The sequence below is a fragment of the Aedes aegypti genome, chromosome 3 (assembly GCF_002204515.2).
Source record: "Aedes aegypti strain LVP_AGWG chromosome 3, AaegL5.0 Primary Assembly, whole genome shotgun sequence".
In the NCBI taxonomy this organism is placed as follows: Eukaryota; Metazoa; Arthropoda; class Insecta; order Diptera; family Culicidae; genus Aedes; species Aedes aegypti.
In genome coordinates this window covers 14244047-14820762 of record NC_035109.1, presented here as the reverse complement: position 1 = coordinate 14820762, position 576716 = coordinate 14244047, and the positions used below count along the sequence as shown (strand labels likewise).

Sequence of the window (576716 nt, the reverse complement as noted above, 5' to 3'; positions counted from 1 at the left end):
AATTGTTTACATTTTGAAGGAGAGCTTCACAAAGTTTTGAAAAAGAGGCTGACAAAATCTGGGCATCTAATGTAAACAACATTTTAACTACGTGAAATGAAACCAGAATAAACATTAGTTATATTGGAAACTAATGTTGACACTGTGAGGCCGCAGATTTTGTTTACTCAGCTTCTTATCATTTTGATCATTTTTACAGTTAAAATATCAAAACTGAAAGCAGAAACCTGTTCCTAAGAAATCAAATTAAAAACGATTTTTGCCATAAGTGACAGTGATGTTAAATGTCATGAACATCACGTGACTCTGACAATTGAATAATGCGAATATCTTCCATCCCCGCGGAAAAAGTCATTGGAAAATGTTTTTCTCTGGTGATCATATCTGAACTACTTGCAGTTGGCCATATATTGGCTTAGAAAAACGCTATAAGCACTTCAATGTTTCCGAAATTTCAACATTTAACAGCTCTCAGTGGAAGTAATTTAAAAATTTGTAAAACTTTTTCCGCATTAAGGACATTGAGAACTCATTGAGGTTACACATATTTTTGACTGGCATTGAAATGAAGTCATCAAAATAAAGACTTTATTTTTTATTAGTATGTAGCACTTTTGAGTTATAGTTATGTAAAATTGTTACAATAATAAAAAAATGGTAGAAGAACAAAAAATGATATCGAACTTAAGATAATAATAAATTGATACCAAACAAAGATATCATCTTACTGCTGAAAACAAGATATGTTTTCAATATGCTTTCTTCATGATGTTGAACTTTGCTCGAGTAATCTAAACAGCACGCAAGAAACTATGATAGAAATTTGTACATTTTTTCTGTTCCGAGAAAATAAAATACCGACAATATCCAAAGCTGTGATTATTTATTGTGGAATATTATGAACGATTCTATAGATATGGATATCAGATAAGTTAATCTAATCTAATCTAATCTAATCTAAGCACTTACACAGCCAATATTGAAAAGCATCCTGGAAATACCTAATATTATTCAGGTATTTTCTTATCAGCATTAATATTTGCAGAATATCAGCAAAAAGTCCAGTAAACTTCTACAAAAATACAAACAAAATTTTGCACAAAATTAAATTACTTTTCTTCAATTTTCTTTAATAAAAAGTTCGAATAATCAGGTCAGATAATATATCTTAGTAGCAACAACGGGGATAATATATTATTATATGATAGTTTTACTAGTGTTGAAACTACGATTTTTTATATAAACTTCCAAACTTTGAATTCTCACCAAAATGACTGAAAGTATTCCTGCACTCTATTTCAATCATAAGATTGTAAGACAAATATAGGAAATGGAATTTCAAGTTCGGTTTCGATTGCATTTGTACGCATACGGTTTCATAAGTTATATGTTCGATTTTTTTTAATGCTCAATTTTTGTCCACGCCGATGTACGCCGCCGCCGCCGCCGCCGAAAATAGTTAACGGCGTGACGCCGATGACGCCGCCGCCGCCGGTACAAAAATGCTCTGACGCCGCCGCCGACGAAAAATATTTCGGCGCACAGGTCTAACTGACTAGATGGCCCACTCTTAAAGAGGCTATGAAGTGTATATTTATGTCACAGGAATAAATCAAAATAGCATTTATGAATGTTGCTTTATCTTGAAAATGATTTTATCATAACGTTGATCTCGTCGGATTTATTCCAACGTAAACAAAACAAAATAAGCTTGAAAATAAGTCTGTGATAATTTATTTTGTAGTGCTTTTTATTTGAAGTGATTTGTTTGGATATAGTGCTCAAATCTTTAGTGCCAAGTGAGATTTATTGTGAAATAGGATGAGAAAAAAGTGAACTTGCCTGTGCCCCCTCTGAAAGTAGCATATATTAGTTACTTAGCAATTGCTAAAACAAATCCCCAGGAGAAGAATTCAACATTTCTTCGTTTGATTGGGCAGTAATTGTGCTTTAAATTATAGTCAGTCAGTATAATGATCACACCATAGCATCTTATGAGCAAATTCATGGAGATAATTTGATTGGAAAAAATGAAATTGTGGCAACCGGAGTGAAATTAATATGGCGGAACCATAATTGATAGATTGCCATCGACAAATGCTGTTTTGTCATCATAAATACACAAATAAGGGCACATTGTTATGCTTCGGCATTTGTGGATGTAAATTGCTTTAATAAATGCTGATTGAAGATGATTGAGCTTTTTTTTCGCTTTTTATGGTAACTAAGCAGCTTTCAACAAAGTTTGCAGTTTGGGTATGCTATTATGAAGAATATACGCAGAAACAATGAAAACAGACATAAGTTTGTCGTTTTTCCATCAGGAACAAGTGTTTGCAATGCATCGCAATGCATCTGTAGAGCCCAAATACTGATTTCAGAGGTATAAATAAGGTAAGTTATCAAGATTCAAGTGCAAGTCAATCAGTTTAAAAGCAGCTTTAATGACAACAAGGTGTATTGTATCAATATTTTATCAAAGCCGTCACAAATAAGTGTCATTCAGCCACCACTAGCAGTTCAAATGAGGTATTGTGTGCTACAATAAAACTGGTTTTGTAGCCACAAATGTTTATCTTCATAGTTTGTCTCTAAAAAGTTTTGAAAATAACTAAGAGCTGACTTACAAAATATCAACTTCTAGCAACGTTAGATGTCGCCTCTAGCAATCATAGCATTTACGTAACTGTCATAAAACATTAATAAATTTACCCGTAACGCGGGTAGATCACCTTTTCGAGGTGCGTTACGGGGTAAGATCTACCAAATTGTGCTCTTGTTGTATCTGTTCTTGTGAATACTTATAAGTTACGGTCGGAAGAGTATAAGAGAGTAACAAGCCACTAAGACCCACCTATTTGTCCTAGATGATGAGGAGGTCGAAGTGGAAAAATGGTTCAATCAGCATCTGAGGTTGGTTTCAACGCATGAGACAATTTCTTTCCGAGTTCAAGAGTTTATCTTTCGATATCTAGGAGGGAAACGATTCCAGTGGAGTAGCAGACCTCTTAACTTCTAAAATAAGCTTTTTGTTTCAAGGAATCTAAATGTCTCATGCGATGAAACTTGTTCACAGTTTCAAAAAACGACTTTGAACCTTATAAGTAGAAGCAATAATTTGATACGCTAGAGTACCGATGCATGGTCAAAATCAGTATCATTCAACCAGCTTAGTGGCCGAGCCTGATTAAGGGGCGCGCTTTTGAGAGTTTAATGGTGACAAACTGTTTTCTCCAAAAGGTATAAATAGCGGTATCTTTTTCTAAAGAGGCTCTATGCAAAATGGTAAAGAATGATATTTGTATAAAAAACGACTACTTCATTATTTCTCAATAGTAATGGAGTAGAACGACATGCACTATATAAAGGACACGGGTATACCACAAAAGATCCAAGAAAAATGGTCGCAGTGGTTCATCCCGAACAGAAACAGAAATAAATCTACACGAATGCCAAATTGCTGTGGAATTGTTACTTGGGTCTCCGTTTGCCATAGATTTTTGTTTACGGTTCCCCACTACCACACATGGTAAATTCGATCGCGGAAAACTTTACTTATGGTTGTATTGGCCGGTACCAGTAATTCACGAAAAAAAAACCCTCTAAATTTGTCGTTCCTTCAGCACTGGTTTAGATTCTATGATGATGATTGGTTTCATCACATCTGATTGGGTCAGTAGCGCAACCAGGATTTGGCTCTAGGGGGGGTTTTGTGAACATGGAGATAATGTGTTTTTGGGAAAATGAAACGAGTGTAAAAAAAATCGAAGAGAAAAATTGCAAAATATTGCTAGATTAACATTAAACAAAAAACTTAACACCATTTGCAAAATTAGGCTATTCTCTTGTAGGTACCTCGAACATACATTTTTAAATAGAGTTACAACGCTACTCAAAGGGAATCTGTTTTATCTAGTGAAAGTTTTCCGAAATACTTTTGTTAGTCAAGGAAAAATCTTCGCGTTCCAAAGAACATTTCGTTATTTACAAATATTATCTTAGATTCTACTTTTTAAATAGGGATGAAAAAACTGGATTAAAATATTCTTATATCATTCAGATATTCATTTTTCGTAGCTTGTTCTAAAGTTTTTCCAGGCTACATTTGGAGGCACGCACATACATTGGCTTTGAAAATCACCCTTCGTCTGTTCTGTTCCTTACATACGTTTTCAAGTTTTTCAACGAACAGAATGATCTTTCAGTGCAAGTCGCAGTAAAAGCATTGCGACTATCATTAGCAGTTTGCCGAAGGTAAAATAGCATTGCAGATATTGAAGCATTTCCAGATTGCATTGCATCATTGCATTACACTTGCTATCTGGATTGCAATGATAGATTTTCATGAAGATTTCTTTAAATTTGAACGAAAAAACTGCTTTTTTGTTTTTGATGATTGCTGATGATTGAATGATGGATTCTTGAGCCTTTCCTAGGATTTTTATTTGTAATCATTAAAAACTAATGAATTGTTTATCCGTAAATTCAAGTGCTCTCTGGAAGTCATAAAATTCGGCTAAATGCTGAGCCAACTGATTTTTTTTTTCAAGATCGAATTTTGATGGAAAATGCATATTTTAAATCGGTTTCGATATGTTTGTTTGACAAACTTCTCTTCAAAAACCTGTAGCTTATTTATCAGAAAAAACGAGAAAATTTAGTTCTCCTCGAAGGTCTTCAAATAAGAAAGCCACAACTTAGAACAATATAATTGTTAACCCAACATACTGCTCCAGTTTTGTGGATTTTAGTATTAAATTTCAAAAATATATTTGATAATTCTTATGAAAAAAAAAATCTGCTCTGGGGGGGGTTTTGACCCCCAAAACCCCCCCTTGGTTGCGCCACTGGATTAGGTGCAAATTTTTCCACTTTAACCAGAACACATTTTTTGCTCTATGAGGGTTTTTATCCTCAGGAATTCTTCGTGCGATGCGTGCATTTTGATGGGCAGTGCTGAGTTACGGGTCACCATATTGTTCATTATTAGAGGATTGACGGATTGCAGTGGATTTTCGAAAAAGGAATTTGGTGAGTTTGTTCTGATTAGCAGCGTATGATCACAATGCGTAAATATTAACCATTTGTCGGCCAGAATGTCTACCGAACGTATCCTATGGCACTATTCTTTCCATCAAAATTCCACAATATCTCGCAACACCTATTAGATTTTTTTTTTTTTTTTATATCTTTATTTGAGTGTATTTTAACGCACGAGGGCTAGTTCTACACTAACACCTATTAGAGGTCGTAGAGTTCTCTGCATCTTTCTTAAGTAGGTGTTCAATCAATCATCCTTTACCATTCCTCAGCTTTCGCAAGGACGTGGCTAGGACGGCTCTCGATTATTGGAGGATGTGTCAATCTTGTCTAAGAGTTCGAGGTTGGTCCCAAATTTCTGACTTTAGTAACGGACGGGAAGGAGGTAACACTCATACAATGGTCTAGGACTGTACCACCTACGAATTTTTGCGAAATGCTTAATGCTAATCCTAATTCTAATGCTATGAGGGTTTTTAACCACCGTTTTTATTTCGCCTGATTTTACTACACTAAGCCTTGTTTCATCAGGAATAGTTTCAAAGCACAAGCCAAATTGCAAAAAAAAAAAAAATGCGAGAATGTGGAATCACACATATTACAAACGAAATAAAACAAAAAATATCCGGGAGGCGTAGTACCAGCCGAACCACCAGTGGAATCACGTAAAAAACTAGCAAGCAGAACGACATAAGCTATCTTTAAATTAAACTTCCGTGAAACAAAATACTTATTGCTTTCAAAAACATTTTCCATAGAACATCGACAAGTGGCATAGCACCATCAGTTTTTCACCATCCGAATTAACAATATTGAGTGATTCCAATCAACAGCACCAAAATTTGGTAAATTTTTTAATTCTTTTTTTTTCTATTGAGCTGAAACTTTGCACAGTTTTCCAGTTCCATCTAAATCGTCATTTTCCGATATCAAATCTTCAAGTTGAGTCACGACTAACTTTTCAAAAGGGTGTATGTGAAAATGGTTCAAAAATATTCAAAAAGCTGCACAGCAAAAACGGTTCGTTCGATTGTTAGACAACTAAAGAAACAAAGTTAGACAACTAAATAAAGATTCAAAAAAAAAAACACACAGTAAAAAAAAAATTTTTTTGCATTAAAAACATAATTTTTGACACAAAAACTCAAATATCTCAAAACCCTATCGGAATACCAACGTAATTTTTTGAGGGAAAACGGTCCATTATATTAGCTATCTACCATAAAAATTTGGTGATGGTAAACCAATAAACAAAAAAGTTATGACATTTCAAACATGTCACAATTTTCACATTTAGTAGAAAAAAAATTTTTTTTTTCGGTGTAAATTATTACGGGAACCGCAGTTTGTTGCTGATTTTATTGTTAACGGCCTTGCGTGAATTAAACAAGTCGTTTTCATGTATTCATTAGTATTATATATATTATATGTATAAATATTATATGTATATGTATATATGTATTAATTAAAATGAATTAACAGATTACACGAAAATAATTTTTTTTTACCAGGATATTTTTTTTAGAGTATGATCGATGAGTTTCTAAATGTTATATATAAACTTTAAAAGTTTTGGATTTGGGTATGCGTTATGAGATCATGAAAACAATTAATTAAAACTTATTTATTTATTTATTGCTATTCAATTTTTTTACAATATCGAACACTTTTGCATCATTATCAGTACAGTTCGAGTATAGTTTTGCTTTAATTTTATTTTCTGACAATGGAATGAAACATTGAAATTTTTGGGTTCCTTGGATCGTTTTCGCGTTATTATATTGCTCGCTGAGCTCTGATGCCGTTAATTCGTACTCTTCAGTAGTAGTAAACCAAAATGATAATTTTGTTAAATCTTCTTCTTTTCTGCGATTCGCCCAATCAAATAGTTCTTTTGCAGTTTTAATTGGATGCTCACGTTCTTTGGCTAAACTTGCTCTTGTGGCCATGCGCTTTATGGTTCCTCCAATAGCATCACAAGGACCTTTGCCATGTGACGTAGCAAAGAAATGCCATTCTGCATCAATTCCGTACTTTGATTTAAATTGACATAGGCTCGAAAAATTCTTACGGTTTTTGTACTGCGATGCTGCTCCATCAGACATGAAATATATCTTTCTGATTTCTTTATCCTTATCAACGCGTAAAAAGTTAATCATTTTAGCAATGAACAAGTTTACAGATACTGAGTCGTGTCTTAAATCTTCGGAAATTACAATAAAACTAAAATGTTCAATTTGCGTACTTCCATTGAAATAAATAACGAATGGATGAATTGTAGCTTGTTGTACGTTCCAGTGATGGGACTGCACTTCATCTTGCAATACAAAGCTATAGTTTTCAGAAAAATCACAAATGACTAAAAATTCACCATCTTGTAATGTATTTTTCGTATTTTTTAAAAAGCGGGATTGCTCTGTTTTAATAAAGTAGTGAGGAATTAAACTTTCTAATTTCAAGCAAAAAAATGACACAAACTCATCTACAGGTTTTACAATAGTTTCTAGGTCACACCTATCCGTGGTCACCCATTGCTCAAATGATAACTGATCAATATAATTTTCTTCAAACTCAGCGAATAAAGTATTTTTCAATGATGAAGAATCTGGACAATCCGAACAAGATCGTAGATAGCAATTTGATGTTGTATTTTCACACAAAAGACTACCAGTTAACATTTTAATATCCTTTGATAAATTGATTCTTTTCAAACTATGTAAGATTAGGTTAATATTTTCGTGTGTTGTGCACACACAAACATTATGTGTTCCTGAATTCGATAGAAGCTTGCATTGCCTTGGACGAAGGCTTGCAAATGAGGAAAAACCTACCTTAATATTTTCGTTAATTTCCTTGAAGCGTGTATACGCTTCTTTCAAAGTAGTCATCATTAATCGTTTTTGGATTGCTTGACGCTTTCCATCTTTTTTTACAGATACATAATCTTTTTGGCCAGGCATAGCTCTACTTACTTCATCGTCTTCAAAATATTGAATTATTTTTTCTTTTGTCTCATCTGTTAATGAAGTACTCGACCTAGCATTTTTGGTTGCAAGACAGTTATTTTTGAATTGTTTTGCCTCTTTTGCTGTATTTCTATTGGTTTTGAACTCATCAATGGCGTCTTGAATAGACCACGAGCTTGGCAGCATCGACAAAATCAATAATTTTTCTTTCTTTGTCGTGGCTAGATTCGAGAACCTTTCCTTCATATTCATAATTACCTCATCGTAGTCTATATTTTCCACATCCTCAGGTCCTAATTTGAAGAGGTTTCTTCGTACAGCTTCGTTGATTTCACGGTATTTTTTCTCGGTATAGTTGACGTAACCCATCTTCGTCCATTTAATCGGAGTCACTTTTATTCCAGCTATCCCTTCGTTGAAGCGTTCGATGTTGACCTTTGTGAGGTGTACCCAGAGCTAAACACGTTTAATGTCCTTCCCCTCACATGCAACACTAGCAGAACCATACATTGCAAATGTATGCGTGTGCTGCGTTCGGAGTGTGGCTGTGTTTGCCATGACGGTGAGTGCATGGACCAACGCTTGGTGTTGACTCGTCAGTACTGCATTAGTTTCTTGGTGAGGCAAGTCGTGTCACTTTGGGAGCGTCCGGCCAGCGTTCCAAGTGATTCTTCCGCAGGGAATACATATGGCTGCGAATCGATGGACGAGAAATATAGAATATTTACATTGGCGATCCTGCCAGGAGCTCATCGTTGTTGTTGTTATTTCCCTGAGCAAAAAAGCGGAAAGAATCACTTGGAATTGCTTTTAAAACAGAACCGCAGTTCCCAAAAAAATCAGTTTAAAGGTGCAAAGAAGAGCAATCAACCGAAGTGGCGTATCGAAAAACTTGTGGTGTGTAATGGTGAGTAATGAAAACCTAACAGAAAAATAGGGTGCGTAATGAAAACCACCCGAGAAATGGAAGTGTAATGAAAACCTTCCGAGAAAATGACGAGTAATGAAAACCGTCAATAGGGTGCGTAATGAAAACCACCCAGAGTATGGAAGTGTAACGAAAACCTTCCGAGATAATGACGAGTAATGAAAACCGTCAAATAGGGTGCGTAATGAAAACCACCCAGAGTATGGAAGTGTAATAAAAACCTTCCAAGAAAATGGCGACTAATGAAAACCGTCAAATAGGGTGTGTTATGAAAACCACCCAGAGCATGGAAGTGTAATGAAAACCTTCCGAGCAAATGACGAGTAATGAAAACCGTCAAATAGGGTGCGTAATGAAAACCACCCAAGATATGGAAGTGTAATGAAAACTTTCCAGTAAAATGGCGAGTAAAGAAAACCGTCAAATAGGGTGTGTAATGAAAACCGCCAAAAGTGTGTAAGTGTAATGGGAAGCTTCTAAGAAAATGGCGAGTAAAGAAAAACCGTTAATAAAAACCGTCAAATGGGGTACGTAATGAAAATCACCCGAGATATGTAAGGGTAATGAAAAACTTCCAATGAAATGGCGTGTAATGAAAAAACGCCGAAGACGTGTAATGAAACCCGTCAAAATAAGATGCGTAATGAAAATCACCCAACATATGGAAGTGTAATGATAACCTTCCAAGAAATTGACGTGTCGAGACATCCATCAAAAACCATCTGAGAAAAATAGCGTTTCAGAACAACTGTCTGAAGCCAGTGCATAATGAATGCTAATAAGAAAACGTGTCGTTATAACAGCCAATAGTGGATTCTGTGGTGTGTAAAGACAACCACCCAGTAGTTAAATGTACTAAAATTTAACTTCTAGCGCATTGTTTCCCAACCTTGATAACTACTGAAAAACGTCTTGCTGTAAGGTGCTCGTTTCAGCGAACATTTCACATGGACGGTGGTCTGCAGACCCCCTGTTGAAAACGTAGTTCTAGAATGTGTGAAGAACAATGGAAAGCATATCTGTTATCTGAAAAACAGGTTTGCGGGAGAATGATCATATGTGGTGGATTCAGTAAGGACAATAAATGCCTAAGGCCAAAGTCAACCAACGATGATTCATTTGGCATCAAAACAGATACTTGCACTTTTTTTTTTTCATTCCTGTGTCGCATACGGCCTTCAATGAGACATGATCGATATCTGGTGGCGGGTATGATAATTGATCAGAGAATCCAACATAGGCTCATTTGATTGAAACTTGAACATATGATGGCAAGTATGAGAACCAAGAAAAAAGAGTTCAGAACTACGAAAAAGTTTCACTCGCAGAAATACATCAATGATATCTCGCTGATGCGTAAAACAAGAAACAAAATGATGAACAAATGAAAAGCTTCATCGAATACGACGAATTAATGCAATACCTTTAATTGCCAGAATTTAGCACTAGCAGCGTATGAGCCGTATACTCGAAAATCAGGAGCAAGTTTAGGACAAACTGACCAGAAAGTGGGTACCAAAACGCGAAGTACAAAAACGATGTGAGGAAGCGCCGAAATGTATGTAGATTGACAGCCTGCTTTAAGCAGCGATCTTCCATATTGAATGTTAATTGTTCAGGCTGATATCTGTCGGCATAAATAGCAAGAATGATGATCATGTAATCGAAACTGCCCAAAGTCGGTAGTGTTTTATAAGCTTGTTCTCAAACATTGAGTTCTCCTGCGAGAGCAAACTCATTTGAGATCTGCTAAGGAAAACTCACGCATGAGATTTTGATGCAAAATCAATTGCTCATGCGGATACCGCCAAATTATTTAATTATAAAACTCCGGAAATCTGTCAAAACCCAATGTTATTGTTTATATTAGATGAAGAAAAAGCACTTTAATACATTTTATTGATACCGCCCAATGAGTCAACTCGTTGATGATGTTTTGGCTGTTAAGTTACGTGAGCTACAACTCAAGCGTGGAAAATCTTTAGCAAAAGGGGAGACGGTGTGTAACACAAAGAATCATTAGAATCATTATGGATGTAATAGTAGTAGTGTCGCCTTTTTTTATGTACATTTTCAAATCGAATAAACATTTGTGTTAAGCAAATGTAAACACATGGAAAATTTAGTAGATTGACGAGTAATGGAAATCAAAATCTACTCTTCAATCGCACATATCAAAAGAAAACATTATGATCTAACGAAAGGCAACGGAATTTCTCTGTTTTTATTGGATTTATCGCATATTTTTATTATATACCAGCACGGTTTATGTTTGCAAGAGATGACGGTGTTGCCAGGTGGCTGGTGACAGATTTTTCTACCAATTGTTATATGCTTGTTTTCGCAACATTTACTGCATATAAAAACTTATCATTTTGCAAATAGTTTTTCATCACAAGGTCACTGATTTAATAAAATTTCAATGATTTTTGTGATCAATTCACATTAAATGCTACGACTTTACAGTTAGCAACTTTGCGCTCAACGATCGCGATAATTGTGCACACACAATAGACGCGTCCCGACGCATCGCACTGTGGAGCTTGTCATGATTTAGCTTGTCATGGTCCAAATTGATAAACTCTTAGTATGGTTTTATGCCTCGTAGAGATGGTTTCTGTAATTTGAGACAATCGCAGACAATAGTGTTGAGTGTTGCGGTTCATAAAACATTATAAATATTTGATTCCCGTTTAAAATGTGTTTCTTTAACAAATGTTACAAAGGAAAAGGTAAGCACTTTCTATTTACAAGTGTAGCTGGGTGAGGCAATGAAATGCGGCATAATATCGGAGATTTTTTTTTTTTTTGAGAATATAAATCTCATGTCTTTTGTCGCTAAACTGATAATCCTGCATCTGAAAGTGTTGAATAAATATTGAAATATCATCGGAAGCATTTTTCTTCGTATAAATTATCCATAAAATCAGGTGATTGTATTTCATTGATGCATCAAATACCAATACTATCATAACAATATGTAAATGATTTTAGAAGAAGCCATTTTGTGATGACGCGCCAAAAGGCCATAACATATGTGAATTTGATATTCTCGCAACGCTGTTTAGAAACGATGTTTTCTTCAAAAAAGCTGAATTCAATAACAAGTTATGGACAGGATGGTGGCGTGTCAATTGTCGTAACTTTTTCATAAAACAGTCAATATATCGTTGAATCTTACTGTTAATAGAATTGAGGTGCATGCTTGCAAAAAAATATCTCGCTCGCTGTCGGTATTGACTCTGATAGTGACTATAAGCCATTTTACGAAATAACAGCTTTACTGACATTGTTCGAAATAAAAAAAAACCAAGTAGCCTAAAAAGCGAGTCGTTTTGAAATGTCAATTGTTTTTATCGGGTTTACCAAAATTTGAGGAAATACAGTACATACCTCATAGGGTGAAAACTAGTTAACAGTGTAAAAATTGTTGACGAAAAGTATTCATGCATTATGTGGTTTGACATATTTTTGGGTTGTTCCACGGGAGTGCCATAATGAGACAATGGATCATTAAAATAACCAAAATGGCCGCTTTGGAAAGCATAGATAGCGCCACCAAAGCCTTGTGTGTTTGACAGAACAGCAATGCTGTCATAATGTTAAATCACATATACAGTGGCGCCTTTGTTTTGATGCGGTGAGCACTTGCAAAAACTACCTTCAATGATCCATTAAACTCAAATTTGGGAAAATTGATGACTTTATGTACGTTTGATTTTTTTTTCTTCGGAGAAGAGGGTGGATGTGAGGTGTACCCAGAGCTAAACACGTTTAATGTCCTTCCCCTCACATGCAACACTAGCAGAACCATACATTGCAAATGTATGCGTGTGCTGCGTTCGGAGTGTGGCTGTGTTTGCCATGACGGTGAGTGCATGGACCAACGCTTGGTGTTGACTCGTCAGTACTGCATTAGTTTCTTGGTGAGGCAAGTCGTGTCACTTTGGGAGCGTCCGGCCAGCGTTCCAAGTGATTCTTCCGCAGGGAATACATATGGCTGCGAATCGATGGACGAGAAATATAGAATATTTACAACCTTCTGGATGCACTCATCTTCTGATTGATTTGTTGAAACAGGTGTCGCTGATGGTACCGTGGCAAGACTATCTGCACTTGGTACTTCTGGTAACTACTCAGTTGTTGTCGGTGCATCTAGTAATTCCTCAGTTGTTGTTGTTTTCGAACTTCCTGCAACCTGATCCACCGATGATGTACAGATTGCCCGTTTGTCAACGTTTAAACGGCAGGACGTACAAATGCGTAAATTTGTATTCAATGTAGACATTGGAGCATAACCAGCCGCTTTCAGTTTATCTATGGTGCTTTCGGTGAGATTTCGTAGCTCTTTTGAACACTTTTTTTCTGCAAACGGCCTGCAACAGTTGAGAAAGCGACTACTCATGTTGCTCGTTAGATTTTAATAAACAAAAAGGGGATTCACCTAAAAGCGTAAATTGGTGCGTATGTTCAGTATCTCAAATATTTCATGCAATTGCTTAAACTGCAAATGAAACATTTCAGGTTGTCAAAAGTTGACCGTTTCTCCATCCAAGAACCCTTCGGTGATCTTGGCAACCGTCAAGATTACAAATAAACAAATGGATCCAAACGAAAAATCATCGAGGATTATGGATAAACTAGTACATATTTTCATTATTGCATCTTAACGGAATGGGACAATTTCTTGAATTTTAAACAAAAAAAAAACCAACGCATCTTTAAATCACATATGGTTTGTTAACAAGATGAACCCGTTTTTATTTTAAACCTTATAAGCGACGACTGGGAGTGAGAGGTTGACATTTTTATATTTTATCACAGATTAAAAATGATAGTAATGATCTGGAACCAGCTTCGTTTATCCCGTTGGAGGAAATCATATCGAACATCAAACCAGGCCTCATTTAACATCGTTAATTGCTGCTCCTGAAACTTAATATACGGATTAGCCTTAATATGAATTGAAAATTCAAAATTGAAATAGAACAAACCCAATAAAACAATCCTTTTTAGCTGGAACAGCAAAATTTTGTAGTTTGCGCTTACAGCGGACAACTAGATTATAATTTGCTCATATGACATGACATTACAATCCGAAGAGAAACTTTTCATTTGAAATATTTCTTTACAAATGTTACGCATATACGCATTATAGGCAGCTTTAAGTGAATACCCCTAAAATCACTTTTAAGTTGTTACTGACTAGTTTGGTGTCGTTTGCTTGACTGAAGAAAAATTTTACAATTAAATCTTTTATAACCATAGTGGTAGTATATTTTTAGCTTTTTCGTGAGTATGTTCATGGTATGTACCTATCATGTTTTTGATGTTGTTGAAGTTACTCGCTTTCTCCCAAATATGATTAACAAAGTCTATTTTCTACCAAGGCGGGTCTATACCCAGGTGTAATCAGATTTAAACTTTGTGGAGAAAACCAGCGCCGAGAAAACCGACCTGCTTTACGTATACTAGATCACCTGGGTATAGACCCGCCTTGTTCTCTACGAGGTAAACTTTTTGCAGGTAAACTAGTCGTATACCTGTATAGAAAACTTTTTTTGTAGCTTTTGTCTTCAATATTAGATTTCTTATAGGTTTCTTTTATCAAAAGGTTTCAACACTATTGAGAGAATTTTTCTTCAGTTACGTATAATAAAAAATATGACACTATCAAGACTTTAGGTCACAACACTGGATCGCGTCTAACTTTCTAATAGATGCTATAATAGTTATGAATAATTAAATAAAATATCATGAAAACAACTTGTTAACCTCATGTGGTACCCTTAACAAAAAAATCAGCAACAAACTGCGGTCCTAAAAAAAATAAACAATGAAAAAAAAAAAAAAATCACTAAGTGTCAAATTTGTGTGTCAAACTTTTTTGTTGAAACCTTGGGGAGAACTTCAAAAGCAATGTTGAAAAAAAAAACTGTTTTCAAACTCTCTGAAGGATTTGTGGAATGGTGAGATTCCTAGAATTTTTGTACTATTTTTTGGAGAAATCCTCATTATTTCCTGAAAATCCTAAACAAATGAATAATGAACAACAGGAGAATACTTTAAACTTACAATTGGAATTTATATGTAATGGGTAGGTACGCAGAGGATCTTCCAGGAAAATTGATTAGGGATGGTACACAAATTATGTCACGCTGAATTTCAACATTTTGGACCCCTCCCCCCCTTTGTCACGTTTCTTGTATGAGTCATCCGAATTTTTTGTAAGGCTTGTCACGCTTGGCTTGACCCCCTCCCTCCCCTTGGAGCGTGACGTAATTTGTGCATGACCCCTTAAAAGAATCTCTAATGCATTCTCTGGCGGAATTCTTCAAGAGATTTTTTAAGCAATTCCATAGAGAACTCCTAAGGTGCCAGAAAATGACCCTACAATTCTGACGATCAGAGTGATATGCTCAATAGCATGAGCCAAACATCATAGTCTCAATGGTCTCTATGACGTGTTTCTAGGCGCATGAGAAAAAGAAAAACGTTACTGGAAAATACACAACATATCGTTAAAAACTATCATGCTTTCATTTTCACATTGGTTTTACCCCATCAGCTTTGAATTTCCGATGTATGTTTAAACATTTATTGCAATTACCTATCCTGTATTTCCATCGCATTCTATTTGTATACAAAATGCACTGATAACGATCCCAGAGCAAATCACACTGAAGCGAAAGATAATCTATGGAATGTATTGTGTTTCCTAGATTGAGTATATAACGCACACAGAACCAAAAGCAAGCATCAAATCCAATCAAACCATCACTCAATCAGCATCTTTATAGTGATTTAAAGAACAAATCGTTAAACTGTCGAATTCAACAATGAAGTCTTACGCTACCATCGTTCTTGTATCGTGCCTAATCGCTGCCGCAAGCTGTGCCCCACAGTTCGGGTTCGGATCGTCCGGAGCAGGAGCCAATGCCGCATCGCAAGGAATGGGAATGGGAGGAGGATTCCCTGGTATGGGCGGCGGAATGAGTTCCTCGAACGCGAACGCTGGTGCTCAAGGTGTCGGAATGGGCGGCGGATTTCCCGGAATGGGTGGCGGCATGGGAGCTTCGTCTGCCAATGCTGGTGCTGCTTCTCAAGGTGTCGGAATGGGTGGATTCCCCGGCATGGGAGGTGGCATGAGTGCATCGAACGCAAACGCTGGAGCACAAGGCATGGGAATGGGAGGATTCGGTGGATTCGGCGCATAAACTAGGTGTGAAGATCGTAACAGAGATCTATGTAAATCTAGTCAGAAATGTTGTTCATACCGTTAAGGGACAGATAAACACTATACACAAATTAAATACGCAGCGTAATTTTATTTTCTTCGAACTAAGGGGCTGTCCATTAATTACGTAAGGGTTTATGGGGGGACGGGGGGGGGGTCTGAGATTTCTTACGCGCCATACAATTTGTTTTTAAATTTCATACAAAAAATCTTACCATGGGGGGAGGGGGGGTTGAAAAACCTCAAATTGTCTTACGAAATTAATGGACCGCCCCTAAGGACTGTTCATTTTACAAAGTGGACACCTTGCTCATGCAATATCTTTTTAATTTATCAATGAAATCGGAATCGGTTTTCTGTACATCGATCAACTAATATTGTACAATGTTGTGATAATATAAAAGCCACAAAAATAATTAATTTTCACATTAATAAGGCAAAACGTTTAGAACACTCGATTTTTGGAGGTTATCAAAAACAATGATTATTAGAAATTGACTGGTAAATTCGTAGTATTTATATGGAAAATAACCTACGCCTTCATAGAGTTGCTAATCTGGTCGCCACGTCACATTAAAAGCACAATAGAAAAACAGAAGACTATCGAAAGCACAATGATAATCATAAAAGCTAGGAACACTGCTGTAATGAAATAGAATTTATTTTCCATGTATTGTTTTCATAATATGTTATTCTGAGATTACTCATCAAAATATTTGGAGAAAAACGATTTGCATTGCATCGATAAATATGCGTACAAGATTTTAAAAGTATGAGAGCTTTTAATGAAACGACCATAAAGAGAAAATTTTATACCTAAGGCTGTGGTTAACACTCGCGATATAGCTCTCTTTTATACAAATATACATGGTTTCTTTAGTAATCTGAATCAATTTTTAACAAGATTTTTACTTTTCTTTTTGCTGTGCGTAAAAGGATGGTGCTTAAGCAAATTTGGCCATAAAGGATCAATCACTAGAATGACCTAGTGTCAAAAAACGGTGGAATATTATTGATATTTTTTTAAGCGCTTTCTTTGGTAGAATGATAAAGGATACCAACTTATTTTTTGTTTCATAAAAATAAGGATTTTTGTTATGCGAAAAAAATATTTAACTTTGACGAACAGTTTTTCATAGGAGTTTTAGAAAAAAAAAACTATTTAGTTCTTCAACCAAAAGCATTTTGTTAGATTTTATTTTTTCATAACATTGTAGAATAATAGTTGAACGATGCACAGAAAATCGATTGCGATTTTATCAATAAATAAAAAAGATATAGCAAAATCAAGGTGTCCACTTTATAAAATGAACAGTCCTTATTTAACTTGTAGGCTGTACATAAAAGCAAGACTGTTCGATATTTGTTTTAATTTAAAATTTACCATGTAATCAAAAAAACTTACACCTTTTTGAGCAGGTTGCAAAAAGCTATAGCCTGTTTTAAATCAGAATGGCATAGGGCAAAACACTACTTCGACATCTCCGAGATTCATTTTACGGGGGCTTTACAGTAAATGCACTAGTTTGCCTGACCTTACAATAGTAATATTAGACTTAGAGCGCTAGAGGCGCTGTTCCTTCTATACAAGGGATGTGATGAAGATAAATTAACCACAGTGAACTTGATTTTGCCATTGAAGCAATGGGGCTCTGCACAAAAATCTTTCTCTCTCTTCCACCCCTTCACAAAATTTGTAAACAACATGGCCAGAAAACATCAAAATCCCATGCAAAATCAAAATAGGGCAGAGCCCCATAGGCCTCTGCACTGTTTTGATTTTGTATGGGATTATGACTTTTACTGGCCTTGTTGTTTACAAATTTCATGAAAGAGTGAAAGGGAGAGGTACATTTTTGTGCAGAGCCCCATTAATTGGTACTCAAAGTGTCAATTCGATTGTTTTGTTTTGTATCGTTCGTGTGAAGGGAGAGTTATATCGAACAAAATGAGAAATACAAGTGAAATCAAATCTCAGGAACAAATTAATGGATGGAAATATCACATAATAAGAACAATTTCTAGTGGATCTCCATTACGTTCCATAAGTCCATTGAGAAACAACTGTAAACGATACTTACTCCATGTGGTTATGGTACTTTAGTACACTGCGAAGTTTGTTTTAACAAATTTAAATTTCTTGCGGTGGTACAAATAAGAAATGAACAAAAAAATCATATCAAGTTCGAAATTCCTTGGAAAAACGTATGCGTAGTCGAGTGTATTGAATTTTCTCATCCAAAGAAAACAGTTTATTTGATTCACATTTTTTCCTTCCTAGTATAGTACATTATTGAATACAACTGTTTGAATGGAGAACATTTGACCAGAAGCGGATCAATATAAAAAGTTTAAACTACTCAAACAGATTTGAAATTCGCCAGTTTTCATGTACTTGTCTCCAAATTTTCCTCGTCAGCGGTCGGCAATTTAAGAATTTTTTTCTAAGTAGCAGGTTAAAAAGCTCCGGGAGCAAACAGCTGAATGCGATCAGTTTTGCTATCCGTTGACCCACCTAATCAATGTAAACCTGGAATAAAAAGCAGTTCTATCATGGATTTGTTTAATCTTTAATAATAGTTATTTACCTGTGGACTCAGGTTTTTTTTTTTTTTACTTAATCATTTATTTACTAGGCTCATGCGCCATTAGGCATTACGGAGCCGACTTCTTTTGATTGTTTTAACAATTTCATGATGTTTTCTTAATATACTATGTTAGCTTTGGGGAACCGTAAAACTCGCGGTTTGGTCGAGGTTCTGTGGACTCCGGTTGACGAGACTTTGGTATGCATTTTGAGTTATACATTTTCGATGCACATGAAAACAGAATCGTTTCAAGAAAATACAACACGCGTGTGCGATAGTGAGAACTGTGACAGGATGATGTTCTGATTTTGAAAACAAATTACTGTGATTGAATTGAAGCAATTTTGACACTTTGAGTACCACGTCTAAAATATGCATGCTAGATGTTGGTCACAAGATTAGCAGCGACATTAGCGGTCTAATTTCTTATACGTATATTGGATCCTGAGATAACCGCAAAACAAATGTTTTGCGCCACCTGGTGGCAAAATTTTGAATCTCATAGCTTCCATAATGATAGCGCTTGATCTACTGAACAACTTTGCCGAAGGCGCCATCTAAGTGGTCAGGATCTTGAGATATCCGCGAAACAAATGTTTCATGCTCACTAGCGCCACGTGGTAGCAAAATCTCGAATCTCTTGGCTAGAATAATAATAGTCCTTGAGCTACTGAACAACTTTGCCGAAGACGCCATATTTCTAAGTGGCCAGGATCCTGAGATATCTGCAAAGCAAATGTTCTATGCTCACTAGCGCCGTCTGGTGGCAAAATTTCGAATCTCATAGCTTATATAATGATAGCGCTTGAGAATAAAAATATTAGTAGTAGAACGCTAATGGCGCTGTTTTCACAAAACATAATTAGTTTATTATCACCTTTAACTGTATCATTTCATTGTTTGCTCGATGCCACGTTGTAGTGGATGATTTTAAAATTTATTTGACGCTTTGAGGACCGGTACTCAAGCTGTCAGTGCGTGGCAAACTAGATGTTGGTAACACGAACAGTAGCGACATTAGCATTCTTAGGTTAATGCTTCTACTCAGGATCCTGACAACTTAGAAAGATGGCGTCTTCGGCAAAGTTGTTCAGTAGCTCAAGCCCTATCATTATAAAAGCTATGAGATTCAAAATTCTGCCATCAGGCCGCGCTAGTGAGCATGGAACTTTTGTTTTGCGGATAGCTCAGGACCCTGACCACATAGAGGGATGGCGTCTTCGGCAAAGTTGTTCAGTAGCTCAAGCGCTATCATTATAATGATAGTCCTTGAGCTGATGAACAACTTTGCCGAAGACGCCACCTTTCTGAATAGTCATAATCCAGAGCTATCCACAAAGCAAAAATTCTATGCTCACTAGCTCCGCCTGGTGGTGGAAATTTGAATCTCATAGCTTTTATAATGATAGCGCTTGAGCTACTGAACAACTTTGCCGAAGACGCCATCTTTCTGAGTAGTCATAGTCCAGAGCTATTCGCAAAACAAAAATTATTTGCTCACTAGCGCTGACTGGTGGCAAAATTTTGAATCTCATAGCTTATTTATAATGATAGTCCTTGAGCTACTGAACAACTCTGTCGAAGATGCTATCTTTCTAAGTGGTTAGGATCCTGAGCTATCCGCAAAACAAAAGTTCTATGCTCACTAGCTCCGCCTGGTGGCAAAATCTCGAATCTCTTTGCTAGAATAATGATAGTCCTTGAGCTACTGAACAACTTTGCCGAAGACGCCATCTTTCTAAGTGGTCAGGATCCTGAGATATCCGCAAAATAATAATTGCATGCACACTTTTACTGCCTGGTGTTGCCAGCTACGACAAAATTTTGAACCCTTCATGAAAATCTGGATTACTGTTGAAGAGTATTGCTATGTTGCTAAGCATCATATTATTCTGTTCCGCTCAAGTTCTGTGGTTTTGATCTTTTCTTTATTCTTCTTAAACAGTGTTGCCAACCACATGAATATTTGTGATTCGGTCGACTGTAGGGCACGCAACACTTCCTTCAACTTTGGTGAACATTCAGTATCGTTATCTTTAACATTTTTTGGTATTTGCATATCACACCCCCATAAAATTGGCTCTTTTGATAACAATCGAGCAGTGTTGCTATCTATTACCAAAATATGAAAACTTGAACGGTCATTTTGGAAAGTTCTCAACTCATGCTTCAACTTTGCCGAATCTCTCGAATCAGTATTTCCGCATCTAGACGTTGCATTTTTCAAAAACATAATTATAACCCTGATTTTTTTTTACGACCCCCCGATAACAGTCGTAAAAAGAGGTTGGGGTGTAACAAGTTTGAGAACCTTTGTGCTAAAGAGAGGGTTATTGTATTCGAAAAATGTAATCTAATGTTTTAAAATGTGAGGTTGTCCAAGCTTTTGTAGTATATATCGTTTAATGCAATAGGGGAGCATCGATCCAACTACTTTGCAATATACACTGAACCCAAGCGAAGTTATTAGTTTGGTAACACATTTCATCATCACGGCTCTTGATCTTTACAGATATCACTATTCTAAGAAGTTAGATGTTCCCAAATAGAATTTTATTACACTTTAACCTTCCGTCAGTCGCTCAAAAAAAAGTTACACCAGCGGTCGCATCGTGTACTGAGTACACGCGGAGCAATTTTGCTTGTCAATCTGAAGCTAGGCAAGATAGAGTATTGATGTCTTCGGCAAATTTCTTCAGTTCAACGGTTCCAATTGGTCAGTGGACAAATGCAACTTTGGAAACATCCTCAACTTCCAGTGGCCATCGGATTGTTCCCCGGGGGAACCGATGAAGGGGACATTTTGCAATGCAACTTCTAGAACACAAATATCTCAGGATCTAGATTGTTTAGCACGATGGTGTCTTCGGCAAAGTTGTTCAGTAGGTCAAAGACTAACATGTGATAGGCCGCTTGTTTCGGAATTCTGCCACCAGTTGGCGCTAGTGAGCATGTAATTTTTCAAACACAGATATCTCAGGATCCCGACTACCTAGAAAGATGCGGTCTTCGACAAAGTTGTTTAGTAGGTCATCCACTAATATATTATAGGCCATCTAACTTGAAATTTTGCTATCAGATGGCGCTAGTGAGTACACAATATTTCAATCACGAATATCTCAGGATCCTGATTTTTTAAGAAAGATGGTGTTTTCGGCAAAGTTGTTCAGTAGTTCAAGGACTAATACGTGATGATTTATTCAATTCGGAATTCTTTCACCCGATGGTGCTAGTGAGCATGACATTTTTCGAACACATATATCTCAGGATCCCGATTACCTAGAAAATTGACGTCTTCGACAAAAGTGTTGAGTAGGTCAAGGTCTAGCATGTGATAGGCCACCCAACTAGAAATTCTACCACCAGATGGCGCTAGTGAGCATGCTGTATATTGATCGCGGCTATCGCTATTGAGATATTATAGCAAGATGGTGTCTTCGGCAAAGCTGTTTAGTAGATCAAGGACTAAACATATGATGTGCCGTTTGATTAGAAATTCTTCCACAAAACGGTGCTAGTGATCATGGAATTTTTAAAACGCAGATATCTTTGGATCCTGATACCTAAATAAATGTCCTGAGATATCCTCATTACTAAGAAATATAACATCTGCAGCAAAGTTGTTCATTAGATGAAAGCTTAAAATTTAAGCCCTAAATGCGAAGGACCTCAAGTTTTAAAACTCATCCAATAGGTGGCGCTAGTGAGCATGCAGATTTATGATTGCTAACATCTGAGGAACCCGATTACATCGAAAGATGAAGTTTTCAGCTAAATGGATCAGTAAATCTAGTATAAACTTGTGATGGGCCACATACGCTATACGACATCGACAATTGTCACCTCACGCCAGTCGTAGAATTAATGCAAATATACCAGTGCAGCAAAACTCGCCGAAGCATGCCGAAATTAAACGATCTTTTTGTGACTCAGTTTTATAGTCAAATTATTTAAATATTGAAATAGTAAATCGTCCTATAACATTGATTTTGTTATAAACATTGTTCATAATTAATGCTATATCATAACATATTTAGGAAACCCATTGCTTCGGGGTCGAAAACAAATGTTACCAAAACCGAACAGTAATTATGTTGTGAAAAATTCGGTTTGCCGATATCTCGGTAGAATATATTCCGAGATTCGATTTTAAAAACTACCGAATTCTCAGCTCTTGGGTTCTTGGCGAAATGTTTTGCTGATGTCGGAGACATAATGTAAGTGTGTACGGATCTCCATATATTCGGTTCACCGTATCATAAGAATTTCCGAGATGATTCTACCTGTAAACCGCGTAGATATAGTGCGTTTTATGTGAGAACTTCTGTGCGTTTTACGAAGTCTTTTCACGCAAGCATAATCAATGTATTCATCAGAAGTTCGTTCAATGGGCTAAATGTAAAAAAGAAGTTCAATTTTAATCTAGAATTCTATTGATTCATTGATAGCGAAATATTTAAACATTTGACAAAACGTGCACTGATAGCTCAAATATCAGCATAATAAGAGGTTTAAAAAATTAAATGCTCACTGGCGCCGAATTACATAATTCCAAATATAATTGCTCATAACATGTCAGCACTTTGCTTACTTAATAACTTTGACGAAGACGTCAAGTTTTAAAATAATCGGGAACTCGAGATACTGTATTAAAAAACTTTGAATCAGGACCTCTAGTGTAGCCTGATGTGAGTATTTAAAATCTAGCCGCCACCTGCATTTTAAATTGAATGTGGAAGAATTTCAAGTATATTTTACCCCACACAAGTTGGCCCGTGATCAACAACTTCATCAAAGACATCATCTTTCTAATCTTTTATTTTCCTAATCAGGATCCTGAAATATATGCTTTCGAAAAACTACATAAACCGTGTTCTATAAGAATTTCTAATCAAACGCCACAGCACATGTTTAGTCCTTAATCTACTAAACAGCTTTGCTGAAGACACCGAGTGTCAGTTTTGTGTTCAGTCGAGAATGGATTACCAACTGGTGAGTTAGTTTCATGCTTATGATAACACATATTTTCTTGAAAGCGTAACTTTTATGTAATATTAAAACAAACTTTGTATGGTTCGTCACTATATGTGTCGGCATTATGCTTTTTTCTTATACAATTTGAATATACATATATTTTTCTCTTTTTGACATTATTAAAAATTATTTATTAAAAAAATCTTTTGAATTGTTCGACATTGTGAATGTTGACGTATTTTCTAAAACTTCTACCATATCGAGACAAAATGCACAGTAATACTCATATGTAATTTTCAAACAAACTATGTATGGTTCGTCACTACAAGTGTCGGCATTATTCCTGTTTCATATAAGTTAAAATATAAACATGTAATTTTCAGTTTTCGTCATTAATAAAAACGTCTTTTGAATTGTTCGACATTATAGATGTTGACGTATTTTTCCAAAAACTTCTCGAGACAAAAATACAAAACTAGCTTTAAATACAAGTCGTATTCTTCCCCCTTGTCCATGGATCGCATCACCGACCAGAGGTGACTCCCAGATCTTTTCCTCCCTCACTAATAAACACCCTTCCCGTGGTGATTGTGGAGATGCAGAGGTATTCTCGGTCTCTAGAAGCAACAATCATTACACCCTAACATTCCTTCCCCATCCCAACTGACTGTAAGGACTTGGCCGGCGCCGTTATTGATCAATAATATTAGATCTGCTAAAATTGCACTTCGAGAGTAAGCGGAAACTCCCATCCCTTATTCATTTGGATCGTAGTGCAATTCTTACCAGTTCCGATCAATCACGGAGTAGCAACCATTGACATGTACAGTCAGTCTATGCTATGCTATGCTATGCTATGCTAAACAGCTTTGCTGAAGACACCATCATGCTAAAATATCGCTATCCTGAGATTGCCGCGATCAAAATACAGCATGCTCACAAGCGCCATCTGGTAGTAGAATTTCAAGTTAGGTGGCCTATCACATGACCTATCACCCACTCAACACTGCCAAGAGATCGTGTAATCAGGACGACCAGAAACCCGATTCTTAATAGAAGGTGCACTATACACGATCGAAAAAAGATGTACTTAATTTGTAAGACGCTGTTGATATGTAAAATGAACAAATACAATTTCCGACACGAATGCATTCTTTGAGTGTAAAGTGTCTTTAATAAACAAAAAAAAAATACTTTTGTTGAAGACGTCAACTTTCTAGATAATCGGGATCCTGAGATATATGTGTTCGAAAAATGTAATGCTCACTAGCACCATCTGGTGAAAGAATTCCGAATTGAACAAATCATCACATATTAGTCCTTGAACTACTGAACAACTTTGCCGAAAACACCATCTTTCTAAAATATCAGGATCCTGAGATATTCGTGATTGAAATATTGTGTACTCACTAGCGCCATCTGATAGCAGAATTTCAAGTTAGATGGCCTATAATATGTTAGTGCATGACCTACTAAACAACTTTGTCGAAGACCGCATCTTTTTAGGTAGTCGGGATTCTGAGATATCTGTGTTTGAAAAATTACATGCTCACTAGCGCCAACTGGTGGCAGAATTCCGAAACAAGCGGCCTATCACATGTTAGTCCTTGACCTACTGAACAACTTTGCCGAAGACACCATCGTGCTAAACAATCTAGATCCTGAGATATTTGGGTTCGAGAAGTTGCATTGCAAAATGTCCCCTTCATCGGTTTCCCCGGGGAACAATCCGATGGCCACTGGAAGTTGAGGATGTTTCCAAAGTTTCATTTGTCCACTGACCAATTGGAACCGTTGAACTGAAGAAATTTGCCGAATACATCAATACTCTATCTTGCCTAGTTTTAGATTTATAATCAAAATGCTCCGCGTGTACTCAGTACACGATGCGACCACTCGTGTGACGGGCCCGGTAAAAAAAAAGTTACACGAGCGGTCGCACTGGTGTACTGAGTACACGCGTAAAAACTTAGTTTAAAAACACGATGTTTTCGAATACTTTTCGTTGATTTTTTCGGAAAATTTCTTCTGTACAAGCAAAAAGAAGAGTAGATCTTGGAATAGGACCAACACCCGGATCAATTTGAAGAGATTTTCAACGTGTTTTTCGGTATTTCGCAAAGTGCGTGTACTCAGTACACTAGGGCGACCGACGGTGGGTTAAATATATTATTATTTAAGGAATCAAGTGTTTTCAACCTACATCTTTTACATTAAATCATGAGCACATGAATAAAAAAGAGAATTCAAATCGCTTAAATAATTTTAATTATTTAAATCTCATACTTGGGTTGACACTAGCTTAGCTTTTCTTAAGACAGTTGAGGTCGAAATACGAAATCTATCGAAGGATACAAACTCTAGCGGAATTAAATGGTATATTACTAAACTCTGTTTTTTTTTTTGAAAATAGAATTTTTTTTTTATGTTTTACAATTAAACTACTTCTAAACTACTAAATAACTCCAGGGCACGAAGAATTTTGAAAATTCTGATTCTGGTCAAATTTTTTACGTAGACTTATAATAAAAGGCTAGATACCCCTGAACAGCCATATTTGAATATAGATTTTCGCTATTTTTACAATATGAGTGATGTTCAGTGAAAGCGAGATGATATTCCTTTTTGTTTTGGTCTTTGTAGGGAGACGTATCTTATTCTCGGCGTTTTAGATTGCCTTTGGTAAGTTTTTTTTTTAACTGACGGGGACATAGTTTTCACCAAAACCTTTTCCGTTTATAAATTGCATCTTACTGTAGAGTTCAAATCAATTTGACTTAGGAAACCCCCCACATGCCCCCCATACCTAAATTATTCATAGAGATCTCGAAATATTTCTTTAAATTTTTGATTACATGGTATGTTTTGTATCAGAACAATAGTTTTGCGTTAATAAATATCGGACATTAAGAAGATAAAATCACGTTGCGTATTTAATTCGTTTATAGTGTTTATTTGTCCCATAACGGTATGAACAACATTTCTGACTAGATTCATATTGATCTCTGTTACGATCTTCACACCTAGTTTATCCGCCGAATCCACCGAATCCTCCCATTCCCATGCCTTGTGCTCCAGCGTTTGCGTTCGATGCACTCATGCCACCTCCCATACCGGGGAATCCACCCATTCCGACACCTTGAGAAGCAGCACCAGCATTGGCAGACGAAGCTCCCATGCCGCCACCCATTCCGGGAAATCCTCCGCCCATTCCGACACCTTGAGCACCAGCGTTCGCGTTCGAGGAACTCATTCCGCCGCCCATACCAGGGAATCCTCCTCCCATTCCCATTCCTTGCGATGCGGCATTCGCTCCTGCTCCGGACGATCCGAATCCAAATTGTGGGGCACAGCTTCCGGCAGCGATGAGGCACGATACAAGAACGATGGTAGCGTAAGACTTCATTGTTGAATTCGACAGTTGAACGATTTGCTCTTTGAATCACTGTAATGGTTCTGATTGAGTGATGGTTTGATTGGATTTGATGCTTGATTTTGGTTTTGCTAGCATTATATACTCAGTCTTGGAAGCAGCAATAGCTTACCAATCAGTTCAGTGTAATTTGCACTGGGATCGTTATCAGTGCATTTTGTATACAAATAGAAGACGATGGAAATACAGGGTAGGTAATTGCAACAAATGTTTAAAAAGGTTTCGGAAATTCAAAACTGATTGGGTAAAACCAAAAAGAAAACGAAATCATGACAACATGTAGCGATAGGTATGTAGTGTATTTTCCAATTATCCAATCCATTTTATTTTAAATTGGAATGCTCGTTCTCTGAATGGTAAAGAGGACGAGCTGTTTTATTTTCTTACAGCTAATAACGTGCATATAGCAGTTATTACTGAAACGTATTTGAAACCTGGATCTAAACTCAAAAGAGATCCAATTTTTTTGTTTATCGTAATGATCGACTTGATGCGGCATGTGGGGGAGTTGTCATCATGCATATGCGTATAATCAACTGTTTCGTCATTTGAAACTAAAGTTTTTGAAACTTTAGGTGTTTCAGTTGAAACACAGCTTGGTAAATATACTTTCATAGCTGCCTATTTGCCTTTTCAATGCTCTGGACAGCAAGTTAATTTGCTCCGAACTGACTTGCGAAAATTGACTCGTAATAAGTCAAAAAAAAAATGTCACTGGTCATGGAATAATTCACAAAGTAATTCCAACGGCAGAATTTTATTTGATGAGTGCTCTTCAGGATATTTCTCAATTCAATACTCTGATATCCGTACATGTTTTTCCTCTGCTAGAAATCCATCTACGATTGACTTGGTCTTAACCGACTCTAGTCATCTTTGTAGCCAATTAGTTACTCATGCTGATTTTGATTCTCCATTTCAATTATTTTCGAGTCGATTGGAATATATATGAAACATATATTGACTCTAATCTTGATGTTAACATTTCTTTACAAACAAAACTTAATATTGACAATGCTCTTGAAACTCTAACAAATTCCATTGTTAAAGCCAGGAGCATTGCAATTCCAAAATGTGAAGTAAATTTTGAATCCGTGATTATAGGCGATCACTCTTGATCCGTCTTAAAAACGTGAGGAGAAGGCAATTTCAACGCACTCGCGATCCTGCTATGAAAATAATAAAGCAGGACTTGCAGAAAGAAATCAAGAAACGTTTTTCTCAATTAAGAAACAAAAATTTTGAAAATTAATTTTCTCAAATGGACCTTAGCTCTAAGCCCTTTTGAAAATTATCAAAAATAAAAAAAAAAAAAAACTCAGAAACCAATACCGGCATTGAAAGAGGAAAACAAACTATTACTAACTAATTGCGAAAAAGCTCAAAAACTTGCCATGCATTTTGAAAGCGCGCACAATTTTAATTTAGGACTTACTAGTCCAATAGAAAATCAAGTTACTCAGGACTTCGGAAGCATTCTTAATCAAGAGAACGTTTTCGAAAATTCCTGGGTGACTGATTTGGAAGAAGTGAGAACTATTATTACAAAAATCAAAAACATGAAAGCTTCTGGCGATGATGGAATTTTGCTACATCCTCATCTAGAAACTTTCAGAAAGTAGCTTATCATTCTTAGTTGATATATTTAACAAATGTTTTAAATTAGCATATTTTCTTAACAAATGGAAAAATGCTAAGGTTGTACCAATTTTAAAACCAGACCAAAATCCTGCAGAAGCTTCCAATCAGTTTGCTTTCCTCCATCAGTAAACTTTTTGAAAAGGATATTTTGATCAGAATGATGGTCTACTCAACGATAATAAAATTTTTGACAATGAACAGCTCGGATTCCACCGTGGATATTCGACCACTCATCAACTTTTACGTATAACAAATTTGATCCGTTCTTACAAATCTGAAGGCTATTCTACTGGTCTTGCACTAATTTTTACTATTATTATTTAATTCTATATCTCGATACAGAATACAGAATACAAATACAGAAAATCAAGATGTGGAGAGTTTATTGTAACATGTTCTGCAAATGTGTTGATTGAATTTGTTAGTCAAATATATGTTCCTTCAAGCACTGATTACTTTGAAAATGTCTTCTTTAAAAAAATGTTTCTGAGAATATGAAATTTATCATCGTTCCATTTCATTTTACACAAATGCATTAACATTATCATTATTTCCTTTAACATGTGAACGTTGTTTGTCTTAACTATTATCGATTTGCGGTTTCTGAAGTGTTTTGTATTAAAACAAGTTTATTTCTACGGAAAAATATGAAACGTCTGAACCATGTTCGAACATTCATATACTTTCAATCCTGAACGAGGATTTACACATTGTAAAATACTGAAATTTGGCGTGGATGCCTGCAGTACATCTCCGAAATAGATTCTATTCTTAAATTCGCTGCTAATCCGATCAGATCGTAGAAACAAATGAATTAATTGAGGAATTAAGAATTTCCTTAACGAATTAACAAATTTTAAGCGTTGTACATGGATTTCTTGAAATTACATTCTTAATTATTTCCGATTCGAATAATATTTTCACATATTTTTGAACAAATTTTCCAGTTACGAGCTTGAAAGTAATAACGCTTTAACTACAGTTTTCGACGTAAAAATAAAAACTATTTAACTTAAAGTCTGATAAAACACAAAACAATAACTGTCTTCAGCAACATGTTTGCAACATCTCGGCTAAATCTATAATTTTGCTGCAGATACCATGAAGCTATTCATTCAATATTTTTAGTTATGTCAATTATAAAAAATCGCCAACAAAATCTCTTTAGTCAAATCTTTACTGCTTTTGAACTCATGATTCAAAAAATCACTCAAAAATGTATATTAAAATTCAAGTTATTTCTAAAGAACTGTAAAAATTCAATTCAAATCGGTTAATAAAAGACTCAAAATAATCCTATAAAGTTGGTCATCTTGTATGGAAAATTGAAAAAGTTTCAATACTGTAAGTTTGATTAAGTAAGTATATTCGAATTGTTTATTAAAAAGATAAAAACAATTTACACCGTCTTCAGCCATAGGCTGCACAAACTGAATATAACTAATATTAGACAACGGACCCACACTCCTTAGCACAATACGCCAAAACGACTAACGCCGTCTACCGCACGGCTACGAAGCCCACCATTATTTTTAGATGTATGTATGTTAAATGTGGTCTTCAGTAAAGTTGTAGCTGTGAAGATTGCACTTCAATTTTTGTATAGAATATTATGACGATCAATTAGTCAGTTGAACGCAAAAAAAAACGGCGTTTTCCTTAGTAAACTCCATATGATCTTAAAGTGGCGTGTGCACGTCCAAATATTATCCAAATCATTTCAAACTTTGGGAAATGGTATTTACCATATTCGACAACGTTGAAGCAAAGGGGAGTCGAAACTTCAAAATTTGTATCAGTCTAATGCACATGCCTCAGCTTGTGAGGTACGTAACTTATGGAATTTGATAAGGTACCGCGGGGTAAGTGGGTAAATGGGGTATGTATGTATGTATATTTATTAGAGACCGTTTAACCATTTGGTCATTCCGGTCGTTGATTTCATGTTAAATACAATTTGGTCTTATTATGTTGTTCACTTCTTAATTCTAACACGTTTTAAAAGGTTCTATGTTCCATTTGTTTCCGTGGTTGGAGATTTCTGCCTAGACATCGAGGGCTGCTACAGATTTTGCAGCTTTCATTGCGGTTTTCTTCCACTGTTTTCTTAGAATAGTGAGGATGCCGATGAGCAGTTGTATTGTTGAGATTATCAGGATCAGGTTAATCTTCCAATCGTGGTCTTCTAGAAGTCCGGTGTGGACTTCCTGATTCTCGATAATGGTGACGTCCTGGTCACCGTTTTGGGTGGGTTTCTTGGAGTTGTCGTTGCCCATGATGTTGATGAGGTTTGGTTTTCCACTGGTGGTCGATAATATTACTGATGCTTGTTTGTCATTCGTCGACGGTATAAGTAGGAGAATTATGCTGACATGTTAGCTTGATGGTGGATGGCTTTTTCAGCTTAATGTTGGATCAGCATTGGTGTGTGTTTTTGGTGTTTTTTGTAGGTTTATATCAGCTTGTCGAGTTTGCAGTCTTTCAGAAATTGTTTTGTTTTTTCGAGGGTGCTCGTGTCGTTCCCCAACAGTTCATGCAGGGAATTGCCGAGTTTGTAATTTCTGCGCTCTGTTTCGTAGAGACGACATTCGATTAGTATGTGGCTTACGGTGATTGGTTCACTGCATGTTCTACAAATTGCTGGATCTTCTTTTTTTGCATAGTGCCCATGGGTCAGATATGTATGCCCAATTCTTAGCCTAGTTAATATTCGACTGAAGTGTCTGTCTTCATTGTATGACGTGTTCCATTCTTCTATAGTATTTTTGATTTGCCTGAGCTTGTTTCTGCTTGCATACCATTTGTTTTGCCACACTTGTTTAATTTGTGTGTTTATGAGGTGTTTGAAGTCTGCGAAGGGCGTTTTAATATCTAACGGAGTTTGAAGCATGGCACCATTTTTTGCAAGCTCGTCTGCTTTCTCGTTTCCATGGATGTTTACATGTGCTGGGACCCAACATAGTTCGATGCTACCTTTTTTGTCCTGTAGAATGTTTCTGATGCGTGTTATCCATGGATGGCTTGAATTTTTGTTAGCGACGGCTTCCAGAACACTTTTAGAATCGCTAAATATGACATTAAGCCCACTGGGACAGCTGTCTATCGCTCTCAGTATAGCGAATGCTTCTGCGCTGAATATGGTTAGATGTTTTGGTAGGCAAATCGATGTGTTGAGGTTGAGGTCGTGTGAATATATCCCGCATCCAACTCCATCATCCATTTTTGAGCCATCGGTGTATGTGTGAGTATGGTTATGATACTCGGTATTGCAAAGCTCCTTGAAGTGATTTTGTTTTGCTGCCGGTGGGAGTCGTTCTGGTATTTCTAAGTTGATTCTGTAGGTGGTTTCTTTCCAATCCAGTAGTGCTGTAGAGTCTTCTTCTGTGACGGTCATTGGTGGTATCTGTAGATCATCCAGAATACTGCTTACTTTATTTATTAGGTGGAGATCAGGATTGTGGATTCCGCGCGCAAATTGTTTCAATGAGTAGTTGATAGTCATTTTTGTGAAGATAAGTTCCAGGGGAAGAAGTCCGCTTTCCGATAAAATACTGTCTATTGGGCTAGAATGAAATGCACCAGTGGCATATCGGATTCCCTGGTGATATATTGGGTTTAGTTTGGTGATTACTTGTTGCTCCGAACAGGTTAGTGCTGGTGCACCATATGTGAGTTTTGGGAGGATGATCATGTTCAGTATATGCAGTAAAGATTTTCTGTCCGCTCCAAATTTGGTTTTGCTAAGGCATTTCATGATGTCCAATCGTCGCTTTACTTCATCTCTGGTTATTTTTATGTGGTAGTTATAGTTTAGTCGGTGATCGATCCACACTCCCAATAATTTGTGTTGTTTCACTAAGTTGATTGCTTCTGAATTAAGCATAGGTGTTGCTTGTTTTTGTAGTTTTCTTCGTTTTCCAACGTGCATTATTGCTGATTTTGTGGCTGATACGCTGAAACCGGTTTCGGTACACCATTTCTGAATGCCGTTGAGAATTTTCTGTACTCTTGATCGGGTCCATTTAGCGGATTTTGTTTCGACTGCAATGGTGATGTCGTCTGCATACATTCTGATAAAAGTGTCCTGTGGAATGAAGGTTTTGATGCTTTCCACTGCTAATAGGAAGAACGTCACTGCCAAGACTGATCCTTGTGGGACCCCATTTTCTTGGATTTTTGGGTTTGAGAGCTGCCCGTTATAACGGACATGGAACTCTCTGCGTTCTAGAAATGAACTACAAAATTTTGCCATGTTTCCTGTAACATTGGCTTTTGCGAGTCTTTTTAGAATAAGTCTGCGCCATGTTCGGTCGTATGCCTTCTGCAGGTCGAGGAATATGATTTCTGCGTGTTTCTTGTCGTTGATTGCTTTTCTTGCATAATTATCTATGTGAGAGATTACGTCGTTAGTCTGATGGCCTCTCCTGAATCCGAATTGTACTCTTCCTAGTGTGTTGTTCTTTTCCAAATAGCGCATAAGTCGCCTATTTACCATTCGTTCGAATAGCTTTAAAACACAGCTTGATAAACAAATGGGCCTGAGGTTGTTTGGGGTGTTGGGACATTTTCCTGGTTTCGGAATAGGTACCAAGATGGATGTTCTCCATAGTTCCGGAAAGTTCCCGTTTTTCCATATTGTGTTGTATGCTTCAAGTAGTTTTCTTTTAACGTAAAATGGTAGTTGTTTCAGCATTGAGTTGTGAATACCGTCTGGACCAGGTGAAGATCCAGTAAGCTTGTCTATTTGGAAGATCATTTCATTCATAGAGAAGTCCATATCCATTTCGGGATTTCCTTGCCTTTTAAATTTGATTGTAGTTTTTTCGTCTTTTTGCTTTTTTTGTTGGAATTCTGGAGAGTAAGCATCGTTGGATGATTCTTTGTAAAAATGTTCTGCTAGATGGTTGGCTATGTCTGCTGGGTCATAAAGAATTCTTTCACCCGTGTCAATAGCCCATGTCCTTTGTGAAGATGATCCTTTTTTGGATATTGCCCGTATTTTCTTCCATATTTCGTTTGTGGGAGTGTCTTTGTTGATTGAAGATGCGTATTGTTCCCAAGACTTTTGTTTTTCTTCTTCAATAATTTTCCTGGCGTTGTTTCTGGCTTTTTGGAATTCATCCAGAATTATTGGAAACATAGGGTCACCTGGGTGGGTATTTTGCTTTTTCCTTAGTTTTTTCCTTCTCACTTTTATGGCGTCCGCCACTTTCTGGTTCCACCATGGGACAGTTCTTGGATGTACCTCCGTGGATGTCTTTGGGATTGATAGGGAGGCTGCAGTTTGGATTGCAACTGTTAGCTCTTCGATTGTGTAGTGTTGACTTTGGTGAATGAGTTCTTCGAGCTTATCTTCAAAGAGGTTCCAATTTGCTTCGTGGATTTTCCATCTGGGTGTTCGTGAATGTTTTGCAGCCGTGGAAAGGCCAATCGTAATTGGGAAATGGTCACTGCCATGTTGATCATCTAGAGTTATCCAATTCAGTTTGTCTGCTAATTCAGCTGAGCAAAATGTTAGGTCAATGCACGTTGAGCTGTTTTGTGCTCCCGTGTGAATGAAAGTGGGGCTGCCGTCGTTAAGAGTAATTAATTCGTTTTCCTTAACTATGTTTTCAATGGTTTTGCCACGGCTGTCGTCTTTGGATGATCCCCAGAGGCTATGGTGTGCGTTGAAGTCTCCTGAGATAATACATGGTTTTGGTAGTAGCTCAATGATGTTGTCAATTTCTGTCTTGTTTATGGGTTGGTTAGGTGATAAGTATATACTGCATACAGACATTTTCCTTGGAATATTGGTTTCAATGGCAATTGCTTCGATATTTGTGTTTAGGTCAACTTTTGAGAACTTTATTCCGTGTTTGATAGCGATGGCAGCTCCACCTTGACCTGATGGTCGATGGCAGAATAGAGTATCGTAACCAGGAATTGAGTAGTTGGTCGAGCTGTTTGTTCTTGTTTCTTGCAAGGTTATCAAAAATGGGTTATACTTGGTGATCAAAACTTGTAGTTCGGCGGTTTGGCTTCTGAGGCCATTACAGTTCCATTGGATTAATTCTGCTGTAGTTTGATGTATAATAGAGGGGTCCATATTCAGTTCCTTTGTTTGTTGAGCTAGTCTTCTTCAATGATTGAATCGTCAGATTCAATCACTAATGACTGTGTGTCCACTTTTTTGCAGGATTTTTTTCTTAATGGTGACGTTTGATAGTCTGAGCTTTGCCTTCCATGTTTCGTTCCGGATCCAATGTTTTGAGCTTGTGTTTCCTTCCTTTCGGTGGATTGAATCCACTTCGAAAGGTCGTCGTATTCTTTCTCTGCGCGTTTCCGAGCTGTTCTTTCTTCCGTCATCCTGTTTAGTGCCTTTTGGTAATTTTCGTTAATTTTTTGAACTTCCATTTCCAGTGACTTGATTTTGTTTTCGTATGCTTTGATCATTTCTTTGAACTCGTTTTCTCTTTGCAATGCAGCTTTCTCGTAAACTTCTGCTGTCGCTTGTTTAACTTGTTCCGCATAGCTTTTCTTCTGTTCTGCTTCAATTAACTTTTTGGCTTCCCAGTAGCTTATTCTCTTATCTACTTTCAGCTTCGTGATTTTAACTTGTTCTTGGTATTTTTCGCACTCGTTGCTGAGAGCATTGTGTTTGCCCTTGCAGTTTATGCATTTTTCTTCTTCTTCGCAGGATTCACTGTGATACACTTGGCTGCACTTTCTACATGTTTTTTCTCTTTTGCACTCTCTTCCTAGATGTCCGAACTGTAGACAGTTGAAGCATCTTAGTGGCCTTGGATAATACGGCCTTGCTACCACAGATAGATATCCAATTTTAAAGTTTGATGGGGGGACACTGGCTTTCACGTGTACAATGAAGGATGAGGTTTTTTGGAGTTCCGCATCCCTTTTCCTCATAATTCGTTCCACTTTTATCACGCCTTGTGGTTTCAGTACTTTTTCGATTTCCGAGTCTTCTTCGTACATCAGTTCTCTATCTGAGATCACTACGCGACAGGTGTTGAGCGACCTGTGCTCAACAACCGACACTTCGTAATTTCCCATTTTTTCCAGCTTCATCATCACTTTTGCTTGTTTTTCCGATTTGGTCAACACCAAGATTTTGCCATCGCTAGTTTTTTTCATAGATTGCACTTCACCGCATGTAGCTTTGACGGTTTTTTCCACCAGAATTGGAGAAGCTTTGGCAAGGTTTTCGTCTTCGGATTTGCACTGAATTACAAGATAAGTCCCGTTTGATTTGTTCGGGTTTTCTCCCAAGACGGGAAAGGCCCCAGTTCCGCCGCTGGGAGGCGGCATTGTGGAATTTGATCCCCCCCTGAGGGGTGCTTGGTTCTTGATTTATTATTTATGCACTGATTTGTTCGCTATGTCACCTCGCGGTCACCTGCTTGCACTGCGTAATTTGATCCCTCCCGATGGTTGGTGTCGGCGAAGTTAAATTTAATTGCTTTATCGCACCGATTTGTATGCACGTCCGAATGCACCGGATAGTTAAACTCGAATGGTAAATGGGGTAAGTGAAAACAATTGATATATTTTACTGAATATGTGAATTAACGTTTTAAACTCATGCGTAAACCTTTGAAGCCATTCAGAACATTACGATAGGTAAGAGATTTCTGAGATTTTTCAGCCATTTTTGCATAATAGAGCGAAAAATTGTTAACCTGTCAACTGTTACTCCGTAACAAGTTGGCGGCGTACAATTTTATTTTAATATTTTCAGTGGAAAAAAGTTACGGAAAACAATTTCCTGTACCATTTCTTAGTTGTCCTCTGTGACAGTTTCAAACCGCAATAAAAAAAGTTTTAGAATTAACTCGACGTAGACCTAAAAATAACTAAATTTAAACACCGTCAATTTTCTTATCAGGTGGGGCAAGTGAAAAGTTTATCATTAAAGATTAAATTTGAGTTTTCGTACTTAAGTAGCCATAAGTAAACATGGTTCGCAATTATCATAGAAAAACATAACGTGCTGATAATTCAAGAAACACTATACTCAAGCGTTAAAAGCTATTAGAAATCATGGAACTTCTCTACAAGATATTGCCAAACATTACAATATTAATATGTCTACTTCGGGCAGCCAATTAAAAGGAAGACGTTGACTGAAAAGTTGCAATATTAGAGAACACACGGAAATCTCGTGGAATGTCTATGTAAGCTAGTTCAAAACATAAAAATGGGGTATAAGTCTATCCACATAAAAAAGATTCTAAATACGTTATTGAAGGATTCCGTTTGATTTCTCCCGAAGAGTTATCCGACGTCCTATTCGACTTTCTCAAAAACAAATAATGAGCGGTGGAAATTCTACAGAGCAGAAATGCAATTGCTGTCCTATAATGTGAGAACTAACATTGGAAATGTTGCAGTTATAATGTTGTCGAATCATTTCAACTAACATAACTGAACAGAAGAAAATTCAAGTGAAAAAAATAACATTTTCTTTGTTTACATGTTACTTGTGTTATTGTTCATTGGGAAGCCTTAACAAATGTTAAAGCTAATAGAAATCGTGAATATAACTGTTTGTTTTTTGAAATTATTGTTCAAAACGGTAAACTTTTCACTTGCCCCACTTTTGGGGCAAGTGAAAAGTAAGGAGACATTTTTCAAAAACTTTTTCTATATTTTTTTCTTCAATTTTTCATAAAAATGAATTTCAGCATGCTGCTTATATTTGGTGGGAGTCAAGATAAAAAATATACACGACCTCATTTGTTTCAATTTTAAGTCTCTAGAATTTTAAGAATCTCAACTATGCGAATTCGATTACCCACTTGCCCCACGGTACCTTAAACAAAATAACGTTTATAGTGGTCGATAGGAAATTTGTTATGACCCGAGAAGAATGATAAGTTTAAAACTACCTCTAATTCCCACAGGATTGGGAAACAGCCCGAATGGACTTCCAATATTTGTAAAACAGTTTCACTGATAACACCATTAATACGGGATGGAAATTCCAAACTGCCTCCGTGCAATCGAGAGTTATGGTATAAAACACTTGCTTTTGAGATGGTTGAAATCAAAATCAATCGTAGCACTGTTCATTGAACATTAATTGAGTAAAAGTCTAAGAAATCAAATCAATAGAAAAATGAAATCGTTCGTTGTGTTCGCTGTCATCGCTACTGCTATTGCTGCCGTAAGCTGTGCCCCACAGTTTGGATTCGGATCGTCCGGAGCAGGAGCCAATGCCGCATCGCAGGGAATGGGAATGGGAGGAGGATTCCCCGGTATGGGCGGCGGAATGAGTTCCTCGAACGCGAACGCTGGTGCTCAAGGTGTCGGAATGGGCGGCGGATTTCCCGGAATGGGTGGCGGCATGGGAGCTTCATCTGCCAATGCTGGTGCTGTTTCTCAAGGTTTCGGAATGGGTGGATTCCCCGGTATGGGAGGTGGCATGAGTGCATCGAACGCGAACGCCGGAGCACAAGGAATGGGCATGGGAGGACCTTTCGGAGGTATGGGCATGGGAGGATCGGCGGCCAATGCAGGTTCCCAAGGCATGGGCCAGGGATTCGGAAGATAAACCGTGGCCTGTTAGTGTAGGTATCCACTGAGTGTTCAAAATATTATATTTTTATTTATTCAATAGGAAAATAAAAAAAGGTACAATTAATTTATATACAAGAAATTTATTATTCAAAAATTGAATTGTAGTTTGTTCAAAGTGTAATTGATGACAACTTCCATTTAAATGCAATGGTACCATTTTAGTTTAATCTTATGAAGTACCTACTTGATATTATTGACAATAAAAAAATGAAGGTTTTACAGTACTCTAGTGATCCTTTATATGAGAGATAAGCGGAAATAAAATGGAATGATTTGTGCAACAGTCCAGCAGTGCTAAGTTTGCTCGGCGTCGAGAATAATATTGTAACACGGACATGACTTCCTCATTGCTTAAGAGTGTATTTTGTTTCATTATAGATCTTTGAGCTACATTTCTAAACTAATAAACAGCATAAAACATTAACAACTAAATATCGCATTGAGAAAAATTCTACAAAAGGAAAATATTTCATATATTTTACTCTATGAAAAACAACTTTCACTGAAATAATTTCAAGTGGATTACATTACTCTTCAAGAAAAATTCAAAACAAACATAACGCCTGTTAATTTGGCTCACACTTTGACAGCTCTCGCTGCTCGATTGACTTACACTTTGACAGAAATGTCAGCTTCCGCGTATAATATAAGAATCACTACAGTACTCTTAAAAATATGAATATTTCGTTTTTTTTCTGATTTTCCGTGTGACTTACGGAAAAACTGTTTTAAGTTGTCATCCATAAATGACGTAGGGTTTTAGAGGGGAGAGTCATATTTACGAGTTTGTGACGGTGTGGGACGAGGGGAGGGAGTGGTCCTTAACTAATGAACGTAGCATATTGAATTGATACCTATTTATGAGAATAGTAGCGTTCAAAACTTCAATTTTGATCATTTTTTTTGTGAATCAACCAGGTTTTGTGAGATAAAAAAAATCGAGTGAATTATATAATTATATAAATTATATTAATTATATTATATTAATTCTATTAATTATAGAAATCAGATCATAGTCTGAGAAGTCTCCCTTCAATACAATACAGAAATCGCGTAACTAGAAACAAGTAAAAGGTGTCATAATGTAGAATGAAGAAAACCGCTTGAAATAGGTAGGACATATGACATATGAATTAAATTGCTTAGGCGGGCGGTCTTACCCCGTCTTCCCCTAAACCTAAAATACATGTAAAAATGTGTATTTTCAAGTGACAAAATTTCGAATGCAACGGAATCCCCTAATGTTATGTACTATAGCTTTTTGCTGTCAGCCCAATGGTGTCTAGCCTTTTGGCCGAATGTCGTTTGGCCGAACGCCATTTGACCGAATGTCATCCGGCCGAACGGGTCGTTTGGCCGAATGCCGTTTCGTCGCATTACAAGTCAAATTGCTACAACGCTGATGTGTATGATTCATAAGTGCGGCCCAATAACTGATCAGCTAATTATTTTGTTGATTTTTATGATAGGATGGGACGTCATGTTTGTTACTATATAAAAGCCATAAAAACATGATAAAATCGACCCGGTAATTTAGAATGAAGTTATGAACTCCCCACATCGCGTTAAGACTCAAAGCCAGTGTTCATCAACCTAACTGACTAGGCGGGCCACTCCAATGCATTCAAATCATGATACGGGCCTCAAGTTATGTGAGGATATATTTTAACGACTTTTTTTTTTAAAGAATGATGATGATTTTTCAAAGAATGAGGATGATTAATGAATTTAAATGATTCTTAGAAGTTGAGAGATGTTTTAAATTTATCAACCAAGTCATAACTTAAAAACTGATACACTTTTGAGAAATGTTTGAGGTTTCCTTCATCACAATGACATATTTTAAGGCCATAAAAGAAATTACGAAGCTTGTAGCCTGCTTCCTTTTTGGAAAATTTGCAAGATTTGATGTACCTTGAAATGTTAGAAAGAGTTCGAACTATTTCTGAGCTGATGAATATAGTTGATACCTCATTAATTCCTGATAAATTGAATGTGATTGTTGGACATGTAAAAAAGCAAACTAATTGGACAAGATTTTAATAAGAGAACGGAATCTCTTAACAAAAAAGAAAATACACAAGATCGGGCTTTTCTGGACCATTACATTTGTGAGTAAGTTTCGATTTTGTGCTTTTTTATGCTTCATTTTCAAATTATTCATGTCACATTGAGATGCCTCATATTGCGAATCATCTTCCTGTGTATTAATGTCGGAAAAGCAAAATAAATGAACAAAGGAGAAGTTTTATTTTCAGAATTTGTTGAATTACACATGATGTGTAGTTGAGAAGAGCTCAGCTCCTGCGGGCTGCAGTTTGGTGACCACTGCTCTAAGCTGATGACACATTCCACGCACATCTACGCCAAGATATCAAAAAATCAAACTCTGAAATATTTTCAAAGCTATGCAGAACATGAAAGACAATATGTTTAATTGTATAAAAAACATAAATTTGATTGAAAATACAGTGAAAAACATACCTGAAAAGTTATATGAAGTTTATATAATTTATTGGTGAGAAATTGAGACATTAAACAACTTTTTTATAAAAGCCCTGCATCATAGTTTATCAAGTGTAATATGATTGTCTTATCCGTTAACTAGAAGGGTATTAAATGACATTGGTATGTGCAGGTTCAATTTTTTCAAACGAATTATTGGTTCTTTGAAAACGTTTTTTTTCAAATAGTCACATTATTATGGTGTCGCGTTACGAAAATTGCCTTATTTTTGACATTGTAAAATAAATACTTCCTATAGAACTCTTATATTTTGGATTCTCTTCCTACTCGTCAAGATACGTGTTTCCACAAAAAAAGATCTAAAATCGGACTATTTTTCAAAAAGTTACACTAGGTGCAAAGTTTTGGTGTCGCGTTACGTTAATTTTACCGGTAAATTTTCAGGATGAAACTACAAATTTCAAAATGCTCGTTCTCAGCAATGCTACAACCGATTTTCGAAATTTTTGATTTTTAGTAGATGGAAATAGTTATACTAGCTTTCAGCGTTGGTGCCACCCCACTAAAACCCTCCCCGTTTTTGTAAAATGTGGGTATGTCTGTTTTCTCTTGTTTTTCACTCAAATCTGATCAAGTAGCTCTGGTTTTTAATGAACTCGTTGACTAGTGACCCAAATCTTATCAAACAGATGCCGTTTAGTGCAGGAATAGTCTTTTACATGGTGTGGAATACTTGGCTTCGATGGTAAACAACGTGGTTTTTCAACGGATAATCCGGAATATCCGTAAGAAAGGTCAATTCATAAAAATAATCCTAGACAGTTTTTTTTTTGCAAACTCATCAGAACTCCTTATTATAAAACGCAATAGATTATTTGAACTTAGGTGGTCACAATAATGGCCTCTGGAAGATCCGGAACATCCGTAAAAATGATCATTTCGTAAAAATCATCCTAGATCACTGCGCTTTTTTTCAAAACATATCAGAAATCAATTACTAAACATAACGGATGATTGGGATTGTTCTTGGATATAGGTGGCCACTATAAAGCTCTTAAGAGGATCTGGAGCAACCGTAAAAAAATGGTCATCCCGTAAAAATCATCTTAGTTTAGTTTAGTCAACACGTAGTTTCACATATCTATGTTGACATACATCCTTTACGTTGTATAATAATGAATTTGATTAATTTTGCAATAAACTTCGGTGATCAAGGTGGTCTTTAATTTCAATACAAATTATACTTCTTATTCTTCTTCCTGACGTTACGTCCTCACTGGGACAGAGCCTGCTTCTTAGTTAAGTGTTCTTATGAATACTTCCACAGTTATTAACTGAGAGCGTTCTTTGCCAAAGGTGCCATTTTCACATTCGTATATCGTGTGGCAGGTACGATTATACTCTATGCTCAGGGAAGTCAAGGAAATTTCCTTTACGAAAAGATCCTGGACCGACCGGAAATCGAACACAGACACCTTCAGCATGGCTTTGCTTTGTAGCCGTGGACTCAAACCACTCGGCTAAGAAAGGCCCCTAATTATACGTGTATTACAAATTTTATATGTTATTTTTATATTTTTTACGTGTTAAAAAACGCACAGTGGTCTTGGATGTTTTAACGACTTGTTTTGCGGATCTTCCAAAGGGAGTTGTAGTGGTCCATGGGCAGTCCTGATTGGATGATTCTATAAATTGATAATTTTCATTGACCGACACCTTTCTGATAAGATTTGGGTCGCTTCTTAAAACATGATCCTCAAAATACTACATGGCTACGTTGAAATTTTATTGGCCCAATATCTGGTTCAATTACAACCTTGTGCCACAAAATTCTGTACCCTTCAGACCACCATTAGTAAATCGTAAACACCTGCACACGCTATGTCTGAACCTGCAGATTATAAAAATCGAATGTACATCGGATATTTTCATCATCTTCAAAAAAGATTATAGGAACGGTTAAAAAATTTAACCAAAAAAAGTGCGATTACCCCACTGTACAGCAGCTCTACATATTTTTCGTCCCATCATTAGGAAGCTTTTATGGTTGTCTACAAATTTCTCAAACAATATTCTTAAAATTATTTATTGAATCTTTTTAATAATTTTACCCATTTATCAGATCCATTAACTCCACTGTGTTATTGAATTTCGGGTAGTTCAGACAACCTTACCGCCTGGTTGTCGACTTTGTCGAAAGCATACTTTAAAAAGTACATAGTTGAAAGGTTTACATAATTTTACTTAACAATCAAATGCAATCATTCTAACATGTATCAATGCTCAATATTATTAGCGCGGCCATCCGAAAGCACTGTACCGGAAACATTCTTAAAAAATCACCGAAATATCTAAATATTATTGCAAAGAATTTAGTCAAATTTATGTGGTGACCACAAGCGCCATCTTCGCTTTTACAAAGCACGACATTCTCAAAAGGTTTCACAGAAACATTAAATTAATTTTAACCAGTTTCGGATCAAATTACCCCACTGTGAGGCAGAATGTCGAATGTATTATACAAATGACAATACGAGATATACATTTTTTCTGAAACCTGAAAGCAACATTACCGATTTGATCAATAAAAATATAAAAATGCTTTTTGCGTAACGCGACACCATTTGCAGAACCCTGTTGGAAGATAAACGTAACGCGGCGCTCATAAAATGAAATCAATGATTTCTGCAATTATTCAATATCTCCTTCCAGTTTGAAGTCACACTCTGATTCTTATCAATACATAGAAGGATTGCCTAGAACAAACCCGGATTGTAAAAATTATAACAGAGCAGATATAGGCGATTATAGAGTGATGTTTAAAAAAGTGCATTTCAGCGATGATGTCGCGTTACGAAATGCAACTGCTTTTAGTTACTATAAATACAGTGTTATGTTTCAAAATAATTGTCACAACATCAAGTACATTTAATATGCAAGATATAAAACCTGTTTAATCACATGGTCACAGGGCATATTTCCGAGAACAGGCCTAATTTGATAATGAAAGTCGGTTCCTCGTGGTGACGCGTTACGCTGGAATGTGTCTGATGGTTGATTCGATTATGGGGTTTTAACGGTATGATAGTGTTTAAAGTTTGCTTAATGATTTAATAAAAATTGTTTTCCTTCTTTTAGGCTTTTCTATCGAGTTATACTGGTTACATTATTATTGGCAATAATTTAGCTTATTATTTAATTGGGAATTTTGCATTCTTCAAATCAGTTCTTTCTGGTTGTGCTGGAAAAACGATTATATGCATTACGTTTGCTTGAATTTTCATAAGAGATTTTTTCTTCTTTTGATCATAGGCTGTTCTTTCAAAAGAAAAGTATCGTAATCCGGGAGCAAATTGATCATTATTTCAAAACTTTTTGTCATGGCATCCTTTGGAAGTCGAATTTATTTTGGTAAAAGTTTAATGTGAAAAATTGAAAATGACACATTGGGGCGAAATTGAAAGCATATTACAGAATATAAAATTTCCCTATCTACTAAATTCGGGTCTCCTAAATCTGAAAATCATGTAAACATTTTACAACTCATGTATATCATCACTTTATTGCAATATTAAACTTAAATCTTTTAGTTACTGTCAAATGCTGACTACAAACGCAATGCGGAAACCTCTGCTGGTGACTATTACCGCTAGTAGACATGTGAATAATTGCTTACATTTAGGATGTTCTACTTTCAGCACTGACTGTTTCTCTAACGAACACTGAAGAGCTAATTCCTTGTTTATGAATAAGTTTATTGAAATTCAGCTTTGAAATTTATAACAAATGTATGCTAGCTGTAGTTCACTTATGTTTTCAATATCGGCCAAACGGCATTGGGCCGAATGACCCTTTCGGGCAAATGACGTTCGGCCAAACGACATTCGGCCAAATGACCCGAAACCCTCTTGCCCCACAGTGCTCTAATAAGTTAAGGCTGTTTATAATTGTTCCCAGACATTTAAATGTTGTTGAGCTTTTTGATCAGATTTGAAAAAGTTGTTAAATGACACTTCATCTGTGGAAAGTTGTTTTTAATGATTTATCACATTGCCAACCATGAAGTAGATATGGTGGCTCGGCAGCCATCCCAACTTTCCCCCGATCTCACTTTATTTCGACCATGGTCCAGATAAATATTAAAATGATCAGCTTCTGTTCAAGTCACGGTCTACTCATAGTTAGTTAAAATACATTTAAGGGTGTTTTCCGAACTATTTGTCATCCTGTATTCACGTAAGATTTAAACTACACTGTTATATTCAGTTTCAATAAATATCCTTTATAAAATCATCGCACCTTCAAACATAACTAAGTTCTATCATATTACACAGCTTAAATACCAGTAAATTCAGCTAATCGCCAGTTAATTTATTTATCCGCCGAATCCTTGTCCCATGCTTTGGGCTCCAGCGTTGGCCATAGATCCACTGAGGCCACCGAACGGTCCTCCCTGGCCAAAACTTTGCGCACCAGCGTTGGCAGCCGAGGCACTCATGCCCATGCCTCCCGGGAACGGTCCGTGACCCATCGAGTGGGATTGTGCTCCGGCGTGAGCAGCTGATCCAGACATTCCCATTCCATGGCCATGGGGCATAAATCCAGTGCCCATTCCCATACCTTGAGACGCAGCTTGGGCACCTGCTCCGGAAGCTCCGAACTGTGGAGCACAGCTAACCATGGCAATAGCACTTGCTAGCAGGACGAATACGGACAACGAGTTCATGATCTCGGATGGATGCTGAGGGTTTAGTGTAACAGAAAATTCGACGCGGGATGCGCTTTAGTAATGTAAAACTGAATGAGATGCAATTGACTGACTCTTGTTGCAATCCCGACAATCTTTTATACTTGATCAGCTGCAGCTGACTCAGAGTATTGGTGCAATAGTATATGTTGGGGAATCCATTTCTTCGACGTTTGCAATTCATGTAAGAGGTTTTCCAAAAGAGCATATGTTGATAGTTAGGTGATAACGACTGAATGATTAGAGAACGTGAATAATTTGCACTATAGATTGTAATACATGCTGGTTTCTGGTAATTAATTTGCTTGTCAAAAATTCCTATAGGGGCTATAAACCAATCAGCGCCACAAGCACTGACAAACTGACTAAACTCATATAAAAAATAAAGACAAAGATAATCGTCAGTTAAACATGATTACACTATACATGATGAAAGTATATGTCTATTCTGTATAATTTTGGTGCATGTCGATCTACTCTAGTACCAGTGCACACTGGCCCAGGAACATAATTTAGCCAACCTCTAGCTCATGCCTGCCCAACCTTTTTTAAACCGCGGGCCAAATCGCAAGAATAAGTTTGTGTCGCGGGCCACATTTTTAAACGCACAAATATTCCTATGTGATCTGACGAAAGTTAGTAAATGAAGTTCATAAACCCCGAGTCCCAGAAGTGTGCTAAAATTCCGACCAAGCTTTTACGAAATTTTTGAACAAAATGTCCAAGATTTTACAACTTTCGTGCCTTGGTTTCCTTCAGAATCTTACTCAATAATCATTTTGAAATGCTATCTATAAATATTTGAAAATGCCTAAAATTATTTCAAAATTAACCTGCTCATAATTTTATTATAAATTCGTTTAGTTTTCTGGCAAAACATGTTACATAACGTTATGTTGCAATCTTGCCCAGGATTTTACAAACCTATGTATTAAATTCTTTGAAAATTCTGGTTATGGAATCCTGGTAAACATTCTGTGAGAATCCTGTCAATTTTATCCGTGAAAGTCGTGTCCAGAATTCTTAAAAAATCCTGTTCAAGATTTTGAAAAAAATCCTGCCTTTCTTATAATCCCGTCAAGGATCAAATGTTTAAGGACAAATGAATGAATGTCGAAAGAAGCCATGGTAGAAACATTGTTTAACACTCATAATTTTAGATTTAGAATTTGAATAAATTTAGTATCTAAGAAGGTTTATAAACAAAACAATATAAATAATTACTATACCAAAATATTAGGATGAAACTAAATTGAAAATTAATTAGGTTTAGTATGTTCTAATTTCGGGTTGGTAGAATATTCAACGGGCCAACGGGAAGAATCTTCGAACCTTCCGCGGGCCGCACAAAATGAGGTCGCGGGCCGAATGCGGCCCGCGGGCCGAATGCGGCCCGCGGGCCGTACGTTGGGCAGCCCTGCTCTAGCTAGTACTTTAGGGATGCATTTTATCGGGTTGGTATCTGAGGAGACTTACTTTGGATTTATTTGTTCTTTATTTTGATGATAGAAGTTAGTGGAAATTTCACCGTATAGGTGGCGCTGCGATGTAAACTCTTTTATTTTGCGTTCAAGAGCTTTCATGGGGCCCATATAGCCGTAGCGGTTATCGCGAAGCTATTCAGCATGACCAAGCTGAGGGTCGTGGGTTCGATTCCCACCGGTCGAGTATCTTTTCGGGTTGGAAATTTTGTCGACTTCCCAGGGCATAGAGTATCTTCGTACCTGCCGTACGAAATACACATGCAAAAATGGTCATTCGGCAAAGAAAACTCTCAGTCAATAACTGTGGAAGTGCTCATAAGAACACTAAGCTTAGTAGCAGGCTCTGTCCCAGTTGGGACGTAACGTCAGAAAGAAGAAGAAGCTTCCGTGTTTTCGGCAAAGTTTTAGAACGTTTAAAATTACGACAAGAGTTCTAGGACTTTAAATAAATCGTCGTTCTAGGACTTTAAATAATCGTCGTGGTGATACTACACCTTGGGCCAAGATTTTTACAGCAAACTTAAACCAGAATAATGAAAACAATGTGGTAAGCTTCAGGAAATCGGATTGTGCGATATCTGCCAGAAAACCATTCGCCAGAAAACTATTCGCCAGAATGACATCTGCCAGAAAACCATTCGCCAGAATGTACCATTTACCAGAAAACCATTTGCCAGAATGTACCATTCGCCAGACAGTACCATTCCCCAGAATTATTTTTATTGTCGATTTTGATCAATTAATGCATGGTGAAATATCTCGGAATCCAAAGATGGCCGTCACAATATTCGAATTGTGCCTTTTTCACATCTTCAAGAGCACTAAATTGTACTAATAGTATTTTAATAATCTCGTTCTTCTCATTTTCAGCTTTCTACTAGTGCACAGAGCAGAGACAATATAACAATGTTATTCTACATCTCTTGCGAGATTTTTGCCTATAAGGTTTTAATACAATATTCTAAGCTGTTTTACCTAGTTTTAACTTCGAGAAAATGCATTTCCTTTCACCGCGATCTGTTCTTCATCAGAATATTGTATTGTACATAATTTCTCGATAATTTTTGCTTTTCAATTGACAGTTTATTGGGATTGTGCTACTTTCTACCAAATATCGATATCCCGAATGTCGTTTCGCCAAACACCAGTTCCGCAAATGCCCTGAATATCCCGTTTGCTTAAGTGGCCTATTTTCTCGAAAATGTTATGGCACTCATAATTATCATAACTTATTGTATATTTCAGGGTGCTAAACGGTTCATATGATATGCATCCTTCTTTTTTGATCAGCGGTTCTTTAAAGTTTCTCCAAACTCAGCATTCTTTCTAGTTCACCACTCTGTCTCTGAAGATTGTTTCTTCATATTGAACTGGATCTATTTTGGGGCCGCCCATAAACCACGTGGTCGTTCAAGGGGGTAGAAGGGGGTGGTTCTATCCTAATACCACATTCCATACAAATTTCGGGTCATTCGGGAGAATGGATTGCGGGGAAAAGTGTCATTCGTGTAACTGGCGTTCGTGGAAATGATATTCGAGGGAACAACATTCGGGTAATAATAGACCAAAAGGTTTTTAGTGATAATGGTCACCTAAATTTCGGTACACGAAAAAGTATTCAAAAAAGAATCATTGCCTATCGCTACTTGGTATGGTTTGGTGAAAATAAGAATTTTTCATTCTTCATATATAGGATGTTCTTATTAATTTTAAAATTGTTTTCAATTGTCTGAAAGCTCCTGAAAATTGTTATAGGAAATGTAACTTTGGTTTGCGAGTGGAGGCATTATTTACTTCATCGAACAGACGGCACAAGTAGTTTCAACGTATATCGAAAGCTTTTAAATTTCCAATGAACTAGCCCTTAAGAGGCAACACAACTTTGAAGAACAGCTTATGATGAAAAGAAGAGAAAACTACTTGTCAAATATTCCAAACCATAATTTCCTATAAAACTTAATAGTATAAAAAAAAACATTTAATTGAAACTGAAAAATTCAGAAAGAAAATCGTATGGAATTTACTAATTATAAAATAACATTATTTCATGCTATAACATTTGTATAACAAAAGTTGCAGCGTATATTGAAATCTCGTAATTATTCAATGAATTAGTCGATAAAAAGAATCAAAACTTTTAAGAACAGCCTATGCTGAAAAGAAGGGCGAATCTCTTGTGAAGTCTTCCAAACCATAATCTGATTTTACAGGGACAATATATTAAAAAACAACTTAGGGGAAGGGGTGGTAAAATGAACACGGTGCCTTTTATCGAGAAAAAAAAACAAATTTATATGAATTTTTATCACGCACGGACGATTTGAAGCATAAATCGGAGTGTTCGGGTTGATACGGAGGTCAATTGAAGTGAAAATATCAACGCAAACTAAGATTTTAGAAAACCACGTTTGAAAATTAGGACCGACGTAACTTTTAGCTTGGGTGTCTTGAGGTTTTTCAGTGAGGTAAATATCGTTGTGATATGATGTCAAATCTGATACCTTTAGAATTCTTTTTGAATGGGTTACAATCATTAATGGATATATTTTCGGTAACGAGATGAAAATTTTCAGAAATATATGTTTTGCTCACGTTTTTTGCACGATGTTCATTTTACCACCAACAGCTGTTCATTTTACCCACATAGTGCAGGTAAAATGAACATTTGCACCGTTTTTTGCTAGCGATAAAAATATGTAAAAATTTTGCTATTTTAGTCTGAATTCATGTTTCTGCTATAGATGACATCCCTAATTTTAATGATGTTCGATAGAATTTCACAAATTCCACGTTTTTCTATCAGAAACAAGATGATATCCTTAATGTGTTCATTTTACCGCCCCTCCCCCTACTTTATTATCCGTTATGCTGAATATAAAATCGTTACACAGTAAGCATACATTGTGGAGCAGCTTTTAATGAATGCAACTGTTATTCTATTGTATGTTTTCTGCTTTCTGTTTCATGGTCCCTCAGGATTAAGTGCAGTCTTTTCAATTCATATATATAAAGCTTCAAATGATGATGTTGGTCATTGAATGCTCGAAAAATCGATATTTTTTAACCATGAGGAAGCCATGTGTACCTAGTCCAACAATTAGAATACTAGAACCACAATCCCCAAAACGTATATTCGAAACTGGCTCACTAAGTCAACTAGTGTCCAAGAGACCCTGTATTTTTTTTTTTTTTTTTTTGAGTAAAAGTAAAAATAATCCCACAAAACGTTTTAACGCTCTGGCTCGATTATTTCTCCTAAAATTGCAAACTTGATCCATCTGAAGAAAAAAAAAATTAAAAAAGAAATCTAGGGGTTGGTCCATTTTGGGGAATGGTACATTCTGGCGAACGGTTTTCTGGCGAATGGTACTTTCTGGCAAATGGTTTTCTGGCATATGGTACTTTCTGGCGGATGTCATTCTGGCGAATAGTTTTCTGGCGAATGATTTTCTGGCAAATATCGCACAATCGGAAATCGTTATAAATAGTCACTGGATGGTCATGGATTAGTTTTTAGACTCTCATACTAGCCATGAGATGCATCGAAAAGGGCGGTCAAAGTCACCCCCTAGGCCTAATGTTACTCCGGTAACTTTTATCATCAATTTAAAGACCAAATATCGTAACAATACAAATATAGATATTTTCACAAACATACATTTTGAAAATACAATACGATATATTGTTCATATATTGTCTCGATTAGCAATTTGTGTATTGATGTACAATACAAAAACAATTCAACTAACTGTATTTCAATAAGAGGTGAAAAGTATAGAATTTGTATTTTGTATGGATTGTCCCTCAACTTACCGGATATTCGTGCCAACAGTAGCAAAATAATTTTAACTCCTATAGAAGTTAAGAAATTTATCATGGTTACATTCGTCGTCACAACTAATGTCAAGTGGCTTCTACAATGCTACTTATTTTTGCTTTTTGAATATTTTTCACCCAACATTTCTTGCTTTCTGAACTTGTTTTGTTCACTTCTTTTAGTCAAGCTACGCAAAAAAAAGCAACAGTTGTTTTACGCGAAAATGGGAATTTGGCCAAAATTGTAAGGAATAGAACCAATAAAAAACAATACAGTTTTCTGTTACAATACGTTATATTGTTTTTGAATTGTATATTCAAACAAGAATAATGTTGCTTCGACATTCAAATACAATACGCTGTATGGTATCCAATACGTTATATTGTACATTAATGGTTTATTCCATTCACTGAATGGTACGTTTTTATCCGGGTAACCCGATAAAATGCACTCCTGAAGCGCCAGAGGTTTTGTCTGGCTAAATTATGTTCCTGGCTCAGTGTGCATTGATCAATATTATGCGTGGCGCGAAAAATTCTCGCGCCGGCGATCTTAAAAAACGCAATCGTCGCAGTTACTTCAAATCATTTTGGTGTCTTTTGCGGGATTATGCCTAGGACAATCACGAATAATCGCGCAGAAGACAACAAAACGATTTTAAGTAGCTGCGATGATCTACAAGCATTTTAAGAAGTTTTAAAGATTGCCGTGGCGATAAATAATCTTGCAATGCACAGTAATAATTAAGAAAGCCTTTATTCCATTACCAATGATAATGGACTGTGGCTTGTAACCTTCACTGCTGCCAAAGGGATTGCAATCAGCAGAACCTACTTTGTACACAACTAAATGGCGATGCCTGCTCCCAAATATACCACGTTCTGAGTGATACCTAGACGACCTTTCTTAGATGTCATAGATCCGATGGCCTTTCGGGGCCCTAATATTATCTCTTTGTTGCAGAAATTCGGGCGTGGTTATCCACAAATCACAGCTCAATGCTTTTCAATATTCAACGCTTGTCGACGGATGTGTTACCGCCAGCAGCTAGATAAGCATTTGGAAAGAATCAACGTTTCTGGAGATGTCAACAGCCTACGGGACCCTAACCATGAAGCCACAACGGCGCGGGATGCGGTTGGCACTGGTCAACGACGAGGGTAAAGCGGTAGGTTCGATGAAGAATGCCAGAGAGTTGCTGAAGAGCTGAAGAAAAGCAAATCTACCGCATAAAGAAAATGCAGAACGAAGAAAGTGTAGTAGCTGAAGCTCAAGATAGCATGAATCTTAATGAATCCACCGACCATATTAAAGGGCCAACCGGCTGTTAGCGAGCTGAATAACAGTCAGGCTGCTGGGAAGGACGAGATCCCGGTCGAGCTTCACAAGCACGGAAGTGAGCAACTTTACCAATCGATCCACCGAGTACTTCTGAAGGTATGGGAGGACGAAGAAATGCCTACCGGTGGATGGCCCCATACATCCAATCTACATGAAGAGAGTGTGCTAATTACAGAGAAATTACCCTTGCTGAAATACTGCCGCGTATTCTGTTTAACAGACTAAGATCACTCTAGGAGTCCTTCGTCAGCGAATATCAAGCTGGCCTGTTCATGAGAGCTGCTCGACAACGGACCAAATGATCCTAGATAAATTCCGGGAGTATAACTTGCAGACTCACCATATGTTTATTGATTTCGAAGCGGCGTACAATTCAGTGAAAAAAATGAGCTTTGACAAATAATGTCTGAACATGGTTTTCCGGCGAAACTAATAAGATTGGTACGCTGGATGGTTTGAAATCAAATGTTCAGATTGCAGACGAGGTGTCAACCTCGTCTGTGACGTTAGACGGATTGAAGCAGATAGATACATTTTCGAATTTACTGTTCAATATTGCAATCGAGGGTGCTATTAAGAGATTTGGCCTGCAGAGAAACGGCACTATAATCGCACGGTCGCTCATGTTCCTTGGCTTTGCCGACGATATCGACCTTATTGGAATTGATCGCAGATTAGTGCAAGAGGCCTTCGTAATAATTTGTAAATGTAATAAATTGTAAATTGTAATCAGTGGGAGAGGCCTTCGTGCTTCTGAAAAGGAAGACAGCAAGAATAGGCCTAACCATCAATTCTACTAAAACGAAGTACATGGTAGAGATAGTGGTAGGCCTAGTGAAGTTGGTGCTGAGGTAGTGTTTGATGAGGATGTATTTGAAGTTGTTGAAGAGTTTGTTCACCTGGGAAAACTTGTGACATGTGACTTAAGTTCGGTGTTTTAGAGTGTAAAGCGCTGCTGACAATACTCGGTGGGAAACTAGACATTGTGTGCGCAGACACATGAATCACGAGTTGTATCGAGTGTATAGAAATGCGAATATTACTAAGCATGTAAAATACGGCAGACTTTGATGGGAACATGTTCCGACTTCAGACGGAGGAAAGAATTGCGAAAATAATATTTAGCAGGGAACCATGTAGAGGTCGGCGACTTCGTGGAAGACCACGAATACGATGACTGTATGCAATGGAAAAAGGCCCTGGCGACGGTTAATATTCTTAGAATCAGGCAACAGTAGTGCTAACGCATTATTTCAAAGATATCCTAAGGAGAGCTCCAGGTGGGCTATACATCTTTGCCCTAGAATAGAGATCTAGTCCAAAATTAGTAAATTTCAATACGAATGCATTTAAATTACTAAACTGCAAGATAATCTTTCAAACAAGATATTTCTGTACTATTCTAAGGGACTTGACGTAAGAGATAACAGTCTTCAATGTTCGAGCTGATGAAACTCAATAAATTCAAATAAAACATAATCGTATTGTTTGGTTTGAGTATTTTCGTTTTAATTTATTGTCTATGTCCATAAATATGCCGAGAATTACTGCGTCATCCACAACAAACAAACGGCTATCTTTCATTCATTCGATTGCTAAATTTGCATAATTCCCAGCAGCGGTCGATTTTGTTTGTTTGCCCGTAACGGTTCAATCCAGACTTGGATTATGTTTGAACTGTTTAGTATTCTCGCATCGTCAATCCATCTCAAGTTCCGATATTCGTTGACCTTGAACAGCTGTTATTAAGTACCATTTCCTCTGTTTGTACTGTGGGATTATCCGCTTAGTGCACGCCAATTTGGTGACCAGTGAACTGAGTACCCTGGGTGAAGGACTGGGCAGCAGCATTAGCAGCACTTCCGGCAAGTCCGCCTCCGTGTCCACCTTGAGTGAAGCTCTGGGTTCCGGCATTGGCAGCCGATCCACTCAAACCACCTCCTAATCCACCTTGGGTGAAGGACTGAGATCCGGCGTTAGCGGCAGATCCACTGAATCCACCAAATCCTGGGAAGCCTCCACCTTGTGTGAAAGATTGAGTACCAGCATTGGCAGCACTACCAGCTAGACCACCAAGTCCTCCTTGGGTGAAAGATTGAGTTCCGGCGTTAGCGGCGCTTCCGGACAGACCAGCTCCATGTCCTCCTCCCTGGGTAAAGGATTGGGTAGCGGCGTTTGCAGCAGAACCGCTCAGACCTCCAAATCCTCCGAAACCACCTCCCTGGGTAAATGATTGGGCACCGGCGTTGGCAGCTGATGCTCCAAACTGTCCAAATCCTGGGAAACCACCACCTTGGTTGAAGGACTGAGCTCCAGCGTTAGCAGCACTGCCCGAAGCATCAAAGCCAACATTGGCCGAACGGACTACTCGAACCGGGGCTTCCTCCAGGAAGATCACTATAATTTTACAAAACATTCATCAGTCAAATTGATCACAGATTAAAAATCTACACTCCATTACCATAGGGGGCACAACTGGCCACGGCCAGCATGGAGGCCAAAGCGGCAGCACACACGAAAGATTTCATTTTGACTACGGCACCAAACGGGACACTCCCTTCAGCGATATGAACCTTGAGAACTTTGGCTTGACAATGATACCGGACTAGAACTGGATACCAGTATTTATATACCTACCTGTTAAATTTCGTTTTACTACTCATGGCAGCGATCGTTTTGCGGCTCCGCGAGATCTGCCCGCTATTCCACCGCGCCACTCTCAGTTCATCACACGCGTCGTATCTCTCCGGGCAGAGCGGGCTAGGATGGACGCATCTTAAGTTTCGATACTTATCTTCACCGGCGTGTGCACGGTGGGGAATATGGGGAGACAACAATGCACAATGGTCCAGATAGCAAGTTTAAGCGGACATGAACTTTTCGACGTCATTTTGTGGTTTTAGAGTATAGGTTGCTTCCCAGAAGTGTCTCAAAATTAGTTGTACTACAATTCGTACGAAAGGGATTTTTTCTCTGCACTAATCGCAATAGTGTCCTATACGCCAACTTTTTTATGTTAATAGATAGCAAGTTGGTTAGTTCAGCAAAGTTGTAGCATATTTTAATACAAAAAACTTTGTAGAACAAACTTTTTCTCTATCTCTTATACTTTCTGAGATAATTGACTTTATATATGAAAAAAAATGAAGAAAATCATTTTTTCACTCATAAGTCATTTATTTACAAATTTTAGCAGCCTACTATGTTCTACAAAGTTTTTGGTACTGCTATATTCTACAACTTTGGTGAATATACCACAGTTGTATTTCTTCTCGTTTTCTTATTGTCTTCTTCTTCTTCTTCTTGACGTAACGTCCCAAAGAAGATTTTAATTTAAAATCATGCCGTATTAAAAGTCATAAATGGTAATATGTTGCAAGAGTTGAGAGGCATTCAATTTATTTATCTTGAGTCTTTGATTTATGTATAGCAGTAATTATTACAGTAGTTAAAGTCGTATTGAAATCAGTCATAGTAACCATGTCAAAAAAATACAATTGCGATTGCTACTCACATCAGATCCATCAGTGATTTCACTGACATATCGTCGAATCGCACAGAAGCATTCGGAATTGCACGAAAAAGCGCAAGAATTATTGAAAAAGTTTTGAAAATTATGCTTTTTAACAAATATAGTACACTCTACAAAATCAAACAGGTGTTGATTATTTCATGCTGAATCGCGGCGGCCATGACTTTTGTGTGTTTTATAAAAAAGATGACTATAGTTATAATTAATGTGTTTTAATTGCAAATCACCCGTCATTGAAAATAGTCTTAAAAATATATATAAACATAATATATTCACCAAATTTCACTCAAATACTCTTTAAGGGGTGTAGAGCCACGGTGTGACAGGTAGGTTCATTTTCAAGTGCATCTTTGCGAGTTATTTGGCCTGTAATACGGTATGATTTTAAATTAATATCTCCTACAATAAGAAAACCAGAAGAAACACAACTGTGGTATATTCACCAAAGTTGTAGAATATAATAGTACCAAAAACTTTGAAGAACATAGTAGGCTGCTTAAATTTGGAAATAAATGACTTATGAGTGGAAAAATGATTTTCTTCATTTTTTTATATAAAAAGTCAATTATCTCAGAAAGTATAAGATATAGAGAAAAAGTTTGTTCTACAAAGTTTTTTGTATTGAAATATGCTACAACTTTGCTGAATATACCAACTTGCTATCTATTAACATAAAAAAGTTGGCGTATAGGACACTATTGCGATTTGCGATTAGTGCAGAAAAAAATCCCTTTCGTACGAATTGTAGTACAAATAATTTCGAGACACTTCTGGGAAGCAACCTATACTCTAAAACCACAAAATGACGTCAAAAAGTTCATGTCCGCGTAAACTTGCTATCTGGACCACTGTGCAATGGTTTTTCCTGAGAAGTCGAAATTTCTGTACGATTAACAGAGTATGTGGACCTTAAAATATGCAAATTGTGCAATATAATTTTCAAATACCTACAAATATTTTTCAAACCTAACGCTATTATTTTACGGCAGCATATTTGCTGATGTTTGCATGCATGAGAAATTGTTATTCCGAAATGTTGAAAATTTTAGTATCCGCAGTCTGGAAAATAGGCTATAGGTCACAGAACTCCACTCTGCGGGGCAAGTGGGACCCATTCAATTCAAATTGATAATCCACCTCACATAGTTGATGTTATTAAGGTATCAATCTTAAAATACTTAACGCTTTCCAGAGAAAATGTTCATTCAATTTAATGTCGTATCATTCTTAAGATAAGCTGAACATTATTTATGAAAAGCATTGAGAAGACTAAGACATGGTCAAAGTTTCATTTCTATGAGTTGCTAAATAAGAATTACATTTGAACTCTTTTGGTTCTTACAGCAACTGTGAAAATGCCCTGGTATTGCTGTTATGTGTAACAGAAAATAGTTTATAGTTTAGTGGATAAGACCATAGTGAAAGCTGATGGCAAAATCTGTCGAATGTCAACGAAAACGTGTTGACTACCGATGGCTTACAGACATACCCCCAAGTCAATTTTGTTTTCATATGTTTGTATGTGAACAAACAAACCTTTGTTCCAAGAAAATGTTGAAAAGTCTTCTAGGAAATATAAAGGTTCTGCTTAACAACTCCATCAGAAAACACTATTTTGCCAAGAGTCTTCCAATAAAAGGAAGCAAATTCGCAATTTGGATAAATCCTTTAGATAAAATTTAATAAAAAATGAAAACTAAACTTTTTTCTTTATTTGTTGTTGAATCAGACTGAATTGCTGTTATCACTTATTTAGAAGATGTTTTCTTATATTGTAACATGGAAAAATAGGAAATTGTTTATTTAATTAGTGAAAAGCATTTAGAAACAAGCGCGGGATTCGCTACAAACTTATATGCACTGCTTACTTAGGGAGCCTTTTATTTTATGTTGCAGCTGCTACTGTTTCAGATGATATTTCAAAAATGATGCTGTTATTTCAGGAATGATATTGTAAGGTTGATTAGTCCTAAATTACTTCACTAAATCAAACACTTTCAAAAATAAAAACAAACTATTGTCAGTCAGTATATAATATAGTCATACTAGGGAAAACACAATTTAACTGGTCCTACTGAAATCCCTGTGAAAGATTATGTGAATTTATTCCTGGATTTTGTGAGAATTCAACTTGTGATTCACGCTCAATAGAACTTTTGTTTCCTGTTGTGTTTTCAAAAAAGTCTAATCCTCGTCAAGTTTATTCAAATATTGTCGTATTCTTCTCAATATGAACCTCCAATTAAACACCACAAATTTGATTCAGGCATGACCAACTTGAACGGCATACAAGGAAGAACACTTTGAGATTTAGCAAGTAACCATACAAACAATGTTAAATTTGAATTTCATCCAAAATATCAAATAATCTTCGAAAGCGATTCAAAAATTGTTTAAATTTTCGATTATTATGATAAGGAATTTCTTTTGAAATTGTGAAAACGATTACCTTGTTATGTTCATAAGAATGTTCAATTTAGATAAAAAATGTGATTAATGTTACCCAAAATCATCTAAAACAAAAACTCACCTCATATAGCTATATGCAACAAATTGCCAAATGATGATTTTTCAGCACAAGTTGATAAGTACGATGAATGCTACAAAAAAAAAAGTTTTGCAACGCGTTGCGTACAACATTTTTTTTTTCAATTACGAGAAATGTCGCTCTAGTTGGATTACTCCTAGAAACATGAACAAACATCCATGTAGGATAACGATTTTCAGTCACGTAGACCTAGTTTAGTCTGTTTCTCAACCTTGGTAACCACAGAAAAACGGCTCGCTGTAAGATCCAATTAGAGGACTGAGTTATTACACATCATCTGAGTGATCACTTGCTTCTGATTATACCTCGGTGTTTCTGATCCGAAGTACAGTTGACGACTCAAAAACAATGCTTAAACGTGCTTTTTTTCAACATCGTTAACAGTGCTGAAAAGAAGCACTTTTTTGCACTATTTTTTTTAGTAGGAAAAGTTGACCATTGTGTTGTTCATATTGTTGATGAAAACTAGACTTGTTTACAACGGATTGCAAAAACCTTTTTCTCTTATATGCTGAAACCTTTGTTAACAAAAAATGCAGTATATAGTCACGAACAATGGGTTTCAAAAATATAAAAACAAAAAAGTAGCAAAAATAACATAAATTCCGTTGCAAATACAGTCGACTCTCCACATCTCGATGTTCTACATCTCGATATCTCTCCCTATGTCGATATATTTTTCGGTCCCTTCAATCTGCATACATTTTCACTCTCCATATCTCGATATCCTCCTTATCTCGATACCTCCCTATCTCGATGTGATTTTCGTTCCCAATTTTCTCTCCGTATGTCGATATGCCCATTATCAAAGGCTACTAGACTAGATTTTAGAGATTCAAAACAATTTGCGAAGATGAAATGACATCTGTTTGTTTTTGTTTTTCCTGGCAACGAAGTGACTTTCAATCTAGTATTCGGTAAAAATTTGTTCTATGTCTCGATCTCTCCCTATCTCGATAGTCCCTTCGATATCGAGATGTGGAAAGGTGACTGTAATCAAGTTTTCATTGGGACTATGTACAGCATAACGGCCTGCTTTTCCTACGAAACAAAAACAATGCTGAAAAGTACTACTGTTCAGCACTATTTTTGGTGCTGAAAAGTAGCAGTTTTAGTACTGTTTTGGGAGGCGTCAACCAAGTCTCTTCTTCCATAGCATTCTATGCCCGATGTGCGATCCGAGTCCAATAAAGACGAGTGATTCTAGTTGGGGACCGGATTGTCCAGCATTGGTAGAGGAGGCAGCAGAGTCCGCTACTGTAAGCGTCGTCTCACCTGAAGATAAACTATTGTATAAAGAAGTTTATAGATGCATTAACTTACTTGTCATTGTCTTCGGGAAAACGGTGAAGGGAAACCACTGTATGAGATGCTGAATTTGTCCCGAGTTTTGCAGCTGTTGATGCAACAAACTTTCCCAATGGCGAATCAACAAATGTTTATTTATTATCACATGGCAACGCGGATTTAAATTTCGCGGGTAGCGAGATGAATTAGATTTCAGATTTGCAAGGCAGATACAAATGTAGGTGTTGTGTTTGCTATTCTAGTACTTCATGATCCCAAAAAAAGTCATTTTATATGGAAGTCCTACGTCTTTATTTCGTCTTTGATGTGACCGAACAAATTTTTGACATTCTTATCTACTACTGTATCATAGCCTACGCGATTGATACATAGTGAAACAATACTGCACATAGATGTATGCCCACGTGAGTTGTCTTGAAATGTTTGTTTGTGCTTTTGGGAATAATCCATTATTCATCATATCAAAGAATGGTGTTTGAACTCCATTGTAAAACTCGATTTTTCAGCACTCGTTGTAGTTATCCAAAAAGGCACGCCGAGTACAACTTGTACTGAAAGAATCATCATTTTGCAACTTGTTGCATAAATTACTATTTTATTGTAATTTCTCATCGTAATAGGCTGTTTTCATCACGCCAATCTGTCTTTCAACTGAACTATGCAGTGCGGTAATAGCCATTACGTAATGCCATTTCATTACGCAACTATTTTGAGTTTCGTAATGAATTATTATACATCATTTTTCAGAAATTGTAGAGCAATGGTGAATGCTTCCCGATATGATTTTTAATACCCTCAACCAGTCTTGGGAACTGTGACCACAATTCACCACAGTTCATCGATTCTGCCATTCCACCAAAACACAAAGCAGCAGCAGCATCAATACCATCAGGCGTTGCGCTGCCAACGGTTCACACACTGCTTGACTGTTTTTGTCTCTCCACTATGACCATTTTCGGGCAGCCATTCCAAGCTGAATGATTGAAAAAAGTGTTAAATCATTCAATCGCTAATATTTCGCTTGTGTTTTCAACTAATTGAAATCTATTAGCTCTAACAGAAAGACCACAATCATTCCGTTACGATACATATAAACAAGTTCAATTTCATACTGCCTTTATCGAGCAAAAATGCAAAACCCCAAAAACCGCAAAAATCGTGTCACCACTGTGCTCGAGTCATTTCGCATTCGGGGTTGAAAAACGTTAGGAAGAAGAAGATTACATTTTTTGAAAAGCCGTGACATTTTTTGTTTTGAACCGTCATGGTTTGCTTTGGATTTTGATGGTCGTGTAGAAAGATGTAAATGTAGAGGCGGTAAATGTTTGCTCCAGTACTTTTCTCATCCCTGCCCTCAACTGATCTTCTACAAAATTGCGAAAAATGTTGTACACAACTCGTTGCAGAACTCGATTTATACAGCACTCGTCGTGATTATACAACTCGGCAAGCCTCGTTGAATAAATGTACGACTCGTACTGTGAAAACCATCACTCTGCAACTTGTTGCATAAACTACTATTTTCTGCAATTGCTCATCGTAATAGGCTGTTTTTCATATCGCAAATGTATCATGAAACGGCTCACTTTCCTGCACTAAATTATGAAGTCAGTAGCGTAATGACTATTACGCAACGCTTTTTCATTACTTAATTGTTTTGAGTTGTGCAATGAATAATTGCACAACTATTTTCGGAAATTTTAAAATAATGTCAACTTTATCCAACTGCAAAAAATGCAATTTCTCATCGTAATAGGCTGTTTTTCGTTACGCCAATCTTTCATGCAACAGCCTACTTTCCTGCACTGAAGTATACAGTGAGCGAATAGTCATTACGCAACTGAAACCAGCACTGTAAAGATTCATTACGCAACGCTTTATCATTACGCAACTGTTTTGAGTTGCGTAATGAATAATAACATAACAATTTTTCAGAAATTGTAAAATAATGGTGAATGCATTCCGATATAATTTCTCATACCCTCAAGTGGACTTCTACGAAATTGCAAAAAATGTTGTACGTAACTCGTTGCAGAACTTACGACTCATTCTGTAAAAATCATCATTCTGCAACTTGTTCCGTAAACTACTGTTTTGCAATTTCTCATCGTAATAGGCTGTTTTTCATCACGCCAGTCTGTCATGTAACGGACTACTTTCCTGCAATGAATTTTGCAGTGTGGTAGTAGTCATAGCGCAACTGAAACCAGTGCTGTAATGATCCATTACGAAATGTTTTCCCACTACGCAACTGATTAGAGTGACGTAATAAATCATTACACAACATTTTTTTCAGAAATTGTAAAATAATGGTGAATGCATTCCGATATAATTTCTGATACCATCAAGTGGTTTTCTACGAAATTGCAAAAAATGTTGTACGTAACTCGTTAAAAGAATTTGGTTACAAAGTGACTTAAAGAGGCTGGAACTAGAAAAAATGCGATTCTCATATATCATTTATCTATTCTGATCAATGCCTACACATGCCTATGCCTTTCCGGCCGAGAAGCTGCGTGTACACTGTTTGTATGACGCGTACAGGAAAAAAAGATATAAGAAAATGAATCAACGCTGGTCAAAATCCAGTTTTGAATAGAGCTCATCCAAGCGAGCGTTGGTGGAATCCCCAACGGATTTGATGCTGCTGTTAGTCGTAATAAACGCTAATTACCAATCTTGTTCGGATTTCCGTGCACATAATAGTCCTCCTCGTTTGATGACAAATTTGTATATTCCGTATTTATTGCTTCCTCCAGCCGCCAATAAGTTCAAAATATCGAAATATCATTCCGAAGGACAACTCTATTCTGCGATGGCGGTTCTGTTATTCTTTGGAGAGAGCATATTCGCCGTAGGTGCTGATTGTAAACGATACCAAAAGCATAACGAAAAGAAATCCCCTTTTTGCTGAATTCAGCACCATGAATGTCCAACCAGATGATTAACGAGCTCATTTCTACACTGTATAGCGGTGATTTTGAAAATCCGGTTTTGGTTGGATTTATTTGTTTATCGTATCCTAAAGCAAAAGAGAAACAAACACGATCGAAAGATTGACGGTTGGGAAAAGTTTGATGGCACACTTTTTGAACGGATGGTTTGATATGATTTCTTTATGACAGATATTTTGTTTGTTTAATATAATATTACACTGTTACACAGTACTGTCGTATGTTACGTGACATTTGGAATGCAAATGAGACAATGCGACTTTAAGGAATAGAAAAATAGTTTTAATTTATGCCAAAAATATTTCCATTCGTTTATGATATTTGTTATGCCAACACTACAACTCGTATAGTGGTAAACATCGTAAGCTATTCAAACAAAACGTAGCAACGCTAAATAATTGTCGTAAGGTTTGTATGTGATTTATGCAATGTTTAATTGTTTTGACGCGGTGTTCATGGTAGTGAAAACATGTTGTTGTTGGCTTTTTAAAAGATTCATATATTGGCATCTTATCACTACCTTTCAAGAAAAAGACGAATCAATTCCTGAGGCACCATTTTATGAACATGGAATTTTATTGTCTTCATTTCGTCCAAAAAGATTGAAAATCGGTCGAACGGTTCAAAAGTTATAATATTTTTAAAAATAAAATTTTTGCAAAATCGTGATTTTTCTGGTCACCCTATTTCGGAAATGGTCACCCTAATCAAAAAATCCAAAAATACTTGTATCCTTATTTTGGATAAGGAACAAAATAGCAAATTTTCATGGAAATCGGAGACCCACTAGATCGGTTTTTCATGGAATGGCTGATTCTTATGCCGACACTTACAGTAACGAACCATCCAAAGTTTGTTGAATAAAGCGAAGCTTTCGCAAGTCTACACTAATAGTGTCGAACCATTATTTTTTTTTATTACAAAAATAAAGATAAAAAGAAAAATGTAGAACATAAATAATTTTTTTGCAATTTCTCATCGTAATAGGCTTACTTTCCTGCACTGAAGTATGCAATGCGGGAATAGTCTTTACCTAACTGAAACCAGTGCTGTAATGATTCATTACGCAACGCTTTCTCATTACGCAACTGTTTTGAGTCGGCAAGCCTCGTAGGATAAATTTACGTGCTTCTTTCTGCAACTTGTTCCGTAAACTACTAATGAATCAGTGTTTATGCCGACACTCACAGTGACGAACCATTCATAGCATGTTGAAAAATCATATTCGCGTCTCACCGTTGTAAACGATTAAATGTGCAGTCATACATACTTTATAGATTAGAAATAAAAGCATAAAACGAGCTCACCATGGCTAGAGATGCTAGTATTAGAAAGTCAGCAGAAATTAATAACGCCAAACAATTTTTCGACTGGGCTGTGTCGCAAAAGGTGAAAGACCAATTTAAAAAAAAGATTGGAAGTTTATCTATGCAACTGAAAATGACTATTCAGAGGCTGAAAAATTTCTTCAGGAAAGATTTTCTAACCTTGTTACAATTCCTGGTACAAAAAAAATATCATTCATTTATACCAAAAGACGAACGAAGCATTTTTGCTAGTGAATTCTCAGATGCACATAAAAACCAAGAATATACAGCATGCTTTGTTCTTAATAATACAAAGAAACGAAAATCTTCCGGTGTTAGCAACCAAAGACAATCTTCCCGGTTGAAAAAATAGATAGTGTTAAGATGAAAATGTAAGTTATATACTGAATAATTAAATAAATTTAATTTAAAAGAAAATAATCTTATTTGTTCAATAGAAAAGAAAGAATCCCTTTTCAGTGTAATGAAAAATTGAGGCAGAAACAGTTTTTTTCAGTTTTTCTTAGCGACTTATAGTTCATTTAAACCAATCCCATATTTTTTTTTCAGATGTTTTAGAAAATTTGCAACTGCTTTTATAAAAAATCTTTGTTTTTCCGATGCTTCGATTGAAATATGGGTTTTCAAAGAAAAGGCTTATATGGTCATTTTCCACTAAATTGGCCATAACTCAAAAACGAAAAAAAAGAACATTTCAAAAATCTCAGCGATTAAAGCTTATGAAATTACCTTCTCAAAAATATTTTTGAAAGTTTTCCACTAATTGGAACATAGTTTTTCCGGCTTTTCTTTACAAATTTTCTCAACGGTGGAAAATTTTGTGGAAAACTGTTTCCAGTTAATATTTTTTTTTATTCTTGAGAAAACTTGCTTTCATTTTCATAAAAAAACTTTGTTTCTACGATGCTTCTTTCTTGAGTTATGATTTTTCAAAGAAAATGCTCAAAATGGCACATTTGCACATTTTTTACAAAATTGGCCATAACTCAAAAATGAAAAGTACATTTCAAAAATTTCAGCGATTAAAGCTAATGAAATTATCTTTTCGAAAATATTTTTTTGAAAATTTTCCACGAGTTGCTTCGTTTTTGAGTTATGATTTTTCAAAGTAGTGTTAGAGGAAAATAAAAAAAAATTCCAACTGAGTTTTCTCAATTTTTTTTATTCATATATTGATGAGCCCTGCCTGTGGAAAAAGTTTCATGAAAATCTGAGACCCTTCGGCCCACTTTGTACGGAAATAAAAAAATCCCCTTAATGGATGAAGCCAGGGTACTCGTGGCAACTCGAGGCTAGTGGTCACCATTTTGGAAACGAAGGACATGGTAAGGATTATGCTTAGGGTTCTCTGTAGCTCATCCGAGAGGAGAGTTTTCCATAATCATCCCCATATAAACTCAACTTTCTTCCGACTTATTTCAAACTTCGAGAAGATGATATATCCCATAAAAAAAAAAACGTGGGCTTCCATATACCAATATTTTGAAATTTTCATCACTCTTCTATACACACACAATGAATTATTTAATTTAATTAACATCGGACGAGTCTACCGAACCACAGACAAGCAGACGTGGTGCCTCTTCTTCTTTACTGCTCATAATGATGATGGTTGATTGTGTGAAAGACCTTCACTTCACATATTTCAAAGAAATAACTCAAAGTTCACGTGTGTTTATCTGTGGTATTACGAGTTGATCTGCGACTTGAACAAAAATTCAATTCTCGTACTTTGTTTAACCCATTTTCAACTCGAATTAGATAATGAATCAAGTGGTCGGTGTTCAGACAGACTGAACCATATGATATTTTGGCGTTCTAAAGATACGTTAAGGACTTCATCAAATTTGATTTTTTCGATACTGTTTCAATACAGAAGTATCGTCAAATACATAAGATCCATTATTTCAGCAAATAATGCAAATATTTTGATGTTTCGAATGCCTGGGGTGCTTTTTTTCTGAAATTATTGAAAATAACACTTGGTCCAGTTTGGTTGAACACCGACCAACTTGACTATTAAAAATCACAGTTGGTATATCAACGCTTTGTGCTTTGTACCAGAACAGGCGTCATTCCGGCACTAATTAGTGTCGCACGAAGTGACTGGATGATACAAAACAGCTAATTTATGCTAATTTATTCGCGAGATCAAAATTTAATTTTGCAGTTTCTATTACTGGAGTATTTAATATCAATTTTTTACATTCAATTTATAGTATGAAAATCGTTAAAAATCATTTATAAACATGCTTGAGTAACGGCATCAATTGTCGACCCATTCATACTTTTTTTTTGTCAAAAATTTGTGCTTTTCCCCTACTGTTACAAAAATGCATTATGCGTGGCACGAATAATTCTCACGCCGACGATCTTAAAAAAAAGCTTGTGTATCAGTTACTTCAAATCTTTTTTTTTTGCACAATCATTCGTTGGACAATGAGGAATAATCACGCAGAAGATACTACAAATATTTGAAGTTACTGCGATGATTGACAAGCATTTCTAAAGGTTTTCATGATCGTTGTCACGATAGATAATCCCACAATGGGTTATCCAGCCATTCAAAAATCTTTTGTTTTCTGGTACATTTCAAGAGCAAATTAGAACACCAATTATATGTTTGTAAATATACTTTGAATGCCAAAATGTATAAGACAGGATAACTTCTCAATAGCTCAAACAGCAACTACGTAATCAAAGCATGGTCACTTAAGGCAGGTTAGGGATTGTGATATTCTCTATCTTAGATCAAATCTGTCAAACATCATATGTTTCCTGTGAACACATTTTATCACATTCGATCACTTTTATTTTATTTCATTTTTTTTGTTCGCATAGTCCTCTTATCGATGTCATGATATGTGTACTTTCATAATTTACGTGTGTGTAATTGATTCGTGAAATAAAAATGACTCGTATCTATGTTAAACATAGTTCTAAAAGTATGTAATCTTAAGCGCATTCCATAACAAATTCCATAACGCATTCTTAAGTTAATTACACGCATAGGTCACATATAAATGAATGTTTTCCAGTCTATGTTTAATCGACTTATCCGCTGAAGGATTGAGCACCAGCGTTGGCAGCCGATCCGCTGAAACCACCGAATCCTGGGAATCCACCTGCACCGCCGGAGAAGCTCTGAGCTCCAGCATTGGCAGCACTGCCGCTGAATCCTGATTCAGATAAATTACACAATTATTGTCGGTAATGCGCCATACAACTTTTAAAATATTCTACCTGGGAATCCACCGAAACCACCACCCTGGGAGAAGGATTGGGCAGCAGCATTGGCAGAGCTTCCGGACAGTCCACCGAAACCTCCGAATCCGCTATTGAAGCTCTGGGCGCCGGCGTTAGCTGCACTACCGCTGAATTGTGCGGCACGTGCCACTCGGTTCAACGGAACATCCACTGGAACCAAGTAGGCGACTGCAATTTAGAAAAAAAATAAACACCGTACGATTTGATAAAACTCCCAACATTTTGGCAACACTGATTACTGTCACTTTCTTCACTCACTTTGATACGGAGCACAGTTGGCCAGGACTAGAACTGTGGCCAGAACAGCAAAGGCAAAGATGGTCTTCATTTTTTGGTTATGTCGTTACGTTACGAGTCCACGAAGGAAATGAAAGTTTGCTCTACACGCAATCACTTGCTAGTTGACAATGATATCAGCGCATCCCGAACTGGTCGGCTTTATATATCGAAAGGTGTTAAAACGTTTTCCAACCGCCTCGTCTGACAATACCAGTTTCCAGCGTCTGCTGATTTTTCCCCAGACTGATAATAAAACTGTCCCCACTTGTGCACTGGATTTCGGCCGGTAAACTGGAAGATGACTCTCGTCTTGAACAACAGACGAACATGCGGATAAAAGACGAGGTGAATGGGTTCAAGGGGTGTTGCATATGGATTCCCAAAAACTTTGTTTTGGATGGATGAGCAAATCTGCCTCAGCGTCGTGTAAACCTAAAATATTTGCAGTGCTGAGTGCTTTTTATTTTGGCCGAAATTTGGGTATTTAAATTGGCAAACTGGCGTGACTTAATATGGGGATTTTATTTTTGCAAGCTTTATTTGCTCTCGATGAATGTAAATCAATCAGATATTGACCGTTGACGTAATCCTATGGTAAATCAATTAGATTATTATAGGATAAAGTAAAAAATTAACCTTTTACACAAAAATTAGAAGTATATCCCAAAGTATTTGCAGATCAAAATGTGTCAATTTAAATATAGCTAAAATCAAATTAAACATACCATTGGCTTAATCACAACAAAAATGAAATCCAACACCGTCGCACAGTGCGTTGCTCCATAGACAAAAATCAAATTCCAAGTTATTTTATCTGGCGATAATAAGTAAACAGTGATTAAAGATAGCATCCATTATTTAAAGAAGTATTGATAAGCTACAAAGCACTAAAACTATTACAACAAGCGTCAAAAGTGACAGTTGTCGGAGTAGCAGAAAACCTAAATTTTGTCGCATGTTTTCAGCACTCCTTTCAACTAGTACCGTAATCCGTGGGCAAATTGATCACTGCACAATGGTCGGGCTCCATATAAAGGGGCGGCCAAAACTACCAAAAATTTTTTTTGAGATTTTTATGTTTTTATCATTTTAAAATATACCTCATGTATTATATTATTATGATCTTTAATTAAAATTGACCTAAAATTTAAATTTCTATGGCTTTTATGACGGCAAACTGGCTGAAGTCAAAAAATTTAAAAATGTTATAATAAAATAAAGTACAAAATTTATAATTTAGGAATGAAATATTTCCCCAAAGTTACGCACTATCTGAAAGCTTATGGTTCAACACTTTTATCGAGCATGAGGATGGAAAAACATTTGGTTGAAGTTTTAATACTATTCAATATTACATTTTAGTAATTTTGATGATTTTTAACATGAGAAACAACTCTTGTCGCGTCATGTCGCCGCCATTTCGAATATTGCACATAAAAAAAAAAACATCCTTAGATCTTACAAAAAACGTTTAAATTTTTTGCATAAATTTGCTGATTTGCAAGTTAGAGCTATTTGAATAATTCAATATTTTCATATATTTTGAAGATATTTTTCATACAAAGTTTATTGAAAATATATTTAAGCACTGTTCATACACATTTTGATCAAACTAGGTCAAATACAAACAAAAAATGTGCTTCAACCCAGTTTGATAACATTTTGAATGAATTTTTTTTTTCTAAGAAGTTACGTAATATGTAAATAACCCCTTCTGAAACAATAAAAACGCCAAATGGGATATTAGGTTTACATATTTCATCGATTAACCTAGTTTTGGCCAAACTTTACTTTTTTTCGACCATTGTGCACTGGGGTGAATTTGATTAGGTCGGTACCAAAAACATTTTCTTCCAAGAATGCTGAAGGTTTCGTTGGCACAATAGACATTCCATATTTTCTAGTTCATAGATGTCTTATGATGATTTTGAATTATTTCATTTTTATTCGGATCAGTTTTGCAAAGAAATATACACAGTTTTTGAAGTGTAAGCAATACAGATGGAAATGTCTGTGCCAAACAATCCACTGGTGCAATGCCTACATGTTAACTTTGAGTATTTAAAATGATGCGTAATCTTAAGTATGAACTACTGAACTTATTATTGATTAACCGTTTAACCTCGAAAAATGTGCTAATTTTAAGGAAAAATGCCTACATTTAGGCGTATTAGGCAGATATTCAAAGTTTAATTTTGCAATAAACTGATCATATACTTGAGTTATAAGAATTTTGACATCATTTTCAGATTCAGGAGATCCAAATTTAGTAAACAGGGAAATCTAATTTGTGATATGGTGGTCAATATCGCCCCAATGTATCATTTTAATTTTTGATATTAAAACTTTTTTTATTATATGTTAAATATTATTTTATGAAAAATCAGTTTCATAAACTGATAAAGATCAATGGAGTACTGGTTTTATTGAATTTTTTTTGACAATATTTGAATTCTGAGGGATAACACAACAAAAAGTTGTAAAATAGTGATCAATTTGCCCCCGGATTACGGTACGGAGAGTGTTGAAACCGATCCATTCAATCAAAATTTAAAAGAGAACATGGCTGAAGGTTGGTGAAGTATATTTGATGAGCACCAAAAGAAATATTCCTAAATTATGGAAGCAGTGGTTAAAAGGCTCAACAGATGAGGAAAAAAATTGAACGTTGAATGGGCTATGAAATCAAATTTATGAAATACTAACATGTAACTTCGATTATCGATTCAAAAAAAATCCACATAGTTCTATTCACGCACAGACATGTTTCTTAGAATGTCCTCTAGGAGGTCTGAAAGAAACAGCTGCAACTCCTTGCAACTCTTCGAGACTTTTGACTATTTCTAGCTATACTCCTTAACCAGCACAAGTATAAAAATGAGTTGTTTGTGATAACAAATCCGCAACGCTATGCGCTCTCGGCTCAATCAGACATTACACCAAATCAAGTTTATGCTTAAAATCTAGGGGGTGCGGACTCGAAAATTTAGGTCGTTCAAATTTAATACAATCTTTTCCACGAGTGCTAACCGTTGCTTGTTTGTTTGTCTCGCAGGAAATCACATTCAAAGTGCACACTTAAATTACTTCACACAAAGTTCAATGCAGGCAATTAACCTAATAAATTGCCTTAATCAGAAAGTTTCAGGCTGTATGTTAGTAAGAAACATATGGTAAAACAGTAGTAAAAGACTAATGCATAATTTGGAACATACGTTTTTTTTTTTAAACTTGGAGTCCTTATGTCACATAAATTATTTAACATTTCTTAGCGTGACGAAATCATGACCGTTCATTTCTAGGCATACCCAGATCATTTTTACGGAAAATGTAGTTTGACAGCAGCCTAGTTGCTTGTTGATTTTCAATTCGCAACCCGCAGCTTAAAATAATAAATTTTAAATTCAGTTTCCAAGATTTCATTCAAATATTATAATAGAAACTAAAAATTGAAAAAATGCGATTTCTTTTGCACAAAGGCGTGTAAGTCACGAATGAGCAGAGACATATTTGCAAATAACTTCTTACATCATTATGAGCAATAAAAGTACATATTACAAGGATTTTCTTGGAAAATAATGAAATTGGCGCTTGGAACAGATTTACGATTATGCGTATATTATAAGTCATTAATGCAAATGTTAGCTCTTTTGACCAGAAACAACTTTCCCTTGTATACCAACCTGCTCAAATGGCTTGATATTCCAGTTTTGATTTTTGTCCCGCATGTATATATATTCAACGCACTGTGCGTCGGTGCTAAGCAATCCGGTGCCTACATGTCAACTTTGAGTGTTTAAAATGTTGTGAAGGCACTACTATGAACTACTGAACTACTAGTATCATACAGCATATCAAGTATGGACCAATGCACGAGTTCATTAATTTGACGTTTGAGCGGTGCCAAATTCATTGGTTTCTATGGTCCCATAAATAACACGGCACCAATAAAACGTCAAATAGTGAGCCCGTGCATAGATCCATAGTTTTTTTCTCAAAAAACCGTTTATTTTCAAATAATATGCTTATTTCAAGGTAAAATGCCTACATTTAGGCATATTAGGCAGATTTTCAAAGTTTAATTTTGCAATAAAATTATCAAACTCGAGTTGTAAAAATGTTGACATAGGTTTCAGATCCAGGAGACCCAAATTTAGTAAATTTAGTGCAAGCCAGCCGTAAAAAAATCAAGCAACGAATGATCAACAATAGAATACGAACCGGAACAATCGGTGAAGACCACAGCGACGTAAAGGGAGTAGCGATTGGAAGCTCTGGGTACGTGGAACTGTAAATCTCTTAACTTTATCGATAGCACACGCATACTCACCGACGTGCTGAAGGACCGCGGCATCGTAGTGTTGCAAGAAGTGTGTTGGAAGGGATCAATGGTGCGAACGTTTAGAGGTAACCATACCATCTACCAGAGCTGCGGCAACACACACGAGCTGGGAACAGCTTTTATAGTGATTCAGATGCCGATCACGCGAAGGTGGTCGATCAATGAGAGAATGTGCAAGTTGAGGCTCAAAGGCCGGTTCTTCAACTTCAGCATTACGTGCAGCTCGAACACGAGTACAACAGCTGCCCAAGCCACGACGGCAAAATCGTCATAGGAGATCTAAACGCTCAGGTTGGCCAGGAGGAGGAAATCAGACCGACTATTGGAAAGTTAAGCGTCCACCGGCTGACGAACGAAAACGGCCTACGACTAATTGATTTCACCGCCTCCAAGAATATGGCCATTCGTAGCACCTACTTCCAACACAGCCTTCCATACACCTGGAGATTACCACAGCAGACGGAATCACAAATCGACCACGTTCTGATTCATGGACGGCACTTCTCCGACATTATCGACGTCAGGACCTACGGCCGTACGGTACGGACGGCCGCCCCAGTATGCACTAGAGCGGCTAAAGCAACCGGATGTCGCAGCGGCATACGCGCAGCACCTCGAGGCTGCATTACCGGAAGAGGGTGAGCTGGATGAAGCACCTCTTGAGGACTGCTGGAGGACAGTGAAAGCAGCCATCAACAATGCAGTTGAGATCAATGTCAGGTACGTAGGACGGAGTCAACGGAACGATTGGTTCGACGAGGAATGTAGGCAGATTCTGGAGGAGTAGAATGCAGTGCGGGCGGTCATGCTGCAGGAAGGAACCCAACAAAACGTGGAACGTTATTGACCGAATCAGCAACCGCAGACCCGCCTCTTTCGGGAGAAAAAAAACGCCACCTGGAGCAGACGGAGTGCGAGGAGACGGAACAGCTGTGCTGGTCTTAAGAAATACGAAAGTTCTATCAGAAGCTCAACGGCTTCGTGTCGCGAGCCGAGATGTGCAGGGATAAGGATAGGAGCATTTTGACGGAGGTCCAAAGCCCTGATACAGGTAGATGGTTGTGATGGATATGACCGTGATCATCATGTAAAGAACAAGCGGACAATGCTGTATCGTGTCAGCACCGAGGAGACAGCCCCTCTAGCTGATGTAGGTGGCCTATCGAAGACTCTTCACCAACCAAGAAAGGCAAAAGTAGAGCAAACGGATTGATTTTACGACAACAGACCCGGCAACGAATAAAGGACAACGATTGGAAAGTTGGATCTTGGAACATGAGAACTTTGAATGAACCCGCGCGTGTTGGGCTCCTAGCTCGTGAACTGCGGAATGTCGGCGTGAACGTGACAGCTATCCAGGAAATACGCTGGCCGGGAACTGGAGAACGCGAATTCCGAGCGGTGGACCCCATCGCCAACACTCCATTCAAGTACCACATCTACTACAGCGGTGGCGACAGAGCAGAACGTGGAGTTGGCTTCATAGTGATTGGGAAGCAGATGAAGCGAATTATTCGGTGGGAACCTGTAAGCGACCGAATCTGTGTGTTGAGAATGAATGGCAAGTTCTTCAACTACAGCCTGATCAGCATATATGCGCCAACGAACGATAAGCCCGATGACATGAAGGATGAGTTCTATGAGAGCCTGGATTAGGCCTACGGAGAGTGCCCAAAATAAGACGTCAAGATAGTCATCGGCGACGCAAATGCGCAGATCGGGAAAGAAGATTTCTTCCGATTCGTCATTTGAACGGAAAGCCTTCATTTCGTTACCAATGATAATGGCCTGCGACTAGTAACCTTCGCTGCTGCTAGAGGGATGGCAATTAGCAGCACCTACTTCGCACGAAAGAATATCCGCAAACACACCTGGCGGCACCCGAGTGGCGATGCCTGCTCCCAAATAGACCACGTGCTGATTGATGGGCGACATTTCTCAGATGTCATTGATGTCAGGACCTTCCGAGGCCCTAATATCGGCTCGGATCATTATCTCGTTGTGGCTAAAATTCGGGCGCGGTTATCCAGCGTCACGAGTTCCGCAACACACAGAACGCTACGCTTCAATATACAACGCTTGTCGACTGATGGGGTAGCTGCGCAGTACCGTCAGCAACTAGACGAGAAGTTGGGAAGAGTCAACGTTGCTGGAGACGTCGACAGCCTGTGGGACCCTATCTACGAAGCTGTGACTAGACCGAAATATTTTTGGTCGGCGGCGGCGTCAGAGCATTTTTGTACCGGCGGCGGCGGCGTCATCGGCGTCACGCCGTTGACTATTTTCGACGGCGGCGGCGGCGGCGTACATCGGCGTGGACAAAAATTGAACATCAAAAAATCGAACATATAACTTATGAAACCGTATGCGTACAAATGCAACCGAAACCGAACTTGAAGTTCCATTTCTCATATCTGTCTTACAATCTTATGATTGAAATAGAGTGCAGGAATACTTTCAGTCATTTAGGTAAGAATTCTAAGTTTGGAAGTTTATATAAAAAAATCTAGTTTCAACACTAGTAAAACTATCATATAATATATTATATCTCCGTTGTTGCTACTAAGATATAGTATCTGACCTGATTATTCGAACTTTTTATTTAAGAAAATTGAAGAAAAGTAATTCAATTTTGTGCATTTTGTTTTTTGCATTTTTGTAGAAGTTTACTGGACTTTTCGCGTTACTTTTTGAATTAACTTATCTGATATCCATATCTATAGAATAGTTCATAATATTCCACAATAATAATAAGTATTTTATTTTTTCGGAACAGAAAAAATGTACAAATTTCTATCATAGTTTCTTGCGTGCTGTTTAGATTACTCGAGCAAAGTTCAACATCATGAAGAAAGCATGTTGAAAACATATCTTGTTTTCAGCAGTAAGATGATATCTTTGTTTGGTATCAATTTATTATTATCTTAAGTTCGATATCATATTTTGTTCTTCTACCATTTTTTTATTATTGTAACAATTTTACATAACTATAACTCAAAAGTGCTACATACTAATAAAAAATAAAGTCTTTATTTTGATGACTTCATTTCAATGCCTGTCAAAATATGTGTAACCTCAATGATTTCTAAATGTCCTTAATGTGGAAAAAGTTTCAAATTTTTAAATTGCTTTCACTGAGAGCTGTTAAATGTCGAAATTTCGGAAACATTGAAGTGCTTATAGCGTTTTTCTTAGCCAATATATGGCCAACTGCAAGTAGTTCAGATATGATCACCAGAGAAAAACATTTTCCAATGACTTTTTCCGCGGGGATGGAAGATATTCGCATTATTCAATTGTCAGAGTCACGTGATGTTCATGACATTTAACATCACTGTCACTTATGGCAAAAAACGTTTTTAATTTGATTTCTTAGTATCAGGTTTCTGTTTTTGTTTTGATATTTTAACTGTTAAAATGATCAAAATGATAAAAAGCTGAGTAATTAAAATTTTCGGCATCACAGTATCAACATTAGTTTCCAATATAACTAATGTTTACTCTGGTTTCATTTCACGTAGTTAAAATGTTGTTTACATTAGATGCCCAGATTTTGTCAGCCTCTTTTTCAAAACTTTGTGAAGCTCTCCTTAAAAATGTAAACAATTGATCAATATTCTATATTTGCCTTGTTATGAATATTAATAGTAGCTTTAACATGACTAAAAAATACTTGGTTGAAATTCATTAATCAAACAGTGAGAACAACAAGATTTCTGAAAAAGGGACTAACAAAATCGGGTTGGTACTGTATTCCCAAATTATATGATGAATAATTCTGTACTTCATCAAGCATTGATCCAAAGCGGCGGGACGACCGTACTCAAGCGTCTGAAATTGTAATCCCGTATTTGTTCCTGTCATACTAACGGAAGATACCAAAGACATTTATTCGAAAAAAAAAATCCATGTCCATTAGGCCGTCCTTTATTTTTCGAAAATGCGAAATGTTATAAGTTCGTCATTGTAAAGTGCTCGTTTTGGTAAAAAAAAAATCAGCTAAAAATTTGAAGTCCGTACGTGGACGCCAAGTGGTCCCCCAACGGCCCTGAATTCATTAGGTGTAGATAACCCCTTGAGCGTAATCGTGCTCGCTGCTCTAGTGCATGCAGCATGAGAACGAAATATCACCATAGTAACAAATTGATAATCAGCATGGACTTTTAAGTAAAATAATATTTTATATTGTGGATATCTTCATAACACTGCACGGCCTAATGTCCATCCATTTTTTCAAGGTTTCCAATGAGAATGACAGAATAAATTACCGTCAAGCTACAATTCACCGTGCATTAAAAAAAAATATGCATTTCAATAAATTATATTTTTTTACAAATAATTATAAGTGAACTAGAATACCACTACGAAGCGTGCAATTATACCATAATTCAGGGAAAAATAAAAAATCAGTGATGCATAACAAAAAAATACTCAAAAGTTATGTTTACAAATATCATGTTAAGGTCGCCTCGCACTATTCTATATCACCATTCATCGTGCGTATAGCAGGGTGGCCACCAATAATCCATTTTGAAATTCCCGCTTTTTCCCGGTTTTCTCGGTATGATTTTCAAAATTTTCCCGGTTTTCAATTGAGAGGCCCATACGCAAAAGGATGACCTTCAACTGAGTATACTAAAAAATTCTACTTTTCAACTTGAAACTTAAAACTATGTTTCTGTCACTTACAGCCATTTGTTTCTAATCCCCTCAATTGTGTCTATAGGATGGTTTCTACTCTTGCCACTTTTGAGTCACTTCAACAACTAGCAGTCCCGGTAAACGTTATATTGTTCAGTAGGCCGTAGAGGCGTTGCAAATAATACCGAAGATTATGTCAAATTTACATTTCCCGTTTTCACAACTTTTTGGACGATTTTCAAAAATTCTATACCACTTAAACACGTTGAAGCTCTTGAGAACAACAAAAGTGAAAAAAAAATCAAATCGGTCGTCCCAACTCGTGGCATACGAACACCATTCGATTTTCATTTATATATATATGCCCCTCTTGTGCATCCTATCACATTATTTCAAATGTTTCAATCTATAACCTTTCATTTTTTTTTCTCCATTAATAAGAAAAGTTCCCTAAAGCAAATAAAGTTTGAGGTGAGGATGAAACAAAGCCCCATAAAACTAAAGTAACTAAAGAAAGTTATGAATCCAATATGTTCAAGCTTGAATTCTGCCAGAAGTTTTGAAACTCTGATTCAAAACTTTGAGTCATAAGTTAGTAAAAAAATCAAGCCTTGGTTGTTAAAAAAAAAGAATACAAACGATATTGAAACCAATTTGAAACATTTATAAGAACTTTAGGGTAGCAGAGTAGACTATTTCTACGAGAAATTAAATCATTAATGTTTAAATGTTATTTTTTCAACTGTACAGATGCTTAATGGAAATATCATAAACCATATCAACTTTCTATAACTTATATTTGGTGGTTTGTAAATTTAGAGTTTGAAGATGTTCGTTCAAAATGGTTTTCTCGGTGACCATCTCAAATTCCCGTTTTTTTCCATCTTTTTCCCGATGGATTCAAATTCCCGTCTTTTTCCCGCTTTTCCGTTTTTCCCGGTTCGGTGGCCACCCTGGTATAGTTTTCGACATGACTTAATTTTGTACCTTGAAGAAACGTTGTAGGTGGAGAAAATATGTTACTAGTAGTATGCGCACTCACTTTTAAGGGTATTCAAATCTTATATTATAATAAAAATCATAGAAAGTTGAAAAATAACTAAATCACTAATTTTTCATCAAAATCGTTATAGGAGGTTTGACTGTTTTGTTCAAACCATTTCATATTTGCTCAAAAACTAAATATAAAGTAGTTAAATCGCGATATAACAATAAATTCAATATTAGCCAATAATTTCAAGCCTTTTATACTAAGGCACGGTATAAGGAACCATAAATATTGAGGGTCCATTCACCGTGCATTTGTGTTTCGACTGAATCGCAAGAAAAAAATCTGATTTGCATAAAACCTCATGGCTTACCTCATACGATGAAATACATCTTACTTGAAGTAGGGCAAGTGTACCATTAGTGGTGCACCTAAGGGAAAACTACTAAAACACGGTGTTAAGATCATGAAATATATGATTTTAACGTATCATTCGATAGATCTCAAATCCTTCTATCATTCAAATGTATAAAAATCACGATTCATTTGAAATTTCCCTGCAAAAAGCCTTGCACCAATAATAGGAACACTGTTCCTATAGTGGAGGTATATTTTAAGGATGGTTCCTTTAGTGGCGCAAACCATTGATTTCTTATGGGACCCTCCACTATGGGTACTGATGCACCACTATAGGTGCAAAGGAGCAAAAAAATTAAGCAAAATAATTGTTTTAAATAGTTTTACGGTTAAATTTCATGAATATTATTCGATTACTTATATCATTTTCGCATCGTACAGAATACAAAAATATCACATAATCATTTATTAGCGCGAAACATGCCAAAACACACTACCTCCACTATTGGAGCTACCTCCACTAAGGGAGCGTTTGCCCTATCTGCAGCGAAAACATGAAATAATGAAAAATGTGATACTCTAACGTTGAAATGAAAAATCTTAATTTTTGGCGTTTCTACTAAGAGTATTGAAAAATCGCATTATTAAACGGAATTCACATGATTTTGACTGCATACACTAGGTTTTTCAAAATGTTTTGTGACAAGAACTACCTCATTTCATCAGTTTTATCTTATTTTGCTGCCAAAAGAATAATTTGCGAGTATTGTATAAATATTCTGTAAGAATTTGCATATGTGCACGATGAATGGAGGCCGCACGGTGACTGGTGACTTAACGGTACTATAGCAAACCCTGAAAAATATTTTTGAGAATTAATAGTAAAATATTTTTTAGAGGAGTTTTCATGAATATTGATGGCATGACACCTTTTTGAAGAGAGAAGAGCAACTCACTGACTTATGGAAATATTCTTCAAAGATCAAAGAAACACTGAATTTCTTACGAGATCCCCTGGTGGAATATCTACAAATTTTATTAGAGGAATTCTTGCAAACTTTCTTTATAAACCTCTGAACATACTCAAGAAATAGTTCCTTAAAAGACTCTGGAGAAATAATTCAAGGATTATATAGGAAAATCTTTTCAAGCATTCGTGGAGCATTTTGTGAAAAAAATTATATGGATATATTAAAAGAATTTTCAGAATGAAATTTTGGAAAATAAGTGCTTTAAGCTCTGCAGGAATTCGTGTAAGAATATTCAACAAAATTCTGACTGAACCACTGAAGTAATTCAAGCATACTCTAGAAAAATTCTTGCACGAAACTTATGAAGAAAACATCTCAAGATTACCGTGTAAGAACTTATGAAGAATAGAATCCTAAAGCGCTGTCCCAATTTTGGTGCCAAACGCTTAAGTTTAGTCTAAAAACAAATGTTTGCTCAATTTTTAAATGTTTTTCGTTTGTTTAAGTCCAAAAAACATTTGTTTTTGGTTGTTTAGATTTTGTCACACCTCTTGGCTTAAACTCAAATTTTGAGTGTATTTTGTTTTCCGTGTTCATTCCGAAATGTCAGATAGGAACAACCCCAGTATTAAAACTACAGCCTCTGTGATGTTTTTATCGACTAAGCGAACGTCAAACATGATCAAAAATATCAAGGTTCATTTATGGACCTAATTTTAAATTAAAATTTAAATATGATATAGCCGTTTTTTGAGCTCGAAAAATTGCTGAAGAAGTTGCAGTAACATGCTATTCCGTGTTATTGAATAAAAACAAGATTTCATTAAACATTTAAGGACCCTATTCATCGGTGAAATCCAAGAAGAAACTCCAGGAATAATGAAGAAACATATTGAATAATTCCTGAGAAATTGCGGAATTACTGTTGGAATTCTTGAAGTGACTATTGTACGATTTATTAGAAAAACTCAATAAATAATCAATGGTAGGATTCCTTAAAAAAACAACTTGGAGGAATAGTTGAACAAATTTTGAAGAAATTTCTAGAGGAAATCTCACAGGACTTTTTGACAGAATAAATGTGCCGTAAGTTATTTATTCTCCTAGTTCATTGTAGTTTTTTAAGGCGACATTTTTCTCACACACTGGTTAGGTGATTGAGATTTTTGAATAAATTGATGCCGCATCGTTAGAACAGTTTTGAAGAAGTTCTAGAAACAACTCCTACAATAATTAAATTTGCAATTCTTAGAAAAACTCCAGAAGAAATTTCGTTAAGAAAAAATCCCAAAGAAATTACTATGAGAATTCCAAGAACTAGGTGTCTCAGCGACTCTTTTCGAAAAAAATAATAGAGAAATCCATTCAAAAATTCTGGACAATCCTTGAACGATTTTTCATGAATAAGGGTAAATTCATTATAAAAATTGAGGTGGAAATCTATCGATGTATACATGAGCTCTTGGAAAGTAAGGAATTTTTAGAGAACAACTTTTTGAAGGAAACGCCGAAGAAAATCTTGGTAAAATCACAAGAATAATTTAAATAAAATTTCATGAAAGACTTAATCTTAAAAAAATAAAATCCTGGTGGAATCTCAAAGCAATTAAAAAAAATTCACGGAAATGGTCTATTATTCGCTTCCAGAAGGTATTCTTAAAAGAAACTTTGAAAAGATTCTCCATGGGATCCGTAGAAAAAAATCTGAAGGATCCACTGGGCGATTTACGGGATTTTTTGAAAAAAATCCCTTGAAACATTGATGTACGATTTTTTTTATCCTTAAACGATACCTAAATAACCTGGGTTATTTTTTTATTGCTATAAATTATTTGAGTTAATGTATTTATCGGCGTGAAAACGCAAAATCGGCGGCGAGACGTTGATCGGCGTATGGCGCGCCGCCGATGTATCAATCGGCGTCGGCGTGACGTGAAATGGATCGGCGGCGGCGGCGTGGCGCGGCGGCGCACAGGTCTAGCTGTGACAACAACGGCGCGGGAAGTGATCGGCACTGGCCAACGACGAAGACGAAACGACTGGTTCGATGAAGAGTATCAGAGGGTGACAGACATGAAGAATGTCGCCAGAAGCCGTATGCTTGTGGCCGGTACCCGACAGAATAAAGAGCAATACAGGGCAGCGAGAGCCGAAGAAAAGCGAATCCATCGCATAAAGAAAAGGCAGCACGAAGAAAGTGTGGTAGCTGATGCTCAAGAAAGCATGAACCGGTATGATATGCGGAGATTCTATGCAACGGTCAATGGTGCGCGGCACAATACCGTTCCAGTGCCGGCTATGTGCTATGATCGAGAAGGGAATTTCCTGACCGATAAAACGGCGGTGGTTGCCAGGTGGAAGAAGCACTTTCAGCAATTGTTGAACGGTGAGAATTGAAATGTAGCGAGGAACAGGATGAACATAGATGATGACGATCAAGCTGTCGACCCACATATGCTCCTTGCCTTTGCGGACTATATAGATCTAATTGGAATAGATCGCAGGTCAGTGGAAAAGGCCTTCTTGCCTCTGAAGAGGGAGACAGCGAGTATAGGTCTGACCATTAATTCTACTAAAACGTTCGCATATACTAAGCATTAAATAAAGAAATATCTAGTGTAATAATCAACTATTTTGAATCGTTAAATTAGATCCACATTCAAAAATGAAAATGTTCGATATAGAAAGTAAGTAATTATAAAACAAACAGCAAAAGTTGGAGCACATCTTCATACTCGATACCTGGTTTCACAGGAAGTTCAAACGAAAAGCAGCCCACACAGAAAAGTAGAAATTCAAAAACCAGTTCCAGTCATTTATTTGCAAATCTCTGGACAAATGAAAATCAAATCGTTGAAAACCCTTACCCAGCCCAAACACTCCACATCCACGCTCATCAATTATTGTTTCATCGTGTCTTTTCTCATATGTTTATGTTTTTTTTTCGCAGTTTGTTCATCTTTCACGCTGGGGCTGGACGGGATGGCCGCGGCGATGCACAGTGGCGGGCCTTCTTACAAAAGTCGAACAAAACCTCAAAAAATGTAGAAACTAGACTATTTGCTGGTTTTAGTAAGCTGATTTTATTTTTGGTGTTAACTTCCACTTATAAGGCCACAATAAATGTAAAATTTTACTATTATCAACCCCCCTTCAAATTTGTCAAAAGTGGGAAAGAGAAAATAAATAAAATTATTTATATCCCTCACGTATTGTATGAGACAATAGGTATTATTGGAGGGGTGGGACACTTCGCATAAGAACGTTTTGCATACGGATGTTTGACATAATGGACATTTGGCACAATGCGAAATATATGCCTTCTTTAAAATTATACCTCATCTTGTATGAAACTGCTTTATGCGAATCGTTCATTATGCTAATCGTTCGTATGCGAAACGTATTTATGTGAAATGAGTCACCCCCCTTATTTGACACACAAGAAAAATGTTTGAAATACTAAATTATCAATTTTTAAAGTTTTGTCTGGCTTTCCACCACTGTGCGATGAGTCGCATATGTTCACCAACCTATACAAGATATGCAAACCGGTTCCTCGGGAACCGAAAAAAAACCTGTCTTCCACAGAGGATGTCGACCGTCGTTATCGTCTTCGCCAGTGCTAATAAGATCAACGTACACATCTCTTCACTTCCTCTGAAGCTGGTGGTGGACCAGTGTACGGAGGGAGATCAGCGGGGGGATTAGGGGGCGTTATGCTGATGGGGCTTTCCCAGTTCTTCGCCCGTTCAGTCCATCGGAGACCGCGGATAAATAATCGAATACGGGACGCCATGCAAGCCAACATGAATTTAATGAGTTCCCGAAGCGAACTGGGAAAACCCTACTCACAGGGATCTCCGCAGTTGCATCAGTCGTAAAACATGGCAGGTAACACGTAATAATAAGTAAATAAAAAACATAAGGAGATAACAAGGAACTGTATTAGTAAACAGGTTTCTCCGTGAGCTAATCGCTTGGGATTGACATGCGAATACAATAACATTATACCGACCTTCTTTTCGGGGATTTACACTTTGATAACAAAAGATCGTTTTCAACTCTCGCATGAATATTAACCCCCGATTAAGTAGAGCAGCGGCTTTCCAAAATATTCCAAAAGCAAAATGGGAATAGCGAGTTTTGCGAGAAATGACACATCTTTGAAATATTCACGTCTTTTTGAAAATATATTTTAATACGGATTCAAAATTGACACGCCTATCGCATTAAATTTCCACAAGTTTCGGATTTCTTCTCGGTCTTCCGCAATGTTCTGCATCGTAAAATAATAACCTATGAAGGTCTGTGATTAGGTTTTTTAAAGGGGTGAATGAGTGACCTCTGCACTCTTAAATTCGTTTACACGGAGCACACAGTTTTGTGTTAAAGTTACATACCTGTCTATTTCCTTCAACTTTTTGGTCACAGTTTTACAAAACTAAACGAAAAAATATAAAGATGTGAAACTCCAACACAAAACTTTGACGTTAAAACAAACTCCGTGTAAACTATTTTAAGAGTGTGGTAGTTTTACTTTGTAAAAGTAAGTTTAAATTTGTAGTGAGTACTATCCCAGCTTATGGCTGTCAGAATTGACTGAAATTTCAACGAAGAACTACAAACAATCTAAATGTTTGTGTAAAGCAAATTCATAACATTACATTAATTTTTGGAAGAGTTTTAGATAAGATGTTCATAGACAAAAGTAAGTAATCAAGCGATTTTCTTAATTTAATGAATAAACGGTAAGTTATGAATGGCTGGTGTGTTCTGCAAATTTGCGTTACTTCTGAAAGTGAATAACTTCGTCGAACAAACCCACCCCCAACAACTTACCGTTTATGAATTAAATTACATTGAAACCTTCATAAGTCGATGTTCCATGACACGATATCGGCTTATAGACAGTGTTTTAAGCAACTACGGTAGTCGACATGCTTTCGCTGATATTCGGCGGCGCTTTACCTAAACATTCACAACATGAGCGATCAAATGAATATCGATAAGAAAAATGTCAATCAAACCACAATAGCTCCGCTTGGAAAAAAAATCGGTTTTGTTTGTTTCTGTCTTTTTTTTTTGTAATAGGCGCTGCTTTTACTGCATCTATGTCACATCCGACATAATAAGCAAGATCAAACTATTCATGTTGTTTATGATCCGATATACTATGTAAACTTAATGTCATCGTGTCAGACTTTAAAACAATTGGGGTACTAAGTGATGTTCTGAGTCATCCAAGGACTTCTTGGAGTATAGGTCTTAGAATCTGCACACGTAATAAAGTGCATAGTTGAAAATCATTGATGCAGTACGCACTAATTAGTAATTAAATGAAGCTTGTTTCATTAAATCTCATCTGTGAACTTCCGAAAAAACAGTCCATAAGATCTACCAGCGTAATAACTGATTTTTTGATATGCGGTATACGCTTAGTGTATGATAAATCATATTGTTTTTCTCTCACATGTCATCACATTTTCTCTCGGGACTAGACAAAACAATAAAGGAATAATATTTGTGATAACGTCTTGTACCGTAAAATGGGGTGAAGTTGATCACTTTTGAGCGATTCTGTACTGTAATTTCTAGTAGGATGCATGTATCAATTACTGAGACATGTGTCCTAAAACAAAGATATATGCTATTTACTGAATTCGGGGTCACTGATTCTGAATCAAGTCTTGAAAATCTTACAACTTGTTGATAAATCGGTCAATTTTAGAATTGAATGTTGTTAGTTACATAATACACCACATTAAACGCCTAAAGGTATGCAATTTTCCTCGAAATGGGCAACACGTTTACAAAAAGTACATATTTTTCCTTAAAAATTTATTTTTATCATCAAAGCAAATTTGAAACTGGGTTCACAGAACATATGTGGAATGTACAAAACAGTTCATTTGAATGGTGTCTTCATATAGCCTTGGCAATAGTCGAATGTTTGTAGTAGAACCCTTCAACAGTTTTTCGAACATTTCCTAAAAAACTGTTTTTTCCATGTTATTATTATCTTGAATGGCGAACCGATTTTAGAAACATCTAGCGCAATTATCAGGAAATGCGATATCACAGAAATTGTGACAATTGAAAACGTATCATAGCTTTCTTGGCACTTTATACATGTGGGTACGGGAATGATCAACTTCACCCCGCTGATCAACTACACCCCGAATTACAGTATCGATTTTTTTGTATTCTAAGAGAGTGCTGACAACTACGAGTATAATGCGGCGAGAAACGCATAATGAACCCTTTTTATGGGGAATTCTCTATAATTTAAAGTATACTGATTAGACAAAATAGACTCCCCAGACAAGACAACCAAAATGTACGCATAACGGAATCACCTGTTGCAGTATACGATGCATGGGCAAATTTTCACGCAAAAAGGCCTTATTCGTACAAAATTAGAGGCGATATAAGCGCATATCTTATAAGATGAAAAATGGCATACAATGCGAGTATAAATTTTCTTGCGAACTAATCTACTACCTTATGCAATTTCATTTGTTGATTTGACAGCTGCTGCGGATTGATTCGACTTAGGGTTTCAATGCTAATAATGGACCCCTTAGTAGCTGAAATTCTTTCTAGACGCTTTTCCGCAATAATATCTCAGACGCATATACGTTTTGTGGAGTCTAACAACAAATTCAATGTCTTTACTTCATAGTACGTCTATGAAACATACAAAATCATTCGATTTTTCCAGCGAAATATGCATTTGAAAAACTGTTGTCCGAATGCCTATTATGGATCCTCCCGGGGTCCATAATAGGATTGTTTACAAATTTGACGTTGCGTATTATGGGCCCACCATTTGATTCCCATGTAATCCGGCTCGCTGCCGACGAGCCTATTATGGACCCACCTGGAAATGCGTATTATGGACCCTCTTGTGTGGTTTCATTTACAAAACTGTTCAAATATCTGTTCAAATACTTTAGATTGAAAGCGTTTTTCTCTCTTATAAGCAGGTGAAATCAATTCACCTTTAAAAAAATCTGAACTGCTACGGCAAATTAAATGTAACATATTGTTAACAAAATGTTAAAAGAGTTTAATTTCGTTTTACCAAATTAGGGTGATAGTGTTGTCTAATGCAGAACACCTAGATATAAGGACTGTTCATTTTATAAAGTGGACACCTTGTTTATGCTATATCTTTTTTATTTATTTATGAAATCGTAAACGGTTTTCTGTGAAAATACAGAAATTTACAAAATGCTTTCGGTTGAAGAACTAAATAGTTTTTGCAAAAACTCCTAAGAAAAACTGTTCGTCAAGTTTAAGCATTATTTTTCGCATGAAAAAAATCCTAAATTTAATGAACAAATTGTATGTTGGTATCCTTTACTATTCAACTTAAGGTAGAGCTTTTAAAAACATCAATAATATTCCATCAGTTCCTGACGCTGAGTCACTTTAGTGATCTATTCCTTATGGTCAAATTTGCTGATACACCATCTTTTTACTACCAGCAAAAAAGTAAAGTAATAAGCGTGTTCAAAACTGGTTTAGATTACTATATATATAACAATATATGTATAAAAAAAGCAAAATCTTGAGTTTTAACCGCATTCTTGGGTACCAAATTTACTCTTTATGGTCGTTTTATTGAAAAATCCCATACTTTTAAAATTATATACGCATGTTTATCGATCTAGAGCAAACTGTAAGCGTTTTTCTCAAAATATTTTGATAGGTAGTCTCAGAATAACACATTCTGAAAATAATACATGCAAAATAAATTTGATTTAATTCAAGCAGTGTTCCCAATCTTGATGATTGTCATTGTGCTTTGAGTGGTCTTCTGAAAATAAATTATTTGTTTTTCTACTGTGCCTAAAATATGACGTGGGGACTAAATCAGCGACTCTATGAAAGCGTAAGTTATTTTTATTATAAATACTATATTATTACTTCCGTCTGGACGTACTTTAAACCTAAAAATTCTACTCATATCAGTTCCATTTAAATTTAAGATATTTTTCTTTAAAAAAAATTTATAAAAAATGATTTTATGATATCTGCAAAATTGCTTCTCCGAAAATAACTTGATATTTTTTAGCAAGCTTCTAATTGATGATGCTTTCTAAGTACAACCATTTTTTGAAAATAAAAAATATAAATTGTTGAATTTTCCTGCCGATTTTTAATAATCCTTGATTTTGATAACCTCCAAAAATCGACCGTTCTAAACGTTGTGCCTTATTAGTGTAAAATCACATTATTTTGGTAACTTTTTTATTACCACAGCATTGTACAATATTAGTCGAACGATGTACAGAAAACCGATTTCGATTTCATTGATAAATTAAAAATATATTTCATGTCCAAAGTGCCCACTTTATAAAATGAACAGTCCTTAAAAAATGAATATAATGTTTGACATAATATTAATGTCGAAATAAAAAATATGGTGCGCATTTCGTTTTGGTGATAGCTTATTTGGCATGAACTCGTTTGACATAAAGCCGTTTGGCATAATGGTCGTTAGGCATAAAATCATTTGGCATAATGATCGTTTGGCATAATGAGTCTGAAACCAAAAATTACTAAAAATGACATTCGTTTTTACGTTTGTTCTGAATCTCACTGACGACATCAGGGTTATTTTGGAGTCAATTGATATAAAAATTACACTTCATTGAACAAGCATATGCTCTTGAATAAATAAAAGCATACTAGGAAAGTTATTGCCAATAGCATTTTATCTTATCCAGAAATTACCCTTCTTTCAAATATAAGATAATCTTCTGAGTTGCGCTATTAGAATAATTTTTTTAAACTGAATGTTTTTATATATTTAGCACGGATTAACCCATCTTTCAAAGTTTGGATGTTCTTTCGAAATATGATGTTACCATAATTAGATTCATAAAAACTGATTTAAAATTTAAAAAATTTCACCTTCTTTTATACATAGGCTGTTTTTTAGAGCTATATTTTTTATATTTTTATATCTGCTCCATTTATCAGCAAAAAGAGATATCCATTACTGCAGTTACTCTGATGATTCTGAACGCAATTTTGATGATCTTTCGTTTTATTATGTTGCTATAATTTGAGCGTCCAATGTTTTAGCCATAAATTTGGCCTTCTATTAAACATAGGCTTTTTTATATTAATACTGTTATAAATAATACGTAGTAAAGCAAAATGTTTTATATTTTTATATTTTGCTGTTTTATCAATTCTTGCATGCCGTGTTGTTAGAATGATCATTACTTATAACCTGCTAATATTTCAACATAAATTATTTTTACAAACACATGTTTTCATTTCAAGATGTGCTGAAAAAATATAATTTCAATCACAAATTATCCCTCCTTTCGTGATGTAAGGTTCGTTTGATTAACACTTCCAAAATTAAAAATAAAATTGAACATTTAAAAATTTTGCCACAAATATATATTTTTTAAATTGTGTTGTTAGTTTTAGTTATGCTGTGAGAAGATATTTCTGCGTTAAAACCTTAAACATTCTAAACGAAAAATAATGTGCTCTCGTATATAGGGTTTGTTGCATTATAATATAATAGATCTTAGGGTTAGAGCTTTCAATATTTTGCATATAAATTTTCCCTTCATTTAGCAAGTAGTTTTTATCAAGTGTTACGCTCCAACTGGGACAGAGCTTGATTCGTAGCGAAATGCTCTATGAGTGTTCCCTTGAATATCAACTGTGAACTTTCTTTGCTAATTTAATATTTTAAAATATGTATATCAAAACAAGCTCAAAGATATTCTTTGTTCTGAGATGTAGAAAAAAATATTATTTCGAAATGATCTTCCACCAGAGCCGTCACGAGTTTTAATAAGTTATGCTCTCTAATGTAACAACTATTTTTGACATCCATGGCTTGGCAAATCTCTGAACAATCACCACAACCAATTTTGTTTTTGCAATGGGCTCGTTGGAGTTGATCTCGGTAAAAAGATTCAAAATATACCGATATTCAATGAAAAAGTTTGTATATTTTCATAGGTGTAATATATTGTTTTTAAATCTTCTCATTTAAAAGTCCCTTGCCGTAAAACCTCGTTTTTCGAACTGATTCAATTTACGAACCAATTCAATTTATGAACCCCCGATCTAGCTCGTAAATTGAGGTTATAGTGTAACAATATAAAAATTCATTTAAATCTCAATCAATCTATGAAATTTTGGACAAACTTATTTCCAACGAAAAGAATTTCATGTAGGTACGTAGAACGAATTCAATTAACCTTAACATTGCATTTAAGTAAATTCAATCATCATCCCGTACCATTGTATGGAGAGAGGTTTTAATGTACAATTGTGCCCCCTTAAAGTATGCTTTGTTTTATTATCCATGTGTAAACATTTCTACTTTGCACTGTTCTCGCCCCGTTAATACAACATTGGCCTACATTTTTTTTTGCCTTTACCCTAATGACCTACATTTCTCGGAAATTTCTACTTATTATCACGTATTTTATGTTAGCATAATCACATTCACAGTAGTGCTGACACTTAAAAACAGACTGCAAATCTTTTAGAAATCTGCTATAATTATTCAGCATAGCCTCGTTTCCAAAGGTGCATTGCTTGTGACAATTAAACTCAAACAAATTGAACAAATAGTGAATATGCAACACATAAATTTTCAAGCATTTGAATCAGTGATAGTTATACCAAAGAAGCGACTTGAACAATACCAACCGAAAAAAGAGGAAATAAAATGCAGATTTAGATTCAACCGACCCCATTACCCCGAATGCCCATTAACCTAGAAATCTGCTAACCCGAATGACATGGCCGAAAGTTCCATTATCATGGGGCAACGCCATTCAAGGAAATTGTGCATTTGGGGTTATGGATTTCGAGGCAATGATCCATTCGGGGTGGTGGCATACGGGGGCATGGAGGTCATTGGGTTAGAAGCGTAGATTTAATACATTGACCACTCAGAAACGGAATAAGTTCAATATTTGAAATTGCTATGGTAATAAATATGAATATTATTTTTTATGACTTAGATAAGCAATACCCACTTCATTGAAATAGGGAAATAATGAAAAACAAGATAAATTTCCAGGTAACTAAAACAACATATTTATTTGCTTAACCGTTTTCTTCGCAGTTAAACGATATAAGTTCTACGTGTCCATCTAGTATTGCTGCTTGTGCACCTGAGTGTGTACATTTCCGTGCCCATCGTTAACGCTGGAAACACTGATTCCTGCGCCATGTTGTCCATGAGTGCTATAGGTCTGCCCTCCATCTGAACCACCGAAACGACTAGCCGTGGCAAAACTTCCTCCGTTTCCACCATATGAACTTGCACCTACTCCAGAATAACCACTACCTCCATTACCTCCAAATCGATTTGCAGTGGCGTATCCTCCATTTCCTGAAGTTGACGAAGCCCCAAACGAACTGACTCCTACTCCCGAACCACCACTGCTTCCACCGAACCGATTGGCCGTCGCGTAACCACCATTGCCCGGGCTACTACTGAAGGAACTAAAACTGGCACCTGCATGATTACCGCCATCATTTCCGCCTCCAAATCTATTGTCCGTGGAAAAACCGCCTCCGCTTCCCTGTCCATAATGTGTGGTGCTAGCGCCTCCTGGACCAAAGTGTGTCACCGATGTTCCCGATTGTCCGTTGGGAAGTGACCCGGAGCTTACGCTAACACCATGGACACCACCACCGCCGCCGCCGGAACCTCCGAAACGGTTGCCCAGTCCTCCATCAACACCACCGGAGAAAGAACTAGCCCCAGCACTGGCACCACTTTGGGCAAAGCCACCCCCTCCGAACTGGCCACAGATGTCCATAAACGGAAGTGGCGGTAGGCCAATTTGCGGGAATGTCTGCGCAAAGAACTGATTCTGCGCAATCTGGGTGTGTAGTTGCTGTTGCTGGAAATTACGGCATGCCTGCTGCCAGGCATTCACCTGGTTCTGGGGGTAGTTGTTCGGTTGGAATCCATTAGGGTGAGCTGAAAAGTTTAGGAGGGAAAATGGGTTATCATTTCTTAATAGGTCAAGACCTATCCTAATCTATACGGAGAAAAAATAAGCAGAATGTTAACCGTTTGAACTTGTTTGTCAGCATTACAAAGTGATAATGCAATCTGGCTCAATGTAGTATCAAAATTTGGCGATAATTGGACAAAAAAACAGAACAGATTACTTACCGCTGGCGAAACCAATCACCGCTATTAATCCGATTAGTTTAGAGAAACCCATCATCACCATCCGTCGCTTGCAATACTTACTGCACGAGTAAGAAGCAATGTATTGAGCAGTGCTTAGCCAAGCCATTCCCTTATAAACATTTTCTTCAAACCTATATGATTGTAATTACTCTAGTCATAAAAACCCGTCCATTTTTTGATCGACCGGCTCTCTCAGTCAAGCGTGAGTCTCGTGTAAATATCAACACACAGATCCCGAGAGGAAAGTGGATTATCAAGGGGGGATGCTGTGTGGCGACGAGTACAGCAAAAAAGTAAACTCCAGATCGCATTAAAGTATAGGGAGAGCTTTTTCAAACCATTGAATTGAAAGTCATTCTCAGTTATTATCAACGGGAATATTTTGTGTTTATTTCGTCATTCGTTTCTCAGCTTTGCCAGACCCAAGCTTCACTTTCGGCCTTCTTCTTGGTTCCGTCAGCTGATTCATCAGTACTAACTCGAACCCCAAACCCATCACCCTGTTTGCTAACTTCTGTGTGTCTTCCACCGGGTCCGAAAGATGACTGTCCCTGATTGAAGGATTGGGATCCAGCTTGGGAGCCACTACCGGTGCCTCCATGATGACCTGCGTCCCCACTGATTGATTGTGATCCAGCTTGAGCACCACTTCCAGAAGATCCGTGACCTCCGTGATCCTGTCCGTGTGATGTAGACTGTGCTCCAGCTTGGGAACCACTTCCAATTCCTCCGTGATGACCACCATGATCTTGTCCGGCGGAAGTTGATTGTGCTCCAGCTTGGGATCCGGTGCCTATGACTCCATGCGCACCCTGATCATGTCCATTGCTAATGGATTGCGATCCAGCAGACGATGCAGAGCCACTTTGGTCACCATGACCTGATCCACCAGCAGAGAACGATTGCGAACCAGACTGTGACCCGGATCCACCATGACCACCGCTGCTGGAAGAAAATGATTGCGAGCCTGATTGAGACCCTGAGTGCGATCCGTGACCTCCTTGACTGAACGAGCTAGATGAAGCACCGCTCGAAGATCCGGTAAATCCTGGGAACTGTCCAAATTGTGGGAACTGAGGAAACTGTCCAAATCCAGCTTGATTGGCACCGAACATAGGTTGGTGGAATTGCGCGCCAAACTGCGGGAATTGTCCAAAGGATTGCGAAGAAGCCGAGCTTCCACTTTGAGATCCCAATCCACCAGCACCACTGGCCGATTGCGATCCAGCTGATGATGCACTACCACTTACATCTCTCACGTTTCTCCGTAATGGCACTGTAGGACAAATAGCTCTGCATTATTATTGATACCGAACATTAACATTCAATAGATTCCACCTACCGATACTGGCCGAGGCACAAGCCAACGTGACCAGCAGAACAGTTACTAAAAAAAACCTCATTCTGAAAACTTCCTATCTGTAGCACTACTTATTTGCTACTAACTTTGGTTTCCTGGAGAATACCCAACCTAAACAACAGAAATACCCTACCAGTGTGACTAGTACAGAGAGGAAACCGTATCACTCAACTTGCTGACTCTGGTCGACTGCAATTGGTATTTATATGACTGAAAGCGTAACCTGCTCTCTTTTGTAGGTACTAGTCAGCGCACATAGAGCACCTTCCGAGAGAGCAAGCCGCACTTCCAGTTCAAATCAAAACATATTGAGCCAATGATAAGGAAGAGCTCAACGTGCGGGGAAATCCAACCGCACTTCCACCATAACCGTAAGATCGATCGACGATCATTCATGTGTTCACACATCCAGCTCTCGATCGTGTCTGTTAGTACACTTTCGGCCGCGCTTGGTAGTGATTCCTGGAATGTGATTTGGAAAAACCAAAATCACAACTGTCGAGGTCTTCTCCGTCCAGTTTGATCGGTCATCAATTAGCATCACTCGTATTTTACGACTTATTGTACCCAAGTCCAGTGTCGTAGCGGGCGATTCGTTATGTTGGCCTCTGCCAAAGGCGCCAGCTAAATATACTCAGGGAGGTATCAAAAACAAGACCAAGAGGTATATTTTCGAAGTTAAATGAGGGCGCCTTAAAGTATCAAAAATACTTATGAAGATATTGATGCAATTTTTGTTTTCAACAAAGATTTTTAAAATCATCTCTGAAGCTATAAAAAGCTTAATTATTGAAGGATTATTGAGAAGAAATCTTATAGGTAGCTAAAATAATTGTAAATCTGAAGACAATGTTTCATGTATGAAATGAGTGAGAAATGGTTCGGTTTTTGGGTTGTTTTGCTCTTCGCTCTCTGAAAACAATAGAAGAAGCGAATGAAATAGGGAGCGAGAAATAACTCAAAAATATATTTAAAAAACTCAAATATGGGTTTTCCGTTTTCTCCGTGTTGGTACTGCAAAAGGTAATGTCACAATTGGGAAAGAGCCTGCTTCTCAGATTAGTGTTCTAATGATCACTTCTGCTTCTACAGTTATTAGGACCCATTCACAAATTTCATAACGCTGAAGGGGGTGGGTAGGTGTATTCATGCTGTTACAGCAAACTTTGGCGTTATGAAATATTTGAATGAACTCTCGACTGAGTGCATCATTTGCAGATTGACAATTTTTGCATGTGTGACAGGTACGAAGATACTCTATGCCCTGGTAAATCGAGAAAATTTCCTTTACAAAAAGATTCTCGACCGGTGGTATTTGAACACACTATAGTTTGGTCTTGCTGAATTGCTGCGCGTTTATCGTTTCGTTGGCATCACAGACTGAACTGTTTCATTTTTATTATGATCAGTTTTGCATAGAAATATTCGCAGGTTTTGAAGGAGTAAGCAATACTTTTGGAAATGTCGATACTAAACAATCCTGCTGTCAAGTCTAGATGCAAATTGAAATACACAGGTTTTGACATCATTTCCAAATTTAGATGATAGCTTCAGTGTCTCATTTTAAATGTTTGATATTAAAACGGATTTTAATTTATAATAGAGTTGATGTAAATGTTTGATTGAGATCAAAGAAGTACTGGTTTTGACGAAATCAATTTGACAATATTTGAAATTCATCGCAAAAAGCTTTAAAATAGTGATGAATAGTACCGGAAACCTGAGTCATGAAATTCTAAACCAGTGGTTCCCAACCTTTGAAGTTTTGCAAACATTTCGCAGAACTCAAAAAATTGATGAACACGAAAGTTAATGTAAACTTTTCAAAGATCCATTAGAGATCCAGATCCTATTCACTTTTGATTCACTTCGACAGTGAGGCTTTTGAATGCTACTGAGCACATGTTTGGCAATAATATGCGTCGTATTGAAGTGCTTCTTATTGCATAGCTGCAGACAAAAGACCAAAGTGAATCATGGAAGTGCCCAAGTAGCTCTGCACTCTGCACTGTGGAACATTTGTTTGGTCTAAAGTACCAAACCAGCGTTGTTTAGTTGATTTAGGAATGGTTTGAATGTTTTATCGTTTGTTCAGAAAAAAGTGCAATGCACTTGGTTGCAAATGGCTTTTTCCCTTTTATTTATTTTGTAGGCACACCGTGCACTTGACCGCTACTGTGCCGAGTATCATAGTACACTTCCAATAACTGCATATTTGTAACATTCGACAAAAGTAGGCATTGAGTAAATGGAATACCAAATGTGCATCTTATGGCAGTATGAGAGGAAACAAAAATTTCTAAAAATTACCAGGAACTTAAAAGTACTTATTTGAGGCTGATATTTTGTACAACTCATATCGCATACTAGGTGAATTGCCAGAAAATAATTCTGATAGAAATTTCATTGCTATAACATTACAAGGCTCATTTATAATCAGCGGTTATAATTACCAATGTGACAAAACAACTTGGATTTTTTCGAATTTTCTAGAACAATCTCACAGATTTAAGTAAGTTGATCGAAAGTATTTATCATTTGATGACTCTCCATGGTATTAAGTCCAATTTGTCAAAATTGTCGAATGTGACTGCTTTGCAGTTATGGGCAGTACAGGTCGAACTCGATTACCCGGAGTATCGATTTTTGTTCACTCTGGATAATCGAATCACTAAAACAAAATTAAAATCTGTGATAAAAGAACCTAAATATCAGCTGTTTTAATTGTTTTGTTTATATGATGCAGGCAGTGGCGTAGCCAGAAATTATTTCTAGAAACAAAGGGATCTTAGAATGAAAAACAAAAAAATTCTTGACCGTTATGCACAAAAAAACTCTTTTGCTAAACCCCCTTCTTTACCTACGTCCAAAACTGCTAAACCATTCATACTGTATATTGCAATATTAAAATCAATGCAATATCAATCTGAAATGTATGCATAAAAGCTGAAAAACAAGAATAAAGCCTGTCCACGATAAATTTCGGACACCCAAATAATGGCAGCAAAAAAAGTTACTCATAATTCAACAAAAACAATTGTTTATTTCAGAATAAAAGAGTTATATCTACAAAATAAACATTTGACAAGGATGTTAATCCTTCTTTCTGTAAAATTCTCGAACTTTTTTTTGCTGCCATTATTTGGGTGTCCGAAATTTAACGTGGACAGGCTTTATCAAAAAACATACTCCGGATAATCGAGTCTAAAATTCTGGATAATCGAATCCCGGTCGTCCGGTAACTGGACGAAGTTTTTGTGCAGGGGCTTAGAATTGAACCCATGACCGTCCGTTTATAAAGCGAATGTGCATCCTGGAGGCTACGGGACCCGCTTACTAATGGCTTATAAATTATTATAAGTTATACGGGAATTCATCAGGCTTTGGAAAATTCAACGATCATTAACTCACGTTACGAAGCATAATTTAACCCTTTGTATGCGCCCGCATTCACACAACACTCATGACTTTTATCGTTCGTGGAAGCAGGCTTGATAGAAACTCCTCTGAAATGCAAAGATTAGGCGATTTGGACGTTTTTCTGAGGAGTAAAAACTGAACTCAAAATTTTTAATCAAACAAATCCTCAAGCAATTCGAGTGAGAGGGCAAAAAATGCGATGATTTTTCTGGTACTCTCTCTCAGTGCTGGGAATGGTAATAGTAGTAGGCTTGAATTTCGCGAAAATCACGTGGCTTTTCAAGTACAGTAGTTCAAAAACGTGAATCTCATCAAGTAGCCTATGTTGGGTGCATGAGTTTTCTAAATCGTTAGTGTCATTGAAGGCTCTAAATGCGGGAAATGTAACGGGAAATAGAACATTTTTCTACAGTAATTTTGGGTTGCCCTTAGCAACGGGTGTTTTGCAATTTTCAAGGCTCTTTGCCTACAGCAGCGATAGGCGTGAGTTTCACTGGCTTTGCTGACTGTGATTGGCTTTGTTTGGCTACTGTAGAATGAATTTCATATTTTTTCCCAACCCTGCTCTCTCTCCCTTGTTGCTATACTCACCTTTACTCACGCTTCAAAAGAACTCTTGAGTGTCCCACCCGAATAGGACTGGCCTTGAGGAGTTGTGATGGCACTCTTTTTTGATAGAATTTTACTCTGTTGTGTGCATCTTCCTCGCTCATTTTTCATTGCCTCGCTGCTTAGCAATTTTTCGCTCCCTCGCAAAGAAACAAAGGCAGCACGCTGGTTCAGAGTTTGTCACCAAACTCTGATGATGTTGAGGAGTATTATCAAGCCTTGTGGAAGATAAAGAGTCAAGCGAAGTATGCACTTCAACAGAAAAGTAATCGCCTATCTCGATGCGTGAGAAATTTCTTGCGAGAAATGCGCAAGAAAAGTATTTTTCTTTGATCGCAGTACGCAGTTGAAAAGAAATGTCATTTCAAATGGAGCTTGTAGGGTCTTGGTTTACCTTTACTATCAAACACACTCAACAGGCGCACCTATAATCGATGACTTTGGGTGGGTGATGACAGCGGAGGAGAAAAAGGAGGATTGCGCGTGAACAGGGAGGGTGAAGAGGACCACGTAAGCAAGCGGATGGATTTTGGATCCGGAATTCTTGGTTGCCGCTGTGACCCTGCCGTGATCGAGATTCAGCAAGTTTGGTTCGGGAACCGATACTACATCTGGCGACGAGGTGAAAGCAAGACGCGTTGTGATTGTGTCGTTTTTTTTTTTTGTGGTGTTTGGAGGTGTTTCCGGAACCTGGAAACCGTAAACATTGTGATAAAGTGAAGTGATTTCGTTTTGTTTTGGGAAGGTAGGTAAGTGTTGTGAAGGAAAACCAACAGTTGTGTTTTGGTATTTGTGTGGAAGATGGGGAGTAACGATGTAGAAGCTGAAGAAGTACGATTAAAGGATTTCTTCGCATTCAATCTTCACGTTGGTGGTAAGAGTACGGACCTAGTGCAATGTGGGGTATTATAAGGTGTGGCTGAAGTATCAAGATGGTATTTATGATTACTTCAGTTATGAGCTGATAGGGTGTAGAATCACTTGGGAACTTCCATGATTCAAAGCAGAAGCACTTCAACAGAACGCATATTGTGGCCAAATATGAGCTATATTAGAAAAAAAAACCAAGTGAATAAAAAGTGCCAAGAATAGGATCCGGCTCTATAGTTGTGTGATGCAAACTTTGGCCAGCCAAAAGTAAATGAATTTGCCGAAGTTTGTTTTTAACAAACGTGATTCTCTGAGTCATCTGATTTGTTTCAGACTATCGACATAGATGAAGACATCATCTTCTACGGTGACAGAGGGCCCGATTGGCTAGTCAGGTGGATCGGGCACGAGACATCCTGTTTACTGGGCATGTCTAAGGTGTGATTTGTTTATTTCATTTTATGACTTACACAGGCAAACACAATAATAACCTGACCTTCATTGGGCTTGGTGTAGTGGTTAGATCACATTCCTCTCACGCAGATTTGGGATCAAATCTTATTCCCGAGATAGTCACTTATGATCTAAAGGTCATAGTGACGATTTAATAAACCCGCTGGTCTAAAGAAGAACTAGCTTAGGATTAAAAACCTCATTAATCTATCTATCAATCTATATAAATAAAATGGTTTGGTTGAGTATATTTATAGCGGAAGAAATAATGTCGATGTACATGGCCGATTAATACGATTTGTAAATCGATGTTTTTCAGGTATAAGTATCGATTTGATAAAGCGGTATAGATTTGAGAATTGATGGATTAATAACGATTTGAGAATCGATGGAATGATAATGATTGAGAATTATCAATTTGAGTATTGATGAAGTGATATCGATTTGAGAATCAACGGAGTACTATCGATTTGAAGATCGATGAAGTATTATCGATTTGAGGATCGTTGGAATGCTATCGATTTGAGAATCGATTGAGAAATATCGATTTGAGGATCGATTGAGCAATATCAATTGATTGATGGAGTGATATCGATTTGAGAATCAATGAAGTAATATCGATTTGAGGATCGATGAAGTGATATCGATTAGAGGATCGATGAAATGGTAACGATTTGAGAATCGATTGAGAAATATCGATTTGAGGATCGATGGAGTAATATCAATTTGAGGATTGATGGAGTGATATCGATTTGAGGATCGATGGAGTAATATCGAATTGAGGATCGATAGAATAATATCGATTTGAGAATCGAAAGCTTGATGTCGGTAGATGGAGTCTATCAATGAGAAACTCAATGGAGTGATGTCGATTTTAGAGTCGATAGAGTGATTCCGATTTGTGAACGAATGGAGTGATGTCGATTTGAGAATCGATGGATTATCTCGATATGAGAATCGATGGAGTATTATCGATTTGAGAATCGATAAGTTTTATAGATTTGAGAATCGTTGGAGGAATATTGATTTGAGAATCGACAGAGTGATGTCTATTTGGGAATAGATGCTGTCATATCAGTTTGAATACCAATGAAGTTTTAAGATTCAAATGTATCGATTTGGGAATTGATATACAGATCGATTTGAGAGTTAACACAAAGATAACAATTCGAAAATCTAAATAGTGGTGTCGATTTGAGGATCGACACAGCCATATCGGTTTGAAAATCGATATTGTGCTATTGATTTGAAAATCAATGGAGTGTTTTAGTTTCGGGAATCAACGCAGCGTTATCAATCAATCGATGGTATACCGACTTGCTATATAATACAGTTGGATTGTCGTATCTAGTGTCGACTTGAGTATCGAAAGAGTAATTTTGAAAAGAGAATCGAAGAATGATCTCAATTTGAAAATCGAAAAGCTTCGTTATTATAAAAACGAAGGAGTTTGGTAAAGTTCTAAACCATTGGATCAATTTAAACGAGTTATAATCGAATTTAAGAAGAGAATTGATTCTTGAAATTGATCGAGTGTTGGACTCGAGGTCATAGTAGTTATTTCTATAAAAAAGAGTTTTTACTTGCCATTTTTCACTTAATACACATGACAGCTTAGAAATTGAGTTTTCTGTGTTTGATGACGGGTTTGGTAAGCGTTCGAATTTATTCGGCACATTCAAAATATTTTGAATTGATTCGGATATTTACAAAAGATAGTTGTATTAATAACATATGAATAAAAAAAAGAAACCAAGCAACCAATTTCTACAACTATTAATGTTTGGGATTATTGTATTTGTTCTTTCTGCAAAGTGTTTTATCATAATGCAGTTCACCCAGTATTTATTCATGTTTGGATTATGCGGTATGATTCGATCAAATGATACTTGGAAATGGTTTGATCATCGATTTTTAGCTTTGTTATGCTCTGTTGAAACTCGGGTCATGATGGCAGTTATTTAATTTTCAACAGCATCCAAATTGGCTAATGACAATTGATATACACAATTTAATTTGAGTTGTAGTGTATGTATGTTTACTGAGAAATTTTGAAGCTTTTTGCTGGAACTCTAGAATGCGTTAGCTTTTGTGTATAGTTGTACTACAATTGTTTTAAGTTTGCAGCTATTGACACGATATTTTCCTAAATTGTTTCAACCGATAATTTCATAGATTTCTTTACTTTCCTTATTCTTAAATAAAAAATGTATCCTTTCGCGTGCTGATTCATGCCATGTTTCATGACAAAGTTCAGAAGTCTATGTTAAGCCACTGCGTCCAATGGGTTGAACTTTTGTGGTCAACGTTGTTAAACAGAGTTTCCAAAAAAAAAACAGATTTCTTTAAATTATATTTTCCTCGTATGAATTAGCTCCTTTGTGTTAGTTGGTCTACCAGATCGGTAGACGATTTGAAAGTTCTTTAGGTAGATTTGATTTCAGTATTTGTGCTATTTTACATTCATGAACGAACCACACAGATTAGACCCACATTATTGAAGTTTAATGGATTTACATATTTTAACATACTGTGCATATTATGTCAAGATACCCTTAAAAAAAATCACGTATGTCTGAAACTGCCAACAAACACCAAATGTTGCAGATTTAGCAAATATAGAATATTTCCTTAAAGAAGAAAAAAAAGTCCAAGCCTACTTAAATTTCGACCCTGCGTTTGAATTGCGCGTATATAGTCTGCGCGCTACCGCAACTGCGGGATGCGGATTTAAAATTAGCGCCACAATATACTTAGCTTGCCTTTACACATATCAAACGGTGTTTACCCCGAGATTGTTAAAAAAACTGTTGGTAGCTGGATGTTTAATATCCAATGTCAAATATAGATTCCGTCAGGTGTCTATCCATTACAGTGTAAGTTTTGACTCACCATTTTTGCTTGTATAGCGATTTATATTATGTTTTGCTAGTCTTTCCTTCAATGTACACTGTACATACACTAAATATGTCACTTAATAAAAAAAAAAGAAAAAATACGAAGGGCTGGACGTGTATTGAAATTGTGCTGTTATTTATAGTTAAACTAAATTGTATATTACGAATGAATATGAGGACAATATTGTATCGTTCTATGACTGATTTAGAATTAGCATTCAGAGAAGCATGAAATACGGATTGATTCGATATCATTTACGAGATCATATGTTTACATATAATATGTAAATGTTGTGAATACGTGTCACATGAACTTATTTACTACATTCAGCTTCTTCTTTTAAAGTAAAGGAGGGATGTAGGGTCTTGGTTTACCTTTACTATCAAACACACTCAACAGGCGCACCTATAATCGATGACTTTGGGTGGGTGATGACAGCGGAGGAGAAAAAGGAGGATTGCGCGTGAACAGGGAGGGTGAAGAGGACCACGTAAGCAAGCGGATGGATTTTGGATCCGGAATTCTTGGTTGCCGCTGTGACCCTGCCGTGATCGAGATTCAGCAAGTTTGGTTCGGGAACCGATACTACAGAGCTCACTGTAGGAAATTTCTTGACCATTTCTTGAGCAGAAATTTTTACTTTTCTTGAGCGGAACAGCATACCTTCAGGATTGAAAGCATAGCTTCAGGATTGAAAAAAATAACACCATCTTTATCCAAAGTACTTTAATACACAAGTTCCCGGAAATTGGCTCACTAATACATCCGCGTTTGTTATTATTTTTTTTTAATTTCATTCTGTAATCCGATATTTGCAGCAAAATTTGCTGAAATCAACTGTTTTTCACATAAAAATTGACAATCTTGCGTTGAAGCGAATTCCTGCTCACGTGAATTTTATTTCATCCAGTGCCCAGCTAGGGCACAAGGTGGAAATACCTGTAACTCATCCCTGGAAGACGAACACGCATGGAGTGACTTTAACTTTCTTAGCAACGTCACTCCCAACGATGATGAAAACATTTCATTCACACTTACACTCAATTACAAAAAGTATACTAAACTACACATACACTTAATTTCAATCCGGTCGCATCACTCGCTTATTGTGAATCCTACACCATTTCTCTTCCCATCATTCAACTCCTTAACTATTTGATCCAAAATATTTTTCCATTAGCAATTGGAATAAGTGTTGTAAAGTTTCTAACATGACAGTTTTCAGTATGCAATCTACGAAATACTCCATTACCATGCAACGCAACGCAACGTTATACATTACCATTAGTGGGAATCCGTTACCTGTGAATTAAGGTACTTTGATCTTCACCATCTGTTTGGTGCTGATCACTGAGTGTCTCCACGTGTTATATTCGCTGACACTCGGTGTAACATATCATAAATCATTCGGATCAAAATCAAACTCTGGAATTCTTCCAATATCTTCTGAAGTTCACTAAGAATCTTTCCAAAAGTCTATCGAACATTTTTTCAAAAGTGCGATAAGAAATTCTTTAAAAAATATGTTACTTAAATACAATAAAACAATTACATAGTTGAAAAGATTTCAACAAACACTACCGCCAGAAATTTGTCAAAAATGTTTACGAAGGTTTTCACGAGATTTGCAAGATTCCTCCAAGTATGTTCGTAGAGATATGGTAGGAATCCACTTCTGCAAGAATCGCGAATGTTATTTTTTCTTATAACCAATTTTATACCCTCGATCATCAAAAACAAAAAATCTAATGTTTTATAAGAAACCAGTGCATAAAAAACAATGATTTCCAGCAGAAAAAAAAAAACAAATTGTACGAAACTGAGAGACAGGTGATCTTCTATGGAAGGAGGGGGAAGTTCTGAAAATCAAATAAAAATGACCACGTGGTTTATGTACAGCCCCTAATTAAGCTCAAATAGAAGACGACTCGTCGTTTATTTATTGGATTCCAAACATTTGTAATTCCTGAAAATGTGTTATTCGCGGCAAACATTACTGTGATAGCTTCCTACTCTTCGTATTCACCACAATAACAAATAATATATTTTATAATTTAATCAATAGAATTCTGAACACTAATAATATGCCATGATTAGTACAAACACATAAGCATAAATACTAGCTCACCTGTATCAGTATTCGCCATGTGTTTTTATATCTATTCCTGAAAAATATTGTTTTATTATTATTTTTTCAACCAATTTTGAGGTTTTTCAGTACACTGCCTCACCATTTCAAAGTGATTTCGTAGTTTTTATATGTGAAATTGAAACAAAACCAATGTATGTATAATGGTATACCGGGTACCCACTTGGTTTGACCACATTTAATCTGAACACTTTTTAATCTGTACCCCGCTAATTTGCACATCGTTCAGATTAAAAATGGTTCAAACGTCATTTAGCTCATTGAACGGAGTGAAGTGAGATGGAACGCTGTAGAACGGAACGCAGAATCAAAACAAAACAGTGAAAGAGGTAACCAGAAACACGTTTCTAGGGTGACTAGATGTTCAAATTAAAAATGAACCCCGATGGTTTGCATGAGGTACCGTTTAAATTAGCGGGGTGCACGGTACGTCATTTGTATTGTTTCATCTATTCAGACTTTATTTTTCGACATGATTTTTATCTGTTAATTTCTTGTTACTAAAGAGGAATTGAAAACATACCTTAAAATTTTATCATACAGTCATTGAACTCAGTATCTTCGCGATGAAAGCTCTCGAAACGTCAACGATGATGTGAAATTCTTCACAAGCTTTGTCTCGAACATTCGCCCATGTCAAATGATAAAAAGGGATTTATACTTGGTGCGCTTAAGACTTAAACATATTTCAGAATAAACGGAATAAACTCATTCTGAAGAGCCATATTTGAACCTTCATATAAGTGTGATAAGCGGCTCTGTTTTGCTATAAACCTATGAGCTATTCACAACAAATGCTCCAAAACCATGACCCAAGCAAAATATTTTATTGTGACCATGAAAAACACGTTGTTTTAAAACTTCTCCATCCTCTGAATCCAAACAAACTAATATTTTCTATTATTGTGTCATTTTTTAACCTTCGAGCTGTCACGCTGTTGTACTTTGTACAACAGTTATGATTTATATGCTATCATTTTGCAACAAAGATATCTATCGGCACCAAACCAAAATGTATTCCTCAAGAATCTTGTTAAGAACAATACTCGACAGTTTTAATTTACAGTATGGCCCTTTATAATACGGTAAAATCAACAAAGGTACATGGAAGTCGCATAATAATGAACGCACTATATACGATTCAAGGAAACCACAGTTTCAAATCGTTATATTTCAAAATCCAGATAATATAGAAACTTGGGGTCTTTAGTAAAGTTGTTCTGAAGTTGAAGCGCTATCTGATGGTACCTCATTTAATTAGAAATTTGACCGCTAGGTGGCACTAGTGGGCATGGAAGTTTTACTTTTGTTTTGCAGATATCTTAGGAGCCTGTCCATTTAGAAAGATGGTGTCTTCGGCAAAGTTGTTTAATAAGTTAAGGACTATCATTTTTCAAGCTAGTTGATTCAAAAATTTTCCACTAGGCGGCGCTAGTGAGCATGAAACTTTTGTTTGCAGATATCTCAGGAGCCTGACCATTTCGAAAGAAAGAATCTTCGGCAAAGTAGTTCAGTGGCTCAAGGGCATCATTATTTGAACCAAAAAATAGGATATTTTGCCACCAGGCGGCGCTAGTGAGCATGAAATTTTTGTTTTGCGGATACTGCAGGATCTTGACTTTTTAGACAGGCACCTTCGGCTAAGTTGTTCAGAAGCTCAGGGACTATCATTATTTTACAAAATCTCGAACTTTAAGGATTAAACAAAGAAAGAATTTGAGCTACTGAACAACTCTGCCGAAGACGCCACCTTGATAAGTGATCAGGATCCTGAGATATTTGCGAAACAAATATTTTATGCTCACTAGCGCTGCCTGGTGGCAAAATTTTGAATCAATTAGCTCAAACAACGATAGTCCTTGAGTTACCGAACAACTTTGCCGAAGACGCCATCTTTCTAAGTGGTCAGGATCCTGAGATCTGCGAAACAAAAGTTTCATGCTCACTAGCGCCGCCTAGCGGCAAAATTCAGAATTTCTTGGCTTCAATAATGATAGTCCTTGAGCTACTGAACAATTTTGCCGAAGACGTCATCTTTCTAAGTGTTCATATTCCTGGGATATTCGCAAAACCAAGGGTGTTGTACAAAGTACAACGCGCGACTACTCGCGTTACAAAAATTCGCGCGACGACCGAAAGGTTAATGTAGAAAGTTTATCACGGATAAATGCTTTTTCTAATTTTTAGAGAACAAAACTTCAAAATGTTTTGCTCTTTTAGCTGGGTAAGTAAAAAAAATTGTCCTATATAGCGAAGTTATCTCAGAATAGATAACAGTAATCAGAAATTACATTTACTTACGAAAACAATGAAAATAACGCTTGTTTGTGAAATTCATCTTCAAACAAAATTCACATTTTTCATGAGCCAACTTGATTGAATCATGATTTTTCCATTTTCCAACGATTTTCGAAATTGAGCGCTGTCCACCACTGGAGGATCTCTCCTATATTTATAAACTTTTCTTCAAAATTACTGTGTACCTTTAACGAAAAATCCATTTGTAACTGGATTATGTTGCAAATATTTATAGAAGTCATCATAGATTTTCAAAGCAGAACCACAATCCTCGAGGATTAAACCAGTTAAAAAACGTTTGTAAAATAACTACAAAACTTTGACTAAGGGGCGCACGAATGAAAGTTCGCCAAGGGGGGCATGCTGCGACTCTGCCTATGGTTATTTAATGAACCAAACAGGTTTCGAACTCGCGAGCGAGGGTGGTGTTGATAGCGGCATACTACCGACCATACCCCAGGATAGTCTGGTTTCAAGAAATGCCGCTTCCAGCGAAATTCTTTCTATATGTTTCAGGAAATTATCTTCTGCTGTTAAAAATAGCTAACCGGAATATGAACCGTTTGCATTTATTACGATTAATGACTTATGATATTTGAATTTAAAATAAGTTCTTTATCTATGTATTTTAGAGCGCATTTGAAATCCTTGAGGATGGATCCTTCAAAATGGTGTTGTTGAGGAGATTGCTGTATTTCTGCAGACTGCAGTAAGCGGCGGTTGAACTGGTTCGTAAGAAAAGACGATCATCTGCGTTGTCACTACTTGCATATCAACGTGGGGTCATTCAATGGTCAGTGCCTTATGTTTCTGTCTTTTTTTAAATATGGCTTCCTGCATATGTAAGTTAAACTTATGCAAAAAATTAACATTATGCTTTCAACAGAGAAAGCCTATCAAATGAAATTTAAAATTTTATGATGATTGTCTTCACTTCCATAAGCCCCTTGTCTATCATTCATTAGTTCGATCAAGGTGAAGATCATGGCAAGCAAACCTGTTTGAGATTCCAACGTTACCGCCTACACATTAAATTTCGACGGCCTAAGAAAGGTTCAACGGTCAGTAACGCAAATTATCTGCAGAAGTAGGGATTCCGTGACTTCTCTATATGAAATAAAATTGTCTTCTTTGTGACTGGTACACGACTTGCTTCGTTGGTTTCGTGAAGTGAAACGAGTATCATAAAAAGCATAGCTAAATCAATAATTTAAAATAAATTAGAATTTAAAAACATTAAGCTCAATCTAATCGATAATAGATAATGAAGCTAAACGGGCCATGTCTCAGACGAGGGTATTTTGCCAGAAATACAGTAATTATGTGTGAGTAAGCATGATAGTAGGGTGGATTGCCCGTTTTACATAAAACGCAAATTCGAATGTGTCACTTTCAAAAATCAAAGTGCGATCGGTTACGTCTACGACTACGATATACACATGTTCATTATAACTCCGAGATTTGAACAAATTTACAAACGCTCTCAGACCTTCTAAAGCTATCAGTACACAATTTTCCAAATTTGCAAATATTAGGGTAGACATAAATTAACAGACAAACATCGATTTTAACCCTGACAAAATCTTTGCGATGTCAAACGATTGTTTAGATCCGTACCAATATAAGCCACATATTTGTCATAGTGAACGGATAGGTTCAGTAAAAAAATATCATCTTGAAGAAACTTTGGGAATTCTTCAAGCAGAGTTTTTATCTCACAGATCTGTAAGAAATATTTTAAGTTCCAAGAACAAATTCCCAAGCTGTATGAAGGATAGTATAATTTTTAGAAAAAGCTTGCTTGAAAGAAAGTCGATGTTAAAGCTCAGAAGTTTTCTGATAGATTTCAACGATATGATAGATTTTTTTTACATATAAGAGAAGCTTTTGAAGCTTTCGAGGGAAGCAATTCCAATTTTCGAGACGAGCTTTATCAGCTGAGAATAATTCTGAGCTTTGAAAGAAGCTTACCAGTTAAACTTTGCAGGCATCTAGAAGAAGCTTTTTCGTCTACAGAGGAAGCTTTTGAATAAAGCTCATTCTGCTAAAGGAGGCTTCGTAGCTGCGAAAAAAAATTTCTGGAGTTTTTGACCACCTGTAAGGAGCTTCTCCGTTTATGGAAGAAGTTTTTGGGGGAAAAGCTGTTTTTGAATTGGGCTTCATATAGCTATATTAAAATGTGGAAAGAGAGAAGAAAACACTTCACAAAATATTGTGCATTTCTTTCACCATTGTACTATCGCAGAAATTTTAACACGCATCACTCTGAATTGAAACGGTTGGTACGGTTGTCCCCATTTCTTCTTTCTTAAAATTGTTTTTTTTTTGTCTAACAGTTTATTCATGCGTGAATAACTTAATCGTCTTCAACGCCAAAGTCATGTATCATATCGTTGATATTCTGCAAATATTAATACTGACAAAAAAATACCTGAATAAATTCAGGTACTTCCAGGATGCTTTTCAATATTGGCTGTGGAAGCGCTTAGATTAGATTAGATAAGATTATCGACCTTTCGATAGATTTGGAAGGGCATTGATCTCCATCTAATTAGATGATCGGCAGCGCATCAAATAATAAAGGGCTTTACCCCATTTGGCATGAAGAAAGTGATAAAATGTGTCGGCGTAAGTTTTCACCCCCTTGGTAGAAAAAATGTTAACAAGTCCAAAGCTAAATCATTGTGCCAGATGGGATAGAGCCCCCATAAAGTATGAGCACAACTTCACTATACCATTTCACGACGATAAAAATCTGGTTTTAAAACTTTTGATTCTTCAATATTTCTAACAAACTTTGTTGTGCGAAATTGGTACTAGGTCAGAAGATACCTTCTATGGAAACTATGAAAAAATAAATGTATCATAAATGTTACTTACCTGAATTAAAACTATAAAATTAAGTGCAACAACATTTGTATACTAAAAAAAATCCTGTTTTAGCTGTGGTTGCTTTGAAAATGATCAGCAACGAGTCCTTATACTTACGTTAGACAATAATGTATGAAATAAAAATGAGGTATCCTGACCAAAAGTATATAGGCATTTGACTGAGGTGAATTTAAAATATGTTAATTTCATTCCTATTAAAACTACCTGAAAAGTGATAACTTAGGTAGTTTTCATATTAGGGGAAAAACAAGTATTTTTTTATTTTGTCGGAACTAGGTCTGTACTAGCCGGATAAGAATTGTTTTGCAATAATTAAAGTTTTCAATGTTCAAGTTAGTTTAATTAAAAAAATTCTCAGGGATCAATTTGAAGACCCAAAAAAAAGCAGAAATAATATGATTCTTATCATCAAAGTCATGCCCATACTTCCAACGACACCCTATAAGCAGGGTAGGGCTAATCAAAGGCGCGACCACGTCCGATACTGTGGGTAGGACAAAAGGTGACAATATATTCAAAATTGAAAAAAGTACGGAAGATTGAATCTTTATTAAATGTTTAGAAATTATCTTGAACACTAATATGCATCTCTTTCAATTCATGCATTCAAAGTGTATTCCAAAAATTCACTTTTTCATCCTAGAGTTTTACTGATGCAACGTGAGTTTTTAACCGTGAGAATCGAGAAAAAGACGGGAATTTGAATCTATTTTAAAAAAGACGGAAACACCCAGGAATTTTATGTATTCATCAAGAAAATTGTATAGAAAGAATATTTTCAACTTTTAAATCTGCAGATCACATAAAATAAGCTGTAGAAAGTCGTTATTAATAAAGCATCTTTGATTTTGCACAAATAACTTTCAACATTAATTATATCATTTTCTCATCGTTACACCATGCTTCTTTAAAATGTTTCAATTCTGTCAATAGTTATCAAAATTTCAACTTTTTTTTTTCAGGTTTTGCTGTTACCGTCAGGGTTTTTTTTTAATTTTCTTGAACTTATTTGGCTCGCAGGTTCGAATCAAAGATGTATAATTTCTTGCAGAAGTTTCACTCAGAAATACAGTCAGAGATTTTTTAGTTGCTGTCGAAAAATGTTGGCGTTATGTAATAAATGGAATTGGAATTTCAACAAAGATTTTTTTACGGAATTTGGCGAGGGATTGTCCCTGAGTTCAAGGAAAATATTAACGAAATGCTTCAAAGAACTTATAGAGCAGTCAATTAGAGATTTTAGTATACCTCTATATTTTTTCTTGGAATGTATACCTCAGATATTTTACAAAAACGAAATTTTACTAACCAGTTTGGTAACTTCATACGTATAATAGGGAAGATAAACGTCAAAAATTCAAGACAAGTTTGTAGAAAATGATTTTAGAGTCATTCCTAGAACATGCACTAACCTAACAGACTGATTTCTTACAATTAAGAGAAACTTGAAAAAAGAATAAAAAACCGAAAGAAGAAGAAGAAGAATTCAAGAATTCAAGAATAGAATTCAAATACCACAGTGATCTTACATAAACCTACAAGTTTGTTAATGTATCAGATCTGACAGTCTTATTTGGTGCGCAATCCGTGATACAAGAAAAAGAATCTAGAAAGCTAACGATACTTACTAAGTTTATTATGTTCGGATCCACTAGAAATGTTCACTTTCTAAGCCAAATTCTCGAGTATTAGTCAAAAATATTATGTTCCAAATGAGCCAGTATGATGAAATAATGAATAGGTGGATATGTTCTAACAAACTATTAGTATTGACGATCAAATTTCGTAATGAGTGGGGTATGGGGAATCTGTGAAAGAATTCCAAATGATCTAGTATACATATATTGAAATATTCTATTTAACAAATATTTTTCAATAAATTTTGTTAGAAACCATATGGAATTATGGATAGTACAATGCTAAGCAGGTATTTTTATACATAGGACATGTCCTACCTGTCCTACCCACTTCCCGCACCACTGGTGCTAATAATTAAAATTGAACATAATGCAAAGCATCCTGCAATTCTACCTACCTTTGCAACTGCAGTATGCACTTCAATCAGCGTTTAGGTTGCTCACTTTTCTCAATATCTTGCACGAAGAGTCATGCACGGCTAATTTATCACGTACATTTAAAAGTGATTCATGGTAAGCTGAATGCAACTGGTAAACAAAAATAAACTATCACGTGATTATTCGTGTTAATTGTTCTGATTGTTCATTAAGACTTTAATTTAACGACGTTTAGAGAAACGTGTAGAAATTCGGCGTTTTTCTCTGATCTGTAGGCTTAAGAACATATTTTGAAAAGCACAACAATGGTCGCCAATACGGTATTTCACTTTCCGTTTCTCCACTATCATTACCCACAAATGTTAGAGAGCAATTACAAAAAATGTTTAATCAAAGTATTTAACTTACCATATCTTAGAAGGATGGCATTCCATCCATAACTTATTTTATTTTTAATGTGTATCAGTTTTTGAATCCAAGCGTGTAGTTGTTGCTGTGAATTTTGCGAAAAAGCACTTACTATCATACTATTTTTCTTCACGCATCGTCTTTTTCTTCTTCATGACGTTATGTCATAACTGGGATAGAGTTAGCTTCTCAGTTAAGAGTTCTTATGAACACTTCCACAGTTATCAACTGAGAGCTTTCTTTACTAGTTGATCATCTTTGCATCTGTATATTACGTAGCGACGACGAAGATACTCTTTGCCAAGGAAAATAAAGATCTGGACAAAAGGGATTCAAACATGGTCTTGCTGAATATGCAGCTGTGCATTTTCAACTACAGCTATTCAAGTATCGTGTTGTTTTTTATATGACGAAACTGTCAGCACTTTTTATTATACACATCGCAATATAAAAATCATTACCGATACATAAAACACTTTGAATTTCCTTCTACCGATTGTTGTGAGAGCTTTAACTTACTTATTGCTATATGTTATTTCCATGTACTCAAGAGTTCTGTTTGATCTTCCGACCTTGACGCTTGCTCCTGCGGGAGCGGGTGACGAGGGCAGGATCAAACATGTCGCGCGTCGGTCGAGTAAAGTGAAAAAGTGGCGTGATCGTTTAGTTCTGTTTGATCTTTCGACCTTGACGCTTGCTCTTGCGAGAGCGGGTGACGAGGGCTGGATCAAACATGTCGCGCGTCGGTCGAGTAAAGTGAAAAAGTGGCGTGATCGTTTAGTTCTGTTTGATCTTTCGACCTTGACGCTTGCTCTTGCGAGAGCGGGTGACGAGGGCAGGATCAAACATGTCGCGCGTCGGTCGAGTAAAGTGAAAAAGTGGCGTGATCGTTTAGTTCTGTTTGATCTTTCGACCTTGACGCTTGCTCTTGCGAGAGCGGGTGACGAGGGCAGGATCAAACATGTCGCGCGTCGGTCGAGTAAAGTGAAAAAGTGGCGTGATCGTTTAGTTCCGTTTGATCTTTCGACCTTGACGCTTGCTTCTGCGGGAGCGGGTGACGAGGGCAGGATCAAACATGTCGCGCGTCGGTCGAGTGAAAGTGAAAAAGTGGCGTGATCGTTTGATCTTCCGACCTTGACGCTTGCTTCTGCGGGAGCGGGTGACGAGGGCAGGATCAAACATGTCGCGCGTCGGTCGAGTAAAGTGAAAAAGTGGCGTGATCGTTTAGTTCCGTTTGATCTTTCGACCTTGACGCTTGCTTCTGCGGGAGCGGGTGACGAGGGCAGGATCAAACATATCGCGCGTCGGTCGAGTAAAGTGAAAAAGTGCCGCGTCCGATTAGTTCCTTTTTGATCTTTCGACGTTGACGCTTGCTCCTGGGCAGTGCGTCAAGAAAGCCCGAGCAGTCGTCAGTTGTTTTCCCTCTCGGGTCGCGCACCTATTTTCTCTGAGTGCTTTTATATAGCCGAGCAAACGAGTGAAGCTGAAAGTGGATTATTGCTGCTCAAGGATGACGGATCAATTGGTGAGCTCGTTTCATGCTACTATTTCTAATCTTTAAAATATGTATGACTGCACCTTTAATCGTTACAACGGTGAGACGTAAATATGATTTTTCAACAAACTATGAAAGGTTCGTCACTGTGAGTTTCGACATAAACTCTGATTCATAAATTATTTATGTCTTAATTTTATTTTTTTTTTTTTCAAAAAACCTTCTTTCTTTTACCTTTATTTTTGTAATTAAAAAAATAACTTTGAATGGTTCGACACTTCGAGTGTAGACTTGCGAAAGGTTCACTTTATTCAACATACTTTGAAAGGTTCGTCACGTCAAGTGTCGGCATGATTTTTCTCTACATAGATATTGTTTATATCAAATGAAAATATTATATTCACATATTAGCATGTTTATATCTCACCAATAATTATTTATCATGGTCTAATCGCTTATCAAAGTGAATCCTGTGACCCAACGATCCTCCCCATTAACAAACATCCCTCCCAGTAACCTTTGTGGAGATGCAGAGGCAAACACGGTCTCCAAATAGCAAAGGTTACACACTAACATTCCTTCCCCCAATCCCACCTGACTGCAAGGACGTGGCCGGCGCCGTTATTGACCATGTAAATAGAGGCACTGAATTATGCACACTGAAGAAGATTATGGCCAATCCCAGCCGATCTTCTAGTTGATTCTTTGTGCATTTTCACTGACTTCGGTCAATCACGGAATAGCAACCATTGATATGTGTAGTCAGTCTAAGCTAAGCTAAGCTAAGCTATGTTATTTCCATGTACTCAAGTAACCTTCACTTTAATAGACTGGTGCAAATTGTGACTAAATACATCATTTTCGAAGACATAAAAACTCGATTCGTAACAAAAATAAAGTGTAATATAACGTCGTCAACTTACAACTTTCATTGATTTTTTTTTCAAAACACACAAACATATATTTGTAAAAACCAAAAGTAATAAATATGTTAAAATCTTGTCTTACATTAAGGGAACAGGATCCATCATCAATATTAGAATGTTTAGGAGCAGGTATTTCGTTCAAAATCAACAAATCTTACATGAACATGTGTTCACTGTATTCTATTGTCCAACCGAAACACAGTAAACATATTTTCAGCGAATAAATTTCAGTTTTAAGCAGAAAAACTTCGATTATGACAATGAATGCGATGACGGATCCTTGAACGTTATGTGGAAAGTTTCCATCAGTGAGGCACAGGGAACAGCTAAAATAGAGTTATGAAATCACGACATATGTGATTTTAACAATTCAGACTATATGATTAAAATTCTTGTATCATTCAAATGTACGAAAATTACGAGTCATTCAAAATTTCCCTGAAAAAAAAACTTGCACCAATAATGGGAACACTGATCCTTTAGTGGATGTATGTTATTGGAATGATTCATTTAGTGGCTCATACCTGGGAGGGAGAAACGGATACAAAATTTATGTACGTCATAGTGAACCGAGATTCTGCTGTCACGAACTGTCACTGTGAGCCCAGATCTTAAAGAATGGACAAACATGAAAAAGCGCGTAATTGATCGAAACATATTTTTGCATTTCAACAAAGTTGACAACAATCGGTTGAAAATGAATTCCTGCATACCCAAAAGCAATGCCACGATAGCACCTTTTAATTTGATCGAATATAAAGTACTGAAACACGTATCTTTTTACTCTTTTCCAATCAAAATTAAAATTAAATGCATATAAAACTATGGCCCTTTTTCCAAGTTTGTCCTGAAAGATCGCAGGTACACATCAAAAGAAAACTAGCGATTTTTCCTATGCCTGCCTTGATTGTCGTTGGTGAGCGGAAGTTATCTTGCAATTTGGAAAAGTGTTGTTCAATATTTCGTGTGTAGTATGTGTGCCTCCCTCCCAGGCTCATAATATTGATTTCTTATGGAACCCTCTACAGGGTGCCCGTAAATTATCCAAACAACAAACCATGGGGAAGATTAGATCTCATTGAACCTTTTGAGATACATCTATATTTTCACAAAATTTAATTTCAAAATGATTGCTTCATACTGAGGAAATTATATTTAAAGTTTTCGGAGATGTTTTTCCTGAGGACCGCTAGTCATTTTGGAGAATTTTCCTCCCTAAATTCTAAAAGAGATGAATTCAAAAGTCCAATTATTGTTCGATGTTATCAATAGGATCTTGGCGTTAAGATAGGCTGGAAGTATAAAATTATTCGGTTCAAATCATGTGTTCGAAAAACGGCGTTCGATAAGGCATTAGGCTTGGTTGTACAAATAGTTGACATCAGAAATGTGTCAAACTTATTCCTTATGAATATAATAGGTCAAGATTTTGAACCATCTAGGAATGATCAAATTCATTATCTCGGTTGCATAGAGACACGCCTTCAAAGTTTGTACTGATAATAGCGGACACCCTGTACTATGGGTGCAAAGGATGAACAATTTTAAGCAGAATTATCACTTTAAACAGCTTGTATCATTTTCGCATAGCACATCATTTAAAAATATCACATAAACATTTATCATCACTACCTCCACTGAAGGTGCATTTACTCTAGTCGTTTCATGTATGATAAACATAATTGAATCATTAAACATTAATATTCAAAACCAACCCGTTGAAATGTCGAAACGGGTTTCTAATCCTTTCCAGAAACACTTGTTTGATCTCACCGCGCATCCTGTATCTCGTCCAAGCACCTTCGCTGCTTCTTCATTTTCAAGCTGTTACTAGCCAACAAAAAAGTCAATTGACTAACTCAAACTGGTTGTCGCAAACAAAATCGAGCAAGATTACACGAACTACCATTTTGTTCGATTAGTTCTGCTTAGGATATCTCACCAAACGGTTCACATTGCAACAGAATAAGCAACATGTCTAAAGTTTTCCTATCCATCTTGGCTTGTTTGCTGATGCTAGTTGCAGCGGTTTTCAGTACTAGTCAACAGAATTATGATCACGGTTAATCACCCTCACTTATAAGAAATTATTATTGATGTTTTAAAGGCAATTAAATTGTGTATTTTATTTTTAGTTCCAACGACCTACACGTTCGCCAAGCCCGAGGTATATTTTGTAACTTACGGTGGAAGAAGCCAGCATCAACGAGGAACACAATCCAAGGAAGCGGACTTTGCATCATTCCCAAAACCGATTGTATTCTGAACACATGCATCAGCAAAATGATATATTATTTTCGTGAGTGCTGTTTGGAGATCTTTGTACAAATCCAATGTTAAATTTGAATAAACAGTAATCAGACACCTAATCCATTGATTAAGACACCTTACAGTCCAACGTTCAACGATGGATCCAAAACGGTAAATAGGAGAATCAGGCTTAGTAACATCGATCCAGTAACCCGGAGGCAAATTATCACTATTTTACAACTTTATGTTGTAATTGACTTTTTTTTATAAAGTAACATTTAATATTTCATAAAATTAGTATGAATATTGAAAATTGAAAGTGACACACTGGGTCGAAATTGATCACCGTGTAACAAAACAGGCATGGAAATAGAAAATTTTCCCTAAATTGACGTCAAAATGCTTACATCTAGTGTATTTGACCATTTTATTGCAAAGTTAAACTTTGGAAATCAGCATAATACGTTTGAATATAGATATTTTCCCATGAATTAAGCATGTTTTTTTGACAATAATCAGGTTTATGATTGAAAAACTATGCTTGTACATAATACTGTAAGATTTCAACAATAACTTCAGTAATCCACATTTAGGCTTACACGATTACACTATTCGGTACCAACCTGATCAAATTCGCCCCACTGATCAATTTTACCCCGGACTATGGTAGTCGTAACTTGTAAATTCTCGCAGCTCAAAAAAACTGTCTGGATATGGTGGAAGATATTTTTTACTTACATTATATCTTTATATCTGGCATGATAAAGTTCATTTTTTACAGTTTGCCTATCTCTGTCATGTACTATCGTCATCACTTTCCAGGAAAAATGTTTGGTTTTAGTTAACTCTCAGGTTTCCAAACTAAAAAAAAAACAATTTTTTAAGTAAATGATCACCTGGATGGAGCATATGGTGGAGTAGCTATTATCAGTCATATTCGTAATAAACATTATCTTTTTTCGTTATTTAAAACCAAAGTTGTCGAAGTTTTGGGGGTGTCTGTTGAACACAGGATTATTTGATGAGTGCTCTCCAGGATATTTCTCAATTCAATACCCTGATAACTGTACTTGTTTATCTTCTTCCAGGAATCCTCCAACGGTTGATTTGATTCTTACCAATTCTGGTCAGTTGTGTGGTAAACTGGTTACTCATGCTGAGATTGATGTGTCCCTGCTTCATTTCATGTTTCCGGCGTATCTGTCAAAGGATACACACTCTAGTGGAATTATATGGTATAGTACCTATTTAATTCGGTTTTTCATTTACTTATTGGTACTCCACTAAACAGCTCGAAGATTTATTATCATAATCAAGATAACGTATTCGACTATTTTCGGGCGACAAACAAATCTGTAGAGTATTCAACTGTTCTTGTTCTTTTTCCGGGTACAGTTAAATTATAAAGTAATGACAAATTATGTTCTTGATAACTAAATTCGACATTATCTGATTTAAAATAAGAGTTTGATTAACTAAAAATAATAACTAAATCTTGCTCTTGGATTAACATACAAGTGGCAAAACAAGTTACTTGAATGACCAATCAGTAACTGGCAAACTAATACCATTCAAAGAACTGAATTTGCCGATATGGGTCATGCTCAAATTATGTCACCAAAGGGGGTGAGGGGGTTCAGCCAAGCGTAAAAAACTTTAAAAAAATTAAGAGATCGCATAAAAAAAGTGCGACAAGCTTAAATGTATCATGACATAATTTATGTACCATCCCTCATCATGTTAGTCTAGGAGCGAATTGTAGTTATTATTTTCAGTTATTTTAACTCATATTTCAAACAAAATAGTAACAAGTTTAGTTCATAGGTAACTCGCATCTACCCGAGTAGACATGAAAGAAACATTCGACAGTTTGATTGCAAAATTAAAATACCTTAAAAAACTCTAATTATTCAAAATAATCTGTCAAATCGTATCTTTCAGACTAATTATAAGAACTCTAAGTTCAAAAGACTTCCAATAAGAGCTGGTTTTCCTCAAGGAAGCATTACAGGTAACTCGACTCGACCTAAGTAGACATAAACGTAGCATTCGAAAGTTTGATTATAAATTAAAATACCTTAAAATACTTTAATTATTCAAAATAATCTGTCAAATCGTATCTTTCAGACCAATTATAAGAACTCTAAGTCTAAAAGACTTCCAATAAGAGCTGGGTTCCTCAAGGAAACATTACAGCAGTGCTTCCCAAACTTTTTTTATCTGTCGCCCCCTTGAGGCCAATATTTATCTGGAATCGCCCCCCTGATATATACTTCACAAATTTTATTTAAGCGCTGTACGACAAAAAAACGTCATCGGCTCGCATTTCCATGGAATCATAACACAATAACTATTATGTACATTTAAACATATTTTCTTGAATATCGATAACCCACAATTATTAGGAATGATCTACTCGACTGTAATTTATAATAGCAATTTTAACAATGTCTTGTGTGCATTACAGGCTACTAAATCTACTTTCAATATAATTTCGGCCCAGTTTAAACTATTTAAATGTAATGTATGCATACACGCTAACTACTGACAAAGTTGGGGGCAAAACTCTCCAAAATTTAACCAAATGCAATGTTTTCCAAGCAAACGCATTTCTGTTCACACGAATATGTTATATTTGGATGAACTGCATTGATATTCTTTCCAACTGTGCGTTTTTGTAAAGTCTCGCCCTCCCAAATACGTCACCAGTTGGCGCGTATATGCAATATGATTCGTTAATTGTGATTTCATATATTTTTCTAATACGAAGAAAAACACAGATTTTGCAAAATTTGTTTCTAATATGATTTGTACCATAAGAAATTATAAGAATGAGTGCAACGGAAATTCAAAATGGGTACTGTAGATTTTCTTTCCGTAAAAATCTGGATGCCAATAAAAAATTAGCATCAAAACCTCAAAGTTTCCATGCAAAAAAAATCCATACAAAATATTGGGTATTTGCAAAAATTTCTAAAAACTCTCAGATACATGTTTTGTACATTCAAAATATGCTGTGAGTTTTAATTGTAATTAATGTTACTGTGACTAATCAGTCCGACCTTGTGAAAATCTCAAATATCGACTATTCTTAAAACTCACATTATATTAAAAAACCTGAATACATAACACTAACATTTTGTGTTTGACAATCATCAAGTGTTTTCTATCATAACTTTAAAATGACCATAATTGGATATATAACGATCTAAGGTAAAATTGTCATAGAGTTAGATAAGTGTGGAATTGCTCAACCTTCAGATGTGTGTCCACCAAAGGTTATGAGTAACTATTTTCGAATGCTCCTGTGTTTGCTTTTTCATCCCTTTCTGGATTTTTCGTCCACCAAATTCTGTTTTACAAATTTTCGCCCCCTTGAGCCTGAATTCGCCCACTTTGGGAATCACTGTATTACAGGATCAATATTGTACAATATGTTCACTTCTGACTTACTTGAGTTACCTCGAAGTAAATAAAATTGTAAAAACTGTGTCAAAAAACGTAAAATTTGTTTGCGGATAACACAGACCTGTCCACAAGGAGTAGATTGAAAAGAAAATGTATATATTTTCATCATACTCATAAAAAATGGAAGATTTCTCCTATTGATACAAAAAATCAACTTAAAATATTCCCACCGAAACCGTAAGCTCCTCATTTGAAACCTTCAAGTAGACATTAGTGTGGATCAGTAGCGCGACCAGGATTTGGTTCTGGGAGAGTTTTGAAATTTTGAAGGTAATGTTTTTGAGAACGTATTTTAATTGAAGAAAAATGAGTTCAAACATTTAAGTATATTTCACCTTTCAAACAAGCACAGTTAAATGAAATTTACAAGATTGTACTGTGTTTGCACGATACCATGAATGTATTGCTCCTTAGATATGTTTTCTAACTTTTCAACAATTAGATTAAAGATCATTCAGCAATGTGCAATAGAAATCATTGCCACTATTATTGCAGTGGGTCGGAAGTAAATCAGCATAGCAAAACCTAACTGGTGGAAGCACGATTGTTCTATGTTACAGAATTATCAGTCCGGATAACCGAGTCCAAATTGTGTTGATTTTATGACCAAATATGAGTAAACACCTCAAAATTGTCTATACGACCATTCAACATTATTTTTGGATTATTTTGGAATATGATTGGTTCAAACACTACTGTAGTTGGAAGCTTATACGTCCATTCGTCTATTGGGACAAATCGGAGTCACATTTTATCAATAAGTTTTAGAAAAATCAGCCTATTTTCATTCATTGTCCTAAAACTAAAATGTTATTAATGATCAACACCAACAAAATCTCCAAATGGGGCAAATATGCATCCACCAGCAGTTAAATGCTGTTAGGGGGAGATCCCCCAGTACCGGACAGCACCCAATACCGGACAAAGTCGAAACATTGAGAAATCATGGTCCAATCAAGATGGTGTATTAGTAGAAAAGGAAGCTATTATAGAGACTAATATTTGTGTAGAATAACTTATCCTTGAAATATGCATGCCTTTTTAAAAAAGTAGAAATGTTTGAATATCTTAAAAAAATTGACGTATCGCTTTAATTTTGAGCCTATTTAGTAATTATTTTGAATATGAAAAAATACTTTGGATCACGCAAGCATGTTCGAACATAATCCTAATTTGGTAGTATGAATGTATTTTGTACCATAATTGAACAAAATATGGACAAATTACAATTTTGGTTAAGCACCTCCTTTCCCCCAGTTTCGGACAGCTTGATTTGCTATATGATATCTTTGTAAATATTGCACCAGTGTCTCAAAATACATTCATTTTTCATGCATTCCGTCGATCGTGGTATCAAACATACAATAAAATTAAAAAAAATGAACATTCAGAACAACATCGTAAAATGTGCTATTTTTCACCATATATGAAAGAGGTTTTTGATGGACATTTTGCAAACTAAGAAAAACTCGAATTTTTCTTGTAAATGTTGCAAATGCATTGAATTGGCAATTATATACTATTCCTATAGGAAACACATTCAATGATGCTCAAATTTACAGAATTCGAAGCATTTCCAGATCGTGTCCGGTAATGGGTGCCACCTTTCAAGATCGATCAATTTGGTACTGAAATACATCATCAAAATGTAATGTCAAAATTTATATTTATATTTTCAAATTTATTTTTGTACGCTCTTAAAATGATAATATTTATCATAAATGGGTAACATGAGCACATAAAACCAATATTTTTCGAATTAGGAATTTAGTGGCTTAAGTGTCCGGTACTGGGGGATCTCCCCCTATAGCTTTATAAGGTTCTCCTCCGTAATCCTAAAAATTCAGAGATTAGGGATTCAAGGATTTCGTATGACTTGAAAATCGCAAAATTTAGCTAAATTCTAAATCAACTGAAAATTTTTATACTTCGTACTTTGATATCTGAACGTTTGACAAACGTCTCACAAAAAAGCTTCAGTTTTTTTTTTTCAAGAAGTTTAGTTTTATATTATATAGTAGAAATTCAAATTTTGTTCTATTTAACCTTTCACAAGTCTAATAATAGAAAACAGTGCTATGAAAAATTTGAATGTGAGAACCATGTATATTTTTCCGGCTCTTTTAACAATCAATAATTACACAAAAATTATGTTCAAGTTATGCCTGAAATGCTGTTAAAATTTCATTCAATCCGTCGATGAATGACTGGGACCGAGCCTAGTTGATCATTTTGAAAAATCGAAAAAGGTGCAAATGTTTTATCCAATACTGTATAGTTTAGTTAAGTTGGATTAAGTTCATTGAAAAGCACGTTTTTTTCTTATGATCAGGTGCCTGAGCTGATACGGCAAATGAAATGTAATATATTGTTAACAAAATGTTAACAATAACTTAATTCAGTTTTACTAAATGAGGATGATAATGCTGCCTAACACAGAACACCAAGATATCATAAACTAATAAAAAAATTGAAAAAAAAAAAAATCTATAGCCCATAGTCCTCCAACAAATCGGACTCTGTCATGACAGTCTCCAACGAAGCTCACTTTTGCCGATTAGGGTTGTTGAAATTCGTTTTATCAGCTGTCTAAAAGCCGGCTTCAACTGACATTTCCACATCGTTGTCCGTAAACAGCCCCAGTCAAGTCCCCGTATACGGGTAAACTCCACACACAACACAGAGTGCAAATTCACTCTCCTCACAGTGAGAGGGCCGACCATGTGCTTGCCTTGTAGTGTGGTGATATAGAGCGTTTGTGTCATTTGTGTGAATATTAGCTCTCTCTCTCGGCGCTCGCGGGACAGACACCGCGAACCGCGATACAATACTGAACTTGTTCGCATGGTCGACGTAACCACCATAACTATCATTCCCAAAAAACAAAAAACGATATTCAGACAGCCAGAAGTCAGAAAAAAAACAAACTTATATTATCGATCCAACGTGTTTCGCAGACGAAATTCTACACTTTCCATTCTGAGCTTACTCGATTTTGAACTTGTGCTACTTGCATGTAATGTTTTGAGGACACATATGAAGAAAAAATGTCAAAAAGTAGATTTATTTTAAAATAGAATTATAAATAAGTTTTTCATGTTTTTATCCAAACCGTGTAGAAGATATTACGTCGTTTTGAAAAAGTAATCGAGCAATGTTGAGGAAATGTGTGTATGTATTTTTGACTGCATTCTTCCATCTGTTAACAATTTAAGGAGGAGATTTTTCAATTACCGCTTATATGAAGTTATCGTAATATGGAGTAACAATATAAAGGTTTTTGTGAAAATTTAATTTTGTTTATGTGTTGTTTTTTAACTACTCCTGAATCAGTCCATCAATTCATATCCTAGATTAGATTAGATACAACTGTTCTTTATCACAATAGTCATGAATCTAAGCAGTATTCTACAAATTGAATTGTATTTATTCAAGGGCTGGATTTGATGATGTCTTTTGCTGGACTTCATCAAAAATATTAACCCGTATAGGCCTGAGTGAAATAAAAAATACTAAAACTCTCACTGCTCAGCGAATACTTAACGGATTCAAATTATTTTTTGTCAATATACTCGTACACATTTCTAGTTTATAAAAGTGGTCAAAGAATCTCGGGAATGCTCATGTGGCCGGAGTTATTGCGGTGGATTCCTGGGTCAGGTCGGGTGACAAAGGATTTGTGCTTCTGTGCCCCTGGAGGTAGGCAAATTTCAAGTCACAGATAATTTCCAGAATCGGCTATAATGTGGCCACTATATCAAGGAGTTTTAAGAAAAACGCATCAGCGTAAGCCTTCTGATAATCGATTAAATTGAATAATTACATTAACTGCATTTGATCAATCATACAAATGACCATTTTCAGGTCCCCGGAATGCCTCAAATTTATGATAAAGTGCACCATTTGTATCTAATCATCTGTGTCAAGCTTATGGGAACGCATTTTAGTGAACTATTATGTTTGATTTATACCTTTAGAGATTTGAAATGGTTCAATACCTAACAAATCTAGAACCGGTTCTTCAGGACATTAAGCCCTGCAAGTGGCTGCATCTGGTACACCCTAAACGGTTCGAAACTTTAAATTTATAACGTTGAACATCAGATCTTAATGATTTATGCAAAATAAAATTAATGCCATTGGAAAGAAATAAAGATAACTTAGCATGTCCCAAAAAAGCGCATTTTTCTACCCGACTTGACCCAGTGACCCACCACAATAACTCCGGCGACAGGAATATTCCCGAGTTCCTTCGGCCATTTCTAGAAACTAGATATGGGCCAGTATACTGACAAAAAATTTTTTGAATCCGTTAAGTATTCGCTGAGTGGTAAGGGATTTAATATTTTTGCTTTCACTCAGGCCTATACGGGTTAATAACAAATGGCATGTTTATGAGTATTGTTTCGTTGAGTTATAAGACATATTGAAATGAATATAGATTCCAAAATCTGTTTGATTGTGATTAAATGTATTAGATGTTTACATTGTGAGTGAAGCACATTTTATGTTTTGAAAATTGCATGGCAAATAAGGACGATTTAGTGAGAATGGCAACTAAAATTCGAGTATGGGAATAGAATTTTATAGCTTTATTGCTTGCAATGTGCGTATAGATATGTATTAATAGATTTGTCTTGTTTTCCTGTAAATATGTTTATCCTCCATCTCTGGATCCAAATGGAATACATTGTTAAGGTTTTGACCTGGGAGGGAGGCACAGATACTACACACGAAATATAGAACAACGTTTGTTTGAACTGCAAGATAGCTCCAGCTTGCCAACAACAATCAAGGCAGGCTTGGGGAAAATCGCAAGTTTTCTTTTGTTGTGTACCTTCGATCTTTCCTGACAAACATGGAAAAAAGACCACCGTTTTCTATGCACTAAATATTCATTTTCATTGGAAAAAGTAAAACGATGCGTTTTTCAATGCTTCATATTCAATCAGATTGAAAGGTGCTCACGTGACATTACATGCATTATGTGCATGAATTGATTTATATACGATTTTTGAGATGAAATGCGAAAATATGTTTTAATCAGTTACGCGCTTTTTCCATGTTAGTCCAATGTTTGAGACACAGTGACAGTTCGTGACAGCGGAATCCCGGCTCACTATGACGTACAGAAATTTTGTATTGGTTTCTCCCTCCCAGGTTTTGACTTATTGTAAACTAGTTGTCTAGAAAAGCGTTGCATTGCCACACAGTAGGCTGTGTGTAAAGTGCTCTACAAAAGACAGTTTCACTCTCTCTTGTTTTTTTCAGTTTTTCCGGTAAGTTTTCTCAATTTCATGTACCGTAATCCGGGGTAATATTGATCAGTTTTTTGGATATTTCTTAGATATTTCATCTGAAAATGCAAATGTTGCAAGTTTTATAGTTTTAAAACAAGTACTGCCACCAATAGCTCGTGGTTATATACTGTATTTTGTTTTTTGAAAGCTTTAAGCATGTTTAAAAAAAATATTTTAGGCGATTTGTTTTATTTAGCCGATATGGGGTAACATTGATCACCTGTGTAAACAACGTTCGTTAATTTTTAAAATGTCGTTAGAAGCCATGATCTGAAGCCGAATCTGAACATGCCATTTACTTTTTGAGTTATTTATATTAAAATTGAAAACACCTCGAACCGCGGAATACGGTAGGTAATTTTCTAAGGAAATTCTACATTCTCAACAGTAATTCGTTAATGTTGCCTAATTGAACAATCTTATGAAAGTTTTGTCAACGGAATCGTTTTTGGCGATGCCATTTTTAGTGAGAACCACATTTACCTTGCTCATATCGCTTGCAGAACTTATGTGAGACATGAATCTTCGGTAGTGTCATCCTTAACCGTTGAAATTGTTTCGAAAAGTTTATGCATAAAGTAAATGCAATTTTCGCAAAAATCATGCTCATGTTTATAAGAAGAAGAAGCGCAATTCATGCTTTGGAAGTGAACCATCAAGAAATGATGACACGAACGTTTTACAATAATAGTCATTCCGATCTATGTTACCCCGCTTATCAATGATACCCGGGATTACGGTACCCACGAACATTTTGCAACACTATACAAATATCACAGTAAAAAGATTTTCTGAATTGGTTTCTGAATTTCAAGTCATTTCATGACATACAAGCACCATTTTTATGGAGACTGATTTTAAGCACTTGTAAAATAGCCTATTAGGGCCTGTTCACAAATTCCATAACGCTGAAGGGGGTGGGTGGGTGTCTTCGAAATGTTACAGCTCATACAGAATTTTTGAATAATCATACAAAAAGCGTACAAGGTGTCCAAAATGGCCATTTTCAGCGTTATGAAAATTGTGAATGAACCTTTATAAGATCGATACGATTAAAGGAGAATTATAAAACTATGATATCTTATCATAGTTTTATAATTCTCCTTGAAACTAAAATTAGCTTATATTGAGAAAAACATCAAAATTCAAGAGAATTTTCGCAAGTAGCCTTGAAAACCTACAGTAGCGTGGGCCAGAGTAGCGTTTCTATGATTTCTTTATCCTGGTTTTGCAAGATAAAATGATTTATTCCAAAGTTTTATGATCTGATGTTAGAAAAATCTTGAAAAGAACCATGAAATTAATGTTGTTATTTGGGTGGTGTAGGGTAAAGGCACTTCCACGATTTACTTTGACATTGAAGATTTTTCTCGGCCGAATCGTATGAAACTTTGCAAGTGCCAAGAATAGGATCCGGCTCCCTGTGTAACCATGTTTATCCGTTTCCCTCTTTTAATTCAAATGTTTTCGAACAAAAAAGTGCTGTTCGCATGTCCAACGAGTGCATTATTAGGTAAAGAATTCAAAGCGATGGTCATATTGGCGCTTACGCCGGCTAGGCGAACATGGGCAGAACATCCAATCATCTTCTCTCGACTTATTTCACATCGTCGGTGGCTGCCGCAAAGAGCGCGTGTGCTTATCATCATTCGGAGCTCGCTCGTTGCATGGAAGACCTCCAGAGCGGAGGGGTTGTAAGTATAGCATACCAGACAGCAGAGGAGATCCACTCAGCAAGGTGCAACTTGATGTTTGACACCGTTTAGCAGTCGAGGATACCGTCGAGAGGACAACGCAACGAATTGTACAAGAAGGTGAATGAAGGCACAACGGGGTGGGGTTCAGAGATAGCATTGAGCTAAGAGCTTCTTACAGAAAAGGCTGCGATTCGCAACCATATCAGCGCGGTGACATCAGCTAAGTCGTGACGATGCAATTTTTGTTCTAATTTGTTCCAGATTGTGAAGGTGAGCAATAGCACCGAAGTATCTAGGAAATTAGTGACGTAAGCTAGCATTCAGCAGGTCAGACAACAGTTTAAGGAAGCCGGAATCAGCGGTCATCGTCATCTAGAAAATTAATTCGGCAGCATTATTTTGAAAGTGGTGAGTAGCATGAATTTGTACAACCAGATAGTCTTATCTGGGCTCACCACATCGCTATCAGCAGCAGTGCCAGTGTCGTCTATATAAAAGTGCTCTGCCAGGATAGACAAATCAACCATTGTGGATCAAGGCTCCGGAGGTAAAACGTCACCACGGAGCATCGTTTACTATCGTCGAGAGCTTTAGAATTTTCGCAACTTAACCTTGACTTGCGGAACGCGTGTGAGTGCTATTACGTAGTGCAGAACAAGACACGGCGAACAGGGGGCTCTGGAATTTATCGAACAGTTCGAGAGCGTTGTCAATTAACGTCTAGTAGCTAGACATCGTGTGCTGCGGTAAAGGGGTCGGGGAACCAGGCTATTTATCCACAAACATAGGAAAACGCATACAAGCAAGCCTCTAGTGAACCGTGCTATTCACGGTAAGTGTTCGTTGTGTGGGATGTTGTATAGTAAACAAAGCCTTCGCGGCGTGTCCTTGATTCACATCTGATTTCTATGGTGTCTATAGTGGCCTAAACAAACCCCTTCGACTGCGAGGGTGTTTTAAGTGTCGGAAAAGTAAAAGTCATCGTTAGTGGGTAACAATCGCTAGGGAGAGCAGTCATTTAGCAGATAAATGAGTGTAATTGAGGTGGACTGTGTCTACATATTACGCAACATGTAAGTGCGCTATCGGAGATTAGAATCGTAATCTAAAAAAAGTGTTTGACCAAACAACGAAGCGTGCATTACACTGATGTATCAAACAAATTGACTTCCGTGGGTAGAACTCATCAATCAACGAGTGAGCTACAATAGCACTTACCGAGAAGTGGAAAACGTGATTGGGCTAAAGTGAACATTTTCGTGAAAACGGCATCTCACGGAATGATTCATGCCTGATTTCACAACATAGTTTACAGACATGATCAACCATGATCGCGAAATATGTACGGATGGAATATTTCACGTTGGGTGCTAGATTTGATTGCAGTTGAACAATAAAATCAAGTGATAACACGATCATGCAAATTCAAATGTAGCGTATCTAAATGATGACGGTTATTAAAAGTCGAAAAAATGATCATGGTTGGACCATTTTCTTTGAGAGCTGATAAAGTTTTCCAAAATTTTCTTCTTCAAGTTTTCTATTCACTATTCAAAACTAATATCGTTTAATTCAAATCAACAAAAACTTGTAGTTCAATTAACTGTAGTTAATAAATATAACTAACGCGTTCAATTTGAAAACTGTCAGCGACAAAACTGATAGTTGTATCGAACAGTATTAGCATAGTTCAAACTCTCAAGGACACATGAGCAATCGTTCTAACCGATTGAATGAATTACTTTGTTTTCCCACAGTAATTTCCATACAATGAAGAGCTTGTGAAATCTGATTTTTCTTTGAAAGTTGAAAACAAATTTTGGGAGGATTCTTAGAATCTTTACTCGAATGAGCGGTGGTATCGATATTTTGAACCACCCCACCCTATATAGTGTGTCAGATATACAATTCGTTTGAAAGTTAAAGAAAAATCACAGACGTGATATGTTTTGCAACTTCAGTAGTGTTTGAAACGCTGTACCAAAATCCATAGCTCCCAGGACAAGAACACTCAACACTTATGGGGAGAAAATTATATGGAATCAACTGAATTTTGCACGCAAATCAGCGAAAATTGTGTTTAAAAACGTGAAATTTTTTTGTTAAAATATGTGTACTTTACATTTAAGATAAGGTACTATGAAAAAAACAGAGAACTTGCTCATGCTCAACCCGATTTGAGTAAAGTCTCTGAACATTTACTCAAATCCGTATGAATAAAACAATACTTTGCTCAGAGTAATAAATGGTTTTTGTTTTGGCTAGCGAGGAAGCATAATTCCATCGGTGCACAAAGGTCCAGTTTTCTAATATGCTGGCAAAAACTCAATTTTTAAACATATTGCTGTGTGCATTTGGAACGCAAATATCAAATGCGGGAACACCAAATGCGGTAAGATTTTCTACAGGCAATCCGATGTCAAAGTAAGCTTTTCTATGCTAGGTTGGCGGTGATGTATGCAATCGTTGCTAGGTGTCCTTTGATTGTTTTGTCTTACCGCATTTGAAGGACATTAAGTGAAGATTTGCACCTCAAATGCAAACAGCAATATTTGTAGTCAATCATTCATCTACAATATCAAATAGTTAAGAACACATACCGTAATTCAGGGTGCAGTTGATCAGAGGGCAGAAGTTGATCATTCCCGTAGCCACATGTCATTCACCATTCATTTATTTAGTTAACATCTAAACAGATAACACTGAATCAACAATTTCACGCCACAATACTCGGTTCGTGGCCGCACCTCTCCATCCTTGGTTTCTGCCCCACGCTCGCCAAATCGATACGCACTTGATCCGCCCACCTAGCTCGCTGCGCTCCACACCTTCTTGTACCAACCGGATCCGATTGCTGTCCGGCATTCTTGGAACATGCCCTGCCCATCGTATCCTTCCAGCTTTGCCACATGTAGCCACATTTATAATCTGTCAAGAGAGCTACAATCCGAATTAAATTATACAATTTTTTTAGAAGTCGCATTGTCTGATAGCTACTCTTGATTTACCTAGATTTGGTTTGATTTTGAAGATAAATATTATTTCAAGTTTTTAGTGAATGTTTGATGAATGGTTCGACAATCGACTATTGCCAAGGTCATATAAGGATACCATTTAAACAAACTGTTTCATACATTCCAGATTTATTCTGCGTTTTGAATTGCATTGGGGGATTTTTGGGGAAAATTTGAAATTTTAATTTTAGGTGAAGATGCATCGAAGCCAAACCTCAAATGTTCAAGAGCACAAATCTAGAGAACTAAACAGCTGTTCAAGATGAAAACTTAATCGATTGGTCACCACCAGCGTGTAACCAATCGATTAAGTTTTCAGCTCGAACCGCTGTCTGGTTCTTCAGATTTGTGCTCTGGCTTTTGTGGTTTGGCTCGATGCATCTTCACCTTAAAGCAGTAATATTGGGAAAATTAGTGAATAAAGCATGTCAAATCAGTCATGTTGTGTAAAATAACACAGCGTAACAAAAATGACATTTTTGCGTGTCTCAAGGATCAAATAATGTGTCTCTAGTAGATTTGGGGTTGCTGTGTATGATGCCGTTCTCAGAAATGTTCCAGCCATCACAATTTTTAGCTACAGCTCACCAAAGTTGTACAAAACACTGTTTTCTATGACGTTTACATGAAATTTAAAGTATGATTTATCAAACTTGTTGTAATCTTTTTGTGAAACTTACACAATATGACTTAAACTCTCATTTCAGACATAAATTGGTTGAAATTGAACGATTAAATTTAGATATAATCGATTTTTTCAACGTGCTTGCAGCCTCCATACAAAATTCTTTGTTTCTCTCATATGGCAAAAAACAATATTTTTCAAACCATCAGAAATAAACTTTTGAAAATCAAAAGTACTATGAACTTTGTTCATAAGTATTCTGTAGCAAATTAAGTAAATAAATGTCCATACAAGCTGAGAAACTTGCATGCAAGTTGGATAAAATAGTCAAATATTGCATTTTCAACAGCCAATATCGCAAAAGTAGACGTACTATGATATTTTTGAAAACGGCAATGGATTCAGCAACCCTTATTTAAGTAAACAGTGCTATTATGGTGCTTGAGACAAAAACGTGTTCTGCAGTGTAATCAAAACACGACCAATATTACTGTTTTTTTGAGTGGTGGCCATGGGTTTGGAATGACTTGGACTGAGCAATTCTCGCTGAAACCAGGCCGCCATCGGCACCCATCGTTAGAATTCCAATTTTATGTCACTGATCGCTAGTTCTGAATAAAACTTAAGAATGATCCTCTCGGTTTTCTCAAATTGGTGGACCCCTCGTACGCTAGCTAGCTAAACAGTTTGCGAAAAAGCCCATTTTTTGATAAATATTGATATGTCTCATATTTCCCTTGGAACACAACAAACTAAGTTGCATCGTATAGAGAAAGGATAAAGCTTTCATTTGAAGTTAAAACAGTTTTGGCGGCCATTTTAAATTTGGCCGCCATCTTGAATTTCGTTAGAAAAATCATTTTTTCACCATTAGCGCACCGCTAGTTTTGAATTCTGAGATCACCATCAGAAAGCTGAGGAAAAATTACGTAAGATAGGCTACAAAACTAGGTGAGCAAAGGTAATTACCCTATGATATGAACGATTTTTTGAATCATGTTCTACGAGTTTGACGTATATGGCGAGTGCAGATTTATAAAAATGGGCTTTTTCGCAACCAGTCCACCAGTTTGAGAAAACCGAAAGGACCACCCTTAAGTTTTATCGAAAACTAGCGATCAGTGACATAAAATTGGAATTCTAACAATGGGTGCCGATGACGGCCTGGTTTCAGCGAGAATTGCTCACTAACACATATCTGTGTTTTATATATTTTTCGTTAAATAAGACCTTACAAAACCCTTGAACACGTATAATGGATGTAGATTTTTCTGCATAGATCACTTTTTTGAGGTTTTTGCCATCAAAATCACACAAAGAATTACTAATATACAGGGTGATTTCTTTTTTCTATCAATAAAAGAAGTAATGATAGAAAAAAGATGGTTGTACGAATTTAAATTACCAGTGCATATCCAGTTTTGACCATCTATAACATTTGTCTTCACTGTACATAGATAACATATTTATTTTTTACCTTAATTTCCCGCCACATGCGTTGTTTCAGAAGCATTACAGTTAACATGCACGTTATTCAGAAGCACATATTTTAACCAAAAAAAGGCATAGGGAGACTTACGGCTTCGGCACCATTCGACTATTATCGGCAACCAAATTTCAAACGCCAAATACACAGTATTTTTTCTATCAAAACACTTAGACGGCTTAGACTGCCGAGAATACGTAAGTTCTCCTATATTTTTCGCTAAAATTTTCCATAACCAGTCTTATGCTATTCCCTAGTAAGTCTAAAAGATTGTGGTAACATGCTGGTTCAATCAGGCAAAGTTTTCAGTGAAGTTTAGTCAAAAATATAGGGTAGAAGCACCGGTTTTGACCATACGCCAGTTGTAGCCATAGTGAGTTATACACTGTTTTACATAGCCAATCAGCATAAAACCTTTTGTGTTCAGAAGATAACATTCATATGATAGAGCTACATTCAATTACTCGTCCAAATTGATTCAAAACATAAGAAAAACAATTTGTTTTCCTTATAATTTTAACCCCTATACACCTAATTTGGCCAGGGCACTCATCATTTGGCCACTCTCATTAGAAATCAATGCAATTGGCCAATTAAGGAATCGAAGTTAAATCTCTGGCCGAAACTGGTTCCGTTGGCCTATATTGACCAACGGGATTTTCAAAGCGAAAAAATGGTTTAAGCTCAGTTTTGATATTTACACGCATAATATGGATTGAAAGCTTGCATTTGACATATCTGTAGTATAAATACGACTTCTCATTCAATTTTTATTGACATTTTCTCTTAGGTATGATGTCTTTAAAGCAACACATATAACTAAAACTAAGGTAAATGAAAAAAAATATTTAATCTTTACTTTGTCAAAACAAACGTTAAAGATGTACTGAACAGGATGTACACTGGAAATTAAAATTCATACATAGATCTATTATCTACGATCATTTACTTTACTGACAGGAAATAGTAATCACCCAGTACACCCCATTGTCAGAGGTTCATATGGTAGATAACACATGTGTGGTGCTTTTATGTCTTTTATACATTATGCTTGAAACATTTCAAGATGTATCAACTAACTTTAAACTATACTCAGAGTTTGAAACCATTTACTTCTTTCATAGTACATCCGTTTTATGATATATTTGATTTGCACCATATGTACTAGAGTGTCCTTCCCGGGACAAAAAATCCCGGGATTTAACAAATTTCTGGGTTTCCCGTTTCCCGGGATTTTATTGCTGACACCCCGGGAATCCCAGAATTCCCGAAAATTTCAATGAAAAACATTGAAAAAATGACATTATTCCTCACTATCAACCTCATTTGATAAAGTAGAATGCCTAATGGAAAAAAGAATAAACGAGTAATTATTTTCATGGAAAGAATTTGTCTAGTTGCAAAATATTAATGCTTTTGTTTTCAACATTAGCCGTTTTTATAAGCTTATGCTAAGATAACAAATTTGATAGTACCTCTAAACTGCCGCAAATCTCAAGTCAGTACCATCTGTAAAAAGTAGGCATTGAGAAAATTGACTGAAAAGTTTTCAATCTCGTTTTCCATACAAATATTCAAAAAATTCAAGGAGATTGAAACATGTTTCGATCTCAATGAAACTTTCATAATTTGCTTTTCACTCTGTTACCTTTCCAAGAAAAATATAAAAAGGGCCAAATAACGATTCATTTTTGAGTTACACGATGCGAAAATCTGCAGTGGGACTGACATACGTTTACTTTTCATTATGAACCAATTCGACTTGGTGTTTTTCCTAATTCTACTGCACAAAAAGTGATTTCTCGTTAGTGCAGCTGAAAGATCATTAGAAGATATAGTCTAATCTGAAATGATATTTGCTTTAATTAAATGAATGAATGAATTGTCTTTATTATCGAGACTTTATATGCTATAATTAACATATTCTTTTGTTTATTTCATTTAAAAAAATGTATTATTAAATTTGTACTCAACCCAAATGCTAGTTTAATTAAAAATTTGATAAATCCCGAGATCCCGGGATTTCTCGGGACAAGCATAGATTTTTGTCCCGAATCCCGGGACAAGCAAAATGACCGGGAAATGGACACTCTAATATGTACCTTAGGGCGATTCTAAGTTTAAAAATGTTTGAAAATCCAATCTCCCATATGCTCCTTACCATCCTTACCATAAAAATAGTGTACTGTGAAATTTTCAGCATTTTAGGTGGTGATTTAAAGGTGGCCCAAAGACAATGTAGGTTTATATGGAATATACTATGGAGAAATGTTCCAAACACGCTAGTACTGTATTGTAAGTAGAAACTTATCATCCCGTATTGAAAACTCATTCTTCAAACCTTTATGAAGGATTTTGCTGAAGAAACTAATCCCTTTTAAGCTAATTTTGTTAGGGATTTTTGTACATGTTTGCAGGGCTATAATCCCATATTAAGCTAAATAATAGCAAACAAACTCATGAATATCACTTCTACTATCCGTCGGATTGAATTTATCTCCTGGGCAAGTTTCTTTATTATGGTTTGAAGAATGAGTTTTTACTATGGGATAATAAGTTTGTACTTACATTACAGAACTAGCGTGTTTGGAACAATTCTCAAAATTTCTCCATAGTAATTTCCATATAAACCTACATTGTCTTTGGGCCACCTTTAAATCACCACCTAGAATGCTGAAAATTTCACAGAAAACTATTTTTGTGGTAAGGATGGTAATAAACATATGGGAGATTGGATTTTCAAACATTTTCAAATATTGAATCGCCCTAATGTACCTACTGCTCAGGATCGAAATTAATTATGTTTGTGAGTGATTTTGAAAACGAACACTTGAATAAATGGATTCATGCAATGAAATCTATATTCGGTCGGTGTCTTTTTTATACGTTTCGGGGTTTCGGAAGATCTAATACAGTGCTTCCCAAACTTTTTTAACTTTCGCCCCCTTGAGGCCAATATTTATCTGGAATCGCCCCCCTGATATGTGATTCAAATATTTTATCTAAGCGATGCACACCAAAAAATGTATAGGTACTACTCGCATATCCATAGAACCATAATACAATAACTATTATACACGCTTAAAAATATTTTCTTGAATATCGATAACCCACAAATATAAGCAATGATTAACGAAACTGTAATTTATAAAAGCAATTTTAACAATATATTGCGTGCATTACAGGCTGCTGAATCAGTTTCCGATACAAGTTAGGCCCAGTTTCAACTATTTAAATGTAATTCATGCATAGGCACCATGGGGGTGAAGCTCTCAAAAATTGAATCAAATGAAATATATTCCGAGCAAACGCACTTTTGAATTTGTCATATTTGGGTGAACTGCATTGATTGCAATTGTGCGTTTTTGGAAGGTCTTGTTGGAACCCGATTTTTGGCTGCTAAATTTTTCAAAATTTGTAACTATTATGATTTGTATCGTAAGAAATTATCTCATTCTCATAATTTCTGACGATACAAATCATATTAAATAGCAAAAAAAATGAAAAATTTGCAACCGAAGCTTAAAAATGGGTACTATATATATATATATATATATATATATATATATATATATATATATATATATATATATATATATATATATATATATATATATATATATATATATATATATATATATATATATATATATATATATATATATATATATATATATATATATATATATATTTTTTTTTTTTTTTTTTTTTTTTTCATGAAAAGTTAATGTATTTTGTACAAAAACCTCGCTTTTCGTTCACAACGGCAGAGTGGTGGCTCTGATGATGGCAAACCGCGCGACGACTGGAAGGTTAAAGAAATATTAGCTTCCTAACCTAAAAGTCCCCATACAAAACAAAAGTTCCATATAGAAAATATTTACCATTTGAAAAATTATCTCAGATACATGTTGTGTACATCCAAAATATGTTGTGTGTTTTAATTGTTATCTGTGACTAAAAATTCCGACCTTGTGAAAATCTCAAATACCAACCATTCTTAAAACTCACATGATATTAAAAAACCTGAATGTATAAAACTAACATTTTATGTCTGACAATCATCAAGTGTTGTCTACCACAACTTTAAAATGACCATAATTAGAGATATACCGATTCAAGGTAAAATAGTCCTGGAATTTGGTTTGTTTTGTATTGATTAACCTTCAGATGTGTTTCCTCCAAAGGTTATAGGTAATTATTTTCAAATTCTCCCGTGTTAGCTTTTTTGCCCCCTTTCTGGATTTTTCGCCCCCCAAATTCTGTTTTACAAATTTTCGCCCCCTTGAGCATGAAAATCGCCCCCAGGGGGGCGAATTCGCCCACTTTGGGAATCACTGATCTAACATAATTGAAAAATCAAGTATACAAAGATATTCATTCACATAAGTTATTCAAAATTCTCTAAAAGCACTTTTATCAATCGTGTATAAATTATTTTATACAACAAGACTGATTTCACTGACTTACAGAAAAATATTCCGCTCAATTATTCCACAAGTAAAAGTGACATTTTGTTCTTAGGAGATCAGCTGTCAAAATAACTTTGGTAAAAATCAGATTTTTTCTTGAGCACTTAAATGCTTAAACAATCACAAATCATCTCAATACGTCCATGTTGTGAAAAATGTGTCAATGATAAAATTCACTGAAATCTGTCAAAAACCAATTCTATTGTTTACATTAGAAAAGTTTGTTATATTTCTAACAAAAAAAAAACAAGGAATAAGTACTTTGTGTAAAAAAAACTGGAAATACATTTTGTGGCTGTTGAGTTGCGTGAGCTACAACTCAAATGTGGAAAATCTCAAGTATGAGAAATGAGAATTTGAGATTTTTTCAACGCTGGAAACAGTTTGTATGTGATGAAAAACTGTGGACAAGTAAGAGTAAAATATTGCTACGTTGAGGAAACGCCAAGTGGGCTCTTAATTTCGACCCATAATTTTATACAACAAATTTTACTCAAAAATGAGAACTAATTTGGTGTGTATCACTGTACCAAATTTCTTAGTAAAGGAATGGGGAAGATAATTTAAAATTTCCTATAAATTCGGAAAGTGTAACTAATTTGGTACATGTTACATCATTCATATAAGTAATCTTTGCATTGGGTCTGTTTCTTGCGTTCTTGGAAAATAATGAGCATATATCGTGATTCATAAGATGGGAGCATTAAATATGATCAGCCAAACTCTAAAACTGAGAAAAAAAAAAACTGTTTTTTAACAGATTGAACATGGTTTTATGTATAGTCTGATATAAGATCTTGCTTATGTCACAAATACGATTGTGTTACTTTTTCTCGAATGCCGTTTCCCCGAACGCTAGTTCCCCGAATTCCAATTTCGCGTATTACTCGTTTCCAGAAAAAAAAAATGTAGGTAGTTCATGTAGGAACAAGAATAGATTACATCAACAGGTGGCATCCCAACTAGATTTCGTCCCTAAAATAGCAGTAAAGCTGCATGAAGGATTGTTTACAATGTTTGATGAACGTTTCATTCTTCAGTTTTGTCATCATAATATCAAATCAGTAATCCACTCGAGTTAACCAGAATTGATAAAGCTGCTTTTGGGTGACTTTATTTGTATATTCGCAAAAATCCAATACATTGATTACTAACAATTATCTATTCTTTCTGAATTCACGAAAATAATCCTTTTGAATAGGCAACCCACAATGGGTAACAACTCTCATATGCAACAAAGCAAGAAAGCATGTTCAAATCCTATTTGGTAATGCCAGCGCTTTCAAAAGGAAGACACATTCTGTGCCATCAATCAAAGTATAAAAGATGTGTCCAGTGTGATCAGAATTGTACTCATCATCTAACCGTCGTTGTCGTTTGTTTGGGTTGGAAAACACGCTCGCCGCGTGATTCTTATCATCAGGCGGGGCTATATCTGGTCACAAACCGCATACCTAAGCTTCGTTAAATTTGTTTGGTGCTTTATTTTGTGTCTACTTATTACGATGTTTTGTTTTGCGTTTTTTTTAAATCGATGAGCAGATCCTGGAACAGTCAGGTTGTGCTCGCTAGCAGTTTATATTTATACTTATTCCAGATGCTGAGCACTTCAATGAATTTTTGTTCTGTGAACTTCCCCCGATGCAATTACCTTATCATACAGGGTAATCATATGATTATGTAAAATTTCATTCACCTTTCAACGTTGAGTAAATAATTAAATAAACTGTGTCCAACATTGCAAGAATGTGATTGATCCGTCGAACAGCTCTGGGAAATTGTAGCGCTATTATGACACACGGCATTCGATAACTTTAGCACTGACGATTCAGCGAAAAATCGGCCAATTCCTACTGACATGTATACATTCTGTTGGTCATCAATTCTTCCACAGTAATAAACGAAATTCAACAAACAATAACGCAGCACGATGGGACTGCTGAGCGAGGGAAGTCCACTGAGTTGGGAGGAAACGAAAGCTCTGGCGCAACACGTGCGTGAACACGGTATCGAACAGTTCATCAACTTGTACGCCCGGCTCAAAGATCGGCAGGGCGATGTGCTCAAGTGGGGCGATGAGGTGGAGTACATTATCGTGCGGTTCGATGACGAAAAGAAGGAAACGCAGGTGTCTCTGCGAGCTCGTGAATTGCTGGCCACCCTCAACGAGAAGGAACACGCCGATCCGACAGGTGAGTGAACGATAAGGGCTTGATTGTTGAATGGTGTTTTTAAGGCGAAGTAGGCCGTCATTGAAATTTGTACGCGTTGTTGATGATTGTTGCTAATTTATCTCACGATTTCGAATCAAAGAAAATCAGTTCTCGCGAAACATTACTAAAGGACCTATCTAACATTGAGAGGCTTTCTTTGTTTACTTTCTCTTTCATTAATAACTGAGTCACATTAATCTCTTCTGTTGCGTTTTTTGTATGAAACGCTAGTCAAGGAAATTGACTTTCGGTCTATAGTGAAAAACTTCCCAAAATCTTTAGTGTTCCACTGTTATAATCGAAAGAGAACGAGAGAGGAGAGAATCTCTCATTTGTACATAGGTCCTTTAGTAATGTTCCGCGAGAGTTGGTTTTGCACTGACATACCTAAAAAAGTATCAGCATACTTTATCCATGTTAGCACGTACAGTGATACTTTTTCAAGTCAATATAAATTATCAAGATTGAGTTTTATCACTTTGAAATGCAAGCCTAAAAGTCATCATTGATGCCAAAACGAATGACGGGCTAGGGTAAAAGCACCGGTTTTGGCCAGCCTAAGAGAAAATGTCAATAAAAACTGAATGGGAAGCCGTATTTATACAACAAATATGTCAAATGCAAGCTTTCAATCCAAATTATATGTGTAAAATATCAAAACTGAGCCAAACCCATTTTTTTGCTTTGAAAATCCCGTAGGTCAATATAGGCCAACGGAACCAGTTTCGGCCAGAGATTTAACTTCGGTTCCTAAATTGGTCAATTACATTGATTTCTCATGAGAGTGGCCAAATTAGGAGTGCCCTGGCCAAATTAGATGTATGGGAGTTAAAATTATAAGGAAAATTAATTGTTTTTCTTATGTTTTGAATCAATTTGGACAAGTAAATGAATGTAGCTCTATCATATGAATGTGATCTACTGCACACAAACGGTTTCATGGTGATTGGCTATGTAAAACGGTGTATAATCCACTATGGCTACAACTGGCGTATGGCCAAAACCGGTGCTTCTACCCTACTTAACCTTAAACATGCACAGCCCCAAAGCTTAAATTGCTGTCATATTTGGGTGAAATCATCTGGATAGGGGAAGATTCAAATATTACGTCCATAATTTGTTCGGGATTTCTAGACCCCCCACCCCGTTCCCTCTCTATCTCGCTTTTTTTTTAATACATAATACATGCACTGTCCATTATACATGCACTGTACATATAGGGGGCCCAGATAGCCGTAGCGGTAAACGCGCAGCTATTCAGCAAGACCAAGCTGAGGGTCGTGGGTTCGAATCCCACCGGTCGAGGATCTTTTCGGGTTGGAAATTTTCTCGACTTCCCAGGGCATAGAGTATCTTCGTACCTGCCACACGAAATACGCATGCAAAAATGGTCATTGGCATAGTAAGCTCTCAGTTAATAACTGTGGAAGTGCTCATAAGAACACTAAGCTGAGAAGCAGGCTCTGTCCCAGTGGGGACGTAACGCCAGAAAGAAGAAGAACATGCACTGTCACACTTCCATAGAAACCAATGGATCTCTTCCAAAATTTTTCAAAACATTCCTCCTCCTTCGAGATTTTTCCAGGGATTCCTTAATCCAGGAATTATTTCAGAATTCACTCAGCCCCAAAATATTTGCATAATTTCTGCCAACAAACATATTTTTCGAAGACTTCTCAAGAAATCAATCGATGAATTTCTCAAGAAATATCTTCATAAGCACTAAGAATCACTTAATGAATTGTCCAAGGCGTTTGCAAGCTTTCTTCAAATCATACTACGAATGTTTTAAGGATTTCTTCGAGTATTCTTCTAAGAAATCGTCACCTTCATGTATTTCTCTATGTATTCTTCAAGAAATTTCCTCAGGAATCCATTCTCGAAATCGTTTAGCAAAAGGATTCTGAATGCCCCTAGGATTATTTTAAGATTCTTATGAATCATTTTGAGAGACCTTGAAAAATTCATCCGATTTTATTTTATTATTGTTATTTTTATTTTATTTATCTTTTTCTTCATAGCATAATAAATGGCTTTTCCCTGTACATCATTTTTTATATACTTAGGGTATTCTTCTAAATTTTTTCCTAGGTATTCTTTTTAAGAGTCCTTAGAGTACACCTCTAAGGATTGCTGATTACTCCTGAATTGTTTACCAGAAATCAGTTTTCGTATTCTTCCAACGATTACTTCTAAGAATTCAAGTTACAATAACTATAGGGATATTCTTCAGAACCTCTCAAAAAAATCTGCAAGTGACACATATTTTGTTAAGAATCATCATCCTAAGATTTCTTCAAACACTCTTCTAAAACTATTTTGACATTTTTCAAAGAATTCCATTTTGAATTCCTCAAACTCATCTAAGCATTCCTAGCTACATAAAGTTTCCCAAAAAAAATCTACTCGTTTTCTTTTAGGAATTGCATTTAGAACTCCTACCAAGAAATTCACCACAGATTCATTCGTCAATTCATCTAATCATATTGCTACGAAATTCCTCAGATATTCATAAAGATTATCATTGAATGCTTAGATTCTTCAAAGTATTCCTTTCTGAATGATTTATTTCCACAATCAATTAAGGTGTCTAATAGAGTTTCAAATATATCCTCTATTGATTACGTAGAATTCGTAGAATTCGAAAAATCCTGTAGGTATGCTTTTTTGGGAATCCCTGGAAGAATGATTTAGGAAATCAATCAATTACACAGCGAAACACGTTTTTGTCTCAAGAACCAAAATACCGCCATTTACTTAATTAAGGGTTGTCATCCATTGCCATCCAGGGTTGGAAATCTATTTCCGTTTCAAAAATATCATACCACGTCTATTTTTTTTTTTTTAGGTTGGCTGTTGAAAATGCAAAATGTCTCTATTTCAACCAACTTGCATGCATGTTTGCCTGCTTGTAAGCCAATTTATTTGCTCAATTTGCCGCAGAATTCAAACTCTTGTATTGACAAGAGTCCTGGGTTTGAATCCCAGCTGAGCACGTGGATTTTTTCATAATTTATTCTAATTTACCATGCGTAATGGGTTAATTAATTTAAAGTCCATAGTACTTTCGATGCTCAAAATTTATTTTTTGATGGTTTAGAAAAGTGTTGTATTTTGCCAATACAATGCCATATAAACAAAAAAAATTGTATGGGGACTGCACTGCCGTGAATCGCAAGTCAGTCCCATCTGTAAAAAGTAGGCATTGAGAAAATGGGTTATGAAGTTTCCAAACTCGTTTTCCATACGAATGTTCAAAAAATTCCAGAGGATTGGAACAAGTTCCAATGTTAATGAAACTTTCACAATTTGCTTTTCACTACGATATCTCTCCGAGAAAATATAAAGATGAACAAAACACGGTTAAGTTTTATGTGACACGGTGCGGAAATCTGTAGTGAGACTGATATGCGGTTACTTTTTGTTATGAAACAATTGGACTTGCTGATTTTATCTATTTTTTCGAACAGATCTTATTATCTCTATAGTGCAGCTGGAAGAGCATAAGAAAATATATTGAAAACTGAATCCAGCTCAATTTTGACGAAAATGCAGATGGGACTGTCTAGCGATTCACGGCAGTGCAGCATGTTAAAAAAATCGTTTAAATTTTATCATATTATTTCAACCAAATTAATAATTGCTGAAACATTTCAGAGAACGGCATCTGATTCGGTGATCTCAAATCTACTAAAGACATAGGTTCAAATCCTCGACACACGCTAAAAAAGTCATTTTTGTTACACTATATTATGAAAAATTTCTGATATGAAGATATATGCAAACAATACATCTCGATTACTTTTTCAAATCGACGTAAGTAACTTTCATATAGTTTTGAGAAAATTAATTAAGAAGAATCACAACCTGTCTTCGAAAACTGTATTAAAATGAATCACTTTTTTACATTTTTTTTTCGCCGTGTACATAGCTTAAATTTCGCATACAATCAGATCGCGTTCAAAAACTAGGAAGTTTCTATTATTTCCCACAAAAAAAATATTCCAAATGATAAGTCGTTTAATTCAGTTACTTACGACGTTTTTGTACCAGTGTAAAATCGACTCAAGTGGTGTTTTGTTTTGATTCGTGGTTAAGCCACTTTATTTCTCCATACAACGGAGCGGTGAAAGTAGCGGTTAGGTTGCGAATGCTGAAATTAAACGTACTAAAAGTGAAAAATCGAGTTGATTTAGAGCGGAACCTGTAGAATTTCGTTTGCGAAACACGTAGGATCGATACAGTAAATTTGTCTACTTTTCTGACTTGAGACTGTTTGAAAAAGTTTTCGAGATATTCAGTTTAAAAGATCACAAATACAAAATGTTATTCTTGAAACATCTAACCCTAAACTAATGTGGGCTTCATGTCCGTGCGGTTAGTATTACCAAGCAATTAGCCGCATCGATCCAAGGAGTGTGGGTTCGATTCCCGCTTCAGCTCGGAAAACTTTTCGTCGGAAACGGTTTTCGACTGTGCCACTGGGGATTGCATGCTAGTCCGTTGTCTAGTGTGGTACTTCCTTTAAAGGACGTAATTGTCCACTGGAAGCATTAACGTGTCCGCGTCTTAAAACATGTTTTTAAATTTGATGTTTTCAGATCAATTAAATGGCTAACACATCCTATTATTAATTTTTAAAATTATTTCTATATCTACCATAATTTTAGACTTTTGAGTACACTTTCAGCTATTGATCATCACACGACCCGGATAAATTGATTCTAACAAACCAAGAGGTTTTCGGAGATCCCTAAAAAATGTTTGGAGCTATACTGAGAAGCATTGTAAAGATTTTTTAGACAAAACCGTCGATGCAATTCTTGCTTGGTGTGGTTAAAGAATCAAAGTATCCCAGAAAATATACTCCCAAGAAGTATTTGTTGAGGAATCAACGAGAATCTCAAAAATATATTGTATGTTAGAGGAATTCCTGGTCAAATAATCGAAGAAGCTTCTGTAAGAATTTCGTGACGATCTTCGGGAGAAACATCTTTTAGTATTTTCTAATGGTATCTGGAGAATAAGGAATATCTGTGATTTTTAAGAAATATTTGAAAGGCCCAAACGCAAAGTGACATTTTGGTCCGTTTTGAGTTGAGTATACTAAAACTGTTTTAGGCTTTCAAAAGAATAACTTAATTCGTAGAAGATTGACTTGTTTTAGGCTTCCATACATTTTGTATGCAATGAAAAATTGCAGAATAAACTTCAAAGCCGATTTTCTCAAAACTAGTTTTTGTCACTTACATCCCTCTGCTTCTTATTTGAATATCTAGTGTAGGCCGCTAGAATTAATTCAGAAAAAATCCCAGGAGATATAGCTAGACGACTTTTTTGGAAAACCTATTAACAAATTCTTAGAGGAATACTCAGAAATACGTTTCACTATGAGATAGAATCTCACATACTTTGATTGGAGGTTTGATGTGTTTGGAAAATTAATTTGAGTGAATTAGAGGTTTATTTTGACTTCTCTTCTTCTTCTTCTTGACAACTCTCCCTATCTCGATATTTGGTATCTCGATATCGCGTTAGAGAACCATAGTAGAATTTGGTTTTCATGTCCTAATGAAAGTTTCATTAAGATTTGAACATGTTCCAATCTTCTGGAATTGATCAAATATTCGTATGGAAAACAAATTTGGAAACTTCACAGCCCATTTTCTAGATGGGACTGACTTGTGATTCTCGGCAGTAATCTGGATCGAATAAGATGAATCGAGTTCTTACTTACCCAAGTTAATTTCCCAAAGTCATCAAACCTGTAGGGTGCATCTCTAAGGCGCGTGTTGGTTAACCATAGTAGGTTTCTGCCCAAGTCATTTTTTAAAGAAATTCTTTTGATTGAATTTCAATTAAAAAATGTCCAGAGAAATTCCAATGGAAAAATTTCCAAAAGAAAATCACTGGTGCAATTCAGAAAATAATTCATTATTGAATTCCAGAATAATTCATTGGGATAATATCCGAAGACATATTTTGGAAATATCTCAAATATATCATTACGGTTTTGATTCACATTACGGACACTTAAGGCATCAGAGATGTATAACTCTTAAAAAAGCATATAAAACAAATCACTCTGTATGATTCCTCCGCGATTTCAAGCCTTCAAATTTATTTTAAATAAATAGTAATGTGTAGATTTTTTATGTTTCTTATTCCAGACGCTTCCCTGATTTTTTCTCATATTCTGGATACTTTGATTCGAATTCCGGACAGCTCATGAAACCCATAAATAGAAAAGTCGAACCATCAATTGAATTCATCAAACGATTAAAGAGACGTCTAAAACAGTAGGGAATTAGAAAAATACATAGATATTCAAGAAAAATTAGCCTCGGAAGCGAGAACTGAACGGCCGAAATTGAAAATGTTCGTGTGAAATGTTTCCCATATAAACTAGAGTGTACGGAATTTGAAATTGTACGGTCAGAACGGTAGATAACTTAGAGAAGTACCTTATTCATGAAAACATTTTTGAAGTGATTCCCACAAAAATGTTCGGAAATATCCTTGAAATATTCCCTCGTAAAGTAGTTCCTGTATGTTGAAGTGATGCATTTGATGACATATTTTGAAAAATCATCGAATTAGGGCAGGCCTGCCCAGCCTATTTTAACCGCGTTCCAAATCGTTCCAAAATTTTAAATATTGCACAAATATTAGCATGAAGTCTGACAAAAGTTAGTGAATGGAATAAATTTTATTTGAAGAAATCGAAAAAAAATTGCTGCTCAGCATTCTCCTGGATATTGCGAGAGTCCCTTTCAAAATTATATAAAAATCTAGTCCAGAAAATGTTGAACAATCTAACCCAGAAATTTTGGATCCTGTGAGAATAAAACCAAGGATTTTTTTTAAATATTACTCCAAATTTTGTTAGAATCCAACCTAATATTATTAGCAAGAGTCGGAATGTGCTAAAACCCTGATCAAGCTTTTACAAAAATCTTGGTAGAAACATTTGAGATTTAGAATTTTTATCATTCATAAAATTAAATATCTAAAATGATTAAAAAAAACAATTTAAATAATTATCCAGCTGAATCATTAGGTTGAAACTAAATTAAATAGGCTTAAGTATGTTCTAACTTCGGGCTGGTAGAATAGTTAACGGGCCAAATATGAGAAGAATCATCGAACCCTTCGCGGGCCGCACAAAATGAGATCAATAGGACTGAATAATTAAACTATTAATCAATACCTCCATCTCATACAATTCCAGGTGTAAAATCCCTCTGGCGTCCGGAATACGGAGCGTACATGATTGAAGGTACGCCCGGTAAACCCTACGGTGGTCTGCTGGCCCATTTCAACGTCGTAGAAGCTAATATGCGCTATCGCCGTATCGAGGTGGCCGAACTGCTACCGCCAGGTGAGCACGTCATGTCGATCACAAACTTTCCCCGATTGGGAGCCGAAAACTTCACTTATCCACCCGCGAAGCCCACGCCTGAGGACGAAAGCTGCGCTGCTCGATCGCTCTACTTCCCAGATGAGGCTATCTATCCAGGACATCCCCGCTTCAAAACACTAACTCGCAACATTCGGCAGCGCCGCGGCGAGAAGGTTTCAATCGATTTGCCCGTATTTCGTGATAAGAATACGGTTATTCCGGTCGAAGGAAGCCTGCCGACCAAACCCGATCACGTGCATATGGATGCTATGGGCTTCGGCATGGGTTGTTGCTGTCTGCAGTTGACGTTCCAAGCTTGCAACATAACCGAAGCACGTACGTTGTATGATCAACTGACTCCAATGTGTCCGATCATGCTGGCCTTAACTGCGGCCAGTCCAGCCTATCGAGGATATTTGACCGATGTCGACTGCCGTTGGAATGTTATTTCTGCCTCGGTGGATTGTCGAACGAAGGAGGAACGAGGAGAGGTTCCACTGAAGAACGATCGTTTCCGCATCTACAAATCTCGCTACGATTCCATTGATTCCTACCTTTCGCCAGCTGGTGAAAAGTAAGTAACACTGTAGATACATGTTCTTGAACCATAAATTATTAATATATGTTTTAATGATCATTTTAGGTATAACGATGTGCCTTTAGTGTTGGATGAAAAACTGTACAATCGGCTGCGCGAAGGGAACATTGATCACCTATTGGCTCAGCACATTGCTCATCTATTCATTCGCGATTCGGTTTCGTTGTTCAGCGAGAAGGTTCACCAAAATGACGAACAGGATACCGATCATTTCGAAAACATTCAATCGACCAACTGGCAAACGATGCGTTTCAAACCTCCGCCGCCGAACTCTCCGATAGGATGGCGAGTCGAATTCCGACCTTGCGAAGCTCAGTTGACCGATTTTGAGAATGCAGCGATTGTGTGCTTTGTGGTATTACTCACTAGAGTGATTCTATCTTACCACCTGGATTTCCTGATTCCGATCAGCAAGGTGGACGAGAACATGCAGACTTCGCAGAAGCGGGGTGCGGTGTTGACGGAGAAGTTCTGGTTCAGGAAGAATATCACAGGAATTCCCGTTGCGCAGACAAACAATATCAATGCTAATCAAGCCAACTCAGAGAATGGCACTCACGACAACGAAAGCGATATGACTGACAATAATGGCATAGACGACGAATACGAACTAATGACTATTGATCAGATTATCAACGGCAAAGGACATTTCCCAGGGCTTGTACCTCTAATCAACAGCTATCTGGGCTCGATGGATGTAGACGCTGATACGCATTGCACGATCCAGCAGTATCTCAGACTGATTCAAAAACGTGCATCCGGAGAACTTATGACAACTGCGTCCTGGATACGAAAGGAAGTAGTTGGTCATGAAGAGTACAAGTAAGTATTAATTTTCTCTTGCAGCCGTGTCTTCAACGATGAAATTAATACAATCCATAATCCTTACAGACAAGATTCAGTGGTCAGCGAGAAAATCTGCTACGATCTACTGAAGAAAGCTAAAGACATCCAGGAAGGGATTCGACCCTGCCCAGAGCTGCTCGGAACAAACATCAATTCGAAAACCGCCGACAACATTCCTCCAGCAATCGAGAAACATCTAACCAAAAAGTGCTAGAGTGCGAGAGTACCTCTATATTTACTTTGCCTGGAAATTCTACTGTCGTGAACCCCAAACGAGCACATACAAATATAAACCATGTCTGTGCATTTAATACCCTAAAGGAGCGTTGGTTCGAAGTTTAAAACGGAATTCGTACAAAACTATGATGATTTGGAAGAGTTCTGAGCATGCGGGTAAGACTGTCATTGTTATCGATTGGTTTGCGCAAATAACATAAAAATTGCACCAGTTTGGAAAACATAAAAAATCATAGGATTTACATGCCCTAGGACTGCGTCTATAAAATTACGTATTGTTTACTCGTCAACATCGTCTAAATGTAACGTGTACTAGACAACGGTATATCTGAAATTTTCGAACAATTTTTGTGCTTTTACTATTACGTATATAAGTATCATTATTAAGTTTTGAGTTCTGAGATCGAATTATATTATTATATACATGTTATACAGCTTTAGTTCTTAGCGGAGGGTGTTTCAGTATGAGTAGTTGGCATTTAGGTTTTAATTACCACTTAGCTGGCAGGCAATTTCCCCGCGGTATTATTCCTTTTTCTCATGGGGCACAGAGATCAATAGATTATACTTACATACTTAACACATACCAACTGGATGCATAGGAAATAAGTGTTTTTCGTGTATTTACAATCATGCAATAGATCATACACATTCTGATATCACGCCCCACAAAAGTTTGCAAATGATTGTGATGACTAGTCCCATATATTCTATTTGTGAAGCGGTCGAAACTCTTTCTCTTATTGATGCAGATCATCTTGCTTTGGACATCGAAATAGCTCTATCAAAACCCGAGGTCATTATTACTTCCAAAGAGCCAAGCCTGGATTTCAACAGAGCAAATGACGAAAGATTAAGGTGAAGATGAATCGAAGCCAAACCCCAAATTTTCAAGAGCACAAATCTGGGGAACCGAACACCTGCTTGAGCTGAAAACTTAATCGATTGGTCACCACCAGCGAGTGACCAATCGATTGAGTTTTCAGCTTAAACGGATGTTTGGTTGTCCAGATCCGTGCTCTTGAAAATTTGGGGTTTGGCTTCGATTCATCTTCACCTTAAACGATACACTGCAACAAATTGACTGGTCATTCCTAAATTCACTTGGCATTGATGACGCCGTGTCACGCTCCACAAGCCTTATGACAACCATTCTTGTAGAATTTGTTCCACCGCGACGCCCAAATCCTAAGCCCCCATGGGGTAGTGCTCGCCTCCGACAACTGAAACGATTACGCTCTAAATCACTTCGGAAATACCGTAGATCTCGTTGTCCACTTAGCAAACAGCAGTACAACCTTACAAGTAATAACTACCGGACCTATGGCCATTTCTTGTACAAACAGTACACTCTTCTGATGCAAGAAAACGTTCGAAAAAATCGGATTGCCAGTCGAGTCGAGATGTTTCTGGGAGATATTGCGGTTCCTTTGAAAATTTTCCATTCTGCGGTAGCCGCCAAGTTCTACCGCAGCTGTCAAAGTTCTACCGCAGGCTAGAAAATCTTTGTATCATTGAACGAAACCAACTAATCAAAGTATGCTTGTAGAGTCCAGAGCTTTGGAAAACAGTAGTAAACAACAGTCATTAGCGTGATTTCCAAGGTATTCCATCGTAGCTGATCGATGATGCTTTGTAAAAATCAGTAATGTGACAGCTGCGGTAGCTTTCTGTTCAACCGTAGAACGGAAAGTTATCTCTAAAATTGCAATAATACCGGTAATACTGCTGCGGAGAAGTGCAATCTTTTTGCAACTCACTTTAAGAGTAGGGGGAAGTCCTCTATGCCCGGACACTTTTTGTTTTCTGGTCATATTTCAAAATGTACATTAGTTTTACCGTTAATTTTTGTACAGTATAAAAAAATCACATTATTTTAACCTTCGGGCTGTCGCGCTGTTGTACTTTGTACAACAGTTGTGATCTATATGCTATAATTTTACAACAAAGATATCTATCGACACCACACCAAAATGTATTCTTCAAGAATCTTCATAAGAACAATACTCGACAGTTTTTATTTACAGTGTGGCCCTTTATAATACGGTATGGAAGTCGCATAATAATGAACGCACTATATACGGTTCAAGGAAACCACAGTTTGAAATCGTTATATCTCAAAATCCAGATAATATAGAAACTTGGGGTCTTTAGTAAAGTTGTTCTGGAGGTGAAGCGCTATCTGATGGTACCTCGTTTAATTCGGCATTTGGCCGCTAGCTGGCAATAGTGGGCATGAAAGTTTTACTTTTGTTTTGCAGATATCTCAGGAGGCTGTCCATTTAGAAAGATGGTGTTTTCGGGAAAGATTTTTGCGAATCAAATGTATTATGCTCAGCGCTGCCTGGTGGCAAAATTTTGAATCAACTAGCTCAAACAATGATAGTCCTTGAGTTACCGAACAACTTTGCCGAAGACGCCATCTTTCTAAGTGGTCTGGATCCTGCAATCTGCGAAACAAAAGTTTCATGTTCACTAGCGCCGCCTAGTGGCGAAAATCCGAATTTCATGGCTCAAATAATGATAGCCCTTCAGCTACTGAACAATTTTGCCGAAAACGTCATCTTTCTAAGTGTTCGTACTCCTGGGATATTCGCAAAACCAAGGGTGTTGTACAAAGTACAACGCGCGACTACTCGCGTTACAAAAATTCGCGCGACGACCGAAAGGTTAAGTAAAAACTCACATGAGAACAAAAATAATCCTATACAATTCATTTTCATGGTGCATTACATTATGTACCAAAAATGGTGTGCACTGAAATATGTCCTCTATGCTCGGACACTATGATTTTCACCGTCAAAGTTTACACCAAACCCACAGAAAGGCCAAGGGGTGCTTCGTATGTCAGCACATGCCTTGTGGGTTCAATCTTTACATGATGTACAGCGTATGGAGCACATTAGCGAAATCATAGGTCAGTTCCATAAACTCCTTCTTGATCAGCGCCATAGATCGATTCGCCATATGCCGTCGTCTATGTTGCATGAGCGGTTTCTCGTATTCGGATGAAAATTTCTTCGAGAATTCAACGCGTTTATTAATCTTCACAGTTTTTATTTTCGTAATATCTAGTTAGAGAACCATAGTAAAATTTGGGGTTCATGGCTACCTCTAAGGTCCCTTGAATCGCATATTTGCACTGTTTTAGTATTCTGTAACACGATATCTCCCTAACTCGATGGTCCCTTCATTATCGAATTATGGAGAGATGACTGCAGATCATATCTTGTGGCTGGTTCACGTGCGCTCATTTGCCTTAACAGCATCATGTTTACAGCACTTTATAAGGCCTCCAAGGACCGAAAGTTTTGTTGTTTATGCTTTATTTTTATGCTGTTTTATTTTTTGTACCCTACAATTATGAAAAAGCGAATAATAAATTAAATCCCAGTTAATAGGTCAACATTTTCACTGTCCGGTCATAGAGGACAAGAGGTGTCCGGCCATAGAGGACTTGCAATGGTTTATAAAAAAAAGTTAGTTTTCTTTGAAATTCTACATTTTCTAATAAATTTTGCATTTTTATTTATGCAAAACTTACTGAAGTCAACGTACGGAGACAATTCAGCTTAAATTTTATGAAAGATTTGTGGCTACACTTGTATGAAATTTTATCGTTTCACATTTTTTTTTTTGGTAGATTGTATCAGAGTGAAACTTTTAACAGCTACTATTTGTTTACGTTTGGACATGAAAACGTCATAGTTTGTATACACTGCAAAAATGTGTTTTGGTATAATCCTGGAATACTAAAATCTTGATATCATTATTCGTTTTTGGAAAATTCAAACTGTCCGGGCATAGAGGCTGTCCGGTCATAGAGGACTTCCCCCTACATTTAATGAATATCGACCATCAATGGCTCAAATCGAGTAGGCTTGTCATAACACTCCAAGTAATCTGGTTACCTTAGGAAGATCCCAAATCACTCCTCATCAAGTAAGTGTTGCAATTACAGTAAGGACCCGATTTTGTCAGCCCCTTGATGAATTTTAGGCTGACAAAATGGGGTACCTGACAAAATCGGGTCATTTTATTTTGTTCCTGATTTCAAATTTTAACATGTTACATGGTTACATGGAGTTTTAAGAGGGCGATGAACATGAGCGTAGCCAGTTTTTTTATTATCAGGGGCTCCCCCCTCCCTTATATTGGTAATATCGATTTTTAACACTTAATAAAAGGCATTGCCATTGCCCCCTCCGGCTACGCCCATGCGTGCATGACATCAAACATCGTCATCAATTTTAATGTAAACGTGATAAAACATGACGATAACAATTTTTTGACAAATTTAGGCTGACAAAATTGGGTCAAAAAGCTGACAAAATCGGGTCAAAAAGCTGACAGAATCGGGGGTAGACAAAATCGGGGGCAGACAAAATCGGGGGCTGACAAAATCGGGTCAGTACTGTAATAAGCTAAAATCATCTTCCTCAAGTCCCGATGGTATCCCGCCGTGCTTTTTGAAAAAGTGCAGTATTGCTCTGATTGAATCACTAACAGCCATTTTCAACAACTCTCTTAGACAGTGCAAATTTCCTACGGCATGGAAATACTCGGAAATGTTTCCTGTATACAAGAAAATTAACAAACGTGATGTCGCCAACTATCGTGGTATCACTTCAGTACAATGTTTGAAACCTGCAAATCGTATATTTCTCCGAATCAATTTTATCCTAAGAGTTCCACATGTAGGCATTTAACACAGACTTTAAATCCGCCTTCGATCGAGTTGATCATGGAATTTTGCTTGACCGGCTAAGTAAGCTCGGAATCTTCGCTGATATCGTAAATTGGTTTTGGGCATACCTAAAGGATCGGAAGCTCGTAGTAAAAATTGGTGCTGACAAATCGAGGACTTTCGCCAATGTTTCCGGTGTGCCACAAGGAAGTAACCTGAGACCACTTCTATTCACGATATTCATAAACGATCTCTACATTGTCCTTCCTCCTGATTGTCGCCTATTTTATGCGGACGATTTAAAGCTGTATATGGCTATCATGAAAACTCATGACTGCTCGAATCTACAAAGTCAGATTGACTGTCTCGTTGAATGGTGGTCGGAAAACTTTCTGACCCTGAGTATCCAAAAATGCAGCATCCGATTACCTTCCAATACAACATCGCCAGCCAGACCTTTGCACGAGCTTCTCAAGTTCGTGATTTAGGTTTTTTTCTGGCGTTACGTCCCAACTGGGACAAAGCCTGCTTCTCAGATTAGTGTTCTTTTATGAGCACTTCCACAGTTATTAACTGAGAGCTTTCTTTGCCGATTGACCATTTTTGCATGTGTATATCGTGTGGCAGGTACGAAGATACTCTATACCCTGGGAATCGAGAAAATTTCCTTTACGAAAAGATCCTCGACCAGTGGGTTTCGAACCCACGACCCTCAGCATGGTCATGCTGAATTGCTGCGCGTTTAGCGCTACGACTATCTGGGCCCCCCAATTATTTAGGTGTAACTCTTGATACAGCATTCACTTTCCGTGCTCACTACGATGACATGATCTGCGGAGATTCTACCCCATTACCCCGAATCCCATTACCCCGAATGCCATTGACCCGAACGTCATTACCCCGAATTCCAAAACCCCGAATGACCCATCACCCCGAATGACATTACCCCGAATTCCATTATCATGGAGAAACGTCATCAATATCATCATGTCAAGATAATTGTGAATTCGGGGAAATAGCATTCGGGGTGATGGAATTCGGGGTAATGGTACACTCGGGGTAATGGAATTCGGGGTGATGTCGTTCGGGGAAATGACCTTCGGGGTAATGGGGTAGAATCTCTGCGGAGCCGTCAACTCGGATTTATGTATGTTTAAAATCACATGCGAATTCAAGGATCCACATTGCATGCGATCACTATACTGTGCGTTAGTATGACCGATACTGGAGTCAGACGTCGTTGTGTGGTGCCCATATCAGACTACCGTTTTGATTCATATTACGGACAGCTTTAAATTCCGGACACTTTGTATGGGACACTTTGTATGGGAAACATTTCACGCGAAGTGTTTCAATTTTTGCTGTTCAAAAGTTCTCAATTTCAAGGCTCGTTTTAGTAAACTTTTTCCAAAAATATCTCTGAAAATTTATAATGCCCAACTACCTTAGATGTCTCTTTGGTGGTTTAACGATTTCGATTGATGATTTGACTGTTCCATTAATGATTATCATGAGCTTTCCGGAATTCGATTCAAAGTGTCCGGAATATGAGGCAAAAGTGAGGAAGCGTCCGGAATAAGAATCATGAAAAGGCCACACATTTTGATTTATTTAAAATTATTGAAGTTGCGGAAGCGTATTCTTCACCCACCGTTCGAAAGTACAGGGCTTCCGACGCTCGATAGTGCTAAGGAACCATACAGAATGATTTATTTTGTATGCTCTATGCTGGGTTACACTTCCCTGAGTCCTTAAGTGTCCGTACAGGGTGTCTACTCGTTTACCGAAACGAAATTCCCTGATATTTCCAGGTTTTTTCCAGGTTTTATAAATTAGTTCCAGGTTCAAGAAATACTCTAATTTGATATGACCACAACAAATTGATGACAATTTTAAAAAGTGTTTTAAAGTGTATTCACTCTTCTAGACATTTTAAAGCGATGTGCTTACAATATTACAGCCTAATTCAAATATTCATATGAATTGTATTTAATAATTATGGTGTTTTTTATTTTGTTTGTATAAGTTCTGTCGATCATCTTGCTTAGAACACGGATAATAAAGTTCCCGTTTAATCTAATCCGACCTGTCTAACATTTACAAATGTGGTAATTTAGGTAAATGATTAATTGTTTGCATTTCATTCGAAAACTTTCAAGAGCTCTGAATGAATCATGATTGTAAAAAAATAATTCAAAGTTGTTCAAATTCCAGATTACTTATCCGGAATCGGTTTTTCAGAAACTGAATATTTTACAAAAAAAAATAGAAATTGTTTATGAAGCATGGCTGGTAGGGACTGAGTGGTTTGAAAATAGCAAATTCAGAAACCTCTTAGAAAAGAGACCAAACAGTATTCGAAAACAAATCGAAACCTAACAGGAACCAGGAGAAAAGAGTTTGATTCTTTATGGAATCAGACTTGACATTTCTCTGAGAATATTTTTTTTTTGTTTGAACTTGCCCGAGACGTTACGAAAAATAATAGTGTTTGTATTACTGCATTTTCAATGATTTTCTCAAGGAATTTCATCAGAAATAATCTCAGATATTTTCCCAAAGATCCAGATATAACTCTGAAGATTTCTTCAAATTAGATAAATGGATAGATATTTTAATTTAAGAGATTTGAACTTTTCTCCAGGATTTCATTTAGTGATTGTTTCCCATAAAACCACTTCAAGAATTTTCCTAAGGAATTTCTCAAAGGATTTTATTTTGGATATCTTAAATAACAACCTAATTTTTCCAAAAATAACCACAGAAATTACCTCGAAGTTTCCATCAGAAATTACTTCATATATAATTTCAGATATTTTTCAAGAAAATTCCTAATCCTCAAGGTTTTTTTTTCGGTAATTTTCCCATCGGTTTCCTAGAACATCGTCAAAGGCTCCCATTTTAAACATGTTGCAATATTCAACCTGATATGCCTTCAGGGATTTCTCAGGATTTTCTACATAATTGTTCTTCACAATTTATTCAAGATTTTGACTAGGAATTACTCTAAGAATATCTTGAGAAATTACTCCAGAGATAGTTTCCAAGATTTCTTTGGAAATTCCAGTAACAGTAACTCCTTCAGTAAATTTAAGAGATTTCTCAATAAAGTTTTCACAGAATTTTTCACAGAAGCATTCTTCCAAGAGTTTTTCGTGTCGAATTTCCAAAGCAAAAATTAGAGTAACCTCTAAAAAAACTTGTGTAAGTTCTAAAGTCCTTCTTGATAAATGAGGATTTTTAGGGAAACTCTTGACAAAACTTAAAAGTAATTGCTAAGATTATTGAAAAAAAGAAAAACAAATCAATATCTCTGTGAAGCAACTCCGAAATCGTGTAGGAATTATCGGAATTTCTTGGAAAAATAGCTGTAGTAGTAACTAACGTGGAATCTTAGATGAACTTTTGAGAATTCTATGGTTATTTTTTATTAGATTCATTGACGAATGTTTGGAACAATTGTAATCCTTGGATGAAATGCAGAGGAAATTCCAAAAATAAATAATAGAGAAACTGAACCACGAAACACTGGTCGAATATGAAATGTTCCTAATAGATTTACAGATTAATTACTCGAGGAATTTTTGTAACAATTCTTTGGAGTGAACGTGAACATAATGACGGAGAAATTCTTTAAAAAAAATCCCTGAAAGCTTATGAATTAACCTTTGCGGGCTTCTTTGAAGATATTCTGTGGGAATCTTTGGATGATCTGATAGAATTACAGCTGGAAAATTCGGTTAAAGAATTAGTGAAAAAAAACCTCGAGGAAGTCCTAGAATAGTCATTGGACAAAAAAAATTAAAGTAATGTAAAAAATTTCTGAAAGAATTAGTTGGATAGCCTTGTAACAGGCTCGGAAAGTTTCTCGAGGCCTCATAGAATTTTGCATCAGAATTTACTACAAGTAAGATAGGGAAAAGAGATCCTTCAGAGACCATATTGGTTAAAATAGAGATCTTTCATCATAAATAGAGACTTATTAGAGATTTGAAAGAAAATAGAGACCAAGTCTCTAAAAAGAAACCTGCCCCAGCCCTAGATATGTGAATCCTATACTGCGCAGCCGAATTTTTTTTTAATTGAGTATTCTGGAAAGTAATGGTAATCTCTGGATTTTGGCGCAAAAACCCTTTGCAGTGAACATATTCTACCATGAATTACTGCCTCAAAATATTTTCCCTGATTGTAATTCAAATTCCCTGAGAATTCCAGGTTTTTTCCAGGTTGAATAAAATTCCCTGATAATTCCAGGTTTTCCAGGTTTTTTCAGGTAGTAGACACCCTGCCGTAATATGAATCAAAACGGTACATGGATTGCGAGAATTGAAGCGATTCAAAAAAAATTTGTACGATATGTCTTACGTGATCTTTCATGGCGCGACCCACTAAACCTGCCACGATATGAGGATCGTTGTTTCTTTTTGAATGTGTAAATGTAATATTGTAATCTAGTTCCTCGTGCACTTTTTGATTTGATTTCATTCATTGTAATACCAAGAAGAAGAAGAAGAAGTTTAGTTTGTTTGTTTAGTTTTTACGCCTTTTTTGATCTCAATAAAATGCGCATTAGCTCATTCAAGGAGGCTTTCCATCATCACACTTCATTAAGACTTTGAAGTTCGATGAAGGCAATAAATAAATGTTGTGGTGAAATAAACAGTTAAAAATAGTACGACATAAAATACTGTATAGGTACCTAGGATTTACACATAATGATTGGAAAGCCATTTGTTTAGTACTAAAATACATTTTATTAATTGATCATCAGTGTAATAGTATTGAGTATAAATAGTATAAAAATTAGTACCATTTTCTCTTGTGCTATAGCCTGACATCAGATTTGCCTTTTTACAAGGGTGCCTTTATTCACTGTCTTCAAGCGTATGCTACACTCGTCTTTCGTTCGTTAAACTTCTATTGAACAAGCTTGTATACTCGCTTGCTTTCTACTTAAAAAAAATCATTTAATAAACCGAAAGTTTTGTCACATACTGGGCCCTTCCCCTGTTCTAACCGGGTTCTGCTCCTGAATTTGCTCACAACTCACATAATACTTAACCTAACAGCCACGCAGGAGTATACATTGAGAGAAAATCAAATCGATCAAAAGTACCTAGATTCCCTGCTACTTCGTTCATTTTAAATTTAATTGATTTAGCCGATCACAGATAAAGTAACTAAAATCTCGCCGCGATCTCCCACCGGATCCGCGGTTTTTTAGTTTCCTGTCTCCCTTGTGTTGTCTTATTTTGGCTACAAATCTTTGGGCATGGGCGAATGACCATCAATCACATCATCGAACTTGCTAACTAATCTCAGAAGTGGGAGGGACCGGGGACAGGCAGAATGACGCGCAGCATCCGGCGGGGATCGCAAATCGCGAGGGTTGGCTTGCTATGCTTCGCGTTACACTGGAAAGCTGTATAAATGTGGATAAATGAAACTATTTTCTAAAATATAATAGAATAAAATCATCACAGGAAAGAAAATCGTCTTCATTGCAATGTGGGTAGGATTCGATTTGGGGGTTTGTCCTAATCTATCGCATTATCTTGTATAACGTAGGAATAGTTCGATACATATATCTTCACTTGGATGGGCAGCCTTGCGTTCTAAACGTAATAATCAAAGATCCTAAATTGACGCCTATAGTAATAGTTACCGCTACGAGAGGAACCCGCTCCTCTGTTCTGTAAGAAGAAATGAAACGAGAGAATAACATAAGGACGAACACATGAGCAGAAAAGCAAGATGGTTACGGTTCTTCGCTGTGTCTAGAGGAGATTCGTGAATACCCGAAGCATCACGGATCTCGATTCGAGAGTTGTCTACATCTCAAGGCATATTGAGCTATATCTTACACTTAAACACTGTATGCAGCAGCATTCGATTAGAGCGCTTTGTTCAGTAAAACGAGTTTCATTCTATAATAGTGTTAGATTGTAGTTCTTGTGCATGCTATTACGGACAGAAGAGGTGATTGTGCGGTTTCCATTTGTTTTCTATAGGACAATGTGTGCCTGCTTGTATATGACGGGGTTATAGCTACTTTATGAAAAATATATCGTTTCGTTTGATTTCATATTCGCAGGTGTAAACGTTTCAGATGACTTGCTTAATGGATGGTATCCTTTCAGTTGCGCCCTTTGCAACTTCGTTCTTTGATTAGACTCTAACAATACTTAGCAGTAAAATGGATAGTAGTAAACACACGAACACGCGAGATGCTGTATTATTTGAAACGTCCGTTGAATGAGGGACGCCCTTAGGAATGGAGAAGCATCACTAGCAATCAGTGCCGTAGTGGAACTCTTGTACTAAACCGCAGTGTTCGTCGAGGATGAAGATGACACCAACGCTCCAGCTATCGAAGCCACCGATGGGCCACTAGTTGCGACTACAGTGGTTCCCGCGGTGGATGTAAAATTGTTGGGGATTGCCACCACGCAGGCACCAGCACGGCTATAATTGACAGGGGCGATCTGTTGCCATTCGTTACTTTCCGTGTCGTACTGCTCGACCGTTTTCAAATACTGATTACCATCGTAGCCTCCAACGGCGATAAGCCAATCACCCAGTACACTCACACCGATGGCATCGCGTCCTACACTGAGCGAAGCGATCTACAACGAATAGAAATTATCAGTCGTGGAACTGAAGAATCGTAACAGAATTCAAGAATTTACCAGAGTCCAAGTATCAGTCGTAGGATCATATCGTTCCACTGTTTCGGTTCTGCAAACTGCTGGATTACTTGCCGGACAATCATGTCCTCCCAAGGCATACAGATATCCATTTAGGACGCCAACCTACAAGAGTATTTAGTAATGGGGCGAATTGCATGATATATATGCGTGATGTAGTGGCAGTTATCGTATAAATAATAGGTAATATTGTTGCAATTGTTGTTAGAGGGTCATTAGATTAAGGGCTGGTCATGAGCAACTTTGCCGAATACGCCATCTTTGTAAGTGGTCAGGACCCTGAGATATCCGCAAACCAGAAGGTTCATGCATACTAACAGTGTCTGGTGGCGAAATTCGGTAGCTCAATTCCTTTAGCTATTTAACAACTTTTCCCAAGACACCATCCTTTCAAGTCATAAGGATCTAGAGATATCATATCCATATGTTCTAAAGGTTACTTAAGATACCCTGAAAATTACTACAAGGCTCAAGAATCCATCATTCAATCATCAAAAATTAAAAAATAAACAGTTTTTTCGTTCAAATTTAAAGAAATTCTCATAAAAATCTATCATTGCGATCCATTTAGCAAGTGTAATGCAATGATAGATTTTCTTAAACATTGCAGCAAAAAAACTGGTTTTGAGTAAAACGATGATGGTTATTTTCCTCTTAACCAGAAAATTCTCCAAAGATTGAGCCATAAATTCCTCTCTGAAGATATTTTTTTTTTCAAAAATATCTCAATTAATCTTTTAGTTCTCCAGGATTTCATCCAATGATTCTTCCATTTCATTGAGGCAGTTATCTAGAATTCAACCAGTAATTTCTCCAAAGAAGCTTCCAGAGATTTCTGAGGATGTCCTTGAAACTTATCGTACAGGATTTCTTCGAGATTACAACCAAGAATCACTCAGAAATTACTCCTAAGACTCCTTCAGGAGTTCCTCAAAACCCGGGAGACTTTTCTAAAGGAAATCTAAAAGTAATCTCTGGTGTAACTTCTGTAGAAATTTCTGAAAAGTCCTGTAAGGATCTTTAAAAGAACTCCTGGGCTCACGAGGGAGTCTGGGAGTATTTTCTAGATACATAGCTTGGATAATTATTTAAAAAAAATCAAATCCTTGTGGTAATAAACATCTTGCAGCATTTTCTGGAGAATTTCTTGAATAACATGGGATGGAATCCCTAAAGCAATTTGAGGAGGAATGATCGGAGAAGTAACTGAAAAAAAAAAAAACTTTTTGAGATTCGAAAGTTTTTTTTTCGAGAAATTACTCGATAAATGTCTAAAAAAAACTACACGATTCCAGAATGAAATACTGGAGTAGTACTTCAGAACTTTCTGCTTAAAATTTCAGGAATACTTGGAAGTCTTTTTAATAAATTGTCTGGAATAATCATTGGAGAAATTGCTGTGGTAATCTTGAAGGTCTCTATATAAAAATGGCCGAAAAATCAGCGTTAGTACTCCTAAAGAAATTCTCTGAGGACACTTCTAAGCATTCTATGGGGATTTACGGGGATTTCGTGTGTACAAAAGGTGTTTAGAGTAATGTTTTTCATGAATTTGTTTAGCAACATCATCAGACATTATTTCAGGCACTTGCCAAAGATTCATTCGGGAATGGTTCGAACATATCTACAGGAATCCATCTAGAGATTTATGCAAGGATTTCCCTAGAAATGCATCCGACATGTTCGTCAGAGGTTTTCTGAGCATACCTCCAGAAATTACTCCAGTGATTCTTCCAAGGATTTTTTCAGGAATTCTTCCAGTAATCCTTTGAGAAATTTTCCTAGAAAGTCTACAAATAATTTATCTGGGAATTCGTTCATAGTTGTCTCCTGGAATTTTTTTTCGGAAATCATTGAAGAATTTCCTAAAAAAATCAGGAAATTTTTCTAGAGGAAATCTAAAAGTAGTTTCTGTAGAAATTGCTGATATAGTAATTTAAGTATTTTAAAAGAACTCCTGGACTTACGAGGAAGTATTAGAGGATTTTCTAGATAAAAAGCTTAGATAACACAGCGACATTTTTGCGTGTCTCAAGAACCAAATTATGTGTCTCTAGTAGATTTGGGGTTGCTGAATCTGATGCCGTTCTCAGAAATGATCCAGCAGGTCACAATTTTTAGCTACAGGTCGCCAAAGTTGTAGAAAACACAGTTTTTTTTATGTTTACATAAAATTTAAAGCATGATTTATCAAATTGTTTTGTAATCTTGTCCACTAAGCCTGCATAAAAAGACTTGAACTTTCATTTTAGATATAATTTGGCTGAAATTGAATGTTTAAATTTAGATTAAACCTATTTTTTCAACATGCTTTCAGTATCAATACAAAATTCTTCGTTTGTCTTATATGGCAAAATACAATACATTTCTAAACCATCAAAAAATAACTTTTTGCAATTCCGTTGCAAATCAATCAACTTTTCATTGAGAAGTTGATCAACATAACGGCCTACTTTTCCTACAAAAAAAACAGTGCTGAAAAGTGCTACTTTTCAGCACTCTTTTCGGTGCTGAAAAGTAGCACTTTTCAGTACTGTTTTGGTAGGCGTCAACCGAATAACCCAGTCTCTTCATGCCATTTGTGCTTTTTCTGTGAGTCTAGACGAGTCGTTATCACCTCGGGTGACGGTAGGCGACTAGTGTTCAAATGGGAGCGAATCGTACCTCACCGCACAGAATCAGAGCCGTAGCGTTGCATCATGGCGCCCTTGGCGAACCCCCATTTGAGCGCCCCCTTGTCAAAGATTAAATCAAAACTTATATTTGTTCTATTCATAAAACAAGCCAAACATTCCATAAAAATTCCAGAAGGCTTCTATTTGAAATTCTATAGCGACTTAAGGCAAGGTATCATATTGAATTTTTATAATGTTGCGAAATTTGACTGCAAAGATGGAACAAGCTTTTGGGGAAGAAAAATCTGATAAAATATATTTGCATCATATTCAAAACTTCGCATTTCATCTTGCCCCACCCACTTTCCCCGGTGTACCTTACATTCTTTACCTAATAATACACTGGTTGCGCATGTCCGCAAAACGCATAATTGTTCTGCAATATTTGAACTATAGGAGAAAAATGGATTGATATTAGCACATATAACAACTAATCCGAAGAAACATCCGGCTTGTAGAGTGTTTATTCAAATAGTTTAGCGTGTAAACCAGATTACTATGACAGTGACCTGGTATATACGTGAATTCATCCATATAATCGTTCATCAAACTGACGGATAAAACGACGTATGCGTCTGCAGAGGACAAAAGTAAGAAATTATTCAAACAGTTTCCCCTAGTCAATTTTTGAATTTCAATCTTAAGCATATGCACAGATTCTTTGATCGAACGAAATTGTTGAAATGTTCAAAATTGCAGCAAAGATAGTGCTGGTGGTTACGTCATCCATGCAAATATGGGTAGCATGGTGAGCATCACAACAAGAGAGAGAGAGAACCACAAAAAAAAAATCCTCGCATTTTGTTTTGCACTCGAATCGCTTGAGAATCCGTGTTGAAAATTTTGAGTTCATCTTTTTCTCCTCAGAAAAACGGTAAAATCTCCTCCTCTTTGCAACGCAGAGGAGTTTCTATCAAGCCTGCTTAAATATGAACTCGTCACAGAAATCCTGCAGAGTATCAATCCAAAGCTTAAATATTGACGTAAAAATATACTGAACTGTTGCAGCAAATGTTCCAGATATTAAAACGAGATTCTTCTGGATATAGTTTTTTGTTCGAAAGTTTTTGTCCAACTAAACAAAAAAATATCTTAGCAAAATGAGGGGTGTCAACTATTTCTAGCATATATTTAACACTTCAGTCGTCGCGCTGTTGTATTTTGTACAACAGTAGTGAAAAAACCTCGCTTATGGTCCACTGCATCAGCGTGGTGGTTCTGATGGTGGCAAACCGCGCGACGACTGAAGGGTTAAAACAAATTTACCAACTTCTTTTTTTATTTTATAAATAGTTATGGCTTAATGAATGAAAATTCAAAACAAACAAAAAACGAAAGTTTGGTCAAGTAAGTCCAATGATTTTTAGTTAGTGCAAAACATTCTGTTCCAGTTTCTTAAGGTAAATCTACCAAGTACCAAGTACAAAGGTCAATATGCGAATGACAACAGGAATTTCTACATTGTTTTGCTCAGAAATCAGGAGTACCTACTCAAATTAGTATTCTGGTACTCAAATTAGTATTCTGATGTTCTGTCAGAATGACACCAAGTGTTAAATTTCATAGATTGTCCAGGATTTCCTGTGATAACTAGGATGATTAGAGGGGTTGTATGTTCAATAGCTTTGTTTGTTTCTTCATGGACGCTCCTTTAAAACCGACTGCGCTTAAAGTTCAAATACAAGTCTACCTCTCAATAGTATACCAGGAAATTTACATGCAAAAACCTTTCATTACAAAGAGAAGGAGCTGCCAAAAATCACAGATTGTGTTGAGCATTGTGCAACAATTCTTATCTATATTTAGTGTGAATCTTGCTAAAGATAATGTAAAAACTCTGCACAAAACTTAAAAAAACCTCAGAACTCAGAATATATTTTTAAAAGCATTTTTTTTTCCGTTCAAAATCATCGAAGTTTACATGAAAATACTTATGTTCACTGTATTCTATTCTGCATTCGAAACACAGTGAACATATTTGTCGAACAAATGTCAGTTTGGGCTTGTAAAATAAACGCAATGTATAAAACATCTTGTGCGTTCTTATTTTGAAACTTTAATCAAATAAAAAATAAATTTATGTGTAAACAACGTATGCGAAATTTTGAAAATAAACAATTTTAAAGTAAACTTCATAAAATGTTCACCAAATCTAATTTTTCAATTCTCCGCTGTTATGTGATCGATTTATTTTTTTGAAATTGACGTCTTGTTGAAAATGTCCCTTCCAAAATCTTGTCAAGTGCATTGCGGATTTTGGCGCCCTCTGAATGCTGGCGCCCTTGGCGGGTGCCAACCTGGCCAACCGCACGCTACGGCACTGCACAGAATAAGCACAATTGCATCTTGGGTTGAGGTGAGAATTGTCGGTGTCGTATAGCAAGGTGACAATTCTCGAATAGAGTGAAGTGACTTTCCATTTGGTTTACACGGCGAATCACTTCACTCGACTACATCCGTGACATCACGCTCCCATCTGTATCATGTAGATTTTCATTCCCTATTGGAGGAAATAACAGGTAAGACAGCACAAACAGTAGCTGACTACAATCGCTGGACGATCCGAACATCATCAGAATCGCTAGCCTGTGTCGGTACCAGATTGCAACCAACACAGGCTGGCGGTTCTGATGACCATAGCAACGAGTGAATTCGGCACCGCTCAAACGTCAAAATAGTGAACTCGTGCATTGGTCCATAGGGAATGAAGATCTGCATGACACCGATTTGCGCGTGAAAATTTGTGACATTCATGGGTACTTATCACAGCCTACGTGATTGAAAAATACTGAATTGAAACTACGCATGGCTGTATGCCCATGTGAGTTCTGTTGAAATGTTTGTTTGTGCTTTTAGAGTTCATCCAGCTGAAACGGCATTTTTCAAAATACCTAGCAAAAAATGTTGTATGCAACTCGTTGCAAAACTCGATTTTTTCAGCACTCGTTGTATTTATCCAACTCGGCGAGCCTCGTTAGATAAATGTACAACTCGTGCTGAAAAAATCATCATTTTGCAACTTGTTGCATAAATAACTATTTAAGCACCGACAATATTACGAACTCTTATGATAAGTGTTGTTTAACGTATAAAGTTTGAATTATGTGGCAAATTTAGCAAATAAATTGCCATACAAGCTGACAAACTTGCATGCAAATTGACTGATATAGTCAAATTGTGCATTTTCAACAGGCAATATCTCAAAAACAAGACGTGCTATGATATTTTTGAAAACGGCAATGGATTTAGCCCTTCTTAATTGAGTAAATAGCGGTATTTTCATGCTTGAGACAAAAACGTGTTCCGCAGTGTAATTATTAAAAAAATAATAAATCAAATCTCTTGGTAATATCCTGCAGTATTTTCTGGAGGATTTTTTCAATAACATGAGCCTAATTCCCTAAAGATATTTGAGAATTAACCGAAAAAAACCTTTTTTATGATCTATGAAGATTATACGATAAACATCTGATAAAAAAAAACTACAGGATTTCAGAATGAAATACTGTAGTAGTACTGGAATGGAATGTAATTTCTGGAATCCTTGGAAGAGTTCTTGATAAATTGTTGGGAATAATCATTGAAGCAATTCTTGTGAAAATTTTAAAGGAATCCATATAAAAATGGTTGGAGGACTAACTGGAAAATCGGCGTAGGCACTCCTGAAGAAATTCTCTGAGATTTCGTATGTACAAGTATGTTACTCTAAGTATTTTGCATGAATTTGTCTAGCACATCATCAGAAATTATGCCAGGCACTTGTCAAAGCTTCATTCGGGAATTGTTCGAACATGTCTACAGGAATTCATCCAGAGATTCATTCACGTATTTCCATACAAATTCATCCAAAATATTCTTCTGATGATACCTCCATAAATTACTCCAGTGATTCATCTAAAAATTCTCCAAAAATGTGCCAAGAAAGTCATTAGTCTTCCGACAAAATATCCAAAGGGTTTTCTTCCAAGATTTTTGTTCAGGACTCCTTTAAAAATACAATCAAGAATCCCTCAACAAATTGCTCTACCAAAAATACTTTTCTAGGTATTTCGTCACAAATTTACTCTAAAAATACTCTATCGTTGTTTAGTTATTCATCCAACTATTTTCCCTGAATTTTCTAATATTTTCTAATTTATATCTTCCATTTCTGATCTATGTGCTCAACTAATCATTTATATAAGAAAATCTCTACAGGAATTTCTCATTCAGAAATGTCCCTTTCTTCCAGCATTTTCTAGATTGTTTTTCTAGGCATTCTGAATTCATAAAGCAAATCTTTTTATGATTTCCTCCAAAATATTTGTTCGTGATTTCGGGAGAAATCATAAGAAATATGTTGATTATTTTCACTAGTAATTTGCTAACAATACTGCAGAAATAATTCTAGAGATTTATAAAAGACATGGAACAAGTTAATGGGCAGTATTACTGAAGGAAACCCTAAAATCATTTTCAACAGGCAATATCTCAAAAACAAGACGTGCTATGATATTTTTGAAGACGGCAATGGATTCAGCACTTCTTAATTGAGTAAATAGCGATATTTTCATGCTTGAGACAAAAACGTGTTCCGCAGTGTAATTATTAAAAAAAATAATAAATCAAATCTCTTGGTAATATCCTGCAGTAGTTTCTGAAGGAATTTTTTCAATAACATGGGAATGGAATGTAATTTCTGGAATCCTTGGAAGAGTTCTTGATAAATTGTCGGGAATAATAATTGAAGCAATTCTTGTGAAATTTTCAAGGAATCCATATAAAAATGGCTGGAGGACTAACTGGAAAATCGGCGTAGGCACTCCTGAAGAAATTCTCTGAGATTTCGTATGTATGTTACTCTAAGTATTTTGCATGAATTTGTCTAGCATCATCATCAGAAATAATGCCAGACACTTGCCAAAGCTTCATTCGGGAATTGTTCGAACATGTCTACAGGAATTCATCCAGAGATTCATTCACGTAATTCCCTACAAATTCATCCAAAATGTTCTTCTGTGGATACCTTCATAGATTACTCCAGTGATTCATCTAAAGATTCTCCAAAAATGTGTCAAGAAAGTCATTAGCCTACCGACAAAATATCCAAAGGGTTTTCTTCCAAGATTTTTGTTCAGGACTCCTTTAAAAATACAAACAAGAATCCCTCAACAAATTGCTCTACCTAAAATACTTCTCTGGGTATTTCTTCACAAATTGCTCCAGAAATACTCTATCGTTGTTTAGTTATTCGTCCAAATATTTTCCTTGAATTTTCTAATATTTTCTAATTTATATCTTTCATTTCAGATCTATGTGCTCAACTAATCATTTATATAAGGAAATCTCTACAGGAATTTCTCATTCAGAAATGTCCCTTTCTTCCAGCATTTTCTAGATTTTTTTCTAGGCATCCTGAATTCATAAAGCAAATCTTTTTATGATTTCCTCCAAAATAAGTGTTCATGATTTCGGGAGAAATCATAAGAAATATGTTGATTATTTTCACTAGTAATTTTCTAACAATACTGCAGAAATAATTCTAGAGATTTATAAAAGACATGGAACAAGTTAATGGGCAGTATTACTGAAGGAAACCCTAAAATCATCTTACAAAATTTGTTGAGGAAAACCTAATGAACTGCTGTAAGGAGTTAAAAATGAACTTCTGGATGTGCACACTTGAGGAAGAATTTTCCATGAATATTTATAAAATGATTATTGAAGATATTGCCAAACGGAGCCATGAAAAATGCATTGCAAGATTTAATGCGGGGAATTACTGGAAAGAAAATCTGGAAAAATCTCAGCAGAGCTTAATAAAGATATAATAGGAGGAATTACTATAATTATTGCTGTAGTCTTTTTTTTCTGGTAGATATTATAATTTAAATTTATGAAAAAATCATATCATATATAACTTGACAAATACTTAAGAAATCGGTTAAAAAATATGCTGGAGCCGTCCCTAGATGAAATACAGAGAAATCTTCTGAGAATTTCTTGGAGGAACTTCATGAGGAGCCCATGCACGAATACGGTGAAAAATCCTGGATGAAATTTTATAAGAATTTCTGGAAAATTCACTGGAGTAATCCCTAGAAGATCTCTTAGAGGAATGCCATGGGTATGTTTTCATTGTTTCTTGATGTCCGAAATAATTCGTAGTAGATGAAAAACCCGAATTTAGTACTATACCATTTAATTCCATCCTTTGACAGATACGCGTATTTCGACCTCAACTGTAAGGCCATCTTCAGTGTCGTGTACTAGACTCGACTCAAGTTAAGCTGTCAGGCAGCTCCAACTCAATACCATACAAAAAAAAAATCTTCGAGCTGTTTAGTAGAATACCTATACTAAACAGCTCGAAGATTTTTTTTTTTTGTATGGTATTCAGTTGGAGCTGCCTGACAGCTTAACTTGTCAAGGCTGAACCCTCGGTCTGGCTTTTGCCAAGTTTCCCCTCTACCAGGACCAATACTCAGACGGACTAGGCAATGGCGCCCACATGAACACTGTTTTTTTATTAGTATTGTGGCGTGGTAGTTTTTGAAAAGTACCCATATTCCCTTGCTTCTGAGAAAAGGAAGCATTATGAAAATCAGCAGCTCCATTAGAATTTGTTTGAAATAGTAGTGTAGAATTTGTTTGAAATAGTAGTGCATTACTAATACTGTCTAGTCGAAATGGTTTTGAATAATTTTTCATTCAAGTGATATTCTGATTACTATTGTCTTTTACGTAAGATTAGAGTCTTAAATGTCAAGTGTCGTCAAGTCTTAACAAAATTAGGCTGTTTAGTAGTAGTTCTAGTTAATTTCATTTTTTGTTGTTAAAAATATTTATTGGTCATTACGTTCATATATCCTTAAAGAAAAAAGTCGCTTTCCTTGTCTGTTCAACAATTTTTCGAAACTAGCAAGTGTACCCTAATGATCGATCTCAGCGTCTTACTTTCCATAGTCATTTTTATAGTGAATATTGAAGAGTAAAGTTACCTTAGGCTTCAATTACAGTCTCCTACAAGATTCACTTTTCGGTGGCAAATGCAATGCTTCACAACGCCTACTTTCTACTTGTAAATTTTGCGAAAATGAAGCTGGAATTAGATTATTTATACCGCTGTTACAAAAGAGGTATTTCTTATTATGGCAATGTAAAAACCATATTAAAAAAAGATTGTCGCCACTCATTTCTACTCAGTGAATCTACTAGTCATTTTCCTAAGAATTCCTAAGTATTCCCTACGTCGTATATGATAACGATGTATCTAGCTAGCTAATAGTAAGAGTGGCTACGGATCATTCTGGTTAGCAAAAGGCAAACTGAACGTCACCAATAGTATTAATGTCCACTTCGAATAGATTAATTATTTGAAATGGGCATCAATTATATCAATGACGCAGAATGTCCGTTGGATCACATCCGAGATATTATTGCGTCTATGCCATATGAATTATGACGCGGCTTTAAGCAAAAAATGCCAAAATGTGATACCACCACTACAGGTTACGCCTTTGGTTTCCATCATATGGGCTAATGGATTATGCCCTCCCATCGCGGCAAGGTCGCATAACCAAGGGGAGGGTACTAAACAGCTCGAAGATTTATTATCATAATTCGTAGGAAAATTTCTGAAGCACTTTTTGGGAGAATTCGTAGAAGACTTTGCGAAGGAATCCCTGTAGAAGTCTTGTTGATACAAGATTTACTGAAAAAAAATCAAAGTAGAAACTCTTGGATGAGTTTCTCAGATTTTTTTGATACCTCCTAAGAATAACAATAAAAAAAAGATTGCCGGAAAAATATTTAGAAATTTTTTGAAGGAAATCCTGAGACAATCTCAATCAAAAAGAATTCTGAGTAATCCCTATAGAAAGTACTGAAGAAATCAGTGTTCTACTATTACACGTTGGATTTCATGGAGCGAATTCTTTTCTGTGTATTCCACAAAAAATCGCTGGAAGAATTTGTAGGAGAAATTCCAAAAAACCTATGGGGTATTGTCAACAAAGATCATTACAAAAATGAAAAAAAATGGATAAATTACAATTTCTCTTATATATTTTGAAAAATTTATCAGAAAATTTCTGTAGGATTTATTTTAAATACTCTTACTACTAGAAAAAAAAATCATTTCATTTATCCATTGATTTCTTGCCAATTTTCTATTGAATAATAATAGACACTTTTTCACTTCATCTTGGAGTGTCGTTGATAAGACCAGATGACCGTCCAAGATTTTGTTTCTAGGAATCAGGGATCAAACCAGAAAAGTTTTCAAAAACTCTTTCAATGCCATTTTAGGAGTTTTTCTGAACCATTAAAAAAAATCTGTAGAAATCTCTACAGGAATTCTTAGATGTTACCTAAATGCAAAACCAGGAGGAATCTATCGAAGAACGTCTTCAGAAAAAATGGAGATTTCTGGAGAACAACAAAGCCTCCCAGAGCAGTGACTCTGTTCAAATTGACAATCACCAATTGGTTCAGTCGCCTTTTCACAATCGAGAGATCCAAACCGATACTGTTTTTACCTCATTTTGTTTATTGTGTAAGAAAGCAAGAAAGGAGAAAACGATCTGCATAGTGTTATGTTTTACGACGTTGATGGGCTAGATAGGTCTCAAAAATGGTCGTTTTGCGTGAATTATATTGTTCAAGGTTTTTTTTTTGTTTCAAATACTTACCCCTACACCTCCTCGTCGCTTATTCATTGGTGCACGCAAGGTCCACTTGTTCGTATGAGGATCGTAACACTCAACCGTTCGATGGCACACGCTTCCATCTCTGCCTCCTGCAAATAAACTCTGCATTATAAATTGCCCCGACTAGAAAACTAGAAAACCAACCAATCACAAACAATCTGGCATTCAGAACTGCAACTCCGGCAGTGGATCTCATAGAAGACATTGGTGCTACGTAGCTCCACGTACGGGCAGCAGGATCCCATCGTTCAACGGTTGCTAGATAACTCCACCCATCGTGTCCACCAACCGCGTACAGTGGCCCTTCTAGGAATGCAACTCCTAGACCGTGTCTTGAAAAAAAGTGTACAAAATATCAAATTGCAGCCCTAATCACAATTGTAATCATCAAACTCACCTAGGCGTGCCCATCGGTGGCACGATCGAGCTCCAGGTCATCGTTGTCAAGTCAAAACACTCAACGGTATTCAGCGTCTTCAGACCATCTCTACCGCCAACAATAATAAGCTTATCATCCATTACGGCAACGCCGAACTGGAGTCGTCTGGCTGGCATATTCTTCAACAGAGTCCACTTGTCCAAACGTGGCTCGTAGCTTTCTATGCTGTAATAGTGCATTGAAATCAAAATCAAAACTCATCTGTTCATCATGCTCTGCGTATATCATCCATACCTAATAGCGCCTTTATGACCGTCCATTCCTCCAACAGCCAGCAGTTTACCAATCGTAGACTTTCGCGGTCTTGTTCGTTGCGTTGATATTTGCGATCGTCTTCCGGGAATAAGATGCCATTTGAACGCCTCCATCACCAACTGTTGGCACTCGTTAGCACCGCAGAGAGCTTCCACGTGATCGACTATGAACTGAAATGAAAAATTTCCTATGAGATTCACAGTTCCCCACAAATACAAATGCCGAACAATACCGATGGTTGCAGAAGTGGCAATCGTATCAGCGCCAACAGTTCTGGTATGTACTGTTTTCGATTTTCCGAATCGAACTGAATCCAGGCCATCAGTGCGTGAAATACCTCCTGCTCGTTAGGAACATTTAAGTCGTCGCTTTTCAGTAGCGTTGAAAGTTGCACTGAATCCAGCTGGAAGAATTCCTGATTCTTCCAGACCTGCATAAAGTGCTGGCAAGTGTAGGCCGATGCGATTTTTAGCAGTGCGGTACATCCCTGCTGCTCGGCGAATAGCGAGAATCCCAAGCAATTGGACGGGTGCAGCTGGCGGGCAAGGAACGTACAGCACGCGTTGACGATCGTGCTGAGCTGAAGTAGACAAGCGGTTGCGAGCAGGGTTTCGACCGTATCTTCCCGCAGCTCTATGGTTCCCGTGTAGCAATACTGGATGAGAAGCTGCAACGCTTCACCGGACACTTCCTGGAGGGTGATTTCTTCCTGTTGACTCTCCCGCAGATGGCCGGTGAACATTGCACTGAAGTAGGCTGAGGATGCCGACAGTACCAAACGGTGGGCTGGAATGCTGGAGAAAGCAGCATTGGGTATGATTAGTATAAGGTTTGAGAAATAAGTTTGGGCATTGCATTAGTGAGAAAGCACAATAGACAAATGAATTCAAAAGTAGCGGCACAAAATGCACACAGTATATTTGCCATGTCAACGATATGTCGGTCTAAAGATAAAAAAATGATAAAAAGATAAAAATGAATGATACTTCACAAATGAATGTATGAAACAGAAGCCAGAAACAGGATGAAAATATAAATAAATGAAAACTGAATTTAGTACTATACCATTTATATTCCACTAGAGTTTGACAGATTCGCGTATTTCGACCTCAACCGTAAGGCCGTCTTCAGTGTTGAGTACTAGACTCGACCTACAGTGTCTAGTACACGACACTGAAGAAAGAAATACACGTATCCGCAAAAGGAAACAAACTCTACTGGAATTAAATGATATAGTACTGAATTTTGTGTTCATTTATTTATAGCACGAATTAGTCGATTTACAGCTCGAAGATTTATTATCAGGATAAAACGAGCTCACCTAATAATTCTAAAGCTTATCATTCTTACATCCATTGACATCCCATTCCACACAGTAAATGCACAAGTTAATGAAACGAATAACTGACAAAACATACAGTTCTTTCTTTATGGCTTATAAAAATTGGTGGGTTGTATACCCGGGTTGTATACGAATACCCCGAGAAATCCCAGACATAATGCTCAGATAAATTTTACCATTAATTGCTGGATGATATTGTGAGTTCGGTCAATCATTACAAAAAGGTAAACTCTCGAAAATTAGGCAAGTAACTCTATGTGAATTTCAAATCAAAAATACAATTTTGCTAGGTTTTACCCTTGGTGATTTTGTAAAACTTGAATTCAAAATTAGTTTATATTGGTATTAAGACTCGAAATTGTTTCTCCCGCGTAGACTGTCCATTTCCTAGTTATTATGCAAGTCCCGGAAAACCTCGGGATCCCGGTATTTCTCAGATTTTCAATAAAACTAGTATTTTTGTTGAAATAGAAGAGATAACCACCTTTTAGTTTCAGCATATACTAGCGATCAGTGACATCAAATTGAAATTTTAACGATGTGAGCCGTGTTTCAGCGAGAATTCCTCATATGTTTTCACTTATTTGCTAAATTGGCCGTTTTATGAACATAATAACCTATTTATTATCTTTCCTTTATGATGTTTCCCTATTTTATCAAATCTTTTTTTTTCGCGATTTTTTTTTAAATTGTGGGATTTTTTTTTGTCCCAAGATGGACCCTGTACGCTTCACGCACCCTTGTCGTACTACTACGTTTAAACATAATGATAATAATTGCAATACTTTCGAAACAATAATTGACGTTGAAAACAAACCGAACAACAATTCCGAAGGATTGAAACATCCAACGAAAGTTTTATCACTTGGTAAACCTAAAGCAGGCTCTTTTTCAACATAAATGGTTGGTGCGTTCGCATGAACATGAACACCTGAATGGCACGGAGAACACAGACCTGTGCAGAGTAGGGTGCGGCTTATTTTCAAAAGTTCTCAAATTCTAAAATTCTTGTGCTCAAATGAATTGAAATCACATTAAAAGAGAAACTTCAAAGTTTGAACTAAAAATATTAACATTAAGAGGTGGCGCAAGCGCCTTGAAGCTGAATTTTCAAGTTATAAAAATGGCCTTCAGTGGAATAACCATAACTTTGTTATTTGTTAACAAATTTTGAAGCTTTTAGCACCATTGTCTTTAAAATTGAATATATGGAAACTTTGTAGAACATCAAATTTGTCTTAAATTGAAACTTGAAGATAGTTTTCTCGAAATTTTTCCTCATTTTACTTGAAAAAATCATTTTTGGTTGGCCATAACCTCATAAATACTCAATCAATTCTAAATATTTTTACATGTTTTTGTTGGATAACTTGGTCAAAACAATTTTTCAGTGAAATGTGTTGTATGAACAACTAAATTTGCTTCAAAAACATGTAAAAAGATTTGGAATCGATCAGGTATTTATGAAGTTATGGTCAAACAAAGATGAAAATTTTAGTGAGAAGAGGAAAAATTTGGAGTAACTACTTTTAACTTAAATTTGTTTTGATTTTATATAAATTTGGTGTTCTACAAAGTTAATAAAAAAATAATTTTGAAGGGAATGATGCTAAAAGTTCCAAAATTGGTTGAAAAATAACAAAGTTATGTCTACTTCACTGAAGGTTATTTTTTATAACTTGAAAATTCACCTTCAAGTAGGCTTACCAGATGGTATCCTGTGGGAGGACATGTCCTCTTTTTTGATTATATGTCCTCCCGTCCTCTTTTGGGCAGAAAATGTCCTCCTTTTCCAAAGTTATCGAATATTGAATTCAGATCCAATTTTTCTTTAGAATCTCTTGGATAAATATGTAGGAATTTTCACTTCAAACCCTCTTACTTACCCAGATACTTGCTATGTTTTCTAAAACTTTCAAATCAAATATGAAACAGTACAGGGCCATCCCACTTGGGTTCAAATTGGGTACCACTTCTAGTACTGCATTTGGTCCCTTGGTACTTCAAAAGATACCCAAGTTTGACAGATCACAGTACACTTTTCACGTCATTCTAGATTTTGCTCTATTACCTTATGTGCCATAAAATTTTAGGCAACTGCAATGGACATGGAGGTCTTCATTTCGTTTCTGGTATTATTGGTTTCCTTTTTATATAATATTTGATGCGCCTTCGAAATGATACCTACTTTATTTCGGTTTCGTAATCTTATTGAGCATGTTCAGTTGACAGCGCCCTTTGCAAGCTGTCTGGCAAGAATTAGAGGGTTGAAATGCTTTTGAGTTTTTCTAAAAAAAATGCCTAAATCAGAACAAATTTATCAACCAAACTAACACCTTTCTTTTATCTAAAAATAATAGATATTAGAAAATGTTCAAGCATTCCCATTTTTTTCTCTGAACTATTTATTAACACTTTTCAACATTAAAAGTCTTAAAATGACCTTAATTGCCCGAAGAATCAGAGTTCACAATTCTTTGCTAAGATGTGCAACGCCTTTTGTTAAATACAAAAGCATCTAAGATTGAACTAAACATCAGTTATGTATCAAATAAGGAGAAAATCCTTCTGGTAAGCCTACCTTCAAGTCGCTTGCGCCACCTCTAAATGTTAATATTTTTCGCTCAAATTTTGAAGTTTCTCTTTTTATGTAATTTGAATTCAAAAGAGCACACGAATTTTAGGTTTTGAGAACTTTTGAAAAATAAGCAATAGGGTGCAGAGGATAGGAGAAGGTTTCGACCGTGATTGTTTTGTATTAATTTTGTTTTATAGCTGTATCGGTCATGCAACTCAAAGGTAAAGGGAGTCTATAGAAGCAAATGATGGAAACGAATAGGTGCATAGGCGTCGCAAGGGAGCGACAAGATTAAAAAAAAAGTTTATGCGCTACATCTTCTTTTTTATAGATATTTGAGATGTGTAATCATATTTTCATATAAAATAAAGATCGATTCATTGAAATTAAATTATGGCGTTGGCATATTACCCCCAATTATCCTACTATCTACAGTGCTGTTCTGAATAATAGCAGCGCATGTCGATTTTCATACAAAATGCTCAACTTTGACATGCTGTAGTTTTGTTCCCTTTCAAGCAATCGAGTTGAAATTTTCTCCACAGAACTACAAATATGCCCAATTTTGTAAACACAAAATTTCAAAATATTCTAAGCCCCTGCCGGAAAGTGAGATACTAGGTGAAATTGTTCGAAAAAATAGCAGTTTTAAAAAATTGAATTTCGGCTTGACATTATAGTTTTAAATTGTATATCACTTACCATTGGAACAATCTCCTCCTACTTATCAAACCTACACCTAAACCGAAAATGTTTAAAATATTTGTAGAAGAAAAATTTTAAAATGAAAAACTGCTATTTTTTCGAAAAATTTCACCTAGTGTCTCACTTTTCGGCAGGGACTCAGAAAAAACTGAAATTTTGTAGTTACAAAATTGATCATATTTGTAGTTCTGTGGAGAAAATTTCAGCTCGATTGCTTGAAAGGGAACAAAACTACAGCATGTCAAAGTTGAGCATTTTGTATGAAAATCGACATGCGCTGCTATTATTCAGAACAGCACTGTACATTAAACGTTTACCGACTGGAGTCTCAGCATGCAAATAATATTATGAATATAGTATTTTGTGGAATTTTGATCCAAACTTGATCTAAGATTTTAATTTTCTTGGAAAATGTCCTCAAAAAGTATACAGTTGTATATGATTATGAGTTTTATAGAAATACAGGGTCAAAAAGTGATGAACATTCCTGCAGGGACTCCTGCATGATTTTTTTTTGGTGAATCAATTGTTTATTTTTTTTTGAAAAAAAAAAATACTTAAAACTCTCGGAGTAATTAATGGACAAATAACTCAAAACTATGATGAATTCATGAGTAATCACACCATCAAGGACTTAGGAGAACTTTCTGAAACAACTTCTGTGAGAATCCCGGAAGTTATTTTTAGGAGAATTTATGGAAGAATTTCAGAAATATTTGCCTACGAGAAACTCTAGAAGAGTTCCTGCTGGAATTTGTACAATCATCCCTGGAGAGAACTCTTTCAAGGATTTCTGCAAGTATATTTTTTGTTCTCATGAGCAGTTATGTTGGCAAATTTTGCTGCATAAACCTTGGATGTTTAAAAACGGTTCTTTGCAAAAAATATTCTATGAAGATGAATGATGGAAACAAATTGTGAAAACTATAAATATAAGATTACTAATAGAATATTGGAAAGTATTTACTATGGAAAAAATCTACGTAACATAGGTACTATTGCTAGAACATATATTCGGTGTTACGTGATTACGTGAAATGCAACCTAACTATACATTTCGTGTTCACAAACGAACGATGTTGCCATCTGGAGAAAAAAAAAACTCGGTGAATGATGCATCGAAAATGTAGCATGAGAAGGTACAGGAAGTGCACTTTCACACTTTCCAATGGTTATATAAAATTTAATAAAATTAATAATCCAGTTAGAATGCTGAACTTGTCAATGGTGTCGAATTTGCGAACATGGGCAGTAAAGCACTGTTTCCCAACCTTTTCGGAGCTACACAAACGTCTTGCGGACCTCTAAAGACGGATGTTCTTGAGATAAATATTTATTGAAACATGCCGAAGCTTTCAAATTACTAGGCAGGCGCTCCTACAAATCACGTCTGTAGTATAACATAGATCTTGATGGCGAACTCGTCAATGCAAGAATTCTTCCTCGATCCTTTGGGAAAATCCGCTAGAATTGAGCCAGAAATCATCCATCAATCCTGACAAAATCCAACAGAAAATCATGCAAGGCAAGTAGTATTAATCGCTTGGGCACCTCCATCACTCACCTTAACAATGGGGTCTTTTCTCCATCTAATTGTATAAAGCTTAGCAACTAACCTCACTTATATATGAAAGTTTGCTGTTAGAAAGCACTTCAGAACGACACATATAGGGTCAAATATGAACTCAGTAGGTATATAACAAACTCTGTGGAAGTGAAGTTAAAGTGCCAAGAATAAGATACATCTTCATACATGATGGGAAAATTTCAAATCTCGCTAGCAATTTGTCAAAAATATTCCGGAGTTAAGATGAAGATGAATCGAAGCCAAACTTTAAATTTTCAAGAGCACGGATCTGGGAAACCAAACACCCGTTTAAGTTGAAAACTTAATCGATTGGTCACTAGCTGGTGGTGGTGATTCGGTTTCAGCTCAAACGGGTGTTTGGTTCTCCAGATCCGTGCTCTTGAAAATTTGAAGTTTGGTTTCGATTCATCTTCACCTTAATGGTTTTGTTTTCGCCTTGTTTAATACTTACAATGACCAGAGTATCTCACCATGGATCTTGCAAAACTTGCCAAGGATTGAGCCGCAAATATTTCAGCAATTTTCTATGAAATACTATTTCAAATTTTCAAGGTCAGATAAGACAAGCTCAGGTGTATAGAATTAGAATGGATGCGCATTGAGTGATTATATCTGACTCGCAATCTGACATAATGACATTTTTATTATTTTCCAGTATATCCACAGTTGAAAGAAACAAAATAGGTTACAAATACTTAGGATTTTTTTTTCACTTCATTTCGTCCGAACAAATTGTTCATCTATAAAAACTGAACATTCATTAAAAATCCGAAATTTTCCTGTAAGCATTGTTTTTGCAGTACTGAGTTCAATAAAATTCTTTTTTCTATCATCGAACTGTAGTTTTTACAAATCCTTCTTCTCATAGAAATCATATGTGATTATTCTTACGCTTGGAAGCATCAAAGCACGGATAATCATAATTATCTCCGCGTTGCTCTTACTCCGGCTCCATTGTAATATTGATGTAACAAGATGAATCGGCCAAAATGCGTTTCTGAGTTTGATAACATCCCATCGATTGCGATCGAAGTCGAATCCAATCAGTACGGTGTGCGAAATGCAAAATAAAGCCAAAAAAAGAAATGTGCGCTATATCTGCTGCATCATACGCAATGCATCATTGACACGGTGTATCCATCGGTCCACATTTGAGAGCTGATACAATTATCATTATCAGCCACAAGTGCATCATGCTCCCCCGTGGCCGGCCAATTAACCGACACGCGTTAATGAAAAAACACAAGGGGGTTTCAGTTGTCGGTTTTACGGATTGATGGCAATTTGGGTCATGTCTGGTAAGGTTTTGTTGATCGATTTCTTTCTTTCGATTTAAACCCCCAAACGTTTCTCCATGCCCCGTATACACCGGCTTCATTTCCATGTCAAGTGTCGGGAGCTGTTTGCAACTTATTTATAACATGGTAGTATAATGAACATACATTCCATGGGCACGCGCTCTAATCATACACCGGGAATCAAACCGTCAGATTTATAAGGGTTATCATCGTACGAGGTGCTGTGAATTATAGAGTGCTTCGTAATGTAGCGAAATTGTGTTCTACCCGGCTGGTGGTGATTTGCTTCCTGGTTTGCCTTTTATAGACAGGAGGAATATAGTTTTGCGTCAGCTCGTCCGTTTTCTTAGGTACCTACTACTGCTGATGGATGACCGAAACGAGTCGTTTGAATTATTTCGTGAACTGGAGAAGAATCTTTCCATTTATTTGGAAGAGCTCAGGGACTAAGGCACATTATTTGGTTTTCGTGGGTGCTGACCAACAGGGCGGTAGGGTGAACCAAAAATTTAAATTGCTGTTTCACGAGGATTAAAAAAGATTGAGTAAATATCACATTTGTCCGAGTTGTGCACCTAAATAGTTAGGTATATAGACTATTTTAGTCGACTGTTTAATGTGGAGCAGCCTAATTTTATACTTAGCAGTCTAAACTTTCATTCCAAAGCTCTAAATTCCTCTTTCCATATGAATCTGCGCTTTGGAATGCTGTATACACGAATTAGTATATCAATAATATCAAGTATTCTCCGATTATTATCAACTTCCCCAACTTCACCTAAACAGGAAAACTAACGACCCCACTCTTTTGAGAGAATCACCGCGCCAGTTTACATGTAGCAGACAGAAAGCCGTTACAAGCGTTTTCCTGTTGTTATGGGTTTCTTCGCCGCGTTGACGAATCCTCGCATCACGTCTCTGACCAGACCGCTTAGCTATCATGCGCCAACGGAGCGAGAGTAAAGATTCTTTGTTTGCAAACTTGCCATGATGACCAAGACCCTGCCCTGACTATGTATACAGGTTCACGCGGTTTGTAAAAGTAGCGTAATCGACGCGACGCGGTAACTATTCAACCGCGAACATGTGGACCCAATACATGGAACGTGCTAAATTCGAACGCAGTTCGTAACGATCACGTACCTACCTATGACTCTGGATCAATAAAAAGATAAAGTAGAATTAACATGAAACAATCCAACATATTATAAATCAATAAAACAATTTCACTTAAGTAAATGAAAAAAATAGTACTATACCATTTAATTCCACTAGAGTTTGTATCGTTTGACAGATACGCGTATTCCGACCTCAACTCTAAGGCCGGCTTTTCATTTACTTATACATAGATATTTCAATAATCAACTCAAAGATTTATTATAATTTTGCTTAGTTCACCTATTTTTTCTCATTATTTTTAAAGTAGTGGAACTTAGTAGAAATATGGTAGTGTTGTTATCTTAGCAGTTTTTGTCGGTGATAAAGAGTTGCCGAAAATACAACCGTACTGTACAGAAAAATATTCGACGATGGATGTAGAAATGAACAAATAATTCGAAAAAGAATAAGGAGCTGAAACAATTGCTGTGTAACAAAAATAACAATTAAACATTTGCAGTAGATACAATTATTCTATAACAATGGTCTATCGAACTTAGCGCCCTGTTGAAGAGATATTTCCGTGTACATTGTTTTCAGAATGTCTATGATTAGTGAGAATTCCCCATGGAAGATTTGCTACTTCTTTGTGTGACCGAAGTCTTAGGTATTAAATCATTTGAGAGCTCTCAACAGTCTTGTGTGACGATGATTTGACTAAAAAGAAACAGCTCTACTTTCATGAGTAGACATTAGAGTTTGACATGAATAATTCAATCTAAAACAGTGGTTATGACCGTGCAGGAGATCCATAAATGCGTTCCATGGAAATCCACTAGGGTCTCGCTCAGAATTTTGAAAATTTTCATGATCTCGCTACGAATCTACAAATGAAAATGTTCCTAATTAGGTCAAATAATTACAGACGTTAGCATGATTGGTGTGAATAAAAAGAAAAAAAGATTATCCCTTGTACATTAACCGTGGATCTTCTGATCCTGAGGCCCAAACCTGACCATCATCTCTATTTTAAGCCGATGGTGATGGACTGTAGGGTTCACAGAGTGCATTCGTGTTGGCAACCCTATGAGAATTAAGAGTATAGAGTGATACATATTCAGTTATTTCACAATGATAATCGATTCCTACATAAAAACGATGTATGAACGGATTGTCCGACATTTCCCCGATAACCATTTCCCCGAATGCAATTTCCTCGAATAACGTTTTCCCGAATGAACTATTTCTCTGAAAATTATTTTTCCGAATGTACCATTTCCCCGAAAAAATCTTAATGTAATTAACATACTAAAAGCTATCCATGGTCCTGCTTCCAGAAAGTATTTAAGGTGTTGGCTGATGTAAGATTAGAAGAAAATTGATTAATTTGTTATAAAAATCCATGTGTTTAAAGTTACAGATGTTCCAAATAATGTGCCACGAGCATTTCGCTCAAAACAACTTAGATTTATTTTTGTGATAGCCTGATGACAAATGCGAGCACATGATAGGCAGTTTCATTGGAAGCGGTACCCAAGTAACCAATAAGCATTTCAAATAGCACTCATACAGCATACTCATACTCATACAGCTTTGAAACTATAGCTGCCTTAAGTGCTTCACCAAAGCAGGTTTTGGCGAAATAACGGGCTGCTTTAATGCTACTCCTTCAGAAACGTTGTAAATTACTGTCAAAAAAGAGTAACGCCACCCATGAAGAGCAAAACAAAATAAAAATACTGTCCATCTCCATTCTCTTTCTTCCTTTCTCTTTCTGTCGCCGTTGCTATTTTTGATGTTTTTGTTGATCTGGTGCAGTTTTTTGTTGGCTTTATTCTAGATTGAGATTCGAATTCATGAACTGGTGGATAGTAAAGTATTAACGATGGTGCTCCATGCTGCAGAATATGCCACAGAAGGTTCAGTGCCGAGCGATAATTTAATACCGTACTTAAGCTACACCCGATGATTTGTTTCTGAGCAATTGGATGCAGAATATGTCAGAGCGAGCTTGGTATCGTTCTAATAAAATTGAAGATGATTGAAATTGTGCAAATGGTTTTATTTCCCCGTAGAGCTTCAGCTCTTAATTCGGCTGATATTTTTTTGCATGCAACTAAAGAGTTTATAGAAAGAAAAGAAATCACGTTTTGGTTTCCGCAGTGGCCATCATTTTTTTTATTTCATCAGATGGCAAAGCCATTCCACACATGAGGCATTGGTATGAATGAGACGGAACGCTTTTATAATTAGTAACATGCAACCTGTACTCTTCATTCCTGACACTTGTACAGCAACAAACAAGCATTTCGGCTGCTCAGAACTGAAAACAACCCTTGCAATGAAAATGCTTATTAACGACAAAATGATTTAAGATAGCAGTGCTTCTGCTGATTTAAGACAGCTAAGCAATCAAACTGCTCAAATAAAACATAAAGCAGATCAAGTGCTATAAGCATTCTGCTGGGCGGCTTATTCAAATGCTTGTCGGTTACCTGGGTATCTTTGAAGTATAGTTATTTGGCCTATGAACTTTGGACGAATGAACATTCAGCTTAGTTTTGCCTTCTTAGAATAATAGGCTGTTCATTATATTTATACTGTTCCAATATGCAGTGACACTTAGCTGATAACCTTAAATTTTTGCTTCTTTTAATAATAGGCTGTTCTTTCACATTGTTTCGCATTATTACACGAAGATGCCTTATTTAGCCAAACGTCTTCATGCCATATGTCCACTAGGTTAAACGTAATTTCACTATACTTAATGACAGTAGCTACAGTGAAACCATTTAAGGATCAATGGAATCTATTATATCTTGCACTACACTTGTACCCGAGTAGCACACATGTTGTAATTGAGCATTATCAACTAATATATGACTAAATCTGGTCATATATAGTTTAAAAATACACTTTTATAGCATCTGTTTTGCTTGGGTAGATACTTCTAAAAGACAACATGCTTCTTTATTGATTTTCTGACAATCAATATTTGTTTTCCAGATAAAAATCTTTTTATGTCTTGGATAGAAACAATTTTTCCGAAACGTTCCTTATTGGGACATCTAGTCAAGCAGCAAAGCTTCAAAGAACTGCTTACGATGATAAGAAGGTAAGAGTTTTAAAATTATCAACTATTTTGATGCCAATGATTATTAGACAAGTAATATAAAGAATAACAACCTGTTCTAAAGAAGGGATGTTTATAAAATTGAAAGCAAACCTTTTACGTTCTCAGTTGTAGTTAAAAAAAACACATCTGCTTATGTTTTAAAAAACACAGACTTCTAACGCGAAACGGAGTGCTGAACTGTCAGATGCGTCCAAAATCAACTAATGTCGAATTCGTTTATGAGTCTAGGCACTTCTTCATATTATTATTGGCATTAACATCCTCACTGGGACAGATCCTGCTTCTCAGCTTAGTATTCTTATGAGCACTTCCACAGTTATTAACTAAGAGCTTTGTTTGCCAAACTTGCCATTTTCGCATTTGTATATCGTGAGGCAGGCATGATAATACTCTATGCCCAAGGAAGCCAAGGAAATTTCCATTACGAACAGATCCGGGACCAACCGGGAATTGAACCCAGACACCTTCAGCATGGCTTTGCTTTTGAGTCTAGGTTGGAACTGGCGAAACTTGGAACTGGTCGCTCTGAAACACAGTTTCAACTCCAACCCGAACCTGAGACAGAGCTACAATTTGCTTGACGTTGGTTTGTTTATGTGTTGACCCTGACACTGGCCCAGTTCCTAAAGCGAAAACGACATTTGTGACTCATTTATTCTTTCTAAGTTTTCATGCAGTGAAGATCTCATTTGAATCCTGCAAACTGTTTTCAACCAGTCAAACTTTATTTCACTATTCTGCCTTTGCTCGTTCCGCCAGTTGTCATTAAGATGAACTATGTTTGAACAAACGATTTTAAGCATAATAACATTTGAATATCGAACTTAACTTTTTTTTTAACATATTTTTAAAAGCAGACCTGTCAGTAAAAACTGTCATCGTTTTTCACTCCAAATATCTCATCTTTCGTTTTTCGATTCAAATCATTCATAAGAGAATCATTCGTTTGAAACGATTATCAAACTTGCTGGATATAGTCTTAGGCAGCGTTCATTTATTACGTAACGCCTAAAGCCTGATTTGCTACTGAAAAGGAATCGATAAAGAAATTTCTCGCCGATTTTCTACAGCGACTCCCATTTGAACTGACATTTCTTTTCAAATGCGTACTGCGATCAGAAAAAAGCGCATTCTTGATCGATTCCTTGCAGAAATCATCCATGGATCAAGATAGGCCGAGAAATTACTTGTCAGCAGCGAATCAGGCTTAAATTGGAAATTTGTGCTTTTTGTATGAAAAATTTCATATTTTTGTGTGAACGTTTGAGCCTACGTCCCCTTTCAGAAAATTATTAAAAATAAATAAAAAATGTCTTTGGAAAAAACATTCGGGGAAACGGTACATTCGGGGAAACAGTTTATTCAGGAAAATGTTTTTCGGGATAAAATCCATTGGAAGAAATCATTCGGGGAAATGGTTTTCGGGGAAATGTCGGACAATCGTATGAACGATATCTTCATAATATATAGAAGAAATATTTACGACAATTGGATACAAAATAAAACAAGATTTTTTTTTCCGGAATTCATGATTACGTTAAAAGCGGCTAAAACACCCTAGTATCTTCGGCAAAGTGATAGACTAATGTGTTAGCAAAAGGCTAGTGGTATTTTCGAATCATTTTGAACGTAATTTTGGGGTTTCGTGGAGGCATTACCGTAGAGCGCTCCAACAAACCACTAAATTGATTTGATACACCTTTAAAACTTTATCGAATTGGCTCATTTTTGGACAGATAATTTATTTTTATAGATAAGTTCAGAATCTGATGTGGCATGAAGAGTCCTAGAACTTTTTTCAAAAAGCGGACAGGTCTAATGTACAGGGTGTTCAATAAGTTCGAATACACTTGAAAAAAAAATATGAAAGTGCAAAAAAATTTCTAATTGTTTTTTTATTTTTCTTTAACTTACAATAACTTTGTCAATTTTCAACTGATTTTGAATATTCTATTACGGTTAGAGCAATATAAATAATATTCAAAACTACTGTTTTTTTTCATAATAGGGTTGTGAGGTGTATCTAAGGTAACCATAAAGGTAAATACATGGAATTACTCTAAACATTTGAGATAATTATTACATGGGGGATATTTAGGTATGAAGATCCAAAATGAAATGAATATTCTACGAATTCAAAGTATTGAAACAGATTTAAGTAGTATCAAGCCTTGGCAAACGTCACCCAGCAGGAAGAAAACTACTAAAAAAATAAACACTACGTTCAGACGCCCCCCACCCGGAATGACAACGATCGCAAAAGGAAATCATAAACCGGTAGGTCATCGCACAAAAGAAACTAAGAAAATCTAAAATGGAAAGGAGAAAAGTTCGAAGGAAGAAGTCTTACAAGCGCACTATTCTTAGTATGGTGCGTTCAAGAACCTCTTCTGGACAAAGCGCAACGCGCCAAACCGAGCCAGATGTGCGACGACTGAGGGCAGCGCCCCCAAACAAACTTGAATCCAAGCAGGGAACCCACAAACCAGTCACTCTCAATCTCGGCAGTGCATAATGATGACGACATGGGGACAGCACAGAACAGAGAGAGCACTGCACGACATTGACATTGCACATTTTGGTATGACGCTTTCTCACTATATTGTAAGGGAAGAAGGAACTTACCGCTTGCCATCTAATCCTGCGATCAAGACTACATCGCACAGCTTCTCGTTCTGTAGGTATTCTAGAATGGAAAACACAAAGAAAGAAACAGAGTGAGAAATGACTAAACGTGATTATTTCTTCGACAGTAATTAAAATTTCCTGCAATTAGAACGCGACGACGAGGTCGACCGGGTCGAAGAGCTGTGCTCCAATCGGGCAATGCATTCTCACGGGAAAGGCCTGTCTTCAAGAACAAGACTACGAAAAGGCTTAGGAAACTATAATAATGATTTTTTTGTGCAACCCCTAAATACTCAGGAAGATCTTACTTTACCGAAAATGCTATGACCAGGTGATTTTCCAATATATTAGGTACAGTTTTCTAAAATGCTCATGAACACATAATTTATTTATTAACAATCACCAAAAGTTAAAAACCTTTTTTTCGTTCAGATGTTGGAAAATTTATATGAAAATCATTTTACAGATTTCCTGATAGCAAATGTAGTTCAGAGAAAGATTTTCATGAACATTGCTTGAACGAATTGGTTTAAAAAATTTGTAAAAAGATCACGGTTATTTTTTGGTAGCTGGTAGCGACAGATTAGAAAATAGGAACTTTGAAGACTTCATGTTAGAAAAAAGAAACCATATAGGAATAAACTAATTCTAACAGGAACAAGAACATAAAAACATTTTTTTAAGGAATTACGACAAGTATTGCTCGTGACTGGCGCAAATACATTTATCTGAGCTAGTTTTACTGGTCTCAACCTAGAGAATCTTCACTACTTCGGAGGTATAAAATAGATTGGAAGACGTTTAAATTTAATTGCAATTTACTGTCATTTCCTTGTAATTTGATGATTTATTTCAGCGAAACATTTAAACCAAATCGCCATACAAAAACCAAGTGTTCGAAATATGAGTCTGTTTGGAATTTGAGACAAAACGGTACAAGGAAAACAGAAGAAAATTAGTAAAATTTATAATTATAAATATATGTTTTTTCGAAACTATTTATTCTTATGACCCTTTCTTATCCACATTATTGATTTCTGCTGATCCCAATTAGGAAATCGAATCAATAATCATATTTGCGAAAGATATCCAATAATTTCTATTAATAAAAAATGAGCGCTTTTTTTCAAGGTGTACAGCCAAACATTTGGGGCGGTGCATATCTGCTTACAGTACCAAAATGTATGAAACCTTGACATGAAAGTAGCACCGGATGTATGTATGAGATGTGCTGTATCTATTAATATCAACATGATGTTGCCATGTTTTACACTGTACGTACTACATACTCTACGACATGATGTTTCCACATTTATGTGCACCGAAGAGGCACCAAGTACCTACCAACTGCAATCATGCTAGGGAAGGTGTACCGGTATTCGCCATGTACCAGTTATTTGCCACCCCAGATTTTATACCGTTTTACTTCATATATGGTTGCCAATTGTTTAGTGTTTGCTAAATTGCTTTGAGATGATACGGAAACATTCTTGGAAACCGCAAAATTTTCTCAGAAAATAATAGAAAAAAATCATTTTCCTTAATTTTTTTTGCTCCTTTGGACCTATTTTTCGCCACCTGTTCCTGAATTCGCCACCCTCCATAAGAAATCAACGTAAGTGGCGAATTCAGGAACCGAAATTAAAATCGTGGCGAATACTGGTGCAAGTGGTCCAGTATTCGCCACCACCATTTTTAATACAAAAACAAAGTTTCTGATTAGTTTTTATATTTTCCCTGCTGAGCATGGATTGAAAGCTTTCGTTTAATGTCCAGACAGTAACCAAAGGTCTTTTGATTTATAAATAAACAATATTTTTCCTTAGGGTGGCCAAAACTGGTACACTTACCCTATTTGCGCGCGGAGCGACACTGGAAAACAAAGGGCAAGAACATTATTGCACAAGATCATTACCACCATCAGTGAAAGTTCCATGCATCTGTGGGTGATGACCTCTCTTCTTTCATCATTTTCCTGCTTGCATGGACTGCTTGCTGCTATTGATAGGAGCAGCATATCTCAGAGGTTCGCAAACTGAGAAACTTTTGATAATAATTGTAGCACAGCGTTATGCATTCAGGGTTGGTAGCAAATAAATGTCTAAAACAGTGGCATCTCGTCCTAAGGTGCACTTGGTTCACTGCTCAGTCGAATATTTCAAACTAATAAAAAAATATTCATTATAAGGACTGTTCATTTAAGAAAGTGGACACCTAAATATTAGCATTTTGGTGTACAAATTCCATAAAAACAAATAAAATTTTGTTTCAGTGTGATCTCAAGTGTTTCTGCTGTCAAACAGACAAAAGTTGACATAAAAAAATTATAAATTCTAAACGATGGGTCGAATTGACATGGCGACTCTCAATTTTTTTCTGCACAAATGGTGTACAGAAAAACTGCCGTTCCGAGATTTGGCTTAAATCGCGAAGTGTCCAAATTGAATGTTTTCAACGCTGTGGCCAAAACAAATATTCCTGACGACGTACGATACATCCCAACATAAAAATTTGGGAAAAATGATTTGGTATGACAAGCAATTTGCTCCTGCATTATGAAAGTACTACATATTTCACGAAGGGTTCAATCAACGGCGAAAATTACAGAACTGAATGCATTAAAAAATGGCTTCTGCCCATCTACTGAAAGCATACCATGCCTCCATTGTTTTTGCCAGACCTAGCATCGGCTCACTATGCTTCAGCTACTTTGGAGATGCTCAAGAAGGAATAAGTCGAATTTGTAGAAAAATGATCGAATCCATCAAATTGCTCAGAACTACGCCTCATTGAAACATATTGGACAATAATCAAACGGCATCTTAAGAAGGATGGAAGAGAAGCAAGCTCCATCGATTTTTTCAAGAAAATGTGGTCAGCAGTTCAAAAAGCAGTTCGAAAAGTTCCGAAAAAAGTTGTGCAGAATTTTATGGGAGGTATCAAAAGAAAAGTAAGAGCATTCTCCAGCAATGCTCAATAAATGTTCAAATTTATGTGAATTTGATCGAAATTACGTTGATTTCCATGTATTTTAGGTAAACTCATGAATTTGTTCGAAAATAAACAGTTTACTGTAAAAAACACGTGTCCACTTTCTTAAATGAACAGTCCTTAAATCCCAATATCCACAGCGTTCCATTTCATTTCTCTCCGTTCCATGAGCTAAATGACGTTTGAACTATTTCTAATCTGAACGATGTGCAAATTAGCGGGATACAGATTAAAAAGTGTTCAGATTAAATGTGGTCAAACCAACGGGGGTACCCGGTAACTTCAATACACTTGAAGATTGCATCCACTATTGGAAATGATATTTAAAAGTGGATCATTTTTTTTACTGAAATACATTACGGCCTTCCTTAGCCGAGTGGTTAGAGTCCGCGGCTACAAAGCAAAGCCATGCTGTAGGTGTCTGGGTTCGATTCCCGGTCGATCCAGGATCATTTCGTAATGGAAGTTTCCTTGACTTCCCTGGGCATTGAGTATGAGCTCTCAATTAATAACTGTGGAAGTGCTCATAAGAACACTAAGCTGAGAAGCAGGCTTTGTTCCAGTGCGGAAGTAATGCCAAGTAGAAAAAAAAGAAGAACGTTTTAAAACTCAATTGCAAAATGCTTATTTATAGTTAAATTTAACGGTTTGTGTAAATCAGTGCACAGCTAATCGAATTCCTCTGGTCTAAAAGTTAGGAAATTTGAACACCATGTGTCTGAAAACAGAAGTCCAACCGAAAGAAATTTTCCGATATTTTTTTTTTTTGCAGATATTTCTGCAAAGATTATTCCTTGTTCTCCATAAGTTGATTGATTATATCTCCCACGGTTTTGCTAAGGACTTCCTCCAAAATGTTTGTTCCGAATAACTTTAAAATTTGGGAGTTTCGCTAAGGATACTCCCAGGAACTATTCCTCAAGGGCACCTTAAGGGATTTTTTGATACATTTCGAGAGTCGTCCAGAATTTTCCCATAGTAGGCGTACTTAATTTTTTCAGAAATGCCCCTAGGACACAAGGAAAAGTTTTGAAACATTGCCTAGATAAATTCCCGAGGAGGAAAGAATAACTTGCCAATAACTTATGCATACCATATTTTGGTATCATACCACAATTAGGTATTGTTCAGTTATCAATACCTCATTTTGGTATTATAATGGTATTTGAAATTTTTTTTTAAAACAATTAAAAATACTTCATTTTGGTATTCGACAGCTATTGAGGACTGCTGGAGGTATTGAACTAGTATTGAAAAATTTCACTTTTATATGAAAATTCATCAAGTATTATTTAAGTATTACAGTACCTGATCTAGTTATCAGCTTGGTATTTGTAGAATATGCAGAAGGTATTATTTGAGGTATTTTACCTCTTATGCAGGGCTCATTCATACCTCATTCAGGTTGTAAGTATTGGAAATTATCTGGTATGGAATACCTCAATTTGGTATTCAGTAGTTATTTTCTTCTGCTCGGGTTGATCGGTGCTCCGACAAACCGACCTGCATGATATTTTGTGCATCTAACATTTATCCAAGAACACAAACAATACGAATCTTTCCCGGGCAATTTTGACACAAATGTTTCCTCAAAAGAAATGTTTAATAATAAGAAAGTTTTAATATGACGGCAAATAATGCAAATATTTTGTTATTCCGAATGCAAACGTAATCGGAGCATACTGAAATTATTAATAAAAACACTTGGTCCAGTCTGGCTAAACACCGACTAATTGTTGCAATAACTGTTGGGAAATGTTTCAGAAGATACGCTGTATAATAATCTGCAGGGTTTTATGAAAAAATCCATGAACAGAATAAAGTACGCTTCAATCTCGGCTGTTAGTGCTTCGTTTAACCTGAAATTATCAACTCAGCTTGAATATAACTAAAAATTTGCGAGAATTACTCATCTTAACAAACTTTACAGTTATCGCCGATCTCCAATTTTGACAAAAATGATAAAATTTGAAATGATAATATTGAGAGCAAAATAGTTTTTTTTTTTTTGCAAAGTTGTTTAACTTGTCAATAACGACTCCTGGAACTTCCATCGATTTCCCTAGGACTTCTTTCAAGATACGCGTATAGAAAATTTTAAAGAATACAGTCAGTAATCTGTCCAGAAATGCCTCTGCTCTGAGGTTTTTTTATAGTTCCATTAAAAAATGTCATTAAAGATTAAGGCTCAAGAATCCATCATTCAATCATCAGCAATCATCAAAAATGAAAAACCAGTATTTTCGTTCAAATTTAAAGAAATCCTCATAAAAATCTATCATTGCCATCCAGATGGCACGTGTAATGCAATGATAGATTTTCTTGAACATTGCTTAATTTTTGAGCAAAAAAACTGGTTTTGAAAATTTGTAAAACGATGATGGTTATTTTCCTCTTAAGATTTCAACCAGCAATTCCGCTAAGGATACTTTCAGGAATTACTTCAAAGATTCGACGTTTTTAGGGAAATGTCAAAGAAATTATCGGAGAAGTTGAACGAAAAAATCCGGGAGGCTGAGTAAAGAACTACTTGGGATCTGGCTCTTTATTTCTAAGTAAATCACTAAAGCAACCTCAGTTGAAATTTGTGTAAGTTCTGATGTAACCATTGATGAACTTCTACAAGGATCTCTTGAAGAACTTCTGAGAGGTCTTGAAAGAAATAGTCAATCGAATCTTTGGATAATATGCTGCAGGATTTTCGAGTGGAATCTATAAAGAAAATTGTTTAGGAATGATTAGGTATTGAAAATACTGAAATAATAAACTTTTGATAAATTAATAGAGCATTAACTTAAGACATTTCTCGAGAAATGTTTGTAATAATTGTAGAATGAAATGCAGAGAAAATTCATAGAGAAATTTCAGATAGAAACTTCATGAGATATTCCTAATTGAATTTATTGAACAGATCCTGGAAGAGTTCTTAATAGATTTCCTAGAATAATTCCTGGATGATTTTTTGGAACAATGCCTCAAAGTAACGGTGGATGAATTCTTGAAGGATTGCTTATGAAAATGCCTGGAAGAATAACTGGACAAATCAGCGTAGGCATTATTCTAGTGTATCTAATAAAAGTTTTTAAAATAATTTCTTCAAAATTTGGATTAAACTGGTGGTAGCGACTGAGCGTCTTAAAAATAAGAACTTTAAAAGAAATCAAGCATAGTACAGACAAGAACCAAAAAAACCGAAAGGACCAAACAGAGACAAAGAAAACAAAAAGAAACTAAACAGAAACCAAAAGATAGAAGTTTTTAAGAGTTTTGATTTCCAAATAAGGGCTCATTAACAAATTTCATAACCTGAAAATATTACAACTCATACAAATTTTGAAAAATATTCATACAAAATGCGTTTTTGTCTCAAGCACCAAAATACCGCTATTCCGCTAAATTCAGGGTTACTAAATTCATTTCCGTTTTCAAAAATTTCATAGCACGTCTAGTTTTTTGGGTATTGACTGTTGAAAATCCAAAATTTGACTATATCATCCAACTTCCACACAAGTTTGCCAGCTTTATGGTAATGTTGCCACAGAATTCAAACTTCATTCAATTATTATGAACATAGTTCATATCCGATGCTCAAAGGTTATTTTTTGATGGTTTCGAAGAATATTGAATTTTGCCATAGAGAAACCTTTTGACGGATGTTGTAACATGTCACGATTAACATGAATCAGAACGCGTTCACTGCATAATTTTTCGCCCAAACCATGCTCGATTGACTTTCGGATCAAATATGGCATACTAGAAGGCAGATCGTGAAATTAAAGCGTAAAAATCCACCAAAAGTTATGCTTTGGTTTGCGAACAATTGATCGCTAGCACACACGCCGAGCGATTCATTTTTCATGGAACGGAGTTTGTTATTGGGACTTGACGACTAATGGTTTATCGTTGTTGCTATGTTCGCATGATAAAAAACAACCGCGATGCATCATTGATTTTGTCATGATCACTAGATACCTTTCAAAATATTTGACAAAAAAATCATGTGCGAATCAAACAACTCGTGGATATGCACCAATGAGTAACTGTAACACTCATGATATGCAGCATATCTTGTGAGGCTTTTTATTGTATACTACTACAACTCTGCAGTAGGAGTAGCAGTGCATGATAAAACCCGCCTAAACAAGCTCCAAATCTGAGGGACACTATTGCTATCAGATGTTTGGAGATTGTCTATCGTGCCAATAAAACAAAACATCTACCTCCAATAGTAAACAAGCGAGAAAAATAGATTTTATCATCGCTCTCTCTCTTTGGGACTCTCGTTTGCTGCTCTCATTCATCAAACTTGTTACATCTTGCGAGTCATTTCCGATCGTGGATTGCCATAGATGGGATGTTTTTCTTCACTTGCTTCGGTCCTGCTTTAAATCATTTAAGAACGAATCACTGCAATCTCTGTAAAATTCGGGAAATATTTTTAATAAAAAAAATTTAAGTAATCTCCAATGGAACTTCTTTAAAAAATACAGATACAACTCTAATGAATGGGTTTATCTCCAAAAACATCTAGAAAAATTGCTAAGTTAATTATTAAAAATAGAGTCAATCAAATTTCTGGATTCTTTTCTGCAGGATTTTATGAAGGAATTCCTTTTTGGAACATCGTAAATCCCTAAATAAATTTGTGTACGAATGATCGGATAACCTCTTGCAATTTATTTAGAAATGTTTGTTTAAAAATTTCTGCATGAAATCCTGAGAAAATTCTTAGGCAAATGTATATAGTAACTTCATATTCTGAAAGATTTCCTTGAATAACCTGGCCGATTTTTTTAAGCTATTCCTATAAGAAACTGTGAATGAATTTGTAAAGAAACCTCTATAGAATAAGCTAGAAGAAACTGAAAAAACGGCATAGAAATTCCTGCAGGAATTTTTGTTGGATTTCCTGATGAAAAAATCTTTTTTTGTTTCCTGGAAATTTTTTTCTTCAAAACATCTGGAATGCACCTTAGATTTTCTACAACCTTAGTTCTGTACAAACTGAAGAAATCGGTAAAATAATAATTGAAAAACACTGGAAGAAATTGTTTTTGACTATTTCTTGGTGGGATTACTAGAGGAAGTCGCGTAGAATTGCTGGAGAATTTCTTGTAAGATATTCTGGAAAAAGTATCACTTTTGGCCCAAGTGAAAATCGAGAAAATGTCAGAACTGAAACAGCAGTTTTCTCTATTAAAATCAACAAACCGAAAAAAAACTGCTGTTTAATTTGCAATTTAAACAGATGTGTGTTATCAATTTTGAAGAAGAAAACTGCTTTTTCAGTTTTGAGATTTGCTTGATTTTTTCTTGAGCCTTAAGGAGTGAGTTCTCCTGGAAGTAATTTCCAGAATCTCTGGAGTAATTTCTGGAAGAACTCTTAGAAGAGTTTCTGAAGAAAACCAAAGAAATGCTCCTGAAGGAAAGTATTCTGAAAGAAACCTCTGGAGAAGAGTTCTTGAGACATTTCCTCGAAGAAATTCCTGAAAAATTTGTGAAACAGTCGCGTAAAATATTTTTTTTAATGTATCTCTGGAGCTTCTATAATATTGCACCAGGTTTTATTCATAATGAAAATAGTGACTTTGTTTGTTGACAAAAGAGACTTTAGATACCTTACATGCATGAAAAATAGAGACTTGCATTAAATTAAACAAGTATTTCAAAAGATACCAGCTACTAACCATGCTACGTGGATTTTATTGACAGAATCGCTGTAGGAATCTTTGGAAGATCTTTTAGAGTAACAACTGGAGAAGTCTGAAATAGTCTCCTGGGGATTTGTTTAGAGCAAACCCTGTCAGAGTTACTCGAGATTATAGCGTTGAAGTGCTCAAGGATTTCCCTGAACAAACTCTTGAAAAACCTTTCTGAACATCCCTTGAAAAAATGCTGAAAGAATGTTTGGGATAATTGGTGGAGGAATCTAGAATAAGAATAGTACAGTCATCTCTCCCTAACTCGATATTGAAGGAACCATCGATACCTCCGAACACAAATTTAAATTTTGATTATTTCGACAAAGTACATTCAAAATAGTAAATTAAATGTTAAAAATAGTAAATATTTAGAACATTGAGCAACGTGAGCAAAGAGACCTACTATAAGCCTTGGGGGGGGAGGTCAACGGTTTTTCTCTGATCCCTTTCTGGCTACGCCCACAATAATTTGCAATAAAGGTTTTCTTTTTTGATTGCTGGTTGGTAATGTAATACCAAAAGGATAAAACAGACCAATATATCAATCAAATGAATGAACAGGGAAAAATGTAAAAGATGTGTGTACCACAATATGTTTGAGATACCCTGCAAACCTTAATTCCTCTCCCTTTGGCTGGGAACGGATGATGAGGAAAACACAACGAGAAACAATATTGACCGTGTCCAAGTGACAAAGAAAACCCAAACCAAACACACATACCTTGCATCCTTTTCAGCACCAGATCCGAATGTTCCCTGCAGCGGAAGAACTCATCCTGGCTGACGGAGGAGTTCAGGCTGGCCAGGCTGAAATGGCTCTCGTCGGTGACCAGGCTTATCCGGGCACTGGCGCTCGAAGTCGGACTACCCTTGCAAGACATTTCACTCATGCTTTTGTTTAGTTTCCCTTATCACAACACTTTTGATGTTTTGGGCTTTGCACTTCCGAGATTAAAGAGCTGAACTTGATTACTGCTACACTAAATTTCTCCCTCGAGAAAGAAAACACAGCACTAAACTGGAACACTCTTATTTTGCACTTCCACTCTGTATACGATCTGCCCTTGGCTTCGTGGCCGATTCGCGGAACACTACCGTATTTATTTTGCTTTGGTTTCTGCTGCTGCGTGGAGGAAATTCACTTGTCCGCTCGCGACGGTCTCTTCCCGATGTCTGACGGCCACAGGCTCATCGTAGTCGCTCTGATCCCGCAACCTGATTTCTTGTTTTCTCGGATCGACACGACGCGAGACGGTTTTTTGCACAAGGAAATCTGAACAAAACCTACCGAACACTGACTGGTGTTTCGCACTGCGGTCTGTTGTATGTCGACGGTTCATTCACAAATTATGAAACGATGAGAGACATGAGCCCGTTACGAAATGATAACATTGCTGATGTTGATGTTGCTTCCTAACGTTCCATCCCACTTCCTTTAACGCCTTTAACAATTTCATTTATATTTAAACTGATCTAAAATGTCTTTTGCAGAAGTTCTTCCTGTAAACTTACGTTTTTGCAAGGGAGTGATACATATATAAACGATTTTCATTCTGTTACGTAGTTTATGATGGACACACTATTCAGAGATTTTGGAAAGCTCTTACACCACCACATTGATAATGAAATACGCGTCCCCTCATAGTTGTGTGAGTGTTTTATTTACTCTTTGTTGTGGAAAAGTGACAGCTAGTGCACACAAAAACGAATTTACCTAAAAATTAAGTTTTAATATGCCAGTTGGAAGGTTCAAAAGCAAAGAGGTGTAAGCGACCTTCTATGACCCGGATAAAAACGTATCATTCAGTGAATGGAATAAACCATTAATGTACAATATAACGTATTGGATGCAATACAGCGTATTGTAATTGAATGTCGAAGCAATATTATTCTTGTTTGGATATACAATTCAAAAACAATATAATATATTGTAACAGAACATTGTATTGTTTTTAATTGGTTTTATACCTTACAATTTTGGTCAAATTCCTATTTTCGCGTAAAACAACTGTTGCTTTTTTCTATGTAACTTTGCTGAAAGAAATAAACAAAACAAGTTCAGAAAGCAAGAAATGGTGGGTGAAAAATATTCAAAAACTTAAAATAAGTAGGTTTTTAGAAGTCACTTGACATTAGCTGTAACGACGAATGCAACCATGATACAGTTCGTTGAATTGTTTTTGTATTGTACAACAATACACGAATTGTTAATCAAGACAATACATGAACATTATATCGTATTGTATTTTCAAAATGTTTGTATGAGAAAATATCTATATTTGTATTGTTACGATACTTAACCACCCATACATTATATTGCAAAAATCTCATATACCATACAGTGAACTGTTCAAAACAATATATTGTACTGTAATTGTATTGTCATTTTACATATACTGTATTGTATTTCCAATATATTGAATGGTACTGTTACAATACGTTATATTGTTTTTGTATTGTATTTTTTATTCGGGGAGCCTCTGTACGTGTCAAAAATTATTTTGTTCTTTTCCCAAGAAACATTTGCCTATTTTATAATCATTTATTAAGCAATTTTTCACAACTACATACTAAATAGTTGTTTTATTATACTACTTTGCAGCTGCTACGCACACATTGTTCAAGCAAATCTGGCGAAATTATTAGGCTACTTATCATTTAGTGATTGTAATCATATATTGTTATGATGTTTATTCAGGTTTGGTGGGCTTGGTGGCCGTGCGGTTAGTGTCGTCAGGCATTTAACCGCATCGTGTCAAGGGGTGCGGGTTCGATTCCCGCTTCAGCCATTGAAACTTTTCGTCAGGAAAGTTTCACGGCTGTACCACTGGAGCATGCTTGTCCGTTGTCTAGTGTTAAGTTTACAGTCTGTGCAGCTAAATGGCTGAAGACGGTGTCCGTGTCTTTTTTTTCATTAAGCCTAATAAGGACTGTTGATTTAACAACGCTAATTTAACAAACAACATTATTGCAGTTTAATTCAGCATCATGTTTAACAATATTTTAATTATTTTCATGTGAAGCCTTTTTTCAAGCGTTGTTCACACAAATTTGGAGAAGTTATAAAGCGTGTTGTTGTATATTGGCTTTATTCTACAACTTCAAAATCGCTTTCTAAGCATTTGTCGCAGCTTTTATTCAACTGCCACAAAATTAATTGAAAACAAATAAATGACCAAAAATCGATTAACACTTTACTTCAAATGCAGTGTAAACTTTTACCATGAATTAATAATCACTTTCAATAATCACCTGGATACTGGATTCAAACTCGAGACCTTCTTTTCGTCGGCGGTATACCTTGCCATCTGCGCCATCCTTGAATTCATATATCAGCCTTCCAGTGCCCTATATAAACCTCTTGTAGCTGAATATTAATCAGGCTTGAGCTTCTATTAAACAATGTCTAATCAACACGTGCTACACTCAAAATAATCCACACGTCAAGGCTACGTGAAAACATACGTAGTTTTTTTCCATCGCACTTTTCACGTAGCAGCTACGTGAATCATAGGTGGCACTGAATGAACTCATGAGCAAATGAACTTTTTTCGATCCACCGGAGTTTCACGTAGCATTTATCAGGGTTGTGCGTACCTTTTACAGAGCGTTTCATTGGATTGTAAACATTTTATCCAGTATGTTTTACGGGAACTTTAGATAGGAAAGACATTTATTTCAGGTTTTCTTTTTCACTTTCCTAATATATATTTTTTAATTGTTGGAAAGAAATTAAAATGAAACTAATAAGCAATTACATTTAAACATTTATTCAACTTAAAAAACACTTTAGCACACATTGAAGAAAAAAAAACTGACGGATTCCGTCTGCCATCGTGGTATCAGTCCGGTTGCAATCCGTTTGTAGACCACCAGATCCGCTTCCAACGTTGAGTCCTTTGCGTGTCGACGATACTGCCTTTCGTTCGAAACGGGATGCATTGCAGGTGTTTCATCAGCACTCTCTGCTCAGCTTTATTAGAAGAAATGAAATAAAAAAAAATATCAATAAAGAATTAAAATTATTTTATTATTTTAAACAAAATTTACTTACCATCCTTTTTTAAATATTGTACGCGGTTCCGAAGGTGTTGGAGTCAAACTTGCAATTTTTTTTTCAACGACCGGCCATTTTTCAACTCACCACAACACAGAATGAACTAGAAGTTGAACTGTCAAAATTTCGGTTCATTCACTCGTACGTTCTATTCACGTAAGAGTAATGTTCTCCAACAGTAAATGTTATTAAGGGTTCATTTCATATATATCTACGACTAGGTGATTGTTACCGTCGTCAGGTAAACTAAAGAAAAATTCATTTGTTTGGAATCTACGTGATTTTCCACGTAGCCTAGACGTGTGGATTTTTTTGAGTGTATGCTGATCAACAACTGAACAAGCGCATTACTTCTGCTGCTATTCAGTGCTGATGCAAGCTGAATTCAGCCGGCTATTTATAGCGCACAGTGAGAAAATTTATTTCAATGCTGATCAAAAATAAAGTTTATTCACCAAGTTAAAACAGTCTGAAATGATTAATCGAATTTTATAATAAGTTTTAACTTGTAATAACTTTAATTTAATTGATCATCTAACTGTATTAAAATTCATTTATTTCACATACTATATTTTTATTAGGTCAATATTATTATTATATGTCGTAGTCATTCTATCTATTAAGCATTATAAATATATAAAACCTATTTCAATCATTTTGATTTTCAAAATAATCCTACATCAGAAGAGTGATTCAATTTTTTTTAAACATAATTGAATAATTGTATTGAGAAAGCATCAGTTATGATTGTATCCAATATGTTTTTATACAAATTAGTAAGTTTGTGACGAATTCGCCAAGGGCAAAAAACCACTCAAATACAGATGAATAATAATAATATTAATAAGTTGAACATTGCAATACTTTGGGGAAACAACGCAATTTTAAGATATTTTGTCCATTTATAAAAAATTTGGCTATGGTGTGACCTCTTTTGTAAGGCTTATTTGTTGCTGAACAATGTGTCCATTAATCGTTATTTTGGCCTTCTTTGGATTAACTGCTCGGATGATACATCGATGTTGAATTAGGATTTTATAAAATACGTATTCAGCTTTAAATCATGTTCATGTTAAGCATGGAAACAGCTGAAGTGCGAAGCAACCAAAACGTTAGTTCGTCTCTTGTACATCTGTTTACACAAATCGATTTGTTTGGTTGAATATTGGCTCTAGAGTGTCCATCCCGGGACATCCCGGGACAAAAAATCCCGGGATTTGACAAATTTCGGGATTTCCCGTTTCCCGGGATTTTATTTCTGATATCCCGGGATTCCCGAAATGTACGTAGAATTTGATGAAAATCACTAAATTTCAATGAAAAACAATGACATTTTTCCTAACTATCAACCTTATTTGATAAAGTAGAAAAGCATAATGAGAAAAGAATAAACGTGTAATAATTTTCATGAAAAGATCAATTTACTAAGTAAGAAACACATATTTTTATTTGTCTAGTCAAAGTTTTAATGCTTTTGTTTTCAACATTAGCCATTTTTATAAGCCTATACTGAGATAACAAATTTGAAACTACACCTAAACTGCCGCAAATCGCAAGTCGGTACCATCTGTAAAAAGTAGGCATTGAGAAAATTGACTGAGAAGTTTCCAATCTCGTTTTCCATACAAATATTCAAAAAAATCCAGGAGATTGGAACATGTTGTGATTCCAATGAAGCTTTCATAATTTGCTTTTCACTTTGTTACCTTTACAAGAAAAATATAAAGATGACCAAATAACGATTCATTTTTGTGTTACACGATGCGAGAATCTGAAGTGGGACTGACATGCGTTTACTTTTCATTATGGGAAATTCGACTTAATGTTCTTTCCTAATTTTGAGAGCTTGAGCTTGAGCTTGATTGGCCGCCCGTGGATGCTACTCCAGTATCGCCAGATCAGCTGCACTTACACAAGGAACCAACCGAATGACTGCTTGGGACTAACAGGCATCCTCAGTGTATAAGTGCTGGTGATCTTCTATTTTTAGGCAACAATGGCACCTGCCGCGTCAGAATGCAGACCAATGAGGGGAAGGGGGAGGAATTGATGATGCATTGAACTGACTCCCACGTAGACCGTATATTCCACTGCATCCACGTCAGTTCATGCGGGAGTGTATGGATTGGGGGAAAGGCATGGCAGAGAGGTTTGCTTTTGTGGTTAGCAGACTGCCTATGTATCAGGCGTAAGAAAGGCGTGCGCGTGGAAGTAGGAAGCGTTAGGGAAACGGTTTCTTGTCCGTCTCTGGTTCTAGCGTTTGCTATGAACGAATTGTTTGAGTGTGATAGATTTAGAATGGAAGATAGAAGCAAGTGAGAGATATACAACTACAAAGTACGAGGAAAGGGACGGGCCTGGGATTGAACCCATGACCTTCTGCATATGAAGCAGAAGCGGTAGCCATCAGACCACCAACCCCGTCTCTTAATGTTCTTTCCTAATTAATGTTCTTTCCTAATTTTACTGAACAAAAAGTGATTTCTCATTAGTGCATCTGAAAGATCATTAGAAGATATAATAAACACTATCAATTCAATTTTGAACAAAATGCAGATGGCACTGACTTGCGATTTACGGCAGTGAACTTCAGTCAATTTTCAGTAATTAACTTTTAGCATGATGACTTAAGTTTTTATCATACTTCCATTCATAAGTGTTATAGAGAATTTGAAAAAATCCATAGCAAACCCGTAATTAGTCAAGCTAAGTTTTGACTTTTGTAAGGTTTCTTTATCAGAATGTCTGAAATGTTATACATATTATTTTGAAAAGCTACATTATCTGTTAATTTCATTGAAAAAAACATTGTTAAATTTGAACTTCCATTTCAACCGAAATGCTAGTTTTATTGAAAAATTGATAAATCCCGGGATTTCCCGGGACAAGCATAGATTTTTGTCCCGAATCCCGGGACGAGCAAAATGGCCGGGAAATGGACACTCTAATTGGCTCTTTAATAGACGAAAAAATTAGTTGTTGAACTCATTAGTAAAACAATCTTGACAAGTCGAAAGAGATTCTTTGGAAAAGTTTAATAAGTGTTGATTCTACTATTATTCATTCCAATGAAAAATGTTGAACATTGACTTAAATTTGGATCTAAATAGCATCATCTCAGCTCTTTGTAGGGCATTTTTTCAGCTGTCACCATTATTCAACAATAATTAAATATGTGTGTTTATTTGTGACTCTGGACTCTTAGTTGGGTAAGAACTTTCATGTAATTATTGTTAAATTATTATTTTTGCTTCGATTATCATAAAAATGCTATGGTTAGTAACTATTTCCGATATCAATAACGAAGATGATGATCGCTACACTGTGAAAATTTAAATTATGATCTTTTCAATAAAATGTGATTCGAACTTTACTCTCATTGATCCATAGTTGCCTACATGTCTAATCAAATTTGATTTGAAAATAACATAAAAAAGACATAACATGTTTGCTTGAATAAAAGCATACTCATATATTGTTATTCACATTGTTTATAAGTTTTACTAATCATGCTGGTCAACATTTAAAGTATTAGACACTGAAACATTTGTACGATTTGTTGTTAATCAAATGTTCAATATTCTACTAAAATGATGGCTACAACCTATAGAAGCTTTTAATCAGTCAATTGTTAAACTTCTTATGCGTTGTAGAACAAAAGCTACAATAATTGCATTTTCGGAGGTTTATTCAGCTCTTACTCAAAACACAAACTTCAAGTGGAATAACAGCTTTTTTATAAGCGGAAATTAATTTTATTCAATTAATGATTCAACTGAAAATTTGTTCAGCAATGGTAGCTGCTATGCAGCTTGTATTAAACATGTAAGTAACTTAAAAGCTACCAATTGTTCCTTGGGTTACTGTGCGCCGTGTGTTGGTGCTATCTCGATCTCTCTCACGGACAACTTGAAAACAGGGCGCACATTAAAAGTTAAACGTTTTATAGCTCGCATAGTCTCATGATCGATTTTAAATGAAAGCTTTTCTTCTAGATTTCTTCACCCCCGCTTCGCTTACTGTTGAAAATATAAATAATCGCCCTTCTCGCCATATTGAAGTTAATAGCTTTGTGTTTGTTCACAAATTTCATAACGCCGAAAATAACCATTTTTGACACCCACGCACCCCTTCGTAACGCTTTTTGTGTTTCTATACAAATTTTGTTTGAACTGTAACGTCATAAGGACACCCACCCAAGGAACAATTGGTACAAAGACAAATTAAAGACCCCCATGTCCCTTGCAGTTGCTCAAAATTTTATGGCTCATAAGGTAATCTAGAATGCCGTTCAAAGTGTACTGCGATCTGTCAAACTTGGGTACCTTTTGCACTACCGAGGGACCAAATGCAGTACTAGAAGTGGTACCCAATCTGAGCCCGAGTGTAACGGACCTGATTGGTAGCTTTTAAGATACTTACGTGTTTAATACAAGCTGCATAGCAGCAACCATTGCTGAACAAATTTTTAGTTGAATCATTTATTGAATAAAATTAATTTCCGCTTATAAAAAGCTGTTATTCCACTTGCAGTTTGTGTTTAGAAAAAGAGCTGAATAAACCTCCGAAAATGCAAATATAGTAGCTTTTGTTCTACAACACATAAGAAGTTTAACAATTAACTGATTAAAAGCTTCTATAGTGTGGAATTCCGCCGAACATCGCCAACTGAACGATCGGCTGTTCGGCGGAAGCCGATGGGCTCCATGCGGAGCAACTCACCTACGCGTGTAGTCTCGACGATGGTCTGCAAGGGGAAAGAGCCCGAGTATCGTACAGTCACGCTGTCGGCCGTGATGCTTCGGGTGCCGAAGGGCAATCGTGCTGTGGCTGTGATCGCTTGTGTCAGTTGACGTCTCTCATAGGGTGACCAGTATCTCACATCCCCCTTTCCCTCCCCTCTAAGGAAAGACATAAGGAATATATTATCCCTGGTCTCCCAAGAATACCGTTGTCAGTTATTTGGGTAATTGGGTCCTAAAGCCCTGTCCCAATTTTAGTACCAAACGCTTAAGTTTAGGTCAGAAACACATGTTTACTCAATTTTTAAATGAGTCTCTTTAGTTTGAGCCAAAAACTTTTTTTTATGGTTTTGGAGATTTTGTCTCACCCCTTGGTTTAAACTCAAATTTTGGGTTTGTTTTGTTTTCCGTGTCCCTTCCGAAATTTCAGATAGGAACAATCCCAGTGTTAGAACTGTGTTAAACCTGTGGCATTTTTGCCGACAATGCGAACGTCAAACATGATCAAAGGTGTCAAGGTTCTTATTTGGAAGTATTTTTAAAATTCAACTTTAACTATTTACAGCCGCTATTTGAGCTGAAAAAATTGCTAAAGCAGTTACAAGAACATGCTCTTTCATTAATAATACGACAAGAAAAAACAAGAATTCATTACAAATTTTAGGACCCAATTTTATTATACAGTCTACTTCTATGAAAGCAATGCGCTCACATAACCGATCAATGATAAATGGAATACCAACCCACCAGTTACTGCCCTCATTTTCCTTGTCGCTGAGTCTAACGCCGAATGCTTGCGAAGGAACGAAAAGAAAAACGGTAGTAGCATCGTCATACGGGAATATTTTGCCTCTTAAGTTTGAATTAGGATGAAATCGTTTGTTATGCTTGAATAGTTTGCGATTCCGTGTAGTTCTGAAAATTCCATTTCTTTTGCAGTGGGCCATTCACTTGTGCACTTTACTCAACACTGGGTTGTGCGATGACGTTTGCTCATTTCGTCACCGTCATCAAAAAGTAAACAATCATTCTCTTAGCCATCCTAGTGTTGCGAAATTTAATTTATTTATGATAATTCGTAAAAATTATCACGGGAAAGGCTTAGTGGAAGGATAGGTGGGTTTTGTCGTGCTAATAGTAGTAACTCTCGTTACTGCAGCCGAACCAAACCACCTTTTCTTTCATTCACGAAACTGGACGATTCAGAATATTTCCTGAGGTAAGTTAAAGTTGTTTATGTTTATTAGTTTTCAATCATATGATATTCAGATCTTCCGTGAGGTGAGAATAATCGGTTTCTCTGTTTATTTCAGGTTTAGTCTTCTACAGATTGCACATAGTTTTTCAGATATGCTGGTGCTTTCTTTTCTCGAGATGGTCGTTTTTGGTTGTCATCAGTAGGGGGATCGTTGGCAAGGCTTTCATATCGCCACTCGCATACCTTCTTCGTCTGGCTGACGTGCCTCTTTAGGATCTGCCCGTCATTGTTTAGTACGAGGTTTCCGTTATGTTCTTCCATAACAGTGTATCGCTGCGGCCCAAATCGTGTATCGCCTTTACCACGGTTCGAACGCTCAACTATAACGGTATCGCCTGGTTTGACGCAGCACTCTCGAGCACCTCTCCGCGCATCTTCACGCTGCTTGCTGCGTTCTTTTGCTTCCTGATCCTTCATGTTGAGAACATTATCATCATAGTCAGCTTTCTTATGTACCAGGAGCGGTAATCCACGCTTAATTTTCCTACCCAAGAAAACTTCCTCGGGAGGAACCCCGGTCACTGTGTGAGCAGCAGCATTGTGTGCGTGAACGGTCGCGCGTAATTCATCCATGAAGCCTTTGTTATTAGTGATAGCAGTAGACATCGCTCGATTTATCAGCTTCATGTAATTCTCGACCAACCCGTTTTGTTGGGGGAATAACGGTGTCGAAAAGGTTGTCTGAATTCCTCTTTGTGAGCAGTAAGTTGAGTATTCCTCTCCATTGAACGGAGGTCCATTATCGGACCGTATACATTTTGGGAAGCCCTCTCGCTCAAAGATTTCCTCTAGGACTTTCTTCGTTTGCTCGAAACTTGTCGTCTTAACGGGACGAGCCATGATGTACCTGTAACAACAATGGAATGTTTCATATCGAATTCTTCTATACAACTCATATACAGTACCTAGACCTATAGTCTACGATTACCAACACGGATATCCCACCGTATTTTGAATACGGCCCATTGAAATCTAAGGCGATCGTTTCCCAGACCGCCTGTGGTGCAAGAACTCTTCTCATTGGCGTTGGCTTCTCAGGGCGACCGTTTGTGGCACACGTTTGACAGGATTTTACCCAGTCTTCAGCTGCTGAAGCCATGCCGGGCCACCATACACGCTCTCTCAGTATACTTTTCTGTTTAGCCACCATCGGGTGACCTTCATGTGCTACTTCAAGGGTCTTTTTGCGAAGAGATGTTGGGATTACAGCGCAACCGTTCTTCACTAGAATACCGTCGCTCACAGAGAGGTCACTCGCAATACTTTTATACCTTTTATGTGCTGTTGGCCATTCATTGCTTTCCAGCGCGTTCATAACCTCCTGTAGCTCTTGGTCTCGTGAAGTTGCTTTCTTGATTTCATGTTCGGTTAGGAATCCTGTACAGTTAACTTCCAGGGTGGCTATTTCCCACGGACTCTGGTTGTCATCAAACGGAGCATCTTCACCAACGTACAATCTGGAAGAAGGGTCTGCGATATTGTCCCGACCCCGAACAAATTCGACGTCATAATCGTAAGGACTTAATCGAAGAGCCCAACCATCTGCTCTCGTAAGCACACGCTTAGAGCTTTCACGAGTCCGGTTTAGGATGAACGTTATTCCTTCTGCATCTGTCCGTAGTGTGAAGTGTCTCCCGAGAAGGAAAAACGCGAAGTGCTCTACTGCCCAAACTGCGCTTAGAGCTTCGCGCTGATTCTGGGCATATTTCCGTTCAGTCGTAGTTAGTGCTTTCGAAGCAAAGCTAATGATTCGTGGTGGTTCATTGCCATCTTGCTGTACGAGAACTGCACCGAGTGCGTTTGGGGAAGCATCGGTGTATAGTATAGTTTTATCGTTTTCAGAGAAGAATCCCAGCGTTGAAGTGCAGTTTGTAATTTTCTCTTTTACTTCTTCAAAGGCGTTCTTTTGGTCAGAACCCCAAAACCAAGATTTAGCCGAGCATACCGCCCAAAGAGGACTCGTAATGTCGGCAAAGTTCTTGATGTATGAGCTAAGGAACGAGGCAAGCCCGAGGAAGCTGCGGAGCTCTGAGACAGAAGTGGGTTCTCGAAACTTGCGGATATCCTTAACTTTCGCTTCGTCAACGTGGAATCCTTCGTTGTCTAATTCGTGGCCAAGGAATTTCATGTGCGTTCTCTCGTACTCACACTTCGCTACGTTTAGAGTGAGATTGTTTTCTCGTAGTATTCTCAATACCTTTGCTGTAGTGTTTCGGAGTTCTTCCAAAGTGTCGGCGAAAATGAGAATATCATCAATATAAACGATTACATGCTCCACTCCTTCTAATAACCGACACATTTCCCGCTGGAAAATTTCCGGCGCACAGTTCACGCCGAACATCAGCCGGGTGAACCGGTACATGCCGTTTTCCGTGAGGAACGTGGTGAGGTCCCGCGATTCCTTAGCAAGTTCTAAATGGTAGAAGGCGTTGCTCAAATCTAGTTTAGTGAAGAAACGGGATCCGTGTAACTTGATCTTCATCTCTTCCAGGAGAGGCAGGCGGAAGTATTCCCGTTTAATTGCCTTATTCGGCGAACGCATATTTACGACCAAGCGGAAGTCGTTCTTACCCTTCGGCACCGCCGACATTCCGCTGATCCATTCGGGTGCTGCCTTAACGCGTTCTATTATGCCACGGGCTTCCATTTCTTCCAGACGATGCCTAGCTCCTTCACGATAGGCCGCTGGAACGTTATAATAAGCGTTCTTCTCGGGGGGGATCGTCTTGTCCACACTAAACTTAACTTTAATTCCCGGCATTTTTGGGAAGACCCCCGTGCCGCTGGAATTCTCGCAATTATTTACTGCAACACCTACTTCTAAGAGCCTCATCTCACTAGCAGTTGATCTACCAAGCAAGGATCGACGGCCCTTAGCTACTACTAAGAACTCTGCTAGAACCGTTGGTTTCGTCATACCCACTACTTCAATGTGCGCTTTGAAGGCATGTCGAACCTGCATAGGCTTATTGACTGCATATGCGCGCAGTTCCTGGTTTTGTGGAAGATTAATTAGATTCAAATCAACCAGCTTATTCTGCAACTGATGCTCGAGTATTTCCCAATCAGAACCACCAATGATGTTCACATCAGACCCGGAGTCAATCATAAAGGTTATTGGGCTCGATGATCCGATGCGGCAATTTACCAGAACATCCTCGACCGAAATCGCGTTTATTCCCTGCAATGTGATGATTTCCAATAAGCTAATTGTTTATTTTTGTAGGGTGAAGTAATCTTTATTGAACTCTCAACTTTGTTAACAACACATCATACCTGTTGCGAATTCTCGTCTGCAGTGGAATCCGACGATTCTGCTCGCAATCGTTTTCCGCTGGTGATCTCCTGCACATGGTTGGCACGCCGTTTTCGGCAAGCAGCAGAAAAGTGCCCAATTTTGCCGCAATTGTTGCATGCCTTGTTCATCGCGGGGCATACATTCCCAGCGTGGGATAAACGGTTGCACTTGGAACATCTTGAACGCCTACCTTGACCATATCTTTCTGATCCGTGAAGCGGCTTCATCGGTGCCTGTCCTACTGGTCTTGTGCGCTTCTTCATGGTTCGCCCATTGTTGCGCCGCTGAGCAACTGAGTTGACAGCTTGAGTAAGGTGGTCAGCTGGCTTATTTTCTGCCTGATAAGCCTCGTCTCTGGTGGCAGATTGAACAATGAAGTTTGTGTCATGGTCAAGAACGCGAGCGGTTTTGGCGAACTCTTTGTTCAGCATGCCCTTCAGAAGCTGTGTACGAATGAATCGCTCCTGATCGTCAGGGCTATAGCCGCACAATGTCACCTTCTGCGTCAGCCTAGAGTGAAAGGAGACAATAGATTCGCCTTTTACTTGCTGCATTCTGATAAACGCTTCGTGCTCTGATGATGTATCGGTCATTGACTTCAAGTATACATCTATGTTTGCCACAAATGTTGAGTAGCAACTAGGTCCCTCCAAGTTCGGCCGCAGCTTGGCCGCCCGGACTATTCCTTGTAATTCGGGGCCCATTGATAGGAAAAGAACCTTGGCACGGTAGGCTGGATCAGACACGCTAGATAGCGACACTGCGATCTCAAAATTCTCCAGGAAACGCTTCCACGTTTCCCAGAGCTTGTTGGCCGGTATGTCCTTCGGGAATGGAGGAATATGCTCCCAACGGATGTTCGCGTTAACGTGATTCGTGATATTATTCTCCCCGGCGCTTGACCACCCTTGTGGCTCGTCAGCTGTAGAGCGCGCGGGGGGCACACTGTGCTCGCTGATCGGGTTATTGTTTTTCGTAGGTTGCGATGATTTGGTGAGCTGCTCGATCACCTTTTCGAGTTGAGCTATTCTTTCGTGCAAGCTTGCATCACTTGGCGGCGTGGACGCTGCTATCTCTTCCTGAATGGTGGACTGACTTCCTTCATCGATCATCACATAACCTGGCGTAGTTCCGTTAGATTCGTCGTAAGACTCCATCTCATCAGTCTCGATCACTTCTACAGCTCCGAGCTCGGTTGAAAGCAGCTCATCGGAGTAGAATGAGTCATCATGACCTTCTTCCATGTGATTGCCGTTAACTGCGGCCCGGACGTATTTTCCTTGAGTAGACATTTCAAAATGACAGATCTACGGGTGTGTAAAGACGGACAGTTGTATTAGCTTTATGTATTTAATAGGAAATACGTATTATCAGTGGACGTCCCATCGCACTAAGCTGCACTAGCATTAAAGTCGGAAGAAAGTCAGTAACGAATGCTTCGTTATAGGAAACATAACCTCTCATTTCAACGCAAACCGCATTCTATGTTAGTAGATGTCCCGTTCCACTTCAAAATCTTTTAAACCAAGCTTTACAAAGATCGAGGATGGCTTTCAGTCGATAAGTCAGGTTTGTTCCCTACATAGTCATTACCAGTGTCGAGTAAATGTCCCTATTCACTCCGACTCGAACGTTTGAGTTTCTATAGAATCGCATAGTATGATGTTGCGGTCGTCTCGATTTATGAAGCGTCTCTATTATTAGGTATTTTGTTCCTCGTTTTCATTTTTTTTTACTTTATGTGTAGTGAATGTCCCTTTTCACTCTCAAAAGCAACATACATTCTCCGGAAATGCGGTCGTACCGATCCGCGGAAAATGTTCTTTCATGTTTTTAGATTTCCTTTTCCAGGTTTGCAATTTATTTGCCATTTAATGGCAAACCTGGGAGGATCGCCAATGTGGAATTCCGCCGAACATCGCCAACTGAACGATCGGCTGTTCGGCGGAAGCCGATGGGCTCCATGCGGAGCAACTCACCTACGCGTGTAGTCTCGACGATGGTCTGCAAGGGGAAAGAGCCCGAGTATCGTACAGTCACGCTGTCGGCCGTGATGCTTCGGGTGCCGAAGGGCAATCGTGCTGTGGCTGTGATCGCTTGTGTCAGTTGACGTCTCTCATAGGGTGACCAGTATCTCACATATAGGTTGTAGCCATCATTTTAGTAGAATATTGAACATTTGATTAACAACAAATCGTACAAAAGTTTCAGTGTCTAATACTTAAAAGGTTGACCAGCATGATTAGTAAAACTTATAAACAATGTGAATAACAGTATATGAGTATGCTCTTATTCAAGCAAAACATATTATGTCTTTTTTATGTTATTTTCAAATGTTTCAAATGTTTTTCAAATCAAATCCAAGACGTGTATGCGATGGATGGATTAACGTAATGGACGTAATGGCGACGTAATGGATCAACGAGGGTAAAGTTCGAATCACATTGGATTAAAAATATCAAAATTTATTTAAGTTTTCCAAATGTAGTGATAATCATCTGCGACGTTATTGATATCGTAAAAAGTTACTAATCATTATATTTTTAATGATAATCGAAGTATAAATAATAATTTAACAATAGTTACATGAAAGTGATTACCCAACTTACAATCAAGTGTCACAAATAAACATACATAGTTAATTATTGTTGAATAATGGTGACAGCTGAAAAAATGCCCTACAAAGAGCTGAGAAGATGGTATTTAGATCCTAATTGAAGTCAATGTTCAACATTTTTCATTGGAATGAATAATAGTAGAATCAACACTTATTAAACTTCTCCAAAGAATCTCTGTCGACTTGTCAAGATTGTTTTACTAATGAGTTGAACAAGTCATTTTTCCTTCTGTTAAAGAGCCAATATTCCACCAAACAAATATAATTGTGTAAACAAATGTACAGGAGACGAACTAACGTTTTGGTTGCTTCGCACTTCAGCTGTTTCCATGTTTAACATGAACATGATTAAAAGCTGAATAGGTATTTAATAAAATCCTAATACAACATAGATATATCATCCGGGCAGGTCATCCAAAGAAGTCCAAAATAACGATTACTAAACACATTGTTCAGCAACAAAGAAGCCTTACAAAAGAGGTCACACTATAGCCAAATTTTTGAAAAATGGACAAAATCTATATAAATAAAAATGGAGTGGTGTTTGTATGTCACGAAATAACTTGAGAACGGTTCAACGGATTGACATAAGTTTTTCACTTTTGCATTTGACAAGGGATGCGACGTGATCGTGCGAGAAAAATCTTCGGGAAAATCACTGGAATAATAGAAAAAAACGGGAAAAGACTAATGTGCCATTTTGTATGTGGGATAACATGACGTTTGACAACAGCCTACTTGATGGCAAGACAAAGTTTGCCGGGACCACTAGTATCTAATAATTTCGTTGTATTCCTAATGTATTGCAATATTAAACTTACTAATATTATTATTATTTATCTTTATTTGAGTGGCTTATCGCCCTTGGCGAATTCGCCACTAACTTACTAATATATAAAAACATGTTGGATATAATAATAACTGATGCTTTCTCAATACAATATTGAATTATGTTTAGGAAATATTTTGAATCAGTCTTCTGACATTGATTGATTGTTTGATTATTGATTGAAATATATTTTATATTTGTATAATGTTTAATAGATGGAAAAAGTACGACAAATAATTAAAATATTAACCTAGTAGAAATATTATACATTTAATAAATGAATTTTAGTATAGTTAGATGATCGATTCAATTAAAGTTTTAACAAGTTAAAACTTATTATGAAATTCGATTAATCATTTCAGACTGTTTTTACTTTGTGAATAAACTTTATTATTGATCAGCATTGAAATAAATTTTCTCACTGTGCGCTATAAATAGCCGACTGAGTTCAGCTCGCATCAGTACTGAACAGCAGCAGAAGTAATGCGCTTATTCAGTGGTTGATCAGCATAGCACGTGTTGATTAGTTATTGATCAAGCATGATCAATAATCAGCTACAAGAGGTTTATATTGGGCACTGGAAGGTTGATATATGAATTCAAGGATGGCGCAGATGGCAAGGTATACTGCTGACGATGGGAAGGTCTCGAGTTTGATTCCAGTATTCAGGTAATTATTAAAAGTGTGGTTATTAATTCATGGTAAAGGTATACACTGCATTTGATGTATACAGTGTTAGCTATTTTTAGTCATTTATTTGTTTTCAATCAATTTTGTGGCAGTTGAATATAAGCTGAGATGAATGCTTATAAAGCGATTTTGAAGTTGTAGAATAAAGTCAATATACAACGACACGCTTTTTATCTTCTCCAAATTTGTGTGAACAACGCCTGAACAAAGGCTTCACTTGGAAATAATTAAAATGTTGTTAAACATGATGCTGAATTGAACTGGAATAATGTAGTTTGTTAAACTAGCGTTGTTAAATCATCAATCCTTATTAAGCTAAGTGAAACCTGAATAAACATCATTACAATATATGATTACAGTCACTAATTGATAAGAAGCTTAATAATTTCGCCAGATTTGCTTGAACAATGTGTGCGTAGCAGCTGCAAAGTAATATAATAAAGCAACTATTCAGTATGTAGTTGAGAAAAATTGCTTAAAATAGGCAAATGTTTCTTGTGCACCTACCCACTTCTTCGATTTGAAATTTGTGAATGGACTCTTTTAACATTATTGCTACGTTCAGACTATTATAGAGCTGATATTACGTGACATAAGCTAACTTAAGTATTGATATCAAACGTCATACTTTTTATTTCCAGTGAAAACTAGAAACACAGACAAACAAACGTAACACTTAGAACAAATCTCGATCACAATCATAGTCACGTACGCCCAATGCTAATAACGGTGTGTTTGGCCGACGGGCCAGGTAGTGTATAAGCGTCAAACACGAACAAAAACGATGCGAGCGCTGCGAGTGACGGATTGGCCACCTACCATATTTTTGAAGTGACCGTTAAAAAGGTGGTCGATGAACAATGATGAGAGTGTGACGTCTGTTTGTCTGTGCTAGAAGCATTTTTTACAAGGGGACCAGCCTCGGCAGGGCTAATCATCTGCAGCCGATTCTTAATCGGCACGCCATAAGCGCTACAATTCCAGCATAACACACTTAAATTATTTTACGGATTCCCGTGAAATTTCAACAGTTGAACGGTACGGTAAAATAAATTAACGGACTACGGTAAATTTTCACAGTATTCCGTAAAAATTTAGCGGAATCCGTAATATTCCGACGAAATTACGGTGTTTTATTTCACCGAACTATTCAGCTGTTGAGATTACGGTGAAATTCACCGTAAGAGCTTAGTGTGAAGGGTTTGGAATTGGAATTTAAATATTTTCGGCAGTCTAAACTTATACTTAAGCTATCAGTACACTTTGGTAAATATTTGGCTTGGATTGCTACAGAGCCATACAAATGTTTGCCACGCAAATTTTTTGTCAGTGTTGATACCGATGTTTGACTGTTAGTTTATGCCTATCCAAATATTTGCACATTCTGCAAAGCGTGCACTGATAGCTTTATACTGCGCTTCTTTAGAAATTCGTTTAGACATATGCAACCCGGGAGCATCATGACAGCTGCAGTACAACGTCAGTGTACCGAAAAATTTTGGTCCGTGGTACTGTCAAACTCAATGAAATCATGGAGTGTGCTCAAAATAGGGCGCAAACTAGAATTATGCTTGATGGACATAAAAAAGTTTTACAATTTTTTTTTGGCATTTGTAATATCATTATAACCGAGTGATCACCAAATAGCGATTCTCTGAAAGGATTTGTACCAGGTCCGCCACACTCGGGCTCAGATTGGGTACCACTTCTAGTACTGCATTTCGTCCCTCGGTAGTACAAAAGGTACCCAAGTTTGACAGATCGCAGTACACTTTTCACGGCATTCTAGATTACCTTATGAGCCATAAAATTTTGGGCAACTGCAAGGGACATGGAGGTCTTTAATTTGTCTTTGTTTGTACGGTCATCGGGAAGATTTTGTATGGCCCACGAGCGAGTTTTGAATTGTGGTGTGACGTAGTCCGCATGCTGTATTAAGGCCGCACGGGACGTCATCATAATCACCCTATCCATTTCAAGAAGCAAATCCCAAGAACCACTCCATATATCGATGCGAAAATGTATCACTATGATTCTATATATGTAGTGCACAACCCGATAAATTATTAGCTTCATCGGTTCACTAAAACTCGAGATTTGCTTCCACAAAGTTTTGATGATTATTGTAAGAGTGAGACGAAAGATAGGGAAAATAACACGGTCTCCCGTGTCCCCTTAAGTTGCTTATAGTAGCCGATTGTTTCTGAAATTATTTTTTGACCACTTGGCAATTCAATGCAACGAATTTGCTAGAGATCGTTCAAATATTACGTAACACAACAGGGGGAGGAAAGGGGTATTTTGTAGTGTTACGGTCCATACAATAAATTGAAATTTTCCTTGCAAAATCTGCAACTTCAGGGAGGGAGGTGGTTTGAATTGACAAATTTCGTCGTTACGTAATATTTGAATCATATCCCTTAGATATTTACGATGATCATTAATTTATGGGAAGTTGACTGTAATTATAAGCTTGAAATCAATCTGAGATCATATCCAGCTTTTAACTCGCAGTACTTTTGCGGATTTGAACACTTTTTTCTCATACTCATCACCAGATGTCTAAGTTTCAATCAGATAAGCTTATTGGGTGGGCTAGTTTTACAAAAAAGGGATCTAGTGATCTGGCGTTTGACTTGGATCGCTTGATATGGACTTACCCACCGGTGCACTAAATTAACTCAGTCCAAGAATTTTGATACTTGACCGAAACACGTGGGGAGCATTTAAAAGCGTGACCCGCTAAAGTGTCAAAATTCTTGAACCGAGTAAATTTATCACACCGGTGGACAAGTCAATTAACCGGACCCAAGCCAAACGTCAATTTCGTTGGATCCCTACCAGAAAGTAAACTAACTTTTGGTGGCCATAACCGATTTAAAAAGCTGGATAGTTCATCCAATCCACGGTCTTCTTTTCTTGTCGATTTTTTGCAATCTAAATGTGTTTACATAAAATGACATCCGCACCAACATGGATGTTCACCGGATGGACAATGCGTGGATGAATGTGCAACGAAATCGTTTATTTTTCTGTATACATCGCCCGCAGAAAAGGTTTTCTTCTCGCTGGAAGTTGCAGCGTGACGTCATCGTATATTAGTTCATATGCAAATTTAATGCGCCACCATCATAGAGGTTGCTAGTGAAGAAGGAGAGAAATGTCATTGAAAATGTTTGTTTACATCCAAAATTCAGTTTTTCGACCCAAATCTTAGCTCATAATCAATTGATCATTAAACTATTTTCCATTGGAATAATCAGTTTGACCCTTCATTCTTGCGATACGCGTGATTTCAAGTGGTTAAATTTGTACCACTTACAAAGAATCCAGAAGCTTATAACCTATGTAGCCAAACACCAATTTTCCAATTTTATACCACTAATCGTACATGAGCATTGACCGGATCTGTACATTTTCGAAGGAAAAAAAGTTTATCATGTTTTTCAATGCTCTCTGATTGTCAACAAAATAACTATTCCGAGAAAAAGTGTAATACTTGTGCTCCTTCCTATGCTGCACACGGTGTGTTCTCAACCCAATCTCTTTGGGCTCATTCATTTATTTCATAACGCTGAAATTGGCCTTTTTGGACACCCACCCACCGCCTTATAACGCTTTTTGTATGAATATTATTGAATTTTTGTATGGGCCGTAACATCGTTGGGACACCCACCCACCCCCTCTAGCGTTATGAAATTTGTGAATGGGCCCTTTTATGACGGTTCTCCTACTAGCCACCAGATGTCGAAGTGATCGTTTAGCTTTGAAAATATGAGCCTATAAGCTTATTTGATTGGAACTTAGACCTCTGGTGGTGAGTATGAGAAAAAGTGTTCTAATCCGCATAGACAAAAACAAATAAAAAAATATCGCTTTTCGACTTGATTAGATCTCAAATAAAAAGACAAGGATACCGTCTTCAGGCATATAGCTGCACGGACTGCAACTTAACACTAGACAATGGACAAGAATGCTCCAGTGGCACAGCCGAGAAACGTTCCTGACAAAAAGTTTCAATGGCTGAATTGGGAATCGAACCCACACTCCATGACACGATGCGCTCAAATGCCTGACGACACTAACCGCACGGCCACGAGGCCCACAATATTTTATTTTATGTTACAGCCAGCGCTTCCTTTTGAGGGCATAAAAGCGATCCACAAAATCAGTTAGGCTGTATTGTAAGTAATTTATTATAAATTACTTTTCCGCAAAACGAAGCACTAACAGGTCATTTAATCTGTTCACCGAACGAATTGGTGCGCTCTTAAGTTCATTTGGTGGTTAAACTTGGTGATTTTATTAAATTTATTTCCATTGGCAGACGAAAATATCAGGCTCGCCCTTATTTCATTTCATTCCATTCGTTGTTTTGCACCCGTCAACTACGAAACAAAATTCCGATCTGCCATAGTGAAAAATTGTGCCGGCAGCGGTGGATGGCCCCATTGTTTACGTTGCAAGTAGGTACGTGAAAATTGCGTTATCTGTCACTTCGCGGGGGGGTTGGACATATGCAACCAATTGGGGAATATTGCACAGGCTAAAAACGTGCCATTTATTGCACATTCATAAGGAATGCAATAATTGGCGCGTTTTTAGCCTGTGTAATAATTGGCAATCTACCCGAGGTACGTGTTTTCCTGTTTAGAGTTTTGAGCTGGCAATGTTTTAATTCTGCCATGAAGTTGTTCTGAGGATGAGTTAACCTAAAACTTGGCGTAGCCCCAAGAAAAAATAGTGAATATTTACGTAACATTGCCACCGCTGTAATGATACAACTGTGAAGTCATAAATATTTAACTGATTTGAAATATAAGCATGAAACGAGCTCACCGTTTGATCCTCCATCCTTGACTGAGCAGCCACAACCCACTTTCAGCTTCACATACATACAAACACACGGAGAAAGAAATCATTCTAAAAACGCGGGAAAATACGAAGAATAACACACTTTTGCTTTCCTCGCAAACAAAAAAAAAATCGCTCAGATGACGAAAAAATAAACGATTGCTTGGGCGAAACGAAGAAAAAATTTTTACTACGACGCTGTTAAAAACGAACCGGCTTGCTGGGGCTTCACGAAGCTCTCTGCCTTGTAACACAATTGTAATATAAAATCCAAAAAAGACAACGTCCATTTATTACACAATGCTAAAATTGACAACTTTCGACCTCCTGCCAACCCCCACCTCCTTCTTCAAGCTTTTTGCATGAAAGATAAAAAATTTTGTATGAGTCGTAATGCTTGAGCCTACTACCCCCTCCCCCTAGAGCGTTACGTAATTTGTGGGTAGCGCAGAACTGAATAAATGAAAAAGTGATATTCAATTGAACTGAAATGGTAAAGTATTGGAAATAAAGTGAAGTGATATACAATAAATCTTGTCTACAGACTATACTGATTTCTTCCCATTCGAACTGATTGTTTTCGTATACCTAAGCCCAAATTTTAAACAACGTTAGTTGGAATACATAATGCTAAACTTTAATGTTCCATTGTTCCTGATTCTACAATGCTTGCTTGACCGGAAATGCAACACTTGTTTTATTCTTTCAACTTGCTTATCTATTCGTCCTCCTCCTTGTCCTTCCGGTGTGACTTCTTTTTCTCCGAACGACTACTGTGCCGTTCGCCGCGTTCCGCACGTTCACGTTCCCGGCTGCGGGAACGTCTCCTGGCTTTGGACTTTTCTCGACTGCGGGACCTTTCGCGATACCTGTGGGAAGAAAGAACAAAGTCAGTCTCTAATGGCGTAGGTTTGGAGTCACATATTCGTCTCACCTATCCTTGTGGCGCTCGGACTTGGACGATCGCTTATCCTTTTCCGCTTCGCCACGCTCTCGATCGGGCTTCTCGCTCCGAGACCGTTCCATTTCCACCGGTTCGGGCTTGCTGATGGACGCTTCCCGTTCTCGATCCCTCTCGCGTTCCCGTCGATGTTCACGTTCGCGGTCACGATCCCGTTGCCTTCCACCCCGTTCCCGATCACGGTCTCGTTCGCCACGATCCCGATCTCGGTCACGTTCACGATCATGGCCTCGCATTCCTGGCGGTCCCATCCCTGGAGGACCCATCATGCCCGGTTGCATTGGCGGTGGCATCATGTCCATGTGGGGAGGTGGCATTCCCATTCCCATCATCGGCGGCGGTCCCGGGGTAAGTGTTTTAATACCATGTGGCTGCCAGTTGGGTTCCTGGTTCCATTGCGATTCCTGCGTCGGTTCGTATCCATAGTCACCGTAGTCCGGTTCGTTGTGATAGAAATCTGGAGGGGCACCAAACGGTGGAGGTCCCATTGGGGAATCGAATTTAGAAGCCGATCGACTGTATTCCCGACGATCCGCCGTCATGACCTGGATGATGTTCTCCTTCGGATGACGAGGCATCATATCCGGTCCATGTTCCGGTCTTGGGTGCATGCTCATACCGCCAATGACGTCTATTCCGTTGTTCATCTTCCTAGGCGGAGGAGGACCTTGTCTCCAGTTATTTTGAGCCTGAGCCGCCTGGGGATTGTTAATGGTCAAACCTTGCAATCCAACGCCACTTTCGTGCATGCGCATCCGTTTCTGTCGCTCACAATAAGCTCTCCAAGTTTCTTCATTGAATCCATAGTTAAAGTAGTCCGTAATATCTGCTCCGGGCTTACGCCATGGCTTCTCTTCCAAGGAATCAATGCTGAATTCGTGTGCTGGAACCCCATTGATGGTACCGACACTTTCAAACTCTTCTATGCTGAACTTCCCGGCAGGTTGCTTGGCCTTATCCTGGCCAGGGGCTGCCTGTGCCACCTGAGGAGGAACTATGGGTCCCCGTTGCTTGATGATGTTGTAACTCGGACCCGATTTTATATCTCCAATAACAACGTTTATATCGTCGTCGTCATCGCTATCGTCTGTGTCCATTTCGCCATCGCTCCTGTCCGGTTTTTCCGTGCGTTCCTGGTCATGGCTTTCGTCCTCCTGCAGATGCGAATCCTCCTCGCCATGCTGTAAAACAAATTGATCAATGTAAGTATAACTACAAATTCTCCAGGAGATCCAGGAGATAATACTGATTTCTCATAGAATCTGATGAGACATTTCTCTAAGTCAATTTTTGGGAATTCCTTACTGTGGTTTTCTCTAGGAATTTTATCAGAAATTATTTCAATGTGTTGTGATGGTGAACATTGTGGTTTGTCTTGCCGTGCGGTGTTAATTAAATTTTAATTTACGTGTGAAATCAGTAAAGTGCCGCGAAGAAATTACAATCTGCGTGTGCCTAAAAGTGTTTGTGATCAGGATAAGTAGAAGACAGTAGTCTCTCCGTTGCCTGTTGTGTTTAAATTGAATTTAATTTCCCTCGCCACGGCTGCTAGTGACGGTGCCATAAGGCAATTTCGTCAGCAAGCTGTGGTTGAGTTTGTTTGTGCGGTATTGTTTCACTGTTTGTCTCTCTGTGTATCGTTGTGCGCTTTCACTCCTCGGTAGTCATTGCGGAGGGGATGGAGTGCGGGGCATGCAGGGGGGGGATTGCGATCAACGGGCTGCCATTGTTTTGTTTCCGATGCGAGAAATACTTCCATGCGCAGTGTTCCTCCGTTGAAAACAAGGCAGCAGCTAGGTTGATCACAGATAATGCAAATGTTTTTTTCAAGTGTGATGATTGCCTATCTGGTCCGAGTTGTGGTGAGCAGAACAGTAGCGTGTTCAATATCGGATCAATGGAAGAAGATATGAAGAAAATTTCTTCACTTTCGGATTCTATCGATGATATTCGAAACCAACTGGCTGCTCAGATAGGCAACGCGTTAAAGTCCGGTATGGAAGAATTGGTACAGAATGTTAACGGCACTCTTAATGAGGCTGTAAATAATATTGAGAAATTAATTAATGGCAAAATGGAAAATATGACAAGTTCATTTTTTCAATTTAATGCGGATAAAATGAAATTAGCTACAATGAAAAGTACGCGTGATGCATCTAGGTCGGTTCATTTGGAATCGACCTCTAGTGCACGGAAAAAACGGAAAATAAGTAATGCAGATGAAATTGATGATTTTGATAATGACGATGTTTTTGTAGACGCGAATCCTTTTATTACAGTAGTTAATAAAAAAGCTCGGAAAAGTAAAAGTAAAGGTCCTAAACCAAATTCACCAAAAAAGAGTGAGACTCGTCCGGTTATTGTGATTAAACCAACGTCCAATCAGAGCAGCGAGGACACTCGCAAATTTTTGTATGAAAAACTTGATCCAAAAATACACAAGATAAGTAGCTTTAGAAACGGGAAAGATGGCTCCGTAATTGTGAAGTGTGCAACAGGATATAATGTTGATCTTGTGAAAAATGGCATGCAAAACGATCTGGGTGAAAACTACAGCGCTGTTGTCCCAACATCGGTGCCAAGATTGAAAGTGTTGGGTATGAGCTATAAATATTCCTCCGATGTCATCATTGACTATTTAAAAAGTCATAATGAAGATATCGCGATTAATGATGTGAAAGTATTAAATGTTTATGAAAATCCACGCTTCCGATACAAGCAATACAATGCCGTAATCGAAGTAGATGTTGATACGTATAGCTGTCTTTTAACTGCCAAAAGGGTTAATGTAAAATTTGATCGGTGCCTTGTAGTTCCCGCGGTTAGTGTATTAAGATGCTTCGAATGTGGAGAATTCGGGCACATGAGTACGAAGTGCAACAACAGCACTGCGTGCTCTAAGTGCAGCGGAAGTCACAAAACATCGGAGTGTACGTCAACCGTATTGAAATGTGTGAATTGTATAAAAATGAATAATGAACGTAACATGAACTTGAATATTAATCATCCAGCTTTCAGTAAGAATGAATGTATGGCATATAAGAAGCTATTTGATCAGAAAAAAAGCAGCTTGCATTTCAATAAATAGCAAACAAGTTCCAGTAGTAATGTGAATCAATTAGACATTTTGTATTTTAATATTGCTGGATTATCTACAAACTACGTTGCATTACGTCAGATTGTAGAGGAAAAACGTCCATTTTTGGTACTTCTTGCGGAAACACATATTGTAGACATTGACGCATTTAATCAATATAATATTCCGGGTTACAATATTGCTGCTTGTTTGTCGCATTCAAGACACACTGGCGGAGTTGCTATTTATGTCAAAGAATCAGTTCAATTCAAGCTTCAATCGAACGAGGCGCATGATGGTAATTGGTTCTTAGGCATTACGGTTGTACGTGGCATGAAGATGGGTAATTATGGTATTTTGTATCATTCTCCCAGTTCAAGCGACCAGCGTTTTATTGAAATTTTAGAAAACTGGTTTGAGACCTTTATAGATCCTAGTAAACTTAACGTACTTGCTGGCGATTTTAATATCAATTGGAGTGATGCGAATTCGAATCATTTGAGGCGTTTGGCTGAGTATTTCAATTTGAAACAAAAAGTTACCGATTACACACGAATTTCCCGGCACAATAGAACAATTATTGATCATGTCTATTCTAATTTCGATACAGTAAACTCAGTCACATGTTCAGATTTGAAAATAACCGATCATGAAACTTTAGTTATAAATATTGAAGATAACAGTAGTATTCGAGATAATCTTGTAAGAAAAAAGTGCTGGAGGAAATATTCAAAACAGGCGGTATCAAATCTTGTTGAAAGAAGTATGGGTTTGCATAATAGTGCGGGCAGTTTGGATCATAAAGCAGCTGTTTTAACGGATATATTAAAAACCAGTACCAATAAGTTAGTTGAACAAAAGTTTGTATCTCTAGAAAACTCAAACAGCTGGTACAGTTTAGAGCTACTTCGTCTTAAACGCAAGAGGGATAAACTGTACAAAAAGTTTTTAAGGAGAAATAATGATAATAACTGGAGAAGGTACAAGTTAGCGCGAAATATATATTCACAAACGTTGAAAAAGACCCGCTGTGAATATATTCAGAGGAAAATCGATCAGCATCAGAACAACAGCAAGGAATTATGGAAAATTTTAAAGTCTTTATTGAAGCCTAATAATTGTAATCCGCGATCCATAACTTTCGATGGCACATTAGAACAGTCAGAACAAGAAATTGCATGTAATTTTAACAAATATTTTGTCGATAGCGTTTCATCGATCAACCAATCTATTGAGTTGGTTGCTGAACCTGACGAAATCAAACAGCCGGTTAATAGTAGATGTAAACTTGAATGTTTTCACCCGATTACATTTGATGAATTAAGAAGTATATGTTTTTCTTTAGATAAAACGGCTGGAGTAGATAATGTTAATGCTAGAGTTGTGCAAGATTGCTTTCATGTCATTGGACACAATCTGTTGGACCTTATAAATGAATCTTTGAGAACCGGGCACGTGCCACAGGTTTGGAAGGAATCTTTAGTGATTCCTATACAAAAGGTTGCTGGAACGATTAAAGCCGAAGAGTTTCGTCCCATCAACATGTTGCACACATTAGAGAAAATTTTAGAACTTGTTGTTAAAGGCCAACTGATAAAATATTTGAATAATAATAACTTGCTGATACCAGAGCAATCGGGATATCGAGAAGGACATTCTTGTGAAACCGCATTGAACTTGATTTTAGCCAAATGGAAAGAAAAAATGGAGTGTAAAGAAACTATCATTGCTGTATTTCTGGATCTGAAACGCGCCTTCGAGACAATTTCTAGGCCCTTATTGTTGAAAAAAATCGAGCGCTTTGGAATTTCGGGTTCTGCATACAAATGGTTCGAAAGCTATTTGTGTGGAAGAACTCAACGGACTGTTTTTAATAATTCGGTTTCCAGTCCCGTGGAAAGTAATCTTGGTGTTCCACAGGGAAGTGTATTAGGGCCCATTTTATTTATTATGTACATTAATGACATGAGACGAGTTTTACGATTTTGTGATATTAACTTGTTTGCGGATGACACCGTATTATTCATTGCAGCTAAAAATTTAGAACAAGCCGTTTCAAACTTGAATGAAGATTTGCGTTATTTAAGTAGATGGTTGAAGTTTAAACAACTGAAATTGAACATAAGTAAAACAAAATTCATGATCATTTCGCGGAATCGTAGTAATGAACAAGTCTCTGTTGAAATTGACAATGAGGCAATTGATCGCGTTCGTGAAATTAAATATCTTGGCGTGATTATTGATGATAAACTTAAATTTGCCACTCATATTAACAATGTCATCAAGAAAATAGCCAAGAAGTACGGTATTCTTTGTCGATTAAAAAACGAATTAACCATTGCTAGTAAGATATTGTTGTACAAATCAATCATCTCTCCTCACTTGGATTTTTGCCCTTCCATTTTGTTTTTGGCTAATGAAACACAAATATCGAGATTGCAGCGCTTGCAAAATAAAATTATGCGCTTGATTTTAAGATGTGATAGACTCACTTCCTCACTTTTTTTGTTAGACGCTCTACAATGGCTGTCAGTGAAGCAAAGAATTGTTTATTTGACAATGGTGTTCGTTTATAAAGTAGTCAACGGTTTGCTGCCTCGATATTTGTGTGACAGAATTGAAAGAGGAAGTGACATTCATAGATATAACACAAGAAACGCGGACGAAATCAGAACACCCAATTTTCTGCATGGTGCTTCACAAAACTCATTATACTACAAAGGAATAAATGTTTTCAATTCTATGCCAATACAAATAAAGCGTGCAACGACTCTGTCACAGTTCAAGAGACTATGCATTTCACACGTAAAAGCTGTATTTTGAGCAGCCAAATGGTAATTTTTTATTAATGACTAATTTTGTATCTTGACGATGTTTTTACAAACAGATTATTTGATTGCATAATTTATTTGGTTTATTTCATTAGGGTATAGACAAACTATTATGTTCACCCTGATGATGATGATGGATTTTTATATTGTTGACGTAGCTTTAGCTTAAAACCTATTTTTTTGTGAAGTCTACAAAAGTTTGAGTCTCGCGCGCGGTACACAGGTATAAATGACTATTTTATGATTTGTAAACAAAATTGGACAATTGCACTGTTGAAGGATTCATTGGATTATTAGTAGGCTCACTGGTTGAATGTCGGAAACTTCTTGAAAATGCGAATGTTGTCGATAGTTTTGAAATCGTCTTGCGGAGTTTTCAATCCTGACAAGGTTTTGGATTTTGTTGGAATTTCATGATCACTGGTTATGCTTATGAACATCTGTGGTTAAGATCAATGGTGTTTACAAAATTTCTTTGTTGCTGTATAGTATGAAAATTTCTATGTTATTTATATCTGTCAAAAATAATCAGACCGTTTCGTTTTGCAATATCTGATTAAATTGATCATAATAATTATCTTAAAGATATATCGTCTAGCTCAAACCTTTGTAGGGGTATGTGGCGGGACCATCATCATCATCATCATCATTTCAGATATTTGCTAAAATGTTTTCTTAATATTACTTCAGCAGTTCACTTAGTTACTTTTTCATGGACTTCCCAAAAAATTTGTCAGGGAATTACGTTTTGGATAGCTGCCAAATTCAACCTGGATTTTTTCTAAGTATAATCACAGAAATTTCCTCAGACGTGCCATCAGCTATTCCATTCCTAAATTTTTCAGACTTTTTTCGAGATAGACCTAAGCACTCCAGACACCTTCTAGACCTAATTTATCCAGTGACTCTTCCACCTTTAGGAATTACTACTAAGATTCCTCATGAAATTCCTCTAGAAATTCTTTGAGAACTTTCCCAATTAAGCCTTCGAAGAAAAAAAAATTCCATTTTTTGAGGATGTGCCAAAAAGAAATTTTTAAGAAATTACATGAAAAAATTCTAAAAAAAAAACTTAAGTCACCTCTGATCAAACTTGTATAAGTTTTAAAGTAACCCTGATGTACTTGTACAACGACGTAGTGCAACTCTGAAAAAAAACACTCCTGGAATCTTGAGGAAGTCTCAGAGGATTTCATAGATAAATTTCCAGGATATTCGAAAAAAGTTGTCAATCAAATCACTGAATAATATAGCCTGCAAAATGTTCTGAAGGAATTGCTTGAAAAACATCGGACCGAATCGCAGAAGGCATCATATCAGATCAAATTTATTGAGGAACTTCTGGAAGAGTTATTGATAGATTTTCTCGTATAATCCCTTGAGGACTTTTTGGAGCAATTTCTGAGAGCGAGAAAAAGAAGAATATTGGAATTCTTGTAGTTTGTACTTTCTTGGAAAAATCCTCAACGAAATTAACTATTGAACACTGTTATACACTTTCGTAAGTTTTATTAGAGTGGTTATTGAGGACTTCGGTGGTAGAATTAGTTTGAAAAAAAACTGGGATAGCCTCTGGGGAAATTTTTAAAGCAATCCCTGTGAAAATTACTGAACGAAGTAGTTTTCCAAGATTTCTTCAGGAATCCCTTCATTTGCCGATAGTCCCAGAAATATTTCCAGCGATTTTTAAAGGGAAGCATAGACCAATTTCTCTTGAATTTGCTCCTGGAAATCGTTAAGCAAATTCAGGAGAAATTCTTCTAAGCATCGGTTGAATCGATGGAAGTAGTTAGGGGCCTTCCTTAGCCGAGTGGTTAGAGTCCGCGGCTACAAAGCAAAGCCATGCAGAAGGTGTCTGGGTTCGATTCCTGATCGGTCCAGGATCTTTTCCTAATGAAAATTTCCTTGACTTCCCTGGGCATAGAGTATCATCGTACCTGCCACACGATATACGAATGCGGAAATGGCAACTTTGGCAAAGAAAGCTCTCAGTTAATAACTGTGGAAGTACTCATAAGAACACTAAGCTGAGAAGCAGGATTTGTCCCAGTGTGGACGTTAATGCCAAGAAGAAAAAGAAGTTCTAGGAGCATTGGTGAAGGGAGAAATCTTTGACAGTATTCTAGAAAACATCTGTTCACTAGAATTCAAACCAAGAGTTTGAAGCTGTTCCTCGAGAAATCTGAGAAGAAATTCTATAAGAAACTGTGGAATAGTCGCGTAATAGTCTTTAAAGATACTTTCGATTGCAGGGCTGGTAGCAAAAAGTGGTGCCAAAAATAGTTTTTTAGTGGCTCGATGTGAAAAAATAGTGACCAAAGTGACATACGGTTCTAAAAATGTGACTTGAAAATCAAAACTTAGTTTATTTTCAAATCATTGACACTGCTTACGACAAAGAAAAACCATCTCAAAACAGCTGGAAAAATATAATTTATATATATATACAGTATTGGACAAAACATTTGCAACTTTTTCGATTTTCCATACAAAATGACCAACTTTGGTAAACTATATCGCAGTTATTTATGGACCGATTTGAATGAAATTTTCACAGAATATCAGACATTACTTGAATTTTAACACATATTTTTGAGTGATTTTTCCAATCACAAGTTGAAAAGCAGTAACGGTTTGACTAAAGTGAATTTTTTGATGATTTTTTATAATTGACATAACTAAACATATTGAAGGAATAGCTTCATGGTATCTTCAGCAAAGTTGGAGATTTTGACGAGATGAATAAGTTTGCTGAAGACAGTTTTTGTGTAGGGCTATCAGATTTTGAGATAAAAAGTTTTGAATTTTTCGTCGAAAATTACACTTTAGTCAAACCGTTATTACTTATAAACTCGTGATTGGAAAAATTATTCAAAAATATATGTTAAAATTCAAGTTATATCTGATGTTCTGTGAAAGTTTCATTCGAATCGGTCCATAAATAACTGAGATCTAGCTTACCAAAGTTGGACATTTTGTATGGAAAATCAAAAAAGTTGCAAATGTTGTGTCCATAACTGTATATATAAAAATATATGTTTATAACAACAAAGTTTTCCATTTGAAAAATTGGTTTTTGAAACAACGCAATGCTTGTTTTTTGAATCACAATATCGTAAAATGGGGTGTTAAGAAATGAAAAAAAGTTCAACGCAAATTGGGAGCAACTTCTAGTAGGGTAATTTGCGGCACCATTCGACAATTATCGACAATATTAAAACAACAAATACACAGTATTTTTCTATCAAAACACTCCAATGAAAACATGGCGCGGAAAATGGGTAGGACATGTACTCCGCACAAAAACAGTCAAAGTATTGTCCTACCCACGATTCAACAAAAAAAAAATCAAGATCAGCAGATACCTAGCATGGGAAACAAATTAAATTAGACACGATAAGATTTATCTTTCACTTTCTGAAAAATGTTTTGATTAAATTCCTACTGATATTTTGTTACATCATTCATGAAAATATTAAGAGCAGATCATGACGATTTTTTGAGAATTGTTGAAATTCCATCGAAATATTAGACGGAATTTCTGCTCGATGAAACATTTTTCAAACATCTTCAGTATCTCCTGAAAACTTTTGCGATTAGTCGGGTCACTTCGGTGGTTTCATAGAATATTTGCTGTGTATTAATTTATTATCTAGAAATTGATGAGAAAATGAGAACAGGACTGGTTATAGGTTTTTTTTTTGAGACTTGGTCTCTATTTTAATGGCACAAATCTCCCAACTGGTGGGGAACGTGCCTTTGGAGCCGGCCTACTAATACCTATTTTAATACAAGTCTCTATTTTTAATGGAAAGTCTCTAAATTATCTATTTGAACCAATATGAAAGTCTCTTATTTACTTATCCTGCTTGCATTGAATCCTGATGCAAAATTGTTCAGGCTCCGAAGAAACCTTCAAGGACTATAACGATTTCAACAGGCTCTTGAAGAATTTCGTCTCAGATTCCCCGAGGAAAACCATCATTAATTATCACAGTGATTTTATGTAGAATTATTTCAGGCTCTGCTACAGGGATCTCTGCAGAAATTTTTTGAGAGATTTCTCGACCAATTCTACCAGACATTCTTCCAGCGATTTTTCAAAAGATGAATTTGTCCAGAATTCCTCCATGAAATCCATGAGAACTCCAACGCTACTACTTCCAATAATTTCCTCAGGTATTGCTTTGATTTTTTTTCTAAAACTATCCTAGAACTTCCTCCAGATTATTTTCGCTTATCCTTCTACCGAATTCTTCTATTGTTACTCTAGAACACAGCTTCCCAAACTTGCATTTCGCGGCCCCCAACGTCTCGTCAGCTCGTTTTCCATTGGTAAAATGAGCGAGGCGATGAGAGGTCGGGGGGTCACGAAAGCCAAGTTTGGGAAACGATGCTCTAGAAGATCATCCAAAGATTTCTACAGTATTTCTTCCGATGAATAGGGTTGTAGTATTTTTGTTCTAGAAACCCTCTTCTTTCCGTTCATGTGGATTCCTTAAAAAATGCATCCACGTTTCCTCGTAGATCTTCATAATTCCTTGAGGGGTTCTATAAACAAATCTATATTTTTTCTAGGAATTTTTCCAACTTGAATGAAATAGTTTTACCAAACATTTCTTTGAAGGTTACACAAAATCCCATGCAATCTTCAAAAATGTATTTATGTTTTCACACCAGTTCATACTACAGCAATTTTTCCAATTAATTCTCCAATAAAATTTATTTAGAAAATCCTGAAATACTATCCCGAGATTCAATTTATTTTATTATCTTAGCAATTTATCTAGAAAATTTTCTAAAACTATCTCAAGAGTCCAGGAGTTATTTAAAACATCCTTGTTTATTAAGGGTCACTTTGAAACTTACAAAAGTTTAATCAGAGGTTATTCTAGAAATGTCTGCAGAAATCTTAGAAGGAATTTCTGGATCAATTGCTAGAGGTACAGTCAACTTTCGTTCATTGCACTAAACCGGTAGCCCACCTAGTGAAAGACTTTCACTAATCGGGCTGAGTTTTCAGCTGTCAAAATATCGAATACAATAGAAATTCAGGGCTACCAACATTGATAGATCGAGATTTATGTTTAAAAGTGACTTTTGTTTTCGTTTTAAATGGGCTATAGCCCACCTAACGGTAGCCCAATTAAAACGAAGCCCACCTAAAGAGAGTGCAATGAACGAAATTCGACTGTATCTTTAGAGAAATGTCTAATTGCAATCTTATATACATCCTGAAAGACAATTTTAAAGGAAATTCGTAGAAATTTCTGGAGAAGATATTGGTTGAAGTTCAGAAGAGTTTTGACTGGGAATCTTGGAGGATGTCCCAGAGAAATCGACGGATCACTGGATAAAGTTTTGGAGCAGTGGGGACTTTCTCGAAAAATTTCTCAACTATTTTTGAAGGAATGATTTCGGAAGCCTTTAAACTACACTCTTTGGATGATTTCTGAAAACGAATCTTTATTTCTGTGGTTCTCCTTGGAAAAATCTAGGTTGAATTCTAAAATTTTTGGAGAAATTTTCTAGGAAAATTCGTGGAGAAATTTCTTGGGAAATAATCACTAAATGATCACCTTTAGAAATTTCTAGAGTAACATCAAATTATTTGGCCAAATACCTCAATAAATTTCTGATTAAATTTCTAGATAAAATAATGAAGAACAAATACAGTAATACTTGTCGTAATGTCATGTTTTTCCATTGAACGAAAAAATCGCCTGAAAATATCTCTAGGACGATTGTAAACAGTAGAGTTTCCTCAACTCAACTTAAAACAGACCAAAATGTCACTTACACCCCTTTGCGTTTGAGCTCATCAAATATAGTTACAATCCAATCCAATGATAATTCTCTATAATTTTTTTCGAGGATCTCACTCAGCTAGCGAAATCGATCAAAGATTAGGCTTAAAATATGCCAAGAATGTTTTACATATACCACTGTTTGTGCAAATGAGTGAATGTATGTCCCTGCCCCTCGATGTATGTGTATGTAATATAGGAAAATAAATAGTTATCGTTTGACCATTGCAATGGCAAGAAGCCACCGTACGCCGTCTAATTAATCATTCCGATATCCCGAAAAAGCACAACGGATAATGGGTCCTACCCGTGCGCGATCATAATTTGGTGCCGTGACTAGCCGTGTTTGAAGAACCTGGTGAAAAGATGATCAATTAGAACGGGAAACGAAAATTGAAATAAGCCATAGAGTAACGATCAGCAGCAGCACAATAGGAGACGCCGTTCTGTATAACTTCCAGCTGCGATAGTGTGGCCCCGATGGTAGCTATTCAGCAGAGCATATCTCGTGTTTAGCTTATCCAGTACTGCAGCAGGGAGCTCAGTATTTAACTAGACAGGAATGCTCTACCCCAATGGACAGGTGTATACACGCAACGGGTTCCTACCTTGTGTTAACTGTAAGGATTCCGCGACACTTCCAGCTACGATGGTGAGGGCAACGAAGCAGCCATCTAGCATCTATCGTTCTCGATGCAGCAGACTACGACAGTCATAGATCGAAATGGTATCAATGGCAAGTGCGATCGCCGGACACTCGAGCAGTTGTTGTCGTTTCTCCAGCAACAATGATTTGGCAGTATCGTTAGATTTTAATTTGGTTTTATTTAAATTTTTCGTTAAATCCTGACGATGATAATTTATTGTGTTGTATTTGAAAACGGTTCGTTTTGGGGGGGAGTATGTTTGTGCAAATGAGTGAATGTATGTCCCTGCCCCTCGATGTATGTGTATGTAATATAGGAAAATAAATAGTTATCGTTTGACCATTGCAATGGCAAGAAGCCACCGTACGCCGTCTAATTAATCATTCCGATATCCCGAAAAAGCACAACGGATAATGGGTCCTACCCGTGCGCGATCAACCACTATTTCGTTTTCTAGTCAACACAGAGAACAAAAATGCAAATCCGCACTGCGATTAAAAAATAAAGATTTCTTTGAAGTAATTTTCAGCATATCGAGATAGGCGATTATTCTTCTTTTCAACAGCAAATCACCTTCTTTTTCTTGGTATTACGTCCTCACAAGGAGAAAGCCTACTTCTCAGCTTAGTGTTCAATGAGCACATCACTGTACGTCACTGTACGAAAGTTGGTTGGTTTATGTATCGCTCCGGAAATTATAGTGTTATTCCGTTATTTAATCGTATTTAATCGAATCCTTTCTGTGTCAACCGTTGAATTGCCCGTCTGTGAACATTAATTCCGTGGAAGATCCGGTTTAGTTGGTGATAAGATTGAGAAATCACTTTTAAGATTCTGTGAAACAGTGGTACACTTCTCTCGCGCGATCTTGTTGTTTGTGCGCTTACTACACTTTTCAAGCAACCGTACTTTTGTTTTGCTGTTTACGTACCTGTACGCTCAGTGCACTTTCTCGACCACCGTACTTTCAAATTAGAGCATCTCCACCTTACCATGTCATCGTCCGCTGCTTGCGATCATTGCGCAAAGCCTATCAAATGCGAAGAGGATTGCGTAACTTGTATGGCTTTTTGCGAGAGGATGGTTCATCTGAAATGTACGGTCGCAAAACTCAACAAGGCGTTTGTGAGAATCGTTCATGAAAATCCGAACCTAATGTGGATGTGCGATGAGTGCGCCAAATTAATGAAAATTGCGAGGTTCAAATCGACGGTTTCTTCATTTGGTGAAGCTATTAACGCTATTACCGAAAAACAAGAATCTGTGCACGCTGAGATCAAGAAAGAACTAGCCAAACAAGGACAGCAAATCGCGCAGCTATCCATGCGCATCACCCCGTTAACTCCAATTCTTTCCCAAGAACCTGGTACTTCCTCACGACAACCGCCCTTGAAAAGACGCCGTGATGACGGTTCGGTTTCCAACAAACCTCTCGTCGGGGGCACTAAAATAGTGGCTGATGCAAACGTGCTTACCGTGCCTGAGCCCATCGAGCTTTTCTGGGTGTATCTCTCTCGTATTCACCCTAGTGTTAAACCGGATGCGGTTGAGCAACTGGTTAAGGATTGCTTGCACTGTGAAGGAATCATCAAAGCGATTCCGCTTGTTAAGCGGGGAATCGATACCAATCGCCTGAACTTCATCTCATTCAAAGTCGGCATTGACCCTAGCCTTCGCGAAGCTGCGCTCAACGCGGACACATGGCCGAAAGGAATACTGTTTCGCGAGTTTGAAGACAGCACATCAAAAAACTTGTGGCTGCCACGCCAAAACACGCCTGCTATCCTGATTTCCCCAGATCCAGCCAGCTCGCCATTTTCAACTCCGGTATCCGGCATTGTACCGAGATGTTAACACCTGAATGCTGTAAACCAGAACGCACTGCCTGTCGCATTATGGGAGCCCTCGAACCTCTCGACACAGTCGCGCAAGCTGCTTCCCGCCATCTCAGCCGTTCTGGTCCTGTTGTCGAGTATGGTAACAGGGTCTCCCAACCCTCTCACACAGGCAAGTATTCATCGTTTAGTAGCTCTTCTCCGCTTGATCAGTTCTCACGTTCTAGCGCTGTGGATCCCTCTGCCACCACGAGTAATCGCTTGTATAGTCAAATCGCTGCGACCATGGCCTCCTCATATCTGGAGTCCGCCGACAATTATCTCATTTCCATCGACGGCCCTTCAATAGAAGCTCACTGCGCAACCCAGCTATCTTCACAACCAGGACGCACTGTATACAGCTTTTTGGAAGCCCCTGATTCCTCTAGCGAAGTCGTGCCATCTCCCGCCATCGCTCAGCACAGTCGTCCTGGTCCTTTAGCTAGATGCGGATCAGGGGTCTTCCATCGCGCACTCACAGGCAAGTACATTCAAGCCTCTGTTCCTTCGTCGCCTGATGCGCCCTCAATTTTTAGTATCAACGACGATATTTCAACTTCATCTGCTGCTGGAAAACCAGAACGCATCGTAGAAAGCTTCATGGAAGCCCTCGATCCCTCCGCTACAGTCCTGCCTCTTGCTGCCCACGTTCATCACAGTCGTTCTGGTCCTGTAGTCGGTAACGGAGAGAGGGTCTTCCAACAACCCGACTCTGGCGAGTATTCACCTGTTTCAACATGCACTCATTCGACACCTGACGCACTATTGCATTCCAGAATAAGCGAACCTTCGGCAGCGACTTCGAAACTAGACATCGTTCTGTACTACCAAAATGTCGGCGGCATGAATACAAGTATCGACGATTATCGCTTAGCCGTCTCGGATGCCTGCTACGATATTATCGTCTTAACCGAGACTTGGCTTGACTCTAAAACGCTTTCTAATCAGGTATTCGGATCCGGTTACGAGGTATTTCGTTGCGATCGGAATCCAAACAATAGCTGCAAACGCACCGGAGGCGGTGTTCTTGTGGCGGTTCGCTCTGGACTGAGAGTGAAAGCTCTTGACAACGGCCTGTGGAGGTGCTTGGAACAAGTCTGGGTATCTATCCAGTTCGACGGTCGTACATTGTTTTTGTGCGCCTTGTACATTGCACCCGATCGGGTGCGCGACGTCGAACTTATTAATGCTCACTGTCAATCTGTGTTCTCTATGATGGAGTCAGCATCTCCGACGGACGAAATAATCATTGTCGGTGACTTCAATCTTGCTGGTGTTTCGTGGAAACCGTCTCACAGCGGTTTCCTCTACCCGGACCCCGAGTGCTCGTCGTTCCATGCCTGTGCGATTAATCTGTTGGATAGCTACAGTGCCGCCACATTGACTCAAATCAATCACGTTGTCAATGAAAATAACCGTAGTCTGGATCTATGTTTCGTGAGTTTCCAAGAAAAAGCACCAATAATTTCCGAGGCTCCGTGCGCCTTAGTAAAAGATGTCGCTCATCATCCTGCGTTGATGATATCTATTGAAGGCTACCAGATATCCGAATTCGACGATCGCCCCGCCTCTGTTTCGTACAACTTTGTGAAAGCCGATCATCGTAGCATTGCAGATGTCCTGTCAAGTATCGATTGGGCAACTATTCTTGACCCCCACGATGTTGAAGTCGCTGCAACTACTTTTTCAAATGTTCTCTCATATGTCATCGACAGGCATGTACCAAAGCGCATACATCTTCAAGACGCACATCCTCCCTGGCAAACAAAAGAGCTTCGCCAACTTAAGTCGCAGAAGAGAGCCGCTTTAAGGAAACTAACAAAGCATCGAACGCTTCCTCTAAGGGACGATTATGTGAGGATCAATAACGAATATAAAAGATTAAGTTGCTTATGTTACTCTCAGCACCAGCGAGATATAGAGCTTAAACTTAAAAATAAGCCCAAATCCTTCTGGAAATTTGTAAATGAACAACGTAAGGAATCTGGCCTTCCGTCGTCTATGGAGCTGAACGGAGAAATCGCATCTACCACGCAAGAAATCTGTCAGCTGTTCGCTGAAAAATTTGCCAACGTTTTCAACGGTGAGGGCATCACCGAGGACCAAGTAAGCCGCGCAGCCAGTTATGTTCCTCTGAATGGTGAATCGTTGAGTGCTATCGACGTACAATTCGACACGATCACCAAGGCCACTTCAAAGCTCAAATCCTCAAATAATCCGGGGCCAGACGGTGTCCCCTCCGCACTCCTGAAAAAACACATCGACAACTTGCTAGTTCCTCTCCGTCATCTTTTTCAAATGTCGCTTTCCAGTGGCACTTTTCCGTCCTGCTGGAAAACCGCGTACATGTTCCCAGTACATAAAAAAGGAAGTAAACACGACGTGAATAACTACCGAGGAATTGCGGCGCTGTGTTCCGTCTCGAAACTTTTCGAGCTTGTCGTTATGGAACCTTTGCTCTCACACTGTCAGCAGTATCTCAGCCCCGACCAGCATGGTTTCACTGCGGGCCGGTCAACTACCACTAATTTACTGTGCCTCACATCCTACATCACTAATAGCATGACGGAACGTACGCAGACGGATGTCATATACACCGATCTCTCTGCTGCATTCGACAAGCTGGACCACGCTATCGCGATCGCAAAACTCGACAGACTTGGTGTCAGCGGCAATTTGTTATGTTGGTTCCGGACGTACCTCACCGGTCGTCAATTATTGGTTTCAATTGGCGATTTCAAATCCAGTAGCTTTTCTGCTTCTTCTGGCATCCCACAAGGTAGCCATTTGGGTCCGTTGATCTTTCTGTTGTATTTCAACGATGTTCATCTGCTAATCAAAGGTCCTCGTTTGTCTTACGCCGACGACCTAAAAATGTTCCTACAGATCCGCTCTACAACCGACTGCCACTTTTTGCAACAACAGATTGACGCTTTCGCTAACTGGTGCTCTCTTAATAGGATGGTAGTTAACCCAGTCAAATGTTCAATTATAACGTTCTCACGACTGAAGCAGCCGACCCTATTCGCCTACAGTCTATATGGGACGATTATCGAACGCGTTAACCACGTGAAAGATCTGGGTGTCATCATGGACTCACAATTGTCTTTCAGGCAGCATGTGTCGTACACCGTAGACAAGGCGTCCAGAACCCTTGGATTTATCTTCAGGATCGCCAAAAACTTCACGGACATCTACTGCCTAAAGTCGCTTTATTGCTCCCTCGTTCGTTCCACTCTGGAATATTGTTCTGCAGTCTGGTGTCCTGCATACAACAACGGCGCCGAGCGAATCGAGTCGGTTCAACGCCGCTTTCTACGTTTTGCGCTTCGCAAACTACCGTGGACGAATCCGTTCCGCCTACCTAGTTACGAAGGCAGATGCCAACTAATAGATCTCGAGCTACTCCGCACGCGAAGAGACACAATCAGAGCTTTGACGATCGCCGATACGCTTCAGGGACGAATAGACTGCGCATCAATCCTCGAACAAATCGACTTGAATGCTCGACCACGACTGCTCCGCAATAGTTCGCTCCTAAGGCTTCCTCTCCGACGAACGAACTACAGTACTAACGGTGGGATCAACGGATTACTGAAACTTTTCAACCGAGTCGCATCAATCTTCGACTTTCATCTCACTCGTGAGTTCTTACGTCGAAGATTTTCGTCCTTTTTTGCTGGACGAAACAACTGACAACGGCTTTGAATGTGCTTTAGATTAAGTTTTAGCTCTTGACATCCATATGTGTTATTTGTAGATTTGACCTTTCTTGTCTCGATTTGTATGTTTTTAACTACCAACATCATTGGGGCCTCACTTTGCCTGTTGATGTAACAAATAAATAGCACTTCCACAGTTATCAACTGAGAGCTTTTTTGCCAAAGTTTCCATTTTCGCATTTTCGTACATCGCGTGGCAAGGGGTCGTCCATAAATGACGTAGCTTTTTAGGGGGGAGGGGGCTTCACGAATTTGAGACGAAGTGTGACAAGGGGGAGGGAGGGGTCCTAGCTAGTGGACGTAGCATTTTAAATCATGCCCGTAAAAAGAAAGGCGCTAAAAAAATTGCATACAATTATTTTTTATGAAACTTCTTTTAAACTTGGGCTATAATATTATGATTAAGCTTCAAAACATTCATATGACAAGATTGAAAAAATATCTATATAACTTTAGATTTTCTTGATAAATGCAATCAAACAGATGTTTTCAAGTTTTAATAATTTTGTGAATATTATAGTATATTCGTGTCCAAATTAATAAATTTATGAATAAACAAAATAAGTTTAATGAATTGATAAAAAAATAAATGCTCTAAGTACTTGGAGTACTTTTTTTTTGCCATTTGTTAACATGACATAAAGTCAGCCGATATAGTTTTATTCATATTTTTTTAAGGCTTTATTTCTTCAAGAAAATAAAATATGCTCTTCTTCACAAATATTACATTTAAAGCAAGATACTTATTCCGTGAATTATGCCTTCAATGTTGCAGGAGATCCCAACCCAATCAACTCATCATTTGTTTTGATATATCAATGCTCTTGATGGAATAGCCTGAATATTAATGAGGGTAATAGATTCGAGTGTTAACAAAATTGCACTATCATTAAATTTTGGTAATATCTCGGTAATTTGAAGATTTTTTTATTATTTAACGGTTTCATTATAGGTTGTGTAAGATTATTTCAGTATGGAAACGATAATGAAAATCAACTGAAATATTAATAGAGATTTGTAATTGTATAATAATCGCTAAAATTTTCTAAACATTCCAAATATTTCAAGTGTAATCTTTTATGTATCTGACCACTGTTTGCTAAAATGATTTGAAATTGGATAATATTAACGATGATTCATTTCAAATTAATATATTTTCTTGATCATCTTCATTGAAATCTATTTCATAACAACGAATAATTAAAAAAAAACAATCCTCTAATATAATGAAATTTTTGTTCAATATATTATAAAATATATTGGACCCTAACTCGACAGTAACGAGCTTCATCAATCCAATCAATTTTTTTTTTCACTTTTTTTATAGTAAACTTGTTTTTTATGGTAAGAACAACAATAGTAATATAATTTAGTCTATAAGAAACTGGAAACCAAAACCAAGGAAAATGTTTATTCAAAACTTTTCCAAATTACTTTTGAGCGCTACTGTCAAAGTGTTAGAATAAATTTTCCTTTCATTTCAGTCAGTAATTAATATCTAACTTTGTATTGAACTTCTCATTTCAATTTTTTTTGTTTCAACCCAGTCACTAAGGAAAACAAATAAAAAAATATAAGGGGGGGGGGGGGTGCTCGATATGCTACGTATTTTACAGGGGGGAGTACCACAATTTGTGACGAACTTCAAAAAGTGACCCGTACCAAAAAAAATTGTAATTCGCTGTTAGCCCTGTGATTGCCCGCTTATACTTACAAAATCATCTTCCCTCCGGGTGGAATCTCCTCGCGACTGGCCAAGATCGCTCGAATCCATGGCATTGTCATCGTGTTGATGGTGTTCATCATCGGAGAAGCTGCTTCGAGGACGTTTCGTAGCCCGACTAGGTTCCTCCGTTTCCCACTGCGACTGACCGCCGGTTTCATCCCTCGAAGTGCCATCTTTTCCAGCAACGTCGCCATCGGCAGCTTCATCGTCAGCCTTCTCGCCATTTTTCCCCTCGGCATTGGTGTTGCCGTACAACCAACTGTCCTCGTTACCTTCGTCGGCCATTGTTCGCCGCACTTACACAATAATTTTTATGATTTTAAAGAGTTTTCACCATTAAAATAAAATAATTTTCTTTGCAAACAATGTTTTCTGCTGCGTTTTTTACGCGTCCTTGCTTTGCGTAAATTTTCTGACATCTGAACGTGAACGATCCGTCAAAAATGCAAAGCAAACGGACAGCTCTATCTAGTCTAAAACTCGCTCAAAGTCGTCTAAATTGTGGTTGTCAAGTAAAAACAAAATTTGTAAACCGGCCGTGAAAAATATTAAAATAACAAAGTATGTTAAATATTGCGAATCTTTACTTTGATCCGCAGACTGCCCAACAAGTTGCGTGCCGGTGGCCCATGCGCTGAGTTGGGCGCCAGCCAAAAAGGGCCCATTCACAAATTTCATAACGCTAAGGGGGTGGGTGGGTGTCCTAGCGATGTTACGGCCCATACAAAAGTTAAATAACATGCATACAAAAAGCGTTACAATTTTGCCCAAAATGGCCAATTTCAACGTTATGAAATAAATGAACAGTCAGGCAAAAATTCTATCGATAATCATTGTGTTGACTTATGTTTATTTGCCACAAGAAATCGGTAAGCAATTCATTATTTCGCCTTATGAATTTATCTAAATTATGCACTCAAGAAAACAGCCCCCTTAAATAAAGGTGCATTTGCACATACATTGGCCTAATTTTCATTCTCATTAATTGTATGTGTACCTTATATTCATTATGCTCGTAAGTAATACCATGTATTTGAGTAACATCTATATCATTTGAAGAACATTCAAAGTATGTGCAAAGTTCATACCCTTCTGGAACACATGGAGTAAACAAACATGGCATCCGAAAAATGTTTCCTCGATTGTGATCTTCTCGGTGTACTCTAATAGCAGTATTTCGGTGATATCTTGATTGAATATACAGGTATTTATAAAAGAAAAAAAAACTATTCTAGTGGTTTTATAACATTTATTTACATTTGTGCAGATGCGGGAATCATGAAACAGAGAGTTCCTGAATAGCATCGGGACCAAATGCTGCAAGCCATAAATGAAATCGATGATAAGTTCCACCAAGAATGTCATTATGCGAATGTAATTTCTGCGTGATAAATATTTTTTTAATAATAAGTTTAGTTTAATAAATTTTTATTTCGTATGCTCATTATAACTGTTCATTATTTATTGTTTCTTGGATCTTATTTCATTGGAATCATGTGTGTGTGATTCCGATGAAATATTTCTGATCCGAGGAACGAAGAGTGGAAATTCTCGATTTTAATGCTAAGAAAAAAGTCGATATAGGTGACCAATATATTCCATTTAAGCCAGCTATGAAAAGTATGTGTTTCGATTATGGATTAAATATGAAGTAATCATGATTTCAATGAAGATGAAGATTGGTGATGAATTATTGGTTTCGCACATACTATGTATGTGCATACCCCCATTGCAAAAATCCATGTGGGTTGGCACATGAATCAAATGAGAAGTATATCTTGAGTGTGGCCATTTTCAGCGTTATGAAATTTGTGAACAAACCCTATGAAGTACATTATTATTTAAGACGGAAATCATTATTCACAGTTCGTTTTTCATGTATATTGAACTATATATTGCATTCATGATATTATTAACCTTTTTAATGTATTCATCAGCTACAGGGCGAGAAATTAATTAGCCAACTAACGAAGATAGAATTTTTACGAACTTCACCAAGTCTCAGCTTAGCAAAGCGGGTGAAAATTCTATTTTCATCTAGATTTTCACTTTTTGGACGTTTCATATTCTACTACAAAACAGACGTTGAAGAAACTGATAAAATTTATTTGGTAATGTGTAAACTCAACCATGCTTAAACATATTTTCATTTTAACAACAAATTGAAAATTTCCGTTTATCAATATTGCCTTCCCATAAATAAACCTCTGAAATGTTTACGGTTTGAACGAGGGCAATTATTTCATGGTGCTCTCTGGTTGAATATTCTTTCCGTTCCGCTTTTCTCGGGGTTTGTTACGACATCTCAGAGACACTTTGGCGAGGCCCTAGCCTAGCAAGTAATAACGAATACGAAAGTACATCAGTGTGTGCTACAACAACTATCCTTTTCTAAATAAATAATTAAACTTACCTCAGCAATATCAGTTGGAACACATCGTTAAACAATCAAAAATCACTAATAAAAATTGTCGATGTGACGATGCAACTGTTAATGAAAACATAATCAGCGTAAGCTCTTTCAACACAATGCTCGTTATGTTTTCATAATAACAACCTTATAGCTTTTTCACAGTAATGACAGCAATGGGAATCATAAGGCGCGCAATGAAATTTGTATACTCCCATTAAATTAAGCTTATTTCCTAATTATGGTTGTCATTACAATGTTATGAATTCAATAATAGCCTTATGAAATCAGGTTTTATGTTTTTTATTGCTGAAAATCGTAAGGCGCGCAATGAAACTTGCATACATCCATTAAGCTTAGTTTCATTATTGATTATGATTGTCATTTCAATAATATGAAATCAATAAAAGACTTATGAAATCAAGTTTTAAATATTTTTTAATGCTTCATAAGGGGGATTTGATGAATTTTGATAATTAATTTGCCTGAGTGAATGAACCCAAACTAAATACAGAAATTTCAAAATGCCTTGCCGAGGAAGTGAATCACTTTTAGGGCTTCAATCCTAAACTGGACAGCGATTATAATAGTTGAATCGATAAAAAACATATGGAATAAAAATGTTCGTACCTTCTTGTTTTCAAGTAGCAAGCGTTTTAAATCGTTTTGACCTGGGAGGGAGAAACCAATACGAAATTTGTGTGCTTCAAGGTGAGCCGAGATTCTGCTGTCACGAACTGTCAGTGTGACCCGCCTACTAAAACAATGGACTAACATGATAAAAGCGCTTTATTAATTAAAGCATATTTTTGCATTTGGTTGAAGGTGACAAAAAAGCAGATAAGATTTAGTTTGCACACATCCAAAAGCTATGTCACAATAGTTTTTTTGATTTAAAATAAAAAACAGTAGTGAAACATGCATATTTTTACTCTTTTTCTATAATAAGTAAAATTAAATGCATAGAGAAATGTGGCCCATTTTCAATATTGGTCCGGATAGACCGAAGGCACACATCAAAACGAAACTGGTGATTTTAACCAAGCCAGCCTTGATTGTTGTTGGCGAGCTAGAATTATCTTGAAGTTTATTGCATATTTAAGGCTGGTTTGCTACTGACAAGAAAAGGAATCGCCTATCTCGATGCGTGGAAAATTTCTCCCAAGAAATGGTCAAGAAAATCACTTTTTTCTGATCGCAGTATGCAGTTGAGAAGAAATGTCACTTCAAAGGGGGCTCTCTGTAGGAAATTTCTTGACCCTTTCAGTCAAGGAATTTCTTTACTTTTCTTGAGCGAAACAGCATACTTAGCTTTAGTGTGTAGTATCAGTGTCTCCCTCCCAGGTTTTGACTAATCACAATAGTCCATTTTACGAAACGACAACACTGATGATATTGCTGGCACTTCCACACGTTACGGCACCGCCTCCTGTCAAAATTTCATTCATAAAATGAGCGATCAGCTGTTCAAAAACGTCTCGTAAAATGGACTATTCGGCGCATGAGCGATCGGCGCGCAACTTTTCCGAGGGTCTGCGGTTTTTAGAAAAGATTCGCAAAGTGCCCAACTACCACCAGACCCTGGCGCGTAACACAAGAAGTAAAGAGAAAGTGATCGAAATGCTAAAAATTCTCGAGAAGCATAATAAATCGAGGAAAAAAGAAAAATATGTAAATTACTTCAAATTGTGTTCCAAAACTTTTGTTGACAAATTCTTTTGCTCGGGATTGTTTTTCGATGGCGTTTTTAGACGAGTTTCGCGAAGCGTTTTATTTTTTACGGTTGGCAATACCGCTCGTCAGCTGTCAGATTTCCAGAGCAGCCAACTTCGCTCTTCCGGTCGCTAGCCCTCTTTCTTTCTCGATCAACACATCAAGATGGGTAAGTCGTTGGTTGATCGCGTTCCATTGGAAATGTTCGAAAAAGCAGTGAAAATATGTCGGAAATGGCGGTGAAAAAGCAGACATCTTTTAGCGTGAAGTAAGCGGTGTGGTTTGCAGTAGGTGAAGTGTAAATCCGAGTTGATTTAGTGGGAGAAAAAGTGATAGTTTTTGTGCACGCGTTTCCGATATATTTTGACACTTGAATGTTTGGAATTTGCCGCCTGGTGATTGGATTGTGATTGACCGGATGATTTCGCCTTTGCAGGTATAAGCCGTGATAGCTATCACAAGAGGCGGGCCACTGGTGGCAAGAAGGCCGCCATCCGCAAGAAGAGGAAGTACGAGTTGGGACGCCCGGCTGCCAACACTAAGGTAAGATGCCCATTTTTCGTCCGGACTTTGTAGGTTACTGATTTTGAATGCCGCCTCTCTCTTCCAGATTGGAGCTACCCGTGTCCACTTTGTGCGCACTCGCGGTGGAAACCGTAAGTTCCGTGCCCTCCGTCTGGATGCCGGAAACTTTGCCTGGGCTTCGGAAGGAACCGCCCGCAAGGCTCGTATCATCGACGTCGTGTACAATGCTTCGAACAACGAGTTGGTCCGAACCAAGACCCTGGTGAAGAATGCCATCATCGTGATTGATGCCACTCCGTTCCGCCAATGGTACGAAAGCCACTACCTGCTGCCCCTGGGCAAGAAGCGTGAAGTTAAGGCCGGCGAAGAGGACGTTCTGGCCAAGAAGCGCAGCAAGCGCGTCATGAAGAAGTACGTCAAGCGACAGAAGACCGCCAAGTTGGACCCCGCCCTGGAGGAACAGTTCAACGCTGGACGTCTGCTGGGTGAGTTTTAGTTTTTGCTTCAAATCACTATTTGCAGGGCTGGTAGCGAATCATTTTTTTTTAAAGTTGGTCACTTCAAAGTCTTCTTGTTGCCTTTCAACAAAAGTTTCCCGACAACAAGTCTCTTTCTTCTTTCTGGCGTTAGTCCCAACTGGGACAGAGCCTGCTTCCCAGCTTAGAGTTTTTATGAACATCTACATGGTTATTAACTGAGAGTTTTCTTTGCCGATTGACCATTGTTGCATGTATAAATATATCGCGTTGCAGGCTATATGCTATATGCCCTGGGAAGTTGAGAAAATTCGAAAATATCCTCAACCAGCGGGTATCGAAACAACGACCTGTTGGAAGAGTAGTCAAATATAATCATAAATAAATCAATGTTGATGAATTCTGAGGAAATTTGTGTGAAGTGTAGATTTAGGTTGAGCAGAGAGTAGGATGCTGCAAAAGACAATCCGACGCGTTGACACGCGGCTGTCAAATGGGAGTAAAATTGAAAAGCCGCCAACGTAAGTCCAAAACCAGTTTTACAGTCACCCCACAGTTCTGGAACAGGAAGAGACGAACCAGCCAAGAGCTGAAAGTCTCGATAATAAAGACAATTCATTCATTCATTCAGTTATGGAACAACAAAGGGTCATTTTTTAGAACAAAATATGATTGAAGAACATGGTGACGTTGTACAAAACAAAATTACCTCCCTGGCACTGCAGAATCTAGTTGTTTTTGAGAATACATCTCAAAATTCCCGGTTATTTACGAAAAAGTGTCGATTTCGATAGAAATTTCAAACGATGTCCACCCCACAGATGTGGATCAGTAGGAGAGAATGATCCCTATTATGGATCAAATCGACTCATATTATGGATCAAAACACTAACAGCAATTTACCTGCGAGGTAAACGAATGGTGCAGGGCTGTTACAACAGTCGAGAATTTCGCGATTCTCGCGGATTTGTTGCGGATTTGTTTCGCCAGTCGCGAAAATCGCGAGTGCATAAAATTTTGTCGCGAAAATCGCGGATTTATCAAATCATAACGCGAAAGTCGCGAATTTCTGTTACGAAAAAAGAGCCACACTTTAATTATATTGGATGTGCAGAAAATTTTGAACATCTCTCTTCAAGTATAGCTATGTGGCCATAATTTTCTTTAGGATTTTCTTTTTGTACCGTAAGGACGCCATTCACCGCTCATTGAATTATTTTGAAAAATCTGAACCAATTTTCGCAATAAAAGTCATCAGCATATATTAGTATACCAGAATGGAATATATCAGAATGAAATTCATATGATTTAATATTATATACTATTTATAAAAAAATAATTTTAGGCTGTTTAAGGCGGTAAACATGAGTTGAGCAATGATTTTATTATGGCAGATCGAAAAATGCTTCTAAGCTGCCACGCTTCAATATGTTGTTGTACCGGGTCTACCCCGTTTGGCATAGTACAAAGGTAACAACCAGCTAATGAAAGTAAATTAGTTCCAACTAGTTGTGTATATAGAGCCTCATACTTGGGATGAGCGGTGAATGGCGCCCTACACATGTATCATTCGCATACATTTTACACGGTAGCATGTAGCATTATACGTTGTTCACATTTCAACTTCTTTCCTACAAAAACAAATGTTTTAGCTTGCGTCTAGCTCAAAAAGTTGCGAAAAATTTCGAAAAACCGATTTTTGACAGAATTTAATGTGTTGAAATGCTGTTAAATGAGCGGTGAATGGCGTCCTTACGGTATAAATACATCTTAAGATTTGATGGACATAACTTTGGAGTTCCAGTTCGTTTGGCTTCCTAGAAATATTTAAATATCGTTGATGTTGCAGCTGTCTTGATTTTTTGGAAGTTATAACTCTAATTAACCTTCCGGTAGTCGCGTTTGGCTACCACCACAAGCGTTTAGCTGATGCTGAGTACGAATAGCAAGCTTTTCACTATTTTGTTAAAAATACCACAGCACGACTTTTGAGGTGTTGAAGCAAGAAGACATTCTGATGGATTATTTATATTATTTTGTCAATTTTTATAATACTAGTATGTCTGGTTTGCAAAATATATGAATTAAGTACATTTCCAAGCCAAGATTACCGTATGATAAATCTAATTTTATTTCTGTCAATTGAAGTTTTCTCTGACCATTCAAGAAGAATTTTTGCTAATGACTATGAATATGTCGAATGACTTTGAGTGTCCATCAATCCGGAAAAACGAAAAAAAAGGAAATACAAAAGGCTGGGAAAAATTCGGCAATTTGAACGAACAACAATTTCAAGCATATGGACGAAACAAAAAAACTCGAAACTTGTTATTTATTTTATCAAAATCCAAAAAAAAAAAAAAAGGTAGTTTCCTAGGGAATTGTTCGATTGTAGATTATTCTAACACTTATTACCGATTTCTTGTGAAATGCTTCGTAGATTTATTGCGGAAAGATATTGAAAAAAATCAAAGGAGATTTTATAAAACATCAACATTCTTAGAGGGATATCTAAGGAATCGTGGCAATGTTCTTGGAGAGATGCTTGATAGATTTCCATTTCGATTCATGGCAAATTTTTGATAAGATTTTTGCAGGGATCTCCACAGGAATCGAGCCAGTAATTAGCCAGTTTGTTAAAAGTTCTTTGAGAGACCACTAAAAAGGTAATTGGTAGATTGCTCATAAGGTTTTTAGTGGATTCTAGAAATTATCCTTTCGGGCAAATTTATTAAGAATTCCATTGATGCCAATTGATTCAGGATGAAGTCTTGTCTGTATTTATAGTTTGAATAGTCCTTAATCTATGACAGAGCTGTTAAATGTCAAAATTTTGGAAAAATTAAAATGCTTATTGCACCCTTGCATGCGAAATATCGCATTAGCAAATATTGGCAACCGATAGTAATTCGGAAAAGGTCATCGGGAAAAACATTTTCCCATGACTTTTTCCACTAGGAGCGATGATATTAGCAATATTCAAATGTCAAAGTCACATGAAATTCATGACATTTCACAGCCCTGGTTATGAAGCCCCTAATTTAGTGTGAATTTCTGCAGATTTACAGTGAATTCTTTTAATCATTCTCGACAAATTAGGAAGATCTTTAATGGATAAAAAAAATAGCGAGGTCCTTTAGGTATTCTTGGGCAGATTTTTTTTAGTTCTTGGCGATATTCTTGGCCAAATAAATTCATCGGGGAATTGTGAAATGCATTTTTGACGAGTTGGAATATATATATATATTCCAAGATCTTTTTTAGATATTTGACAAACAATTTGTATTTGATTTGATCGATGGGTCACGCGCTGGAGAAAAGTTGAAGGTTTGGCTTCGATTTATTTTCATCTTAACACATGTTTAATTAATCCTCTATGAAGCTCCTCAAATTTAGACCTGTCGCATGGCTAATGAAGGTCACCTTTTATGCCCCCGCAGTGTTTGGCAAAATACGCGCAGTAAAATTAGCACTTGCTTTGCGTAAAGTCAAGATTGAGAGAATTACTTCAGGTATCGAAAATGATTGTTTTTCTCATGAGCAAACATGTAATCGACATAAAAAAAATTGAGTGATTTTTTATTTGTCGCGGACTGGTACTTCCCGGCGCGGATCGAATTTTAGAAGTCGCGATTTTCGCGGATAATAGTTTGAAGTTTTTGTAACAGCCCTGATGGTATGTTCGGTGTGTTAGTAAAAGCACAGACAAACAGACGTAACAGTTGGAACAAATTTCTTCAAATTCCATCGCCCAGTTTACACCATAATCATCTGGTGAGCATGTTACACGAAAGGGTGTTTCGTGCAACAAGACCGGCAGATGGCGGTAGTGTGAAACATCAAACGCGAAGAAAAACGATGCGCGCGCCTCTGGGTGTGAGATTTGTAACATAGCGAATTTGAAATGATTATTACATGAGTGGTCGATGGAAATTTCGTCAGTGTTACGTCTGTTTGTCTGTGGTAAAAGTATACGTTTTGGCGTTTGTTTCGGAATCGCCTCATCTTTGATTCATACCTGTGGTATGGTTTTCAAAGCCCCACAGTTATGAATCAACGCTTCAGGGAATACGGTTGACAATTTATTTCTTATGGACGGAAAAAATATGCTTACGCATATTATAATTGATTGCGATGCTGTACAGATGTATAGATCACGTAGGTAAAATGTGTTCTGCGTAATTGCAACTTTATTAGATGAGATGTTCCCGTTTGAATCCAACTCTGTTCCATATGTGTGCTATCCATAACTGTGGGGTGACTGTAAGGCTTAACGCGGAAAAGTAAAAATTATTCACAAAATTACTAAAATCATGGTCCCTGGGGGCCAAATTCTTACAGGTCATTTACTTTTTGAGTTATTTTAAAACTAAAAACACATCGATCCGAGAAATACGCCTAAATGTAGGCAATTTCCTAAGTAAGTTCTGCATTATTTAAACCAATTTGTTAATTTTGCTTATTTGAACGTCCAATATTGAAAATTTTGACAATGGAATCGTTTTCGGCAATGCCGTTGTGGGAACCGGACACGAGAACGATTGATAATAAAGGCAGACGATTAAAACTATAACCTTTTTTTTAGCCGTTCGATTTCACGCGTTACAATTCTTTCGATTATTTTTCAACTGACGTTTTCTCTACACTCCAACCAGGTGATAGGGTGACCAACGAAATGGGTCTCCACACCGTTTTCAATACCAAGAGCATTTTTCTTTCTCATATCGTTAGAAGAGCTCATGTGAGACATGAATCTTTGATAGTATCATCCGTAATCGTATAAACCACAATTTCAAAATGTTGAACAAAACTTAATTTTCTTAAAATCCTCAAATTTTATAAGTAAGAATGAGAAACGCACGATTTATGCATTGAAAATTTTTCATCGAAAAATCTGGATTCAAATTTATACGAGGAGGGTAATTTCGATCAATGTTACCCATATTACGGCATTAAAATTATATGAAACAGGAATAAGATTTTTTCATGTCGACACTTGTAGTGACGAATCATTCAAAGTTTGTTTGAAAATAGTAAAAACGTAACGTTGCAACGATAAAATGTGTCATCATAACCATGAAACAAGCTCACCAGTTGATAATACATTTTCGACTGAGCACGAATATATTTCGCACAACGCGAACCGGACACGATTGTTCTTGATTTCGTCGCTCGCCCAACAGGAAAATGCAACGGAATCTAAAGACCACCCCTCAACACTTCGAACATTAAATCATAAAATGAAAAGAATCACAATTGGATGTTTTACCAAGGCCTCACAGTTATGGATCACTTTGCTGTTTGAAAATATGTGATCTCGCTGGAAACATACACGTTAAGGTAAAACACAGTTTGTCTAACAACCGACAAATGGTTGCCTAACGTCCTTGTCTTGAACGGATAGATGCTGTAGTGTTGGTCACTACTAACACTAGGCAGGCAAAAATTTATAGCCTCGACCCATGTTCGTTCTTTCATCACTTTCCTTACTTCCTTTCTCTTTGAGTAGTTCACCGTTCACCGAAAAAGCCAATAATATGCCCATTATGATAAAGTCGAGCGGTGTTTAAACTTTGGAAATAAATCGGTTTATGTTGAATTCGTCGAAAAGTGATGGTACTCTACAGACAACATGAGCGTAAAAGAGAAAAAGATTATGCTATATATTTTGTCAAAAATCCTCTTAGCATCTTCCCAGGAATCCATCATAAATTCATCAAAAGTCTTGTCAGGGATAAGTCAATGGTGAATGTTTTAAATGAATATTTAAAGGGACTTCTCCATCATGCTTAGAAGCCACCAAGAAACTTACAAAACCAGAAATCTTCCTTAGCCGAGTAGTTAGAGTCCGCGGCTACAAAGCAAAGCCAAGCGGAAGGTGTCTGGGTTCGATTCCCGGTCGGTCCAGTATCTTTTCGTAATGGAAATTTTCTTGACTTCCCTGGGCCTAGAGTATCATCGTACCTGCCACACGATATACGAATGCGAAAATGGCAACTTTGGCAAAAAAGCTCTCAGTTAATAACTGTGATAGTGCTCATAAGCACACTATACTGCAGGCTCTGTTCCAGTGAGGACGTAATACCGAGAAGAAAATCATCAGAGATCTTACAAAGACTCGAAGACCGAAGCTTCTCTGCGATGCAAAAATGAGGCGATTTCGAGGTTTTTTTTTTCTCAGGAGTAAATTTTTTTCTTGTACTCTGCATAGAAGCAATGCTCACATTAATTCATACTTAGAAAAAAAAAACTCTTGGGTGGCCCGTCCGAACAAAACAGGCCTCGCGGTTTTGTGATGGTACTCTTTTTATGGAATTTTCCTCCGTTGTGTTTTGTGTCGCATCTTCCTCGCTCATTTTTCGTTGCCTTTATGCTTAGTGTTTTTTTTTTTTGCTCACTCACAAATAGGCAAAGACAGCATGCTAACGAACTCTAGTGATGTTGCCAACTTCGGAGAGCCGAAAGTACACGAAGTTGCCGAAAATGACTTCATGTTTGGCGAACCGCGAACATTTTTTTTGGCAGGCTTGTCACCATCAGCTGATCGTTTTGTTTACATCTTTTTCGTGACTAATACAAGCAAACACATACCAAGAACTGGACCTGTTCTATACGACATTGGGATAGAACTATCGGAGCCAATCGAACATGACAGTTTGAGAATGCTTGAATCGGTGTGCAAATATTGTGACTGTGATGATATTCAAATAATAAAAAATCAAAAAGATTAAAAACTCATTCTTCAAACTATTATAAAGAAATTTGCTGAAGAGGGCAATTCAATCCGACGGATAGGAAAAGAGATAGGTATTCATGAGTTTGTTTGCTATTATTTAGCTTCATTTGAGATTTTAGCCCTGCAAACATCTACAAAAATCCCAAACAAAATTTGCTCGAAAGAGATTTATTTCTTCAACAACATCCTTCATTAAGGTTTAAAGATAGAGTTTCCACTATGGGATGATCAGTTTTTACTTACATTACACTACTAATGTGTTCAGAACATTTTTCAAAATTTCTTTAGTAATTTCCATATAATTCCTACATTGTCTTTGGGCCACCTTTAAATCACCACCTAAAAAGCTGAAAATTTCGCGGAACACTATTATTATGGTTAGGATGGTATGAAAGGTATGGGAGATAGGATTTGCAAACATTTTCAAATCTTGAACTGCCCTAGTGTACCTGTCTCTAGTTATTCTTTCTTTTTAATTGAAATTTTTATAGAACAAACAAATCACGTGTCTGCCTGTTCACATTTAGGCGTCTATAGATTCATACCGAAAATGCATGTAGAAAAAGAGTTATAATCTGCAGTAAATCACCACGTTTCGCTACCAGCCCTGTAATCGGTTCAAGTTCTATTCTTAATGATGATAACAATTAAAGCGACTCACACCCTCGACAGAGGGCTTCATGCGGTTACTAATCTCGTTTTGAGAGCGGTAACCGTTTCCGTGAGAAATGATCCCAGCTTTGTCATAGTTACACTGATCAATTAATTCAAAGATTTAGATAAAAAAAAACCTCGTTAAACATAATAATTCTAATCGATCCTTTGTTTCTGTTTTGCAACACAGCCTCTATTGCTTCCCGCCCTGGACAGAGTGGTCGTGCCGATGGCTACATCCTCGAAGGTAAGGAACTGGAATTCTACCTGAAGAAGATTAAGAACAAGAAGTCGAAGTAAGCTATACCACCCCGGCTGAAGGAAGGAAGTGGAATGGCGCCAAGTGTTGTTGGCCGTGCGTAAACGCGAAGATCATGTTTACGCACTACCCCAAAAAAGTGAGCGTTTCTCAGATGATGATAGCAACTAACAGCAAACAACGTTCCAGAAGTTAAGGAAAACATACAAATAAAAATCCATAAAAATTGAATCGTGCTCCACTTGCTGTTGATTAATGCTGACGGTGAAGTATCACATACTTTTGGGAAAGAAGTGGTTCTATTGTTAACCAGGTAAGTGTTACTAGCATTTCCTGAATACATTGGAAAAGGGCTCAAGTATTAAGTATTTTTTTCGGAAACGTTGTGGTTCAGCCCATTTCAACCTGCCGGCACAAATGAAAGCCTCTAGTAGGAAGATGGGTTGAGCTCAATGACGATCATACAGTATTACCTTCGTATTGGTTGGTGAACGCTAAGGAAGGTGTGATTTATGATAGAAGAATTTCACACGATTATTTTTTTCATTTAGTGTATTGAACAATTGAAAAAGCGATTGGCTAAATGACCAACTGGGACGTTGGTTACATTCCATAATCCCTAGAGTTATCTTGCGAGCGTGGTGAATGTAAGTCGGGATTTCATTCGTGTGATGTCAACCAGTACTCGCTAGACACAAATTTGCCCAGAATAACCTCGCGGTTAGAAATATTTGCTATAGGCGTGGTCCAGTTATGATGACATCGATCACGTAGTCTCCCAATACCCGGATATGAACGCCTCCACAGCGCAAATTTTGAACACCCTTGAGGCCCGAGGTAGACAACCCCCAGCTGGAGATGTGTTGTGCACCCACGATCTCATTTACAGTATTGGACAAAACATTTAAAACTTTTTCAATTTTCCATACAAAATGACCAACTTTGGTAAGCTAGATCTCCGTTATTTATGAACCGATTTGAATAAAATTTTCAGAGAACATCAGATATAACTTGAATTTCAACATATATTTTTGAATAATTTTTCCAATCACGAGTTTATAAGTTATATCGGTTTTACTAAATTGTAATTTTCGACGAAAAATTCAAAACTATTTATCTCAAAATCTGATAGCCCTACACAAAAACTGTCTTCAGCAAACTTGTTTATTTCGTTAACATCTACAACTTTGCTGAAGATACCATGATACTATTCCTTCAAAATGTTTAGTTAGATCACTCATAAAAAATCACTTTAGTCAAACCGTTACTGATTTTGACCTTATGATTGAAAAAATCACTCAAAAATATATGTTAAAATTCAAGTTATGTCTGATTTTCTGCCAAAATTTCATTCAAATCGGTCCATAAATAACTGAGATATAGCCTACCAAAGTTGGTCATTTTGTATGAAAAATCGAAAAAGTTGCAAATGTTTTTTTCCAATACTGTATATGGTGGCAATGTACGATTTCCTTCACTTGTCTTTTATAAAAAAATATATCTCTTGTGTTCTTTTCTCCAGTTTTTGTATGTGCTGTTGCCTCTGTGTTGGATTGAGGACCCAGCCATCTGACAGACAAATACCGGCAAGACATTGATACCAACGCCAAGACGGAATAATTGATCTACCACCATGTACCTCCCGGATGAGCTGCAGAGAACCCTAAATTCAATCCTTAACATTGGCTTTCCTTTAAAAACAATCCTCGTGGAACCTGTGCCAGGATCTGGAGTGGCCACACCTGGTCTTTCTGGATTTTTTCTCCTTGCATTGACATGTTCTCTCGAATTCACGAGGATTGATACGTCGCACGGTATGTTTCCGACAAAAAACAGAAATGTCCTCAAAGAGGTCCTGGCGGAACCTGTGTCAGGTGCTGTGGAGTGGCCACATCTATTGAAATTTAGTTTATTCTTGCTTTAATGACATGTTCTCCCGAATTCATGAAGATTGAGACGTCGCACGGTATGTTTTGGACATGAAACGAAAATGTCCCCAAACTGGCCCTGGCGGAACCGGCTACGATGTTCCGGAACGGTCCATTTATTCAAATTATGTTGAAATTAGGACAAATAACCATTATCTTTCGTTTTACATAGAAACTTTAGTGTTGTAGCTGAAAAAAAAAATCACATTTCCCGAATTTGGCACCCTTGTGACCCCAGTACAACCCGGAATATCTCCGACATGGTTCCGAATACAGAATTGTCCATTTATGACAAATGACTGAAACTTTTTATAAGTAAACTGAGGGTAGTTTCAAAAAAATCGAATGGAAATTGATGAAATGGCAGCTGTTGGAAAATGCCTTGTCGGAGGCCGGTAACGTAAAGGTTAAGGCTAAGTAGCCCGTCATTCGTTTTGGCAACATGGATGACTTTTCAGCTTGCATTTCAAAGTGATAAAACTCAGTCTTGATAGTTTATATTGACTTGAAAAAGTATCACTGTACGCGCTAACATGCATAAAGTATGCTGATACTTTTTCAGCTGTGTCAGTGCAAAACCAACTGATTTCTTTGATTGGAAATCGTGAGATGAATTAGCAACAATTATCAACGACGCGTACAAATTTCAACTGAGAGCTTTCTTTGCCAAAATTTCCATTTTCGCATTCGTATATCGTGTGGCAAGTACGACGATACTCTATGCGCAGGGAAGTCAAGGAAATTTCCATTACGAAAAGATCCTGAACCGACCGGGAATCGAACCCAAACACCTTCAGCATGTCTGCTTTGTAGCCGCGGATTCTAACCACTAGGCTAAGGAAGACCGCACGGCTCCTTATTTTTTCTAATTTGGCCGGTGAGAATGTCAGTTTTTTTCATTCCTGTTTAACACGTGTTTGGATCGCTTTTAACGATCAACGCTCCGTCATCGTAATCATCGTCATCATCGAAATTTCAAAAGCAGTTTTTCTGTTCAAAACTAAAAATTATTCGATGAAAATGTGTTCACTGCGTTTCGGCTGGAGAATAGAATACAGTGAACACATTTTCCTGTAAATTTTCTTGATTTTGAACGAAAAAACTGCTTTTAAAAATTCCGAAATCAATGACGGATCCTGCCCCCTTAAATCAAATATTGTGGAAAAAAATGACCTACCTACATCGACTTCGATCAGGTGGACGGACGACTGCGAAAGCGTTTTGATTAGCTGCGTCATCTCAACGATTCGGCGGAACGGCTCCGCATTCTGAAGCGCTGTCTGTCCCACTTTTTGTTAAAAATGCGCTATAATGTCCTGAAACCAATGGTCATGTATGATGCAATTCCAAAAGAGTTTTATTGGATATTGGTTTCCTTGAAAAATGAAGATCAGAAGTTTGCTTAATGGATGGAATTTGATCAAATCTGATGTTTTTCACAATTACAGGGCTGGTAGTGAGTCACTTTTTAGTGACTTGGTCACTTTTTAGTGACTTGGTCACTTTTTTCGACCTAGTCACTTTTTCGACCCATTTGCAACAAAGAGTCACTAAAGTCACTTTTTTTTGAGAAAAATGATCACTAAAGTCACAATTTTCGTGATCTGACGATAAAGAAACTAAAAGCTGGGTCAACTTTTCAAAGTCAAACAGCAAGAAACACGTATTAGTGCAGTGTGATTTGGAAATCAAAGTGTCAAGAAAGATTCCAACGGAAAATGTAAAATATTCCTAGGTGAATTTTGAAGAAGAGTTCGATAAAACTTAGGAAACGATTTTGGGCCAAAATCTGACCAGATTTTCGAATAAATTTTGACTGATACACTTGAGCAATGAAATGCTTGTGAACTTTCTGTAGTAATCTTCGGCGTACAGGCATCAACTATGATGTAGGTTATGTTTCTATGGGTTTTCGACTTTCAGGGTCTATAAAGATCATAATGGTGTAAAACGAAAATCCGTTTATGATCTGTATAGACTGAATGCCGAAAACCCATCGAAATGTAATTTTCGACTAAAGTAGGAATCATAAACCTATCTTCTGAAAAAACCTCAACATAACTCATTCGGAATGTAAGCCGGAAGTTCAGAATTACTAAATTTTAGGTTCGAAGAACAGGTAGCCAGGTAACAAGGCGTCACTGAGTGCTATAATTGTTATTAACAATCGCGATTTATTGAAACGTTCAGTTGAAATGTAAACATTTTAAGTGTACAAGGCATCATTTTCTATTAACTAATGCACAATACTCAACTAATTCAGTTTATCTCGAGTTTGTCAAAAAACAATGGCGTTCTAGATTTAATTTTGAAGGGAAAGGAAAGGTTTATTTCCTCATAAATTGTGTCAAAGATTAATCTTGGGATTTTTTTTTTAATTTTGGATTCTATCACAAATAATCTTCTGAATTTTTTTCATTTTTTTTAAGATTTTTCTAATATTTTTCTTCGAAATTTTGTCCAAATATGCTTCAAGTGATTTGTTTTGTACCTCCAAGACATTTGAAAAATCTTCAACGAATTTCAGATAGTATGTTCTTCATGAACTGTGGATGAAGCTTAATTGTGGTTTTGATAAACTACGAGTTGTCTACCGACTAAAATCAGAGATTCGAAATATAAGTCGCTGTCAAGCCTATTCGTCTCGTAAAAAATAAGTGTGAAATCTTCAATGCACCACGTTTTTGACCATTCACAATCAAGCCTTATCCCGGACGAAAAGCTGTTAAGGTGAAGATAAATCGAAGCCAACCTTCAAATTTTCAAGAGCACGGATCTGAAGAACCAAACATCCGTTTAAGCTGAAAACTTAATCGATTGATCAATAGCTGGTGGTGACCAATCGATTAGGTTTTCAGCTCAAACGGAGGTTTGGTTTTCCAGATCCGTGCTCTTGAAAATTTGAACTTTGGCTTCAATTCATCTTCACCTAAAAAGATGCCAAATATCTGCAGTGCACTACATTCTAAATTTCATACAATATGTAAATTGGTTAATGTACATTCAGAACGTATTTTCGTTAGGCATTCATTTTTGACAAATGCTTATAGTTTTGAAGTCACCTTTCAGTCACTATTTGGTCACTTTTTTAATCAGTAGACCCTCTGCATCTTTCTTAAGTAGATGTTCAATGAGTTGCATGCTCGGCCCGATTCGCTACTCACCACATAGTAACGCACTTGCGCTAGTTTCTATGCACGAAAAATCGCTAAAAAAAAGTAACGCGAAAAATATGTGTAAGGTACCGTGGGGCAAGTGGGTAATGGAATTCGCATAGTTGAAATTCTTCAAATTCTAGAGACTTTAAATTGAAACAAATGAGGTCGTGTATATTTTTTAGCTTGACTCCCACCAAATATAAGCAGCATGCTGAAATTGATTTTTGTGAAAAATTGAAGAAAAAAATACAGAAAAAGTTTTTGAAAAATGTCTCCTTACTTTTCACTTCCCCACAACAATATTTTCAAAAACAAACAGTTATATTCACGATTTCTATTAGCTTTAACATTTGTTAAGGCTTCCCAATGAACAATAACATAAGTAAAATGTAAACAAAGAAAATGTTATTCTTTTCACTTGAATTTTCTTCTGTTCAGTTATGTTAGTTGAAATGATTCGACAAGATTATAACTGCAACATTTCCAATGTTAGTTCTTACATTATAGGACAGCAAATGCATTTCTGCTCGGTAGAATTTCCACCGCTCGTTATTTGTTTTTGAGAAAGTCGTATATGACGTCGGATAACTCTTCGGGAGAAATCAAACGGAATCCTTCAATAACGTAGCTAGAATCTTTTTTTATGTGGATAGACCTATACCCCATTTTTATGTTTTGAACTAGCTTACATAGACATTTCACGAGATTTCCGTGTGTTCTCTAATATTGCAACTTTTCAGTCAACGTCTTCCTTTTAATTGGCTGTCCGAAGTAGACATATTAATATTGTAATGTTTAGCAACATATTTTAGAGAAGTTTCATGATTTCTAATAGCTTTTAACGCTTGAGTATAGTGTTTCTTGAATTATCAGCACGTTATGTTTTTCAATGATAATTGCGAACCATGTTTACTAATGGCTACTTAAAGAGAAAACTCAAATTCAATCTCTAATGATAAACTTTTCACTTGCCCCACCTGATAAGTAAATTGACGGTGTTTAAATTTAGTTGTTTTTAGGTCTACGTCGAATTAATTCTAAAACTTTTTTTATTGCAGTTTGAAACTGTCACAGAGGACAACTAAGAAGTGGTACAGGAAATTATTTTCCGCAACTTTTTTCCACTGAAAATATTAAAATAAGATTGTACGCCGCCAACTTGTTTCGGAGTAACAGTTGACAGGTTAACAATTTTTTGCTCTATTATGCAAAAATGGCTGAAAAATCTCAGAAATCTGTTACCTATCGTAATGTTCTCAATGGCCTCAAAGATTTACGCATGAGTTTAAAACGTCAATTCACATATTCAGTAAAATATATCAATTGTTTTCACTTACCCCATTTACCCACTTACCCCGCGGTACCTTATGGCAAAATGCATCTAACGAATTATTTCTCAAAATTGGGAACTATTTTCGAAAAAATACTTGGTACCGGTTGTACGTAATGATAATGACTATCACGCCAACCAAATATTTTTTTCCATTACACTGCGGAACACGTTTTTGTCTAAAGCACCAAAAAACCGCTATTTACTAAATTAAGGGTTGCTGAATCCATCACTGTATCCAGAAATATCATAGCACGTCTAGTTTTTGAGATATTGACTGTTAGACACCATTTCAGCCAACTTGCATGCAAATTTGCTAGCTTGTATGGCAATTTAATCGCTTACTTCACCACATAAGTCAAACTTTAAGTGTATAACAATTATTATCAATAAAGTTCATCATATTTTCGATGCTCAAAAGTTATTTTTTGATGGTTCCGAAAAGTATTGAATTTTTCGATATAAGAGAAACGAAGAAATTTGTATGAAGATTGCAAGCATGTTGGAAAAGAGAACGATCGTAGCAGGCTTTGCGCGCGTGTGGCTGCTTTTCAAATTCGCTGTCACGTTTCATCTAGGGTCGTGGAAATTTCGATTCAGCTGACAAACGTTTCAAATGGCTGATGGTGCTATGCCACCTGGCAAAAATATGGAAGCAAAGTGTTGATTGTGTGATGTGACGATAAGAGCATAACAAATTGGCCATAGTGCATGTGAATGTGAGATGCGAGATTGTGTGAATTGCAGTGCATATTGCGCGAATTTTCAGTTGATTTTTTATTTTGCCTGTGAGGAATTCAATCAGATGATGGATTTTTGAGTGGCAAATGATTGGAAGAAAAGAGTGACTTTCGTGTGTCCGGGAATGTGAAAGTGAGACGTCGAACGCCCCGGAAATTGAACGTTACAATTAGTGCTCTTTTTTTTTCTTTACTAAGGTGATTTTTAGCGCATACGGCTAGTTCATCACCATACACTCAAAATAATCCAAACGTCAAGGCTACGTGAAAACATACGTAGTTTTTTTCCATCGCACTTTCCACGTAGCACTTACGTGAATCATAGGTAGCATAGAATGAACACTCGAGCTGATGAACTTTTCTCGATTCACGGGAATTCCACGTAGCCGCTAAGTGTTTTGTGAGTACCTTTTACGGAGCGTTTTATTGGATTCTAAGCAATTATACTATCAATTTTACGGAAGCTATGAATAAAAGAAATGTTTTAATTAGATTCCTTTCATTGTACCAAAAAGTTTTATTATTATTATTTCGAAATATATCTGAATGAAAGATTACACTAAATACAGGGGTAATGATTAACGTAGGCAAAATGTTGCCGAAATTCAAATGCTTATAACTTAATGAAAAATAGATGAAATTGGATGCGACCGGAAGCAATCGACGGCAAATTTGGTCTAGTTTCAAGAACTTGCTTAGTCATGCGTATTAGTCACCGGACACCGGCAATATTTCTGCAATCAGATGTGCATTACCGGAGTCAGTTCGAGGAATCTTACATCGCTGATAAATGGAGATAAGCCAGCTGCGATTGGCGGTGAAAGTACGTTGCTCAGCCCTATACGAAAGAAAACACAAATCAAAAAAGGTAAAACTTTATCTTAAACAATATTTACTCACCAAAATCTTGTGAACATTTTTTGTAATGTCGAGACTTGGCGTTTCCTTCAACGATGTTACTCGTTTTGCACTGGTGACAGTTCAAAACAGAAACTGAACTGTCAACATTTGAGTTCATTTACGCCTACGTTTTTTTTCCCTGGCCACGATCACAGGGTTTGACGGTGCCAAAGTAGAAGGTGCACCATAATAATACCCGTCTGTGAAACATATCACCTTCCCAATACTTTGGCACACCTCCAACGGTTCATGATTTATCATGAAACGGCTGCATTCAGGCGGAGGATCTGTTAATATGTTTCGGCATATTATCAGGTCCTCTTCGAACGGAGGGACCGCCAGGGCTCATTAGTTACTTATAAACCAGTGCTGGTTGTTTGATGTTTCAATTCGTTTACACGAGCTGTAGCATCCTTTGTACTAATCAGCAATGGTGGTTAAGTTTCGAAGCCAACGTGTGATCAATCGTTTTATAATGCAACATAAGAATGGGTGTTTGGTGGAACTGTGCGTTACACTCGTCGTTATTAAATTTAGTGATTGTGAAGGTGCTAATAGTGATTTTATAATTAAATCTATAGTGATGAAAATTTGAAAATTAAGGTGAAGTGATTCTGATAGTTTTGTTAAAAATATAATAATGATGATGTGAAATCTACTAATTTAATAATGGCCATAATACATTGTGCAATCATTTTTCTGAATGTAAACTTAATTGCCTAGTTCTTCAAACGTGCATGATAAAAGTATTAATACATAATGACAGCGAGTGCAGAAGAATGGATCGAATTGATTTTTTTTAATGTAACTTTCTTGATCATAGTGCTAAATCGTAGTTTGAATAGTAATGACTCTACAGCAACAAAAATTATGCTACATTTAAATTTAATATTTTTAAATTACTTAGTAATGCTAACAAATGGTAATGTTAACAGATTTATATGAAAATGGTGTGATGTGAAAAGTGATATAATATAAAGTATATCTGAAGTGTATTACGAAAGTTGATGAGTGATAATCGGTGATATACGTGATAGTGTCGAAAATAAAAGTGACGATAGTGAGTGATGAAATGAAATGGGCAATGAGGACCTTTTAATAAAACTATTTCGTTCTTCACTTTAACCACTCTAGTAGCATTTCAGGCCTTATCATAGTTTGATAGTATTTTGAACTACTAGACTGCAAAACTACGGCAAGGGCTGATTGCTGCTAGCGTACACAGTGACCATTTGAGCAACATTGCTTAGGAACGTCTGTGTGATGAACGCAATAGAGGCTTATAAAAGCAAATGCTGGGAAGGAGCTTAGGGCAGATTAAGAGTGCCAGTACTACTACTATCGCTACCGACAAAAAAAAAAAAAAAAATTTACGCCTACGTTTTTTTTTCACGTAAGAGTGATGGACACCAACAGTAAATGTTATTGGAAGAACATTCAATGTATATCTACGTCTGGGTGATTGTTACCGTTGTCCGGTAAATTAGAGAAAAGTTCATTTTCAAACGATCTACGTGATTTTTCACGTAGCCTTGACGTGTGGATTTTTTTGAGTGTAAGAATTAGTGCTCTGTGCAATGCACAATGGTCGGAAAAACATGAAGTTTGGCCAAAACTAGTTTTATTGCCTTAATCGATGAAATATGTAAACCTAATATGTTATTTGGCGTTTTTATTGTTTCAGAAAGGGCTATTCAAATATTACGTAACTTTTTTTTAAGTTTTTTTTTTTTCAATAAAAATGTTATCAAACTGGGCTGAAAGCACATTTTTTGTTTGTATTTGACCGAATTTGATCAAAATGTGTAAGAACAGTGATAAAATATATTTTAAATAAACTTTGTATGAAAAATATCTTAAAAATATATGAAAATATTGAATTATTCAAATAGCTCTAACTTGCAAATCAGCAAATTTCTGCAAAAAATGTAAACGTTTTTTGTAAGATCTAAGGATGCATTTCGATGTGCAATATTCGAAATGGCGGCGACATGACGCGACAAGAGTTGTTTTTCCTGTTAAAAAACATCAAAATTACAAAGTGTAATATGTTTTAAAACTTCAACCAAATATTTTTTTCCATCCTTATGCTCGATAAAAGTGTTGAACCATAAGCTTTCGGATAGTGCGTAACATTGGGGAAATATTGCATTCCTAAATTATCAATTTTGTACTTTATTTTATTGTAACATTTTTCAATGTTTTGACTTCAGCCAGTTTGCCGTCATAAAAGTCATAGAAGTTTAAATTTTAGTTCAATTTCAATTAAGGATCATAATAATCCCTCCCCTTGGTTATGCGACCTTGCCGCGATGGGAGGGCATAATCCATTAGCCCATATGATGGAAACCAAAGGCGTAACCTGTAGTGGTGGTATCACATTTTGGCATTTTTTGCTTAAAGCCGCGTCATAATTCATATGGCATAGACGCAATAATATCTCGGATGTGATCCAACGGACATTCTGCGTCATTGATAGAATTGATGCCCATTTCAAATAATTAATCTATTCGAAGTGGACATTAATACTATTGGTGACGTTCAGTTTGCCTTTTGCTAACCAGAATGATCCGTAGCCACTCTTACTATTAGCTAGCTAGACACATCGTTATCATATACGACATAGGGAATACTAAGGAGCTCTTAGGAAAATGACTAGTAGATTCACTGAGTAGAAATAAGTGGCGACAATCTTATTTTGATATGGTTTTTACATTGCCATAATAAGAAATACCTCTTTTGTAACAGCGGTATAAATAATCTAATTCCAGCTTCATTTTCGCAAAATTTACAAGTAGAAAGTAGGCGTTGTGAAGCATTGCATTTGCCACCGAAAAGTGAATCTCGTAGGAGACTGTAATAGAAGCCTAAGGTAACTTTACTCTTCAATATTCACTATAAAAATGACTATGGAAAGTAAGACGCTGAGATCGATCTTTAGGGTACACTTGCTAGTTTCGAAAAATTGTTGAACAGATAAGGAAAGCGACTTTTTTCTTTAAGGATATATGAACGTAACGACCAATTAATAGTTTTAACAACTAAAAATGAAATTAACTAGAACTCTTACTAAACAGCCTAATTTTGTTAAGACTTGACGACAATTGACATTTAAGACTCTAATCTTACGTAGAAGACAGGAGTAATCAAAATAGCACTTGAATGATAGAACTTGAATGACAAATTATTCAAAACCATTTCGACTAGACAGTATTAGTAATGACACTACAACACTACTATTTCAAACAAATTATGATGGAGCTGCTGATTTTCACAATGCTTCCTTTTCTCAGAAGCAAGGGAATATGGGTACTTTTCAAAAACTACCACGTCACAATACTAATAAAAAAGCAGTGTTCATGTGGGCGCCATTGCCTAGTCCGTCTGAGTATTGGTCCTGATAGAGGGGAAACTTGGCAAAAGCCAGACCGAGGGTTCAGCCTTGACAAGTTAAGCTGTCAGGCAGCTCCAACTGAATACCATACAAAAAAAAAAAAAAATTTCAATTAAGGATCATAATAATATAATACATGAGGTATATTTTAAAATGATAAAAAACATAAAAATCTCAAAAAAGTTTTTGGTAGTTTTGGCCGCCCCTTTATATGGAGCCCGACCATTGTGCAATGGTACCAATAAACCCCCCCAGAGTGACTGTACACAAAAATCGAGTGCCTACTGTAAAATTGAATACATGCAGATATCCATAAACTTGTATGCAACAACGCAATGGGAGGGAAATTTACAACTGGATTTTCCGACTTCCGAAGAAGCTGTTCCCCTCGCGAGTCGAGTGGGTGGTGTCAGCATAGAAATGACAGTCAATATCATTTTTGTTTAGAAGCGATATGCTGTTGGTTTATGCTTGCCAAACATTTCCCCTTTAGTTTAGTTTACTGTGTGCGACAAGCACAAGCCTAATGTTCCAATCGTTCTAAAGTCATTGCAGTAAAGGTACAGGATGTAGTCGAGTGATATCTTCACTAATGTATATCTATGTACCTACATATAGAAAAAGGCAACTCCAACGCGTAGTGCGTGCAAAATATAGTAAGGACTAACAGCGCAGGGAAAATTTCATCGGAAATGTTAGGAAACAAGGCCCGAAATATGTGTTTGCGGCAGGATACAGTGTGAAAAATTTACATGTGACCTAATTAAGGCATGTCGTATGTGTAGTTTCCGTGGCCATCGAAGTAGAGTAGAAGCTAGTGTGCCATCACAGCAGTGTGTCCTGCACATAGTGAACGATGATTCCGTGGATGCGAGAGAAAATTGCCGAGCGGAAGGCCCGCTGGCAGCAATCCAGGAAACAGCAACGTGACACTTCCGGAGCAGCTGCAGCCGAAACCGATTCCATGGAAAGTGCTAGCAGCTCATCCATGGCAACAAATGCGTCATCCTCTTCACCTGCTGGATCCAGTTACCGTGGAAGTCCTTCGCGAAATTTTCGATTCTCATCCAAGCAGCCTCATCATCATCATCATCACCATCACCGTCATCAAAATCAGCAGGCTGCGACATCCGCTGATCGATCAAAGTAAGTTTTTGTTCCATTCTTGTTGTGTGTTTGTTTTCCCGTAGCGACATTATTTTATTTTCGTCCCTCATTCATAAGTGATGAAGAGAATCCGCAAATTCATCGGCACTCGGTTTGTTGCTCGACATTCTTCGGCCGTGAATCGGGATGGTAGGGTAGTGATGGTAGATCAGGACCACCCCTCGACGGGTGAAAATGGTGACAGTACACTACCGCCCAGTCGAAGGTGAGGAAGGTCGGTTGTATCTCTTAATTTTATTACCCATTCGATAGTTGACCGCAACAGATGAAAAAAAAACATCACAGACAGACCATCATAAAAATGCAGTACTTCAAAATAAGGATTTGGTTGAATTGTGTTGCAAAGATGTATGTATTTGCAGAGATACTGGCGATTCAGTTATCAAGGGCTGTCCATAAATCACGTGGTCATTTTTTTATTTCCAAATATCCCCTTTCCGGTCTTTGTTCACACACAAATTAAAAAAATTATATGGACCGTTGTTTCTTACCATAAATCAACGCTAAAAACGACCCCTACTCCATACATAAATGATCTCGTGGTTTATGAACAACCCATTAGAGGTATTTTAGATGCTGGATGTTTAAGCCGAAGGAGTCCTGATTTTTTTTTCATATTTCCAATTTTGTCCTGCTTTTTCCTGCTTGAAAACCGTGGAATGTCAAAAATATTTCGAATTAGGAAAATCTATCCTAATAGGTACCGTAATTTCGGGTGAAATTGACCATTTTCTACTGTTTTCATGGCATGCTTTCTAAAATTTAATCAATACCATACAACTAAATGCAGGAAAACAAGTACGACGATGAACCTCATTGGCTCATGCAACGTAATTTTCTAACAAATGCGATATTAGTGCCAAAAATCAGCTCTAAAGTTAAAAATCGTGGAATCCCATTTCGGGGTGAAATTGATCACTTGTCAATGTGATTATTGTTAGTTATGAAATTAACATTTCATACTTAATTTGGGCCTCCTGAATTCAAATATACTTCCCAAATTCTAAACGAAACAATATTTATGGAAATAATCAATAATTAAATTTCAAGAATACTGCAAACAACGCCTAACAGTAGGCAATTTCCAAAGGATTTCTCTACTTTGTAGCAGAAAATCAAATTTTTCAACAAAACGAGAAAATTGGTAAGAGTTTTGATAGTAAAATCTGTTTTGGAGATATATGTTTAGCATCCTCACAAACTTTCAGGTTTACACCATGTCCAACTCCTTGTTTAGAACTAGAAGTTTATGGATGGCTATCAATTTTACACCAAACTTGATTCTTGAATTTTACATTATTTTCATAAAAATGAACATTTTGTGGTACAAAAAACTTCACTATACACAAATATACATAATTTATGACAAACGCCGTTCATTTACTATAGGTTGCAATGAATTTGGTGCACTATTAGTAAGAAATAAAATCGCGTGACACGGTGATCAATTTCACCCTACTGATCAATTACACCCGAATTTACGGTACCAGAAAACAGCTAGAATGTTCAAATGGCATCTATCCTAAAATCCATGTTAAGTTGTGTGATTCAGAAATCGACGGGGGACGCCATTTGGCATAAAGCCGTTTGGCATACAATAATTTGGCATAACGGTCGTTTGGCATAATCATTGAAAACTGAGTTGCTATGTTTTTGCCATTACCAGGTACCTCCGTTGGTTTGACCACATTTAATCTGAACACTTTTTAATCTGTACCCCGCTAATTTGCACATCGTTCAGATTAAAAATGGGTCAAACGTCATTTAGCTCATGGAACGGAGTGAAGTGAGATGGAACACTGTGGAACGGAACGCAGAATCGAAACAAAACAGTGAAAGAGGTGATGATGATGATGATGATTATTTAGCCACCATCAGCGCAAGGATTACCTATGGCTGCAGAATCATACCGGGATGGAATGATCACAAAACAGTGAAAGAGGTAACCAGAAACACGTTTCTAGGGTCACTAGATGTTCAAATTAAAAATGAACCCCGATGGTTTGCATGAGGTACCGTTCAAATTAGCGGGGTTGCACGGTACCATTGCTTACATTCTCATATGTGATTTTCCCTTCTTTTGGTCATAGGCTGTTCTTTCTCATTACCGTAAAATGAGGCGAATAAAAACACTTTCCGACATGTTTGAATGTGTACAACTTAAACCGTGTGGATAACAACCAATTTTATTAGCCTTAAGGTTAATATGAACCGAGGCCAAAACTTAAATTTTCAATAGTAATAATCTGGAGAACCAATCATCCGTTTGAGCTGAAAACTTAATCGATTGGTCACCACCAGCTAGTGATCAATCAATTAAGTTTCCAGCTCAACCGGATGTCTGGTTCTCCAGATTCGTGCTCTTAAAAATTTGAGCTTTGGCTTCGATTCATCTTCACCTTAAATGTGAGTCGCGTCTTCCTGTGTTAAGACCCCAATTGCTGTTAAAAAATAAAAATTATATCGTACAAAGATTTATGAAAATGTAGTATGTTTCTATTCACCCCGCAATGGGGCGCATAAAAACACTGTTCAGTAAATATCAATACTTTTTACATTTTAATGGAAAAATAAACACATTTTAAGTGCATCTTGAACAAATATCAACATGTATTTACTTAGTGAAGAAAAAAATTGAAATTTTTAAAACTGAGTTTAATTTTCGATCATTTTTGAAATCAGCCAAAATGGCGGATGTTTCAAGCTATCAAAAATGATTGAGATTTCAATATTTTCTTCCTAATTTTTTAATGAGAAATGTAGCAAAGTTTTTAATTTGAAAATAGTCTAGCGATACTGTGTTGTTATTGAACTAATGAAAAAAAAAATATTTCAGTATTTTTTTAAAGTTTATCATAACATAATAGTAGGCTTACCAGATGGTATCCCTTGGGAGGACATGTCCTCCTTTTTCATCATATGTCCTCCCGTCCTCCTTTGGACTGAAAATGTCCTCCTTTTTCAAAGTAATCGAAAATTTGAATTGAGTTCCACATATCAGTTACAATGTTTTGAATGAGGATAAAGGAGATTAAACTTCAATCTCAATGTTGAGTTTTGCAGATTTTCACCATTTTTTTCTACAAGTTTCGTTTCTAATAAGCCCTGAGAAAGTATCCTTCGTTTCCTCGGTTTAGTCATTTTGTTAAACATGTTCAGTCAACAGCGACATTTTAAATGATGTCTGGAGTTCATAAGAGGGTTGAAATGCTTCGAATTTTTCGAAAACATTTTTTTTCAGTATTTGGAATACATTTTGTTCGTAAATTTTTCTCCGGATCAAAACAAAAATCATCAATAAAACTAACACCCTTCATTTTATCTCGAAACAATCGATATTAAAAAATGTTTAAGCATTCAACACTTCTTTTCAGCATTGTTCTTTCCTGAAAAATACGACTCTATTTATTTGTTAAAATAAAAGTTCCTTATCCAAATTTACTTTTATCAGAACAAAAAAGTCTAAAAATGACCTTATCCAATTGAGAAAAAATAAACACGCAAATCAAAATTGATGGCACCTATTGTAGCAAAACCTTTTTTCCTTAACCCCTCTACCGGCAGCTTCATTTTTTACCGCAAAATTCAAATTCAAATCGTTCTAACTTTTTTGTTTTTCATTATTTTTGCATTATTTTTTCACAAGCTCTCAAAAAACTCTTCTAGTTTTAGGATCTGTGTCGATATTGGTCATTGGTCATCTGATTTTGAAGATATTCAAAAATTCCTTGGGGGACCGACCCATAACTACAACCCCCCGTAAATTTCTCAGGCCACAGAATTCTAATCGTATTCAGATATTCACTCTTCGGAATAATACATTAATGAGAGTATGTTGTGAAAAAATGAAGCAATTTGGTGCAGTTGTTTCTAAGTAATGGCCATTTAGGTATCTGGAATCACGCTGGCCAAATAAAGATCTTAAAAACTTCAAAAAACATCTTATCGTAATTTTCAGATATCTCCAAGATTACTGAACCGATTTGTATGATTTTTTCAGAGAAGCTCCTTATTACCTGGCATTATATAGCCCACATTTTATTTTTTTGATAAATTGATCAAAAACAAAATGGCCGCCAAAGACATTTTATATGGAAAATGTCGGTCCCCCAAGGAACATCGGAATATCTTTAAAACCAGATGACCAATAATTAATATCAACACGGCTTTCTAAACTAGAAGAGTTTTTTGAGAACTTGTGAAAAAATGGTGCAAAAATATTGAAAAACAAAAAAGTTATAACGATTTGAATATTGAATTTGCGGTTAAAAATGAAGCTGCCGGTAGAGGGGTTAATGTTAAGGTGAAGATGAATCGAAGCCAAACCTCAAATTTTCAAGTGCACGGATCTGGAGAACCAAACATATGTTTAAGCTGAAAACTTAATCGATTGGTCACTCGCTGGTGGTGACCAATCGATTAAGTTTTCAGCTCAAACGGGTTTTCGGTTCTCCAGATCCGTGCTCTTGAAAATTTGAGGTTTGGCTTCGATTCTTCTTCACCTTAAATACGAAAATCATCTCAAGAGCCTAAAATTACGCTCAACTTCAATTTTGCCAAAGAAAGTAGGTATAAAAGTTTGTCAGGTATTATTATTATCTTCACTAAAGTACCATTACGTCCAAGGTGAATATTTGTTCACTTTTTGTTAAGGTTTAGTAATGAATAAATTATCAGTATTTCAGAATATTTTTTTCTTTCTATCAAAAATTCATTATTTTTTCTGTCGTCGAAAAACTTTGAAATGTCCTCCTTTTTCAAAACCAATAATGCAAAATGTCCTCCTTTCTGAAAAATTGTTCTGGTAAGCCTACATAATAGTCGCATTTTTAACTGAAGGTCGCTTTGTTTCTATTCGCTCCACTTTTTCTATTCACCCCGTTTTACGGTACGTTGTTAAACTAGTGGTTTGCATTGTGACTACTAACATTTTCATTGAAAATTTTGCCTTCTTTCCTACGTTGGCATTATAACTACTAACATATTCATCGACGATTTTCCCTTCTTTTGATCACCAGATCTTCTTTTAAGTAGCACTATTTAAATTTTTAATTTCTTGCCAAACGTCAATTATGTCAAATGACCATTATGCCAAACGGGGTAGCCCCGAAATTGACTTCAGTCACATACACTGAGGCAAAAATACATAATAATTTCTTAAGGAATAACTATGATTTGGCGCTACAACGATTATTGTTGAATTTTTTAACTTTTACTTATGTTTTTGTGAAGAGATTCGTTACTAAATTTCATAAGTCAATCAATGAAAATCGATAATAAACGCTATGATAATTGCTTAATGGGACACGGGAGACCTATTTTCCCTATCTTTCGTCTCACTCTAACAATTATCATCAAAACTTTGTGGAAGCAAATCTTGATTTTTAATGAACCGATGAAGCTGAAAATTTATCGGGTTGTGCACTACATATATAGAATTATAGTGATACATTTTCGCATCGATATATGGAGTGGTTCTTGGGATTTACTTCTTGAAATGGATAGGGTGATTATGATGACGTCCCGTGCGGCCTTAACGATCAACGCTCCGTCATCGTAATCATCGCCATCATCGAAATTTGAAAAGCAGTTTTTCTGTTCAAAACTAAAAATTATTCGATGAAAATGTGTTCACTGTGTTTCGGTAGGGGAACAGAATACAGTGAACACATTTTCCTGTAAATTTTCTGGATTTTGAACGAAAAAACTGCTTTTGAAAATTACGAAATCAATGACGGATCCTACCCCCTTAATTTTAATTATCAATTGTTAATATTGTATGCCTTTCATTTCAGGCATGTTCAAAAATTGACATGTTTTGATAACATGCAATCTAATTTCGATTAACCTGTACCCAACATCGAAAGCGGAGCAGTTCTTCTAGCATTTGCAATGAAAATTATTTCAAGTAATGGTTCCTTAATAATTCAAAGCTCTCACTTACGAAACTTATGATCCCATTTTAGAAATGGTTAAGCATTCAATGAAACCATCATTTGGCTGATTCATAAGTCATGATTTTGGGATGAGGGTACTACGCCACCCGGATTTATCGTGCCGAATTGTGATTAAAAACAAATCTGTAGGGGAAAATCAACTGATGATCATTGTCGTTTTACTACTATCACACGTCGTGTGAACAATGATTGCAAAAATTATTATTACAGTCAAACCTCCATGAGTCGATATTGAAGGGACCATCGACTCATGGAAATATCGAGTCATGGGAGAGCTATTCTTTGGAAAGGGCCTATCATAGTAACCATGATTTTATGTTTTTAGTATGGTTCCATGAGTCGATATCGAGTAATGGAACATCGACTCATGGAGGGATGACTGTAAAACAAATAAAATGCTTTTAGAGTTGGCAAAAATGGTAAATGGGTCATGTAACTTCCATGTACGTAACGTATATATGCTATATGTTAATATATTAGTTGTGATGCTAGAAAAGTGTCTGAAAATCTATTTCAGAAATCCTCCTGAAAATATTATACGTTGTTTTTTTTTTTTTTTTTTTTTTAATTTCTTTATTAGTATCATTCCAAACATTACATTCATTTCTTATATCTAGGTGTTCTGTGTTATTTGACAACACTATCATCCTAATTTGGTAAAACAAATTTAAGATTTAATTAACATTTTGTTAACAACATATTACATTTCATTTGCCGTAGCAGTTCAGTTTTTTTTTTTTTTTTTTACAGGTGAGTTGATTTCACCTGCTTATAAGAGAAAAAAAAATGTTTTTAATATACTTAACCTAACTTAACCTAAACATATAACGCATTAATCGTGGCAATAGAAGATTGTAACGATTTTTGCCTGAAATTATTAATTATTTTATTTGACATTTGTTCCAATGTTTCAACATTGGATATTCTATGTAACTCATTGGTACTATACCAGGGAGGAAGCCTCAGAATCATTTTCAAAATTTTATTTTGAATTCTCTGCAGAGCTTTCTTCCTGGTATTACAACAGCTAGTCCATATTGGTACAGCATACAACATGGCTGGCCTGAAAATTTGTTTGAATATCAAAAGCTTGTTCTTAAGACAAAGTTTTGATTTTCTATTAATAAGGGGATAGAGACATTTTACATATTTATTACATTTGGCTTGAATGCCCTCAATGTGATTTTTGAAAGTTAAATTCTTATCTAGCATGAGCCCTAGATACTTAACTTCATCTGACCAATTTATTGGAACCCCTCTCATCGTGACAACATGTCTACTTGAAGGTTTCAAATAAAGAGCTTTTGGTTTATGTGGGAATATTATTAGTTGAGTTTTGGAAGCATTATGAGAAATCTTCCATTTTTGCAAGTATGAAGAAAAAATATCCAAACTTTTTTGCAATCGACTACAGATGACACGCAGGCTTCGTCCTTTGGCGGAGAGGCCTGTGTCATCCGCAAATAAAAATTTTTGACATCCCTGAGGTAGCTCAGGTAAGTCAGATGTGAAAATATTGTATAATATTGGTCCCAAAATGCTGCCTTAAGGAACACCAGCTCTTACAGGGAGTCTTTCAGATCTGGAGTTCTGATAATTAACCTGAAGTGTACGATTTGACAGATAACTTTGAATTATTCTAACAATGTATGTTGGAAAATTAAAGTTTTTTAATTTTACAATCAAACCTTCATGCCAAACACTGTCGAATGCTTTTTCTATGTCTAGAAGAGCAAGACCAGTAGAATAGCCTTCAGATTTGTTGGAACGGATCAAATTTGTTACACGTAAAAGTTGATGAGTGGTCGAATGTCCATGGCGGAATCCGAACTGTTCATTGGCAAAAATTGAATTTTCGTTGATGTGGGCCATCATTCTGTTCAAAATAACCTTTTCAAAAAGTTTACTGATGGAGGAAAGCAAACTGATTGGACGATAGCTAGAAGCTTCTGCAGGATTTTTGTCTGGTTTTAAAATTGGAACAACCTTAGCATTTTTCCATTTGTCAGGAAAATATGCTAATTGAAAACATTTGTTAAATATATCAACTAAAAATGATAAGCCACTTTCTGGAAGTTTCTTGATGAGGATGTAGAAAATTCCATCATCGCCAGGAGCTTTCATGTTTTTGAATTTTTTAATAATAGTTCTCACTTCTTCCAAATCAGTCTCCCAGACATTTTCGAAAACGTTCTCTTGATTGAGAATATTTTCGAACTCCTGAGTAACTTCATTTTCAATTGGACTAGTAAGTCCTACATTAAAATTGTGCGCACTATCAAACTGCATAGCAAGTTTTTGAGCTTTTTCGCAATTAGTTAGTAATAATTTGTTTTCCTCTTTCAATGCCGGTATTGGCTTCTGAGGTTTTTTCAAGATTTTCGATAATTTCCAAAAGGGCTTAGAGCCAGGGTCCAATTGAGAAATTTTATTTTCAAAATTTTTGTTTCTTAATTGAGCAAAACGTTTCTTGATTTCTTTCTGCAAATCCTGCCATATAATTTTCATAGCAGGATCGCGAGTGCGTTGAAATTGCCTTCTCCTCACGTTTTTAAGACGGATCAAGAGTTTAAGATCATCGTCTATAATCACGGATTCAAATTTTACTTCACATTTTGGAATTGCAATGCTCCGGGCTTCAACAATAGAATTTGTTAAAGTTTCAAGAGCATTGTCAATATCAAGTTTGGTTTCTAAAGAAATGTTAACATCAAGATTGGAGTCAACATACGTTTTATATATATTCCAGTCGGCTCGTAAATAATTGAAAGTGGAGCTGATAGGATTGAGAATCGCTTCATGGGATATTTGAAATGTAACAGGGACATGATCAGAATCAAAATCAGCATGAGTAATCAGTTGGCTACAAAGATGACTAGAGTCGGTTAAGACCAAATCAATCGTAGATGGATTTCTAGAAGAGGAAAAACATGTGGGGCTATCAGGGTATTGAATTGAGAAATATCCTGAAGAGCACTCATCAAATAAAATTCTGCCGTTGGAATTACTTTGAGAATTATTCCATGACCGATGTTTGGCATTAAAGTCACCAATGACAAAAAATTTTGACTTATTGCGAGTCAATTTACGCAAGTCAGTTTGGAGCAAATTAACTTGCTGCCCAGAGCATTGAAAAGGCAAATAGGCAGCTATGAAAGTATATTTACCAAACTGTGTTTCAACAGAAACACCTAAAGTTTCAAAAACTTTAGTTTCAAATGATGAAAACAGTTGATGTTTTATACGCCTATGAATGATGATTGCAACTCCCCCACATGCCCCATCAAGTCGATCATTACGATAAACAAAAAAGTTAGGATCTCTTTTGAGTTTAGATCCAGGTTTTAAATACGTTTCGGTAATAACTGCTATATGCACGTTATTAACCGTAAGAAAATTAAACAGCTCGTCCTCTTTACCATTCAGAGAACGAGCATTCCAATTTAAAATATTTAAATTATTATTTGGATCCATTAGAAAAACGTAATCCAATAACAATTTGATTTGTAAATTTTACACCTACTTGGACTGCTTCAGTCATAGTGGTGGCTTTGAACATTGCATCAATCATTAGATTCAATTGTTCAGTTAGAAAATTAAAATCAGAGGCAGACATGTCATGTGATTTCCCATTGGAATTTCCGGTAGACGAAGAAGCGGAGTTACCTGTGGCGGTAGGGTTTTTTCCATTTGATTTGAAACAAGTAGAATGGGTACCCACGGATCGAACAGGGGAGGAGTTCGAATTTCCTGCTACGATATCGGCAAAGGATTTACCGTGGGTAGATACATTCGAAATAGAAAGATTCGAACGGCTACCCGACGGAATAAAATTATTTTGTGAATGAGCATGATTATGATCTTCCTGATGGGTATGATTCATGATCAAGCGATCGTTAACTGAAAAATGAGCATTGTTCGATACTCTACCAGGCAAATTCCGGAAACGACCGTTATCGTAACGGATATTATCTTTCATCTGCCTGGCACGAGCCTCAATGACCTTTTTGCGTGAAGGACAATTCCAAAAATTGGACTTATGGTTAGCCCCGCAATTACAACATATGAATTTTGTGGTATCTTCCTTCACTGGACAGACGTCTTTGGCGTGAGAAGAGCCTCCGCAAATCATGCATTTAGCATCCATGCGACAATTTTTTGTACCATGACCCCACTTTTGGCACCGACGGCACTGAGTGGGGTTCTGGTAATTTCCTCCAGGTTTCTGGAAATGTTCCCATGTCACACGGACATCAAACAAAAGTTTTGCTTTTTCTAAAGCTTTAATATTATTTAGTTCTTTTTTGTTAAAGTGAACTAAATAAAATTCTTGAGAAAGCCCTTTCCGAACAATGCCAGATTGGGTTCTCTTTTTCATAATGATTACTTGGACTGGGGAAAATCCAAGTAAATCATTTATTCCATTTTTGATCTCTTCAGGTGATTTATAGTCACTTGAGAGACCTTTCAAGACAACTTTGAACAAACGTTCAGTTTTGTCGTCATAAGTAAAAAATTTGTGCTTCTTCTCTTCAAGATGTTTGAGAAGAAGCTCACGATCTTTAAGAGTTTCCGGCAAAACGCGACAGTCTCCTTTCTTTGCGATTTGGAAGGAAACCTTGATTCCCCTAATGGAGTTCAAGATCTCCTGCCTAAATCCCCCAAATTCGGAACAACTGACCACGATAGGCGGCACTCTTTGCTTCCTCACTTGAATCAAAGAGCCTGGGCTAGAGGCTGCTTCGATTTGGTGTTCGGAAAATTTGTCTAGAGCATCGAACTGATTGCTCATTTCGATACAATTATTCATTTCACCCTTGGAAGAAAGTTCGCATTCCGGAGAAACGTCCTTTCTTCCATTCTTGCCACGTGTAGTGACAGTTTTAAAACCCACTTTTTTGGAAGGAAGTAGTGAATTCAGAGATTCACCCTTCCTTTTGTTAGTTGTTGATACCATGTTTAATTAATAAACGAAAGAAGACCTGACCTTCGAAAGGTTTTTTCCCAAGACGGTGTCCAAGTAGGATTACCACCGCTAGCTTTCGCCAACGGGTCCAACAAAAATCGAAGGCACGGGTCCAAACAAGGATCGTAAAGGGATCAATAGTAGAAAAAAAAAAAATAGTACTGAAAAGTACTGTTTTAGTAGCACTGAAAAGTACCGTTTTTAATTTTAGCACTGAAAAGTACTGTTTTTGTAGCACTGAAAAGTACTGTTTTATTGCTTTAGGTAGTTTTTAAGAAAACTTCCAAGAGCAGAGAGAATTCGTGTACGCACAGCACGAAGGTACGATGCGCACTGTTATTATACGTTGTTATTTCTCTGATCGCTCTATGATTCTTCCAAAAACCTCCTTGGGACTTCCTATTGGATTATCCTGAAACCCCTCTTGGGTTGTTACTGAAATCTTTTCAGTAATGAATGGGGCATGAGCGGTGAATGGCGTCCTTACGGTATCTGGGTTTGTTCTTGGTTCGGGGATTCTTACAAAATTCCTCTTGATTTTTTCTGGAAATTCATCCGAAATTATTATTTTAATCCTTCTGATATTTTCCACGAAATCCTTCAGTAGTTCTTCCGTGAATCTCCTTGAATCTTCTATCCTTCTGAGATTATTTCAGAAACATGTCTTAGATTATTCCGATTTATCTGGAATAGTCTCGGAAAGAGGCCTGAGACTAAAATAAAAAATCCTGTTCTCTCACCTCACTTTCTTCCGTGCAAATTCTTGGGATTTTCGGGAATTCCTCTGGGATTCCTTTGTAAATCCCAATGGAATTCTTCCAGAAATCCCTGTGAAATACTTTCGAAAATCCTGCAAGGAAACTTCCAGATGTCTCTAGGGGATATATTTTTGAAATCTTTTATTTTTAAGGAAATCCTACCGCAATTTTTCAGGAAATTTCTCTGAAATTCATCCGAGAATTCCTCTGAAATTGTTTGCAAATTCTTCGGAAATTTCTTTTGAAATTATTCCGTGAATCTTTCTGGAGTTTTTCTGTACATCGGAATTATCCTGCAAAATAATCATGAAATCTTATGGATGTCTGTGAATTTCGTTTAAATCTTTCAGGGATTCTTGCGAAATGACTTCTGGGAATCTTTTGGGTATCACTGTAAAAAAAAAATCAAAATCCATTTGGAATTCTCATGGGATTGTTTCAGGTATTTACGAAAATCCTTAAACAATTCCTTTACAAATCTGCCTGATAATATTTTAGTGAGTCTTAGTCACAACTCTTACGGCATCCCAGCCGAGCTTCTAGTTGATTATTTGTGCTTCTTTCACACTATTTTTAAATCGTATTCAACAAACTTTGATTGATTCGCCACTATAAGTGTCGGCATAAAAGTGTTCTGTGATGGTCCAGCCAATCGAGTTTTTTTTCTTTTCATATGATAAAATATGATAACACATGCTTTCGTCCTTACAACGTTTGTTTGTTTAGCTATTTGTTTGATAAACTTTGAATGGTTCGTCACTTTAAAGCTAAGTTTGATGTTTCGCTCAAGAAAAGTAAAGAAATTCTTTGACTGAATGGGTTAAGAAATTTCCCTTTGAAATGACATTTTATCTCAACTGCGCACTGCGATCAAAAAAATGTGATTTTCTGAACCATTTTTGGGAAGAAATTTCCACGCATCGAGATCGGCGATTCCTTTTCTTGTCAGTAGCTAACCTGCCTTAAGTGTCGCAATTATTTTCTTCTACATGGTGATTTTTCATATCAATTGGAAATATTATATTCAAAGGCATGTTTATATCTCACAAATAATTGTTTATCATGGTCTAATCGTTTATCAAAGTGAATCCCAACGAACCTCCCCATTAACAAACATCCCTCCCAGTGGCCTTTGTGGAGATGCGAAGGTAAACACGGTCTCCAATTAGCAAAGGTTGAACACTAACATTCCTTCCCCCAATCGCACCTGACTGCAAGGACGTGGCCGGCGCTGTTATTGACCCTATATAAATAGAGGCACTGAATTATGCACACCGAAGAAGATTATGGTAAATCCTAGCCGAACTTCTAGTTGATTCTTTGTGCATTGATATGTGTTGTCAGTCTAAGCTAAGCTAAATGAACACATCATACTCGTTCTAGCACTAAACCGAATAACGCCTTTCCTTTTTTTTACTAGCGCTTTCCTATTCGTTAAACCTAATGTCGGAAGCAGTGCGCTGTATAGACGCTATTCGGTTTAGTGCTAGAACCAGACCCGGATTTGGGGGGGTGCCGAGGGGGCAAATGCCCCGGGCCCCCCGAGGAAGAAAAATTAAAAACAAAAACATTTTGAAATACCTTTCAATATTTTCTTCTTAGACATTTGAACATAACTAAAACGTTTCAGCCAACTTTCCAATTGTTTTTCTTCGCCAAATATCTGAATCTCACAGTATGATTTTGATCAATAAATATACACACTCAATCTGTTCGGTGAAAATAACTGGGTTTTTGAACTACTGAAAAAGTCAGTAAACTAAGAAAAAATGTCAGAAATCGAAAAACAGAATTTTTTCACTAAAATTTTGCAGAAGGCCTTTTTTTTATAACATATAAAGGAACTTACGTATTGTCGGCAACCTAAGCAGCTGAACTTTTAGGAAGGCACTTTACGCAACAATAGAGCACAAAAAATAGCAGGAGACACCTGAACTACACTTGAGCACTCTTCGTTTATTGATTATTATACATAAAACACTATTTTGTTCTCTTATACTTCTATTTTTCCTCACCAAAGTCACGAGGCACTTGTTCTTTTATCGGCAATGCAATTTCTATTGTCGGCAACAAAAATGTTCACTTCGGCAATCCAAAACTGCGCAAAAAATAGTATATGTATTGGTAACATTTCGTATTTATTGACAATTTCTGAAATTAAACGTCACTCATTATGTTCTACTCGTTGAAAGGGCCAATGCAGAAAAATACAGACTACACTGAGAAAAGAATTGCAGTTATAAATAGAATAGCGGGGAGTCAAATTGAATACACAACGCCACTAAATTTATGCAGACTAAGGCGCCGTCATGCAAAGACTGTTGCGGAGGGGGAATGGTCGAAAATTGTACATTTTAACGTTATGTCATAAATGGATGCTGCCTAATTTCGTTTTCATTTATTTTATTGAATATTTTTTTTGTATTCAATCTCACTATGGCAGCATTTCGGCTGTATAAATTTCCATGTCATGGTTATAAACTTGCAGCAGGTGCGAATCCAACCTCGAAGTTGCAGCGTGACGTCATGGTTAATTGATTCATAATATTGTGCTCTGCAAGAAAAATCCCCGAAACGCGATTATCGGATCTGAAATTCAAGTTTCAGAGTTGCGTTTGAATGGGTTACATGCATGCTCCTATTCGCTACTCGCACATGCGCTACTGTCTATTAGGGTGCGGCTAATTTTTCAAAAGTTTTCAAAACCAAAGATTCGTGTACTCTTATGAATTCGAATCATATTAGTAAAGGAACCTCAAAGTTTGAGCCAAAAATATTAAGATTTAGAGGTGAATTTTCAAGTTATGAAAAATGGCCTTCAATGAAGTCGTCATAACTTCGGTAATTTCAGCACCATTACTTTAAAATTATTTTTTTGAAAACTTTGTAGTACATCAAATTTGTTTAAAATTAAAACTAGTTTCAATAAAAAGTAGTTCACTCCAAAATTTTTCTCATTTTACTAAAAAAATATCTTTGTTTGACCATAACTTTATGAATACTCAACCGATTCCAAATCTTTTTGCATGGTTTTGAAGCTTATTTAATTGTGTTTAAACTTTTCATACGCCAAATTTCACTGTTTTGATCAAGTTATTCAACAAAAACCGCACAAAAACATGATTTTTAACGAAAAACACCAGTTTTTTTTTAATTTTCGTCAGTGAAACAATATTTTTAAAGCTGAAACTGGTTTTCCTCATTTTTTAAACCTTGAAAAGGACTTGGCAACAATTTTTAAATAAATATGAAATAATAATATATTTGCACATGTTAAAAATTATATGCACTATTCAAAACCAAATGCTTTATAAACATAAGTTTTATATGAAAAATGTAATATTAGGCAAAAAACCTAAATAATCCAAAGAATTTCGATTTTTTCTTTAAAAAATCATGTTTTTGGGTAGTTTTTGTAACAAAACTAAGCCAAAGCCATTTTTTAGAAAAATATGTTGTATGAACAGTTTGTAAGCTTAAAAAACATGTACAAATATTTAAAATCGGTTGAGTATCTATGAAGTTATGGTCAAACAAGTATGATTTTTTTTCAGTAAAATGAAGAAAAATTTGTAGGAAACTACTTTTAACAAAGACTTGTTTCGATTTAGGACAAATTTGATGTTGTACAAAGTTTTCATAAATTTAATTTAATATAATTTAGCATCATAATATTCAAAATTAAATTTTCAAAATTGGTTAGAAATAACCGAAGTTATGGTTACTTCACTGAAGGCCTTTTTGTAACTTGAAAATTCACCTTCAAGACGCTTGCGCTACCCCTTAATCTCAATATTTTCGGCTCAAACTTTGAGGGTTCTCTTCTAATGTTATTTAAATTCATAACAGCACACGAATTTTTGGTTTTGAGAACTTTTGAAAAATAAGCCGCACCCTAGTGTTTATGCTAAAAATCGCTAAAAGATAACGCGAAAAATATTTGTATGGCGAAAAGCATATAACGAATTGTTTCTCAAAATTGGTAACTATTTTCGAAAAAATACTTGGTACTGGTTGTACGGGATGATAATGACTATCACACCTACCAAATATTTTTTCGATTAATGCTTTTATTTACGAAAAATTTGTAGTTAGATTCCTTTCCCCATACAAAATGCAACGAAAAAACTTCTGCTTATCAACTGTGGACAAAAGCAAAGCAGGTTATCTATTGCGCGTTAGGGTGCGGCCAGGGTAGACGCGAATTGCGAAGCTACGCGAAAATTGCACGGGAAGGAATAATAATTGTTTAATAATGAAATGTCAAACTCCAAAGGATTTTCGCGTCTACCCTGGCCGAAATCTAATATTGCGGTGTTCATTTTAAATCCACATCCAGCGGCGGCGTTAACGCGCAGAACAAACACGACGTCAAAATTCAAGTAGGCTTGGATTTTTTCGTTCTTCAAGGACGCAAATGTTTCAAATTTGGTAAATCTGAAACATTTGATGATTTTCATTATCCCTGCGACGGTATATCGATATTTTCATATAACCCAGACAACCAAAATGTACGTATAAAGAAATCACCTGGAGGCCTTGTATGTGCAAAATTTCACTTATGAGATGTCGCGAAAAGGCCTTCTACGTACAAAAGTGGAGGCGATATACGTGCATATATTATGTGATGAATACTAACATACAATGCGAGTGTAGAAATATTCTACCGAACTAACCTGTGATCTTATGCGACTCAACTTATGATAACAAATGTTGATTTGACAGCTGCTACGAATTGATTCGACTTACTTTGTACAAGTGTGCGGAACGAAACAAAATGTACAAATGAACTCAGAGAAACATCGTTTTATGTGAGGAAACTTATCAAACTGACGATTTCATCCAGGGTGTTTTGCGGGTTCGATGTAAATAGTATGAATACACGAGTTATAACGTGAACTTTTATGCGGTTTCTGGTTGTCTGGGAATCGCATTACGTGGATTTATCTTGCAGAGCACAATATTGTCTACGCGTTACTGCTGCCGCTGGATGTGGATTTAAAATGAGTGCCGCAATATTGTCGGCGTGGTGAAAAGTTAGAAATGGTTCCTCGCCGAAAATGGATTTTTCTCAGATTTTATGCGAGATACCTAACTTCGGAAGTGATGCCTTCGATACGTTCGAATGCGCCCTACTTCCAAAGTAGGGTATCTTGCATAGATTCTGAGAAAGATCCAACTTCGGCGAAATGCATTTTCTAACAACTTACAATATTATCCATTTTACCCGCTTCTGATTCACACCCTCCGTCGCCATTCAAACAACACTCATGGCTTATGTCGTTCAAGGGTGGAGGGCGCCTGTCAAATGGGAGTAAAATTGAAAAACCACCAACCTAAGTCCAGAACCAGTTTTAAGGCTTAACGCAGAAAAGGGAAAATCATTATTCGCAAAATTGCAGTAAATCCATGCGCTTGTAAAATATTGTTAGCAAGCAGTTATTTTCTACGAGCTACTACAGAGCGCTGTTGGTAATTTAATCAGCAAAATTCCTAAAATAGATGTTTTCGAGAAAATTTATTTCGCTTTTACTATTGTTTTGTCGTAATATTGTATGGATGTTTACATTTTAGAACCAGTAACACGTTGGGATAGCAATAAAGAGCCGCCATGACAGTACCTCCCTTGATGTCGCTAGTTTTTAATAAATCATCGAAAAAAGCTTGAAAAAGCCCTTTTTAAATTATCACTTTTGGGGTTTCATAGATAATCTCGCTTATTGAATAGCTCTAGAAAAATTGAGAGGAACACGATTCTCTCGATTTGTTCTTATTGCAAATCAATTCTACACGCAGCGAGCAGGACTATCGAAATTCATACATTTTTCCTTAAGAAAGATTGAACGATTATTGCAATACGAACGCTTTATGTATCGTTTTAGCATCACCCCACATCAAGACGTCGATAGACGAGGAGTGTGCGCACGAGCCTATCGATTGCAAGGTCCTTGCTTCGATTCCAGGTTGCCGCGAAAACTGTTTTTGTTTTCAAATTTCGGTTTCATAACGTAAATTTATGAATTTCAATCCGATTTCTTGTGGCGAATTTTCATAAGGGGTTCCTATGTTTATCGATAGTTCATTTTCCTGGGTGTAGTTTGTTTGACCCAATGTCACCTTCTCGAAGGGGTGAGTTTGGGCAAATTTTCAAATGATTCCTATTTAAAGGAAATTAATCAAATTTCAATGGATCATTAAAATAACCAAAACGGCCGTTATAGAAAGCATAGATAGCGCCACCGTAGCCTTGTGTGTTTGACAGAACAGCAATGCTCATATATGACCGAACATATCAAGTCAAATTGCGGAAGTTATATAAAAAAATGAAGACTTACGCATTTTTGGCCAAATTTCACCCCCAACGACGGTACTTGCACAGTTGTTTTCATTTTTTTAAATGCGAAAGGTCAAGAATTGCACCGTGAATTGAACTATTCGCTGACAAGCTGAATGGCTCCATATGGTTTTGGTCTGTGAAGGTTGCTCTTGAACGCTCTATCACCAAATTATTACCGTAATGTTAATGTGTATTATTAAAAAAAATTCCGATTGTGATGTCCCACGATTTTTTTTTTGTTTTATGAATAGCTTTCTCCGAATATGGTTCGATCAGCTAATTCGGATCAGTAATTTTTAAGGTTCATTTTATTCTCAGTGCATGAGAAAATCAGAATAGACCCTTTTCAAATCTACTCACTTTTGACTTGACACAATTACATCATCCACTGATTGCCTGTAGAACAACAGGAGTGTTGCCAAAATAGTTAACCTATCAAAAGACGTATATTATATTTGTTCTCAGTATGTTGAAGTTTATGCGCTACAATCTTCAAATAATGAAGGTATTGAAAGGCTCCATTATTACTCATGCATGCTTTGTTGCCTAATTCCCATGAATTAATTGGTTGTGTTCGATCTTTTCTGTGAATTAAAATCGTGAATAATAAATACACCGCAATTGAATATGGTTTTCTGGCAACCTGGTGCAGTAATAAAAAGTGATTGCCGAGGAAAGCAAAGTTCATTAATTTTAACTTGTGATTTGAAGCATAAAAATTAAGTATTTTGGAGTGCTATATAGACCAATCAAAAGTTTAATTGTGCATAAGTGATCGGTGCGTAGATTTTGTGAAAAAATTGGCATTGGAGCGGAGAATTGGACCTTTCGAAGTGGTGAGTTTTTCTTAAGCTGTTCTTGTGTTGTTCTATTCGGCAGCTCACGAATGATGATCATTTCATAAGACTTTATTTCATTCAATAATAAAACCCATGTTATATAATGTTTTTTGTGAAGGATGTGATTTATATGGAAGATTATAGTTCAAGGAACATGTTGAGTACATTAAAGGTAACCATTGTACCGTAGATAAATTCTAACAAAGACGATAAGTTAGTGTTGCCGAAAATACCCTCAGGGTGCCGAAGCCATCATTTACCCTATTGATAAAAAATAAAACATGGTGAAATTTGCTTTTCAATTACGCGTGGCGACAGTTTTCATTTTACTGACTTTTTCAGTAGTTCCAAAACCCAGTAAAATTTTACCGATCCCAGTAATTTAATCTAAGTGTGTATTAAAAAAAATGAATGTTGAGCCAAAATCTTCAAAATTCTTCTCTTATTAGTTTAAAAAAATATATTGGAATTTCAAACGCGTTCAACGGTTTTGCATGATCCTAAAAAAGTACGGCTAAACCTGTAAATCACTGCACAATTCAAAGATTTTTTTGAGCTCTTATCAGAACTTTAAACTTTAAACATATTTGCAATTCTATCAGAAACTTGAAGTGTAAGAGAAATTCTTTTTTAAATATATATTCTTTAATATCTATTCTATTTTGTATGCCATACTTGATAAAGTTTTCTTTGAATCCAGTATAAGCTTAGCTTTGCTTCAGTAATTCATGGAATATACATACGATGTTTATACAAAATGTTAAAGTTTAGGGAACTCTATAACAGATTTCAACGAATCGACTAACCTGAAATTTGAATTACATCTAATAAACAACTTGAAATTTGATTCATGGGAAATTGATCAAATTCTGTTCAAGATTAAAATGAATACTATTTTGAAAAAAAATGCCAGAAAATTTAAATTGGAGTGTTTTTGATTTGATATTTAGAAGTAGGCATGCTTTTGCCACATTTTTCACTTAGATGAAATGCAAAACTTGGTAGAAGATTATACTTATCGTAAATTGATTGTTTCCAAAATATCTGAGTATCAAAATATGGTTTTTTACGGCATAATGTTTAAAAACTTAGAAACTTAGACGCTTTTGTATGGAATTTGATGATTTATTCACAGTTCTAATCTGAAGTTATTTCCAACATACAGTTCAAATTTCAGGTCAATCGGTTTGCTACAAGCAGAGGTTTCCAAACTTGATCATTTTGTAAGAAAATCAGCCTAAAGTACACAATTTATTAATGCCAGTACTGTAAATACTTTTTCTCCAAAAGGAGACAAACTTTTTTTTTACTATTTCGTTTATTTGAGGCTCAATCGCTTTTAACGCTTTACGGAACCGAAATTAATTTTTAGTGTATACAATTCATTGACTTTTGCAGTATAACATTAATATGGGATGGAGCCACGGTACTCGTGGCAACTCGAGGTTAATGGTCACAATTTTTGAAGGAAGAACATGGTAGGGATTGGGATCAAGGTCCTCTGCTGCTCATCCGGGAGGTACATATATCGTGGTAGCCCGATTTTCTGATGGCGTTGGTAACGGAGACAAATTGGAAATTTGTAGTAAATGGAATCAAAAAGAGCTTTGGACTATAACGGCTTTGTAGATTTTTAGCAAAACGTGCTGAATTTTGTATAAAAGGGCCTTCTTTATGAGATCTGACCCGGGCCCCCCGAAGGCCAAATCCGGCACTGGCTAGAACGACTATAAAACTAGGCTAAGTAAGGCTCCTAATGTACATGATATTTCTTTAAACGCAAAACTGTTATGCAAGCCATTTTTTGGAACTGTCAATAAACCATAAACGTCGATCATTCCATAAACGCGATCATTTTTTTATTTTCGCTCGTTTGTTACGCAAAATTTGGCTATTTATAATGTCTCTCTAGTGAATACGAGTAACTGACACTGAAGAAGACTGCAAGTGGTAGTCGAAATACGCGTATCTGTCAAAGATAAGCATTTAGGGGCGGAATTAAAAGGTACAAGGTACTCCATCTACTTTTAAGTTTCTCTGTTTATAATGTATTCTTGAATCTTGAGACATTGTTTTCATTACTCTGACATTAGCTTTCTGTAAAAATATTGGCCAAAAGTCACCCTTATGGGCCAAGGTCACCAATGCCTAATTGAATACCTATGAATAAATGAAAACCCGAATTTGATACTATACCATTTAATAGGGTCCTAAAGGCCTGTCCCAAGTTTAGAGCCAAACGCTTACATTCAGGCCAAAAACACATGTTTACTCAATTTTTTAATGTTTTTCTTTGAGGTCTATAAATTTTTTTTTTAGATTTTGTCACACTCTTTGGCTTAAACTCCAATTTTGGGTGTATTTTGCTTTCCGTGTCCCTTCCGAAATGTCATTTAGGAACAACCCCAGTGTTAAACTAAAAGCCCTGTGGTGTTTTTGTCGATTAAGCGAACGTCAAACATGAACAAAAGTGTCAAGGTTCATTTATGGACCCAATTTTTAAATTTAAGTTTAAATATGATGAACGGCTACGGAGCGGGAAAAATTGCTAAAATAGTTGCAGTAACATGGTCTTTCGTGTCATTGAATAAAAACAAGATTTCATTAAACATTTTAGGACCCAATTCCACTAGAGTTTGTATCCTTTGACAGATGCGTATTTCAGCCTCAACTGTAAGGCCGTCTTCAGTGTCGTGTACTAGACTCGACTTCTAGAGTCCACTACACGACACTGAAGACGTCCTTACAGTTGAGAGGTCGAAATAAGCGTATCTGTCAAAGGAAACAAACTCTAGTGGAATTAAATGGTAGACCCGCATAAACAAAAACTATATCAGTACAGTTTCCCGAAAGGTCCACAACCATTTGCAACAATATCTGAATGATTTTGGTTACAATGAAAAATAACAGTATATCCACCATACCCGAAACGTTTTTAACAATTCGACGAACCGTAAATAGGAAAATCACAATGTGGGGAATAGGCGGTTAAGTTATGTAACCATTTGAAAACGTCGATTTTCTCGAACAAAATTTCTCATCAACAGTTTTCCAAAAGGTAGATATACTGTCCATTTTTCGACAAAAGCAATGTAAGCCAAACAGTGTTGATACATTTGAACCATATGTTTCCAAGGGAAATAAATAACGTATGCATAATAATTGGATTACGGTTCTTTATTGTATTTTTACTGTTATGTAATATAATGTCTGGAGCAAGCACTAGGATAATTTCTGAGGCTTTTTCTCGAGGAATTTGAGAAGAAATTTTTGAAGAATCAGATGAATAGTTATGTAATTAACCACTTAATTTTGCACTTTTTAAAGATTTGAATTAAAATAGAAAACTAGACCCGCTACCAGCCCTGCGATGATTCAATTGCAGTTAAATATCACCTAAAGGATATTCTTTCATTCTTTCTGAAACTCACGGAATATCGTCTTCCAATGCATCCATGTATTGATCGATTCCCTTAAAAGATAGCATCTAGCAACCGGAAGCAGCGCTGCAATCACTCGCAATCTTCCACTTGTCGCCCTGAGCTGTAACCGTGAATGTCTTCAGGAAATGTTTGGTAGAATTGTCCTGGAAGATGACCGTTCCCGAAACCTTGATGATGAACGTTAGCTGCGAGGGCACAGCGTCGCCAATGATCGGCTGAGCGAGCAGGGTGTTCATAATGTGTTCGAAGCGGGGCAGTTCCTGGAAGTACTTCTGGATGTTGTCCTTCCCGTTGGCACCATTTCCGTTCCACACCAGCAAACCGTTGTCCATGTAGAGCCGGGTCATCTGATGCCGCTTCTTGGCTACTTTTTCGTTGTAGTTTGATGAATTCCTCCTCCATCCGGCAAGCGGTATCGATTTTTGGTGCGCAGTTCCTACGGGGATTGGGTTTGAACCAAACATCCAACAGATTGGCGAAAGATATGTACTTACTGGGTCGATCACAGTTGTCATTTTTTTTGTGAATTGCTGATTTGTAAACTTAATTTCAACTCGACTTTTATAAATTAATTGCAAGCTTTGAACAGTTTTAATATTAGAATAAGAAGTAGGTAAACAATACAGCTTGACAGTTTTCCTTCGACGGCAATCCGACGGCGATTTTTTTCTGCACTCAACGCTAGATTAAATGTCGCCTACAAATACCAACAAAATGTAACTATTTGTCGAACTGTTAAAATGTAGTTCAATATTGTCAAATGCAAATGTGTGAGTGTGTTGCACAAATTTAAACAAAAACAATTTGTCGAATGGTGGCGGTATATTTCCACCATATCTTGCTTGAATCCATTCCCATATAATTTAACAATATCAGAGCAGTATCATATATTGTTACTGATAGGTATGGGTTAATCTTACTGTTTGAAATGGTGAACAGCTTTGAAGTCCATATGGTTATACATAAAAGCAACTATTTCTGATACATTAACAGTAACCGTTACAAGATGTTTATTGTTTTTAAAGTAAGACAAACTGTATTTTGCTATGCGGGGAGTAAGGTGGGGTAAAAGTTCGACCTTAGTGGTATACATCCCTATTCTTGTTTACGTTCGAATGCTCTTTCGATCGAAAACTGTTTTGCATTCTCGTTTTCGCCAGCAAAATCAAATGGGCCGTGGATTCAAACGAATAGGATTCGACCGAAAATTGGATCCGCCGTAAACAAGAATGAGGGTGATAATCAAAGTTTCTAGAAAAAACAATAGCAGTTGAAACAAAATAAATACCAAAGAAAGAAAAGAAAAGCGTAGTAACGGCGACCAGATCAAGGGTAAAATTAAAACTCTTTTACCAATTGATTTCAACGGAACACGTTTATTAATTAGAGTAACTAGGTATACCGTTGTGAATGTTACTATGGTTTGACATAAAATCCGACCATAGTGAAGATTACCATGGTTGTCATAATGGTCATAATGATTATGTAGAAATAGTGAATGGAAACCTGGGTTTTAGTCAAACGATCAATGCAATTTTATTGTGTTGTTTTGAACTTCATAACTGGATAATTTTACTCTCATTTTTCTTTCAAACTTCACATAAAAATAAACTACACATTTATTGAGCAATCAATGGTCAAACACTGGATGCTGAGTGATGGAGAGTGTGGGTTTCGCTGATGTAATCGACGATTCAATGCAATTTGCTGTCTACTGGAAGCATACTGAGTAGAAACCGTGAAGATTCTTCCATCTTGGCCAATTTTGATGAGTGGAAAATATGTCTAAAACCAGTCCTCGTATTCCGTATTCCTTCTTCCGTACTCCATCCTGCGGTAGGGGTCCGTAGTTTAGAAAAAGACCTAAAAAAACTTTAAGAATCCGTATCGATATTAATCATTGGTGATCTATTTTTGAAGATATTCCGATGTTCCTTGGGGGACCGACATTCTCCATTGTCTATGGCGGCCATTTTGTTTTCGACAAATATATCAAAAAAATAAATTGTGTACTATACAATCGTGCCTATTCTGCGCGGCGTGTGATGTGACACGAGTCGAATGAGGTGACAATTGTCGATTTGCTTCCATTTGATTAACATTAGTCGTCTCACGTCACACGCGGTGAGAGCGACTCGTCTCGACTCACACGCCGCGCAGAATAAGCACAAATGCCAGGTAATAAGGAGCTACTCTGAAAAAATCGTACAAATCGGTCAAGTATTCTTGGAGAAATCTGAAATTTACGATGTGAGGTTTTTTAGAGTTTTCAAGATCTTTATTTGTCCAGTGTGGTACCAGAAACAGGGGCCCAGATAACCGTAGCAGTAAACGCGCAGCTATTCAGCAAGGCCAAGCTGAGAGTCGTGGGTTCGAATCCTTCCGACCTTTTGGAGCTCGCAATCTAAGCCAGCTGTCTTATCTCTCTCAGCGTCCTAATGCAGGACAATTTGGGGATGGGAGGAAAATGTTGAGATATTACTTGCTTTATAGAAGCCGAGCAGTCCTCTGCACTTCCACAAGAAAACACTGGGAGTTCACCCACAAAGGAGCATGCAACAGATTCAATGGATCATCAAATCTCCGGTCGTGAATCTTTTTCTTGTAAGCAATATAAGAAAAAAAACTAGCTAAGAAGAAAACTAACTCACGAAACTACCTTAGAAGCAAGCTCTTGTGCTTATTCTGCGCGGCGTGTGAGTCGAGACGAGCCACTCTCACCTCGAGTGACGTGAGACGACTAATGTTAATCAAATGGGAGCGAGTCGACAATTGTCACCTCATTCGACTCGTGTCACCTCACACGCCGCGCAGAATAGGCACGGTATTCTATCCATGAAAAGAAACTGTGATATGCTTGTTTCGATGAAATTAGACTGTACGAATAAGTGTCCTATGATGGCTCATTAAATCCTCAAAATCGCATAGCATAATAAATACAACATATTACCAAATATATTTTTATTTTATAGTCAAGGTTTCATGATATCTATTCCGTTCAATTCTTCCTCCAGAAACAGCACCTCGCACTTGGATAGACCCGGTACCAGCTCTGCGTCCGATTGTACCCAATCCGCCGAGGAATGCTGCTTGGCAGAACGACGTGGCCGTAGGTCCTCCCTTCTGTTGCGCATAATCAGCCCTCGTGGCGGCATCGTTTGCGTAGAAGTTCCTCACGACTGCAGTGGCAGTCAGCTGAAAATCCACGCACTGGAGCAATTTGCGAGTTGTTCCTTTGCATTGCCTCACTTCTCTTCGGACATTGACCAGCTGGTGGGGAAGTACAAGCTGATACGTGCCAGAAATAGGACTACCTTCCAGGATGGTGATACGCTGCAAAAGTTGGGCGTTCGAAATGAGGGTGAGTAAAGGATTTATTTATGAGATTACAGATTAGGTATAAGAAACAGCTATAAAAAGGCTATGTTAATTGGATACATATTAGCATATGGGAGTAAATTGATTAAGTAGGACTCGCCATGCCTTATATCTTAATAGCTAGTCCTCTAAGCTTATGGCGGCTGTTAATTAGGAGCAAAACGATTACATAAATGGCCAATAAACTTATCGCTTATGAATAAATCTCTTTTTACAGAGGAATTTTTACTAGTGGTGAAACGTACCGATTTCATGCCCGCGGAAGATAATCTCAAAGGACCAACCGTTGCTGAAGTTCTTGCGGCTACTAAACACATTCCGTTGTCTCGTACAAATCAAGCAATGACGAACTCAAATGTGGCGATGTTACAAACTGATGTAATAAAATTGCTTCCAAATTTCCAATGTTTGTACATTTCAACACTAATTGTCCATTTCGTTTCAGCTGCAGCAAGATCTGCGTAGAATTCTTATTTCACTCGCACGTGCCTCCGCGTTTGTGATCGGGTCGGGATCCTGCTCGGAAAAGCTTATCGCCCTGTTCAACCAGAGGCTGGTCAACCGGCGGCGGCATCAAGTCCGCTCGATCGAAACGCTGCTCGAGATGGGCTTTTCGTTGGACAAAATTCACCAAGCAATGGAAATTACCAAGTATGTTCGTTTCTGACCTCTTTCCGGGTAGAGGTGTTGACGGGGGCTCTTAACGTATAGATCAAGTTAATTTTAAATTAAGTTGTTATAAATCTTATTGGAATGATGAAATATCTTATTTTTTATTTATGCTATTATATTTGTAATTTAAACTCTTTCAATAAGTCTAATAGTGCGCTTAGTAAAACCCAAGAAACCGGGTTCGTTTTTGTTTTGCGTCGCCGGAGTGGAATCTTTTTCCGTTTTAGCGTTTAGTCGGCAGTGCGCTTGATAATACCAGAGACGAATTGAGACATAGTAATCGAATTCAGAATGAGTACCATTTCTAGTACTGCATTTGATCCCTTGGTACTGCAAAAGCTACCCAAGTTTGGCAGATCGCAGTACACTTTTCACGGCATTCAAGATTCCAATATATACACTCAAAAAAATCGACACGTCGTTGCTACGTGGAAAATCACGTAGACCGTTTGGCTCTTGAATTCATTTTGACAACCGCATTTCGCATTCATTCAATGTTGTGTTCAAGCGCGAAGAAGACGTCCACTGTTTTTTTTTTCTAAGAGCTTGAGGAGCTGCCGGACTTGACAACAATTTTAAAAACAATTTCAAGGTAAAAATAGTTTGGATTTGCAAAGTTTACATATTAATTAGTGTTTTATATCTGATGTGATTAGTGTTAGTAGTGTTTGATCCTTTGGTCGTGTTGCTTGCTCTTGCGGGGGCGAGTGATGCGGGCAGGATCAATCGTGTTGCGCGTCGCTCGCGCGGCACGATAGTATATAAGAGTCGCGGATCGCGTGATAAGTGTTAGTAGTGTTTGATCCTTTGGGCGCGTTGCTGGCTCTTGGGAGGGCGAACGATGGACATTTGTTCGGTATACAATTCATTTATCGAATAATATCGCGAATCCGGTCAGGCGTGAATATATCAAGGATCGCATCATCAACTAAAGATGACTCCCAGATCCTTACCTTATCCCACTAACCCAATATCCTTTCCATGACAACTATGGAGATGCAGAAGATTCTTCGGTCTCTAAAACCAATGGTTGTCTAACTAACATTCCTTCCCTTCCCCGATGACCGTAAGGACGTGGCCGGCGCCGTTATTGACTTCTTAAGTTTGAGCTCTCGATTTGTGCACATTGATGAATGGTAAACTAATCCCAAGCCCCATTCACTAAATCCCTGTGCAACTTCGATTGTTCTGGTCAATCACGGAGTAGCAACTACGAATTGTACGGTCATTTATGCTCATGCTCATGCTCATGCTCATAATTAGTGTTTTATATCTGATGTTAGGCTGATACAAATATTAATTTTCTTTTATGTCCGAGACCACATGAAAGGTACGAGGGGGGGATAAAAATAAATAAGGAACAAAAAATTATAAATTAAAAAAAAGTTATTTTTAACGATAGTTGTTAAACTTTTTCCAATCGTCATCTGGATCATTGTTTTACCTGGTTTTTACTCTAAAAATTAAAAAAAACCTTACTGATGTCAAAAAAATGATGAATCTTTTTTTTTCTCCCCTTCAAAATTTTCAGATTTTTGAAGGGGGGGGGGTGACATAAAAGAAAATTAATATTTGTATCAGCCTTATTCCATACAGCGGCAAAGTTAACTGGAACATGGATACTTTTAAAGGCGAATTCAACATAACCCCAGAGATGAAGATCAATAATAAATGACAATTGCCGGCAAACAAATCCAAGCAGTGTTCTGATTTAACTACGACTTTAAGTTGCTTGATCTATTTACCGTCAGTGCACAAGTACCCGTGAGCGAACTACTTGAGCAGTGATTGCATGAATAAATGTTTTATTACCAAATTGAAAGATGAGAAACAGTACCAGGGCAGTTGATATCAAAATATTTTAATAACTTCCATTGAAAAATCATCTCGGGCCTACTGAACCGCTTTGTAAAAAGTACGGGAGAATCCACGTAGCTCTTACGTGTATCGTTGGTGGAACGGACGAAACTCAGTAGTTCATGCGTTCATTCTGTGGTACCTACGATTTACGTGAGTGCTACGTGAAAAGTGCGATGGAAAAAAACCACGTATGTTTTCACGTAGCAATGACGTGTGGATTATTTTGAGTGTACGTTGAAATCACTATTGCTCACCAGTGATGAATAAAGTACCGTTTTGACTCATATTCCGAACACTTAAGGTCAACCGTGACTTCAAATGCATCTGATAGGCATAAATTGGCTGATATTCGTGAACATTTTAATTTCTTCATAAAATCTAACTGTTAGCTGTTGGGTTTGCTGATAAAATTGTTTATTTAAACTTGTTTAGCATTATTTTTTTTTAGTATGGAACAACGTTTTGATTCAAATGCCGAACTCTGTGTTCATTCTGCCTCATATTACGAACACCTTTATTCAAATTTCGAACAGCACGAATAAATCATATTCAAATGAATAATCTTGCAAATAAAATCTTCTAAGCTTGCTCTACTGTTCTCGAACTAGAGAATCATCACTACTCTCGATGTATAAAATAGATTAGTAGACGTTAGAATTGAATTGCAATTGACCGCCATTTCCTGGTTATTTGATGCCATATTTCAGCAGAACATTTGAATCAAATCGCCATACAAAAATCAAGTGTTCGGAATTTGAGACAAAACGGTATCTTGAAATCGGATTGTAGTTCGGATGTTAATATTGAAAAAAACTCGATATCTTATAGTGAAAAAAAAATCCAGCGCGTTTCGTGCGATCAAAGACTTCTTTAATGTGATGTTTTATGACCGGTTCTAATTGGCTTTGCTAATGAATTTCCACGTGATTTTGTTGTTGTTGCTGTGTTTGTATTTTGACTGACAAGCCACCGGATGGTTTCGACAATGAAAAAAAACATTATTGTAATAATTGTGAAAAATACGCGAAAGAAGAAGTAAAAAATGTGGTCTAGAAATGACAAGTGGTATATGCGTCACAAGGAGAAGAAAATGCATACCAAATTAGTTGCTGATTTGATTTGATGACAACGCCGCCTTGGATGAATTTTGGTGAGATTGTTCTGATTATATAATTATCTGTACTTGAACAGTAAATACGCGCCAGTTCCAAAGTAACCATCTTTGAAACAGGAAGTGTGTATGCATTATCATTATCCATTTGATAACGGTAATGTATACATGCGGGGCTTGTTGTTAGTGAAAGTGACTTGAATGGACGTGTCTCTCCAGCCATTCTGAAATGGGTCACCGGATCTGCAATAGAGCTATCACCTTCTAACTTCCGGACTGAAGCTTTTTGCAAAAATGCAGTACCAAAGCAGTTTTGCTGAAAACTTTTTTCCATAATACCACTGCCGGACAGTGGGGGTTAGATGGATCACACACAAACGGTATCTTGAAATATTGATGAAATGTTGAATGTTATTGACCGTAAAATTCATCACACAGATTTGAAACTGGAATGAATTTCGTCTGTTTTTTTGTGAAATCGAAGACGAAATAAAGACCTACATGATCCTTGCAGTTACCCAAAATTTTATAGTACATAAGGTAATAGGTAATAGAGCAAAATCTAGAAAGCCCTGAAAAGTGTACTACGATCTGTCAAATTTGGGTAAGGTACCGCGGGGCAAGTGGGACATAAAAAAAACGATAGTTCAAACAGATTGATTTGTGTAATTTAAAAATGTCAATATTTTGCAAATCCAATAACACGGTCACATTTTGGAAACGTATTTGCTGGTGTGTGCATGAATTTGATCGAATAATTTCGAAATTGCGAAAACCTTAGAATAGAGATGGATAATGAGCCTTTAGACGCAGTTACCTCGCTAAACGGGGCAAGTGGGACACATCCGGTTTCATGCGTCAAACCACATCAGTAAGTCAACCATTGCAATAATAGGATTTATAAATCATAGATTTTCAATTTTGAGAACATATTTGATGTACATAAGGGATCAACCATAAAATACGTAACGTCTTAGGAAGAAAACGTAAATGTAAGATTATGTCACAACGCATTTAATTATAACTGAAGATTCCTCACTAAAAGCGTAAAGCATGTCCAAACTATATCATTTATAAGTTATCAATCGAAATGCAGCACGTAAACTTTCAATAATTGACAAATTTTAAAATATTTTATTATTATTTGTTATTACTGTTATGCATGGCGGAAAACCACTTAATGGGATGGAACTGTTTTCCGCAACTACTGAGTTTGGTAGAAATTTCAAGTTCAATAAAAATTGTATAGTATAATCGTTCTCATGATGTAGTTCAAATTTAATCTCTGTATTCGTTCAATTTTAAATTCATATTTCAAAAATAAAAATAGAAAAAAGTATTTAGAAAAATTAGTATTTTTTCTCCCTATTCAAAAATTGCGTAATATAAAATTGATAAAAATCGTTAGTTTGAAACTTTTAGTGCTACTCTCTAGGAAAATGTTTGTAACGTGTAGGAAAAGCTTACCCCAAATTCTCACTTGTCCCGCGGTACCTTTTGCAGTACCAAGGGAAAAAATGCAATACTAGAAGTGGTACGTATTTTGAACCCGAATACTATGTCCCTATTAGTCTCTGGTAATATCGAAGCAAGCAGGAGGAAGTTTTTATTTCTAGGTTCCACATTTTGCTGGGCAGTGCTTTGCGAAGGCCCAAACCTAATACTTCGTTTGCGCGCGTCGTCGAAGTGATTTTATATCCCAGCTTTTACCTTATTGATGCCGAGGTTGTAGCTTCAGTCGAAGATGAATTTTCAACTGGTGAGCTCGTTTCATGCTTGTGATAACACGTATTTGTATGGTGGCAATGTTATATTTATTTAATCGTTTAACAAACTATGAATGGTTCGTCACTATAAATGTCGGCATAAGCTCTTATTCCTGGTTGTGTGTGTGTGTGTGTGTATACAATCCATCTCCCACTGACCGGCAGTGCTTTTATGGAAGAAAATTGTATGCATGTATATTTGATACCCTTCGATATCTTTATATCTGCAGACAATTTTAACCCGGGAGATGAAAGGTGATAGCTCTACTGAAATTCCAACGACCCATTTCAAGAATGGCAGTAAATACACACACATTCTGAGGTCATTTTCATATACAGTAAGCCCCGCATAAAAACACCCAGATATCAAATGGATATATGAAATGTTTTTACACTTCCCGAATCGAAAATAAATTTTCGACCCTGGCACGTATTTAGTTTCAAATGGTAATAGGTGAGTAAATAATAATAATGAACGATTTTACCTGGATGTAATGCTCTTTTTTTTCCGTCGCCACACTGAGCTTACCGCCAAACACTATACACTTTTTCACTGCACTGCGCGCATAACATGATCGCTTCACCCGCCCCCGCAGGAGCAAGCGTCACGGTCAAAGGATCACACACTACTCAAGCTCTTATTCCTGGTTTATACAAAAAGGGATACATTTTTATTTTTTTAGGGTATGAATAGTTCGACATGAGAAATGGCGATGCACTGACATTCCTAACTAATACTAACATTTCTTTCCTTCCCGATGACCATAAGAACATTGAGATTTTTCTACTAGCTCTTTCACCGATTCCAAGACAAGTCACAAAAGTTTGTTCCAGAATTTTTGAAAAAAATCTTGTAGTGTTTTCTTCAGGAAACGCTTCAAAATATATTCCAGGAGTTGCTTCGACTATCTTTCTAATTATTCTTCCAGTCAATTTTAGATGAACTTTTTTAAACAATCATCCTCAGTTTATCTCAGAATTTGCTTTACAAATCCTCCCATGAATTATACCAGAAAATCTATCACGACGAACTCTGCCAAGAATTCATCAAAAAATACGACCAGAAATTTCGCATAAGTGCCTCCAGCCCAGACAACCAAAAAGGTACGCATAACGAAATCACCTGGAGGCTTTGCATATGCAAAATTTCACTGATAAGATGTCGCGAAAAGGCCTTCTACATACAAAAGTGGAGGTGATATACGTGCATATATTATGTGATGAATAATAGCATACAATGCGAGTGAATAAATTTTCTACCGAACTAACCTGTGGTCATATGCGACTTAACTTATGATAACAAATGCTGATTTGACAGCTTCTACGGATTAATTCGACTTACTTTGTACGAGTGTACGGAACGAAACAAAATGTACAAATGAACCCAGAAAAAAAAATCGTTTTTCGCGAGGAAACTCATCAATCTGGCGATTTTATGCACCGTGTTTTGCGGGTTTGATGTAATTTGTAGGAATTAACGAGTTATTACGTGAGCTTTCATGCGACTTCTGGTTGTCTGGGGGTATTTCCCTAATGGTGGTAAGCTCCATCGAAGTTAATACGCCAATCGCGTATTATCCTCGATTTTACTATAGTGAAATCGAGGATAATACGCGATTGGCGTATTAACTTCGATGGAGCTTACCACCATAAGTATTTATCTAGCATTTCATTTTCACCTAGGGATTATTTCCGCAGTGCTTCAAAAAAAAAAAAAAAAATAAATAAATAAATAAATAAAAATATTAAATACAATCTTCGTGGATTACTCAGAAGTTCACGGTGTTGAGTCGTTAAGCAGAAGTTCGTTAGGACAAAACACATCAGACCGATAAATCATTAAGATGAAAGGGTCATTCGGCCGAATGAGTTAAAGAAATGATGGTAGAGATCTGATTTTAATGTATTCATATAATTTGAAAGAACTGAATACCGTCGATGGGGGTGAGATTGGGTCAAAACGGAAAAATATGTTTTGTGAAATATTTCAGATATTACTAAAATTAATAATTCATATGTTAGGGAACATATTATTACACATAATGCATAACAATATACATTTTTAGAAATAGTAGTTTTTGTGTACTACAGCAATAAACTTGCATGTTGAAACTAAATAAAATTTTCAACATTAAATTTCTCCTGTCAAAGTATCACGCATGTACTCTAGCCTCTATCGTTGTATTAGTAGAATGTTGAAAGTCTTTTCATTACACATCACAGGTATTTTCCGGAATCTGTTTGATTTTCCCACAAAAAAATCATTTGTTTCGGCACGATGTCTAAAACATTGGAAATGGGGGTGAGATTGGATCAAGCAAGAACGATAGTAAATAAAATTCCAAGTCCACTTTTTTGACATTTTACGGTGCCGGGTGTTCTCTTTTTTCATTAAGATGTGTTTATTCTTTCTAAATACAGCATCTCTGAAACATCAAACAAGTCTACTTGAGTATTCCGTGCATTGAATAACAATACAACGCATTTTGACAACTTCTCAAACCAGCAACTGTGTTTCGTGCGCAGCAACACCGTAAATTTTTATCAAAAAGGTGTTTTTTTTTCTAAATTTGATTATTTATCAGTGTTTTTATATTATAGAAACATCTCACGGAAGTACAAATGAGTTGGATCGCTGAAATACTGGAATTATGACGTCAACTTCTGCCTGAAATTTATTGATCGTGGAATGTCGCACCGAAATTTAACTATTTGCGAAGGTTTAAAATAATCACTGTTTCAGTACACCTTTGGGGAAACTGAATGGGCTTTATAGCAATGGGAATGAGACTTTGAAGACAATTTGAGGGAAAAACCAAGAATTGACGATAAATGTTGGGTTTACATATTTTTTCTCATAGCTCTTCAATTTTCAGTATAATCTTTCTTTTAAGTGGGTTTATCATACTTGTGAAACATCTTAGATATTTTTTTCTTGTTTGCATCGTTTTTTGTCAATATTTTTCAGTTGTGAATGGTTTTGAAATCATGTTTTCAAAAACAAGTTAAGGTACCGCGGGGCAAGTGGGAACGAAAAAAAAACGATAGTTCAAACAAATTGTTCAATAAAATTTCCAAATGTCAATATTTTTCAATTCCAACAACACAATCACGTTTTGGCAACATATTTGCTGGTGTGTGCATGAAACTAATCGAATAATTTCGAAATTGTGAAAACCTTAGAAGAAAGTTTTAGAATGAGCGAATGGACGCAATTACCTCTCTAAGCGGGGCAAGTGGGACACATCCAGTTTCATGCGTCAATCCACATCAGTAAGTCAACTATTACAGTAATAGATTTTTAATTTTAAGTACATATTTGATGTACATAAGGGATCAACCATAAAATACGTTACGTTTTAGGAAGAAACCCTCAATTTAATAGTATGTCACCTCATATTTAATATTAACTGAAAATTCCTCAATAAATGCGTAAAGAGGAATTAAACATGTTCAAAATATATCATTTATAAGTTGTTAATAAAAATGTAGCTCATAAACAATCAATAATTGACGAAATTATAAATATGTTTTGTTATTATTTATATGCATGGCAGAAAACCACCTTATGGGATGGAATTGTTTTCCATCACTACTTAATTTGGTAGAAATAACAAATAAAGTTCAAACAACATAGAAAAGTAATCGTTCTCATGATACATTTCAAATTTCAGCTGAGTGTTTGTTCAATTTTGAAGTCGTATTTCAAAAATAAAAAATAATTAAATAATAAAGAATAATAACACTTTTTTTCTCCCTTTTATGCAATTACGTAATTTGAGGTTCATCTTTTTTGATAAAAATCATTTGTTTGAATGTTTTAGTGCTACTCTCTAGCTAAATGTATGAAACGTGTACGAAAGGTTTTGATTCTGGTTTTTGTTTTGATAGGTCCCACTTACCCCAGGTACAAATATATTTTGGGGTAAGATAGACCATCGAAAATTTCATATGAAATGAAAACAAAATACTGGTTTATCGTTAGCAGCTTGTAATAATACTAAAAATTATAGCTTACTGATGGAAATTTGATTTAAAACACATTTATTTTTTGCGAGTCAATTAAAGACGTGAAACGTGTCACAATTTGTCATGCAAGTTGAAAATGGCGCTGAACTGACAACTGTTACATGAACCACATGGTAATAAAAATAACAATATGTTTAGTACTAGATACATTCCTTGTCATTGTATCTTCAACTTTCTAGAAGAATACCCCCATGAAAAACTTTTCCTATTTGAGCTATGACGAAACGCCCCACTTACCCCGGATTCTCACTTGCCCCGGGGTACCTTATTTCAATTACAGTGACCCAATGTCACCCCCTCTATGGGGTGAGATTGGGTCATTTTTCATTCACTTGTGGTGCCGCTGTGAATAAATATTTGTCTTTAATTTTTTGAACAGTTGTTAATGTACCATCAAAGTACATACACACCAAATTTGAAGTTTATTGGAGTTAAATTGCGATAGTTATTCAAAAAACAAATCGCACTTATCCCTTTTTGACCCATTGTCACCCCCAACGACGGTATATTAAAAAAGGAAGAAGTTTCTAATAAAATGACAGCAACTCTTATTCAAAAAACTATGAATTGAAGCAATATTGCTCGAGAGAACAACAAGTGGTTATAAGAAGACAAGGTCTGTCATGAGATCGTAAGTTGCCATAACTCCAACAGTAACTATGAACGTATAGCTGTAGACAATAGCCCGAAATTGCTGATGAATGTAAAAGTAACTTAAATTTCTATAAAGCACTATGACAACAAAATTCGCAAGAACAAACTTATTGACATAAAAAAACGCATGAGTCGATTGATGGCATTTATAAATACAATGATTGTAACAACAGAGTAAATTGAACCCCTTCAAATTTCAACAGGAAAACGGAAAATCTCCGATAAAAACACCAACAACTATCAATCTGCTCTGACTTTGTCGGAAGAACGTTCCAGGTGGTTGCTAAACAGTATACCAGGATGAAAGGTGAAGCAGAACGGGTTGGATTGGAGGTGAATACGTTGAAGACGAAATATCTGCTGGCTGGCGATAGAGCTCACATTGCGTGATGATTCATGATGATGATCGATGGAGATGAATTCGATGTAATGGACGATTTGGATCATTGATAACGTTGGATAACAACTGCAGTAGAGACATTCGAAGGCTTATCATTGTCGGAAGTCGTGCTTACTACGGATTCCACAAGACCTTGCGGTCTGGTGAACTTCACCTCCGTACTAAAGTGTACCATGTACAAGAGGCTAAAACCGGTAGTCTACGGGCATGCGTTAGAAGTTTTTGAACGACTTGTGTGTAGAACGATCTTTGGTGGAGTATATGAGAACGGCGTATGAAGAAAATAATGAACCACCAGCTTGCGCAACTCTACGGTGAACCCAGTATTCAGAAAGTCACCAAAGCTGGAAGCGTACGATGGGCGGGGCACGTTATTAGAATGCCGGACCACAAGTCCATAAAAATGGTGTTCACCTCAAATCCGGCCGGTACAAGACGAAGAGGAGCTCAACGAGCTAGGTGGTTTGTCCAAGTGGAGCAGGATCTTGGAAGTGTGGGGCGATCGAGAAACTGGAGGCTAGCAGCCATGGACCGAGTTAGTTGGCGTAACATCAAAGACAAATTAAAGACCTTCATGTCCCTTGCAAATGCCCAAAATTTTATGGCTCATAAGGTAATCTGGAATGCCGTGAAAAGTGTACTGCGATGTGTCAAACTTGGGTACCTTTTGCACTACCGAGGGACCAAATGCAGTACTAGAAGTGGTACCCAATCTGAGCCCGAGTGCGACGGACCTGGTAACATTGTGGCGCAGGTCATGTCTTGAAGGACGTAGCGTCATCGAAAGTAAAGTAAACGAAGTGAATAAATTCTTTGATGACTTTCATGGTAAATGTAGGGGCCCAGATAGCCGTAGCGGTAAACGCGCAGCCATTCAGCAAGACCAAGCTGAGGGTCGTGGGTTCGAATCCCACCGGTCGAGGATCTTTTCGTAAAGGAAATTTTCTCGACTTCCCAGGGCATAGAGTACCTTCGTACCTGCCACACGATATACACATGCAAAAATGGTCAATTGGCACAGAAAGCTCTCAGTTAATAACTGTGGAAGTGCTCATAAGAACACTAAGCTGAGAAGCAGGCTCTGTCCCAGTTGGGACGTAACGCCAGAAAGAAGAAGAAGGTAAATCTCTCAAAGAATTCCTGTAGGAACTCTAGAACAATATTAGGGCCAATCTTCAGAATAATAATTTAATTGAGAGACATCTTAATTAAAATTCGGAGGAAAATCTTAAGAAATCGAGGCGTCTTTGGAGAAGTTATAGGTTGAATTTTTGACCGAAATGACAATTAATGAAAGAAAATTTATGAAAGAATTACTGGACAGTATCCTAGACGACTAGACTTTTTTGAGCAATTTCTAAAAAATAAACTTTCAACAGAAATACCTAGTGTAATCTCTGGAATAATTTCGTAATTCGTAGAGGAATTTCGGAATAATCACTGAAGGAATTCAATCCTTATCCTTAGAGAAATGCCTGATCGTGTTCTCTAATAAATCCCTCGAGAACTATTATTTCCTTACTCCGTTTGATTTCTTTTTGTCCTTTTGATTCTTGTTTGATCTTTTTTTTCAGACGTAAGGTCTCTAAACCTCATATTTGGAAGACACTTAGTTGCTACTAGCCCTAAAATAACTAGATATGATAGCAAAATTTGTTCTTATGTTATCATTTTGTTATTCACCCCTACCCGGGTTCCCAATTATTATCCCGAACGAAACACCTGTTCTTATTTACGTCCACTTTCAGAAATGTGTTCCCAGCCGCTCTGGATTGGCTAATACAAAACGATAGCTCGGTGAAGCTGTTGAACTGTGATACAACCACTAAAACGATCCAAACAACGACGATTATTGCTGGCAATGAGACCAACGAAGCATCGACCAGCACCGTAGAACGACCTCCGCCTCTAGCTGAAGCAGAACCGGATATCGACGGGTCGGGAAATACCTCAAAGGCGCCCTCGCAATGTGCTACTCCTAGCAGCGAACAAGGCGAAAGCCTAGAGCAAGACGACGAGGAAGATGGCGTGACACGATTTCGACGGAAAGTCGACTACGTGGAAGCGTTACTGGACATCATCCGACAGTTCTCGGACCGGGATGTCTACCCGACGCCGGAGATGGTGGCCTCCATAGTCGAGATGGGTTTCAACGAGAAGAACGTTCGAGAGGCACTGGTTGCCACCAGAAATAATCAGGCTGCAGCGGTGAGTTGTTTGGGCTGCGGTTTGTTGCAATCAACAAATTGGGTGTAACTATTTGTGTATTCTAGTGCGAGTGGTTGCTGGGAAATCGGAGTAAAAGCCTAACGGAATTGTGCGATGGCTTGCCTCAGGATTCCCCGATACTGCAGGTGCTGCTGGCTTCACCCCAAGTACAAATTAGCCTAGGAAATCCAAAAATGTTTATAGGTAAGCGCAATGGGTAAAACAGTTGCGCAATAAAAAAACGTTCCGTAATAGTCATAACGCAACTGATTTCAGTTATGCAATGACTTTTATGCAATATCTCATCGTAATAGGCTGTTTTTCATCACTCCGATCTGTCATGAAAGAGACTACATTCCTGCACTGAAGTATGTAGAGCGGGGATAGTCATTACGCAACTGAAACCAGTGCTGTAATGATTCATTACGCAACGCCCATTACGTAACTGTTTTGAGTTGCGGAATGAATCATTACACAGCATTTTTTCAGAAATTGTAAAATAATGGTGAATGCATTCTGATATGATTTCTGATACCCTCAAGTGGTCTTCTACGAAAAAATGTACGTAACTCGTTGCAGAACTCGATTTTTACAGCACTTGTCGTGCTGTACGACTCGTGCTGTAAAAATCATCATTCTGCAACTTGTTCCGTAAACTACTATTTTGCAATTTCGTAGAACATCACTTGAGGGTATCAGAAATTATATCGGAATGCATTCATCATTATTTTACAATTTCTGGTAAAAAGGTTGTGTTATGATTCATTACGCAACTCAAAACAGTTGCGTAATAAGAAAGCGTTGCGTAATGAATCATCACAGCACTGGTTTTAGTTGCGTAATGACTATTCCCACACTGCATACTTCAGTGCAGGAAAGTAGGCCATTTCATGACAGATTGACGTGATGAAAAACAGCCTATTACAGCGTGTTATATTATCGAAGTGAATCCCGAAACATTAGTAACATTTTTTTGTCATTCTCGTGTTTCCAAATCCACAGCGCTTCTCTCCATGCTGGACAATTCCTCGACCATGACGATGTGGCTTAGCGACAACGACATCTCCTCGGTGCTGGGTCACATCCTGCGGACGTATCACGAGGAGAAGCACATAGTGGCAATCAATCAATTCAACAATGCACAAAGCTTTAACTGAGTAAATTTTGCAGATTGCAGTAGAAATAACAGAAAAGGAACAATCGTAGCATTGGAATCAATCAATTACGCAGAGTAGATTTATGGAATTGTTACAACAAATCTGAAGAGCAAAATCAAAATTTGTTGATTTATCCGCAAATTTAAAAATGCAAACAAGAAGGAATATAATACAAATTACAAAAAAGCTCTCTAGAATATTACAAATCAACCAGTCAATCGATTAATCATCAAAATCAGTAGTGAGTCAAAGTAGCAGCTTTCAAATCAAGTGTAGGAATTTTCTTCTGATTCCGTAGGCTTTCGATCAACTAGTTTTCGACGCTTCCGCTTTCTTCAACAAAACAATTCCATTGCCACAATACCTACCTAAGTAGTAAATTTCTAACATCAAATTCTACATCTCAAAATATCATGATCTCTAAACCGATAGTCGCAGCAAGTATTAGGCTTTTTATTTTGAATTTAGCTGGTCACAATAGGTAGGGTACAAAATAAACCAATTGCATTGTTAATTACACCGCGTGCCAATTAGCGAGATAATCTCCAAAAAAACGAACGATCAAGACACGCTTTTGCACTGGATGGAAATAACCCCGCAGTAAACCAACGCATTTTGACGACAGCGCAGAGAATCTATTCGATACGATAGTAGGCATTATGGGAATTTATACAACAATCTTATAACAAGTAACTATTAGTTCTGTTCACAAGCGAACGCCAAAGAAGTATTTTAAGCAACGCAGAAAATATAACAACTGATATTGTGATAGGATGAAGTTCGGAGAAACAAATACATGCAAACGAACATGGTTTAATCCGTCTCATATATTCAGTCAGTGAATCCGAAATATCCATATTTAACGAACGGCTTTGGAGACGATGTCTTCATAGGTCTCGCACTTTTGTTGGGTCGCCATCAACGCGTAGGCTCCTCGCAACTTCGACAGCATTATGAGTCCTAACTCTTGCTTTGCTCTTGTATCAGTGCCCAATTTCGAGGAAAAGTATTTACTAATGTACAGGTACAACTCCTTCTGGCCCCTGTATTCAGGTGGATGTTCCAGAACGGGGATGGTTCTCAGTGCTAGGTCACGTTGTGCTGAATCCATGATTATCACTGAACTGTCTTGAAGTGTAGAACTAGCCCTCGTGCGTTAAAATACACTCAAATAAAGATTTAAAAAAAAAAAAAAAAAATGAACTGTCTTGAGTGAAGTGACTGCTTTTATATGCCCATAGAAAACCGCACATAACGGAGCGTTTTGTGGCGAGTGTGATAAACCACTAGATCTAGACATTGATAAAACATAGTTTTATATAAAAATGATTTTAATCAGGACAGCGTCAGCTTTAAAAGAAATCATTGGAATACAAATAAATAAGTGTGTATGTGTGCGCGTTGAGTGCGTCAGCAAGTAGTATTCACATAAAACGAAAAAAAGGTTCAGTCAGTTGTTTGCTACTGGAGAAAAGAAAATACGAAACTCTTAAAACAAAAGAATAAAACCTTACAAGTCTATGATACGGACCGAACAATCTCTCAGACCCTAAAATTAGACCGAATTTTTCTACAACACACTCGACTCGCGAAATATACATGCTTCTCAATCCATAGCAGTCTGTACACATACCGATGCACAATCAACCTATTTTACAATCCTCTGCTGCTTCTCCCGCAGTCCCAGTCTTGTGCTTCAGCTTTTGCGACCGGTTTCGGCTTGGGGAAGCGCCCCACCGGATGCGGATTTCTCCAGCTCGTTGGTCATATTGGTGCGGACCGTTTTGAGCACGACGTTGGTCTTTTGGATTTGCTGCTTGATGTCCCGTTCTAGCTGCTCCTTGCGCTTGTTGGACGACTTAATACTGTCGTAGGCCAGCTCCAGGTGGCGACGGGTTTGCTTGTACCGACGCTTCAGTTCGGCGAAATCGGCCTCGATTTTGACACAGTCGTGGATCGCCGATTTGCCATCGGCGGCCTGAGCGGACGAGTTGAGCTCTGTTTTGGCTGAAAAGGTAAAACATAGGTTAAGTTTTTCTTCACAATTATTAATCCTTTGGCTGTGTTCTGGGGTCAATATGACCCTAGAGCACTATCAAGGACTCTGAACTAGTTGTTTGTTAGTGAACCAATCATGAATTCTTTCATACATTGGTGCGTTTCCGCGATTTTTTTTTATTGATACATGGGATTTTTTTTAACCCTTTGTCTGGGTTTGTAGTCAATATGACCCCACAGCACTTTGACGGACGGGGCTGTAATTTTTTTTTGTTAGTGAACCGATTTGTGATTTTCCATACGTTGGTGAGTTTCCATCCGAGTTTTTTTTATTTGCGCAATAATTAAATATCTTGAAAGATAGTTTTCTAGAGTATGTTTTATGAAAATAGTACGTTGTCTGTGCCTTGGGGTTATATTGACCCCAAATTCAAATCGCTGTAACTTCGCAAAATACAAATGGATTTTTGATTTTTCTGCATTTTTAGAAAGCGAATCTAAATCAGTTTTACTAAAATATAAAAGACAAATTAAAAGGGGGATGATTCACCACGGGGAGAGGTTATTGTGGAAAAAGTTTCAAAAACAGCGATTTTTTTAATCTTTGGACGCTTATTTCTCAGAAAGAGTTCTATATAAAGTTATACTTTCTTTGGTGAAGATTTACATCAAGGAAAGCACCAACATTGTACACAATAGTTAGTTGGGAATTTCACCGCATGATGGCGCTTAGAAAAGGTTACTACTACTAGGTCATATATTTGTAACGTTCTGTGTCTCAAGATACTGAGTATGAATGATTACTTCAGCAAAGTTGCTCATTGAATCAAGGTCTATAAGCTGCATGTCTGCTTAATTAAAAAAAAAAACTGCCACTAGGAGGCGCCGGTGAGCATTAAATGTTTCAAACTTATTATTATTTATTTTTTAGTTACGTTAGAATTACCTTTGGCGTTGTTGTTCATTTGTTCACCGGCTACAAAATACTTCTACAATTGGTTCTATATGTTGCCAGTAGGAGAAGAAAAAAAAACAAAAAATGTAACGGTTGTCAACTGAGAAACAACGTACATTTTTGTCAACAATAACTACAACTAAGTTATCAGCATTTCGATACACAAGGTTTTGAAATATTCAGCTCGCTAGTGCCCCTTAGTTGCAAAAAAAAACGAAATTAACAGACATGATCGCAAAGGCTGCCTATCAAATAACTTTACCGAAAACATCAAACTTTCTACTGATCTGTGGCAGATATAAAACACTTAACCCTCTAATACCCAGCCCCGCCTTTAGACGGGGTACACTTTGGAATTTTGTGTATTTTTTCGTAGCTCGGAAATCAAAATGGTTTTATTTTTGGCTTATACCTTGACTCGTAACAGGTATATTAGAAAAGTTTTTTATGACTTTTGAAACTTTTTTGTATTTTTAGAAATTGTTTGAAAAATTACATTCTTATATAACCTGCAAATGCCTGGAGTTCATTTAACGTGTAATATAAAAATTCGTACCTTTCATATTTCTCTACGATCAACCTATCACAAAAGAAGAGCCTGGTGGTATTAATATAATTTCAAACCTGTTTTTTCGTTAATTACATGGAAAACAAAATACGCTCCGAAAAGAAATTAAAAATTTAATGTTTTTAAAAGTACCGTAAAAATTTAAATTTTTATTATTGCCAAAAATCAACAACTAGAAAAGGCTTCAAGAAAAAATTAAAAAAGCTAGGGATGTTCAAAAATAAAAAACTATAAAAATCAAAAACCAAAATTTAAAAATTTGCAAATAAAAATAAATAATTGCCCAAAACGTGTTTAGAACGATTATAGATAACGAAAAATAATACTTAAATCAAAAATAAAAATTTGGGTATTAGAGGGTTAAATTTACTAAGCTTTAGGACTAAGTGAGAGCATGTCGTAATTACAAATATTCCTGAACCTAACAAACAATTTTGCTGAAAATATTGGCTCAATAGCTGTTTTGCGTAGTGAAATATGAGTTGAAAATATTTGAAGCGGTAGAATGCTCAACAAGTTAGACATGCAGTATATAGCCGTCGATCTAACCATAACAACTTTACCGAAAACAACAGACTTCTATTGAAACTACATTAGCCAATATTTAAATTTTAAATGCTCACTAACGCCTCCTATTTATAGAATTCCGAACTAAATAAGAGTACAGCACAAAGTCCTTGACCTAACAAATAACTTTGCCGAAAACACCGACTTTCTAGCTGTTCGAGCTGTTCACATATCGCCTCCTAGTTGAAAAATGTTGAATTAAGCAAACATGTAGTAGTCTTTAGACTAATGAGCAACTTTGCCGAAGACATAAATATTTCAAATCATCCGAATTTAAAACCATCGTAAGGTCTTGTTACAGAACTTCATAGTCACGTATGGCAATCAGAAAACCATGTTTTTAGCTAGCGCCATCATGCGGTGAAATTCCCAACTAACTAATGCGTTATACCTTTCAGCTCTTTCTCTGTTGTAAATCTTCACAGAACAAAGTATAATTTTATATAGAACTCCTTCTGAGGTATAAGCGTCCAAAGTTTCGAAAAATCGCTGTTTTTAGACCTTTTTTCACAATAACCCCTTCCCTGCGATGAACCATGTCCCTTGTGAATTTCTTTATATTTTTAGTAAAACTAAATTATATTCACTTTCTAAAACTTAAAAAAATCGAAAATCCATTCAAATTTGACAAAGTTATCATAATTTTAATTTGGGGTCAATATGACCCCAAAACACAAACAACGTAGCTTTTTTTCGCACAGACAGAAAGGTTCTTCTTCTTCTTTCTGGCGTTACGTCCCCACTGGGACAGAGCCTGCTTCTCAGCTTAGTGTTCTTATGAGCACTTCCACAGTTGTTAACTGAGAGCTTACTATGCCAATGACCATTTTTGCATGCGTATATCGTGTGGCAGGTACGATGATACTTTATGCCCTGGGAAGTCGAGAAACTTTCCAGCCCGAAAAGATCCTCGACCGGTGGGATTCGAACCCACGACCCTCAGCTTGGTCTTGCTGAATAGCTGCGCGCTTACCGCTACGGCTATCTGGGCCCCATAGACAGAAAGGTTATAAATTGATAAAAAGTTTTTTAGGATAATTTTCAAAATTCAAATCGTAATAACTTTGAACAGATTAGTTTACTTTATAACTGTTTTGGAAAATAAATTTAGGTAACTTTTATTAAGGAAATATTGAAAAAATAAATTAAAGGGGGATGGTTACTCGCGGGTAGGGTATATTACGGGAAATGGTGAAAAAGTAGTGAAATTTTTGAGACTCTGGACGCTTATATCTCAGCAACAGTATCACACAAAATCATATTTGTAAAGCAAAGATTTAGAACTGTGAGATGCCTGCTCTATTGCATATTGGTTTGTTAGGAATTTTACTGCATGATGGCGATTGATTTGGAAATGTTCAATGTTCAATGAACCCTTAAACGACATCCTATATCTCAAGATTCTAAACAATAGATTATCGGTGTTCAGGCAGGCCGAACTGCATGATATTTTGCCTTGTTAAGGGGAATCAACATCTACATCAATTCTGATCGTTCCGATGCCAATTTGACACCGATGGTTCATCAAGAAGATTAGTTACATTTTACGGACAACACGAGCATACGTTCTACTTTCGTAAAACGTTTAGTATTTTCGTCACTCCAAGAACTGTATTGAATATGAATCGTAGTCACACCTCAAATTTTCAAGAGCACAAATCCGAACAACCAAACAATCTTCTTCTTCTTGGTATCCTCACTGGGACCGAACCTGCTTCTCAGTTTAGTGTTCTTATAAGCACTTCCTCAGTTATTAACTGAGAGCTTTCTGAGGCAGGTACGATTATACTTTATGCCCAGGGAAGTCAAGGAAATTTCCATTATGAAAGGATCCTGGACCGACCGGGAATCGAAAATGCTGAAGGTACCCAGCATGGCTTTGCTTTGAAGCCGCGGACTCTAACCACTCGGCTAAGGAAGGCCCCATAGTCCCTTAAACTTAACAGATTGATCAATTGCTGGTGGTGATCAATTGATCTATGTTGATGGTCCTCTAGATTTTTTGTATGATTCTCTAGATTTGTTCTCTTGATAAAAATATTCATTAGTTTAAAAGCTCCACATAGCATTTTTTTTAGTTGGTGTTGCCACTAAAAAGAACAAGTAGGCAATGAAAATTTAAAATTTGTATGCAGATTAGATAGAAGACTGTTTTTTTTTCGGCAAAGTTGTTCGTTAGGTCAAGAACTATGCTGTGCATGTCTGGTTGGTTTGACATTTTGCCGCTAGGAGGAGTTTCGATGCATAGAATATTTCTGCTGAAGAATGTTTAACTTTAAATAAAACTATTTCTAAGGATCCTATAACATTTCCCCGAAAACCATCACCCCGAATACCTTTTCAAATGGACTATATGCAACGAAAAATTCTAAATGAAGGAAATGAACACCATATACCGTAAGGACGCCATTCACCGCTCATTGATTTATTTGAAAAATCTGAACAAATTTTCGCAATAAAAGACATTAACATGCATTAGTATACCAGAATGGATTGTATCAGAATGAAATTCATATGATTTAATATTATATACTATTTATAAAAAATAATTTTAGGTTGTTTAAGGCGATAATCATGAGGTATAAGCATCCGAATGATTTTATTATGGCAGATCGAAAAATGCTTCTTAGCTGCCACCCCTTAATATGTTGTTGTACTATAGCATAAAGATAACAAACAGCTAATCAAAGTAAATTAATTCCAACTAGTTGTGTATATAGAGCCTCATACTTAGGATGAGCGGTGAATGGCGCCCTTACGGTACTATCAGTGCATCAGATTCCGCTCATTTAAGGGAAGTAGTGTGTTCAAACGTTTACCATAAAATAACTATTGCGTCGATCAAAACTATTTTAATGTCACAATGTAGCTCCAAGTATAGGTAATCAGTAGCAAAATTAAAAGAATATGAAAACTTAAAAAAAAGAATTGCATTTGTTACTGTTACTAAGTGTTCCTATTTCCGTCCTGAGCTTCAAGAAAATTATACATTTCTTGCGTTCAGTATCATAAGGGCTTTTTTTGCAGTGATCGATTTCTCTTCGTCGATTTCCTCTTCTGCAAATTACTTGGCCGGGTGACTGTTATCGACTGTGGTAGAAAGTAGTAATTGTTCTTCGTCATGCAGCATATTAAAATGTTCCGTAAATCGGTTGTTTCGTGTACTAAGCCAAAGAGAAAATCGACGAAGAGAACTGCAGATACGACTGTCCGATACTCAACGCGAGTTTCACAAAATACCAATTGGGTGCAGAGCTACTTGGGCACTTCCATGATTCACTTTGGCATGAGGGGTTTTTCTCAGCTGAATTGTCTGAATCTTTGCAATAAGAAGCGTTTCTCTACGACGCATATTGTACCCAAATATGAGCTTTGTAGCTTTCAAAACACCCCACTGCCGAAGTGAATCAAAAGTGCCAAAAATTGGTTCCGGCTCCCTACCAATAACTAAAATCGAAAGTTTATTTAAGTTTCGCGAAGCTGTCACGATTAGAATTTGGGGTTTTATACGACCCCAAGGCAAAGACAACGTAGCTTGCTATGGCACAGACAGAATGTAAAAAAAAATCAACTTACCGTCCTCTTTCGGATCCATCAGCAGGTTGCTCATTGACTTGGTCAGCTCGAGCGTCTTAAGTAGCGGTCTGGCCGGGCTCATCGCCCCCTCGCTACCGGTCGCAGCGGAAGTCCTTGGATTCGTTTCCGGATTGGACAGTCGCCCGGCGTCACTTTCGATGCCGAGATCCGGAGATGAGTTTTCCACCCGCAAGCCGTGTTCGAGTTTGGGATGTCGATTTGCCACCGACAGAAATTCTTCCGAGGCGTACCCGGAAGCCGTTGAACATTCGGCACCCGAAGAACTGTTCAGTCGTTGCGCTGGCGAGCGCTGCACTTGTTGCAACCTAGTCTGCACTTCCACCAATCGTGCATTTAGTTCATTCTTCTCAGCCTTCACCGCTTCCAAGTCTTGCTTAACATGTTGCAGTTCGTCTTCTAGCAAACGTTTTTCATTCATTGCTTTCGTGCGCTCCAACGCAGCTTTAGAAGTTTGCAGTGTCGCATCATCCAATGCTTTACGCATTTTCTGCACGGATTGTTCCGCTTCCGTGACCTGCTGTTTCATTTTGCCCTCAATCTCTGTCATGTTCATTAGATTGAGATGAGCATCCTCCAGTCTGATGTGAACTTCTTCAAGTTCCTTCACTTTCTCTAGATAGATATTCTTGGAAATGTATCTTTCCTCCAGACTAGCATCGAACGAAGCCTGCTTGGCCTTCAACTGATTGTTGAAAGACTCGGTTAGATCTTGACGAAGCTCCTCCAGCCGTTGCCTTTCTTGTGCCAGAAGCGAATCGATTTGAATCTTGTGCTTCTGCTGACAATCCTGGTATTCCGCTTTAAGGCTGTCGTGCTTCATGAGCGCCACCCGTAAATCGACGAACGCTTGATCTCGATCCTTCTTGAGCTTCTCGATGAGTTCATCCTTTTGTTGAATTTCTCGGTTTAGTTCTTCGAGGCGCTTCGTTTGTTCGTTTTTCTCCTTCTCTAGCCGCTGATTCACATGTCGCGTATTTTCCAATTCAACTTGTGTTCTAGAGGCCTTCATTCTTTCCTCCTGCAACTTATTGTCGAGGTCAACCATTCGAGTCTGGATTTCCAGGATCTTGCTGTCCTTTTCCTGGACCGCTTCCTGTAGCTGCTTTACTTCAGCACCTTGCTTCTTCAAGTGATTCACGTTGCCTTCGTTCTCGGACGTAGAGCTGAACTCTTGCAACACTGTCCCATGTGCTCGAGGAATGGGTTTCCCTTTGCCACCGGAATTCGTCAAGGAAGACCGTTCTTCCAACCCGATCCGTGCCAAGGAAACATCCCGATCAGGTTCAGACCACGCCTCCGAGTCCGATACAGGTTCTGGCATCAATGGAATCAGCTTTCTCCTGGCTTCCGAATGATTCTTCTTGGCACTTCCACGGTTCTCCAACTGTCCCCGTAGTTCACGATTCTCTGCCTTCAAAGTTGCAATCACTTTCTCGGCGCTTCCGATGTTCTCTTTATTGGCCTCCTCTTCGAGCAGGAGACTCTGTTCGGTGCCATTCAAAAACCCAGTCAAGCTACTAAGGTTGACAAAGCTGTTCTCCGGGAGCGAGAATCTGGTCACCGAGATGGACATGTTCAAACTCCTCGAGAGGTCCAAGCTGCGATCGACGGCCTTACGGATGGCCTTTCGGCGGGCTATCGAGAGCGTACCACTGAATTCGTCGTTTCTGAGCAACGAATCCAAAAAGCCAGCCAATTCTTCGAGCCGAGCTGTTGAGATGGCACACAGGTCTACGCACTCCTTGCGCCAGCGCTGAGCCTTTTCCGCTTCTTCTCGCGCCTGGATTACCTCCTCGTTGAGCTGTTTGATGATGATGTTCTCGTTGCGGTCGTTGGAACTGCTGGTGAGCTGCTGAATGAGACTGTTGTTCTTAGTTTGAAGGTCTTTCAGCCTCTGGCACAGACTATCGTATTCTTCCTGCGACACGATCTGTTGGTTGTGGTCGAAGATGGGCTGCTCGAGTTGTGCACTGCCAGGATCCGAGACGATCTGGAATGGAGATGGTGGAACGAAAATTAAGATAGAAAATTCTGATTTTAACATATTTTCACACGCATAACATATGTGATTTTTACAAGCTAAATGTGATGTTGGATGTGCATACATTTCATAGATGAAAGGCAAAATTTGCCCTTATGGATGACCGTTACCGTGGCTGGAACAGTATTGGACAAAACATTTGCAACTTTTCTGATTTTCCATCCAATTAGAGTGTTATTATTATTATCTTTATTATCGCCGTTGGCTGGTTCGTCTCCGGTAGAGAATATGAAGAGGGCTTCGTAGTGAGAGGCCCCCCTGTACATTTTGCTTTAATTAACTTTAATAGACATAAATACATTAATGTTCATTCAAAAAACGAATAGGTAATCCAAGTCAATTCAGGGTGAAAAGCAGGGTCGTCATATCTCGGTGGTTGTTGTCGGATGTAGGATGTTAAATGTTTCGGTGTAGTCCGGCATCTTTGAGGAACGATAATATTGCGGCTTCGTTGGTCGGATCATTAGCTAAAGCGTCTCTTATACTTATACATGTTGGAATTAAATATTGAACATTCCTAATTTTGAAGAATGAATTGAATAGATAATAAGATTGCTTGAACTTCAATAAAGAGTCAGTTGTTATTCCGCTTTAGAGCCGATCGGTGTCGGATCAAAGCGATCAAATAGTTGAGTTTTGATAACGTATTCCGAGTATTAAGAGGGGTTAGCGGTTATCGATCCCGGAATCTAACAAATTGGGGGCTCAACCGGGATAACCAGAGATGCCCATGGATACGTAATCAAACACTCTAAGGAATTAAATTGTTGCTAAGCATGGAGGCGTTAGTTAGTTTGCAAAGTGAAACTTGTTCCCAATGGGGAAATATCTATCAGTGTACATATTTTTATGAGAACATTGCAGATCAGATTATTAACGCAAATGTTCAAATTTTACAATTAAGTGAACTAATAATAAGGATGAACAGTGAAATATTGAATTTGTCTCGTATAAACTATGAATTGAAAAGTGAATTATCAGTACCGCATAACACTAAATGCAATTCCCGCCCAGTTTGCGATGTGGACAAAGTACAAACAGACGATGCCAGTTTCAACCACAAAGAAAAATGTGTATACGAAGATGAAGTGTATAAGCCTGGGCAACGAAATGTGATGACACGGGCTGTGTGTCTCAACAAACTAGATGTGTCCAACGATCAGCTAACAAACGCATCACATCACTGTTATCATTTTATGCGAATAAAGAAGAAAAGGCGCAATAGATTCAACAAGCATAGTAGACAACAGCATTGGAAATATTCCATCACAGTTTCACCTATATGGAATTGGAGATTAGTGACAAACATTGCAAGTAGTGTTACGTATCGAAAAGGAAGCGGAGGAAACCATGAGAATAAGGATGTTGAGTCCAACCACGACGATGAAGATGACCATAGTGGCGCAAACCAGAAGGAGGAACACACCATCGGAGGCCGATGGTGGTCAGGATGGCCGATTGTTGGAATTAAATATTGAACATTCCTAATTTTGAAGAATGAATTGAATAGATAATAAGATTGCTTGAACTTCAATAAAGAGTCAGTTGTTATTCCGCTTTAGAGCCGATCGGTGTCGGATCAAAGCGATCAAATAGTTGAGTTTTGATAACGTATTCCGAGTATTAAGAGGGGTTAGCGGTTATCGATCCCGGAATCTAACATACATGACGAAGTCGGGCAGCTTGGTAGCAGGGACAGTCGATTAAGAGGTGTTCTACCGTCATTTTCGTGTTGCATGCCGGACATACTTTGTGGAAAGGTCCTCGGTTTCCCATGTTGTGTGTTAGATGTGTGTGGCCAACTCGAAGTCGAGACAGAATTTGCTGGTTGTGTCGTTCGGCAGAATCGATCCATCTTGTAGTTTCCCCTTTAATTTTTCTTATAAATAGATGTCTCAGGCCTATCCACTCTCGGGCCCACTTCAAGCGAATAGTGGATTTACACCAAGTTTTCAAATCTGCACCCGGAATCAAATTGGTGAGCATGCGGCCAAGTCGTCCTGTGGCGGCAAGGCGGTCTGCTTCCACATTGCCCCGGACACCACAGTGCCCGGTACCCATAGGAAGACAGTTTCCGGAGAGGACTTCATCTGGATGGCTTGAATCCAAGGATGGCGTGTTGATGGAGAGTTGATGGTGGTAAGCACACTTGCAGAGTCAGAAATTACGCAGATGGGGCGTTCTGTTGGCCTTGTGATTGCAAAGAGTATTGCAGCTGCTTCAGCCGAAAAGATAGAGCATTGGTCGGGCAGCCGATAGAAGTAACTTGTGTCGTTTGTGGCAACGCCGAAACCAGTTCTATTCACAGTTTTTGATCCGTCTGTGTAGAATAGATGATAGTTGCGGTACTTGTCGGCAAGTAGTTCGACGACATGGGATTGCATAGCGGCAGAGTTGTCTCCAGCTCGGAAGTGTTTCAAGATAGACAAGTTTACTCGGAAGTCGGTGGCGTCCCACCTTCTAGCTCCAACCCAGTGGACCTGCTCAACCGGGGGGAGTTCCTGATGGACCAGGCTGCTGAGGGATCTATTCCCCTCCCTGAGAAGAAAGGCCTCATGATCTCCAGTGGTATTTTCCAGGTAGCTTGTAGTCCTGCAGCATAGAGTTTGTGTAACCTGATAGCGGAAGGGAAGAACACCAAGTTCAATACAGGCCGCATCGGCTGGGGTTGACGGAAGCAGGCCAGCAATTATGCGAATAGCTTGGTTGTATACCGGAGCAAGGCATGTGATTAGAGCATCCCCTGCTAGACCAAACAGTTCAATTGGGTTGTTTAGTAAGGAAGAATTCACAGTTTTTTGTAGCTTGATCGAAAGAGCACATTTTTCTAAATATAACACGATTTTATTGCACTTCAATATCTTAATGTTGATATTATAAACGATTAAAAAAGATTCCATTCCGTCGACTCAGTGACATTTCATTTTACATAATGACAGTTCGTCCCGAAGTAAAATTTGCCGAGGGGTGATTCAGAAGGGATTTCCATATTAATTTCAAACGTGTTTTAAAAATGGTTCCAGATCACGAAAAATTATGAAACTTTGGATTCTAGTTCATTTTTTAACGTAGATTCTGAATATGTAAGAAACTGGATACCCCTAAACAAGCCAATTCCGTAGAAGATGCGGCTATTGACAATGGCCCTTGCAATTCTGAGAAGAGTATCTCTGTTACAACTGCGGTGTGGCTTAGATAGCGTTCGAAGGAGGTTTAATCGTGTTTGGCAGTTTCTTTTGGTCTCGTTGAGGTGCTCACCAAATTGTAGTTTTCGATCCAGTCGCACACTCAGTACTACGGTTGATGTTTTATGTGGTATTGAACAACCGTTTGCTGTTACAGGAGTTGATAACACTCGGTGATGCGATCGGCAGGTATGAGAGACGATGCTTTTTTCTGCCGACAGTATGAAGCCAGCTTGAGTAGCCCACCTTGAAACTGCAGAAACGGCTGCTTGGAGTTTTCGCCTTATGAATTTCAAGGTGCGGCCGATGACTATCAAGACAATGTCATCTGCGTAGACAAATACGTAGATTTCTTTAGGTAGCGTGTCAAAGACACTATTCATAAGAACTAAGAAAATGGTGACCGATATAACGGAGCCTTGGGGGACACCTGTCTCTTCTGCTCGAACTGTGGAGTGGTTATTACCGATGACTACTTCAAATGTTCTGCCGCTTAAGAATTTTTTTATAAAGTGGAGGATATTTCCCCCCAAACCCCATTCAGCCAACTGATGAATGGCTCTGGGTGTCCAGGCACGATTATAGGCCTTGGCCAGATCCAAGGAGGCGATATCAGCGTGAAGGTTTGCGTTCATCGCATCCTGAAGCACATCTCCTAAACCAGCAAAATAAGTGCCTGTCCCATGTCCGGCACGAAAGGCATGTTGCCGATGGTCGAGTAGTTGGTTGTCTTCCAAAAAACGATTCAGCCTCCGGTTCACGATACGTTCTAGGATTTTGCTGGCACAGCATGTCAGAGATATAGGTCTGAAATCACTAGGTGATGTTGCAGCACGTTCATTTTTTGGTATTGGTACAACTAGGCTGTGGGTCCATGCTTTGGGTAGTGTGTTTCCGATCCAGATTTTGTTTAAAAGTTCAAGAAAGATGGCTTTTGCTTCGGGTGTTAGGTTTCGAAACATCGGGTAGCCAAGATCGTCTGGACCCGCTGATTTACCCTTACAACGACGTAGCGCGAAAGTCAGTTCATCGAACCGGAAGGGAGCATTAATCGGCAAACCGGCGGTATCATCTGGGATTGCCATCTTGATTATGCTGTCGGCAGATACTTGGTTCCGTCGAAGAAAATTAGCGTCGTAGAGAACAAGTGATGAAAGTGACGCAAAGTAATCTGCTAGAGCATTAGCTATAATGAGTGGATCTCGAGTAGGACCATTGGGCAACTGCAGGGTCATTCCCGTGGATCTCCGTTTGCCATTTAGAGCATTTACACGATTCCACAGATCAGCTGAGGTTTGGTTTTCGTTTATTCCTTCTAGAAAATCTTCCCAGCTCTTCTGTTTTGCTTCTCGGATTTGTTGACGACATTGATTCCTTTTTGAGCGATAAGTCTCCATGGCGTCATGTTTGGCAGGGTGGTCATTAGGAAGGCGTTTCGCAGCTCTTAGTGTTTTTCTCCTCTCTTTTATAACCTTTTTTATATTTGGGGACCACCAGGGGAGAGATCTCCGACCTGGACTTGTGGATGTTCGAGGAATTGAGAGTGAGGCCGAGTCACTGATAATGTTCAGAAATTCATCAATATTATCCGGTACAGGATCACAAAGTTTCAGAGTTATTGACTCCTGAAATTGTGACCAGTCTGCTTCATTGTACTTCCATCGGGGACGACGTGATATTGCTTGGGGTTGATCGTTGATGCTGATTGAGATCGGGTAGTGGTCACTACCCATTGGGTCTTCGCCTGGTGCCCAAAGGAGTCGATTAACTATACGATATATATACTAGGCTGATGTCAACTGTAGAGCTTCGTTCGCCCCTAATAAAGGTTGGGGCTCCGTCGTTGAGAACGACTAAATCAAACATTTGAGCAATCTCCAAGATCAATGAACCTCTGGCATTAGCAGTGGTACTTCCCCAGTCGGGGTGGTGCCCGTTGGCGTCCCACAGAACCAGTATCGGTGTATCTAGTGCCTGGAAAAAATCAACGAGTTTTTGTTTTAAATCTGGAATATTACCGTTGGGGAGATATCCCGATATAACAGTTAAAGGCCACGGATAGCCTAGTTTTACTCCCACTAAAGGGAGGTCGGTATTGAATTGAAGTGGCGAGTGAGGTACAGAAACTAGAACTCCTATCGCGGTTGAGTGATAGAAATTTTGGTTGCATTTAAGACTCCATGTATATTGCCTTCTTAAGGAGTGGTTCAGACTGTTGATGCTAATCTTATGCGGTTCTTGGATTGCTAGGACCAACGGCTCTAGGTATCTGACTAAAATTTCCAGGTCCGCTAGGTTGTTGTAGTAACCGTTCATGTTCCACTGGATAGCCAGTGCGGTTTTTGTGGAAGCGTTTTGACTGTGACGAACCGTAGTGGGTTGTGATTGCCTGACTGGTGTCGACTGGGTAGTAACTTTGACTGGAGACTTTCTTCGAAGATTTCTTTTTGAAGGAGCTGTTAGACCGGAAGTGCCTGCTGTGGGAGAGGGGATGTTCTGTTGGTTGAGCTGAAGTAAATCGTATATTGCTGCGTTGGATCTTGCTAGTTCTGGCAGGGTAGTCCTTGGGGTCCGTTCTGCCACCAGAGAGTCATATGTTATGCTGTGTGTTGACGACGGTTTATGCACTTTCGGCGCACCAAAGGTACGTTCTTGAGTCTCTTGATGGGCTTCTGTTGTTGCTATTGCTACGATTCCCGCGTTGTTCTTAGGGGTATAGGATGTTTCTCCCTTGTCCGTCCCTCTTCCGGTCACCAAGGAGTGCCCAGGGTTGTCCGCCAGTACCGGGGTGGAGTAGACGACCGCACTGACGGAGCCTGGACTACTCGGTGGTTCTACCGGGGATGTTTGATGATTCTTGAAGAGCTGTGGTTTGCGATTTGCTGAATTATTTAGTTTGGATGCGGGTTTGCTAGTCCTCTCTGCACTGGGTTGATGTTTAGGATCGATAGTGGTTGGATGCGAAGACATTTGACTGGTTAATGTTCGTTATTTGTTGGGCGGAGAAACAAGAGAGGACTGGAAAGATGGTTTTCTTTAAGAATCTGATATGTAACCGGATGCATTTAGCATCGGCTCATCTCCAGAGGAGATTTCGATATCACCGCTTTCCGGCGAATAGTTGATCGACGTATTCATAGGTTATGAAGTATCTATTGGCGAGACACAGTTTTTCGAGCGCTTGTTTAGTAGTCCATAGTCATCAGTTTTAACGACTTTCTTTTTAGTGCTGGTTTTTTTGCTCGTTGGGTTGGTTTTATTAGCACAGGGCTCAGAAACTGCCGCAGGGGTTTTTGCGGTATCGTTCGCTGTGGTATTAAGGGCTTTCTTGGGAACGTAGACGTCTCTCATTACAGCAACTTCTTTCTCTTTTCTGGCCAGCTCAGATTCCAGGGAGCGTATCTTTTGGACCATATCCTTTATTGTCCCGTGTTCCTTTACCATGGTCAGTCTTTCTTCAGGAGTTAGTTTCAGTGCTGCTTCTAGCCTTTCAATGTGAGCATCTTTGTTTCTGATTTCGGTCAGTAGAGTTTCTACTCTGTCGTCCTTACGCTTAACTTCCTGTACGAGGTTATCTACTTTGGCGGAGAGCTCAGCGAAACGCTGATCATTGCCAGCCGCCACCACGGATGCCATTGACTGTGGGTTGTGCCGTAATGGATGGTACACAAATTATGTCACGCTAAATTTTAACTTTTTTGACCACCTCCCCCCCCCTTTGTCACGTTTTTTGTATGAGTCCTCCGAAATTTTTGTAAGACTTGTCACGCTTGACTTGACCCCCTCCCCCCCTCGGAGCGTGACGTAATTTGTGCATGACCCCTTATTCGTGTTGTCTTTTTGCTGCTGGGTATGAAATTCCCATGTCGACACGTATGTGTTGAATTTCTTCTTCCTTGATGTAGGCAGGGCATTTTCGGCTAGCTATCGAGTGGTTTGCAGAATTGCATCTCTTGCAAAAAGCACCGGATGTACAAGGATGTTCCTTAACGATCACATGGTTGCCGGAGCAGTTGCCACATGTGGGGTTGGCCGTGTTCTGACAGCGGGTACGGGTGTGCCCGAACTCCCAACAACAATAGCAGATCATTGGTGAGGGGTAAAACGGTCGGGTACGACATCGGATCCATCCTATGAAGATGCTCTCCGGAACAACTGTACCGTTTATTGTTAGGATGATCGTTGGAGTATTGATTAGCTTCCCTCCATCTCGCCGAGTAATTCGTCGAACTTTTTTGACGCCTTGGGCCTGCAACTCTGCGGTTAGTTCGTCATCCGAGTACACACACGAGTCGTTGCAACTGATGACACACTTCGAGATGTTATGCACAGGGTGTTCCACTATTCTGATGGGAAAACCGTCTGCAAGCATTGACATCTTTTTTAACTTTTCGACATGTGACTTGTTTCGCAACTTTAAGACGTATGACGCATCTCGTGATTCCGGGTATGCACCATCAACTCGCGCTCCTAGATAAGCTTCCACTGACTTGCGAAGGAGAATGGGGGCGGGAGGTAGAGTACCCTCGACGTCTTCCATACGCAGCATTACGAGTTGTCCATGACTACCGGTAGGGTCTCCCCATTCGGGGAAGAGCGGCCCGGTAAATTCCCCATCACGGCGATTAGACGGACCCACATCCCCAATGGGATGTCGCGGAAGGGGTCAGTCCCCGATCCCATGTCGGGAGACTAGCACTCAGCTATTCGGTGATATCGCTCACAGCGTTATATTATTTTACCCGCACACAAAGAGGGTCGAACCCAGTTGAAAGAGATGGCACTCACGGAGCGGTTTTTTTCACTTGAGTGTGGAAACAAAGCAAATTGTTTTTATTGTTCTCTAGCACCGTATACTCGAAGATGGAGGCTTGTGGCGAATGCTATTTTTCGAGAAAAAACTCGACCGCCTGATTAATAGCGTTTACGACGATACTTTTGTATTGAGATTTCTTCTCGAATAGCTTGAGAGCTATAATAGTTCACGTAACGAAACAATTAATCTTGTACACGCCTGACAAGTATTAACTCACGGGAGCGATTGAAAAACGCGACCGTTTGCTACCATAGCAGGCTGTCAACTGAATTAGAGTGTGTCTATGTTATTTATGGACTGATTTTAATGAAATGTTCGCTATTTTTCAGAAATAACCTGAATTTTGGGCCGGCATTTTATCCCTAAACTAGTAAGGTGCATCCTTATTCATATACGATGAGAACTTTTTAGCGATCTAATGTATTATGTTCGAAAGGTGGAAGCAGTATTTCGACAAACATTTGAATGATGGTGAGAGTACAGATACTGAACAAATGTCAACCTCATTGTAATGGATGATGGATTATCAGTCAATCTAGCTTTACTCGAAGTTGAGGTTTCCATTCAATAGCTCAAGAACAATGATGCAACTGGGCGGTATCGAATCTGAGCTCATGAAAATGCACTGAACAATTATCGAAAGACTAGGATGAAGGGATCAAATCCTCCATCTGGAAGAAATGATGAATGTTAAGCATTTTGAAAATTACAGCATATTATGCAATCCTAACTGTAATATGCAAAACTATGCTAATACAAAAGAAATACGATAACTTGAATCCAACAAAGAATATTCCCAGGAAAAGCGTATGTGTAGCACATATTTAGAATGATTTTTTTTTCTGACACACGATCCTTACAATACGATTCCAATCGAATCCTAAATCGAAAAGGTTTAGTGACGGAGTGATTGTGCGATACCACCACCAGGCAAGAAGCTTTGCATTAAATCATCCGTGATTAAAGGTTAACAATCTTATCAATTTTCCAATCCAAAAAACTCACCATTATTGGAACTACAACTGTGACCTATTTTTCGGTAACATACCGTAATGCTACTGACTATGCGTAAAGTAAAGGTGAAAATGAATAATCATAACAAGTGCGAATCATGCAACAGTGGCAAATGCAATTGAAATGCAGGGCACCCTAAAACGATGCTATCGCCGAGCAAACAAACTGAGAGTAGGTTTTGATGGCTTTGGAGGAACCTAGGAGTAGTAGAAGATAACGATCAGTCAAATTGATTGATGCCTATCATAAATGATGTAAAATTATCTAAAAGTTTGGAAGAGTTTGATTACAGTGAATGAATTTTGCTTTTCAAATGTTTAGCAATGAATGTCCACGATACGCTACTGAAACAAAAAAAGATATACGCGTCGAGATAAGGTGCATACTAAGCTTGAAGCAAACAATCTACCTTCTTTACAGGATCGGGGGGTTTCAACTCGGGGCTCTAACAAACGAAAAACGATCGAGTTAGCTAAAATCCTACCGTCGCATAGCCTTTCATGGCCAACTTACCGAATTGCGCTTGAGTCGGGCGTTTTCCATCTGCAGCTCGGTGATGGTCTTCACCAGCTTCTCCACCATCTTGGCTGTCTTCGATAGCTCGGCCATTTTTTCCTTCAGCTTCACTTCGGTGTCGTCCAACTGGCACAGCTTCTCCGCCAGTTCCGACTTTGCCTGGAACAGATCTTTCTTGAGCCTCAGGACCTGGAATTTGAGTTAATGGAATTTAAAAATATTAAAATCTTTCGGGATGGATCGTTGTGCGGAAGTGCATTAATAATAAGATAACTTTCAAGCGAGCAATTGCTTTATTGAACTACGCAATGTAACATAAGTTTGATCTAGCTTCTAATCTTCGTGATATCGGCAATCAAACCCTGGAAGAAACAATTTCATAAAATACCATAGACGATTACGGGGATCAGAAGGAAACAACCTTGATTCTGTCGAAATAGGCATTTTTGGCAGGTTTACTCGACATCGGCCAATCTTTCGAACTGGATCCATAGGAAGGTTCACCGTACTTTCCAATACAGGAAATTTCCGGTTCGGAACCAGACTTTCTCCTGTTTAGGTAGGATAACTTGCTACTCTGGGGGCTTGCGGTAGGACTTGAAGTATAACTCGTTCCTAAACAGGATTGAGACCTGCTTTGCTGCAATCCCCAGTTGTAGTTGGACGTCCTCCTGCAGTCTGTCGGTGAAACCTTCGCCGACGGAAAGACCTCAAACCGCAACTTCTGTTTGCTACTGTATTCCATTCCGATAGCCGAGGCAGGCATACTTTTGGGCCGTATCTTGCTAGGCACGGACGAAACTTGCATTTTCAATTGTTCGATCTCTGCCAACAATTTGTGACGTTCTTTTTTGAATTTTGAAGCGTATTGATTGTAACCGTACTGGGAAGCACTCTTCACTGCTATAATATCCTAAACAAGCTAAAATGAGTAAAATTCTGAAACAACAACTCGAAGAAACTAGTTACACTCATCTCTTGGATCAACCGTGTCTGGTCGTTAATGATTTGAAGCTGTTTGCCGTTGTCTTCCTCTAATCGTTGATTTCGCTCATTTAAATGTTCATTCAGGGCTTTCAGAACTTTAACCTCAAGGTGCAAATGCATGATGCGTTCCTCTTTTGCATTCATGGCATTTTGGAGAAGCTTGCTCATTTGCTAGTTAAAATTTATCTTATTACACAGCGGAACGAAGCTTGTCTCATAGATCGAATTAGTACGTATCCAGTAAATTTGGGATTGCTGAATCCGATTTCAGAAATGTTCCAGTATGTCACAATTTTCTTGTTACATGCGTCAAAGTTGTATACAATATTGGTTTTATAAATGTATTTTATCAATGATTTATAAACCTTTTTGATAATTCAATTTTTGATGATCATGCAAAATAGAACATAAGCTAGTTAGATTTAAATTGCACGATTAAATAGCGATTTAGGCGATTTTTTGAGCATGCTTGCATTCTCCAGCTTTTATATGGCCAGATACAACACTTTTCCAAATCATCAAAAAGTTCTTTTCTAAAACGCAAATATTATAATCTTATTTGATTCGTATTTCCTATTTGGGAAGATTCAAATTTGACGTCCATCGTTTACCGGAATTTTTAGATCCCCCTCCCCCTTCTGTCACGCTTTTTGCAATAGCTTATACAGGTACTGTCACACTTTCATAGATCCCCTCCCTCCCCCAAATGATGGACGTCATTTTTGAATGATCCCTTTCCTGATATCCGTAACCAATCAGGCACATAAATCAATACAGTACCAGATTAAGGGCCTTACTGACAAATGTAAACAAACTGAGTTTTATTCACCTAACAGTTGATTTGATAAACTGCAATCATATAATGCACATCTGTTCCTTAAAAATAACGTCTTTCACGAAATAAGTAAGAAAAACATAAAGGCGCATTTGATATTCTCTTTCGATTCGAACTCTGACGTCAATTTCGCCCATCTTCCCCCTCTGCGGTAACCGGGCGCATTTGAGCTTGAGTGTGGTAGTAGGGCGCGTTTCAAACTGAGTGTGCAGAAGGGCGTTAGTGATGAAGGTTCGTGTGAGAGAGCGTAGCAGAACGGCGAAGCTGATGATTGTCAAACCAGAAGGACGAGGTCAAAAGGCGCAATCGCTGTTGTTAAACTGAAGACGACGAAAAACCGAGGGGCGCAACAGCTCTAAATTTTGATGAATGGCACATGATGGATTTTTATTTATTTTAACATGTTATTCATAATATTTAAATAAGTTAAATATTTTGCTACAAAAATAATATTGTAATGGATCCTACAAAAATGCATCATGCGATCAAATCGATCGGAAACATAGTATAGAATTAAAATTAAACCCGGAAACTTCAAACCGATTTTACTGAGAATGTATAAGTCTTCACATTAGCCCTAATTCTAACTCTGTATTGAAATGAGCAAACAAGACAGAAAACTTGCATGCAATTTGATAAATAATGCGTTTTCAGCCTTCAATATCTCAAAACCAAACGGGCTGTGATAATTTTGAAAACTGCAATCGACTCAGCAACCTCATATTGTAATAAAAGCGGTATTGCGGTGTTTGAGACAAAACCTTGTTCCACTGTGAATCAATACCGTAGGGAATGAAAGTAACTCACCTCAGCATCCGAGGTCGAACGGTCGTTCTCCTCCAGTTTGTCCTTCATTTCGGCGCATTCGTACCGCATCTCGCTCAGCTGTACCTCCAGCGTGTTCAGCTTGTGTTCCTTCTCCTCCAGTTGCTTGTTCAAATCGCTGATCTGCCTCCAGAGTTCTTCGTTTTGGGTCCGACACTGTCGGATGACGTTCTCCATATCCAACGCTTGCAGCTTATCGACTACGTTCAGCTCTAGGTGCTGCTTCTCCAGGATGTCGAGCAGATTGGTGTCGTTGAGCGCACTTCGCGTCGTATTGTTTCCGTGATGTTGTTCCTGCTGTTGATGCTGACGATCAGCCGCTTCCATCTGTTTGATTTCCTGCTGAAGCATTTCCAACCGGTGCTCCATGTCGTTCAGCACTTCTCGATGGTGGTGTTCCGCCTTACGTTGGCTTTCCTCCATCATCTCCATCGCTTTGGCCGCCTGGCAGAGAAGATCCTGCTTTTCTTGAAGGTCCTTCCGGAGGGACTCCACTTCCACCTGGAAAGAAGGGAAATAGTTTTGGTGATTAGTTTAGGGACACATTTTTTATGATTTTAGCAACTAGTACCCAAACTGGTTTTACACTCATATTGAGGTGTTCAAGGTTTGACAAAAATTTCCACATGAGTGACCGTCTCAAGTGTGAAAAAATAACTGATTTTCTTTTCAGATTCGTAAATCTGTGAAGGTAGGCATCACATCTGCGTTATAGGTAATTGAAACCGTTGGACGTGCAAAAATTACCTATCATTAGAACGGGTTTATGACTATGCCGAGATTTTTTGCAGGTAGGGAGACGTATCCTTTTTCTGATACTTCTGATTCACTCCATCATGAAATTTTTTGAAGGTCACTGGGAAACAATCTCTTTATATGAAAGTGTGTCTTTCAGACATTTTGACCACAAAATATCTCGTGACAAAGTGAATCATTGAATCCTCAAGGAGTGTCATCGCGTCATCGGGGACCTTCCTTAGCTGAGTGTTTAGAGTCCGTGTCTACAAAGCAAAGCCATGCTGAAAGTGTCTGGGTCGGTTCAGGATCTTTTCGTAATGGAAATTTCCTTGACTTCCCTGGACATCGTATCATCTTACTCGGCACACGATATACGAATGCGAAAATGGCAACTTTGGCAAAGAAAGCTCTCAGTTAATAACTGTGGAAGTGCTCATAAGAACACTAAGCTGAGAAGCAGGCTTTGTCCCAGTTAGGACGTAATGCTACGAATAAGAAGAAGGAGAAGTGTCATCACGTGGTTGCAATAACTTTCTCTAACCAAAAGATGAAATCTCTTTAGGTTTTCTTGAGTATAGTTTTATACTTTTACGTATTTGATAAGATCACTCAGGGTAGGTATTATTGTATGGATGCAATTAGTAGTTTTATTTTATTTTATTTTATTGATGTACAAGGGGGTCAGGGGCCAAGTCTGAAGTGTTTTGCCTAAGGATATGTGAAAGGAGGGATTTTGTGTGGTGTTTTGTAAATCGCTCTGTGGAACAAATTTGTTATTAGTTAAATAATAAGTTCATTTGATTTACCTTCCAATTAGTATTCAATGATTACATAAACTTTATACTTATCAAAGGCGTGGAGTGCAGCAAGCTAGGTGGGCGGATCAAGTGCGTATCGATTTGGCGAGCGTAGGGCAGAACCGAGGATGGAGAGATGCGACCGCAAACCGACGTTTTCTCGGCCATTACGCTGCCATGATAAGGATGCCTTTCCTCTTCGATGAATTATTCCTCGAAGCGGGTTAGATATGAAAACAAGGATAAAGAGAGAAGGACTGTTAGTGATTGTTACATGCTTTATGGCAGTATTGGCGTACACTGAAGTCATACAAAATTCGCTCTTTGGATTCCCACGATAACAATCCCTGAAACTAATGATAAACAACAAAAAATGAATCCGAAAGAGCGAGAACCTTGATGTTTCAATGTATGACAATCCAGCTTTATTGCATGTGAGAAGTTCTTGGTGATATTCTCACAACGGCCATTCAGAATGGTTCGATGGATGTGGATAAAAGATCATTATGATAAAATTAACGGGGGACGGACCTGGTGTAGTGGTTAGAACACACGCCTCTCACGCCGAGGACCTGGGATCGAATCCCATCCCCGAAATAGTCACAAAAAATTTCAGTGACGACTTCCTTCGGAAGGGAAGCAAAGCCGTTGGTCCCGAGATGAACTAGCCCAGGGCTAAAAATCTCGTTAATAAAGATAGAAAAAAAAAAAATAAAATAAAATTAACGCGACGACATGTTAGTAAGCTCAAAACGATTATTATATTTGCAACTGTTAATTTAAATAGTTAAGCTAAGGGTAGGTTATTGCATATAACTTTACAGATAAGCAGAAGTAAAGCACGAACGTGAATCCATCCCATCATCAAATGCACAACACTTCATTCTGGAACTTTAGAACGTCCATGTTGTAACTTGTTCACACAAGAAATCTGCATCGACCGAGTTGGCAGAACACGCCCATACCCCTTTCTGAACCAAAGGACAGGGAACTAACCATGATACCTTAACTACAAATACAAAAGCTACTTCTATGTTATTTCCACTACTACGCTCACTATAATTATGTTATGATCGTTAGAATAAAAACGATAGAGGTTACTACTACATAACAGAAATACTACCCAAAGAACGCTAATGTCGCCAGTGTTGGTGTGATGAATGCAAAGTAGTGCAAAAATGCGTAGAGAATTAAATAAGTTATAAATTACAGCATTTTGTTCAATAATATTATATTATATTATAAAAGATATTTAAAAATGAAACATTTCAGTAACAACAGCGTCATCAGTTTTCTAATTATTATACATATATCAGTAACACTACTAAACTATCTCTAATACCGCTACAACCTACCTTGCTAAATAACGCAATACCGTAAAATGCCGTAATTCAAAACCTTTTGGAATATTTCTCAAAAATCGTAAATTATTGTTAATGATAATTTTAATTGGAATTATGATGCATTACCAGCGGTATGGGCAAATTTCAAAATTGTTCTTAAATTTTGACTAATTTTGGACCAAATACGCGGATTTAGGCGATGCGCTGAATTACGGCACTTTACGGTATTACTAAGGTAATAATTACTACATTGTTAGTAAACCTAACATAAATGTCTATTTTCAATGACCTGTGAGACGCAGAGACCACCCGCACCCACTCTTGCGCCTCGTGGTCTACTGAAAAAGATTTATGTATATTGAACTAATACTACTATTAGAAATAGTGCTACTGAAGAAGGTGATCGTTGGTTTCCCAGTCTTGTTAGTGATTTGAGTGTTAGTAGAGACTGGTAGTAGGCCCTGCCGGTCCCTCCAGCATTACGCGTAGTTATCTGGTGTTAGATCATGCGACAGTAACTAAACTCATGCTGAAGGTGTGATAAATCAAGTGTAAAATATATTTAAGCATTGAAACACAGCTCATTATTTAACTTAAAACTATTCGACTAGCTTACATTTCATAAGTTATAATTACGATTATTTTCGCGATCAATATATTAGCATTAGAGTAATTTTTCACAATATCAACAATATGTAATCGCTTGATAAATCACCGTCAATCCCATCACCTAAGGGCAGGGTATGGATGCAATTAGTAGTTAGTTAGTAATTAATAGTATTAATAGTAGTTAGTAGCATAGATAATAATCAGATTTTAACTGCGTTTCTTAAACGTTATCATGACTTGATGATATTCGTTTTTGGCCTCAGAAACAGACGAAATAAACATTTCTAGTGTTGAAATCACCTGATGCTTAGAGTGACCATATCCTGGAGATTCAAATTCAGGAAATTTTGTAATGTTGTAAAAGAATCAATCATCTTGTAAAGAAATTTGAGCGGTTTTCTTGAGAATTTACTGTTCTTGGAACTTGAGACTAAACGGTACTTTTTATTATTATGTTTAAGACTATGTTCTGTTGTTAAACCAAATCAAAGAGACCATGTTTCACGTCATTATAAACATATAAGATAATTTAAATGCAATTCCAGCTCTTAAAATTGTTCATCGTATTTTTGGGAAGATCTCGAAAAGCTTTCAATTAGAGTAGTGTTTGATCCTTCGACCTTGACGCTTGCTCCTGCGGGGCGGGCGATGAGGGCAAGATCTCGGGTCGCGCGCCTGTTTTCTCTGAGTGCTTTCATATTGCCGAACAAACGAGTGGAGCTGAAAGTAGATTGTTGCTGCTCAGTCAAGGATGACGGATCAATTGGTGAGCTCGTTTCATGCTACTATTTCTAATATATAAGATATGTATGACTGCACATTTAATCGTAAATATGATTTTCAACAAACTATGAATGGTTCGTGATATACGACTGCGAAAATGGCAACTTTGGCAAAGAAAGCTCTCAGTTCATAACTGTGGAAGTGCTCATAATAGCAGTAAGCTGAGAAGCAGGCTCTATCCCAGTGAGCACGTAATACCAAGAAGAAGAAGAAAGATCATATAAGGAGATACCGCTAGGATCCCTCGAATCATGGGTTTCAATAATTCTGCTTGGAATCATTTCAGTCATTTCACAAAGCAGATTTCGTCAAGTTTTCACTAATATCTCTCAAGAATTCGCTAAATATCTTGCTAGAAACCAATAAAGGGTGCCATAAAAATCAATTAGATTTGTTTTTTGGGAAAGATATTCCTTGGAAACCGACTGTTTTTTACAGGATACAAAAGCATTCGTTGAGGGTTTCTTTAGAAACTCGTGGTTAGGCAGGACGTGGAGTACGAGACGTTGCACGACTGATCTCCTAGTAAAATTTTGTTGTTCCATTGAAATTGCAAATTGCGCTTTTTGAGATCATCTTCAATGATGATATCAAACGTACAATTTTTTTTTTATTTTTTACTTAACTCGTTTATTTGGCCGGCTCGGGCGCCGGAGGGCAAATCGCACAAACTTTCTCATTCAATATTGTTTTGGAATTCCAAAAAAATAGCACGATGTACAAATATTAAACAGGTGATATATTCCGAAAACTGACAACTTGATGACGTCATTCATATCCACCTCGAACAAATTTCTAAAAAAAATGATCTAGTGGTCCGGAAGGTATATCTCGATTACTTTTTCAAATCGACGTAAGTAACTTCCATACGGGTTTGAGAAAATTAATTTATTTATTTTATTTCGTCAACCGACGTAGACTAGTACATTTTACATTTTACATATTTTTGTTTCATTTCTCAATACTAAAATTATAAAATTTATAAAAAATATTGAAAAAGAAAGTGTAGTGTAAGTAATGTTAATTTCATTTTGTTTTATTTTATGCGTTGCGATTTCTTATGGATTTGAAGTATGTTTTTATATTTTGCCGAGACATGGTAAAGTCAATAGTTTCGCAATGTTGATTGTAAATGGCCATCATTTGATTTAGAGGCCCGTTTTTGGCATAATTTGTTCGATGATGATTTGTCAAGAATAAGTTACGATTTCGTAGTTGCCTAGAAGGAGCGTAGAAATTTAATTTTGATAGGATTTCTATAGAATCAATACGTTGCGAAACGATATCATTTACAAATGAAACTCTTGTGATTTCACGTCGCTCTTTCAAAGTTTGTATGTCAATAAGCATGCAGCGTGCTTTGTAGGGTGGAAGTGGAAATGATGTCCAACCTAATTTACGAAGAGCATATAGTAGAAATTGTTTTTGTACAGATTCTAATCTTTCCTCGTGTGTGATTGAGAAAGGAGACCATACAATGCTGCAGTATTCCATGATTGATCTTACATATGCAATATATAGAGTTTTAATTGTGTATGGGTCATGAAAGTTGTAGCAGAAGCGTTTTATGAACCCTAGCATGTTATTAGCCCTGTGAATTATTGTATTGTAGTGGTCTGCGAAAGAAAGCTTAGAGTCTAAGATTACTCCTAAGTCCCTTACTCTTTCACATTTTTCTACATTTTGATTTCCTAATGAAATTGAAATTCGTGGTGTTGTTCTTTTTCTGCTAAATGATATTAGGTTGCATTTTTTTTTTACATTCAGTTCTAATAGGCTTTTTTTGCACCATATGTAGAATTTTTCTATTTCATTGCGGAATACATTGATGTCTTCTTCATTTCTTATTTCCAGGTAGAGCTTCATGTCATCGGCATAAATTAACACTTTGAGTTTATTGAAAATGAAGGAAATGTCGTTTACATACATAATAAAAAGAAGAGGTCCCAAATGAGAGCCTTGAGGGACACCCGAAGTGACTTGAATTAGTTTTGATTGGTTTCCTTTGAATTTTATTATTTGTTGGCGGTCAGTTAAATACGATTCAGCCATTTCAGCAGTCTTGGCTCGATTCCATTTTTTTTTAGTTTGAAAAGTAGCATTGGTATGTCTAGGCGATCAAATGCCTTGCTAAAGTCCGTATAAAGAGCTTCTACGTGGTTTCCATTATCCATTGCATTCAATGAATAGTCAACAAATTGAAGTAAATTTGTTGAGGTCGAGCGACCTTTAAAGAAGTTTTTCGTTGACAATTGACTCGAAAAGTTTTGGAATACAAGAGATAATGGCTATACCACGATAATTACGTATGTCAGATTTTCGGCCAGATTTAAAGATAGGTACTAAAAAGGAGCTTTTCCATATTTTTGGAAAGATTCCGGATTCAAGGGATTTATTCTTCTTCTTCTTTCTGGCATTACGTCCCTACTGGGACAGAGCCTGCTTCTCAGCTTAGTGTTCTTATGAGCACTTCCACAGTTATTAACTGAGAGCTTACTGTGCCAATGACCATTTTTGCATTCGTATATCGTGTGGCAGGTACGAAGATACTCTATGCCCTGGGAGGTCGAGAAAATTTCCAACCCGAAAAGATCCTCGACCGGTGGGATTCGAACCCACGACCCTCAGCTTGGTCTTGCTGAATAGCTGCGCGTTTACCGCTACGGCTATCTGGGCCCCTCAAGGGATTTATTAAAAAGCCAAAACAATGGCGCTGTAAGTTCTTTTGCTAAATTTTTCATAAATATTGGTGGAATAGTGTCAGGGCCGGGACCTTTTGAAGCGTCCAAATTCATTAGAGCGTCTGAAATTTCCCGCACATTGATTTGATTCACACCAATATCTCTAGAAAATTCCGGGTAAAACGCAAAATAATTGCGATCGCGGTCTTCTTCCGAAAATGTAGTATAGATTTCTTGGAAAAAATTTGCATATAGATTGCAAATTTTTTCTGAGTTGTCACCCACATTTTCATCAAGGTGCATAACGGATGGAAAATTGTCAGATTTTAGTTTTGTTTTTACGTAATTGAAGAAGTTCTTTGGACAGGACTTTATTTCAAGTTCAGTTTTTGAATTATATTCTTCAAAAGCATCACTGATGGCAAGATTGAATTGATTGCAAATGTCCAAATATTTTGCTAGGTTTTCATCTTTCTGGTGTTTTTTATAAATTTTGTGTGCCTTCTGCTTCCGATTTTTCAGATTTTTTATGTGGTTGTTATACCATATTGGATGTTTTGTACTGAGGTTTCGCCGTATTTTTTGGAAGGAATTTCTTGTTTTATGATTTCAAGTACAATTTCATTGAATATGTATGCAGCAGTTTCGACACTTCCTTCATTTCTGATTATTTCTTGCCAATTTCAAAAAATTCAAAAACATCACAACCTGTCTTCTAAAACTGTTTTAAAATGAATCACCTTTTTAACATATTTTATTGTTTAAATTTTGTATACAATGAACTCGCGTTCAAAAACTATGGAGTTCCTATTATTTCACACAAGAATTTTATGACAAAATGATAAGCCGTTTTATCCAGTTACTTGCGACGTTTTTCTTCCAGTGTAAAATCGACTCAAGTAGTGTTTTGTTTTGATTCGTGGTTAAGTCACTTTGTCTCTCCATACAGCGGGGCGGCGAAACTAGTGGTTAGGTTGCGAAAGTTGAAAATCTTACTTTCGTCGTTTTGTAAATCCGAAAACTATACATTCTAAATGTGAAAAATTGAGTTGGTTCAGAGGGAAACGTGTTGAATTCTGTCTGCGAAACACGTAGGATCGATAAAGTAAGTTTGTATACTTTTTTGACTTGAGTCTATATGAATAAGTTTTCGAGATATGGTACGATAGGAGTGACGTCACATGTTTACAATCAAACTTGATATTTACATCAGTAAAGAGCCTGCCTTGTTAATTTTTATGCCGTGCAAAAAGATAACATTCAAATGAGGGAATGCCTACTTAGGATGTATCAAAATATTGCACGATGATAGGAAACAGTTTAATGTTCCCATGATGTCTCCCCTCTGAGCTAAATCCAATAATCGAAGTATCTGAGATCTCTTTCTTTGTGATATCAATAGAATGCTGTGAAAATACACCACATATATGCCTCTGTGTTAACCCAACTGAGTATAGCCGATTCTATTAGCAGTACCAGAATCGTCAAACATCAACTAAATATGAAGTTGTTGGTTTTTCACTTACTGGTAGGGGAAGAGCTACTTGGCCACTACCATGATTCACTTTGTCATGGGTATTTTTTTCTTTTCTCGGACGAATTGTCTGAAACTTTTCAGTAAGAGGCGCTTCAGTACGATGCATATTAGGGTCAAATATGAGCTCAAAAGCTTCTAAAAAACCCCACTGCAGAAGTGAATTAAAAGTGCTTGTTTTTAATTATGAATCGTGGTTTACGGCTAACCAGCCGAGTGGAAGTTTAACAACTACCGAAAAGCTAAACATTCACACTAAGCTCCTACGGTGAATTTCACCATAATCTCAACAGCTGAACAGTTCGGTGAAATAAAACACCGTAATTTCGTCGGAATTTACCGGGTTCCGGTGAATTTTTACCGAATACTGTGAATATCTACCGTACTCCGTTAATTTATTTCACCGAACCGTTCAGCTGTTGAGATTTCACAGGAATCCGTAAAATAATTTAAGTGTGTTACATATATTTTGCAATTAAATAAATAATAAAAGGACAAATTGATGTGAAGTTTTGAGAAAAAGTTACACGTTTTCTCAGTGAGAATCGAACTCACGACTTGTTAAACTCGGCTGGTTAGCCGTAAACCACGATTCATAATTAAAAATAAGTATTTATCGAGCAACTGACTCATGTTCCGTAACCGGACGTTTGATAACGTCGCGACCCAAGCGTTGTGTTTGGATGGGCATCTAATTCTTCCAAAAGAGGTGCACTTTGCGAAAAAGGACCACGAAAAAGCTGAAATCGAATTCAGGTTAACTTCTGCGTCCATGAGTCCTCTCATGGCGTAGGGGTAACGCGCCCTAACTAGAGATCAGGGAGTCGTGAGTTCGATTCTCACTGAGAAGACGTATAAATTTTTCGCAAAACTTCACATCAATTTGTCCATTTAATTAAATTGCAAAATATATGTAATGTTTAGCTTTTCGGTAGTTGTTGAACTTCCACTCGGCTGGTTAGCCGTAAACCATGATTCATAATTAATTAATAACAAGAATTCTTTAAGATTTCTCAAGGAAGTCTTTGAAGATTTGTCCAAGTATTTTTCCAGGAATTTTTCTTGGTATTTCTCCATGTAAATGTGAATGAAATTTTTCAGAAATTCGAGAGAAAATTAATAAAAAATTCGTGTGGTATTTCTAAAGCAAATTTTCAAGTAATCTCTGATTAAGGCGAAGTAGGCCGTCATTGAAATTTGAACGCATCGTTGATGATTGTTGCTAATTCATCTCACGATTTCGAATCAAAGAAAATCAGTTGGTTTTGCACTGAAAAATATCAGCATACTTTATGCATGTTAGCGTGTACAGTGATACATTTTCAAGTCAATATAAACTATCAAGACTGAGTTTTTTCACTTTGAAATGCAAGCTGAAAAGTCATCATTGTTGCCAAAACGAATGACGGGCTATTTAGCCTGTGTGTAAGTTTTTAAGTCACCCTCGATGAATAACAAATACTAGAAGAACTCATAGACCCTTAAGGATTTTTTTAAGAGAGTTTCTAGTTAAATTACTTAGATGATTGAAAAAAGACAGAGACGAATGCCCCGTCAGGGCAAAGTCTCTTAAAAAGAAAAAAAAATGAAAAAAGCAAAAAAAGTGTAGGAATTTCTGGTAAAGTGCTGCACAGTGATAAGAGTTCCTTGGATTTTTTTGAGAAATTTTTGGAAGAACTGCCGTTGTAATTATTCAATGAAATTCTAGCGAAATTTCTGGAAAAAAAATCTAGAAGAACTCTATGAAACACAAGGTCGAGTTTGAGATATTTTTTGAAAAAAAAAATCTGTCGGGTTTCTTGAAACAAAAAACGTCGGTACAATTTCTTTCGAAACCATCAGCATTAACCTTTTGCGATTTTTATTGGAAAAAAATCAGTAAAAATCTTTAGAAGATCTCCTAGAGTAACAATTGGAGAATTCGCTTGAAAGATTAATGGAAAAATATCTAGAGGAAGTCCTAAGATAGAATTTGTAAACATTTTCAATGTAATCTCTGAGCAGTCGAAGTATTTTGAGAGACTGGAACAAATTTCACTAGTCTTATTATCCCATCATTTCTGGGTATTCCTCTGACCGCAAACTAACCACTGTGTTGTTTCCCAGTTAGTCGGCCATTGAGCGTTATCAATGAACGTGAAATTCGCACTTCTAGAGCATACCCGGCTGTATGGTTCACCGCATTGAACGCACAACGATTTACAGATAATTTATGCTGCAAATCTTGAAGTATAAAACCACAGTGACGTCTGGTTGTATGCTACAGTTGTTCATGATTGAATTGTCTTTGAAGTAGGTTTCGTCGGTTTCGAAAGAATGGCTGCCAAATTGGTACTGGTAGCCTCTGCGTTGGTGTTCTGCTGTGCGGGTCAACCGGCAGATTCTGAATTCTTTATAAACGGAGTTTCAGGTTCGTGCCTTTTCGGTTTTGAGCTGTTGATGGGCAAACTGGAATTTCTCGAGGAAAAGTTGTACGAGTTGGAGCGATACCAGAGGGAAACACATTCGAACAATTTATTCACGTCGTGTTCGAAGGAACCTTCCAAAATATCGGGGAAATACCGACTGCAACCCATTGCCAACGAGAAACCTTTTGTAGGATTTTGCGAGCAGGAAAAATATGACGGCGGATGGCTCGTTATCCAACATCGTTTCGATGGATCAGTAAATTTCTACCGAAACTGGAAAGAGTATAGGGACGGTTTCGGGAGGTTGGATGGCGAGTTCTGGATCGGATTGGAAAGGTTGCACAGGTTGACCAAGGATAAAAGTGTGACCTTGATGGTAGAAATTGAAGACTACGATGGTAATTATGGCTACGCCAGTTACAAAGATTTTGAAATTGGAAGTGAGTCGGAGAGGTATGAACTGAAAAGACTTGGGGTTTACCAAGGAACTATAGGAAACGGAATGAGGAGCAACGAGGGTCGAATATTTACTACGCGGGATAGTAAGAATGATGGAGACGACGAGAATTGTGCTGAAAGTGAGCAAGGAGCTTGGTGGTACTCAGAGTGTGGTGAAGCGTAAGTATATTTCAGAAGTAATGTGAAAGTAGGGTGGGCGTAAGCTTAGTTGATGGTCTCCTATAGTCGCACTAGTGGCTTATTACGGTGGTTTACTATCAACCATTGGGAGTAAAAAAGCTGTGGCTTCGAACATACATATGGGAGGGACTGTTATGCTTTATAAGTAGATATGTGGAGCACCAAGTGTAATGTATAAACTGTGTATCTTCAATTCTTTCCACAGCAACCCAAACGGACCTCACAAGAAGCAAGGAGAGTGGAAGAAAATGTACTGGTATTTGCACAAAGAAGGAGCCGAGTTGAAATTCTTCAGAATGATGATCAAATAAATGCAATCCACCTCTGTTGCTGTCCTAGCAATATCAAGGAAAAAGATTACTACAGTCAACACTCTATAACTCGATATTCCGTATTAACAAATAATCGACTCATGGAGAGATGACTGTACGAGTCTTTAAGCAATTATGGCTTCCGAAAACCAACCTTCCCTCAGATCTGATTGCGTTCTTATAATTTATTCATATTGCAGGGCTGGTAGCGACTGAGCGTCTTGAAAATAGGACTTTCTCCGAAACCTCCGTTTTAGTTACCTTCATGAATTCAACCTGACATTTTTCTAAGGGCAAACACAGAAATCACCTCAAAGATTTCATCACTAATTGCTGCAAAAATTCTCTCAGTTTTTTTTCGATTTTTTTTTCATCAAAAGTTTATCCACTGAATTTACCATATATTTTTCTGGAATTTCGTCCAAGATTTTCATTAAGAACATCTTCAACAATTTATCCAGAGATGTTTCTGATGATTTCTTAGATTTTCTAACAAATTTTGATTCGGAATTCAGGATTGCAACTGATAATTCCTTCAAAGATATGATTCCCATGATTTCTTTAGGAACATGTCCAAAAATAAGTAAAATAAATTAATAAATTTCCGAAACCTTTATAGAATATCTGCAGGCATTTTTTCATAGATGTCTCCAGGGAAAAGCCGATATATTTCTAAAGAGAATCCTAAGTAACCTCTGATGAAACTTGTGTCAGTTCTAAAGTAATTTCTGACGAACTTCTACAAGTACTGTTTTGTTCTTTTCGTAGTACAAGGCCAACAATTCTGAAATTTGGCAGTGAGATGCGCTCATACACCAAATGTATTGATGGAAATTTGGAACCCAAATTGAACCAATGACAAAGAGAACTATTGATCCAATGACAAAGAGAACTATCCGGTCGGAACTACAACAAGTCATCCTACCTACTTTCAGTGGAGGATTTCGATCAATTACCTAGAACTTCTAGGCTAGAAGAGTGAACATGAGCCCGCAGTTGCTACTCCGTTATTGCTAGAACAGCTGTACTTACACAGGGAACCAACAGGTTCTACTCAGGAGCAGAAGCATCTTCAATGTGTAAGTACTGGTGCTCTCATTATTATAACAAACAATACCGGCACCGGATGCGTCCGAATGCTGGTCTATTTGGAGATGGGAGGGAAATGTTGACGTGTTACTTGCTTTCTGGAAGCCGAGGAGTCCTCTGCACTTCCACAAGAAAACACTGGGAGTTTGGAAATAGGATAGGATTCGTTTTGGTAAACGATAAAGATATAATTTGATATGAATACGTAAGCACGGCTGACCGATACCGATAGTGTGACTACTACGCGAACCGGACACGATCCTGATTTCGTTGACGCGCAGAAGCGATGAGAACCGGACACAATTGATCTGGATTCCGTCACTCGCCCACGAAGGAGCAAGCAACAGATTCAACAGATCTGACACTACTGACGCGTCTTGTTTTTTCTTCCGCACTTTGTTTGTTTTTCTTCCGTGCAACGAGAACCGGACACAATTGATCTGCATTCCGTCGCTCGCCCACAAAGGAGCAAGCAACAGATTCAACAGATCTGACACTACTCCCAACTTCTAGGCTAGAAGAATAACTAGAAAAACCCCAATTTCTTCAAAAATTGTGGAACTACTACTAAATGTTGTGAAAAGAACTCCTGTGTGATTTTTTGAAAAATCTTGTACAGTAATAACTAGAAAAATTGGTGGAAACATGTTTGGAGGCAAAATCTCATATAATCTATGGAAAAAAAAAATTAAAATAGTCTCTGTGAAAATGACTGGATGTAGTAGCGTTGAAATGGTCAATAAGTTTGTGGAGTACATTTTGGAGACTGGTAGCGACTAGGAACTTTAGCCCTCTAATACCCAAATTTTTATTTTCGATTTAAGTATTATTTTTTGTTATCTAAAATCGTTCTAAACACGCTTTGGGCATTTATTTATTTTTATTCGTAAATTTTAAAATTTTGGTTTTTGATTTTTATAATTTTTATTTTTGAACATCCCTAGCTTTTTTCATTTTTTCTTGAAGTCTTTTCTAGTTGTTGATTTTTGGCAATAATAAAAATTTAAATTGTTACGGTATTTTTTAAAATATTAAATTTTTTTTTTTTTTTCGGGCGTATTTTATTTTCCGTGTAACTAACGGAAAAACAGGTTTGAAATGATTTTAATACCACCAGGCTTTTCATTTGTAATAGGTTAATCGTAGAAAAATATAAAAGGTACGATTTTTTATATTACACATTAAATGAACCCAGGCATTTGTAGGTTATATGAGAATGCAATTTTTCAAACAATTTCTAAAAATACAAAAAAGTTTCAAAAGTTATAAAAAATTTTCTTATATGCGTGTTATGAGTCAAGGTATAAGCCAAAAATAAAATCATTTTGATTTGCGAGCTACGAAAAAACACACAAAATTCCAAAGTGTATCCCGTCTAAAGGGGTTGGGTATTAGAGGGTTAGAGACCTCACGCCTAAAAAGAGTGTTAAAAGAGACCAGACAGGATCCTAAAAGAGACCAAATAAGAACCAAGAAACCATGTAAAAACCAGAGGTAAGAGTTTTCAAGAGGCTTTTCGAGTAATCCGAAGACTCTAATGGTGTTTCCAACAGTTTTTGTGAATTTCTCGTAAAATTACTACAAGAGTACCTGCTCGTAATGTTTTACGTATTTTTCATGATTTTCTTCGGGAATTTCATCAGATATTAGTCCAAAGTTTCCTTCAGATATTTCTCCGATGATTTTTTCAGTTGTTTCTTATGGGATCATCACAGAAATTACTCTAGAGATTGCATCAGGAATTTCTCAGCAAATCCTCCTTAGGGGGACGGACCTGGTGTAGTGGTTAGAACACACGCCTCTCACGCCGAGGACCTGGGATCGAATCCCATCCCCGAGATAGTCACTATAAAATTCAGTGACGACTTCCTTCGGAAGGGAAGTAAAGCCGTTGGTCCCGAGATGAACTAGCCCAGGGCTAAAAATCTCGTTAATAAAGATAGAAAAAGAAAAAAAGCAAATCCTCCAAAGATTCTTTCAGGAATTCCTCGTGGAAGTCCTGAGTCCTCCAGGAAATCATCTCTTAATTCCTCCATTGGTTTTATCCAAAATATCATATCGTAATCTTTTTCATCAAGAATTTAATCAATATTTTTTCTATAAATTACTTAGGAATTACAGAAATAGCTGCCCGGAAATCTCTCGGAATTTCTATAAAATTTTTATCAATAATACTTCATCAAAAAATCTACAATAATGTCTCCATGCTCTTGGTTTTATATGTTGATATCTGCAAAACGTTTTAAAATTATGCATACAGCAGTCCAGTGGGATGCTCGACAACCAATATAAAACCAGTTTCCAGATCGAATAGGTTTCAATATGTTACGGTTTTGGTCTTATCCTAGAATTATTATGAAGATCATTTTTAAAACCAGAACTAATAAGTGCCGTTGAGCTTTACAACAAGCAATGACAAAGTAAAATTATTATTGTATGGCTCATACAAACCTAGTATGAAATTTACTAAAACAAGAAGATACAGTCGACTCTCCACATCTCGATATCGAAGGGACCATCGAGATAGGGAGAGATCGAGACAAAGAACATAGTTTTGATGAATACTAGATTGAAAACCGTTCCGTTGCCAGGAAAATTCCAAAAATAATAAAGAAACAGAAGTCATTTCGTAGTTCTAAATTATTTTTAATCACGAAAAACTGGTCTAGTCTGCTTTGATAATGGGCATATCGACATATGGAGAGAAAAACGGGAATGAAAACAACATCGAGATAGGGAGATATCGAGATAAGGAGGATATCGATATATGGAAAGGGAAATTGTATGCAGAATGAAGGGACCGAAGCAGTCATCGACATAGAGAGAGATATCGAGATAGAGAACATCGAGATTTGGAGAGTCGACTGTAGTGTGAATGTTATTCGGAAATTCCGCTAAGCAGCTTTGAATACTCGCTGGAACAATTTGTGGGAGAAGTAATGGATGAATCTTTACAGGTATTTTCGGAGGGATCTCTAGAGGAGTATTTCAATTTATTTCAGAAGAAATCTCTTGAAGAATTCATGCAACTTTTACTCGAGGAATCTATGAAGAAATTCCTGAAGAACCTGCGGAATAGAAGTGCAATATTCTCAGAAGATTTCTTTGGAGCCTATGGAAAATAGAGATCGTTACAAGTTTGTCAGAGTCTTGCATTATATGATCATGTCTTCAAAAAGAAACATGCTACCAGCTCTGATACTGTCACACCCATTCACCAGGGCGTTCAACGGAGCATGAAAAATGAATGCACGCACCAATAATTCTGCATCTCAAGAACGCACATCATCTTCCCCTTCCCAAATATAGAGACACCTACCTTCAAATCGATGTTCTGCTTGAACAGACTCTCCGGCGCAACCGTGCCATCCGTAGGCGATCCGTGACCGAGCCCGGCACCGTTACCACCCGGACCACCTCCGCTCGTGTTCCCTCCGATGCCGGCATTCTCCTCCAGGAAGTATATCCGCAGCTTGAGGTTGAAGTTCTCCTTCCGCAGGGCGGACATCTGCTCCTCGTATTCCCGCAGGGAGCGGCCCTGGCAAGGACTGGACTGTCCGGCCAGGGCGTTCATCGACGGCGACCGAAAGCCCATGGTATCTGCAAGAAGGGAGAGGTTGAAATGATTTCGCGAATTTAGCGGGATTTATAGAGTGGTGAACCGATAAAATCCATTCATGCGCCTTGGTCTAAGTATAATTCTACGCAAAGTGATGCAACGTAAGAAAACACTTTGGATACCACGGAAAGCTGTCACGAAAATCGTTACGTTTGAAGAAAATGCGTTTTCGGTGTCGTTTACTTAAAGGGCCATTGATGGGCGCGTGCGCGTGGAGTTTGAAAATGCTTTTTTAACTTTTGGCCGTTATGACAGGCTTTGATGGATTTCAAAACACAGCGCGAGATGAAAGGGAATCGTGTGAGGAGATTTATGACAATCTTAGTTTGCTTGTTGAGAAGGAACGAGCATGCTTGGATCGCAAGGGGTTCCATTGATGACCAAAGATATTTCTTGTAAATACGATTCCTTTTAAAATAATATGAAATTTGGACCAACATTTGAAACATTCTATGTATCAAAACTCATAAACAGACTTAACAAAACTTAATAAAACAGCTATCATATTAAGTTGCAGCCAATTCAATATCGCCTCAGCTGTCGTTCTACGCATGATTGTTCCGCGATCAATAGGGTTTACATAGCGCATGTTCTATGCACAGTACACAGCCCATAAAAAATGCAAAAATCGTCATATCATGTTTTATGGTAGTTTTAGAAAATAGTTATAGAAAATGTGAACGAAACATAAATGTTATTCATAATTTGTATTGTTTAATCTATTTGGACTCGGTTTTTCGCTTTGAATTGATTTTTATCTGTTACTGTCACCTTACTAGAGAGGAATTGGAAGCATACCTTCAAACTTTATCATGCGGTCGTCGAGATCGATATCTTTTTGATGAAAGCTTCTGAAACATCAACGATGGCGTGAAATTCCTCACATGCCTTGTCTTCAGCATTCGCCCATATCGAATGATAGAATTGGTTCATATCTAGGTTATTGGAGACTTAAACACGGCTCTTTCGCACCGTGTGACCCAAAAATGAACCATCTTTTGATCATCAGGGTGTCTACTCGTTTACTGAAATGAAATTCCCTGATATTTCTAGGTTTTTCCAGGTCTTAAGAAATAATTCCAGGCTCAAGAAAAACTCTTAAATACTAATGATTATCGAATTATTAATTTTGAATGAATTTGAATTCATTTCTAACAGTAGGTCTCAAAACACTTGATCAAAAAAAAAAAAAAGATTTCTTTAGTGAGTATTTCCCAAGGAATTCCCCCTACAACTTCATTTTGGAAACCTATTCTAACCTAACATGGATTTTTCGAAGGAGAACCACAGAAAACACCTCAGAGATTTCATTAGAAATTATCCAAAATATCTTCAGCAAAGTCTTAAGTCCTGCAGACTTTTATGCAATGATTTTTCCATCGCTTCCTTTTGGACACTCTCAAAAATACCCGTTTAGAACATCTAAAAAACAGTATCTTCTCCAGAAAGCACCTGTGGGCAGGCTTGAGAACTGTGATCACAATTTGCCACAGTTCATCGATTCTGTCAGTCAACCAAACCATAAAGCATCAGCAGCATCAATACCATCAAGTGTTGCGCTGCCAACGGTTCACACACTGCTTGACTGTTTTTGTCTCTCCACTATGACCGTTTTGGGCAGCCATCTCGAGGTGAATGATTGAAAAAAAAATGTTAAATAATTCAATCGCTAATATTTCGCTTGTGTTTTCAACTAATTGAAATCTATTAGCTCTAACAGCAAGAGCACAATCATTCCGTTGTGATACATATAAACAAGTTCAATTTCATGCTGCCTTTATCGAGCAAAAATGCAAAACCCCGAAAACCGGAAAAATCGCGTCACCACTGTGCTCGAGTCATTTCGCATTCGGGTTTGAAAAAACGTTGCGAAGAAGAAGATTACATTTTTGAAGAGCCGTGACATTTTTTTGTTTTGAACGGTCATAGATTGCTTTGGATTTTGATGGTCGTGTAGAAAAATGTGAATGTCGTGGTGGTAAATGTTTACTACAGTACATTTCTCATCCCTGCCTGTGGGTCTTTCTGAGAATTCCCTACAACATTGTTTTCAGGAAATCCTTAACATTTCAACTTAAAATTTCTCTATGCACACTATCTGGATGTACCCTAGAGATTCATTCTAGGATTTCTTTCGGAATTACTCCAGTATTTTTTTGAGATATTTCCCAAGTAAGCCTTCGAACATTATTTTCAGGCATGTTTAAAAGTATATCTCCAGAGAAATTTATTGATTTTTTTCGGAATATCTGGACGAGTAATATTTTAGAAGAAAACCTAAAGTAAACACTGATTTGTAAGGTTTTAAGTACATAACTCTTGATGAACAAGGATCCCTGAATGAACTTCTAGACACTTGAGGAAGTTTTAGAAGATTTGCTAGATCAACTGTTGAGATACCGTGGATGGGGGTGACAATGGGTCTAGGGGGTGAGATTGGGTCAAAACGGAAAAATATGATATATGAAATATTTCAGCCAATAACGCTGATATTATTAAAATTTGTAATTCATATGTTAGGGAACATATAATTACACGTAATTCATCACAATATACATTTTTAGAAATAGTAGTTTTTGTTTACTACACACTTAGATCAGATTACCGAATTCGGTAATCCATTTACCGAAATCTCAACAGCTGAACAGTCGGTAATCCGTTCGGTAATCCAACATACTACCGACCGTTCGGTGATTTGCATTTTGGAGCGCAGCTGTCAAACTAACCGATCCTTCGGTAATCGTTTACCGAAAAACTGTAACCACAGACCCCCGGGTTTTTTTTTTCTCGGAAACCAAATTTTTCATAGAGCGAAAAGCAAATCATAATCAATGAAACTATTTTATTCATTCAGATCATATGGAACAGATAAAACATAATATTGTTAACTTGTTGGATACAACAATAAAGTTCATACGCATATGGAACTTATTTCAGGTGCATCGATCAAAAGCGATATCGTCCGTGTGACCGGGGAAACATAATTCAAAACAGCACTTGTTGATGGCCGGCCTGCAAATAATTTAGTTTATCATTACACAGAAAACATCCAAACTGTACTTTAGTTACCTTCTTCGTACTTATTAGCCTACAAAATGATTGAAATGACTAAGCCGCTCCAAGAACTTTTTCGCAACGATGAAAAAAATCACACGTCACGGTTTGACGTCTTCAAATTACGACATTACCGATTTCGGAAATCTGTCATATCGATTACCGAAGTTTCAGCAGAATACTTTACAGTTTTCGGTAATGCTGAGAAATCACAGATGTTTCGGTAAATTTGTTGACAGATTTATCTCAGTTTACCGAACTTCAGTAATTTTTAAAAAGGCGCGCTGTCAAAACCCTTATATTTACCGAATCATCGGTGTTTTGGTGAATTACCGATTAGTTTCGATAATTTTGTTTACCGAACTCATAGCCTCTGTTTAAGTGTGTATATCGATGAACTTGTATGTTGAAACTAGATAAAATTTACAACATCCTGTGCAAAGTATCACGCATGTACTTTAACCTCTATCGTTATATTAGTAGAAGGTTGAAAGTCTTTTCATTACACTTCACATGTATTTTCCGGAATCTATCTGATTTTTCCACGTTACGGTGTCTAAAACATTGAAAATGGGGGTGAGATTGGGTCAAGCAAGAAGGATAGTAAATGAAATCACAAGTCCACTTTTTTGACATTTTACGGTGTCGGGTGTTCTCTTTTTTCATTAAGATTTGTTTATTCTTTCTAAATACAGCATCTCTGAAACATCAAACAAGTCTACTTGAGTATTCCGTGCATTGAATAACAGTTCAACGCATCCTGCCAACTTCTCAAACCAGCAACTGTGTTTCATGCGCAGCAACATCGTAAAATTTTAGTAAATGAATTTTTTCTTCAATTCAATTTCAAATTCAATATTTCATTAGTGTTTTCATATTATAGAAACATCTCACGGAAGTACAAATGAGTTGGATCGCTGAAATGCCGGGGATTATGACGTCAACATCTGCTAAAACGTATTGATCATGGAATGTCGCACCGAAATTTAACTATTTGCGAAGGTTTAAAATAATCACTGTTTTAGTACACCTGAATAGGCTTTATGGCAATGGGGATGAGACTTTGAAAAAAAAAATGATGGAAAAAACAAGAAAATTTATGTAAACTTAACGATAAATGTTGGGTTTACGTAGTTATTCTCATAGTTCTTCAATTTTTTGGTATAATCGTTCTTTTAAGTGGGTTTATCATACTTGTGAAACATCTTAGATATCTTTTCGTCTTGTTTGCATCGTATTTCATCAATATTTTTCAGCTGTGGATGGTTTCGAAATCATTTTTTTCAAAAACAAGTTATTTTAATTACAGTGCCCAATGTCACCCCCTCTATGGGGTGAGATTGGGTCATTTTTCATTCACTTTTGGTGCCGCTGTGAATAAATATTTTTATTTAATTTTTTGAACAGTTGTTAATGTACCATCAAAGTACATACACACCAAATTTGAAGTTTATTGGAGTTAAATTGCGATAGTTATTCAATAAATAAATCTTACATATCCCTTTTTGACCCATTGTCACCCCCAACGACGGTATTGAAAACAAAAATCAGTCGAATAGCTTATCTCGTAGGATTTTCTGAATTCATATTCCTTGAATAACTTCGGAAGGAATTCCCAAAGAAGTTTGTGTAAGAATGATCGCAGTAATTACTGGAAAATTTTCAGTGGTGGTAACTGGTTTGGTACCTTAAATAAACTTTAGAAAATTCCAAGTGTTTTTTATTCGAGAAATTCATTGGAAAACGTTTGGATAAAATGCTGAAGAAATTCATAGAAAAAAAAAACTTTAGGAGCATTATGATGAATCGACGATACAGTTTATTGGGAAATCCTTCCTTCCTAATAGATTCCCTCGAATAACCCCTCGAGAAACTGTTGGAGCAATTCCTGAAAGTAACCATGAACTCTAAAGGAATTCACATGTAAAAGCGTAGGAATTCTTGTGGGGTTCCTTGGTAAAATTTCTAGGCGAATTTCTTCAAAACTATGGAATAAATCTTTGTGGTTTTTCTTGAAGAAATTTCTGTGTATGAATCTTTGGAAAATTGTTTAGAGCAACAACTGGAGGAATCGATTGAAGAATTAGTGCATAGTTTGGGATAGTTTTCGAAAAAATAAACCAAAGAAATAAATGAAGAAATTACGGCAGCACAATCTGGAGAAATTCCTCAAAGCAGCCTTCGAAAAGTCGCTGGATGAATTTCTGGGATAATTGGTAGAGAGAAAAAATTCTAGATGACATCTTTGACAGTATTCCAGATCAAATCACTTGGAATTACTGGGATATTTCTTGAAGCTTTTCTTCGAGGGATCTGAGAAAAAAATCTAGATGAGCCTGTTGAGTAGTCGCATTATAGTATCTGAATGTTACTGTGTATAATTTTGCATCAGGATTAACTGCAAGCAATATAATGAATATAGTGACTTTGGAGACCCTTTTGTTCAAAACAGATACTTTAGAGCTCTTCCTTCAAAAATAAAAACTTTTTCAAGACTGGCATTGAAGGGGGAACGCCATTTGGCATAAAGTCATTTGGCATAAAGCCGTTTGGCATAACGGTCGTTTGGCATAATAGTCATTTGGCATAATAGATATTTGGCATAATCATTGAAAACTGAGTTGCTATGTTTTTGGCGTTACCATTGTTTACATTCTCATATATGATTTTTCCTTCTTTTGGTCATAGGCTGCTCTTTCTCATTACGTTGTTAAACTAGTGGTTTGCATTGTAACTACTAACATTTTCATTGACAATTTTGCCTTCTTTCCTACGTTGGCGTTATGACTACTAACATTTTCATCGACGATTTTCCCTTCTTTTGATCACCAGATCATCTTTTAAGTAGCACTATTTAAATTTATAATTTGTTTTCTTTTATGCCAAACGTCCATTATGCCAAATGACCATTATGCGAAATGACCTTTATGCCAAACGACTTTATGCCAAATGGCTTTATGCCAAATGACTTTATGCCAAATGGGGTAGCCCCGGCATTAAAATAGAAACCAAGTACCTTAAAACAGACATGCTACCAGCTCTGCAAAGGACATAAAATGTATTTTTTTATTGTATTTCATTAGAATTTCTATGGATACAGGAATGCTTAAAAAATATTCTGAGAGCGGGCTCTAAACAGCAAGTCTGGTCTGAAGAAAATGTCTTTTCAGAAGTTCCATTAAAAATTATTCATTTCACTAGAGTATGCGTTAATCTTTTACATTAATCATTTACACTGCGGCACATTTTCACCAAAAAAAAAAATCGACCCGAATGCCAAAATAATGTTGTAGTGTCGCAAATAAATAATAATAATAAAAATAATCATCATCATCATGCTACTTACTTAAATTAGAATTACTGAAACCATGGCTGTTTTCAAAAATATTTTTTAGTTTTTGAGATATTGGGTGTTAAAATGCATTGTTTAACGACTACAATCAAATCAACTTACATATGCAAGAACCAGCTTATATGAAGATTCATTAGCTTAGTTAACTAAAATATTCAAAGTTAATGTGTAAGAGAATACTTTTCAATAAATTTCATAATACTTTCAAAGCTCAAAAGTTATTTGGTGATGCATTAGAAAAGTATGGTATCTGGCCATATAATAGGAACGAATAATTTTGTGTGACGATGGCGGCATGTTGAAAAAATCAATTTATTCAACATTTATTCGTGCATTCCAACTAAATTGAATCCTATTCTGATGATTATTGGTGGGTTAGATCACTATATACCAATCATAGTTAAACTTCCAACATTAAAAAACCAGCATTTTATAAAACTTTGAGGACCCGTAGCTCAAAATTGTAATGTGCTGGAACATTTTCGAAATTAGCTTCAAATTCACCAACCCCAAATTTACTAGGCACATGATTTGATCTTTGAGACACGCAAAAATGTTACTTTGTTAAGCTGTGTAATATTACTGCTACCTTTGAAAATTTTAATCATGCAGATTCATAACCTGCAATAATCAGACATTTTCTTTCGGGACTACGGATAATCGATGATTTTAGTACTTTATGATAAATATATGGTGGATTATTTGAAAGCATTTCACGGAAAACGTTTATTAATAAAGTGAATAGTACAAGTAGCATTTTTGAGCGACGCAGCCGAATTTTTTATTCTTCTATATAAATAAAAATGGAGTGGTGTTTGTATGTCACGAAATGGCTTCCGAACGGGTAAACGGATTTGAATGATTTTTTCTCAGTTTTGTTCGTTAAGGGTTCCGACGTGTTTGTTTTTTTTTTTTTTTTTTTTTTTTTTTTTTGTATGGTATTCAGTTGGAGCTGCCTGACAGCTTAACTTGTCAAGGCTGAACCCTCGGTCTGGCTTTTGCCAAGTTTCCCCTCTACCAGGACCAATACTCAGACGGACTAGGCAATGGCGCCCACTTGAACACTGTTTTTTATTAGTATTGTGACGTGGTAGTTTTTGAAAAGTACCCATATTCCCTTGCTTCTGAGAAAAGGAAGCATTGTGAAAATCAGCAGCTCCATTAGAATTTGTTTGAAATAATAGTGTAGAATTTGTTTTAAAAAGTAGTGGTGTACTAATACTGTCTAGTCGAAATGATTTTGAATAATTTGTCATTCAAGTGCTATTCTGATTACTCCTGTCTTTTACGTAAGATTAGAGTCTTAAATGTCAAGTGCCGTCAAGTCTTGACAAAATTAGGCTGTTCAGTAGTAGTTCTAGTGAATTTCATTTTTGTTGTTAAAAGTATTTATTGGTCATTACGTTCATATATCCTTAAAGAACAAAGTCGCTTTCCTTGTCTGTTCAACAATTTTTCAAAACTAGCAAGTGTACCCTAATGATCGATCTCAGCGTCTTACTTTCCATAGTCATTTTTATAGTGAATATTGACGAGTAAAGTTACCTTAGGCTTCTATTACAGTCTCCTACAAGCTTCACTTTTCGGTGGCAAATGCAATGCTTCACAACGCCTACTTTCTACTTGTAAATTTTGCGAAAATGAAGCTGGAATTAGATTATTTATACCGCTGTTACAAAAGAGGTATTTCTTATTATGGCAATGTAAAAACCATATTAAAATAAGATTGTCGCCACTTATTTCTACTCAGTGAATCTACTAGTCATTTTTCTAAGAGTTCCTAAGTATTCCCTACGTCGTATATGATAACGATGTATCTAGCTAGCTAATAGTAAGAGTGGCTACGGATCATTCTGGTTAGCAAAAGGCAAACTGAACGTCACCAATAGTATTAATGTCCACTTCGAATAGATTAATTATTTGAAATGGGCATCAATTCTATCAATGACGCAGAATGTCCGTTGGATCACATCCGAGATATTATTGCGTCTATGCCATATGAATTATGACGCGGCTTTAAGCAAAAATGCCAAAATGTGATACCACCACTACAGGTTACGCCTTTGGTTTCCATCATATGGGCTAATGGATTATGCCCTCCCATCGCGGCAAGGTCGCATAACCAAGGGTTCCGACGTGTTTGTGTGTATAAAAACCATAGGATATTCATCGGGAAAGTCGAAAAAACGAGCGTGAACGGAACTGTCATTTTGTATGGGATCAAAAGCGTTTTTCAACAGCCTACTTGTTGGCAAGACGAAGTTTGCCGGGACCACTAAAAAAGCAAAAATAGTTTCGAAATAGTCAATCGTGGACGTATTCAACCATGAATTACTGTTTCAAAATTATTTCCCTGAGTGTAGCCAAAATTCCCTGAGAATTCCAGGTTTTTTCCAGGTTAAATAAAATTCCCTGAGAATTCCAGGTTTTCCAGGTTTTTCCAGGTAGTAGACACCCTCATCTTTTTATTTTTCTCGGAAAGATATCGTAGTGATAAGAAAATTGTGAAAGTTTCATTGAGATTTGAACATGTTCCAATTTTATAGAAATTATTGAATATTCGTATGGAAAACGAGTTCAGAAACTTCACAGCCCATTTTCTCAATGCCTACTTTTTACAGATGGGACTGACTTGCGATTCACGGCAGTATAAGTGTGATAAGCGGCTCTGCTTTGCTCAAAACCTATGAGCTAGTATTGATATAAGTTGTCTCTAAACGAAGGAACAAAATTCATCCTCTAAAAATTGTTATAGGCCTCCGTATTTATTTTTTTTATTAAACTTCAACAAAAAATAAAGGCATATCGAACTTATAAGACGCAAATGCCCTCAAAACTATGACCATGGCAAAATATTTTATAGTGATCATGACAAAAATCGACCTGGATAGCGAAGTTATGTCAGAATATACTACAGTAATCATAAATTACATTCACTCACAAAAACAATGAAAATAACGCTTGTAGATGCTATATTCACGTTCAAACAATTTTCACATTTTTTATGGGCCATACTGTAGGCATAGAACGACGGTTAGGATATATGCAATCGATACACAATGCGAGCCTAGAGGTTTTGGCAGCAGTTTTAACACTACAGAATCGATTGTGGGAGCTACCTAGGAATACTTATTGAGTATGAAGTGCGCAACACACTCGTTATCGAAAACATTGAAGAAATGTTCAAACTGAACTTTTAGTCAAAATTTATGAGAGCTAATCTCCACAACATTGCATCTGACATAAGTCTTCTCTATTATAACCCTCCACGCATGAAAGTTCCTCTGTCGAATACGATCTGCCCATGGAACAAGCTACTCACGGCATTCCAGATCAACTTCGATGTATAACTATTACCCGTATTTCTAACAAAACATACATGAATATCGATTTTTATAATTGGGAACTTATGGATCCCGTACCAATGGATTCACTAGCTTCGGTGTCTTTACCTTCCACGTCTTTACCTTTGCACGGTTACTGATATGTTGATGAGCTGGCAGCAATCAATTTCGCTTTAGGGATGATCTACATGCCCGCAGAACACTTTTTCATCTTCTCAGGTAGCTTCAGTTCTATTGATGCTTTTCGATCGATGAAATTTGCACATCATGAATTTTACTTAGGGGCCCAGATAGCCGTAGCGGTAAACGCGCAGCTATTCAGCATGACCATGCTGAGGGTCGTGGGTTCGAATCCCGCTGGTCGAGGATCTTTTCGTAAAGGAAATTTTCTCGATTCCCAGGGCATAGAGTATCTTCGTACTTGCCACACGATATACATATGCAAAAATGGTCAATCGGCAAAGAAAGCTCTCAGTTAATAACTGTGGAAGTGCTTATAAGAACACTAATCTGAGAAGCAGGCTTTGTCCCAGTGGAGACGTAACGCCAGAAAGAAGAAGAATTTTACTTTCTCACACATAATAAGCGATCCACTGTGTGCATTTGTGGAAAGATCATAAAAGATTACCTTTGTGTGGGTTCCCAATAGACAACAGATCTAACAACTGGTCGCAGTGACTTAAATACTCAACAAGGACTAAAAAATGGGTCCTCTCACATTACCTAATTTTTGGCAATGCGAAGGCGGACTCTCTCGTAAAGGTGGGTGCTGAGGTTTATGACAGATGATTTTTTTTTTCATTTAGTATCTCAAAGTTCTCTTCACGGATGGAAAAGCGATTGGCCAACTGGATCGATGGTCCATAACCCTTAGAGTTTCCTTGCTAGCGTGGCCTTTTGGATGTAATACGAGATTCGTCGTGATTATGCCTCAAATAATAAACAAATTCGTAAAAAAATCATAAACGGAGAAAATAGATATTACAGTTCGAGTTTCTATAGCAGATCACACAGAGTGAAAATTTCATGGTATATTTTCGCTAATCAAACCCAATGATGAGTGCAACGAATGGTCCTTCATTCAATTTATCATTTCATGAGAAAATCGTGCTTTTTTATTCACACTAACAAAATCTGCATGAGAAAGACATGGGGAAAGAATCAATGGGGATTGGCATTGACTACTAATGACTTCTGATTTTATCTTTTAGAACCGTACTTGACATGAATGGATGTTTTCGTGAAGATTCAGAGTTCGATAGTTTACTTACATGAATTATCCATGGTGGCATCTTGTTGCCCAGGGCTTCCACTGTAAATTTGAGAAAAAATAAAAAGAAGAAAGTTAGTATCTATAACACAGATATAGATAAAAATGAACGAAAAACGTTTGACCGTACATAATTTCAGAACAGATCATCCGATTTGTCTTGGGTCTGCTTCGTAAGCTAAGTTTACCCAGAGTTCACGTTCGAAACCATGGATGGGACAAACGTTGGCAAATATTTTGTGTACATTAAAGCTAAGAAAAAAAAAAATTAACCCTATGGATTCCCAAGCTGGAAATTGAAAGTTCTATAATTAAGAGGTTCAAATGCAAAGGTCGTTCCCACAAGACTAAGAAAGCTTGCCGTTTCTGAAGGGCTGGTGACGACTGAATACCTTAAAAATAGGATATTAAAGACCTGTTGCCTGAAAAAATAGACCAAAAAGGAATTAGAAAGAGGCCGAAAAGAGACCAAATAGGAAGCAAGAAAACAAAATCTAATAGCAGCCAGAAAATATGAGTTTGATTCTTTATACCATCAGATCAGATATTTTTCTAAGATCGAAGACTTTTTTAGAATTCCTCGAGTGATGACAACATTACTGCTCTTTACTGTATGTGTTTTTCATGATCTTCTCTAGAAATTTCATCAGAAATTATTTCAGGTATAGTAATTCTAAAGATGTACATTAAGCTATTATTTCCCAAGAAATTTCTTCACGAATATTCCTAGAGAATTTCTCCAAGAATTTTGCTTAGGATGTCTCAAGAATACAGCCTGGATTTTTACAAGTAGTAACACAAAAATGGAATTTCTCCAAAGATTATTTCGGAAATCGTAAAAATTTCTCCGAAAAATCTTTGAGAAATTTTACGAGAAAGTCCTAATTCCTCCAAGATTTTATCCAGTGATTCATCCATAGATTTCACTGGGACATTCTCCAAGACTCCTGGTCAGAACATCTAATAAAGTTCATTCGATAACTTCTACAGAAATGCCTCCAGGAATTTCTAGGGGTTTCCTATGAAATTGTCTTTCAGGATTTACAGCTACAAATCTATCCAAAGATATTTTTAGCAATAGGTAGCCCTGTCCCAATTTTAGTGCCAAAGGCTTAAGTTTAGGCCAAAATCACATGTTTACTCAATTCTTAAATGTTTTTCGTTTGTTTAAGTCCAAAAAACTTTTTTTATGGTTTTTTTAGATTTTGTCACACTCCTTGGCCCAAACTCAAATTTTGGGTATATTTTGTTTTCCGTGTCCCTTCCGAAATGTCAGATAGGATCAAAAGTGTCAAGGTTCATATTTGGTACCATTTTCAAAATCAAAGTTTAAATATGTTATAGCCGTTATTTGAGATGGAAAAAATGATAAATTAGTTGCAAGAACATGCTCTTTCGTATTATCAAACAACAACAATAATTCATTTCAAATTTTAAGACCCAATTGCTCCATTTTTGCATGCGTATATCGTGTGGCAGGTACGAAGATACTCTATGCCCTGGGAAGTCGAGACAATTTCCAACCCGAAAAGATCCTCGACCGGTGGGATTCGAACCCACGACCCTCAGCTTGATCTTGCCTTGCTGAAAAGCTGCGTGTTTACCGCTACGGCTATCTGGGCCCTACGGCTAATTCCTACACTAATTTTAGGAGATTGTCTGAAGTAAGTCTGTTTCTGAAAAATAAGTCCGTGAGGTATTTCTGAAGAATATCCTAAAGTAACCTCTGATGAAACCTGTGTAAGTTTTGAAGTCATCCCTAATTAGCATGGACCTCTGGAAAAACTCCTGGACTTGCAAGGAAGTTTAAGAAGATTTCATAGATAATTTGCGGAGATAATCGAAACAAAAATCAATCGAATCTTGTAACAGTATTTCGAAGGATTTTCTGAAGAAATTTCTCGAAATACATTGGACAGAATTTCGAAAGAAATTGTGCAGGAATGATTGGAGGAATTATTCGAAAAACTGCTATAGTATTAACTGGTGTTAAAACATGAATAGACTTTTGAAGACAGCATGGAAATATTTTTTAAAACTTTTAAAAAAATATTTGGTAAAACTGCTGGGGTAATATTTGGATTAAATACTGGAGAATATGTTGAATGAAATGCTGGAGAAATTCTTAGAAAAAAGGTTTGTTCGAAGAACTCCTCTAGGAATCCCTGGGCCCCTGTGAGCAAACATGGATGAATTCTTGAAGGAATCCAAATTCTTCAAAGATTCTTCAAGAATCTTCTAATAATTCTGTATGGATGTTCTAAAATCTTTTCATGAATTACTTCTTAGAATACTCACGTAAATTCGTCCCAGAACATATAAAGGGTTGGTCGTTGATATTTTAAAGAAACCATCCATTGATTAATTCTAGGAATTGCTCCATTAGTTTTCTCACGATTAAAGAAGTTTCTTGTAACAATTCTTACAGTTAGTTTACCAAGATTTCCCCTATAGAAATTCTCAATCGTTCTTTACAAGAGCCAGATTTTTCTTTGGGAAGTCATGCACAATCCATGTCGCGCTTCACTAGGAATAAGAAACCATGAAAAGCCTTATTGTGTAATGAAAAACACAATAGAATAAATTCGACGTTGATCGAGTTTGTATGTGTATTGAACAGATGACAAATAGTTTAATTTATTTTTCAGGCTTTTTGCTGATCTTCTTTTGATTTTGTTTATGTTGAAAATCTATCGGAATATATATCGGGAATTTCCGACTTTCAATACATTCGGTTTTTGGTAAAAAAAATAATTGCGTGCTTGGTGGATTAGATTTTCAAAAAGTTTGATAAATCATATTTTAAACAATAATAAAACGAAACGATTCTGAGGGTATCAGATTTAGCAACTCCAAGTTCACTAGAGACAAGTAATTTGATCCTTGAAAATTATATTGCTACAGGTACGAGACATGAACAATTCTGCATAAGGAATTGTTGGAGTTTAAAACAATTTTGTCGCAAGTTTTGCAGATTGCTTCGGTAATAAGTTGTCAAAGTGCTTTTGTTTTTTTCTTCTTTCTGGCATTATGCCCCAACTGGGACAGACCCTGTTCTTAAGAGCACTCCCACAGTTATTAACTGATAGCTTTCTTTGCCGATTGACCATTTTTGCATGTGTATTTCGTGTGGCAGGTACTTTATGCCCTGGAAAGAGAAATTTTTTTTATTGAAGAGCTGCGCATTTACCGCTACGGCTATCTGGGCCATGAAGGTACTTTTAGCCGAGAGGAAGATTTTTTGGATATGTAATGACACGAAGCAGAAGAAGATCCACATCAAAGGTCGAATTAGCTCAAACATTTCAGACGTAGTGCTAAAACTGTTTCATCACAATATTTCATCCGAGAAATTGGCGACTTACCAAATTGCATTCATGACATTAAATACAAATCTTGCGCTTTGTCGGCTTGGCTTCCTGCAAACTAGCAGGTACACTGACCTATTTTCTATGGTCATTGATTGAATACGTAAATATGATAAATTTTAGAAAGGTCAAAATACTAGAAAACGTTATTTCTTTTGGAAGTATTGCGACTTTGCCTACGATCTCTGGATCAACAAACATGTGTTCCCTTCGACATATTTACGATCGGTTAAGCCCGATGCAATGCGTAATGTGCACCAACTGCAGCACCCGATCCGCCTTGGTACCGGGTGGCAGTATTTTGCCCCATAAATCACAAACATATGTCCGCCGTTTGCGTACTCGATATCGAGCATCTGTGCAATGCGATGAGATCAACACCCGACCCACGCGCGTATTTTGCAACGCGCCCAATGTCCCCCAACCAGCTAATTGCCAGCAGAAAAGATGAATTGATTCGAACTGATTACTTCGGAGAAGTGAACTTTTCTCCGTCCCCAGTCACAGCTACAGTACTGCACAGAATAAAGTACGCAAAGGTCATTTTTCATACTTACACAAGGGTAAGTCAATGGTCGGCTTCTATTGCAACGATTAAATTTACAATACTTTACACACAAACTTTTAAATTATTAGAAATCTCTCATAAATCTCTCACAGTGATAGAAATCTGTTTAACCGAGCTGCTAAAATAATAAAAAAATACAATAGAACTAATATTTTGGTTTTTCTGACATTTAGTATAGAAAAAAATGGAACTCAACTAAACGAATGTCGACCACTTTAGAATTCGAGTTCCAAGCATACATGACAATTTTGCATGTAAAAACAGCCAATGTGTACTTTGTTCTGTTCAGTACTGTAGTTTGATTAGGATTTGCCGTTTCGCGATCGATATCAAAGTAGACATTGACCCATCCCATGTTGGGCGATTTATTTTTACGATTCAGCAACGGACAAAATTAATTAAGATCTCGCAGCAGGCCTGCTATGCCTCTGACTCTGGATGGTCGAGCGTTGATCGCGGAAACTGGCAGCCAAGTCATAATTCGGGTTGAAGGATCATCGGTACGTGCATGCACTCATTTGCCCGCTCTAATTAGTGAGACGGAAGAAAGTTCAGGATGATTTATGCGGCGGTTGAAAAACGTCCGGTCGTGACCGTGAGCTGCAATTGTCCGGTTTATGACATGCTCGAAAATGACTCAAACCATACATCATGCTTCGTTTTTATCTAAAACCACGAGTAAACAGGGTCATTTAAAATGCGGTGAAAGCCGTTATCAGTTGTTCAAGAGAGAACCCAAGAATGAGGTAGAAAGTCAAATTCTTATCAGGCAGACGAACCCGTTCTATAGACTGCGGATGAATCGTAATAGGGCACTGCACCGTTTTCATGTGGTATGGGGTTTTGACTTTGAATGGCACTGTTGTTTAAAAATTTCATGGCGCTGTTAAAAAGAGAGAATTATTTTTGTGCAGAGCCCTACAGGGCTTTGCACGATAATCATCCTTTCTCTTTTTGTTTCTTTAAATTTGTATTGTTGTTTGGCTAGCAAATGTCAAAATCCCATATAAAATCAAAACAGAGCAGTGCCCTATATCAAGCCGGGTAGCCTAATCCTGAGGGATGATGACACAAACAAACGGTTGTCATACTTTATTTTCAACTCAGAGCTTGAGTTACTTGAAATCTATCATGAATAAGCGAGCATTACGATGATGATAAACGTAGCACAAAGTAGGCTATGCGTGTCTGGGTGGTTGTTGGTTAGAATGATGGTTAGCAAATTCGCAACGAGCAATTGAGTCAATTGAACATCTTTGTGGTTCAGTGAAAACTGAACAATCCGATGAAATTAAATGAGGCAAAGGAAAGATGATGTCGCGGTCGGTAGGAATTATACCGGCATGTTCTAAATAGAAATGTGAAATGTTATAACCGATAAAGAGGGAATAACTGCTACAAATGCAATATGCATTGTTTCTTAATTGAGGCGAGCCAATTGAGTTCATCAGTCGCTTCGTGATGATTTTTAGATGGTTCGAAAACTTATTTGCTCCAAACGATTGTTTCAGATGCAGTATGCCATTTTAATCTTCATAATGCTTTATAGAGCAATCAATCATATAAACAAATAATTAATATGTGCACTATAAGTTGAGATTGGTACTCTTATCGGTTTGCATTGCGTATTACAAACATTCATAGTCTCGTAATAGAAACTTTCTGTACTTCGCAAAGAATATATCTACAGTCAACCCTCTATAACTCGATATTGAAGGGATACACGAGTTAAAGAGGTATCGAGTTATAGAACACAAAACCAGTGCAAATGCGATGGGACCATCGAGGTAGCCATGAAACCAACGTTTACTAAGGTTATCTAACTCGATATCGGGATACGAAATATCCAGTAAGGGAGAGTTGACTGTATCTATCTAACTTCTATATAAAAATAGGAATGGTGTTTGTATGTCACGAGATGGATTGAGAACAGATCAACGGATTGACGTATTTTTTTTACAGTTGCATTCGACAAGGGATGCGCCGTGTTCGTGTGTATGATTTTTAAATGGTTCAACACCTGGAGAAATTATGAACTCTTGGGAAAGACCATTTAGAAATCTCTGAATGAATATCTGGAGGGTTGGTGAAAGCAACTCTAAGAGGAACTTCTGTGAATTTAATAGTATTATTTGAAGAAATTTCCGTGTGAGCTTACTATTCATTAAGGTATAATTAGACTTTTTTTTTCTATTTTTATCGAAAAAAATTGTGTTATCTCGTTAGTGGAAAGATTATTGGAAGAAATGCTGAAAACTGATATCAACTCAGTTTCGATGAAAATGCAGATCCATGTGACTTTTAATGACTTATTTATCTTCAACAGTGAAAGAATGGTCCAAGATGTTTGATTGAGTAATCGTTTGGAGCATGTTAACAAAAAAAGCAGACCACGTTTCCCTTTTTTCCATCACACTGGATTGCCAAATATTTAAAACCCTTCCCACTTAGAAAACAAACACACTCATTTGGATGCACTTTGCTCTCCCTCTAATGGATCTATCAAAATTTGATGACTCTTGCGCGCGATTATAAAAAGCAGCTAGAATTTTATTGGCACTTCCGCATCCATCCACTGGCCGTCAGTCAGTCAGCGATGATCCCATCTCGTACTCGTACCAATTGGCGTACAGTCAACCCCCAATTATGGACAAGCCACAGATATGGATCAATATTGGATAAGGAACGAAATTTCCCATGCAATAAATTTTCAATCACGCATTTTTCCTGCGTTGAATAATAATTTTAACAGCCTCGTATCCAATTGTAATGGACTTCTTGCAATTTATCATCGTAATAGGCTGCTTTTCATCACGCTAGTGTGTCTAAAACCCTTACTCTCTTGTACTGAATAATGCAGTGCGGTAATAGTCATTACGCAACACTTTTTCATTACGGAACTGTTTTGAGTTACATAAAGATTTTTTTGCAATTTCTCATCGTAATAGGCTGATCTTCATCACGCCAATCTGTCATGAAACGGCCTACTTTCCTGCACTGAAGTATGCAGTGCGGGAATAGTCATTACGCAACTGAAACCAGTGTTGTAATGATTCATTACGCAACGCTTTCTCATTACGCAACTGTTTTGAGTTGCGTAATGAATTATTACACAATCATTTCTCAGAAATTGTAAAATGATGGTGAATGCATTCCGATATTATTTCTGATACCCTCAAGTGGTCTTCTACGAAATTGCAAAAAAAATGTTGTACGTAACTCGTTGCAAAGCTCGATTTTTACAGAATTTACGACTCGTGCTGTAAAAATCATCATTCTGCAACTTTTTCCGTAAACTACTAATTACACAATAACTTTCAGAATTTTCATAAAAATGGTGAATGTATCCGGATATAATTTCTGATACCTTCAAGTGGTTTTCTAAGAGATTGCAAAAAATGTTGTACGCAACTCGTTGCAGAATTCATTTTTTTTCAGCGCTCGTCCTTATTATCCAACTCGGCAAGCCCCGTTGGATAAATGTACGACTCGTGCTGTGCGATCAAAAATATGAGCAAATAACGACTAAAAATTGACTTTGAACTTCAAACATTAGTTATGAAAGTTTAAAATACTACAATAATTAAAAATATTTCTTAACAAAATCAAGATTCTAGAAATCAAGTCACTGAGTAAGTATGAAGCTTCACGACGAGAAATAGAATATATAAAAATAGCACATTGAAGACCTCACTCTTTATTTTTCTAAGAGACAAACATAAAATAGGCATAGGCTTATATAATACTTAAAGAAGATTGAGAGCTCAGATTTGGATGTAATTCTTGGAGGAGTTTCTGGCGAATTGTTGAATTGTTGAGATTTATTTAGAATACAGATCGCACTGACTTTCTGTCCAAAAATTATTTCAGATTTTTGTCAGCAGTTTGCCCTGATTTTTTTCAAATATTAACCAAAACTACGAGAAATATTCATCAAATTCGCAAATTTTCTAAGAACCCGGTCAAAAATTGCAGACATTTCGCTAGAAACTTATTACTTAATTTATTCCTTGATTCGTTGATATTGTGATCTAGAAAAATGTATGTTTTTGTCTTATACCGTGTTATCTCAAATTCCGTCCGAATATGACTCATAAAAGTCGAGTGTTTGGAGTATGAGTCATGTTCTGAATTAGAGACAAAACGGTATTAGAAAATCAGCAGAAGATAATGTTTGTCTTTCCCTTGATTTTTTAGTTTGAAGATGAATGTTATTCAGATTAACATTTTCCTATCATCAGATCCCGGAAATACCATGCACCCCCGCTAATTTGAACGGTACCTCATGCAAACCATCGGGGTTCATTTTTAATTTGAACATCTAGTCAGCCTAGAAACGTGTTTCTGGTTACCTCTTTCACTGTTTTGTTTTGATTCTGCGTTCCGTTCCACAGCGTTCCATCTCACTTCACTCCGTTCCATGAGCATAGCATAGACTGACTGTTCGTGTATATGTCAATGGTTGCTACTCCGTGATTGATCGGAACTGGTAAGATATGCACTAAGAAAGAAGTCTTTGAAAGACATCCGGATCTCTTTTCGACCCCTGATGAAGTCTCTGGGGAAGTCTTTGTACGAATACTTGAAGAAAAATTTAAATGAAACTCTAGAGGAATTTCTGAAGATAAAAATCTATGAACCTATGGAGTAGTCACGTAGTAATCTCTGGAGCATCAAGAATTTAGATCAAGAATCATTGCAATGCGAAAGAGGAAAATGAGACCGGTTCCTGGCTTCCTCAAGCTTAAGTTATAGAGGGCCCCCTGATTAACAGAAATACATTGGGTATTTTTGAATCCAAAACCACAATGTTCTGCTCAAAAGTACTGTTCTATTACTGTTCTCAAAAGCCCCCACTCATTACCAATTCAGGGCCCCTCCAAATCTGATATTGCTTGCTCCGATACATTTCAGTTTATCAAAATCTCAATTTCTAATGCTATGAGAATTTTTCACCATGATTTCGGGGCTCCTAAGGTAGTGCTTCGTGAAGCCCAAGCAGGACAGTTCGCTTTTGCGTCGTCCGATAGATTTTGCTCAAAGTTTCACGCGTGTTTTCGTCGCCGGAGATTTTTTTCCTGTTTGAGAGCGTCTTGCTGGGTAGGTACTTGTGAAGGCCCAAGCAAGACGGTTTGTTTTCGGGACGCCAAGAAGTTTTGCTGTCAGTGTCAGTTTTGTGTTCAGTCGAGAATGGATTATCAACTGGTGAGTTCGTTTCATGCTTATGATAACACATTTTTTCTTGAAAGCGTAACTTTTATGTAATATTAAAATAAACTTTGTATGGTTCGTCACTATAAGTGTCGGCATTATGCTTTTTTCTTATACAATTTCAATATACATATATTTTTCTCTTTTTGACGTTATTAAAAATTATCTTTTGAATTGTTCGACATTGTGAATGTTGGCGTATTTTCTAAAACTTCTACCATATAAAGAACAAAATGCACAGTAATACTCATATGTAATTTTCAAACAAACTATGTATGGTTCGTCACTACAAGTGTCGGCATTATTCCTGTTTCATAAAAATTTAAAATATATACATGTAATTTTCAGTTTTCGTCATTAATAAAAACGTCTTTTGAATTGTTCGACATTATAGATGTTGACGTACTTTTTAAAGCTTCTACCAAAAACTTCTCGAGACAAAAATATATAACTAGCTTTAAATATAAGTCGTATATTTTCCCCTTGTCCATGGATCGCATCACCGACCAGAGGTGACTCCCAGATCTTTTCCTCCCTCACTAATAAACACCCTTCCCGTGGTGATTGTGGAGATGCAGAGGTATTCTCGGTCTCTAGAAGCAATAATCATTACACCCTAACATTCCTTCCCCATCCCAACTGACTGTAAGGACTTGGCCGGCGCCGTTATTGATCAATAATATTAGATCTGCTAAAATTGCACTTCGAGAGTAAGCGGAAACTCCCATCCCTTATTCATTTGGATCGTAGTGCAATTCTTACCAGTTCCGATCAATCACGGAGTAGCAACCATTGACATGTACAGTCAGTCTATGCTATGCTATGCTATGCTATGATTTCGGGGCTCCTAAGAACACGGGACCCGGTGTGGACCGCACCCACATCGCACCCCTAGCTACGCTACTGATTGGTGAGGGAGGAAAAATATCTGGGAGACACATTTGGTCGGTGATGCGATCATGGATAAGGAGGAAAAATATGACATTACTTAAAACTGGTTTTGCATTGTAGTCTCGAGGTGGTAGTAATGATGAAAAATAAAATGTATGTGTGTATTGATATTATATAGGACTGGAATAAGTGTTTATAGCGACACTTGTAGTGACGAACCATTCATAGTTTATTTGAAAATTACATAAAAGTTACATTGTCACGATGAAAAAATGCTATCATAAGCATGAAACGAGCTCACCAGTAATCCATCCTCGACTGAACACGTATATCATTCCGCACTCGCACAACGAGCCGGACACGAATGAGCTTGATTGCGTCGCTCGCTCCACAGGAGCATGTAACAGAACCGAAAGATCACATATTATTCACTCTTTAGTGACTTTTGTTTTAAAGAAAAAAGTGTCTTCAGTGACTTTTTGCTGCAAATAGTGACTTTTAAGTGACCAGGTCGAAAATAGTGACCAAGCCACTAACAAGTGACTCGCTATCAGCCGTGCTTTCTTCTAAAAAATCCCGTTTTTTACGTGCTACGAACTGATCCTTAAGATGAGTAAACAATGTATTTTCAATGCATCTAGAAACGACATTGCGGGGTTACACACTAAGTTGAAATTTGACAAAAAATCACTTAAACTGATGTCATTCAGCTAATATTGCATGAGCAAGCAACATGTTACTGAATCCTATCTGACATAAAATAACAATTACTGACATCATCATATATTTTCCCTTCTTTTTAACATAGGCTGTTCTTCCGAGTTATTTTACAGCTATTTTTCATCAGAGGCTTTTGATTCTTTTAATTAAAGTCTGTTATTTTGAGACAAACTGGTCTCATGAATGTTAGCTATCTTCTATCTATATCTTAACTATCTTATATCTTTATATTATGTATGAAATGAACGAATTCTTCAACTGTTACATTAGACAAGGGAAGCGTCCTGTTGGTACAACATAATATTTGTAAAACAAGTTAATGATAACAAGAAATACAAATTTGATTTTTTGTATAGGAATTTGACATAGTCTACTGGATAATACAACGTTTGCCGTGACAACTAATTGTATCTAGAAGTTCTGTCTGCTTTATAGCATATGTTGTTCTTTAGAGCGATGAATAATAAGTGATACATTGGTTTCAGAAAAAATATATTTTTTTAAAAATAAGCTGTTCTTTGAATTCAAACTGTTTAAGTTAATGTGGGTGCTTTATCGATTAACGATTCACTTCTTTAATGGCAAATTATTTGTTCGTTCAAATTACATATTATGAAAAGAATTATGATAGTACTCTTAGACATATTCGGCTACTAATGTTGCTAACGGGTCCCAAATACTAATAGCGGTAAACTATATTGCAGCTATTCAGCAAGGCAATGTTGGGGGTCGTGCATGTGCATTAGAGTGCCTTAGCAAAAAAATCAATGTTCGAAATGTCATGGTATTCTACATTAGAAGAAAGACATTTTTTATTTATAGATTTTCTGTAGAACAAGTTAAAACTTTCTAAAAAAATCGTTCAGTGTCTACGAAAACTATGAAAAAAAAAAAAATGATGATAATAAATCTTTGAGCTGTTTATTAGATGCAATACAGGTATTGCACCTAATAAACAGCTCAAAGATTTAATATCATCAGTAAATGAAAACCGAATATAGTTCCATACCATTTAATTCTACAAGAGTCTGTATCCTTTCACAGATACACAATACCTGCTTAACAGTTGAGGTTGAAATACGCGTATCTGTCAAAGGATACAAACTCTAGTGAAATTAAATAATATAATACTAAATTCGGTCTCCAATATTACTGTTCAGTTGTTTGAATTGTCGAAACTATCCATTTTGCCAAACGTACTTTCTGGCTAATATTCTCTTTACAAATTAATTTTATGCCAATTGTACTTTACAGCAATCTTCCGTATGGCTAACGTATTTGTACCTAATGGGTAGTCATCTGTGGGATGATCTTTTGAAAATTGTCTTAATATTCAAACGTTTTCACAAATAACACTGCAGAACACGTTTTTGTCTCCAGCACCAAAATACCGCTATTCACTTAATTAAGGGTTGCTGAATCCATTGCCGGTTTCAGAAATATCATAGCACGTCTAGTTTTTGAGATATTGGCTGTTGAAAATGCAAAAAATGACTATTTCAGCCAACTTGCATGCAAGTTTGCCTGCTTGAAGGTAATATATTGGCTTAAATTGTCACAGAACTCAAACTTTATGTGTATAACAATACTTATCATCAAATAATTTCTAATAATTTCGATGCGGAAAAGTTATTTTTTGATGGTTTAGAGAATTGTTGTATTTTGCCATAGAGAAGAAACGAAGAATTTTGTATGGAGACTGCAAGCATGTTGAAAAAATCGGTTTAATCGAAATTTTATCGCGCAATTTCAATCAAATTATGTCTGAAATTAAAGTTCAAGTTCTATTTTGCATGTTTAGTGGATTAGATTACAAAAAAGTTTGATAAATTGTACTTTAAATTTCATGTAAATATTAATAAAACCAGCGTTTTATACAACTTTAGCGACCTGTAGCTAAAAATTGTGACGTGCTGGAACATTTCTGATAATGGCACCAGATTCAGCAACCCCAAATCTACTAGAGACACATAATTTGATCCTTGAGACACGCAAAAATGTCATTTTTGTTACGCTGTGTAATCGTGAACTTTTATTGTATACATGAAAGCAATTAGGAAAAATGTACCAGTTATGGCCATAGCGGTTCCCTATTTGGCATATGTGAAGTTTTGATAAATTTCACATTTAAAATCTTTTTGAATGCGTTAACAACAAGTTATATCTTAAATCTAACTATTACACAAAAATTTTCAAAATTTGAAAACATTAAAGTAATCACGTATCACGAAATAGGGAACCACTATGTCCATAACTGGTAAACTTACCCTATTCAGCTCCAGGAATTTAATTTTGCTTTGTACGATATCAAAATCATAGTTTTCTTTCAGAAAAATTACCCTGAGTTGATCCATATCTGTGGGATGACTGTAAACACATAAAACCATCAGCGACGGCACGTCTGCCTACCGAGGAAGGCCGTTGGAATTTGAGATCTGCCTCTAATCCCCAATTGCATTCCGGCTTGGCTATACAGAAACTTACCCGAATCCGAGTCCGAACGCCGACCGGCGGTTTGGCGTGCTGGCCGCCGCCCGATTGGGAGTATATTTGAAAATTCCGGACATGATCGCTACTCATTTGTTTTGCCTTCTGCTAAACGACACGAACCGAGGCTAGGGCACGTGTGTGCCCCTATAATGCAACGATGATTCACTGGTCCACTCTAATCTAAACAAATCCCGCACGGTGATGATGATGTTTTCATTCACGTTCAGAACGTTAGGGATTTGCTCATTTTTTTCGTTCTACGATGTTGCAATGCTTCGGGTTTTCACTCACGATAGATTATGTTGTAGTTTTCCGATTTTTCACGTTGATCACGTTTTTCTCACTTTCACTAATCTTTTACCGGGATTCCCGCCCGTGTTTTGTTTGGCACTGATTTTTCACCGATTTGTAAATGCGCTTTTGGCCAAATGCCTACGCTTGCTATTTAGTAAACGAAAAATGTTCTTAAAGTTTACGCTCGCTAGGCTACTTCGATGGATGATGTGCAATAATAAATTAATCCCGAAATAGAACTAAATTTCTGAAAATGACGATGTGCAGTGTACGATTTCACCAAGAAGGCGCTGGCCGGCTTCGCGTGTAACCTTCATCGAGTAAGCCGTGGAACTGTTATAAATAAACGCTCCAGCATGGTCCAGCTTTCGATGAAATGTGATTGTTTTGAATGAAAATCTTCGCACATCAAAATTGGCAGCTTCTCAGCAGTACAAAACTGCTCCAGAAACGAAAGCAAACGGTTGTGGTGGTAAGAAAGGAAACAGATGTAGATGTGAGTAATATCCTAGACCCCAGGTGGACTTTCGGAACGGACAGAGGGTAACAATGTTAACGCCTTAAATTGTTTAGGACAGGTACATAATCGACATGTTATGCTACTGTTGAGGCGCTAAAACGAACGGATTTTACGTTTATGGTTGGGTAGGAACTAATGAGCTGTTTGTTGAAGGGATAATTTCTGCTTGGTAGGAAATCCCCAGAGTATTGAATGAAATTCATAATCTGGTTTTGCCTCACACCAGTAATGAATTCTCGACTTCTTTTTCTAATAGACGTAAGTAACTTTCATACGGTTTCGATAAAATTTTTTGAGAAGAATCTGCATCTTCCTCTAAGAATGTTTTCAATAAATCTCCCTTTTAAAATTATTCCATCGTGTACATTTATTAAACTTTGTATGAAATCACACAAAACTTGATGACACCGTTCGTTTAATTATTCAAACGTATCCAGTGTCTACATCAAAATTGACACCAAACAATTATACCGATTTATACCGGGTCTATTTCGTACGGTTAGTTTTCACGCAAAGTGGTTAATGAGGTTAAAAAAATGATTGATTTTAGGTAATTGTGGTAGTTTTGAAATATTCATGTTCCCATAAATTTGTTTTTTGGACAATCGGTCAAACGCACCGATTTTAGCATTGGGCGTACATGTTCTCTCGTACGTCTGTTTGTCTGATAGTATAATCAAAATGCAATGAAATATTAATACATTAATACATACACTCATTAAAATTATACCACAGGATAACAAATGTATAAGATATTGATCACGGTGTACGACAGTTTTTGTAGCAGTGTTAGATCGATGTAGTGTTTTGTATTGATTTGTGGTTACCAGGGTGTCGACTCAATTTTGAAAATAAAATTCCCTGACTTTCCCTGACCTTCAAGTCGTGTTCCAGAAAAAATCCAGGCCACTCAATTGGTTAATTTGATCCGAAATTAGTACGGTTTGTACAAAAAGATACATATTCGTAAATTTGCATGATGTAAACTTTATGTTATAGGTCGTATGAATGAACTGAACAAAAGCTTTTACTTTACTGAAATATGTTTGTCAGATAATATTTTTAGCGTTTATTCAAGTTGATATGCAAAAACTGAGCAATTGAAAGAAGATGTGCTCGGCTAATGAACTACCACAAATATAATTTCACAAATTTCAGGCATAAACGACAATTCTGAACCCCTTCCTGATTATACCTGATTACAACTTCTCTATATAAAAAGCAACACTATTACGATCATCCACGATGCTTTTTAAGGATTGTACCCCGTTTGGCATAAAGTCGTTTGGCATAAGGTCGTTTGGCATAAAGTCGTTTGGCATAATGGTCGTTTGGCATAATAGCCGTTTGGCATAATGATTGACTTAAAATAAATATTGGCATTTTTAAGCTTTTACCGAGATCAACCCCACCGAGCCAATAGCAACAAATTTTGGTAGGTTCTAAGAATTTCAAAAATTGTTGTGACATTGGAGAGCATCATTAAATAAAACTCGTGACGGATCTCTACATCTCAGAACAAAGAGTATCTTTGAGCTTGTTGGGTTATACATATTTGAAAACAGTAAATTGGCAAAGAAAGTTAGCATGTATTTATCAAGGGAACGCTCATAGAATGTTTCGTTGCAGATCAAGCTCTGTCCCAGTTTGGACGTAACACTCGATAAAAACTACTTGATAAAAGAATGGATTATTTTTGCAAAATATCAAATGCTCTAATCCAAAGATCTATCAATGCGACTTAATGTAAAAATAGCCTATAAACGAGAGTAGATTATTTTTCATTTAAAATGTTTGAGGCTCTAACGCAAAAAAAAAATCTTTTCACAGCATAGCTCAAACGAACAACACATCTTTAAAAGAAAATATTTGTGGCAAAACTTTTCAACTGTTCAATATAAATTCTTATTTTGAAAATGTACATCGAAAATATCGTCTATTATCGAGAGAACGAAAAATTTGTGATTGAAATAATATTTTTTCCAGCATATCTCGGAAGGAGATCACACGTTTGTCCCAAAAAAGTATATGTTGAATATTGGCAGGTTCTGAAGTAATTATCATTCTAACAACAAATCTGGCAAGAATTGATAAACCAGCAAAATATAAAAATGGGTCACATTTAGCTTTACTAAATAATGAAATTTAAAATAGTACAAATATAAAGAACAGCCTATTTTTAAAAGAAGGCAAAATTAACTACTAAACCAATAGAAGAATGGACGCCAAAAATTAGTGCGTTCAGAATCATCGAAGTGATTGTGCTACTTTTCCCGGAATGCCATTTCTCCAAATGACTGTTTTCCCCGAAGAGTAGTGACGAGAAAGAACGATGAACAGTCAAAAGAAAGAAGTATTCTGTCCTTCTGGGCTATACACATTTTGGCAAAAATACTGATGACAGTAAAACTCGAAAGAACCGCCAATCAAATAAAGAAGGGTGCATATGAGATGGCCAGTTCGTTAACCCCGCTGAAATGTATAAAGCTACGACAATTATGAGTGCTAAAAACTTTTCGGGGAAGTGGGCTAGTCGGAGAAACGGGATATTCAGGGAACTGGCATTCGGGGAAAAGTAGCTCAACCCATCGAAGTAACTGCAGTAATTGATTTCTCTTTTCGCTGGTAATTTGAGCAGATAAATGTTTTCGATTGCCGCCCTTTTGCCAGTTGGAAACAAAAAAATACTTAAAAAATATAGCTCTAAAGAACAGCCTATGCATAAAAGAAGGAGAAATTTCTTGAAATTTAAATCAACAGTATTCATACCTATAATTATGGATACATCATATTTAGAAAATAAAACAATTAAAAGAATGGTAAATTTGTGCTAAATATATAAAAATCTTCAGTGCAAAACATTTGTTCCAATAGCGAAACTCAAAATAAAGAATTAATATTTGAAAGAAGGAAAATTTCGGGATAAAAAATAAAATACTATTGGCAATAACTTTCCTAATATGCTTAAATTTATTCAAGAGTGAATGATTGTTGAATAAAGTGTCATAGTAGTGTAGATTTTGTATCAATTGACTCCAAAACAAGCCAAATGTCATCAGAAAGATTCAATAGATACGTGGAAACGAAAATTGAGAAATTCTTGGTTTCAGACTCATTATGCCAAACGACTATTATGCCAAACGACCATTATGCCAAACGACCGTTATGCCAAATGACTTTATGCCAAATGACCATTATGCCAAACGACTTAATGCCAAATGGCTTTATGCCAAACGACTTTATGCCAAATGACCTACCACCCTTTTTAAGTGTAAGCAATTTATCCTAAAATTGAGCTATTACTTTTTCTAGCCATCGCCGAAGAACTTTTTTGGAGAATGGCTTCAAGAAATTCCACATAGATTTCTCAGAAATTCCTCTTGAAATTCCTAAACATATTTTTTACAGATATTCCTTCAATATTTCTCCATGACGATTTCGCCTAGAAGCTCCTTATCTCCAGGGTTTTCTAAATATTGTTAGAGTATTTCTTTCAATCTTGAATTTCTCCAAGAATAGAATTTTGATTTTTTTAGAATTATTTCAAGAATACGTCTAAAGAAATTTTTCAGTTATCACATAGAGTTTTTACCAAAATGTTTTCATTTTTTTTTTTTAGAATACTTTCAATAATGCTACACGATGGTTAGTTACAGGTAATTTATTGTAGTTAATATTTTAGGATTCCGATAAGAATAACACCTAAGTTTTCTCCTCAAGGAGTTAATCTAAATATTCTTAAGATGAAGATGCAACGAAGCCACACCTGATCGATTGATCACCACCAGCCAGTAACCATTTTTTTCCTCAAATTAGTTATTTATGCAACAAGTTGCAAAATGATGTTTTTTTCAGCACGATTTGTACATTTATCCAACGAGCCTAGCCGAATCACAAATTTTCTCGATCACATAATATAGACCCATATTCCCTATTGGAGGACAGAACAGGTGCGTGCAGTATGGATTTTTCTCGGTATCCATGCAAGATACCCTGTTTCGGAAGTAGGGCGTATAAGAGCGCATCCGGATGCGAATCGAATGCACCACTTCCGAAGTTAGGTATCTCGCATAGATTCTGAGAAAAATCTAACTTCGGAGAGAAACTTATTTCAACTTTCTATAGCGCCGACAATATCACCAGTCTTGTATCTGGATCGCACATCACATATAAAATTAGAAGCTATAGCAGAACAGACTGTGATGTTTGGCTGACGCATCCCAAACAGTACTGGAAAGTGCTACTTTTCAGCACCGAAAACAGTGCTGAACAGTACCACTTTTCAGCATAGTTTTTTTTTTTGGTAGGACAAATAGGCCATTATGTAGTATCTATTATGTAACCATTATTATCAATGAAAAGATGATTGATTTGCAACAGAATCGCAAAAAAATATTGTTTAATTCATCAGATTTATGCTTTTCAAATTTTAAGATTATAGGCTTTTATTCAACAAACTTGTAAGGATTGACATAATTTGATGGATTGGGCTCCATTTTTTCAAGATTTTGAGCAAAATGCGCCAAACTAGGCAATGATTTTATCTAGGAAACATAACAAAAGAAGTTGTTCGGAGAGTACTGTTGATGCTTTTTAATTCAGAAAATTTAAATTCTGAGGATAATTACAAGCAGTAAAGTACAGTTTACTCTATTATGCATGAGATCATTTCCTGAATGGTTAACTTCTATTTGGATAGATTGTTTACCCTTTTCATTGCATATATCGTATTGCTGACTTAGCCTGAACAATACCTTTCCAGACAATCAACTCGTTTGATGTTGCAGTATTGATATTTTTTCCCTGACCTCAAGTGAAATTCCCTGACTTTCCCTGACTTTCCAGGTCAAAAATTGAATTCCCTGACATTCCCTGACTTTCCAGGTTTTTCCAGGTAGTCGACACCCTGGGTTACGTCACTTCGAATGTTAAAAATCTACGTCGTTTTGTAAATACAGAAATTAAACGTTTTTAAAGTGAAACCCGATTCAGGCATCAAAATTATCAGATAGACGATGATACTATCATCTATCTGATGGACAACTGATACTATCAGTTCAGCCAGATGATACTACCACTTCTTGTCTATCACTGGTAGTATCAGTGAGAGAATGGTTTCTATCGTTATCAATTGTTAATACAGTCAACTCTCCCTAACTCGATATTGAAGGGACCATTGAGTTAGGGAGGTATCGAGTTACAGAACATAAAACCAGTGCAACTGCGATCCAAGGGACCATCGAGTGAGCCATGAAAACCAACTTTTACTATGGTTCTCTAACTCGATATCGAGATACGGAATATCGAGTAAGGGAGAGTTAACTGTATTATAGAATAAAAATTGTTGGACTATGCGTATATAAAATTAACTAAATTCCATATTTGATTGTTGGAAACCCATGCAATATGGGTATTTTCGGAACGGGCACGACGAGGGGATGATGAAAATATATGTCCGACGCTATTTTGAAATCTAATCTGACGGTCTACACATTTAAATTATTTTACGGATTCCTATGAACAGCTGAACTGAAAATAAATTAACGGAGTACGGTTTTTTTTTCACCGGTAAAATTCACCGATTTTCGGTAAAATGAGCTTAGTGTGAACGGTTTAGGAAAATCTTGGATTTCAAAATGGCATCGGACATCGATTTTTGTCATCCCATTGTCGTGCCCGTTCCAAAAATACCCATATTGCATGGGTTTTCAACGATTTTCTGAAACCAGAGGTCGCCATTTTGGACTTCAAAATGGCGTCGGACATCGATTTTCGTCATTCCATCGTCGTGTCCGTTCCGAAAATACCCATGTTGAATGTTCTCTTTGAGTTATTTTTATTAGCTGATAGTATATTTTTTCCCAAAGATAGATGATAAAGATATGCTTGATACGTCAGTGATAAAAAATGCTGATAGTATCTCCATCCGTCTATCAATTGATAGAGATAATATAACTAGATGAAAAACCGAATTTAGTACTATACCATTTAATTCCACTAGAGTTTGTATCCTTTGACAGATACGCGTATTTCGACCTCAACTGTAAGGCCGTCTTCAGTGTCGTGTACTAGACATGAATGGGGTTCTTGTAGAAACCGAGTGAGATTCTTGCAAAATCCGAGTAGGTTTCCTGCAGAATACGAGTGGGATTCCGGCAGAATCTGAGTGGGATTCCTGCAGAATCTGAGTGGGATTCCTGCAGAATCCGAGTGGAATTCTTGCAGAATATAAATGACTCCGAGTGGGCCTTCAGAATCCAAGTGGGAATCCTGCAGAATTCGAGTGGAATTCTTGTAGAATCCGAGTGGGATTTTACAGAATCCGTGATTCGAATCTGAATTCGAGAGGAATTATTATTTTAATCTACGAGATTCTTTTTCTAGAATCCGAAATAGTTTGATTTTCTGTAATTCGATAGAAGTTTTTTGTTCCAGAATCTGGAGGAGTTCTTTACTAGAATCCGAGAGGGATTATTGTTTAATCCAAGAGAAATTATTTTCAAGAGCCATAAGAGACTGTTTTCTAGAATCTAGATATCCTTTTCGAGTGGGATTTCTTCTTAGAATTCGAATAAGAGTCTTGTCCAGAGTTCGAGTGGAATTCTTTCCTAGAATCCGAGAGTGACTATTTTCAAGAATCCGAGAGGGGTTCTTTTTTGTATCCGAGAGATTTTTTTTCAATAGTTCGAGATAGACTGTTTTCTGGAATTCAAGATTCGTTTTTAAAATCCGAGAGGGATTCTTTTCCAGATCACAAAAAAAAATCTTTAGGATCTGAGTAGAATTCGGTTTAAGAATGAGAGAGGCTCTTTTCTAGAACTCAAAAGGGATTCCTTTCTAAAATCCAAAGGGATTCATTGCTAGTATCCGAAGGAATTATTTTCTAGAATCAGAAAGGGATTTTTCTGTAAAATTCGAGATGGATTCTTCTAAATTCGAATCAGTAAAATTGACACGCATTTCTTGCAGAAATTCGGAAGAGCAAGAATAATTTAGTTGGTAATCTATATTGATGCCTGTGATTATAAATCATACTTCGGAGCGCTTCAAATTATCACTTCTCGATTACTTTTTTAAATCGACGTAAGAAACTTTCATACGGTTTCGAGAAAGTTAATTAAGAAGAATCACAACCTGTCTTCTAAAACCATTATAAAATGAATCGTTTTTAACATTTTTTACCGTGTACATCGCTTAAATTTTGCATGCAATCAGCACGCGTTAAAACACTTGGTGGTTCCTATCGTTTCCCACAAAAAATGTATGGCAAAATGATAAGCCGTTTCATTCAGTTACTTAGGCAGCGTCCATTTATTACGTAACGCCAAAATTGGAAATTTTTGACCCCCCCACCCTTCCCTTACAGTGGCCCAAAGCTGGCAAAAAGTAAAAAAAAAAAAAAAAATTGCGAATTCTTTCTCGAATATTTTTTATTGATTTCTTCAGTATTGAATAACAATTCCCCAAAGTTTCAGATCGATCGGTGTTTATTTCGATTTTTCACAGCATGTAATCTGGAGAGATGTCAGCTGAAAATGACGCTTTGAATATTTCAAAATTCGTGAAGGTTGTTCTATAGAAATTGCAGTTTCTATATGAAATCATAACTAAATCTTTCTCAACCGGTCTTATACGAAAGAATATACCTTAGACTTTGTTTTGAATATGTTCACTAGAGATGGGTAAAATGAATCGGAGCCGTTCAAAAGGTCCAGATCACTCAGTTCAGCGAGTGATTCGTGGTTCTATTTTGAAGAGAGCCGATTCATTTGATCAGCAGTCACACAACGGATCAGATAAAAGGAAACCCGGAAATTGAACGATCTGATTCTCTTCCTCTCGTTAGTTTTTCGGTTTTGTTATACCGCTTGACATGTGCCTTGCTTTGCGCTCCACGCAAATGAATGCATGCTTCGTGCTCTCAGCAAAGACAACCAACTAATTTGCCCCATCCGCTTGACGAGAGACGAGAGATAGAGAGATGCTTCTCTCTTTTGATTCGGGTTGGGAAATCGGTCAAATATCGTGTCTCAGTTCAGCCGAATCATGAGTTTGTGGGGAAGAATGTACTAAGAATGAGGTTTCGGCTACAACACATGTCGCGCGAGGGATAATGAACTGTTTAATTCGCTTTTCGATTGCGATCCGCTGAGCCACTGAACCGTTCAAAATATCCGGTTCACTAAAGTGAGTGATTCGAATCGGATCGGTTCACTAAAATGAATCGTTTTGCCCGTCTCTAATGTTTACCATTTGAGAATGTCAAGAAGTGTATAACATAGAGCTCCTTCATAAAAAGGCATTTTATCAAACGAAATGCAAGATAACTAGAAAACGCTCTAAAATGATCATTTACCCCTCGATGTGTGGCAAATATTCCATAGTATTCGATTCAATATGGCTTCACATGCGCTTTTTTGCGCCAAGATAAGAAAAAATATTTTTTAGTTACACTGCGATTCAGACCATCAGACCACAGACAAACAGACGTAACACTTAGAACAAATGTCGATTAAAATCATAGTCACGAGGACATATACACCCAAGGCTAAAACGGGTGTGTTTGGCCGACGGGCCAACAGATGGCGGTAGTGTGTAAACGTCAAACAGGAACAAAAACGATGCGAGCGCTGCGGGTGGCGGATTGGCCACATACCGTATTTTTGGATCGACCGTTAAAAAGGTGGTCGATGGAGAATGATGAGAGTGTGACGTCTGTTTGTCTGTGATCAGACCATCATACTTGTTATAAATATCGCATTTTTACCATTGTAAGCTCCCGAATAGATTAAGAAACCAACTCGAACTTGCTCACGATGTTTAACTTCAAATTGGCATCCAAATAATAACGTTTTATTTAATTTTGATCTGGATACGGATTTCATTGATTGAATTAAAAAAATATGATAATAAATCTTCGAGCTGTTTAGTAGAATACCTATAAGTAGATGAAAAAACCGAATTTAGTACTATACCATTTAATTCCACTAGAGTTTGTATCCTTTGACAGATACGCGTATTTCGACCTCAACTGTAAGGCCGTCTTCAGTGTCGTGTACTAGACTCGACTTGGAAGTCGAGTCTAGTACACGACACTGAAGACGGCCTTACAGTTGAGGTCGAAATACGCGTATCTGTCAAAGGATACAAACTCTAGTGGAATTAAATGGTATAGTACTAAATTCGGTTTTTTCATCTACTTAAAAAAATATGCTATTTTAAACAAATTCTGTCAAATATACCGGAAATATAGATTTTCTGTTTAAGGAACTATTTCTATCAAATTACCTCTAAAAATCATGTTTTATCAAACAATTAGCATTTTTGAACGTTTTGAGTGAGAATTGTACTTTTGGCCAGCATTTGTATGGGATGCGGCCACTGTGCCCCTGCGTAACGCTTTTTGTATGAAAAATTTCATTTTTTTTTGTATGAACCGTAACGCTTGAGCCTACTCCCCCCGCCCCTAGAGCGTTACGTAATTTGTGGATGCCGCCTTACGAAGTTTTTGTACCAGTGTCAAATCGACTCAAGTAGTGTTTTGTTCTGATTCGTGGTTAAGTCACTTAGTCACAACAGAGCGGCGAAAGTAATGGTTAGGTTGCGAAAAAATCTTACTTACGCCGTTTTGTAAATCCTGAAATTAACGTGAAGATGAATCGAAGCCAAACCTCAAATTTTCAAGAGCACAAATCTAGAGAACCAGACAACCGTTTGTTCTGAAAATGCTACTCACTGGTCACTCGCTGGTGGTGACCAATCGATTAGATTTTCAGCACGAACCGTTGTCAGGTTCTCTAGATTTGTGCTCTTGAAAATTCGAGGTTTGGCTTCGATGCATCTTCACCTTAAACGTTCTAAAATTGGAAAATCGAGTTGGTTCAGAGCGGAAAGAGTAGAATTTCGTCTGCCAAACACGTAGGATTGATAAAGTAAGTTTGTTAACTTTTATGGCTTGAGTCTGTTTGAATAAGTTTTCGAGACTTTTTGCTTTGCTTTTGGATTGTGTATGAAGGCCCAAACGCAACGATAGCGGAACGGCAACGGAAACGGAACCGGTTCGACCAGAATGAATCACACACCATTTCGACTGAGCTGTCAACGAATGAAAGTGAACCAACACTGAGCCGATAAGTATGTTGTAGTTCATGTTGGCGAACCGGTTCCGTTTTCCGTTGCCGTTTCGCTATCATCGCGTTTGAGCCTTAAGTCAAGTTCTTCTAAAGTATTTTGGCCACGGTCCACAATTTATCTTCGTTTAAATGAAAACCAAATATTTTCTTAAACGTAATCCATACCTAAGCTTTGTTTTGATTTAATAATAAAAACATAGGGAAAACTCACTGAAAAATGGTTCAAATGTTAATGCTTGAATAGAAAATTAATCTCGAACAAAGAAAACGGCAACAAATTGTTTTATTAAATATTTATGAGTAAGTTTCTAATTTACAATTGAATGGCCAAACTGAAAAGGATCTATTAGTCGTTTTCGAATTAAGTGTACAGAAACATTGTACTGTTTTAAGCCAGATAAATGAGATAGCTCCATCAGTCGACGTTATTTCAACTACATTTATTATAATTTAAATAATTCATCTTACGCATTTCGTCAGAATATTGTAAATAATTTATACCATTCGCACTAATGAAAGCATACAAACAATACATGCAAGTCTCGTCCGTCTATCTTCATTCCTCGATGAGGCATCGAATCAATCAAGCAATAATTCAGCAAGGTCTGAGCGAATAAACACTGGAGGCGAGCGAATAAATATTTACTTTCGCGGTTAAATTTGCGGAACATTGCGTATGTTCTGCGAAGAATATTTGTAATGCTTTTCTCTAAAACGACAAGACAAGAATGCTAAAGCGGATGTATCACAGATCCCACTGCTGCCGCCGTAAGTGACAGACCGTGCGGAAAGATCTAGTCATCGTCGGTAAAAACAACGACATGACCGAAGCGGCGTCGTAGACGCGTAGACGCAACCGATGACAGGGAGGAAATCCCTCATATTTCACATCGTAAACAATGAAAATGGGAACACTAATGCACTCGCGGTATTGCCAAATACCTCCGGCGGTAAACATTGCCACTGATGCTGAATGACTTGAGTATAGCAATATACCGAGCGAAATTCGATCGCAAACGGTTAGGTCGGTACCAGCATTTGAAAAGGGCGTAACTGTTTTTGTAAACTAAACCTTTCTTCGAACCTGAAAAACGCATGCTTCTCACACACTCCAATTCCATTATCGAAAAGAGAACGATTGTCTGTTGTTTACAAAATCAATTACGCCCTTTTGAAATTTCGGTATCGATGTTATGAAATCCAGGTTGCAATTGATTTACGACTGCTTCCCGCGCCATTGATATTTATGCTGCTGCAGCAGTGGAAAACGGTGCGGTTTCGGAACACCATTGCATGGTGGATTACTTACAGTTTTCACGCTAATTAGCGGGCAATGGAACGACAGCAGCCCCGAAAGGAAACGGCACAATTCTGGTTCATTTCCTTCGCAACTCGCTTCGTTTTGAAAAGATGCACGCAGCAGGCGACTTCAAAGAACTCCTTCACGTGTGTCTAGTAGATTCGTCGAGATGGAAGAATTTTTACGTGGGTACGTCAAACTCGTGTGAGGATTGAGCGATGATTATTTATAGAATGTCACATTGGTCGAAGCAACAACGGTACGGAATTTGACTGACCAACCGTGGAAGTGCTATTTGTTTACGGGACATCTGCTGTCATAGCAACGAACTGAACGTGCGCGCCGTTTACTTCGATTGCAATGCTTTTGGTAAAGGGATGCTACTTCGCCGTTTGGTATTTAGGCAGTGTTGGACAATACGTTTGAAACTTTATCGATTTTTTTACAAAGTGGTAAATTTTTGTAGGCTAGATCTCAGTTATTTATAAACCATAGCATATCAGACATAACTTGAATTTCAACATATATTTTTGAGGGTTTTTTCAATCTGGATTTCAAAAGAAATAATAATTTGACTTAAGTGAAATTTAACTGAAAATTAAAAACGATGTATCTGAAAACTATGAAAACAATTCACATAAACCGTTTTTAGCAAACTTGAACATTTCGTCAAAATCTACAAATTTGCTGAAGATATCATAAAGTTGTTCCAGGGGACGGACCTGGTGTAGTGGTTAGAACACTCGCCTCTCACGCCGAGGACCTGGGATCGAATCCCATCCCCGACATAGTCACTAAAAATTTCAGTGACGACTTCCTTCGGAAGGGAAGTAAAGCCGTTGGTCCCGAGATGAACTAGCCCAGGGCTAAAAATCTCGTTAATAAAGATAGAAAAAAAAAAAAAAAAAAATAAAGTTGTTCCAGCATTTCTTTAGTTACGTCAATTATGAAAATTTATTAAATAAAACTTTAATCCATAAATAAAGTTGACCATTTTGTATAGATAATCTGAAAACTTGCAAATCTATTGTCCAACACTGTAGGTGCGACGGAATGCGCAAGATGTACGTGATTTTCACGTTTTTCCTGAGGTGAATTTCAGAATTCATTCACATTTGGTGACTGAGATACTGATGCGCAACAAGTGTATCGAATGCTGTTACATAGCAAGCCACATGCGGTCGCGACAATTGAGGGTTAGAGCTGTAAACTGCAGACGATGAGTATTATTTAACGAGCGAACGCAAAAAACGACATTGTAAACAAAATTATCTTTTATTTCACTGCGGAGAGGATGACTCTTTTACTGCACTAATATTTTCTCTATGCGGTCCTGTGTATCGCATCCGTATTCCAGGTAGCGATCAAGAGTCAAAAAAGAAATAGGAACGTTAGCGACATCATGCCAGAAAACACAGTCCATAAACACACCGAATTGTAACTCAAAAGAGACCAAACAAGCACTAGATCGTAGTTATGCTGTTAACCCAATGTTTTCTTCAGGAAGTCATTCAGTGATCTTTTCACGGACTTCTCAAGCAATTTCTCAAAAAAAAATTCCTTAATGATATCTTCAAATATTCAACAAGGGAAATTTCTAACGAGATCAGAAACTACTTACGCTGAGATACGTTCAGAAATTTCTCTAAATACTCTTCCATAAATTTCTCAAGAAACTGCTCTGCTCTTCCGGAATTCATCCTAGGCTTTCCTCAAATTTTTTCTATGGATATCATCAGAGTTACTCAAGAGATTTCTACGAATATTGCCTCAATAATTTATCAATAGATTTTTCCACAAATTTTCTGAAGAGGTCTTCAAAGAGTTAATTCAACAATTCAACAAGGAAAATGTTAAGAAATTATTGGAGGTACACGATCCGGTTTGGAAGGGTTTCATAGAGGATCACTAATGAAAATCCTTAAGAAATACGCGATAAACTCGTGCAGGATAACCAAAAACGTCTTTGGGAAACGTTTCTGCAAGGAATTCGGAGATCCTTGCAGAAATGTTTCCCAAAGACGTTTTTGGTTATCCTGCACGAACTGCAGAACTTTTGAATCTTTGAGGAAGTCTTGGCTGGGTGATTCTTCAGAAAAAAAAATCAAAAAAATATTGGAAGAAACATCGTATGACTTTTCATAAGGACCTAATATTGAGAGGCTCTTCTAGTTTACTTTTTCTAATCAGTAACAGCGTGTTTTGTATGAAACGCTAGCCAAGGACATTGCAAAGAATTTTTTCGAGAAATATTTGGAAGAGGCTACAGTGGTAGAACTTGGATGAAATGCAGAAAAAAATCCCTATAGAAATTATCGAAGGGAATTCCATATGAAACTTATTGAGCATCCCTTGTCGAACTTATGAAGGAGTTTGTGGAAGAGTTAACAACAGATTTCGTGAGGATTTTATGGAGGGAATTAATGAAGCAATTCATTCAAGAAAGAACCCTATGGAAGAATCTCTTTGAAGTGGAACCCATATGAAAACGGCAGGAAAAGTTACTTTAAAAATTTCTGTACAAATAAATCGAGGAATTTTTGCGCGATTTCCTAGAATTAGTTATCTCAACGAGAATTTTCAGCTCTAGCATAAACTTATGTTGATTTTTAAGGAAGAATTCCTATAGAAAAAATTGGAAGATATCCATACTAATAACCGAATAAATCGATAGATGAATGACTGGATAAATTTCTGAAGGAAATTCTAAGGGAATCATCCCTGGTAACTCTGAAACCACCTGAAACTTTCTGAAATCACATTAACTTAATTATTAATTGGATCCTAAAAATGCACAGTAATTAAACCACTAAGGCATACATCAGCACTATAAATCGTCTAGAAAGTCAATAAAAAATGGTTTAAAATTTGTCCAGGAATTCTTCTAGAAACGTCAGAATGGCGAAATTTCTGCTGTAAAGCAAATTCTATAAGAATCTTTGGAGAAATATGTCAAAATCTCTTGTAATATTCTATCAAAAATACTGAGAAATGCTAACAGGAACGCCTATACAGATTATGACAAAAAATTCTTAACTAACTGGAAACAAATTCCTCCATAAAACCTGTGAACAATCAAAAAACAATTCAAGCATTCCACGAGGAACTTAACTAAGAACTGCTCTTCAGGTTGGAGCGAAAATAAGCTAATAAAACAAAACATTGTTCTGGGAAAACCTGAAAACAACAGTAGCTCCAAAATAATTGATGTATATGTATATTTTGTAACAAATTTCTCGAGTTTTTTTTTTCAAACAATGCACCGAAGCACTTAAACAGATTTCGTTTGAAATTCGATAAGGTATGCATAGACCGAGAAGCCTTAACTGTAGCATAGAATTATCCTTTAAAATGTTAGTCCAAACTTAGTCGGGAGATAACATATCCTGCAAATTCATCATAAACAAGTGTAGGTATAATTCAGTCAAAACTTTATCATAAACCTGCCCATGTTTTTTCTAAAGAGTATATCTTGAAGCTCACCCAGCTTCTGAAGTTTGCTGAGCGTTTGAAACGCCAATTGTACCAACAGTCTCCAAACGTCACAAACTATGAAATTTGCTTTCTATTATCGCGTAAAAAGCCACCAATTCCTATGCGAGTAGGGGAAAAGCACTAATTTTCGACCTACAAGAATTCTGTGCCAATTTTCGGATTTCCATACAAAGTAGGCCAAAATCGTATGGATGGGTCGAAAATTAGTGCTGGGTCGAAAATTGGTGCTTTTACCCTAGATCATTTCCAAAGTGATGTAATACAGCATATATGATAACTTCAACATGAGCTTAATGTTTGAAACAACGTTTTGATAAATATCAAGCAAATCTCTTGAGAAGCATGTTAGAGGAAGGAATCAATAACATTTTCTTCCTGTAAATATTCCTGAAAAATTCTACCAATGATTTGTAGATAAATTCGTAACATACTTGAATTCTGAGAAATTTGAGAATATCTCTCACTTATCTCTCTCTCTGTAATAATCATGATCCGCAACACATCATGAGAGTCGGCTTATCATATTTTGCTACAGCTCTGATTTGATTCAGAGGATAGCAGCGCATAGTACAACCCATCCAAGCAAGCTCCAACCCTGGGGGCACTATTGCTATAGGGCTCTGCACTGTTTTGATTTTGCATGGGATTTTGACGTTTACTGGCCTTGTTGTTTACAAATTTTATGTAAGAGTGAAAGAGAGAGGAATATTTTTGTGCAGTGACCCATAGGATGATCACTGAGAGAGAGGAGCTGGCTTAGATTGCGAGCTCCCAAAAGTCACGGGAACTTGTCATCAACTGTCACTGGAAAACCGCACATTCGAAGGGCAGAGCGTGAAAAACCGTCAAAAATTGGCCAAACTAAAACTGGATATGATTGAAAATTCAGGTTGTTTTCCTGTGCTCTCGCATATGAAATCGTTGATTATTTAAATATTGTCGTTTGGACTCAAATTGCTATTGAATTTGTTAATTTAATGATCTATTTGATAACAAATGGAATGTGAAAATGGTTTTAACCCAGTTTGTGCTCTCCGAACCATTGTGCACAACCCAAAAATGAGAAGAAGAAATCAAAGAAGTCGAGAAAACAAGTCAGCTGTCAGTGAGCTGTCTCCTCTCTCTCAGGTTTATCATGCCTGTAAAGTTAAACACCTACCCCCAACGGTAAATATACGAGAGAAATGAGTTTTCTCATCGCCCCGTTCTGTTGGAGGCTCTTGTTCGCAGCTGTTATTTATCAGGCTTGTTACAAATTGTGAAACATTTCTGATCATGAACCGATAGAGATGGGATGTTTTTCTTCGCTTGCTTTGATCGTGATGCCTGCTTAATTTATTTCTCGAACAAGTACCTAACTGTAAAATTTCCAAATTTGCCAAAATATTTATGGATTGGATTCAATTCGTTTTCATATGAACAAATTAACGCATATGTAACGCCCGCGTAAACTTCTTCCTCACTGTAGGGGTATACTAAAAACGATACGCAGCACATGATAAAGCGTTAAATTCATGCGGGGCACGTTTTCGCGCTTAGCTGCGCTTCATTCTACGTCGCAGGCTCCGCGCAACGCTCGACCAAGTTCGTTTGAGATAAAATTAAATTGTCGATTTTAGTCTCGGGCGGGTAAGAGACGCGCACGCTAAAATTGACGTACAAAAAAAGGAAAAATCTCGATGTTCTGCTGATTATTGCAATTACAGTCGAAGCTTGTTATAACGACATCGCAAGGGACCGTCATAATAGAGAAAAGTCGCTATAGAAAATAGTTATAACATTGAAATGTTTTTGAAGAGATTGATAAATGTCGCTATAGAGAGCTTTTGTCACTATAAAAGTTGTCGCTATAACGAGCTTCGACTGTATTTATTGTTACAATATGCTTATTATTGAAAGTTACTATACCACATTTTAGTGATTCAAAATGAGTTCAAGTGGTTTTTAATCTAGTATTAATTAAAAAATAGTTGTTTTTTTTCTCGATTTTCCCCTATCTCGATGGTTCCTTAGATATTGAGATGCTAATTTTGCAAAAGTATTTCAATTTTGAGCAGCTCCCATACGTTCGTTGAGTGAACCAATTTTACCATGCAATGGTGTTTGCCGGCAGCGGCGTCGCCGACGACCGTGCGATTGCTGCACTTGTTTGTAATTCGAGACTGCAGCGCAGTGGCATCTTTATTAGTAGGGAGAAATTAGCGCAGCAGACACACAAATTTTAGTTTATCGAGTTACCCACCACCAGTCGTCTCCGGCCGAGTTGAGCGGAGGCCAGATAAAAGTATGAATCTTCAGCCTACTTGGATATGCATACTGGCGACTTCAGCTGGGTTAAGTGCGGGAAGAAAGAGGTGATGACAGGTCTAAGTAGGCGCAATGAGATCTTATTTAGCTGAATTTCGAATTACGATAGCGAAACTTCACAGCGATCTTCCTGCCTGCTTTGAAACTAAAGAACTGTCTGTCAAAGCCGAAGAGTCGTACCACCCAGTGTCGATCGAAATTACTCATCCGATTCAAGCAGTAGAAAATAAAACAGCCAAACTTCTGGAATTTGACACAAACGAGTGTTTTTTTGTCGAAAATAGAACCACTTAGTCCGCAAAAAAAAAAACTCTTACAAAACAACGGCGGTAGATCGCCGTTGCGATGATCGAAACTCCGCGCTCGAATGTGTTCGTATCGATTTGCTTACGCAATTTTCACTTCTGGAAATGTTAAGAGGAAGAAAGAACACTCACTACCAGAGAGTGCTCGCTGCGATAAGGGGTTCAAAGTGTACGGTGTCCAAGGAAAGCAAGAACCATTCAAAACGATCTTTTCACAACAAAAGTGTATGCTTATCGCCATAAAATTATGAAAATTGCGAAACAAGCGCAAATTTTGGGCATGTGGTTGGGCGCTCACTGACGAAACTATTTAAAAGCTTGGACGTTGATGGGCGGTGCGTGCCTGCAATAACAATTAGTAAAGTTCACCCACGCGACCGTGTTCACCATTACCCATTAATTTATTCACAATTCGACATATTAGTCGGCGGCTGAGCGCAAATAACGTCAATGTTCATATTCATTGAAGAAAACTTAGTTCTAGCAATATCCCACGGGGTTACCTCGCGCAACAATATGGTTTCATCTTACGATCGAGTTTTATGAATGAACCGTTCGTTGTAGCAAATCGCCACGTGCCAAAGGCGAACTTGCAACCCGCAGTAGGCGTCGACTTCGTTGCTTCGGCGGAGGGTTTAAAATTTGGTGAAACGAGCGCCACTTTGTAGCTTTGTAGCGGTGCATCAAAGTAGGTGAGAGAGGTTTTATTCTCTATGTTCTGGAATAGAGGAATGCTACTATGGGAGATTCGATACGGGTTTACGATGGTTAGGACACAAATCCAAAGATTTGCGTCACTTAAGATGGATGGTTGATGTTTTCATGCTAATGGTTCCGTAAAAATCGCTTTAATGGAAGCTTACGTAGAAGGAATTTTTATAACGTGGATGGAATTCATGTCATAGAAATTAGGTTTGTGTGAAATTTCTTAAATTAATATCAACTTCAAACAAGACTTGTTTGACAAAGTTTGTGTAAAGCTATGTCAGGTATATGCTGATTTGCCTTGGTGTTCTAGGACAGCCAAGAACTCCGAGCGTACCAAGCCTTCAGGTTTATGGGTTTGGAGTTCAACAACCGTTTAAGGTTATACAAGTACTCCTTTGAGTACATGCCTTCAGATTTACAAGCGTTATCCGTGATTTTTCGGCGGATTCTGAAGTAGCTAGGCGTATATCATTAAACTCTATAAAGATTGGAATTTAACGATTGTTTAAGGTTATCCAAGAACTACTTGGAGTACATGTAATCAAATCTATAAGCCTAACGAGTGGCCTTTCAGAATCATGAAAACTAGGATAATATCCATATAGCATCATATAATTAGGTTTTACCATGCTTCGAGTTCAACGACTATTGAAGGTTATCCAAAACCTCCTTTATGTGCAGGTTTTCCGAGTGTAATTAGTGATCTTTCAAAGGTTAATTAACAACATGTATAACAACTGTTTGAGGTTACACAAGAACGTCTTTGAGTAGGAAAGTTTGAGTAACCTTTACAGATCTTTCGGAGGATTATGGTACTTATACGGGCTGATATAATTATACTCTACCAAGATTTAAGGTTAACGACTGTTGAAAGTTATCCAAGAAGTACTTGGAGTATAGCTCATCAGATCTACTTGCATAACGAGTGCTCATGGAGAGCCCTGCAATTTGTGATAATACTCGCACTCCGTTATGTCGTGATTCAATTTATTGAGGACATCGTGGAAGATTTGTTAAGAGATTTTCTTGATTGACCCTAACGAAATTTATAAATCAATTCGTGAAAAAAAGTGTGCATGAATTCTTGAAGAAACTTCAAAGAAAATGGCAGAAAGAATAATGGAAAACAAAATCCTGTAGGGATTCCGATTCTTGTCGAGTGTTCTGAAAAAATCTTTTTTTTTTTTCAAAAAATCTGCAGGAAACCTATGTGGATTTTCTTGGAAGAATTCCTGTACATACTGGAATCATCGGAACAATAACTGGAACATAGCTGTAGGGAGTCCTGGCATGACACCTGGGAAATGTATTGGAGTATTTCCTGTTGAAATGAAGTAGCGTTGGAGTGGTAAAAACATCTTGTAATAAGTTCTGGAGAAATTCCTCTGAGCGTTCCTTGAAAAATCGCTGGAGAGATTTCCGGACGAATTCTTGAGAGAATTGGCAAAGAAATCCCTAGAAATATTGCTGAGGAAATTTTTGAAAGTATTATCTGGAGAAGAATTCTTGAAGCATTTCCTCGAATAATAGGTGGTGAAATTCCCGATGAACCTGAAGAATAATCGCGTAAGTATATCTGGAGCCACTTTAATTTTACGCCAGGTTCCTTTCATAAGGAGAAAAGGGAAAAAGTGCCTTTAGAGATCATTTTGATGGAACTTTACAGACCTTTCATCATAAATAGAGACTTTTTAGAGACTTGCATTTTAATGCTCAAGTATAGCTCAAGTCTCTAAAAAGAGACCTGCTACCAGTTCTGTAATAACGTACATATTGCAGTTTTCTACTGAAACCTATTTTACCTATCTATCCAGGTTTAAAACTGAAAAGATATTACATTTTCCGTATCTATATCGTAATGATAGCCTGAAGTTGCTTTAATCATTATTATTTATTTACTGCTTTAGTCAACAGATGAAGTTCCCACCCCAATGACAATTGATCTTAAGTCTAAAAGCACAAACAATCTAAACAAACATTTCACATGAATTAACATAAAAATTGTCTAAAATTACACTTATTTGTTCCACGCGATACATTAAAATTAAACACATGATAACAACTATTAAACACTTGGGGGGTCTCGTAGCCTCGAGGTTACGGTTTCGCTTCGTAAGCGGAAGGTCATGGGTTCGATTCCCAATCCCCCCACACAAAAAACTCCGTCCAGCCACCAGAAGACGCCGCATGAAGGACTGTGTATAGGGGAACACATCCATCCTTCGTCAGTATCGGATGGTGACTGAGACACACTGACCCTCTTTGTAGGCTGTTGCCTCACACGACACATATACATGGCAAAATGAACCACCGCACACCAATGGACTTCGATATGGATATGGAATGGACCAACGGCAGCACTCTCCTCTACCTGCTCGGTATGAGAGAAATAGCAATAAGAACTAGGATATAAATAGATTCTGTATATATGATCCTCGGCATAGTAGTGGCCAAGTGCACGGAGTGCCTAACAAATAAAAAAAAAATATTTAATTTATTAAAAAAAAAAAAAAAAAAACTTAAACACACGGGACATGCTACGCATTGGTTCATGAAGGCCATAGTTTGTTCTGGCGGAAGGAATGTTCAGAAATGGATGAAACCGGAGATTTCGGCGACGAGTGTTGATGTCCAATGAACTGAGCAGCAGAGGGCTGTCTATTGATCCTTGCAAAAGGTCAGAGATGAAGCACGCCTTTGCTACATTGCGTCTACGTTCAAGAAGGTCCAGGTCAATAAGTTTGCAGCGGCTTTCATAGCTTGGCAAATTCAGTGGATCTCTCCACCTAAGTCGGCGAAGGGCGAAGCGCACGAATTTGCGTTGAACGGCCTCAATTCGTTGAATCTCGTTCCTGTAGAATGGTGACCATACAACCGATGAGTACAATTGACCAGCCTTATAAAACATCAACTCTTATCGTCGTTTGAAACCAACATTTTTAAAATTTTGGGTTTCATTGAAACACAAATCAAACCTCCAAGCAATTCCTTTGATTCCAAATAGAGGATTTCATTTGATAAATGCTCTTCAATTTTTTTGTGCATTCAATATCCTGATAGTCTTATTCGGGGTTCCTCTTCTATAAAGCCTTCTACAACTGATTTCGTATTAACCGATTACAGACAGCTTAGGAACCAACTGATAACTCAGACTGGCTTTGATTCTGATATTGTCCTTGCTAAATTTAGCATTTCCATGATGAATCGATTTTCGTTTATTAAAGATCTGTTCGCAAAAAAAAAACAGGCAAAACATAAATTGATTGTAATCTTGACGTAAACATTTCTTGTAAAAGTAATCTACAATATACACACTCAATCTGTTCGGTAAAAATAACTGGGTTTTGGAACTACCGAAAAACTCGGTAAACTGAAATAAAATATCTGAAATCGAAAAACAGAGATTTTTCACTGAAATTTTGCAGAGAGCTTTCTTTTTATAGCATATATTGATAAAAAATAAAACATGGTGAAATTTGCTTTTCAATTACGCGTGGCGACAGTTTTCATTTTACTGACTTTTTCGGTAGTTCCAAAACCCAGTAAAATTTTACCGACCCCAGTAATTTAATCTAAGTGTGTAATGCTTAAACCTATTTCTTAACTATTTCTAAATGTGATACAAATTTCAGAATTATAGACGACGTTATGATCGTCGTAAAAACGTAAGCAGAAGGCAATTTCAACGTACTCGCAACATTTGATTTTCTGGACCATTTCTGGGAAGAAATATTCCACGCATCGAGATAGGCGATTCTTTTTTTGTCAGTAGCAAACAAGCCTTAAGCTAAGTATGCTGTTTCGCTCAAGAAAAGTAAAGAAATTCCTTGACTGAAAGGGTCAAGAAATTTCCTACAGAGAGCCCCCTTTGAAGTGACATTTTTTCTCAACTGCGTACTGCGATCAGAAAAAAGAGATTTTCGTGACCATTTCTTGGGAGAAATTTTCCACGCATCGAGATAGGCGATTCCTTTTCTTGTCAGTAGCAAACCGGCCTTTAAGCCTGATTTGCTACTGAAAAGGAATCGCTGAAGAAATTTCTCGCCGATTCCTTGCAGAAATTGTCTGCAGCGACTCCCATTTGAACTGACATTTCTTTTCAACTGCGTACTGCGATCAGAAAAAAAGCGCATTCTTGATCGGTTCCTTGCAGAAATTTCCCATGCATCAAAATAGGCCGAGAAATTACTTGTCACCAGCGAATCAGGCTTTAATGCAAAAATCAAGTCGAGAAAAATAAATCGATTACTGCAGTTACGCTCATATGATTAAACGCGACATTTGTTCTATTTTCAATTAGGATTAGTCACTCAGTCTAGATTCTATAGAAGCAAAACTATTTGACATTGACTGCTCTTTATAACTGGAAGCGCTAAAGTGACCTACTATGTTTGTTTACTCATGTAGATCATCCGAACCGTGATCTAAATGCATCTTCTACCATTGCATCGCCATCGGATGAACAGCCGATCGATCAATCATTATCATAAAATTGTTTATTCTAATCGGAATCGGATGCTGCTACAGATATACAGACACACACTCAGACAATCGCATTAACAAGGGCCAAACAATCGCCGATGCAATGTTTCGACGGTTCAAACAACGGTGACATCGCGAAACAACTTAGTACAAACAAATCTGCGCTGAGTTGCCATAAGGGCGTGTCGCAAAAGTGGAAGGTAATGAAAATCTGGGTGGTATTTTGTTTTCGCCCTTTATCCGAAGAGGTGTATTCAAATGCGACAGATTAGCAGTCTGATCGGACGAACGTAGGTATTGCGCATCTTTGTAGGCGCGCGAACAATTAATCGGTTGTTTTGTTTTGCGCCGCATGACCGATTCGAGCAATTGTTGTGATTGCGTAACAACTAATGACGGCGACGCGGTGTGACACTTGAATCGCATCCGAGTAAGTCAATTTAATGTTGGTGCAACATTTGTTGGATAAGTATTCAATCAGACTTATCGTTTCATCGTATTCTGCAGACAAGTTTCTTCAAACTCCACTATGCTGCATAAACTTCTTCTTTCTGGCGTTACGTCCCTACTGGGACAGAGCCTGCTTCTAAGCTTAGTGTTCTTATGAGCACTTCCACAGTTATTAACTGAGAGCTTACTATGCCAATGACCATTTTTGCATGTGTATATCGTGTGGCAGGTACGAAGATACTCTATGCCCTGGGAAGTCGAGAAAATTTCCAACCCGAAAAGATCCTCGACCGGTGGGATTCGAACCCACGACCCTCAGCTTGGTCTTGCTGAATAGCTGCGCGTTTACCGCTACGGCTATCTGGGCTGCTGCATAAACGTCTGAAGTAATTGAACAAAACGGTGTATGAGGTTGTCATCAAGTTTTTGTGTAAAATAAATAGAAAATTCGTATGTTTGAATGCGAGCTGATTGTGTGCAAAGTTTAAGCGATGATCACGATGAACATTTGAAGAGAATTTATTTTAAAACATTAAATTTTCTCAAAACCGTATACAAATTTCTTACGAGGATTTAAAAAAGTAATCGAGATATGGGATACCGTCAAGCTACCATTCACCGTGCATTTAAGAAAAATTTGCACTTCAATAAATTGTATAACTTTTCCAAATAATTTGATGCGTACTAGAATACCACTACGTAGCGTGCAATTATATAATAATTCAGGAAAAAATATAAAACTAGTGTTGGATAACAAAAAAATACTCTAAAAATATGTTTGAAAATGTCATGTTAAGGTCGCCTTGTACCGTTCTATGTCACCATTTACCGTGCACACTAGTGCACCATTCACCGTGCATATGGTTTTCGTCAGGATTTAATTTTGTATCTTGAAGAAACGTTGGTAATGGAGCAACTATGTTGCTAATAGTGTGCACAGTCATTTTTAAGAGTATTAAAATCTTCATTTATAATAAAATCCATAAAAAGTTTAAAAATTTACTAAACAAATAATTTTTCATTAAAATCGTTATAGGAGGTTTGACTGTATTGTCCAAACCATTTCATATTCACTCAAACACTCAATATGGAGTTTTTCAATCACGACATAACAATAAATCTAATATTACCGAATAATTTCAAGCTTTTTACAGTAATGCACGGTAATGGGAACCATACATATTGAAAAGGGTCCATTTACCGTGCATTTGGGTTTCAACTAAAATACAATAAAAAATTATAAATTGCATAAAATTTCATTGCTCATACGATAAAATACATCTAAATAGTAGTATCCACAGTGTAAACTTGTTGAAATTTTGAAAAATTTCATACTCTAACGTTAAAATGAAAAATGGTAATTTTTGGCGTTTCTACTAAGAGTGTTGAAAAATCTCATTATCAAACAGAATTCACATGATTTTGACTACATAAACTAGGTTTTTCAAAATGCTTTGTGACAAAAACTACTTCATTTTATCAGTTTTATCTTATTTTGCTGACAAAAGAATAATTTGGGAAAATTGTATGAATATTCTGTAGAAATTTGTATATGTGCATGGTGAATGGAGCCCGCACGGTGACTGGTGACTTAACGGTACTTTTCAATTTGCAAAATCAAACAATAATTTACAATCTTACTATTTTAACGGCAGTGACCTTAAAATTTATAGCGAGCAAGTTCGCGTGCCAAATGATCCCGTCTCGTAGATTATCGTCTCATGAGATCATCAAGGCACAGACTCGAGCAAGGTTTGTTTATTTTGCCATACTGAGCTCGAGCGGAGCGATGATGGCCAAAGACGGAAAGTGTACTGGCCTTCGGTAGACCAGAACCGCTTGTAATCCGAGAAAAAGGCCAATTGATGCGTCTTTCACAGTTGCAAATTTCGCTGCAACGCAACGGGACGGAAAAAAGGAACAGGGAAAACAAACATCGCTTCTAAAAACCGATCCTGCGATTAAGTGCGAGAAGCGAAAAATTCGAAACTATATCGTTTGCTGTGTCTCCGACGCATGCTTAGTTAGATACACAAATAAACGATTCGATTGTGCCGCGTTTTGTACTTTGAAACTTGGAAATATCAACACAGTAAGTCAGGTCGGGATTTTAGTCGGATGCTAAACCTGTGCTGCAGTTAAATGCATAATTGTCCCATGTTCTTTTTCTTTCTTCTTTCTGGTGTTACGTTCCAATTGGGACTAAGCTTTTCCAATACAAAGCACATACGAGTTAAAATCTTTGATCGCGATTTCCTCAGTTACAAATTTTAGAACATGGGCCAATTATGCGCATAAGTCGACAGTGTGGCTTTCCTCAACCTATGCCAGTGCTAGTACTAACGCCGTCGATTCCTTAGGTTGCTTAGATCGAACGAGAGCAAACAATAAGGGAGACAAACAAAGCACTCTGATTGAAATAGTTTTTGAAGTTAGTGCATCGCAGCGTTTAACCAACGGCTAAAATTAGAAGGAATCGGTTTCACTTTGAGAATGGATCCCCTCATAAACAAGTCATTGGAGATATATCCTAAGGATTTAATTTTAACTTCTCGCGTTGCTATCTATCGCCGAGGTGTGGAAATTACCAAGTAGACCTTGCCTTCAGCTGTTGTCTTCGGAAATACCATCTGACAGGTCGTAAAACTGAAACCTTACCCTAACCACCATTGTTTTCCAGCAGTTTGGGATCCCGGCGTGCATCCAAATTGTTATAATTTCAAGAAGCTTCACACCCACTGAACATTCTCGAGATTTATAGCATGTTATTACTGAAATTGATTCTTTGGGTGAGCGACTAGGTACTAAGGCGTCGCTGGCCCCATTCCTCAATCTTTGGAAAGATGAAATCATGTCTCACAAGATCCAAGTAGGCAGGGCGAGCGCGCGCCACCCACCGAAAACTCAATGGAGATTTATTTTTAAATTCGGGTGCCGTTCTACTGATTCTTCTTCATCACTTATGACGCCGTGCCGTGCGTTGCGTGGTGCACCCACCTGGTTTTTTCACGTCTAGAAAATATTGTCCGTCCATCAGGTGCCCCGGATCGAGAAAATGCTCCTCTTGCGGACGGTGCAGTCCGACTGAAACATTTTCCAATTCGAAAAATCAATTTGCTGAGAGATTATAAATAAACCTCAAGTCTCAATTCTGGAATGATCCAATGCAGTGTGAATTTCCGAAATTTCATAGCTTCATCCCATTACAGGGCTGGTAGCGGCTGAGTGACTTATTCGTAGGAACTTCAGAGGCTTCATGCTTCAAAAAGAGAAGTAGAATACCGCCAATTGCTTAATTGGACGTAACTGACATGTCATAGCATGTCAAGTTTTTGAGATATTGGCTGTTTAAAATGCATTATTTAACGATCAGAAAATAATTCAGGTAGGTATTTGCCAGAAGTGTTCTTAAGGTATTACTCCGACGACCCTGTACATCACCGGTAACGAAAATTCGTCCCCTCGGACGAGGGCGGATGTTGCATCTAGAGCCCTCTCGTCACGTCGCCGTTGCCACCCACCCATCGACCGTTGCCATAACGATTAATGGATGCGAACTGCATCCACGGCGCGTCTCGTCATAAACAATCGGGAGCATGCCGGGTCTCGAATCTCGAAGTCGAGCAGCCGGCATAGCAGGCGTGAAATTGAAATAATATACTTTTTCCTGTTTTCCATATATTTTGGTATGTTCGGGCGCGCGTGGAGGTTGCACACATTTTTTTGTTGTTCTTTCTCTACCGATATTACGCATTTTTTTTGGTGCTAGGAGCAAAATTTCAAAAAGAAACCCGCATTTTTTCGTGTATGGTTTCATCCGGCTGTCACGTCTGGAGGATGACATTTTCCCTCTTGAAAATTTCGGCAATCGTGCAAACGGCGGTTGCTAGGCGCGTTCAGACTGGAGGAAACGGTGAGATTTATGGCACCTCTTTGGGTTCTAAAAATTGGACCTCATTATATTATATTTCACGCTGTCGGTTTGATGGGACATACTCGTTATTTTCCTCGGCGAAGAATTTGTTTTTATTCATTATGAGGAGATCGACGAGCTCTGGAACACACACGGTGACGATATTTTCATTCGGATGAGCTACTGAAAGGCCATGGCACAGGTTTTCTTTGTGTTAATCTCATGAATTCAATTTTTGCGATGCGTTGCTTAGTATATCGTAGAATAGTGCAATTTTAGAGTTAACTTTCCGTTCTACGGTTAAGGCTCAAGAATCCATCATTCAATCATCAGCAATCATCAAAAATGAAAAACCAGTTTTTTATTTCAAATTTAAAGAAATCCTCATGAAAATCTATCATTGCATTATAGAATGTAAGTGTAATGCAATGATAGATTTTTATGAACATTGCTTCGAATTTGAGTAAATAAACTGGTTTTAAAAATTTGTAAAACGATGATGGTTATTTTCCTCTTAAACAGAAAGCTACCGCAGCTGTCACATTACTGATTTTTACAAAGCATCATCGATCAGCTACGATGATACCTTGGAAATCACGCTAATGACTGTTGTTTACTACTGTTTTCCAAAGCTCTGGACTCTACAAGCATACTTTGATTAGATGGTTTCGTTCAATGATACAATGATTTTCCAGCCTGCGGTAGAACCAGGTCCGTCCCACTCGGGCTCAGATTGGGTACTACTTCTAGTACTGCATTTGGTCCCTCGGTAGTGCAAAAGGTACCCAAGTTTGACAAATCGCAGTACACTTTTCATGGCATTCTAGATTACCTTATGAGTCATAAAATTTTGGGCAACTGCAAGGGACATGGAGGTCTTTGATTTGTCTTTGGTAGAACTGTTGACAGCTGCGGTAGAACTTGGCGGCTACCGCAGTATAGAAAATTTCCAAAGGAACCGCAATACATACTGGAAGCTATCATTAATTACTCTTATTTAAATTACTAAAGGAAAACTGCTTGGAAAGGAACAGATATCCAATTTGAGGTTAAATAGGAAAAGGCATTACCACTTCCATTGCCAGCCACGTCATCTTATTCGTTGTGAGGAAAGGAAAGGTTTATAATAGTATACCAGCTACATAACGAGAGGTCAGCAACTTGCTGAAGCCCTCGTAAATGACAAACATTGTGATGATAGAGAAGAGGATAGTCTAAGATTTTTTTTTTTTTTTTTTTTTTTTTTTTTTTTTTTTTTTTTTTTTTTTTTTTTTTTTTTTTTTTTTTTTTTCATTCCAAACATTACATTCATTATTTCTTATATCTAGGTGTTCTGTGTTATTAGACAACACTATCATCCTAATTTGGTAAAACAAATCTAAGATTTTATTAACATTTTGTTAACAACATATTACATTTCATTTGCCGTAGCAGTTCAGATTTTTTACAGGTGAGTTGATTTCACCTGCTTATAAGAGAAAAAAAAAAGTTTTTAATATACTTAACCTAACTTAACCTAAACATATAACGCATTAATCGTGGCAATAGAAGATTGTAACGATTTTTGCCTGAAATTATTGATTATTTTATTTGACATTTGTTCCAATGTTTCAACATTGGATATCCTATGTAACTCATTGGTACTATACCAGGGAGGAAGCCTCAGAATCATTTTCAAAATTTTATTTTGAATTCTCTGCAGAGCTTTCTTCCTGGTATTACAACAGCTAGTCCATATTGGTACAGCATACAACATGGCTGGCCTGAAAATTTGTTTGAATATCAAAAGCTTGTTCTTAAGACAAAGTTTTGATTTTCTATTAATAAGGGGATAGAGACATTTTACATATTTATTACATTTGGCTTGAATGCCCTCAATGTGATTTTTGAAAGTTAAATTCTTATCTAGCATGAGTCCTAGATACTTAACTTCATCTGACCAATTTATTGGAACCCCTCTCATCGTGACAACATGTCTACTTGAAGGTTTCAAATAAAGAGCTTTTGGTTTATGTGGGAATATTATTAGTTGAGTTTTGGAAGCATTAGGAGAAATCTTCCATTTTTGCAAGTATGAAGAAAAAATATCCAAACTTTTTTGCAATCGACTACAGATGACACGCAGGCTTCGTCCTTTGGCGGAGAGGCCTGTGTCATCCGCAAACAAAGATTTTTGACATCCCTGAGGTAACTCAGGTAAGTCAGATGTGAAAATATTGTATAATATTGGTCCCAAAATGCTGCCTTGGGGAACACCAGCTCTTACAGGAAGTCTTTCAGATCTGGAGTTCTGATAATTAACCTGAAGTGTACGATTTGACAGATAACTTTGAATTATTCTAACAATGTATGTTGGAAAATTAAAATTTTTCAATTTTACAATCAAACCTTCATGCCAAACACTGTCGAATGCTTTTTCTATGTCTAGAAGAGCAAGACCAGTAGAGTAGCCTTCAGATTTGTTGGAACGGATCAAATTTGTTACACGTAAAAGTTGATGAGTGGTCGAATGTCCATGGCGGAATCCGAACTGTTCATTGGCAAAAATTGAATTTTCGTTGATGTGGGCCATCATTCTGTTCAAAATAACCTTTTCAAAAAGTTTACTGATGGAGGAAAGCAAACTGATTGGACGATAGCTAGAAGCTTCAGCAGGATTTTTGTCTGGTTTTAAAATTGGAACAACCTTAGCATTTTTCCATTTGTCAGGAAAATATGCCAATTGAAAACATTTGTTAAATATATCAACTAAAAATGATAAGCTGCTTTCTGGAAGTTTCTTGATGAGGATGTAGAAAATTTCATCATCGCCAGGAGCTTTCATATTTTTGAATTTTTTAATAATAGTTCTCACTTCTTCCAAATCAGTCTCCCAGGCATTTTCGAAAACGTTCTCTTGATTGAGAATATTTTCGAACTCCTGAGTAACTTCATTTTCAATTGGACTAGTAAGTCCTAAATTAAAATTGTGCGCACTTTCAAACTGCATAGCAAGTTTTTGAGCTTTTTCGCAATTAGTTAGTAATAATTTGTTTTCCTCTTTCAATGCCGGTATAGGCTTCTGAGGTTTTTTCAAGATTTTAGATAATTTCCAAAAGGGCTTAGAGCCAGGGTCCAATTGAGAAATTTTATTTTCAAAACTTTTGTTTCTTAAATCTGCAAAACGTTTCTTGATTTCTTTCTGCAAATCCTGCCATATAATTTTCATAGCAGGATCACGAGTGCGTTGAAATTGCCTTCTCCTCACGTTTTTAAGACGGATCAAGAGTTTAAGATCATCGTCTATAATCACGGATTCAAATTTTACCTCACATTTTGGAATTGCAATGTTCCTGGCTTCAACAATGGAATTTGTTAAAGTTTCAAGAGCATTGTCAATATCAATTTTAGTTTCTAAAGAAATGTTAACATCAAGATTAGAGTCAACATACGTTTCATATATATTCCAGTCGGCTCGTAAATAATTGAAAGTGGAGCTGATAGGATTGAGAATCGCTTCATGCGATATTTGAAATGTAACAGGGACATGATCAGAATCAAAATCAGCATGAGTAACTAATTGGCTACAAAGATGACTAGAGTCGGTTAAGACCAAGTCAATCGTAGATGGATTTCTAGAAGAGGAAAAACATGTAGGGCTGTCAGGGTATTGAATTGAGAAATATCCTGAAGAGCACTCATCAAATAAAATTCTGCCGTTGGAATTACTTTGAGAATTATTCCATGACCGATGTTTGGCATTAAAGTCACCAATGACAAAAAATTTTGACTTATTGCGAGTCAATTTTCGCAAGTCAGTTTGAAGCCAATTAACTTGCTGTCCAGAGCATTGAAAAGGCAAATAGGCAGCTATGAAAGTATATTTACCAAACTGTGTTTCAACAGAAACACCTAAAGTTTCAAAAACTTTAGTTTCAAATGACGAAAACAGTTGATGTTTTATACGCCTATGAATGATGATTGCAACTCCCCCACATGCCCCAGCAAGTCGATCATTACGATAAACAAAAAAGTTAGGATCTTTTTTAAGTTTGGATCCAGGTTTTAAATAAGTTTCGGTAATAACTGCTATATGCACGTTATTAGCTGTAAGAAAATTAAACAGCTCGTCCTCTTTACCATTCAGAGAACGAGCATTCCAATTTAAAATATTTAAATTATTATTTGGATCCATTAGAAAAACGTAATCCAATAACAATTTTATTTGTAAATTTTACACCTACTTGGACTGCTTCAGTCATAGTGGTGGCTTTGAACATTGCATCAATCATAAGATTCAATTGTTCAGTTAGAAAATTAAAATCAGAGGCAGACATATCATCTGATGATTTCCCATTGGAATTTTCGGTAGACGAAGAAGCGGGGTAGGAGTTACCTGTGGCGGTAGGGTTTTTTCCATTTGATTTGAAACAAGTAGAATGGGTACTCATGGAACGAACAGGGGAAGAGTTCAAATTACCTGCTACGATATCGGCAAAGGATTTACCGTGGGTAGATACATTCGAAATTGAAAGATTCGAACGGCTACCCGACGGATTAAAATTTGTTTGTGAATGAGCATGATTATGATCTTCCTGGTGGGTATGATTCCTAATCAAGCGATCGTTAACTGAAAAATGAGCATTGTTCGATACTCTACCAGGCAAATTCCGGAAACGACCGTTATCGTAACGGATATTATCCTTCATCTGCCTGGCACGAGCCTCAACGACTCTTTTGCGTGAAATGCATTCCCAAAAGTTAGCTTTGTGAGGGCCCTTGCAATTGGCGCATTGGAACTTTCTGGTATCTTCTTTCACAGGACAGTCGTCCTTAGCGTGAGAAGAACCTCCGCAAATCATGCATTTAGCATCCATGCGACAATTTTTTGTACCATGACCCCACTTTTGGCACCGACGGCACTGAGTGGGGTTCTGGTAATTTCCTCCAGGTTTCTGGAAATGTTCCCACGTCACACGGACATCGAACATAAGTTTAGCTTTTTCTAAAGCTTTAATATTATTTAGTTCTTTTTTGTTAAAGTGAACTAAATAATATTCTTGAGAAAGCCCTTTCCGAACAATGCCAGATTGGTTTCTCTTTTTCATAATGATTACTTGGACTGGGGAAAATCCAAGTAAATCATTTATTCCATTTTTGATCTCTTCAGGTGACTTATAGTCACTTGAGAGACCTTTCAAGACGACTTTGAACAAACGTTCAGTTTTGTCGTCATAAGTAAAAAATTTGTGCTTCTTCTCTTCAAGATATCTGAGAAGAAGTTCGCGATCTTTAAGAGTTTCCGGCAAAACGCGACAGTCTCCTTTCTTTGCGATTTGGAAGGAAACCTTGATTCCCCTAATGGAGTTCAAGATCTCCTGCCTAAATCCCCCAAATTCGGAACAACTGACCACGATAGGCGGCACTCTTTGCTTCCTCACTTGAATCAAAGAGCCTGGGCTAGAGGCTGCTTCGATTTGGTGTTCGGAAAATTTGTCTAGAGCATCGAACTGATTGCTCATTTCAATACAATTATTCATTCCACCCTTGGAAGAAACTTCGCATTCCGGGGAAGCGTCCTTTCTTCCATTCTTGCCACGTGTAGTGACAGTTTTAAAACCCACTTTTTTGGAAGGAAGTAGTGAATTCAGAGATTCACCCTTCCTTTTGTTAGTTGTTGATACCATATTTAGTTAATAAACGAGAAAGACGTGACCTTCGAGAGGGTTTTTCCCTAGACGGTGTCCAAGAAGGATTACCACCGTTAGCTTTCGCCAACGGGTCCAACGAAAAATCGAAGGCACGGGTCCAAACAAGGATCGTAAAGGGATCAATAGTAGAAAAAATAGTACTGAAAAGTACTGTTTAAGTAGCACTGAAAAGTACCGTTTTTAATTTTAGCACTGAAAAGTACTGTTTGTGTAGCACTGAAAAGTACTGTTTTATTGCTTTAGGTAGTTTTTAAGAAAACTTCCAAGAGCAGAGAGAATTCGTGTACGCACAGCACGAAGGTACGATGCGCACTGATAGTCTAAGATTAATTACACTAGTAACTAACTAGTAATTGAGCTCAACATAACTCAAGATTATCATGTGCTCGAAACGTTTCATGAAGTCATCAATCTCTATATCAGTGTGACCTCCTTTGAAGTTCTACGAACATCCCGCGGACCCCAGAAGATTGATGTTTTCGGAATTGAAGTTTATAATTAATCAACAGATACCCTTGAAAGGCACACCCAAAAGGCACGTTTATGATCTACTACAGACAATGAAAGGGTTCGACTATGATCTTGCGTAGTTTATTAAGTCCATTAAGGAATCTAGCAATCATCTATAAAAGAGTCTGATGCAGTTTAGGTAGTTGCAAAGACTATAATAACAACTCCCTCCAGCAATTTTTTTTCTAGAATCCGTGAAGTTCTTCAAAGCTTTTTTCAAAGATAGGATAGCTATCTACTAAGTATCATCCCTGGAAACTGCATTGGGCTCCTCAAGAGCCAACTAAATGCCGCTGAAAGAATTTGTCAAAAATTTCACCAGGAACTCTTGGAAACTCAGTCAAGCAACTTTGCACAAATATTTCATGGTTTATCACTAAAATTGAATATCAGTTAACGATCTCAATCCTGGTGACAAATTTGAGAACGTAATTATTTGAGTCAAATAGTAGAATACAGAATTTCATCGATCCCTCCAAGAGTTTGTAAAGGAACTTCCGGGAAATTTTTCAGGAATCTTGCCAGGAAATTGGCAAAATATTTAGGCCAAGAGTTTTTGATGGATTTCTCCAGGAACTATGACTCATAATTAAAGTGTGCGATAAATACAATCGAGACTGGTTTAACTGTTTGTCTATTGCATAAGTACCGTAAATTCGGGTGAAATTGATCAGTAGGGTGAAATTGATCACTGTGTCACTCGATTTTATGTCTTCCTAATGGAGCACAAATATCAACGTCACCTGCAGTGAATGAACGTTGTTTGTCGTATCAGGGTGTCTACTCATTTACAGATATGAAATTCCCTGATATTTCCAGGTTTTCCAGGTTCAAAAAATAATTCCAGATTAAAAAAAAACCAAAATATACGAATGATTAATTTTGGATTTTAGTGTTCCTTAGTTTTAAATGATAGGTATCCTTGAAAATAAATTGATCTAACAATAAATCCAAAGTATTTTTTACTTCAATAAAAAAAATCTGTTTTTTCTTAATGTGAAACAAAATCAACAAAATTGGTTATTTATAATAAATTGCTACGAAAATCAAGAATGTTAATCAAAATTAAACATTCAAAATTTGATTTGATTGAATGATCTGAAAGTGCCTTGAATCATCAAAGTTAGATATGAAAAAAATAATCTATTGGATCTTAAGGAGAAAATAGATCATATATTAGGGAAATCAGGGCTGGTAGCGAATGGTTGAATTAGAAATAAGAAGTTTAGATACCTCTAGCTTGAAAAAAAAAATTATGACTACTAAAAGAAACCTAACAGGAATCACGAGATGAGAGTTTACTGCCTATGTTGAACATACCTAAGTATGTTTCTAAGGCTTTTTTTTGGAATTTCTCGTGACATCTCTTCAAGAGTTTGTTTTGGGATTTTTCACTAGCTTTCTAAGTAGTTCTTCGAAGAATTTCGCCTTAGATACCTTCAACAGTTCAGTCTAGTTTTCTATGGATAACCACATCAGGAATCATCTATCCAAAAATGATTTCATGGATTTCCCTAGTACTTCCTACAGCATTCCCATTTAGAGCATCTTTAAAAATTTGAAATTTCTTCAGGAAATTCTTCAATTTATTTTTTTGAAAATTTTCTCAATGAAATCTTCAAATATTTTTGCGGCCATTCAAAAAAATTTAAAGGAAATCTTTCAGATTGTTTTCAAGATTTTTTTTATATTTGGAATTCGGAAATAAAACCCTAGAGTAACCTCAGATGAAATTTGTGTAAGTTCCAAGTACGCCTTGATGAATTCATACGAAGATCACTGAAAGACCTCCCAATTTTTTATTAGACTTCCTAGAATATTCTTGATAAATTGCTAAGATAACTGAAAAAACATAAGAATCTCTAAACAATGCCCTACAAGACGTTTAGAAGAAATTACTTGAAATAATTCGAACAAAAACTCTGAATTTTTATTAAAGATTTGAAGAATTCATGGATATTAGGCAATTTTATTTGAAAGTTTATTAGAGATATGATCGAAACGCAACACAAATATTTTGATGGAATGCTAGATAAATTTCAGGAGGAACTTATTGAGGAATACTATAGGTCAAATTTATCGAGGAATTCTTAGAAACGTTTATAACAGATATAATCGAGTAATGCCTGAAGGGTTTTTGGAGCAATTCCTAAGAGAATAAATATTTGAAAAAAAATCTTGGAAAAATGCCTGGAATAAATGAAAAAATCGGCATAGGAATTATTGTAGGGTTTCGTGGAAAAATTACATTACGATTTTTTTTTTCAAAAACTCTGATCTAAGCAAATTCAAAAAGTGACTTTAACGATAATTTTTATTAAAACAGGTACTTTAAAAACCTTTACCAAAAATACAGACTTGTATTAAAGTAGTGATCAAGACCCTAAACAAATTTGCTAACATGAGAAATGTTCTATTTTTCGTGCCTGTTATATTTGTTGCTCTTTTTCTACGAAGTTTATTATTCTTGCATAACAGGCAAAACAAACATTTTTTATAAATAAATTTGAATATTTTCAACGAATCAACTGCTCATGCATGAACGACACCCAATTGAAACTGTACTTGCCTTTACCAATATTACAATCTAAAGTTCTAATTCCTTGTCCAAACATGTTTTATGCCGATTAACTAAGGACTGAACATGTCAACTGGAAGCTTGATAGCGGCGCAGCCGAAAAATTTTTTGGTTGAGGAGATATTGTGTCCCAAAAACGACATAGTCTACCATGTACTACTGTTTAAAAAAAATTTCCCTGAGTGTATCCGAAATTCCCTGATAATTCCAGGTTTTTTCCAGGTTAAACAAAATTCCCTGATAATTCCAGGTTTTCCAGGTTTTTCCAGGTAGTATACACCCTGCGTATGTATGTCCAAATTGTGTGTTGTGAAGTTTTTTGCGTTCAAAAATGTTTATTTATATGAAAATAATGTAAAATTTCAAAATCTTGTACGGTGCAGTGTTGACAAACATCAATAAACTTCTAGCTCTAGACAAGGATTTGGACATGGTATAATCCTGAAAGTTTGTGCGGATACTAAAGATATATCCCCAAACTAGTTTTCATAACCAAAACTCGTACCAGTTCGTTGATTTGGTTGAAATAATTGAATTTCTGTAATATATCAAGAAATTCCTTAGGAAATTGCATACATTTAGGCGTTTTCTGCGTTATTCTTGAAATTTAAACATTCATTATTTCTATAAATATAGTATTGTTAAGAATTTGGCAAGCATATTCGGATTCAGGGAGCTCAAATTTATTATGTAAAGTTGTATTGAAAACTAACAATAATGGCATTGATAATTGATCAATTTCACCCCGAAATGAGATCTCCCGATTTTTTATTTTAGACATATTTTTTAGCACTAAAATTACATTTGTTAGAAAATTTCGGTACTTGTGTCAATGAGGCTCACCTTCATACTTGTTTTCCTGCATTCAGTTGTTTGGCATTGTCAACATTATAGAAATCAGACAAGAAAAACCTTGAAAAGTGATCAATTTCACCCGAAATTACGGTATGTAAGTTGATATATATGCCTTAATTATTTAAAGCTACGTTCCCTCTTGAGTAAAGACTCAGTACGACGTTCGATTAAGTTAAGAGTCAATCCAAAATTCTATACTAGTAGTGGTCAGGCCGAATTATACTGCGTGCCATATCAAGATTTTTAATCTAGGACGCAGGCATCAAGAACGAATGAAAATGTTCCTTACGAAATCCTGGTGATCCCTAGCTGAGTCAAGGGTTTTTTAACAGTATCCTGATTCTTTACGGGATTCTATGTTGTTATAGTTTGATTCCTGAAAACCAGCCGACATGATTTCGCAAAAAATTTAAAAAAACATGACTGCTGAAGAAACATTTGAAAAAAAAGCTTGGAAATAATTTATAGAAAGAAAATTTTCTAGATGGTTGAAGAGATTATCCGTGACTATCTGACAAGCAGATAAGATTCTTGTTAAAATTTTTACATATTCTTTTCATTTTAGACTTTTGGAGGAAAAAATGTATGATAGACAAATACCATTAAATGTTCAGTTATTTTCAGTGAATCTCTGGAGTAATTCTTAAATCGCAACTGAACAGGTTTATAGCAAATATCTTGAAAAAAAAAAAACTTGGGGTGTCCTGACGAGATGACATCCGGATCACTTTGATATCATTGGGATTATTTTACAGACCTTCAATGGAATCTCAGTGCCTCAGGACCCTAAGCGGATTCCTGAACTAAGGCTGGTAGAGACTGAGGAAAAACGAAATAAAGTTCCTCATGTTTCTTGCAGTTGGAGGCCGTCCATTAATTACGTAAGGGTTTATGGGGAGAGGAGGGCTTTGAGATTTCTTACGCGCCATACAATTTATTTTTATTTTCATACAAAAATCTAACTATGGGAGGGGGGTTTGAAAAATCCTAAAAAATGTCTTACGTAATTAATGGACCCTTGCATAAAATTTTATGACATATGCAGTAGTAGGGCAAAATCTAGAATGCTGTAAAAATGTACTGCGTTCTGTCAAACTTGGGTACCTAGGCACCAAGGCACCAAATGCGAGAGCCCGACTACAATGTCTTTAGTTTGTCTTTTTACTTAGTGTCCAAAACCAACAATTTCAGAACCCAAACAGGAATCAGGGTAATTTCCAACATTTTTTGGATTATAAGGATTCATAAAAAATTTTATCAGCAATTAATTGTGGCATATATCCAATTGCAGGGCCTTGCTTAGCAGAGTGGTTAGAGTTCGCGGCTACAAAACAAAGCCATGCTGAAGATGTCTGGGTTCAATTCCCGGTCAGTCCAGGATCTTTTCGTAATGGAAATTGCCTTCCCTGGGCATAGAGTATCATCGTGCCTGCCACGCGATATACGAATGCAAAAATGGCAAATTTGGCAAAGAAAGCTCTCAGTTAACAACTATGGAAGTGCTCATAAGAACATTAAGTTGAGAAGCATGCTCTGTCCTAGTGAGGACGTAACGCCAATAGGAAGAAGAACATCCAATTGCATCTAGTATTCCATTTACGGATTTTACTTGAAAATCATTTAGGATTTTTGTTCTGGTTATCTTCAAAAACCCAATAAGCAATTTTGCTATGTACACCATGAGAAATGTTCCATGGATAGATATTTTAGAAATCTCAGTCCTCTGTCTCAAAACTCTTGCAAGAAACTTTTGCAACTTTGGAAGGATTTTTTTTAGATAAATTGCTTAAATGAAGTATTGAAAAATGTATAACCAAACGAAAACTTGGATAATATCTTGCAGTATTGCCCTGAACTTGAAACAATCTGCTGAAGTAATATTTTCATAAAATACTGGGGAATTTCTTGAATCAACGGTTAAACTTCAACAACCGTGGTAAAATTTATTGAGTAATCATGGAGCATTTGTGAAGGATTTTTTAGGAGATCGTCCGAAGGATACCACTTGAGGACAAAAAAAAACCCTGGAAGAGATTTACTCAAATAATCCCTGGAAAAAAACGTCAGGGAGGCTTGGAGAATGAGTGGAAAAATCGGCGTATAAACTGCGAGGTATCCTTGTGGCGACTGAAAACTTCGCTAACTGTTTGCTGTTAAAGGACCAAACCAGAATGCATCTTTGCTAGATAGAGAGCCGGATCCTATTATTGGCACTTTTGATTCCCTTCGGCAGTGGGGTTTTTGCGAAAACTACTGAGCTCATGTTTGGCCACAATATGCATAGTACTGGAGTGGTTCTTATTGCAAAGCTTTAGATAATTCAGCCGAGAAAAAACTCCTATGCCAAAGTGAATCATGGAAGTGCCCAAGTAGCAACCTATTGGGTATTTTCTAGCGGGATTCTTATTCCTTGAATAATTTCTTGGCGATTTGTAGCAGTGAGTTCTTGTTGCGGTATTCTTGGTGAATTCATAGTAACATGAATAATAAAAGTAGAAACTTAGCGATTGATACATAAAAATTACATTTTCATTACGTTACTACCATAGACTGTTCCCCTATCAACATGAGCATGATTGACCGCCCGCAATTGTTACTTCGTTATTGCAAGAACAACTATACTTGCACCAATAATCAATGGATTTTAATGTTTGTACTGAGTAATACCGGCGCGGGCTGCGCCTGAATGCAGGTTAATTTGGGATGGGGAGGAAACGTGGACGTGTTACTCGCTATACGGAAGCCGTTGAATCCTCTTCACTTCCACAAGAAAACACACTAAGCTCATACGGTGAATTTCACCGTAATCGCAACAGCTGAACAGTTCGGTGAAATAAAACATCGTAATTCCGTCGAAATTTTACGGATTCCGGTGATTTTTCACCGAATACTGTAAAAATTTACTGTACTCCGTTAATTTATTTCACCGAACTGTTCAGCTGTTGAGATTTTACAGGAATCCGTAAAATAATTTAAGTGTGCTGGGAACTTGAAAAATGGGAAAGGGTATAATACGAGGATCATCTTGGTAAATTACACGCTTGATTATAAGGGCTCTAGAGACCATCCGGAAATTTTCACAATGCCTCAAATGTAAAAATACCCTACACCTTCGATGACGACCCATTCAAAGATTTAACATGATGCTAATCATGCAACATCAATCCAAAAAGTCATCTATCAGTAAATAAATGAAAACCCGAATTTAGTACCTTACCATTCAATTTCGCTAGAGTTTGTATCATTTGACAGATACGCGTATTTCGAACTCAACTGTAAGGTCGCCTTCAGTGTCATGTACTAGACTAAGTCGATTCTAGTACACGACACTGGAGACGGCCTTACAGTTAAGGTCGAAATACGCGTATCTGCCGAAGGATACCAACTCTTGCGAGATTAACTGGTACAGTACTAATAGTTTTTTCATTTATTCATAGGTATTCCACTAAACAGCTCGAAGATTTATTATCATCTGTAACTTTTAAAGTAAAAGTCGACACTTGTAGTGTCGAATCTTTCGAAGATCTTTATGATTTTAAATCTACAAAAATAAGGCATATTGCATTGAAACATTATGCTAAACTTGAAATAAGGTTTATTCAGACAGTAATCTTTTTTTTTTTTTTACTGTTTGTTAACGTAATATTCTCTGTCTGGATAATAAAGCGAACCATGATATTTAACTCATATAAAACAAAAGCATGAAACGAGCTCACCAACACATATTCTATCCGCGACTGCCAAGACAAGAAGCTGTCCACTGAGACGCGAAAATGAAATAAAACTTCACTCCAGCGATGCGGAAAGCTAACCCACTTTCTTAAGCTTTACGAAATGGAATCTTTGTTCGTACCGATAGGGGGACCTATACTAAGTAATTACTTATTCTTCTTCTTGGCATTAACGTCCCCACTGGGACAGAGCCTGCTTCTCAGCTTAGTGTTCTTATGAGCACTGCCACAGTTGTTAACTGAGAGCTTTCTTTGCCAAAGTTGCCATTTTTGCATTCGTATATCGTGTGGCAGGTACGATGATACTTTATGCCCAGGAAGGTCAAGAAAATTTCCATTACGAAAAGATCCTGGACTGACCGGGATTCGAACCCAGACACCTTCAGCATGGCTTTGCATTGTAGCCGCGGACTCCAACCACTCGGCTAAGGAAGCCCCCCCCCACAAAGTAATTATTCTAGAGTTCAAAAAATATGTTAAGTTGAATTTTCTAGTATATCGACTGAAATGATATTATAAATGTTACATAATTATTGGACGGAAGCGCCAGTGTAACCCAAATACATATTATCATTGCTATAGGGAGCCGGCCCTATCCTACTGGTACTTTTGATTCATATCGGCAGGGATTTATTTGGAAAGCTACTGTAGCCATATTTGGCCACAATATACGTTGTTCCTTGGGCTGAAAATCTCCTTAATAAAGCTATAATAATAACACAATATGCGTTGTATTAAAATGCAACTTATTGCAAAGTTTCAGACAATTCGCTCAAGAAAAACCCACATGCCAAAATAAATCATGGAACTGCCCAAGTAGTTCTTTATACCTTACTTGCTTTCCAATACAAGCTCATCATATCATGAAAGCCAACCCGGGTCAGTACTCTCAACCTTCTGTTTATTGCAATTCGAAATGTCATTCGCTATCTACTGTGAGAGCACGTACATAATCGCTCCCCTGTGTAAACATCTGTCCCGAAATTCCTCCTCACCCTAGGTTCTGTACATCAGTCGCAAAAACGAATACTCAGACGCACATGTGAGTGACGACGGCATCGGTTTTCATTCAGAAAAATTTTCCCTCCCTATGACAAAAAAAAAAACGTCACCAAACCACCACCGTTCACCATGGTTACCAGCGAGATCTCCGTTATATGCTTGGAGTTTTCTACGTCTACTACGCGGATGGATGACATTGCTTCCGCTTTCGGCTTCTAGGCGTACGAATTTTATTTTTGGGATTAGAATTTTCCCTTCTTCGTCATGCTACTCTCAACGATGTTGCACATCATCCACCGAAGCGTTTCATGTTGCGATGATGAGTCATCCGATTTATGTTTACTGTGTCCTTTTGTTCCTGTTAGCTCTATATAAACTGTATAGAAATGGTAAGCATTTAATTCGTCACATAACACATCGCAGTAGGCGAATCACGAAATCACACACATCCAGTAACAAATTTATTCAATTTAAACAAATTGCCTTCTATTCGCAGTTCCTTTATCACACCACCATCACAAGTCGCCACCGCTTAGCAGCTGTTCGGAATATTCGTTCCTTTAGCGAGTAGGATAACACTTTGTGCTCTGCTTCTATCGAATCACTGAACGATATTTATCTATTTTTTCACTCGAATAGGGATTTAGGAATGCACCGCGCGATGCACTTTAAATCCTTAGCGCCTTCCCGGTTGCCGTTAAATGGCGCGCACTTTTCGGCACGATAATCCAAAATTATTTATAATCCTCACTGGTTGCATACACTTCATCTTCATAGGTAGGTATCTATCCACAAGCGAGGAGCGCTATTAGCCTTCTTAGCATTACTGAACAACGCGCGACTCTGGCTGTTGACTTTTCTGAGTCTCACAAATCTTGCTTTTCCTTCGTGCCAGCACACAGAAATGCTAGCGACCGACAGCGACGACGACCGTTTGGTGCGATATTATTCACTGGCTAGAGCGTGGCGGATGCTGCTGATTCTCGCGTACACCATCTCTTTTAGATTGCACCATGGTCCGAATCGATAATTTAGTAGGAAAAATAACTTGTTTCTTTTTCTCTTTTGAGTTTAGAGTTAAGTGGTATGATATGATATTATTCGTAATTTTGCATTTGAGGTTTGCATATACTAAGAAAAATGTTGGACAAGGTAATCCTTAATTAAGTACAAATTTTGGATCAAAGATTTTTTGTTGTATTTTTATTTTGAACAAACATTCAGAAAATGAACAACTTTGTTGAAAACATTTTTGATCTAACTCTGAGCTTAGTAAATAGATTCTGAAAGTTTAAACTTAGGGTAGCTCTAAAATTCAGTAGTTTTTTGGTTCGAGTTCTAAGTAAATGTGATCTTCAAAAGAGTTGTAGAGGAAGTAAGCAGAGGCGACTTGTAACCTCACCTTTTACCTGTTCTACAAATCCAAAAAAACAAAGCTCTACTTGTTAGATGCAAATTTGTTGCTGAAAATCAAGAATTTGTAATCGTGAGACATGTAGATTTGAGGTTAGGAAATCGCCTCTGAAAGTAAGGAAGATTCTGATAAAAATTGCAAAATTCGCAGTCCATTTAAATATGAAACCTAACAAAATAGTCCTTGCTGTAAGTGTATTGTATCATATAATGTGAGTTCAAGTCCACTTATTATTGAAACAAATACAAATATCAGAGTGCTCCAAGGAATTATATGAAACTAGTGGTCCCGACAAACTTCGTCTTGTCATCAAGTAGGCTGTTGAAAAACGCTATGTATCGTCCCACACAAAATGGTAACTCCGATCACTCTCGTTTTTCTAACTTTCCTGGTGAATATCCATGTATTTTTACACACACAAACACATCGGAACCCTTGACGTACAAAGCGGAGAAAAAAATATCCAAATCCGTTGACCCGTTCGCAAGCTATTTCGTGACATACAAACACCATTCCATTTTTATTTATACAGATTAGAAGAATTTCAGTCTACTGTCTAATAAGAAACGTAGAGAATATTTCGAATGTTCTAGTCTGTTTCTGTATCCTATTATAAGGGAAAAAGATATCCTAGTCTATTTGGGACTGAACGGTAAACAGAAATAAGGCGATCACGGATCCTACTCCATTCTCGTTAATGTCTTAGAAGACTCCAGTCCGTTGAAGACCAAAATGAAGGAGTACGAATCAGTTCGTTTGGCTTGATATCTAGTCTGTTACTAGATGCAGGGAGCAGAATAAGCCTCAGTTCAACTCGAACGATGTTAAAAAGATATGCAAAGGGAACGTAAATGTTCCGGTCTGCAATAGAAAAGACCAAATGAAGGAGATGCGTCTCAGTCCTTCTAGCATTCCAGTTTACTATGAAAGAAAGTCTTCGGTCCATCTGTGGTAGAGGGATATGCAGATAAAGGAGATCCGTCTCGATTCTTCTGAATATCCAGTCTACTATGAGATGTAGAAGGAAAGTCTTCAATCCATCTATGGTACAGGGATACCCAAAAGTAACATAATGTTTCAAACTGCAATACAAAAGACCAAGTGTAGGAGATTTGTCTCAGTCCATTTGGCAATCCAGTCTACCAGAGATGACAGTTCAACATATTCGAAGTTTTGTGCCGAAAGAACCTATTCATCTTGTGTATTCATCTGAATTTGAATGTGATCTGGATTACATAGATATAGTTAAATGGACCTACCAAAAATAAATATACAACGAATAGTTCGACTGAACGAAGAAATGTGATCGGTAATTTAATGTTAGGAAGCCAAAAGTTAGTTACTTAATCTATCTATATAAATAAAAATGGAGTGGTGTTTGTATTTCACTAAATGACTTGCGAACGGTTCAACTGATTTTTACAAATCTTTTACTGTTGTAATCACCCAGGGTTCCGACGTGTTCGTACGTAGAAAAAGTATAGGATAGTCTTCGGAATAGTCGTTAAAACGGGAGAATACTAATGTGTCATTTTGTATGGGAGATTGCATATCATTTTTCAACAGCTTACTTGATGGCACGACGAAGTTTGCCGGGACAGCTAGTTTTGAAATAAAACAAAAGAAAGTTTAATAGAATGAAGTTAACTGTACATTCAAAAGGAAATCTATTTTGATTAAGTACACAGCGCAACAAACATGAATTTTTAAGTGTCTCAAGGATCAAATTATGTGTCTATAGTAGATTTGGGGTTGCTGAATCTGATGCCGTTCTCAGAAATTTCCCAGCACGTCACAATTTTTAGCTACAGGTCGCCAAAGTTGTATAAAACATTGGTTTTATTGAAGTATATTTCATCAAACTTTTTTGTGATCTTATCCACCAAGCATGCAAAAGAGGACTTAAACTTTCGTTTTAGTATATTTTTGGGTTGAAATTTCACGATTAAATTTAGATTAAACCGATCTTTTTGAACATGCTTGCAGTCTTCATACAAAATTCTTCATTTCTCTTATATGGCAAAATACAATACTTTTCTGAACCATCAAAAAATAACTTTTCCGTATCAAAAATGTTATAAACTTCGATGATAAGTATTGTTATACACATAAAGTTTGAATTCTGTGGCAAGTTAAGTAAATAAATTGCCATACAAGCTGGCAAACTTGCATGCAAGTTGGCTGAAATAGTAATTTTTTGCATTTTTAACAATCAATATCTCAAAAACTAGACGTGCTTTGATATTTCTGTAAACAGCGATGGATTCAGCAACCCTTAATTAAGTAAATAGAGGTATTTTGATGCTGGAGACAAAAACGTGTTCCGCAGTGGTATATTTTAATAAATGGTTCCATCCATATTTAGAGATCACTCCACTTGTTTTATAGCAGGCCTGCCCAACCTTTTTGAATTTCGGGTCATATCTCAGAAACAATATTGCGCGGTGGGCCAAAAAACACATCCAATTTTGTTTACCAAATGGTCGGCGTTAAGTCAGAGTGGACCAAGTGACATTTTCCATATTTTGAGAAAAACGGGCTTGAAGTTTATTACTTTGTCATTTTTAAACCCTTTAAAATTTTAATTCAATATTTGTACAGAACATTATGGTACTTTCAAACAATATAACGTTAAGTGATAATCATGAAAAATCATAATCCAAACCCCTAATAGAACGATTTTTTGATGGACTATGTGCACTTGGTTCACTCTGACTGAACTAAAGACCACCGTTCAGTGAGTTGGTCCACTCTGACTGAACAATTTCTAGGAAAATAACAACCATATAATGCTTGTATGGTCGAACTGGGTGCATATCTCTTAGATAAGCAGATTATCAAGACTCTTTGACATCAGTATCGTTAAGTCTTATATAATCCATATCTTCAATCCCGAAATCAGTGGCATTACGATAGCTTGAAAATAAGGATTTTGCAGGGTCAGGGCATTGAAGACCAGAAATATTCAAATATGCGTTCAGTCAGAGTGGACCAAGTGAAAAACTTGAGTACCGACCAAAATATACTGGTCCAATAAGCGCGTTCTAGGACATTCTACACATACACCATAGAACGACCATAATCTTCTATTGGACTCTGAAATCGACTCAAAATATGCAATAATCAATCAGTTTATTGCTTTTTGGTATTTGGTCCGCTCTGTCTGCACAGAAATAGTTACAATTTCTGATCACCCATCCGAATATGAGAAATGGTCAAAAATCAAAATGAAATGCATCGAATTAAGTAATATCTATGAATTTCTATTGATGGACGAGTAGAAGAATCCCTCGATGTCGAAAAATTTTGACAAATCCCTCAAAAGGTCTTTCATTTTCTCGCATTCCTTAGCGCGCTGATCATTTTCGCTGTTATGGTAATAAGCACTTAGTCCACTCTGACTGCATACTTTTATCGATTTTTATTGATCATCCAAAGTAAATTTGTTACATATCTCTCGCCGTTTACAAGATTAATCAAATCTGATCAAAGTGATATGGAGGAAAGGTAAATTCGCATCTAATGAAAGAATAAACCAATTTTCCCATGTTTTGTACTTGGTCCACTCTGACTTATCACCGACCAAATAAGAAAAAAATCTCGTTTTGGAAAAACTGACAAGATAATTGTTTTTGAGCAACCTGCTAAGGATTTAGTAAGAATCCCACTCAGTATTCTATGATGTTCTTGCGAAGTTGTGTTGAAATTAGTCAGGAATCGTTGAAAATCCTGCTCCAAATTTTGAAGATGTTATAAGAATTCTGATCAGAATTTTGCTACTATTCCACCCACCACTTTTTGTGATTCCGGCATAGGATTACATGTGTATTCTAAGTGAAATTTTGAGAAAATCCAACGCAAATTATATAATAATTGTTCCTAGGGAACTCTCAGATTTTTCATTCTAATCTCCATTGCTGTTCTGGAGTTTGTGAGATATTTTTTAAGCATTTTATATGAATCCTGTTGAAAATTCTGTCAGAAATCTTCCTTGAATTATGTGGAAACTTTGTCCAGAATTGTGTGACAATTTGATTCTAAGGATTCTGAGAAATTCTGCCAATGGTTTTGTGAGAACTTGGTCCTACTTTTACGTAGAATTAATGTATGTAGTAAATTTTGTAAGAATCAAGCTTTTACGGTGATATTCCGTTCGACTTGTTGAGCATTTTTCCATCATGCTTAGATAAACTTGATTGAAGTTCAGTTATACTAATTAAATATTGAATAAAGTCATGACAGAGTGCCCTTGTAATCCTAATAAAATTATGTTTAGGCCATAACAAATTTGAAATTTTATTTTTGCAAAAATCCGGAAGGGTAAAATAAACAGAACGTCTTATTTTTAAAGTGTTTTTTACGACTTTCCGTAGTTTTATAACAGCTTTAGAAGTTTTATGACAAACACGGCCACAGAAAAACCAAGATATAAGTGTGATTTCTCCTAAGTACGTTTGTCGGTACAATTATTGTTTGCGCTATGTTTTGATTTTTTCTCAGAGTAATATTAAATACAATTTCACTGGAAAAAGTCATTGATTTTTTTGGAGTTTTTAATGAGAAATCAAGCAATCCTCACTGAAAAATTTCATCGCATCACGATTTTTCAAAACCGATCTCCAATTGAAATTGGTAAAAAAATAACATGACCATTATTCATGACAAAACGTGATTCTGTTTAAAATTGAGAATCAACATATGTTGAATGTATTTAAGGTGAAGATGAATCGAAGCCAAAGTTCAAATTTTCAAGAGCACGGATCTGGAGAACCGAACATCTGTTCAAGCTGAAAACTTAATCGATTGGTCACTAGCTGGTGGTGACCAATCGATTAGGTTTTCAGCTCAAACGGATGTTTGGTTCTCCAGATCCGTGCTCTTGAAAATTTGAACTTTGGCTTCGTTTCATCTTCACCTTAAATTTCTTTACCTAATCTAAATTTTATTATTTATCGATTATGATAGAGAATAACAACATAGAAAATCGAGATTTGTTCCGACCTTATTATTAAAAAGTATAATTTCTCATTATGAAAATTTATTCTCATATACTAAACTTATGCTTAGAATAATTTTAACGCCTGTCAACTTCAAAGAAGAGTGCTGTCAATTTTTTTAGTATTGTGAAAATTTTAAAATGCATCATTCATGAAATAATGCTAATAATGCTAGAAGAATTGAAAACTAACGTAATGAATCATCATACTGAAATATTAGTTTGTAATGCAATCGAAAGTTTAAAAAATGATCATTGGATATTTTCTAACTTTAAATAAGTAGTCCATGAACAAAAACATGGACCATGCCGCGGGCAGTTCTACTTTAAAGATAGCAGATGATTCAAACCTGTATGCAAACAATATCAATTATCGTTAAGATACAATGTGCAAAGCTTAGGAGCTTGTGTCACCAATGTTTGTGCCACCCATGTTTGATATCGATTCACTAAACTCAAATGAAGAGTTTGAACAAAAGTATCTTTACCAAAATTGTTCATAATAATATTTGATAAAAGATGGCCAACCAAATTACCTCAAACAGGAAACTCAATTACGAAAAACTTCTTTGAAGACATCATACGTTTAAAACCAACAAGAACATATAAACAAAATCCCGTTCAATTCTCGATTCGGACCATTGTGCATTGCTTCTTTCTGTGATGATGTTTCTTCTACACGGTGAGAACACATTTTGACGGAGCTAAAAACTACCATGCGCATGCTCCAACATTGCTCCATCCGATTCGGATGGTGGCCAAGTGATGGATGCTGCGAACAGAATTCAGGTCGACGTGGATCTACCTTACGGCTCCACCATTCCATCAAAGGATACGGCGAAAATTAATTGGGAAAGCCGCCCTAATCCAAGTAGGCGCGATGCGACACAATCAATCAAACCGATCACAACCGAATAAACCAAGCAAGCTGATCAACGAGCACAACGACTAAGGAAACGAAAAAGAAGATAAAAGCGCGACTACCGAAGAGCAGCCCGAAATGTGCTCCGTAGACCGATCCGTACGGCGGAAGTTTCACTGCGATACTGAACTATGGGTCGACCGTTGAGTTCGCGCGCGCGAGAAGATTGTCCACATAAGAGCACATGAGGGTTCTCTTTTACTGTTCTGATTTGAAACGCATACACTCTCAGCCGAGGAACCCGATGTGGAAAAGCATCATTATTCACACAGATGAATCGGCAGAGGAAGAGGGTTCGGGCGTTTTATGCTGGCTACTGTATCGGTGTTGCGGGGCACTGGAACACTGTGTAGAGCAGTGGTTCTTAATGTCTTTTTTTCCTCATCTGTAGAGCCTTTTCACCACTGCTTCCATTATTTAGGAATATTGTGGTATGACCCATATTTTATTTGGTGCTCATCAAATATCCTTTCACAATTGAGATGTGATAGACATTGGTTGATGTGTCACACTGTCCCAACTGGGCATAACTCGTTTTATAAAGTCTATTACCTTATTAGGACTACCTTGCCAAATTTCCAAGGGCTCTAATAACCCTTTTCCAAAAGTTAACATTCTTTGATTAAGCAATGCTCCACAGTTGCAGAGTAAATGCTCAGCAGTTTCGTTTTCAGCTTGACAAAAACGACACTCAGAGGATTGTATTTTTCCTATATTTTTAAGATGATACCTACTTGGGCAGTGACCGGTCATCAGGCCAGTTATTACCCTAAGATTTCCTTTATTAAGATTCAGTATAGCCCGGGCTTTAGCTAGACTGGGTTTTATGAATCTTTTTGCTTGCTTGGATGTATCCGTGGCGTTCCAATTGGATTCTACCATGGACATTTCCCAATTTTTCAGTTTCATCCTGAGAGTGCACTCAGGAACACCACAAAACGGTTCAGGGCCGACAAAGCTCGAAGCTGTACCCTGTCTTGCTAGATTGTCGGCGATTTCATTCCCCTCAATTCCGCAATGGCCGGGCACCCAGTACAATGTAACTTCGTTCCTACTGGCCAATTGCTTCAGAGAAAGAATGCATTCCCACACTAACTTTGATCTACATGTGAATGCCTTTAGAGCATTCAAAGCTGCTACAGATCTTTGCAAACCTATAGTTCCTTTTGAGACAAACATTTGTACAGTCAATGATGGCTTGTATTTCAGCTTGGAACATAGTGGGGCTGCGCCCCATAGCGATTACCTTGCTGATACCAGGGCCGAAAACTCCAGCTCCGGTATTGTCGCCCATCTTTGACCCGTCGGTATAAAATACAATAGAACCTGCACGTAAACTTGGCCCACCAGAATCTCAAGTATAGCGGCTTGGTTTAACCACTTTGAAGGGAACATCATAGTTGAATTCAAATTGAATTCCTTGATGATCTTCATGTGACCAATCAAATCACCATCTAGTATTTTATCATAACGAATAAACTGCAAGGCATTTTTTGCAGCTTGCAGTTTAATGAATTGATGCAAAGGCAGTATATTAAGAAGGGCATCCAAAGCAACCGATGGTGTACTTTTCATTGCCCCTGTCATTGATATACAAGCAAGTCTCTGCAACTTAGACAGCTTCTTCTGAGCGGTTACCTCATTTGTCTTGGGCCACCGTACCAGTGAAGCATAACTAATTTTTGGTCGGACTATTGCTGAATAAATCCAGTTTACCATATTAGGTCGCAGTCCCCAAGTTTTTCCTAGGGATTTATTGCAGACCCATAGGGCATTAGTACCCTTACTTATAACCTTGCTCAGATGAGAGTTCCAGTTCAATTTCTTATCCAAAGTAACCCCAAGGTGTTTAACTTCTTCCGAAAATTGAATTTGAACTCCATTCAAAGAAGGCTGTATAAGCTTTAACTTTTTCCTTCTGGTAAAAGGCACGATAATAGTTTTTGAAGGGTTTACGTTTAACCCCTCTTTCCTACACCATTTGAGAGTAATGTTTAACGCAGTTTGCAACCGATCGGAAATCGTGTTATCAAACTTTCCACGAACCAATTACCTCAAAACCTTGATCTATTAAATTTCTAAGGAGTTCGTCTACTACAAGAGACCACAGTAAGGGCGATAACACTCCTCCTTGAGGACATCCCTTCGTAGATCTTATAGATATTTGTGCACCTCCTAGATCAGCTGAAATTGTGATCCTTGAGCATAGTCATAACCCATTCGATAACACTTTTATCCAAGCCCCTTGCTTCCATGGGCTGAAAGGCTGAAAAGAACTCAATGCCCATTCGACCCTCGAAGGCGTGAAGATTTCACAAGCTTTCTGATAGGCATTTATCGACCATACATGTCTTGCCTCATCTGAGACCTGTTCTTCATCCGAATATGGGATCGATTCAGGGAAATGAGTTCTCATCATTACTTCCAGTGTTTCAGAAGAGTCAACAGTATAACTGCCGTCTTCTTTCCTTGCAGCTGCAGGAGCGTTGTTGATGCTTTCACATACCCGTCTCCAGTCCTTACGTTTGGCGTGCCTTAGTTCTCTGTTGTATTCTGTTAGGGCTTTTTTGTATTCAACCCAATCTAAAGTGATCTTTGCTCTATTGAACAACTGCCTGGATTTCTTCCTCAATCCTGCCAGCTTGTCATTCCACCAAGGCACATCCCTATTAGATGACCTTTGTTGAATAGGACAGCTAGCATGATAAGATGAGACCATTTGGTCAATGATCCCATCAGAGGCATTTTCCAGTTGTGAAACAGTCGTGAACTGTTCACCGTTATATGAATTCTTATTCGTTAAATGAAAACGATAGAGATCCCAATTGGTTTTCTTCGGGTTTCTATAGCTTTCTGTTATTTCTGATCCAGCTTTAAAATCGAACCGGATTTGTTTATGATCTGACAATGATTCTTCATCAGAAACATGCCACTTCTCCGATAACAAGTCGCTACAGATCGTGAGATCAAGAACCTCTTGTCGGATAGAGTTTACAAAAGTAGGAGAATCACCTCTATTACATATGTCTATGTTGTTAGACGACATGTAGTTTAAAAGATCTTCTCCTCTTTTATTAATATCGGTGCTGCTCCAAATTGTATGATGGGCATTTGCATCGCACCCTATTATAAATTGGGCATTAATTTTCTTACAGTAGTTGACAAAATGAACGACAGAGCATGGAGGCACATCCTCAACATCTCCAGGAAAGTAAGCAGAAGCAATACATACCTCCGTTTTCACACGGATAGTTGGCACCTCTACTTTGATCGCAACAATGTCACTACGGATAAATTCTGTAATTGGGACAAATTTTGTGTCCCTATTTAAAAGAATAGCTGTCCGTGGTTTGGACTGAGTTTCGTCGTACAAAACTCTACAACTGCTCGAAGGGCAGCCAAGTACCCTTCCATTATATACCCAGGGCTCTTGAATTAGTCCCACATTGATATTTTCCTTGGTGAACCTTCTGCTGAGCACTGCTGATGCGTCCTTTGCATGATGAAGGTTCACCTGGATAATTTTGATTCGATTCATATTACATTAACATGCTCCCACTCGTATCAAGCCTCTGATTTGAGGCTAAATATGAGTAGCCGATTATTTCGGAGAAGTGCAAGGTCAACTGCGCCATTGCTCCGGGTAGCACAGTAAGGGCATAATACTGTGGAGGGTGCCCCGGTACTCCACAGGCACCGTTCACGGTTAGGTTTCTTTTGACCCCCCTAACCATTCATTCCTAGGCACGGTATGCTTTTAGCCGCATGACACCATGAATTAGGGGCCACCTGTATGATGGACTTATACCACTGGAACAGGCAAATTTCTAGCCTTGTTGCAATCGGCTACCGACACTACACGGCTATCTAGGCTATTCGAATATAGAAGCTGATATTGAGGATCAACTTCCATTGAGGCCGAATAGCCTACGAATAGCCTTAATGTCATTGATAACGGATGAAACCGATATGGAAACGTAGAAAATGTTTGGCGATTGCACATCGTAATAGGCTTGTTTTTCATCTTGCGGATCTGATAGCGTAATGAATCATTAAACAATGCTTGTTAATTGCGTAATTTGTTTAAGGTGAAACAGTTTAGAGTCAACTTCTAAAAATGCACTAAAACTTTAAAGGCACAAATTCCGCGAAAAAAGCATCTAACAACAGTGTATTTCTTATTTTGGATTTGTGCACTAGCAGAAAGTTTAAAATAAGAGGATCAGAAACGTTTTCCAACTATTTCTCCAGTTTAGTGCCTTTGAAAACGTGAGTAGGGGCACGAGTCGGCCATTGTGCCGGCAATATTTGGATTCCGAGATGTTTCATCTTAACGCTCAACGCTCCGTCAGCGTAATCATCGTCATCATCAAAAGTTCAAAAGCAGTTTTTCTGTCCAAATCTAATAATTATTCGATGAAAATGTGTTCACTGTATTCCGTTTGGAGAATAGAATACAGTGAACACATTTTCATGAAAATTTTCTTAATTTTGAACGAAAAAACTGGTTTGAAAAATTCCAAAATCAATGACGGATCCTGCCCCCTTAAGTTACGTAATAACTCATTACGGAATGCTTACAAAAAATACAAAAAATGCTGTAGTTTCATCCAAATTGCCTAACGATTTGTTGCACACAGCTTGGCATTACCGTCCTCACTGAGACAGAGCCTGCTTCTCAGTTTAGTGTTCTTATGAGCACTTCTACAGTTATTAACAGAGAGCTTTCTTTGCCAAAGTTGCCATTTTCACATTCGTATATCGTGTGGTAGGTACGATGATACTCTATACCCAGGGTAGTCAAGGAAATTTCCATTACGTTTAGATCCTGGACCGACCGGGAATCGAACCCAGACACCTTCAGCATGGCTATGCTTTGTAGACACGGACTCTAACCACTCGGCTAAGGAAGGCCCCATGCAGTGTCATACGCAACGCTGTTCCATTATGCAACGCTTTTTACTCGGCAAGTCTCATTCCATAAATGTACGACTCGTGCTGTAGAATGATCAGTCTGCAACTTGTTGCGTACAACATTTTTTGCAATGAATTTTGGACAGAGCTCTAATTTGGCCACTCCCATTTGATTTTGCCGTAAATGGCCAGATTACATACGCATAACGGTCTGTTCAAAATACTTTGTTCACCATAGGGTGAAAGCGAAAATAGAGAAACTCTCATCGCTCAGCGAATACTTCTTCTTCTTCTTACTTCTTCACTGGGACAAAGTATGCCCCTTAACGGATTTAAATATTTTTTGTCAGTATACTCATTCACACATCTACTATATAAAAGTCGCCAGAGAAACTCCGGAATGTTAAACAACTACCGAATGTTCCTGTGGGCCTCTGACTTGAATCGAGAGAAAAATCGAATGGAATTTTCAAAACCATTTGTGCAACATCTGTTAATAAAGCTGAGAAAGGCTCAATCTTAAACATGACGCCGGGAGTCGTTTGAGAAAAATTCAGTTTCCATAGAAGATCGTTTTTATTTGTTCAAAGTACTTCTCTCGTTTAGATTGGCTCAACATTTTATGAAGACTAACTTTAGCTATCAATGATTGATTGACATTCAAGCTTACAGTATAACCTTGTCACTTGGTTTTTGTAGAACAGTTACTCTATAGAGCAATTCTCGCTGAAACCAGGCCGCCATCGGCACCCATCGTTAGAAATCCAATTTTATGTCACTGATCGCTAGCTTTCGATAAAACTTAAGGGTGGTCCTTTTTGTTTTCTCAAATTGGTGGACCCCTCGTACGCCAGCTAGCTAAACAGTTTGCAAAAAAGCCCATTTTTTGATAAATCTTGGGTATTTCTTCACGTGATATGTCTCATATTTCCCTTGGAACACATACCAAACTTAATGGCATCGTATAGAGGAAGGATATAGCTTTCATTTGAAGTTAAAAAAAATCCGGCGGCCATTTTGAATTTGGCCGCCATCTTGAATTTTGTTAGAAAAATCGTTTTTTCACCATTAGCGCACCGCTCGTTTTGAATTCTGAGATCACCATCAGAAAGCTGAGGAAAAATTGCGTAAGATAGGCTACAGAAACTAGGTGTGCAATGGTATTTACCCTATGAAATGAACGATTTTCTAAAACATGTTCCACGATTTTGACGTATATGGCGAGTGCAATCAATGCAAACATCATTTTTTGTACAACAAAGATACAAGTTTTCAATAGTTGGTGTATTTTTCGAGTCAGATGAAGAATAGGAGTATTATTTAGAGTGATAAAATCTGGCGGCCATCTTGGATTTTGACGCCATCTTGATTTTGACTAGTAGAATGAATTTTTCACCTTGATAGCACTCAGCATGTCGAATTTAGAGGTTACCAATAAAAACAAGGTTACGTATACTCTTCTTCTTATTATTCTTCATTTTCCTGACGTTACGTCCCTAGTGGAACCGAGCCTGATACTCAGCTTTATTAGTTATAAATACAGGTTATTAAATAGGAATTTTCTTTTATAATACGATTTTTAATAATAGAATATTTCTTCGACATATCATTGAATTCAGTTATTATGAATAAATAAATTTAATGAATAAAAACCGTCCAAAAACATTGATTGAAATAAACAATTTTTTTTACCATATGCTTTTTTTGTCATCGAATGAAGTTTATAAATTGTGCGTTGGGACATTAGTAAGTTTTGTGGTAATATCTGTAGTTTTAACGTAAAACATTTCCGAAAGTGCATTAATTTAGAATGGAAATCTTAAATTTTTAAGCAAAAAAAATCCTTGATTTTCTGAATCATAAAGTATTGTTTTTACTAACACCCAACATGCATGTGAAAAATAGCGAAATTGAAAGGTGAGAAGCAGGCTTTGTTTTAATGTGGACGTAATGCCGAAACTCAGGTGAATCATTTTGAGTTTGGAAAATCTGGTGGCCATCTTGGATTTCGACGCCATCTTAGTTTTTAGCAGTAGAATGATTTTTTTACCATCTCAGCGCTCTTCATGTTTAATTAATTAAAGATCTCCGTTTAAAAACAAACAGATTCTTTATTTCTTATCTTATTTTAGCTGTTCAACAGATTGTTCATTTCTATCAATGGTTTTAGACCAAATAAATGAAAAAAATTAATGCTATTTTTCAACTCGCAGATATGCAGAACAATCATTCAGGTGGCAAATAAGCGTTAAAAAATTCTACTTGTTAATTTATTTTTAAAGCTTAGGGGCTGGCTCTATTCCAGTAGGGACGTAACGTCAGAAAAAAGAAGAACAAGAAGAATAGTAAGTGTAACGGTGGCATTAAAATTCAACATGTTGAGTGTTATCAAGGTGAAAACTCATTCTACTACTTAAAACCAAGATGGCGTCAAAATCCAAGATGGCCGCCAGATTTTTTCACTCAAAATAATACTCCTATTCTTCATCTGACTCGAAAAATACACCAACTATTGAAAACTTGTATCTTTGTTGTACCAAAAATGATGTTTGCATTGATTGCACTCGCCATATACGTCAAAATCGTGGAACATGTTTTAGAAAATCGTTCATTTCATAGGGTAAATACCATTGCACACCTAGTTTCTGTAGCCTATCTTACGCAATTTTTCCTCAGCTTTCTGATGGTGATCTCAGAATTCAAAACGAGCGGTGCGCTAATGGTGAAAAAACGATTTTTCTAACAAAATTCAAGATGGCGGCCAAATTCAAAATGGCCGCCGGATTTTTTTTAACTTCAAATGAAAGCTATATCCTTTCTCTATACGATGCCATTGAGTTTGGTATGTGTTCCAAGGGAAATATGAGACATATCACGTAAAGAAATACCCAAGATTTATCAAAAAATGGGCTTTTTTGCAAACTGTTTAGCTAGCTGGCGTACGAGGGGTCCACCAATTTGAGAAAACAAAAAGGACCACCCTTAAGTTTTATCGAAAGCTAGCGATCAGTGACATAAAATTGGATTTCTAACGATGGGTGCCGATGGCGGCCTGGTTTCAGCGAGAATTGCTCATAGCAAAGCACAAATCCTTATCCAAAACAAATCAACTCTCATTTTTGTGTACTCATATAGCTTCTACATTTCTCTTCACACATGTTCCCATTACCACCAAACGCATGTTCCATCCAAAAACAGAAACAGCTGTTGTGCAAGGCGTCTTCCCTTGGGTACCACTTTCAGAGGTCCTTCATAAAATGCAGACAAACAATTATATCGCTCCTCGCCAAAGCAGACAGCTGGAAAGGGTCCTACAGCGGGTGAACGAGCAGGTAGTCGAAATGTGAGCGGGGTGCACTAGTTTTCCGGTTTAGGATTTCTGTTCGCTTCCTTTCTCCACACGTGCCGATAGTCTATTATTCCTTCTTGTGCTCTTTGTAGGATGCACTCAATCTGGATCGCTGCTGGTTGATTTTCAATATGAACCAAGACATGATAACGTATAGATGCGATGGATGTCATACAGTCATACATGGTAGCAACTAAGGAGTGTATCGAAAAGTAGTCGCAAACATTCAAAACGGTATATCTCAGATTATAGTTTATCTTTCTAAAAGCTTTTTTCACGCAAATCTTCATCATGTCATAAAGTTTTAAAGCAACTAAAAAAATATTGAATAATATGAATTATTAATATAAATATAACAAGATTTGTAAAGCATAGAAAATAAAATCTTGCACAAAATTACATTTTTGAAGTGTATTTTGAAGATTCGATGATTTGTATTGAACAAAATTTATATCAAACAAAATAGGATGAAGAGCTTATTCTATCGGAAAATATGTTTACTAGATACAGCACGTGAAACGGATTTCAAAAAAAATAAATTATTGCTCTAATAAAGCTCAATTATTGGAATAAGGTCGGTTTTTGGAAATCACTTTTGTATAATATACATGTGTATTATATGTATATTATATGTATAATATACATTATGTATAGTATACAGCGGTAATTATTATAGAGTACCATTTTTGGCTGACGTTACTTTATAAATATGCACATAAACTTTTCCAATCAAAAACATTTTTTTTATTCGTTCCAATCGTTCGATATTACCATTAACGTATAGAAGAAAAAAGATCAAAAAACGACTTTTTTCGATTTTTGTATTTGCTCTCAAATGCTTCTTAATGAATTTTTCAATATATTTATTACTCCATTTCTTGAGAGTTGTGGCACAGAATATATTAGCATAAATAAAAAACATTTTTTCTCAACATTTAACACATATTTTAACATTTTTTCAGAGGTGTGCAAGATTTTCATCGTCATCTGTTAGAAATTTAAAAAATAATCATACAAAATGCCACTTTATTGAAACAATATCACCGTATCCTAGTTTTTAAAAACATTGTAAATTATTGCTGATGAAAAAATTGTTTGTGGGTTCAACCCAATATTTTTGAGACGGTTTTGAATGTTGGCGACTACTTTTCGATACACTCCTTAAGTGTCTTAAAACTAATAAATTAAGAGGCCCGAAAAAATATTAAAAAGAGATCAGACAGGAATTAAAAAGGGACCCCAAAACATCCAAGAAAACAAAAAGAACCAGGAGATAGGAGGTTTCATAATGAGTCCACAAATAATACGACCAGACATTTCTCTAATGATATATCTAACAGTTTTTGGAAAATCCGCGTGACTGTCGACAAGAATTACTGCTCGTATCAGTGTACACATTTTTTTTCATGATTTTCATCAGAAATAATGTCAGATATTAGTCCATAGGATCATCCAGATATTACTCCGAAGATTTTTTAGGAGTTCATAAAATGCTTATCTTCAGAGGCGCGTCCACGTTCGAAACCATGGGTAGGACAAACGATGGCAGATATTTTGTGCACCGTGAAACTATGAAAAATGTTATCCCTATGGAATCATAGGCTGGAAATTGAAAGTTATTATATTTGAGGAGCTGAAACGTAGAGGGATTTAAGAGACATTTTTTATGGGATTTGAATGAAGTTGAGATGATATTTCAGACAATTTTTCCGCTCAACAGGAAAAAATAACATAATTCTTAAAAGACTGAATTGTTTCTTGACTCTTATACAATTTGTGTAGAAAGAAAAAATACTGAAAAAACTTCAACGTAGATTTTCTAAAACAATATATTTTTCACTGATGCCTCTAACTTTCTCATTTCTATGGGAGCCGTTACCACAAGATTAAGAAAGCTTTTCGTCTTTCCAGGGCTAGTACCGGTTTAGTGCTTTAAGGTGATTATAGAACGAAGCCACACCTCAAATTTTCAAGAGCATAAGACTTGAGACCCAAACAGTGCTCCGCGTTGAAAATTTATCCCATTAGTCACCACCAGCAAGCAAGTAATTTGATTGATTTTCTACGCGAACTGTTGTCAGATTCTCCAGTCTTGAGCACTTGAAAATTCAAAGTTTGGCTTCGTTTTATAATCACCTTAATAATAATAAGTTAGAGATCTCTTACCCGAAAAAGAGAGGTTCCAAAAAGGCCGAAGGACACTTAACAGGAACCAAGAAAACGAAACCTAACAGGAGCCAGGAGAAAAGAGTTTATTTTTTTTATAGAATCAGAGGGGAAATTTCTCTAAAATTTAAGCTTTTTTATCGACAAGTATTACTAAATGTATTTTTCTACGCTTTTCTCTAGGAATCTCATCAGAAATTTATTCAAGTATTTGTCCAAATGATCAGATATTCCTCCAGAATCGTTTAGTGATTATTTCCCAAGAAATTTATTCTCGAATTGTACTAGGAAACTACTCCAAGAATTTTGTTTAGGATACCTAAAGAATTCAACTTGAATTTTCCCAAACAGAACTAAAGAGAAGGGATTTCTCCAATCAGCTGCATACATCCACAAATTCTTTGAGAATTCTTCAAGATAGTCTTTACTTCTTCAAAATTTCATCCAGTGATTGATCCATCGATTTCCCTGGGACATCCTCCAAGATTCCCCGTTCAAACGTCTTTTAAAATTCAATCAGTAACTTCTCCAGAAATTGCTCCAGCAATTGCTAGAGATTTGTTCCTATAAAACCGTCTTTCAGGATTTATTTCTTCGAAAGAAATTCTGTAGAAATATTTGAAAGATCTCCTAGAGCAACTGGAGAATTCAATTGAAGGATCAGTGAAAAATATCTGGAACAAATTCTACGATAGTTTTGTAAAAAAAACAGTAATACCTGAGGAAATCACAGAATGTAGTTGCTTTGGAATTCTCAAGATTTTTCTAGAGCAAATTCTGGAGAAATTCTTCTAGACATCCTTTGAAAATCGCTGCAAAAATTACAAGGGTAAATGGTACAGAAATTTCTGGTGAAATCCCTGCAGGGAATGATAATTCTATGAAGTTTTTCCTGGAGGAATCTGAGACGCTTTTCTTGAAAATCCTGTTGAACATTTTATGGTTTCTGAAGGTTTCTTTGAAGTCGGTGCAATTTAGCATCAGGATCCAATGCAAGCAGAATAAGGAATAAAGAGACTTTAAAGACATTTTGTTTGAAATAGACACTTCATAAACCTTTCATTGAAAATAGACTTTTTAACTCAAGAGCGGTCGCGCATTCAACCATTGCCGACACCACCTCGCTCGAGCTGTGTATGAAAAGCGTACTTTTTTCAGGGTGCGTGTACTCAGTACACGCATGCGACCGATCTTGGGTTAAAGACTTGCATTAAAATAGAAACCAAGTCTCTAAAAAGAAACTTATTATTAGTACTATCATTATTCATTTGATCAACTTTTATTCATTCATTATTCATTTGATCAACTTTTGTTATTACTCATATTAAAAAATATTAATATATCTTTTAAATCAATTTTATTAAACAAATTGACAAAAATAGACCAAACTGCTTGCATTTACATTCAAGGGGTAAGGTTGTTCTAATTTTCCCATCTATTTTTAGACAACAGCAAAAAATCTGTGAAATTGTAATTGCGCCGAAGTGATCTAATCGCATAAGTTTTCAGGCGAAACTGAAGATACTTGAAAAAAAATCAGCACGCAGAAACCCCATCAAATATTTCGCTGCAGTTTCTCCAACCATTCTGGCAACAAAATTTTTCGGAAAATCGTCTTAGTATGTTATGAATATTTTCAAGGATGATGTCACAAAACATCAGTTGGAATTTGATCAAATCATTTTTCAGGCAACTACTTCCAGAAATTTCTTCGGCAATTCTAAATCAGCCATGAATTTCTAGTGAATGTACTGTGTGAGTTCTATAAGAATTGCTCTGATAATCGTCAATAGATTTAGCAATGCTTTGATAGATTGTATCAAAATTATAATCAAAAGTATATACATGTATGATACGATGCTACTGGTATTAGTTTTATCCATTACTTCATCCAAAGATGCTTCAATAATCTTCTGACAATTCTCTATGAATGTTCCATAAAATTCTCAAGAGTACCTTCCAGGAATACTCACGGCAATTTGTCCCAGAACATATACAGGGTTGGCCGTAGATATTTTAAAGAAACCATCTATCGATTCATTCAGAAATGCAATTAAGGTTAGTTTTTTAGAATTTTCACTATAGATAATCCTAATTGTTCTTCTCACGAGCCATAATTTGTGGGGGTTTTGCACAAACGCTTTACTAGGGGTGAGAATACCATGAAAAACTTGATCGTGTCTACCATCCTCCACAAGAATAAGAAGGTCGAGTTTTCATGTATATTGAACATATGATAAATAGCATTCTACTGATCTTGTTGTTGTTTTTTTTGTGGAATCGTGGGTAGGACAACCCTTTGACTGTCCTACCCAGGTGGTTTTGTGGGAAGTACATGTCCTACCTGTCCTACCCATTTCCCGCGCCACTGCTTATCTTAATACCTTAAGCAATCACTGACAAAATTGTTCAACAGGTTGTATTTCACAAGGAAATTAAAAATTTATCTCTGGTGAAACTTTTTTAGAAATTCCTGATGACCTACTGAAAAGATCTCTGGAAATACTTCTGAACCCTTGAGGAAGTTTTGATGAACGTTCGAACAAAGCAGTAGGGTTTTCCTTCAAAAACATCGGACGGAATCCTTGAAATTATTAGTGTTCAGATGATCGTAGTAATTACTGGAATAATTGCTAGTAGTATTTTATGGTGTGGAACTATAAATTTAGTTTTGATTTGGATTATAATCACGAGATTTTACTTTAGAAAATGCTCGTGAAATGTTTGCATAAATGAAAGCACTGCAGAAGTAATCCCTGGATAAAATTCCTGGAGGAGCTTCATGAATCCCACGTCGCATATATTAAAAGACTAGTGGAAGAGATCCTTATAGATTTTCCGGAATAATCCCTGAAGGAATTCCTAAAAGAAACCGTGGACGAATGCTTATAGGAAACTATAATCTACAAGAACTGAAACACTCGGCGTAGGAACTCCTGGAGGAATCACGTCGGGTTTCCTGGAAAACAAATGAACGAATATTGTCAAAAACTTTTGTGGATATTATTGTAGGAGTATTTGGAAGATTTTCAGCAGCGGTCTACATGCTTTTAGTGTTACGAGTAGCCTTGGAATGGAACTAACTTGCGATTTATGACACATTTGACAAGATTTTGGGAAATCTGAGTTGTGTTGGTTGAAGAAGTTAACATTTTTGATACAAAGATATTATAAACAAGACAAAAGAGATTTCTTTATCAAGAACAGATCAAGGCAACGTAAGTTGTCAATCGGTATATTTCCTTCTGGGGTCCTACATAGCCGTAGCGGTGAACGCTCAGCTATTCAGCAAGACATAGCTGAGGGTCGTGGGGTAATATTTCTTTAAGGAAATATTCTTGATTTCTCAGTGTATAGCGAAGTATGCACTTAAGGCTGGTTTGCTACTGACAAGAAAAGGAATCGCCTATCTCGATGCGTGGAAAATTTCTTCCCAGAAATGGTTCAGAAAATCACATTTTTCTGATCGCAGTACGCTGTTGAGAAGAAATGCCACTTCAAAGGGGACCCTCTGTAGGAAATTTCTCGACCCATTCAGTCAAGGAATTTCTTTACTTTTCTTGAGCGAAACAGCATACTTAGCTTTAAACAGAAAAGTAATCGCCTATCTCGATGCGTGGGAAATTTCTTGCAAGAAATGCTCAAGAAAAGCATTTTTCTTTGATCGCAGTACGCAGTTGAAGAAAAATGTCAATTCAAATGGAGCTCACTGTACGAAATTTTTTGACCATTTCTTGGGCAGAATTTTTTACTTTTCTTGAGCGAAACAGCCTAAGTATGCTGTGTATAGAGTATCTTTGTACTTACCACACGATATCCACATGCAAAAATGGTCAATTGGGTCCTAAAATGGTTAATGAAATCTTGTTTTTATGTAATGACACGAAAGAGCATGTTACTGCAACTACTTTAGCAATGTTTCCCAGTTTAATAACGGCTACATCATATTTAAACTTTAATTTAAAAACTGGGTCCATAAATGAACCTTGACACTTTTGAACACCACAGGGGTTTCAGTTTAAAAACTGGGGTTGTTCCTATCTGAAATTTCGGAAGGGACACGGAAAACAAAATACACCCAAAATTTGAGTTTAAGCCAAGAGGTGTGACAAAATCTAAAATATAACATATTTTTTTTAACTCAAACTAACGGAAAGCATTAGAAATTTGAGTAAATATGTGTTTTTGGCCTAAAATTAAGCGTTTGGCACCAAAATTAGGACAGGGCTTTAGGACCCTATTGACAGTGAAAGCAAAGACACATTAAGGCTGTGAACCGTTTCACCGATTCGTTTAACTTTTAGTTAAAATTTGACAGTTCGATAGTTATTTCCCCTCCGGTTGAAAATAACCCTGCTCCGGAGCATGGTTGAACTTGACAGTTCAAAAGTTATTTTCTGCTCCCGGTAATTTGCGGCCATCTTGGTTCGTGGAAAGTTTGATAACACGATTTCCGATCGGTTGCAAACTGCGTTAAACATTACTCTCAAATGGTGTAGGAAAGAGGGGTTAAACGTAAACCCTTCAAAAACTACTATCGTGCCTTTTACCAGAAGGAAAAAGGTAAAGCTTATACAGCCTTCTTTGAATGGAGTTCAAATTCAATTTTCGGAAGAAGTTAAACATCTTGGTGTTACTTTGGATAAGAAATTGAACTGGAACTCCCATCTGAGCAAGGTCATAAGTAAGGGTACTAATGCCCTATGGGTCTGCAATAAAGCCTTAGGAAAAACTTGGGGACTGCGACCTAATATGGTAAACTGGATTTATTCAGCAATAGTCCGACCAAAAATTAGTTATGCTTCACTGGTATGGTGGCCCAAGACAAATGAGGTAACCGCTCAGAAGAAGCTGGCTAAGTTGCAGAGACTTGCTTGTATATCAATGACAGGGGCAATGAAAAGTACACCATCGGTTGCCTTGGATGCCCTTCTTAATATACTGCCTTTGCATCAATTCATTAAACTGCAAGCTGCAAAAAATGCCTTGCAATTTATTCGTTATAATAAAATACTAGATGGTGATTTGATTGGTCACATGAAAATCATCAAGGAATTCAATTTGAATTCAGATAACAAAACAATAGAAGATTGGATGACAACGAAGACCAACTATGATGTTCCCTTTAAAGTGGTTAAACCAAGCCGCTATACTTGGGATTCTGGTGGGCCAAGTTTACGTGCAGGTTCTATTGTGTTTTATACCGACGGGTCAAAGATGGGCGACAATACCGGAGCTGGAGTTTTCGGCCCTGGTATCAGCAAGGTAATCGCTATGGGGCGCAGTCCCACTGTGTTCCAAGCTGAAATACAAGCCATCATTGACTGTACAAATGTTTGTCTCAAAAGAAACTATAGGTTTGCAAAGATCTGTATTTTCTCAGACAGTCAAGCAGCTTTGAATGCTCTAAAAGCATTCACATGTAGATCAAAGTTAGTGTGGGAATGCATTCTTTCTTTGAAGCAATTGGCCAGTAGGAACGAAGTTACATTGTACTGGGTGCCCGGCCATTGTGGAATTGAGGGGAATGAAATCGCCGACAATCTAGCAAGACAGGGTGCAGCTTCGAGCTTTGTCGGCCCTGAACCGTTCTGTGGTATTCCTGAGTGCACTCTCAGGATGAAACTGAAAAATTGGGAAATGTCCATGGTAGAATCCAATTGGAACGCCACGGATACATCCAAGCAAGCGAAAAGATTCATAAAACCCAGTCTAGCTAAAGCCCGGGCTATACTGAATCTTAATAAAGGAAATCTTAGGGTAATAACTGGCCTGATGACCGGTCACTGCCCAAGTAAGTATCATCTTAAAAATATAGGAAAAATACAATCCTCTGAGTGTCGTTTTTGTCAAGCTGAAGACGAAACTGCTGAGCATTTACTCTGCAACTGCGGAGCATTGCTTAATCAAAGAACGTTAACATTTGGAAAAGGGTTATTAGAGCCCTTGGAAATTTGGCAAGGTAGTCCTAATAGGGTAATAGACTTTATAAAACGAGTTGTGCCCAGTTGGGACAGTGTGACACATCAACCAATGTCTATCACATCTCAATTGTGAAAGGATATTTGATGAGCACCAAATAAAATATGGGTCATACCACAATATTCCTAAATAATGGAAGCAGTGATTAAAAGGCTCTACAGATGAGGGAAAAAAAAAAAAAAATTTGCGAATAACTTATCATCTGTCAACATTGTTCTGAAATATTATTCGTCTGTCAAAATCGAAATGGGTCGACCGCGAAGTTTATTTTAACCATTTGAGGAGAAAATAATTATTCAAATGTCAAATTTTAACTAAAAGTTAAACAAATCAAAGTGAAATGGTTCACAGCCTAAAGACCTCCATGTCCCTTGCAGTTGCCCAAAATTTTATGGCTCATAAGGTGATCTAGAATGGCGTGAAAAGTGTACTGCGATCTGTCAAACTTGGGTACCTTTTGCACTACCGAGGGACCAAATGCAGTACTAGAAGTGGTACCCAATCTGAGCCCGAGTGGGACGGACCTGAAAGCTTTCAGTTAATAACTGTGGAAATGTTCATAAGAACACTAAGCTGATAGGCAGGCTATGCCCCAGTAGGAACGTACACGTAACGTAAGAAAGAAGAAGTTCAATCTGTTGAATTCCTGAAGAATGAAGAACGTGTTTAGTGTTCTAATATGATAGTACAGTCAACTCTCCACTTCCCGATGTTCTATATCTATCCTTATCGCTATGTTACTGGTTTCTTCGGTCCCATCAATCTGCGTATAATTTTCCTTTTCATATCTCAATAAGGAGGATTATCTCGATATCTCTACATCTCGATGTGCTCTTGTTGGTTTTTCGATCCCGATTTTCTCTTTCTATATCGATCAAAATATTTTGGAAGCACGAAATGGCGTCTGCTTGTTTATTATTTTTCCTATTTTTTTGACGATTTTCAATTTAGTTTTCATAAAAAAATATGCTCTTTGTCTCGATCTTTCCCTATCTCGATGATCTCTTCAATATCGCAGGGCTGGTAGCAGTCAGAGGCCAAAATAATAGTGACTTTAGTGACCAAAATGATAAAAATAGTGACCAAATAGTGACCTGCAAGTGACTTCAAAACTAGAAGTATTAGTCAATAAAATAGACCAGAAACGAAAATAAGTTCTATATTGATATTTACGAATGCAAGTTCTTCTTCTTCTACTTGGCTTTACGTCCCCACTGGAACAAAGCCTGCTTCTCAGCTTACTGTTCTTATGAGCATTTCCACAGTAATTAACTGAGAGCTTTCTTTGCCAAAGTTGCCATTTTCGCATTCGTATATCGTGTCGTGTGGCAGGTACGTTGATACTTAATGCCCAGGGAAGTCAAGGAAATTTCCATTACGAAAAGATCCTGGACCGACCGGGAATGAAACCCAGACACCTTCAGCATGGCTTTGCTTTGTAGCCGCGGACTCTAACCACTAGACTAAGGAAGGCCCCAAGGGAATGCACATATTGGGTAAATTTAGCATCTAAAGAACAGCAGTAATTATTGGAAATGTTTCTTAGGCGGCATCCACAAATTACGTAACGCTCGAAGGGGGGAGAGGGGAGGCTCAAGCGTTATGACCCATACATAATTTTTAAAATTTTCATACGAAAAGCGTTACGGAGGGGGGGGGGGAAGGCGTAAAAAAAATTCAATTTTAGCGTTACGTAATAAATGGATGCCGCCTCAACATTTATCTGTCCACGATAAGACTTGATTGCTCAAAAAGATGATGCATTTATAATTCATCTTCTTCATAAAAAAGTTCAGAACATTTTGAAAAAAAAATCCTTGTGGTATCAAAAGTTTAAAACAAGCAGAAAAAAAAGAAACAAAGGTAAAATTTGTGGCAGAATTTCTGTAAAATTTAAAGCTTTTCTTCTAAATAAACACTTATTACACTAATATCTACATTCCAACTGAACGTTCCAATAAATGAATTTTTGAAAACAACAATAATATATTAAAACTAGGGAGGTTACGGGATTTATCTGTTCTACGACCCTGAAAATGACTAATTTTACATACCGTGAACTCCCGCTGTAAATAATTTGAACGGTATCTCATGCAAACCATTTGAACATAAAAACTTAAAACCGTGTTTCTGGTAGCCTTCTGGCTGTTTTGTTTTGATTCAACGTTTCGTTTCACAACGTTCCATTTGACTTCATTGCATTCCATGTGCTAAACGACTGTTTAATCATTGTTTTTTATCTGAATGAATCGGGGGTCAAATTAAAAAGTGATTGTACGATATTGAAAGTTGGTGTGTTTGAGATAAATTTGAATAAGTAAACATTTGTAGATCGTAGTAGACATGGAGTAAACGGTCTCTTGTTTTGGTCGCGATTCTGACGAACAGACGTCTTTCTTTACTTGCATCCGACACTACATTTTGGCGACAAGGTTCAAATAAGGAAATGTGTTTAGCATTTTTTAAGTACGAAAGATATAGTGAATTTCTGTTATAGCATGGTAATTTCAAATGTGGTGTTATCGGTAGTGGAAGGTTGGGAAGTGTAGTTGGCGTATGGCGGTTGTGTTATTTTGGTGCAGGACTAAATGACAAACGACGCATGGAAGAAGAGTAGAAGCATTAGCCGTAGAAGGCCAATGTCGCGACTGTTCGTGTGACTAACATCTAGTTTGCCACGCTCTGACAGTCTGAGTACCGGGTCTATAAGTGTCAAATCAAATTTTTCAACCATAATAAAACATTCTCTACAACATGGCACTAACAAACAATCAAAAACGTCAATAGTAAGTATTAATAAAATAATTCTATTTTCTGATAACAGCGCCACTAGCGTTCTACTACTTATATTTCTATTGGAAGAAGGTAGGGGCTAGTACAGATGACAAAACCGGCTCAATACTATAATCATCCTTAACGGAACGGTAGGTCTCCGGTTTGATAGAATTTTCTGGCTTTAGCAAAATCATTTTTGTTTCTAAGATTGCTTTCATTATACAATTATTTTGGTTTAAGTTGAGCAGCAGCGGATGAAAACTTCGAGCAAGCTTGTCATATTTTCAAACACACAAGGGTTGCTATGATGTTTGGTGTAATTGGAAATGGCAAGTTTGCGTGGGGTGTGGTTAATGGTTTTGAGGGATTTTGAGAAGGATATGCACGATGTAAGGCGAACAAAATATAATATGCATAATTTTCATACAATGTTAGAGTACCATCTTTGTCGTTAAGCTTTGCGTTCAAAAGCGAATGGGATATGGTATATTTTTCGAAAACTTTTCGTCATGATAAAAACTTTGGATAACGGCAGCGTATCGTGTTCTATATTCAGGGTGTCGACTCAATTTTGCAAATAAAATTCCCTGACTTTCCCTGACCTTCCAGTCATTTTCCAGAAAAGTTCCAGACCACTGAGTTGATTAATTTGAACCGAAATGAGTTGAATTTTTACAAGAAGATACATATTCGTTATGTTATAAGTCGTATGAATAAACTGATCAAAAGCTTTTACTTTATTGAGATATATGTACCTGCCAGATGACATTCTTGAACGTTTATTCAAGTTGATATGATAGAACTGAACAACTGAGAATCTATTTACTTTTCAAACTTGAAGATCTGTATGAACAAAGATGTTCTCGGCTAGTGAACTACCTTAGACCTAATTTAAAATTTTAGGCATGAACCAAAATTTTGGACTCCTTCCTGATTATAACTTTTTTATACAAGAGGCAACACTATTACGATCATCCACCATACTTTTTTGATGGAAGAAAGCTATCCTCAAATTTGGCTATTTCTTTTTCCAGGCTAAATTCTAGCCAATGCCATAGAACTTTCTTGGAGAATTGCTTCAACGAATTCCACATAGATTGCTCAGAAATTCTTCTTGATATTCTTAAGATATTTTTCCAGATATTCCTTCAATACTTCTCAATGAACTCTTGAAAGATTTCCTCCAGAAGCTCCTCATCTCCAAGATTCTGTTAAAATTGTTAGAGAATTTCTTTCAGTCTAAAATATTTCTAAAAATAGCATTTAGATTTCCTAGAACTATTTCAGGAATGCTTATATAAATATTTTTCAGGATAACATAATTCTTTTCCAAATTGTATTCATTTTTTTTTCTTAGAATATCTATGATAATTCTTCACAATGATTCGTTACAGATAATATTTTAGGATTTCGATATGAATTACCCCTAGATTTTCTCTCCGAAAAAATATCTAAATATTCTTAACAGAATGCATTCAGGGCATGAACAATGCACTGATTAGAAGGTTTCTAATCTTTCTCTTGTACTTGTCGTACCTTCAGCAATGCTCCGAGGAACTCTTCTAAGAATTCATCTACGAGTATCTCGCGAAATTCAAGCCTACTACTATTACCATTCCCAGCACTGGTCAATAGATTATCACGATTATTTCAAATGATATTCCTGAAATTTCTGCGTTTCAATGATTTTCTGGATTACTAAAAATAATCGAGCAACTTTGAGAATCATCCTCAGAATTTCTGAAGAATTTTCTGGGTCCTGGTTCCTTAGTCGAGTGGTTAGAGTCCATGGCTGCAAAGCAAAGCCATGCTGAAGGTGTATTGATTTAGCATGATCAATTACTTTGCAGACAATAAACTCGTTTGATGTTGTAGTATTGATATGTTTTCCCTGACCACAAGTGAAATTCCCTGATTTTCCCTGACTTTCCAGGTCAAAAATAAATTCCCTGACATTCCCTGACTTTCCAGGTTTTTTCAGGTAGTCGACACCCTGATATTGAACCATGCTCTAGAAAGCAACTAAACTTTGTTAAAATTGTGTGAAACATTTCAAAAAGGAGGGTTGCTGTTAATATCATATTGTTGTTATTATTTGATATATTTTATCGATATAATTATTTCTTAACATGTGTATGGTTTGAAATATTTAAAAAAATGAAATAAAGTAAAATTAGATTATGCGATATATGGGGATGCTGTGTTTATGAGAGATGACTTTGAAGGTGATATAGCTCAAATATACTATTCACTAGTTTTAATTGATTTATGCAATACAATTAACCAATAAATAAATCAAGTCAGTTTTAAATATGGATTGCCGATATGTTATTTGCTGTTTCAGTAATAAGAATGCAATGTCATATAAGTTTCTGCAATAAGTAAATAAAAGAAGTTGTTCAAATTATACATTACTGAAATGTTTAAGTAATCTATCGGTTTAGCTATTCTGTCATGAAGAGTTTACAAAAAAAATGAAAAAAATCTTGCAACCAACACAATAGTATAAAAATTGCTTAAGTCTACAAGTTGAACAATTTACTGAGAAAAGATATCGATTACGATAAATCCTAAGAGATGAATATGGTTGCTGTGTTATGTCAAGCAGAAGTGTGTTAGGAAATAAAACGGTAAAGAGAACTTTAAAAAAAGAGGACGAAAGATGTTGAAACTTGGCATCTATGTGCCTGTCGGAATAACTTGGGAGAGTGTGTTATTTATAAATCAATGAGAAAACCAATAATCAATTACAAAAAAATATCAGAGATTGTGGACCAGGGAGAGCAACTCTTGTATTAAAATATTTGTTTATGTACAGTTAAGTGAGCAGTTGTGTGAATATATCTGATCGACAACTATATGTCATGAAGGACAACTGTAAGCTGATTTGGATCGGTAGTTGTAGACGATGCAGATCATCTGTATGATATTTTGGAAAAGCAATTGAAAACTAGCAAGAGCAACTGCCTGTTATTTATTAAACGACAACTGTATGTCAATGAAAGCAAATGTGTGCATTTTTTTTATCAACAGGTCAAAAATGTGGAGAGCAACTGAGCGCTATATATTAATAGGCAAATGTGTACCATGACCGTGTGCTATTTTTGACTGGCAATTCTATAACGTGGAGAGCAACTGTGTGCTGTGCTATGGAGAGCAACTGTGTGCTATTTTTGATTGAAAATTCTAATACGTGGAGAGCAACTGTGTGTTATTTTTAATTTTTAATTCTAGAACGTAGAGAGCAACTGTATGCTATATGCGTAGATCGGCAACTGTGTGCCATGGAGAGAAACTGTGTAATATGTTGATAGACAACTGTATGTTATGGAGAGCAACTGTGTGCTACTTTTCGTCGGTAATCATAAGTCATAAAGAGAAACTGTGTGCTATTTATTGAGCGACAACGGTGTGCTTGGAGAGCAACTGTGTATCACTTTTGATCGGTAAATATGGAATGTGGAAAACAACTGTGTGGCGATTGGAATTTATATATTATTCTGTGTACTATTGAGAGCAACTGTGTGCTACTCTTGATTAGCTATTTTGAACCATCAATAGAAATTGTGTACTTACGGTTACGGTGGTTGGCATATGTATGCCACTGAGAGAAAACTATACGTTATTCACTGAGCGAAATATATGTACTATTTACATTTACAGAAACTGTGAGTCATTTTATTATTATCAACAACTGCATGCCATTAATAATAGACGTCTATTGTATTATAACCACTGACCATGATTTCCATGGATATCAAAACCGTGATTAATTGTCACCGTATATGAAGAAGCACAATTGAAGGGCTGAATAAAGGACTACGTTGTGATTAAGTAAAGGAATTTGTCATACTATATGCTAAGACCAACTATGTGCGACAATTTTGTGCCATGGAAATAATGTGGTCAGAAGGATCATGAACAACATATGTTTACTAACATTACATCACAAAATATTTTCTATAAGTTTAGAATTATAAATTTTGATTACAAAAGCAGTGTTGACCAGACTCATTTCCCCGAAATTCAAATTGTGAAGCCATGAACTGTTATAACTGTGCGTTGTATTCCTGAGATGGAGGGGGAGGTGGTTGGGCTTGAGTGTTGCACATGGGATCCGACAGTTTCGATCTCGATGGGCCGCAATTCAAGTTTCGATGAAATGATTCGCACTCACTCACTCACTCATTTCATTTCACCGAAACTTGAATTGTGGCTCTCTGGGATCAAAATTGATAGATTTTGTGTGCAGTACACAAGCTTAACCATCTGCTTTTCTATCTTAGGAGGATAGAGCATGGTTGTAGTAGTTCGTGGCTTCGTAGTTCGGAAAATGTTATTTTCGGGGAAATGAGTCTGAGCAACACTGTACAAAAGTATAAAAAAATGTTTCAATTACATATGTGTAAATTCAAACAACATTCTTTGGACATGAATATAAATGAGTTCTCATATGTCGTAATTCAGGAAAGAACAAGTTGAAGATCAGGTAACTTTTGTCGTTCGTCTTTTCATATTAAGGTAAGGTGTTTAGAAAAAAAATGATAAATGTTTAAAAAAGGTAATTTGCACAACAGTTTTGAATATGTTATGTCAACTTGTGTCGAAAAAACTAGTCTTGATGTTCATTCAAATCAAATTTTAATTTACGTTCGAGGATGAAAAACTGATTGAGTAAAGGCAAAGGTGAATAAGACTATAGTGTGCTCAGTTAAAGAAATATAGAAAGCAAACTAAGTATTTGCATAAATAACATTGCAAAGATTCTTAAACAGAACCCGATTAAATTTAAACGCGATCTTGATTTGGATACATTTAAGTTTCTAAATAAATAAATGGTAAACAAATTACTCAAGTTTTCGAATATCAGTTTCAGGTTTGGAAATGTTACAAACTTTCAAGTGAATACGCCTTATAAATGGTTGAGTAAACAAAATGAAGATTATCCCAGATTCGATAGATGTAAGAATGGAAAATGCACACTAAACGTGTCTGTAAGAATGTATTAAATAATAAATTAAAACAAGGTTCCTAAGCCTGAGCCAAAGTAGAATAGATATTTTCCAATTTTTGGAAATCTTTCAAGAATGCTAGTTCAAAATACACGGTTTTGTTGTGGGTTTCATTTAACTCAAATTAGTTTACAACTATGTTTTGAGAAAACAGTTCAGAAAAAAACTGATAAAGCTATTTGAAATGCGTTAGCTTAACAACAACGTGTGTGATTGTGTAGTAGAATCATTCTGGCAATGACACGCTTGGATTCCATAAAATAATGTTAACCAGGTTTGCAAGTTCAATTGATTCGAAATTGATAAAATAACGACTTGTATAGAAACATTTGTAATTCTTGTTAGATAGCGGAAAAATAAGAAGTTTCGAAGACATATCCAATTGCATCTAAATTAATCTTTTTAGGTATGTTTTGGTATTGCAAATTACATCTATGAAAGAATCCAAGTTGGTCTATATTACTGGATATAATGCATCTTAGTAATAACAATGATATAAGTTAGGAAATAGGTAAACCAACAGAGATAATATTTAACTAGGAAAAGAACAAGATTCAGTTGGAACAATAAAAAAGTCAGAAAAGTAGAAAAAGAAGTATAAGAGTTCAAAGTAGATTTTGTTGATATATGGGAACAATAAACATAATACTTTGGAAATAGTGAAAACATCATACTGAAAACAAGAACAGGCTTGAGCAAGTCAATCATGTGGAGGAACGAAAAAGTTCTCAACGACGAGACGATTTCAAATTGAAAAGGAACAAGTTCAATGAATGTTAGAAGTTGAACATTGGAAACAAAAAGGTAAGTATCGAAATGCTTGAAAAAAGTTAAATATTTCTTTTATTTCAGGTAATTGTAACACAAAATTATCATCATATAATATCTGAGACTATTGCATCCACGACTATGGAAACCATGTCCTCGCCAATCGGATTTGGCGTTGTGCCTTATCAATTCAGGATCTCTATTAAAAATTCGTTTGCATATCAAATGTTAACCTGTTGACGGATTTGATGCTGGAATGGAAAACATGGCAGCAACACGAAATGCTTACAATACTTTTGTACGTCAAGAAAATTGAAATACTTTTTGAAGCAAACATGAAAATTGTAATACTGAAATTAATTTAAAGAAAAGGAGGAATTGTACGATATTGAAAGTTGGTGTGTTTGAGATAAATTTGAATAAGTAAATATTTGTAGATCGTAGTAGACATGGAATAAACGGTCTCTTGTTTTGGTCACGATTCTGACGAACAGACGTCTTTCTTTACGTGCATCCGACACTAAAGTGATTAAAAGCGGTCAAATCAACGGGGATATCCAGTGCTTAGATTATACACAAACAGTAAACGATTGAAACCGCATATGTGTTGCTAAAATTCATGAACAAGTGTATTTGACGTTAGGGATTCGCCACTGATATCACTATTGGTGAATCGTTATTGTTGAAAAATGTTCAAGCTTTCATTAACGAAACGTTTGTAAGCTTTGAAGTTTATTTGTACACGACGAACAGTCAGGAATAGCCTAAAACTCGACAATTTAATGTGCAATATAAACGTGTTTTTGTACAAAAATAGTTGACCAAAGTCGAGTAAAAACAGCAAGGGTTAATGAATGGAAAAATGAATATTTATTTATTGGAATTTCTCAAACGATTTCTAGGAAAATTATTACTCACATTTGAAATTCTGGATGAGTTTTTTACAATTTTGTTTTGTTTTCCAAACCGTCTCTGGCTAATCTTCCAGAAGAGTATGATGAGGATCTTTTAGAAAGCAGATTTAAGATTCCTTCTACAGCTGCAGATTACTACAGAAGGTTCACTAGTAATTTATTCAGCAGGTCTGTCGGGTATTGGTCCTGGTTTTTGCTTAAGTTTAGTAAAATATTTTGGTCGCAAAATTCAGTTTAAATTCGTTTTCTTCTGGAGAAAATCTCCAGAGGAATTCCCAGACAAATCCCCAGAGAAAATTGTGGTGCAAATCCCCAGAGAAATTCCTGGTGGAAATCCTCGGATAAATTATCTGAATAAATCCCCGAAGCAGCTTGTAGAAGAATTCCTGGACGAAATCTCCGGTGGAATTACTATTGGAATGCCTCTGAGAAACTTCTGGAGAATATTCCCGAAGGATTTCTTAGAAACAAATTCTTGGAATTCCTTGCGGAAATCCTTGAGCTTGAAGGATTTTCTAAAGGAAATCCCTGGAAGAATTTCTGAACGAAATCTACGATGGAGATACCCGAAGGGATTCCAGGAGGAAATCCCCGGAGGTATTGCTGTAGCAAATCCGCGGATGAATCCTGAAAAAAGTTCCCGTAGAAAACAAAGGAAAAACTGCTGGTGGGAGTAGTTCCTGGTGAAAATTTGGTTAGACACATCGGAACAACTTCGGTAGAATTTCTGGAGGATTTCATTGAGGAATCTTTAGATGTACCCTCGTAGAAATTCTTGATGGAATTCCTGGACGAATTCCTAATGGATTCTCCGGAGAAATAGCCTGATGTTCGTTTTCCTTCTTAAATCACTCAACATTTGCACCCTCACCCTAGACTACAAATGTTTTTCAGGGAACGAATTCACAGTCCAGATATCAACGACGGCAGTTTTTGTGCGCTTTTGAATGCAATGTTTCCGATTGCGCTGGCATTGGCCTCGCGTCGAGCAAAAATAATCGGCAGCGTCCCTTTCCTTTTTTGGTGGATCCTGCATTTTATTATGTATTTCTGTTTCTACGAAGCAGGTTGAGTACAAATATATTATTTATTTGCTAAAATAAAGCTCTGTGGTTGGTAAAATTTACCAAGTTCGGTCTTTGTCTGAGTGAGAATATGAGATTGCGAGAAAAAAAAAACAGATGCAGCCACATTACCGTTTTTCGGTAAACGTTTACCGATGCGTCGGTTGTTTTGACAGCTGAGCTGGAATATCCGAATTACCGAACGTTCTGCAATTTATTCTTTTACCGAACGTTCAGCTGTTGAGATTTCGGTAAACGGATTACCGACTTTGGTGATTTGAGCTAAGTGTGTATATTTCATTTCATAAATCCAGTGATTTCCGTAGAGCAGTTTAAATATTCTACCCCAAGTGCTGCAATTCGAAAAGAATTCACAGTAAATGACAACCTATTTGAAAACGGTATTCGACCAAAATGTAGCTTATATTTGTATGTAACAGAATCAATGTAGTTCAAACTCTCAAATGCACATGGGAAAGCATTATGAACCACAGACAAACAGACGTGACAAATCGCGATCAAAATCATAGTCGTGAGAACATGTTCGTCCAATGCTGAAATCACTGTGTTTGGCCGATGGGCCAACAGGTGGCGGTAGTGTGTGAACGTCAAACGCGAACAAAAACGATGCGAGCGCTGCGGGTGGTGTATTAGCCACCTAGGTACCATATATTTGAATCAACCGTTAAAAAGCTGAGAGTATGACGTCTGTTTGACTGTGTGTAAACTTTGAATGGCTAGGGCAGTCTCAGTTGTCATCCAAATTGGGAGGGGTCTCAAAATTCGTCGGAATCAAAAAAGCGGAGAGGAACAAAAACGATAACTTGAACCACTGTTAACCGCAGTAACCCATGAAATTTCAATCGAAATGATCGCCGGACAGAAACGGAACCCAAACAAACACCGAAGATGTGCACATGTCGTCCAGTGTTCAGTGCGTCATCTGCGACACGGTGTTGGCATACGATCGGGAAAACACCTGGAATTTGATCGAGCACCTGCAGGACTTCCACCGCCATGATTGGAAGCGGCCTTCCAGCAGTAAGAGACATTCTGAGCATCGACAAACGCGTAAACAAAGTGGAGATATAGTTCTGGAGTTGGAAAATCTGCCGGTCATGGTAAAGATGACTGATCACGATCGAGTTCAAGATCATGATCACGGTCGAGATTATGATCATGATCATCGCGATTGTCCGGTTCGAGATGTGATCGATCGGGCAGTTGGATCGACGGAAGTTACCGTTGCGGATAAGGTTGTAGGCCAATCGCCAGCAAGTTCCGATCAAGAGGACAGCGAATCGATGACCAGCAGAGATGCTTTGGAGGAAAAGCTGATCAAGGAACATCGCAGAGGTTCTAAGAAGAAGAAAACCATGTACAAAAGAATGTACCAATCGAAGAAGTCCTTTCGCTCCGGACGAGTCTTGTCGTATCGAACGACGGTCGAAACCTGGAGACCCGGAGGCTTGAGAATCCAGTGTCCAGCATGTGGACGCAATCGAATTCCTGTGGTGAAGGCTCCCAGGGATCACGAAACGTCCTCCTCTGCGTGGTCGTCGTTCTTGATGTGTTGTTGGCCGTTTTGGTGTTTGCCGTGTTGCTTCCCGAAACCGAAGCGGGAATATTTGTACTGTTCGGCATGTGATGCGTTTTTGGCGATGTACGATTACGACATGGATTGCATACAGCCGAATTTTGATCTGTTTGAAGCCGGTTGATGTGTTGTTAAATGGTTCACTAGTTTTAAGAAAGATGTTTGTAAATATATTTTTCGCAGTTTTATCCTACGTGAATTTTAAGTTTTCAGAGATATAATCTGGTATTCAAATTCTGTTAATCTGATAATAGCAAAGCTGGTTTCAAGTTATTAAAATAATGACTTCAGGCGATTCTTTTTTTGAGTTAACCAAATCCTTAGACTTCAGGCAGTCAACTGTAGTCAATCATAGGTTTTCAACAGGAATCAATCTCGGATGCTGCAAAGAATCTACCAACATCTGGAATGATCTTCTTCATGTTCCTGCTAACGATCTTGTCAGTAAAACTATTAATCATTTCAAGCAAATCATCCGAATTTTTTTTGAAGATTTTTTCAGAAAAGAATACGTTTACGAGCTCTGACAGGAATACTTTGGGGTCTATTTTGTAATTCGAGCAAATTCATGTGACTCGTCTGTAGTCATTGTCGATCAAAGTAAGCATGCATATTTCAGATGTCACCCGTCGACTCTCATAGTAATTCAGTCACATAGAGTGACAACTGTCGATAAACTCGAGTGACAGAGCCAAGTCGAGCGAAATTTTTGGTCGACAGTGACTCCAGTCGAGTCGTTTTTGATCGACTCGACTTATAAAATAAGGCCCTAAAACATAGCTTACTATATAATATCAATCTCTACATAAAGGGCCTTATTTTATAAGTCGAGTCGATCAAAAACGACTCGACTGGAGTCACTGTCGACCAAAAATTTCGCTCGACTTGGCTCTGTCACTCGAGTTTATCGACAGTTGTCACTCTATGTGACTGAATTACTATGAGAGTCGACGAGTGACATCTGAAATATGCATGCTTACTTTGATCGACAATGACTACAGACGAGTCACATGAATTTGCTCGAATTACAAAATAGACCCCTTAATGTAGTACTTAGCAACGATGAATAAACAAACTAGGTGAGCATTCCTACTCTTACCGTACTGGTGAACGGTCACACAGAAATACTGTTTTTCATTCCGGAGAATTGGCCAGGATCTTGATTCCTAAGAATTACCCTTGAACCCTACAATCTGGCGACGAGGTGAAAGCGGAAGGTATTTTATTTATTTTTATTACATTAACATTACCGGTTTATTTGATAAATTCAAAATGTCGTTTTCGATGAAATAGTGAAAAACGGAGGTTCTGCCATTTGTGGTAGCGATTAAAATTTCAAGTTATAAAATGGAGTTTCTACCTTTTTGGTAGCGATCGGATTATACATTCAAAGTGGAGTTCCTACTATTTAAGTAGCGTTCGGATTTAGGATTCATAGAATGGAGTTTCTACCATTTCGGTAGCGATCGCTTTAGGGCTCGAATTAAGAACGGAGATTCCACCTTGATGGTGGCGATAAAATCTTATATACTCGGAGTATCTGCCTTTTCGGTAGCGAAAAAGACGTAAACTGTTAAAAAAAAAAAAACTATGGCGACGGTAGACGATTCAGTTGAATTTATTTAAAGGATTTGGGTTGTCTGAAACCAGTTTGGGGTAATTGTTTATCATGTGTTTTTAAAATATTACAGATGGAATCTGATATGCGAGCTATACCACCGTTTTGCTGCGAACACATCGAACGTTCTCGATTGGCTAGAGAGTGGAAATCTTGTAAAGGGACATTGGAGTGTTATTTCGAGGCTCATAATGTACAAGATCAAAAGATTATGAGAGCCAAAATGCTGTATCTTGGTGGTCCGCAACTGCAACGAGTGTTTGCCAATCTACCAGATACTGAGAAATTTCCTTTGGTATCTATTGAGAAACGATGGTATGACCTTGCGGTAGAAAAACTGGATGATTTTTTCAAACCTGTGCGACAAGATACTCTAGAGAGAAATCGTTTACGAGACATGAAACAGATGAAGGATGAACGGTTTGCGCAGTTTGTTCTCCGTTTACGCCAACAGGTGGCTGAATGCGGGTTTGAAAAATATTCCTCTGAAATCGCAAAGGTGCTAACTGAAATTACGCTAGTAGATGTTATTGCACAAGGTTGTCTTTCAAACGAATTACGAAGTCGCATTTTGAAGGAAGATCAAATGCTGACGCAGATAGAAGCTTTGGGAGCTATGATAGAAAGTGTGGAAGAACAAGTGAAAGGTCTGTCCAACTTACAATCATCCGGCGAGAATGTTTATCGTATTGAAGAACGTAAGATCGGTGGAAGGAATTTTGAAAGTTCTGTTGAAAAGATTAATCGTACCGGTAACAATCAAAATACGAGAGATCGTGCTGCATGTTTTAGTGGTGGAAGGCATGGTCACTTCTCCAATTCTTCACATTGTCCTGCGCGTAACCAGGAATGCAGAAATTGCAAAATGCGGGGTCATTTTGAGACGGTGTGCCGAAAAGGAAGGAAGCGTGCTGCATATGAGAATGAATCCAAGCCAGTGAAGAAAATACGACTAATTGAATCTACATAGACGCCATTGGAAAATCAAGCAAAAGAGACAACTGAGGCAGATAAAACTTATTATGCATTTTACTCTGGTAACAAGTCAAACATGATGACCTGTTGTATTGGCGGAGTCAACTGGGATATGTTGGTTCGGGAGCTGATTGCAATTTAATAACAGCCGAAGCATTGAATAAGTTTAAAGAAGTTGGTATCAAGGTTCATTCTTCAACGAAAGGTTGCACGCGGAAACTGAAGGCTTATGGAAGTGAGAATTTGTTGAATGTTTCCGGTACATTTGTTGCTGACATTCAAGTAACAAAAGTGTAGAAGCTGAATTTTTCGTGGTAACTGGTGGCCAACAATGTTTGTTGGGAGATGAAACCTCTAAGCAGTTGGGTATACTCAAGGTCGGATTAGATGTGAATAAAGTAACGGAAAAAGTGAAGCCATTTTCAAAAATTTCTGGAGTTCAAATCAAAATTCACACTGATCCGGAGGTCAAACCAGTTTTCCAACCACTGAGAAGGGTCCCGATACCACTAGAATCTGCTGTAAAGACAAAATTGGAACAATTGCTTGCAAGAGACATAATCGAAGTCAAGACTGGACCAACGAGCTGGGTATCTCCACTGGTAGTTGTGGGGAAAGCAAACGGCGATGTTAGGCTGTGCTTGGATCTGCGTCGAGTTAATGAAGCGGTATTGAGGGAGCGTCATTCGATGCCAATAGTAGACGAGTATTTGGCTCGTCTGGGAAAAGATATGATACGCAGCAAATTAGACATCCGTGAAGCATTTTTGCAAGTAGAACTTGAACCTGGTTCAAGAGATATTACAAACTTCATAACAAGTCAAGGGCTATTCAGATTCAAGCGATTACCGTTTGGTTTAGTTACTGCCCCTGAAGCTTTTCAACGAACCATGGATGAAATACTCACTGGCTGTGAAGGAACGTATTGGTATTTGGACGATGTTATCATTGAAGGATCCACTGAGGAAGAGCATGATCGTCGCGTGAATAAGGTAGTTTAATGTTTAGTACTATTTGAGTTTTTTTTTATTTTGTTTTTAATAATCGAAAATAATAATAAAATAAATCAATTTGTCGTATTTAGGTTCTTAACCGTTTGAAGGAACGTAATGTGGAATTGAATTGGGATAAATGCATGTTTAAGGTCAAAGAATTGGAATTTCTCGGACATAATGTCACGGCGGATGGTATACATCCTTCAAAAGTTAAGACAGACGCTATTCTTTCGTTTCGCGATCCAAAGAATGAAGCCGAGATACGGAGCTTTCTGGGTCTCGCTAATTACATGAACAAGTTTATTCCTAATCTAGCGACTATCGATGAACCTCTTCGGAAATTAACTCAGAAAGGAATCTTTTTCGAGTGGAAACCGCAACACGCAGAAGCTTTTGAAGAAATTAAGAAGATTATGGTAGAGTTGGACAGCTGGGGTATTACGACGTAAACGATCGCACTGCTGTAATGGCGGATGCTAGTCCAGTTGGTCTAGGAGCCATTCTCGCTCAATATGATAGCAAAGGGCAAGTACGTATAATTAGTTATGCTTCGAAATCATTGACTGATACGGAATCACGATACTGTCAGACAAAAAAAGAAGCACTTGCTCTTGTCTGGGCAGTTGAAAGGTTTCAAGTGTACCTATTGGGAAAACCATTTGATCTAGTGACAGATTGCAAAGCATTGCAGTTTCTGTTTACTCCTAGGTCTAAGCCATGCGCTCGGATAGAAAGATGGGTACTCCGTTTACAAGCGTTTGAGTATAATGTGGTTCATATTTCTGGCGAAAATAATGCAGCTGATGCTTTGTCCAGATTAGCTGTGTTGGACCCCAAGCCTTTCGATATTCATGAAGAGTTGTTAATTCGAGAAATAGTGACATCCGCAGCTAATACGATGGCGTTAAATTGGGAATAAATTGAAAAGGAATCTATAGAAGATGAAGAAATTCAAAACGTACAAAAATTGATCAGAACAGATCAGCAATTGGAACTTCCGTTGGCATACAGAGTCATAGCCAAAGAGTTGTGTCAAGTTGAAAAAGTACTACTTCGAACAGATCGTCTAGTTATTCCTGGAAGGCTTAGAAATCGGGTTCTGTCATTGGCGCATGAAGGGCATCCGGGTAGCAGAATGATGAAAACGCATTTACGAACACATGTATGGTGGCCGAAACTTGATCAAGATGTAGATAGATTTGTGAAAAGCTGTCGAGGTTGTTGTTTGGTATCTGCACCTGAAGCTCCGGAACCAATGGTAAGAAAAAAGATGCCTTCAGCGCCTTGGGAAGATGTTGCAGTTGATTTCCTTGGTCCATTGCCAGATGGTTTATATTTATTAGTAGTAGTTGACTATTATAGTCGCTATGTTGAAGTAAAGGAGATGATCTCTATCAATGTCCAAGCTGTGATTGAAGAATTAAAATTTATTAAATTAAGCGTCATTTTTGGACGTTATGGGCTTCCAGTATCTCTCAGAGCCGATAATGGACCCCAGTTGAGCGAGAACTGCAATGAATTGAAAACATTTTATTTGGAGAATGGAATCAAATTGGTCAATACCATACCATATTGGCCTCAGCAAAATGGAGAAGTGGAACGGCAAAATAGAACAATACTTAAAAGATTGCGGATTGCTCAGGAATTAGGAAAAAGTTGGAGGGAGGAATTGAGTCAGTATTTGCTTGTATATCATTCAACTAATCATCCCACGACTGGAAAATCACCATCCGAGTTGATGTTTGGAAGACGTATCCGAAGTAAGTTACCACAAGTTCCAGTATACCACTCAAATGATGAAGAAGTTAGAGTAATGGATCGATTACAAAAGGAAAAAGGAAGAGAATACAGTGATAAGAAACGGAAAGCAAATCACAGTAAGATTGAAGTTGGCGATGAAGTACTGATAAAAAGAATGAAGAAAAATAATAAATTGGATACAGACTATATCAACGAGGAATTTGTTGTGGTGCGGAAACAGGAAGCAGACTGCACATTGAAATCCATCAAAACCGGAAGAGAATATAGGCGTAATGTTGCTCATCTTAAGAAAATAGAAAAAACTACAAGTAATGAGGGATCTGTGTCATAGTATGGCAATGAAGAAGGCGAAAGTAATGTAAATAATAACGAAGCACTAACAGAACAGAATAGAACAAACAGAACACGCAAGGAGCCACATCATGATGAATAACTACTCGTAGAAGTATTGCATCACCCATTTTGAATAGTGCAGTAACACTCAACAAGCATAGAATCACTTCACTAATGCTACCAATGGTCTCCAGAATGAATTTAACTTTTTCTGGTGTTGCAATACTCAATGAAGCGATGTCATACCATAGGCGACAAGAGTTCTCCAGGTATTCTTTCCGGAATTCACCCAGTATTTTTAAATGATTTACAGGGCTGTTACAAAAACTTCAAAATTTAATCCGCGAAAATCGCGACCACCAAAACTCGATCCGCGTCTGGAGACAGCAATCGGCGTCAAAAAATAACATTTTCTAAAATTTTCAATTAGGACACCTGGACCAATGGTTGTGGAAGTAGCAGTACTTCAAATTACAAACAGTTGGTCACAACGAATATTTTCGATAAAAACGCCATATGCTATTTTCCGTCCAAAAGAATGCTTCTGATCCAATCGATTTGCAACAACTTACCATCTGACCAAATGTTATGGTAAAAATTATGTTTTCTCAAAGATTTAAATTCTATGCCACAGTAGTTACTGTCAAGTTGCATTAGTGGTTCAATTAATGAAAGCAATGTTTCAAATGAATGTGTTGAAGTAAAAAAAATCTTAGAGATGTTCTGCATGCACCATTTGAAAGAATTCAATTGCTGTTACGAGGGGAAAAAATAAATCTACATTTAAATCAAATATTTTGTTTAAAACACAGTACCGTGACCTGCTCTAATTTCATGTGTTGCCTAATACCGTGTATTGGGAATTATGTGAATTTCTAGCATATTGTATTATTTATTTTTCTAAACGATTGTCACAAACATTAGCACATTAAGTAGTATTTAGAAAGCCATGACAAACTTGAACTAAAGTTGTACACACAAACAAACAAAAATAATGTTAGAATGTAATCGCCTGGTGCCAACACACGGTATTAGGGCACTGTTGCTTATGTGTTCCAAATACCGTGTTTCAGTTATAATTTCAAAATGGCGAAGTGAAATATATATTTTATTTCCCGAATCAATCATGCAAACCTCAAAACGTTGTTTGATACAAAAGTTTTATTTTTGATGCGCTTCGTTCGTTCAATTGAGAGATGTTTCAAAATGTGACCCGGCAGTCGGAGTCAGATGCACGGTATTTGGAACACTAACAACATCAACTGTAACTATGGTTAAAATTATCAAAATGGTTCACATCATATTTTTTATGCAAAGTATATAAAACGGTCTACTATAGAAAACATGAAAGATTTGAAAATATTGTTACGTTATTTTTATCTGATCGATTGAATCTTGAGTTTGTTTAACCTCACGGTAATAGAGCATGTCACGGTACCTCAAAGAATTCCATGTACAACAATAATTATATTTGTTGAAATCTTTTGTTTAACATAAAAAGATCAACGAGTCCCATATTTGAGACTTATCATTATTTTGTTATATTATTTTTTTTGTTTTCAGGTTATTTATAATTGGTAGCGAAAACTTAATTGAAATTTTTGCTCATGATTGGATGGAATCAATCGTTGACCATGGTACGCCATGCAAAAAATCAAAGTTTTCAAAATTTTGATTCTTTACCACATTTTTTCACTTATCTCAGGTAACAATTAGGGGGATAATGGTGTTGTAGCAAACTGTAAGAATCTCAGAAAGGTGATCAAGTCAATTCATACATTTGGTAGAAGTTATGTGACGAATCATAATTTCATCGTGAATAAGAAACTTCAGCTGGTTAATATAAGATCGAGAAAGCCATATCAGGTAATTTAGACGAGCCAAGCATTATCTGGACGCATTATTTTAATTGTCACAATTGTTAAGAGAATCCATTGTGTTAGTTTTGTAAAATAATGTTGGTCATTTCGTAATTTAGAAGCATTTTTTTCCATTTCACTTTACCACATTTGCTCGCAAGCCAAGTACATAATTTTTAATGTCATAAGAATGAGAATATAATAAATCTTTCCATTAGAGCATGTCAGGCATTGAAACGAGAAAACAACAAAGCGAGAAGAAAACTTTTAAAATTCAATATATAACATGTTGAGAATTGTTTATGCTATCGATATCTTGACCATCGGAAAAAGATCAAGATGTCTTTCTATAAATAAACAACAACAGTTTCAAGCTTCGAAATGACTGTATAAAATTGTGTATAAACAGAATATAAATTCGATAACAACACTACAATATGCACTTCCAATATTTTGGGGTATTTGCACAAAACTTCACGCGGGCTTCCCTTGAGGGAATGACGTGCCGCAGTTTTTCCACACTGTTTACTTAATTCTTATGGAAAAATAGCATTGCGGTGTTTCCTCAAGTGCGGCGCGCCGTTCGCCTAGAGGAAGGCCTCGTGAAATTTTGCAAGTGGTCTATAGGACCGCCGCGCGGCGTTTATTATCCAAGGAATCTGACAATACACAATCACAACTAACAAAAGATACAAAGTTCATATCTTGCAAAGATACTGAAAAATAAAAACTTTGTAATTTTTTGTAATATCTGCTTAAGGTAAAAAGCAAGTGAACATAGCCGGCGGCTGTTCCGTGAAATTGTAAATAATAATAAATGCGAGTAATAGTAGTTGTGATAACGATGTACGAAAGTACATACGTAAACAAAGAATCGAACAAATGTTATTGTTATGACTGGACTATAAATAGCGAAGCAATAAACCTTGCTGGGTTGTATTTCTATCCAGTGAACTGAACAGTGATCTTGTTATTTATTGTACATATCATTTTTGTATAATTAAAAATGCGTAATTCAAAACTTGACAATAAAATGTGTCTGGCAAATCTATTGTATGTAATTTTCGTGGCATGATTTAGCAAATCCGCGATTTTCGCGACTGTTTTTCATTCACCCGCAATTTTCGCGTCTGGCGGCATAAATCCGCTACAAATCCGCGAAAATCGCTAAATCCGCGAGAATCGCGAAATTCGCGGCTGTTGTAACAGCCCTGGATTTATCCAAAATTAAAATATTTTTTTCACATTATTCCTTTCGGATTCCACCGGGCATGCCTTAGGGATTGCTTTAAGGTGAAGCTGAATCGAAGCCAAACTTCAAATTTTCAAGAGCACGGATCTGGAGAACCGAACACCCATTTGAGCTGAAAACTTAATCGATTAGTCACCACCAGCGAGTGACCAATCGATTAAGTTTTCAGCTTAAAAGGATGTTTGGGTCTCCAGATCCGTGCTCTTGAAAATTTGAGGTATGGCTTTGATTCATCTTCACCTTAAGATTTCTAAATAAAACTCTTGAAAAAGTTTTCTTAGTGATTTATCCTGGTATTTCTCAAAAGTTTTAAGGGATTTGTTTTAGAATTCCACAGAAAATGCTGCACAAAAATTGTCCTTAGGTTTTCGTCAAGAACCCGCCAATCATATTGAAAAGAATGCCATAAATACGATATAAAGCCTTTAAGTTTCTATTTTTTCTTTTTGGCGATGCGCGTACTAACATGGATAGTATTTGCTTTTTAGCTTAATTTTTTATTAGGACTTCCACAGTTATTAGCAATTTCTGGGAGAACCCGTACATGAATTCACGAAGGAATTCATATAAAACTAGTTATGTAATAACTGGAAAATTGAAATAGGAACTCTTTTGAGAATTCTTGGAAAAAACTTAGAAAGAATTTCTTTGAAAAATCTGGACTAAACCCTTGGTGATATTCTTGGAAGAACTCCCGCATGAATTGAAAGATCTGCTAGAGTAACTTTTAGTTTAAATCGATTGAAAAATCGTTGGAATAATATTTTGAATGATTTTTTCCTGTGGAAATTCCTGATTAGATATTTCAGAATTCAAGGATCGCGAGGAGAATGAAGATAGTGACCTTCCACTTAAAATAGAAAAGTTCAAGATGCTTGCATTCAAATAGAGACCAAGTCTCTAAAAAGAGACTTGGTCTCTATTTGAATGTTGGTTTCATAACAGCCTTGCAAGTAGAATTCCTGAAACTTTTCCTCGAGGAATCTCAGAAGAAATTCCTAATGGACCATTGAAAAAAAAGAGATCTGCAAACGGCCCTGGATATAAGTGGTAGGAAACCCATTTTGCTAAATCATTTTCTGACAAAGATAATACCCAAATTCTTTCCTTGACCTTATGTAAAGTAAACTAATAGGCCCACGTATGATAAATAAATTACAACCAGAAACCAATGGAAAAATTTGGACCACTGTTCTGCGGTCAGTTATACAGCTCTGAATGATTACTTACATGCTCTCGCGGAAGGTGGCCAAGCACTCGCGCACCTGACTCAGGTTGGTTTCATCCCAGGTCTGGTTACTTCCTTCCTCCACGTTGGAAGCACTCATGGTTTTTCTACTGTTTTATCCTTCTAATTAGGACAAACGTTTTCACTGTTCACTTCTGAATTTGCGACCGGCTGATTTCTGTATGGCGGTCTTCACACAATGCAATGCACTCAATCTTTCACACTCGTGTGGCGATGGGTAAACTTGGCACCGTTTTGCAAGATTAGCGCGACAACGAACCACCGGATCAGTTTTGTTACAGAATCACACCGTTGCTGCAGTTGCACAAATTAAAATAAAACTAAACAGACGAAAATACTGAACGAATAATGTGTGATTTTTGCGAGCTAACCGACAAGACGACGACGAACCGAACAAAAAGACCGCGGCGGCAAAAAAGCGTTATTTTTATGTTTATGTTTTCATTCATTCGCGATTCAAAACTGCTTAAGCGCGAGAGAGGAGAGAGCGAGTTTTGACGTTTTCGGCACACACACACCCATCATGAAGGAACATTGGGAAAGTGGAACGAAGCATGAAACACGTTAAAGCTAATTGACACAGAATTGACATTTTTACAGAAAATGTTAAGACATAGAACCAGACCTGCACTGCCCACTTACTGATTGATTGACTGATTGATTGATGATTAAGTTGATGCATTAATACAAAAAAACAAACGTAAGTAGAACATAGAGAATGGATATTCCTACCTTTTCCACCTAACTGTTTCACTGTTAACCGTCTTATACGCTTCCAATCGCAAAACGCAACCTACTGTTAGCCATCTATACTTTGGTAGCGCAACTAGTCAGATGATGAGAGATTTGATTTTTCACGCATCCATCACATGCCGCTGTGGGGAGAAATGTTTTATTTTCCTGATATAAGACGGTTCACAGTGAAACATTTAGGCGGAAAAGGTAGGAATATCCATTCTCTATGTTCTACATACGTTTGTTTTTTGTATTATTGCACTACTTTCATAAAAATTGAGATCCGGCTGGTAGGAGCACTAGTTTGAGGTTGGAAAACCAAAATATGTGAGGTTAGTTTCATTGGAACTTTCGCCTGAGCGGTTTTTGCGCTTGAATAAAACACGCTTCGGGACATTCTCCGCTGCCCCTAAAAATACCATTGGGTAGATAAATGAATTCTCTACCATTGGATCTCATAGAATTTCATACATAAAGTGAAGTAAGCGGTGAAAATAAATATTTTGTTCCGAATGTTTTGAAACCATGAATGAGTTTGACATTGCTCTCGTCAACCATCATCATGACGACAGCAGCACACCCCACCGGACGAATTGTCATATTGGGAGCGAATATCAGGAAAATAAAACATTTTTCCCCACAGCGGCATGTGATGGATGCGTGAAAAATCAAATCTCTCATCCACTGACTAGTTGCGCTACGAAAGTATAGATGGCTAACAATATGTTGCGTTTTGCGATTGGAGGCGAAACTATTTTAGTTTCAAACTACTGCCAACTTTCTACAACTCTATGTAGAAAGTTGGCAGTAGTTTGAAACTAAAATAGTTCAAGGCACGGAAAATTTTGAAATCTTGAGTTCTGGTTCAACGCAGATTATGAAAAAAGAAAACTGGATATTTACCCAAGTAACCAATAAGCCGTAAAGTTTGGCACCAAGTCGGTTCTATAGTCGAATAAAAGACATGGCTAACAGGGCTAATAGGAACTATATCGTAATTAAGGGCTGTTAAAAAGCCACTTTTGGCGAATTATATTGCTGATATACTGCCTACTCGTACCGAGTATCTGAAGCGAGAGACGTCAAAATTTTATAGCAGGTTGGTTGAAGAAAGAGAAAAAAAAAGTTTGTTTATCTCCTGTACTTTTCTCTCTTTCTTTGACCTGTTCCAAGTTAATTTTTTTGTTAAGTATCTTAGACTCGAACTGATGTTTTCTAAACTCCTATTAGATGATTCGGTCCCTTTTTCCATCTGCCCCATCTATGCTTTTATGAGTTGCCTTGCTCACCATCGTTTATAAGGCTGAACATTATTGGAGGCTGGAAATACCAGCAGTTTAATTCGGATTAATTTGTACTTCATTGCAAAGGGAGTCAAAAAGGAGTGTAAAATGAAGTATGATGAATGTTTGGGAGAATGAAAACTTCGAAAAGACCGTAAAAGTATCAAGAATAGCACAGGGCTTACAAGCACTGCGGTATGGCGTCATGCGTATACGGATAATTTCAGTGCTCGAAGGTGGCAGTGCCTAATAGCACTTGAAAATGTTATATGAAGCCTGTTGGCACTAAAAACCTGTTGAGTGGCTCATATGCTACCTATGACAGTGCTTATTGGTTACCTGGGTATTAACAAAATATTCCTCAACTCAAAACTGTGTTAGTTTATTTTACAGTGATGCTAAAACGGTCTATTTGAATGTCGTTCTATTTTCATTTGTTCCTCTCTTCGCCGAGGGGTGATTCAAATAATAATATCGCTTTTTCCACACAAAGATGTCGTTCATGTATGAAAGGCACTCTAGGGCGGTTCAAATTAGTTTGAAAAACATATTTTGCATTTTATTCCTTACAATTGGTCGGTGTTCAGAGACAGACCGGACTAGACCTGGTGAAGATAAGCCAACAACCCTATCAATTCTGATACAGCGAGGATAAGATTTTGTCAGCTCCTTAGTGAAATTTGGGCTGAAAAAATCAGGAACCTGACAAAATTGAGACATTTTGTTTTCGTATCTTTCTTTATTTTGTTTTCTTTCGTTAATAAACATTAACTTTTGACGTGAAAATGTTGATTTACGCGTTACAAATAATATAGATTTTAAGAGGAAGAGTGGTTTACTAGAAAACATTTTCGAAAGAACTTATCAAATAACACAATTTTTATGTACCTATTGGAAATTTATAAACTCAAAAACGGTACATTATAATTGATGTTTGGCAAAAAATTGACTGAGAGACATGAGCATAGTGAATCCGTAAGTTATATTTAAGGCCGAGTTTCTCAAAACTGTCGAATGCTGCATTCGTGTTGCTCTCTTCTCTTCTTATGAATGTCATTTTGACTCATACAGTGTCAAAAATGCATCTGATAGGCATGAATCAGCTTATACGTTGAAAATAGAATTTTACTGTAAACCATAGAGTCTGCTGATATAACATGTTTAACATATTCAATATTATTTTTATGCAAGAGTATTAAGCAGGATTTTGCTTCAAATACGGTTGGTAAATGGCGGGCATGGCGTACCATTGGTACCTCGCGTACCTGAAGGAATAAAATAGACCCCTTTGTGCGGTCCTTAGCCTCTTGCCCAGCAACTCCTATTCCTACCTCCTCGCGGTACTGGCCGGGGTACGAGTAACCTTGGGGAAGATCGGGTAACCAACCCCCGGTGGGAACTTTGGTCGTATGCTGACAGGGAAGGGGGGGTTTGCTTTTGCTTTTGCTTCTGCAAACCTTGAGCGTCTGTACTCCATGTTAGGAGCGGCTCACAACAGCGTCTGTTCCCCATGTCAGGGGCGGCTGATCATCGTCCGAGTGCCAGAGAAGGACTCTAAGCTAAACTGCGCACTATAGTCCTCCGAACATTTAGGGGGAATGGTCCTCCGGAAATCTAGGGGGTTGGTGTCAGGCCCTGCAAGCCAGCCGTAAAAAAATCAAGCAACGAATAATCAACGAGAGAATACGAACCGGGACAATCGGCGAAGACCACAGCGACGTAAAGGGACTAGCGATTGGAAGCTCGGTACGTGGAACTGTAAATCTCTCAACTTCATCGGGAACACACGCATACTCGCCGACGTGCTAAAGGACCGTGGATTCGGCATCGTAGCGTTGCAGGAAGTGTGTTGGAAGGGATCGATGGTGCGAACGTTTAGAGGTAACCATTCCATCTACCAGAGCTGCGGCAATACACATGAGCTGGGAACAGCTTTTATAGTGATGGGTGATATGCAGAGGCGCGTGATCGGGTGCTGGCCGATCAATGATAGAATGTGCAAGTTGAGGATCAAAGGCCGGTTCTTCAACTTCAGCATAATAAACGTGCACAGCCCTCACTCCGGAAGCACTGATGATGATAAAGACGCTTTTTACGCGCAGCTTGAACGTGAGTACGACAGTTGCCCAAGCCACGACGTCAAAATCATCATAGGAGATTTAAACGCTCAGGTTGGCCAGGAGGACGAATTCACACCGACGATTGGAAAGTTCAGCGCCCACCGGCTGACGAACGAAAACGGCCTACGACTAATTGATTTTGCCGCCTCCAAGAATATGGCCATTCGTAGCACCTACTTCCAGCACAGCCTTAAGGAATTCCGTACCGATACACCTGGAGATCACCACAGCAGACAGAATCGCAAATCGACCACGTTCTGATTGATGGTCGGCACTTCTCCGACATTATCGACGTCAGGACCTATCGTGGCGCTAACATCGACTCTGACCACTATCTGGTGATGGTCAAACTGCGCCCAAAACTCTCCGTCGTTAACAACGTACGGTACCGACGGCCGCCCCGGTATGACCTAGAGCGGCTCAAGCAACCGGATGTCGCAGCGGCATACGCGCAGCAACTCGAGGCTGCATTACCGGAAGAGGGTGAGCTGGACGAAGCCCCTCTTGAGGACTGCTGGAGGACAGTAAAAGCAGCCATCAACGATGCAGCTGAGAGCAACGTCGGGTACGTAGGACGGAGTCGACGGAACGATTGGTTCGACGAGGAGTGCCAGGAGGTTTTGAAGGAGAAGAATGCAGCGCGGGCGGTCATGCTGCAGCAAGGTACCCGGCAGAACGTGGAACCAAAGACAAATTAAAGACCCCGATGTCCCTTGCAGTTGCCCAAAATTTTATGGCTCATAAGGTAATCTAGAATGCCGTTCAAAGTGTACTGCGATCTGTCAAACTTGGGTACCTTTTGCACTACCGAGGGACCAAATGCAGTACTAGAAGTGGTACCCAATCTGAGCCCGAGTGCGACGGACCTGGTGGAACGCTATAAACGGAAACGGCAACAGCAGACCCGCCTCTTTCAGGAGAAAAAACGCCGCCTGGAGGAGACGGAGTGCGAGGAGATGGGACAGCTGTGCGGGTCTCAGGAAACGCGTAGGTTCTATCAGAAGCTCAACGCATCCCGCAACGGCTTCGTGCCGCGAGCCGAGATGTGCAGGGATAAGGATGGGAGCATTCTGACGGACAAGCGTGAGGTGATCGAAAGGTGGAAGCAGCACTTCGACGAGCACCTGAATGGTGCTGAGAGCACAGGCAATGAAGGACGGGACAACGGAGGAAATGCCTTCGTCAGTACTGCGGAAGATGGAAACCAACCAGCCCCTACTTTGAGGGAGGTTAAGGATGCCATTCACCAGCTCAAGAACAATAAAGCAGCTGGTAAGGATGGTATCGGAGCTGAACTCATAAAGATGGGTCCGGAAAGGCTGGCCATTTGTCTGCACCGGCTGATAGGCACAATCTGGGAAACAGAACAGCTACCGGAGGAGTGGAAGGAAGGGGTAATCTGCCCCATCTACAAGAAAGGCGACAAGTTAGATTGTGAGAACTTTCGAGCGATCACCATTCTAAATGCGGCCTACAAAGTATTATCCCAGATCATCTTCCGTCGTCTGTCACCCGTAGTAAACGAGTTCGTGGGAAGTTATCAAGCCGGCTTCGTTGACGGCCGGTCGACAACGGACCAGATCTTTACTATACGGCAAATCCTCGTGAATGTCGTGAATACCAGGTCCCAACGCATCACCTTTTCATCGATTTCAAGGCGGCATACGACAGTATCGACCGCGTAGAGCTATGGAAAATCATGGACGAGAACAGCTTTCCCGGGAAGCTCACGAGACTGATAAGAGCGACGATGGAAGGTGTGCAAAATTGTGTGAAGGTTTCTGGCGAACAGTTCGTTTGGATCCCACCGGGGACTACGACAAGGTGATGGACTTTCGTGCCTGCTGTTCAATATTGCGCTAGAAGGTGTTATGCGGAGAGCCGGGCTTAACAGCCGGGGTACGATTTTTACGAGATCCAGTCAATTTGTTTGCTTCGCGGATGATATGGACATCGTCGGCCGAACATTTGAAAAGGTGGCAGACCTGTACACCCGCCTGAAACGCGAGGCAGCAAAAGTTGGACTGGTGGTGAGTGCGGCCAAGACAAAGTACATGAAGCTGGTGGGGCCGAGCGCGACAGGGCTCGCCTAGGTAGGAGTGTTACGATAGACGGGGATACGTTCGAGGTGGTCGACGAGTTCGTCTACCTTGGATCCTTGCTGACGGCTGACAATAACGTTAGCCGTGAAATACGGAGGCGCATCATCAGTGGAAGTCGGGCCTACTATGGCCTCCAGAAGAAGCTGCGGTCAAAAAAGATTCACGCCCGCACCAAATGTACCATGTACAAAACGCTCATAAGGCCGGCAGTCCTCTACGGGCATGAAACGTGGACGATGCTCGAGGAGGACCTGCAAGCACTTGGAGTCTTCGAACGTCGGGTGCTTAGGACGATCTTCGGCGGTGTGCAGGAGAACGGTGTGTGGCGGCGAAGGATGAACCACGAGCTCGCCCAACTCTACGGCGAACCCAGTATCCAGAAGGCGGCCAAAGCTGGAAGGATACGATGGGCAGGGCATGTTGCAAGAATGCCGGACAGCAACCCTGCAAAGATGGTATTCGCTTCGGATCCGGTTGGTACAAGAAGGCGTGGAGCGCAGCGAGCTAGGTGGGCGGATCAAGTGCGTATCGATTTGGCGAGCGTGGGGCAGAACCGAGGATGGAGAGATGCGGCCAGGAACCGAGTATTGTGGCGTGAAATTGTTGATTCAGTGTTATCTGTGTAGATGTTAACTAAATAAATGAAATAAATGAATTGCTTCAAATACCTAACACGACCCATTTTGTTTTAGATTCCGAATATGCTGCCCATACTCGCATAACAGTCCCATTTGATTTTTTGCCACTTTTCAGTTAGCTTCATAATTAGTACTCATTTTTAGTGTACTTTCTAAAATAAAACTCCAAATTGTGTCTTTGTATGGACAAAATGTGAAAAAAATACCAAACCATGTGCGTCCCATATTGAAAGTACCCGCAAAACAGTCCCATTCGAAGATTATGAAGAAATTCAACTAAACCTATTCCTGTGATCATTTCTGAAAGCTTGCATTGCGATGAGAATCCTTATAGAAACAATTAAACAAATCAGAAAAGTACAAATCAACTATTACAGTCAAACCTCCATGAGTCGATATTGAAGGGACCATCGACTCATGGAAATATCGAGTCATGGAACAGATATTCTTTGGAAAGCTGTCTCAAGGAACCATCGTAGTAACCATGATTTCTAGCTTTTAGTATGGTTCCATGAGTCGATATTGAGTAATGGAACATCGACTCATGGAGGTTTGACTGTATCAAGAAAAACTCTTATTTTTGTTTAAAAAAGGTTTTAACGACTTCTTCTGTTCTTCGATTTATACTAACACCACATCAGGCTAGTTGCCTGTAAATTAAAATAAAGCAAAATAGTTTTCCTGAGAATATTCTACTGCTCCATTCATTCTACTGCTTCCTGCGGCCAATCATTATCAGAATCTCTGGCAGGCTGAAGTCCAACAGCGAGAAGTGAAATGCTTGTTTGGCCGCCGCAAGATTACGCACATCATCGCCAGTATCTACATGGTCAAACTAAGTGTTTGCAGCACCAAATGCCGAGAAACAGAAAAGTTCCTGACTCTCATCAGGATTATCTATATCATGGGAACCGCCATTCGCCTTCATCAAGTGGGCCAAAACATGTTCTATTCACCTTTCTTTGATAGTTTTCAAATCCTTCACCCGTCACGTGCTGCGATTTCAGCAAGCCTTCCATATGGCCGATTAATTTGAATTCAGGAAATCTTCACCATTTTTTCATTTACTATCACCACTGTACAGCTTAAGAACTTCAAGGGACATTATAACTATTGAAAGATAGTTGATAACTGAAAGCTACAAAAAGAAAAGTACATTGCAATCGATCGTAAACTTGAAAAACAATGTGTCAAGGTGCACGATGTCAAAGTAAGCGAATCCTCAGTAATGGGACTGGTATGCGGGTATTCAAGCGTTTAGTGAGAGAAATACTCGGATAACGAGTCCCATCTGCAATAACCCTAATTTGGATAGGAAAACAACCAGTTTTACTAAATTTAAATTATTTACGGTTTTCGCACATTGCAATGATAGTATATTGAGCAATGCCACCGGCATTTACTATTTACAGCAGCGGAAAAACGAAAATGGAGGGTTTTAGCACAGACAAACAGACGTAACACTTAGAACAAATTTCTTCTAAATCCATCGCCCAGTTTACACTACCATCATCTGGTGAGCATGTTGCACGAAAAGGTGTTTCGTGCAACAAGACCGGCAGATGGCGGTAGTGTGAAACGTCAAACGCGAAGAAAAACGATGCGCGCGCCTCTGGTTGTGAGATTTGTAACATAGCGAATTTGAAATGATCGTTAAATGAGTGGTCGATGAAAATTTCATCAGTGTTACGTCTGTTTGTCTGTGGTTTTAGGTTTAGAAGCGTTTTTCTCGACATCATGATTTTCCTAATGGGACTGAATTGCGAGTATGGGCAGTATGTTCATTGGGTAATGACCTAATAACTGTGGGAGTTTTCAAAAGAATACAAAGCTGAGAAACAGGCTTTGTTCCAATTGGGTTGTTTAGAGATTAAAAATTTCCGGTTTTTGTAGCTTGATCGATAGAGCACATTTTTTCTAAGTAAAACACGATTTTATTGCGCTTCAATATCTTAATTGTGATATCATAAATGATTAAAAAGATTTCAATCCGTCGACTCAATGACATTTCTATTTACATAATGACAGCTCGTCTTGGAGTAAAATTTTCCGAGGGGTGATTCAAAACTGATTTCCATACTAATTTCGAACGTGATTTAAAAATAGTTCCAGGTAACGAAAAATTCTGAAACTTTGGATTCTAGTTCAATTTTTAGCGTAGATTCAGAATATGTAAGAAAACGAATACCCCTAAACAAGCCAATTGAAACGTAACAGCAGAGAGAAGAATATGCATAATTAGCAATCAAATGTATGATTTCTCAACAAAAACATCTGAGTTATTTTTACTGGTCTCGAACTAAAAAGTCGTTTACTACTTCCAATGTCTAAAGTAGTTTCCAAGACAACAAAATTGAGTCACAACTGATTCCTATTCCCTGGAAATTCGACATTGCAGAAAATGTTACATTCGGAGATTCATACATTTATTACTTGTCACGATTACTCCCAAATTTATAAGAGATTTGAACGTGTCACCATTTTACCAACTGATGAGAAACACGTTCAATCAAATCGTCCACGTTTACGATGGATATGGATTGAGTGGCATCATGAAAGCAGCGCAAATAATTTATTTAATTCCTCCTCCAAATTTTTCGCCCTCTCTCACGATGTTTCCTTTCTTGTATGATGGAGCCATATGGAGCTTTTCGCGAAGTTTGTTCAACGTTCGATTTTCTCCTGTTGCTTTTGCCATTAGCGTTTGCGTCAGCGCTTACTGCGATGACCGGCGTCACCGCCATTGCATGGGAATGAAGGTGGCACAACATGCGCGCCTCCATGATAACTTCGGCACAGGCAAAGAGACGGAACACTTGATCATTTTTCTTCAAAATTCGCCAATTTACGCACTCATCATCTGGTGGTTATGTTGCATGAAATATGATTTTATGTGCATCAAGGCCTGCAGAAGGCGCTAGGCGCTAGTGCGAAACGTCAAATGCGAAGCAAAAACGACGCGTGTACTCTGATTGGGGTTCATTCAAATATCACGTAACGTAAAATTTGCCAATTTTAGACCACCTCCCTCCCCCCCGTAATAACTTTTTTATGGAAAATTTTAAATTGTTGTATGGACTGTAACACTACGTAAGACCCACTCCCTCCCCTGTTCTTCTTCTCCTTGGCATTAACGTCCTCACTGGGACAGAGCCTGCTTCTCAGATAAGTGTTCAGAGCACTTCCACAGTTATTTACTGAGAGTTTTCTTTGCCAAAGTTGCCATTTTCGCATTCGTATCTCGAGTGGCAGACAGGGATGCCAAGTCAATTTTTCAAAAATCTGGGAGATTTTAAATTTTTGTCTGGAAAAGTCTGGATCTCCTATATCGTACATGGAGAACCTTACAAATTATTTACAAAACCTTACAAATCCCTTACATATTTTATCTGGATCTTCCAGATTTTAGTAAAATGGGGCCTCAAAAATCTGGAATATTCCAGACAAATCTGGAAGGTTGGCAACGCTGGTGGCAGGTGAGATGATACTTTATGCCCAGGGAAGTCAAGGAAATTTCCATTACGAAAAGATCCTGGACCGACTGGGAATCGAACCCAGACACCTTCAGCATGGCTTTGCTTTATAGCCGCGGACTCAAACCACTGGAAGGCCCCATGTTGCGTTACGTAATATTTGAACGATCCCTTGTGCTATATGAAACAAATTTGAAATGATCGATGAAGCGTGTTCGATATGGAAATTTCATCAGTGTTACATCTGTTTATCTATAGTTTCGGCACCGTCGATTGTCGCTGCCTCGTCAATCGCTCTTCCCCCAGGCTACTGCGATTAATAGCGCAACGGTGTTATAAAAATGAAGAAATCAAACGGCAAAGAGATTCGTAAAAAATGGAAATAAATGCAAGTTGAAGCCTCTCTGACGGGGTTGTATGCTTTTCTCCGTTATTATCGTTCTTATTTTGCTTCGCTGTAGGGAATGGTGTGCTGAATGACTGGACGGATTTGGAAATGTGGTCGGTAAAGAGTGCGGGCATTTTCACAAAGTTTAAAGTGAAAAGTGGCGGGGTGAGAAAGTGAGAAGAATTTCATTACGGACGATAAATGCATAGGGGATAAAGCCCATTTTCGGCATTACTCGTTCATACATTTTTACCAGAAAAATTGTTGAAATGATGATAACTTATTTAATATTTGAATTCCAAAGGAATACTTAACAAAAAGTTGTAAAATAGTACCATTTCTATCGCATAAAGATCTTTAACTCATCATATTGTAATAAATTTCTTGTAAGTAACTCAACCGACATTTATGAATATTTTTGGAGAAGCTCCTTAATATTTAATGTGGTCCTAATTTTCTTTTTTGGGAATTCACTGAAAACAACACAACACAACTGCTCCTCAAGAAGTGTTAGAATACCTCCAAAATCATGTAATTAATGGTCAAAATCAATACAGATTCTGAATACAGAAGAGTTTTTTAAGAACTTGTGTAAAAAGATGCAAAAAAAAAAACAAAAAAAGTTATCGCCATTTAAAAATATGTTAAAGATAATAAATCTTTGACGACTGAATGAATAAAAAACGAATTTAGTGTTTTACCAACTGGAATTTGACAGATACGCGTCATTCAACTTTACCTGTAAGGCAGTCTAAATTTTGGATGAAATTGTGATCTTCGTCTTTACTGTCGACAACTGGTGCCGCACTCGAAGTGATTCGCGGAAAGCATGCCAAACAGGAAAAAGAAAATGTGCGATGAAAAAGTTTGATTTAAAATGGGATTCGTTTGTTTGGTAGCCGGCTTTGGAGGTGGGACGAGGGTAGGACGGTACCTTTAGAAGCCACGAACGATTTCAATTTGTGTGCCATCTATCGACGAATGGCAGGCAGGCACAAATGAAGATCGATGAGCTTTGAAATGCGAACGGTGAGGGGATAATTTGTGCCAATTTGTTCTGCCGACAGGTTGATTTCTTTTTATGCGGAATTCTAAATTAGTGTTCAATTGGCAGACATGTACTGCTGAATAGAATAGCAAATTTTCTACTGGGAAATTAGGAATTAGAATATTTTTACTTTACGTATTTGAATAGAAGATGTTCATATAGTTTCCTACCTATATTGTAGTATGTGAAAGCAGTAGCGTAGCCAAGGGGTGCGGTCCGCACCGAGCCCCGAGCTCCTAGGGGCCCCAAAATCGCAGTGCGATTTTCTCATAGCATTAAAAGATCGACAAAGCTTGTAGGAAATTGACAATTTGTGAGATCCCAAAAAGAAAATGGGTATGTCAAGCATAAGTTCTGGAGGAGTCTTGGATAAGCGATGTACAGGGGCCCCTTGATTGTTCCTAAGTTTAGGGTGAGCCGAGGGCCCCGTGTGAACCATAGCTTTGGGCTCCCACATTTCTGGGGCCTTTACAAATATTTGTTTTGTAAGTTATTGTCCTTTTTGTTGTTCAATCGATTGCACGCATGAGAGAACTCAGCCTTCTTATAGCTAAACGCAGCCCTGATGTAGATATTTAAGTTGGCTCAGATACCTATGTTGAAGATGTTGATGATTGAGAATCGTTGTTGAATTCATAAATATTGGTATTTATATAATACTTCATGAATTCTTATTTCTAATAAAATCAAACCAAGTTTGTAGGCCTCCAAAAACCTGAAGCATTAGTGAGTTTTTTACTTGTAAACATTTTCTTACTATATAAACCATTCTCATTGCCATTAGAAATGTTACAGAGACCCTCTCAATAGAATATAGATTAGTTGAAGTCCAAAGGTGTACATTTTTGTAAGATTACAATGTTTGAGATATATTCATAATCATGAATTGTGTGGAATGGGTAAGTTAAATATTTTGATTTTTTATCCACTATTCAAACTGATGCAAATAGTTTTCTTTTATGTCCGAGACCACTTGGGAGGCTCCAAGCGAGGCAAAATATTTAGGGTACAAACAAATAATGTACGAAATAGTAAATTTAATGATTTTTTTTATATTGAAATTTCTCTAAGTATTAATTTTGAATCATCCAATAATACCTACAAATAAAACATCCAATAGGATATTTCTTTATAAAATTGTCCTGGTAATTTATGTGAAATTATGCCGTGGATTTTACTCATAATAATACTCCTCAACCTTCATCAATGTTCGGTGACATACTCTAGAGTAGCGTTCTGCCTTTCCCTTTTTGCGAGGGAGCGAAAAGTTGCTGAACAGAGAGGCATCGAGAAATGAATGAGGATGATGCAGCACAAAACACAACAGAGTACAGAGGTGTCTTAAAGGGAGCTGTTTTCCGAGCTTTACGACGGAAGAGAAATATCCATAGAACTCACTGGATTTGAACCGTACAATTTTCTATTTCCAGTCTAACTTGAAGCCACTAACCTGTAGATTACTTCAAGTCATAATAGGACATTTGGATTCATCAATGATTTTGAAATTTTTTAAAGTTGCATTTTGCGTTAACATATAGATGTATTATAAAAGGTATATGGACATGGATTATTCATTGTTTTCAATGCGAGATCATCTTTCCAATATTTTGCTGTTCGGATAATTTGCGGACTCAATCAAAAAAGAGTGCCATCACAATTCCCCGAGGACTGTCTTGTTCGGGCGGGACACTCAAGAATTCCTTTGAAGCGTGAGTAAAGGTGAGCATCGCAACAAGAGAGAGTGAGAACCATAAAAAATCTTCGCATTTTTTGCACTCTCACTCGAATCACTTGAGGATCTGTGTTGAAAATTTTGAGTACAGTATTTACTCCACAGAAAAACAGCAAAATCGCCTCATCTTTGCATCGCAGAAGAGTATCTATCAAGCCTGATTTTATCAATATATTTTGTATCAAACGTATCCAGAGATTCATCTAAAATATCATTGGAAAAAATACACCATATTTCCAACAATTCGTTTTAGATTTCTTTCGAGATTTTTTGCAGGAATTCTAACTGGATTCCTTCAAAATCAACATTAGTTCTACATTTCATGTAGAAACAGTACAGAATGTTCAGAGCAAAACCACCAGGATTGTTTCGTAATTTAGTAAAAATCTATGTAGCGTTCTTATATAGATGAAGGATTTTTAGAGAAAGGATTCTTCGAGAATCCCTACAGCACTCTTTCTAGGAATTTATCGAGCTTTCAACTAAGAACTCCACTGGGGAGACCTCAGAGCATTTTCCTCTGAAAATCTTTGAATGTATTTCTTGGCGAACTCTTCATCAAGAAATCCCGTGGTTTTCTCAAGTATTCCTTCACCAATAACTCCAGAAATTCTCCCACGATTTTTTTTACTTATTTAAAGCAGGCTTCTTCCTTTCTCTTGATTTAGTATCTTTCTCCTCCTTTCAATGATCAACTACAAAAGAGAAGCGATTTTACCCACACACGAAATGAGCATCCGTGCTCTGCGGGATGAAGAGTTTACACGTTTGTGTTTGCTCATTTCCATTCCCACAGTTGTGAAGAGTTTGTTTTGACAACCTCAGTGCTCCAAAGAGAAAGAGATTGTTCTTCCCTTTCTCAGTTTGGGGAAGAGCTTTTCCAGACAGCTCCTCGTTGTCTCTTTGCAGCTCTTTGTCGCGAAGAGGAAAGTGAAATCATGTTCTTGCTTTGACGGAGCAACCAACCTCAGTTCTTCTCAAAAGCAATGATGATGTGTTTGCAGAGCTTCGCAGTAAGCAAGAGCTGTCAAATGAAAGATGTGCATTTGGCTAGAGCCAACGTTCTCATCTACTCTCTCAGCCACGGATTATCCAATGGACATCGAATGCTGACTCATAATTGTTGGGAGCGTACGAGTTTGCTCCATCTGTCCGATCAAGATGAGCAAAACAAAATCTGATTTTATTGAGATTTATCAGAGTATCCATTTTAGAATTAGAGTATTTGGTATCCATTTTAGAAGTTCAAATTCCTCAGATAATAGGAAAGATTCGTCCTTATTTTTTGTCTAGGGAGCCCTTCTCGGATTCGTCCATTATTACAAAAAGTTCCTCAAGTAATAAAAGCAGCGAATTCCCCAGAAACTCCTTAGCAATTCCACCAGTTTTTTTAATGCAAGAATTCTTCTAAGACTTCTTTCATAAGAAGTACTTAAACAATCCAAGAATTTCAGGAACGAAGATTTTTTCCTGGGAGAATCTCGGCATGTTTTTTTTATCAAGGTATATTCTAGAATTTTCTCCAAGGATACCAATGAGTTTCGCTCATTATATAATATTTATAATAAAATCAAACATTTTATTTTGATTGTCTTCTTGATATGCCTCGTAAACCACAACAAATTTTCAGGAATTTGCGCAATACATGAATTTTAAGAACGTTAAAGTAGCTCTTTATCCTACTTGAGAATTGTAGAGTTCAGAATTTATTCAGAGAATCTTCCAAGATTTCTGGAGCGACTGTTATTCACACAACAGCTATTTGATTTAACACTTATTTTTTTTATTCTTAACAATTTAGTTTTGTGAAACTATAATGAACACATGCTCACTAGGGCGGTTCAAAATTTAAAAATGATTGAGAATCCAATCTTCCATATGTTCCTTACCATCCGTACCATAAAAATAGTGTTCTGTGAACTTTTCAGCTTTTTAGATGGTGATTTAACCTTCCAGTCGTCGCGCGGTTTGCTACCGTCAGAACCACCACGCTGCAGCTGTGTACGAGAAGCGAGATTTTTTCACCAGTGTTGTACAACATACAACAGCGCGACGACTGAAGTGTTAAAGGTAGCCCAAAGACAGTGTAGGTTTATATGGAAATTACTATGGAGAAATTTTGAGATATGTTTCAAACACGCTAGTACTGTTATGTGAAAACTTATTATCCCATAGTAAAAACTCATTCTTCAAACCATAATAAAGAAATTTGCTGAAGAGAGAAATTCAATCCTTCAATCCGACGGATAGCAGAAGACATATTCATGAGTTTGTTTGCTATTATTTAGCTTAATATGGAATTATAGCCCTGCAAACATGTACAAAAATCCCAAACAAAATTAGCTCAAAGGGATTTGTTGCTTCATCAACATCCTTCATTAAGGTATGAAGAATAAGTTTCCCATATGGGATGATAAGTTTCTACTTACATAACAGTACTAGCGTTTTTGGAACATTTCTCAAAATGTTTCCATAGTAATTGCCATATAAAGCTACATTGTCCTTGGGCCACTTTTAAATCACCACCTAGAGAGCTGAAAGTTTTACAGAACACTATTTTTATGGTAAGGATGGTAAGGAGCATATGGAGATTGAAAAATAGTATTAAAGTTCCCTGCAGAATGATAAAGAGGCAGATAGAAAATTGTTATAAATTTAGCGATTTTGAAAAATCAGATCTGAAATACTTACAATTTTTTCATTATTCACAAGTCTTTAAATGCTTCTGATCTAATAAAAACTGAAAAAATATTGTTTTTTTTTTAAATGCTGTTTTGCTTGTCATGGTTTAAAAATGAACATGTCAACACCAGTTACAAAATTTTAGGGGGAAAACATTCTAAATGTGTATGCTTAGAGGTTTGGAATAAAAAAATGAAGTTACAAAACACGTATTTTATGTCTACAAGGTTATATGCTATGGTAATGTGTAAAGGTTTTGCTGGGAGAGATATTTTATCCACTTTGAATTCTTCCTAAAGGATTACAATAGTCTTCGCCATATATTTTGAATCGTTGTTTTCAATTCATATTTCATCATCATGTTCGCCCCCATTGTAGCGTTTTCGCCCCCATCCAAATTAATGTTTCTCGATTACTTTTTCAAATCGACGTAAGTAACTTTCATACGGTTTTGTGAAAGGTGATTAAGAAGAATCCAAACCTCTCTTCTAAAACTGTATTAAAATGAATCCCTTTTTAACATTTTTTTTACCGTGTATATCGCTTAAATTTTGCATGCAATCAGCTCGCGTTAAAACATTAGGTAGCTTCTATTTTTTCCTCACACAAAATTTATGACAAACGGTTAGGTTGCGAAAGTGGAGAATCTTACTTTCGTCGATTTCTAAATCCGGAAATGAAACGTTCTAAAAGTGAAAAATCGAGTTGGTTTAGAACGGAACGTGTAGAATTTCGTCTGCGAAACACGTAGGATTGATAAAGTAAGTTTGCTAACTTTTCTGACTTGAGTCTGTTTGAATAAGTCCTCGAGATTTGTACATTTTCGCTCCCTTAGGTTTAGTCGTCCACAGCGGTGCGAATTCGCCCACTTTGTCAAGCACTGTTTTAAAGTAATTCAACGTTAGTTAACATTCAACTTATTAAATCAACTCCTACAATAACCACTGCTATCTCTTAACCACATCAAATTCATTGATACACGAATTTTGTCGCATTTGTTCGTCGTTCCGGCTTTAGTTACCGCCATGGAGCACACAACGGAGTTCGCTCGATGTAAACGACTTCCGAACAACCGTTTTCACGTTCGCCAAATATTGATTTCACGGAAGGGCAGAAAGCACCGTCACAAAGAGTCGTCGTCGTCGTCGTCATCATCAGCCAGCCAGCCATAGCCAAGTCCCAAACGACAACAAAGCGGAAGCAAATAATACTACTCTTCCTTCCCGACACCGCGCCGTTTGGAATCCGGCGCAAAAATGGTCCATTTTAATGGATTCTTTGGCCGGGCGGCAAGATGCTCTTAACTTAATCGTAACCAGGAAGTGTATCTACTCTGACTGAAGTTGCTTGGATTGTTTTCCATTCCGTACGTGAGCGAACCGTAAAATCGATCGAAGAATGTGTCGCTTTCTGGTTTTTGCTCTTATGAAAATTTAATTTGTGTGATAGCTGCTATCTGCCGCCTCACAAAAAATGCGATTAATTGGTTCTCAATGGATGGAAAGTGGGGTGATGGAAACTCATAGCGTGATTTCGATACAATGATACATCGTAGCAGGCGTTGTAAGCCTTAGTAAGCGGTTTAGCTTCCAACGGTCTTTGTGGCATTTTTATAAACATCAGTGGAGACGCATGGTAGCTACATGGCATTCTAGATACCTTATGAGCCAAAAAATGTTGGGCAACTGCAAGGGACATGGAGGTCTTTAATGTGTCTTTGGTAGCTAGCTGTCTTAAGTATACTGGTGCAGAACGCATCGTACTAACTGTGTAAAATATGAAAAAAAAAAGATTAAAAAAATGTGATTTCAATTGGAATTTGTTTTAGAAAATTGTTTGAACAATTCTGTCAAAGAAATCTTTACCTTATGTGCACGGAACAGCATACCTCTCTAGTTTTAGAGCCAACTAGGATCAAGAAACACCTGCCTAATTGCTACTCTAACCTGCTGTCGTTCATTGGCATTCATAAGATCACTGTCACCACCAGACGGAGTATACTCACCTACTGTGATCATAGCTTATGCCCTCATCCTCTTGAAGTGCCACTTGAATCCATCGCTGTTCGTCACTAGCGCAGCTTAGCTCGTTGTTAAAAGGAAAAGATTCATTCAGTGTTATGACCAGCAACCACCCCGAATATTCCGTCCCTCGTCATCGTCGTCGTTTTGACGAACCGTAATTGCGGTAGGAGGTCCACTTTTGTTGGGCGCCAAATTGTAGGGGTTTGGATCTCAATCCGCAATCAATGCCCTTCCATGTTCTTCCAATCTCGGGCATCAATGCAGCATAATATAGCTCGCAGTTGCCGAACATGAGGGGGGATGGTCCTTCTGCCGAAAGTGGGTGTGAAGTGGTTTACTTTGTGTCTAGCCTCTTGTGCAAAATTGCCATCGGCACAAACAAGTTCACTGCGTGTCCCGAGCAGAAAAAATGGCAAACGAATACCATACCATTATATTACAATCAGGCCCGGATTTGGGGGGGTGCCAAGGGGGTAAATGCCCCTGGCCCCATGATGAGTCAAAGTTAAGAACAAAAAACATTTTGAAACACCTTACAATATTTTCTTTTTAGACATTTGGACATATAATTCTAACGTAAAGTCAACTTTCCAATATTTGAGTTATTTCGTTTTTTGCTTTGCAAAAAAAAAATATATATGAATATTAAGCCAAAATGTTTGAAATTTTACTCTAGTTAGTATTCAAAAAATAATTGAATTGAAAATGCGCTTAACGGTTTTACAGGATCTTAAAAAATATTGATTAACCTGTAAAGCACTGCTCATTTCACAGAGTTTATCTGGTTCCCATCAGAACATTAAAATTTAAACATATTTGCAATTCTATCAGAAACTAGAAGCGTAAGAGAAATTCATTATTTTTAAACACTTTTCTCCTTTGTATTCCGTAGTTGATGAAGTTTGCTTTGAATTAATTATAATTAAGTAATTAGAGTAAAATTTATATATAATTAATAGAATATATAGTACTGCTAAGAATAAATTACATGAAGACCGATTTTCATACAAAATTGTTCAAGTTTAGAGAACTGTATAAAAGTTTCTAATGAACCGGTTGACCTGAAAATAAAACTACATCTCATAAGTTACTTGAGATTTGATTTTTAGGAAATCAATCAATTTTGACTACCACTTGCAGCCTTCTTCAGTGTCAGTTACTCGTATCCACTCTGCTAACTGTGGATGCGAGTAATTGTCATTGAAGAAGACTGCAAGTGCTAGTAGAAATACGCGTATCTGTCAAAGATAAGCAATTAGGCCGGAATTGAAAGGTACAAGGTATTCCACTACTATTCAGGCTACTAGGAATGCTACCCAACAGTTTTTGGGAGGAGGGAAATGTAATCAACTCATTCACACAGTCTCGCACATAGTACAGAAAATGGAACGAAACGATCAGCACACTTGGGCGGACAGACGGAGCTCGTATATTTATTCGATGAGGGGGAAATTATTGTAGCTCATGCCATATTTTCCCGAACAAAGTTTCCTTCTCGCATTCCCGGCTGTTTCCGATGTCAATTGGATTTGGTCAGGACACCGGAGGAGGTGACTATTAAAGCTGTCTCAACCTCAACCCAGTCCTGTTGTCGGGATTAGCTGAAATGTAGGAAAACATAATATTTTCGGTGAACTTGGAGGATGTTAAATAATATAGTAGATTCGTTTCTTTTCCTTTAAGGTTATAGAGTTTGAGGGCAGATAGTAGGGCAACTAAGGATATGTGCAGTGAACTCTCTTCTACTTGATGTTTAGTAAATTATTGGATAAATATTTTGTCTCTTAAATATAGCGTATGCACCTTGATATCTCTTCGATTCGATGCTTCTCTTAGTTGATGTTCTATTTCGATGCGGTCTTCACTTATTCATAAAACAGACGACTTCCAGAAGAAGAATAACGAATAGCCAAAAAGACGTAATCAAATTATATACTTAAATTTTAATTATAACCAAATTCTATACATTCCATACCTTACAACTACTCACGGAAAAATCAGACTACTCAAAAAATAAGTTCTTTTTACTCAAATTTGGGTAAACTGCATTTAGTTTTTACCCACGGTTGGATTGTTTTGCCTCTCTCGCAACAGCAATGTTGTCAAAAACAGAGACAGACACACCGATCCAGCGTCAAAGTTGAATGGAATAAGCCAAATTTGGGTTCTTTCGAGTTAGAGTTAGTTGCCGAAGACATGTTCAGCAAAAATTTGTATCATTACTTCCTCTGCAACTCTTCTGAAGACCACATTCACGTAAAACTGAAAATAAAAAAGTTAGACATAAATAACTGATTTTTCGGGTCCACCCTAAGTTAAAACTTTCAAAATAAATTTACTTATCTCAAATGAAGAGTTAGATCAAATGTGTCTTCGACAAAGTTGTTTAAAATAACATTCTTTAAAAGTTTTCAGAAGAGCGCAGCCACAAATTTCATCAAACAAAAAAATTTGAGTCAAAATTTTAACTTAAATAAGGGCCACCCTATTTATTTTTTTTTCTCAAAAGATGCACAGTTCAATTACGAATAACTTCTCTGAAGACATCGAACGTCTAAAATCGACGAGAACAGAGAAAACACTTTTTTCCGGCTAAATTGTCGATTCGGACCATTGTGCAGTGGTCTTTTTCACGGTGTTTCACGGTCTAAAACCTTGTCGAATCAAAAACCTGAATTCTCGCGGAACATTACTAAAGGACCTATCTAACATTGAGAGGCTCTCTTTGTTTACTTTCTCTTTCATTAATAACTGAGTCAAATTAATCTCTTCTGTTGCGTTTTTTTGTATGAAACGCTAGTCAAGGAAATTGACTTTCGATCTATAGTGAAAAACTTCCCAAAATCTTTAGTGTTCCACTGTTATAATCGAAAGGGAACGAGAGAGGAGAGAATCTCTCATTTGTACATAGGTCCTTTAATAATGTTGTGCGACAATTAAATGAATTAGGGCCGATGTCCTGGATTCGAAGCGTTCGGGAAATTAGTTTCAACACGGTACTTGTTAATGTCGAAAGAAAAAAAAACGATATTGAGAAAATAAGCAGGTAAATGTACATAAAGGACATCATAGAATGCCACAAATATGTTATCTTTCGCTTGGAATCTACGACATTTAGTCGAATGACGTTTGGTCGAATGGCGTTTGGTCGCATAAAGTTTAGTCGAAAGTACATTTTGTCGAATGGACATTTCGTCGAATGGACATTTCGTCGAATGGACATTTGGTCGAAAAGATTTAAGTTGCTTTTGGCAGCATATGACATTGGTCGAAAGGACGTTAAGTCTAAAATCTAATCGATTTTATTCGGGATTTTTCTAATAATTTACAGAGTGATATTTTGACGTTAATACACCCCGCAAAATCGATAAGTCAACTTATGTCACCTAAATCAACTCGTCTCACTTCGCGCGACCCATTTTTTTTGTTTGATAACTCTCAATTGAATTAATAAAACCATTGCATTCCAAGTTCTTACCCATGGTCGTATGTTTTGAAACTTGATATCTAATAAAGGGTCAGAGCACTCACAACGGAATAAAAGAATAATAAATTCAACAACAGGCATTTGAATAACAGAGCAACAAAAATATTTAGGAGGTATAATGATAATATTTTGAAAGAATAATAAATTCAACAAATCATTATATTTCCAACGCTGAACAACAGTACTATATCACAGAACACTCGAAACACCTAAATATTACGGTAAACGTGGAATTCTAAATCATTTTGCATAATTACCCTTGCACTTCTAAAAATCGGGTGAAATAAAACGTCCCATGCCTTCCTTAGCCGAGTGGTTAGAGTCCACGGCTACAAAGCAAAGCCATGCTGAAGGTGTCTGGGTTCGATTCCCGGTCGGTCCAGGATCTTTTCGTAATGGAAATTTCCTTGACTTCCCTGGGCATAGAGTATCATCGTACCTGCCACACGATATACGAATGCGAAAATGGCAACATTGGCAAAGAAAACTCTCAGTTAATAACTGTGGAAGTGCTCATAAGAACACTAAGCTGAGAAGCAGGCTCTGTCCCAGTGAGGACGTTAATCTTGGCATTAGAAGAAAACGTCCCATCTTCCAATACATGAAGAATAGAAACATTGACAAGAATAATTTATCCTATAGAGACACGAGATCATACACTAACGTCGATGTAAAGCGCAGGTAATAATTATCATTTAGATAGATTAGTTATTGACTTCTGATAAAAAATCGAAATAAACTTAAGATCCAATGTTCATCCGTTGTGCGAAAATTCTGGCTCGGTTTTATGTCTGTTGAACCATACGATTTTTTAATCAAATATCACAAAATACTTTTTCGATGGAATGTTCTAAAGCCATTCGACCAAATGTCATTCGACCAAACGTCATTCGACCAAACGTCTTTTGACCAAATGTTCTAAAGCCAGTGAAAGGCGTGATGTACGCTGTAATCAACTAAGTACGAGATATAAATTTCCAAGGGGTTCAAATAGTCGTCACGGTAAACAAGCGGCTTTTCAGCAAGACCAAGCTGAGGGTTTTGGGTTCGCATCCCACCGGTCAAGGATCTTTTCGCAGAGGAAATTTTCTCGACTTCCCAGGGCTTAGAGCATCTTCGTGCTTGGCGCACGATATACCTACACATGCAAAAATGGTCAATTGGGTTGTTTAGCGATGAAAACATTACAGTTTTTTGTAGCTTGATCGAAAGAACACGTTTTTCTTAGTATAAAACAATTTTATTCAATACCGTCGGACGGGGCTACTTTTGATTTCGAGGGCTACTTTGGACACTCACCTTTGGTATTTATTTGCAGCGTAAATATTAATCTGAGCAATTTTGTGTCTTCAGCACTTGTATTAACCAATGTATGCTCTACCACTAGGCATTATTTGTTTTTGGAACAATATCAACAATAACAAGATAAACAAGAAAATATTTCAAGAAAGTCAGAATAAATATTCTCAAGGTATAAAACATTGGCTATGCAAACATTGTTGGAATTTTTCCCATGTCGTGGAAAGTTATTGGGAGCATCACAAAACTATCAAATGGCCAAGTTTCATTAAAATTTTGTGGTTTATTTCGCCTAAAATTGTTGTTTTATTAAAATAATTAATCAAATGTCTTATTTTTAAGACTTTTATTTTATTATAATGTTTTGGTTTGTATATTTTACAACATAAAAAAATTGAAATAAATATTTGGGATAGTGAATAGACATGAAACACACATGTATCAATACGTATCAATGACAAGTTCACAAAATCATCTCTAAAAAATGTTGTCCGTCATATTTTACATGAATTTGCAGTACAAAACAATTGCATCCTTCAATTCCTAAAATAAACTACTCTTAAGCCAGCTCTAAACTGCTAAGAAGCTAAAACCATATTACAAAAGCAAACTTTTACTTCTTTACGACCTTGCAAAACTTTACTTCATAGATTGCGTTGTTGGTGAAAATTACTTTTTAGTTACAAGTATTAATGTGATCCTTCTATATATCGGTCATATAACAGAAAGAATAGAAAAGACAGTTTATGTACATAGCTCATTTATCATAGCAGTACCTAGTAGTTACATCGTTCGTTTATGTCAACTTAAAAATCAAGCATTCGTAACTGATAGTTCCATTTAAGAGGAGATTGAAAGTTTAAGTTTCATACCACAAACTAAAAATAGTGAATAGCATGTTTCGCAGAAATTTGTTATATATGAGTAATTGTTTCGAGCTTTGCAATTTTTAAAATTACGTGTATCAATGAAAAACGTTCAATGACATCACAATAGACCATAATCGTATAAGAAAAAAAAGCATTTCATTATCAAATTGTGAAAATGTCCAAAGTAGCCCCTTTTTTGTCTTGAAGGACACACTTTTTTCGCTATTCAAGCATTTTTGTTATTTCTAGATGGATTTGCCTCATATTTTGCATATTTGTTACGTACATATACAACTTAAATATATGCGAGAATTATCAATATCTATCCAAAATTCTAAGAGTTACAAATCCTCAAAGTTGAAGAATGTGGAAATAATGTCAAAAGAAGCCCCGTTTGACGGTATTGTGATTTTGATTGTATAATTGATTGAAAAACATTTCAATCTGTAGACTCAATGACATTTCAATTCGCATAATAACATTTCGTCCCGTAGTAAAATTTGCCGAGGGGTGATTCGAAAGTGATTTCCATACTAATTTCAAATGCGTTTTAAAAATAGTTCCAGGGCACGGCAAATTCTGAAACTTTGGATTTTAGTTTATATTTTCACGTAGAATCTGAATTTTCAAAAAACTGGATACCGTTAAACAAGCCAATTGGTAATGACAGCTCTCAGTTAATGACTGTGGAAGTGCTCATAAGAACACTAAGCTGAGCAGTTGGGACATAACGCCAGAAAAAAAGAAGAAGGTTTTTCCAAGAACAGCAGGCTATGTAGGGGAAGGAGCGGTAAAATGAACTCCTTAAGGATATCGTTTTGTTTATGATAGAAAAACGAGGAATGTGTATAGTGCTATCGCACAACATCAAAAATAGGGATGCTATCTATAGCAGCGACACAAATTCAGACCAAAATAGCTAAATTTTCACACATTGTAAACGCTAGCAAAAAAACGATGCAATTGTTCATTTTACTTGTACTATGTGGATAAAATGAACAGCTCTTGGTGGTAAAATGAACATCATGCAAAAAACGTGTGCATAACAAATATTTTTAAAAAATTCCATTGCGTAACCGAAAATATATTCATTAATGATTGTAACCCATTCAAAAAGAAATCAAAAGGTATCAGATTTGACATCATATCATAACGATATTGACCTCACTGAAAAACCTTAAGACTTCCGAGCTAAAAGTTACGTCAGCTCTAATTTTCAAAAATCTTAGTTTTCGTTGATATTTTCACTCCATTTTACCTCCGTATCCACCCAAACACTACGATTTATGCTCTAAATCGTTCGTGCGTGATAAAAATTCAATCGAATTTGTTTTTCTTTCTCGGAAAAAGACACGGTGTTCTTTTTACCACCCCTGTTCATTTTGCCACCACTTCCCTTAATGTCGCTTAATGTTTTATGGAAGTTTCAATATATGTTCCTTTAAACAAGTTATTTTCTTTCTTTGCCAAAAAACGATCTACAGAGAACAATAATGAAGTCCATCGAACGAAAAGACAACACGTAAAAGTTTCCCGATGGCTCATCAAAAATCTCCTAATAATCCACTTTGGTGTCTCATAAAAAAACGCCACTTTGTCAGCGAAGTACAAAACGAAGCCAGTTATTCAATTTCTCCCCCTTTCCAAAATTTTTCTCGTGATTTTTCCGCGATGGAGAAATACCAAGCACCATGCTCATCTGGCCTGGGTGATATTTCGTAGGCGGGCAAAGGGCGACAACAGCTTATTAGCTGAAAATGGTCCTCCTAATTAACAATTCGCCTCCAACGACGCCGCCAACGATGATGACGATGACGACGACGACGACGACGACGATGATGATGAGATTAGCGAGAAATGGCATAAATTTGATTTGAAAACTTTTTTCCCTCTGGCCGATGTGAGGGGCTTTGGCATCGAACATTTCGCTCCTTTTCTGTCTTCCGGTTGAGATCGCATAGTGGTATGAAGGCGACCAAAATCTCGAAAATCAAAATGGTTTTCGTCGAACGAAAAACCTGAGACAGAAACACTGTAACACGTATCTCATTTTGGGATCAAATCGAACCAACCCCTGATCAAATCACAAAACAGCGTTGTCAGGTATGATTATTTTACGGTGGTATCGGCAGACCAGAAGCTCTCATTTTCAATTTTCATAGGATGCGCGCAACAGATTTCTGGCAATCATAAAAAAGTAGAAAGAAAACTTATAAGAATCCACTTGTCCAGTCTTAGTAGAAAACATATTGTATTAGCTATTCAGGGATTTATGGCACAAATCTCCCAAATTCTGATACACATTTCAAATAAAAAATCGATCGTCGTAAACGGACTCCCCAACAGCTGAGATAACGGTAATTATTAAACGTATTTCGGTTAAACTTTTACCGAATCTCGGTAACGTTCGCCGGTTGGTTTTCCGACTTCTCAGTAAAATTAATACCGTGATTCGGTATTAAAAAATATCGAACTCTCAGCTTTTGGGTTCTCGGCGAATCGTTTTGCTGAAATCGTTGAAATGAATTAGGTGCGTATATGAGACGTTTTTCAAACAATTTGTGACCATTGGAAAATTATTGGTCACAACTGAATAGGTAGTTGTGTTGTATTGACTATATCCTAGTTTAAGTTAAGCAAGGGTACAATAAAATTTGTCATTTAAATGAGTTTAAAGTTATGACCAACATGTTTTCTAAATCGAACCACTGTGGATCGGTGGTCTTAGCAATCGGGAGTTTTATTTCGCTATAATAGCGGAAAGTAGGCCGAAGCCGAGGCCGAGGTGAAGACGAGCAAAGCCTACTTGGACTGTCGATGCAGGGAAAGTATCCCGGGGTCGATGGAGATATTAAAGCGCTATTCTAGCCGTGGCCAAGCACCCACTTCACTGCACATCATTTTTTTTTTGCGTGCGGTGATGGTTAAATGTTGAAAGTCGTTCGCCAGAGTACCATTTGATGGGGCTTAAGTGATACTTGCGGCGGCGGTGGCTTTTGAGGGCGGGAAATTCCCGGGAAATGCCTTCCATTTTTATTACTTGTTAGCGTTAATCAACCGTACCTACCTACTGAATGGTAATATTGGCGAAATGGAAATTGAATTTTCCCCGCGCTCATGATTCATGGCGTTCGGTGATTGTTGTTGGATTGCGCGAACATTAAGTGAAATTGATTTTCCATGCTTTGGGCGCTAATGTGATGCTGTCAGTGGGCACGAATAGGTTGTCACTGTTCGTTTGAATTAATGCAAAGTGATTTTAAGAGTCGAACGGAATCGGCTGATTCGATTTTCGGGGCCCATCTTCCCATCGGTGGTGGCGCTGGAAATCGAGCATGATTAAGGAATCAGATAAGTGAATTGATGAAATTTGTGTATAAGCGAGGAGTTCGGGGAGATGTTGGATCTTCGTAAATTTAGTGCTAAAAGCTTTCACAATCTTTTTGATTAATCTTGCAACGCATCCGATGTTTATTTCCCATTGAATTTTGTTTAATAAATTAAAAAAAATCAATGGCGAAGCTTCTGGAAGAGTATCTGACACATTTTTTTGAAATGTGAATATTGCAACATATTAATTCATCAACTACAGACAAACTAAACATTACATATAGTTTGCAATTGGGTTAAATGGACAAATTGATGTGAAAATTTGCGAAAAGTTTCACGTCTTCTTGGTGACAGTCACGACTCCCTGTTCACTAGATAGGGCGCTTTACCCCTACACCACGAAATGACTCATAGACGCAGAAGTTAACCTGAATTCGATTTCAGCTCCAATAATCATGTAGGGTCGTTGTACCAATAGCCGCATAGCTATGAACAAAAATTCGTATAAAATCGAAAAATAACGCTATCGTCATTATTTTTACATCATCTAAAAGCTTTTTATCTTGGTTTTGTGGGAAAATATGAAAACTACGAAAACTCAAATGTTTGTATTTATTATCGCGTGTGCCACTATAGAAATACATGTGCCTATAGTAGCACCATTTCTAATTTCTGTTCCTATAGTAGCACTAGCATCACGACGTTGGCAAAATACTTATCAAAATCGTTTTTTTACATAGCTTTTATATTTTTCTAGCAAAGTGTGGATCAAAAGCTTTCGTTTGATGTAAAAAAGTTCTTAATTCATCAATTATTTCGTAAAATAAAAAATAGTTTCTCTCAGTAGTGCTACTATAGGAACAATAGGTTTACTATAGGCGCAAGTTAACTCTCCCTTACTCGATGTTCCGTATCTCGATATCGAGATAGAGAACCATAGTGAAAGTTGGTTTTCATGGCTAACTCGATGGTCCCTTGGATCGCAGTTGCATTGGCTTTGTGTTCTGTACCTTGATACCTCCCTAACTCGATGGTCCCTTCAATATCGAGTAAGGGACAGTTGACTGTATTTGTGTGTGTCGCAGTTTGATTCCGTACATCCTTAGGTTATTTCCAGGATGCTTTTCAATATTGGCTGTGCAGGCACTTAGAGTAAAATAGAATAGAATAGAGTATTCCGATTTGAAACTACAAGTTTACAGCAACGATCTTAAAGATAACACAGTTCTGATTTTAGCTAATATGAAGAATATGTTGAAGAATACTACGTCAAAAATATTTGATAGAACAATACATTTGCCACACCACCCCCTGGAGTGCATTCAATTCGACGAATGGTAAACATAGCTTTCCAACTCGAATACTCACCCAAAAACGCCAAATGACTTGCAGATTGTTTTCCCCATTCCCAAAGGGATGGTTTCTCAAGTAAGACACAGAAACAAGATGATTACCATTGTCGGTTGCTTGATGGTTGAATCCCTTTTCCCCCTTCTCTCCCCAGAGCAAGATGCCAAAACGAGAAAATTTCTCTCTCTTTAATTGTTGATGAGTTTGTGTTATTCAAATTCGGAATGTAAATCAATCTTAGCTCCCGGGGGAAGGGCGATGAGAAATTAGTTTGAATCCAGTGGTGATCTGAATTTCTTCAGACGAATGCCATTGTCGATTTTAATTAGGGCGATGTGTTATTAATCATCATGGGAATTTGGCAAAGTAATTCTTTCGAACAATGGAATAGTTGAGTTTGTAAATACATTGTATCAATTTCTGAGAATTAGAGTGTCCATTTCCCGACCATTTTGCTTGTCCCGGGATTCGGGACAAAATTTGATGCTCGTCCCGGGAAATCCCGGGATCCCGGGATTTTTAGGATTTTCATTAAAACTTGTATTTTTGTTGAAATGAAAGTAAAATTTCCATTTTACAATGGTATTACATATTAAATTGGAATTTTAATTTAAAATAAAGATTGTTTTTCGAGAAAATATATAAATTAATTACAGCGAATTTATTCTTATAAAGTTCTGCTTACTTAATATATATCAAAGCTTACCTTGAATAATTAGGTACGGGTATGTTGGGTAAGTTTACAAATTCTCTATTATAAATGAAAGAATGATAAACATTTAACATAATAATATTAATACAATTTTATCCAGAAAATTTGAAAAATCATCATCATCATCACTTTCTAAGAGAAAGAGAGATTTAAAACCATTGAAGGTACTGTAGTGGATCATAGTAATAGTTAATTATTAAGAATTAGGAATTTTGATTACTTTCAGATAAGCTTCATCAGTCTAGGGTTATGGAAACGGCCAATGCTGTAAAGATACGTAATAAGTAGACTAATGATAACATTTTTTACTTTTTCGGTAATGTAGCCTTTTTATGAAAACAATTACCCATTTATTCCCTTCCCGTCATGATTTTTTTTTTTGTTTTCTATTTTATCGAAGTTTCCGCAACTATGGTTGTCATGTCTTTTGCGGCTTAAACCAGCCGACGGAGGTTCAAAAATTACGAATTTCAGGTTTTTTTTTTCGAAAAAAGTTTGTTTCTGAGAAAGTATGTCATTGTTTTGCTTGTTAATTTAGCGGTTTACATACATTTTTTCATCCACCTCGGGAATCCCGGGATTCCCAGGATGGTATAATTTATATCCCGGGAAACGGGAAATCCCGAATTTCTTCAAATCCCGGGATTTTTTGTCCCGGGTTGTCCCGGGATGGACACTCTACTGAGAATGTTATTATCGTTGGATTTCCCTTGAGGACTGTTTGAAAGCTTGATCTTCTTGAGCATCAGAAAGAATTTGGATTACAGAAATATTCGGTGAACCAATTTCTTGAAATGTAAAGAACAACTACGTCGAAAAGTAAGAAAATCTAACATATATTCATAATTTTTATACTCTTCATAGTAGGATACCCTCAAAAACCCCGACGGGCGAATGCACTCCCGGTAGCATCGTATTCAGCTCGTTTATTGCTTTCTTCAAATCTTATTATGCGCGTAAGAAGCGAATAAATGCCTGAAGGTATTACGATTCTAGTTAACATGTTTTGTGGCTTCGGGTGCCAAAAGTACAATCCAAGTCTGGTGTTGGGTTTCCCTCTTTTCTCCTCGGTCTTCAATCCACCGACATACCGGTTCCAACATATGTAGATACATATGAACGTATGTTCTTCCTCCTTTCTTTTAGAATCCACCGTAAAACAATTGGAACTTTTCCTCGAAAGGAAATGAAGATACTGCACTTCGTAGCTACCAAGCTTCTATGGGAGAAATTTTCCTCTATAATTGAAACGAACTGTGAGATGGCAGCAGTGCCTACATACCTCAAACCAAAAACCCATTCGCTGGGTAAAGATTTACCTTGGCGTACTCTCCCGAGCAGAAAAGAATGGCAAACGAATATCATTCCATGGTATTAAAATTGGATACCAGCTTACCATAGTATCTTTCTTCATGAGGTTGTAATACAATTTAGATGTACATTTATCAATAACACCTGCACAATAACAAACATAATTATTTTAATACTGAGTGCATAAAAAAAGTTGATAAACGTTTTTAAGAGCTCAAAAAGTTGTTAGAATTGGTATTTGATAACAAATTGTTGTATGTATGTATGTATGTATGTATGTATGTAGGTAGCCACCATCCTTGCTTGAGTCTTGCTCTGTTTATGGTTCCACTCAACAGTAAGGTCAAATTTCATTACTAACCTGATTTCAACATACTGCTGTATGAAGGGCCAAAAGGGAAGTAGAGGATCTCCTTCCAACAGTGTGATCCAACAAAGTAATTAATAGCAAACCATGTTATTAACATAAAACATATTTTGAAAAAAAAAAACTTTGCAAAATTTTTAAAGGAATTTTTACCTTTGATCATAGTTTATCGCAAAAATTAAAAAAAAAAATAGCTTTTATGATAGCATAATATGGTGTTGTCTCCATATCATCACAAGTAAAAAAAATGCAGCTATCATAGCTCAGTCTGATATGTGATTGTTATAGACTTGTTATTTCCTTTAGGTCGGGAACTCCGTATCCGTAGTTAAGGTATGCAATATTCTTACTAGACTTTGGCACGAAGCAGCAAATTTCCTGCAGGGCGCGTAGGTTACCATCCTAGCAAGCATCCGGAAAGGAACGCAATGAAACACGATTCCCATGGAGCGGAATGATTTTGAACTTTCGGGATAACCCGTGTACAATTTGTTACGATCAACTCGATGGAGTTCGGTTCATCAAAATGTCTTTATAGGAGAACAGGGTGAGTGCAGATGGCGCGCAGACAAGGATCCGAACCCATTTTGAACGTGTGTGTGTTTTTTAGATGGCTCCTACAGTTATGCAATTGTGACATCCAACTATCGCAAGTGTGTCAATGTTATAGCAAAATGCCTGGCGGCGCCGATGACAGATGGCACCCCGCATGTCTTCACTTCACTTTGTTCTGTGATGTTTGAGCTTTTTTTGGCGATGCTGACAATGTATATCAATAGGAAATATATATGCGAACAAAAAAAGAGATTTTTTTGTGTTGCAGAATTCAAAGAAAAGTTTGAAACAATGTAGGATAACACTTCCATAGTCCAACCCAAGACAGGTGTTCAATAAAAATGAGATTTTCTTTTCATCCATACACACATTAAAAAAAAAATCAACGAATACGGTATTTTACATTAAAAACATTATGTTTATTCTTTAAAAACAATTGGCTTTGGAGCGAGTTGGTCGTGTTCTTTTCTTCCAGCACGTACGGTATCTTTTTCTGCTCAAGATTCTCCAGCGTCTTCTTGGCGTAATGAAATGACTGCGATTGAACGGTCGCTATCTGCCAGTCCATGTACTCGGGGACCGAGTCTTCTTCCGACAGATGATGCCCCTGAAGGTTCGGAGAATCAAGATATGGGAGTAGTGATATTTTCGACTGGCGTCACGCAAACTTGTTCTGTCCTTGTTATCGAACAGCTTTTTACAACGCTCCCTTTTTCTTCTTCGTCATTATCTTCGCTGGACGGCCGCTACCGGATCCAGTAAACTGTGTTCACGGGTATACAAAAAACTTATTTTTCGCGATGACCATTTGTTTCGTAGAACCGTATAACACGCTCGTGGAGTGCTTGCTGTTTCGATGCCATCTTCGATTGAACTGACAGCACCCGAGCGAAAAGAAACATGCCACTTATTTATAAGGGAGTCCAGAGAGCAGTTCTCTCGGAGAGACAACAGTTTACGTAATTTAAATTATTCTTACTTTTTGCTAAACACCCGTTATACTCATCCTTTTGGAATATCGGTGATTGGTAAGTCGTTTCAATCGATTCTTGTAATCATTCATATTTTCGTGTAAAATAAAAAAATAAGGGACAAAGCAAATTGCGCTCCAATGCTTAACTAGATACAAAAAAAGGGGCACCGAGTTGAAAATTTTATCGATTAGCTATCACTAAGCGAGTGACCAATTAATCAAGTTATAAGTAAGCCTGAGCAAATCGACACTGTTCTTTCATAAAGGCTTATCTAGCATCAGCAATTTCTTTTCATCGATCCTCTCTTTCACTAATAACATCGTCAAATTAAAAAAAGGGCCACTCAAACGTCTTTTTTTATCTAGGAATTGTTTTCGAGAGCCTACTTGTAGTAGAAGCTGAGATCAGTCACTAAATTATTAGGGCAATTTCACCGGTGTTCCAAATCACCCATTTATTTTATACCAGTTCATCCCGCCCCAAATTCATTTTATACCAGTTTTGTGGCCTATAGTTTTGACCAGCAATTCTCTCTGATCCACTTTTGAACATATTTGGAACAAGATTTACACTTTTCCAAATCAGTTTTGACAAGTGTTTTTATTTATCCGTTCGCATTTCAGAAGTAAGCAGGTACGTAATGTCAGTTCAAAGTGCAAAGATTCCTCTAAGTAAATCTCGGGGAATGCATCCTAAAATTCTTCTGAACTCTTCTCCGTAAATTTCTCTAGTGATTCCTTTAGCTTTCGCTCAGAACTTTCTCGTATTTTCCGGGGATAAACACGGCGGGATTTGGGATTGCCAGAGCTCAAGGGACACGTTTGTGTATGATGCCAGCACCGACAGCCGGGGATCGACCGGAATCGATTTCACGGATAATGGCCGATGTCGTACTGGGACCAAAACTGGCCATCGAGGAAGTGGACATGGCTAGGAAAGCGGTAAAGTTTGAGCAAGGAATGAGCCCAGAGCAGGAACCAGAAATTCCACCGGAGATTTTTTCCAAGAATTCCTCCGGGTATTTCGTCCAGGTTTTTCTCTGGGAATTTCATATAGAAATATTTTCGGGTATTTCAAGGGTTTCTCCGGGGATATACCCCAAGAACTTCTCCGGGGCTTTTCTCCAGGAATACCTCAGGGGTTTTCCAATAGCAGAATTTCGTTTAGAAGATCCTCCAAGGATTTCCTACATATATTGGTCCGCAGATTTCATCCAGATTTTTTTTTTCCGGGAAATTGATCCAAGAATTCCTCCGGAGATTTCCTCCACGAATTTTTCCGGGGATGTTCTCCTGACCACGTTTCGGAGATTTTGTCCAGGAATTCCTCTGGTAATTCCGTCAAGAACTTTTTCTGGGCATTTCTCCAGGAATTCCTTTGGGGAATTGCTCCGGGAATTCCCTTCAGAATTTTTTTCCGGGGAAAGAATTCCTCCGAGGATTTTCCCCCAAGAACTCCTCCAGGGTTTTCGTTCTGGAATTCCTATTCCTCCAGGATTTCCTCAAGTAATTCCTGTGGGGATTTCCTCCAGAAACTTTCCCAGTGATTTTCTTCAAGATTTTTTCTGGAGATTTGCCCCAGGAACTTCTTTGTTGTTTTCCGCTAGGATCTCCTCCGGGGATTTCCACCATGAATTTCTCCGGGGATTTTCTCTCGGAATTAATCCGGAAATTTCCTCTCGAAATTCCTCCTGGGACTTGTTCCAGAAATTCCTCCGGAGATTTGTCACGAGCATTCCGCCTGAAATTTCCTAGAGGAATTAATCCCGGCGATTTCCTCCAGGAATTAATCCGAAGATTTCTCGACTTTTTTTTATATTTCGCAGTTTCTCCAGCAAGTCCTTCGAAGTCCCTGCACTTTTGGATGTTGTCGAAGAATTCTTCTGAGTTCTCCCGAAAATTCTTTCCGGTTTCCTTCGGGAATTACTTCTGAGTTCCTTTGGGAATTCTATCGGAGCTTCACCGTTAACTCCTTCTGAGTTGCTCCCGAAACACCTCCGGATTTCTTTCAGCAATTATTCTGGATTTTATCCAATATTTCCTTCAAAGTTTCTCCAGAGCTGCACCAGGAATTCCTTTGGATTTCCTTCATAGTTCCTTCTCTTTTTTTCCCGCAGTTCTTTCAGGAATTCCTCCAAATTTCCTCCAGGATTTCTTTTTCGGTTATGATTCCTAAACAGTTCCTTCAGCAATTCTTCCAGAGTTCCTTCAGAAATTTCTCCAGGAATTCCTCCAGAGTTCCTGCAGAAACTTCTAAAGAGTTTATCCGGGCATTCATCCAAGAATTTCTTTAGAGTTCCTCCAGGATTTGCTTCGGAGTAACGCTGTGCAATGCACCAGCTACTTTGGTTTCTTGAGAGAACATAATGGACCAATGCACGAGTTCACTAATTTGACCTTTGAGCGGTGCCGAATTCGCTCGTTGCCATGGTCACGTTAATAACACGGCACCGCTCAAACGTCAAATAGGGAACTCGTGCATCGGTCCATTCAACTACCGTGGTGAACCAAAATCCGGACGGTACCGATACCCGGACACTTTGATAATATTTGTTTATTAAAGGCAAAATTATATGTTAATGTGTTTATTTTTATTCATTACTTTGACTATGAAAACAGCTGCCCATGTTACATTTAATGATAATCTAGTTACCCTTGCCAAATAATTAAGAATAATAAAAACAAAAAAGTTGCCCCTGTTGAACGTCTTTTCGCCGCGGTGCAAATATTTTTTGCGACAGCGTCGACGAACGCACCCTCAACGTTTATTAGCTATAATGTATTAAAATTATGTTATTCTTGCAGTGATTTCAACATAATTGTTAGTTCAGTTATTGGTTGATAGTTAAGTGGCACCACACAGATCTACAAACTAAACACAAGTAGTAAATAGTGAAAACAGGCTGTCCCGTATTGGGGCCAAGTATTTGTAAATCCAGACATTAAATTGAAAACGTATATTTCGAAGGGTTAATAACATGTTTCCCAAGACAAAGCGCAGGGAAGCTTTGAAAATTTTCGAAAAAGAGATCAAAACAATGCAGTGCATCGTTTTATGCAGAAAAAACTGAAGTAATTTGTGATGATTGCAGTTCAAATCGCAGAGATTTTAGTACAGGTAACGAACCACTCAATTTGAACAGATTTTGATGTTTTTATCATAACAGAACATATTCTCTCGACTAGTCTTTCAAAAGAATGTAAAATTAAGTGCATTTGAAAAGATTAACACAGGTTAATTTGATAATTCTATGTTAAAACATAGCTGTCCGGATTTTGATTCAAAAGTGTCCGGATTTATCGACATGCTTTGCCACAAATGTCCGGATTTAAAGACAAGAAACGCTTCATTGTTTTAACTGTTTTCAATGTGAAGTATCAAATTTCATCGTAAAATTTATCATTTTTAGTAAGCTTAAACATAAAACTGTTCGTTATGTAACATGGCTCTGATAAATTCCGAGGGAAACCTATTGTAAAAGGATTTTAAACATTTGTTCCGTCTTAAGTGACCGGGTATTGATGCATCACGGTATCAGAGTATCAAAAAATGGCAGTTTTATTTAATGTAGAAAAGTGAACAATCAATAACACTGGCGGTAGTATACCTGCAAAGTCTCATACTTTTTCTATGGATCTGTTCTTCATATCACATCTGCCACAAAGTCACCAGTTCAAGCTAGCACATTTCACTATGTACATGTTGTTACATAAAACATAATGCCATTTATATCAACCTCCACAAAACTTTTGTCTGTTGGGTTTAGTATCCAAATCTCGCTCTCTCGAAAAATTAAAAACTTATAAATAAAATCTGTAAACAACAAAACTAGTACAAGTTAAAATCTTGTACAAAATCAAAAAAGTGCAGTGTCCTATAGAGCTTAGTGAAAATGGAACGCACGAACACTCGCATACGCTCATCATACACAGTTTGTCTCAAATTTCCTCAACTGAACAGATTCAGCAAAATGCATATGAAAATATTACGCAATTTAAAATGTTTTTTTTTTACCCAGATTCTTGATGTTTTAAAGACAGAGTGCATATAATTTTCCTCTGAGTTTCACACGTTTGACAACAGCATCTTCACTGGGACATCCACATCATTCATTTACAATAGGCACAAGAAATGATTTCGCTGCCTTCTTCCTACTGCTGACCCAGTAACCCCTGAGCCGTTTCACCGTATTTTCCATTTGCCAGCCATGCCAGTTAAAACACCAATCAACAAATTTCAACCTTGCCTTCATTTTCTTACCAATATTAGACGCCGATCCGGGAAAAAATATCCCATCTTCGTCGCCACTGTGGTATCCCACCGTTCCGGTTCTCGAGCACACACAATTCTGTTCCGGATGCCCCGGAACTCGGCAGCTATCATCCGCCTGTCACTCAACACTCTAACCATAAAACACTCAATTATTATTACTCTTAATTTGTGTGTCAAGGTTTATACACTTACGTGACAAGGTTCATAGCATTGTCAAGCGTAACAATTGAATGTAGCCATTTATAATATTACAGTTCATCACACAAACCATCGGGGTTCATTTTTAATTTGAACGTCTAGTCACCGTAGAATCGTGTTTCTGGTTACCTCTTTCAATGTTTTGTTTTGATTCAGCGTTCCGTTCCACAGCGTTTCATTTCACTTTACTCCGTTCCATGAGCTAAATGACGTTTGAACCATTTTTAATTTGAACGATGTGCAAATTATTGGGATCCAAATTAAAAAGTGCTCATATTAAATGTGGTCAAACCAACGGGGGTACTCAGTACACAATAAAATATAAGAGTTAATCTTCTGTCTGTGCGGAAAAAAGTTATGTTGTCGTTCGATTTTTCTGCAGTTTTGGAAAGCAAATTTAATTGAACTTTACTAAAAAGATAAGGAAAATCAAAAGGGAATGGTTCATTGCGAGGAGGGGTTATTGTGAAAAAAGCCACATCTGTTAGCTTAAGGGGGCAGGATCCGTCATTAATTTCGGAATTTTCAAAAGCAGTTTTTTCGTTCAAAATCAAGAAAATTTACATAAAAATGTGTTCACTGTATTCTATCTTCCATCAGCAACACAGTGAACACATTTTCATCGAATAATTTTCAGTTTTGAAAAGAAAAACTGCTTTTGAAGTTTCGATGATGACGATGGTTACGATGACGGAGCGTTGAACGTTAATGTCACTTGGCGATATTTGGCGGCCATGTTTTTACACAAGTTGCTGAGTCTAACTTGAAAGTCTGTCGGCGGCTATACACTACATGTTTGCTTAGTGCAACATTCCACAACTAGGAGGCGCTAGTGAGATCAGCTAGGAAGTCGGCGCTTTCGGCAAAGTTTTTCGTTAGATTTTGGACTACACTGTAAACTTGTCATTACCCTTTAATGTGGAAAAAATACCCATTATTTTCTGATATATGAAGACGTCAAAATAAAGGGTGAATTATTTTTTCGAATAATGGGTGTTTAGTACCCTTTTATATATTCCGGCCATTTACTCTTTAATGGGTGAAAATTTCCTTGCAATTTAAAAATAGATTTAACTTCTCCATCAGACCCTGCACAAAATAGAATAGTTTATGTACACAAACCCGCACCAATTTAATAAAAACCAGAATAGCCAGTAATATCAAGGTATGTGCATTCAAATTATTTTCCTATTATGTTCTTACTATGAAAACAATCAAATTTCACAGGATGTTTGCCCGAGACTTCTGATGCCAAGTCTCGTATGCTTGTCCCGCTGCACATAACCTCCGGTAGCAGCAGTACTAGACCAGCAAGTCAGCCTTTAATAAATAATGCTGCCGCATCGGACTGAATTATGTGTTATTATATTATTCAATAAAATGTTTTTATGGTCATAGTTTCCTATTGATTATTTATCTTAGAAATGAAACATTAAAATCGATTTGCATTTTATATATTTCAAAAAGAGTAAATTTTACTCTGTTTCTTAGAAAAAAGTTTTTGGATAATGGGTAAAATTCACTCGTTAATCTGACGTACAAGCCGTTTACTCTTTAAAGAGTAAAGGCCCTTTACTCTTTTTATGAGTTAAACTAGTTTCTTTCAAAGAGGGTACTTTTTTACCCTTTAAAGGGTACTTTGATCTTACAGTGTATGTCCTGAATGCTTGATTAGTTTGGAATGAATTCATGTAACTAAGAGGCACTAGTGAGCATTGAAAATTTAAGAATTGGCTAATGCAGTTTCGATGGAAGACTGTTGTTTTCGGCAAAGTTGTTCGTTAGATTAACGGCTATATACTGCATGACTAACATGTTAAACATTCTACCGCTTATTTGCTTATTATTAGCTGCAGAAAGAATCACCTTATTCTTTTGTTCGTAGTCACTACCTCAGGAACGGAAATATCTTCCAAGAGGATTCCTCCAAGACGGTGTTCAAGAAGGATTACTATCGTTAATGAAGCTTTACATACCCAAGTAGCACGTGAAACATCTTCCAAAGAGATGTTTCCAAAAATTTGTTTTCTTGTTAGTATTTTGCAACAAATCAGCAATTTCGATGTAACTTAAATATGTTGCAAACCGACTTCGCCTCTTGTGCTTTTTGCGTTGCTATTCAGTGTAATTGTGAGTCATATTTTTGACAATTGACAACTCTGATTAGTTTCAAGAGATGGTTTTATTCTTGAGTTGAAACAAACTGTGCAGCTTGGGTACTTCCAATGGAAAAACTAAGGCACGTGTCCTAACAATGATCCTGAAGGGAAAAAAGCAGCACTGAAAACTACTGTTCTGTTACTTTAGGTAGTGCCTATAACGAAAGAGCAGAAAAAACTTGTGCACGCACAGCTCGAAAGTACGATGCACACTATTAGTTTTACCACTTCGAAATTACAAACTGCAATGTCGGCTTCCAAAACTAATGATGGGTTGCGTAGCCTTATGCAATGTTGCTGAACAACGATCGGAAACGCGAGGCACGATGAATTTTCGTAGGCATCAAAACAGAATCTGCGAATAAACACAAACAACCGTTCGGGCGCTTCATTCGTTCTTGTTTCATTTTCGGATCGCTGTTTCTCCAGACGCTATCATCGGGTGATTTTCCATCGCTCGATAATGTGAACAGTACACTGATAAAAATCCACACGCTCGATCTGTGTGTTTAAAATTATGGATCGATTCATGAACGTCCATATCGATTTGCTATGATTTTCTTGCAAACTTCGTGTGTGTTACACATTAAATTCCTGTATTTTGCTTCATGGGTTGATTCATCAACCGACAACAGGGATTCCATATTTTTTCCACATAAGTTCCCGAAGCTTTCTCTTCAGATTCGTATGTGTCAACCTATGGACGCATAGATCATCACACCAACACGGATTCAGTGTGTTTTGCTTATGGTTATCTTGTGTCATAATCATCATGTTCAAGTTGGTCGATTCATTGATTTGCGCAATGAGATTGTTATGATGAAATCCATGAGCTATACTATCGATTTCCATGTTCAAAGCTTCTAAATTTTTTGTGATCAACCCACGGGATGCATAGTCAACTGAATTGCGGTTGGACCTCGTGTCGAACGACAGTCATCATCATGCTTCCAAAGAGAAGAAGCAAATGTTGAAGCTGAAAGTGTTAGATGAAAATTTGTGAATTCGATTTTTCTTTTATTAGTGAAGTTGACCGGTATACGAGAATTCTACCTTTCTATAAGAAAACATTGATTTTAATGTATAGTTAAGTAGAAAAATCGGATTCCACTAACAGATTTTCCTGGCTTTCAGTTTCGAAAAAAATGGAATATGCTTATCCCTGGCTTCCCAAATTATAGATTTGCGGCGCCCCGCTTGTTGCTGGCTCACGGGTTTGAAAAAAATCAAGAGAGCTTGCGACAAGCAGAGGAGCCTCGGATCCATATTTTGGGAAGCAAAAGTTTTTCTACCAAATTTCTTCTTTCAGTCCCTTGACATTTATGTTCTATCACACATGACTATCTAAAGCTTCTACATTTCGAATTCAATAAGCAAATCAGTTGGTTTTCATGATTTTATATTTGGAAATTCATGTTTGTTTCACATGACAACCTAATGTTGATACACATGTTATTATACCGTGAAATCAATGATGAAATCCATATGGCTGTCACACTCAAATCATGTGGTTTTCCTCATTGCGCAAATCTATAAGTAAAACACACGACCTTGACGTGTAGATTTTTCTCAGTGTATGATCCACGCTGCCTGCTCTTCGCGAAGAACAGGAAAATATTCATTTCGATCATCTTCATGCGGGCTTGCAACAATCACGCTAAACTTGCTCCTCTCAAAAAAGAGTGCCGAGCGCACAAAATTGGCCCCTTTTCGTGCAGCACAGATTCTGTGCAAAGGGGCTGTACACAGTTTTGTGCAAACGGTGGTAAACAAAACTGAATGAGTGAATTGCGCACAGAGGAGGAACGCTTGGAATGCGGAATTCTTTTTAATTTTTGTATTGCTTCTGAAAATATAAAAAAAAAACAATCCAATTTTAAAGATTTTCAGAGATTTTTTCATTTGTATAGCCGAAGCGGAAGCAAATGGGGAAAAAACTTTCGCATTTGCGACCATCTTCCGGCTTTTCGCTAGAAAACATCTCAGAAAACTCCCCATCTTACCAACGGCCAACTGTTTGCTGCCACGCGGGATATCATTGACATTTCCGTTTCCATCGATCCCGGACAGCCGAAAGCCAAAACGTCGGCAACTCACAGAATGAGTGCCACCTACTCAAAGTTTTCACTCAGTCAGCCAGTTCTGCATTGGTTGCCTCATTCTGTGTAGTTTTAACACATGCGCTGCGTGGAGCTGGCTTAGCGTGGAGTGTTTGCTTGACTTTACGAGAAGAAGCAACCTTGCAATGAATCACGAGAATGAACAGCGCGTGGATAAATGAATCCTACGAGTGGAAAGGCTTCGCGAACCACTTATCGGTGTGTTCATTTTGCTTCTTCGGCGTTGCATCCGTTCGCTTTTTGCAATGCTCTTCGTGACGCAAAAATGAAAAATGAATATTGGCGAATGTTGGATCGCGAAGATGCGTCGATCATTGTTCACGAAGAAGATCCATCGCAACCCTGGCCTTATGCATGAAGTACTAAAACTAAAAACTAAAACTTTTGTATTTGCATATTGAGAAAATGCAGAATGGTGCGGTCCGATTTGTCTAATATCAGCATTAGGCATTACTTCTTTCTTTAGTCGGCTCTATAGATAATAATACATATTATTCATGGAACATTTCGCTGCAAAAATCCATACTCCTGTTGCGTGCCACGATATCCGAAGAAAGCCCTCGTTACGTACGTATTTCAAATTATAAGTCATAAACGTTAGGCCTCCCGCGGAGCCAACAAATAATAAAACCCGGAAAAATATCGCTTCTCATTGGTGATTATTTTATTATTACTTGAAATATGGCTAACAACTAAAACAACACCACAGTCGCATAAACATTCTGCCTTTCCTTTCGCTAGGTCACTAATAATGACCACGCAGTTGGTCGTTGCTTGGTCGTCTGGTCCTAGGGACGGACTTGGACCGCCAACCACGCGGAATATGATTTACTACGTTGGCAGAAAAAGTTATGCGCCCGGTTAAAAAACGGCCGCGGCGGCCCCAACAGGCGAAATCCAATCGCAGACCGGTAGGAAACAGTAAAAACATACGCCTTGTTATTATTCATTGCGAAAGGTTCATTTGTAGCAAGTTTTGCGTAAAAATAAACAACATTCCCATCGACATCGCGTCGTATTTCGCGTCCCATTCCGTCCTCATCCTTTTCCATTTACTTACATTGTTTCCTCCAATTACCGCTGGCCCAGGTTGACACGAATTCGCAAGACCGAAAACGGCTACTCTCAGTCCAAAGTAGGGGGTTTCAGACTTTACGGCTCGCGGAGCACCTTTCAGAACTGACTTGTGTCGTGGAACGCCTATTCATTATTTTCAAGAAATCGAATTATAAGAACACTAATGCACATAGCATTATCGTCGTTGGGGGTGAGAATGGGTCAAAAAAGGATATGTACGAAATATTTATTGAATAACTATTGCAATTTAACTCCAATAAACTTCAAATTTGGTGTGTATGTACTTTGATGGTTAATTAACAACTGTAGAAAAAAATAAAGAAAAATATTTATTTACTACGGCACTACAAGTGAATGAAAAATGACCCAATCCCACCCCATAGAGGGGGTGACATTGGGTCACTATAAATGAAATAACTTGTTTTTGAGAATATGATTGCAAAACCATTCACTGCTGGAAAATGTTGATGAAATACGATGCAAACAAGACGAAAAGGCATCTAAACTGTTTCACAAGTTTGATAAACCTATTTAAAAGAACGATTATACCGAAAAATTGAAAAGCTATGAGAAAAAATATGTGAACCTAGCATTTATCGTCAAGTTTACATAAATTTTCTTGTTTTTTTTCCCTTCAAATTGATTTCAAAGTCTCATCCCTATTGCCATGAAGCCTATTCAGTTTCCCCAAAAATGCACTGAAACAGTTATTATTTTAAACCTTCGCAAATATCGGTGCAACATTCCAGGATCAATACATTTCATACAGTTGTTTACGTTATAACCCTGGTGTTTCAGCGATCCAATTCATTTGTACTTCCGCGAGATGCTTCTACAACATGAAAATACTAATAAATAATAAAGTTTGAAAACAAAAAATCCATTTGATTAAATTTTACGTTGTTGCTGCGCATGAAAAACTGTTGCTGGTTTGAGAAGTTGTCAAAATGCGTTGCATTGTTATTCAATGCATGGAATCCTCGCCTTGAGACTTGTTTGATGTTTCAGGATGTTGTATTTAGAAACAATAAACACACCCTAATGATGGAAGAGTATATACGGCACTGTAAAACGACAAAAATGTAGACTTGTGATTACGGTCACAATCGTTCTTGTATGACCCAATCTACCCCCATTTTCAATGTTTCAGACACCGTACCGAAAAATATTAAATTTTTGTGGAAAAACAAAACAGATTCCGGAAAATACGATTGAAATGTATTGAAAAGACTTTCAACCTTCTACTAATACAACCATAGATGTCAAAGTACATGCGTTATACTTCGCATAGGAGAAATTTTATGTTGTAAATTTTCTCTAGTTTCAACATATAAGTTTATCGATATATCAAACAAAAACAACTATTCCTAAAAATGTGAATTGTGATTAATTTTGTGTAATAATATGTACCCTAACATATGAATTAAAAATTTTAGTAATATCACCGTTATTAGCTGAAATATTTCATATATCATATTTTTCCGTTTTGACCCAATCTCACCCCCTAGACCCATTGTCACCCCCATCGATGGTATACGAAATTCAGTGATTAATAGACAATCTTGATAATTACCGTTAAATATTCTCGACCAATGAATCACAAAAGAATTGTAACAGAAGTTGTTATTCAGTAGGCAACCATTTTTTCCACAGTGGATACGAGTAACTGACACTGAAGAAGGCTACAAGTGGTAGTCGAAATACGCATATCTGTCAAAGATAAGCAATTAGGGCTGCATTAAAAAGTACAAGGTACTCTAATTTACTTTTTTGTATCTCTATTGAGATTCTGCTCAGAGCATTCGAATACATTTAAAAGAGCAGATCACCAATGATTCATATCGGTACGGATTCTTAAACTAGAAGAGTTTTTTGAGAACTTGTAAAAAAAAGGATGCAAACATATTGAGAAACAAGAAAGTTATTGCGATTTGAACTTTTTTTTTGCGGTAAAATATGAAGCTGATGGTAGAGAGGTTAATTTTGAGCAAATTATCCAGCTCCCTTTCTGACATGTCTTGCCAACACTATAATTTTGCTAGCCAGGTCGAGGTAAGCTTTGCGATTTATGATGATTTTTATGTTGGCATTGTATTTTCATTTTGTTGTTAGCTGAGTTTGAAGAATCTTCAACTTTGGTTTCCTATTCCTTAATCTTATAATAATTGATATTTTCTTTTAGGTTAGACGAAAGCAGGTGAATGCTTACCAGCAGAAAAATTGGTTCCTATTGGGCCTATACAATGAGTACTGTTAATATGAATGTTAAGAATAATCTACCGATGGAGTTGAGACAAGGGCACCGAAATCAAATTAAATCGACTTTAAACTTATTTTTTCCCTGTTTCATTAATGAACGAAATTGTGTACAGAATCATAATGTTTATTATTAAACAAAACAGCTCAATGTGCGGAATTACACTCCGCCTTAGCTTCCTACATTCCAACATGAACAGTACCACGGTAAGCCCAATCCGATAATACTAATTTAAAGTTCAACCATACTAGTCATGCATTGCGAATTTCATAAGCCACATATATTGCTGTTTGCATTTGAAGTGCAAATCTGGTCTAATTGGGCTACAAATGCGGAAAAACAAACTAATCAAAGGATTCTAAGCAACCTTGATCCATATCACCGCTAACCTAGCAAAGAAAATCAATCTTTGACTTCGCCTTCTTTGTTAAAAATCTTACCGCATTTGGTGTTTCCGCATTTGATATTTGCATTTCAAATGCACACAGCAATACCTATGCAAAGAAACATTTTCAAACATTTCAGACCATTTCTACCCTGCATATTTTAGACATCTCGTCAAAATAATGGCCAAAATGGATCCAAAATGACTGCTGTCAGGCGTAGTATAATGCTCACTATGCGGAGAAAATCAGCATGAATGGGAGAGGAAATACTGGCCGTTACGTTTGCCTAGAAAGACAAACACATTTAAGGACATTTTTCATTGGACTATTGGCATATCATTTCCAAAGGTTCACAGTTCAAACATAGCTCGGCTGGGGCTGCCGGGACTTCGTTCCGAATAGTTGGGCCTACAATGGTGTCCACAATAATGTCAGCCGTCTTTTTTGTAAGTATTAATTCCTTTTATTTTTTATTAGTAACTCTTTTCACTTGTAAATCTACAGGTCCTTCGATGTCTGGTATCTAAAATGGTATAACAGGAATACAGTTACTGTAAAATAGATAATCTGTAATTCAATTTATACAACAAGTTGAACTCCAAAACATGTGGTGAAAATCAACAATTTAAATACATGACTTACTAAGATAATGCTATAAAATGTGAAGGCAAGAAATGTCAAAATCGAATCACCCCTTGCAGTTTTATGGCCAGCGTAAAAAGCTGGATGCAGAAATCAGCACAGAAAGAAAAAAGGAAGGTTGCGCAACTTAAACCGTTAATTTTAATGAAAAATGTGCCTGAATATCGTCTTCGATTTGAATAAAATAGATTTAGATTTTTTTATATATATGTAAGCTTATAGTTTAACATTAATCACTGTTTCAAGGATTATGCCAGCTTTGAGTTTCGACCTGCTATCGTGTTATCCATAACACATTTAAACAGCCATACCATGTTTTAAAGTATTTAATACTAGTATTAAATAATACTTAAATATTTAAATAGTATGTTTAAATTTAAATTTGCCTGTACGTTCTTAATGTGAATTGATTTATGATTATAAATATGCACTTTGTAGGTTAAAGCCGACACTGCAAATGAGATTTCAAGGATTAAGACTTCCATTTAGTTTAAAGAGAAACTATTCCCTTAAGGTGAGTAGCACATTTTTAATTAGATTAGATTTGAATGTGACTATGTTAAATTTTAATACAAAGAAATGTGAAAAAATAAGAGCTTCAATAAAATGTTCGAAAAAGGATCGCGAGATACCAAATGCTCCGTGAAGCTCGATCTGAAAACCATTTGTTTAGAGACCGACCAGTGGTTACTTTGATTACCATTCGGTGCGCTACTTCTGTAATCTTGCCTCGACACGAAAACTCACCTGCCCCAGCATGGCCCACCATGTAAAAATTCGAGGCAAAACAGGAACCAACAGTGGCTGGACGGGAGACGAAATTAAAAGCGAAGGCCAAGAACACTGCTCGCGTGGTGAATCATGGTCTTCGGGGCTCACTTGCAATAAGCATTAAAATTTCAGCCAGGAAAAACACACGACACTTGAACCACCAACCCAGAGAGGAGAAAGGGCTCGACAGGCCTTCACCGCCAACTTAGCCGGTGGCATAAATTTGGGCACGAAAAACCAAATTCGGACCTACGACGGGACAAAGCGTTGGGAAAACGGCAAAACTGTTTTTCTTAGCTCTTAGGTCACCTTATTCAACACCAGAGGAAGTTGAACGTGGTTGGTTTGGTCATGAATATCTATCCTGTTCTATATGGAAATATTAGTGTGAATAATACTTTATTGAGGTAAAATTCACACCAAAGTATATCTAATGGTGGAAATATCTAAAAATTCTTGTGAATTTTATGTTCCAAGTTTTGTGGTTTGAATTATAAACCATTCGGATTCCACTTTAGTCCACAGTGCAACGGTAAGGGCCGGACAGCATATTTTATGAGCAACACTTATTGATTTTTTCGACGACAAAGTATGCCGGAGGATAAAGATGAACGAGAGATAGGTAGGTACCAACCTACATTATGAATATGTTCAAATCCACCAGACTCGTCGCTTAGCCAGACAGACGGATGATTTGGAGCGAAAGGAATAAGCTTATGTGATGTGACCTTGTGGCTCATGTAAATTATTCAGCTTTAATGCAGCTTGTGGAAATGATATCTGGACTATGCCAAGTGTTTTTGGAAAAATGGAGTAAGTAACATGATCGATTTCTCTTCATTGATCGTCTCTTGGGGAAAAAATCTTAGAAGGTCTCTTCCGAATATTCACTGAATATGGTTGCTATCACGAACAAAAGGAAGGGTGATTGTTTAAAATTCGGGGCTGTCCAGAAACTACGTAATGGACCGATGCACGAGTTCACTAATTTGAAGTTTGAGCGGTGCCGTATTCACTAGTTGCTATGGTCACATAAATAACACGGCACCGCACAAACGTCAAAAAATGAACTAGTGCATTGGTCCATAGTCGACGCCTTTTGGAAGTCGCCATCTTGGATTCCAAAATGGCGTCGGACATTTTTCGTCATCATTTTCGTCATCTACTCATTGCAAATATTATATTTTGATATCGGAATGATCAATTCACTTCGCCTTTCTCAACACATCCCTAGAATGGACCCAAACAATAGTTTCCAAGCATAGCGACAAAACTCAAGGGGGGAACAATCTCAAGAATCATTACGCGAACAAACGGTTGGAAAAGATGCCGAAATGAATATTATCCGCTCGAGCTCATAAATACCCATGTTTATGTTTTGAGTCGGTTCTGTCGCCGGCTGAACCCCACTGGATACACACAGGGTCTCTTTATTCTGTTTGAAATCCACTGCCACCGTTGCCTCCACTGTTGTAACTAGGGGGCCTAGCGTATTGCGGTTTCACTAATATTAAGAATTTTTGGTCACCGAACGTTTTTTTTATTACCACGGATCTATAATTTTGTCTCAAATCGCTATGTATAATTATTTTTAATAAATTTCAAATTCCATCTTTTTTTGCTTTTTTTTTACAAAGGGGAAATCTGGGAACAGACCCCCTGAGAAGGTAACTCAGGGAGTGTGGGGATGTCGCACCAACGACGACCCTCAAAAACCAGCCCATGCACTGTACATGAGCAATTCTCGCTGAATTGCTCAAGTGGTGTACAGAGTGCACATACATTACCCTGGGCCTGAGACCATCATCACCCTGGAACCACCTTACGGCATTTCTTCGGGGAGGGACCAGTGTATATAGCACAACTCATATAGCAGAAGTAACGTAGGCAAACTGCTTCTCCTAGCCGACTTAGACAATGTTACAAGGGACCAGCCTCGGCAGGGTTAATCTTCTGCAGCCAACTCTTGGTTGGCACGCCATAAGCACTACAATTCTAACATAATTCGAGTGACAGCCGTAGTTACTGCATTCCAGCACTCGGCATCCGTACACATTCTCTCTATAGGAAATTTTAAACGTAAAATTATTAGTTCGCTTTACCAACTAAGCTCGGTAGCTTAGTAATAAAATAAATCGCACTCGCTCGTTCCGCGTGTGTAGGAACATGAGATGGATGGATATGGGTTATGAAAGGGGTTCGCATGGTCTGTAGGGATTTGAATTCTTAACTTGTAACCAACTCAGTTATTGGGTCACCAAGTGGCTCGGTAGCTTAGTTGGTAAAGCGCTCGTCTAGCATACAAGAGTCCTGGGTTCAAATCCCAGCCGAGCACGTGAATTTTTTTCATAATTTCACCCATAATTTGTCCATCTTTACCACGCATAATGAGTTAATTAATTTAGTTCACATAAGTTATTCTTAGGTTACACAAGTTATGCCCTTAAGGATGGTACTATGTACACTTCTAAATTATTTTTTTTAGGTTTCTGCAGATTGTAAGCCATGGATATTTCCCAGTAAACTTTCATTAATTCTATCTAAATCTTACAGTGGATATCCGAAGATATTTTTTTAAATTCTTTCGATAATTATTTAAGATTTCTTTTGATATTTCTCTATTGATATCTGCTTTTAGAAATCCTTCTGATTTTTTTCATGAAACATTAATAAAAATTTACAGACTGCACTGAGAACTCCGTTAGATATTGTTCCACTGTATTCCTACAATTATATCTAAAAGGATTGCTGTATGCTTTCTTCCAAATATACGCAAATGGGTCTAAGTGACTTCTTGGTCGGGTTTGAGTTTGTTATTCTGGAAAATTCTTGTGTCATAATTCTATCCAAAGGTAATTTTAGGTGATTTATGAGTGTACCAGAAAAATAACATAATTTGTGTTTGATTGGCTTGTCATGTTTTAGTTTCTATACAACTTTTTTAAATTCGTGTTTCATGGAAGCAGATTATTGTCACTTACATCCTTTTGCTTCTTATCCCCTATGTCCACATTTTTTTCCAGGATTTTATCTTTAGGAATTACAATTGATCCTTATGGGATTCGTCTTGGATTTTCATTACAATTTTTTAATTGCTTTAGTGTATTACTGTGCTGCATGGAATTACCGGACGCTTCGGAAGCCAGACGCTGGTCTTTTTCACTGTGTTTTTGGACCAAATTCCATTTTTTGCCTAAAAATCTATAATCATGACGTCTTTCACAATTTTTTTTTGGTGATTTAAGGACAGTGTCCGGGATTCGAAGCATCCGGACACTTCGAATCAATACGGTATGCAATTCATTCAAGAACCCTCTAATAAATTCATGTAGAAATCAATCAGGAATTTCGCCTTTACATAATTTGTTTAAGAAACCCATGAATTACACCATAAATCCCCAGCCAAGGGCTGAAAGACTCGATAATAAAGACAATTCATTCATTCATTCATTCATTCACCATAAATCCGTCAAGTATGATTTTTTTTTTCAGAAATTGAATAAAATTTATAAATTAATTATTTAAAACATAATCTAAGTTCTCTCCATAAATTTGTCTAAGGTTTTATCCAAAAATTTGCCTTCAGAAAATTCCTAAGAAACATCCTGAATTTTTGTAAAGAATTTCTCAAGGGATTTCCACAGTTCAGAAAGGGACCTCAACTAGGGTTGACATGATTATTACGGCTTAAACCAGCCGACGGTGTTTTGAAAACAGCTGAAGGTTGTAGACACAAAAGTCAATTTGGACAAATTGATATGTAAAATTGTGAAAAAATAGTAGAATCGTTCTGGTGGGCTTCGATCCCACGACTCGCAATACGATAGACTGGGCGCGTTAACCAACCACGCCTCAGAACGGGTAACGATTCTGCAGCGTAATGAGCCAACCTGAAACTAAAGTCCGTCACGACCCCATATTCTCCTTCACAACCCTACACCTCCTACGGCTCTCTGAGATGCCCAACTCGACTCTCCTAAGCGTGCCTACGAACAACAGTGAGATCTCAGAGAGCCGAAGGTTGTGAAGGAGAATATGGAGTCGTGACGGACTTTGGTTTCAGGTTGGCCGATTACGCTTCAGAATAGTTACCTGTTCTGTGGCGTAGTTGGTTAACGCGCCCAGTCTAGCGGTTTGGGAGTCGTTGGATCGAAGCCCACCAGAACGATTCCATTATTTTTCACAATTTTACATCTCAATTTGTCTAAATTGACTTTTGTGTCTATGCCCTTCAGGTATTTTCAGAAAAGGATGCCAAATGTGCAAACATGTTTCCATTTTGAATGCATTGGATTTATTGTGTTTGGAACAATTTTCAACGGAATTTATATGAAAAATTCTTCAGAAATCTTCATAGGATCCTATGGTTTGTAGTTTTTCTTGGAAAAGAACCTTGAGACAACCTTTAAAAAATTCCAAGAGTGACGTCAATGAAAATGATCACTTGGTTTATGGTCAATCAACCACTTTAAAGCGAACAATTATTTTCCGAAAGTCCCCAACACCAAAAATGCGTGTGCTCTTTTGGATTCAAATCATATAAAAAGAGAAACCTCAAAGTTTAAGGTGATTATAGAACGAAGCCACATCTCAAATTTTCAAGAGCACAAGACTTGAGAACCAAACAGCACTCCGCGTTGAAAATGTATCCCATTGGTCAACACCAGCAAACAAGTAATTTGATTGATTTTCAATGCGAACTGTTGTCAGATTCTCCAGTCTTGTGCTCTTGAAAATTCAAAGTTTGGCTTCGTTTTATAATCACCTTAAGTGAAAAATATTAAGATTTAGAGGTAGTGCAAGCGACATAAAGGTGAATTTTTAAGTTATGAAATATGACATTCAGTGAAGTTTTTATAACTTTGTTATTTTTTTATGTTGAAGCTCGTAGCAGCACTCTCTTTAAAAATATGTATTATTAAAATATATGCGTATGTAACATATTTAATTAAAATTAGTTTGTCTTTGAAAAACTATAAGGGTACATCCCTATGGGGTTGTACGAACTGGTGACGTAGGACCACGATGGTTAATTTAACTGAATTTGATGTCGTTCTTGTTGCTCGTTTTGACTTCATATTGTTTTCAGTGCTCGAAACTTTCGTGAATATTTATGCATATAACGATTTGCAGCCAAGTGTACGTTTAATCATGTCCCAAATATACATTATCTTTATCCGATGAATTCGTCAAATTTATCTATGAAAATGTGAAATTTCACTTCAGGTTGTATGATCATTTTGATATTATATTAGTAACCTCCTATGAAATATATGATAGCATTGGAAAGAAGTTATTCGAGAATTATAATGAAAGCTTCAGTCATCGCTTTGTTTGAGAGAAATATTATTCATTGCTTGGCAATGTGATAAATAAAGTCGGAAGTCTGTTAACTCTCTTACACACATTTGGTGGCACTGAAAAGAGCCAAAGGCTTTGTTAGCTCGGATGCTGTCATAGATGAATCGCACTACAGGATGTTATCAGTTGATTGCCATGGTTAAACGAAGAATCCCCAACGCAAGTGTAGAAATTTGTATAAGTTCTCTGCTTATAAGACGAACCAGTTGAATGTTTCGTGGTGTGGATGGCACACATCAGCAACAGGTATTAGATCACAAGGCTGAAGTCGAAATCAGAAAACGTAGCTTAAGTTTGAAATATTGAGCGACTTGCTAAAGGGGCTTGATTCTTGACTACACCACATATGAGTTTATCACGAGCCGAAATATCATAAACTAGATGCTGAGGAGCTCTTACCAGCTCGAAAGCGAAAATGGAATGAAACCGAATCCGGCGAAGGAAGCATGCTTTAAACGCTTAGATTAGCAGATGATGCTCCTCCCATTCGTGCTCTTCTCTTCTTGTCGACCAATCTGGAAAATGGGTATGTGCCAATAATGTGTTAGAATAACTTGAAAATTGCGAAAAATGATAATGCGTGAGAAATTGATCAAACATGAATAGTTGGAATGCTTGACATTTACTAAATATTCTATAGATAGCTATTGATAATCAATAGTTTTCCTTAGTATGAAGGTGAATTTCTGATTAATGCGTGCCAAAATGATGAAATTTGTTCTATCAGAATTTCTCTTCAAAACCATTCTAAATATGACGCAATTTTGTTACATGTGATAATTTTCATAATCGAAATGCTCCCATAAAATATGGCAAATCAAAGACACTGTTGGAAATGCCACTCTAGTTTACATTCGTTGTGAAATGTTGAGCACTCACCTCGACGGCACAACAAGGCGTCCAAGAATAGTCTCAAATTGTCGTGCCATCAATTATTCATGACAAATTAAATTTTGTACGAAACTGTGAGATTGATTGAGGAATATAAGATGTAATAAGGTCGGGAATATTATTCTTTCGACTCTTTTCCACAAATTTGATGGCCCTGACAAGGGCCGATGGCTTTCTTAGCCTCGATGCGGTCACAGATAAATAGCACTCCGGGATTGATCAGTTGATTGCCATGGTCCGTGGATGGCGCACAACAGCAACGGGTAGTGGATCACCGGGCAAAAGTTGAAAACGATTCTCACTCTTGAAATCTTGAGCGATTTCATAAGTCCGACGCTTGATTCGCTGCTCTTTTCTCTTCGGATCAGCTTCTGGAATATAGCTCCTAACGGGCTTGCTTCTTGACCACCGATCACCAGACGCTGGATCGCTAGCTTGAAGGACGACGCTGCACAGGATCGGAGGAGCTCTTGCCAGCTCGGAAGTCGAAACGGAATGAAACCGTATCCAACGAAGGAAGCATGCTATATACCTTTAGATTAGCAGATTATGCTCCTCCCATTCGTGCTCTTCTCTTTCTAATCGACCAATCTGGGAAGTGCATATGTGCCAATAATGAGTTGGACTTAGAATTACTTGATAATTGCGAAAAATGATAATGCGTGAGAAATTGGTCGAACATGGATGAAAGGATTGACAATTACTAAATATTCAATAGTTCGCTATTGATAATCAATAGTTTTCTTTAATATGAAGGTAAATTTCTGATCCATGGTGCCAAAATTATGAAAATTGTTCTATCAGAATTTCTTTTCAAAAGCATTCTAAACATGTCGCAATTTTGTTACATGTGATCATTTTCGTAATCGAAGTGTTCTCATAAAATATGGCAAATCAAAGACACTGTCGGAAATTCCACTCTAGTTTACAATCGTTGTGAAATGTTGATCACTCACCCCGACGGCACTGCAGCAGCGTCCACGAATAGTCTCAAATTGACGTGCCATCAATTATTCATAACAAATTAAATTTTGTATGAAGCTGCGAGATTGATTGAGAAATATAAGATCTAATAAGGTCGGAAATATAATTCCTTCAACTCTTTTCCACAAATTTGATGGTCCTGACAAGGTCCGATGGTAGATATATAGCACTGCGGGAAGTTATCACTTGATTGCCATGGTCAAACGGGAAATCCTCAACGCAAACAGCAACGGGTAGTGGATCCACGGGCACGTGTCGAAATCTGGAAACGATGCTCACACTTGGAATCTCAAGCGATTCCGACGCTCGATTAGCAGCAACTCCTCGGATCAGCAACTCTGGGGGCTTCTGGTAATTATCTCCTAACGGGCTTGCTTCTTGACCACCGATGCTGAATTTATCACGGGTCGAAATCTGGGAGCGCGGATAAATTTGCGGCGGCGACGACGATGGCTTGGGCGCTTCTCCGAGCAGCAGTAGTTTGCCGCTCGGAGAAGCGCCCAAGCCATCGTCATCGCCGCCGCAAATCAATCTTGCGTCTTCCTCTTCCGATGACACAAATTGGACTGTGACGCGGGTGCAAAAGCAAAGCGAGAATGACTCGCCCGACCGTGTTCACAGTCCGACCGCAAAAAGAAGACTGAGGGAAGAAGCAGGGACCCGTTTGCTTCTATAGTGGGAAGCGACACCGTCGAAAAGTGCTCGAACGTGATTGGTTGGATAAGAAAGGGGTCAACATTTATCAAATTTTCAATAGTTTAACAACAAAATTCACTCATCGGATATATTACTAACGATGCGTAGATACATTTCTGATCGAATGATACTAAAATCGTAATAATTGGTTTATCAACAACTGAGTTCAACGTTCAAAATCTCCCCTAATTTCGTTACATGTCTCATTTTCCGTACTTTTAAAGTGCACCCCAATATAGAAAACAAAGACGTAGTCCTACGTCAAAAGATTACCAGAAACACGATTTCTTAACGCAAAATACAAAATTTTTCAAATATTTTCCCGTTAAACGTTATTATTGAAGCAAAACTGGTTGTTCTCATCTGTCAAAAAGGACTTACAACAATCTATCAATATAATTAAAAATGGAATGGTGTTTGAATGTCACGAAATGGCTTGAGACCGGGCTATCAGATTTTGAAAATTCTTCCAGTGTTATGTTCCTAAAGTGTTCCGACATGTTTGTGTATATAAAAAGCCGGAATATTGAAAGGAAGAGTCGAAAAAACGGAAGTGAACGGAACTGTCATTTTCTACAGGACGTTTCATGGCGTTTTTCAACAGCCAGTTTGCCGGGACCACTAGTTTTTTATAAATTTCATAACAAAAATAGTTCGAAATTTTACAAAAAATAAATGTAATATATAATTTGTAGTTATAACAAGATACTTTATAAACTTCAGTGTAATAATAAAAATGTAATTTCTGGAGAAATTTTAACAATTCAAAGAAATTTTATTATTAATTTTAAAAATAGTCGCGTTTTGGGTAGTTTTTGTTGACTAATAAAGTCAATTTTTTTTAATGTGTTGTATACACAGTTTTAAACTACTTGAATAGCTTCAAGATTTGGAATCCGTTGAGTATTCATGAAGTTATGGCAAAATATAAGATATTTTTTAGTAAAATGTAGGAAAAATTGGAGATCTTTGGTTTTGAGATTTTTCGAAAAATAAGATATATGTATCCTATCTTTTCAAAGAATTTCTATTGAAGGTCTTTGAAGAGTTTTTAACGAATTTACTGGCACTTTAATTTTGCCAATGTATTGTTTTCTTAACTTTAATGGATTGTGAAAGTTGACTGTTCTATGAGCTGCGATCTAAGGAATCGTCGAGGTAGCCATGCAAACTACTATGGTTCGCCAACTCGATGTCGAGATACAAAATATCAAGTTAGAGAGAGTTGCTGTATTTCCTCTGTGGCTTATGTTACAATTTTGTGAGGAATTTCTCAACAGATTACTCAAAAAGTTCCTCCTGCACCTTACCTTTAATTTGAATTCTCCGTCATAATTTGACTAATAATATAAATTGAAATTTCCTGCGCGATAACATTAACGGCAACTTAAATTACTGAATTTCTGGCAGAAACTCTCTGTCGGAAGTTCAGTATGAAAATACAGTCCATGTAATGCAATGCTTAAGGAAATTCTTGCAAAATGTATTGGTGGATTTTTTATGGAGTATTTGTAAATTTTCCTGAAGACATGTCTGACGAAACTTTTTCGAAGTTTAAAAAAAAATCTGGTTTATATTCTGATATTAAACCTTTTGAATTGGTCAGATGAAAATTTTAAGAATCGTGTTGAAACTTTTTTTGAGTGCTTGAAATAATTCTTAGGAGATAATCTGATAGCATTTCTTATGGAATATCTTACAGGTTTCCTTGAAAAGTTTCTGAAGAAATTTTTGAAGATTTTTGTTTATTGTTTTTGTTATCACCAGTTGAACTGACAAACGTTGTACTGCCATGTTTGTATTTAACATTTAATCCTTACTAGTCATCTCGGCAACTTTGTCTTGCCATCAAGTAGGCTGTATAATAACGTCATGAAATGTCAAATACAAAATGACAGTTTTATTGACTCTCCTACAGTTAACTCTCTCTTACTCGATATTCCGTATCTCGATATCGAGTTGGAGAACCATAGTAAAAGTTGGTTTTCATGGCTAACTCGATGGTCCCTTGGAACGCAGTTGCACTGTTTTGTGTTCTGTAACTCGATACCTCCCTAACTCGATGGTCCCTTCAATATCGAGTAAGGGAGAGATGACTGTATATCCTAAGTTTTCTATGCAAACAATCACGTCGTAACGCATCAAGAACATAACTGTGAAAGAATCAGGTAAATCCTTTTATCAATTTTCAAGTCATTTAACAAGACATACAAACAACGTTCCATTTTTATTTAATTAAATTTCTCAAAAGTTTGTCCACACGAACACGTTGCAACCTGTACAAGAATCATGCAAAACGGATGGGCCGTAATCGAGCAAATTCGTGACATACAGTATGGCCCATAAAAAATGCGAAAACTGTTACATCATATGTTACGGTATTTTTTACATAAATGTTATTCAATCTATTTAAACTCAGTATTTCGCTTTGGACATGATTTTTATCTGTTACTTTCACTATTACAAGAGAGGAATGAAAAGCATACCTCTAAATTTTATCATACGCTCGTCGAGTTCGATATCTTTGTGATGAAAGCTTCTAAAACATCAACGATGGCGTGAGATTCTTCACATGCCTTGTCTCCAGCATAACTTTGCCCATATTAAATGATAGAACTCGTTCATATCTGAGTCATTGGTGACTTGAACATATTTTCGAAAAAAAAACGGCTCATTTTGGAGAGCCGTTGTTGAACCTTCATATAAGTGTGATAAGCGGCTCTGTTTTGCTCAAAACCTATGAGCTAGTATTGTTATAAGTTGTCTCTAACCGAAGGAATAAATTTCATTTTCAAAAAACTGTTATAGACCTCAATATTTATTTTTTATTGATTTTTTACAAAAAATAAAGGCATATCGAGCTTATAAGACGCAAATGCCCTCAAAACTATGAACCTGGCAAAATATTTTATTGTGACCATGAAAAACACGTTCTCCATCCTCTGATACCAAACAAACTAAAATTTTCAACAATAGAGTGTGTTTTTCGAAGGTGGATATTTATCACCAGAGTATACGACAATCAGACGCTATTTCTAACTTTGAGCGGAGAAAACCTATTACATTATTTAGGACAGTAAGAAAAATATGACAAAAATTGTCCTATATAGCGAAGTTATTTCAGAATATACGAAAAGAATGAAAATAACGCTTGTGGATGCTACATTCACGTTCAAACAATTTTCGCATTTTTTCATGGGCCATACTGTACAAACATCATTAACATTTTATCTATATACCAGATTTAATAACTTTTACGTTATTGTTGTTTACGTAACTAGTTGCAAAATGATGATTTTTATAGCACGAGTCGTACATTTATAATAATAATTTCTGTAATCCCGGGTAACATTGATTATTTTTGTGGATATTTCTTAAAAATTGCATTTGATAATGCATATGAGCGGTTCCACAGAAAATGACGACTTTTTCCCAAATTTCATTTTTATATTTTATGATTTGGATGAAATTTTGCACATGCTTTCTTTATGCCCAAAAATGCCTTTTGCATAATCGGTTCGCCATTTTGGCTCTAGCCTTACTTTTGAGAAGGGCTTAAGAAAAAAAAATCCTTAATAATTTTCAAAAAATTATAACTTAGAAACGGTTTGTCCGATCAGTTTGGTGTCTTCCGCAAAGTTTTAGGTTATTGTTGGGACTATCTGGAAAAAATATACACTGTAAAATATATGTTGTAATTTTTTATATTTCGAAAATAAAGCTTAAAAATCAATTTACTCAAAAATCGTATTTTTGATTTCTTATTTTTTTATGTTAAAGTAGACAAAAAATCAAGTCTTTTGCACAGTGGGTCAAGATGAAGAAATCATGGACAAAAAAGATGATTTTTTTAAAAAAGGTGAATTTTTGAAAATGGTCATAATAAACTTTTTAAATGTTTTTCAACTCGATTTTATGAAAGTACGCAAAATTTACAACAAAAAAACGTATATGGGAAAATCAGGCTAACTTTTACCGTTTTAATAATACAGCGATTTTAATACAAAATTATGATATAATTTTCAATTTTCGGTCATTTTCGAATGTTTTTCGAGGCTCATAAGCCTAGAAATTTGTTCATTGTCTGAAAGAGCAGATAATTTTTGACTAAAATGTTTGGAAAAATATAGATTTGGTAATTTTTCATGGTATGAGGCGAAATAAATAATGTGCCCTGTAAAAATGATTTATTTATTTTTTTAACGAAACACAACTTCAATATTCAACATTGTGATATTTTGATATGTAATTATCAAGAAAATATGGAACAAAATGTTAAAAGTTAAAAAATAACGATTATAAAGCAATCAATACGTGAAATGCATTTATATCGATTTAAGATAATGAAATATTTCCACTCGAAAACAAAAGCTTTATGAGTAGAGGAGTAACGTGCCCAGTTGTCTCACACAAATATACCTGATGTTTTCTTAAAGTACAGCACGTTGGTATATTTTTGTGGTCGGACAGAAACGTACCTAATAGTTGATTCAAGTACCTGTAGCTGATGCAGCAAAGACACAAGCAAGTGATAAACAAGCAAGTGATAATCAAGTGAAAAGTAAAAGATAGCTTAGAACAATGAAGTATAAAATGAACACCATCAACAAAGGTTGTGTAAATGTGTTTTCAAAAAAGTTTTCAAAAAGTTACTGAAATCTCACGGAAAGTAATATTGCCAAATTAGTTGAACTAGGATTTGCAGATGAAAATCAGCTTAATAAACAATTTAAAATTTGCGTTTCGTGTCGTTTACAATTGGCCAAAAGAACAGCATTATCAAGCAGTGATGACTTATCAAGTAGCTAAGAGGAAGATGTTTGCATGGAAGAGGAAACAATAGAAACATCAGCATCAGCAACTTCAATGCAGTCAACGGATTCCAATATGAATATTCCTAGTCAGGAGTCATTGGAAGCAACGTCAGGAACTTCAATAGAATAAACGAACTCCAACTTGAATGTTTCTAGTAAGGAGACATTAGAAGCAACGTCAGCAACATCGATTGAGACAACGGATTCCAACGTCCCTGAATACATCCAATAAGTGAATATCGTTATTTTCAATGAGTCAATATCAAGTATACTCGTAGCGCCGATCGATTAGACAAAAATTAGTTCTACTAAATATGTCACGAAAAAATATCACGAGATAGTCAACAGCATTAGACAAAACATCTTTGCGCTAAATAAGGAAGCTAAATTGGATGAAAATAGAACCGGCGAATTCTATGAAATAATTGAGCAGCTCAAAGAAAAGTTTACAAGTGAAGGGACGACAAGGGCAGAGCAATTTCAACTCTTAACTGTATTGCCTAAATCATGGACAGCCGAGACAATTAAGAACACATTTGATACAACTTTATACACGGCAACGGAAGCAAAACAATTACTGAACAAAAGCGGCGTGCATTCTACTATTGGTCAACCACTGGACTGGATGAAAATATCAAGCACGCGGTTATGCAATTTTACGAGGATGATGAAACCAGTTGAGCAATGGCAAAGGGCCCTGCGATGCATTAGGGGGAACAATAAAACGCATGGCTACAAGGGCTAGTCTAGCTAAAAAACGTGAACATTCCATCAAAAATGCCAAGGAATTATTTGATTGGGCTCAAAAGCGAAAGGAGGAGCAACTAACACAAATTTTCTTTTCTTATGCAACTACAACAGAGTATGAACAATGTATGGACATATGAGTATGAACATATCAAGGAGCTGAATGAACAATATTCGAAAGCAATAACTATTCAGTGAACACAAAAATACCATTAATTTATTCCAGTTTCCGTAGATAAAATAGAAGTTAGGCAATTTTCAAACTGTAAGGATAGTAAAAAAGTTGTAAACATTATGAAAAAGTAAGAAATCTGTATCAAAATAGGACGCTCCATCATTGTACAAGAACATGAAATAAAATGCTTTCATAAAAATAATTCTTTATTTTATCAACTCGAAAAACTGCGAAAACAACCAAAAGTTGTGAATTTTCAGTAAATTTAATTATAAAATCGCTGTATCTCGGAATCGGTAGCAATAAGCAAAATTTTCTCATACACCTTTTTTGTTGCAAATTTTGCGTACTTTCATAAAATCGGGTCGAAAAGCATTCAAAAGTTTATTTAGACCATATTGAAAAATCAACCATTTTAAAAAAAATCATAACTTTTTTGTCCATGATTTCTCCATCTTGACCCACTGTGCAAAAGACTCCATTTTTTGTCTACTTTAAAATATATAAAAAAACGATTTTTAAGAAAATGGATTTTTAAGCTTTTCGAAATAAAAAAATAATTACGGCAAGCCTCGTTGGATAAATGCACGTTTCGTGCTGTAAAAATTATCATTCTGCAACTTTTTGCGTACACTACTATTTTGCAATTTCTCATCGTAATAGGCTGTTTTTCATCACGCCAATCTGTCATGAAACGGCCTACTTTCCTGCACTGAATTATACAGTGTTGTAATAGTTATGACGCAACTGAAATCAGTTGCGTAATGACCATTTTGCTGCGTGTTTTTCATTAGACAACTGGTTTGAGTTGCGTAATGAATCATTACACAACAATTTTTAGAAGCTGCAAAATCATGGTAGATGCATTTACCATCAAGTGGTCTTCTACGAAATGGCAAAAAGTATTGCAGAACTCGATATTTACAGCACTCATCGCAATTATTCATGTTGACTCGTGCTGTAAGATTCATCGTTCTGCTACTTGTTGCGTACTACAGTACTGGATAGTAGACTACGTATTGGCAGTAGGTCGTTTCATGAAAGAATGGCGTGATGAAATACAGCCTATTACGATGAGAAATTGCAAATAAATTGTTACATTTTTTTTTGTGTGAAGTATGAGAACATTTCTGGAAAAAAAGTCCCGGAAGTATCGAAAATAGTGATGAACTGTTGACCTCCTAGAGAAACTACTGATGAAAATTTTGAAATTTTTCCGCCAAATTACTTAAGAAATATTCATTTGATATTTTAGAAAATTAACCCTTTAATTATCGTGCTTTTGCATTTTGTTCAACAAATGCGGAAAAACCTCGCTCACCGTGAACAGCATCAAAGAGGTACTTCTGGAGATTGCAAATTTTACGACGGTTGAAGAATTAGTATGTTTTTTTACTTCATTCATTTTTATGCTCTAAATTCAACACATAAGATTGTTTATCTGCATAAGCTTATTGCAATTTCAATTATTTTTGCATTTCATATGTAAATTTTTTAGGGAGAGGGGTGGGGGGTGTATCTACAGGACTCTCGAGAAGGGGTCGGCCCCTCCTACGCCTATGGTTGCCACGCAGAACTCCCCACAGCTCCGGCAAGGGACGTGGGAATTGGAACAGCAGCCTGGGCCGGGACAAGGTGGATTATGATACGCCTCATTATTTTTAATGAATATTACGCTCGGAGATTTTGTTTTTGCGGCGGCCCCCCAGCTGATGCTAGAACAACATGGGAGGGCTCCACCATCAAGGAGGATGGAAAAATTGTCTGTGATTGAATTCTCGGATCTCGGTCTGTCTGCCGGTGATGATGATGACGACGCCAAGCTATGGAAGGGATCATAATGCTTAGGGCAATCACGAACGACGAACTGGGAGGAGGAACAAGTGGTTTGGGGGGCGTCTATAACAGATGGGATGGTGTCGGAGATGAATGATGATAATCGCATATAATGATAACATGGTAGAAAGATGAACAATTCTAGAAAGATTCGCGAATCAGGCGAAACTGACAAAATGTACACAATTGAAGAAAATATAGCGTTGAAATTGTAGCTCGATTGTCTATTCACTGCACTTGAACTTTTCCCCTATTGATAATTTAACTATTCAAAAAACGCAAATTTGTAGAAGACGAAACTTCACCTCATGCCAAACCACACACTTTATTGATTACGCCTGTGTTTTTGTTTATCAAAGTGATGGGCGCATCTGAAATCTAAATCAAAACACGGCGAGAGTAAACGGCGACACTGCAAACAAAAAATAAACAAGGCGTACATGGCGGGCTTAATTGAAACCAGAATGTAAACACGGCGCAAAAGTAATAGGCGACACTGAAAATAATATCGATTACAGGCTCATAACATTGGGCGATACTGGCATCCTTGAGTGCGTTTAAGGCGAAACCTTATAATATTTTTTTTAGTACGAAATAGCTAGGGAAATTGTAGGAGATGTGTGTGGTATTGATGAGGATTTTAAAACTAGGTTTATGAAATGTGTATTAAAGTGGAAAGGTTAAAGTTTGACTATATTTTCTCCAATTGGGATTAAAAATTGCTCATGAGAATTTCATTGGTTATTTTCTCATTGTTATTGATTTGTCAGATAGGCCCTTATCGCGAATCCCTCTCGAATTGCGTCGAGGATCTGGGACAGGCACGAGAGCATGGAGGATGCCACTATGGGTTAGAAATTGAAAGTTTGCGGCGAAAATTCAAAAACTTTTTTCATCAAATGACTTACAGTTTGGGTTACATAACGTCGAAGGAACCAACGAGAATTGAAACGATACGAAACTTTCTTGGAATCTTCTTCTAATAACTATAAAAACTATACGATAAAACGAAGACCGTCCGTCAAGAATTACCGAGCAATTTGATTTTCATTTGCTGGGCGAATACGGGTTAATCCCTCCAAACACCCCTTTTTTGATATTTGAAATTGTATTACATTAAGGGTAATTTTCGTTCATAATGAAAGAGCTCGGAACTTTGTCGCCATATTTGGATTACTGGCCCATAGTGTGACGGTATGGGGGACGGGACAGCACGCCGGGATAATTCCGGATGTTGCGTGAGGACAAAAATAGGAAATCAGGATGAGGAGCAATCCGGTTCCGTCTCGTTTTGTTTGGGTTCCATGAGGGGAAAATGATGATGATGCTGATGAGGAGGAAAACGGGCTCTTAATAGAAAGAAGGAGCAAAAGTTGGTCCCCGTTTCAAACATTTGCATTTGTGTAGCAGTCGTTGTCATCTCGTTTTACCTTTGACACTGTTCGGGTCGGGTCGAGGACCTACGGTGGGTGAATCATTAGAACACTTTTCTAATTAAATTCGAGTTTTACTTTCAATTGAAATCGCAGGGTGAAGGGTAAGGTGTGGAGCAAGATAATACAGAAAGAAAACTTCTGTAAAATGAGCTTACTTTAATTAAATAGCTGACGTTAAAAAATCGGATCCGTTTCATATTCAAGATACCGTAGCAAACTTGAACTGCTTCTAATTTCTACTTACAAGTGATTGTTATTTTTTAAATTACCTAAAGCAATACGACAGTGCTTCTCAGTGCTATAAAAACAGTTCTTTTCAGTACTATTTTTCTACTATTGATCTATTTACGATACTTGTTTGGACCCGTGCCTTCGATTTTTGGTTGGACTTATTAGTGAAAGCTAGCGGATGCCGTCATGCGGGGTGACATTGGTCCATATGGGTGACTTTGGGCCAAGATTTTCACAGCAAACTAAAACCAGAATAATGAAAATAATGTGGCAAGCTTCAAGAATACGTTATAAAAAGCCACTTGATGGTCATGGACTAGTTTTTTGCCTCCCGTGCTAGTCAAGAGATGCATCGAAAAGGGCGATCAAAGTTACCCCCTAGGACCAATGTCACCCCGCACGGCGGTACCGTCTTGGAAAAAAAAAACTCTTAAAAGGTTCTTCTTCTTTCGTTTATTCACTAAACATGGTTGCAACCACGAACTAAAGGAAGGGTGAATCTCTGAATTCACAACTTCCTTCCAAAAAAGTTGACTTTAAAACTGTCACTGAACGTGGCAAAAATGGGAAAAAGGACGTTTCTCAGGAAAGTACAATTGTGGTACAATTGGTAGTTAATGAATTAAATCTAACTAGACATCCTTAATAAATTAATGAAGTTCCAATCACAGACAGATCTCATTTGCTCAATTATATAGCAGTACTTTTCGTTATCCAACATTTTTCAAAAAAAAAAAAAAACAAGAATACATTGTAGCAGCAAAGTCGCACTAGAAGGCGATTTTGCAATTATGTACCACAAAAGCACAAAGTAGCGCCAAATCGTTACATCAAAGCAGGCCACAAAGCATTGTCCAGCCACTCACTCACATCGCATCTCAGACCTCAGTGTGCTGTGCCTGGTATTCCACAGCGACGCTTGCTATGTGCTCGCGGCTGCTAGGCAAGAAGACAAATTGCCTCAGATTTTTTGTTGCTCCTCCTTCGTTTGGTTCTCTAAGATGATCAACGATTTTGGCTCGCTACATTTTACCATTCTCTTACTTGCAAGTAAGTTACATTGAAAGGGTTTATATTTGCCACCAAATAGGCATTTCACGCCTAGACTATGCCCTGTCAGGTGGATTACTCAAGCCTTTCCCCCGTTTCTCCCCTTTCAAGATGTTGAGTGCAGGGGACGGACCTGGTGTAGGGGTTAGAACACACGCCTCTCACGCCGAGGACCTGGGATCGAATCCCATTCCCGAGATAGTCACTAAAAAATTTCAGTAGTGACGACTTCCTTCGGAAGGGAAGTAAAGCCGTTGGTCCCGAGATGAACTAGCCCAGGGCTAAAAATCTCGTTAATAAAGATAGAAAAAAAAAAAAAAAAAAAAAAAAGATGTTGAGTGCAACTAATAAAAGAAAATCACACAAACCGGAAGAAGGCCCTCCGTAACGAGTCTCTCGTTTCGAACTTTCCTTGCCGAGGTTTCCGCCTCCGGTTTCATTGAACTGTGGCAGAGCTAGTTTTGAGCTCAGTTTTTTTCTGCTCGTTCACCATCCCTTGCAATGTTGTCCTTTGAGTTCTAAAGAATCGCCGCTAGCCCATGGCGTTGTTGGCTTCCACCACAAACACCTTCTACGGCAGCGTGCGCCCCCAAGAGAGCGGTGGCCAGTTTTTTTTTCTTCAATTGGGAACGTGGAGCGGAGATGTTGTTGGTCAAAGACGTGAGTCATCTGACACAGCAGAAATCGGACATCCGGACAACGGAAATCCTCGGATTGGTCCCGCACTCCACGATTCATGGTCTTTTGGGGGACGAGAAAAATTTTCGTTTTGACCATGGTTCCCCAATGGTGAAGTCGCTGGAGATATCTGGTTTGGAAGGATTCATGATGGTACATGAATGAAATTAGATTTGGATTTGGATTGGATTTGGATTGGATTTGGATTGGATTTGGATTGGATTTGGATTGGATTTGGATTGGATTTGGATTGGATTTGGATTGGATTTGGATTGGATTTGGATTGGATTTGGATTGGATTTGGATTGGATTTGGATTGGATTTGGATTGGATTTGGATTGGATTTGGATTGGATTTGGATTGGATTGGATTTGGATTGGATTTGGATTGGATTTGGATTGGATTTGGATTGGATTTGGATTGGATTTGGATTGGATTTGGATTGGATTTGGATTGGATTTGGATTGGATTTGGATTGGATTTGGATTGGATTTGGATTGGATTTGGATTGGATTTGGATTGGATTTGGATTGGATTTGGATTGGATTTGGATTGGATTTGGATTGGATTTGGATTGGATTTGGATTGGATTTGGATTGGATTTGGATTGGATTTGGATTGGATTTGGATTGGATTTGGATTGGATTTGGATTGGATTTGGATTGGATTTGGATTGGATTTGGATTGGATTTGGATTGGATTTGGATTGGATTTGGATTGGATTTGGATTGGATTTGGATTGGATTTGGATTGGATTTGGATTGGATTTGGATTGGATTTGGATTGGATTTGGATTGGATTTGGATTGGATTTGGATTGGATTTGGATTGGATTTGGATTGGATTTGGATTGGATTTGGATTGGATTGGATTTGGATTGGATTTGGATTGGATTTGGATTGGATTTGGATTGGATTTGGATTGGATTTGGATTGGATTTGGATTGGATTTGGATTGGATTTGGATTGGATTTGGATTGGATTTGGATTGGATTTGGATTGGATTTGGATTGGATTTGGATTGGATTTGGATTGGATTTGGATTGGATTTGGATTGGATTTGGATTGGATTGGATTTGGATTGGATTTGGATTGGATTTGGATTGGATTTGGATTGGATTTGGATTGGATTTGGATTGGATTTGGATTGGATTTGGATTGGATTTGGATTGGATTTGGATTGGATTTGGATTGGATTTGGATTGGATTTGGATTGGATTTGGATTGGATTTGGATTGGATTTGGATTGGATTTGGATTGGATTTGGATTGGATTTGGATTGGATTTGGATTGGATTTGGATTGGATTTGGATTGGATTTGGATTGGATTTGGATTGGATTTGGATTGGATTTGGATTGGATTTGGATTGGATTTGGATTGGATTTGGATTGGATTTGGATTGGATTTGGATTGGATTTGGATTGGATTTGGATTGGATTTGGATTGGATTTGGATTGGATTTGGATTGGATTTGGATTGGATTTGGATTGGATTTGGATTGGATTTGGATTGGATTTGGATTGGATTTGGATTGGATTTGGATTGGATTTGGATTGGATTTGGATTGGATTTGGATTGGATTTGGATTGGATTTGGATTGGATTTGGATTGGATTTGGATTGGATTTGGATTGGATTTGGATTGGATTTGGATTGGATTTGGATTGGATTTGGATTGGATTTGGATTGGATTTGGATTGGATTTGGATTGGATTTGGATTGGATTTGGATTGGATTTGGATTGGATTTGGATTGGATTTGGATTGGATTTGGATTGGATTTGGATTGGATTTGGATTGGATTTGGATTGGATTTGGATTGGATTTGGATTGGATTTGGATTGGATTTGGATTGGATTTGGATTGGATTTGGATTGGATTTGGATTGGATTTGGATTGGATTTGGATTGGATTTGGATTGGATTTGGATTGGATTTGGATTGGATTTGGATTGGATTTGGATTGGATTTGGATTGGATTTGGATTGGATTTGGATTGGATTTGGATTGGATTTGGATTGGATTTGGATTGGATTTGGATTGGATTTGGATTGGATTTGGATTGGATTTGGATTGGATTTGGATTGGATTTGGATTGGATTTGGATTGGATTTGGATTGGATTTGGATTGGATTTGGATTGGATTTGGATTGGATTTGGATTGGATTTGGATTGGATTTGGATTGGATTTGGATTGGATTTGGATTGGATTTGGATTGGATTTGGATTGGATTTGGATTGGATTTGGATTGGATTTGGATTGGATTTGGATTGGATTTGGATTGGATTTGGATTGGATTTGGATTGGATTTGGATTGGATTTGGATTGGATTTGGATTGGATTTGGATTGGATTTGGATTGGATTTGGATTGGATTTGGATTGGATTTGGATTGGATTTGGATTTGGATTTGGATTGGATTTGGATTGGATTTGGATTGGATTTGGATTGGATTTGGATTGGATTTGGATTGGATTTGGATTGGATTTGGATTGGATTTGGATTGGATTTGGATTGGATTTGGATTGGATTTGGATTGGATTTGGATTGGATTTGGATTGGATTTGGATTGGATTTGGATTGGATTTGGATTGGATTTGGATTGGATTTGGATTGGATTTGGATTGGATTTGGATTGGATTTGGATTGGATTTGGATTGGATTTGGATTGGATTTGGATTGGATTTGGATTGGATTTGGATTGGATTTGGATTGGATTTGGATTGGATTTGGATTGGATTTGGATTGGATTTGGATTGGATTTGGATTGGATTTGGATTGGATTTGGATTGGATTGGATTGGATTGGATTTGGATTGGATTTGGATTGGATTTGGATTGGATTTGGATTGGATTTGGATTGGATTTGGATTGGATTTGATTGGATTGGATTTGGATTGGATTTGGATTGGATTTGGATTGGATTTGGATTGGATTTGGATTGGATTTGGATTGGATTTGGATTGGATTTGGATTGGATTTGGATTGGATTTGGATTGGATTTGGATTGGATTTGGATTGGATTTGGATTGGATTTGGATTGGATTTGGATTGGATTTGGATTGGATTTGGATTGGATTTGGATTGGATTTGGATTGGATTTGGATTGGATTTGGATTGGATTTGGATTGGATTTCAACTTCCAACTTCCAACTTCCAACTTCCAACTTCCAACTTCCAACTTCCAACTTCCAACTTCCAACTTCCAACTTCCAACTTCCAACTTCCAACTTCCAACTTCCAACTTCCAACTTCCAACTTCCAACTTCCAACATTCCAACTTCCAACATTCCAACTTCCAACTTCCAACATTCCAACTTTCCAAGTTCCAACTCCCAACTTCCAACTTCGAACTTCCAAGTTCCAACTTCCAACTTCCAACTTCCAACTTCCAAGTTCCAACTTCCAACTTCCAACTTCCAACTTCCAACTTCCAACTTCCAACTTCCAACCTCCAACTTTCAACTTCCAACTTCCAATTTATGATTTCTGATAATATTGATTATTCATTGTCAATGATTTCGAAATCAATTTCAAATTTTTATTTCGTAATTCGCTTTTGATTAACATTTGACACATTACATACACTTTCAATGAACCATTTCCATCGGCTCCAATCGAAGGCTCCCTGTGAAAAAATATATCAACAATATAAATAACGTGACCGGAACGCTTATTATCTGTTCGTGTTTTTCACTACAGTGGATGGAGGAGAAGCCTCCGTGGAGGCCCTTGCCCAGAATTGTATTTATCTCAGTTCAAATCATGCGATGTGAAGTGGAAATAAACTTTTCCTACGTTTCTTTCTATCATTGAGCTGAACGCCTCCAGCCAAAGAAAAAAGAGCATGTGTTTGTGTACAAACACACTTGCAAACGTGGAGCCACCACTCTCGTACAAAATAATAATGTCCATTTTTTGGTGCACAGGGACTGATAAATCGGATTGGGTATTCTCGATGGTCAACTTACGAATTTTCGTGTTGTTTGCGAGTCATAATTGATTTTTTGGTTTGTATAAACTCTGCCGAAACTTGATAACGGATTTGAAGGACGCTTAAAAGTTATGAATGATGATTGTTACGAGATATTATAAGTAGGCAGTTTGGCCTTATAGTTGAGTTTGTAATTCACGACTCTTGGATGCTAGACGAGAGCTTTACCTATTCATTAGCTCAATAGCCTATTAAACTAAGTGACTCCACAGCTCGAATTCGATATTTGTAAGTTTGTGAGATATTGAGTCAGCAAGTGGCTAATTACTAATTAGTTGGTAATGCAATCGTCTAGCATACTAGAGTAATAAGTTATTCTACTATTCAATTTGCCTTTACTAATTATTAAAAGTGGAGCGGCTGGGTCATCGTTGTCCTTTTTAAGTTACTCTTTGCGTAATTCATATGTTTATCGAAGTACTGCTTCCACCTTTCGTTACTCTTTTCAAGTTTCACTGCTCTTTTACTTCCAGCTTGATTGCAAACTGTATCGGATCGGCCCATTTGGCTTAACCTCAACGGAAACACTCGTAAATGTGATCATTATCGGGAAGAAACCTGGTCTACGCAATTTAGCCAATTTAGGGAGCAGAAATAAATTTCCGCTAAAAGTGCTTTCCAACTAGCTCCACTTGGGTCGTTCGTTCTAATTAATGTACAGCCGTAAAATTATGACTCTAGCCAGGTGAATTTCTTTCTGTGAGGGAAAACACACACGTCAGCATGATGGGAATGTGCTGAGCAAAATAGAAAAAAAAACTCAGCTTTTAATCGTAACCTTAAAGTGAAGGCCACCATGTAGGTCGAGACGTGTTTTATTTCTCTCGAAATTTTTGACTGCTTGCGCTTGGGGAGCGATTCCTAGCCTATAATTGTATCGAGTATTGCATGCAAACTTTACTTTACATACTCTCACGTAAAGGTTTGGCGTTTTACCATGTGATGACGATGATTTAACATTAAATTTTATACAAATCATCTTACACGCTTCTATTTTTGGATGTAACGAAAATTATCATTCAAAATATGAATCATTCTAAGCCAAGTATGCACGCACAGCACTTCCAAACGACGGTTAGACGTTTTTTATGGATATATGTATGTGAAAAGCCCTATGTCTATGTCTTTTTTCGCTTCACATGTGAATCTGAAGACAAAATTTCCGTTCAACGAACCTTACACGTGATCGTCTATCACAGTCTCAATACACATCATAATCTAAGACAACGGAAAAATGGCGACACTTTGAGTGTGGTGCCAGATGCTTGCCGGACCGCCTTCGCTATCGATGACGTTCCGGCACTAATTGATTAGTGCTATTTCGGCCGGTCTTGCCCGGAGTGGTGTTTCTCAGCCTTATAAGAGACAATCTGCCAGTCAGCTGCGACTAAGTCACAGCCATACATCGGATCATATCACGGATGCCGTCGATACGAAGACGATGGCGTCGTCAGTGGTGTTGGAATTTTCTCGCAAGGATATGAATTATTCAGCCCTAACCGCCTACTGCCAAGGGGAGAATGGCTTAAAACGAACCTAGCAATAAAATGACGTAAAGTATAAAATCCACTATGTTTTCCAATGAATATAGATGGAACGCAGTGTCATCCTATTATGATTTTATGCGTCTACTTGTATTTATAGAAAAAAACATAGATTATATTTGTTGCCACGATTTTACATTATCATTTTTACAGCTTTCTTAGAGATATTTGCTCACTTGACATCTACTCATATGTTTTGCGGAAATTATTCTTATCAACAATGGAGCCTTAAAACTTTCAAAAAATTTTTTGGAAAGTAATTAGGTAGAAACATTTTCAATTGTCCCTGATGAACTGGAACGATCCTCCAATGGACCAATGCACGAGTTCACTTGTTGACATTTGAACGGTGCCGTGTTATTTATGTGACCATGGAAACGAGTGAATTCGGCACCGCTCAAACGTCAAATTCGTGAACTCGTGCATTGGTTCATTACGAATCATTCAAAGTTTGCTGAACTACATAAACGCAACACTCTTACCACAGACAAACACGTAACACCCGATTTATTTTTATCATTCATAACCCTCAATTCTAATTTTTAGTAGTTCGCACCCCGCTCAGTCGTGACACATGCATCGCTTGTGTTTGTGTTTGAAGTTTGCGCACTACCGCCACCTAGTCACCGGTCGGCCAAACATAATATTTTTAGCATTGAGCGTTTATATTCACGTGTTTTGCTGTGCTCGAAATCATGTGTTAACTTATTTTACTCATTCAAATTAAAATGGAAGAAAATTAATGCCGACGCTTGGAGCGGCGAACTGTTCAAAGTCTTTCGAACAACTAAAGAAACGCAACATATATTTCACTCATTTGGTAGAAAAGAAAGAAAAAATCATGAAACGAGTTCACTAATTGCTAATCCATCCTTGACTGCGCAGACACACATTAACCTCTCTTCCGGCAACTTCATTTTTTACCACTAAAACAATATTTCACAAAACTTTTCTAGTTTAAGAATTCGTGTCGATATCATTCGTTGGTGATCTAGTTTTGAAGACATTCCTTGGGGGACCGACATTCTCCATATAAAATGTATTTGGCGGCCATTTTGTTTTTTTGTGCAATTTATCAAAAAATAAAATGTGTACTATACAATGCCAGATAATAAGGAGCTATTTTGAAAAAAAATCATACAAATCAGTTCAGTATTCTTGGAGAAATCTGACAATTACGATATGAGGTTTTAAGAGTTTTCAAAATCTTAATTTGTCCAACGTGCTAACAGAAACTTAAATGCTCATAACTCAAAGACGGCTGCACCAAATTGGTTCATTTCATCACAACACACTCACATTAATGTATCATTCCGTAGAGTGAATATCCGAAGACGATAAAAAAATGGGTTATGGCTATACGTCGGTTCCCCAAGGAATTTAGGACTGTCTCCGGATCCAGATGACCAATTATCAATATCGACACATATTCTTAAACAAGAAAAGAAGTATCGCAGCAGGCTCTGCGCGTGAGCGGTTGTGTTTTTATATTCGCTGTCACGTTTTTTTTCGCTTCCGTGTTTTTTCTCAATGGGCTGAAGAATTATGGAAACGGCTGGGGGTGCTATGCCACCTAGCGAATATTGTGAACAGAATAATTTCCTTGTAAAGTGATAATAGTGGATGTGGTTAACAGATAATACTTAAAAGTTTGAAAATTGTCAGCGTGTCACGATCTTTTGTGTAATATGTTGGGCATAAGGCCATTGAAGCCCGCGATTTTTGAAATTTTTGCTGGAAAATTGGTGATTTTATGCTAGGGCTTGCCGGCATTCAAAAGATTAAATTTAAAACAATTAAACATTAAATGCTGTAGGTCTATCGTCAACTTTTCAGGCGAATCCTGACCTAATACCTTTCCCAACCCCCAACTCCGAAGCACTTATGAGGGCGTCGTTGAGTCGGTGGCTTCTCATTAAGTAAGTGCTACATCAACATTTCCTCTCCCTTGCCCAAGTTACGGTAAAGATGGGCGTGGCCGGGAATAGCAATATGCATGGTTTTGGTGTTCTTGTTAAAGATTGGATCAAGGTTCACTCCCTAGCCCTGCTCCTGAAAGCATTCTAGATGAGATCATCAAAATAAAAAACATGAATGTTACTAGTATCCAATCTACGAAGTATACCGTAACTACGCTAACGCTAATGCTATTTGTTGATTTTATGCTACCAGAAGAAAAACTTAAATTCGCCATTCGGATTCAGTGACATGTTAATAAGACTTTCCAATGGTTTTCATAGCAAAAGCAATCGAAAAAAGCAAATTAGTGTTTGATTCTTTGAGTGCGTTGCTAGCTCTTGCGGGGCGAAAAAAAAGTCAGCAGTAAGGTGCACATAATACGGCGATGGAATCAACTAGAATCCAACTGGTGAGATCGTTCTGGACTATAAAATTTTGAAACCACTAAATACGTGCCAGAGTCGAAAATCTAATTTTCGATTCGGGAAGTGTGAACTCATTTTAGATGTCCATGAGCAATTCTCGCTGAAACCAGGCCGCCATCGGCACCCATCGTTAGAATTCCAATTTTATGTCATTGATCGCTAGATTTCGATAAAACTTAAGGGTGGTCCTTTCGGTTTTCTCAAATTGGTGGACCCCTCGTACACCAGCTAGCTAAACAGTTTGCGAAAAAGCCCATTTTTCGATAAATCTTGGGTATTTCTTCACTTGATATGTCTCATATTTTCCTTGAAACACATAGCAAACTTAGTAGCATCGTTTAGAGAAAGGATATAGCTTGCATTTGAAGTGGAAAAAAATGTTGGCGGCCATTTTGAATTTGGCCGCCATCTTGTATTTTGTTAGAAAAATTGTTTTTTCACCATTAGCGCACCGCTAGTTTTGAATTCTGAGATCACCATCAGAAAGCAGAGAAAAAATTACGTAAGATAGGCCACAAAAACTAGGTGAGCAAAGGTATTTACCTTATGAAATGAACGATTTTCAAAATCATGTTCCACGGTTTTGACGCATATGACGTGCAAACATTATTTTTTGTACAACAAAGAAACAAGTTTTCAATCGTTGGTATTTTATTCGATTCAGATGAAGAATAGGAGTATTATTTTGAGTGAAAAAATCCGTCGGCCATGTTGGATTTTGACGCCATCTTGGTTTTGAGTAGTAGAATGAGTTTTCACCTTGTTGACACTCAACTAGAGTTACATATTTCTCAGGAGCACATAAATGTACTGACGAGCCTCCAACCAAACCGTCTCTCAGCTCATCGGAATCCTAGTGTGCTGCGCTAGACGCGCAAGGTGATGTGCTCTCGGGGAGACTCGTCTCATGCGCTGCTTGGCGCTACAGCTCACAATCGGTATCCAAGTTGGGAAACAACTGCTTAGTAACGAAGAGCCTCTACAACTATTTTCGTCTCATTATGCAGGTGTCTAGATGACCTACATGGTATGGTCGAAGACTCGCGATCCAAGAGTTGCAAATTCGATCCTCGTTGAAAACTTTTGTAATCACTTCAATTATTGCGCTGACTTTTAACAGCACATGTGACGGAGCGCATGAGATCGCAGTGAGACACATCTCAAGAAAAATGAGGCGCACCAAAAAAGGTCTCACAATGTACAGCGCGCCCGTGCGCTTCCAAGCAATGAGGCTCCTGCACCTAAGGCTACAGCACGTGAACAGTAACTCTACACTCAACATGTTGAATTTTAATGCTACCGTTACACTCACTCTTCTTCTTGTTCTTATGTTTCCTGACGTTACGTCCCTACTGGAACAGAGCAACCCTCAGCTTAACTAGCTTTAAAACAAATTATCAAAAAGGATTTATTAACGCTTATTTGCTACCTGAATTATTCTTCTGCATATCTTCGAGTTGAAAAATAGCATTATTTCTTTCATTTATTTGGTAAAAAACCATTGATAGAAATGAACAATCAGTTGAACAGCTGAGATAAGATAAGAAAGAAAGAATCTGATTGTTTTTTTAACAGAGGGCTCATAATTCAATATGATGAGCGCTGCGATGGTAAAAATCATTCAACTGCTAAAAACCAAGAGGGCCGCCAGATTTTCCAACCTCAAAATTGTACACCTGCGTTTCGGCATTACGTCCACATTAAAAACAAAGCCTGCTCCTCATCTTTCAATTTCGCTATTTTTCACATGTATGTTAAGCGGTAGTAAAAACAATACTTTAAGTCTCAGAAAATAGAGGTTTTTTTGCTCAAAAACATTTTTGCTCAAAGTACATTAATTAAGATGTCCATTCTTAATAAATGTACTTTTGGCAATGTTTTACGTTAAAACTACAGATATTACCAAAAGACCACAACACGCAATTTATAAACTTCATTCAATGAACAACAATGCATATGATAAAAAAAGTTTGTTTATTTCAATCAGTGTTTTTGGACGGTTTTCATTTATTGAATTTGTTTAATCATTATTCCTGAATTCGAAGATCTGTCGAAGAATTATTATGTTATCAAAAATTGCATTATAAAAGAAAATTCCGAATCAAAAACCTGTATTTATTACTAATAAAGCTGAGCATCAGGCTCGGTTCCGGCAAGGACGTAATGTCAGGAAAATAAAGAATGATAAGAAGAAGAGTATAACCTTGTTTTTCTTGGTAGCCTCTAAATTCGACATGTTGAGTGCTATCAAGGTGAAAAATTAATTCTACTACTTAAAACCAAGATGGCGCCAAAATTCAAGATGGCCGCCAGATTTTATCACTCAAAATAATACTCTTATTCTTCACTTGACTCAAATAAAACACCAACGATTGAAAACTTGTTTCTTTGTTGTACAAAAAATAATGTTTGCATTGATTGCACTCGCCATATGCGTCAAAATCGTGGAACATGATCTATAAAATCGTTCATTTCATAGGGTAAATACTATTGCTCACCTTGTTTTTGTGGCCTATCTTACGCAATTTTTTCTCTGCTTTCTGATGGTGATCTCAGAATTCAAAACTAGCGGTGCGCTAATGGTGAAAAAACATTTTTTCTAACAAAATACAAGATGGCGGCCAAATTTAAAATGGCCGCCAACATTTTTTTCAACTTCAAATGCAAGCTATATCCTTTCTCTAAACGATGCTACTAAGTTTGCTATGTGTTCCGAGAGAAATATGAGTCATATCACGTGAAGAAATACCCAAGATTTATCGAAAAATGGTCTTTTTCGCAAACTGTTTAGCTAGCTGGCGTACGAGGGGTCCACCAATTTGAGAAAACCGAAAGGACCACCCTTAAGTTTTATCAAAATCTAGCGATCTATGACATAAAATTGGAATTCTAACGATGGGTGCCGATGGCGGCCTGGTTTCAGCGAGAATTGCTCCCATCTGATATCTGGATATTTTCATGCGGGGCTTGTTGTGATGAAAAAGACCTCAGAATGTGTGTGTATGAACAGCCATTCTTGAAATGGGTCGTTGGAGTTGCAGTAGAGCTACCTTTCATCTCCAGGGCTAAAATTGTCTGCATCTATAAAGACATCATCGTGTGTCAATAAATAGCTGCAAACAAATTTCTTCCATAAAAGCACTGCCGGTCAGTGGGAGGTGGATTGTATACACATACACATACATATTCTTAAACAAGAAAAGTTTTTTGAGAGCTTGTGAGAAAATGGTGTAAATATATCGAAAATAAAAAGTTATCGTGATTTGAATACATTTTAGCGGTAAAAAATGGAGCTGCCGGTAGAAGGGTTAATTTGAACTCTGTCAGCACAAAACGCATAAGCTGATGTGCATATTAAATCACTTCGAAGATGCACGCTAAACGAACTCGATCATAAAATATTGTTACAATCCAACTAGTTGCCCCCGGCTGTTCTGACTACCTTGTATTGCCCCAGAACTTGAACCGCAATTGCTTAGTAAATGCACTGTTGACCAATCTATGGCACTCTTGACCACTATCAATACTACTGGGATAATTTGTAGCATACATTACAACATATAGATTTTTCACAAATCTATAAATTTACCAGAAGCTTTCCCGGTCTTTTTGATCTCACAAATACGTAAAAGTCCTGGAAAAACTCGAGAAGAGTAAGCCTCAATACTTGAAATACGTTTAAGAAATGTAAGAAATATTCGGTATTGTTTGGATTCATTGATTTTTAAATCATAACACTAGCAGAGCTTAATCTCACATGTCTTCCTTAAAAATCAATACTCAAATCAAACCTCTCTTGAAAAGATTCTACCCCATGACCCCGAATTCCACTTCTCCGAGTGTCATTAACCCGAGAGTTATCACCCTGAACGCACCATTATGCTGAATGCCCTTGTCTCGAATTCATAATTACCTTGAATGACATTGCCCCATGCTAATGGAATTCGAAGTAATGCCTTTCTAGGAGCTGGAACTTATAGTCTTCAGATTCATGATATTCGGGGTAATAGAATTCAGAGGGATATTTGCATTATTTTTTTCTATTTGCTATCGCTGCTTTCTACATTGTTAATTTAATTTTATTCAATACCCTGCTACTCATAACCGAAACCTCAAATCCGAAAGAATTCTTTGACGTCAACTTGCACTTCAATACACAACATGAATCATCTGAATCATGAGTTCAATGCTTCACCAAACTATCCAGAATATTTTTGTATACAAAGCTAATTTGGTTACATTATGAAATTGGCTCCGTAATGCCTTATGTCGCTTGAGCCTATGAAATATCAGTCAATTGTGAAAGGCATTGATAAAAGTACAATGTGTCATTGAAATCATTTGAACATGCTAAGCGTTATTTAAATGCCTTATTAATCTATTTAAAATTAGTGATTTTAATAGGTACACTTAAAAAAGGGCGATACTCAAAATTTCAACGATCTTCTCATTCAAAACTCCGCCCAGAGGTTACAAATAACTAAAAACACCTACTTTGAATAAAATATTGATGTTTTATTTCTTCTGATAAAAACCCGTTTAAATATCTCAGATTTCCTTTGAATTTGTGGACTTACACAATCAAAAAGGCGTCACTTCAAAACGGTCCCCACTATATTTTTTTATTTTGCGCAGACATGCAGCTTTGCTATAGAAAACGACTGGTGAGCACAGATTTGATGGAGATTTTTTTCTGATAATAACGGTCAGGGGAGCACCGTGATCCTTGTATATATCTCTTTTTAAAATTACTTTTTATTATTTTTGTTAATATGGGTTTTTTACGACAAGAATCAAGATTGACTATGGATGTATTGAGGAAAATATTATTATTACTATTTAACGCATTGGCTTAAAAATAGTCTTATTCCATTTTATTGCAGAAAATAATATCTTTAGTTTAAAAGTATTGAAATCAACCGAAGGTTCACTCTGAATCGCTTTTTTCTGAAGTTTTTGTATAGATTTCAGCTAAGGTACAAAACAGCTCCTTTGTCTGTATTGTTAATTTTTTGCTTGTTTTTTTTTTTAAACTATTTCTAACTTACCTCCTTCGTCAACATTTTTTATTAATTGAGCCACTGCCGCTTGCTATGAAAATAAGCGCACATTTGACTGCATACATAAACACACTCTTAACTCAATTAAGACAGACAATAAGCAAGGGTTTTCACATAGAGGCCGAATAAATATTAATCACTTAACATTTCTTGACTAAAAGAGTAGTTCACATTTTAAGCAAGATGCGTGAACAGACAAAGGAATTTTTGACGACCCTAGATGCATTTCGTCGACTAATTGACAATAACTTTGATAATCAACAGGCAGAGCTGACCTCCTTCTTCCTGTTAATAGAATAAGATTACACGAATCAGACTAAATATGCCTACAAAAATGGTTTGGTTTGCAAAGGTAGGGTAGGTGTACCAGTTATGGACATAATGGTACCCTATTTCGCCATACGTGATAATTTAATTGTTTTAAAGTTTTTGATCATTTTGTGTGTTAAAGTTGTCAGATATCAAATATATCTTGATATTAAAACATTGAAAAGTATTCAAAATGTGAATCTATTCGAAAATTCGCATATGGCCAAATAGAGAACCACCACAGCCATAACTGGTACACTTTCCCTAGTTCTTCTTTTTTTATATGTTAGTCAAGGAATAAAGTGCGCTTCCCATGGGAACACATGGCTGTCTATTGTTACTTGCTATTATTTAGAATCAATAAGTGATAGCGCAAGGATTGTTCCTCCCTACATTGTTTATCAACATAATGTTTAGGCAAACAAAGTATCGGAAAAGAAAGCTGTAGACACGTATTAGAGCACTGTCTCCTACGTTGTCTTGCAAGAGATTGAACACGTGTGCAATGTTGCTTATGCAGGGCTAGATTGGTTTTGTTATGCCTCGTATCGTGTGGTTATGCAGTGTATATCATCGTGTCCAGCCTCAAATTAAATTATTTTTCGTATTCAGCATTGAAGATTATTTTCGTCATTGAATATTTGTGTATTGACTAGTTAAGGACAAATGTGCAATTGTGCACTGAAGAGGTGTTGTATGTTAATGTGTACAGATTGCTTATTTGTGAAAAAATATAGCTCATTGAAAGTAGAACAAGAAATTTAGATATAACTGAAACTATAGACCGGGCAACAGCTATCCTATCCGTTTTTTTTCTTCTAAAGAATTGAATAAAATGAAACCAGACCACCAGCCACACGTTGAAATCTAGGTCACATCGTCCAAGCGCCCGTTCAAGAACGCCAAGTATCGCTTGTTATATTACAGAGAGAAATAGGAGAAACTCCCACCAACCAGCTGAACCCTGCAGCAGACGTCGTCGTCCATGTGCCAACCGAAAAGGGCACCAATGCATGAAAGCGAATTTAAGTCAACATTCAAGTAGCCACACGTGGGGAAGTACAATATTGCAGGTAGGGTAACTGCACCAGGTTGGGTAGGCTATTCTGTAAGGCCACGCTGAGATTTTTATTGTTTTCTGAAGAAATAGAATATCTTTATGCTGTTCCAGTTGTGCCACATGTTTAAATAACACTTTAATACTGAAAATATGTCTAATGAATGCTGTCAATTCATATTTTGCAAGAGAAATATCGTAAATATTTTAGCAGAAACCATATGAAATGAACACACATGAAAATCGCGTATTTTAATGTGTGGTACCTGAGTTATTACAAAAGTGATTCAAACAGCTACACTCTGGAAAATCTAGGTTCACAATGATGAAAAAAGTTATTGTTTCCATCGTTTTCTGAGAAACAAAATGAAGGTTAAATATCTTAATCATGTTATCATGCTGCTAATTTGTTTTTTTTAACTGTGTATAATCCAGTGAAGAATTAAATTGAGTTACGTTCAACACCGGTGAATCCACTCTACTAGTATAAGAATCAGCGGGATGCATAGCATGCTACACCACACGGATACGGTGGCATTTTAGCAGGTCAGCAGAACTACATTTTTGGTTCAGCGAATGCTTTGTCTCGCGTACCTATTTTTTTTTTTTAGCTCCGGACAATAGATGAAGCGGAAAACTGACCAAACGAAAGCGAAAACCGTAAGGATACCTCCGATGTAAAGTAAAGTTTGACTTTTTGCTGCATGAAAGTGCACGTGAACTCATTCGGTTTCTGGCGATCTTGTATGTGATACCGATGAGTATACTGCCCATAAACGCATAATTGTCCCATGTGAATAGGAAATCCAGCCAACATGGGACTGACATGCGTTTATGGGCAGTATACCGCTTTGTAAATTAATTTAATTAATAAGAAACCATTTTGTTCATTTAATTTAGGTTACTTTTGATAAAATTTACTAAATAAGTTTTTGAGAACCTGACGTTCGGCAGATATGATTTTTTTTTCATTTTGATTACTTAGGTCAGGGAAAATCCAAGCAAATTTGTTATTTTGTTTTTGATCTCCTCAAGTGATTTATCGCTTGAGAGATCTTTCAAGAAGACTTCAAAAATGTAATTCGTGATCTTTACCACGAAAGTATAATTTCTTTACGATTCGAAAGGCAATTTTGATTCTCAATTTCAAGATCTCCTGCCTAAGACTAGTGAATGGTGAATTAGTAGAACACTATGCTTCCTCACTTGAATCGAAGAGCTTGGGTAAGAGACTGCTTCGGAAGTTCAATGCATTTTTCAAGACTTTCTTTATCATATTTGGAAACAACATGCGTTCATGTCGAAGAAAAACAATTTATTCCATTTTTACCACGATTAAAGACTGCGACAGAATCCTACGTTTTTTGAAGAAAGTTGTGAATTCAGAGGTTTTCACTTTTTTAGTCCATAATAGTCTTCAGAGAAATGACATTTCAAGAGTTTTTATTCCGATACGGTGTCTAAGAAGGATTATCATAACGAAATTTTACTTCTTTCAACAGGTCCAAAGAAAATTCATAAGCCTGGATTCTAAAAAAGATCGATAAGGGATCAGTAGGTTTGAAAAGGATAACTCAACTGAATTTCTTTTCTAGTACAGAGAAGCACTGTTTTTTCGCTTGTGACAGTTCCATAAGCTTCGTGAGAAAATATAATTTGGGTGTGTTCTTCAGAACCATTGGCGTAGCATTGATTTTTTTTTCTGAAGTGTGAAGTTGTGGGGGACTTGTAAATTCTTGTTTTACAGAAGTAATGTTAGTCATGTAATATAATGTAATCACGATTTGAACATATTTCGTAGTTTGCATTGATTTTTTTGTTTGGCATTTAGTCTCATATCGCTACACATCAGTGATATTTGTCAACATCTTCACTTTTCCCTTTGAATTTCACTACTGATTAGACTAAAAATCCAGTAATAAATCCTTCAATATTTTTTTCCAAAGAACTCGTGATGAATATCTCTTGTGATTCTTTCATACATACCGGAAAATTCAACCATGTGCGTTTAAGAGATTTCTCCATGAATTACTTCCATATTTTTTAGTGTTTTCTCCACTCTTTTACTCGTCTTCACTGAGTTTCCCCTTGCACTCCCACGAAAAATCATTCGCGGGATTAGTAATCATTCAACAGCTTCGTGTCTGAAGTTTATCAACGTTTTCTGATCTTACTAGAAAATTTCTCGAAGAATCTCTATCATATTGCTAAAAAAATCTTGAAGAATTCAGTCAAACAACGCTTTAGAAATTATTTTAAACATTTCTCCAGGAAGGTCCTCTACGTACTTCTTACAAGTAAATCCCAATGATCAGTTCAAAATATCATCCGAGTATTTATTAATAATTTGTTTAGGATTTACTTGAATTTGTTTTTTTTTTCAGGGTTTCTCCAAAAACTGGTACAAATAATTCTAGAAGTCTCACCAAAAGTTACTTCAAAATCATCAAGCAAGGATTCTTTCCACAAATTATTTTAAGAACTCGTCATAATTAGGGATAACTATTGTTATTATTATACCTTTTCTATTTTTCACCACGACGTTGAAACTTCCTAGGTAGATTAATTGTATAGGTACTTATCTGGTGTTAGTATTTAAGGTAGGAAGATGCGACGATTTTTTCAGTGGATACGAGTATCTGACACTGGAGAAGACTGCAAGTGGTAGTCGAAATACGCGTATCTGTGAAAGCATTCAGGACGAAAGTCAAAGGTACAAGGTATTCCAATCTACTTTTAAATTTCTCCAATCAATTCATTCCTTCAATGTCTCGGATTTTTTTTCAAAAAAAAAACCCTTAAAATTTAAGAAAAAATTTCAAACATTCCAAAGAATATACTAGCGAAGTACGCTCAACTATTCTATCAAAAACTCTTCCACGAAAATACTCAAAGATTGTTAAAATGTTAAGGGAATAAATCTCTGATTCTGAAAAAAAAAATCGCCAGAGATTTATTCAAGTTTTTTCAAAAGATTTGTTTATTTAAACAGCACTAGTGATTTTTTTGGGGAGTTTCAAAAACATTTGCATCTGGTTTACTTAAATACTTTGTAATTGCTTACTGAACTTCTCAATTTTTTTCTCCAGGAGTTGGAATGGTTCTAGAAATAACTTCCTACTCTTTAATATATAAATACTATCCATTGTTAGTTCAAAAATTTATTCTTTGCAAATAACTCGACAAATAAAAAAAGTTTGGAAAGAAATTCGTAAAATAAAAATTACTTACAAAAAAAAAAATAAAAAATTATCGTAAAATTTCTGAAACATTTTTATGAAATTTCTGTCGATATAGCGCACAGAACAGCTTGAGTGGTTTGAGTAGGATTCACTACAAAAATTCATGTTTTTGTTTTCTCTTCGTCTTTCATAATGGACAATGTTTGACGGATGACGCATTTAAACTGAAGGTATTTGTATCTAACATCTTAGCAATTTTTTTGCATGAACTCCGTAGTTTCATGAACAGATTGATGCAGATTTGCGGAAGTTCCAAAGACAAATTTTTGGAAGGGCTATTTTTAATTATTTTGGTAGAACTGTAGAAGTTTAACGCGAAAATATTGGCTGTAGTTCTAAAGAACACTGCCAAAAATGTCCAATGATAAAATTCGTAATTTTACAAAATTTAGATATTTCCTAATTTTTAAATTGAAAAAAAAAAGATCTCAAGAAGTTCCATCAGAATCTTCTTTAGAATGTATCTTTGAATTCTAGCAGAATTCCTTTCGTTCTTTCTTTTTTTCCCTAGAATTGCACAAGAAACCAACAAATCAAAATTGCAATCAAAATTGCACAAGAAACCAACAGACGGAGCTTGGTATTAACTTACCATCTGCATTGTATAATTTGGAGAATTCAAAAAATTTCAGAGCCAATAACGGCGCCGGCCACGTTCTTACGGTCATCCGTGAAGGGAAGGATTGTTAGTGTGACATTCATTGCTACTAAAGACCTCTGCATCTTCATGGTTGTCACGGGAAGGAGTTTTTATTAGTGGGAAGCATTCAGAAGCTCCACAAGCTGGATTCATCTTGGTAAGTGATGCGATTCATGTAACCTTAATTGAAAAAGTTATCTATTGACGTAGATGACGACTAAATATAAAATATGTCTACATCTATGGTGACGAACCATTCAAAGATTTTGTAAATAGTTTGGTGGAGAAAGAAATGTTGTTATAGGTGTTGAGCTCACCTCTGCATCTCCATGATTATCACAGGAAAAAAGACTTCTTTTAGTAGGAAAGATTCACAAGCTACATTCTATAGTTTTAGTAGAAGCATGAAACGAGCTCACCAATTGATAATCCATCGTTGATAGGACAGCTTCCAATCACTTTCAATTTCGTCACAAACACTGCCCCGCAAAACGCGAAAACGGAAATATTGCTCGCTTGGGCTTCCGAAGGGCACTCAAAAGTATGCCTGAGGTTTTCAGAAGCAAAAGTATTTAAGAGTTTCATGTATAATCCGGGGGTTTGAAGCAGAATTTCCATCGAAAAAATCTCTGAAAAATTTCTGATGTGCTGAGACGAAATGCATGAGATAATTTGTAGTAAATTTTTTGAGAAAACTATTTGATGTAATTCACAGAGGAATTTCTATTAGATCTTTCAACGAAATATCTCAGTGTGTGATTTGAAAGAATATATTAATTTTAGGAGGAATTGCTAGGGAAAAATCTGAACTCTTGAAAGAAAAAAAGTAAACATAGAAGGAATGGTTGTCCTTTAGCAGTAATTCACGTTGCAAGTGTGAACCAATGCAATTAAACCTAAATGGAGAAAACTGGGTACTGTGGAGAACAAATCTGGATCAAACAATGTTAAAACTCAATGTAATCTTATTAGCGTCTTCGACAAACTTTAGCAGAATAGAATTAGCTTTCAAATAGTGGTAATAGCAAGTGGTTTTGATTTTCCACATGCTAGTTATGATTTTTCAAAACTTGAAATAAGACCAAAAACACATTTTTAACTTGAAGCATATTGAAATCCTTAGCTGAAAATTTGACCAGACATTGTTCTTGGCATGAAAATTCCGAATACTGCTTGACCGGTAGATTTCCAGACTTTTTTTTAATATGAACAGGTCTAATCTGCATGGCTTTACAAGCTGGACAAAAAACAAGATGTTGAAATATTTTCTTCAGCGGGACCTTCCAGTGAGTAACGGATTTTTCATTTCCTCTAAACGCCCTTGTGCTTTAGTAAAGTGTTCAGAAGATATTATAAGTTTAAAAGGTGATTTTAATTTTTGAGTAAAATAGACCATGGTTAGTTAAAGACGTAGATCGCCAAGTCTTCGACCGAGTTCCTTGTGTTCTACGTCGGTGTTCTGCTGGTTTAAAAAAAAAAATACCATGCTATGGGGATAACTTTTTTTTTCTCCTACACTTTTAAGAATCTTTCAATTGTACTAAATTAATCGAAAATAATACCAATCTATTTCCATAGACTAGCCTCTTCTTAACACCCAAAAGGCCAAGGTAATTTCGGTACCAAATTTTCAAATTGAAAAATTCATAACTCAGGTGAATTTCAACCGATCTTTATGAAAATTGGAGACAAGGTCCAGTTTTTATTCTAGTTTTGATCAAACGGATGGTATGGACCGAAATGCGGATGGTTCCGGATTTATTCCAGATTCCCTTGGGGTACCTAGCTTAAGCCATTTGGGGTATTTCAATCAAAACTATTTTTTCTCTATGGAATCACATGGAACCATTATTATAAATCGAAGCGTTATCAATGGTGATTCTAACAGAGAATATTCTGAATTTCTAGAGAACCTCCGGATGTTCCGAGCACCTCTGGAGTGCCCCGGGGGAGCCAGAAATATGGACACTTGCATTTTTACCTAGAAACATGCCTTGCGACAGCTCATTCTTCATGATTTCTCATAACTAGATGTCCCGTTACTGCTAAAAGGGTCTTGGACCAGTTTGGCCACTTCCGGAACATCCGGGGTGCCCTAGCGGAACCCGTAGTAGAAGACATTGTCAATTTTATTCCAAAACACATCGTGTGACAGCTCATTTTTCATGATTTCTCATAACGAGATGTCTCATTACTGCGAAAAGGGTCTTGGACCAGTTTGGCCACTTCCGGAACCTCCGGGGTGTCCCAGCGGAACCCGTCATAGAGGACATTGTCAATTTTATTCCAAACCACATCGTGTGACAGCTCATTCTTTATGATTTCTCAAAACCAAATGCCCTGTTACTGTAAAATGGTCATTGGCCACTTTGGCCGCTTCTGGAACCCCTGGGGTACCCCGGCGGAACCTGTAGTAGGGGACAATCACGGTTTTGCTCAAAAGTGCATCGTGTGACTGCTCATTTTTCATGATTTCTCTTGCATAGGCTATCAATCGGCATAAAAACAGTTATTGGCCACTTTGGCCTCTTCTGGAACCCCTGGGGGTACACCGGCGGAACCTGTAGTAGGGGACAATCCCGGTTTTGCTCAAAAGTGCATCATGCGACTGCTCATTTTTCATGATTTCTCTTGAATAGGCTATCAATCGGCATAAAAACAGTTATTGGTCACTTTGGCCTCTTCTGGAACCCCTGGGGTACCCCGGCGGAACCTGTAGTAGGGGACAATCCCGGTTTTGCTCAAAAGTGCATCATGCGACTGCTCATTTTTCATGATTTCTCTTGCATAGGCTATCAATCGGCATAAAAACAGTTATTGGCCACTTTGGCCTCTTCTGGAACCCCTGGGGTACCCCGGCGGAACCTGTAGTAGGGGACAATCCCGGTTTTGCTCTAAAATGCATCATGCGACTGCTCATTTTTCATGATTTCTTTTGCATAGGCTATCCATCGGTATAAAAACAGTCATTGGCCACTTTGGCCTTTTCTGCAAACCCTGGGGTACCCCGGCGGAACCTGTAGTAGGGGACAATCCCGGTTTTGCTCTAAAATGCAGTTCTCCAGCAATATCTGTATAATTTCTGTTGCCTTTTATTATCAGGATTTTCTTTGTAAAAAAAGAGTCGTTTCTGCTTGTAGACATAACGTGAGATATCCCTTTTATTATTTTTTGAATGCAATTTTTAAATTATTGTAAGATTTAAGAACTTCTATATTGTTCTCTACAATCGTTTGACCAAACAAACAACTGTTTTGCATCGATACAGAAAACAAGATTTTTTTGATAATTTCAAATTGTATATATTTTCTCTTTCTTGTCACTAACAATTACAAACAATTAGAACAAAATTTCATGGTCTGTTCTTCGTGCTCACGAAGAACACACACATATTTTGTGCATACACAGCAGTATACGCTGGTTTTTCAATCTTTTGAGCGATGGCAAAGCTGACATCGCTTTTTTCCAGAGGTTTTGGAGATCTTTGATGGGATTCCATTTTTGCAGTCTGCACATTTGTAAACCTGCTTTAGTTTTGTATGGACGTTGCAAGTCGTAATTCTGCATTTTGAGCAGCTTGCCATCTCTCCCTGTTGTCCGCACGATTCTACCCCATTACCCCGAATCCCATTACCCCGAATGCCATTAACCCGAACGCCATTACCCCGAATTCCAAAACCCCGAATGATCCATCACCCCGAATGACATTACCCCGAATTCCAATATCATGGGGAAATGTCATCAATATCATCATGTGAAGATAATTGTAAATTCGGGGAAAAAGCATTCGGGGTGATGGAATTCGGGGTAATGGTACATTGGGGGTAATGGAATTCGGGGTGGTGGCATTCTGGGAAATGGCATTCGGGGTAATGGGGTAGAATCTGTCCGCACACCCCACATTTTGCGGTTGGTTTCGAACATTCCCCATATAAACCTTCGTAATTTTCAATAAAAGTTTTTATGTTCTTTCTCAGCTCTTTGTCATGGCCAATGGTGTCCGTCCGCTTCCTGACGTGCTCAATGGCTAAATCCTTAGCCAGCCACTCCAAAAATTTCCGTTTTCGGGATGGGCAACCCTTTTGCCAGCTTGGATTCGCTGATGTGAATAGTATATATGCACACGGTGTGCTGGAACACACATATTATCGGACTTGCATGAACCTCCGATCTTTTTTCACTAAATGTTAGCCTTGGTAGTCAAAAAAAGCTTGCTGAATATTAAAAAATCTTTCATCGGCAAAAAATTGAAAAAAGACGATTTTTGTATTTCTACCCTTTTTCCATATATGAGTTCATAGGAGAATATTAGAGATACACTAATATGATGACTTTTAACGACCTAATGGCCAATTTGACATGACATATCTTTAACATGAATGAATTCTTAGATTTAAGCATCATTTCCTACATACACTGACATAATATGACCAGCCCATGGTGGTATGCCGTATTTTATATAATGGAAATTTCACTTTTCACTTCAGAAAAGCTCATACGAACGCTTTGTATTCTTCTTTCTGAATCAAATCAGTAATATTTTACGTATGTGGTATAGTTTTCTAATCAGAATAGGAATTCCCAGAAATTGATACACATGGCAGTATAAGCTGTATTCATGTGCTTATACGCGCAAACTTGTTGAAAGCGGGTTCACTATAACATGATTAACAGTGAATGGCTTATATAGCCTTAAGGTAAAACGAGGTATCTTTGAAAATGCGGGTAACTTTGATAGTGCGGGATCCGCAACGTACACTAAACAAAATAACCAAAATTATGTTAGTCAGTTAAGTAAAACGAATACGAAACTAAGGAGTATCAGTGTGACACTTCACCTCTGAGCTGTTTTCGTGCCAATCAAGAGTATGTGAGGCTTTATATTCGAATATTAAAAAATGATGAGATTTTGGTACTTTCAAAACGCTCACAAACAATCTGTTTTACTATCACTATTTCATGAAACTATAATGAATTCGGTACTTATGCTTGATGGCCTAGCTATAGTAGAACATGAATCCGGTATCAAACCTCATAGCGAAAAACAGTTTTACAATTTGGAATCATTTTTGTAATCAAAGTCACAAATTCCCATATAACATTAAAAACCTAGAGGTATGCAACGCCTCATGTACTTTACGGGATTCAGTCGATTTATACTCATTCATGTTCCAAAAACGATTGATTTATGGTGAATTCAATGTCGAAACATGATTATCGATAGATATCTATTCAGAGATATATGTTTATACCCATTATTATCAACTTATAATGGTGTTTATTATGTTTGTTTTGACTGAAAACCCTTATAAAGACGTTTTTTGTTCAATAAATTCTGTACTTTAATTGATAAAATCTAATCCAGTTTCTCTATTAACATTCTCCAATCCAATTCAAACTGTGATGATGTCAAACAATAGTTTGTTTTGGATTTTCATGTGCTTATCTACTCATTATCAGTGTTACCCCATTACCAAAAACTGACTTTCGATTATATGAAAAACTATAGATTCATTAAGATCGAACCGTTATGCAATATTTCATGTACAATCGATAACTAACAAACCAGTGCTTGTTTTACAAATAAAAAAAATTCGATTTTCTCTCAAAGAACTATCAAAGTTACCCCGTTTTATGGTATGTATTTAGTTTTAAGTATATGAAGGTAACTATGGATATGTTAATGATGTGAGGTTTTAGCAAACGCACCCAACCAGCGGCTGCAAGATTTCAATATAAATCGGCATGACAACTTTTCAAATATATATTATATAATATTTGAAAAGTTACTCATACAAGGAATATCTTTCAATCAAAACAAATGTGTATAACAAGATCAGCTAGAGTGAACATACCATACAAAATTGAAACAGTACATTGCCCCATATAATTGTATGGCGGTTTATTTAATGGTTGCATGTAATTATACAATTGTCTGTTATCTCAAAAATACTTCATGTTCAATAACGAACTCCAATAATTTCAATTATTCAGTAGAATAGGAAACATTGATTGAAACTTGATAAGTTGTAGTATGTTTACCTTAATAAATTTATGTAAAAATGCGATGTCGTTAATAAACGGCATACCACAATGGGCTGGTCACATTGTGTGAATGTAGGTAGAAATTATGCTCAATTTGAAACGTCTTGTAATCGATTCGTGATCTAGGTATATCAAATAAGTCTGCAATGCATCAAAATTAGTATAACTCTAATATTCTCCTATGAACTCATATATGGGAGAAGGGTGAAAATACAAAAATCGACTTTTTACAATTTTTTGCCGATGAAAGATTTTTTAATATTCCGCAAGCTTTTCTTGACTATCAAGGCTAACTTTTAGTGAAAAAAGATCGGAGGTTCATGCAAGTTCGATAATATGTGTGTTCCAGCACACCGTGATGCATTATGCACACATAAATCGACACAATTTTCCATCAGCGCCAAGGTCCACCTCCTCGTCTTTCGCTGACAGGTATACTCTCCAGTATGCTGGTCAGTTAGGTCCACTCCAGCCTTGTATTGGTTGTATAATAACACCACCCGAGGTTTCTTCATGTCCTTCAGAATCTTATCCTAAAAGTTGGAATATATGCAAATGATGTACTAGACAGTCAACCTTCAAGTAATCGTCGAACAACCTTCGCTTTCATCGGCGTTTTAGTTACCGATCGTTTCGAATCACTTTTTGGAGTCCTTTTGGATCGAGATGTGCTGGCTTCAGAAGAACTGTGCTCATTCATTCCGTTGTTCTCAATTTTATCAGTCTCCTTCTCCATTGCATCAGGATCTGATGATAACAATAGGATGTTTTTTCCTACTTTTGGAATCCATGATGTTAGCATGATGTTTTCGTGATACGCCTGGAGACATGAACCAACTTCACGCTGAACATCTAGTTTTTTCTTTTTGTAAACAAGAAACTCATCCGGTATTTCCCGCTTGTTGGCATGCAGTGTGCCGACGTTGGTGAAACCAATGCTCAAAAGATCTTCACAAAGCGGAACACTGGTGAAAAAGTTATCGAAGAACACACGTCTTCCCGTTTCCTTGAACTTTTCAACCATGTCCAGAACAACACGCCGACCTTGATTTTTTTCGCTTTTGCCTCCAACTTTTCCTAAGGGAGAAAATTACATTCAATTGTTGAGTCTTTCATAAATGTATAATTATGGGTCAATTTAATTTGAATGTTATATAGAATTGAGTGACTAATAAGTGTAACCTTACTGAACATATATTGAGTGGATTTGTTGGAGTGACCTCTAAGAAAAAGTAACTTGATATTTCAATGAAATTTGAATGTAAAAAAAAGTAAACCAACGATAATGATTTCGGCTCCGTTATGCCCTGTGGCGCCCGAGCCAACCAAATAAAGGGATAAGTAAAAAAAAAAATTCAATGAAATTTGTACTCGCATGTTCCAATTTATCTGATGAGTGGCAGGAGATGATTTGCCCTTGTAATTATAAATAAGAAGCATATCCGTTCTAACCTTAACAACTGTAAAATATTGGCTTTCAGTATTTCATATTAGTCACTTTTTTTGCGAAAAGAAATATTTCCTTTTTTTTCAAGATTATGGCTCTGTTATGGTTTACTACCGTGTGAGCCTTTAGTTTTAAGTTTTATTAATAATGTTTACTGAAAAGATAAAGAGGTTTTGTGCCTCTTTGAGAAAGATTTTCAATGAAAATCACTCAAAGGGGGTTTTCCCTCTTTCAAAATTTTAGTAAAAATAAAAATAAATAAATATTTCCTTTGATTGACTTACCAGAGTATACCTCGAAAAAGATGAAAAACGAATTCTCCGCATCAGAAATGCCCCAAATTTTTATGCCATATGGATGTGGTTTCGCTTTGATGTAAACGATGAAAAAACATCGCCCACGGTATGACACAATTCTCTCGTCAACAGTCAAGTTCTTACTAGGACTGTACTTCGAAGAGAAATTTTCTCGAAACTTGTCCAAGAACCAACGAACCTTCAATAGGCGGTCAGATGATGCAGATGGACCGTTCAGCTCACGTTGTAGCGCACGACGATTAGCAGTGTCGTCAAATCGAATATGTCGCGTGATCTCTTTGTATAGATTTCTCGACATAACAGCTTTATAGAATACGATCCCATTCACAGAATCCGTCGACCACAACTCTTCAATACTCACTTTATTTGCGTGCATTCGGCCTGCGTTTATGAGAATTCCCAGCCACGCCTGAATCGTGCAGCGCGAAACTGGGCGAAAGCTTGTATCCCCTTGTGCAGCAGCTTCTCCATTAGTGAAAACAACGATCCTGTCCATCATTTCCTTGTCAAAAAACTCCATAAACGCATTTATGGGTGATGTTATACGTTCCAAACTAATGTTAAAATTTCTGTCACACTTGGATTCCGCCACTTTGACCGGGAAGTTACAAGGCTGCTTTGTCGTCCACTTAAAATCTCCTGCTCTATTTTCAAACTCGATTTCATCGTCATCATAAGCGAACGGATGCTCTTCTACACATTCTTCGTCACTATCTAAGTCACACTCGTTCAAATCTTCATCTGAATTTACGTTCACAATATCCGATTCAGATTCCGACGACATTTTTTCCTTTTGAAACTTTCGGAATTACATGCACGAGTCACACGGTAATTGTAGTGACTTCAACGGCTACGGGAAGGCAGAGGCCAACATGCGAGGATTTTCATGCGGAATTCGTAAGGATTGTACGTACCGGGGAAGAAAATTTATCGTAAGGAGTAAATTTGGCACAACCGAACCGATCAACATACAAACTAATTGTGATTCCATTCACGATCATAAACGAAGATCACACAATGCAATCGGAAATGCGCTACGTATTCTATTGTTCGTGCTTCCGTTCGAAAGTGATAAAAGAGAGTTGAGAGAGCACTCTCACGAACTAGCCTGGTGGTACAGTCATAATACAAGCATCGGTCATTTACATTTGAATTGCATGACGAGTTGATAATTGTGACAGAGTGATCCATAGCTCTTTGATGAGTGTAGTAGATACTGTATATGTTGTTTGCATTTGCTGTGAATACCTTACAGATATGTTTGACTCATTTGATTCCTGGCGTGTGAATTCAGTTTACCTAAGAAGAGTGACCTGCTGGTATGCGACATTTGGCAGGACGTCATGTTGCAGTGTTTGATACTCGAAACCAGCAGAAAAAAAGGGTCCGCAAGTACAAAGATATTATACTCTTCCCATACAAATTAGAAAATTGCTATGAGTAAAAGCTGTGGCTATACGTATTTTGTAGAAAACTCATAACTGTTATCTTCTACAGGCTTCGTCGGGAAATCTCAGGATTTTCGGGAGTGATAAGAGAATAACGATCCTTTTCTTGTTAACGGAAATCGTGGAAATTATATGTAACAAATCATGAAGAAAGAACTACCACTTGACGTATTTTGTCCGAATTCCATATTTGTATAGAGTGGAAAAGAACATTTTTATTTGTGATAGATAACCTACTTATAAAAATAAAAAGAGCATATTTGTATTCTGTATGAGCGCCACAAACAATTTATAAAATTATTACGTTTGTACTAAAAAAAAATGCATGTTAATGAATACGAAACAATAAAAAAAATCATAGTTGTGTTCTGCATAGCATAACAATAAAATGTTTTTGCTTTGATCAAACGGTTGTCGAAAACATAGGTGGAGTCAATGAATCTTACACTTGTTTGAAAATCGCATTCATAAAATAAGAGAAAAGATATTTCACGGCAAGTCTAGAAGTAAATGAAATAATGTCATTCAAAAGATTCTTTTTACAAAGGAAATTCTATCGATGAAAAATCATGAAGGAAGAGCTGTCACACGGTGTACTTAGGATCGAAAACAAAACGTTTCCTACTACAGAATTCGATGGAAACCCTTAGGAGTTTCTGGATATGTCCAACATATCAATGACAATTTTCATACGACAGGTGACCTACATATTTGAAAAGAGCTGTAGCATTATGCTATTTTGAATACAATGGAATTGACCCCCGCCACATGATTCGGCGGTACCCGACCTGACGGAAGAACCAAGATTATAACAGAATGTGTTCTCCTGATATGATTTTTTTACATCAACAGTTGTTATAAAACATGTACCGTTAGTAGTTAAAATAACAAAAATTCTAACAAAATTTGTACCAAATTAAACTAAAATATAACAAACCCTGTTACAATTATATCAAAATTATTACAGAATGTGTTGCAAGGATGTTACAAAATAACAAAATTATTGCAAACTGTGTTACTGTTTATGACATCGGATGTTATTTGCAACAAACTTATAAATGCGATGTCAAAAATATAATAAGTTTTGTTATAAATTTGTTACTAAAAATATAACAAGTTGAGAACAAAGCCATCTTGAAAACAAAATTTTATCAACTTCTGTTATTTTTAACTGCTGCTGATAGAAATGTGTTATAATCTTGTTATTTGGTTCTGGTCGGGTATACACCAGGGGTTCCGAGAGTGATGAAAGTGGCCATGTAAAGAGTAGCTCACTTGTGAGAAATCATACAGATATTGCTGGAAAACTGCATTTTAGAGCAAAACCGGGATTGTCCCCTACTACAGGTTCCGCCGGGGTACCCCAGGGGTTCCAGAAGAGGCCAAAGTGGTCATTGACTGTTTTATGCCGATTGATAGCCTATTCAAGAGAAATCATGAAAAATGAGCAGTCGCATGATGCACTTTTGAGCAAAACCGGGATTGTCCCCTACTACAGGTTCCGCCGGGGTACCTCAGGGGTTCCAGAAGAGGCCAAAGTGGCCAATAACTGTTTTTATGCCGATTGATAGCCTATGCAAGAGAAATCATGAAAAATGAGCAGTCGCATGATGCACTTTTGAGCAAAACCGTGATTGTCCCCTACTACAGGTTCCGCCGGGGTACCCCAGGGGTTCCAGAAGCGGCCAAAGTGGCCAATGACCATTTTACAGTAACAGGGCATTTGGTTTTGAGAAATCATAAAGAATGAGCTGTCACACGATGTGGTTTGGAATAAAATTGACAATGTCCTCTATGACGGGTTCCGCTGGGACACCCCGGAGGTTCCGGAAGTGGCCAAACTGGTCCAAGACCCTTTTCGCAGTAATGAGACATCTCGTTATGAGAAATCATGAAAAATGAGCTGTCACACGATGTGTTTTGGAATAAAATTGACAATGTCTTCTACTACGGGTTCCGCTAGGGCACCCCGGATGTTCCGGAAGTGGCCAAACTGGTCCAAGACCCTTTTAGCAGTAACGGAACATCTAGTTATGAGAAATCATGAAGAATGAGCTGTCGCAAGGCATGTTTCTAGGTAAAAATGCAAGTGTCCATATTTCTGGCTCCCCCGGGGCACTCCAGAGGTGCTCGGAACATCCGGAGGTTCTCTAGAAATTCAGAATATTCTCTGTTAGAATCACCATTGATAACGCTTCGATTTATAATAATGGTTCCATGAGATTCCATAGAGAAAAAATAGTTTTGATTGAAATACCCCAAATGGCTTAAGCTAGGTACCCCAAGGGAATCTGGAATAAATCCAGAACCATCCGCATTTCGGTCCATACCATCCGTTTGATCAAAACTAGAATAAAAACTGGACCTTGTCTCCAATTTTCATAAAGATCGGTTGAAATTCACCTGAGTTATGAATTTTTCAATTTGAAAATTTGGTACCGAAATTACCTTGGCCTTTTGGGTGTTAATTATGCGATACATCTTGCTTATTGCGGTCGGTCGGTCGGAGAGGTAAGACTTGGTGTCGAATAAGGTGTCAAAACTCGACACGCTGTTATTTAGTTGATATTAGTCATCTCACGTTACTCGATGTGACAGCAACTCGTTCCTGATTTTCAGAAAAACTCTATGCATTTGAACAAGCCTTCCAGCACGTTTCCATTGGGCCACCAATCATGTACGGCTCATATTCATGGACGCTCCCATATTGGCTCATACTAGGTATTTTAGAGAATTTAAGGCTAAGTAGCCCGTCATTCGTTTTGGCAATAATGATAATTTTTCAGCTTGCATTTCAAAGTGATAATCAGTCTTGATAGTTTATATTAACTTGAAAAAGTATCACTGTACGCGCTAACATTCTTAAAATATGCTAATACTTTTTCTGCTGGGTCAGTGCAAAACCAACTGATTTTCTTTGATTCGAAATCGTTAGATGAATTAGCAACAATCATCAACGACGCGTACAAATGTCAATGACGGCCTACTTCGCTTGAACCATGATGCAGATCTTATCGTATCCATATTTTTGCTTATTCCGAAGTTTTAAGGATGCGGTCATTGTATTCCTAAGAATAAATCAAATTAGTTACCAAAAAAAGTAAAATGTTGAAAAATAGAAAATGAAGCTCCTGTCCATGATGTATAGTGAAAATTTTTGACAGTACAATCAACAATCTTAAATTACAGCCTACTGAGATCAAGCTACAAAACTTGTTGACGAGAAATGTCAAATATAATTCACCCCCTGTAGTTTTATAGCTAGCGTAAAAAGCTGGATAGATTAATAACGTAATTACCGTAAAACACAAACCTGTTCATTTTACCCACAGTTCCCCTATTGTCAATAATCATGGTAATTGATTCAGAAGATTTTTCTTTACATTAAAATCATGTCCCCCTATTTCTACGCCAATGTTCAGAACAGGTATTTACTCTGCGGTAGAATCAACCGAGCTGAAAGTAACCTAATCAAGTCTCTCACTCTCATAAAGATAGTGTCAGCCGCAATTATTTTAGCATATTTCCTTGTGTTTCCATGTATATACCTGACGCAAATTTTAAATTTTTTGTTCCCCTATGCTTAAACGGTGTCAATTATGATGAAAATAATTCTCCCAAAAATTAAAGTGATTTGGAAGAAATTTGGTTGTGCTCAGGCCATTTGAAGTTTCTATGGAAATTACTATGGAAAAGACAAACCTTTTGGGTTAAGTCCTCTAACTGCTCGTAATATGGAATCATGGAAAAGTGAACAAACTCTATTCATGTGAAATCTTCCCAGCTACAACTTTGCCGAAGACCACATTTTGGTGGGACGTAAGGATAATTTGTTATTAGTGATAATAAAGTCTAAATCATGCTGAGATGATCATTCAATTACTTTCAGAGCAACACTGCTGTTTTGCTGTAGAACATAGTAGCCTGGATTACTTTGATCTATTCTACTCGCCAGGAGCACCACTGCACTGTTGCCTGCCGAGCAGTTGGTCAAGCATGCAAAATGCAAACCCAGTTTATGATTAAGAATAGCAATTAATCCTTAAGTCCTTTCAAAATGTGATCTTCAGCAAAGTTGTAGCTGAAAGGATTGAATATTAAATATAAATTAAATATAAAATATTATGTCGAAGAGATAAAGGCCTGAACACAAAATGTTGGCGTTTTTCATAGTAATCTCCATATAAACTTCAAATGGCTTGTACACAGTCAAATTTCTTCCGAATCATTTCAAACTTTGGGAGGATGCTTTTTACCATAATATAAATCGTTTAAGCATAGGGGAGCCAACATTTCAAAATTTGCATCACTCTAATCTACAGTGGTCACACTATTATGGGTCACCTTGTCATGATCATTAGTCACTCTGTTCCTCATGCATTTCAAATGGAAATGACCCTTAATAGTGTGACCACTGCACTATGGCCCAGAAATCAAAATTTCGCGACAAAATTCCAAACACTTTCAATATGAACAAAAACCAACCTAGAAGTAAAACAAACCCAAGAAAACATATAAAAGACGTGTTTAGGCTTAGCCGTCCTGCATTTTAAATCAAATTGAGAACATTTGTAAGGATTATCAATATTTGGAGAAATATGTTAATTAAGGCATTACATATTCAAATTCGCTCATACATCATATTACAAAATGCATTGTACATTTTCAAAGATATGATTTATACACTTCAAAGTATTCTGAAGGTGCACTATTAATTGCTCAGAATAGTTGAAAATGCCTGAAAAATGTGATCATGAAGTCATAGTTGTTTGAAATCCATCGACAACTGTTTATTCAATATACTTATTGGTTTTTCACAGTACAATTGCGTTTAATTTATCATCTAAATTTTCACCGTTTTCACTGTACATAACCTAGAACAAAGCCATAAAACCATCAGAGAGTCATTGTCCAAAGTGGAACAAGTTAATATGAATTATATATTTTTAGGTGCTATATTGTTTAAAAGGTGGCCATTTCACATTCACGCTTCAAGCGTTTCAATCAAATCCACTTTCGAAACACTATGGTCAGAAATACTTTAGTTAAAAGGAGGCCTTATTTGATGTGTTCTAACATCATAGCATCCGGTTTACACCATCTTTTGGACTCCATTATATTAATACATGCAGGAAATTGTTATATGAGAATCATGAATTTTTGTGTAGATCTCATATATAAATTGAAATAAATCAAGCAGAATTCTTAATCTACATTTGCTTTCAACGAAATAAGATGATTCGTTTATGCACAATTAAATAGTCCATAAGCTCAAACTACTAACATTCTCCCGACAATATAACGCTTAAGTTGCCAATATATCTGGCAGCAATTTAAAAGGATTTAAACGACATTTGTTTTACTTTTCATTATTGATGGCCTGTGACCTGATCCTTTGGTGCTGCCTTTATAGTTTTGTTTTCTTTTAATCTTTTAATTAGTTTTCTTTTTTCTGATATTTCAACGTAATATTGGTTATTTAACGGAAAGAGAAAATGCGTAGATGGCGCTTTTCTAGAATAGCGATTAGTGCACCGTAATCAAAATTTCTAGTGATAACTTTGGAAGAAAAATCACCACAATCATTTGACTGGCAAGATTTTTACAATTTAAGACATAGGAAACCGTAAATATTCATTTCAATTTGAGAAACTTTCGCAACCTAACCTCACTTTTGATCGCCAATAGGAGAATAGTACATGATGTTGCCTAATTATTTTATTATCTATTGTTTCCTAATATCAATTCACTCTTAGTGAACCATTAAATTTAAAAACGGGCAGGTTATGGATGTTTCTACTTGATTTTTATAACTTTTGTAAAATGTTATACCAATGATTCAATCCTGCTGGAAAAGTAATCAGCAGGGTTGGAAGATTATTCTAAGAAAATTTCTACCAAATGTCTATATTAAATTGATACCATTGCGATTTGTATAAAAACATAGAACAATGTCAGTCGTTTCATAATTCTTCAAAATTATTTTATCTTGACCTAGAGGTTATCTTGAAACCACGTTTAAGTCGTTATAATGGGAGCCTCAAACAGATTCCTCTGTTATGGTCTTATCAGACCATATATAACATGGCCTCAAAGGAAATTGCAAAAAATAAGTTTTGTAATTTTTCTACCGACTCTACCTAGATTTCTGAATGTCACCTAGCTCATGAACGAACCCTTGCTTAAAAGTAGTGCATTATGACAGCTTTAGTTGTTAATATACTAATCAAACTTATTCAGTTGGTTGGATTGTATTACAAGCAGCAAAGTTTAAAATATAGGGTTTAAAAATTGACTAAATTATCGCTTGTACTTAATGTCCGTTCACGGACAGTAGTTGACGAGGGCAATCCTTCCGGAATGGAGGATCCCTGCTTCGGTGGCCAATTCCTCTTCGGAATGCCAGGGATGATCGGCCAATTCCTTCTCCTGAAGGAATGCCTGGGATATCGATTGCTCAGACTGTGAATATGATTTCTCAGCAACAGTCCTGAAAAGGACTACTAGGTTGGGCTGCTTCGGTGAGGGAAACACTTTTGATTTCGGTTTTCGAACTACAACGGTTTATTCGCGTGCCATACAACGGCTAGAAACTGAATAGTGAATGAATTTCTTGCACATGCAATCTCCTTATATAGGTTGCAGATAGCCAAGAACATTGCATGCGCAGCGGTGGGGTTGCGATGGAAATTTCCACTGTCTTATGTACTACATACTGGATGCTGCAATCGGTGGTCCGGGTGGTGTGATGATGGAGAGCTCAAGTTTGTCGATAGGGTTGCGTGAAGTAGTGTGTGTGTGAGGTTCAGGTAAGAAAGGGTGTTTGTTAGTGGTGGTAGCCGAAATACTCGCGGCGACTCGAGGTTAGTTATATGTTTGCTTTACATAATTGGGAATAGGGGGGAATGGATTACATACAGTGTTGCCACATTTTTTCCAACTCTCATCTGTGTTTTTGGCTAAAAATATCTTTTTTATCTTAAGTCAAGCTCCAAAAATCTTGGTAAAAATCTGTGTTGCAAAAAAATCAAATTTTTATGTTTTTAGATCAAGAAAAAACCTTTGCAAATGTATTTCGATTGTTGCTGGCACGTCAACAATTTTTAATTTGAACTTATTCTTCTGGATGTAAAATTAAGATGTATAATAGTTTCTCAAAATTTAAAATATTTAAGTTTTTAGGAAAACTAAACAGAGTAATAGCATTTCTGATTTAAATCTTCCCAAACCGTTTCCTTAATTCGTGAAATATCCTAAAATCTTAAAAATCTTTTTTATCTCAAAAATCTGTTATCTGTGATCACAGATATCTGTAGGCAAGAACAGGAAAAAATACGTGTAATTACAGATAAATCTGTGTATGTGGCATCACTGATTACATAGACAGGATCAACAACAGGGTGAAAACGACGACTGAACTGATCAGGGTTGAAATGTTGCACACCGTTCGCGTTTTGCGTGAACACTTAAACCGCTGTATCTCGGCCATCCGCAAATATATGCAAACACTTTTGGTAGCACAAGAAAGAGTGGAGTCTAGGCTTCCACCTCAAACTGGTTGCAAGCCAAATACGGTGGAATAACTAAACTTTTAAGGTGAACTAGTAAAAATATAGTAAACATTACTGAAACATTTTTAAATCAATGGTTAAATAAAAAATTAACATTATTTTTATATCACATATGTGAAATTCATTCAATTTGCTTTCGAAAAATGAACACACAATTATTTTTCTTGCCATTTTTCGCCTCAAACTAAATTTTCTAATAATAGGCTGAAATACCGTTTTGATTCAAATTCCGGACAGCTTCTAATTCCGGACACTCTACTTTGTATGGGAAAGGTTTCAATTGAAATGTTTCAAAATTTCCTGTTTGAAAGTTCCCAACTTTCAGGCGCGTTTTAATATGAATTTCAAATAGCAATCCATGAAAATTTATAATGCACAACTTGTTTTGACGTTGCTTTTATGAATGCGGGAGTTTATTTATAATTTAACTATTAAAGTTCTTCTTTTCGTGAGTTGTCCGGAATTTGAAACAAGGTGTCCGTAAAATGAAGCAAAAGTGAGATTGCGTCCGGAATAAGAATCATGGAAAGATCATTCATTTCTATTTATTTTAGGTAATTCAAGCTTTGGAATCCGAATCTTCGCCCACCGTTCGGAAGTTGAGTGTTTCAAAAGTCTGATAACGCACAGGTATCATACAATATGTTTCAATTTATATGCTCTTCAATCGGTTATACCTCACAGGGGCCTTAAGTGTCCGTAATATGAATCAAAACGGTACAAGTTTTCAGGTTAAACAAAATTGACCTCCATAGAGTACAATAAAATAATATAATAAATCAAAAAAGATAGTTGGTATACAATCGCAAATGATCCCAATCATGAAAAATTGATCTCATTAATTAATTTTATTGAAAAAAGATTTTTGGACTTTTGTCGCGAAATTTCTGGCCCATAGTGCACTGTACCTTGTTCAACATATCGTAAAAATTTTGAACCGCAAGCATTTTTTAGATCCTAAATTTAGTCCTAATTAGTCCAGGTCGCTCTTCTCTAGCTCTTACATAAACTAAGTGCTTCTTTTCACTGATCCAAGGAAAGAAAACCAGCCAACTACCATCTTTCTGACGGCTCATCATCAACTATTCAGAAGTCTCCTCGCTTCTTAAACACCGTCGATGCCCTACAGGGCGACTACAGAAGCAGCTTCCTGCCATAATCCTGCTTCTGCCGGGCGTCATCGTTGTGGGTGCTATCAGTGCGGTGTTGGCAAGGCTCCATCAAAAACGAGTTAATCTATTTGCATAATTGAAATCATTAGCAAACATAAACATCGTCTTTCGTGAGCTGGATGCTTGGGACGGACAAAGCAAAAGACAGCCCTTGCACAATGAGTCACGAATGTCTAGTACTTACGAATAGGTACATCCCTTAGGAGCAACAGAGTATTAGCCAACGCAACATGAAGATTGAAACATGGGAAACCATAACACAAGGAAAGGGAAGGAGTCCCTTTCCCCAAGATGACCATAGTTTCTCATTGCTGGGCTTGCGTGTCTTTTGCAGACCATGGAAGCTTCCTTGTGTTTCCATGTAAATACCTGACCCAAAGCACAACGAAAGTTCCGAGGGGTAACGTTACCGACTACATTTCATAAATTGGTTCACCAATGCACAACCTCCGTGAGTTGCAATGAAGATATCTTGGACACGTACCCTCCCTTTCCGCAAAGTAAAAGGATCAACCAACCTACAGTAAACTGGTTCGGCATAACAACTCAATGAAATTCCTGGCAACGGGCAATCTTCTTTAGCTGCAGTCGATTGTCGGAAGGCTTGTAGTAGGTTGTAATGAATTAATTTCCATTATGATTTGCCACTCTTGGGGTTGAGAGTAACAAACCCACTGGGGGGAAGGATACAATGGCCATAAAACGTCAAGAAGCGACCAACCATCAAAATCCCCCGTCCGGCCAAAGTGGCCCCAGGAATAAGTACGAAATTGTCTGATGTTGCGGTGGCCAACATTCACTGGTCATTGTTGTTTCTTTCCGTTTCTCCTTCTGGAGTTGTCGGTCTTTGAACAAAAGGACTTCAGCTACTTGCCACTTTGAGGAGAGCTCCGACACCGTTCGCTGCATTGCAAAGTCATGTGTACATAATGATGTGGCGTTTGGATAAAGGAGACTACCCACCAAGATGGGAAAATTTATTCCGCATTTACATGTTCTTGAGCAATTTGCATTTGAATTTTTCTCTCTATACACGAACTGGATTCAGTGGTTTGACCATTGTACAGATGATGTATTGTGTAATTCAAGGGAAGAATATCTGATGGCATGTGTACATCTTGAAAAGAATTAAACTTCTACTTGAAAAATATAACGTGCATCTGGTTTATAACGATTTTTGTTCTGATATTTGGGGATTTTTTTTTATTTCCGTACGGGTTTGGGCCGAAAGGTCTTAGATTTTCATGAAACTTTTTCCACAGTCAGGGCTCATCAATATATGAATAAAAAAAATTGAGAAAAATTCAGGGTCGCCTATTTTACCGGAAAACTCAGTTGGAAATTTTTTGTTCTCCCCTGACACTACTTACTTTGAAAAATCATAACTCAAGAACGAAGCATCGTAGAAACAAAGTTTTTTTTTTAATGAAAATGAAAGCAAATTTTCTAAGGAATAGAAAAAAATGTCAACTGGAAAAAGTTTTCCACAAAATTTTCCACCGTTGAGAAAATTCGTAAACAAAAGCCGAAAAAACTATGCTCCAACTCCTGGAAAATTTTCAAAAAAATATTCTTGAGAAGGTAATTGCAAAAGCTTTAATCGCTGAAATTTTTGAAATGGTATTTTTTTCGTTTTTGAGTTATGGCCAATTTTGTAAAAAATGTGCAAATGTGCTATTTTGAGCCTTTTCTTTGAAAAATCATAGCTCAAGAAAGAAGCATCGTAGAAATAAAGTTTTTTTTATGAAAATGAAATCAAATTTTCTAAGGAATAGAAAAAATGTTAACTGGAAAAAGTTTTCCACAAAGTTTTCCACCGTTGAGAAAATTCGTAAAGAAAAGTCGGGAAAACTAAGTTCCAACTCATGTAAGATTTTCAAAGAAATATTTTTGAGAACGGAATTTTATAAATTTCAATCACTGAATTTTTAAGATGTACTACTTTTAAATTCCTGCGTTTGGTCATAGTTTTGTGAAAAAATGCTCAGATTTCTCGTACAAGTCTTTTCGTTCGAAAATCGTAACTGATGATAAAAGCGTCACAGAAACATTTTTTTTGTCAAATCGGAATCAAATTTTCTCAAAACTTTGAGATATTTTGAAATGGAATAAGTTTCCCAGGACATTTTTCACCGTTAAGGAAAATAAATAATGATAACCCGATTAGCTATTCCAGCTTACAAACAAAGTATATTTGAAAAGAGCGATCAATAAGATCCAATCCTAAACATTTTTTAAGTACGCTCATTTTTCGTTCCTAAAACATGATGAAATATTGCCAAGATGAGCTGTTTACAAATTTATACATTTATAAGTTTATAAAGCCTATTTTCAAATTTATAAGTTTATAAACAAAACTACTTAAGAACGAAACAGCATAGAAATAAAGATTTCTTCAATCATAATGTAGGCATTTTTTCCAGCTACCTGTTAGGTTAGTACGAAATTGACAGTTAAATCAATGGGTAGAAAAGATGGCAATTAGGTATTTACCAATTCTGGTTTAAAGCGTTGAAATGGCTTGAGAATCATAAGTTTACCAAAAAAACTAACAAAGAGCAGTGAGAAAGTGCAAGTGTTGTCAGCTGTATATTACTCGTTATTACCGAAGCTGTTGAAATGGACAAAGTTCAATACTACGAATACTATTCGCTATGCTGTAACCCCTTCGGACTGGACGGCCACAAACCAGTAAGGACAAATTTACGCTCGATCAGCCATGGTCTCATGACCAAGTTTCATTCGAATGGAGTTCGTTGGATTACGGAAAAGATGAAAATATGCATGAAGTACATGATTATGATTAACCAGAAACGGAAATCTTCTGGTGTTAGCAACCAAAGACAATCTTCCCGGTTGAAAAAATAGATAGTATTTAGATGAAAATGTAAGTTATATACTGAATAATTGAATAAATAAAATTAAAAATAATAATAATAATAATCTTATTTGTTCCATAGAAAAGAAAGAATCCCTTTTCAGTGTAATAAAAAATTGAGGCAGAAACAGTTTTTTTTCAGTTTTTCTTAGCGGTGTAATTTTTCATGAAAAATATCATCCATTCCGACTTATACTTCATTAAAACCAATCCCATATCTTTTTTTCATATGTTTTAGAAAATTTGTATTTGCTTTGATAAAAAATCATTGTTTTTCCGATGCTTCGATTGAAATATGGGTTTTCAAAGAAAAGGCTTATATGGTCATTTTCCACAAAATTTCAAAAAATTCAGCGATTAAAGCTTATGAAATTACCTTCTCAAAAATATATTATTGAAAGTTTTCCACTAATTGGAACATTGTTTTTCCGGCTTTTCTTTACGAATTTCCTCAACGGTGGAAAACTTTTTACGTAAAAATCATCATACTGCAACTTGCTCCGTAAACTACTATGATACCATCAAGCTCTTCTTCTGTGATAGGTTGATCGTAGAAAAATATAAAAGGTACGATTTTTTATATTACTCGTTATATGAACCTCAGACTTACAAATGTTGTATAAGAATAGTTTCAAAAGTCATAAAAAGTATTCATATGTGCGTGTTATGAGCCAAGGTTTAAGCCAAAAATAAAATCATTTTGATTTCCGAGCTGAGCGGTTCCACAGAAAATGACGACTTTTTTCCCAAATTTCATTTTTATATTTTTTGATTTGGATGAAATTTTGCACATGCTTTCTTTATGCCCAAAAATGCCTTTTTGCATCATCGGCTCGCCATTTTGACTCTAGCCTTACTTTTGAGAAGGGCCTAAGAAAAAAAATCCTTAATAATTTTCAAAAAATTATAACATAGAAACGGTTTGTCCGATCAGTTTGGTGCCTTCCGCAAAGTTTTAGGTTATTGTTGGGACTATCTGGAAAAAATATACACTGTAAAAAAAATGTTGAAATTTTTTATATATCGAAAATAAAGCTTAAAAATCAATTTTGTCAAAAATCGTGTTTTTAATTTTTTTTTATTTTTTTATATGTTAAAGTAGACAAAAAATGAAGTCTTTTGCACAGTGGTTCAAGATGGAGAAATCATGGACAAGAAAGTTATGATTTTTTGAAAATAGGTGAATTTTTGAAAATGGTCTTAATAAACTTTTTAAATATTTTTAAACTCGATTTTATGAAAGTTCGCAAAATTTACAATAAAAAAGGTACACGGAAAAATCAGGCTAACTTTTACCATTATAAAGATACAGCGATTATAATACAAAATTATGATATAATTTTCAATTTTCGGTCATTATAATATAACACAGAAACGGCTTGTCCGATCAGTTTGGAGTCTTCCGCAAAGTTTTAGGTTATTGTTGGGACTATCTGGAAAAAAAATATACACTGTAAAAAAAAAACGTTTTTTTTTAAACATCGAAAATAAAGCTTAAAAATCAATTTTCTCAAAAATCGTATTTTGGATTTTTTTTTATTTTTTTATATGTTAAAGTAAACAAAAAATGAAGTCTTTTGCACAGTAGGTCAAGATGGAGAAATCATGGACAAAAAAGTTATGATTATTTAAAAACAAGGTTGATTTTTCAATATGGTCTAAATAAACTTTTTGAATGCTTTTCGACCCGATTTTATGAAAGTACGCAAAATTTTCAACAAAAAAGGTATATGAGAAAATTTTGCTAATTGCTACCGAAACATTTTAAAAGTTTATTATGACCATTTTCAACAAATTCACCTCTTTTTAAAAAAAATCATAACTTTTTTGTCCATGATTTCTCCATCTTGACCCACTGTGCAAAAGACTTCATTTTTTGTCTACTTCAACATATAAAAAAATAAAAAAAATCAAAAATACGATTTTTGAGAAAATTGATTTTTAAGCTTTATTTTCGATATATAAAAAATTACAACATTTTTTTTTACAGTGTATATATTTTTTTTCAGATAGTCCCAACAATAACCTAAAACTTTGCGGAAGACACCAAACTGATCAGACAAACCGTTTCTAAGTTACATTATAATGACCGAAAATTGAAAATTATATCATAATTTTGAATTAAAATCGCTGTATCTTTAAAACGGTAAAAGTTAGCCTGATTTTTCCGTATACCTTTTTTGTTGTAAATTTTGCGTACTTTCATTGAGTTGAAAAATATTTAAAAAGTTTATTATGACCATTTTCAAAAATTCACCTATTTTCAAAAAATAATAACTTTTTTGTCCATGATTTCTCCATCTTGACGCACTGTGCAAAAGACTTCATTTTTTGTTTACTTTAACATATATAAAAAAAAATCAAAAATACGATTTTTGAGAAAATTGATTTTTAAGCTTTATTTTCGATGTTTAAAAAATTACAACATTTTTTTTACAGTGTATATTTTTTCCAGATAGTCTCAACAATAACCTAAAACTTTGCGGAAGGCACCAAACTGATCGGACAAAACGTTTCTAAGTTATAATTTTTTGAAAATTATTAAGGGTTTTTTCTTAGGCCCTTCTCAAAAGTAAGGCTAGAGTCAAAATGGCGAGCCGATGATGCAAAAAGGCATTTTTGGGCATAAAGAAAGCATGTGCAAAATTTTATCCAAATCAAAAAATACAAAAGTAAATCGACATTCGAATTCAAATGGAACCGCTCAGCTACGAAAAATTGCACAAAATTTCAAAGTGATCCCCGTCTCAAGGCGGGGCTGGGTATTAGAGGGTTACTATGAAATGATTTGACGTTCCTTCAACTTTATATTTGGCCAGTTTCATGAGATACTCCATGTTGGCACAAAGTGTACAAAATTTCAGTTGCTCAATATAGCGTTCTATCTTTAAAACACTCTTTAGGAGGATCACTGAATCACATCCATGGGGCCATCGATTTAAATTCCAATAAAACTTTCCTTTTTTTTGGAAAACATCTCAATTAAAGAAATAAAATGGATACATATTGAAGCACAGCAAGGCACACTCCATTTCACTTCGAAGGTCTACCGAATATGATTTAATATGAAATACATCAACGTTTCCTTCCATTCATAAGCAACACACATCACAAAGTCATTAATCATTCACGGATAAAGCTCAACCTGTCCAATATTCCGACTGCTGCAGTTGGTATAGGTAACTACCGTAAAACGGGGTAACTTTGATAGTTTTTTCGACGAAAACTTCAATAATGATGCATTCTTTTTCAAAGTATTACAATTTATATTTTTAAAACAAGTACTGACATCCTAGCTATTGATTGCACTTTATAGATTGCCAAAATATTTATTGTGAATGGATATATTTTTTTCATATAATCGAAAGTGGGTTCTCTGTTTTGAAGTAACCTTGATAATGGAGTATAAATTGAACAATATTGAATGAATTGCGGAACATTTATAGGACGTTGCATACCTCTAGGCTTTCAACGCTATATGGATATTTCTGACTGAAGCTAAGTATGCAGTTCAGCTCAAGAAAAGTAAAATTTTCTGCACAAGAAATGGTCAAGAAATTTCGTACAGTGAGCTCCATTTGAATTGACATTTCTTTTCAACTGCGTACTGCGATCAAAGAAAAATGCTTTTCTTGAGCATTTCCTGCAAGATATTTCCCACGTATCGAGATAGGCGATTACTTTTCTGTTGAAGTGCATACTTCGCTTTAGATTGCAAATATGGTCCCAGTTTGTAAAACGGTTTTCGCTAAGAGATTTGAGACCGAATTCATGTTCTACCATAACTAGGCTGTCAAGGATACGTGACGAACTCATTATGACTTCATCAAATAGTGAATGTAGAACAGATTGTTTGTAAGCGTTGCAAAAATGCTAAAATCTTATAAATTTTTAATATTTGTATATTAATCCTCAAATGCCCTTGATTCCAACGAAAATAGCTTTGCCATGAAGTATCATATTAATACTCTTTACTCTTGCATTCATTTTGCTGAACTGATTAACAGAAACTTCGTTATTTTGTTTAATATGTTGTGCGTCTCGCACTATCAAAGTTACCCGCATTATCAAAGATACCCCGTTTTACGGTACCAACTAGTGCAACGAAACCTGCTCGTCCAATCGTTTCAGTCCGGGTTGCATCCTGCTTTCAGAATCAACTACTGAGTGGGACTGGGAAATGCAGTCGAAATCTAACCGAACCAAACGTTTGGGGAACTCACTCTCCCACCTTCCACCGACTCTCGTGCTGTTCGTCGCGTGGTCTCATTTTCCAGCGATTAAGTACGAAGCCGAAGGAACGGCTCTCTCGTCAAAGTTGGTTAGTGTCGTTTCTCGACCTTCCTCAAAAATTGTCACACTGCTAGTGATAAGTTCATCAACAGTAAATTGAACAAAAAGGAAAAGTATTTTCTAAATTCTCTTTTCGGAGCGTTTTTTTCCCTTCCCATTTAGCTTTCGGCACACATTTATTTTGTTGTTTGCTCAAAAAATCAAAACTTTGTCTTATGAACAAGCTTTTGATATTTGTGGAATCCTATCTTTCCGGTTCCCTCACATACTATAAGTTATTCCGGAATACCCGGAACGCGCTCGTTCCCATCCACCTGTCACTCAACACTCTGACCTGAGAACCATCAATTACACTGCGGAACACGTTTTTGTCTCAAGCACCAAAATACCACTACAGTCGACTCTCCATAACTCGATATTCAAGGGAACATCGACTTATAGAATTATCGAGTTATAGAATATACCAACACAAAAAATCACAAAATTGAAGGAACAAATTTCTGTATTTCCAGTAAATATGTGATCACTTTTGTAAGAAAGCAATATTATTTTGTTGATAGTATTTTACAAACTGTTATTTGAAGACTTTTTTTTCGAAATGCTTGAAAAATCTCCTTATTTTTACTTATACTATTTTCATGGTTTTCAACTATTATTACAGCCTGAAAGTATTTATTCACCTCAAAACATGGATTAGACCTAGTTTCCTCAAATAAGAATGATTTTTAAATGTATATCGAGTTATGGAGGGAAAATTACCTCCCACGTGACATCGACTAGTGGAGATATCGAGTTATAGAAATATCGACTTATGGAGAGCAGGATGCATGGAAATTTGAAGGGACCGAAAAATCCATCGAGTTATAGAGTATATCGAGTTATAGAATATCGAGTTGTGGAGAGTCGACTGTATTTACTCAATTAGGGATTGCTGTTTTCAAAATTATTATAGCACGTCTAGTTTTTGAGATATTGACTGTTGAAAATGCTGAATTTGACGATTTCATTTATTGAAACTTTAGTACATGGGTTTACCAAACTGCTCAGAATATTGTACTTCAAGAACTAAAAACTAACTTAGTTACATGATGAAACTGGCTCCGTCATGCCTTATAGCGCTTGAGCCTGTTAAATATAAGTAAGTTGAGAAAAAAAAATAAGCCATGCTATTGCAGATTTGAGTACCTAGTACCTTTTACTTTCGCCCTAATTGCTTATCTTCGACAGACTTGTCAGACTAGACAAATCAACGTTGGATAAAATTTTAATGGTATATTTCATTTGATAATCACGGCAAATGAAAACCCGTTTGAATAATTCTGATTTCCTTTGAATTTGTGGATTTATACCGCCATAAGAGCATAACTTTAAAACGGGCCATCGATTTGCTTAATGTCTTGCCTAGACATGCAAGTTAGCTTTAGAAAACTACTGGTGACCATTGATTTGAAGGAGATTTTTTTTCTGATAATCATGGTTTTTGTACGACTTGAACAAGTTAACATTGAAAAAATTCTTTGTTACAATTCGCACACTGGCATTTTTTAATCACTGAATATTAGGTTGAATGTAATGATATTTTTTGTAATTTCTCATCGTAATTGGCCATAGTCATAACGCAATTCCAATGGCCATTACGCAACTATTTTGACCCAAAAATTTTTAGAAATTGTTCATTACGTAACTCTTTTGAGTTGAGTTTTGAATTTATTTATTTGTTTATTTTTAATTTACCCTCAACTTGATAGTATTAATACCTAGTATTTAACTGCCACAGTTCGTTTATTTGATCAAAGGTTAAAGCGTCGACAAGTCCCTTTTATCAACTTTCAGTTTTACTGTGTATCGGTACAAAGAGGCTTTGGGATAAATATTTAAAGTTACCCTCTTTCCCCCTAGTAGTAGATGCTTGAAGAAAAAGTCGCCGGTGTTGTCGCCGCCTTTGTTTGTTATTACGGCGCTAGCCTTAATCACGGAATTGTCCTACCCGACCAAGCGACCCGTCCCGGTCCCCATTCTTCCCATCTTTCGATTGACTTGATCTGCCGCACAAAGGCTTAGTTTTTCAAAAAGCTGGCGAAAATCCAATTTTAAAACATGTTTTCAAGTTAAAAATTCTTCTAAAATATTAGATTTTTGAGACATTTGAAAAACAAATGTGAATAATTTGAAAGAAAATTAATTTTTGTCAAACATTTTTGATCATGTTTGGTCGTGCGCATGTTGGAGATGAAAAACTAAACTTTACTTCAAAACTATTTTTTCGAATATTTAAATTTCAAACTAAACAAATTTGGTCTTCATTTTTCCTGAATGCAAATTCATATTCATCTGTCGTCAAGGTCATATCTGTTTGTGGATATGTCAAATAATGAAAGGATAGCTACGGAATACTGTTTGAATCGCTACAATAGAAATATTAGTAGTAGAACGCTAATGGCGCTGTTCTCACAAAACGGAATTAGTTTATTATCAACTTTAACGGTATCTTTTCATTGTTTGTTCGATGCCATGTTGTAGTGGATGATTTCAAAATATATTTGGCACTTTGAGGACCGGTACTCAAGCTGTCAGCGCGTGGCAAACTAGATGTTGGTAACACGAACAGTAGCGACATTAGCATTCTTAGGTTAATGCTTCTACTATCGCTACTCACCGCTCTCCGTGGATATATCTTGCATAATTTTGCTTTCAAGACTAGCAAATCAATCAGAGAAGTTTCCTTTTGTCTAAGTTCGCCTAAACATTAGTTTTCTGAAGAAGTTGAGAGTATGAAAAACAGAAATTTACGAATATCAAAAAGAAAAAAAAAAATGTGACTTTGTTCAAAATAGGATTGGTCTTATATCATGTTCCACAGATCTTTTCATGGACAAAATTTATAAAATGTTAATGTTGCGAAATTTTTGCCATGATATTTTAAATCTGGACTATTGTGCACCCGTATCCGTGTAGCGTTGGACCTAATATCTATCTCAATTCCACGGTCTAGCAAAGAGCGAAAAGATTCACAGAAAACCGATCGAAGACGGCGGAGAACGGCCAGAAGGGCGAGTCGTTGAGATGGAGGCACAAAGTTGGACAAATTCTTCGAATGGTTCGAGATGGGGCAGAGTGTTTGCCCGAATGGGATGGTTAATAATTTAGGAAAGCTGTTTTAAGGCTTCTTCTGGCGAATCCAAAACCCCGGTCCATGCCGGGAAAGATGTAATTGTGTATTGAGCACAAACTTTAACGGTTTCACGAAATTGGTGCTTGGAGAAAGTGATACTGTGGATGGGAAACTTAAAGCTTGCTTAGCTGTAATTGAAACTTTTTAATATGCTGTAGAAGGTGATGAAGGGATACAGTATCTGGAAGAACCGTTACAATTTAGGTATCTATAGTGCAGATCGATGATTAATAATTGGTACACGCAACCTTTTCAGGCATAATCAACAAATTACGTAGAGGGACGAAGGCAAGCTGAAGCCGTTCAATATTACAAAACACTCTCCATTCGATTTTAACAACACGCCCAAATTGTAAATTGAACACGAAAGTGATAATATATCATTAATATTGATTGTAAATTGTGGAAATTGTTTACAGTCAATTCCAAAACCTAATAAATATTTTAAAAAAAATCGATCAGGTAGTGTTTTCACGTCCCACTTTGTTTCGTAAACTACTATTTTTGTAGTGATATGAGTATAAACTCATCACTTCCCTAACTTATTTCACCATTCCACTCGAGAAACAACTCTATACCTGGTTCATTGGACTTCGCTTTGCGTGGGCAAAAATCCGTTGACACACGGGTCAAGCTCAGCAAGTCAGGATAATGTAATTTGTCACCCTGCTCTTGAGAGTGTGGGAGGTATATCTCCCATGTCCTTTTCTCACGGGCTTCCAATTGAAAACGGCTGAATTACCAACGGAGGCCAAACGGCGGCGCTAACGAATATAAAAAATAAATCAACAGCATAAATAACGTGACCGGAACGCTTATTATCTCGTGTCCGTCCACATCCGGTGTGTTCTCGTTTTACACTTCTCCCCCGTCCAACAACCTTCTCCTCCGGGTCTGTGGGTCGGTAACTTATTTTCACCCCTCATCGGTGATGGTATAGGCAGAAGAACAGAGTGGTCCCAATTGTGGCGTAAAATGAACCAGTGAGGAATTTTCAATTTTTTTAATTGAAATAAAATAAATGAAAAGTATTCTGAAAACTGTGTTATTTCTCTGTAAAATGCAATTGAGCTTAAGTTGGCATTTTGAACCATCTTCCCCTATGTAGCAGTTTGGTAGAAGTAGGCGAGGTCCAATCCGAGTGAAATCCTTCCGGTCAGAGAACGTCCACTAAATCATTGCTGCCAACTGACTGCAACGATGACGAACTCCCTTCCTCAGCCTTTGTTCCTGTAGGATAAGTGACACGTTTGGGAGAGTGAGACGAACGTTACGAGTTTGGCCACTGTCTATCCATTCGTGAATTTTGCGACAATTTCAGAAGGCATCGCTCATAAACTACGCAATGCTGGAATGTGGTCTTTTGGATCTCTATAGCCTATAAAATTTTCTTCTTTGCTTTGAAATAAAAAAAAATCATTATGTAATGTTTGTACCACCAAGTGTTGAATGCACTGAACACGAATAAGGCTACAAAGACTGTCGGGTGAAGCCGAAGTAAATCTACCAAAAAAATCCAGAAAGAGGGAAGGGGGCGAAGTTTTTGATGGAATAGAAGTGACAAAGAGGCAATTCGATATCTCTTTTCTCATTTCTTTGATTTGTACACATGTGGAGTTTATTCTTGCGTGGGAATATTTTCCGAAAAAGTGGGGAGCGGGAAATTAGACGGAAAAAGTTTTGTTGCGCCTGGAGGGTTCATAATGTGTGGGTGACGGCAGTCCTTGCAAAATTTGATTTCTTTTCAGTAATTGCAAGTTGTGACACGTGAGGAGTTTACCTAATAAAAGAACCGAATTCATTCAAAATCTCACGCAATTAGAGTATGGGCTTGGGCATTTCGATTGAGATTTTTAAAGTGGTTTTATATTTGATTCGTATTTTATCAAATAAGGTACCGTGTGATTAGCGGTAAACGCGCAGCTATTCAGCATGACCATGCTGAGGGTCGTGGGTTCGAATCCCACTGGTCGAGGATCTTTTCGTAAAGGCAATTCTCTCGATTCCCAGGGCATAGAGTATCATCGTACCTGCCACACGATATACACATGCAAAAATGGTCAATCGGCAAAGAAAGCTCTCAGTTAATAACTGTGGAAGTGCTCATAAGAACACTACTCTGAGAAGCAGGCTTTGTCCCAGTTAGGACATAACGCCAGAGAGAAGAAGAAGAAGGTCCTCCGGAAATCTAGGGGGTTGGTGTCTGGTCCTGCAAGCCAACCGTAAAAACACATCAGCACAGGAACGTCAACGAGAGAATACGGACTGGAACAATCGGCAAAGACCACAGCGACGAAAAAGGACTAGCGATTGGAAACTCGGTACGTGGAACTGCAAATCTCTCAACTTCATTGGAAGTACTCGCATAATCTCCGATGTACTGAAGACCCGCGGTTTCGACATCGTAGCGCTGCAGGAGGTGTGCTGGACAGGAGCATTGGTGCGAACGTTTAGAGGTAATCATACCGTCTACCAGGGCTGCGGCAACACACGCGAGCTGGGAACAGCTTTCATAGTGATGGGTGATATGCAAAGGCGCGTGATCGGGTGGTGGCCGATCAATGAACGAATGTGCAAGTTAAGAATCAAAGGCCGATTCTTTAACTTCAGCATAATCAACGTGCATAGCCCACACTCCGGAAGCACTGATGATGACAAGGACGCATTTTACGCGCAGCTCGAACGCGAGTACGACCGCTGCCCAAGCCACGACGTCAAGATCATCATAGGAGATTTGAACGCTCAGGTTGGCCAGGAGGAGGAGTTCAGACCGACGATTGGAAAGTTCAGCGCCCACCGGCTGACGAACGAGAACGGCCTACGATTGATAGATTTTGCCGCCTCCAAGAACATGGCCATTCGTAGCACCTATTTCCAGCACAGCCTCCTGTATCGGTACACCTGGAGATCACCACAGCAGACAAAATCGGAAATCGTCTGACGTCGGTTATGTCGGAGAAGTGCCGTCCTATCGTGGTGCTAACATTGACTGCGACCGCTATCTGGTGATGGTGAAACTGCGCCCAAAACTATCCGTCATCAATGATGTTCGGTACCGACGCCCGCCCCGGTACAATCTCGAGCAGCTGAAACAACCGGATGTCGCCAATGCGTACGCGCAGCATCTTGAGGCAGCGTTGCCGGATGAGGGCGAGCTCGATAGGGCCCCTCTTGAGGACTGCTGGAGGACAGTCAAAGCAGCCATTAACGATGCTGCTGAAAGCCTTGTCGGAATTGTGGAACGGAGCTCAAGAAACGATTGGTTCGACGAGGAGTGCCAGGAGATACAAAACGACAGATTAGTAATTGATTCAAAATAAGTATTTAATTTACATCCTAAACATTTTGAAAATTAAAAAAAAAACAATTTTTGTGTGTTGATAAATACGAAATATTTGTTGACGAAACCGGAACATAACAAAATCGGATTTGTCAATGGATTTGAGTGTGATTGCTGGCTCAAAGCCCAAAACCCAAAGCTTAAAGCCGAAAACCCAAAGATCGAAGCTTAAATCATAAAGCCTAAAGCTCAAAGCCCAAGGCCCAAACTCAAAGGTCCAAGGCCAAAATACAAAGCCGAAAGCTCAAAGCCGAAATCCCCAAGCCGAAAGGCAGAAAGTTCAAAATCAAAAGCCCAAAGCTCAATGCTCACAGTCCAAAGCATGAAACCTAGAATCAAAACCAAAGATAAAGACCAAAGCTCAAAACTCTAAGCTGAAAACCCAAAGCCTAAAACCCAAATCCGAAAACTCAAAACTCAATGCTCACAGCCTAAAGCATGAAGCCCAAAGCTCAAAACCCAAAACCCAAAGCTCAAAGCTCAAATCATAAAGCCCAAAGCCCAAGGCTAAATGCTCAAATAATAAAGGCTTACAGCCCAAACAACTAAGTCCAAAACAAAAGCCCAAATCTAAAGACAAAAGTCCAAAACTCTAAGCTGAAAGCCCAAAGCCCAAAAACCGAAGCCAAAAGCCTAAAGCATTAAGCCGAGAGCCCCAAACCGAAAACCCAAAGCCCAATACTCACAGCTCAAAGCTTGAAGTCCACAGCTAAGGCTCAAAGCCTAAAGTCCAAAGCTCGAATCTTAAAGCGCAATGCTCAAAACCGAAAACCGAAAGCCGAAACCGAAAACTTAATGATCAATGGTCACATCCCAAAGCATGACGCCCAAAACCAATGCCCAAAACTAAGTCCCAAAGCCCAAAGCTCAAAGCTCGAATCCTAAAGCCCAAAGCCCAAAACCGAAAGCCGAAATCCCAAAGCCCAAAACCGATAACCCAAAGTCCAATGTTCACAGCCCAAAGCATGAATCCCAAAACCAAAGTCCATAGCTAAAGACAAAAGTCCGAAACTCTAAGCTGAATGCCCGTAGCCTAAAACCTCAAACCTAAAGCCTAAAGCATAAAGCCGAAGGCCCGAAACCGAAATCCCAAAACCCAATGCTCACAGCTCGAAGCTTAAAGCTCAAAACCAAAGCCCAAAGCCCATTTCACAAAGCCCAAAGCTGAAATCAAAAGCCGAAAGCCCGAAACCAATACCCAAAGCTCAAAGCCCATAGCATAAATCCCAAACTCAAAGCCGAAAGCCCAAAGACAAAAGCTCATAGCCCAAAGTCCAAAGCCCAAGCCCCAAAGCTCAATGCTCTAAACCCCAAGCATGAAGCCCATAACCAAAGCACAAAGCTAAGGCCCAAATCCCAAAGTCCAAATCCCAATACCTAAAACCCAAAGCCCAAAGCTCAAAGCCCGAAGCTCAAAGCCAAAAGTTTGAAACCGAAAGTCCAAAGCTCAATGCTTACAGCCTGAAGCATGAAGACCAAAACCAAAGTCCATACCTAAAGACAAAAGTCCAAAACTCTAAGCTGAATGCCCAAAGCCAAAAGCATAAAGCCGTATGCCCGAAGCCGAACACCCAAAGCCCAAGGCCCAGAGCCCAAAGCCCCAAGCCCAAAGCTCAAATCGAAAAGCCGAAAGTCCGAAATCAAAAACCCAAAGCTCAAAGCCCAAATCCCAAACACAAAGCCAAAAACTCATAGCCCAAATCTCAACTCATAAAGCCCAAAGCTCAATGCTCTCAGCGCAAAGCATAAAGCCCAAATCCAGAGCGCAAAGCTAAGGCCCAAATCCCAAAGTCCAAAGCCTAAAATCCAAAGCCTAAAATCCAAAGCCCAAAGCGCAAAGCCGACAGTTTGAAAGCGAAAGCCCAAAGCTCAATGCTTGCAGCCCAAAGCATGAAGCCAAAAACCAAAGTCCATACCAAAAGACAAAAGTTCAAAACTCAAAGCTGAATGCCCAATGCTAAAAGTCTTAAAGCCGAAATATCAAAGCCCAAACTTAAAGATAAAACACAAAGCCCAAAGTCCGAAGACGAAAGCACATAGCCCATAGCCCAAAGCTCAAAGCTCAACTCATAAAGCGCATAGCATAGAACCGAAAGTTCCAAACATGAGATGAAGATGAATCGAAGCCAAACTTCAAGTTTTCAAAAGCACGGATCTGGAGAACCAAACATCCGTTGGTGTTGAAAACTTAATCGATTGGTCACTAGCTGGTGGTGGCCAATTGATTAAGTTTTCAGATCACATGGGATTTGTGCTCGTGAAAATTTTAAGTTTGGCTTCGATTCATCTTCATCTTAAAGCTCAAAGCTCAATGCTCACAAAGTTCAAAGCCAAAATCCACAGCCCAAAGCATAATGCCGAGAGTCTAAAACGGAAAGCCCAAAAGCCAAAAGTCAGAAGCCCAAAGCATAAAGCCTAAACCCCAAAACCGAAAGCCTAAAGCCCGATACCAAAAACCTAAAGCACAGTGCTCACAGTCCAAAGCATGAAGCCCAAATCCCAAAGTCCAAAGCACAAAACCAAAAGCCTAAAACCCAAAGCCCAAAGTTCAAAACTCAAAGCCGAAAGTTTGAAACCGAAAGCCAAAAGCTCAAAGTTTACAAGCCTAAGCAAGATGGCCAAAACCAAAGCCCGAAGCTAAGACCCACCCAAAGCCCAAACCCTCAACCGAAAGCCCAAAAACCAGAAGTCAAAAGCCCAAAGCATAAAGCCAAAAGATTAAAACCGAAAGCCTAAGGTCCGAAACCGAAAACCGAAAGCCCAAAACCCAATGCTCACAGCCCAAAGCTTGAAGCCCAAACTCAAAGCCCAAAGCCCTTACTACTAGGAAGAGCACTTCAGGTTGATGTGCAAATTTTGAAGTTTTTGTTCCCCTATGCTTAAACGATGTCAATTATGATAAAAATGATCCTCCCAAAATTTGAAGTGATTCGGAATAAACTTGGTTGTGCACACGTTATTTGAAGTTTATTTGGAAATTACTATGGAAAAGGCAAACCTTTTGTGTTCAGTCCCCTAACTGCTCGTCAAAATAATTTATGGAAAAGTGAACACATTCATCTCATGTGAAAACTTCCCAGCTACAACTTTGCCGAAGACCACATTTCGATGGGACGTAAGGATAATTTGTTATTATTGATAACAAAGTCTGTATCATGCTGAGATGATCATTCAATTACTTTCAGAGCAACACTGCTTTTTTGCTGTAGAACATAGTAGCCTGGATTACTTTGATCTATTCTTCCCGCCAGGAGCACCACTGTTGCCTGCCGAGCAGTTGGTTAAGCATGCAAAATGCAAACCCAGTTTATGATTATGAACAGCAATTTATCCTGACCTCCAATCAAAATGTGGTCTTCGGCAAAGTTGTAGCTGGGAAAATTTCACATGAGAAGAGTTTGTTCACTTTACCATAAAATATTATGACGAAGCGGTAGAGGGCTGAACACAAAAGGTTGGCGATTTCCATAGTGAGCAATTCTCGCTGAAACCAGGCCGCCATCGGCACCCTTCGTTAGAATTCCAATTTTATGTCACTGATCACTAGTTTTCGATAAAACTTAAGGGCGATCTTTTCTGTTTTCTCAAATTGATGGACCCCTCGTACACCAGCTAGCTGAACAGTTTGCAAAAAAAAACCATTTTTTGATAAATCTTGGGTTAAATTGGGTTAAATTTCTTCACGTGATATGTCTCATATTTCGCTTGGAACTCATAGCAAACTTAAAGACATTGTATAGAGAAAGGATACAGCTTTCATTTAAACTTGAAAAAATTTTGGCGGCCATTTTGAATTTTGTTAGAAAAATCGTTTTTTCACCATTAGCGCACCGCTAGTTTTGAATTCTGAGATCACCATCAGAAAGTTGAGGAAAAATTGCGTAAGATAGGCTACAAAAACTAGGTGAGCAAAGGTATTTACCCTATGATATGAATGATTTTCTAAATCATGTTCAAGTATTTTGACGTAGGGTAAATGATGGCTTCGGCACCCTGAGGGTATTTTCGGCAGCACTAACTTATCGTCCTTGTTAAAATTTATCTACGGAACAAGAGTTACCTACAATGTACTCAATATATTCCTTGAACTATAATCTTCCATGTAACCTTAATTTTTCACAAAAATATGATATAACATGGGGTTTATCATTGAATGAAATAAATGCTTACGAAATTATCGTCATTCGTGAGCTGCCGAATAAAACAACACAAGAACAGCTTAAGAAAAACTCACCACTTTGAAAGGTCCAATTCTCCGCTCCAATACCAATTTGTCACAAAAGCTATGCACCGATCACTTATGCATTATTCAACTTTTGATTTGTCTATAAAACACTCGAAAATACTAAATTTTTATGCTTTAAATCACAAATTAAAATTAATGCACTATGCTTTCCTCGGCAATCACTTTTTATTACGGGAATAGGTTGCCAGAAGACCATATTCAATTGCGTTTTTTTTTTATTCACAATTTAAATTCATTGAAAAAAATCGAACACAACTAATTAATGCATTGGAATTAGGCAACAAAGCATGCATTGGTAATAATTGAGCCTTTCAATACCTTCCTTATCTGAAGATTGTAGCGCATAAACTTCAATATACCTACTGAGAAACATATAAAATATACGTCTTTCAATAAGTAAACTATTTTGGCATCACTCCTGTTGTTCTACAGGCAATCATAGGATGATGTTTTTGTGTCAAGTCATAAGTGCATTGATTTGTAAAGGGCCAATTCTGATTTTCTCATACACTAAGAATAATATAAACGTAAAAAAAAATGTAAAAATAGCCTGTATAATTTTCAATTTCGCGTTACCTTTTAGCGATTTTTTTGCGCATGGACACAAGGGTGCGGCTTATTTTCCAAAAGTTCTTAAAACCAAAAAATCGTGTGCTCTTATGAATTCAAATCATATTAGAAGAGAAACCGCAAAGTTTGAGCCAAAAATATTAAGATTTATATATTTATTTATTCGCCGTCTTTGACTACAGGTCACACAGACTGAAATTTTAATATTATGTACTTTACTTAAATTCTATCTCTTATCCTATTAACAATTCAGGGGTGGCGCGTGCGTCTTGAAGGTGATTTTTCAAGTTTTTTTTTCTTTATTATTGAGATTTTTAGCCCTGGGCTGGTTCATCTCACATTTTTTTCAAGTTATAATAAATGGCCTTCAGCGTAGTCACCATAACTTCGGTTATTTCTCACTAATTTCAAAACTTTTAGCATCATTATTTTCAAAATTAAATTTATGAAAACTTTGTAGAACATCAAATTTGTCTTAAATCGAAACAAATCTATGTTGAAAGTAGTTTTCTCGAAATTTTTCTTCATTTTACTGGAAAATTCATATTTATTTGACCATAACTTCATATATACTCAACCTATTTCAAATATTTGTGCAGTCGAGGCTTGTTATAACGACATGGTAAGGGAGCGTCGTAATAGAGAAATGTCGTTATAGAGAATAGTAATAACATTAAAATCTTTCTCAAGGGACCGACAAATGTCGCTATAGAGAGCTTTTGTCGCTATTAAAGTGGTCGTTATAACGATCTTCGACTGTACATGCTTTGAAGCAAAAACTAGTTGTTTCCATACTGCTCATACAACATATGTGTCTAAAAAATGGGTTTGGCTTAGTTTTGTAACAAAAACTACCCAAAAACATGATTTTTTTTAAGAAAAAATCGATTTTTTTTAAGAAAAAATCGATTTTTTTTGAATTACGCCAAAAATTACATTTTTCCTATAAAACTTGTGTTTCAAGCATTTTGTTTTAATTACGAGTTGAATAGTGCATATTTTTTTTTTAACATGAGCAAACATATTATTGTTTCAAAATTATTGAAAAAAATATGTCCTTGTCAAAGGTTTTTCAAATGAGGAAAACCAGTTTCATATTGTTTAACTGACAAAAATAGAAAAAAACGACGTTTTTCGTTAAAAAATCATGGTTTTGCGCAGTTTTTGTTGAATAACTTGGTTAAATCTTTTTTTTAGTGAAATGTGTCGAATGAAAAGTATGAAATTAATTAAGTAAGCTTCTAAACCATGCAATAAGATTTGGCATCGATTGAGGATTCATGAAGCTATGGTCAAACAAAGATATTATTTTAGTAAAATGAGGAAATATTTGGAGTAAACTACATTTTATTGAAACTAGTTTTGATTTTACACAAATTCGATATTCTACAAAGTTTTCATAAATTTAGTTTTTAAGATAATGGTGCTGAAAGTTTCAAAATTGGTTAGAATTTACCGAAGTTATGGTGACTTCACTGAGGGCCATTATTTATAATTTGAAAATTTACCTTCAAGACTTTGAGGTTTCTCTTCTAATATGATTCGAATTCATAAGAGTACCAGAATTTTTGGTTTTGAGAGGTTTTGAAAAACAAGCCGCACCCTAATAAATACTACTATTTATGTGAGTAGCGAATAGGGGCATGTATGTAACCCATTCAAACGCAAGTCTGAAATTCAAGTAATCCGATAATCGTGTTCCGTGGATTTTTCTTGCAGAGCACAATATTATGAATCAATTAACCATGACGTAACGCTGCAACTTCTAGGCTGGATTCGTTTGCTGCAAGACCATGACATGGCAATTTATACAGCCGAAATGCTGCCATAGTGAGATTGAATACAAAAAATATTCGATAAAATAAATGAAAACGAAATTAGGCAGCGTCCATTTATGGCTTAACGTTAAAATGTACAATTTTCGACCATTCCCCCCTCCGCAACGATCTTTGCATAAAAAAAATGTGTTTGAGCCGCATCGTTTGAGCCTACCCCTAGAGCGTTACGTAATTTGTGGACGGTGCCTTAGTCTGCATAAATTTAGTGGCGTTGTGTATTCAATTTGACTCTCAGCTATTCTATTTATAACTGCAATTCTGTTCTCAGTGTAGTCTGTATTTTTGTGCATTGGCCCTTTCAACGAGTAGAACATAATGAGTGACGTTTAATTTCAGGATTTGTCAACAAATACGAAACGTTACCAATACATAAACTAGTTTTTGCGCAGTTTTGGATTGCCGAAGTGAACATTTTTGTTGCCGACAATAGTAATTGCATTGCCGATAAAAGAACAAGTGCCTCGTTACTTTGGTGAGGAAAAATAGAAGATTAAGAGAATAAAATAGTGTTTTGTGTATAATAATTAACAAATGAAGAGTGCTCAAGTGTAGTTAAGGCGCCTGCTGCTAATTGTTGTGCTCTATTGTGGCGTAAAATTGCCCTCTTAAAAGTTCAGATGCTTAGGCTGCCGACAATACGTAAGTTCCCCTGTATGGCGAGTGCAATCGATGCAAACATCATTTTTGTACAACAAAGAAACAAGTTTTCAATCGCTGGTGTATTATTTCGAACAGATGAAGATTGGGAGTATTATTTTATGTGATAAAATCCGGCGGCAATCTTGGATTTTGACGCCATCTTGATTTTGAGTAGTAGAATGAGTTTTTACCTTGGTAGCACTCATCATGTTGACTTTAATTCTACCGTTACACTTATTCTTCTTCTTGTTATTATTTTTCTTGACTTTACGTCCCTACTGGAACAGAGCCAGCCCCTCAGCTCAACTAGCTTTGAAAACAAATTATCAAATAGGATTTTTTTACGCTTATTTGCTACCTGAATGGTTCTTCGAGTTGAAAAATATCATTATTTCTTTCATATATTTGATCTAAAACCATTGATAGATATGAACAATCTGTTGAACAGCTGAGATAAGATAATAAAGATAGAATCGTATTGTTTTTTTTTCACGGAGGCCTCATCATTCAGCATGATGAGCACTGAAATGGTAAAAAATCATTCAACTGCTAAAACCCAAGATGGCGTCGAAATCATAGATGGCCGCCAGATTTTCCAACCTCGAAATGATACAGCTGCATTTCGGCATTACGTCCACATTAGAACAAAACCTGCATCTCATCTTACAATTTCGCTATTTTTCACATGCATGTTGGGCAGTACTAAAAACGATACTTTGTGGCTCAGAAAATCAAGGATGTTTTTTGCTTCAAAATTTAAGATTTCCATTCTAAATTAATGCACTTTTGTCAATGTTTTACGTTAAAACTACATATATTACCACATGACTTACGAATATCCCGACGCTCAATCAATAAACTTCATTCAATGAACAACAATGCATATGGAAAACAATATGTTTGTTTAATACAATCAATGTTTTTGGACGATTTTCATTTATTGAATTTATTTATTTATTATTACTGAATTCAAAGATATGTCGAAGAATTATTGTGTTATCGGAAATCGCATTATAAAAGAAAGTTCCTGTTTAATAACCTGGATTTATAACTAATTGAGCTGAGTATCAGGCTCGGTTCCAGTAGAGACGTAACGTCAGGAAAATGAATAATAATAATAAGAAGAGTATACGTAACCTTGTTTTTATTGGTAGCCTCTAAATTCGACATGCTGAGTGCTATCAAGGTAAAAATTCATTCTACTACTTAACATCAAGATGGCGTCAAAATCCAAGATGGTCGCCACATTTTATCACTCAAAATAATATTCTTATACTTTACTCGACTCGAATAAAACACCAACGATTGAAAACTTGTTTCTTTGTTGTACAAAAAATGATGTTGGTATTGATTGCACTCGCCATGTACGTCAAAGTCGTATAACATGACTTAGAAAATCGTTCATTTGATAAGGCAAATACCTTTGCTCACCTAGTTTCTGTAGCCTTCTTCTTCTTTCTGGCGTTACGTCCCCACTGTGACAGAGCCTGCTTCTCAGCTTAGTGTTCTTATGAGCACTTCCACAGTTATTAACTGAGAGCTTACTATGCCAATGACCATTTTTGCATGCGTATATCGTGTGGCAGGTACGAAGATACTCTATGCCCTGGGAAGTCGAGAAAATTTCCAACGCGAAAAGATCCTCGACCAGTGGGATTCGAACCCACGACCCTCAGCTTGGTCTTGCTGAATAGCTGCGCGTTTACCGCTACGGCTATCTGGGCCCCTGTAGCCTATCTTACGCAATTTTTCCTCAGCTTTCTGATGATGATCTCAGAATTCAAAACTAGCGGTGCGCTAATGGTGAAAAAACGATTTTTCTAACAAAATTCAAAATGGCCGCCAAATTTTTTTCAAGTTTAAATGAAAGCTGTATCCTTTCTCTATACGATGCCACTAAGTTTGCTATGTGTTCCAAGCGAAATATGAGACATATCCCGTGAAGAAATACCCAAGATTTATCTAAAAATGGGCTTTTTCGCAAACTGTTCAGCTAGCTGCCGTACGAGGGGTCCACCAATTTGAGAAAACAGATAGGACCACCCTTAAGATTTATCGAAAACTAGCGATTAGTGACATAAAATTGGAATTCTAACGATGGGTGCCGATGGCGGCCTGGTTTCAGCGAGAATTGCTCAGTAATCTCTATACAAACTTCAAATGGCGTGTGCACAGTCAAATTTCTTCCGAATCATTTCAAACTTTGGGAGGTTACTATTTACCATAATATAAGTCTTTTAAGCATAGGGGAGCAAAAATTTCAAAATTTGCATCACTCTAATATACCATCTATCAAAGCTATTAAGACGTCGAGAATATGCCATAATTGCGAATTTGTGACGAGATTTTACAACATTGCTGATAAGAGATGTCAGTTTGAGACATCCAATTGTAAATCACTGTTGGTAGCCCATGATTTTGTGCAGTTTTTTATGGCATTGTAAAACACGTTATCAAAGCTACCTTCAATATGCAAGAAACACCCAAGCAGGATTGCTCCTGAGTGAATGGTTTCCTGATTCGTTACAACTACAGTCCCGTGCATAAG

General features: G+C 37.1%; 16 protein-coding genes and 3 long non-coding RNA genes across 32 annotated transcripts; 7 read left to right on the top strand and 12 right to left on the bottom strand.

Moving 5' to 3' along the window:
- Nucleotides 1-15685: 15685 nt before the first annotated feature.
- On the top strand, nucleotides 15686-16247 carry LOC110678078 (glycine-rich protein 23-like). The gene has a single exon (XM_021850634.1). The coding sequence runs from the start codon at nucleotides 15774-15776 to the stop codon at nucleotides 16149-16151; it is 378 nt and encodes a 125-aa protein (XP_021706326.1). The 5' UTR covers nucleotides 15686-15773; the 3' UTR covers nucleotides 16152-16247.
- Nucleotides 16248-26761: 10514 nt separating this feature from the next.
- Nucleotides 26762-27139, bottom strand: LOC110679824 (glycine-rich protein DOT1-like). The gene has a single exon (XM_021855584.1). The coding sequence runs from the start codon at nucleotides 27137-27139 to the stop codon at nucleotides 26762-26764; it is 378 nt and encodes a 125-aa protein (XP_021711276.1).
- A 10786-nt stretch (nucleotides 27140-37925) lies between these two features.
- LOC110679821 (glycine-rich protein 5-like) lies at nucleotides 37926-38360 on the top strand. The gene has a single exon (XM_021855558.1). The coding sequence runs from the start codon at nucleotides 37926-37928 to the stop codon at nucleotides 38358-38360; it is 435 nt and encodes a 144-aa protein (XP_021711250.1).
- A 6311-nt stretch (nucleotides 38361-44671) lies between these two features.
- On the bottom strand, nucleotides 44672-45689 carry LOC23687564 (glycine-rich protein 5). Its single transcript, XM_011494845.2, has one exon. The coding sequence runs from the start codon at nucleotides 45576-45578 to the stop codon at nucleotides 45228-45230; it is 351 nt and encodes a 116-aa protein (XP_011493147.1). The 5' UTR covers nucleotides 45579-45689; the 3' UTR covers nucleotides 44672-45227.
- An 8036-nt stretch (nucleotides 45690-53725) lies between these two features.
- Nucleotides 53726-54864, bottom strand: LOC23687801 (glycine-rich cell wall structural protein 1.0). The gene is made up of 2 exons (XM_011494849.2): nucleotides 54703-54864; nucleotides 53726-54638 (listed from the first exon to the last, which is right to left on the bottom strand). Exons 1-2 carry the CDS (start codon nucleotides 54767-54769, stop codon nucleotides 54028-54030), a joined length of 678 nt encoding a protein of 225 aa, XP_011493151.1. The 5' UTR covers nucleotides 54770-54864; the 3' UTR covers nucleotides 53726-54027.
- An 11817-nt stretch (nucleotides 54865-66681) lies between these two features.
- LOC23687565 (keratin, type II cytoskeletal 68 kDa, component IB) lies at nucleotides 66682-67612 on the bottom strand. Its single transcript, XM_011494846.2, has 3 exons — nucleotides 67437-67612; nucleotides 67155-67346; nucleotides 66682-67090 (listed from the first exon to the last, which is right to left on the bottom strand). Exons 1-3 carry the CDS (start codon nucleotides 67504-67506, stop codon nucleotides 66966-66968), a joined length of 387 nt encoding a protein of 128 aa, XP_011493148.1. The 5' UTR covers nucleotides 67507-67612; the 3' UTR covers nucleotides 66682-66965.
- Nucleotides 67613-89823: 22211 nt separating this feature from the next.
- LOC5570135 (keratin, type I cytoskeletal 9) lies at nucleotides 89824-91083 on the bottom strand. Its single transcript, XM_001653066.2, has 2 exons — nucleotides 90941-91083; nucleotides 89824-90742 (listed from the first exon to the last, which is right to left on the bottom strand). Exons 1-2 carry the CDS (start codon nucleotides 91065-91067, stop codon nucleotides 89904-89906), a joined length of 966 nt encoding a protein of 321 aa, XP_001653116.2. The 5' UTR covers nucleotides 91068-91083; the 3' UTR covers nucleotides 89824-89903.
- Nucleotides 91084-91319: 236 nt separating this feature from the next.
- On the bottom strand, nucleotides 91320-92573 carry LOC23687765 (hyphally-regulated protein). Its single transcript, XM_011494847.2, has 2 exons — nucleotides 92304-92573; nucleotides 91320-92237 (listed from the first exon to the last, which is right to left on the bottom strand). Exons 1-2 carry the CDS (start codon nucleotides 92362-92364, stop codon nucleotides 91369-91371), a joined length of 930 nt encoding a protein of 309 aa, XP_011493149.1. The 5' UTR covers nucleotides 92365-92573; the 3' UTR covers nucleotides 91320-91368.
- An 8505-nt stretch (nucleotides 92574-101078) lies between these two features.
- On the bottom strand, nucleotides 101079-102910 carry LOC110678077. The gene is made up of 2 exons (XR_002501441.1): nucleotides 102803-102910; nucleotides 101079-102736 (listed from the first exon to the last, which is right to left on the bottom strand). It is a non-coding gene; the product is annotated as an uncharacterized LOC110678077 (long non-coding RNA).
- Nucleotides 102911-113731: 10821 nt separating this feature from the next.
- Nucleotides 113732-115123, top strand: LOC110678076. Its single transcript, XR_002501440.1, has 2 exons — nucleotides 113732-114816; nucleotides 114890-115123. It is a non-coding gene; the product is annotated as an uncharacterized LOC110678076 (long non-coding RNA).
- Nucleotides 115124-125257: 10134 nt separating this feature from the next.
- Nucleotides 125258-147036, top strand: LOC5570136 (glutamate--cysteine ligase). Of its 3 annotated transcripts, XM_001653067.2 has the most exons (6): nucleotides 125258-125586; nucleotides 125731-125877; nucleotides 136961-137258; nucleotides 144511-145255; nucleotides 145325-146101; nucleotides 146171-147036. In XM_001653067.2, the coding sequence occupies exons 3-6, from the start codon at nucleotides 136997-136999 to the stop codon at nucleotides 146337-146339; spliced, it is 1953 nt and encodes a 650-aa protein (XP_001653117.1). In that variant the 5' UTR covers nucleotides 125258-125586; nucleotides 125731-125877; nucleotides 136961-136996; the 3' UTR covers nucleotides 146340-147036. The 3 variants fall into 3 exon arrangements, with proteins under 3 accessions (XP_001653117.1, XP_021706323.1, XP_021706324.1); XM_021850631.1 differs by lacking the exons at nucleotides 125258-125586; nucleotides 125731-125877 and adding an exon at nucleotides 125963-126301; XM_021850632.1 differs by lacking the exons at nucleotides 125258-125586; nucleotides 125731-125877 and adding an exon at nucleotides 126361-126542.
- Nucleotides 147037-155891: 8855 nt separating this feature from the next.
- LOC5570137 (kelch-like protein 5) lies at nucleotides 155892-194207 on the bottom strand. 3 transcript variants are annotated; one of them, XM_001653069.2, is made up of 10 exons: nucleotides 193603-194207; nucleotides 184186-184246; nucleotides 170048-170609; nucleotides 169795-169985; nucleotides 169519-169725; nucleotides 169266-169453; nucleotides 169104-169210; nucleotides 157739-157861; nucleotides 157376-157675; nucleotides 155892-156742 (listed from the first exon to the last, which is right to left on the bottom strand). In XM_001653069.2, exons 1-10 carry the CDS (start codon nucleotides 193769-193771, stop codon nucleotides 156665-156667), a joined length of 1986 nt encoding a protein of 661 aa, XP_001653119.2. In that variant the 5' UTR covers nucleotides 193772-194207; the 3' UTR covers nucleotides 155892-156664. The 3 variants fall into 3 exon arrangements, 1 of the variants encoding a protein (XP_001653119.2); XR_002501438.1 differs by having other exon boundaries at nucleotides 155922-156742; nucleotides 156914-157675; XR_002501439.1 differs by having other exon boundaries at nucleotides 156648-156742; nucleotides 157270-157675.
- Nucleotides 194208-215896: 21689 nt separating this feature from the next.
- Nucleotides 215897-236315, bottom strand: LOC5570138 (pre-mRNA 3'-end-processing factor FIP1). Its single transcript, XM_001653070.2, has 3 exons — nucleotides 235860-236315; nucleotides 216162-217369; nucleotides 215897-216096 (listed from the first exon to the last, which is right to left on the bottom strand). Exons 1-3 carry the CDS (start codon nucleotides 236154-236156, stop codon nucleotides 215946-215948), a joined length of 1656 nt encoding a protein of 551 aa, XP_001653120.1. The 5' UTR covers nucleotides 236157-236315; the 3' UTR covers nucleotides 215897-215945.
- A 3730-nt stretch (nucleotides 236316-240045) lies between these two features.
- On the top strand, nucleotides 240046-248880 carry LOC5570139 (40S ribosomal protein S8). Its single transcript, XM_001653071.2, has 4 exons — nucleotides 240046-240163; nucleotides 240431-240537; nucleotides 240605-241004; nucleotides 248576-248880. Exons 1-4 carry the CDS (start codon nucleotides 240160-240162, stop codon nucleotides 248683-248685), a joined length of 621 nt encoding a protein of 206 aa, XP_001653121.1. The 5' UTR covers nucleotides 240046-240159; the 3' UTR covers nucleotides 248686-248880.
- Nucleotides 248881-260511: 11631 nt separating this feature from the next.
- Nucleotides 260512-301613, top strand: LOC5570141 (ubiquitin-associated domain-containing protein 1). Of its 2 annotated transcripts, none has more exons than XM_001653074.2 (7): nucleotides 260512-261240; nucleotides 286576-286922; nucleotides 287157-287317; nucleotides 287385-287590; nucleotides 299180-299639; nucleotides 299705-299843; nucleotides 300642-301613. In XM_001653074.2, the coding sequence occupies exons 1-7, from the start codon at nucleotides 260951-260953 to the stop codon at nucleotides 300794-300796; spliced, it is 1758 nt and encodes a 585-aa protein (XP_001653124.2). In that variant the 5' UTR covers nucleotides 260512-260950; the 3' UTR covers nucleotides 300797-301613. The 2 variants fall into 2 exon arrangements, with proteins under 2 accessions (XP_001653124.2, XP_021706320.1); XM_021850628.1 differs by lacking the exon at nucleotides 260512-261240 and adding an exon at nucleotides 261271-261466.
- Nucleotides 283554-284563, bottom strand: LOC5570140. The gene is made up of 2 exons (XR_002501437.1): nucleotides 284056-284563; nucleotides 283554-283997 (listed from the first exon to the last, which is right to left on the bottom strand). It is a non-coding gene; the product is annotated as an uncharacterized LOC5570140 (long non-coding RNA).
- A 496-nt stretch (nucleotides 301614-302109) lies between the features above and the next one.
- Nucleotides 302110-452128, bottom strand: LOC5570142 (centrosomin). 9 transcript variants are annotated; one of them, XM_021850617.1, is made up of 9 exons: nucleotides 413008-413257; nucleotides 363514-363960; nucleotides 350273-350313; nucleotides 338952-339232; nucleotides 322683-323201; nucleotides 320051-320242; nucleotides 319947-319982; nucleotides 308461-310471; nucleotides 302110-302803 (listed from the first exon to the last, which is right to left on the bottom strand). In XM_021850617.1, the coding sequence occupies exons 2-9, from the start codon at nucleotides 363594-363596 to the stop codon at nucleotides 302493-302495; spliced, it is 3474 nt and encodes a 1157-aa protein (XP_021706309.1). In that variant the 5' UTR covers nucleotides 363597-363960; nucleotides 413008-413257; the 3' UTR covers nucleotides 302110-302492. The 9 variants fall into 9 exon arrangements, with proteins under 9 accessions (XP_021706309.1, XP_021706313.1, XP_021706310.1 ...); XM_021850621.1 differs by lacking the exon at nucleotides 413008-413257 and adding an exon at nucleotides 412918-412989; XM_021850618.1 differs by lacking the exon at nucleotides 413008-413257 and adding an exon at nucleotides 406555-406748.
- On the bottom strand, nucleotides 320328-321281 carry LOC110678075. The gene is made up of 3 exons (XM_021850629.1): nucleotides 321023-321281; nucleotides 320475-320966; nucleotides 320328-320415 (listed from the first exon to the last, which is right to left on the bottom strand). Exons 1-3 carry the CDS (start codon nucleotides 321206-321208, stop codon nucleotides 320380-320382), a joined length of 714 nt encoding a protein of 237 aa, XP_021706321.1. The 5' UTR covers nucleotides 321209-321281; the 3' UTR covers nucleotides 320328-320379.
- On the top strand, nucleotides 332760-334570 carry LOC5570143 (angiopoietin-related protein 1). The gene is made up of 2 exons (XM_001653075.2): nucleotides 332760-334211; nucleotides 334438-334570. Exons 1-2 carry the CDS (start codon nucleotides 333502-333504, stop codon nucleotides 334541-334543), a joined length of 816 nt encoding a protein of 271 aa, XP_001653125.1. The 5' UTR covers nucleotides 332760-333501; the 3' UTR covers nucleotides 334544-334570.
- Nucleotides 452129-576716: the final 124588 nt, after the last annotated feature.

Excerpts from the sequence above, each read along its gene's own strand:
- LOC5570135 (XM_001653066.2), bottom strand. The coding sequence starts at position 91,067 with ATGGCTTGGCTAAGCACTGCTCAATACATTGCTTCTTACTCGTGCAGT. Across the intron at positions 90,743-90,940 it reads GGTGATTGGTTTCGCCAGCG|CTCACCCTAATGGATTCCAA; the intron begins GTAAGTAATCTG and ends TAAACTTTTCAG.
- LOC110678078 (XM_021850634.1), top strand. The coding sequence starts at position 15,774 with ATGAAGTCTTACGCTACCATCGTTCTTGTATCGTGCCTAATCGCTGCC.
- LOC23687565 (XM_011494846.2), bottom strand. The coding sequence starts at position 67,506 with ATGAAGACCATCTTTGCCTTTGCTGTTCTGGCCACAGTTCTAGTCCTG. Across the intron at positions 67,347-67,436 it reads CAACTGTGCTCCGTATCAAA|TCGCCTACTTGGTTCCAGTG; the intron begins GTGAGTGAAGAA and ends TCTAAATTGCAG. Across the intron at positions 67,091-67,154 it reads TGGTTTCGGTGGATTCCCAG|GATTCAGCGGCAGTGCTGCC; the intron begins GTAGAATATTTT and ends TATCTGAATCAG.
- LOC5570142 (XM_021850616.1), bottom strand. The coding sequence starts at position 451,786 with ATGAGTGCTTCCAACGTGGAGGAAGGAAGTAACCAGACCTGGGATGAA. Across the intron at positions 350,314-451,688 it reads GCCACCTTCCGCGAGAGCAT|TGGAAGCCCTGGGCAACAAG; the intron begins GTAAGTAATCAT and ends TCAAATTTACAG. Across the intron at positions 302,804-308,460 it reads GATGGATCCGAAAGAGGACG|CCAAAACAGAGCTCAACTCG; the intron begins GTAAGTTGATTT and ends TTACCTTTTCAG.
- LOC5570138 (XM_001653070.2), bottom strand. The coding sequence starts at position 236,156 with ATGGCCGACGAAGGTAACGAGGACAGTTGGTTGTACGGCAACACCAAT. Across the intron at positions 217,370-235,859 it reads CCCGGAGGGAAGATGATTTT|CATGGCGAGGAGGATTCGCA; the intron begins GTAAGTATAAGC and ends TTTGTTTTACAG. Across the intron at positions 216,097-216,161 it reads TCCGAGCGCCACAAGGATAG|GTATCGCGAAAGGTCCCGCA; the intron begins GTGAGACGAATA and ends TTCTTCCCACAG.
- LOC23687801 (XM_011494849.2), bottom strand. The coding sequence starts at position 54,769 with ATGAAATCTTTCGTGTGTGCTGCCGCTTTGGCCTCCATGCTGGCCGTG. Across the intron at positions 54,639-54,702 it reads GGCCAGTTGTGCCCCCTATG|TGATCTTCCTGGAGGAAGCC; the intron begins GTAATGGAGTGT and ends GTAAAATTATAG.
- LOC5570143 (XM_001653075.2), top strand. The coding sequence starts at position 333,502 with ATGGCTGCCAAATTGGTACTGGTAGCCTCTGCGTTGGTGTTCTGCTGT. Across the intron at positions 334,212-334,437 it reads TACTCAGAGTGTGGTGAAGC|CAACCCAAACGGACCTCACA; the intron begins GTAAGTATATTT and ends TTCTTTCCACAG.
- LOC110678075 (XM_021850629.1), bottom strand. The coding sequence starts at position 321,208 with ATGAGCAAGCTTCTCCAAAATGCCATGAATGCAAAAGAGGAACGCATC. Across the intron at positions 320,967-321,022 it reads GGTTGATCCAAGAGATGAGT|GATATTATAGCAGTGAAGAG; the intron begins GTAACTAGTTTC and ends TAGCTTGTTTAG. Across the intron at positions 320,416-320,474 it reads CCTATTTCGACAGAATCAAG|GGTTTGATTGCCGATATCAC; the intron begins GTTGTTTCCTTC and ends TGTTTCTTCCAG.
- LOC5570141 (XM_001653074.2), top strand. The coding sequence starts at position 260,951 with ATGATTCCGTGGATGCGAGAGAAAATTGCCGAGCGGAAGGCCCGCTGG. Across the intron at positions 287,591-299,179 it reads CAAGCAATGGAAATTACCAA|AAATGTGTTCCCAGCCGCTC; the intron begins GTATGTTCGTTT and ends GTCCACTTTCAG. Across the intron at positions 299,640-299,704 it reads GAAATAATCAGGCTGCAGCG|TGCGAGTGGTTGCTGGGAAA; the intron begins GTGAGTTGTTTG and ends TGTGTATTCTAG.
- LOC5570137 (XM_001653069.2), bottom strand. The coding sequence starts at position 193,771 with ATGAGTGAAATGTCTTGCAAGGGTAGTCCGACTTCGAGCGCCAGTGCC. Across the intron at positions 169,211-169,265 it reads TGCCAGATTGTTTGTGATTG|GAGGCAGAGATGGAAGCGTG; the intron begins GTTGGTTTTCTA and ends GTTTATTTGCAG. Across the intron at positions 157,676-157,738 it reads CGACTGATACTTGGACTCTG|ATCGCTTCGCTCAGTGTAGG; the intron begins GTAAATTCTTGA and ends TATTCGTTGTAG.
- LOC110679821 (XM_021855558.1), top strand. The coding sequence starts at position 37,926 with ATGAAATCGTTCGTTGTGTTCGCTGTCATCGCTACTGCTATTGCTGCC.
- LOC110679824 (XM_021855584.1), bottom strand. The coding sequence starts at position 27,139 with ATGAAGTCTTACGCTACCATCGTTCTTGTATCGTGCCTCATCGCTGCC.
- LOC5570136 (XM_001653067.2), top strand. The coding sequence starts at position 136,997 with ATGGGACTGCTGAGCGAGGGAAGTCCACTGAGTTGGGAGGAAACGAAA. Across the intron at positions 137,259-144,510 it reads GGAACACGCCGATCCGACAG|GTGTAAAATCCCTCTGGCGT; the intron begins GTGAGTGAACGA and ends ATACAATTCCAG. Across the intron at positions 146,102-146,170 it reads GTTGGTCATGAAGAGTACAA|ACAAGATTCAGTGGTCAGCG; the intron begins GTAAGTATTAAT and ends TAATCCTTACAG.
- LOC23687765 (XM_011494847.2), bottom strand. The coding sequence starts at position 92,364 with ATGAGGTTTTTTTTAGTAACTGTTCTGCTGGTCACGTTGGCTTGTGCC. Across the intron at positions 92,238-92,303 it reads TTGTGCCTCGGCCAGTATCG|TGCCATTACGGAGAAACGTG; the intron begins GTAGGTGGAATC and ends TTTGTCCTACAG.
- LOC23687564 (XM_011494845.2), bottom strand. The coding sequence starts at position 45,578 with ATGAACTCGTTGTCCGTATTCGTCCTGCTAGCAAGTGCTATTGCCATG.
- LOC5570139 (XM_001653071.2), top strand. Across the intron at positions 240,538-240,604 it reads GCCCGGCTGCCAACACTAAG|ATTGGAGCTACCCGTGTCCA; the intron begins GTAAGATGCCCA and ends TCTCTCTTCCAG. Across the intron at positions 241,005-248,575 it reads CAACGCTGGACGTCTGCTGG|CCTCTATTGCTTCCCGCCCT; the intron begins GTGAGTTTTAGT and ends TTTGCAACACAG.